The sequence below is a fragment of the Athene noctua genome, chromosome 3 (assembly GCF_965140245.1).
Source record: "Athene noctua chromosome 3, bAthNoc1.hap1.1, whole genome shotgun sequence".
In the NCBI taxonomy this organism is placed as follows: domain Eukaryota; kingdom Metazoa; phylum Chordata; class Aves; order Strigiformes; family Strigidae; genus Athene; species Athene noctua.
Window position 1 is genome coordinate 25,461,748 of NC_134039.1, and position 576,716 is coordinate 26,038,463.

General features: G+C 42.0%; 7 protein-coding genes across 17 annotated transcripts; 3 read left to right on the forward strand and 4 right to left on the reverse strand.

The window, feature by feature from the left end:
* Positions 1-8,064: 8,064 nt before the first annotated feature.
* On the reverse strand, positions 8,065-12,312 carry BHLHE41 (basic helix-loop-helix family member e41). Its single transcript, XM_074902351.1, has 5 exons — positions 12,011-12,312; positions 11,676-11,739; positions 11,281-11,388; positions 10,958-11,069; positions 8,065-10,833 (listed from the first exon to the last, which is right to left on the reverse strand). The coding sequence occupies exons 1-5, from the start codon at positions 12,070-12,072 to the stop codon at positions 9,857-9,859; spliced, it is 1,323 nt and encodes a 440-aa protein (XP_074758452.1). The 5' UTR covers positions 12,073-12,312; the 3' UTR covers positions 8,065-9,856.
* Positions 12,313-42,116: 29,804 nt separating this feature from the next.
* SSPN (sarcospan) lies at positions 42,117-88,397 on the forward strand. Of its 2 annotated transcripts, XM_074902354.1 has the most exons (4): positions 42,117-42,535; positions 55,450-55,536; positions 60,903-61,211; positions 88,381-88,397. In XM_074902354.1, exons 1-4 carry the CDS (start codon positions 42,215-42,217, stop codon positions 88,387-88,389), a joined length of 726 nt encoding a protein of 241 aa, XP_074758455.1. In that variant the 5' UTR covers positions 42,117-42,214; the 3' UTR covers positions 88,390-88,397. The 2 variants fall into 2 exon arrangements, with proteins under 2 accessions (XP_074758455.1, XP_074758454.1); XM_074902353.1 differs by lacking the exon at positions 88,381-88,397 and having other exon boundaries at positions 60,903-69,943.
* Positions 88,398-88,912: 515 nt separating this feature from the next.
* ITPR2 (inositol 1,4,5-trisphosphate receptor type 2) lies at positions 88,913-376,215 on the reverse strand. 4 transcript variants are annotated; one of them, XM_074902357.1, is made up of 57 exons: positions 376,000-376,215; positions 343,804-343,874; positions 333,820-333,935; positions 332,556-332,642; positions 331,716-331,874; positions 326,143-326,241; positions 325,580-325,663; positions 324,327-324,473; positions 322,983-323,078; positions 305,174-305,212; positions 296,627-296,781; positions 295,164-295,263; positions 294,854-295,014; positions 292,642-292,783; positions 291,731-291,889; positions 290,593-290,765; positions 287,955-288,074; positions 287,671-287,856; positions 286,847-287,098; positions 285,658-285,802; positions 284,556-284,706; positions 269,868-270,061; positions 265,556-265,688; positions 264,601-264,658; positions 262,913-263,078; positions 260,794-260,967; positions 255,454-255,543; positions 255,182-255,307; positions 253,861-253,983; positions 252,184-252,384; positions 241,659-241,910; positions 239,983-240,108; positions 235,060-235,188; positions 234,336-234,456; positions 224,158-224,348; positions 223,199-223,341; positions 220,929-221,037; positions 179,614-179,722; positions 177,797-177,984; positions 176,307-176,490; positions 175,464-175,720; positions 174,345-174,545; positions 172,333-172,443; positions 167,206-167,301; positions 165,882-166,001; positions 141,573-141,680; positions 138,942-139,134; positions 136,035-136,160; positions 133,057-133,232; positions 131,602-131,766; positions 129,295-129,490; positions 127,146-127,238; positions 120,339-120,466; positions 118,359-118,524; positions 116,919-117,079; positions 95,709-95,870; positions 88,913-94,491 (listed from the first exon to the last, which is right to left on the reverse strand). In XM_074902357.1, the coding sequence occupies exons 1-57, from the start codon at positions 376,089-376,091 to the stop codon at positions 94,405-94,407; spliced, it is 8,097 nt and encodes a 2,698-aa protein (XP_074758458.1). In that variant the 5' UTR covers positions 376,092-376,215; the 3' UTR covers positions 88,913-94,404. The 4 variants fall into 4 exon arrangements, with proteins under 4 accessions (XP_074758458.1, XP_074758457.1, XP_074758456.1 ...); XM_074902356.1 differs by having other exon boundaries at positions 296,627-296,778; positions 305,168-305,212; XM_074902355.1 differs by having other exon boundaries at positions 305,168-305,212.
* A 36,175-nt stretch (positions 376,216-412,390) lies between these two features.
* On the reverse strand, positions 412,391-438,408 carry INTS13 (integrator complex subunit 13). 3 transcript variants are annotated; one of them, XM_074902359.1, is made up of 18 exons: positions 437,862-438,406; positions 436,339-436,570; positions 434,936-435,010; positions 433,969-434,171; positions 433,623-433,703; positions 432,369-432,459; positions 430,591-430,719; positions 430,432-430,455; positions 428,875-428,959; positions 426,913-427,002; positions 425,871-425,960; positions 424,267-424,445; positions 423,290-423,460; positions 422,742-422,896; positions 421,526-421,756; positions 420,280-420,419; positions 419,550-419,691; positions 412,391-418,785 (listed from the first exon to the last, which is right to left on the reverse strand). In XM_074902359.1, the coding sequence occupies exons 2-18, from the start codon at positions 436,561-436,563 to the stop codon at positions 418,746-418,748; spliced, it is 2,151 nt and encodes a 716-aa protein (XP_074758460.1). In that variant the 5' UTR covers positions 436,564-436,570; positions 437,862-438,406; the 3' UTR covers positions 412,391-418,745. The 3 variants fall into 3 exon arrangements, with proteins under 3 accessions (XP_074758460.1, XP_074758462.1, XP_074758461.1); XM_074902361.1 differs by lacking the exon at positions 430,432-430,455 and having other exon boundaries at positions 419,550-419,685; positions 437,862-438,408; XM_074902360.1 differs by lacking the exon at positions 430,432-430,455 and having other exon boundaries at positions 437,862-438,405.
* An 84-nt stretch (positions 438,409-438,492) lies between these two features.
* Positions 438,493-452,629, forward strand: FGFR1OP2 (FGFR1 oncogene partner 2). 2 transcript variants are annotated; one of them, XM_074902364.1, is made up of 6 exons: positions 438,493-438,594; positions 442,430-442,566; positions 443,679-443,796; positions 444,697-444,839; positions 448,519-448,632; positions 449,797-452,629. In XM_074902364.1, exons 2-6 carry the CDS (start codon positions 442,432-442,434, stop codon positions 449,932-449,934), a joined length of 648 nt encoding a protein of 215 aa, XP_074758465.1. In that variant the 5' UTR covers positions 438,493-438,594; positions 442,430-442,431; the 3' UTR covers positions 449,935-452,629. The 2 variants fall into 2 exon arrangements, with proteins under 2 accessions (XP_074758465.1, XP_074758464.1); XM_074902363.1 differs by lacking the exon at positions 438,493-438,594 and adding an exon at positions 438,612-438,730 and having other exon boundaries at positions 449,797-452,628.
* Positions 452,630-468,302: 15,673 nt separating this feature from the next.
* Positions 468,303-488,167, reverse strand: TM7SF3 (transmembrane 7 superfamily member 3). Of its 4 annotated transcripts, none has more exons than XM_074902365.1 (12): positions 487,757-488,166; positions 481,495-481,649; positions 479,510-479,660; positions 478,963-479,083; positions 478,025-478,196; positions 476,778-476,955; positions 475,416-475,502; positions 474,877-474,957; positions 474,012-474,164; positions 472,588-472,685; positions 472,043-472,205; positions 468,303-471,559 (listed from the first exon to the last, which is right to left on the reverse strand). In XM_074902365.1, exons 1-12 carry the CDS (start codon positions 487,824-487,826, stop codon positions 471,297-471,299), a joined length of 1,692 nt encoding a protein of 563 aa, XP_074758466.1. In that variant the 5' UTR covers positions 487,827-488,166; the 3' UTR covers positions 468,303-471,296. The 4 variants fall into 4 exon arrangements, with proteins under 4 accessions (XP_074758466.1, XP_074758468.1, XP_074758467.1 ...); XM_074902367.1 differs by lacking the exon at positions 487,757-488,166 and adding an exon at positions 479,758-479,816 and having other exon boundaries at positions 481,495-481,601; XM_074902366.1 differs by lacking the exon at positions 474,012-474,164 and having other exon boundaries at positions 487,757-488,167.
* A 2,033-nt stretch (positions 488,168-490,200) lies between these two features.
* On the forward strand, positions 490,201-496,297 carry MED21 (mediator complex subunit 21). Its single transcript, XM_074902369.1, has 4 exons — positions 490,201-490,257; positions 490,567-490,681; positions 492,347-492,447; positions 495,080-496,297. The coding sequence occupies exons 1-4, from the start codon at positions 490,216-490,218 to the stop codon at positions 495,254-495,256; spliced, it is 435 nt and encodes a 144-aa protein (XP_074758470.1). The 5' UTR covers positions 490,201-490,215; the 3' UTR covers positions 495,257-496,297.
* The last annotated feature ends 80,419 nt before the right edge of the window (positions 496,298-576,716 follow it).

The following is a 576,716-nucleotide window of genomic DNA, read 5'->3' on the forward strand; positions in this document are numbered from 1 at the left end:
GCTTCTCTTGTCAGCATATTCAAGTTACCTGTGTTGCTAGGAAAGCCATGCAGCAAAACTAGAAAGGGCCAACTGTGATTATATTTAGATTTGAAGCTGCCCAAGAAACTACAGTGGTTTGAAACCATACATCCAAAAAAGCTGGCATTTCACAGTGGTGTTCCTGCTACTGTTTACTACCGCATCACCTACCTTGCAGTACTGGTAACAGGCATAGATTAGAAAGAAAAAAAGTGTTCCTGTCCTCAGCTGTGCAGCATGCAGTTGTGAGGCAGTGGTTTTGAACTGCCTTTCTGTTCCTTCTGGCCCAGCCAGAAGTCTGAGACTCTCCCATAACATGGAGGTGCCTTCAGTCCAGGGACAGGCACTGTCACTCACTGGGAACATCTGGGGAAAGGGGGGAGATCCCTCTTTACAGACTTGTACAAATACAGATGTTTTGATTGTACTCGTGAGGGAAAACATGTTGTGAAAATGCCCAGAACTTCCAGTGTGCTGTCCCAGACCAGGCAGCTTTGTTCCTGGAGAAGGTATAGATGATCTAAGAGCAAAACAAAAGGAAGGGACATACAATACCTTCTCGCTGAATTGCCCTCTACCCCTTTGCATCTACTGCCATGGGGTTACTAAACTCAAGCAACCTCATGACATTACTGTGTACTTTTAAAAACAGTTATTGCAGACTTGGCATGTTCAGCAATCACAGCAAACAGCTGGACTCTTGGAAATACCTTCTGGGCCCGACAGGACACTGATGGGAGCATGTTTCCCATAGATGGCTCCTTGGGGCATGGCACACAGATTACTCTCAAAGGTCATTTTAAATAACTGTACTTACCTTGTAATTTACAATGCTGGAATTGGCTCTGTGACCGCTTGTGTTAGGCATTTTGCAAAGCCACTTCACGTTTTGCAGACAGACAGATATATCTTTACTTTCTTATTTCTCTGCTCTGTAGAACAAATTGCAATCCAAACATACAGCTTCTTTCTGTTGTGCCAAGGAGCAGGAACACGTGCAGCCCAGGCTCACACAAACACATTTTTCTTTCACAGATGTCAGGAGATGTTGAAGGATGCACAGGCAGCCTTAACTTTGGCCCATACACATTTCTATACTCTTCAGTTACCTCAGTAGTACCTGTAATAAGCAGTTCTTGCCTATTCTACACACCTTTTCTATTTTTTCAAGCAGTATGCTACCAAACAGTTTTTTCCTACTTGTGTTGGTACATCCCCTCTGCAGATGTCGTTTTCCTGACTTCACGCTGGAACCCAAAGTCCCGATTGTAGTGCATTCAGCATGACAGACCCAGCAAACTGTCTGTATGTCCGAACCCTCTGGTTCTCTACAAGTTCGCAGTACTGGAAAAAACCTCACATCCGTGCTTTCAGTCCCCTAACTCATAGCAGCTTCTCTCTAGAACAACAGAGGGCACCACTCTTCACATCAAAAGCTTCAGTTGGAAGAGAAGCAGCCCTGCTATTGGATAGTTTGGTTACTAGAACATTTCTCTCTCAGTAGGTGATCGGGATTGAATAGGTGATTGGGAGGTTCACCTCTGCATCTCCCGCTCCCTGTAGAAAGGCCTGGCTATAGGCTGTTCTCAGAGATGTGTGTATTGTTTCCCTTGTGGATCTCATCCTAGTTTGCACAGAATAATTAATCAGTCACTTACTGAGAAATAGCTTTAGCCTATTGATTAGGGTCTTCACTTGGGGGAAAAGGAAATCACAGTGCCGGTTCCTACCCCGGCTCCTGTGAAGATCTGTTTTTATTCCTGTGGGCGTGTAACATAAAATGCATAAACATGCTGTAAAGCAGAGCTGGAATCTAGGTTTCTCCTCTCAGATGACTACTGTGTTATCTTCTGATCATTCTGTGCTGTTCAACAGGTGCCTCCAGCCACAGCCTCCCCTGCTACCTTGTGAGTGCTGCCACCTCCACCAGTTTTGAAATAAAGGTGGCAAATCTAGTTCAGCTGTTGAAGAACACACTGACTTGCACATCTACCTCTGTGAAAAGCTTCAGGGCCAAGATCCTAGTAGAAGGCAGTGATAATCATCTGAGGCCCAGAGCATGGAGAGGGTACAGGTGTATCCTATTAACTAGGTTGCGTGGCTCTCCTCTTGTCCCACCAGCTGTCCTGGGCAGCTGTCTGCAGGGTGGCTGTGGCCCTCATGCAGAACCTGGTGGCTCCTGTGTCCACACTGCGTTGTGTGAGCAGCAGCAGGATTATGCAGCAGCCAGGCTGAGGCTGGTATCAGCACCTTTCCCCAGCCCAAGCAGGAGGGTCTATGGGATGCTACTCACAGCCTGCCAACCTTGGGCTTTAAGAGGCACGCATACATGCGAAGACTGGGTATGTGACAGGCAGGGTGAGGGAGGACTGGCAGCTCCTAAATAAATAAACTGTTGAGGTATATAAAATGTGTAGCAGATTCTGCTAGAGCATTAAGCATTCCTGGTGCTAAAGTCCTTTTGTAAAGCTATGAAAAGGTTGGGGTACTTGAAAGCTAGTCCAGTTTTCCAGTGCCGTCATGTGTGCTAATAAAAGGTCTTGCCTTCCCCTATAGGCCATGCTTCACTTATATCCGTAGACCTTCACAGTAACATTACTATTTGAGAATAACCAAAGCCTCTAATCAGGAGTTCCCTGATCATGGTTTATTAGTCTTCCAGCTGGTGCCCTCGAGGACTAAAAACCTCTTGGTCTTTTGTTATTGTCTGTGTGAGAAGGCAGGATTGGTCCATACCTGTGTAACATTGCATTCTGTTTGCTCAAAATCCATTGAGCAAACCTCCTGAATCACAGGACTCCAAATCCAACTTGTTTTAAACCTTGAATGCTACCCCTGGGCAGTGCTAAAGTTTACCATCTCCCCTAATCTGCCATGTCACTGGGGATTGATGCGCGTACCAGGCTCGGCTGCCGGCTGGGAGTTCCGAGTGAAGCTGTACCCGACCCCGTAGGCCCTGAACCCGCGGACGTTCTCCCCCAAGGTGCCGTGCACCGGCGGCCGCCCCGAGACGGCGCACGCGGGGCAGTCCCTCGCCCGACAGCGCCCGGGCAGCCAGCCAGCAGCACGGCGGCCGCGTCTCAGAGGAGCCGCCGCCAGCCGCCGCCGCGGGGCCGGGAAGCCTGAGGCGAGGCCGGCAGCGCCCGCCGGTGCCGGCCCCGCCCCGCGCGTCCCCCCTGTCCTGTGCCGGCGCGGCCCGCGCGCACGTGCCGGGCAGCGTGCGCCGGGTCACGTGGGCGCGCGCGTGAGGGCCGCCAGCCGCCTGAGGGGCGGCCGCCCGCCTGCTGCGGCGCGTCAGGGGGCGCCAGAGCGGCTCTGTCGCCAGGTCACCGGCTGCGGCGCCTCTCTGGTGCGGGCGGCGGAGCCAGCCCCGGCCGCGGTGCTCTCCTCTGCGGCGGTTCCACCGCCCGGCAAGCCTGACCCCGTCCTGCCGCGGCAGACCAGCTGTCGCCAGCCTTCTCTGTGCCTGTGCGAAACTCTGAAGGGAATACAGGTGGTTCTCCGACAGAGTAACCTAAATGACTTCTTCTCCCCCTTCCGGTTCCGTGCCAGTGTCTCCCAGAATTGCTGTGGAGCACCCGAGCGTGTGTACAAGCGCTGGCTTTTAAAACCAGAGGTAGGTGCGCAGACAGCCACGTGCTCAGAAGCGCCACTGCTGCTTGACCTCTTCTACCCTCTGCACAATGCAGATTAGCTAGCTCAGACAGTCTTTCTTTTCAAGCATGGCATAAAGTGTTTTTCATCCTTGGGAGGGACATTCTTTTTCAGCCTCTCAGTCACTTGCAGAATAAAAGTGCTAAACTTGCATATTAAAAAAAGGCATTCTGCTTCTCTGACTGCTGGTCCTGCAAATATATTTGGAGATCTTGCTGCCAATAAAAGCTTTTCTTCCTACATCTCTGGCTGCTGTATTGTTACAGAGTCTGCCTTATGTGGTTTATGATTGTTCCCATTTGTCTTTGATGGAGATACTCATATTCCATCCAAGGAGAAAAGTCAGTTCTGCAGCTGAAACCTAGGATCCACTCTTAGAACCTTTCCTGGAAGCTGTGATCTCTGTGCCACAGAAATACCAATGAGGGCCACTACTCCCCTGATCCAAACCTGAAGTCAATTCTAACCAAGTCTTGCAGCCTTAATGCTGTAACTGGGACCATGCAGATGGACTGCTGCTCCTATGTAGACAGGCTTCTTTGTGAACCATGTAAGCAAAGCTGTGTGCCTGCCTGCCACCAACTGCAGAACTGGAGCCTTAGCAACCTTTTGTTGGCAAAGTACAGTGAGAACAGAATCCAATATCTGTCAGCTCAGTTGGCTCTGTAGTGCAGGTATTACTCTGAACACAGCTGCGGAGCCAATTTTTTGCTGAGTAAGAAGGTGCCATATTTGCATAGCACTTTTCCTGAGGTTGTTCCTTAGAAATCCCTCAGTTGTGAGAGTGACTTGGCCACAAAGGTTTCTTTTTTGATAACTGGTTCTCCAAGTTTTGGTCTAGATGAAAAGATTTTAGAAGGAGAGCTAGACTCACCTTTGAGCTCTGAGAGCAAAATGAGCAAGATGAAATTAGGAGTAGCTTCCCTTTTCTGGTTGTGGGGCTGCAATCACGCAGACATCAATACCCGGCAGATGTCTGCAATCATGGAGCTGCTGATAACCGGAGAATCAAGGGGATGAATTCCCAAGGCACTTATCAAATATTTGTGCTAGTTCATATCATGTAGTTTCTGTTAGATCAAGCACCTCTCTGAGGGGGAAGGGAATGTGGATGTGCTTCTAATAAGGAACAAATCTGCATTTCTAATTTGATCCCAAAAGATCTCAGCTGAGGTCAAAAAATCTGTAAAGAGTAGTGAAAAATCAGTGCACCTGCTTTTAAACTAAAATGGGACAAATGAGGACAGGTAGATTGAGCTTTAAAAATACGTAAAAGTAAAAAAAACACAAAACCAAACAACACGCCTTTATAGAGGCAGGAGAATGAACTCTCCCTGGCCCCTGTGGCCCACTAGAGCTGCCTGAGATCACACTCCCAGCTTTCTGAAACACAAGGTCACATCTTCCCACCCGTCCCAGGCATCCCAGGCGTGACCTGCCACCTGTGGGGCACAGCAGGGGTGTCAGGCAGGAAGAGGCATGCTTGCACCCCAGGAAAGGGCAGCAGCACCAGGTGCATTGCCACTGCGTGCCTCATGAGTTCAGTGAGGCTGAACAGCTTCTGCTGCTTCGCCTGGGGCAAGGCAGCACCGTGCAGCTGACGGCACTGCTGTAATTGAGGCTGCAATAAATTTAGCGTTTGTGACAGATTGACAACCCTGGAGACTGAAATGCTGTAGCTACAGGAAGGATGCAGAGAGTGAAGCGACAGTGGCAGCTCCCTCTTGCTCACGTACAGCCCACATGTGTCTAGGACTTGCATGGCAACTGCTAGCGGCAGGTGAGCCACTGGCTTCTCTCTGCTGCTTTCCAGTGAGCTACTGAGGCTGCAGTATAACCAGAGACAGTAAATAGAGATTTGGACTTTCTCAAGTGAAACTAATTCTAAAAAAATCCAAGTGGGTGGGGTTTTTTGCTGAGAGGAAATTTGGCAGTTTGTTACTTACTTTCTTTGAGGTCGTATTTGCACATTCATTTCTGCAACTACCAGCCAGGAAACTTCTCAAAGAAGGTAGAGATCACATGACTCCAGGAGCTGATGTTTGAAGGGAAAAGGAAATGCATTGCGAGACCCAGGTCAGAGAGCAGACTAAGTTTACTGGTGCCGAAACATATATTGCACACAGTCCCCAGGCTTGCTGGATGTCAAAGGCATTCAGTCTGCTCTGATTGGAGGTGAAAATTAAACAAGCCCCAAAACAGACAGGACCTACTCCAAAGCCCATTATGCTTGAGAAAAGGACTCACATTGACTTAACTGGTAGGTCAGGCCTTTCTTAAACAGGGCTGATACTCGGTCAGTTTGAGTTCTATAACTGTAATCCTTCAAAAAATAAAACTTTCATGACCTTCAGTGGGAGGTGCATGATATTATCTTCCATTGGCTTAACGATCTTAATCATGTTTATTTAACACACTGTAATGGAGCCTTTCATGCCACTATAATATACTGGATAAATAGGATGTGTTTTCAGAGTTTATTGCTTAAGAAAATACATTTACCAGCTTACATCCCTTATGATTTATGAGAAAATTGAGTATGTACTCAAGTGTATACAATAAGTGTAGCACCTAGTCCTGCACTCTTAGCACTCGGGAAGTGCAGATGAGAGTCCATAGATCAGACTGTTACCAAATTAGGTAGGAAATAACAAGCATTGATAATACATATTTGCACATTAGGTGAATATGTATTTAAACCTGTCAGGCTCTTGTCCACTGTATGATTTTTAACATCAAGAAAATATAAAACATACAATTTGATTTAGGCTCCAAAAGGATGTGAGGAAGCTTGGAATTTAATACCTAAAACTGGCACTAGGGTCCCTCCTGTCATTCACCTTTTGTCTCCAGCAGTAGTGGATTATCAGCCTCAATTACAAACCTTTTTTTCACCTGTTTGCTTTTGTTAGACACTAGTATTACCTGAACACACATATTTTGTCTTTGGTTTATGTAATAAAATTTAATAGACTCCACTTATGCTGCAAGTTGGCATGAAGTCATTTGGCACGTTTGATTCAAGAGCTAATAAGCTTTCCTGTTATTGTACATGGTAAATACTGAAATTGATAAAACTCTGTAAGGATCTAGGTTTATAGCCCAATGAAATCTACACTGATTCATATTCCCAAAGGCTGGAATTTTGAAAAAGACATAAAGCCTGGCCCACGCTCAGGTTTCAAACTACCTAAGCTGTTCATGAGGGATACGATTTTTTTTTTGGAAAGTGCTCATGGCTCCACCCTTTCTGTGCATATAGTAAAGCAGTAGGAAGGGTTTCATGCTCAGTAAGGCTGATTCCCTCCCTAGTATGAGGAGTTGGAGTATATGAGCAAGTTCATCCCAGTGTAATTCTGGCCATGTAACAAGCGTTCAGGTGTTTAGGTATGTGGGTCAAAGGAAAGTGGTCAGCAGGTTACCAAGCTGAAGGGTTGAAGCCTGTTCACTTTCGTTCCTGTGATAACACAAAGCACAGAACGGGATCCAAAGACAACTGAAGTCAGACACAGTTTTTCCATTACCTTTAACAAGCTTTGATTTCAGCCCACAAATAATTGACTTCAGCAGGTATACTGAGGCACTATAGCGGCCTTTGGTCTGTCATCATCACTGTACAGAAAAAGCACTTCTATGTGACAAATGGTATTTGTACAGATAGCCTTCTTATATCTTTTTTTAATAGGAAATAATTTTACTATAGCTTCCATGTGAAAAGATGTATACCATCTAATCTTTTTAACAATCCCATTTGAACAGTTTAAAAGGAGCACTCATTTTGCTCTCAGTTTATACTTCCTCCTGTATTTTAAAGGACTGCTGGAATCAACATGACTCTTCGAGTTTTCTGTTACATTTTCATTCCAACTTCGTTCACTGTCAGTATAGCCACGAATACAGTCACTGGTATTGAAGAACCAGTAGAGGGAGCACAAAACTCTTACCTTCTATTTCTCTCTTACATAAACATTGGCTACTGTTTTGAGTTTTCTTGATTTTCTCTGTAACAGGAAGAATTTTTGAAAAAGGTGATGTGCAGCTCAAATAATGTATCTGTGGAAATCTTTAGCATGCTGCATTCCCATGCTATGAAGTACCTGCCTGTTTCCACCACTCTATTTCCCCTTCTGCTTTCCCCCTGCAAATGTTCAGTTTTCTTAAGAGGATTTCCAAGCCAGGACATACATCATTCCTTCAGAGATTACAATACATCGTTAGATTGTCACACTAAATCATAAGGCTTGCTCACTGCAAACAAAGATAGTTCCCATGCAGCACCAGGGCTGTAAAGGGTTAATTTTAAAGATTAATGTCTTGCAAAAAGAGGAAAAAAGTAGATGTCAGGAAGAAACATGTATGTTCCACATGCATGCTTTACACTTTGCTTTGTGAAACATGCCTATCTTAAAACAGTCTGCTAAAGTGAGTTAAAGGAAACCAAGCAAATTCAAACCCAGATTAAAAATGTGTCAGTCACAGTCATACATTTTGAAGCTCAATGCACCCATTTTGTGTATTAAAGTTTTTATTCCTTAGTAAGAATTTTTTAAATCACAAAATAGTGTGGAAATATTTAGATAATAGAATTCATGGACTGCTGGAAAATACTGAATATAAAGATTGATTTCTAATATATCACATACTAAACTGTTCTAAAACAGCTGGTTTCTTGCAGACAGGATTTATTTTTTTAATAATTTAAGACAGCATAAGCTTGTATCAAGCATAAGCATTGTAACAAAAGTGCAACTTTTTCAGCAAATCCTCCCAAAAGATATTTAACTCAAAATATCATTACACATATTTTCTTCCTACAAAAATAGCATGTCAGACATCATTAACTGAATGTATTAACAACTATTTACATATAGCCACTCTGTATAGTAAGATTTTTCTTTTTTAACGTTGTTTAAACACAGCGTTTGAGGCAAACAGTAGCAACAGCAGCAGCAGATGCACCGGACTGACAGACACCGGATAGGTACTCGCTTGCTCACTTGCTCCTCGCCAGGCTGTTGTGTCTCACCTCTTACATAACATTCAAGTGAGATTTCTCACAGTGCTACCTTGGCAACAAACTAAAAATATCTAGGCAAGGTCTTGGTTTAAGCCTTATTAGAAAAGCTTTATCTGTGTGATTATCTGGCGTCTGGGTTTGTCTTCAGAAAGGGAAATCGTGCTGTTTGAGCATGGATGAGGGAGAACCCGTATGGGAAATTTACCTCAACCAGTCTAATCGTTTCTGACTGCACAGTGAGGTGTTAACCTACAGCCTCCAGTTTGTGTCATTCGGGATTGAGGATAAAAGTGGGTTCAGGCTGAAGAGTTGCTCTGTGTTTTCTTGGGGGAGGGAGGGGGGGTGGCGTTGTTTTTGTAGTTCAGTGCAGAAACATTCATTTTATACAGCAAGGTTTGGGGAAAAATCTCTTGGGAACATATGGAATTAAATAAAGACAGGATGAGAACAAATGCACTTGCCACACCTGTATACCTTAGCCGGAAAAAAACAAAACAAAAACAAAAACAAACCCACAAGGTTACATAATGGGTGTGATCCTCCTTCCCTTGCACATCCCAAACTCGCTGGAGCCAGCAGCACAACCGGGTGCTCAAGGCACTGCTGGTTTGGGCTCAGGGTGCACCCCTCCACACTCCAGTCCTCAGTAAAGTGCTAGCACAGGTGCCGGGGTCTGCCCCCCTTGCCCCGCCTCACCCCCCGAACCCACCTGGGTCTTCTGGACAACAAGTGCAAGTTCCTAAGCGGGCCTTAGGGACACTATAAACCCATTCCGAATAAGGTGCAACATTTAAGTTACCCTATAGAGAAAAAAAAAAGTATCCTTACTATTTGTCCTTCCTTTTTTTTTTTTTTTTCCCCCTTAACATATTTATGAATTTATAAAGCTCAACATTAAAAAAATACTGAGTAACAAATTTTATCCTTGACGGTCCTCTGCGGGGGCAGCGCCGGGTCCAGCCGCCGCGGCAGCGGGGCGCGGGGCTCCCCCGGGCCGAGCCCCGGCACCCCTCAGCCGCCAGCTCCCGGCGCCGCCCTTCCCTCCGTAGGAAACCGGGGCCGCAGGTGCCGGCCCGACGGCCCTTCCTCGCTCCCCGGCGCGGCGGCCCGGCCCGGGCGGGGGTACGGTGGGGAGCCCGGGGGCGGGTCCCGGCCGGCGGCGGCTCACGGGCCCTCGGCGCCGGGCTCGTCGGCACCTGCGGTCTCGGCCTCCTCGCCGGGCTCGGCGGCCAGCCCGGCGGCGGCAGGGAAAGGGTGCGGAAGGTGGGGCGCTGGGGGCAGCCCGGCGGCAGCGGCCGCCTTCTCGGCGGGGCCGAGCACGGAGGAGAGGCAGGGGAAGGAGGCGGCGGCAGCGGCGGCCGCCTGGGCCGGGATGCCCGGGTAGAGGAGCGGGATGGGGGCGGCGGGGTAGAGATACTTCTCCAGGCTGCCTTTATCCAGGAAGGGCTGCATGTAGGCAGCGGCGGCAGAGGGGGAGATGAAGTAGAAGGGCAGGCAGAAAGGGGCCGCCGCCGGCTGTCCGAAGGGGGCCCCACCGCCGCCCGCCCCCAGGGCCATCAGCGAGCCCAGCAGGGCGGCGTCGGGTCTCAACAGCGCCGCCGCCGCCTCGGCGCCCCGCGCCGCCAGCCCCGGCGGGCCAGGCAGAGGGCTGCCGCCGCGGTCCAGCTTCGGCCGCTTGGGCGCGGGCGCCTCGTCCCCCGACGGCTCCTCCTTGATGGCCAGGGCGGGCAGCGCCGCCACCGCCGCGGGGCCTCGCTCGGGTCGTGCCTCGCCGTCCCCGCCGTAGCCGCTGTCCGTGTCCGTGTCGGTCTCAGCGCTGAGCTCGGCGGCTTGAGTCCGCTGGATGACGGGCACGCAGTTAGCCTGGCCCTCCGGCTTGTGGCTCGGCGCGCAGGGCGGGGCGGGCGGGGAGGAAGATCCCTTGCTGAGGGTGCCCGGCGGCGGGGAGAGGAGCTGGGGGCCGGGGAGGAACTGCGAGGAGATGGAGTGCAGGTGGCCGAGGAGCTGGGCACATCGCTGTTCGCGGGGCGTCCAGCTTTCGAAGCGGGAGAGGTACTGCAGCACTTCCTTGGCGCACGTCTGAAAGCCCGAGTGGAAGGCGTCCAGGTCGGCCTGCACGGGAGACTTCATGGACCGGTCCCCTGAGGGGGAGACCGAGAGAGGACAGCGTTTGCCCGCGGCTCCGGTGTGGGCTGCCCTGCTCCATGCCTTCCCCGCCCCGCTCCCGGTACGTCCCCGCGGCGGCGCCCCCCGGGGCTCGCTTACCGTTCTGCAAAGCAATGATCTTCTGGTGCTGCTGCTCCGTTAAGGCTGTCAGCGCTTTCAAGTGTTTCAAAGTCAGTTCTAGCACCACCGCCTTCTCCAGGTGTCCCAGCGTCTGCAAAGGCAAAGGGGGCGGCTCGCTCGGCTACTTCCCGGCACACTTTGCCCACTGCCAAACGCCGCCTCCGTAACTTCGGGAAAACTCGTCCCAGAGGGGCGTTACGGCCAGGGCAGCCGCGGGCAGTCCGGCGTCCCGGGGTCTGCGCAAGCGGGCGGGCCGCCGTCGCCTGCAGCTGCACGAACATAAACGCTCCTCTGCACCTTACCGTCAGTTTGAGATGCTCGGGCAGTAAATCCTTCAGCTGGGCAATGCACTCGTTAATCCTGTCTCGCCTCTTCTTTTCTATCAGTCTGTGTGGCAGTTTGTACGTTTCCTAATGAGCAAAATCCGGAAAAGCCAAGCGTTAAAGAGTCCCTCTGAAGGATGATCAAAACCAAAACAAATGTCATGCCGACCACATGCTGCGCAAATTCTCGTGAAGGCACCGCTCTCTCCGCCGTGCCGGCTCGCTCGGAAACCCGCTGGCAGTTCGGGGGAGTAGTTAAAAGCGCAGCCCGCCGCCCCCCCGAGGGATGCTCTTGGGAGCGAAGCTGCGCTGTAAAATTCAGCGGACCCCAATGAAGCGCTTAAGCGAGAACAGCCCCAGAAACTCACTCTTACCTTGCTCTCGTCCCTCTTCACGCCTCTTTTGGGTTTACACATATACAGGGAAGGGTAGTCCAGCCTGGAGAGAAACACAAAGATCCAGCATCGGCAAGAGCGAGAGCCAGCCTGGCACCTCCTCGAGTGGGCAACAGACCCCGAGCGCCGGGCGGGGAGGCGAGCACGCTGCCTGAAAAGGGCCGGGCGAGGGCTCGCCCGGGTCCCGCCGCGGAGGGAAGGCGAGCCCCGGCGCCGCCGGTGAGCCGGCTCCGCTGCCCGCGCTCCACAGCACTTTCTCCAGAAGACGAAACGCCGCAGAGAGACGAGACGGCGCTACTGCCCTGGCGCCTTACCCTATAAAATCCCTATGCTCCAGCAGCTGCCTCTCCGGCAGGCGGGAGATCCCTTCATCCATGTCGGGCAGCGGCTGATGTTTCGTCGCTGCTTTTGATGGAGCCTGCGGGATGCCGAGATCAGTCTTCGGAGATCCGCGACCGGCGCTGCGTACATACAGCCTCCGTGCCCCTCTCCCGTACAGTGGCGAAAGCGTGCGGCAGCTCGCCCCCCCACCACCCTGCCTCCCCGTCGCCTGACCCTGCCTCCGCCGCTCCCGCTCCCCGCGCTCACGCCGGCACCACACGCCGCGCCGCCACTTCGCGCCCGCCGCCGCCGCCGCGCGCCTGCCCGCGGGGCACGCGCGCCGCCAGCCAGCCCCGCACCCTGTTCACGTGCGGCGCGCGCCTGGCGGGCGGGCCTGGGGGCGGGGCCAGGAGGGGCGGCGGGGCTCCCGCCGCGGGCCCGGGGAGGGGGTGTGGGGGTCCCTGCCGCCGCCGGCCGGGGCCGCCCTGCGAGACAGCGGCTTTCCCCCGCGTTACTGCTATTGCTGGCGTCGTCCTCATCGTTACTGCCGCAATTATTGCCGTTATTGCCGTGTCTTGGTTATTTTTATAATTCTATTATTTATTATTTTTAGAATTTTATTATGTTGATAATTTTATTCTTACTATGTTGATAATTTTATTTTTACAGCTTTTTATAATTTTTCTCTAAGGGGGGGAGACTCGCCCGTGGAACACGTGCCCGGGGGGAGCGGGCCCCTCTCCCCGCTGGGGAGACACGTTTGCCGCACGTTTCACACACATTTACCGACGCGTGGGCACGACACGCGCATACGCGTGTGTGTGACGCGCGGCAGCGGTAGCCCCGGGGCTCTCCCGGCGGGGCGCCGCTGTGCCGCAGCTCTCGCTCCCCGGTGATCCCGCCCGCCGCGGCTCCCGGCAATCTCGCCCGACCTTTGGACGGGAGCCGGGTCCGCCCGCAACGCCAGACCGCGGCAAAATCATTTCTTGCATACCTGCGGCTACATATACATGTGCAGATAGGCGTAGAACCATATCTACGTGCGACATAACCCTCTCTGTGTTGTGACGCTGCCCTCCCGGCGGGCAGCCCGCATCCCTGCGGGACGCAGAGCCTGCTACCACTGCCATACGATTTGCACCGGTGCAGCCTGACCGGCCACGGCAGCCCCGGGGCGGGCCGGGGCGCGGCAGGAACAGTCCCCCGCCACGCCCCCGGCCCTGCGCGCCGGGTGCGCCCGCAGCCCCGCGCCCGCCGCCGGCGGCGGCAACGACAGCCGCCTCCCTAATCCCGTCTCACACTGGTACGAGCACAAGGCCAGCAACGTGACCCGACCTGCTGCCACATCACTGCCGCCGGCAGCACCGGGCGGCCCGGCCCCGCCGCCCCACGCCAGCCCCCGGCGGCACCGGCCAGCACTGGGCACCCCCCAGCCCCGTGGGCGCGTGACCCTCCAGCCCCGGCCAGCGAGCTGCCACCCCACCTCCCCCCGTACCGGGCAGCCCGCCAGGACCCCCCGCCAGCGAAAGGGGGGGTGCTGCCTCCCCGAAGAAACGCCGCGCTCTTCCCCGTGATCCGGGCAGAGGCGCTGTGTGCGCGCGTGTCCTTGCATGTGTGTGTGTGTCCCTGCGTGTTTGTCCCTGTGTGTGTGAACCTGCATGTGTCCCTGCATATGCGTGTGCGTCCCTGCGTGTGTGTGCCCCTGAGTGCGCATGGGTGTCCCTGCGTGGCTGTGTCCCTCTGCGTGCGTGCGACCCTGCATGTGACCCTGCGTGGGTGTCCTTGCGTGTGTGTCTCCCTGCGTGTGTGTCCCTGCATGTGCATGTCCCTGCGTGGGCGTGTCCTTGCGTGGGTGTCCCTGTGTGTGTATACGTGTCCCTGCGTGCATGTGCATGTCCCTGCGTGTGTGACCATGCGTGTGTGTGTCCCTGTGTATGCATGTCCCTGTGTGTGCATGTCCCTGCGTGTGCGTGCCCATGCGTGCGTGTGTGTCCCTGCGTCTGCACGCCGCGGCGGCGTGTGCGTGTCCCTGCAACGTGCGGAGTGTGCAGCGGCTCCCGTCCCACGTGCTCTGCAGGGGGAGAGGAGCCCCGTCCCCCCTCCCGGTCACAGGGCCGGGCTGGCGGCTTTCTGTCCGGTATTCCCGGCGGGAAGCGTCAGCAGAGGCGATCCTCAGAGATGTGTTTATTCCCACCCACAACCCTACCAGCCCTGACCGCTCGCTTTTTGTCCCTCCGGCCCACAGGCGCCGGCTCCCGGAGGCGCGGGACCCCGGGTCCCGGGAGGCACTGAGGGAAGGTGCAGTTTCGGGCTCCCGCAGCAGCTGGGAGGGAATTACCCCAGTAAACAGGAAGCACACACCCCTCACCCAAAAGAGAGACAAAAACCTCACATCATTCCCTTCTAACGATCGTGTTTACAGGTAATCTCACCAGGAGGGTAAACTCGTGATTTTTGTATGTGGGGGAATGCTGAAACCACACTGCCCTGATGTGAAGTGCGAATGAGGTTTTAGGACCAGCAAAGGCCTGATGAGGTGTTAGAGGCTCCCGCTTGGCAGGGGAGCAAGTGGCACTGCCAGCTTCTATAGTTTCCTATAATTTCTCTAGTTTCTATAATTTCCCTGTTAACCTCATAACATTTTCACACTGTCAGTGCAACTAAACTAGGGGCTAAAAATAAACAACACAAATGTATGACACCTGCCTATAGGTTATATTTGGGGGTGTCAGGAGGGGCTTGTGATCTGCTACAGAGGTGGTTGGGAGAATCTGCTGCGGTGAAAAAACCAAACTGTTACATAGGCTGGACTATATTGATCTGCTCCCTCGGGAGAGGGGACTGCAGACCACAGGTGGAACTTTCTGGGTATTGGCATGTGCCAGCAGTAGTTAGCTATGCAGGGTGCCACTGGTTGCCCCAAGTTAGGCATCCATGTTGGACATGTGAGATAGAGCTACAGGTTCCCTTGCTAGTCGGTAGAGGGAAACAAGAACCATCAGCATGAAATGCCTCTCCTCCTGCCTGGTCTGGTCTTTGAGAAAGCATGAAGTAAACTGGAGGCACAGTCCAAATAAAAGAAGGAACTGAACCCTGAGATTAAAGCACATGGAGACCTTTTAGGTCAGGGCTGACTCAAAGTGACCTTAAACTCTGACAGAAAACACAGTTCCTCCAGCTGATTCCTCCCATGGGTATGGTTTCTGTAACTAATACACAGGGTGGGAAGCAGGGGGTGAACATTTTTGAAGCATCTCCTTGTGGAACACCTGGAGCATTTCTGAAGCATCTTTGTCATCTTCATCCTCTCTGGAACAACTTGCAAATTTTCAAATTGTGGAAACAATGTCTGGAGTGAGAGTCAGTTTCTAGGAGGAAGAGTCCTAATTCTAGGATTCCTCTGGAACCAAGTGGGAACGGAAACTGAAAATGACCAAAACATGCAAAACATGAGTGGAGACAGCTGGAGACTGAAGACTTTTATCCTTGTCTGCAGGTGACCTCTTATAAACATCTCTTAGAAGTTTCCAGATGTTGATTGAACTCCTTTTGTAGTGTTCAGAGAGAGTGAAAAATTCTCCTGGAAGATTCCCAGTTTAAAATGTCAAGATGGATCAAAGAGGTGATCAGCGGCATGACTATCATAGAAAAATAATGTTTTCCAGAAAATAAGAGGCACAAAAAAAGCTTTGGCCAATTTACAAGCCAAGATGAACTACAGCAAAAAGTTAAGAAACTGAAAAAAATCACTCAGAAAAGGAAATCAAAGGTTTGCAGGTCACAACAGGAAAAAAACACCCTCCTGCTCTAGACAAGGGCTAGCCAGAACACCGCCTACTACCAAACACTCGCCACCATCTTCAGTCTGCAGGAGGGAAGGAATCAGACTGACTGTCCCAGCTGAATCAGTGCAAAAGCCACAGTCTTTGAGAAGAATACATTTGGGAGGTTTATTCAACTCAGTCTGTAACCATGGTGTAAAGGAATGACTCTGAAATAGGGTGCCTAGTCGCCAACTAGATGGGTTCAGCTCTTATGGCAGTGAGTACTTGCCTTCAGGAAAAAAGGATTGAATTATCTAGGCTGTCTGTATGGTTAGAATCAACCGTCAAATTAGAGATGTCTGGTCAGCCGTGTGCTACAAGTGGGGGACAAAGAGAATTCATCTGAAGGATCTGGGTCATTTTAGTTGAATAGCAAGATACTACTGAAGACTTTCTGGATAAATTGAACATTGACCTATTAATCGTTTTTCGATTATGGGATGACCAGGTTGAGACCAGGGGAAAAAATGAAATGAGAGCGTGTAAAACCTGAGCTGGGTCAGAAAAAAAAGGTCCAGCTATTCCAATGTCTAGCGGGAGATGCCTTGGGAGGAGCCTCAGGAGGAGCCTTGGAACAGAGCATGTGTGATGAAAGCTCCCCAGGCCAGTCTCTGAGGTCCTGGTGGCCCATGGTGCAGAGACTTCCTGAGCCAGAAATGATATCTCTCTGTTTAATGGGAAGCCAAAGATGCTGTGAGAGGCAGAGGAATTTGCCAAGGTGCTTGAATCATGGGCTGCAGCAGAGCATTGGGCCAGGAAGCAGACACTGGACAGAAGTTGGTCAGTCACCAGGAGTCCTGTCAGCACATCTCTGTGGCTAACACAGAGAAAAAAAGATAATCTTTTTATTTCAGACTGTGCCACACATACCCAATGTATATAAAACAAGAGAGACAAAGAGACAGACACCAGGCAAAAATGCAGCTGAATTCAGAGCAGAAATAAAATAACCTGACTGTGGGAAGGTGGTTTGCCGAGACAAGACACAATGTGAATGAAATCTTTGCAGTGTTGCAAAATGGGGAAATGGGGGTAGGTCCATTGGGGGGCAGAGACAGGACCACATTTTTGTGCAGGACTGTTACAAGAACCGTACAAGGGTGACAGTGGTCACAGAGGCACTCCTAGGCCATGTGAAATGGGTGATATTAACAGAGATGGCCTAAAATCTACCAGACCAGCCAAGCTAGACTGGCACTTGGGCTAATGGTGGCCGAGCTGATGCTTGAGATGGATAGTGGTGAGGGGAGAGCATAGACACTTCACAACCTTTGAAAGCCAGATTGGTGAAACAGGGGTACTGGAGCAAAATGTCAGGCAGGATGTTGTCCTTAGCGCCCTGTGGCTGTAACTGCAATAAACACCAGGAACTGTGCCTTGCCCTGTCAGTTTAGGAATTCCCTTTAAAGATGTGTTTCATGTGAAGCAAATTATTTCCAGGTAGCTGGTCTGCAATGAAAAGCTGTTCCACCTCCCAGGGCAGTAAAAAATAAAGGTGGCTCCACTCTGAGATTGCTTCCAGCCCTGACTGATGGGAGGGTCTGAAACCTGCCTAGAGACCTGGGGCCTTCAGAGACTCTTACCCAACAGGTCATTCGTATCATGTGGATGTGATGTTAAGTTGCACCCAGGAAGGTTTAGACTGAATATTAGGAAGTATTTCTTTACAGAACAGGTTGTTGGGCATTGGAGTGGGCTGTCCAGGGAGGTGGTGGAGTCCCCATCCCTGGAGGTGTTTAAGACTCAGGTTGAAATAGTGCCGAGGGATATGGTGTAGTTGAGAATGGTCAGTGTTAGGTTAATGGTTGGACTAGATGATCTTCAAGATCTTTTCCAACCTAGATGATTCTGTGATTCCATGAAACAGAAATGATCTCATCTGTCTGCGGGATGTTTTCCAGGAGCAGCAACCAGCAACAAGTAAAACAACCTTCCCCCTCAGTCCCCCCTTTGAAGTCACTGGAAAGAAGCTATGTCTGTGAATGAAGGTACCTTGGATGATACCACTGGGTTCAGTTTGGTCATTCACAATAGATCTGAAAGCTGTATATTGACAGGCAGAAGTGGAGCTGAAAGATGGTGAAAGTTGCTTTCTCAGCGAAGCCCAATCTGGCAATTTAGTGATGGTTGGGGCCTTACATAATGCACCAGCTACACTGGAGAGGTTGGTGGGGAAAGTATGGCATGCCACACCAACAGGAGGCCTTGGATGGCCTCAGCCTTTCAGGAGGTCTCTTCTGCTTAGGCTGTTTATGGGTGCATGCTGAGACCTTTGAATGAGAAGTGGTAGGTGCAGTTACACATGGCTTGTGGTAAGTTCAGGGCTGACAGTTTGTAACTGGTTCCAAAGGAAAGGGAGTTGTTCCAAAAGCAGGCAATTTATGTCTGCCACACAAACGGTAATGGGGAATTTCCACTGAAAAAAAACAAAACTGAGACTGCATGGAGCTGGCCCACTCCCCATCACTTATGGAGGTGCAGGTTGGTAGGACTCTGCTCCTATTACAGAAGGTCGGTTTGGAGATTTCCTAACGTTGCAAAACCTTGCACAGACAAGGTGGCAGAGGGAGAGCATTTCAGTAGCCAACAGAATGAGATTTAATGGTTTCAGCTAGTGCAGTTCTTGTCAGTGGTTAAATTTACTAAGTTTTGTTGGTATTTGCACAGGAGGAACACTGTAGTAAGGGTAGGCCATGAATCCCTGCAAGAGCTCACTCTGTGGGCCTAGGAATCCCAAATGCAATTTGCCTGAGTAATAAGGAAAATGGCAATTTTGCAACTGCAGTTAGCTACCTGTCTGGGCATAAATGGAGTAGTGGTGATGCCTAGTCCAGGCAGGAGCTTTGGGCCTTGGTGCAGACAATGCCTTCAATGTGAATGGAAGAACTAATTCTCCAAGGGGATGAATGCAGGGAAGGAGATGCTTGTTTCCTCTCTTACAACTTGTACATGTGCAAATACTTCTAGTTCACTCAGGAGAACTGAGGAAAGGCAATGCCAGGGGGGGAGTGTGGGGTCCTGAACCAGTCCATACCAGAAGGTGCATCACAGAAAGGATCCCAGTAGCATACAACTAGGAAATGAGCTGGGAAGTTCAGCTGTCCTGGAATGAGGTATAGCTTTGGAGCACAATGAATGTATCTTTGGACTACCAAGATAAAAGCATTCTGGTCACAGTGAGAAAGTTTGGAGTAGAAGGTGAAATACTGCATAAAAGTTACAGTGTATGTAAACAACCTGTAGAGCACCTTGTTAGGTGATGTCTGGAACAGGAATTTCTGAGATATGTATTATAAAACTGGCAAATGTTTTGAACTGTACTGGGTTTCTATACATTTCCAGAAAGCCTTAGCTAAGCTAAGGGAAATACCGTATTGGGTAAAATTCAGAAAGGATGTAAAAAATGTGTGCAGGAGATGAATGCCCCTATTGCAAGTAACGGTCCCACAGAAACACAGAGAAACACCATGAAATAATATCTGACAGAGTCAGTTAATTAATGGACTGCATTGCCTGATGTTCTTGGGTTTCTGGGAGCTGCAGACTATTTCACAAAATGCCCTGAAGCTTGTCTGTTAGGACAGTAGTGCCAGATGTCCAAGTGAAAGACGTCCTCTCCCTCCAAGTCCTTAGGAGGTATGGGAGGATTGCACAAAGATCAAGGGAGAAACACTGAATCATAACATTTCAGCAGATCAGTGAGGTGGTTGGGATCCCTAAAACATCTCCATGTGACCACAGCCTGAAGGGTTGTGGGTATGGTTTTTTGCAGACTCTTCCAGTCAACTGGTTTGCTCTTCAGAACTGCATCAAGTGGTAATACCCAGCATATTCCAGTTCTTTTGAAGGTCTCAGGAGTAGAAAAGCACTTCCTCACCATTTTGCTGAAAACCTAAGGACTTCTGAATGCCTTTTTGTGGAGTTTCAAAAGAACAAAGAGTTTTGGATCATGCATAGAAGCACATGGTTTGGTTTTGTTTTTTTTTTTTTAAGTGGAAATCTGGGATATTTTACAGTCTTAGAAAAAGCAAGAGCGAGAATCTTACAAAGATTAAACCTAGAGCAACATTTTAGGATTTGCTGTATAAGGCCATACAGTACTGACCTGGATATTTTTGGTGGTACACAGAGTACAGTGGAGTCCTGAAGTAAAATACCATGCTGTCACGAGGCCCATTAGAAAATCTACTAGGGAAAAACATACTGGGGAAGCAAAACTTTAGGGCTTCACTCTTCCTCTGCTCTTCCCTTACTGCAAATGCAGTTGTGAAAAGCCGAGGCTGAAGAAGTCAAAGCACAAACCCCCTTCCTTACGGCTAGTGCTGAATGGGCAGAGTTTTGGAGGCAGACTTCAGGCACACTGAACACACCTTGAGAGCGTTCTGTGAGTGGCTGACTGGAAGGGAATCAAGGAGCAGAAAATTACAGGAAAGTGAAGTACAAATGTTTTGTATTAGCTATAGGAAAATACCTTAATGAAGCATACTGTGTAATTACAGGTAAGTAAGAATGTGTCGTTCATCACTTCTTAAACGATTTTCCTTTGTTCTCTGTGTGGTGGGTTTCTTGTCATTTTGCCTTGTCATTTTAAACTTCCTTCAGGGTAAAGGAAATGGCTGAGTGCAGGTGTGGGAAGGGGGCCGAGTCCTCCTAAATCCAAGGGTGCAGGACAGACAGTTGCCCTCCTCTATGAAACAGTAACTGCCCCATCCCAGACACTTGGCTGTGGATGGGTAAGTACAGAGAAGCTGAGAGAGAAGGCAGAGAAAAAGCCTGGTGAGTGTTTTTGGGTACAGGTGCTACTTGGAGCAGTCTGGGTCTGAGCATAACCCAGGCTCCTGTCGTATGAGTCCTCCTAGGTCCAGAGAAGAAGCCTTGGGGTTTTGATGAGTGAAGATTCTAGTGAGAGATCCTCTAAATTCATAATTGGTTTCTCCTCAGGGCTGGGATAATCTTCAAGAACCCACATTTTTGGTTGACTTTTAGGGGCAGAAGGCAGTATAGTGTTTTCTTTGTCTCTTCCATTGTAGACCTTCTGCTTAAAATTGTCCTCAGGCCACTCTGTCTGTCCTCTTGCTACATGACAAGGGTGTACGGGTCTGGAAGTGTTGAGCTTTTTAGCTAGAAGGATGGGGAGAAATCAGGGGATGTGTTGGTGTCTGCCTGCTTCTGTTGCCCCCCCAGATCTACCTGGAGTATGGAAGCAAGGAGAAGCCCTCTGCGTTGTATAAAGAAACAGATAGACAGATAGCACTGGACAGGCAAGCTGAACTATTCCCTGCTGAACTAGGATGGGTACCAACTGCAGTCAAGCCCCAGACCATAAGTAGGACAGTACAGAGCTCAGCACAGACACTCAAGAAAAACAACAAGAATGTTTGGTGATCACGAAAAACCTGTTATCCCAGAAGGAAGGATAAGACAGCCCTTAGGCCCACCCTAGCTTGTCAGGAAGTATCCAAGATACCTCTGGACCTTGTACCAATTGGGAAATACCCCCTCAACCATTGTGCCTGAATTCCCTGCTCCCTCCAGGGTGCCCTTTGCTCCCAGACCAGATGGCAGGGATGGTCGCTTGTGCTGACAGTGCTCCCTGGGGTGTGCAGTGCCATGGGGAGCTATCCAATGGTGCTCAGGGCTCTGAAACTCTCTTGCAAATCCTGCTTGGCAGGGGTCACTTGCCTCCAGTGTTATTCATTTCTCCTTTGTTTCATTTCTCCTGCTGCAGCCCAGGCTTGAGCACTAGCTCTGTGTGGCTCCTGGCTGCATGGGAGCAGTGGCAGTGGCAGGCCTGGTAAGACTCCCTTCTTCCCAGGGAGACTCTCCTCCCCTTGGATGAGCAGGTTTCCAGACAGCTCCCTTTTACGAGGATGGATTTCAGCAAGGCTCTAAAAACCAGCCTTGTTTAACTCATCTGCCAGTCTTGTCCTCTGTGTCCTGCTGGGGAGGTATTGCATGCCCCTCTTTAAGCTGTTGGCAGCCACGTTTTTAACATGGCAAGGGGGCTGGGCTGTGTCTGTGCAAATGTTTTCTTTGCCCGGTCAGAAAGCAGGGCTGGGCAAAGGCACTGTGCCTGAGGCACATCCTGACAATGAGCCCCTGCCCACCCAGGCCACACTGGGTCCTGATCTTCCATGTCGATGGCAGGGACAGCCAGGATGGCAGCAACTTTGGGTCTTCCCCAGGGGCAGTGCTTTTCCCTCAAGAGCATCAGGGACCCTTGCGCTGATGGGGAGGAGCCCTCCCTGGTAGGGAGGAACAGGGGGGAACCAGAAAGGCAGCCCAGGGTGCATCAGTGGGATAGCGACACACTTGTGCCACCCACACAGCCCACTTTTGAGGCACACTGGCACCTGCTGTCTCCAGCAGCTTGGCTCAGCATTGATGCCCTGCTAAAAGGCAGTGGGCAGCCTGTGCATCTCAGTGTGGTCACTGGGGACCCCTGCTCTCAGGCAGACTTTGCTGAGGTTGCATCATTTCCCTCCCACAACATGAACACACCCCACAACCATGAAGGTCCAAATCATCTTTTCATAAAAATACCTTACATCCTAGGCCCCAAGCACAAAATTACCATGCCTGCTGGTGGCCTTGGCAAAGAGCAGAGTATTAAGTTACCAATCCTGGTGGATTCCCCAACATTGGACAGACACTTTTAAGGTTCAGCTGGACAGAATGCTGGACCATCTTGTGCTCTTGCCAAGAAAGTTTGGACCAGATCATCCTTGAGGTCCCATCCAACCTAGTATTCCATGTTTCTATGATTCTGTGAACCCAAGGTCATGCTTCGGCATGTATCCATTAAAGCTCATGAATTTATGTCAGGGTTTGAAAAAGTCCATGGTATGGAATGGTCAGCGTTTTGTTTTATGGTCCTTTACTTCCTTTACTGTCCTGAACAAGATATGAAGAGGAAGCAATAGCTCAGGGGGGTGTGGGACTCCTGGAAGTGATCAGGTGAGGCATGACGTCCCAGCCAGGGAAAGCAGTGGGCAATGCGCATCACACCTCCTTGCATGCAGAGCAGGGTGTGCAGCAGTTCCCCATGAGTCTCTGCTGTGAGGAGAGGAAGGCATGCAGCCGTTTCACTACTTCCCTTGAACTTTACTCTGCGACTTTTCTAAAACAGACATGGCCAAAGTTCAGCCCATGGAGCTTTGCACAGTGGTCCAGGCCTTTGCGAGGAGGTCTCACCCATGGGCTTTGCTTTATGACACAAGCCCCTCTTAAAAACCCGCAGTGTGTGAAGTCATGAGCAAGGCAATAAGACCTTGACCAAAACAGTGCTCCCTGCAGAGCAGAGGCACTGTGAGGTACAAACACCTGCCTTGTGAGCTGAGATAATGGGAGCTCAGCTGGGCAAGCAGTCAGGCAAACAGGACCTCTACCACAACCCCATGCCTCATCCCCACAAACCTAATGGTGAAGGAGACAAAGTTTGGATTTTTTTTATTACTTTCCTATTTTGCAGATTAATGCTATAACTCATGTTTGTTTGTTTGTTTGTTTGTTTTAAACACCTTTTCTTGGTGTAGCCAAAACCATTTAGAGGAGTTGCCCAAGGCATCTGTTCACCAGGAAGCCCTTGGGCATTTGGCTGTCTCATAACCCTGTCTGCAGGAGGGGGACAGGAACTGGGTGCCAGCACCAGTATAATGACAAGTGTCTGCAGTGGGACAGTACATCTCCTTCAAGTCTCCATTTTCTGTGGGGCCGAAACAGATCAAAGTGGCACCAGGCCATCTGCTCCTGGGAACACTACCCACAATGGCTGTTTTTTTAAGCCTCTTCTCTGGGGTTGTCCACTGGAAGAGTCTCTTCAAAGCACTTGGATGCATCTCAATATGGCAAAGCCCATGCTGGCAGTTTGAGATCCTACCAGCAACAGATGCCAGAATCAGGCAAATTTCAGATCCCTAACTCCATGCCTGTAGAGTTCAGACCAGCTGGGAAGTGGAGACTTTCTCAGCAGAGGGAGGAAAAAGGCTCCTAGATGCTGTGTAGACATTTATCACCCTGCTTATGCCACAGTCTGGCAGCTGAAACCCTGGCAATGTGAGAGCTGGTGGCAGTTTCCAGCCTGATCCTGCAAGCAAAATAGTGCCTTGGGGATCTCTAATCAAAGTTTTGATTATTAGGGTAAAATTGGTAATACAGAGGAAATAGAATGAAATAAAATGACAGTGCAGCTATCAGCTTCCCTTGAGTTTAACTTGATCTATATTAATTTAAATGGAAAACGTCACATAACTTATCTATGACACTTTAAAGCACTAGTCAGGAACATATTGCCAATGCTAGATAGCGGCACATTTTAGCCATAGTATGATGGACATAAAACTCTTCAATACGCACAGAAACCAAACCTCAAATGCTCTGCTAAGAAAAACATCTGGGCCTCATCAAGAAAGTCCAGAGCTGGGGACAAGAAGAAATGTACACTGCGTAGCACAGTGTCTTGTTGTGTACCTTGGCATCTTTTTATCTGTTTCTGAAAATTTTGAATGGCAAGAATAGAAAACACCCATTGTAAAGATGCTGTGAGGCAAGTTGTGGACGTGAAGTGTTTCGAGACCCCTGGGAACCTTGTCCAGCTGTCAATATGGTCACCTTGGGCAGGAGGTGAACGAGACAAGCTCCTGATGTCCCTTCATCAAAACGACCAGAGGAGCTTCACTCAAGTGCAACTTGCACCACAGCTCCTCAGAGCAAAAGCTCTCAAGCCGATGGGCTTCTCCAAGATTGTTTTTATGTTCATGACAGATTGTAAGTGGAATAAAATTCCCCCCGTCCCTGGGTGAAGGCTTTGGAGAGGTGTGTGGGGTTTGCACCCTGGGAAATAGCCCCTCATGCAGAGTGGGTGCTGAGCTGACACATAGCATCCCCGTGTCATTGTGCTGGGGCCCTGGGAAGGCAAACCTCTTCCAGCTCCTTACAGTGCAGTCGAGTTCCCACTTGACAAGCACCAAGGACAGTGAGGAGAGAGCTGATTTGATGGCATGGCATAGACATCAAAGCCAGGTACATGGCCGTATTTCACACTCAAGGCAGCTGCAGGTTGGCGCCTATTTCCTCTGGAGGGGGAAGCTCATGCGCAGGACAGGAAGCCATCATGGAACAGCCAGCTCAGGAAGGGGCCAGGGCCAAGATTTTGGTTTTAACCTGTTTCTTGTTTATTTAAGCCTTTGAGGAAGATGAATAAAAGCAGCCACTAAGAGAGGCCAGCTGTGTGTGCTGTCTGGGTTGTGGTGGTGGCAGCAGCAAAGGCAGCCTGTGTGACAGCAGAAACCTCCTTTCAATCATTCATCAGCCTTGCAGACCCACCAGCCTCTTGCGCAGGAGCCAGGGCACTCAAAGCAGGTATCCTGAGCACATCCACATCAAGCCAGCAGCAGCCATTCAATGCTACTGCTTTAGCTGGCCGCAGGAGAATTGTGCTGCCTGCCAGGCAGCAGTTTGAGATCAGGGCTCTGAAGCTGCCCAGTTCTCTGCTGAAGGAGGAATTAGAGGCATAGATATTTTTGTCCTGGTTATTTTGTGCAGAACACATAGAAGTAACTTGTTCCCCATTGCAGAGAGGCATCCCGGATGGTTTTGTCCCTTGGGCTGATTGAGCCCTTGTCTCATGTGCTGCAGGGCTGGCTGTCTCCTGCCCTGAAAGCATCCATCTTACAGAATTTCTGACCCCCTGCACAGCACTGAGAGATGTAATACTACGTATCTGATGCTGCACGTGGGATGGCAACAGATTTTCCATGGTCATCCATTTTTGTTGCTGTTCACATTTCCCCCACACTGTTCATGCTTCCCACTTTGAGCTCCTGATTTTGCTAAGGGCAAATTCCATCTCCATCAAAGCAATTTACACCAGTGCGACCAGTGGCCCAGATATGAGCTGTGGGGGAATGTTTGACTTCTCTCCCCCATCTGAACTGGTTATCACCTCCCCTGGCTGCAGTCCTGCGGTTTGGGAGCACTCTGATTTGGGAACCCCCAGCTGTTCTCACTGGGTGCTACAGGAAGTTCTGGCTGCATGGGGCTGGTAGCTGGACCCAGGAATGGGATCACTGGGCTTGAATTTGGACCAGAATTTTGCTGTAGAGCTGGGAGATAAACACGGCGTTTCCTATTGCAGAAAATGTAGGTTAGGTAAAGGTATCTTTCTAGGTTGTTTTTAAAGGGCAGAGGACAAGTGCCTGTTGGAAGTTATCCCAAGTTTTTAAAAGGTAAATAAGATGTAAAAATTGGATTAAGTGAGAGCATGACCATGGGGAGGGTCTGCCTGGGGCCTGGAGTTGAAGTATAATGCATGGAATAAAGTGAGAGCATCATGGATTTGGATCCTCTAACTTTCATCAGTAGAAGCCACCTTCTCCTGTTAATATTATTTTAAAGGAACCTGTAAGGGACCCTTGGCTTAACCCATATGGGCCTGTGCATTTCAAAGAACTCTAAGCCAATGTTAGGATGAATTTCTGAAATGTTCTGTCCCCTTAAGAGAATGGATGGATGTGACCTAATCTATTTGTAATTGTCCTTCCAAGTTTGCTTAAAAAGTAAACGAAGACATTACAAAAATGCAGCTGACCAAAAAAACCAGCTCTGGCCAGTCATTTCAGGCTAAGCTAATGCAATTATCATTCTTATCCATATTGTCATGCAGTTAGTCCCGCTGAGCCTAGTGATCAACGGTCCTGATTTTTTATCATAAATTCTCTTTGTTCTTCTTCAAGTATTACTCCTGATTAAGGGCTGCGATTTGAGAAACTTAATGTCAGGTTTTAAAGTGACAATTGATTTTTCTTTTAGCAAGTTTTGGATGGATAAGCTTTTACACTGCATTGACATATTTTTGACTCCTTTTTACTTTTTGGTTTCCTTTGTAAGTATTCTTCTTGATTTCTCTGAAAAGATTGTAGAGCTTGTGCTCTCAGAAAGGGCAATAAACCCACTTGCAGGTGTTAACTGTGCGTGGGGGGAAGATGTGAAATGGAAGCAGGCACCAGGAATGCAAATTCCCACTGCAATTTGGGTCACATGTCCAAAGAGAATTGTAATTCCTCACATGCTTTCTCATGCAGCAGGATGCGGGAGCAGAGGGATTGCTGCCTTGGACTGGGCTTCCAGCTCATCTACTCCCCTGCCTTGTCTCTGAAGGTACCCAGTTGCCAAGTGCTGTAAAGCCAGAATGCAAAACATCAGAATGGACAATCATAACCTACCTATAGGAAAATATTTTCCTAACCCCGGCATTTATCACTTAGTATATCTCCTGAAGAGCTCTGGTTTATATCCCTTCTTCATGATTATCTCAAATGAGGTAACCCTGGAGATATACAAAACCTTTATAAATGTCCATGCATTTTTTTCAGACCTCCTGAACTCTTCAACTTGGTAATCTGTGGCAGTGAATCCCAATCTTGCAATGTACTGCTGAACACATCCCCATTCCTCCAGCTAGTCACTGCTCATTTCTTAAATCAAATCAAACATTCCCATTCCCTTGTACTCAACAATAACCTGGACTTGCGCCAACCTCCCTGGTTGCTCTCTGGCAGGCAGAGGGCTTTGCTCTCTGCTCTCTGAATCAGTCAGTACTAGCTTTATTAATACGGCTTTCCACTCTCTGGTCCACTTTTGCTCAAGAGCTTTCCCATCACCTTGAGCAGGAGTTGGCCTTGAGGCAAAAAACTGCCTGCCCTTCTGAGCATCCCTCTCCCACCCTCACTGGTGGCTCACCAGGACTACAGATGTGGTAATAACTATCTTGATGTCCATGCACAGAAAGTCACTCTATAAATAAAGTGTGCTGAAATCAGGATCTGTCTCAGTTGAGTTACTAATAAGATGTGCTTGTTACCCTTATACAGGCCAAGATCTGGGACCTCAGCCAGGGTCTGGCAGTTCCTTCCTGCAATTTCTATTTTGCCCTGGTGAGGCCTCTAAACCTTCCCTGTGCCACCGAGGCCATTGACCTGCCTGTGCCAGGACTGCTAACACAGCTGCATAAGGCCTTGCTTGCACCAGAGACCTCATTTTGCAGTAGAACAATGTAGCCTGAGAATCCCTGTTTGCAAGCTGCACTGTGGGCAGTGGGCAGTCTGGTCTCTATCTTGTTGGCTGATGAACAGGTGTAAAAAGAGGAGCCAGAGTAGTAGTGGGATTTTAAGAGCAATTACAGCTATCCAAGAAACAAACAAACAAAATGATCTAGCACAGACATGTGCTAGTTGTGGCGTGTCATGAGCAATGGGAGTGAGGGTTCAGCTGACAGCATCCCTTTGAAGGTGCCTGTGAGAGTGAACGTAGGTCATTCAAGTGTCCCAGTTCAGCTTTGGGCTGTAGCTGCCCAGAGGAGATCTCTGGGGCCAAAGATACTATGCAAAGCTAGCAGGCAGCTGCCAGAAAACACCATTGTCACTGCAGAGGAGGCCCTCTTGTCACCCATTTAGGCTGCTTATGGATGCATGAGACAGAATGTTGTTTTTCCTTCTGCCTTGTGGTTTAAGCTCAAGGTTTGATACTCCCGGAGCAGTGGATGTCCAAGGGCATGACTCCTCATGACTGTGCCCCTGTAAAATGGACTGTGCTGGCAGGAGATGGATAACAGTAAGAGATACCACTGACATAATTTTAAGGCTGGGTGAACATACCACAGCTGGAAAAACACTAAAAAATAGCATTTATACACCTTGTACAATCCACTGCACTATAGGCTGTGCTGGTAGGAATGCTTGCTTTTCAAGTTATTCAAGACATCCCGTTATACCAATTCCATTTTCAGTCAACTAAAGCTTTGCCAAACATTTTGAAGCATTTTTTTCCATGCTGTATGGCTGCCTCTGACTTCTTTAACAGAAAGATCCAATCAAACAGGCTTGGCCAATGCCTGGCACCAAGTGCAAGAGGCAGGGGCAGAAGAAGCTGTTTCATACCACACAAAGTGCTTCTGGTGACCTTTCCACTGAATGGCTTGAGCATGCCCCTGCTTTGGAGCAGGGATTTGAAATTTGGCAAGAGGGCCAGATGTTGTGTCAGTGATTTGCCATGGGTGTCTCCATTGCCTCCCATCTGGGAAAGCCTCCATGTCACCATGACCTCCCGCTTGGCTGAGGCACCTTTCTGCTGCCGCTAGTCCCCGTGTTGTCTGAGGTGTCTGACCTCTGACAGATGCCTCTCGGTTTTACAGCCCCACTAATGAGCCATGGGGCTGTCAGTATGGTGTGAGACCAGAGGATTTCTGTCTTTCAGTGACTTGAAAAACTACATCCAGAAAGTTGTGTTAAAAATTATTACAGCCACACAGTGAAATATTGAGAGGTTTAGAACTGCCAGGATTGAACTGACCTGTGCAAATCCAATTCACTCTCCAAAGCTGGTTTAAAAGAGATATCTATTGCTACTTTCTTCATCCCACACAAGCAGCCTTCTCATCTGAAGTTTCATGTAGTTACAGGGTATTGATAGCCCCCAACCTTTTATTGCTCTTTTTGATATAGCTTGAACTGGAAGTGTTTGAAATCAGTTGAGATTTCACAAATGTTACTGTTGCTGTGTATCCTAAAAGCAATACTCTTCCTTACATCTTGTGCCACAGTGACATGAAAGAGATGTTTAGGTCAGAGATCCAGCTTTTGCCATTAGCCCAACTTTTGTCTGGATGCCTGTAAACCTGCAGGCTGGTGCAGACAGGGCCCAGCCTCATGATGCCCTGAATTGCAGGATGGCACAGGGTGGTCATTGTTCTTTCAGCCACATGGACTGACCCCATCATAACCATCTCTTTCTGTTATCTGATTGTTGCCCCTTGTCAACTGATATTTATAAAAGAAATATGTCCAAGGGTTTTCACAGTAACAGTGCTACATGAGCAGGCAACTGAAGTTTAAATTTCCTTTGGCATAGTATTTTTAATATACAGCTATTAATTTCTCTACAAGCAAAGGACACATGCATAAGGCCATGAATGATATTATTGTAAAGGCACTTGCCTGGCCTCAGATGGCAGGAGTACAACTCCTAGCTCTGCTGAAGATTGCCCATATGACCTTGAACAGGCCTCAACCCAGCTCACCGGGCATATTTAGGAATGCACATCCCATTGGCATTACTTGGAGGTAAGCACCTGAGTATTCTGGTGGATCTGCTACACTGAGGGTCCTCAAGAGAGCCTGAGTTGGCAAAAGTTAATTGCTCTGTGCCTCGGTTTCTCCTTTTAAAACATCAGTACAAGCAGCTCTTGATCTTTCTAGGGGCACCTTATCAGGCTGTTGAACAATTAAAGTCACAGAGACAGAGGGAGGGTTCTCCCATGCCCTACTCTGCCCCAGCTCCTCTTCCTGCAGGTCCCTGTCTACAGGTTTTCCAGATGTTAGTGCACTCAGCCTGTTCCTTCAGCCAGTCCGTGGAGCCCGTGCTGTGCATGGCTTTGCTTTGAGGTATCTCAGTTCTCCATTACTCTGTGTGGCAGAGACCACACTGTCCTAACATGAGCTTTCTCTAATTTTCTTTCCTTCATTGTCTGGGCAGGCTCCGCCTCTTCTACATAGCCAGTGCCCTACACACTCTGTCAGGCTGGGGACTGAGATATGTTGCTTTGCTCTTCTTACACTATGGGACTTTCTACAAAAGAGGAAGGGCTTGGAGAGAAGGCAGAGCCTTCCTGCAGGATGAGTCCACAACCACAGAATGAGATCTTCTGGAATTAAGGACCATTACCAAATACTGGGAAAGCCCATGGATGCAGTGAGCATGGGATAGATGAGGGCCCTCTTTTAACAGGGATCCTAAGGAATGGATAATAAGAAACACAGAGGAATTTAGGCAGAAGGGAGAGAGATAACAAGACATTTGCAACAGCTGCATCTTTGACTCTACCATACTTATTAGAAGATTATGATTTCAGTCTTGTTATGTTAATACAGTTTTATTTAGTGTGCAGCCCCATGGGTCTCACAGTTATTACCCAAGGATGCCCAAGGGATTTGTGCAGGTGAGGAGCTTAACTGTTTTGGGCATAGTCAATTTTGTGGGTAATACTGATGCAAAGTGAGCGGTGTTTGCAGCTAATTAAAATGCTACACTTTAAAATAATTTTTGCTAATTACTAATATTTAGCAGCACTATTATAACCACAATTTCCATGTTCCATGGGGGTTTGAACTCTGTTAATATCCCAGTGACTCTCTTGGCACCATTTAGCATATCAAAATGACCATGAAATGAAAAAACATTAGTCATTTAGAAATTAATGCTATTTATTATTGCTATCAGTAACAAGAAAAAATTTTGCTGCAGAAAAAACATGACAAAATTTAGGCCTTTTGCCCATTTTTTTCCCTCCAGAAGGCAATTATGCTATAGTGCTGACTGACCCAGAGGAGCACAGAAGCTGCTCTGGGTATAAGCTGCGTTTGCTCTGCCAGGAGGAGGGTGCACAGAGACACGTTTCCCTTACAAACAACACTGTTGTCCCATAAGGCTGGGCAGTGAGTTACTGCTAAACAGCATTCTCTTGGCCTCAGAATAAGTCAGTATCTGTCAAAATCGGCAGCCTGATCTTTTAATTCCTGCTCTGGACGCTGCCTGCTGAAATGAAGCTACTACCCCTGTGCAACGTCAGACCCCAGAGCATCAGCAGAATGAGCACTAGACCCCAAGTGTGTTGTTTCCCACGTTCCTGCTTGGCTTAACAGACTGCACTGCTTGCCCCTGTAAGACAGAAATGTCCTTTAAAAAGGGTGAAAAAGAGAGGGGGGATATAAGACTTCTGTTTGGAATAAAGCAGAGTGCATCTGCAGTGTCCTCACATCATCACAGCAATCTAAACATAAAAATAACATCACTATGTGAATTTGCAAAAAAAATTGCTTAGTTATTTAGCAATAAAATCTCCAAATCACCCTCCAACAGTCACTCTGAAAAACGACACAAGACCAATCAAAAATACATTGGTTCTGTTTTTTTTTTTTTTAACTGGAAGAGAAGACTCACATCCTTTCACTGAACACATGTCTACACAGACCAATGTCAGCTCTTATTCATTTGCTACTTTTAACTATTTGCATTTATTCCTGTTACTTGGGTCTTAGTCACCTAGCCATTGTGGTAGCTTTGTTCTACATGCTTAGATTAAACTAAATTCTGTGTCTTTCTCAAGAGCACAGGACACATAATTTTCTGGTTCTCTATTGTACATCCAGCATCCTATACCTGGCCCTGCACACAGTCCTCCCTGGTAGCCTCCCTTTCTCTCCCTCTTCACAATGAGAGGGCAGCCAAAAGAGTTACCACCCTGGCTCCACCACCTGGATCTCTTGTCAACCCTGCACACATCATGTAACCTTTCCTTGCCTTTTAGAGCCACGCAGCCGCATCAGTCCTGGTGGGATGAGCTTAGCAGCAAGTGTTTGTTCTTTTGCATTTGCTTTCCCCACCTGTAAACTGAGCATCATAATACTCGCCTAGATCAAAGGGGGAATGGGGAGAATTAAATAATTCATGTATGTAAAGCTCTGGTTTATTCAGTGAGAAATGCATGAAATTGAACAAATTGCCACTAACAAGTTCAGTTAGATTACATCAAGCCCTAAAACAGCTAGGCAGGGGGCCGAGAGCCTTGCCTTCTCCTGTGGCTCAGTTAGGGCAACTGTATGAAGAAAAAGGAGCTTAAAGAGTGCCCATAATGGAGATTTGGAAGGGAAGGTGCTCCCTGCATCACCAAATCATCTCAATCAACCATGTCAAATAATGAAATTCAAAAATTGATAGTGCAGTGTCTTACAGCAAGCTATGTTTCCTGCTGTTCCCCAGAATCACTGCTCCAATGGTTAGAAACCTTCATCTGGTTTCCAGGCTAAATGTGCTCATGGCCATTTGTATCCATTTGTCCTTGTGCCAACATTGTTTTAACATATTTATAGACCAGCCATGTCCTCTCTAAACTTTAACATTGTTAGGCTGAAGAAGGCAATCTCTTTCAGTTTCCTGTTGCTAACTAGGGTCTCCAGCCCCCCATCAAACACTCTACCAACACTTAATTACGTTTGTTCCAGTCTCAATTCGTCTTTCTCAAATAGAGGTGAATGAACTTGTATGCAGTCTCCTCACAGGGTCCACCAGTACTTGTTCTCATTAATACTTTTCAGGCCCACGTTGGAAATATTTGATACAGCCCTGGTCGTATTTACCTTTTTCCATGGCCATGATATTTTGCCATTTTGTAGTAATACTGTGACCAGCCAAGGCACTTGAGACTTTTATTTTCCCAGAGAAACTCTGACACTTCAGCCTTATGTGCTAAACCTTACATTTGGCACAACTGAGTTTCATCCTACTCCCATTGTTCCCATCCTCAAGGTTATGCAGTTCTTCCTGTTTGATAGGCTGGGGCCTTTTGTGTATTGACAAGCACTCTTATGTCTGTGTCATCAGGAAATTTCACGATGCACTCCTCCCTTTCTTAGTGCAACAGGCAAATATCAACAAAAAGCTGTCCCCAAACAGCCCTCAGACAATTCCACTAGCAACTGCCTTCCAGATCCGCTTTGAGCACATCTTGCTTTCATCTCCCATCCTGCTATGTCTCACCTATCATGCAGGAATGGTTGAGGTTCTTCCAGGAGAAAAGATCATGCTAGTCTGTAGGGCATGCCGGACCCATACAGTGCTTTAAAAGCGGTTGCATTCCCTCAGGGACATTGTAAAACAGAGTCAGAGAAGTTGTGAAGCACTGACATTTCATAACAATGCTAAGCCAAGAAACTATAATACTCAGGGTAACTTTGGATGGGAGGGAATATTCTTCAACATCTGGTGTAGCACATGCAATAATTCTGGCAATGAAGAAAGTCCTGTGTCCTCAAGAACCCTTTCACATAAAAGGTCAGCAGTTTGAGAAAATGAAGGACATGAAGCCATGTTGTTATTGCTGATCAGAGGAAAAGCAAGTCCAAGGAGAGGTGGAGTGCAGAGACAAGTGCCAGGTGGCTGTTTCAGGGAAGAGGTGGACAGATGTCAAGAGTCCCAAATCTGCTGTTTTGCAACTCTGATCTGAGCCTCAGGTCTCTGTTTTGCCTCAGATAAAGAGCAGACACCTTTGGTCTTTTACGGAGATTATTTATAGATGGTTTACATCAATGCAGCAATGCAGGAAGAAAAGGGATACTGATTTGTGGGAGTAACCAGCTCTTTGTGAGGCCGAAGATTATGGCCCAGCATCTAGTCAACCCTACAGTTATTAAGACAAACACAGGAGGAGACTGGAAAAAATGAACCCTGACATACTCAGGTCTCCCGTCTCCAGGGAAGATCATGGGCTCCATTTTCAAACCAGCCATGAGGTAGGGGAAAATCCTGGCCACACCAAGGTCAGCAACAAACTTTGACTGGGCTGAAGACATCAGCTCCAGCGCTCAGGTGCTTCAGGACTCCAAAAACAACTCTGAGAAAAGCTACCACTTACGGTGGGGCCTGGTTGGAGGAAAGTCATACTGGTTTGATTTTGAAAGACAGACATCTTCAGCAAATTCCAGCTGGTGACTTCCAGGGCACCCAAATGTGTATTTCAGGCAACTGCAGTGCCTGTGAGTACATCAGACCTTGAAGTGCAGCTGGAGCCATGAATAACACAGTGAGACTACCCAAGTGCCAGTGGGAGACCTTGAGCCAGCTGCAGAAACAGAGCCCTGAGTGTCTGTAAATACCAGAAAGTCTGAAGAATGAGATACATATGCATATGCACCACAAAGTTTGTCCTGGATCTGTGGAGAAAGAACCTTATTAGAGTTGCTGGTAGCATTACACCAACTCAGAAGCACTTTTTTCCATGTGCCTCTTGAAAAAAAGGCCTTTCTAGTTTCATTACAAAGCACTGACTGCAAGGGACAAGCTGAGCATGTCTGGCACCCACTGTTATGAAGAAAAGCTCCTCAGCTCCTGTGCTGACTGATCCCTCCATCTTGGCTATGAGTCCCACCCGTGTAGTCAGAGCTTGGGAGTCAGAGCTGAATGAAGCCAGAGTTTAGACAGATTTTAAATATCATCTTTCCACTTGGCAGGATTTCTTCAGTCCATCCTGCCACTTTCTGTGGGATCCTAGCTCTGTGTTTGAGAAGGGTGTGTGAAAGAAACAGAGAGCTGAACAGTAAGAGCCACACCTTGCTTTTCTTCCTCATCCAATCCTCACCCTGTACAGAGACATTGAGAGTCCTACACCCAAAACTCTTAGCTGGGCTTTCCCTCTGCTTGCTTACTCTCCATGGCTTGCAAGTACCAGTGAGGGACTGCCTGCTGGGACCAGGGAGAGGAAACTGCACCTTCTCCAAGGTAAAATGTTGACCAGCAGATCATGAGGGCAATGCTGTTGCCAGCTGTGTTGGCTGTGCCCCCAGCAGGGCTGCCACTGTATTGGCACGGCATAGTTCCTTGCCTCAGGAGAAAAAACCCAAAGGGGCTGGTGGGTTTTTTCCTAGAGGGAGAGTTTGGGGCTATTTCAGCCTCACTGCCTACTGGGCCAGGGACATGGGCACAGGCACTACCTGGGTACTACCCTGTGGCAGGTAGCACATGCCGTTGGGACCCCTGAGCATTACCTTCACTTGGAAATAGAGACCTGTGCCTTTAAATTAAACAATTTTGTTATGGGAGCAGTAAAATAATTATTAACTGGACTGATTCATATAAGGGTGTGAGTGATGGATGTGGCTGCAGCGCTGCTGCTGCAGAGGCTTTGTTCCTCTTGCAGGGTCAAGCTCCTTCATTTTATCCTTCTTGCTAATGACAAGCAAGAGCAGGAGCCAGAGCCCTTGCTCTTCCCTCTACTGCCCACGGTGCCTGTGTCCCAGTGTAAAGCCACAGGCAGGTTTCATGGCACTTCTGTGTATTGTCTAAGGTGGCAGCTTGAGCCCTGCACGGGCGTGGGCACATGCATGTGTGTGTGCACATACAGGGAACAGACCTAATCATTATTCATTATCCTCAACAAGAGTAAGAGGATTAGCCTCTGTTTAACCAAGTAATAATTAACACCTAGTGAGAAGGTCTAATGGCCTTAGTACCTCATTAACAATGTATTTTAATGGACGATATACTCTTCAAATATACTTTGAAGGACAAGGACCAGCTTTGGAAAGGACACAGAGTGTTTGTAAACTAGTCATCCCTCATTTTCAAATTCCTTAACTCTCTTCAGTGAGATGCAGAGGACTCTGGGCTGGTATGAAATATTTGCCAGAGCATGGCAGCGTGTACACCAAGCCACAGGAGTTAGCTTTACTTTCTTGTAGTATCACAGCTTCTCACCTCTTACTGCTCCATCCCAATTTTGAGGGACTGTTGGTTGTAGCACCTAAGGACCCTCTCCAGGTCTCATGCACAAATGCAATAAAATATGACTTTCACCCCAAAGAACCTGCCATAAGAGCAGAAGCCAAGACAGAAACAGTCAGATCATTACGGACAGCTTAGCTACTGGTAAGTTTTCTATAGGAGACCCCTGTAGATGCCTGGGACACCGCCTGTATTCAGGGAACCACAGCTGGAGGTGAGGAGCTCTAGGCACAGGGCACCTGAGGGAGCTTTAGCAAAAGCAAAGATGTAGTCTTCAGAAATCACAGCGGCTGACTTCAAACCTCTGCTTTCAGTCTTTCATCATTTATTTTAATGGGAAACCCTCCGTTATTTAGCAGATCACTGGTGTGCTGAACCTTGGCTACTCGATGGTGCATCAGCATTACTCAATCCAGCTCTGTGGTCCATGGCTTGCCATGGGGTGAGAGGAGCAGAGGAAAAAGGAGTGAGGATGAGGCAGGATCTCGGCCTCTCCATAGCCCAGACTGACTTGGTGGGTGGGTAAGCCTTTGGCCAGCTGCAGCACATTTGGCTCCCCCCTGGCCACAGCTGTCACACTGGGGATGGCATCTCTGAGGGGGTCCCTGGGTCAGCAGCCTTTTGTGGAGCTGCTCTTGGGGCAAAGAAAGACAAACTCCCCCCAGTCCTTGGGGCAATGCAGGGAGCCCTGTCCAAGCCTTTGTTCCTTGCTAATTCTGCTGCTCTGGATTTGTGTGCTGCAACCCTGTGATTGGTGCTTGGCTGGACTGCTGATTCTTTGAAGAGATACCTGTATAAATGTGATTATGTGGGAGTGTGTGTCTGTGTGGGTTCAACCACGCCAAACCCACTTTATTTCCAGTGTGAAAATTGCAGCGGAGAAAAATCCAACATATCTGGTGTCCCATGCAATCCTGTGTGTCCTCGTGGGTAGGAGAAGAAATAGGAAAGACTGTGTCACTGGAAAGCTGCAGCCCAGATCTTGCCATTTCTATGTCTGACGTTGTGTGTGCTGTTTGACTTGTCATCATCACCCAGTTTGCACTGCCTTTTGGCAAAGGGAGGAACAAGAGCAGGCAATGTTTTACAGAGGACAGTATCTGGCTATGGAAAAACTGCAGCATGACTCATTTTGTGTAAAGGACACTAAATTACAACTGCATGCCACACGAGAGATGGTAGCTGGGCTCGAATCAAAAAACACCCTCATGCAGAAGGGGTACTCAAGCATGTGCTTAATTTAAGAACATACTTAATCAGGGCCTTTGGGATTAAAAGGGTAATGATTATTCTCGTGTTGCCAAGAAAATTCAAGTGACATCCAGAAGATCTATTACTCAAGAAAATGTAGTGTCTTTGTTTAATCTTTTCAATTTCTAAAAAGTGGGTTTGTTTTTTTTTTTTAATTTCTCATTGCTTGCCAGTGCTGTGAATTCTTTCACAGCTGTTTTACACTTGATTGTTATTGCTGAGTGGAATCAGCAACTGCAATCTTGTTCAGATAATAATTATGAAAGATCAGTCCTTCATCTGCTGCTTTTCTACATTTCCATTAAACTTCCCAGCATGTAAACATATGTATGTTTGACTTTGCAGGGAAAGCTAGCCACAGTAGAAGAACCTTTTCCCTCTTGTACACACTGTTTAATCGTTTCAAAACAACAATATCCCTGTTCCTAATTTTTTCAATGTGTAAAACTTTTTTCTCTATATAACTGTGTATTGCTGCAGAGATTAGAGATGGCATGTATGATTTTAAGTATGCAATATGTTGGGTTTTTTTTTAAATGACAAGTGACTGTATTAGCTAGCATCCATTGATATCCTGAATCAATGTCCTGGTCTGTCAATGGCTAGCATCCATCAAAGTCCCGAAGTTGTCCCAGTAAAAGCAGGTGAGCTCTCATCCAATTGCTATATTACTCAAATAACCATGCAAACAGCAGGAGCAGCAATGCAGAAGGTGGCTGAAAGCTGCTCCTGCTGGACCAGGTCCTGCTGCCCTTCACCATGGGGATGTGTAGGCACATTGTACCCAGCCCAGGAGAGGCTCCCTGTCCCAGTGTGACCAGGGCAGATGGCAACTGATGTCTTTGGTTTCCTTGGAAAATACAAGTGCTCCAAGTCATGCAGCTACTCCGGACTCAACAGTTGTGAGAAGACAAACTTTGGTCTATGTTGACCACATTTCATATTTTCATACCCAAACCTTTTGATCACTGTACAGAAGATGTCCCCTGAACAGGCCTAGACTTCACCTGCCTTAAGGACTCTGGACACCAGCCATACAACTGGGATTTTCAAAGGGTATGCAGGAGGCAGGGGCCCAAGTGGATTTCCCACCTCTACCCTGTAGGAGATACTCAGCCTGCTGCCCATGGAGCGTGGCCTCATTCTTGAAATACTTGCTGTGCAGAAAGCTATTTAGGCACCTGTTTTAAGAGAGATTCTTGGGCCAGGAGATAAGCAAGAGCTGTTATTGGCTGTAAGGTAAATGCTTGTTCATTTATTGACTTTAGGTTAAATCCTGTTCATCCTCCTCAGGCAATTACACACCCTGAAACCAATGTGACTGTCGGCAAAATAAAGCAGTTGGATTTTGGCCCTCTTTAGAAGACAACAACCATAAATCTAGCTGCCAGCACAAATTCAGTTGCTAAACCCAGGGATTTTCCTGAGGGAAAAACCACAGTAAAGATCTGCGGCATAGAACTAGGGAAATGGATGGGCAGAAAGGAAAGGAAATTTAACTTCATTTAACTCTGATACTTATTATTAGGGTAGATATTCAACTGGACATCAGTAAACCGTGTGTTCTCAGCTTTGCCAGTGATTCCCTATCTGACCTTGCTGATAATCCTTAAACACTCACCACCTCTCTCAAAGCTGTGGTTAAATATAATTGTGTGTGGCTTTGAGATTGAGCAACAAGGTACACCAGTGAGTGCAAGTTATTATGTTTAAAAAAGTGGATAATGGGGATAAAACATCTTAGTGAGAAGCTATGAAAACACAGTACAGTAAGCAATGTGACAAGGGAAGAGAGTTTTTTCAGGTTTTTCACCTCTAGTTACTTTTTTGAACAATATATCTTAATCTTGCTCTATGGATGTAGCATGAGAGTTATGTGTGCAGGAGTCTGAAATCACTTAGTTTCTAGTTTTCTTTCATACATTCAGTAATATAAATAACTGAAGAGGATATTTCTTAATCCATAAAACAAAGTGGCATCATAATTTATTAGTACAGAAGACGTAGTTCTTTGCTGTTAAGTGCCATAAAGAGCTGGAAATAGAGTAGTTTCTCAGAAGGCATTTTAAATAGTCAAAGGAAAGATTTCCCTGCTGCTATTCTCAGCATGTGTAAGATCCTTTCCCAAGTACTTCAACATTTTGGTTATTCCCCCCTAAACTACTCTGCAGCATTCAAAAGCATCTTTGCTGGTGATTTCTCCAACATCTGATGCCTTCTTCCTGCCTGCCCTGCTCCTCCCAATGCTTTGCTCCTGTCATTTGCTGGAACTGACTCCTCTATGGGAAGGAAAATCAAAAAATACATAGCCAAATGGTAGGGACAGGACTGGCTGACCCATTTATGCTGTTCCCACTGATGTTGGTGGGGCAGCAGCACAAGCCCATGTGCCCTCATGGTGACCCTGTGACAGTGGGGACATGGAGCTGCACGCACAGAGGAAGGATTTCAGTGGCCCTGATGCAGCTCCAGGCTCATAGGAGGGCAATGCATCAGGTTGTACGCACTTGGGCCCCAGACCAGCAAAGCATTTAAGCATCTGCTTACCCCTAAGCTTTTGAGTAATTCCTCTGGCGTGAGCTAAGCACAGGCATGGTGGCAGCCTCCTGCTTCCTGCAGTCTTCCCTTGTGAGGACACATGCACTTCGGCCCAGCTGAACGCATGGCTGCCGGCATTGCCTCCAGCGCTGGACTGCTCACCACTCACCTCTTCTTGCTCTCTCCTATGCACAGGCCACATATTCTCTGTCTAGCTCTGCAGACAGCAATCCTGCTGGCCTCTCCGTGAGTGAACCCCTGGAGAGCGCCACCAGTGTCCAAGAGACTCTGCCAGGACTGGATTCAGCTGCAGAAAAATTTTAGAGTATTCCAGGAAAAAAACAACACTTCTGTGGTGTGCTGTCCCCAAGCATCACCATGAGGTAACATATGGACAAAGTGCAGTGGTCGCATGTCTAAAATAAGACCTCTCTCTCTTAGGTAACTGTGCTGGGTTTGTGTGTGTGGCAGGGTTTTGGTAGCCGGGGTTGGGGGGGTGGGGGGGGTGGGGGAGAACAGAGGGCTACAGACGATGGCCCCTGTGAGAAGCTTCTCGAAGCTCCCCTGGCTCCAAGTCAGACCCGCCTCCGGCTAAGGCTGAGCCAAGTAGTGACAGTGGCCATGAGTCTGCGATAATGTATTTAAGAAGGGGAACCTGTGAGGAGGATTTGGAGTTGTGAGGAAGCATTGCAAGGAGGATACTGATGCAAACACTGAGCTCAGTGGAAGAAAGGAGGAGGAAGGGGGAGGGGCACCAGAGCTGAGACCACTTCTGCAGCCCATGGAGGTCACCAGTGGAGCAGATGCTGACCTGCAGCCTGTGGAGGACCCCACACCGGAGCAGGTGGCTGCACCTGAAGAAGGCTGGGACTCTGTGAGAAGAAGCCCCTGTTATTGTATTTCAGCTCTGTGATGACTGCAACACGTTGGCATGGCCCATGCTGGAGCATCTTAGAAAGAGCTGCAGCCTGTAGGAAGATCATGGAAGACTGTCTCTGTGAGAGGAACTCCATGCTGGAGAAGGTGAAGAGTGTGAGGAGTCCTCCCCCTGAGGAGCAAGGAGCAGCAAGACTGATAGCCTCCCCCCATGGGGGGACGGGGGTAGAGAATGGGAGCAAAGCTGAGCTCAGGAAGAAGGGAAGGGTGGAGAGAGGTGTTTTTAAGATGTGGTAATGCTTCTTATTGTCCTACTCTGCTAAGTGTTGCTGTGTCTGAACTAAATTGATGTTCTTTGTCTTTTGCCTGTGACCATAATGTGTGAATCTGTCCTTATCTCCATTCCAGTCTTTTGCTTTATTTTCTCCTTCCCATTCCTGAGGGGGAAGTAGTGAGTGTGCAGCTGCGGTGCTCAGTTGCCCTCTGGGCTCAAACCAGGACAGTAACATAAACACGCATCCTAGTATGGACAACTTGCACCCTTGGAAACTCACTCAGCGCATGTTCAGTTCCATGCACTACCAGTACCGGTGCAGAAGCACCAAGTCCTCATCACTGGTCCCTGTTTGCCTCATCATAAAATATGCCTAGCTGTGCTTTTGCAACTTTTGGGAAGAGACAGGATTCCTTTTGGCTCCCCAGGATATTAACTTTAATTTTTATTTGTGTTAATTTCATACTTTCCATGGACATATTCAACTTCCTCCCACTGAAATATACCTATTTAATCTGATTCAGCTGGTATATGAAACATGCCTGTTGTGTGCATAGTGCTGCGTGGGTTCAAGGTACATTTTGCATGCCAGTAATCCCCAGGAGAGCCAAGGCGTGATGAGCTCCTACCTGCCCGCTCACTGTGCACATAGGCACAGGCACTTGGTTGCTCCGGGCTCCCTGGTGAGACAGATTTCCCTCCTATTCATCAGTTGATGATGCAAACTTTCTGCATGCTATTTACCTGTCCAGCTCCTCCACAAACATGAATACACATGTGTTCTCACACCTATGTTCTCACACCTATGTAGCCCTAGTGGCACGCATGCTCATATGTGTGTGCGCAGCCAGTTCCCTTTGCAGAGCTGGTGCCTGCACGTTGGCAGTTCACTACCCCCCTTGAATCCCCCTCTTCTCTGAGCTATATGTGGCATTTCGAAGCTCTGACAATCTGCTCCAAATGTTTTCCATATTTGTTCAGCCTCCTTGATTCAAATACCAGGAACAACTCAGCCAGCACAAAGAGAAGCTTCGGGGGCAAAAAACCCCACACCCCCACCAGGGTGCACACACACACACGCACATGGAAACCTAAAGTTCATCAGGATGGGAAAGGAGAAGGAGAAGAAATGCCAGCACAGCACGCCCCTGAATAACCAGACCCAGACAGGGAAGACACCCAAAGAGAAGAAAAGCACTGACTCGAGCAACATGGAGTCCGCAATGAAGAAGAAGCAGAAGAAAACCAAGGGGGATCCCAAAACTGGCCAGGAGGAGGAATCCCACACTTGTGGCTGCCGTTTCCCACTGCTGTTTGCTTTGTTGCAGCTGACATTAGGCATCTCTGTAACAGTGCTGGGCTTCCTTATGGCAGGCATCAGTTCTTCTCTGCTAGTCAGAGACACTCCATATTGGTCTGGGATAATTGTAAGCATAAAGTCTGTTTCTCCATAAAGTGCCTTTGCCAACATTAATGCAAGCTGCATGACGCTCCACTTTAGACTAACCAACTGCATGCACAACACCATTTGAGTTATGCTAGCTATAAATATTCCTGGTATTAAATGTCTGGGTATACTTTCCCAAGGAAACTGCTCCTGCAGAATAACACAATCTTCCGTATTCTTCCCTGAAATATCCAACAGACCTTAAATAAAATACAGGGTTGCTGTTCACTAGATGTATGTATTAGCTTGTGCTTTGCAGTGAACTCCTGCCTGGTGATGCTGAAAAAAAATATTACTTATGCTGCCTTCCCTCTTTCCCCACCAAACCATAACAATCAGGTTTTAAAAGTGAGAGCCTAACTGTGTAACTTGAAACTTTTAGCCGGGTGCATTGATGATATGGAGAGGAGAAAAAATTGCTGTCTTTTGAGCTTCCTTGCTGTGCTGTGTTGAGGAACAGCTGTGATTTAACCCCTTTCCTGCCCACCGTTCCCTGACTTTTCCCCCACTGGAGGGAGAGACTGCATGTGGCCGAGGGGAGGGGGACAGTGCTGGTGGATGGGTAACGTGTCAGGGAAAGGGAGCCCATCCCAGGGCCTGCTGGTGGCTCCTGCCAAGTCATGCATAGTTTCAAGTGACATGCTAGCCTCACCGTGCAGGCTGGTGGTGACAGGGTAAAGGGCATGCATGGTCCTCCCAGGTGTAAATAGGAGGTATCGATGGTGGGGAAGGCTGCCTCTGCAGAGATAACACAAGGTGTTAGGGTCTTGGTGCTGTGCACAGTGTGGTTCTGATTGGGGACGTGTTTGCCTGTGGAGAAACAAGGTCAGTGATTATGAACCTGGGACCTGCCATGAATGCAATTGAGTATGCAGGTTTTTTTCCCTAGGCAGCAGACTTCAGGAAAATATATACTGACGTGTTAGCACAGTTTTGGGAGGTGTTAGACTAAGAACTCCCAGCAAATAAATTTGTGTTTAGGTATTTAAAGAAAAGATTTCTCTAAACGGCTATGAGAACATCTCCCATAAATGTAATTCCTTGCCAGTCAGAGGATTGTCTGAACACCTAAACTGTTTGGGGTTTGCTATATTAACCATGCTGGGTGACCCTCCAAAGAGTGGAAAGAGCAGGACCTCACCTCACCCTTTTTGTTTCTCTTCTGACTGAAGAGATATCTAAGAGTTTAGTAATGTTTCACAGAGCGAGAGCCTGCCCTTGCTCAGGAGGAGAACTTCCTCCTGAGATTTTTGCTGTTACAAGCCAGGGGAGAGTACAGATTATAAAATAGCAGCATGTCACATTTTCAGTCCTCCTGTTTATTTGGGGATTCTGGAGGTCAGATTATTTCTTCTCCAGGCAGCACTTGTAGCATCCCAGGTTTGAAATAGCTTTTTCACTAGAAAAAGTTGACACACAAAGACTGGAGAAAGAGTGAGCTGGACTGAACTAGTGTATTGCCAGGGATGTGAGAAAAGCCCAAGTGAATGTCATCAGCATCCAAACAGCATCCAAGACATATGCCTCATCTCCTTTGGGGAGGTCTGAAACCCCACCAAATTCACTACTTTTTGAAGACCAAGGTCTAGCCCCTCTCATTTTTAGCAGCAGCTACCAGCAGTAGTGACATTTAGATGCCCACATGAGGCAAAGCTCAGTCACTTTCAGAGTTCCCCTCTAGAAAACAGGCAAAACTCATTGTGTGCTTTCTTGAGCTAATCTCCAACTCAAAGCAAAACAACTCTTAGCGTGGTGGTCACATTTTGCACTCACCAGCAAGCCAGGATAACCACTGGGTGAACAGATCTCCTGGGGCTGTGCTGACTGTGGGGGTCAGGGCTTTATTTGCTTCACACTATAGGGTGCCCCGGCTGTCGGGAAGACCAATGCACCCTGTGGGCTGCAAGTAGAGACCTGTGGAAAGGTGTTAGTGTGCCTACGGTTTGAGTCAGATGGTGAGACTTACCTTGGGGATTGTGGTGCGATGTTGAGCCACTGGCATATTCAAGTGCGGCTTGATTCCTCCCTGGCTCAAAATGGCTTTTGGTGCCCCCCTGCTTGCTCTTAGGGTGATGGCAAGGACTGTGTGCTTGGGGCCTGTGGCCAGGCAGGCTCCTGGGGAATGATACTCCTTTCCTGCACCCTCAGCTAAAAAGCAGAAGGGAAAGAGGAGTCTGATGCCAGCAGAGAGGGTGGCAAAAGGGAAACCAGTGCTAGAAAGGAGACGTTGAAGTGGTGGTGCAGCCCCAGAGCCTCCCAGCAAGAGAACACCTGTAGAACACTAGCCATGGCTGATGCACCATGGGAGTAATGCAAAGCATATGTCTGAGAGGCAAAATGCAGGAGGTACAATATGATGCTGCATTTACTTAGTTCATGTGCTGTGATGTCTCCATGGAGGCACTTGGTGCCCACTAGGACATCAGACAGAGATGGCCAGGAGCTGCTGAGCTGGAGTTTCTGGGTGTGCAGGTCACAGGGTGCTGCTGGTGAGCTGTGGCAGGGAGTGTGCTGAGGACTGGCCTCCAGAGAGCTGTGGGAAACTGGTCCTTGAAGGAGGACCCTTGGCTAGGGCAACATACGTGTGGCTGGACCTCCTATGGGCTGGCTCTCAGGTTACTGTGGGAGGCTGCATGAGGGCATATAGGTAGGGGATGGATGACCCACATGCTGCTCAAGAACAAACCTCATGACAGAAGATGACTTCCCAGAAGTCATTTATTCATACAGAAATGAGCAACAGAACAGAAAGATGTGGTGTAAAATACCAGAGCATATTTGTTTTAGTAGCATCCCACTCAAGTGCTCTTTCTAAAGGACTTGATTAGTATTCAGAATCAAGAACTTAAAAAAATCTATTATCGAGACTTTTTTAGCAACATTAGAGATAATGGGCAAAGCTCATTCCTAGTGTTACTCCTCTGGAATTACACCAGGGCTGGATTTGACCCCACAGTTGTTAATGCAGGATGACAGAAAAATGAAGGAAAATTGCTAATGTGTTAAATAGACCTTGACTGATTGAAAGATATTTTTTTTTCTTCTTTATTAGTGGTTTCTTGCTGAAAATCAAGTGCTTTAGTGCATTACCATGAATGAAAAGGAACTTATTTAGAGAAGCAGCTAGAGTAAAATGCTACCAAGAAAAACCATACAAGGCAGTCTGAATTAAACCAGTTCAAAACCTGACCACCTAGGTATGTGAGGATAGCACAGACCAGGGATTAAGTTCACCATCCTGTGGAATAAATATGGGCAGCGATCCACTGACAGGGAGCAGAGGAGCCCCCTGACACTGAAGGGGTCCCCCCTGAGGGGTGCCTGGCACTGGCCCTTCCCTCCTGTAGCTCCTGTAGAAGGAAACAGTACAGCTTACATTGCATCAGAAGGGTTTCACCGTGAAACACAGATAAAATCTGGTAGTTTGAAATGCATTTCAGATTAAATCCATGGGCATTAGTCAGAAACCAAAGGAAAGGTTTATGGACAGAAACCATGGAGCCTATGTGATTTACCATTTCTGCTTCAGCTTCAGCAACCTATTCCCTGTAAAATACCCCTGCTGCATTGCTCACAACAGGCAAATAAATGCACTTAAAACCAGTGAGGGTGGCATTTGTTTCACCTACCTATAGACATCTACAGTCCAGGTCAGAAGCAGTTGCTCAGCTCCTCTGTGAGACCTGTCCTGAGCAGCTGAAACTGCAGGCTGGACCACCCTGTCGGTCTCTTCCTTTTGGCTGTTTTAACAGAGCTTGGACAAACTCTTCACAGATCCAACCAGGAGTGCGGGATGCTTTTTTTTTTTTTTTTTTTTTTTTCCGGTTTGTCTTGCCATCAATTGGCTGCTTAGCTTTGAGCAAGTTATTTAACCTTGCTAAGATTTTGTTATTTCCCCTGTAAAGTGGGGTTAATAATGGCTATCCATCACCCCTTGCTTTCAGATCCTTGGATGAAAAGTCTTGCAGAAGCAGTAGATATTAATGGTATCCTTTTCATTCTTTTTCATTATCTTGTGGCCTTTTGACACCCAGAAGAAGAAAAGATGTCTTTCTCCTTGAAAAGTCTGCTCTTAGATTATTTCCACTGTGATCAAAAGGAGAGAGTATCAGAGTTCTTGCAGGCAAGCTCTCTTTCAGCCCCATTTTGCAGACTCAGGCAGTTAAGAAAGTTACAGAAATCCTCATCAGAAACGATTGTGCAGGGTGTTTATTATTTCTGTCAAAGATATTTAAAATCCATATATATATGTATAGATGTACATAAAATTACAATTTTAAAAAACATTTTAAAAAAAATTTGTTTCTCAACCAGCTTAAGGCAGCAACCATAGCTCCAGCTGTCATTTATTTTATTTCAAAAATGTCTCAAAAGATCTGCCACAGGCTGAGCCCCCAGCCCAGGAGCTCTGATGCTTCTCCCTGCTCAGGCCCTTCAGGGACACATTTCTCCAGGTGTTTCCCCAGGCCGGAGGGTCCCTGAGCTTTACCCAAGGGATAACCCTGACTTGTTGCTTTTTGGCATTAGCATTCAGGCATTGGCCTCTCTGCCCTGGTGGAGTGGGGCTGATGCAGGGCTTTGTGGTGCAAAAGGCAGGCAGACTTCTAACTGAAAAAGCAATTTAATTATTTTTCCTGGAGTCAGAAATGTTTATGTCTCTTTAAGTTTTTATACTTTTTTAAAAGAACCTTTAAAAAATTTAAGCCAAAACCTTCACCAAAGAAAATAAATTCTTCGCTTTGAGCATCTCACAGACAAGGATAGGTGAGGCAAATGAAGATTCCACAATGGCTGGAAAACCCAGTTGTGAAGGACAGTTTGCAGGAGACAAGGGGTGAGAGAGAATGCTTTGTATGGCAGCAATAGGGAATGGCGCCTATGCTAAGTACAACATGGGTAGCAAACAGACAGGACTATCTCTCAACGCTGTATATCCCTATTAGATGTTGGTAATTGAGATGTTTCTTTAATTGATGACCTTCTGCATGAAAGCCTGACTCAGACAGTGGGTCCTGACACTGACTCAACACGTGCTTATGGGCTGGTAAACCAGAGTGCCAAAATCAATAGCTCTGCCTGTTAACAGGCAGTGCTGACCCAGCCTTTGCCTCTTTAGCTTGTCAAGGTTTGTGTCGTTTTGTGGATAGAAGGACAGGAAGTCGTTGTGGCAAGCTTCCTGCACCCAGTACCCTCTGGCTTGTACAGGTCTTGGCAAAGATGCTTTGACATCCCTAGCTCCCAGGGAAGCAGCAATGGCCCCTAAAATTAAGCTGAACTTTTGAAATGGAAGAAGATGGCAACAGGAAGAGGCCAGGGGCTGGGATTTTAATTCTAAAAATGGGTACAATGATGGTGATTTGTATAACTGTTAAGGAGAACCTTTGAGAATGTTGTTGTGAGATGCTGAAAAGATGAAGCACTGCATGCAAGCATCTGGGGAAAAAAGGATGGTATCATGCTATAAAGCTATATAAATTAGAAATTGGGGTTAAATGTGTCCTGATGATTAGTTGGGGCTGGTTAGACTTGTGCCCCTTTGGAACAGAAGGGATATGCTGTACCTATCCTATAGCTATTCCTATAAAGTAGATGGTTTCCCTGTCTCAGTGTAACAAAACAATTAAAGGGCCACATTGCCTCTGACAATTTCCACCCAGATGAGGCTCTGTAGCGCTTTCCACCTAAGAGACTTTCTGCAGATGGTCTCTCACATGATCAAATGAAACAAACTTGTACAAGTAAACCCTTGTTGGCCTCCTTGCCTTTCTCTTTCAGGATTCTCCTACCTGATGGATATAACATTTTTCTATGAAGCTCTGGATGAACAGTGGTGGCCCTGCCAAGCGTCAGAAAACTGCTTTATACATGAGGCAACCTTTTAATCTTCCTTGAAAGGGTCAATAATTGGAAAGCATCCCCAGCTAGAGCAAGAGGCAACCTATCTCCTTCCATATTGATATGGGGGATGATCGACTATTTAAAAAAAAACCTGAAATATGTTCTCTTTTAAAGCCTGAAGGGAGAGAAACACTTCCTTGTTAGCTCTGGCTGCTTGTTATTTTTTTCTGTTGTTGCTTTTGACACCTTTTCCTGCAGCAATTGTGGAGGTGGCTTTTAGTCAGGCTTTACCTCCTAAACTGCCTTGCTGGGTTTTTTACTTGCTATTAGGGAAACTGATATTTATTTTTAATAGAAGATGATACTTAAAACATGGTGCTGTCAAAGCAGCTAATGGAAATTATAGTCATACAGGCATTTGGTTTTTATACAAGCTAGGTTCAATTAGCCATGGACAAACATCAAAAGGTTTGAGGGAGGACTGCTTCAAGAAGAGCCTCCAAGTTTAGGTATTTAATGGAACCTTCTCCAGAGTATGTGAAACTCTGGATGGTAGGCAATAAGGTACACTGCATGAAATATGCTATGGTGAGATTTCCAGTGCTTATTTATAGCCATATATGTATGTAGCACCAGAACTGTATTCTTCAGAGCCTGCTGCCATTAAATCTCATCATTTTCTAAGAGTAACTACTCACTGATGCCTGATTAACCGAAAACCATACTTTTATTTTGATCAGGTGGAAAACCTTGATGGGAAAATGTTCTGAAAGAATGGTTGAGATGATAGCTGCACACCAGAAGTCTGTGTGATACCTGGTCAAGTGCTGATCTAATCCTGGACACCTCTGTGGTTTAGTCCCCTGGCCAAATTACAGCCTCAGGGGGAAGGAGGGAGGAAATCAAAGTTCCTGGCTGGATTATGTTTGTGCAAAAAGCCTAGGTAAGATTTGGTGAGAGAGATTGTTCAAACAGGTTTCCTCAGCCTAGGTAACCTTATGACAGTAGACATGATTGCTTCATAGTCATGGACACTTCTCAAACCGTGAGTCATCTTCATGTAGCACTCTTAGGCATGCTACATTTCTCATGTTGCAAATCACTGCTGGCTCTGGGACCTTTTAATGCTTTTTTGTTGTTGTTCCTTCATGTGTTTGATTGCCCACCACTATATTTCTGACTTAAGAGCAGCAATGGACTGCTACTGCAGCTCCCAGTTTTATAAGTGATGGTAGCCTTGGCAGTACTTTGCCGAGGGAATTAAATTTAACCATAGCACAAATGACCATTTTCACTGCTGAGCAACTGACCTAGACAGCAAAGATCATTACAGAAAAATATGGTTTCATTTGATTATGAATGTTCTTGCAGAGTTTTGATTACTTTGCAGAATTTAAAAGAAGGTGGTGTGTCTGTCACAGTGTGTTATTGCATGGTTTGAAGGGACCTGTAGTAAAGACATCATTATTTTATTCTGTAGGTGGGGGAGGGATGATCAGTTATCATGGGATCATATATCTGTTAAGAGAATGATTTCCTAGATGATGATGGGATTTGCCTGCAACCACAGTGTACATATTTACTATTATTATTATTACAGCTATTATTTATGGAAAGAATTTATATGCAACTACACTTCCCTTAAATCTAACAAAAAATCTATAAGAGGAGAAACCATTAAGGTGCAATATCTCTGTGTGGCAGACTGGCTTCTTTTACATGTGGTTGTGAGAGGCTGACCCAGGGCTGATGAAAGCTAGCAATGAAAGCTGCCTGTAGCACTTGCTTTCATTGCTGTTTCCTCAAACCTCATAAAGCAAATGAACATTTGTGTTGCTGACTGCAACAGCCTGTACAGATGTCTGGCATCAGACATGATTCTGGTTCATAATGGCAAAGCCAACAAGAACATTTTATTTCTTGCATCAAAGTCTTTGTCCAGTGGGATTGTTAAATTGAGGATAACATGGCTTCTCCAAATGTGTGGAGGGGAGCTAAGCCTTGCCATATCTGATAAGGAGGGTGAGCCGTCAAGCCAAGTATCACCTCTGAGGGTAAGCCAGAGACTTCAGAGATAGTTACAAGACAAAATTTCTTTACCTTTGTCCCTAAAACCAGAAAGATCCATAGTGTCTTGAAGTGAGAAACTATGAAATAACTTGTCTGTAATGGAAATTTCTTCCTAATTCTGTTAATAGCAGTTTTTCCCCTGAAGTTTGAGCATTTTTTACATTCTTATTAAAAAGAAAGAGTCTACCTGTGGCTCTCAGCAATGCTGTGTGGCATTGCACTGCCTATATTTCAGAGTTACTCTCCTCCAACATGTTTGCTTTCTGTCCCTAAAGGTTGTTGCGGGAGGTTCTTGCCTCAAGACCCCATATAAAGAACAGATGAGTTATTCTATGTCTTTGTGACTGTAGCATTTGTCTTGTGATGGGGTGTAGACACAAGATGCTCCTTTGAACCATGTTTTTGTCTCCTTCCTTCATTTCTTGAAGGATGTTTCTAACTCTCCTGCTTTACCAATCTCATGTGCCAGTGTTTCCAAGACACTCTGGGTAGTAAGTGCTTTGCTGGAGAAACAGAGCAACACTGGGGCTAAAACTGTAGCAGTAACAAAGGAAAAAACAGTTTCGCAAATAAACAAGGGAGAGATGCAGACAGACTAGAACAATCTGTGGTTTTGAAATCTGTCAGGATGAAGCAAGCTGCATTAATATGTCAGTGTGCAAAGATAATGAACACAAATCACAACAAAAATTTGTGCCTTACGTGTTCATATTTCCTCCAATTACATACATTGCATAACCATCTTCATCACTACCATGTGGTGTGCTTGTGCCTCTTGTACACCTTGTGCTTAGTCCTTGCAGGACCAGGTATGAGTGAACCGCAGGGATGTGTGAATGGGGAGAGTGGCTCCCTTGCCCGGAGCCTCGTGGTCCTCACTGGGTGGCAATGTCTATGGGCTTTGTCAAAAAACCCTTCTGCATCGCCACCTATGTTTATTCCTGGTGAAGATGATGAGTGTGTTTTTCTCACCTGTGACATTTTGAAGAAGCGTAATAAGTTTAGCCAGAGGGACACAGTTGGCTGGTGCAGGAGGATGCCAGCACTGTGTTGTGCAGTGTGTGAGCCTACCATGCTTTTGTAGCAGCTGGAGCTCTTTGGCACAGTAAGATTGGCCAAAATAAAGCTGGTGGTGAGGCAAAGCTTGAGATCAATTTTCTTCTTTACTGCTTGAGTTCTGGTTTTAAGATGATTGAGCTATGTAAAGGCATGCTCCTTGCAAGTGCTGAATGTGCTTTGCAATATGATTGCAGTCTCACTGTTGAACCATCTATTTTGCAGCAGCATCTGAGGCTCCAGGCTGTGAGAAACAGTTGTGCTAGCCAGTGTGCACATACAGGGAGAGTTGGTTTGCCGAAGTCCTGAAGAGCCAAGGACTGCATGCTAGATCTCTGTGGGTGCAGGGATCCTAACAGGCAAATCAACTGGGACCCACTTCCAAATGCAGTTGGGATTGGGTCCCGTTCCTGTTGATATCCATATTAATTCAGTTCTCATGACAACAGACTCTAGCCCTTTTTTGGGGTGGGGGCAACACAGAAAGTGTCTACTGCTATTTTGATTCAGGTTTTAGAACCCTAATTCTTAAGTCACTTTTCAGCCCTGAGATGTTCCCACCCAATGGAAGGAACATCTATTGCTTCTTGCTAAAAAGAAACAGTACTGAAAATTTTCTAGAACATAAACTTTTCACATTTTTCAGCCAGCTCTAGTAAACAGCTGTTTCCCCTGTATTGTGAACTGGGGTATTTCTCAGGGTATGCCTTAACCAAAATTAAATCTGTACCCTTCCTAAATATATCTGTATCATATTCCGGTCTTTTTCTAGACAGTGCTTTTCTAAATTTAAATTCTTTCCTTGGATAACCTTTCACATCATAATCTATTCAGCAAAGGGTGTGTAAGACTGTCTGGAAATTTTTGAAACAGGATCTTGTAATAAACTTGAGTTGAAATTTACTCAGCGTAGAAATGCATAGTTCTAGATTGCCATATAACAGTTACAAGAGCTGATCTAATTAACTGCTATTCTACAGCTCTTATAGAATCTATTTTATTTGTATAACGAATGCATATCAATTGATCACAAGCAAGTGGTAAAGCAAGTTGAATTGCATTTTGTGTGCTTAGTCAATAAGGCATAGGAAATGTATGCTTCACACTGTGATATTGCAATGGCTATTGAAGCACCAGGCTGCAGGATTACCTAGAGATATTTAGCCATCAGCATCGACAGCATCCATAACTGCCTGCTGTAATGCAGCTGTCTTAGTCACTTAGTGGGTCCTTAACAAATATTTACCAGAAGATTTTTATAGTTATTCTCTTACCCTTCATAGGTATAATTCAGAACTGATCTATTAATAATGTATAAAATAGAAGCATAAAGCTGTTTTCTCTATAAATGTTCTGCACTTCGGCTTGCTCCAGTGAGTGAATTTGTCTTTAAAGGTCTGAAATGTAAACCATGTATGGGTCATAATTCGCAGCAACATTTTTACTGTCACTTACAAAAATACACATCTAGGTTAAAAAAAAAAAAAAAAAAGTTGGTATATTGTTATAAAAGAAATACTTGAGCATTCTGAAATATCCTGGCCAAGACTTGCCATAATCTAGACCTAGTGTAATCTTTTATAAATGCCTCTCTACAAATGTGCCTCTTCAAGTATCCCTGAGTATATTATTTAAATCCTAAATGAACTTTAGAAAGTGTGTGCAGGAATGGAAATCCTTTTAAATTATAGTCTTTTGTATGGGAAGCTTTCTGAAGAGGAAGGTCTGATCCAGCCGCACTGAAAGTTGGCAGGGTTTTTGCTGTATGAGGCACTTGATGGTAGAGAGAAAATTCCATCACTGATATCTGACTCTGCCCTCAGAAATCAATGCAGCTGTGTTGGCTTTCCGTGGGAAAACAGGAATGGAAGTGGGAGAGCAGGCACAATCCCATGATGTCTCATGGGAGTAACCTGGAGGCAAATCTGGCCCTTGGTTTACTCAAGTGTAAATGCCCACTACTGTAGCTCAAGCAAAGCAAATTTAATTTATTGTTCAGAACAAAACCCTTCAGCACCAGATCCTGAAAATATTCATGTTTAGCTTTGATGTGAGTAGCCCTGTTGATTTCACATGAATTTGGTGATGTAACATTAAGCATTTTTTTTTAGTTCTCGCTGCAGGTTCTTTCCTTCAGCCACTGCTGCCACTGGGGGAGTTTATAATTTGGATATTACTAGAAATATGATCTCCTTAAGATTTAAATTTTATGGGTGTGTTAATTGAATTAAAAGATTAATATACAGTGTAAGGGACCAAAGACATAGGTGATTAATCCTGAGAAATAAACCATGGTTGAGTCACATAGAAGCACTATTGAGTAAAAAACCCCCAGCACTGAAGGACCTTTGACAAGAAATCTTGTTTTTCCCCTGACAATCCTGTCAGCTATGGCTGTCAACAGTAAAAAGATGAAAACAAATAAATTGGAGACCATAAGTCATAGGACCAGAATATAAATACATATGACACAGAAAGGAGTAAATAATGCTGACACTTTCTTTAGAAATGTTCTCAGGCAATACTTCCTGTTCATGTCCTACTGAAATGACATGAAATAAAACTTTATGGGAAGAAGTGTTGTTAATCATACAGGTTCTTGAGGGACATGACTATCTGTGTGTTGAGAGGCCTGTCCTTTACTGGGCTGCTGTTTAGTGCCTTACACCAGCAATGCAAATATAAATAAAAGTTTGGTATTTTATGCATCAGAGCGTAGAAGAAATGTGTTTAACCATTGTAAAAGGAGAGTTATGTATATTTCGCTGCAGGTCAAGCAGTACCCTATGGAGCTGGAAATCTGGATGTGAACAGCACTGCCAGAACACGCAGGGAGCAGGCAAGGACAGGGCTGTGAAGGAGCCCCACACTCCTGCAGGCATCTCCATGGGACTACGAGTCCCACCCCTGAGCAAAGGCTACTCACACCTGGGTCTGGCCTGAAAGGGCAAATCCCACTGCTCTGGGAAAGCAGAAAGCCTCAAATTAATGAGAAGCCTAAAAAACCCCTGAAGTAAAATAAAGGGGGGAAAAAAATACAGATTCTTGCTGTAGTCAGTGAGAATTTAATAGCTGTCATTTAGAATCAAGATGCTCCTAGCACAGGTCCAAAGGCTTGCTCCCAGACCAATGTGAAGACAAGCCTTAACACCTTTGAAAGTATGTTGGCTGATCCCAGCTAAGGTCCCCACTAAGGCTCATCACACCTGGACCTTTTTAAAAATATGTATATGACATGGCATTTAGAAATGCATGCATGCCATTGACTCACCTGTTTTTCCAAGGCAACCCAAACATGCACGGATTCCTCCAAGCACAGCTCCAGCTGCCAGCAATGCCTTGTCCCTCTGTGGGCACAGTGAGGACTCCTGTCATTCCCTGATCCAGCTCTGGCAGCCCCATGGGAAGGTATCCACTCTAGGAAAGGTTGAAAGCCTATGCTGTAAACTGTGCTGCTTCTTATCCAGTGACAGCTATGGTTACTAATTTACAGCCTGCACTGGTGACATAAAAGCCCTGTCAGCACCCAGTGATACATAGGATGGTGGTCTTTGGTCTTGCAAGCCCAACTTCAAAAGCCTTCTGCTCCTTTTTGATAGTTAGTTACATGGACAAAAACTAGAAACACATCCTAGAGGCTATTGTTGGAATGTGTCTTTGTAGGTGTGCTTCAAAAAGTCCTGCGGAGTAAGTTTTTTTTGCCTTGGTTTCTGTAAAGTGAAGGTTAAAGCTCTTTCCTTCTCACAAGTGCATCCACACATGTGAAGCTTTTACATGCATGGCTGCAGCCCCTACTTAGATGACTTCACTTACACACCGCTCCTTGAGTTACAGGCCTGCTAACACAGAAAGGTGTTTTCACTTGAAAAAAAAAAATTTTGTCCTTTTTTTTTTTTAGCTTTGACAAATTTTACAACTCTTTCCTTGCAGGTCTGTGTGGGGTCCTTAGTGGCATTTGTTATGCTTTGTATTTCTTACCAACCTGATGAGAAGACGTGTGTGCAGTTCACAGTAAAGGTACCTTGACCTTTTTAAAATTTCTTTTTCTTCTCATGTTGTTAAATATAATCGGAAAAGTTGATACTGGGGATATTTTTAAGACCATGTGAAAAGAAGTGAAAATGCACCTGAAATGCAAAGAATGGTTTTCTGGTAGTTTCTAGGCAGCTAAGGAAGAAATGGTAGCCTATAAAGGAGAAATTCTAATGACAAATATTTCAAATCAGAACAAGATACTATTTTATTTGCCATGTTTTAAGAATATCAAAGAGATTCAGATCAACAAAGCTGGAATAATTTGGGAAGTGTTTAGTGAAAGATTGAGGGTTACTGATTAAGTAGAGATATTCATAGAGAACTGCATAAGAAGTAGGGTGGCATAAAATAGGTCCACTTAAATCAAGTTTTAATTTTTAATGTGTTCTAAGAAGCATCTCAGCATCTTCCCAGCAGTTTTGCTCCTTACCATGAAATAAGAAACTGCATGGGCACAGGCAAATTTGAAAGTGGCTGGAAATGTCTACCTGCCTGCCTTCACAGTCAGGGAGAGAGAGGCCATACCTGAGCAGCCGTGTCTCAGCACACGGTGCCTTGTGTTGGGGTCGGGCATTAGCAAACATGGGAAAGTGTTAGCAAACTGTGGGGACAAACATTGATCCACAAAGCAAATTCCCATCTGAGCATTGCAAGAGAGGCACAGAAACTGTGCACCATGCTCTGCCTCAGTCCCCAAAACTGTGCTTTGTTGACACTGGTAAGCAAATGAGAAAGAAAAGCTGAGAATGCTTGTTCCAGATGGGGCATTTTAAACACCATTTTTTTTCTGGGCTGTTTTTCCTTATTATTGTAATTTTCAGGGCTCTTAATATTTTGCAGACACATAATAACCAAGAAAAATACCAATGCAAGCAACACAAAGTAACAGTGATTATTAACTGAGAAAGGTAGAAGGAAATCTAATGCAAGAAGTGGCTTTTCAAAACCTGGCATTCTTCCTTCCTTAGAAATTAGACCCTGGTGTGTCTTTTGTGCCTCTCTCAAGCTACTCCCCTACTTAGAAGAACAATCATTTCTGCTCTCTGCTTGCCTTCACATTCTCACCCCATCACCTTTACACTGGCAAGTAAGCACCTTACAGCTGCCCAGGGACCTGCTGGGCTGAGCAAGATCTGCCACGCTAGGCTTTTTATTGCTTGCCCCACAGAATTAAATTCAACTTTGCATCCAAGCAGGGAGTCATCACTCGTGGTGGGAGCAGCACGTTGGGCTGGGCAGCTCAGATGTATTTGCCACCCACTCTGGCAGTGAGGAACGTGAGCCATCGCTCCCACAAGAAAACAAATGTTTTTAAAGTGCTCCCCAGAAAATATAAAATGGGTTATTCCTCATTACCTGGCAGAATTAGAACTAAAGTCTCCCTTGAAAGACTTCTGGTTCAGTTAATAATCCGCGGACTGTTGCCTACCCCAAATTCACCCTCCTCCCCAAGATCCACCTTCCCAGTGTTTCCTATTGCTGCATGCCAAAAAACTCTATCATTCCCAGGCTGTTTACCTCTCCTGTCCCACATCCTGCATGGGAGCAATTATCCCACAGTGCCTCCCCTTGTCTTTGCCTCTCCCGATGAATGGCTTCTGGCTGTGGGACATGTACCTATTTTAAACAAGTAGGAGCTAGGGGTCTCCTCCAGGGCTTTGATCACACAGGACTCATCTAAATTTCCAATATCACTTCTCAGATATTCTAATATCAGTTAAAGGCTGTCTCTGAACAAGAAGGCGAACATTAGCTATTTGTTGACAAGGCTGAGGATGCAAAATTACAATCATGAGACAAAGCCAAGAAATCTGGGTTGTTCTGTCCTCCTCTGGGGCCTGATGCTTGGTTCAGTGACTGGGTTGGGTTCAACCCTGTGTCCCCCCAACTGTCCTACCAGGGACTTACCCCCAGGCCCTGCCCTCATACTGGTGGCTGGTGACTACTGAGGCTGCCAAGCATCATCCTACAAGAAAATCTTGGCCAGGCTTCCCTGGAGAGCAGTAAGCACTCCAGGATCTTTTGCTTAGCCCAAGGGTCACTTTGGGAGGAGAACTGCATACACACAGGCCTGGGGGATTTTAGTCAATCCCCAAGATGACCCTATGACCACTGTGAGTGACTTCCTCAGGGTGGGAAATGGGAGGAGACCTGTGCAGTCCTCTGCCTTCCTCCCTCTCGACAGTTGCTTCTTTCATTTCACATTTTCATGAGCCCTGGATCCTGTTGAAAAAGGAGGTTTAGAACTTCTTTCAGCAGAAATTCCTCCCGGAGACTACCACAGGTATTCACAGCACCCCATGTGTCTGTGAGAAAGGGAGACCACCATCCAAAGGGGGGTGACTTTGACCTTCAAGGAGACAATGGCAAATCCCAGGTGGAATTTCTGCTCTTGACCCATCTCTGCGTCTTCAGAAAGCACATTCTGCAGTATGTCAAAACAGTGTGTCCAGCTGTTATGTGTGTATTTAAAAGGGAAGATCCTCTTGGCTTGTAAAAAAAAAAAAAAACAAACAAAAAAAAAACCAAAACCCAACACATAGGAATATCTTGAGATCTCCTGTGGACTTTCTGGGCTATCTGCTAATATTTGACAGACCACTCACTGTCATCCTCGTAATGGCATCTCCCACAGTAGACATCCTCTACTCCTACCCACTCAGCCCCAGCTGCCCACACCATGACACACACCACGGTTCCTGTTCTCTACACGTGCTCACGCCTGAGTCACCACCACCTTCAAAAGGGGTCCCCCTGGAGCCATGTCTGCAAACCCTTCTACTGGTTTCACCTCTGATAACTATAAGGAGACTTTTCCATGAGGAACTTGATCCATCTTAGGTTATTTATTTTCTCTTTGGCATGGAGCAAAATTATTGCCAGTAAATATTGCTAAAATGTTTCTTCTTCATATGAGGAACCCAAAGGAAGATGAGCTGCCGTGTTCTGACCTCGTCATATGCTGTCTCTCCCCGCTTCCCTTTTCTCCTTCTATTTAAACAGCAATTGCAGTGCCTATCTCTCTGAGGCTGTTAAAAAACAGTTTTCAAGAGGCAAGTTCTGGTTCCTGGGCAGAACTGACTACACAGTGGTATTTGTGATGTTGAAGTTGCCTCCATGTCTGGCATGTGATTAACCTGCTAATGGGATTTCAGAACTCACTGTCTTGTGCTCCCTCACAGACAGTATTTGCATTTGCCTCACCTTTGATATTTGGAGATGTGTTCATTTTCAGCAGCTTGCAGAGATATTCGTCTGCAAACATCTTGTGAGAATAATAAGCTATTTGGAAATTGCCCTATGTCCCCATGCATCTCTGTTCACCTCTGAGGAGCTGTAAGAGCTGCCTGTGTATTTGGATTTCGAGACTTCCTTCCCTTTAGGCATACAACAGGCAAACTCTTGCTTACTGTATTTGGAGTGTAGCTTCAGTTGTGGATTTCATGTTATTTTGTCCTGACTTTGGATAGAAGTTGGCAGGTAAATAAAATACCTGCCAAAGGAGAATCAGGCACATCATGTAGTCTTGGCTTAATAGATCATTTATTAGGGATGCCTGATTCTCTCTTCTGCTGGTCTGAATTCTGGGACTTTCAGCCAGTCCACTAGGACTTCTACATCACAGAAAAATTTCGTCCCTCAGAGAAGAGGAACAGTCACCAATGTTTGTCCATTTTCCATTTTCCCCATCAAACACATTTGCACCATCTTTTAAAGTAATGCCATTGGCTTATGAATTACCGCATCTTCGGAGAGGGTCCATTGGTCAGTAGCACTCTGGTTTCCGTGCACTTTATATAAGGAGGTGTTTCCATTTTCCGACTTCACCTTTCCCATGGACATTTACCTTGAAAACTGCAGGGGTAAAGTAATTGCATTTAATAAGACCCACCCTCATTTTGAAGCTGCCCTTGGTTTAAGGCTTCAGGGGAAGTAATTAAATTTAGTAGTAGCCAAATCTTGGAAACAAAGATCTTGCTGTAAGAATTTGGTGATATGGAGGAGAAACTGTATATAGTGCTTTAAGATCTGCAATAAGCCCAAATATTTATTTTTTTCAAGCTGGCAACTGAATGGGAAGATTGATCCACACTGTAGATATAAGACAAATACACCAGGAGTGTGAATTTTATCAAGACATACATACTTGGAGTTTCAAGGTCATAAATAGCACTTTCATATTGATAGTTTGTTTGCAGTATTGAGGTTAAAAGAGAGAGAAAGGGAGAAGCTGCTGTTTAAAATAACAGATTCCCATCCATGCCATGTGACTGACAGATAAGGTGCCAAGAAAAAGAAATGTTTTTACAGTACTGAACAGAACGAAAAATGCTATTTTGGCTAAACACAGAATATGATTTTAATATAAACTCACACATATTTTGTATGCAGCACAGCAACTGCGAGTTCCAGCTATCAAAATCAAGGGAGGTCCATATGGTTTGGTATCCAAAGGTCTCAGGTGCAACCTGGAGTGAGAAAGGCTCTGAGTTGCTGCCAGTTTCCATGCATTTGTGGGGGCGGACTCTGCAGAGCTACCCTTGATAAAAGCCACCCTATTTTAAAGCTGCCACTGGTGTAAGGAGTAGTGGGGTGACAAACAGATCCTTGTCCTTCTTATGTCATAGCACTGGGAAATGAAAGGCACTTGCTGCTTTTTCACACCTTTGAAAGACTTCTGCACGTTTATGGGACAAGTTTTGGAAGGAGATTGAGCATAGGATGTACTTTCTCATGGAGATCTGCATTCCTGCTCCACAGTAGGACCTGGGAAGCAAGCAGGCTGGCTGTATTCAAAGGGCCGCAAGTGGGAGATCAGTCACCTCACTGCCTGATTTGCAAGTATAAATCAGATTTGTTTGGGTATGCAAACTAAGAGTCGGAAATAACACATGAACAAAGTTTCAAAAACACCTACTTCTCAGCACAGCCCGGGATAAGATGTCAGCCGAAGTCTCAGTCTGCTCATCTTTGCTTCAATTTATCTCATCTGATGACTATAAGTTTAACCAATGCAAGTACAACAATAGAGAAAGATGCTTCCTCCCTCTCTGTAAAGCTTCTGACTGTATAGAGACACAGATTTCTTGGTGCTCTCATCAGGTTTTAAAATTGCAAGACAATACTCACATAAAATATGCAAGGCAGAATTGTTAGTTCTTGAGATGACCTGCTGAACTTTGCATCACCAGGGAGTTATAGCTGTCTTGTAATCTCTGAAGCACACTATGTCCAGATAGTACATTGAATGCATGTGAAGTACATGTGCATACATTTGTTCTGTGTTCCTCACTCTCTGTGTAGCTGGAAAAAGAGTGTTTTTTCTTTTCTTTTTTCCTGCCTTTCAGCTGATGTATTTTCTCCTGAGCGCCCTGGGTCTGGTTGCCTGTGTTTTAGCAGTGGCTTTTGCTGCACACCATTATTTGCAGATGACAAAATTTACCTGCAATACCATCCTTAAGTCCTGCCAGTGCCAACTGGACACAGCAGACCCCCTCAGTAGGACCTTCATCTACGAGGACGCAGCTGACTGTGACAGCCTCACCAGCATGCTCAACCTGTACTTACTCCTGCAGATGGTTCTCAACCTGATCGCAGCCCTGGTGTGTCTATCAGCATGCTTTGTGATGTGGAAACACAGATACCAGGTCTTCTATGTGGGTGTTCGGTTCTACCCTTTAACTGCTACTGAAGGCCAGTGACAGAAAGTATAGAGTCTGGGCTGGCAGAGGGTTGTTGTCAGGGAATGGAAAATATCAGTGCTGCCACCACAGACACCATGGATGGATAGATGTTTATAAGGTTTTTGACAAGGGAAGACATTCACACAGTTTTAATGGAATATATTTTTCAACCATTTTAAAAGCATTTCATGTGGCTGCTCTTGAAAAAGGTCTCTTGTGAGATTATGTAGAGGTCACAAACTCCTAAAGATGCAGCTGTACAAGTACGCACCAAAGATCTTTAATAGCCATAGACAAAATGAGAACTTAAAAAAATAATTGGGAACTCATCTGCAGGGCTACAGCCATTAAGAAATAGGGTCTGTTTCCACTGCTGGTAGATATCTGTTCTTGCCTTCAGAGAAGCTATATCAATTTCTACCAGATAAGGATCTGGTCCAAACTGCTTAATTATAATTATGCTGATCATGCTTAGGGAATATATTGTCTCTTGGATGCTCTGGGTATAATCCCTGCTAACCTGATGGGGATTTACCATACGGAAAAATAATACGTAAGGTCAAGACCTCTTCAAATGCAGGTTGAGACCAACAGCAAAGTGAACATATTGATGACTGTCATATGAAATATACATAAGACTTTTCAGAGAGACTAATGATATAGATTACCTAATCCAGTTGCTCATAAACAACAATATGAGTGTGTTGACTAATGGTGATTTGGTGGGCCCTGCTTGAGACCCTAGACAGATTTCTGAAGTATGAGTGCTCGGCACTTTGTGAGAAGAGATCAGTTTAAGAAACCTTGAGTTGCACTTCTGAAGTGGAAGATCCTAAATCACTAGTCACGTTGAAAATTATGTTGACATTGCTGTAATTGCAGACTCCCAAACTTGGCGTCTAGCCAGTTCCACCAATTATACTCTAAGTACAAAAGGCCAAATGCATTTTTGGTGTAACTCCTCTGAAGACAATCAGTCTTATACACCAGCAGTGGAGCTGAGCCAACAGCCCTGAAAGATATATCCCTGCAACAATGAATGTTTTTAAAATGGGGTGGAGAGAGGGAAGCAAGAAGAGACTGCCAGTCTCTCAAAGACATCGTTTATAATGATGAGGGAAAAAGAATAATGATTTCTTAACAAGCAGGACAGAATAACAAACTGCTTTCAAACCATGCTTTTTCAGCCTGAAAGTGTAGCCCTAGAAGTGGTTTACATCATATTAGCCTTATACCAAGAGAAGTATGTTGGGTTTGTCCCTTGAACTGTTATTTCCACTTGCACAGCATGGAATTTTAAATGCAGGAGCAATTCTGAATAGGCAGCATTTTGCACTGCTTGCCAATACAGATGGGTGCAAGGGCAAGGCAGCTGGTGCTCACACCCTGCCATGCCTACAGATTTCCTGATCCCAGACAGAGTGAGGGTGTCTCTGAGGTGGGGTGGAGAAATCACATGCCAGAAAAACTGTGGCATAATCATTAGCAAGAAGGAAGCAAATAAAATTTCTTTAAGGCTTCAAAGAAGCAAAACCTTTCTGTTTCTGGAGCAAAAATAGCCACCAGGAAGACAAAAACCCAGTCTGGCAAAATGCTAGTTATCTAAGTAGGTCTACTCCTACCCAAAAACTGTCTTCCATATGGTGATCACACATCAACCCAGGGCTCACCCTGGCATACCTCTGGGGTCAGAAGATCACAGCATATTTAAGTCTCCTGTGCACCTAAAGCACTGCTTGGTGTATGTGCTCGAGTTTTTGTCATGGAAAGTTCTTCTAGAGTAGACATAGTACCACCAAGGTGCTATCTGCAAAGCTGCAAAGTAAGGAGCTTCAGAAAATGAACATTTTTGAGACCAGCTTCCAAATGGCCTTTTTTATGCACCTAAAAATAACAGTCACTAGTAATCATGGCTGCAGGACTCATTTGCAAGGGTGTCCATTTGCTTGTTTGCTTGTCTATGTGTTGCCACACATCCAAAGTCCTAAACCTGGCTCCCAGGCGTGCTCAGAGCAAGCTGAGACAGTAGTGGATTGTGTGGGCAGGTTGGCAATGTAAGACCTGGCTGCCAGCATCAGTGGGGCCGTCTGTGCAGTGATGGGAACCAGCCCGTTTCCCCTGAATCTGGCAGAGCATGCTGCAAGCAGCACCCGTGGACCTCTGCCAGGGCCAGCCTACTGTATGGGATGGATCCATAGGGGTGCCTCTCACCTGCTGCTTGTACTCAGATGTTGGTTTGTCCCCCGTCCCTCACATGACTCCAGCTGTGCTCCTTGTGGAAACATAGGGCAGAGGATACACCTTCCTCCCACATAAACAACACTTGCTGTGCCTGCTCCTCCCTCCAGCCAAAAATGTGGGCTCTCCTCTCCGCAAAGAAGATAACAAGAAGCAGGAAAGGGACTAAGACGAAGATGAATAACAGCTGAGCTTTGGGGCTCTCTCCTGCTGTCACCACCAGGCGTTGCGCCCCAATGGCTGGTGAAGCAAGAGGAAGGCTCCGCTGGTAGAGTAGGGCATGCTTCCCACCCTGCCCTTTCCAAAGTGTCCTTGTTGTTCAGAAGATAACTTGATCTGTGCTGCATGCAGGCTGGCAGCAGCAAGCTGTTGTGGGAAACAGCTGGCCAGCCCTGGCCAAGCGGCATTTTCACCAGAGCCAGGCTTTTGTCTCCTTAATCTTTTGACCACAGCCTCCACCACATATTTTCACTCCTTGTCTCCCATCACCTCCCAAGTGCTGGGCTCCTGGAGGCCAGCCCCTGTTAGATGTGGTTGAGCTTGTGTTGCCTGGCCTCTGCCTACTCACCCCTGAGCTTAAATTTGCTCTAGAGCACAAACGACGCAATGGTGATGATCACAGAGTCACTGCAAATGCCTTCAGTGCGGCGATGGGGAGGAGAAGAGAGATGTGGATAAGAGATCCTGCTCCACTTAGCAAGCTGTGCACCTCCATAACAGCGCACTCTCCACCTTGAGACACCGAGCCACCATTGCTCAAGTTTGGTTCGCTAATCAGCACATTGCAGCTTAACCCTTTGCTTGGGAAGAAAGCGATATTCATTATATATTCTGTTGGTGTTTTAATGCTTAATGAATAACTATGGGGAATTTTGATCTAGTAAAGCCTAACTTCTGTATTTCTTCTTCATGTATCTCAAGAACATGAAATCAAAACAGGAGAGATGGGGAAATGGACATGGTAGTGTTTGGAAACATTTTCCCCCTGGGTATGGTTTTACAACATATATTTTGCTTGGATCAAGAACTTTGGAAAGTACTAATTAAAGGATTTTCACCTACCACAGCATATTCAGACAGCTCGCAGCTTTTTCCTGGTGTCAGAGTCCATACGGACTGCACCAGGAGAAAGACAGGGACTAAAACACCCAGAAAGGACAGAGGTGTTGAAGCAAAAAACTATTTTTTTGTTAAGTCCTGGAAATTTATTCTCTGGGTGAATTCTGCAGAAATGGGTAGGATTAAACCACTCTGGACACACAGAATTTGTGAAGGGCTAGATGTAATTTACTCTCACAAACACAGGTGCATTCTCATTTGCACCCTGGCAACTTTACACTGTTTTCCCAGTGTAAAGGGGTTGTAAAGATGGCATCAATCACTTCTGCACCTACTTTATGGCCGTTTTACACTACTAAAAGGGCTCTTTGTGTAAATGAGAACTCAAGCTCTGGAGAATTTAATAGAGAGGAGATCCTTTCTATAGACTGTGCTAGACTCTCTAATAGGGTCTATTACTGGGATATAACTCTCCTCTGGATTTTATATCTTGGCTTAAAGATCATTAGTCTCCATTAAATTCAGTTCTGCAAAACTTTCCCAAAGGCCATAACCCCCCCCATTCCCCCCACCCCTCAACCCCATGACATGCCTCCTCCACCCCAAGAACATTCAGGCTGTGATGGTGTTGCATGGAAAACTGCTTGTTTTTTTTTTTTAAAAAAAGGAGAAGCTACAGCTACCATTCTCCTCTGGCTCTGAGGCGTTTTGATCTTGTGCTATGCAAATACCAGAGCGACAATAATGGCAACGAAAAGGGAACCGAGATGCGACGCCTTACACAGAGCCAAAATGTCACACTCGCAACCCCACCAAGCACTGAGGTGACACCCACTCCTGACAGGGAGCTGCACTTTGCACCCCTCTCCCTCCCTGGCTGTTGCTGGAAGCACAGGGGCCGGTGGGCAAAGGGTAAACACAGCCAGGTCCCAGCCCCATGCCAGGGCTGCCACCAGCCTACTCCTTCTGCCATTGCCTTCATGTGACGGCCATCTGAGCCTTGCTGGCCCAGCCAGCTTTGTGTGGGCACCACTTGGAGACTTGCCTAAAAAACAGCTCTGCGCAAGAGCGCTGGAAACTGTAATCAACTCACAGGACTATTTGATATTGTCTTCCTCTTTTTTTCATGCTACCAGCAATATTTGGTTTGAGGGCCTTTTGAAACAGAAAGCATGTTGCTAGCGTGTGAGAGAAGACACAGTTCAGGTCCTCTATATTTAGAAAACCAGGATGTCATACCTCCCTTTGAAATTTTCATAGTCCACTGCACTCCACCCACCCACACATGTACACATGCCTTCGATTGGAAAATGTTTTTCAGTTTTAGCAAAGGGTGTTGGCTTAGGGGGATTCAAGGGAGGTGTAGAGGAACAACAGCAGTGCAGTCCCGAGCATGAAGCTCGAAGCCTCCTTAAGGCACAGGACAGCATGGCAGGCAGTGGGGACACCGTTCTGGATAGGCTCAGGTGACCGATATCAAGGATCTCTCCCATTGTCGGCCTGTAACATAAACCCCAAGGCAGGGCCAAGTTTTTCTGAGACTTATGGAAGCCCTCTGCTGTGTCATGTCAGGCAGGGCTGTACACCCGGCTGACAACATCTTCCTGAGCCCAGTTTTAGGTGACCATGCACAGACTGTAGCACCTGTAGCAAGCGCTCCAAGAAGATGCATTTTGGTGCTAGTTCATCTCAGGTCTCTGCAGTCAGGTCTCTCCCAGGGGTGAGGCTGCTGACTCCTGTAATCACTTATCAGTAGTATTTGTCCTCTGCTAAATTGGCTCTGTAGTTAAATATTATAAATGATGATTGTGTCTACGAAGACCGGAGGACATTTTTCTTTTGGTTTCAGTACCTTGATTTCCATGCCTTTGTCGAAACAAACAGTTGAAAGACTCACCAGAACTTCAAACTTGCTGGGGAAGGGATGGAGATTTCTTTTTTATTTTTTTTTAAAAAAGATACTTCATTTGTTACCATAATACTTTCCCTCTCCACAAAGCCATCTTCTCATTAGAGTGTAGCCATTAAGGCTCAGTTACAGTGACTGACTACAGAGACAGCATGGAGCTGAGGCCCACCAAAGCTTACAGATTACTCCCTGCTTCACCTGGGTGCACCCAGGTATTCCTGCCTGGCTCAGGTGTCTGAGAGCCAGCTGCCAGATGCAAGCAGAAGACCAGCATGAGCTGGGAGAATAATCTGCAGAGGGTGATTTGAATACATGCCTCTCCTTCAGTCGGATGTATTATGAATGACAAGTGCTGGGCTGACCTCAGGTTATGGGAGATATATGGACAGTGACATAGATTAAGGCAGTCCTTGGCATTAAGAGCCCTGATTGTCCTGGAAATGAGATACTTGAGCAAGGCAGGTTTTTAACCCCATTTCACTCTCTGTGGTTGCGTAAAGAGAACCCTGTTTTTAAATGGCCTAAGGCTGAGAGAAGAGGGGTTTCTTTTTACTTCAGTGTGGGTTTTCTCTTTCACAAAAACTAGGATGAGCATCAGCTTTTGTCTGAACTGTCCTCCATTGGGCTGGATGGGATCATCACTGCTGGAGCTGGAGCTGCGCAAATGCAGGGGTGTGGAAACCACCCTCACATCTTTTTTGGGACATTTTCTTCCAGCCCCACAGCTGCCAGTGCTGGGACAGGGAGGGCAGGGGCAGCCAGTGGCCCAGATCTTTAATGTGCCTGAGTCAACCAAGCCCTGCAGACATCCCTACTTATACTGGCTACTGGTCAACAGGGATTTGGTGGGGTACTTGGGGATCAATTGCGATGAAAACAGACATTTACACTTTCCCTTCCACCTTGCAAATCCAAGCAGGTGAGCAGCACACACATGAGGGGAACCAAGGGGACTTGATGAAACGCAAAAGTCTCCCTTCCCATTTCACTGCCCCAGCCTGTGAACACGCTGAGAAACTGAAACAGTAAGGAAAACAAACTACTACAAGTCAGGCACTCTAAATGTTTTAGGTTTCCATGATCCAAGGTGTTGTTAGGTCAGGAGCGTGTAAAAGAGTGTATTTGTATGGGCTCCTCCCTGCTGGTCTGAATCTCGCTAACACCAGAGCGCTGCATCACATGGGGACCCAGACAGCCAGGCCTTTTGCTGATAGATCTTGCTGTCACCACAGGAGTTAAATTTTGTAGCCTAACAGGGCTAGGGGGTGGGGAAGGGCAGTTTATGGGCTGTACTCATATATCCATATATATTCTGTTAAGGCTACTGTTCCCAGCTTCAGCATTTTTTTCTTGCATACAAAAGGAAATGCTAGGATCTTGGCTAGCAAAAGTCTGTGCTTCTGAATTAACAGGAGTTGCATCTCCACTTTATTTCTAGTAGAACTTTTCCACTTATTCCACTCAGGTTTCATTCAGGTTTGCTTCTCCATTTTCCAAAGTGGTGGGACTTTTTCTTGCACATCCTTCACCAGCCCTGAAAAAGTCACCAGGTCGGCAGGCTGCATGCAAACAGACCCTCCTTAGCCAGGGCAGGGGAGGCACAGTTTGCAAACTGGCTTGAGAGACTTCTTCTGAGTTCTCCTCCAAACATATCAGTCACTGATTATGCTATTGTGCATAGCAAATTGTCAAAAAAATACAGAGAGCTAGTGCTTGAAAATCACAAAGGCTAATTGCCCAATAATAGGTGACAAGTCTATTTCATTAACCAAAGTGTCATGTGTGGCTGTTGCACAGTGGGAACAGGCAGGCCCTGGCCCTGTGCTTCCCACACAGGCCATGCTGCCACCAAAGTCCCTGGAAATTTCACCTGAATAAGGCTGGGGACTCAGCTGTGCTCTGTTGCACTGAGCAGGGGCAGCATGGGGGAGCACGTAGGGTTGCTGGGTGTCGATGCTTAATCCCCATCCCAAGGGAAACTGACCAGTTTTGAAGGGGTTTGTAGGCAACAGTGTGCCATACTGATCCATGGGTGAACCAGTGCCATTCAAACATGGATGTCAAGGGTCTGTGTGGACAGCTGTACCTGTGCCCATGTTGGCATGTGCACAGAGGGAGATGGGGAGGCACTACATAACACAAACTCTGTGTATGGACATACATAAAACTACACCAAATCTGCTGTGGATGGGAAAGCCACAGCTTTATGTAGGTGCATGACCATGTGTGAGTGCAAAAAAGGCCTGAATAGTGGCATGGCTTGACCTGGGAGGTTGCACGTCAAAATACCAAGCCTGGTGGCATGCTGCATTTAATGCTCACCTCCTCCCAAATTTATTGCGATATCCCACATTTCCAAACAAGCTGGGGCTCAGTGTCAGAGGCTCAGTGCCAGGGTTGCTTGCTCACCTATGCACAGCTTCAGGGCTGCAAATCCTCATCCCAGAAGGAAAAAAGCAGGTAGAGTAGAAGAGAAATAAAGATTTGTTTGATTTGTTTTGGTCTGAGAATGGCACATCTTACTGTAAGGTTTTTCCCACTAAAAAGAATGTGTTGATTAGGGCTGGTATGGTGTTTGAGGTTACTTTTTCTTTCAGTGGCTTTAAGGACCTAATTCAAGGTCACTGAAATGGATTAAAAACTTGTGCTCAGTTCAGTGGCCTTGGATCATCCCATGTAGGAAATTAATTCTCACTTGCTTTTATCTGTGTGCTAACTAATATTTCCCATGTTTAATAGAAAGCATTATTAGACCTACTGCATCATGCTGGAAGCAGCACCAGCTATTAAAGAAGGTGGGTTGATTAACTGATAGCCTTCAAGACTACAAATAATTAGGGAAATAAGAGTCAATGCCATATGAAAGCAAACACACAGTCAGTTGTTATCATAAATATTTTCACAGGACGGTCTGCTCACTGGTCTCACCTGAAGCATGTTTGGACAATCTTAAATATTAGAGCCTCGTGTATTGATAGCAATATATACAGACCGGTTCAAGAGCTCAGGCCAGACCCAAAGGCAGTGAAAGGCAACGCACTGAATTCCCTGAGCATGCCCCATAGGAATCACTCTGTGTTTGGAAACATATGTTGCAGTTAAATACATTGGTCTGGGCTAAATATAAATTAGTTCTTACAGTACTTGCTTAGGGAAAACATACTGACATCATCACTGTCAAATCTGCATGGAGACAAGCAAAAATATGGGGGTTGTAGCTAACAGGTATAACACAAAATAAAAATAAAGTGGCTGAAGGAGGACCTGAGCAGGGAAGTGCACGCTGTTCAGATGAACTCCCTTGGCCTAGACAAATTTCACAGCACACACAGTGATTTGAAGAGGAAGAGAAGGATGGCAAGAACTCAGCATCTCACTTTTTCACAAGCCTCAAAAACATCACAGGCAATGTGAGAAGAAAAAAATACATGGCTTTAGTCCTGTCTGAAAACATGGGGCACAAACTGGGGCAGAGATGATTAAACTTCGCTTCATACCACTTTTCCTCCCTATTTTCACTCCCCTGCTCTTTGCTAGCACAATCTGGGTTGCTCGGTTCTCAGCAAACATCCAAGTAGCCAAAATATGGGCAGGATTCTTGCCATAACCAAGCCAGCCAGTGAACGAAATAAGGCACTTGTTTCCTGGAGCAGAGGGGGGTGGGCGGTGGATTTAAACATTTCTCTGTGGTGCTGGAAATCCACCTTGAGTAGGAGCAGTCCCTCAGCTCGCGCAAACCACCAGTGCTCCTTTGACATCAATTGGCAACTGTCTGGTTTGCAGCATCCCAGCGTCTGGCTGCAGTGGTGTAAGCAAACAGTTCAACTGGGCAGTGAGAGAGACAACAAGAGGCAAGTTGAAGTCCTGGGCTCCTTCCTTCTCTTTTACTGCTTTTCATCATCACCTGCAGCATTGTTTTCAGATGCATAGGGGCACACATCAGTTACTGAAAGCTTGGACAAGTGGCAAGTCAGCTGGTGATGCAGAGGTGGCATGGGGTTACAGTGGGGCTGGTGGATGCCAGAAACCTGGAGGTGCATTGGGGTGAGTCTCTGCATTGAGACCCTTGGGACTCAGGGCTACCCCCGAGCTACAGCAATAGCCAGGACAGGCGGCCAGGAGGAAAGTGATGCTCACGCTGTTACATGAGAGGCAGGATTGGCCATCCATGGGCAGGGTCCTGGCTCCATGAAAGGGATGGCTAATGTCCTCCAACCTCGATCTGGGTGCTGATCATACAGTCTAATGAGGGAGGATTTGGGTGAGTTGAAGAAAGAGTGAGAAAAATGACTGACTGTGGGAAGTTTCAGGGGTGTTTATCTGCTCTCCCCTTTCAATCTTCTCACCAAACAGACTCCACGCCTGAAGAGAGCAGGAGCAGGAGAAACTTGATTATTTTTGTCAGATACCAAAGTCTCTTTGCAGAGTGTTTCCTGCAGCACACAGTGGGAGAAAAGGGAAGTGGCAGCTGCACAGCTGGCTCCTGCCCTCCCTGGACCAAATTTCAGGCTGCAGCTGCCCATCCCAACCCTGGCCTGAACACATCCCACAGAGGACAGGGACAGCCGTGATGCACAAAGGCTGTGTCCCAATGCTGCTCACAGAGTGTGGTGGCCCTTGGTTTTGGGGGGATGTTGTTGTTCTGGCAGCGGGACGATGAGGCCAGTTGCAGCTGTGCCTCTGGGGGTCACATGGCTGTGTTCCTGGACTGCATTTTTCATCAGTGGCAAAGCAACCTTCTCTTCCTCTTTTCCCACCTGTAATGAAAATATTAGAGACCCTTAGCTCCTGGATCTCATTTCTTACCTATGCTGAAGGCCGATGGAGGGTTTGCAGAATGTGGTGTGATGCAGAACCTCACTGAAGGGCCTGTTCCTTCATTTCCACAATCGGTATCTGTTTCCAGAAAAAAAGATTCTGTGTGGGGCTGCAGGCTGGAGCTAAAAGGCACAGTGGACAAAAGAGGTTGGACATGAACAAGTTTCCTCACAGCATGTTTGCTGTTTCCACAGCCAAGAAATGGGCTGTGAGGGTGTGTTGTTATTTTTCTTTGCAGCACAGCTCCATCTTGAAGGCCCCTTCATGAAGTATTTGGACCTACTTTACAACAGCTCTAACACAGTTCAAGCAAGGCATAAGCCCACCCTGGGACTTGCAGTTTGAACCCCTTCATTTTATGGGATGGTGGGAGGACATGAATCCCTTTTCTGAAAACTGCTTTTACAAGTTTTGATTGAAATACCCATAAAAAAGGTAGAGGGCCCATGGAGGAAGATCCAATTTCCAGGCAGAACAAATTTAGCAACCAACTGAGGGCTTCATGGGTAGGCACAAGCCCCACTGAATAGGGGTACAGGATGGGAAAACTGTTTGCCTGCTGAACCCAGGGGCTGTTTGAGGTGAGCAGACAAGTGGGCAGGTGTTTCCATGAGCAAAACCTCTTGAGAGCAACTACTTGCTAAAATAGATGCCATGCAATAAACTGAAAAAGAAAGCCTCATTGCCCAGCTGGTGCAGGCAGCTGCCTGCCTGCATGCACAGCACAGAGGCAAGCAGCTATTTTTATTGGAGACAGCCAAAGGCTGTGAGAGGTGACAGGGGCAGATGAAGGAGGTCTTCCCCCTGTACCGGGCCAGGGCTGCACCTCAGCAGTTCCCCTTGCAAACTGGACATCTTGGCTGGTGGTGGAGCTGGCCAGCTGGAGGGCTTCCCCTCACCTTCCCAGGACCAGTCATCCTCCCACAAGTCCCCATCAATGTCAGCAAGCACCTTGTCCTCCCAAGGATGCCCTCACTGGCAATGGCCGGCCAGCCCCACTGGGCAGGGAGAGTTAAGAAACAAACCAAACCAAACCACCCATGTTGTGCTGGAGTAGAAAACAGTGATTCAGCCCCTCCTGCCTTAAAACATGAGATCAGCCTCCCTGTGACCAGAGTGACTTTTTGTGTCTGTGGTGCTTGGGAGTGGCCTGTTCCTCAGCCCTGGAGACACCAAGCAGCCTGGGGCTCCCTGCTCTGGGCTTCTCTGTGCAAGGGTAAGACTGCTTGTTCGAAGAAGTACCTGGGGACCCAAGGCCTCATCAACAAAACACACTGCCAAGATATTGTGCAAGCAGGGGGAATGGGTTGCTTCTGGGCAGGTCGGTGTTTGCAGCAGTGCAGTGCATCACACAGGTAAACCTGTCTCCTCTGGAGCAAGCTGTGGCAACACAAACCCAAGCTCTATGCTCCAGGGTATAAAATCCAGACCCACTCTGAATTTCACTCCCTCCTTCTACAAGCACTTGAGCATACCTGTCCTGTGCCTTGGCGCATCAGGAACCCAGGTGCAACAAGCAGATCAAGCCCACCTTCTGCAGCAGTGAATGACTGAGTATGGTGTGCCATCTGCAAGGATTGGGATGGCCCCAGTCTCCCAGTCTTTCCCCCAGACATACCTGCTTGAAACTGGTGGGGTTTTTCCAGATGTGGGCCACACACGTTCTCCTTCATAAGAAACCAGAGCAAGTAAAAAAAAGAATTTACAAGAAAAGTGAAAAAAAATGTGGAAACATTTTTTTTCTTCCTCCTCTTCTTTTCTAAGACACGCTACAGCCTACACCCAAAATTTCCTCAGCCATGCCCTACGAGCAGAACTAGTGGGGAAGGCAGCACTTGGCCATGTCAGTTGATGCTGACAGGATGATCACCCTTTCTGGGGCCTGAACTGCTCCTTTGGGATTAGGAGACTTGCTGCTCATGGATACGATTGTTTGCTCCCACATGTAGAGTAAATGACCTGTGTGGCCCTGAGCACCACAGGAGGCAAAATTCACACAGGAAAATCAGCACCAAGACACTGTGAGAGAGGAGAGAACAGAGCGGGGGATGACTTTGTCCATTGCGGACCAAGGTCTCAGACCTGACAAATGTCCATGCTGGGATCCAGCCCCTGAGCTTGCTGTCACAGCTCGGGACCACCAGCTGTCATCTGTGTCACTTAGAAGCCAGCAGCACAATGCCACATGTGCCAATAGCAGAGCACATGCCTAGGAAACAAAGCTGGCTCCACTACCAACCTGCCATATGGCCTCAGCAAGCCATGCCACCTTTGTGCTCCTGCTTCCAGACATTCCCTTCCTTAAGCTATAAACCTTTTTGCTGGGGATTCTGGTCTTATGTTTGCAAAGATCATTAATTATGTGGGGTAAACCCACTGGGGATGAACAGATTTCTGATTTACACCAGTGTAAATTATTGCCTCTGCTTTAAAAAATGTTATTACTATGTTGGATGGGGTCCCAGTAACTCTGCAAAGAAGGCAGTGGGAGAAGTTTTTTGTAGATTTCGTAGATTCTTATGATTTATGGCTATAATGCAACTACTTCACTTATGCAAGGATTGTGCTCCGTGCACACGAGTGACCTGAAGCCTGTTTGGTGCAACTGCCTCTCACTGGGGCCGTGGAGCGAGCCAGGCATGGCACAAATGGAGGCTCACCTCCTGCTCCAGGATCCCAGCAGGCTGGCACCAGCAGGGCAGGGCTGGACAAAAGGCTTGTCCTGAGCATCCTGGCGAGAGGCTCTGTGGGAAAGCAGGGCAGGCGGTGGCCAGAAGCACTACTCTGCTTTCCAGGTAAGCAGGGAGAGGGCTGCTGTGTGATGCAGTCCATTAGCTGTTGCTCTTCAGACTCCAAAGCAAGCTGGGCATCTTGGCTCTCTTTCTCTTCCTTGGGCAACCACATATAGCTGCTTGGAGAAGCTTTGGCAAAAAGACTTTTATCCAAGTTTTTGCACATGTTAATATTTGAGGTGTCTATAGCTCAAGTGTCAAAAAAAGAGGACATGTCTACAGTGGATGGTGGCTCCAGAGCACATGGTACTGTACAAATGAGGAACAAGTTGACTTCTTCTAGCTAAGAAGCAGCTCACAAGGTGGTTTTACACCAGTTCAGAGGAAGGTAGAAGAAATAAAAGGGGAGGGAGGATGGCTCATCAGTAAAACATACATTTTGACCCAAGGTATTAATTCATGCTTCTAGCAGCAGGTCCAATGACAGTCCCTTTGACTGAGAAAGAAAACTTTCCAAACATAGATTAGGGGTCAAATACAAAGCTCAGACAGGAAAAACTCATGCTGAGTGGAGGATGATGAGGGAAGAAGACCACCACCCTTGGGGATGCAGGTTGCTGTGGACAGGGCTGGTGTGGGAGGCACAAGAAGCCATCTGAGGAGCAGCCAAGGATTTGGTAGCCACCTTGGTGCATCACAGATGTTCATCAGGCAGGATGGCTCAGGAAAAGAGGATGCAGCCCCACAGGGTGACCCTCCTGTTGGGGTTGCTGGAGCTGTTGTGAAGACTGTGATTGTCTCTCCTTGCAAGAACACATTTATTCATGGGTAAAAATTAGTATCTAGCCTCCAGCCACCATCAATCTGCCATGTTGTGTTGGTTAATTCACTTAAAGTGGTCTGAAAAAAATACATATGAAGAAAAAGAGTTTTCCATATTAGTCACCTTCCAGTGAGGTATAAATGCTCTGACAGATAATTATCAGTGATATTGATTCTAACTAGTGCAGAAAATGAACAGGTGAGTGCAAAATAGAAAGTTATTTATAAAGATGTAATTGAAACAAAATCTATCCTTGCAGGCTTGAGAGTTTAAGGGAAAAAAAAAAAAAGTCTTTGCTGATATGTCTTCGCTGTCTCTGCTGGTGTTTGGATGCTTCCTCGGGAGCAGGAAGACCATCTCCCTGAAAACAACTAGCATGGGTACCAGGAGAGGGGCTGTAAGGAGCCTGGGTGGTCAGTCCTGGCCCCTGCATCCTATTTCCAATGCAAAAGCAGATCATCCTCTTGCAACTGAGGTCATTTATTACTCTTCTTCTGAAGTGCAAGGTTGATTTATTTTGATACTGATTTAATTTCCCCTTCATTTTTTGTTAACTGCTTTCTGGTGAAACCTGGGAGTACATTTCCAGCAAGCCTCTTTTCCTCCTTCTGTCTCCTAAGCAGGAGGGATGATTACTTTGTGTCCCTGACATTGTGGCATGGGGCACAGAAGGACAGTGCAGGCAGCAGGCAGGGGGATGTGACTGCGCATGGCAGAAAGCCACACAGGAGCAACCCTTATAAAGGGTAGGTCTGATTTGGCTGTGGAGCCGTGGATGCTTTATAAGCAACGTCTCTTGAGCCTGTTGTAGGCTGAAATAGTCAGAATGGCAGGAGCTGAAAATAGGCACGAAAAGCATCCAGAGAAAAAGACCCTCAGCCTCAGGCAGAGAGGTCTGTTGCAACGTCCATCAGGCTGAGTCAGTGCTTGCTCAATCATCCACAGCAGGATGTCAATAGTAAGATGCATTTTAAAATGGAAACCAACTCTTACTGTTGCAAATGTGGCTGTTGGGACTTCTTGCAGTGCTGGGACATGGCAAAATGCCACCACTACCAGCAGGTCTTCTCTGGGCAGTGGCACTGGCCGTGCTTGCCTCTCCCCGGCTGGAGACCTGGACCCTCTGAGGGCCATGCGTTCAGGTCCTACAGCTTAGAAGCTGCAAGTCTCATCATTGCAATGCTGAAGCCCTTCTGCAGACAAAGCACTCATGGCTCTGCCAGGGGCCTGTGGGAGGTTGTGCTGTGGCTGCTGGCCCCAAGTGCCAGGCTGGCTTTCTCTAGCAGCTCCACACATCCTCAGCCAGGCCAAGATCTAAATTTCTGGCCGCAGACTGGCAGTGGCGCTTGCTGAGGAGAGAAGGGTTTTGCCAACATGTTATTAAATCACAGCACTGTTTATGACAACGTTAGACTGTTTGGAGCTAAATGCACAGAAGAAGTTACATATCTGGGTTCTGCCAGACAGCTCAGGGTTGTAGGGCAGGGAGAGGTGGGTCTTTGGGCAGAGCTGTCTTCTCATGGCTGATTTACATACTCCCCCCGCACCCCCCTCCTTAGCCTCTGTTGCTCATGGCTTTATGGCTTCCATCCTCCGTGTACCGGAGGTAGAGAAGACCTCTGGGGGCTGTGCTTTTGGATCTAGCAGATCAGGAACCACTGCAATGCTGAAGTCCTTTTGCTGCTTTATCCCTCGGTGTCCAAATTGCTCATCCTCACCCCACCTAGAGCAGACACTTCTGACAAAGCTGCCACAGTGGAGAGCTATACACAAAATAAGCAAGTGGTCCCAGTTTGGTTACCAGTATGCCCCCAAGCTCTGGGCTGTGAGGACCTGAGCTCTGGAGCACTGCAGGAGGTCACCTTCCATGCCCTGGTGACAATGTCAAGGACATCTACCTGGACCCACATCCCCCAGCACTGATGGTGTACCTGTCCTTATGGAGAAAGAGCCTGCAGTTCCTCCGGAGCCATCAGCCTTTCAGGAGCGGTTGAAATAATGCAGGAAGTCTTACAAGCAGATGTTGTTCCTTCACCACTTCTGCCAAGGCTCTGCTCCACAGACTTCAGCTGCAGAGAAATGTTTAAACTGAACTGCAGTGCTGTATGCCCTGCATTTGTACATAAACAGCTTCTAAAAGCACGATGGGGAGTGTGTAGCTCTTTCAGAGCTGACCGGATGGTTCTCCCACTTGACATGTTCACTTCTTGAAACAATATCACTTTGTTGAATTTCGTGGCTTTTTATGTGGAACAACATTAGCTCATCCAAGCCTGTGGTTTATTTGAAAATGAAATTCCGGTAAGCTTTCGTACCATCTGGCAATGTCCAACCGAATTGGGTTTAGCCAGAAACCACTGCACACGTGTGCACAAACACATACACACCAGAAACATTATAATCATAATCAGTAATAGCAGGAAGCGTGGCATTGTTGAGGCACGGGGAGGGGGCGAAAATCAGTGCCTGACTCATCTCCCAGCCATATGCCTTCTGTGGGGCTTGGCTTCTTCCAGCAGAGGGCTTATTGCAAACTCTCCCTCCTGCTGCTTCTACCCCTTCCTTCTGTGGAAACGCCTTTGATGTGAACTTCCAAGTAGATCCAGATGTAAATCAAGCACAGCTGGGTGAGATGCAAGAAGGCATGCCATGTCAAATTCACAGCTGCTGTCAGGTTATCGTGCTGGTTTCAAAGGAGCAGCTCTGATTTACACCAGCTGAGGACCTGGCCAGACATGTTGAGGAGGCACTGAAGCATACAGGAAAGGTTTGGGGCTGGGGTGGTGGCTTCCTGGTTGCTCCATGCAATAGCTGAAGAGGTTTGTTAGATGGGACCACCTTGAATTCCTTCCTAGATCCTCTGGTCCAGACAGGTAGTGGGACACATGGCAAATCCTTGACATCTTGTCCATCCATTGCACCCTTTCTCTTCTCCTCCTCCCACACCTGTGAACACAGGGGTCTGTGACTTGCAAAGCTGAAAGGAGAGAAAATGTGGCCATTACTCAGCTACACAAGAGAACACCAAGCATCCATCCGTCATCTCCCCTGCAAGAGGTTTTGCTGCTCTATTCTTCCTGGGATCCAGTGATAGGACATATGGGAATGGTTCAAAGCTATGCGATGGGAGGCTTAGACTGGACATTAGGAAGCATTTCTTTGCCAAGAGGGTTGTCAAACACTGCAACAAGCTTCCTAGAGAGATAGTTGATGCCCCAAGCCTGTCAGTGTTTAAGAGGCATTTGGACAAAGCCCTTAACAACATGCTTTAACCTTTGGAGCCCCAAATTGGTCAGGCAGTTGGACTAGATGATCATTATAGGTCCCTTCCAATATTATATTCTATTCTAAGAGTTTTGCCTAATCTCTTTCAGGCTTCCCCCTTCTTCCCCACTCAGCTGCTCATAGGCTTGTATTAATTATGGGTGATGGCTGGGGCAAGGGGAAAGTAATGGTAGGGAACATGAGGCGCTAGTTAGGACATGTAGGACAGTTTACTGTATGAGCCAAACACAAAGTCCACTGGAGCCAGTAGGCAGGTTTCCACTGACTCTGGCAAGCACAGGGTCTCTAAACACATTTACCTCTGTAAACTGGGGGACAGAGGAAAATATATGTATTGGCTTTAAAATAACCTTAAAATATAGCAGAGATCTGCTTCTGAGAAAAAGGAAATCTAATGGATGAGCTCTGATGATGAGCCAGTTCCATTGAAAGACTTCAGATCCATGGAGGTCATAGATACTGCCCTGTCCAAGGGAACTATTTCCAGCAGCAGCTCTGTTTTTGTATCTCAGTCTATAATTGCATGAACAGGACCTTCAACAAAAATTATTGTAGACATCTCCATTCAGAACACACTGTTGGTTTTCAATCTTCATCACATGCATTTAAAACTTGTGCATGTACACCTGAGAGTGTTTTTTCCCTGAACTGGATATGAAGAGAAACCAGTGACCCCAAGAAAGGCAGGGGATGGCAGAAGACGGTGAGATGCCTGAAGCTGCAGCCTAGCAGGGGCTGCTCTTGCCTGACTGCTGAGTCCTGGCTCCTTCCTCCACACCAGGTCACCATCTCATCCCCTGCCCAGCCTATAGCTGTTAATAAAAGCAGGAATTTGGCTCACCTCAGAATATCTCTTAGGTTCCTGACTGGAAAAATAAAATAAAATAAATTCCAGCAGCAAAGGCTTTTAATTGAGAAAGTGTTTCTAAAAGGTGGCCCCGGTGCAGCGCTGCACCAGCTGGGCTGTGGACAGGAGGCTCACACACTGTGATAATCCTGCTCTAACTCTTCTTTTACAAGGATTTTTTTTTTTTTAAATATATATTTAGTTTTGCCTCTGGCGTATGCTGTACTAGCATAGCAGCTCTTTAAGCACTATGTTTTCCAGTGTACATGTGAGTGACAGCACCTAAAACCAGCAGCTGTTATATAAATAAGGCCAGCGCTTCCCCTGCAAGTGCCATGATGGCAGCGGGGAGCAGGGCCAGCACAGCCTGAGAGGATGACGTCCCTGCCCTGGACAGAGGGGGTGACAACCCTCAGGACAGTCTTGGTCACCACAAACCTCCCCTCCAGGTCACACCACCCATCACACTGTCACCTCCCGGAGGCAGAGGCTGCTGCATCCATGCTGTTCCTCACCAGCGGTACTCCCATCACTGTTGTTCTGTAATACAGCAAATGGGTAATAACCAGTCTAAAATACAAATTTGTGACATCTCATGGTTATTTTGCTAATGCTGTGTGTAAGGATTAAGGTAGCCATTGTTTCAGAATAGTGTATGTTGTATATTAATGAGCAGCTTAATTGTTTTACTTGGCAGGAGATGTCCAATAAAGTATTAAGAAGTCAAATTTGGCACCTGGTTTCCTTTAATATGGAGATGCAAAAGTCTGATTTGTACTGCCTGTAAATTTGCTGTATCTCAGTATGCAAAGACTCCTGAATAATCTAGTCTATCTTTAAGAAAGCCTGTGATATACCCAGAAAGGATTAACATTCAACAGACCTCCATCATCTAAGTAAACACTCCTCTTTCCTAAAACTGTATTGAGTTCTCATAAGTTCCCTTAGTAGGACAGAAACCATCCTGGCTTTTTTTTCATGAGGTTTGTCTCTTTGCCTGGGTTTATTTATTTGGCAGGAGAATTTTGCCGGCATAAGGCTTAAAAATGTTTGACCCTTTGAAAGGACATAAGGGGATGTTCTTCAAACACCCAGGCCCAAAAGAAAATAAAAGAGGACAGCAGGAGAAAAGCTGGAATTGCAGGTCATGTTTGAATTGGTAGGAAGAGGAGATGGCTGTGCCACATGGTGATCCATGGATGGATACAGCTTTGGTAATGTGCTCACTTGCTTTGGTGGACAGGAGTGGTGTGAGGACCAACAGTCACTTCTGCATTTCCAGGCCAAACGTCACACATACTTGTAATTTTTCTGCACATTGTAACAGGGCAGCCAGGTACCAGGACTCCCACATCTCCATTTTGACAATGAAAATCACTGAAATGTAGGAAAAAGAACTGAAATGTACTGTGCTTTTGGATGAGGTATCAGCAAGAAAAAGCATTCTGTCTCTGATGCACCTATAAGAAAGATGGTGTGAGATGGTGTCAGGAAAGGTGTATGATTTACACGTAACAAAGTGGGTACAAAAAAAAAATTGCTAGACTGATTATAAAATAAGCATTAGCTTTGAAATTGGTGTCTCAACTGGTGTCCCCTGGTCTGGGTGGGAGGGGACAGCCTGGCAGCAGGTTGAGCTGGGTGGGAATTAAGAAGCACTTGAAATGAAGGGTGAGGGGGAGCCTGCAAAGTGCCAAATGACTGTTAGTCTGTATTTGGACGTAGAAATGGTTGTGAGAAAAGGGAATTTGGACCAAGGTTGTGCTGAGGGTTTTGTTTTTTCTCCCTTAGCCAGCGAGCATGAAAATTGATGTTTCCACAGCAGTGGGCAGGCAGCAAGAGGCAGTGAGCTGCTGCTGACACTTATGTTTCCATATGTTTCCACAACTGGCAATACTGCGTCTGTGTTGTTTCCAAATAACTGACATCAGAAGGTAATTTGAGTGCCTTATTATCGCTAAAGGAAGGTGCCGACATAAAAATCATGCTTCACAGAAATGCTTCTTCAAAGCCATGTTGCTCTTGTTGGTCCGTTCCTTTCAAAACGTGGAAGCACGTCATTCCCACCAACCCTGATGCCTTCCAGGAGCCCCAGTACCTCTGGGGACACAGGTCCCACTCCCAGCTCTGGGACACATGTGGCTGAGGGTGCCCCAGCTCCCCTCAGGCCCACAGAGGGCCAGTGTGCCTGGACAGCCCTTAGGAAAAGCGATGTCCAAGAGCACATGTTCCTCCACTGATCTTGACTCTATTCAACCATGGGATAAAACAACTATGGGTGTTTTTCCAACCTGTACCACTTGTCTTGACATTCCCATAGGATATGAACCTGCCTAAAGCACTTGAGCCTTTATAGGTCCTGAGCATCACTATTTTTTACGGCTGACGTTATGAGACAATGGATGGGAAAATCTCCATGAACCACACCAATGGAGGTTCAAAGAAAGAAGAGTCTCTGGGAACATTTTGGAAGCTAGGGTTTGGTATTTCACTGAAGTGCTGCGCCTGACAGGAATGATATAAACACAGCCATATCCCAATGTCTATTCCCTTCAATTCAAATTGTGAAGTCATTAAGACTATTTATTTCAATAAACAGTCAAGGAAGTATCTTCAATCAAGTGACAGCTTGTTCCCATACTGTAATTAAATCTGAAGCTCAATTACTGTTGTATAAGTCAGAGGCATAGACGTTATTACAACTAAATCCCCAGGGATACCAAGACTGGTACAGAGAAGTGGGAGAGTTTCAATGTGGGCTTTTGCGGGTGTGCTTTTGCTGGGTTTGTGTGTGCGATGTGGATTTTAGTAATGGGGGAGGGGGACTACAGTGGTGGCCACTGTGAGAAGCTTCTTGAAGCTTCTCTGGCTCCAGGTTGGACCTGCCTCTGACCAATGCCAAGCCAATTAAGCGATGGTGGCTGCACCTCTGTGATAATGTATTTATGAAGGGGAACCTGGAAGAAGGAGTGAGAGATGTGAGGATAAGTTACAAGAACACCTATGCAAACACTGAGGTCAGTGGAAGAAAGGAGGGGAGGTGCACTGGAGTAGAGGCCCCTCTGCAGCCTGTGGCAAGAGGGCAGGCTGTGCCCCTGCAGCCCATGGAGGTCACCAGTGGAGCAGATGCTGACCTGCAGCCTGTGAAGGACACCATGCTGGAGCAGGGGGCTGTGCCTGAAGAAGGCTGGGACTCTGTGGGAAGAAGCCCCTGTTATTGTAGTTCCATGCTGGGAGGACTGCAACATGCAGGGGGATCCATGCCAGAGCAGCTCAGGAAGAGCTGTCGCCTGTAGGAAGGACTCACATTAGAGAAAGTTCATGGAGGACTCCTGTGAGAGGGACTCCACGCTGGAGCAGGGGAAGAATGCGAGGAGTCCTCCCCCTGAGGAGGAAGGAGCAGCAGGACTGATAGCCTCCCCACATTCCCTGTGCTGCTGTGGGGGAGGAGGTAGAGAAATTGGGAGCAAAGCTGAGCCAGGAAAGAAGGGAGGGGTAGGGGGAAGGTGTTTTTAAGATGGGACAATGCTTCTCACTGTCCTACTCTGTTAAGTGTTGTTAGTGTTTGAATTAAATTGATGTTCTGAGTCTTCTACCTGTGGCCGTAAGAGGTGAGTCATCCCTCTCTAATTACTGCCCCAGATCTTCATCCTTGCAGCTTCCAAGTCCTTCAGCTGCTTCTCCTGTTTGTACTGAAGGAAGAGAAAAGGGACCAAAGCCTAAACTTTGTGTTGCCACTCCAGGGGACAAACAAGAAGAGTCTCATCATATTTGTTTGGCTTATATTTCATGAAATAATAAAAAAAACCCTTAGTTTTGGAGTCTCTGGGTGGTAATCCTAAACATGGGGGTTCAGATGGCACACTGCTGGGGTGGTGCAGCAACCATAACTGGCTTGAAGCCTCAGTGCAGTGTAAGCTCAGGGCACTTTTGACCATGGAGCACTTCTTGTTGGGAAGTGGGGATGGGGTTTTTTTTCCCCATTTTAATATGTTTGTGAAGTTCAGAAGAAAATGCTGCCTCTAAGCTGCCAATAGATAAGTCTAAGATAACAAATATACTTTTCACCAAAAAAGTGATACTGATGAAATTACTGCTCACACACCCAAAAATCCCCATTATAATGCAGTCCAGAAATTACATTATCATTTTCTTTCTTAAAAAAATGACATCTTTCCTTTATTCTTCCTGCCAAGTTATGTTCTATTATATTATGAAGTTCCTTGCATTTGTCTTTCCTTTCTAGCTGCCTATTAATGTCCAGGTGTCACAGCTTCACACTTATATTTCTTTCCAGCTCGCCATGAGTGCACAAAGCAACAGGTTTTCATAAGCCCTCTACCCTCCTGACGAGTATGTATCATGGGACACTGTAGAAAGACTGATGCTAAGGGTTTCAGCTGGAGTCATGGATTTGATCAGCTGCCTGTGACCTGCTAACCTGACCACAAGCTTTACCACACCACTGCCACACCGCTGATGGTGCTTGGTGGCCAGCAGCACAGCGTGCTCCATGCCCTGCTTTCTTTTCATGTGTGCTGGTGGGCACACAATGATGTCCCCTGGTGCTGGGTGCACATTTGGCTTGTGCTCCAAAAGTCTTTTCTCTGAGCAAAACAGCAGCAGCAGTGACTGCTGCAGCTTCTCCTTACTGTGCTCTCAATGGGCTTTGCTCTCAGTGCTGGGGATCACCTCCAGGCACGAGAAACCAGCCCAGGCCCATTGTCTCCTCTACACTTCATCCACCGCCAAGGAAAGTGCCAATTAGTGCCAGCTGTGCTGGGCTGCCTGTTGCAGGGCTGAAGGGGGCCTGGATCCGACCCCCCCTCTCTTGTTTTCTCTGTGCAGCATCTGACTCTCTCAGTCTGTCCACTGATGTCCAGGGATTTCTTAAAAAAAATATCCTTATTCAGACAGCTTGATGTTCAGTGCCCTGTTTTATTTCATATGTTTGAAATATAATACATTATTATTAATGTGGTAATAACTCCCCATACTATGAGGATGCAGAGGAGCCAGAGCAGTCTGGCTTGGGGGATTTGCTGCCCTCTTGCCTCTCTGCACTTATTGGTCCCATGGCTGCTTTCTGAGTCCAGCACAACTGGCAGGAGAAAAATCAAGAGGCATCTCCTACAAGTAAATACCTCTGGGTTTCAGATGGTTGCCAGGGTCAGGGTGCCACCAGAGTAAGCTGTCTGAGATGTTACCAAACAGCACAGGTTGGCTTGTTTAGCCATCACTCCCAAATGATGGGGACCTTTGCTGGAATTTAATCCATCCTATAGGACTGAGCTGGTTAATATATGCCCATCCTCTCACCACTGGTATGTTGGTGGGGGGTGCGCGGTGTGTTTGAGACTGATGTGGGACATCCGTCCTCCTGTGAGATGTCACTCATAGCCTCGAGGTGCATAGGGGTGCACTTCAGCACCAGGGCACCATGTCCTCCTCAGGCCACCCTGCTGGGGCTGCTTGGTGGGTGAGCAAGACTTGGGTGATGTCTTTACAAATTGGGATGGTTTCAGCTGAGCCAGTACAAATTAGGTCTGTTTCTAACAAGAGGCAACTTACCTCCAGGGTCACAGTGCAGGGCTCTGCATGGAGGCAGGAAGAAAAGTTGGAGGTGGAAAGATTTTGCTATGAAGCGGGGGGCAAAGGAAAATTTTTTTTTTTTTTCTGAAGTGATTGCTTCATCAAACAAATTGCTTCCCCCAATATGTCAGTAATTCCCAGGTGCCAGTTAGGTCTTCTCGATTCATAAACGCTGTGTAGAAAACACCTTAGCCAGTCATTTAGCCATAGCATATTTGCAATTTATAGCTTACTTCCTTAGATCTCTGCTAAGTCATTAAGAAGCCTTGCAGTTTGAGCAAAGGTTTTGAGGCCAGGAAAATCTGGGATGAGTAATTTGTTCACGCACTGGTGACCTAAGAAAATCAGTTGACCTTCTTGTCTCTTGGGCTGTGAGACTGGCCACGAGGAGCCAGCTCCCCTGCAGAAGTCAGGGGCCTTCCTGGCTCTGGTCAAGAGGAAAATCCTGGCCCTGGTGGCAGTGTGCAACATACAGTCTGGGTGTCCCAGAGCCAAGATTCTGCAGAGATGCAACTGTTCAGGCTCCCTTGGTGGGGGTGCCAGCCCCAAGCCCTTTGAAAGCCAGGGAAAGACCTTTGGAGATTTCAGTGTGATTCAGATCAGGACTCACTTGCTTCCCTCCAGCATCTGTCTGGCTTTTGAATAGCTTGTATAATAAGTTATAAATAACAATTAAAACATAAAATGAAGAGGGGACCAGATGGCTCCAGGCAACATTTAAAGCACCAAGACTATTTCTAAATGCAGATCACCAGATCCAAAACAGCCCTGGGCAGACTTCGCTGAAGATTATTTGCTGGCCTGGCTGACAGGACATGTGTGGTCTCAGTCAGTTCTCAGAAGATGATGTTAAAATGACATTTGCTGGCAAAGGCAGGAGGGAGGCCCAGGACTTGGGCAGTCCTGAGGACACAGCCATTCACTCCTCTCTTTTAAGGGTATTGCTGAAGGCTGTTGCATAAGCAGTGACAAAGGTGTGTTGGATCGATGTCACTGTTTCACCCTGAGGAAGGTGAAGTGCTGTGCTGGAGGTTGGATCAGGGAGAGGAGCTGTGCAGTGTCCTGACTTCCTAACCGTCTTCTCCTAAGAATGTGGCTGCTCTCACCATGGGTATTATTGCTGTGGATACCTACCTCCAGCAGTGACAGCTCTTGTTCCCTTCCCTGCCACCTTAGATGACACAACTTCTGTCTCCAAAAATGTGGCCAGATGGGAAAAATTACCCCACAAAATAAATTGTCAGTTGACTGGGGAAACTGTGGCTGTGAATCTCTGGCTGAGGGAAGGCCATTGGAAAGGGAGCTCTCACCAATAAAACCAGGCAAAATGAAAGACATTTCCAGAAAAGAAGAGGTGATCTGGCCCCACAATAGCTGCCTAGATTCAGTTTCAGTGCAGCTGACCCACATTCAGCCTATGAGACAACTTTATGCATGTCCTCCTCACCTTGGAGACAATGGGTCTGATGGGGAGGTGGGCATGGGTCTGCCTCCACAGACTTGGTGGCCAAACACCCCAGCCACCACTCAAGGCCAGGTGTTTAGAGATGTGACCTGCTATTGCAATGTCTGTGCTGCAGAATAAGCTTCTCATCCTGAGATTGCGTTAGATTGGATTGTCCTCTCCTAGAGAGATGGGAACCAGCATGGCCCATGGGGAACCAGGTTCATTTGACCTGGATGTAGCACTTGGGCTCAAATTTAAGCCAGACAAGAACCAGCTAGCAGATACACTCCATGTCTTACTCACATGAAGACTTCCAAGCCAGGCTAGCTACCTTTTCCAGCTCTAAGCCACAGCTTACAAAGAAGTAGATGGATAAAATATTATGGCCTGAACTATACAAGATGTTTGAGTAGATGATCACAATGGCCACTTCAGTCTTTCTAATTAAGTTTCCTTTTGCCATGTTAAAAATAAGTTTGATTATCATTTGCTTTTGCTTTTCTTCTTCCTCTCTTGTACATGCTTCTTTCAACTGAGCCTGGAAGCAGAAGTATCACATTACTATGAGAGAAGCTAGTTTTGTAATATGTCTATCCCATCCAGAGTCAGGAAACATGCAATTTTGCAAGACAGCTCGTACTCAGTGAATTTCCAGCTCAGTTTGTATTTCTGTATTTATTTAGATTTGTGCTAACCACGTAGAAGACCACTCATCCAAAGTGAGGTGCTGTGGACAAACTTTCAAAAAACAGATTTCATAGACCAAGGATTCTGAGCAACAGGCTTTTCACTGGACTGGTAGCTTCTGGCTAAGTCCTCTCTTCTGAAAAGACACCCGAGATTGACAAAGACATGGACAGTCAACTTCTGATAGCACTAACTCTTCATAATAATTCAAAAGTAAAGTTTTAGTAAACCCCACCAGTAAAATTACTGTTTCTGACAACATTTTCCTGTACCCTTGAGGCCTTCCCTTGAACTTTCCTTCCTTCCCTTTTTTTCTCTGCATGATAAATTGTATCTGTGACAACTCTCATTTACAACTCTCACAGTCTTTAGTTAGGTGCATGATATCCCCTCTAGCATTTTCCCACATCCCAGCTGAGCAACCAGGGGACCTGGGCAGATGTTTACGCTTGCATGGGATGAGCACAACAGCTCCAGGGACTGAACTCTCCTCTCTTGACTCCTCCTCTACTTCAGCAGCAAAGTCCTGCCACAGGCAGAAAAATCTGCATTTCCCATGAGATGGAAGTGCTCACAACACCAGCTGCTCTGCTTGTTTAGGTCTGCAGCCAACCTGTCCCTACTTCTGCATGCCAATGTTCCCAAATACCCTCAGACTGACTTGTGTGTGTGCAAACCACACACCGTCATACATAACACATACACCCTCAACTCTTAAAACACAAGCATGAAGGGTTGGGAGGGTTTTTTGGAGGCACAAAGAATTCCGCTGTCGTTGTCAAATTAGGGTGAAAACTTTCATGCCAGATAAAGCCACCGTTACAGCTCCCTGGTAGGGCCAATGGGCCTGAACCAACTTCAAAGTTGCATTTAAGAAAAGCCAAAAAACATTGTGCCAACTGCCATTGTCCAACACCAACTCAAGACTGAAAATGGGTTTTTTTGAACCCCGTTTCAAAGTTGCCCTGTGCCCTGCTGAACACAACTGTGAGTCTTTGCAACAGTTAACACAGTTCCCCGATGTTTCATGCTGTAATGCTGGTGGGGCAGGAAAGCACGAACAAGCAAATATACCCTTATAACTTTGGTAAGAAAGCAAATGTTCCTAGGAGAGGATTGTGAAATTCAGGTTGACATATCATAGTTGAAGGCCACCACACAAAATGATGATGACATGCCAGAGTCCATGGTTTACGTGGCAACTTGGTGTTATTGGGATCAAAGCCTATAGAGTATGTTGCAGGCTTTGGGGGCCATAAGGGAATATTTTATAAAAGCATTTGGAGCCTTTGGGCTGTGGCTGGATCTCCACACCACTCTTGCCATCTGGATGAAATTGCAGGGTTTTGAATGGGGGAGGGTGAGGGTGGGGAGGGTGGGGGGGGTGACTACAGGATGCACGTAAAGCAATGCCTCGGTTGACCCCACAGCCTTGCACATGTGTGAGCGCTGCCTTGACAAAGGCCATGTGGCTGCTCCTCATTGCCAGCCAGAGCAGTAGCCCTGCTCCCCAATTCCCATGGCAATGGCACGGCTGTGACGGTGCCCTCACCCACCACAAGCCACTGCAGAGCTGTCGCTCAGCCTGGCTCAGGCAATGGATCTCAGCTGGCTCTCACCACTGGGGCACAGTGTTCTTCCAGTTAGGTTAAAATTTGGAACAGAAGCCGTTCATCTCTTTGTATCAACTTTGCGATCTCTGCAGTTTGTTTAACAGGTATAGATGGCTTCCAATTCCAGCCGAGGGGTTGAAGATTGTGCAATAATTTACCACAAGAAGCGCTGTTAAAAAACCTCCTGCTTGTACCAAGTCAGATACTGAATGTGTTAGTTGACAATGTGATCTATAACATTTAAACAGTTATTGAGGACATAAGGACAAGACACTGGCAGTCTGATCATGCTCCTACAGATCTGGTTTACTGGTTTGGCTTCTGAAGTAACAGCTTGTGGTTTTGGATGTGCCCAGGTCTCACCTTACCTCAGCAGCAGTGGATGGAGTTGGAGCCACAGAGAGAGATGGGTGTCACAGAATAAGAAACCTACTGCACACACAGAAAAAAGGGGTGACTTGGCTGTTTGCAGCAAGAGAAACTTTGAAATAGCAAAGTTATAAAGGCTATTTGTCTTGTGCCTTGCAGCTTCCTGCTTCAGACTAAAAAAGTATAGCATATAAATAGAGTGGACAAGTGTGAACTGAAGATAGTAATACACTACTCCACATTTAAAAGCCTTGGAGCTCAAGTTTCTTTTGAGTCATTTGGGATGATTTTGTGCAAACACACAACGTCCAGTATAGGTGCCTGCAAACAGGATCTATGCTGCCAGTCACTCTTGCAGGCATCCCGGGACAGCAAAGAGGTCAGCAGCCTTAAAGCTCAGTTTTCTCCACTTTAAAACAAACTTGGCAGCCCTCCCCAGAAAACAAGCATGCTCTTTCCAAAGAAAAAATCCTCGCTTGCAGAAGCTTTTGTCACAGCAGCAGCAACAGTGGAAACAGAGGAGCTGAATTCACTTCTGGGCCACACCAGTGTGAGTCCACTGACATCTGTGTGGCTGATGACAAGGGAGATGTTTGGTCCCTGAAATGCCTTTTGAATTAAAATGTACCTTGGAGGAAAACATTTTAAAAGAGAAGCCTCAGCATTAGGTTCTCAATTCTGCATGCAAAACTGCTCCCATTCGGCTTAGGAGCTTAATTCTAGTTTGGGGGCTTTTTGTTTATAAATATGATTGCAATCACAGGTTGAAATTTTACTGTATGAAACCTGATTTTCTCTTAGGACATCCTTTTTGCAGAACAATCTAAGAAACCTGGTAGCAAACCATCTTCTTTCTATTTAACCTTAAAGTCATACAAGAGAATAGAAAAGAAAGTTAATTCTACTCAAAACCTCAGCAGGTTGGTATAACAAGTGCACAGAAGCAACAGCATGCTCTATTTAATAGGATTTTTCTTAATTAATTAGCAGGCTTTTTCTCACTAAGAGGGGGCTTCACTCCTTTCCTCATAAATATTGACTTTCTGCAATAAACACAGCTGAAAAAAACCCAACACAACACTTGCATGTCCTAGTTCTTCTGTCACAGGACGCTTCCTTTTTTCACAAAGACCACAGATTTCCTCAGCCCCAGTTGTCTCTATTGAGAGAGACAGTGGTTTTGGACTCTTTGTCTCCCTCAGTCCTTTCCCCTAGAAGAGAGGGGAAAACCCATGGTCTTTTTCTCAATGTGCTACTTGAAGGAGTTACACTGAAAACATGAAAAAAAAAAAAAAGCACCAGAAAACTCACATACATAAAAGCCCGCACTCTAGTAAGAGAAGTTATATCAAGCCTTCAAGTCTTGAACCTCTGCATCTGTATCATTTAATTAAAATTAAAGTCTTGGGCTGGCACCAGGAATATGTGATGGGCAGCAAGAGGCTCCTAAGCATCGGTGTTGAAACACAGAAGTGATGAAAGGCCATTGCCTGGTGGAGGCATAGATCCCTGACATGCGCACACGTGTGTACATATCGAGTGCTCTCTGCTGCTCCCAAGCATGGACACATGGACAGCTGGCAGCCCTGGCAGGACTTCCCTGGTGCTCCCCTGAGGGACACAAGGATGGGATGTCACCTTGCTCCTGCTGACATAAATATGTGATTCTCAGGATGCTCAAGGCCTTGCAGTGAGTCAACAACTTCTCTCTTCAGACCTGAGGAGGCAGCAAGAGTTAATGTGCCTCAGGCACCAGCAGAAAACTCTGATGCTGTTTGGCTTGAGCCCATTCCTCTCCATTTGTGAAACTCACATCCATCACAATCTCTGCATCTACCCACCTTCAACTAGGGCTGACCCTGGCCTGCTGGTTACGGACTAAACAAAAAGCACTTGAGCAAATTGCACACCTAACTGCCACCCAACCTTCAGGAAAGGTGGCCATCCTACCCATTCTTTTGACCAGAACAATTTGTGCTTGAAATAAAACAAATCCTTGCTTTCATTGCTGGATTCAGCCTCCATCCATTCAGGACTGTACAGATGTCATCTCCTTTGTTGCTTAGAAGAAACGGATGCATACACACAGCCTGGTCTCTCACACAAGACAACCAGCCTGGTTTTCCCAGCAGTCTTCAATTCAGCAACACACATTTCCCTGCAGCTTAGCACCAAGTGAGACAGACATATACAAAATGACACACTTTATTAAAAGTTACATTCAGCAGCAATGGACATATTTACTTAAGTACATTTTAATTGTCAAGGAGCTTACAAATCCCTCTAAGGCATTAAAAGCTCTTACATGTTTTAACTTCTTTGCAATCGTTTGATATAAATAGGTAAGATAAATGATGCTTGCCTAAGAAGAGGATGCTACAGCTGCATTAAATAAAGATATACATAGAAATCTATGTGTAAAACAATGATTTTTGTTATAAACTCATTGATGGGGCTATTTCACAATCTTTAAGGCTTGGGCTCTGGCCCTGCAAATATTATTCACGTAAGAAGTCTCCGTTTTTTTTAAGTTACCATGTGCAAGTGTACAGATTGCTCGCATGGATGAGAGCTGCAGGGCAGGACCTAAGCTTTGGCAGAACCATCAAAAATGTCAAAATGCTCAGTAAAATATATTTACAATCTGTGCAAGCAGCATCACCTACTGTTACTGATTATGGAGGTCTCTCTCAGAAGCTATCAACAGCAGAAAGGCACCACAGCAAAGGCTAATTGGCACCCGTTAGCTCTTTGTTTTTGACATTGTAGGTCTCCCTTCTGAAGAGCAGTATTTGAGCTCTTGAGTCTTGGGGATGGATGTTATTTGAGGTGCGAGCACCAGCAGCATGCTACTATAGGCCTGAGCTCAGGGCACAAATGCATTGAGTCTCAAGTTTTTCCACCTCCAACAGCAGAAATGTCCCTTGATGTGCAGCAGTTCAGCTGCTTTTTCTGAGTGTAAATAAGAAAAGTGACAACCACTTCCAGTATTAGCCAACCACCCACCCCCAATAAATAGTGACTGTTTAATTTATCTTATCATTAACTGTGCTTTATGCCTCTAATAAGCATACGTGTGAGGAAGAGGAAATTCCTGTTGAAACAGAAGCTGTAACTAGATCTGAAGAACTGCATAAACTATTTTGAATTAATACAGCTGCAGAGTCTGTTTCTCTACCAACTCACCACTCATTTTACGTTTGTGTGCAACTCCTTTGGCTTTGTGATGTACAACAGGTCTAGTCAGAGACGCAGATCTGGGTTTAGCTTACACTGGCAGCTGGTTACTGTATGGCATGTGGCTGATGCAAAGTCCCAGAGTCAATTCACTGAAAGTCTCTTGGTGCTGATCACTAATTGGTACATGAAGCCCCATCCTCACTGACAGGTGAGGCTTATGGAAGGGGTTTTCCCCACCATAGGGATGCTGGAGCAGTATCATTGAGACCTCATACACAGTAAGCGTGAAGGAAAGGCACACACCAAGGTTTATTCCTAAAATATCTCAGTCGTTCATCCAAGACAAACTGCTTTTCTGTGTTCTGCTTTGACCTAGCAGCTTTCCTACCATCAGCTCCCCATGGCATAGTCACATCTGCTCTGCAGCAACTCGAAGACAACAATGTGGTCTTTGGCATGGAAAAGGTTACTCCAGTCTTAGAAGCAAACACACAGCATCAGCCAGCTCAACCCACCTCCCTCTGTCTGGGAAGCAGCTGATGTCTGGCAGCAGTGAGGCTGCGAGCCCACCAGCAGAGGAATTGTAGAAAATTTATCTCCCACCACTCACTTTCATAGGCCTTGTGCCATTTCTGGTAACCACCACTTGCTCTTCACCTCAGCACATGGGGGCAGAGTGCTGGCTGGTCTTGGGAGAATTTCTTACAGGAAAAATAGACCCTAAAGCTGGAAACAGCCATCACCTCTCACAACAGGGATACTCTATGGACTAAAGGAAAGACAACAGAAAGATTTTCTTCCCATGAAATACACAAATCCCTCATTTCCACATAGTATTTTTGAAGGACACAATTGAAGCCAATGGGAAATGTTTTAATGGTAGAAGAATCAGACCCTAAAGTATATTATTTTTATCTCAGCCACCTCACTAGCATAATAAAATAGATGGCTTCCAAAAACAGGTATGAATTTGGGTTGAAGAGAGGGAATTGCCCCTTCCTTCCCTTTATTCTAGGTCTGCTGATTTGAATTGTGCCTTAAATAATAGCATTTCTTCAGGAAGAAACTAGAAATAGCGGAGACAATAATATTTTCACTTTTGATCAAAATGGCTTTAATAGAAAAATGGAAATGTTACGGGGGAAAATAACAGCAAAAATATTTTGGTTTAAAAAGTGATTCCATGTAACAGAGGTGCATTTTCAAATCCACTGAGGACAATGAGGTACCCAAAACCCACTGAAAATGAAAGTGACTGGGACCACAACTTCCATTTGTGCCCCAAAAATACGCTAAGAGAGAGAAGAGCTCTCTTGGATTCTGGAAACCCTGTAACTTCTAATTTAAAGCCATAAGAAATACAGAATACAGCAGAAACCTGCACAGCTGACTTGGCTGCTGCCTTTCATAGAGCCCAGAGCTGGAAGGAGCTCCTCCAGCATTGCCCCCGTCCCCCACCTGAGAGGCCAGACCTGCAAGCCCCTGAAAGCAGGAATGGCAGGTAAAGGCATAAGCTCATGATCTTTAGCTTAGAAAAAAGCTGGCAGAATATGGTGCTTAATACTCAAGTCAACTCTTGCTGAAGATGCTTATGGAAGGTAATGACACCATTACAGCTCCATACAGAAAAACATTTCTATTTCTAAGGTTTTTAAAAGAAATAGAATCCCATACACATTTTAAACTACAGGTATATTTTTTTTCCTGAATCCTCCATTGGAACTTGAATTTAAAACACAGTTTAGCTCCTCAGTATGTGAAATCTCATGGCCACATTAATCGAGAACATCTGAAGCCAGGAGAAAGAAATCACTTCCAGTTATGTTGTCAGTGTTATGCACAGAACATTCCCACAGCTGTAGATCCATTGTGTTCAATGTTATAAATAAGAAATTGCATGGTGACAGCTAAAATTCAAAAGTGTTAATGTTTCTCTTTGCAACTCTTCTTCTAGTTTTTTCCTCTTTTTTTCCCCCAGTCTTTTGAGGTTTCTCTCTTTTCCCTCCTAGTAGAAGTTACTAGAAGCAACATTATTGCTTACCCAACTGACATATTTACAGTAATTAAAAATAGTAAATGCCAAGCAAATATGACTAATATTGCTATTTGGCAAATATATTTGACTTCTATTGATTCTGAACCAGGCAGTTGTATTTGTGTTAATAAACATTTCTCCTTCTTCTGCTTATCTTGGTTATACCACCGTTTTGGGGAGAAGTCTGAAGGCAGCAGTAAAGGACGTGGCCAAATGCTGCCCCAATCTGCACAGCACACGGCAGTGACCACCAAAGCCATCAAGTTGCAGAGTGCAAAGGCAGCAGAGTCGAGCTCCGTGAACAAATACAAACAAGCTCCCTTGTATCTCTCGCATTCTAGGTTGTGGTCCCTTTCAACCATGAAAAACAGCTACAAATTGTTCCCAGAGCTAAACCACTTAACATCTTGGCACTTGGTTGTTTTTAACTTTGTAACAATAGGCACTGTTCACTCCTCTCAATCTCAGTTTTTTATTCTATAATAAAGCAGGAATACTGATGAAAGGCTAGTCACGGCTTCTCCCTGTGGTATCAGGGTGGTGGCATGTGATGATTCACATGGGGTGTGTTTGATCCAAGAAAGCCCAGCCTCTGCTTATTCTTCCTTTGTTCTGTCATCTAAGGTGGAAAGGCAGAGAGAGAGTTTAGATTTTTTTTTTCTTTTTAGTATTATTTAGCAGTCACAGAACAAGATACATATAAGCAAAACAACAGGGAGTGGAATTCTTCAGCATTGAAAATGACAAGTAAGAGATGCCTTTGAGGTGGGAAATCTGTTTCCTGCAAAGTATAGACATTTTATTCTCATTTGTACATTATTCTTATTCAGTGGCAGGTCTTACAGTGTATTAGTTGCGCTGCTATCATGTTGTGTAGCCCTGCAGAGGGTCAGCATTTGCTCTTGGTGCTGTACAATCACAGAATTAAAACATGGTCCCAGCTGCAGAGAGTTTAAATTTAAGCCAGGAGAGAACAAATTCAGCCAGAGGGGGATGAAAAAAATCCACCAGGATGGTAGGGGTAAGCACAATAAGCAACGGTCTCAGCACATCCAGCCTAAACCTTTGCTAAGATTTTCAGAGAGAAGAAGAGTTTTAAGAAGGGATTTGAAGGGGGATAATTAGTGTTGATGCCACTGAAGTGTTTCCCTTAAAGAACACACAAAGATGCTTTTCTGAAACTAATGAGCAAACCAGTGGTGACCAGCATCTTTATAAAAAAGGAGCTGGCCTTTTGATCCTGAAGTGAGAGAAAACCTTTAAGGTGGTTTAGGCAGGAGCAGGGCATTAAGGCAGCCCAGCAGCTTGTGCTCCATATGGGAGAGAAGGGGGAGCCACGGGAGGGACACAAAGAAAAGGATGACACAAGCAAAGCAACAGGATCAGCAAATTATTTTTGCAACAGCACTGTTGATATTCTTAGTGAGGGGAAAAAAATCCAAGTATCAGATTCAGAAAGCTTTTCTACTGATTCTCATCAGTACATAGCTATTTCTGATGCTATGCCTATTTTATTGCCAGGTTATGCAGTACCTGCATACGCAAAGCCTGTCATCATTTCTGCAGCTTTCCCTCTGTCCTCGCACATTCACTGGGAGGATTTCATATCTAATTCCCACTTGGCTCTTCTCCTTACCTGTTCTCTGCTGTTGCTAATAGAGTACAATTTCATTCCCAATCCGTATCAGTGTATCTACTCAGAAAGCTTACTGGAGGGAAAGATAAAACCTTTCTAAGACAAAAGACTCTTGTAACACTGTCCTGACTGTGACCTGATGAAAGCTAGTTGTGTTCACCCACATACGCTCATGTTGCTACCCACTGCAGGGCACTTACCTGTTCCTTGAGCTCGGCAAGCTGACTGGAAAGCTGTTTTATAAGGCTCATCGTTGTCTCCAGCCTCTCTTGCAGGTTCCTGATTTCATTTTGTTCACTGTCGCCTTCATTGCTAACCAGAGACATGGCTCTCATCCGAGGGAACCAGTCCAAATTCTTCTCCTACATGGGTATTAGAAAAATTAGTAATGTTAGCTAGGTTTTATGCAGTGCTACTAAGCTGAGACTGGAGAATGAAAACTCAGAAGGACTTCTACTTAGTGGATGACACACAGCAAGGGAGCTTATAAAATAGTAAATCCAAAAAGTATTTTACAGAAGCATTTTTAGTCTTGGTTCTCTTTAGTAACAAAGAAAGCACCAACTGAAAAATCTTGGTTCCCCACAGCTGCACCTGTACTGCAGTGTGAACAGCATTGGCACATTCATCTGTGTCTCTAGCACGCAGAAACACCTGTTGGGTCAGCTCCAGGGAGACTTCTCCGGTACACCAGCACCAGGAAAGCCCAAGTGTTCCCTGTGCTTTTCTCTTAAGTGTATGCAGGGACACATTTCCCCACTGTCTTTTCAGCTTGGCTGGCCTCCATCTATTTCGGCTGTCCTTGCAGCAATGTCAGTGAGCCAACATCAGGAAAACAAGACAAGCCAGAATCCTCTCCCTGGCCTGGAGTGTGCCTACTGCAAGAGCAGAGGGACCTTGATTTCAGCTGCCCTCAACAGAAGATTTGGGGTCCTGGGGAGCTTAGGCTTCAGTGTGCTATTCAGATTGTATACCTTAGGTAAATGCAAGCGCAACCCCATGGCCAAGGGTTAACCTGCTAAGGACCAAGCATTGCACAGAACAGAAATGAATTGGGTGTTACTCTATTAATGGACTCAGGCTATGAATTCAATTATAATAAAAATACTGTAAATAGATTATATGAGTCAGGAAGGTGCCGTGTATCAGCATGAGTCTAAATAGTCTCCATGGTTTGGGGGTATAGATATTTGTGTGAAAAGCGTAACAGACAGAGGAGACTGATGGGTGCAAGCCTAGGACTAGTGGCAACCATGTGGCAAGCAACCAGGTTTGCCTTAAGACACAGGAAACAGGTCCTGTAGCTGGCAATGCATTACACCAGGGAACCTTTGCCCTTCACCTTGGGGGTAGTAGGAGTGTGGTTAGGTCATATTCATGGTGTTTTGCAATGGGCCTCTATGGACACTTGATAACTTTAGAAGAGAAACAGAATGAGTTGAAGTGTGTTTCTTCCTGTCTCCTATGCTGTGAATGGCCCCACACAAATAGCACTATATCAAAAAGAAAAGGAGGAAATAAAAGGAGGAAAGAAGAAAAGAAGTTCTTTCCAGAAGTTCACCTACAAGACTCCTGGCAGGCAAGAACTGTTCTACTTATGTTGTCTGGGCTTGGTATTTGGTAAAGTCTCAAATGCATCAAACTTACTGTAGTCTCAGACTTTGCCTCTCCATGAAAACAGATAAACCAGTGATGATTCTGCAGTATTTACAGCTGGGCAGCTGTATGCAAGCAGGGTACACACAGGCTGGCCTGGCAGAGCTGTGAGCCTGGGGATGCACCAAGGGACTACAGCTTTATTGTGCTTCCAGAGAGAGTTGCTTTCAACTTTGTAGTGCTCTGCCCTGATGATCAAATCCTCCACTCCTACAGCAACATGGTTTAGAAATAACCAAGCTAACCCTTGATAAGCATGGAAGCACTTATGGTATTGCTGTTTTTCCACTATTTGCATTAGCACAGTCCCCTCTGTTACCCTGGATGAAACTAAATGCAAAGCCATAAAAGTTTTGGCATGTTTCTTCTTTTTAACTCAAAACTTCTAATGAATTTTTGTTTGCCTGTGCAACCTCTGGTCCTGCTGCTAAACCAACAAGATGTTCAGGGAATAAGACCACGCCGCTCCATTGCATTTTGCATCCCAGGGCTCAGTCAGCCGTGTATGCTGGTGGAATGAGGCCTCTCCTCGCTGCCCACTTTTTTGAGCCTCGTGATCTCATTATGACAATTTACTGTGGTTACGCATGATGACATTTTCAATGGGTCATAACTCATTCAAATCAAAACCTGTTTTCAACAGCTCTGCTGGTGAGCTCAAGGGGAGCACACATGACCCTCCCTGCTGGATATCCCCAGCGGACACACAGACCCCTATTTCTGCCTCATGCATTTCTGCTTACAAGCCCAGCATTCATTTTCTACAAGTATGCTCAGATATTTATTTTAAATTTATTTTGGCTAGGATCTAGCAGAGCATTCTTCACATGCCTAGCATTAAGCACAGGTGTACTCAACTTATGCTAAGCTTAGTTTGTGCACAGTGCCTTTCTGGATCAATGCCTTTTTTTTTTTTCCAAAATGTTTGCTAGCAAATTTGTCTGCCACTACAGGCACAGAAAGTGAATTCAAAGGAGCTAGAGTGAACAGAGCTCCACTTGTATTTGAATGTTTCCTGGAAAGCTCTGATATCTGCACCCATAACAGCTTCTCTTGCTTGAAGCATCTGAAAATACCAAATGCAAGGGTGCATGGGCATAGGAGCCAGCTGAGGGGCCAGGAGCCCTTTTTGGGAAATCTCACCATAATGCCAAAGTTTCTAAAGCCAGGCTGCACAGGGAGAGTAATCTGAGACTCCATCATTGTAGTTCTTGTGTTTGCTGAATACTGCTGCCAGGATTGTGAAATGCACTTTGCTAGCTTTGTTTTCCATCTGCTACTCCCTCGCTCCTCCAGGATGCAAGGCAGAGACCACCAACTGCCTTGGAAAGACTTTTGTGGACTGACCCTCCACCCTACTAAAGCATCCAGAGGAACACCACACAAATCCATGCAGATGCCATACATCCTGGATCAGTGGGCTCGCCCTCTCTTGAGTCTCCCAGCATCACCTGCTTCTCTCCTCCTTGGCACAACATTATACTTCCCAGGAAGAGGGATGACCAGGAGCAGGTGAAGACAGGGACAGAGCACACAGCACCTCGTCTGCTGCCACACAATGCCATGGTGCTGATGGAACCACCCTGAACCATGTGCCAGGTCAGCCACCAGTCACAGAAGTTCAATGACAGACTCTGCTCATTCATGTGTGCCCAGCTTTGCCTTCCCAGCAATGCTGTGATAATCTCTTCCAAGAAAGAAACCCAGTTGTGGTTTAGTTACAGACCATGAAGATCTAGGCATTTTTTGCCAAAATGTTGTGGAGGATTGAGCAAGGACTTGATCCAAGTTCTAAGAGAAGCTGATGGGTTTGTATGGACTGGAGACCTCATGAAAAGATGTTTACTGACTTCTATAGCTCTTCCTGGCAGCAAAGAGGCAACAGGTCAAACAGTGTCTCAATTGGTAGTCCCAAGTGCTGTGTTGGGTGCAGGCAGGACTTTGCTTCTTGGTTCTCAGCTGCAAATACATCTAATAAAATCAGTCCAGCTGTGTATCTTTGCCACAGCTGAGTATGAGAAAGATAAAAAATCCAGTAGGTCAGCAGGAAACACATTCTAGCTTGTCCTGTCTTTAAGTTAAAAATACTTATCTAGCTTTCACTGATAGTTCCATTATAGTGCAGACAGCAGGTACATTCCCTTGATAAACTGTATGCTTTTGCTGGTCAATACTATATTATTTTCTGATTGCATTATGAACTGCAGAACTTCATTAAAGGGCAGCATGAACATTAGCTGTGGTGCACAGCCCTATTTGCTGAGTCTATACCACAAACAGCAATTGCTGCTGGGGACAAAAAATTTTTGATCACAAACCTGTCAGGATCCAGAAGGCAAACTGAACAAGGTTTCTCTGCTGAAAATTTTAGTGATATGTAAGTGTTCACAGGGGGACAGGCACTCTGTGACTGCTCAGCTATGGGAAAGCTATTTTTACTTCAAGGTAATTTCTTGCCTATTAACTGAAGGTAGTTAACATTCTTGTACAATCCCAAACATTTGTTCTGGGTCTTAAATGTTTATGGGCTTGGTCCAGGGTTCACCTTGACCAACTAACACATGTTAAAGCTGTAATGTGCCTCATCTATGCTGCAGGTGCGCTCCTGCTTCGCCTTATTTGATTAGTGCAGGGATGGGATTTTGCAGGGTGTTACATGTCACACCTTAGCTATTACTCTTAGAAATCCAACCATTTTGCCCAGGATAGCATTCATTTGGACATTTTGAACCCTCACCTGGAACCAAGTCGCAATTTGGACAAAGGAAGGAGGCTGCTGGCAGGGAGCAGGGCAAACCTCTGCAAAGAGCTGTCACAGGACTCAATCAACAGCTACCAGGTTAGCATGAGGTGACATAACTCGAGCATAAATGTACTCACAGAGGGTGAGGTATGTGGATGGGACACTTTAAAATGAAGGAGATGGATGGGACACTTTAAAATGAAGGAGCTGCCTGGACACAGAATTAATTGTTAAAATGTACTGAAATATTCTTTCTAAACAACCAAGGCTGAGCGCAGTTACTGTTACTTCATTCTTGTGTAGGATAGCCGCTATTCGCAGTCTAACCACAGCAGCCACCTACGAATCACAGCATCTTCCCGCTTCACATTCCCTCTGCAAGCATAATGCGTGCCTCGCAGAATTCATATTTAAGTATACATCTGTCTCCAGGGCAGAGAGTCAGCCAGACAGGAAGGCTGCGGGGACAGAAAGGAGCTGCAGCCTCCTCTGTCAGTTCAGCTGGGGGAAAAAATAATAAAAGGAAAAAAAAAAGGCAGGTGGGGCTAGCCAAAAAGCTGCAGGCCAAAAAGATTGTACACAAGGAGAGCAGACATTTTGTGTGATGATCCAGCATACTCACTCCTTCTGTCCTCCCCCCTTGGCTGGTGAGACTCCAGCAGGAATCACAGCTTGCCCAGGGCAAACACCTCTCTGCAAGGTACTCCGTGTACATGTAGCTGCAAGGTACTGACAGCGAGGGCACATGCCTGAGAAATCACAGGGCTTAGAGGAATTGCTACTCATGTTTTCTGAGAAACCTCAAACCCTTCTTCTCAGAGAGGCATGCTCAGCGAAAAGTCTGTCTTTGCTTCCTGGAGTTTTCTATGCAACTTTCTCCTTCCCTTCTGTGGGCTTTCCAGGGGGAGGGCAGAGCTACAGGCTAAGTCCTGTAAAACATTGCAATTTTTCTGACTTAGCTAGCTCCAGTTGAGGATGGATGGAGAAAAGACTGAAGAAATTTGTTTAGAGTTTAGACTTTGTACAAGGTCTTTCTTGAGCCATCTCTGTCCTGTTGGCACAGCCAACTGGCTTCAATTGAGCTCTCATGCTGAGCTGAATCCATGCCTCTGGATTAATTGGCAGAGGGACATTTCTTTAGGAGGTGCTGGTTTCACAGGCTAGCAGTGAGATGCATCAGCTGCAACCAGCAGGAAAGACTGGGCTGAGCCTTTAAAAAATTGATTACTAGATAATAGTGAGAGAAAATAGGTCAAAGAGTAGGACAAGGGGGATGGAGTAGCAAAGGCAGCCTAATGGATGCTTTCTGCCAGTGCCACTGCCATGGGCTCAGAGTGCCACACTGCCGTCAGCTGTACCAGACTCTAATGCAGTGACTCCTTGTTGCAACATGAATACAAGCTGTTTCAGGACTTCCCTCCTATCTATTCGAAAACAAAAGTGGTGATGACTGCTCATGACTCCTCCTGGGTTATTATGACCTCCCCAGCTTCACGCATCAGAGCGGGAGACAGGCCTCCACATCCCCCAGTCCACCATTGCTGCACCTGGCACAGATCGTTTGCTCCTTGGTGACTCAGCAAGGCGAGTGAGATATAGCTGTCAGGAGGGTTATTTGTTACCTAAAAAAACCCCCGAGGCTGAGCAAACAAGCATGCTTAAAACCCTCTGAGCTCCTCATGTGGACGGTCACTGAAGGGTGCAGAAGAGGAGCATAGGCATCACCATGAAGGTTTGCAACCAGCACCTCAGCATGCTATGATGGGCAGTTTGTGGTATCCCACCCTGCAACACACATTTGTTGGCATGCCATGAACAGCAACCACTGTGGCAGCCTGGCAAAAGCCTCCCACAGCTTTAGAGACCATAACCTCTCAAGTGCCCACTGGGGTGGTAGAACCCTGCTGCACTGGCACTGAGGGGACTCACTGCTGGTCACCCTGTGGCCCCTAGGCCTGAGGAGAGGCACTGCTGGGAAGCACGATGCAGCTTCACCCTCTGCAACACCACTGTGTCCTAGAACTCATGCCTCAGTGTGGAGGCAAACAAACCATGAGCATTGCTGCCCTTCCTCAGGCAGCTTGCATCCTTTCAGGCGCGAGAAAAAGCCATTCATTCCCCTTTTTTGAGCCAACACCTTGAATAAATACTTTAGAGCTGGGTTCAAAGAGATCTATTTACTGAGAAACCATTCTGTATGCCTGAAATGTAAATATGTCTATCCATTCCCTTCCTGGATCTGTTGCCTGTATAAGCAGAGAGTGATCAGTCCAAATGACCTTTTCAAAGCTATTATTTTTCTGCCTCGGAACAGTTTGGTCCTAAAAGCCTGTATTTACGTAGATCCTACAGCCACCTTAAAAAGGGATTTTAAAGATTTAAACTATCTTGTGCTTTAGATGACACAGGTCAATAACCACTTTGTGATTTAATCAGAGACAATAATAATTTTGTTCAGTGCATGATTCAGCTAATCCACAATTTGATAAACGTTCATCCTAAACTACAAACCCAAATATCTTTCTGCAAATCCTGTTTGACACTTTAATGTTAAGACTCTATTTGATAAGCAATCTGTGTTGTACAAGAATATAGGGAGGGAAATTAGGATTTGTTATGCATCTATATGCATCCACAACAGTAATTTGAGGAAAATAAAAATAAACCTTGGCAATTATAGATAAATCTTTATGCAACAAGAAAACTAATAGGTCTTTCAGGGTCTATACTAGATTGATACATACTACAGCTTTCACAGCTCACGGAAAAATAGAGAAATCTGTTTCCTTCTGAAAGAAGGTTGGGACCATAACACAGACCCACTGTCTGGTTTAGCAGAGGCACTGATGCATTTACTTTCATTTTAACTTGGCTGAATGTTTTTGAGGGCTGCAACAGAATTTATCCCTGTAATTCTGAATAATTGTGAGTTCTTCAAGACTGATGATATCCAGGCCAGTCAGTTATAAATGTCTCAGTGTTTCAGTATCATCACTCCCTCTTGTGATATCTCCACAAAAATTATGGTGAGGAATAATAATAAACCTCAAACTGCAAAGATTTGTCTCTGACGCTGTATGTGGTAGTTTCAATGCTCAGCTTGAAACTCTGTAAAGGACTCTGCTTTTCCAAGAACACCCCAAAATTTCTGCCTAGTGAACATTCCTAAGGGACTTGGCATTTACCTTCAAGGAATAGAAAAAATCATGGAAATAATTTTTTACCGTCGAGACCATAAGCTTGAATGTGATCCTGCACTATAGCTGTGGACAAAACCATATGCAGATAATAAATACCAGAGTCAGCAGTGTGCCCTTGCAGTGGAAGAGGCCAACCATGACCTGGTCTGCATCAGCAAGAGCACAGCCAGCATGTTGAGGGAAGCAATCCTGCTTCAGCCCCAAGCAACTTCACCCCAGAAGGTGGAAAGCAGAAACAGAACAGCTTTGTCACCAGCACACCAAGATGGCACCTCCCAGCTACCCTGCCAGTGGGAACCCCGGGGACCTGCAGGTGTGCTGGGATCACAGCTGGCCAGGTGCTCATGAGAGCTGCATGGCACAACTTCTATGTGCTTGGAGGGCCTAAACTTGTATCCCACCCCAGTGCTCCTCTCCCCAAAGCCACGTTTGCTTCTTATGTTGACCCTTCCCTGCAGCACATGTTCATTTCTCAACGATTTCTTCTGCGGTTTCAATCACTCTCTGCCACCTTATCTCTACCATAACCCCGAGAATTGATATTCTCCTCTGCAAATCTTCAAGAATCCCAACACTACCACCTGAAGCTAGGATTTGGTGCTTAATATTTTTGCCCTTAAAATAGATATAAGTACAGATTTGTGCAAAACACAAGTTTATTTTTCCACATTTCTATGTTTTTATGTTAGTGGTTACAGAACATGCTTTAGGAAAAACACTTCAGATTATTCACTTAAAATAATGAAATTTTTTCTGATATAATCCCTGGATCTTGTGCGTAACAAAACAACATCTAGTATAAAGATTAGAAAATAAATGTTCTTGGCTTATTTTTTTTCCTTTTGCTAAACAGATGTTGTTGATACAAAGTGCAGAACTGTAAATCATAGCTGCATGTGGACACAGACTGTCACTACTGAGCAGAAATTTACTGTGGCTAGATAGAGATTTGAAACAGCAATGAATCACCGGCTTACTAACTTTATTCACGTGGGTATGGTTTCAATATACTGACATTAAGTGCACATGTCCTTAAAAAAAGAACCTTTTAATGATTCTGGTTTATTTGGGAAGTTCTGGTTTATAATAGGAGGCTCTGGTTTAGTTCCAGCTGTCTCAATGGGGGAAGCACAGTGTAATGCAATGGCAGCTTCTGCACAGAGGCACAGGCAGGTCTCTGTCCCTTTCCTCACAGCCCGTTGTGGTGCTGCTATTGAATCCTGCAGGCTCAGCTCCCTCGGTGCTGGGAGCAGCCCCTCTTAGTGCTGCACCATGTAGGGCAGCCCTATCACAGGAGAGGGGCTGAGCTGCCCAGGCAGTCCCACCACTGCCACTAAAACACCTCCAGCTCTAAGTTCTTTCTCTCTTTCCTTCCCCGGCTGCTCCAGACATCATTTCAGCAAATTCACCGTTCATTTGCCAGACTGGCTCATGCCTAGCTGGATAGTAATGGTATTTCTGCTTTCCATCAACTGCGTCTGAAGCAAACAGAATTACGATGCTTCTCCAGCCCCTTGTCATTCCTACCCACACAATACCACGCTGCTTGCACAAGCCCCTTCACCTGTTCTTCTTTTAATACTGATGTTCTTTTGCAAAACACACTAGCAGGCGCACTCCAGATACTGAACTCCAGAAAAAAAGCCAACAGCATTAAACCCACTGCAATGTAAACATACCCTAAAGTATCATGCCACTGCTGGGGACAGAGATGATGTCTGCTACTCAGAGATGTACTTAACCATTCAGCCATTAAGGACACCATAAATTTTGACCCATTTTTGACAATGCAAGTGCTGGTTCAATCCAGTGGATCAGGGTTTAACTCCATGGTTAAACAAACCAAGACCTCTACTTCATATCTTTCATAGCACAAGATTCAGGTGCATAATTGTTAAAATTTATGAGGTTTTTTTCATATTTAGCTTTAATTTTCTGGTCCTGTCACCTTGTATTTTGCAAATGCTGTCTATTTCCTAGCTTTAGCTTCAATTTGGTGTGACAGAATCTTGGGAAATAAAGACTCAGCTGGAGACTCATTTTTTAGAGGCTTAGGACTTGACCTTGTTCTCAGTATTACACAGGCAGAGCTTCGCTGATTGCAGTGCGATTGTTCTGGTTTAGGATACTGCCAGATTTGAGGTGTTTTGAATCCTGATCTGAATGTTCTTGTTTTGGGCCAATTTTGACTCATTTTGCACTTGGTGTGATCTGAAAGGGCAATCTGAAGAACAATATTTTCTTTTAAAATTTGTAAGAATTGTTACCTATCACCAATGGGCTATACAGAACTGTTTTTATAAGCAACAATGTGATCATGCATATACCACACACTTGCATAAATGCACATACTTCAGTACCAGTTGGAGGAGAGGAAAAAGATCTAGGTTTCCCTTTGAAGCATCTCTTGACAAAACACTACCAGGCAATGGCCACATCTCAGCCTTATGGACCTGAATGCAGTCAATCTGCTCTCAAATCGCTTGCTTTGTTCAATGCTTGCCCATGGGTTATGTACATTGCTCTGCAGGGCAAGCACAACTCCTTGCCTCTGCAGACACAATGGCCAATGAGAGGGCCCTTGGCAGGTCTGGCTGTGGCCAGACGGGTAGCAGATCCCACAAGGTGCCACCTGCCTACTGGGAAGCGTACAGAACTTTTATTCCCTTTGGGAAATAGGCAGAAGGAAACAAAATTGGGTCCTCAAGGTGAAACATCTATTTGTTCAGGTTCATGTCTACTGTGTGCTGTTTTCAGAGTCTGCAAGCATAGATCAATAAAAGAAAAAACTACCATGGTACTTTATGATCTTTTATCTGCATAGCCTACATTTTCATTTAGTGCTCTTGCTCACATGGCTACGAAAATATTGAAATGGATTGTCTGTACAGATCTGCTTTTTCTTTTTCTTTGTTTTTCTGCCCAGCATTTAAATATGGCTTGCTCTGTCCAATTAAAATGCATTTTCTCTTGAGAACAAGCAGATGATCAGTTTCACAAACCTGGAGTTACAATTTTCCTTCAGCAGCACCCAGCAAAATGAAAAACAAGACAAAACGTTTTAATCACATGTGTATAAAATACACAGATTCATTAAATATGATTTAAAGTTGCCTGTTTGTTTTGGAGACTCTAAAGCTCCTACTACCCCGAACTCAGAGAAGTGTAATGTGGTTCCTGATCTATTGAATTTCATAGGATGGTTGTAGTGGGTTCCATTATATATAAATTGGATGCAGCCAAATTACAATATCTGATATGTACTTTTATCTCAAAATGCCCTGTGAGGCAATTGTGTGAAGTACTTTATCAGCGATTGTTGTTGGTAATATTGCAAGATTTCATGATGTAAAAAATACATCAATGTCATTTAAATTGAACAAATGGTTCCCTTTTTTATTCCTGTAGAGCATTTATAACCATCTTCTCAACAAATTTGTTCAATAAATACTGTATGAAACAAACATTTTGCACTTTGTCCCACAGATACAATTTGCCAACCTGATTGATTTCTTTCTCTACAACTAATCTGATTTCTTTAGGCTATATATCTTCTCTTTTATTAAAGGTGATGCAATCTTAGCTTTTTATCATACACACATCCACCACCCTAAAAAGAAGATTCTGTGAACTAGCCTTGCAACCCAATAGAAAAACCTGACACAAATCTCATAAAGCTGATCCCAAAAGATAAATGGCACAATGAGACAAAAGTTACACAAATTCAGAAACTTACCCATGCAGAGTAATACGGGCCAGTGGATTTTTCTTCCCATGACAGATACAGAAAAAATGTAACTTCATCATATCTGTAACACCTTGTAAAACAAGCTCACACTAATGCTGCACCCAACTCCCTCAAATCTTGCTGTCTCTGAACTGTGAGAACTCAGAAACAGAACGACATTTTTTTGTGGCCTCTCCATTTTACTTCTTGCAGAATCTTACCACTATGTTTTGAGTCCAACCAAAGTTACACTTATTTACTTTTGAAGTGTGTTTCTAGTAAGGCAACAACCTCAAACTCATCTCCCTGTTCTTTAACTAATTCCCCTTATGTCTTTGAGCAAACCCACAGTCCTTCCTTTCCACAGCATCTGCAGTTATCTGCCTTGGCTGTGGACAATTTTGGAGTCTCTTTCCCATTCAAGAAGCCAGAATCTTAGGACCACTGTAATACAAAGAACAATAATTGTTTTCAAATGTTGCAATAATATCCTCAAACAGCACTGTGTTTGTTGCTTCTCCCATAGAGCAAAATCAAATGAATTTCAGTTTACATGCTCTGGGATCTGTTCATCACATTGTTCCTCTGGGGTTGAACAACTTTTTGCTATCTGTGACCACAGCTAAAGTCCAGTTTTCATTAGGTAACACCATACACAGCCAGTCCCAGGAGAATCGAGACTCTGTGACTGCCAGCATTTTAAGTGCAACAGTAGGTGCCTATCCAGTGCCTTGGAGAGCCTTTCCATCATTTGAAATTGGAGAATAAATGTCTGCCCACACAGAGATCCATCTCAGGCCACATGCTTCTTTAACAAAGGGATAAAAGATGGCTTTTGCAAGCTGCCTGGAAAGTTAACAGCTCTAGTCTCTGGCAGGTCAAGGCGTGAGTGGATTCCAGCAGGGAACCACAGCTTGTGTCCTGCCAGCAGCGCTGCTCGGCTTGAGGGCGCTCCAGCTGGAACACCTCCACTCCCTGTTCATGGGGATGTGCAAGTTTCAAGGAACACAGTTTCATGTCTAGACCCCTCCTTGAGTTTTTAAGGCCATCAGAAAACAAACAAACGGGAACCCAACTTGGCTCATTTATTTTAATTTGCAAACTGAATGAAGTTGGAAGGAGGACAAGGAGGCTGTGACTACACTGTATTATCAAGGCAGAACCCGTCTTTATAGCAAAATCAGTCTTCAAAACCTAAATACTGGTCAACAGACAGGTGGCCAAATCTTTCAAACACAGAGGAAATCAAGCTAAGCTTACAACCGAGCCACAATACCACAGGGTCCAAAAAGACTAGTGCTGGGTAGTCTCAAACCACTGATTCCAGACCTCAGGGCAGAAAAACCCCATACCTCAATGAACGTACTTTTGGTGGGTTTTAGGCTCCACTCTGTAACTTGTAACTATATTACAGCTTTGTATTCAGAAGTGATTTCAAATGAAAGAGGAAAAAAGACAGGGTTGTGTTGGTGCTGGAGTTAAGAAGCAATTAAGAACATGAGGGGCTGAGCACAGAGGCAGCAGGGACAAGGTCATTGAGCAATGGCATGGCCATTCCCTCACCGAGTCAGCTCGGGGCATGAAGGTTATCGCTAAACCCTCATTACACACAGCAAATCTGCCTGTGCTGCAGCACCTACCATTGATACCAATCTTTCTCCCACTCCAGCTAATGGCATCATTTCTAAGGAGGCAGGATCAGATCCATGGTTTCCTGTTCAAGCAGCAACAGGATAATTAATTTTGTCTGTCTGGAAATAATGTATATAAACTTAAAGCCACTAAAACCTCAAGCTTTTACAGTGAGGTACCAAATGAAGCCCACTTTTCCCTTTATTTACCCATACCTCACACATCACCAAGCCAAGCAGGCCAACTAAATTATTTATGGCAGACCAAAGAGCCCATTTCTGGAAGATGCAGAGCCTTTGAAGTAGAAAAGAAGATGCTCAGCTCTCTTGTAGAGTAGGAGCTTTCTGCAAAGATGCAAAGTCCTCATGTGATGCTAACTTTTCACGCTTTGAGCAACACACAAATGAGCAGGAAATCAGCTAATTAGGCATGTTACTGTAATTACTTATTTTATGAAGTGGAGAGGGAGGTGTTCAGCACTTCTATAAGATAATAATGTAGAGGCAAAATTGTACAGGGAAGCAAAAATAGCAATGGACTACCTACAGAAATGAGTGTTATTTTTGAACAACAGGAAGAGCAACAATAGAAAAGTAACTCAATACCTAGCAGCAGGAAAAACAACAATGCCTCAATATATTCTGTAAATGTAAAACTGGATAACACTTGGGTATATGAGTGGAGAAGAAACTCCCCTCCTATGTCCAAGCAATGGTTGAACCTGTGTGAAGCACAATTCCAGCTCTGTTTTAGTCTATCACCACTTGATAGCTGAGATCCTCTGTGAGTTTGAGGCAGGCCTTGATGCAGAAAAAGGACTTTCTCTGGGACCTTGTCCACCTAAACTGAAGCCCTGAACTCCCCACAGGGCCTGTGTCTATGTGGAAGGACACAGAGAGCTGCCTTCTCACTTGCTCTTCTATTTTGAGCACAACAAAAAATGGGAGCAGTAAATCATCTATTTAGGCATATTTCTTTAGCTGCTTATTTTATGAAAACCCAACTGTAGAAAAAAATGACATTGTATTTCCTAGGAAATTAGCCTGTCAGAGAGAGATCAGATCTTATTTAGCAGCCAACTTTTGTGCTCTTGGTATTACTGTCGTGGTCTCGTAATGTGACATGCATCATATCAGTCTTTTAAAAGTAATTAAGCAGAGTTGCATAGCTTAATGATGTGCATACATCTCATCCTTGCAAGTTTTGCTTTAATAACATCTGCTAGTTTTTGGAGGAAGGCCAGTTTTAAAAAGTAAAGTCCTAACAATGGGAGCATCGTTAGCTTCCCAAAAGTTATAAACTCCATGCCCCATTCCAGCAGTGCATTTGTGCGCACAAGTCCTGTAAGCATTTTCAAGTCTGTGAGTTGCCAGATCAGAAACTTCATGCTGAACTAGAATTTATGATAATGAAGAAACCTTAAAAATACAATTTATTTACAGTCAGTCAGTTTAAGAACCACAGCTCACCGTCGTGGCATACTTAGCTGTAGCAGCTGAAGGGGTCACCCCTATCAGCTGTGTGCCCTTTCTGCCTGCTGATATTATCCTACATAGAAAGAGGCAGCAGAATCAGTACTGTGCCCTCTCCTCAACCAGTGCAGTTCAGACTGGTGTGACTTCAACAGCCATCAATTTTCACATTAGTACTCTGGTCTGTGAACTGCAGAAGCTCAAGAGTGAACAAAACACATCCTCCCCCCTCTGCTAATGTTGTGATTAATTGCAACAGAAGGGTATGGTGGACATCTGTTACCTTGGATTGACATTTCTTTGGCTTAGGTCATTCTCTCTACCCATAGAGTGTTTAGCAACTCTTGGATGTCATAAGAATATCTATAGACTAGAGACAGAAATTAGCAGGGAAAACTTTTGCCTCCAAAATTCAAAAAGATGATAGATAACAGAATAGAAAAATCCTGGATGTCAGAACTTTTTTCCTTCTCCAAAGAAGTTATATTTTAAGAGCTGAGGCCAATAGCCCTCAACACATATCATTTTATTACATTCTTTGACAAAAATCGACAGCGGTAAAGAACACTTTGTTCCACAAACACTGCTTGTCCTTGCCCGCCTGCTGTCAGCACACTCTTCCTCTTTCCGTATGGCACTTTTTCACTGCCTTCACCTTGCCTGTCTCTATTTCCTTTGGAACTGCCTGCTCTAGTTCCACGTGGATTGTTTGGGCATGGCCACTGAATACAATGGACATCAGGCTCAGGGTGTGCACCAGAATCTGGCATCAGTGAAATGACTTTACGTTCACTAACCCTGAGACAACCTCTCATTGCCCCCATGGTGTGAAAGGACAGGCAGCCAGACTCTCGACCCACAGCTGTCAGGCTCTGCAGGCTCCGTTTGGCTCAGACCTTTGCTGTTTTGACAGTCAAGTACTTCTGCTGAAGTTGGCTAAAATAAAAAAAAACACCCTTTGCAGCCCACACATGGATGTGCCAGGGACTATACGCAAGCACCTCAGTCTCCAGGAGCTTGTCCCCCATTCCTGCTGCTATGCTGGGGGGTGTCACAGCCTCACAGAGTGACTCTGGCCAGGATCTCACAGCATCACTGCTGAGACCTGAACCTGGGGAACACCTAAAAGCTGCCATGGCTCACATCACACCTCCACTCCCGAGGTGGGAGCACGGCAAAATGCAGAGTGGTGAGGCAGGAGAGAAAAGAATGCTGATGGAAAAGGGCTTGTGCAGCCCAGCACACTGCATGGGCAGGATGACAGCTATTGTGAGACTTCTCAATGGCTCATTTGGCATTATTCCCAGTGCTGTTTTTAAATTTAACACCTGCTTCTGGATATCTAATAGAAAAAGAAGGCAAAAACATGAGGCTGAAGGTAGGAAAAAGAGAGACAACAGCACCAGCTCAAGGGAGCACTAAATTCAGACCAATTTTAAACTTCAGTATTTAAAAAAAGCCCAACAAAACAACTAGAATTTTTCAAAATGAGGAATGCACTTCTTCCTCATGACAAGGAAATGGCCATAATATATATTAAATTTTAATTTAATAATTTAGAACAAAAAATAATGAAAAAACTGACACCTTCAAAATCTTTAAAATGAAGTAGTAAAAATATTTTGTCACATTACCAATGACAGGTCATTGCTGTGACACAGAAGTGCTTTTAAAATAATGAGTAAGAAAATCACTGTTCAGATTTTCAGGCTGGTGTTGCTCAACCTGACTCTTCTACTTTGTCCTCATAGTGTTGATGGGAATTTTGCTTTTCAGTTCAGTGGAGAAGAGGGGAACCTGAGTAGCCTGAAGAGGATTTAAGATCAGGAATTTGCCTTTCAGGAGGGATACATCTACAAATGAAACAAGATGTACAAGAATACTATTAAGATATCATGATATAAAAGGCTCATGGTCCCAATGACAGCAATGGCAGGAGAACACAACCTTTAATTTTCCACCGAAGATTGCCTTGCTTTAGGGAGATGGTCTAACGCATGGCAGTATCCTTTAATCTTATGAACACAGGCTGGTTTTAGAGCAGTTTTCAGCTGATTGAGGAGTTATGTAATTGCACCAATTACATCCAATTACATAATTAGAGTAAATAAGTAATAATATAATTAGATGCTGTAATTATGTAGTTATGACAGGTAGCACTAATGCTGACAAAACCCATTATGAAACTTGTTAGGAACTGTGGACAGGGCATGTGAGAACAAAACTTTTAGGGCTCTGTTTGCTCAAGTCCTTCATTCTTCCAATGGGCAAAATAATGAATTTAATTACTATGCCAATAGCCTTTAAATTAAATAATTAATTTAATTATTATGCCAATAGCCTTTTATTTTTGCAAATGAATGGATATACAAATCATAGGCTAATTCATATCTGTTTTGCTGCAAAATATTCAGTAACTAATCATCTACATCTTTTGTCTCCATCTATGTATTTACAAAGCTTAGGTGACATCTGCGTGTACAAATTGCACCTCTGAAATGGTAAGTCTAAAACTTTGGATATTAACCTGCACTGTTCCAGCTACCACATTAAACTGTCTCCTCTGACAAATGGACATAAGGAACATTCAAAGATTGCTGTATTGATGTAATACAAGTTATGTGCATCTCTCTGGGTTTGTAGGGATGGTATTTCTGGTCAAATGGGTCGGATAAGTTTTTTTCTGCAGGGATGAAAATTGAATAGGGGAATCATTCATGCTGGTTCTCAATGCAAATGCAAGACATGTAGCCAGCTTTTCAGAGTTTCTGTCTTTTGGGATATTGTATAATACCTGTCTGACTTCATAAAAGAGGCCTGAATAACAAACAAATAATAAAACCTACTGCCCTGATTTAATACTCATTAATGTTTTAGCCAATAACTGATACTAGATAGTGTGCAAGAAGAATGGGCATCACTGGAAGATCTGAAGTGCTTTATTCCCACCAACATCTCCATAAAGTAACTGTCTGAAAAGCTAGAGATGTATAAACTGTGTGTTGGTTTATAATACATTTTATGCTTGATGCTTTTTTCTAAAAAAAAAAAAGAAAAGAAAAGAAGAAATGCTACTCTGTTTTATGAAAGCTGGAAAGCTACTGATTACTTCTGTCACTGCTCAGAGCAGTATGCTAAGCACTGAAGCAAATACAGAGCTGCTGGGAAAAATCAAAATCACAGGGAATGTTAGGAATTTGCAGCTGATGGCCACAGTTCAGTGGAAGAAAGCAAAAGAAGTCTTCTGTCCCAAGGTCTTTGGAGGCCAGAGACATGCAAGATAATGGGAATGCCTTGAAACAAGCTACCCCTGGGACAGAAATACAAGTGAACTTGGAAACGTGCAAAAATATTGCCTTTGAATAAGGGGTGTGCACAACATCACCTACAAGTTTCATTCCCCCTCTTGAACTGGAAAACTGGGAAAGTGAAGTTAGATGCATTAATAATTCCCACCCCTTCTGGCACCCAGGCTTTCAAATAATATTCCAAAACAAGAAAACCATAGTATTCCCCAGTTGTGATATCAGCGAGCCTTCAGACCAGATGCTTCACTGTTTGTTGGACAAATGGTACATAAAAAATGACTGAGAGTCATAAATGACTGACAGTCATATTTTTGGGTCCTGATGGGTCTGGGAAGCAGAGAAAAGAGGCTATCAGAAATTGTAGACATTTTCCCTGGTGCTTAGTTGATACTGATAACCATTCCAATGTTACTTTTTGCAATACTTTGCAAGACAGCACAACTAATAATTGGTTCCTAACTGCAGTTGTAGGGGTGGTGAAGATGATATTTGGAAGTAAACTCTACTTTCTATTAAAGAAGTTACTGCAGCATACTCCAAAATTTTGACCTACATGTATTTAAGGATGGATCTGAGCTGTGAAGATTGGATTTGGGTAGAAATTCTAAGTAAAATTTCTTAAAAATTCTAAGTAATTTTCTGGCTGTGAAAACACAGAATTTAGGTTTGATCCATTAAAGCTACAGAAGCAGCCATAAAAGGCATACATAATCATAATAAAAACTAGTAGAGTTAAGAAAGATTTTCCAGGAGTATGATTCATGGAGATTTTTCAGCCATATTCTGTATCACCTGAAATATAAATACTCATTCCACCTTGTTCCCTTCAAAGATGTCCCAAGACTGCCCTGTTCTTCCAACCACCCTATTTTTATAAATAGTAATTGCATTCTCATACACCCCCAGTGGGCCCCATTCAGCAGTGAATCAGTTCCACCGGCAAGCTCCAGCTGCCATGTGAAAGGTCAATTTGAAATCTGCCTCTTCTGTGCCAGATCCTAACCAGAACTTGGTCACCTCTCTCATCATCACAAAAACAGTCACTTGACTTTCAGTCCGTCACAAAGTCTGAATCAGTTTATCACTCTCCCTTCAGGACAAAACCCATACCTCAGGCTTAATTTCTGCATGGAATGTAGTACATCTCATATGCTTGTCATGTAATTTCATTACTATCATGCTGTGTTTGAAACATACCAAACATGTACACTACATCAGCTCATATGGCTGACAGCGGCAAAACTTCTTTTGGTCCTAAACTAAACTGTGTCTCTAAATCTCTTCTTCCAGTTGAACATACTTCCAGAATATTCCACTCTTCCAGTCAGATTATTTTCTTTAATTTCTTAATATTCCTTGTACCATGTGGTATACAGCAATCTCTCTGGCTTCAAGAGAAACAGTCCTTTGTTCACTTAAGCAGTTCCAATTGCTTCTGCCACACAGCACTAGTATTTCTGCAGCACATCTCCCCTAGATTTTGTACTGGGGATTTTAAACTACACAAAGATACGATTACTAATTCCACACCAGCCACTTGTAGTTTGTTTCTTTTTCCCCACTCCTTCATTCTGTCTTCCATTCCACATAAGCTTTACACTTCTAGGTCCATAGGTACCTCTGCCATCATCTAGAATAACCACTAACTTTATATATACTCATGGGAAAAGCAAGCCTTCCTGCAGAGACTTAATAATCCCAAAATCTGGGTTACAGCTAACCACTTAAACCACCAGCATTCTGCCACAGAGGAACAGGGTCTTTGAGACATCAGTTCAGTGGTTGAGGTCACATGTGTTTCAGTGCTTTTGTGTTAATATTTTAGATACTCAAACAGGAGTTCCCACCATTAAAAGAAAATGTAATACATTAGTGAATTACATTAAAAAAGTCAAACCACTGCTGCCACAGGATGAATACACTTACTATGAATATTAATGCATCCCTTGGAATTAAACATTAATATTTAACATACGTACTCGCAAAGTTTAAAATCATACAAACATTGCAGGGAGAGGAAGCAGAATAGAGAAGGAATGGACAAAGAAGACAAGCCCTAGAGTCTGGAGATGTTATTGATTCCATGAATTAAAGTGCATTTCTGAGATAAGCTAAAATATTTTCATGTGTAAGAGGACAACTTGCCACTATGAATAATATCTTGTAATGGAACAGAAGATACAAGTATTTGTCTTAGTTTTTCTGTCTCGCCCATCATACTGCAGAAGAAGATCCATTACTGCCTAACAGTATAAACGCCCTGGGCTGGGCAATGAGATTGACAGTTCAAAATTTCCATAGACATAGGCTGTTTCTCTGTGCCTGAGCACTGAATTCCCATCACCTGCCACACCTGCCACACCACCTTACCATATAGTGGTAACAGAACTTACAAAAGCTCCATTTCATTACAGCAGCCAAGTATGCACTCCTGTCTAAACATGAGCTGTTGTGCTAATGTGAGTTCTTCAAGGTAAGCTCTGTGTAAGCCTGCACAGTGGCTGGGAGCTGTCTCCTCTAACCTTAGCCAGCTCCCAATTAGGCATCTTGTCTAATCATTTAGGCTCTCAATGGAGTGAGAAAGATGATACCAGGGTGAGTCACCCCAGCTATCCTAGACACCTGTCTTAAGGCAGGATAAATAACTCAGCTTTCTGCACTGACAAGGCAGGGAGATGGGATCGATTTAAACCAGGGGCCTGACTTGAAGACAGCTGAAGTTAAAGGAGAAGAATCTTCCCTTTGGCTAAACTGGGGTCTAAAAGGGCACCCAGCATCTCACTAGTTAGATTGGGTAGTATGTATAATCAAAGGCCCAATGAGGGATAACAGAGCAGATACTCTCAATAAGAAATGTGGCTCCAGAAATGCATAAAACAGCGAAGCCTTATGTGCATTTAGTTACACCCTCCTCTGGGATTCAGACATATGCCAGCTCTGCAACCATAGGCCCTGACCAGTGCAATACCTGCCAGGAAGTCCATGGGAAGAAAATGTTGCACCAGAATATCCCAGCAGGTAGGAAGAATTTCTCAAAAATGAAGCCCCAAGCCAGACAGACTTGATAATCCATCCCTCTCTCTCACCAGAACAAACCCTCTTTGGTAGGAGGCTGGATATGAAATGTAATTGAACATATCTATATCTATGTCCCAGTGTCATCAAATTTTTCTCTCTGAATCAAAGTCATACTCTCACTGCTTCACAAAGCAGTTTCTGTAGCTCTTCAAATCCCTGCAGCAGCTCTTCCCAGTCTTTTCAATAGCTTGTTCAGAGCAGTCATAGGAGAAAAGCACTATCCCTCAACACTGACCCTGTGCTTCACTGTTCAGCAGGTGATGTTATTTTTCTGGACAGCAGCCCAGAGATACTGGACAAAACTGGAGCAGCAGCAGATGTTATGATGCATGCTCTTCTGCCCCTGGTTTGGCTAATGAGGCAGCAGAACCCACAGAGCATTAGAGCAGTAACACCAAACTAGAGACTGTGACCTGTGCCTTCATCTTTTTCATTATGTTTAAGACTGGGCTTTGTTGCAGACTGACATGTGAAAACATCTTTAAACATACAGATCGATGTCTGCTGTTGTTCAGAGAGAGAGAGAGATATTCTTTGCTCTAGCTGCAAGGAGCATCTCTCAGTTGCATAAAACATGTGCCAAAATTGACTTACCACAATCATTTGTGCCACATAGCTCTCTGGGCCAGTGTATTCCGTTGGATCTTTAACTTTGACAAGAACTATGAAGTACAAATAATGCCACATGTTGTGTTCTGACTTTATATGCTCCTCAAATGAAACGGTCTTGTTATCAAATTTGTCTCTCTCCAGACCTGCAAAAAGACATGAACATAATGCAGAAAAATAAACTTCAACATAAAAATACCCAAATCTGTTAAATATGTTAGAGAAAGGAACCTAACTTAATTTAAAGGATCATACATTTGAAGGATCTTAATTTAAAAGCTATAATCACATACAGTAACTGCCAGGCAAGAAGTACCAGGCCAGAAGGCATTCCTGACAGAATTCTTTCAGCACAGTGTTTATTCTCTTTTGTGATATTTTCTCTTAATATCAATAAAAATATAATAAATATGCTACTGTTTTACAATGCCTTCTATGCTGAGGGCTATAAAATGCTTTACAAGTATTGGCTCTGATTCTTTCTAAATGTATACTGGTAAGCACACAGTGTGCAATCTAGGTCCTGATCTTGTAAAGATTTATGCACACATTTAGCATCAAGCATGTGAATAGTCCCACTAAAGCTGCAGTGGGATTCTTTGTGTGCTTAAACCTAAGAGAGCAGGTGAGTCTGTGCAGCTTTGTAGTCACACAGTCTTTTCAGAGCTGTAGTCACAAGAAATTTTTACTTTTTTCCTGTAACGGGTCAAATCTCTGAAGAAGAATACCACAATGAGGAGGGACCGGATTCACAAATGTTTGCCTGTGTTACAGCTTTCCTCCCTGGATCTCTTGTGGAGCCTTCCACAGACACTAAAGCCATTGTGCTCTGCACAATGTTCATCCCTGTCAGTACAACCATGGAAACAACACTCAGCCTACAAAAAATGAGGTATTTCTAAAGTCCCCTAGGGGAGCGAAGGTCTGCCCCTCTTTGTTAGTGCACCTCAAAATCAGCGTGAGTTATCTGTGGGTTTTGTGGGGATGATTTTAATTTAATTCTTTTGTTCCCTCTTTCACATCACCTTCTGAAACAGGTGGATTTTGCTGTTATTACCCTTCTGGAATGCACTGTGCTGTGAAATAGCAAGCTGTACTTTCATCTGCATCATGCTTTTGTGAAATAAAGTCAACAGCTGCACCATCTCCATTAGTGGTGGTGATGTGTGAGATACGGTTCTTCTTCAGATCCTGGGTGGAGACTGTAAAGTTACCTCTTAGCAAAGCTAGTTTTTGACTCCTAAACTAAATCTTTTTCTTACTGAGAGGTAATAAATTGGAACCAAATTTGGAACCAAACTCTGACATTTTTCAGACTTTCCTTGTAGAAGATAACCACCTCTTAGGTTGACACTTTATTTATTGAGGAATAGTTCGTTTTACTCCTTTCCCCATCAAATATCTCAATAGCTCAGTAACACCTACCACAGATGAAGCAGGTTGTCTTTAGTATTTCCTCCTTTTTCTGTTTTTCACTCCTGAGATCAGCAAATGTATCAATGATGACTCCAAAGATTAGGTTTAGAACAATAATTATGACAATAAAGTAAAACAGAAGATCATAAACAACTCGTGCAGCAAACAAGGGCTCCTGAAACAATAATAAGGTTGCAATAAGATATAAAAATAGCACACCTCTAAAATATTAAACAACATTTTCACATTAGCTCAAGCAAAGCTATGCATCTTTCTTTTCCTAGGCCAAATTCTGCTAGCCTTACTCACAGAAATAGAGAGGGACTACCTATGTGACTAAGCAAAGAAGCTTTGGCTTCATGTACTCTTATTGCTCTGGGACTCCTGTTGTCCTTCACATTGTTTCACACAGCATGAAGAAGAGACTAGATTGTGTACCGGAAGCAGTGTAGATGCATTAGTGTAGTGCTTGATTGAAGATAATTACCTTGTCAGTACAGAAACAGGGATATGCAGTTTCTAGTACCCACTGAAAGCAATGATAGCTCTTCTTTATACTGCCTTGTGGCATACAGGGATGTGCATTTACGTTATGTCTTTGTCATATACTCCAGACCAATGCCAAGTTTTCACACCGAACAACTGGAAACCAGGCGAGCATGATGCCAAGGCCAGGCTACTACACGCTGTGCCCAAGCAGGACATGTTAACGGGTTTAGCACTGTGCTAATACAGTCTCATGGCTGTAAGCTGGCTCAGAGCAGGCAGACCAAGCAAGTGTCTTCTGGGAACACAACATGCACATGCACACACACATACAAACACATGTGCATGCACACACACACAAAGTGCTCATATTCCCTGTTTCATCCCACTCTTGTTTTTACATCATAGCTACTTTCCTTCTTGCAAAGGCTGGACTGGTCTCCCATTGACACCTCTAAAAATAGCAAAGTTGTTCTGTGGCAAACAAGAGACGACACTCAGTGTAAGAAGGAGGAACATAAAACCCAAGTCCTTTTCTTCACCATGATACTGACTTTGAAGTCACTGATTTTCTCAGTTTCCTACATATTCATTGAGATAATAGTATTACCCTTTGTGAAGTGCTTTAATGTAGTTAGTGTTAAATAACTGCTATGTGGCAAGGGTCAATTCTGAAGTCTGTAAGTGTTTACAGAGTTCATGGGGATGGACTATGGTTCCTGTAGAATCTCCCAGTCTATAAGATAGGACCTAGATTCCTACTAGCAGCACAAGCTCTTCCATCCAGATCTGCGTTGGTCTCTGGACTCTTGGAAGCCCAGCTGAGATCCTACTTGTGAATTTAATCCTTGTGTTATGGTGTGGCTCACCAAGCAAAGTACTGCTAGATCACCTTTATTTATGATGTTCTTTTAAAACTTAAATAAAAATGCATAAAACTATCCAAATATTAAGAGCAGTCCTTACATGAATTGAATTTTGGAGGAAACTCCTGGAGTGATATATGAAATATTAAAACATGATACATGAAATTCTGTTCTGACTTCAATACTAGTTGAGTACAAGTGAAAAACAGGACCTATTCTAGAGCAGATGCCATGCTGAATTTAAGCTAAAATACATCTTACGTACTACAGTGGAGAGTCTTGACATATACTCATCAATCAATCCCTTTCAAAAGTTTGCATTTATAATTCCTAGGGTAACAGAAGAGTGATCCAATCCAGCAATACTTATCAGTGCTTGGAAGGTTGTAATACACTCCAGTTTTCCAGAACAGGTAAACTACTACCTAGAGCTCCTTTCTTCAAGTATCATCATCACATAGCTCAATACCTCTTGCCATTAAAAATTCCATCTGGGATGTAAAAATTACATGGATAAAACAACTGTGTGACATTAGAGCAGACTAGATACAAACAACTGTCTATAACCTCTAAAAATTGACTTTGGCATTCATGAGATGCACAGGGAGTAATGCATTTCCTCAGCCAAAACACTTACATCCTTGGAAGGCTTTCTGAGCACATCTCCCACACCACCACCATTTCGCAGGCCTTGGTTTAATACGGTCACAATGCACATGAGCAGGGTGTCACAGGTTCTTTCTATTCCATCTTCCTCCTCTTCACCTGCAAACAGGAGAGCAGCAGTTTTAGGAACAACAGCATCAAAGATCACTCATCAAAGCCACAATTCTGTATTAGAGAAAGCAACTGCAATACACATCTGCCTTTCATATTCTTCAGCTAGAATTTCACTGATTATCCCTATCCATTTGCACATCGCTGCTGGACATACTTAGGCACATCAGGCATACTTAGCCCGAAGAGAGACAAAGAAAATCCCAAGCAGTTCTCTCATCAGTAACTCTGTTAATGGCCCAGAGCTGCCATCTCTATTCACGGGAGTACCCCTTTTCCTTGCAAGTACTCCCACTGGTTTCAGTATGACTGCTTTGTCAGTGGGCCTCCTAAGTGCGCAGCTGACAAATAGAGGAGAAGCAATATAAACACAGAATTAGAAGCATATTTGTAAAAGAATTATCTTCCTGTGAAATCATTCCTCTACCTACTCATGTATAAGCCAAGTCATGTTAGCATTTCAAATCATTAAGGAGGGGCTGTCTTTTATATGAGTAAATCTGTCCATGATCTTTCCACTAGCACACGTGCCCAAGAGCAGGTCTGATATACATTAAATGAAAGACTCTCCCTGACCTCATCTTGAAAACTTGGATTCTATTATTATCTCTGCTGCAGAGCTGCTGCATGGTTTTGGCCAAGCCACAGAGGGTACTATTGTGTAGGAGATATTTGAATGTGCAGAGGAGCTGGGCTGGAACACCAGTCCCCAGGAAGAATTTCTCCCACCATGCACTCATCTCCATGCTGTGGCTGCATCAACAGCCTCCTTTTGAAGAGCCCTGCTTGAGTTGTTCCCTGTGTCCTGCTGGCTTGCACTGAAGGGGTCAGGACTGTGACTGCTGTTCCTCTTACCTTCCTTTCTCTTTAGGGATACATTTGCGCTTAAGCAGCGAAGGCAGTGATTCTCACTTGGATTGCCTAATGCACTTATTGTAACATAGTTTAATAAATAACAACATCCTGCAGCAACAGTTAACTAAAACAGCATATTTAACAGTCCCAAAACACTGCACTGGGGTACTAAGATAGACTTTGATAAACTGAATTGACTGAAGGCACTCGCATTACAGACAAGCAATTTGGATTTTAAACATGGGTTCCCAAATTGTGGTGTACGCATCATGACAGATATTTGCAGAACAGAGCTGGTATCTGCTGCTTTTGCCATCACTGCTTTTGCTACACAAGTAAATTAAATTAGAAAGAACTCCTGATTTAGGGAACTTTGAGCAAAAAGAAAAGCAAAACCAGACATCAGGATAGACTTCCCTGTTAAACTATATGCTCATTACAGACATACCACTAATAACTCCAGATTTAAAAAATGACTGCTTTAATATTGAAACTGAAAGGATTGAAACAATAAACCTTTTTTTTTTTTTTCCTGTCACATCTGGAAATGTTTTATATGGTGGTTTTAGTCATACCAACTAATCTCCTTTGCTTTTGTATCCTGACTTTATTTCCTCCTTCCAAACATTACTCTGTCATTTTTCCTGGAGCTAATATCTGTGCTTGAGAAGATGACCAGCCACAAGATAAACGAAAAGCTCTTAAAAAAGCCACAGCTTCTATTTCATTTAGGTAATTACAGAAAAAGATTTTTACTGTTCACGAGTGTGCTGGGTTTGTGTGTGTGGTGGGGTGGAGTTGGTAATGGGGGAGGGGGCTACAGAGGTGGCCCCTGTGAGAAGATTCTTGAAGCTCTCCAGGCTCCAAGACAGACCCACCTCTGGCCAAGGCCAGCCCAATTAGTGATGGTGGCTATGCCTCTGTGATAACATATTTAAGAAGGGGAATCTGGGAGGAGGAGGAGTTGTGAGGAGAGCACCTCTGCAAACTCCAAGATCAGTGGAAGGAAGGAGTGTGGAGGGGAGGCGTGCCAGAGCAGAGACCTTCCCTGTATCCCATGGTGAGAGGGCAGGCTCTGCCCCTGCAGCCCATGGAGGACCCTACGCTGGAGCAGGAGCCTGTGCCTGAACAAGGCTGGGACTCTTGAGGGAAGCCCACGCTGGGGCAATTCACTGGGAGCATTGCAGTGTGTGGGAGGGACCCATGCTAGAGTTGTTCATGAAGAGCTGCAGCAAGTGGGAAGGACTCATGTCAGAGGAAGTTCATGGAGGACTGTCTCCCATGAGAGGGACCGCATGCTGGAGCAGGGGAAGAGTGAGAGGTGTCGTCCCCCTGAGGAGGAAGGAGCAGCAGAAACAATGGGTGATGGACTGACTGCAACCCCATCTCCTGCTCCCTGTGCTGCCGCAGGGGAGGAGGTAGTAAAATCAGGAGCAAAGCTGAGCCTGGGAAGAAAATGTTTTTAAGATGTGGTTGTATTTCTCACTGTCCTACTCTGTTTGACTGGAAAATCAACAGTGGTGGTGTTCAAATTAAATTGATGTTCTTTTTCTTCCCCAATCAAGTCTGTCTTTTGCCTGTGACCATAATGAGTAAGTCATCCCTACCTGTCCTTGTCTCTATCCCTATCCCTGAGTCTTTTGTTTTATTTTCTCCTCCCCATTCCTTAGGGAGAAGGAGTGAGCAAGTGGCTTCATGGTGCTTAGTTGCCCTCCGGGCTTAAACCATTACAAGAAGATCAGTGTCAGGTGCTGAAAACAGAAGGTCAGATTTTGGTGAATGGTGAGGATAAACCAGGGCTGAGAACTGGAAGCTGCAACACAAGAGAGAATTACCTACTAGAAACCCTAACTCACAATGCTCCATGTCCACTGAGATGCAAATTCGGAGCAAGCCCATGCTTCAGAGAGATGCAAGATACCACTCATCAGCTGACCAGCACATCTTGCAACACAGAAAATCAGCATCCCATATTGCACCCAGAAGAGCAAGTTCAGGTTGCAAGATCTTTGACAGAGAATCAGACAGCAGACAGCCCAAAGTGCAGTAATGTAGGCTGTGGAGACCGTACAGACATCCACATGTCTACTCTACTTCCACTCCCATATGTGGAATAACAAGGGCTACCCTCCATCTGGGAGCCAGGTAACCATATGGGCACATGTTCTGCCTCAGCTGGTTTGCTCTGGTGCTCAGCAGTGCTCATAACCCAGGCTCAGCCCCTGTTGACACAGACCATGAACATACTACCACAAGGAGTGGATCTGTAGAGCAAATTGTTGCTAAGGACCTAATATCGACACTAACTGAGGTTCAGGAGGTTTTACTTGCAACCAGCTTCAGTCTGGTGAGTGGCCCCTTAGTGGCTAGACAGCATGAGGTAGGCTGGCTTCTGTTTAATACAAAGGTAATGCAGATTAGCACTAAGACCACCTCACAATGTTAATCAGAAGGCAGTAAGTAGGACAACAGGAAGATTCACTTCAGAAATCCTCATCTGATGTCCCACAGCTACCTGGCTTCTGGGCCTGATGTCCACCATAAGCACAGGCAGTGGAGGCACACAAGTGGATCTAGCTGAACGTGCACAGAGCAGTACCAGGGTGGACTGAGTCTTTGAAAATGTCCCTTTTTTACAGATATCTGTACACCTTTCTAGCATAGGTCTTTATGGGCTACAGAGCACAAAGAGCAATGTACTGTAGGATGTGAGATTCCTTGAAGTGATTAAGCACTTGCCCAGGCAAACACTTAAGTGATATGGATATGTCTTTGGTGTGAAGAGTGGGAGACTCCAAGGGAGATCAGACAAAGTATTTTTATGCTGATGGTTCAGTGCAGCAGTAAGGAAGCAGGCTATAGACAGAGGAGTCTCTCTGAGCAGAGCAGACTGGCTCCCAGTTAACTCCCTCACCAGCATGAGCAATGACTGAGCGCATGCTCAACCAGTAAAACTCAAGAAAGAAGCAGAGTCTCATCAGAATAAACTGATGAGCAGTTAACTAACCTGAACAGCAATGTATTTATGTCTCCACTCTGGACTGGAGATGCTACTGAGAACATTTTGTTTCCTACAGACAGCTGTGGACTTAATGCTGCTACAACATAAAACTCACCAAATCTCAGGCCTTTGCTGATGTTTTGATCACGTTTTTGCCAGAAGGGAGATCTGTCCCAGGAAAAGACAGAAGGCAGAGCACTACTTCTTGACAGGTGATTCACTGGCTAAGATGAGCAAAACTGTTCTTGCTGAATGTTGGTTTTTTTAATGTTACTGGATACATATAACTTCTCTATGATTACGTGACAGTGCACTTAGATGTCTTGTATAGCCCCCTTTCATTATTGTTGAATTTTAAAGAAACAGTATCCAAACAATAAGAAATGTGAGATTTCTGTAATTTAAATAGCTTGGCAAAAGCCACACTACATCTCTTTTGAGTGATTGATTACTCTTTGAATGCAGCAGCTTTGCCAACAGCTCTTTGACTGTTTTCTAGTTATCTAGTTATCTAGTCAGACAGTTTCCCATGTTGTTTACGAGGCCTATTTACACACCAGATGGGAAGAAAAAACGTGCTTTTATAGCCTTCTCCCCAAAGCCCTTGATCCTAAAAACTCAAAAATTAATAGTGGAAGAATAAAGCTTAAGAAACAGCATTATACTGGCACACAGGATAGGATGGGACCACTTATGTCCTCAGTTTCGGCTCCCAGCAACCACAGGCAACTGTTGCAATAAATATTTTAAGCCTGTAGACCATCCACTGTGCACACAGTCACACTGCAAAGGCCACAACACACTAAAATAAACTTAACATCTGCAGTAAAAGACCAAACACCACAACTAGACTGTGCCACAGGAAGAGAGTAGGAGAGATAGAGTAGCACCACCATCAAATGTCCCTGTCTTAGCAGTGCATTTGGTCAACAAAACTCTTGAGTGACCCTGTAGTCTCAAACTACAGAAGATAGCACTGTGCCAGCTTGATCTAGGAAAAATTCCTTCCTGTCCCAATATCTGGTAACTGCCCCAACAGGACACACTGTTGTGCTGGGTTTGTGTGTGTGGTGGGGTTTTTGGCAGCGAGGGCGAGGAGTGGGGGGGTGGGGGTGGGAGCTACAGTGGTAGCCACTGTGGGAAGCCTCTTGAAGCTCCCCTGGCTCCAGGTTGGGCCTGCCTCTGGCCAAAGCCAAGTCAATTAAGCGATGGTGGCTGCACCTCTGTGATAATGTATTTAAGAAGGGGAACTGCAAGGAGGAGTGGGAGTTGTGAGGAGGAGTTGCAAGGAGGACACTGATGCAAACACGAAGGTCAGTGTAAGAAAGGAGAAGGAGGAGGGGGGAGGTGTGCCAGAGCAGAGACCCCACCACCGCAACCCCTGAGGGCAGGGCCGTCCCCACTGCTACTCATGGAGGTCACTGGTGGAGCAAATGCCGACCTGCAGCCCATGGAGGACCCCATGCTGGAGCAGGGGGCTGTGCCCAAAGAAGGCTGGGACTCTGTGGGAAGAAGCCCTTGCTGTTGCAATTCGGCACTGGGAGGACAGCAACATGTGGGAGGGACCCACACCAAAGCAGTTCAGGAAGAGCTATGGCCCATGGGAAAGACTCACGTTGGAGAAAGTTCATAGAGGACTGTGTGCTGTGAGAGGGACTCCATGCTGGAGCAGGGGAAGAGCATGAGGAGAAAGGAATGGCAGGACTGACCGCAACCCCCATCCCCTGCCCCCCATGCTGCTGGGTGGGAGGAGGTGAAGAAATTGGGAGCCAAGCTGAGCCCAGGAAGAAGGAGAGGTGTTTTTAAGATGTGGTAATGCTTCTCACTGTCGTTATCTGTCTGTTAAGTGTTGTTGTTGTTAGTGTTTGAATTAAATTAATTTTCTTTTTCTTCTACAATGGAGACTATAATGGGTGACTCATACCTCTTTGTGCTTATCTCAAGCCTTTTGCTGTATTTTGTCCCTCCAAGTCCTGAGGGGTAAAGAGTGAGGAGTGGCTGTGTGGTGCTCAGTTGCCCTCTGTGCTCAAATCATGACAACTGGTCAGACCTTTTATTTTAAATGAGCATATTTAAAGTTGACAGAGTCCTTCTGACATACAGATCAGATTCATAATGCAGGTATCAAAGTAAAACCACGTGGACTGATCTGCTGAACCAGAGCGATTAAGCTCTTCACTTGCCACAAGCACGAAGCAAGACAACTTAACTATTTTGAGAAAGGTTTGCAACAGTCTGCATATTTCCTTGCATTTGCCACAAGCTAAGAATGCACAGATGGACTGCTGCCTCTGTTTAGCTGAACCACAGTAACTTGTTAAGATACAGTGTCTTGATCCTGGATCTGGGCTCTTAGGTGTTCCAGCTACACTGCAACCTTGGCCTAGATGCATGTAAAAAGTATACACAAAAGCTTAGTAATATATGCTATACCATTAAAATAAACCTATGTGGCCTTAAATCGATCTAATAGTGGCTCAGTGTGTGCAGGTGAGGATGATGCAGATAAGCCACAAGCTTTTTCTGTCAGCAAAGCCAGTCGGAAAGAAGCAAGCTGTACATTCAAGCATAACGATTCAGACAGGTCTTTAAGTAACAAAATTAATGTCAGTGCAATTGGAAATCAGGTGTGGGAAGCACTCGTATTAAAGGCAAGTTGCCAGCTAAGCTCCAAGCCTTGCAGAAGATGAGCACTTCCAACTTAAAACAATGATCATCAATTCTAACAGTAGCAAAGGTCTCCACAATAATAACACAGAAATCCCTCAGTTCTAATTGATCATCAGTCTGGAGGAACTTTTTTGTACTAACCGCGGTTAGTAATTGGGATGCTTGTGGAACAGTTCTCTTTTGCACAGGCTCCCATCATTGATGTGAGTGTTGTAGTGGGGACTTCACCAATACCTGAAAAAGCAGGACATTGACAAAAAACCAGATACTACATTGATACTAAGTTTTAAATCATTATTTTCTAGAAGCAAATCACTAAATTGAAAAGTTGAGAATAAAAAGCAGAACAAATTATACCACGAATTCCTCCTTCCTCAGTCTGTCTCAAGAGCTCAAAGCAATCACAAGGAACAAAACCAGTGTTATATTTACCGTATATCACAGCTATTCCCACTTCTTGTCCTGAAATTAATGAATCTACAACAAATGCTGCTACTTCTGTTTAGAATAAAATATATTCAAAGAAAGAAACTGATATGAAAATAATGTCAGTTTTAAAACATTAGATAAATTATTCACAAAAGCTGACAAGAAGGACACCAAGGTGATGTTCAGTTATCCTGAATATAGAACATTTAAGAGTTTTCAAGGATTATAACACGGTTTGGTACTCATTTGTAAATACGTATGGGTTTGTGTAAAACACTAATTTAACATTCCAAAAATGGGTAAATGTGTGTATCAGCTTGGTTTTATCAAACCAATTCTATCTTGTGCATCTTCAACAATTTTCTGCATTTCAAATCAGAGATACAAAAAGTTTAAGGAGAAAAAAATGAAGTCAAAATCATACAACTAAAGTAACGGTCTAAGACAATCTGTGTAACAGAGAACCTTTGCTCTGACTTTCTCTTTGTGCTACTTTATGAAGAAAAAAAATCTAAAACCCTTTTTTTGGGATGCATAATGTTCCATTAGTATACTGTCAGCATATTTTCTTTATGAGTTTTTGATCAGGAATGGCAATGTATAAAGCCAACAAGAATATACCCACACCACAAAAATCTGTCAGGAACCCAACAGAAAAAACACACATACACAGGAACTACTGCACTGGACTAGACCAGTGCTGCATGTAGCCTCACATCTGTTCTTCTACAATGGTCACAATTACCTTTCAAATTGAAACTTCACATCGTAAGTTCTGTCCCAAAAATGAATGGTAAGACAAATATAAACCAGTTTAGCTCTTTTAAGATGATAAGTGTCAATAAAGCAAGGTGTGTTAAAGAAATCTGTCAGGTTCCTTTTTTTTCATAGGGGATTAAAACAGATACATGAATATACCATGCACAGGGGTCTTGAATGACCTTTGCCTTGTTTGTGTGCTTTAGATCTTGAAATAACAGATTTATGAAAAAGCTGGCAAACACTGAGTGCACACACTCCAGGGTGGATTCAACTAGTTGTTCTGTGCTTGTGTACAGGTCTGAAGAGCTCAGCATTTGGGAAAATCATGCCTGTAGGAATTTAATCACAGCTATTCTCTCTCAGATACTTCTGTGCAGTGTTACTTCTCTGTCCATGCTCCCAGCAGGCTGGTTGGCAGGATATACAAAGATCTCAATAGACCAGACCTGTCCTTTTAGTAGCAAAGCAAGTTTGTAACTCTATTCATGTTGGTAAAAATCTCTCATTTCAGAAAGCTGAAATCCTGGCCTTTTAAAAACTATTTAAAAACATCCCAATGATTTTACTGAATCCAGGATTATCAACTAATGGTGATGTTTGTGAAATATACACTGAATTTAAAAGATGCTCCAAGGGAACCTCTTACCAGTAGAAGTGTGGATTCAGTAATAAATTTCTGCTGGATGAAGTTAAAAAAGTAATCAGATAAATACATCTATCGACCATGCTTCATATAGTACAGAAAATACTATGAGCTGCTTTTAAGGTGGGATGAGAACCAACAGAATCAATCCACTTTGAGTTGCTCTTCCAAGTACTTGGGAAATACTGGCTTTTTTTTTAATTAGCATGCTTTCAAAAAGAAAACATCATAAATCAAATGTGAGTGTTAGATCTCAGTATTTCAACAGATAAGCCTAGTCTAAAACAGCCCGATACACATTACATTTCACCCAGAGACTTAACAGAGTTATAAGGTACATGGAATTAGTTCTGCTCTCACAAATACAAATGAAATTTAATTTCCTTAGATGAAAGTTAGGTTAGGTGGACAGAAAAGCTGTATGTCAGAAGCAAATTTTAATATAAAAAACAATACCTGCAACAGGGGTTCTGATTTTCAACCTGTCAACCTCCATGATAAAGTCATCTTTCAAGAAGAGGAATCCAATGATAGAGAAGAGATAAACTAGGATGAGTGCTAGCACTGCAGTGAGAATAATGGAACGACCATTCCGGGTAACACTTTTTATCACATTTAGCAATGTCTCTTCTCTGTACACCAGATCAAACAGCTGGGAAAAGCATAGAGTAGAGGGAAAATGAATACAAATGAGGCAATATATAGATGCTACATAGGAAAACAATCTGAACTACTGACACATGCATCTAGCCATGTTCTAAATTCTCAGCTTCATAAACACACAATTCACACTGATTTCAGTGGAAGCTGGGCATGCTTATAGGAGGAGAAAATCTAGCACAGAACTTTAAATTTTAAGATAGTAAATCCAAAGTCACAATGTATATATGAGCCTCATCCAGAGGTGGGTAACAGTTACCAAGATCCATTGTTTCCCCATGTTTAAAATCAGGCTAGATTAAAATTAAAAAACAGTGCCTTCATACTACGGATCTGTATCTACAAATTAATTTTTCATGTTATCTCTCATCTGATAAACATGCATGAGCTGCCACCAAAATATACACTCATGCATGTAAGTAATTACATGTCTGCAAACTGTTTCTTTGAGCTCACGGCATCATTTAAAAGCCACTCACATGTACAAGGATTGGGGCCATCTCTTTTTAGGACAAAGTTAAAATTCATTGCACTGTTTGTATAAAACTAGAAACTTCTATTCTTCACCGTGCACTATATGCTTTCCCGGTATTTAACTTCAAAGAAAAGTACCATTAAGATAATATTGCTTTAAATGTTAAAAGCCCAAAATAGCAATTAAATGTGGTAAGAACTTTTCAAGAAACTATAGCTTTTTTTCTCTTACAATTCTTTTGATGTTTTACAGTGCTTTGGACCTTATCTATAACGTATGTATTTCCACTTCAAAACACTCAGATTACAGATATAAAGTGGCACACTATGATTTATCAGAATGGTCCACAGAAGAAGGTGTTAGCCACAATTCACAAGATCTGAAATCCACAAGATCTGAAAGGATTAATAATAAAGGAAGAAAGAGGGAAGATGGTTATCATTCATTCCATACAAGACAAAGCTTAAAATGAGGAACAAATATTAGAGTTTAGAACATATCCATGACAAAGTGAACACCTGGAAGGAACTTGGGAACATGGACAATTATAACATCCATGAATTATGGACATTGGTCAATAGCAGTCACTGAAAAAAGTAAGTACATAAAATGATTCTTAAACTACTTGGCACTTTGCAAAGTATTTTAAGGTAGAGATCACCTTACTCCTTGAAGGAATAACAGATAATTTGCAGTACATTTTTCAAGCAGAAGAGTTACATCCATTTGTAAAGGGTTCTGCAGCTACAGCTACAAAATCTTGGGTCCTCTGTCCAAACTTCAAAGCTGACTTTAATGTCAAGATCTGGAAAACCTGACTTCAACAGGAGCTCTACCAGAGTAAGGACTGAACCCCTGAAAATTTTAGTGTGTTTAACACACCTCTGTGAAATGCTGGGAGTTCACCACTGTTCAGGAAGCTGAGAAAAATATGACAACAAAATATGAACCCATGCAAATGACCACAATTTAGTCAGTGTCCCTATAAGTTTCATACATTCCAGTATAAAACAAAAGGACTAGAAAACAAGAACAGTGAAACACCTTTTACTGCTATTCAGCGTGAAGGGAACAGTTAGCTGAGTTTAGCATAATTTTGTATGATTCATTTTCATTGCACCGGTATCATACTATAAAAAGGCATTCCATATGGGTAATGGCAACAAAAGAAAATGAAGTGGGACACATTTAGTGATGAATCTGAGGCCATCCCCATTTCCCAAGTAAATATTTTTTGATTTATTTTATTAGGGCTGCAAGATGAACTGAAGAATGGGATCCTTTGGTATAGGTATGATGCACACACCCATGGAAAACCCTTGTCCAAAAGAGATTATGACTGACATGATACAGGAACGATGGACACAGAATATATGTATGCTGCAGAAGGGTGGGAGAAAGGCGTGGGCTGTATGATGACTGAAAAGAAAGGGGGAAACAGATAAAATAAGTCCTAACAGAAATAAGTTCTAATGAAAACAGCAGCTCCTAAGGGGCAGCAATGCAATGACATGCTCAAAATACACATGATTTGGTTTGATTGTCAGGAAGAAATTGAAGACAGCTGCATGGGTAATGGTACTTTCTATTTTTGCAAAGTTTTCCCCTCCACAGAAGCACATACTTACCAGGAAACTATAGAAGAATTCGTGCACGCAGAGGCCCAGCATGCAGACCAGGACATATGCTACGTGATAGAGAAAAGCCATGTCCATGATGACCGCTCTGTATCCACGGGTGAAAGTTCCACGGTTCCCAACAAAGCTCACCAGAAACACTATTTTGTTACAAAGCTGGGGGGGGGGGGGTAACAAAGCTAGGTTTAATCCATCAGAAAATTCGTGTTATTTATTGTTTGCAGTGCTTTGGGGTGCAAAAACTCTAGATAGGTTGCTTTGACTAAATGCACAACTTGTAGAAAGCTAGAGTGAGATGAAGGAAATCCGCTCCCAAGCTTCACTGGGAATGAGCTCAAGAGAGTAAGTGGCAGTATATCACCCCTATAACACCGCACTGTGCCTCATTACATTGTGATTTACTTCTATAACATTAGTGAGTAGGTAGGGTGACATTAAAAAAAACAACTGGGGAGTGAATTCCTAACAATTTTGAGTTTAGACCCAAGACTATTTAAGAACAGCTAGGTATGCTACTACAAAGAGAACAACAGTAATACAACAGAAAGTATGTGGGGTGTGCGTGAGATCTACTATTTCCTTCAGAACATATTTTTCAACATAAAAACCCTAAACAAAATACTGGAAGCATTTCTGAAGTATAGCATTTCAGCAACAGCATCAGATTCTGTGTAGCTCTGCCTGCATGTGAACAGTGGTGCAGAAGTAAATATGGAAGGAGCTAACCTCATCTGTTTGGTAGTCCAGGACAAGCAATGGGGACTCAACATGTTTTTTTCTTTCACAAATTTGACATGGGCAAATGCTGCTTACTTGCTTTTACCTTTGACTATATGTTTGGGTAGTTTTAATTATTTAAGTATTTAAGAAATTCTCAAAGAACTTGTGGCAAATAACCCAATACTTTGTGCTAAGGTTAATTAGAGCTGTAGCAGTCAGGCAGAAATCTAAACTGACGACTTGTGAGCATGACTGTTTATCACGAACACTTATTCATGTCTAAGTTAAGAGATCTGACAAAGAGCTGAGAGAATTTTTAGTTTTGAAAACTTTTTTCCTCTCAGAAATATATTTAAGCTCACAGAAACATCTCAGGAATTTGAGTCAGTATTGCTGAGCCTATTGATAGAGAAAATTATTCTTTTAACACGAGAAACTGCAAATTTGATTGCCCATATTCAGCAATATTTATTTAAATTTCATATTGTTTTTATTTTTAAAATATTTGCATATGCACAATACCAAACCGGCTTTTTCCTTAGCTTCCCACTTTACTGATACTGCTGTTTCACAATGCGTGGAAATAATTTTTTTTTTTTTTGGCTCAGCCAGTGAACCAGAAAAAGAAGTTCTTTGCACATCTCTTAACAAGGGCTTTCTTAAATAGGAGACTCTTAATATCTCCACTTCTGAAAGGGAAATTCTGCTTGCTTTTTTAGTACTTACATTAGCCGCACCAAGAAGTATCAAGGTAGGACCAAGCCCTATAGTATATATAGACCTGAGAATAACAGACACCAAAAAGGGTCGAATACCAACAGGTTTGGAGATGAAAAACAGCATTGCTGTGCAAAATGCCACTGCTATCCAAAGGAGGACTGAAAACAATGGAGAGAGCGTGCCTGTAGAGGAGAAAGAGAGATTTGAGAAAGGCATCTTTGGAGACTTTATTTTTCACCAAGAAACAGATCTGAAAGATCAATTCCTTTGCCAATACAGCTAACAAAAAGTGTGATTCATGCATCACAACTGCTGACCACAACTTGCCCTAACTGCAGCAAGAGCTATTATTATCATAGTATTGTTGATTTTTGCACAGGTAATAATAAGAGCAGCTAATGAAATTTCCATTAAAATCCAATGAGTGCTCAGAGATGAAACAGTTTACTGTTCTCTTGGAGCAAGCCACTAATCAGCTCCCTTCTGCAAGGATCATTAGGGCTCCTCTGGTCTAATTCTATGATTGCTCAGCTACAGAAATAGCCAGTCCTTGGGGCAGTGCAGCAAGTGGCACCATGCTGCAGTGTCACGTTTTCATCCCCAACAGCACCAAAGCACCCCAGTTTTATAAAAGCAGCTTTCTTCTGAACAGCTGCAGGTGTTGAGCGGGAGCCTCTACCTCTGCATGGGAGCAAGGCACTTGTCACAGCAGAAGGCAGCCACAGAGACTTGAGCAGGAACAGTCAGCATCTGTATTGCCAAGAGCAGCTGAATGCCTTGCTCCTGGGGAGACAGTGGGTCTCAGGTCTTGCTAAGCTCCTGTGGGCATGTGAGCCATTGCCTTCAGAATCAGTCTCTTTGCCACTCTGCAAGACGCTGGCTCCAGGCTCTCGCTGAGTTCTGAGCAACACCCCTATCTTCCATCTCTCCTCTGCTTAAAGCCCTGGAAACACACCATGCTGCTGTGATATAAAAAGCACATTCAGATCTCAGGGCACTGTCACACTTGTACACTGACTTCCATTGTTATCAGATGAACTGAGAGGTTAGTGATGGGGGAGAAGGGAATAGAAAATTTAACCAGCCTCACAAAAGAAATCATGCTATCTCTCTGGCAACAGATACACAGCTGAACAGCGTAAGTGGGAATAGAAAACAATGAGATGAGGCCCTAGCCTCAACATTCACATGCCATCCCAACTTTTCCAAAGTCTGTTTATATCCTTGGCAGGAGGTTCAAGGTCAGCTCTGTCAGTTTCTTTGCCAACAAAGTTTGGAAACTTTTAATGGAACCTAAAAAACAACTTCCAAGTGGATCTGAAATGTGAGGCCAAAGCACTCAGTGTTTCTATAACAAACCATTTTTCTTTCTTCCCTACTGCAGGTCAAACAATTTCATGTCACAGAACCCATACCGGTAACGTATGCAGATGTGCATGCTGGAGGCAAGGAGTTCTCATCTGGAGCACAATTTCACTTATGTCATATGATGTAAGAACCACAGAAATCTACTGAAAGGCAGGAATCTCGGGATGATTAGATTGGCCCAGGCACCTCAGTCATCTGAGTATGGGGGGATTTACACAAGGTAAAGGGGAAAAGTGGGAGACAAATTCCATTTGTGAGATCAGGTTTTGGTGGAGGGGGAGGTTGGAAGTAAGAAGGATGCCTCATGACCTGCTAATCCCATTTGGCCACACCTATTGTTTATTGCTTAGAAATTGCTTTTGGTTTTACAAGCAATAGGAACTGGAATCCTGAAATGTGCTATCACTAAAATCACTGAATTACTGGAGCCACTTAAAATAATACTATATAAATCTGCTGTTCAAAGTAAGTATTAATACCTACTGACTGCAGACCAGAGGATTTCTGTGAGTATAGATCAGCTAAAATTTAGTAGCTTAAAAGGTTTATTTTTAACTTTTTATTTCTCCTCTCAGCATGCATGGGCTCTAATGTGTGTGCACTCAGAGAGACTTCAGTTTACAAGCAGGAAAGCACTAATTATGAATACTTCCTTTTTACAAGGCAGTCCTGCAAACTTTGCTTCACAAGGCTGTGGAGATTCCTGTGCCGTGACCTGCAGAGACCACCCTGTAGGGTGAAAGGGCCACGTAGTCTCCATGCCAATACATTTTAATCTGCTGCCTTTCTGTTTAGTCAGATACATGTGTTTGTGGAAAGCACATGTATCTACTAGAAGCTGGACTGCTTCCACCAGCCCAGTTCACATGCCATCAGACAGAGGTGACTTTCAGTCACATTACTGACTGGACTGGACACGAATCAAAGGCCCAGAGGTGAATGACTCTACTCCTATTACCAGTATTCTGAATTATTTAGTCTCCTTTATACCAATTAAGCTTGTTTTGGATTCAAAGAGGCCTCCTGCTAGTCTACTGCATTTATTTAATGAAATTTATTATTTGCTGTATTTCCTGTGACATGTGATAAAGCAGAGGTTTAAAGCATATTTTTATATAATGCATTTACCCTTTGCAACAATTACGTCCTTTTATCCCAATAAACAAAATAGTCAAAAGTCAACAAGCTAGTTTTCAAATAATTCTATTCCATGTTTTTAAGACTGCAAGTCTTCAATTTGGTCAGTTTTAAGGAATCTCTGTCCCTCTGCTGCCAGAAATCCTTCTTTAGCTCAGAAGCTGTATTTGAATATGTGCAGTAGTACACTGCAATATGGCAATATTAAAAAAAAAAACCCAAACAAACAAAACCTGACTCATATAGATAATCTTCAGATTAGCAGCTATGTTCTGTCCATTTTACTTCATGTTGCACAGGCCATGTGACACACTGAAGATCAGCTACCACATTTCAGACAACATCTGGTACCTACTTAGAAGATGCTAAGTGGCTTCTGCAGATATGAGCATACCTGAAGATGCATTTTTATGTAACTTCTACCTTAGAATTGAAAGCACCTAAAATTAAAGGGAAAAATAAAACCAAACTCCACTTGCCTTCATCTCCATCATCTCCAAATGGGTAGAACAAAGCAACTGCTAAATTGATGAGTACAGCAAGGTTGAAGGAAATGCTGCCCCAGAGAGAGATGTGTCTGGAGAACCAAAAGAGGGGTGGATTATCTATAAAGGGGAGAAGAGCAGCAATCAGTGAAATGAAAGCAGGCAGAAACTCAAACAGTAGTGGTCTCAAGGGAATTAAAAAATTCAGATTAATAAAGAAAATATGCAATCTTTAAAATTAATAAATCAGACAAATATTAAACATCGTTTTGCCATAAAACATAGTTTCAAGCACAGCTTTTAACCCAAAGATCCCAATACAGTTTATTAGATATGAGAGTTTTGCCTCTGCTAAGATTTTAGAACTGGACCTTTTGCAGAAGAGTCTTTCCACCTGAATCTTAAACTGTAGTCTCTGTGCATGGAGACACAAAATCAAGCAAACAGGTAAGATTTTAGCACTCTGCATGCCAGTCAACCAGAAGATCCAGAATGGATCATGCAGATGACCCATTTGAACTAAGTGCACTGATGACATTATTCAAAGAACAATGGAATAGGTAAGGTTTCAGAACTGTGGTATGTTCCCCACCTCTGTCAAACTAAATACATCTTGATCTACTTTGGGGAACAAGTAAAATTTGATCTGACTGGGATTTGGTTCTATGAAAGCTGACTATTTCCTGCATCATCCTCAGATGTCCAAGGTTACCTGCTGACAAACAGCTTTCTACTCCTACTTAAAAGGACTCAAATGAAGCCAGGATCTCCATATGTGAAGTGCTGTACAAACACACAGAAATAGTCCTAAAGAACCTATAACCTAGTTAGAAAAGACTAGAAAGGAAAATGGGGCAAAACAGGGTTAAGATTTTGTGTCTATTCACATAAACGATTCAGCAAAAAGGTTAGGAACAGGATCAGAGGGTACTAAGACACAGGCAAGCATTTCATATACAGGACTGCACTACAGTGTGTTTAAATGAACATTTAAAACAAGATTCTAGGTGCAATATTATGAAAAAATCTATAGCCAGAGAGGTTTGTCTATTTGAAAATGATGCATTCCTATTAATCAGATTTTAAAGCACCGAGAACCTCCCACAAGTATGCAGAGCATATTCCTGATTTGCCTGCACCCAGCTAACTTTTTATAAACAGCAGACTGCTTCAACTACATATGACTGTCTCGGGCTTTAGTCTAAACAGACTTTAATTGTGATTAGGTAAATATTCAGATTTCATTGTGATAATCTTATGCTGTTGACTGCTGAGATTTAAGCATTTGGAGCCATTGCAAATGCCATCTGTTAATTTAAACAACACAGACTGAATGCTAACAGGCACTTGGCTAAAGAATTAAATGAGCCTCAACCAGTATTACCTTTTCAAATAAAAAAACCACATGGAGGCTTGTGGGCCATTCCACTCATCAAATAAATTGAGGAATTTGTTCTGAATAAAAATTTTCTTTTCTTAAAGCATTTAGGCAGGTCTGGTCTATATAAGTGTAGGGTTGGGCTCTTGTATTTGTGTTTCTTAAGCAAGACCCAGATATGATTTTGTTACTGGAAAAATTTTTCTAAAATAATTTTATTCCCAAATAGACTGTGCAGATAGGGAGTTATTCTGGAATTATTTATTTTTCAACTTCTATTCACATCAGTTTGTCAGTACAGACAAGTTCTTACAGTGCTACCAAGGGAAGTGGACCTGGGCTGATAAGGTTCACACTGAAGACTTACTACTGCCTCTGAAAATTACAGCCTGTGAATTCACATTTATAAAAACTGCAACCAACATTCATGTTTCCATCGGATTAAGGATGCTACATTAAACCATATTGCTTTGACTATCCAAATTCCTTGCTGCTCTGACCATATATCCTATTCTTCCCTTCCTTCCTAATCAATTGCATGCTGCTGCTGTGAGCATCTGACATGTGCCACCCCAATGGCATCTGCATTTTAGCAGTGAATGATCACTCTCATGCATTTTTATATATATCTACATATATAAAATATTACTTTCTTCCTTACCCTCAAGGATACTGTAGATGCTTAATTAGTTTGCAGCCTTGATTCTCTGCTCCAAAAGCAGTGGCTGAGTTGGCAGGAGCTTCCCATCCCTGGGACATCAGCAGCAGCCCTATTTCTGGCAAGGGTTAGCGGCTGTAATGCCCACCAGTGAACTAAACAAGAAACTCAGCATACCTGGCTTGACTTCACTGCACCTCCTCTTCAGGTCCCTGCTTTGATCTCTCCCTGCAGGATCTTGACTGTGCCTGTCAGATCTGCAAGAAGCTTAAGGTAGTGGTACATGTGCTTCTGCCACTACCACGGGACATACATCAGTATGGACTAACAGACTGGGACATACTGCAGCCTAGTCAAGCAAGGCTCATGTGAACTGGCCCAGGGGAACTGACTCCATGGGAGTTGGGCAGATTTAAAGCAGCTGAGGTACTGGTGAGAGAGGTTTTTAAATGACTGACATTTACAAGTTTTTTTAATGGTCTTTTAGGAATTTACAAACCTCAAATATGCAGCTACACATGTTTTTGTTAAATATCAGGGACCCTGTCTTAATTAGGTGCAACTCTATTGAGTTTAGTAGAACTACACCCAGTTTATCCATCGCTCACTTTAACTTTTGGAGTCCAAAGCATCGTCTTGAACACATTACTTATATTACTAACTGCTCCATATTTTGCCCCTTTTATGGTGTCATGCAAGTGTCTCAGCTGACCTATACTCTGCTCTCAATCCCTGAACAGTTTTGCCTGTTGTAGTATTGGAGTGACCAGAGAAAAGTGTATTATTACAATGAAAGTATTTGAAAGCTTAAAAAACAGGGTTTTAGCATAATTAAGCTATTTTTTTTTGAAACTGCAATACTTACTCCTTATTTTCTTTTGCCATTTCATCTCATTGTACAGATCCTCTGTCTGTTGGAAAAAGTCATGGACTTTGCTCCCTTGTTCATCTCTCTCTGTTGTATTGAATACCCGACTTTTGGATTCCTGAGTGAGGAATTCACAAATATTGGGGACAGGGAAGACGATCTGTTCCATTGTTCTGTCATGGCGAACAATCTATAAATAAAATGCATATTTTTTTCAGGATCAGTAACTTCCCAACCATTTTGTCATATCTTTTCTTGTTCACAGCTCCCCTTTTATTTATAAATTAATGCATAAATTATTTGAACATTACAATGAAGTTGAACCAATCAATCCTAAATCCAAGTAAAACTGCTTTTCTATCTTCAAAAGCCTGCCTCAAAATAAGGGGGCAAATATATGTCTCAAGCAAAACCCAGGTCCAAACTTCCCTCAACTATAAAAAATGTTCTAATTCAGAATCCTTCAATTTTGCAATAAATTGAAACAAATCTCTCCCAGTAAACAGTGCAGAAGTTCAGGCGCTTTCTGCTCAGACTACGAAATTATTTTCTCACCTTGAGTCTACTTCTATGATGTTGTGAAGGTGAACATGCAAAAATAGCACCTTGTTACTCAGCCTCCATATCTTGTCAGTCTTCATCTTCTTACTTGACAAAACCCTGGTTTTGAATTGTTTGTATTTCACTGCCTACTGAGTTATTGGTGAGTGAGTTAGATTTTATTCCATCTCACCACACTGTCATCAAAACTGCTTCCCCATTCTGATCGTGGACTCTGCATTACTAAAAATACAGAAATGGGTAGAAAACACATCTTGACTCTAGACCTGTGTCTCTGTGCAGCCAACAGAGAAAAAACCTCCACTATTTGACTTTCAAATCAAACAAATATACCCTGATAGAGCAGAGCTGTATCTGAAATGCCAAACAGGTTTAGGACTGCTTTCAGAGAAAGACCAGAGAACATCCATTTGATATAGGAGGAATGCTGCATTGAGTTTCACTTTTCCAGTCACAGTCCTGCATTAAAGAACCGTCCCTTCTCTCATTAATTCATATTTATTATGGGAACATACCAAAAACCCACCTGTCTTAAGTAATTTTTAAAAGTATGTTACAAAGTCAAGCACATTTATGTTGAAAATGAAGGATAATTATGCTCATGTCTGCCCATGGGCATGTGCATTATGTGAAATTCGACCAGGGAATTTTGAAGTGTCCTAAGTAAATAGCTGTGTCTCAGGCTAGCAGTTGGGCAACAGGACTATGTGACTAGCAGCTAATCTTGTATGGCAAGTGAAGAAAGCTGAAAGCACTTCTGTCAGGGACTCAGATGAAGAGGTAAGCTGCATGCACTGCTCTGCAGAATGACATTTTAAAAGCCTCCCTGAGAATAGAGGCCTCTCTATCTGCTCGAGGAACAGGCTTTGCAGCCACGAGGTTTTAGGAGATTTCAGAAACTACACCAGGGATAAGCTATTGGACACATAAAAGCAGTGTTTTCTTAATGCCTAAATTTACAACCTACTCATATAACTTGACTGATAATTACTAAGAGGTATCTTAGGAGCACTTAGAGTATTAAAATATGTTAAGAGGAGCACTGAGCTGCCCTCTGGACAGCCACAGCCATGGAGCTTCCATCTATCCTGTGGTGGGATAATGTGACCAGTATCAGGCAAAAAGGATGATGGGAATCAGAGAAGAACCCAGCCATGGGTGGTCCTCCTCTTGATGGCAGCCAGGTCAATATAGATCTGAGGTGCTTGCATCCAGACTGCTCCCTATGCATGGAAACTCAGGTCCAGTGTTGATGGACCCTGGGGTAAAACTACGGGCTCAGATTCAGGCTGAGCCTGTGTGCAACTATACTGTGGAGTTTTCATACTTGGCTAATTTTGGACTTCATAGAGCATTTCCAAGAGAGCGCCAAATTCCCCTTCCTCCTGTAGTCTCTCTCAGCAGTTGCCTTTGCACCACAGAAATTCTCCTCCTTACAAAGTCGCTAAGGACTAGAGATACTACAGTGCCTAACTCCTACCTTGATATCTATAATCCCATGAAATCTGTAAAAGCACAGGAACTGATTTAAGAGTTAAGAACCTAAACACCTCTGTGGATCTTGATCTAAATCCAATTCATGGCAGGGGTAAAGTTTAAAGTAGAGAACAGAACTGATGAACCAGGCCAAGCATTGGTCTTTTAAACAAAAGCCATACTGAATGTCTACACCACTTCAAAACCTCTGTACTCCAGCCAGACTTTTAATTTGATCAGTTAGCATCACTGGCTTTGAAACTCATGATTATTTATTTGCGTGATGTACCATACAAGATTATTCTTGACTTCATGACACAGTACTACCCACAGTCATTACTGCCCTAACAAAACACGTTTGGTAACACACAGGAAAGCTACTGTAAAATGATTATTTGGAGCCACTTTTAATATAGGTGAATTCCTTTTTCCTCCCATAGCCAAAAGCATATTATTCAACCTTCTCCTTCCCATAAATAATCTACACCATTTGAAGAAGCTTTGCTGTTCAGATGCTTAAGAAGAGGTGATACACCATGCATAAGATGCAAATGTGTCTCATATTCAATCTTCTAGTGAGCAATTCTTTACCTCTATCTGTGCCGTATGATTGGCATAATACCTCAAGGCTTCATCTCCTTCATCTGGATCTGACCCTGGTTTCAGCATCTGTTGCAATGTTTTATTGTGACGAGACAACTAGAAAAAGAAAAAAATCTGATTTATGTCCTGCTGCTATGTTTTCAGCTTTATCATCTCCACCTAACTAACACAAATCCTTCTTCCCCCCACCCCCATATACTTACATGCTCAACCCAGTGGGGCTCTTTCCACAGATAACAACAAAAATTTAATTAGTTGAGAACAATAGAAGTAAATTAGTCTTAAAAAGTCAGCAGCAAGTCTTTGGCTGAGATTTATGAAAGGCAGCTTAGCCTGCAGCCTAGATGGTTTTTGGAGGGCTTTTGATAAATGTCAAAAAAATAAACTGAATGCTTCTTTTCACTTAAGTTTAGACATAGAATCTGCATACCCCTGACCATGTAATTACATTTACAATTAAATTTTCTCTGCTATTTCAAATGGCTTGTTCTTGACCATGTTGTAGGTTGATATTTCAGGGCTGTCAAGATAACATAGATTTCAGAGGCACCTGGACTGCAGTGGTGGGCAAATACATTCTTAACTGTACAGTTTATATATATAGCACATACATACACACACAAAACCACACAAATATGTATCCCTTATAAACTTTTACAAATTATATACTTTACATGATTCATAAAATACATCTGTTCTTGTTAAATAGTAAATATTTTAAATGCTCAATAGCTGCACAAAGTTTAATACAGAGAATATCATCAAATGCATTCATGATGTCCCTTAGGTCAGTGAGAAAAAATACCCAAGTATAAGGCATGAGGAAACACTACTAAAAATGCAATTTTCTCTATATCGTAGTGACTGGTTTTCATCCAGAAACTCTGAGGTGTTTCACCTATTTTAGGTGGGGAAAACTGAGGCAGGAAAGGCTATCTTGATTTAGGTCTTAATCAGTACACCAACATTACCACAATGGACTAGACAGAGACATTAGGAACGAGGCAGGCACAACACTCAAAATGAACACAGGAACTAGGCTCTGAAGTGATGATCTCCACAGGTGGATTAGGTTTACACTACATGAAATAAGGTGGTATGGTGTGAAATAATAAAATAATTGCAAATCTACTAAAAGTGTCAAGGATCTAGTCTAAAAGTAACAATGGATCTAAACAGATATTGTAATAATCTAACCAGAAAGTGATCTCACTTGTTTATAAGCTGTTTGTATGTCTTACCATCCCCTTTTTATCTAAGAATGGGCTGGAGGGAGAGGCACATATAGAATTTAGTTTATTAGAAATTCCCTAGAATTTACTGATCAAAATAAATCTTCTGGATCTTGATACAAACTTATTAATTAAAGATGAATACTAAATCGAACATCAAAAAAAGAGAGAATACCAGAAAAGAATATTCAGGAAGAATAAATGTACTTCCTACAACTTCTGCATGAACAGAAGTGTGCTTGGCCCTGAAATAGAGTCCTGAGCCAATATGGCAGAACATCAGCCTTTTATAAAAGGGTCATGAGCAGATATTCAGGGAAATGTGCAAAAAAACCCAAACCACATGGGGTCAACTGCAGAGCAAAATTCTTCCCATCAGTAATAGATTTCTGCCTAAGAATAGTTACTTTTTTACTCAATCTAGTAAATGTATGGATAGCCTCATTACATGTATTAATATCTTACACAACTTCCACTTATTTTTAAGGCTAAAAAGGTTCTTAAAGATTACCTGGCTAGTTCCTCTCCTTCACACAAGCCTATAACCTGATCCAGTCAGTAGTCTTTGCAGTATGTTCGTATCTGCTTAGCAGGACAACCTGAATTAATTTTCTACAGGTCTTTCGCATCCCCCTCGCTACATGCTCTAGCATCACCGAGAAACAAGATGAACTTACAGAAACAAGGGAGTTACTGTTTCAAAATTCCCTTTAAACAGTGTTACTATTTTGCCTTTCACTTTATTGAATGTCCCTCTGCTTCTGTACCTAAAAAAGGGCAAGCAAGAGCACCCAATTCACCTTCTCTGTATCATTCATCATTCTGTACACTACTGTCGTGTACTCTCTTATTTGTCTCTAAATTAAAACAACCCCTATCATTCTCATCTCTCCTCAAACAGAAGACTCTTTATGACTCAATTATTTTCTTTGTCTATCTCCAAATGTCCTTTACTTTGGCTATATCTTTTCTTTAAGATATGAAGAAAAGCACTGACTAGACAGAATGCAATCACACACTGCTTGGGGTGATGAATTAGCATAACCAGAAGCAAATATATTTCCCATTCTTTATCTCCTGTAATACAGAGGTACTTTGCCTGTATCTTGACCCTTATTTTTCCAATGCCAACCATTAAGGTTTTGAGTTTTCTAATAAATGACAAGTCAAGGATGTATGGATAGTTCTCATATTAAAATTATGCCAGTTTGCAGAAAGGGACATGTATAGATTCAGAAATTTCCATTCGTACCACAAAAAACTTTCTATAAATATACTTGAATTTGTATACAGAACTGGAAATTCCATTTGTAAACCACATGAAATCTCGAGGTATTGCTTCCTGATATGCTTTTAACTGTCCATGACATTTACTGTACAAGTATCTCTTGATAAATATCAGTAACAGAAGTCCCCTTACCACATGGACTAGAAGGAAAAGCCATGTTAGCCCTCTCGTGCTGTAATGGGACTGACTAGCACAGTGTGTTAACAGACTTCTGGTGATTTGAGACTGTGCTGATGCAGTGCATATTTCACTACTGGGTGTGGGAACAGCAGCCATGTACTTTAAAACTGTGTATTCCGTGATCTTCATTATATTTTATTAGACTGCTTTCAGGCAGTGACTGTCTTGTACTGATGTGTGCACAGAGCCTAGTATTACACAGCTGGGGCTTCCTAACACTAGACAAAATGATTTGAAGAACAGGCCAGGATCTTCTGTGGTAGCACCTTTGCTGCCAGCAAAGCCACACTGGAAACAACCAGGGATTGTTGACCAAGCTGGAGGAACTATGGCAGATTTCAGAATGGAAACCTACCTAAAGGTGTCAGCAATAGTGCTAGGCAATAAGCACTTATAACTTCATTTCTTTCTGCTTCCCCATCTCTCTATATCCACTTACCTTCTGTAGTCTAGACCTTCAGACAGCAACCTCAGGAAAAAGGGTCTATCTATTTTCTGCTCTTATTGCAGTTCCTACGTGGGATGGATTCCTCTATGTTGACACAATAATAAGTACTGCTAAAATTTCTGTGTTGTCACAGCTACATTGATGAAAGACTGGTGTGGACAGCAAACTGTGGAAGCTCAGATCTGAAGCAGAGGCCCACAGTAAGACACAGAACAGCTTTAGAAATGCTATGTTATTTGGCAACTACAATGTTTTCTGAAGCTCTGCTTTCATGATCCTTCCTTCACCCTGTAATGAGCTCAAAGGCCCACACAGGCAAAGGGGACTGTGTCAACAGACTTCTTGACCAGCACAGAGCTTTTTGTAAGATCAAAGCCATAGCAATGAAAATAAAATTTTGTGACAAACTGTGAACCTAAAATATGGAAAGCTTATACAAACTTGTAATACACCCTAGGTGACAGTCTGTGACTGTCATTAAAGGCTGTGCAAGCTCTGAATGACATTTTTTCATATTTAACTCCTATGATGTAGTTAAGTGTTATTTCTGAAGAGCTGCACAAAACTTTTGGGGCAGCTGGAGGACAAGACACTGGATGGTCATGGACAATGGCAACTATAATGAAAAGAACAGGCCCATTTATGTTTTCAAAGCAAAGCTCAAAAATGCACGGCAAGCGTAGCTGATACAAAAAATAACCATCACTAAACCCTGAATTTGCAAAGAGCCCCCCCAAAATCACCTCTGAGGAGAAATCTCTCTCAGTCAGTCATTCACTCAGCCATCAACCACATCAGTGACAATAGTTTAAATACTAATACTGTATTTTACTACTCATCAAGGCATGTAGGGACAAGGAAGCAACAGCATACAATGGAACAGGGATTTCCAAAGAGAGGATGTGTAAGGCAACAGCTATATCAATAAAGACCATTTGGTTTTCAGTTAGTTCCCGAAGAAGTACTGTTGTTCATCTTGAATTTTTTTTACTTAAAATATTTGGAAAACACTGTAATAAAGCATAGTACAAAATGTGAAAGATTGAGGACAGATCAAGAATGCTGAAGACATTAACAAAGAAACAGTAGAGACAGATGACAGAATTACAAGTAATACTCAGTCTAAATTCCTCACACAACATGATTATAAAATCAAATCTGCTAGTTATCTGGGATGTCGTATATGATCAGCAGTGTGGAAAACCACAGCAGACCCATCTTTTGCAACTAACAATACATGGGTTTCCTGAAGGCTTTTTGTTTTAAAGTCAAGATTTCCTTGAGCAAAAATGCAGTTATTTAAATGTTCTCAAAGAAAAAGTGATTTAAAGCTGTGAATATTAATGTCATCAGCCTGTCAATAACTCATTGACTTGGGATACTAGATTGGTTTGTCAAAATACATATGCACATGTGAGTGTGCGTGTGGAAAAACTGGTGGGAAAAGAGGAAGTAATTTTCCAGTTTTCATTATCTCTGGAAAACACAGACCCCTTCCATATTTTTACAAGAACATGTCAGTCCCTGGTTGTAGCTTTTACACTACAAGGGTCTCCTCTGTAGTCCAGTCCTCATTGGAGGCACGAGGTCTAACTCAGTACATAGCCGAGACTGTTGTCAAAACTCTTGTCAATTTCACCAGGCTTTGCTTCATCCCCAAAAAAGGACATAGGAATCTGAGAAATATGAGCTAGAAACAGCAGGTTGAAGACACCCAAATTCTGTGAGATCTATTTTACTGTAGCCTGGGAAAGTAAAGGTGACTTTTTATGACTAGAATGGTATAAAGGGATCTAAATGGGTGAGGCTTAGTGTCCTGTAAGCAACCAGGCTTTTCACAGAATAGTTGGTTCACTGGAAAAGTGGCAAATGTATTAAACTCATTTTCTAAAAAAGGTCTATGGTGTATTACTATAAGCTCTTGGTAACTGGCCAGGAAGCACAAATAAAGACACAAACAGTTTCTGTGCCTGAAACACTTTGATTTACAGAGCTACTATTAAGAAGTATTACAGATATCTAAAAAATAGAAAAAAAAAAAGTTTAAAAAAAATATTATCCTTGTCACAAATTTTCTCACGTTTCTTCTCACAGTTGTAAGGCAGCAGTAAGGCTGTTATTCAGTGGGGGAGATACCTGGCACAAGGCACACCTGACAGGGGAAGGGCATGCTGTTAGGCAGCAGTCAGGAACATGCTGGTGACTGGGGCTCATTTTGGGGAGGGAACTGGAGGTGTGGTGTGCTTGCAAGCTACAGCCCTGCTCAGTGCCCCCTCTGCCCTTAACCCATGCCCTGGCTGCAGCTCACTAGCCAACCCTCTGGTGTGCCAGTCAGCCCCATCTAGTGTGTCAGGGCAGAGAGAGGTCACTATACACAGTCCTGGAAGTGCATAAACTAGAGACCTTGTGGAAAGTGAGGCAAGAGCTGTTTGTACAGACCTGATGTCCAGTGCGTGACATCTGATAGATCTGCTGCAAATTATCTTAATCTCTACCGTGCCAGTAACTAGATGTACTGCAGTGCGGGTTGCCAGCCCAAAGGCCAGTGGTCTTTCACCAGGGAGAAATGAGACAAAATACAACTTGCAGAAACAGCAGAATAATTCCATCTGTTTAGATTCATTTCACCTTGCTGTGCAAACAGACTCATGCAGCTGGGGCTCATTTACAGACTCTTCCTCTTTTTTCCCCTTCAGTCTCTTGGGTCCTGGAGACAGGCAGTGTGAGATCTGGCACCACCAAACCCCCTCACAAAGGGAAACCCCAGTCATCTCGTTGAACACTTCATTTTCTGCTTAGAGAGCAAGAAAGGATAAAAAAGCTGCCTGGGGACTGGCAAGAAAAACCCCAGAAACAACAGCAAAGAGAAAGTCAAGGGAGTAGCAAACAGGATGGGTGAGAGACAGGACAGGAGACAGAAAATGAGATCCTTTTCCTTGGCATGCCAGGACCTTATGACACACCAGCTCCTTGCCCAGGGCAAATGAGAACACGCCTATTCCATCAGTAAACAAGGAGAGAGACAAAGCAAGGAAAAAACAAATGTCATCTTAACCATAACTGAGCAGAAATTTTTATTCCAACTGGCTGTACTAAGAGTAATAACAACAACTCCCCATGTTCCAATCAAAACTGAATGGTGCTTTCTGCAATACACAGGGCAACTTCCTTTCCAGAAGTCATTACAGTTTTATAGAGCGGCACCTTTGCACTCTACCACAAAGCAGTCTGTTAACAAACATTAGGAACAGCAGGGGTGGAGCAATGGGAGATTCTCAAATCAAGTATTCATTGATTTCATTTAGATGATCATACTGTACAGACCAAGCAAAAGGATTTAGAGTTAATCTTCCTCTGATGGCTTGTGGTACATGAGCAGGGCCCTGGGTGGTCCAGACGCTTTGGATTTTGCTGCTGGGTCTTCCATGGCCTTGTGTAACCTCTGAGACACCACCTCTCCTCCCCAGACTCCACGTGGTGCACACTACAGATTGTGGATAATAGGGATCTACCTCACAGGGAAGGGAGAAATAAACCACCTGAACATTATCACATAAGAGAAACCACCACAGTTAAGTGATCTCTACCACTATTACGTTTGCAGACTTCATAGTAATTTTATTGCTATTTTTGATGTGTCTTTGCTGTTCTTTTATCCCTGATGAAAGCCAGCAGACAACAAAATGACTTGCTAATATTTCAATGAGCTTTACTTCAATTTGTCTTCTTTGTAATTTCTTTCACAGGCAAAGCTTACTTGCAAAAAAATAAAGTGTATGTGTGGGGAAAGTTCAGGTCAGATAAAATGTGTTGCAACAAATTAATTTGACAGGGGTGGGTGTGACACATCCCTGCAGGCTACGTGTAAACTGACACGGACAGCTGTTCCTACATGAGTCAAACCATCTCAATGCATACGTTGGTCACATTTGGTTTTTGGTGTACACTGACCATACTGAACATAGGATGTGGACAGCAGTATGCAATCCACTGTTCCACCAGGATGACACAATTGCACTTGTAGCTGCCTCCTATGATTACTGTAAGCAAAACTGTGAAGAGTACAGAATGGAAGGAAGTAGGGAGATGATGGAAGTGTCAGACATGATTATGAATATGATAAGAAATTTCAATGGAAAAGGAAGAAAAAGAGAGTAGTGTTACTGCAAATAGTCTTCTTCACGGCATAACAAGGAAGAAATTCCAGCCACATGCAATTTCTATGAAAGGCAGATAAAGCACTGCACCCAAAACAAGACCTTACTGGCATGCTCACCAACATAGTACAGACCCAATCTGAGAGAGATCAAAACCAGCAACAGACCAGCAAGCATATGGATCCCAAATCCACACAGCAAGATAACTGTTCATCTCTAAATGCCACCAACACTTTAAATACATACAAAATATATATATGGAAATTTGAGATAAGAGAGCTCTGAATGGCATACCCTTTTCAGGAACTTTTAGAATCCTTTTGCTATCAAGCACTTTACTTTCTAGGTTTCTCTTTTTATTCAGAACAGTGATTCTCTGCAAATAGCTTTCCACTCCTGTCTAATATGTGGCTTTCAAAAGAAAAGGAAGGCTAGCACTAACAAAAGGAGGACTGTTATTTTGGGGTCAAGAGGACTCTTATTTTGGGGGCAAGAGTAGAGCAGAAAGTAGCTCATGGGTTAATACTTCCAGAATGAGCTCATCCTTGTCTCCAGGGTCTACCCAAACCACAAGGAAAAAGTTCAGTCTCTGACCTGAAGCATGAGACTTGCATCGCTGGATCCCTCCTCATGTTTTCCCACCCTTAAGTCTCATCTTATACATTTGCAGTATAGTGTCATGGTGTCTTTTGCACTCTGTGACCCCTTAAGCTGGATGCAGTTCACCAACCCAATTGATGATATAACCACTAGCTCTGCTACATGCAGGTATGGCTTGAAAGATGGCCACGGTACATACACTGCACTTGGAGAGGCTGGGATAAGCCATCTAGCAATCTTCAATGAAGCACATTAAAGAGTCTTGAGTCCTCAGTAGCAACTTGGTATCATGGCTCTGCCTCCATGGTTCAAGCACTTGAATATGGCCACTATGTGGTCCTCTTAGATGTTACAGCAATAGCAAAACAAAAAGTCTATTCATAGTTAATCCTGTTAGCATCCCACCTCTTCAGCAGCTATTTCCACAGCACACAGAAAACCATAACTTGGTCATTCAGAGTCAAAACATGAGACTATGTTTGTACGTAGCAGTAAACAGCTGAAGCTGCAATCTGTCAAATTCACAGAAGACATGCATTTCCTAATCTCTGCAGGGGTCTAACATATATACGTTGTGGGGTACAAAACAGAGCAGTTACCAAGTGTGGAGATGGACAGGAATTGAGATGTCTCCCTTCAAATAATCACAGTGGTGAGATTTTCCAGGTTTTTCAATCATGCTGTTGAATGTTCACCTCACCCTCCCATTAGGAGAGCAAAATGTCTTTAAAAAAAATAATTTAGGGGCACAGGAACAGAGAGAAGAGAAAGTAAAACGGTGAGTTGCTCTTTCCAAATCTGCATTATGGCTACTGTCCTCAGGAGAGCAGTTTCACCTGGCACCTATGAAATAACAGTTCCCAGTGGAAGAGCAAAAGGGTAAAAATTTAATCTCTCTCCTCATCAGACATTCACAAATAATGCTGCTTTACTCAGCCAACTAGCAGCTAAATGGTGCTCTGCAGACAGACTCACAGAAAGAAAAGGTTGGAAAGAGCAAATTCATTTAAGGCTATCACAAACCATCATTCATAAAACAAATTCTAAAATTCTTGCCTACACATAATGGCAGAGAAAAAATTTCTTTAATCCCTGGTTGATCAGATGCTTACCCATGTGCAGGTCTGAAGGTGTTTTACTCCTGTAAGACTACCAGTGGTCCTAAGTAACCAGTCACCTCGCTTTTGGTGTAGAAAAGCATAATCAGATGCTAAAACTAAATTTCGCAGCTTTTAATTTTAATCAGCTGCCTCAGAAAAAGTGCAACGTGGACCTCATTTTCAGTTTTCTGCACCATGTTAAATAAGTGAAATAAAGAGGATAGCAACTGAGGTAGCTCTGCCTATTTGTAGGTTACAAATTCAGATCTTGGATATTCTGGAAACCTCTATGTTGACTGAGATACCTAATTAAACTATGACATCAGAGGAGATGAGGTTAAAACTGAGCAACTGTGAGGAACAGGCATATTTTGACATTCTGTTTAATGCTCTTTATTTTTGTTAACCTGAAATTACTTCAATGACTACTGAACAATTTGAGAGAGATTAAAAAGCATGTCTTTGTTAGAAAAGATGACCCCGCTGTTTTTAATTAACGTTTAGGATTTCACAATGCAGATATCTGAGACCTATTAGAACTACTCTGGTAATATTAAGTAAGACCAGACTTCACTTTCATGATATTTCCAAGGTTACACTCACTTACTCTCAAAACAAACAAACAAAGCTTAGAGTAAAATGTTTCAGTTGTGCTTTGGATTTAAGAAAAGAGCACTTTGGTTCATTTGAAGGTCACCTCTAATGGAAAAGCCCCATCTCTGCCTTCACCTACAGTAGACTATTGCAAGTCAACACTTGGTGTAATTCAGCTTCCTTAATACAGGGAGTTTACTGAAATCTGAACAAAGTAAGTAGCTACATTACATACATTTCTGAGCAGACAATATGTATACATTGCAGTTGAGGGCAACTGAAAGTGCAGTCTACTTTGAAGAGTGACTTTCTAAAGATGGCACTGTGTGGTTCCACTTTTACTGTCTCTCTCATGGCTTCTGGATTGAGTTTACTCAGTTTATAAGCAAAATGATTTTTAATTCTACTTAACGCTCCTCCATGCAATTTTGATTGAAAAGCTTTAAGTCAAGCCGCACTTTTTTTTTCCCATATATCATAACTCTTAATGAAGACTGCATGCCAAATGCAAGTGGGGAGCTCTAGGGTAAGAGTATGGTTTGAGGGCAACAGGTCAAGTTCTCTACTAGTGTAAATCAGTATTGCTTATCTACTTTCAGCAGAGACATTCCCGCATGGACCAGCTGAGGATATGGGTAAATGAAGACCTACTCTTAAAGTGGGAAGCTAAGCAACTGTCCCGCTAGTGATACAGAACCAAAGGACAACTGAAGTCATTCTCCACAGCCCGTGCTGCTTCAAATAGCAATAAAAAGGTAGTATATTTATCACTAATACAGAACTGCCAATAGAGCCTGAGAGCAGAGAACGTCTTAAACAGTATGCCATTGTCCCACAGCCAATTTTCAGAGTAAAACCACAGACTAATGTGAAGATTTCACAATGCAGGCATTTGACAAAGAAAGGATATTTCTTCTGGTGTAATGCTTGGGCCCTGACACCAATGCAACATATTTCCCAATGATAAAAAAATCTTGTAAACCACAAAACACAAGGACACAGGATTGCAGAAGTTAAAGGTAGAAGAAGAAACCCACAAAGCAGAAATAATAAGACCACCTGTGCTCTAGTGAAATGCACAGTCACCACAGCCAAACATGATATATCCCTCATTAATAACATATAATAAAACACATACACATGTATAGTAAACAATCTTACTTTAGAGAAGCAGAACTAGAAAAATTAAAATAAGCTAAAACCTTTGTGCCCAGCCTACAGCAAAAAGCTCTAGCCTGAATCATAGCAGTTCTTAGCAGCCTAAGTCAACAAGACACCAGAGGGAAAACAGAAGTCCCCATGTAGATTCCTATCAAAGTCATGACAGGTTTCTGAGGTGGATGCTTCCAAGGAGAAGGGGAGATAAAGAAAACGTTGAAGGACAAGTTGCCAAGGTTTTAACCTGAGACCTAACAACGAAGCACAAGTTGCCAAGGTTTTAACCTGAGACCTAACAGCAGCCACAAACATTTGTTTAATCTTTCAGGTGCTCATTAGTGTCAAGCCCTTGCAGCAGCCTCCATACTGTCCCTCTATACTGCAGCTGGCTGAAGTTATATACCATCCTAATGAGCTGCAAGGAGGGTGGTGTGTGTCATTGGCTTCTGTTTCAATCTTGGCTAGTGTAAAAGCCTTGCAACAGCTTCTGATTCTGCTGACATTTAATTAGCTGGTGTCATTTTGATGCCATAGCCTGTCTCATCAGGATGATAACTACAAAACAACATGCAGAGCATAAAAGTTCTACGAGAAGCTTCAGGTCTGGCAGCCAAAGATATGAGTCCCCTGACAGTCACGGTTCCTGGGACTGGTCCCTATTAGACCTTTGTTTTGGCAGTGCTATCAGCAAGAGCTTCTCTGTTAAGAGAAAGAAACAAAAAGCCCCCCCAAACAGCAAACCTCAGCAAAACCTTGCGAAAAAAACTACATCCTTTAGCTTGAAAAATTCTACCCATCCTGCAGAAATGGAGCATTCTCATTGCACAAACTCACAGCTATTTATCCTGAAGGACAGGTTTATCCTAAAGGATAGAACATCCTCTAGCCTCAAAAGGTAATCCTGTTTATTTAAATATGTATAGTATCTTTCTCCATTTGCCATCAGGTGCTTGGGAAGACAATCTCCAATAATACCTGCCAGTTGCTGCTTGCCCACATCAGCTGCAAAATTTGAAAATGGTCATTGCTACACAAAATGTCACTGATCTATATTTTCACTCAGTATCACCAGTGATTCTGGTACAGTCCATGCATTTACACCAGACAAGTTCAGACCTTTTTGTATTTGGGTCTTTTTCCAAAATCCTATTCTAATACACTAAAGACACCACTTTTTTTTTGACTGTACCTCCCAGTCAGAAATGTATAAAAATTCAAATGAACCAAGCCATTTTGTTCATGGAACAAATTCTACTCAAAATGTTTATTAATAGAATCTAGGCACAACCTAATGCTTTGTGAAGACAGACACTTATGGAACTAAGGGGCCACCGCCCCATTTCTGAGCAAAACATCTACCTGAGGCAGAGGATGGGCAGAAAACAGTCAACAAGCTTAAAAATTCATGGAACCAGTGTAGTCCCCAGATGTAAGCTCTTCTGGAGGGATCCTTGATGGAACTGAAAGTTGCTTCCCAACTGGATGAAGAAAAGCCTATCTTTTAGAGCAAAATACTCCGGGAACTCACAGCTCCCACAAGGACAGGGAGATCTCTTTTAGGCAAATGTTATGGGTCAGTAATGGTAACACTACCATCAAGGGTGAAGGTATTCTTGCAAGACTTTTCCACTTGGCTTTTGTTCATTTCTTTTCCATGGTATAACCATGATATTATCATTTCAACCAGCTAATGCACACTGCAGACTACTGGGGGTTGTAACTGATTCTACCTGTTCCCCATCCTAAATAGCCTTCCAGGTGTTTCTTTGCTATGTCTTATAGAATGTGCTTGTCAATGCACAGTATTAAGTAATTGGTTTCTGCCTTCTTCATCAACATTTCTTTTTAAATGGTCAAATTTCACCCCAAATTTACCCCTGACCATAGTCACACTTACTTCATGCAGAAAACTGTTTTGTTGGCCTTGGACAACCCAGTCAGTTCAGAAAGCTTCAGATCCTCACACTAAAGGACAAATTACATGCCGCAATCCTATCTCACATTTTAAAAATTACTACCCACAAAAAAACTTCAGCCTTACAATAACTCCCTCAAACACATGCACACAGTGGTATCCATTATCTTATGAAAGCTCTTCTTGCCTTAACAATCCATAATATTAGCAGCACAGGAAAGTTTATTATATTTGAAAAATCTATGTTATCAAGATTTCTTTAAAAGACTCTTGGAGTACTAATGTGCTCAGTGATTATGCACTTCTCAACTGTACTACCCAATAAATGACAATTTTCCTCATTAGTAAAGTAGCTGGGATCAAGTGAGCATAGGAGGAAACCCAGTGTAGCAGTTAAAGCAAAGCTTTGAGGATCAAGCAAGCTGTATTCGCTTCCCATGACAGCTAATGACTTGCTGTCTATACCTTCTTCTGGTTTGGTGTCTACCTGTAACACTGGGTAACACCACCTACTTTAAGAGGGGGGGAAACAAAAGTAATGAAAGCTTTTAAGTCCTCCAAAATCCTATAAAAAGGAAGATTACTTCTAAAAAATTTCTGAAACCACTAATTTTACTGTAATTTCTTTTTCTGTTGTAGTGTATAAGAGTCCCAGAACCATGCACTACTAAGCAGAGCACTGATGTGGAAAATAAATGTGGTTCCAGCCCTTGTTGTACTCAAACCCAGTGAAAGATATAGATTGGCACACTAATCAAATGACACAAAAACAAAAGGCTGTGTACTTCTTAGAATTTTATATATTTGCATAGCTAAATTTTTAAAAAAATGACTTTGGTTACTCCTTAATGAATGTATCATGTCCAAATCTCATTATGAAAACAGTCCTATTTCAAATGTCAAAAATAGCAACTTTTTTAACAATAGCCTGTAGTGTACCCCTTCTCCCAAACTATAAATCTCCATCAAATATTACCATTTTAATTGCCTAGTTAGCAAATACTCTTCATGTAGGTATGCTAATATGTAATACACTGCATGAAATAAACATGGCAATAAGACATTAGTTTGATAAATCTTGCCAAGTTTGATAAAGAAATCTCAATTCTGCTGTTAATATATTAACAAATAAGTAAGGCTGAACAACTTATTTTTCTCAGTCTATTTAAAATTAGAACCAGAGAAGAAGGAATACGACTTATTCATGATGTCCAGTTGCTACAGTATGTTTAGTAGTACCTGCAGCAAGAACCTTACAATTCACAGCAAATCCTAGCACTTCTCCTTCGGTTTATTTTAAGAATTTATAAATGGAAGAACACTTCCAAATGTGATAGTCTATCAGAAGATAGCCTGATTCAAGCTTGTGTTCATTTATGCTACATACCTATGTCCAGGTTCAGCTAGCATAGGGTTAAGTTTTCTCCCAAGCAGGGGGAAGGGGTCTCCAGCTGGGTTATTCATACCATGCTGACTTCAGGTCCGGCGCAGCAGCACCTGGGGAAGCTTTCCTTTGTGGCTTGGGTTGCAGAAAGCTGTATCCTTGCGGTATTTCTCTGTCTATCTTTTGTCTTGTTTACTGTTAATACTTCTCTGTCTATCTTTTGTCTTGTTTACTGTTACTGTAAAGAGTCTCTTTTTGCTGTACTGGCCACTGATTGCTTATAATGTGTTTGTATCACTGTTTGTGAGGGCAGGCCGGTACCTGTTTGCTGCCTGGGCTTTTGTTAGGGGTCTCACCCCCTCTATGCGTGAGCCAGGGGAAGAGAGCCTCTCGGTTTTTGAGAGTTTCAATTACCCTTGGAGCTTGCAGGCCAGTGTGATTGTGGCACAATGCTTTCTGAATGTCTGCCTCATTTTGGTTTTGGCCATGCGGCACTTCTCTAACAATAGCAGTGCCCGGAAACCTGCCCCGAGGTCAGATAATAGTGAGTGGCAAGGGCTGTGGGAAAAGATGGGCAAAGGTCTGAGTTGGTGGTCACCTCCAATGCTTTGGAATTTCACTCCCGAACAAATGCAGAGCCCTGATAAGCTGATGGAGTGCTTAGAAAGGGTGTGTTACCAACCTGGCAAAACCCAGGAGACACAAATCGCTGCCATGTGTTGGGGACTTGCCCATGCCTACCGTGTCCTCTTTAATACCACCCACTGCCCTCCAGGGGAAGAAAAGGCCACAGAACCTGAGGGTGAAGTACCTGGTACAGTATCTGGGCTGGGGGGACAAGCAGAATCAGTATCAGTCGCCTCCACCAGCACAGCAGCTGAGCCAGAGAGCCAGCCAGTGCCGGTATCAGTCGCCCCAATACAGAAAACCAAATATACCAGAAAGTCAGTTTGCAAAGTGGGGGATGGGGATGAGCCAGGCCCAGCACGGGAACAGGAGGAAGGGCCAGTGGTGATTGTCCAATCTCTATCCCTGACTGAGTTGCGAGATATGCGGAGAGATTTCAGCCGCCTGGGAGGTGAGCAGATTTGCACCTGGCTGCTCTGATGCTGGGACAATGGAGCCAGTGCTTTTGAGATGGAGAGGAGAGAGGCCAAGCAGCTGGGATCTTTGGCCAAGGATGCTGGCATTGATAGGGAAATAGGGAAACAGACTCAAACCCTCAGCCTTTGGAAGCGACTCCTGCTCAGTGTAAGAGAAAGGTACCCCTACAAGGATGATATCTTATGTCAGCTAAGCAAATGGACCAGCATTGAGAAAGGCATTCAGAATCTCAGGGAACTGGCTGTGTTTTAGATGATCTATGGTGATCTGAATGATGAGCAGTCACCCATGGACCCAGATCAGGCCCCTTGCACACACCTGATGTGGCGAAAGTTCCTGAAGAGCGCACCAGAAGCACACTCGAAAGCACTGGCAATAGTGTCCTGGTGGACAGACACCCACACTCTGACAGTGGATGGAGTGGTTGGCAAGCTCCGGCAATATGAGGGAAATCTCCCTTCATCTCAGAATTCCTGGTCTCAGCTGTGGAGGAACGGTCTCAGAGGGTCCAGAAAATGGAAGAGGACATGTCCTACATTCCACCTGCACAGGCTGATGTCTCAGCCATTAGAAGTTGTTGGAGAATGGTTTGCAGAACAAGGTCATGGGTCTGTGCAGGAGCTGATTACAGCCATCTGATGTAAACAAAGGAAAAAACCCAGGGTACATTTATGCTAACAAGAAAGGAGATTCAGGGCACAGTTATGCTAACAAAGGACTGTTATGCTAACAAAGGGAGAAACTGAGGTACAGAAAGACCTTGATTATAATGGTAAACAACCTTTGGGACAAAAACAAGCCAGAAGGAGAATGTTGTGACATACTCGAAATACCACAAGGGGCTGGGATATTATAATGTAACCTTTTAGATGTATCCAATAGATTTATGATTAGTATGCATAATTATAGTTAGTCCTTATATAAGGTGTGATTTTCTTTCAATAAAGATGAAGCTTGCTTTACTATTCACATTCAATCAACTGTTTGCTTCCTCTGTCCACCGCAAGAAGTAAAGGTTTCCCCCACCAAGAGAAAGGCAGCAGAAGGCACACACCATGAGGCACCCACCCTGTGGTTTTTCCTCCGCAACCATGGAGAAAACATGAGGAGGTGGGATGGACAGCCCACTGCCGCCCTAGCTGCACGAGTAGAGCAGCTGAAAGGGAAGACCATCACAAAAGGGGAGTCCTCCAAGAAGAGCGCAGCTCCAGTGTCCAGTCGGAAATCCTCCAGACAGAATAGAATGGTGAATGTTATGTCTGACCGTCTTGAGGGGACCAGTAAATCATTCTTGCAAGAAGTGAGTGATGATGAGGAGGATTAGAGGGGCCCTGTCTCCAGCCAGGTGGAGGAAAGGGATAATCGGATTTACTGGACAGTGTGGATCCGATGGCCTGGCACATTAAACCCACAAGAATATAAGGCTTTGGTGGACACTGGCACACAGTGCACCCTGATGCCATCGAGCTACAGTGGGGTTGAATCCATTTGCATCTCTGGAGTGACAGGGGGATCCCAGCAGCTGACCCTATTGGAAGCTGAAGTGAGCCTGAGTGGGAGGGACTGGCATAAGCACCCCATTGTGACTGGCCTAGATGCCCCGTGCATCCTGGGCATGGACTACCTCAGGAGAAGGTACTTCAAAGACCCAAAAGGGTACCGGTGGGCTTTTGGTGTAGCTGCCCTGGAGGAGGTTGAACAGTTGTCCACCTTACCCGGCCTCTCAGAGGATTCCTCAGTGGTGGGGAGTCTTAAGGTTGAGAATCAGTGAGTGCCGATTGCTACCAAGACGGTGCACCGGCAGCAGTACCGTATCAACCGAAATTCCCCGGTCCCCATCTGTCAGCTGATCTGTCAACTAGAAAGCCAGAAGGTGATCAGCAAAACTCACTCACCCTTCAACAGCCCTATATGGCCAGTGAGAAAGCCTAATGGCGAATGGAGGCTAACTGTGGACTACCGTGGCCTGAATGAAGTTAGGCCAGCAATGAGTGCTGCAGTGCCGGACATGCTAGAGCTCCAGTATGAATTGGAGTTGAAGGCAGCCAAGTGGTACGCCATGACTGACATTGCAAACGCGTTCTTCTCCATTCTGATAGCGCCAGAGTGCAGGCCACAGTTTGCGTTCACTTGGAGAGGCATCCAGTACACCTGGAATCGATTGCCCTAGGGGTGGAACCACAGCTCCACCATTTGCCATGGACTCGTCCATACTGCACTGGAGAAAGGTGGGGCTCCAGAACACCTGCAGTATATTGATGACATCATTGTATGGGGGGACACAGCCGAGGAAGTCTTTGACAAAAGGAAGAAGATAATTGAAATCCTCCTGAAGGCCGGCTTTGCCATTAAGCAAAAGAAAGTTAAGGGGCCTGCAAGGGAAATTCAGTTCCTAGGAATAAAATGGCAAGATGGGCGTCGCCACATCCCAATGGAGGTGATAAACAAGATAACAGCCATGGCCCCACCAACCTCTAAAAAGGAGATTCAGTCTTTCCTGGGTGTTGTGGGGTTCTGGAGGATGCACATCCCGAACTACAGCCTGATTGTGAGCCCTCTCTATCACGTAACCCATAAGAAGAACGATTTTGAATGGGGCCCTGAGCAACAACAATCCTTTGAACAAATGAAGCGGGAGATTGCCCAAGCAGTAGCCCTCGGGCCAGTCCGGGAAGGGCAGGAGGTTAAGAACATGCTCTACACCGCAGCCGGGGAGAATGGCCCTACCTGGAGCCTCTGGCAGAGAGCACCTGGGGAAACCCAAGGCCGACCTCGAGGCTTTTGGAGCCAGGGATACAAAGGCTCTGAAGCTAATTATACACCAACTGAGATGGAGATACTGGCAGCGTACGAAGGAGTTCGGGCTGCCTCAGAAGTGGTCGGCACTGAAACACAGCTCCTCCTGGCACCCCGACTGCCGGTGCTGGGGTGGATGTTCAAAGGAAAGGCCTCCTCCACACATTATGCAACGGATGCCACGTGGAGTAAATGGGTTGCGTTGATAACACAACGGGCTCAAATAGGGAACCCCAGCCGCCCAGGGATACTAGAGGTGATCATGAACTGGCCAGAGAGCCAAGATTCCGGGATGTCACCAGAACAGGAGGTGACACGTGCTAAGGAGGCCCCACCATATAACGAGCTGCCAGATGTGGAGAAGTGATATGCCCTGTTCACTGATGGATCTTGTTGTATTGTGGGAAAACATCGACGATGGAAGGCTGCTGTATGGAGTCCCACACGACGGGTCACTGAAGCTGCTGAGGGACAGGGTGAATCGAGCCAGTTCATAGAGGTGAAAGCCATCCAGCTTGCTTTGGATATTGCTGAGCGGGAAAAGTGGCCGAGGCTCTACCTCTACACCGACTCATGGGCAGTGGTGAATACCCTGTGGAAATGGTTGCAGCAATGGAAGCAGAGCAACTAGCAACGTAACAGTAAAACCGTCTGGGCTGCTGAGGTGTGGCACGTTATTGCTGCCCGTGTGAAAAATCTCGTTGTGAAGGTGCGCCATGTGGATGCCCATGTACCCAAGAGTCGGGCCACTGATGAACATTGACACAACCAGCACGCAGACCAAGCTGCTAAGATTAGAGTGGCTCAGGTGGACTTGGACTGGCAGCGTAAAGGAGAACTGTTCATAGCCCGGTGGGCTCATGAGACCTCGGGCCACCAAGGTAGAGATGCAACATACAGGTGGGCTCGAGATAGAGGGGTGGACCTCAACATTGACATCATGGCAGAGATCATCCATGGATGTGAGATGTGTGCTGCAATCAAGCATGCCAAGCGGGTGAAGCCCCAGCGGAATGGAGAGCGATGGCTGAAACATAGATATGGAGAGGCCTGGCAGATCGACTACATCACACTGCCACAGACCCCCCACAGGAAGCGCCACGTGCTCACAATGGTGGAAGTAACCACTGGATGGCTGGAAACTTACCCAGAGCCCCACACCACCACCCGGAACAGCATCCTGGGCCTTGAAACCCAAGTCCTGTGGTGACACAGCACCCCAGAGAGAATTGAGTCAGACAATGTGACCCACTGCTGAAACAACCTCATAAATGCCTGGGCAGAAGAACATGGCATCGAGTGGGTCTACCATATCCCCTACCACGCACCAGCCTCTGGGAAGATCAAGCACTACCATGGACTGTTAAAAACCACATTGAAAGCACTGGGAGGTGGGACCTTCAAAGACTGGGACATGCATCTAGCAAAGGCCACCTGGCTACTCAACACAAGAGGATCTGCTAGTCGAGCTGGCCCAGATCAGTCAAAACCTCCACGTGCTGTAGATGGGGATAAAGTCCCTGTGGTGTGCATGAGGAATATATTGGGAAAAATGGTCTGGTTTAGTCCTGCGCCAGGCAAAGGTAAAGGCAAACCCATCCACGGGATTGCTTTTGCCCAAGGACCTGGGTGTACCGGGTGGGTGATGCAGGACGATGGAGAGGTCCGATGCGTACCACAGGGGGACTTGATTCTGGGTGAGAACATGCCGTGAATTATGCTGTGCCTTTGTTAATTGTTATTTTGTTATTATTAACTGCTAAATGGCATCTGGACATGATGCAGATGGTATAGAATAAAGGGGTGGATTATGTCCTGGTTCAGCTAGGGTAGGGTTAAGTTTTCTCCCAAGCAGGGGGAAGGGATCTCTAGCCGGGTTATTCATACCATGTGACGTCAGGTCCGGCACGGTAGTGCAGGAAGCTTTCTTTTGTGGCTTGGGTTGCAGAAAGCACGCGCGGCGGGCTAGCTGTATCCCTGCGGTATTTCTCTGTATATCCTTTGTCTTGTTTACAGTTATTACTGTTTGTTGTTGTTACTCTTGCTATTGTTGCTGTTCAGATTGTTTTATTACACTGTTGTATTAAATTTCTTTTTATTTTAACCTGGGGTTTGTGCCCTACTTGTGTCCGAGGGTGGGGGAGGGACAACGGCAATGTGGTCTCCAGTCCCTGCACGGCTTAAAACCATCACAACCTGCATTGATACCAAGCAGTGTTAATTTCTTCTAACTTTGTGGGGTGGAAGAAAATTTTTTTCATTAAATTTTGGTGCCATTTAGAAATTAAATAAATATAAGTAGTTTTGATACTCTGTTGGGATTTAAGTAAGTTTGTGGCTCTACCTCTTAAAAAACCCAACATCTTCTATTTGCCTGGAGGTTACAAAGGTATTGTGGAACTCTAAAACCTACTACACTCCCTCTCCAGCAAAGAATTTCAGCATATGCTTACAAGTGAGCAATTGAGTAAACATTTTGCTAGCCTGAGAGTACAGAACGTGCATCATGAAAGGGGTGACGTTTTAGGTCAGTACCCCTATATTTCTGCAACAGCTTTGGGAACCAAGATGGAGGAAGTCACAAGGCATTGAAAATCTTAACATTTTGTTACAGTATTAAAATTTGCTTCCCTACTCCCTACCCACTCACATCCTTCTAGATCAAGAACATGTCTACACAGCTCTACAGGCAGATGAAAGTGCATTCTTCTCATGCTGCAAGCTGACTAGAAGCTATTTAAAGTTATTTCACATTCTTCTGAGCCTCATGAATAAAGCCCCTGCTGAAAGGTACAGTGTATTAGCTTGGCCCTCATGTTTGATTTGGACAGTTTGCATCTTGCTGAAAAACACAGGGAAACACTCCAATGTATTTTCTGCTGCAGAAGCACATATATATATGCATGCGAGCTACAGAAGCCTATGGTTATAACTAGTGCCTTATCTTACTTCATAGTAAATGTAAAGGGGTCATGAACCTCACAGAAATACTACTAACTCCAAGGAAGCTTTTTTTAGTTTACAAACTACCAAAATACTTTGTTATAATTAACAGGTAGCAAGGTCAAGCAGTCATCCAAAAAAGCTGGAGGATTTCTTTAGCCTTCTATGATTTCTTTCTTTTTGGTTAGCTATTTAAAAACTTGATTCTCCTACACTAATGCTTCTGCATATAAGAAGTTAGGATGAAACTTTTTTGTGCTACTATGTCAAAAGCTTTTTTAATCTCTACAAAGACATCATATCAAGATGAAGTCTCTTTGTGGACAGCCTTACTAACTTTGCAAAACAAAGTGTAGCCTGCTTTAACACGATCTTTTAAAAGGACAGCAATAAAAATACCACATCAGTTTATTTTTTTGACTGAGGCTTGAAAAGAAGTATAAAAGCTGATGGAACTATCCATAACATACCACTGTTATTCACCCAAGACTAAGAAATTAGCAATGTCATGTTCAAAGCTTGGCTCTGAGCATGACATTTGAACAATACAAAGAAAACAGAATCTCCTCCGTGAATTTTCAAGAGAATTGTGAATGCTCTCTATCTAGCAATAATAGGCTTATTTTTCCAGGATGTGACCTCAAGCACCAGTTTGTGTCACTCCTCCACAAGTGGCTGTACAAGAGCTACATCTGGAAGGGGTCCCTACCCCAAAGCCAGGCTGCAGAGTTGGGGTGCAGCTCAGGGTAGTTCCTCTTGGATAAGTCAGTTCTGCTTTCTCTCAGTGGCGCTCCCTTCTCCTCCCTGCTCATAGTATGTCAAATGGGAAAAGTGAGGAGCAGTAGTGTCCAGACAGCTTGAAGTCAGTGCAGTGGAAGCAGCACAGCTATGGCACATGGCAGGCTGGAGCAAGATGAAGAAATAAAGGAAAGAAAAGAGAGGACAGAGAAACATGTGGAAGAGATGTGATAACTGTGATGAAATGTCTTATTTAACAGTGTCTTACCATCATGTCCTAGGCTGCTGTGCCCACACACCTCTGTGCACGCATGTGTGTGTGCGTGATGTACAAGTATGCACATGCACTTGCATATGTGTGCCTGCATATGCATTTGGGATAGGGCTTGGGAGGCTGTAAAGGAGATTTAGTAACAGAAATCTCAGCCTTGCTTGTGACATATTTATGACTTTCTATGCACTTTGGGTCAAACATTTACAAGAATGCCATTTGCTTCTGGTAAAATCAACCACAGGAAGGGCAAGGAAGGATGTAGTGGTGGCAAAATGCAGAACCCACCATTGCCCTGAAGAGTGCAACAACAAAAACTGAAAGTCTGAGCTCCCCAAAATAAACTGTCTATGTTTGAGGGCTGTAACAGCAAAAAGAGGAACTCTTGGTCTTGATTCTGCCTTTGCAGAGGGACTGAAAAGCTGTAAGTAGAGCAAGTGGTCACAAGCAAGTGTCAGGAAAGCAACTGAAGAGCCACACTGGTTGTAGAAAAAAAAAAGTCAGATGAACTGTGAAACTGTAAGAAGCACAGTGAAGAAATATTATGTAAATCAGGTCAGCTAAGCCAAATGGAAGGCCCAGGCACCAGAAATCCCCTTTGACACAGCAAAGCATAACAGGGTGTTTGGAGAATGGAGCCAGCAAAAGAACCTGGCAACAATGGCCCTACTGAGACAGGACGATGCTTGTATCCTGCACATCCCAGTGCGAGCAAAAGGGCACACATGGAAAGAGTTTGGGGTCAAAGATCAGCAGTCCTATGCCAAGAATCATAGCTTTTCATTATCAGAGGGGAGAGAAAGGCCTCAAATTGCCTGCCCTTCCAGTGCTTTGTTTTCATACAGGGCTTGACATGGGTGCACAGCTATTGTAAACACATACACATACTGTGTTACAGAAATGCAAGAAAAGGAAAACAGTCCTTTTTTGGTAAAAAGATGGATATTTTTACAGCGTACAGAGCAATCATGCCATTTAATTCTGCAGAACAGGAAGGAGCTCAGTAAATTGCTGTAAAAATATCCAGCCTTATGGAACCAAAATGCCGACTACGGATCAGGTATTTGGAATAGCTGTGAAGTGGTATCATGGACATCCCCTGCACTGTGAATATGTAGCTAGGGACAGAGCTTAATCTACACCTCAGCTAGCTAGTGTACCTTGGTAGTGACCTCTTTTGTAAAATGACTCCAGCAGTCACTTCATATATAGTTTTAGACCTATATTCTACTCCCCCAAACTTACTTTCCATTGTCACAGACTCCATTAAGTCATTTAACACAAGCTGTAGGCAGAAGACATAAAATAACATTTTGATTTGGCAGGCATTTAAATTTTCATTATAAGCATTCATACAAGGAGCAAATAGTCACATTTACTACAAATGCTTTCTAAAAATTCTATCATTTTTGATGGTTATTTTATGTACAGTCCTACATATAGCACAAGAGTAGAACATGGTCAGCCACAACAACACAGTAACAAAACACTTATTTAAATATGCTGCAAGCAAACAAGCATAACTCAGTAACTGGTTTTGCATCCCTTGTTTGAAAGAAACATTGCATAATACTACTGTAACTATAGATTGCATTTTTTTCTATTGAGTATTCAATTCCTAACAATACTTAATAAGCATAATGAACACTCCCTATTCCCATCTGTTTATTTCTTCTTACTTAGTAAAAAGATTTCTTTTTAAATGTGGCCCTTATATGAAATATCAAGTGATATCATTTATAATATAATCAAGAAATATGTGGTCTTCTATAATTTAAAAATATTTTCAACAGTCTTAAAAGAATTGAAAGATAAACTATTTTTGATACCAACTACTCTGAAGAATTAACATCCCATCAAATAAAAACCTTCAGTGCACATTCTACCTTTACCAGACGATAAGCAAAAGTGATCAGAAAAAGCTTGAGGGCATTACAACATAACTCGAAAGGAGAAAACAGTAAAAAGGCCCAACAATTCTTATTGGCTAACTAATATATCTAAAATAATAGGAATCTTCTCAATTCAAATTCATTTGGTATCACAACTGAAGTTAGTATTTAAAATACACCAATAATGACATGATTTATGATTTGATTGATGAGCTGTTAATGCTAAAAGACAAAGCTAAGTGAACATTAACCATTTTGCTCTACATTGTTACTTCACACAAATATAGCCTACCAAATCTCCTAAGAGTGCCTACACATACAGTGAGACTGCTTGCTTGTCCTGCTCTCAGCAATCTTCCAGATAAAGCAATGTTGTACACAAACATTAGCCAGAAATCACAAGATGGAAAAACTCCCCTTTTTGATCAGACAGGTTTTGTGTGGAGTTTAACCACGTAACACTTCCCTGGAAGCAATCACACACAAATAAGACATACCTGATGTGCCAAAATATAGATATTGTGGCCAACATCTTTTGGGGAGATGCCATCATCTCCATTCTCCTCCTCATGGCCACATTCAAGGCCTTGGTTATACGCATTCTTCATCACATCCACCTGTGACACAAACACAACCAGGGAGAGATGAAATAAATGTCATTCTTGGTGAAAAAGCACACTGTGTTTGAACACACTCTCTTTGCTCAGATCAAGCCTGGATGGGTGTCCTGCAGTTCTGCAAGAGAGAGCAATCTGAGAAACACTTTCTGAATAAAGACAAGCTTGAAGTATTTGTGAAGCTCCAAATTGCTACATTTCTCATTAGAAAAACTGTAATCCTGAGAAAGGAATGGGAATGCTGAGCCTTTGTGAGCACATATTTTCACAAATGCTTTTAAAGACATCTACAGATATGGCAGGTAGTGCTGTGTGACACTTAAGAGTGCAGCCATGATCTCCCTCTGGCTAGAGCAGGCTGCAATTTCACTCAGCGTTCTCCAAACAGTTTAGTAGCAAAAAAAAAGAAAAACCTAAACCAAAAAGGAAAGGAAGATACAGATTTGGGCAGGATTCTGGGGAAATCCAAAAATATTCAGAAGCCTTTTACAGGTCCACTGGGGAGGGAAATCCTCCATTCCCCGTGCAGGGCTTGATCCTGCAGCTGTACCTTAGGGAAGGCCTCATCGTGCTGACATGGCACCTTAGCGATGACGCCTGGAAACCAGCAGGCCACTGGGCTCTACCTAAGGGCAGGACTGATGCCCACAGATCTCCCCATAAAACAGGTTTTTCAGTCACTGCTGTTACATGGTCAGCTGGATTAAAAACAGTTTCTCCAGATTTCCAATTTATTTAAAATTCCTAGAGACCTACACAAGCATCACAGTTGTTCCAAAATACAGCAACAACTCTTTGTAACTCTCTTTGTTCATGAGACATATATATAAAACATACATATATATATTATATATATATGTCTACACACACGTTTGTTAGCACTGTTTCACAAACTCTACAAGCTTAATCTGCCAGCCCCTGACAAAGTGTACTTGAAGACAGTCTACCAGAGTATGATAATTTAGTTAGTAAACAATTACAGAAAAGTGCTTGGAACTGATAAAAATAATGAAGTAATAAAGACTGAAATCATGCATGCCTGATCCTTTTAAAGTACTTTTTGCGAATTAGTACTATCCTGATACATTGTGTCACTATATGCTGCCAACACTTTTCATCTTAGATGCAGATAATTTTAAAAATGTTTTAATGACAGATTTTTTTTTCAGCCAAAAGATTTATGAATATGCATAAGTTTTCTCACCAGTTCCCTTGGTCTCATGTTGAAAAGGATTCTTTCTGCATTCTCGCTGTCATGCCTGCTTTCCATAATGGCCAGCAAAAGCTTGGAGGCATTGTTCTAGAGAAACAAAACCATGTTAATGCAAATTTTAAAATCTATTTCATGGATTTACAACCCTTGCATTTGCTTTAATTGAGATTACGAGGACCACATTTTTAGGGGACAAGATTTTAAACTACTCGCATCTTTTATTTTACTGACATATTTAACAGGGTTTCTCTCCCATTTTAATGTCAATGTACTGTAAGGCTAACCCTGCATGTTATATTGAAGAAGTACTTTAAATATTGAAAAATAGTTGATTTAAATACAGAACCTTGTTTTATACTTGCACAAGAAAAGAACTCCCATTTCCTTTTCTTATTGCCCACCTCTAGCAATTTTTCACAGAATCACAGAATCTAGGTTGACCTTGAAGATCACCTAGTCCAATCATTAACCTAACAAAGACCATTCTCAACTACACCATATCCCTCAGTGCTATGTCAACCTGACTCTTAAACATCTCCAGGGATGGTGACTCCACCACTGCCCTGGGCAGCCCATTCCAACACCTAACAACCCCTTCTGTAAAGAAATATTTCCTAATATCCAGGCTAAACCATGGCTTTCTGTTAAAACAATACTCAACAGAAATAATTACAAAATGTATTACATGAAAGGTTTCATCATTCAGGCAGTTTTCCTTCCCCTTTGTTTTTTATAAAGTCTGACAAGTTATTATTTGAAAGGCTATAAAATTAACTGTTTTTATACATTCCTAGAATTTTGTTTCACTACCAAATATTCCTGGGGGAACGTATAAAGATATTCTTTACTTTGTCAAGCAGCTGCTTTTCACCGAGACCTCTCCCAAGGATTAAATTGCATGAGTTTTAGCAGCAGTAACCCAGTAGTGCCTTAGACTAGTGCCAGAGACCTGTCCGACTTTCAGTTAAATCGGCTGCTGTGAACAGGAAAGGAAGAATGGTGTTGGAGGTTTGACTGCTTTCTGGCAAGGCGTGGTTGCCTTGGTTCACCTGCCACAGCATCTCCTCATCATCTGTTACAGACTGAGCTGTGCGAATACTTGGAAGTAGACTGCAGTCCCACAATACATGTAGGGACCAGTAAAATTCTCAACCCACCGTAAAACCTCTTTCTCAGCTGCTTATTGCCAGACATCAGCAATTCAAACTGAAATTTTCTGCAGCAAGGGTGTGCCTCATATAATTAGTATGGCCAATTTTGGAAGAAAAGGTTTCAGCTGCTTTTGGGACTGAGGCAAAAAGAAAGATGTTATTTTCTGCATGTTCAAGCAACTTCTGATGTTCAAGCAACTTCTGTTTTAAGCAGCCTTTTTATCTCCAAGTTTTGATAGCAGAGCTGAAAATCTGGATCACTAGAGGCCAAGATGATACAATCATGCAAGCTGTAGTCCCCAGGGAATCCCAGCCAAATTTGTCCAACTCGTAAGACTATTTTTCAATTATGATTTGAATACTATACTGTAGAAACTTGCTGGAATTCTACAGCTAAAAGCCCTCAGAGTTTCTTCTTGGTGGCCACAGAATCAACAAAATCATGCAAGCTGGATCACAAAATCCCACATTTGGGATTCTCCTTTGGACTGGTCTTTCAGCAGTCCAGCTTCCTGCTCAAAATAGGTTGCTCAGGTCTGTGTCAAGATGAGGTTTGAATGTCTCTATCTGGAGGACTGTAGGATTAGAAGTCAGCAGCAGAAGGAAGAAGATGAAAGGAGGTCAGATGAATAGAATGAGGATTTATGCATGACAGGGGAAACAGGACCTTCTGGGAGAAGAGGTTGGGAGCTGAGTGAGAAGCCAGAAGAGAAGAGACTGAGCTTGCCAAAACAAGGATGAGATAAAGAACAACGGATGAGAAGAAAAGACCGGACTGGGACTGGCTAAAGGAGAACAGAATTCCATATGGATTTTTCCATAGCTCCCATTTCCTTTTACTCCAGAATCAAACCAGCATCATCCATTTGAAAGATCTAATCATACTCTTTACCTCGTAACCTACATTGCAGAAGTTTAACATGCACAGTGAATGAGACCAGGTGGAGGGAAAGGACAGCATTTTAAGACAGCTGACAGGGTGCTGCTCTGAGGAACTGGATGCTCCCTTTTCTGCTGCAGTTTTCCCTTACAGTGGTCACCAAGTCAGTTGCAGTAGCATCAGCAGGATCTCAAACTAAGGAGAAGGGAAGGGGGCAAGACAGGCTGTGGGGTAGTTTTGAGAAGAATGGGAAGAAACACTGGAGTCTACACACCAGTCTACTCACTCATAGATGAGGAGAACTTTAAAGCTATTTCCCAGTGCAGACAAACCTGGGGATGGAGAGAGGCCTGCTGCAGCTTCCAGGAAGTGAGGAAAGGTAGAGAGTTGGTAGGACTTCGGGTGATCAACACAAAGCCAGCTTCTTGTGACTGGCTCTGCAAAAGTAGCATGCCATAGCCTAGAATTAGAGCAGGCAGGCACATCCTCCATTTTTTTCTCTCTGATCACTTGCACCTGACATTGAGATGCTCATTTGACTACTTGTTCCTCATTTTCTGCATGCTTTGAGACTCTAGGATCTGATTTCCATTCCCAGATATCAATGAGGAAAAGAGGTCCACTACTTGGAAAATACAGTATAAAGTTCTTCATAACACATTAGTACTGCGAAAAATCAGTTCCCAGGTGCTATAAACAGGACAGCTCAAAGTACTTCTGGCCTTCATTTCTCTTTACTTGGGTTCCCATCTCATCTTATTTGCATCACTTCTCATAAGAATTTTTGAAAAATAAATTAACGCATGAAACAGTTAGATAAAGCAGAATAAGGTGCTGTGAGAAAAGTCAAACACACACTCGCATTAGCCTCTCTCTGCCCTTAGACTGACAATGTCTCTTCATCCTGCCACTATAAAGAGTGGCAGATATTGAGGTCATACTGTGTTCCACGACTTAAACACTAGTCAGTAAGGAAGGCCAGGGGGTCATACTCAAAATAATGAGGCAGAACAGAACATTGGCCATCTGTGCACTCAGTGAACACTGTCTACCCTGCTCACTAAATGATTTGGGCGTCCCATGGAAAATATAATCCATGAAGATGTAATTAAATACCACATCAAAAACTATATGCAAAACAAGCTAAATTAAGATGGCACAGGAAAATATAATTCTGAAGTGCCTTTGCTTTGGTTGGGGGGTACGAGTTCAACATATAATGTACCCCAAAACCAGTGTCTGAGCTTGTTTGTATGTGTAAGCAGCATGTGGTTCTATACACTTTGTATTCTGTATTTTCACTGCAAAATTTATGTATTTACAACTTCAGAGTCACCTATGGACACTGACAGATTGTCAATGTTAAACATTACCTGATAAACTCAGGGCTGTATTATTTCTATGTTTTGCCATTCAAAAGAAAAACCAGTTATTCTTAATTTGGATCTAATTCTTGACAGCACATCTGGCCCAGCACTGTGTCCAGTTCTGGGCTCCCCAGCAAGAGACAGATAGGCGCTTACTGGAATGAGTTCAGTAAAAAGCCACAAAGATGATTAAAGGAATGGAGCATTTTACATACAATGAGCAGCTGAGATGGGAGTGTTCAGCCTGAAGAAGAGAGGGATCAGAGGGATCTTATCAATGTGTATAAATACCTGATAGGAGGGAATGAAGAACAGGGAGTCAGACTCCTCTCAGCAGTGCCCAGTGAGAGGTCAATAAGCAATGTACACAAATTAAGAAACACATTAAATTCCATCTGAACACAAGAAAACACTTCTTTACCGTGAGAGTGATCAAGCACTGGAATAGGTTGCCCAGACAGATTGTGGAGTCCAACTGTACATGATCCTGGGAAACCTGCTTTAGCTGACCCTGCTTAAGCAGGGGGGTTGGACAAGATGTCCTCAAGATGTCCCTTCTAACCTAAATGACTCTGTGATTCTGTAAAATCAGAATAATTTCCACAGTTTGAACCTTTGGTATTGTTCACCACAATTTTTGCTATTTAAGTGAAAGTATAGCATATATAGCCTCTTGTGAACAGGGTCAATCTGGTCCTTGCATCAATGTCTCTGAACTCCATTTTTGGTTATTACATAGAAAAGATGTTCTACAAGCATTTGCTAGCTTCATGATAACAGCAAAACAAAATGGCACTGGAGTTACTGTATCTAGGTCTTTATACAGACTGAAATGTGGACTTCAAAAGAACTGTCTTCATGCTCAGAGTTAAACAGCTACTTAAGTGTTTGCTTGAGGGGGGCCTGAAATACATCGCATTCAAAAATGTAATTACAGTTACTAAAATCATGTGTAAAGTGCTGTTGATTCCATGTTTCTCTGTACATTATATATAGCTATATTAATTATTTTATTAGACATCCAACATTGCCAATATGATGCAATATAGCTACCACAAAGTATTTGCTGGTTTTGGGGAGGAAACAGACCATCTGCAATGGAAATACTTGGCAGACAGTATAGCTACAGAGCTTCCCTCTGCATCCAATGGCACACAGACTGAAGAAACATATCTATAGCCTATCCAACTCTCCACAGAATACAAAACAAAACTGCAAGCCCTCCCACTCTACTCTTTGTCCTCCCCCTCAGTGGATACTGAGAAGGGAAATAAAATACAAATTGTTTTCACCTTGTTTTCAACTTTATTTACAGATCATCCGATATTATTCCTTTTTCACAACATCTCCTTTTGAAGCAATTTTTTGAGAGTTCAGTACACACAGAGAATGCCTGACATGTTACATTTCTGCACAGTGTTGCTATTTATCAGTTCTGTGAGATTTTATGTCCACAATATAGACTCTTCATGCTAGAACTTTTTAAAAAAAAAGCTGAGGGCACACTCCCAAACAACAGGAGGTCAAAAAGTCTATGGTAGAGGGTCTGATAAGGATTCAGAAGATAAGCTGAATTAATCTGCAACATTTGTTTTCACAGGCTACTGAGTATTTTATGCTATTGTGAGATTAAGTAAATGTCAGGATGCCTAGAGCTCTTGCATAGGTATGTCTTCTATTGTTACTCAAACTTAAATTTAAAAAGTTACATTTACTGTACCTTCAGCTGAAGCACCAAGTCCATGCAGTATTTGCCAAGAGGGTTTATGTCATTCAAGATGAGTGCAATTATAATATCAATCCCATTAGATTCATGGGTGGCTATACAAGTCTGCAAAATAACAGAAGGGAGTTGGGGCCAGGGGGAGAGGGAGGGAAGGAGGGGGAAAAACAGGGAGATTGGACAGGCAGAGAGAATGTGCACATCAGCAAATTTGAAAAACAAGGGCCCAGAACTTGAAAGACCTTGTGACAATAATGAATCTCCCAGTCAAAGCAGAGCAGTCTGAAAACGTGCCACAAGAGGTGCTGAGGGAGACTTGTGTAGCACAGAACTAACGCCAACACCACCAGTAGTGAACTACACAACTGGAAAAAAGGTGGTGCATATACTTGCAGTGAATCATGCAGGGTTTGGCACCAAGTGTTACAAGTTACGGGCAGCAGCCCACAGGAGCACTGCCAGATTCAGCTGAACATATATGCAGAGACATAAAAAACATGCTTGAATCTAGGCACAATCAAAATTGCACACTCAAGTTCTTAATTTGCATTTAGCAATCATTAATATTGCTGTTATACCATGAATTGTTCGTGAAGATTAAGGTTTTCTACATGCATCTGGACATGTCCTGAACAGAAGGACATTTCTGGACATGGAACTCAAAACTGTCATTATGACCAAGGGTACTTCCCAAACGCTTTTACAGCCAGAGTCCTGGATCTTCTAAGCCTTGTAAATAAGTGTCAGTTATACAAAAGCCTATGGTATATTTTCTTCTAATGGGTTTATATGACAACAGGAAAGGAAAAGTTTTACAGAAAGACAGCGAGAGTGAAAAAATGAAAATGACAGTGTGGAGCATTTGCCTCTGAAATACACAGAATTAGACTTGCAGTTGGTGTAAGCAAGCATAACTCAACTCCTGAGTGACTTTCCAGCAGATATGTCTAGGTAATAAAGTGTAACTAATCATTCCCTTCCACTATCAGTGTTCCTCCAGTGCTCCTCAAGTAAACTTGTTGGAGAACACATTAACTTGAAACTTTTTTTTTTTTTCATTCACAGCCCTGTAATTATTTTTTTAGATGTTTTGCTCATTCATTAGTGGATCAAATATGACTGTTTAAAATTTAGTCCACTAAAGGATTTTTGTTTGTTTTTTCTTAAAATATTAAATAAAGGCAATTGATTACCAGCAATGGCAATAATAGCACTTTACACTTCATTTTTGCACATTAATGAAGTAGCATTAATACCGCATGTATTATTCAACCCTTTCTAGTATCAAGAATAGACTGTCTCTGTAATTTCACGCACTGCAATTTTCCCATTGCTAATCCATAGTAAAAATTCTGCAATTTCATCCATTGTGACAACTTCACTACAGTTCTCTTCAGATCAAATACAGCAGCATGTAACTACATTCTTTAGCTTTCTATACTGCCTCAGCACAGCACTAATGAGATATGACTTTAAAAGACTGCATCAAATAACGCACAGGTTAGAAGCATGGTCTTCAGTCTCATCCATTTCACTGCTGATATAATTAAAGATGCTGCTAGGTAGTATAGCAGGCTAGTAAGTTAAACTTTGTGGCAGTTATGTGAATTAAGGAAAGTACATGTTACAACCTATATAAACACCAGCAAAGGCAAAATATATGAAAATGAAGAAAACAAGGTTGTGTTTGCAATGTAATTCCATAACTGCAACTCAAAACCCAGTCTCACAATGTGAGGTTTAATACCTTGACCTAAGACACTGAACTCTCTCCAAAAGAACTGGAAACCCTCCACATAATCAGACATACTACAGGAAGAGTCCACTATTTTGAGTTCTGACTTAAAATGATTGCTCAGTCCTTATGAAAGTTTGAAACATGTTAAGTCTAATCATAGCAGTTAAAAGTGAATTTATGTTATTAAGAACACTGAAGGGTTTATGATAAGCACATAGATACCATACATTCAGGTATACTCTTCTGCATCCAGAAGTTATTTGAGTCCTACCTGATTTTCATGGCATGGACCTTGGCAATACTCAGTCAAGCTTTCCAGCGTCTGGTTCACAAGAGCCACATTCCTTTCATTGATGTAAAGGCCCAGTAAGCCCAGCCCGCCTGTCGTGCTTCCACAGATACAGTCCAAAAACTGAAGGGTCTCACAAACAAGGTTGTAATTTGTTTTATTGTTCTGATATCTTAAAAAGTTCTGGTGGGTGGAGAAAATTAACACCAGAAAAAAAAAAGAAAAAAAGAAAAAAAGAGAGAGTTAGAATCAAGTCAAACACAGTCTTTTTTTCACAAAAATATTGAAGGGTACAATTTATGACCATATGACCACAGTAGCTTAAGTACTGAAGTACACTGCACTGTAGGAAATACATTACACCTTAGCACAGTAATTGAGAACTATTATCTGAGTAAATCAGTAGAGAAAGGAGGGCTCAGGAGAGTGAACTTTCCAAACATCTGCACTGGCATTAACTGTCTTATGTATGTCCTGCGTACCTGCTCCCATTCATCTATTATGACCCTTCTCTTGGAAGCTTGTTGCCCCACAGATGAGCAGGTTTGGTGCACATTACAACCACTCCTTGTCAGTGTCAGTGCAGAACGGTAACTTGGCTCAAACCACCCCCAACACTGCTTTAAGGGAGGCTGCTGGACACAGCACTGAGGTACATTTGCAGAGAATTCATTTTGCAAAGGTTGCTATGGGGACAGTAATTTCTACCAGAGAAACTGATAGCAAAGACACATCATAATACCTAGGGAAAAGAGCAGTACTCAAACTTTGCCCAGAAACTTCCTGCGATCTTCAAGCCTGTGGTAAGTGATCCACCATTTGTGCACAGAAACCGTACTAACAGGGACATTTAGACACTGCTCAATTCCATGTGGCTATGCTGCGGACCCCAAGCAATTCTGAGGACATAAACATGAGCTCAACCACGGCGTGCAAGTGGTTCTTGAAAAGGGTTATTCTATCCCTTGAACCAAAAGAAGAACAACAATTTAGACACCCCTATTCTGTAACAGGAGCCAGACACCGGCATGTTTTTATTTCTTTATAAATTTCCAGCTCCTGTAATACTTCTTTTGGAGCTCAGCTCAAAAAAGAGTTTACCTGGAGCTCTCGGTTGTGGTTCTCGCACAGCAGCTGAAGAAATCTCAGTATTGGCTGCATGATTGCAATGGCAGGGCTTATGATTGTTTCCTCTGTGGACTTCTCTTCTGCAATTGTAGCATCTGTTCCAGAGCCCATAAGATCTATTTCTGGGTCCATTTCTCTTCTATACACAGAGTAAGCCTTGGATGTTGCAGAAGATGCTTCTGTTAACTGTCCTTTCATACCCTCTTTCAGATGCAGGGTTGAATCCTTTACTGAAAAGAAGATAATTTTCCTTCATTTTTTAAACTCTTTCTCCTCATTTGATTAAAGAATAAGAAAACAATAATAATGAATGAAACTTTTTCTTTGTTGGTGCCTAACTTTTCAAAGACCTCTAGGCAACTTACAAAGAATATCAAAGCAACATTCATGCAGGGATAGCATGTTCCAAATAAACCACAAACCAGAGTGAAACAGAACATTAAAACAAAAACCCCTACTATTTCTTTCCCATATCCAATAAATGATGAGAACAATGGAAGGACCACAGGGTGGGAAACCAATTCCTGCGCTTGCTCTTGTGAAATAGCCCCATTAGCAGCAGCCTCTACTTCTGCTTCTCTAAAAATATGTTTCTATATCTTCTATCGGTGTAAACTGGCATAGCTTCACTGATTTCATCAAAGCTAAATCCTTGTAACCAGCTTAAGAGATGGCCTATAATTTAGAGAAAAACAGGCAAAAGATGCAAATTAGCAATGATTAATATTAAAGCTTATTGATCAACACAGCACAGTATCAGAGGTGCAGTGTGAATATAATGCAGTTGTCACCTCTTTTACATGGGTGCCTTCTTACCTCTCTTTTTCGGAACAGATATGGTTAGGTCACTATCATCATCTTTCTTTTTGCTCCCCAAATCAACAGTGTTCACTGGCACTGTTGATCGTATCTCCTGCTGAGCAGCTTTCATGCGGTCATACAGGACTTTAAAAAATTTTTCTGACTTTTTTTGCTCCTTCAGTTGCTGGTAAGTCGAATACTGCAAAAAATTCATTCTTTAGGTATCAATCTTGTCAGGAAAAAATACAAACATACACTATTTTTTGTGAAACAAATGAATAATTACTTAATAGAACAAATGCTGCCCACTGCCTGACTAGTTCTTTCACAAAGTGATAAACAAGGCTGGTAACAAAGATTGATGACAACATTTTAAAATTTGGATAAAATAGTGAACACTGCTATTTGCAATCTTTAAAATGTCACAATATTACACTTGAAGTTAAATTACTTTGTGACACTCTTCATTTCTCCATGCATTCTGGAGTTATAATATTCTATCTACAAATAATAGTGAAAAGTAATTGTTACTATGTAACAAAAAGAGAAAGCATGAAACATCTAACATGTAATATTATAATTTAGATTTTATATATTTTTTGTGCTTCAGACAGAATTGGAATTAATATTTTAGGTTATTAAGTCCAGTCCCGTAGCATTAGCGTCAAGCAGGCTGAGTACCATTTTCAACAGCTTACAAACTACCTTAAAGTAAAAGCCTTTTACAGCCCCTAACAATTCATTTTAGAAAACTGCAATAAAATCTCACTTCTTTAACATTTTCTGGACACTCTGTAAGGGTCACAGATCATGTTATTCTTTTTACAGAATAAATATACAGGATGAGACTCCTCTCATTTAACTTTTATAGTCTCACAATGAGGTTTAAGTTGGTTATTTAGGCTCCCTTCACAGGCAGTGATGTGATATTGGGAAATGCAGGGAGTGATTCATACCATCTCTCCTCTCTTATGATAACTGCTGATCATAGAGTAAGAATAAACAATAATTTGGCAAAGATGGGTGAGAAGGATATTATTCACAAAAACTAGCATCTGTAGTTTAAAGCAGTTATTTTCTATGGACTGGGATACTGGTCTTCTCAAATGGCTAGTTTTTCTCTCTTTGGAGACTTTGATAAATGTCCCTAAATGTTTCTAGAAAATAATTTTATTTTATTACTATTATAAACTTGAAAGTATTGTAATTTTTAATTTTAAAGAGAGATATGAAATAACTAGAGATAATGCTCCTATGGCAAAGACTAGACTAAAAGAAGCACTGTACTACACATAAAGGACAGCTGAAAAATGTTTTCTTCTACTGAAGTGTTTAAACTATGAAATACTGCATAATAACAGAGCATATTTACATTTCTATTATAGCAATACATATTATAGTGATAAACTTTTCACAGAACTCACAGAACAAAAGGTTCTTTTTATTTGTCTCCAGACTACATGCATTTGAAAATCCGTATGTGAATAAGTAAATGAAATAAGTACCTGTGTTTGTGTATTTCCACCTTCAAGCAATGCAATACCAAGCAAAATGCCTTCTGAGAAAATTCGGTCATTTTTGGTGTTTACTATAACATCTATGACTAGTTCTGATGCACCTTCTTTATCCAGAAGGCACTGAATATCGAATATGGTTATTCCAGATTTATCCAAGTCTTGTGCTGAAAATCCACCTGCAAATTAGACATACCAATTCATGTTTGTTTCACATATGTATATGAAAATGAATCTACTGGTAATAATAATTTGTCTCATGCACACAACAGCAATGTAATAAATCTAAAATTATGTTTCAGGTAAAATTCCCCTTGGTACAAACAAGATTTTTGTGTGAAATTGCAGTGTTGGACTCTAAGAATAAGAGATAAAACAAAACCCCGAAATACTGTTCTGTCATGATATTCAGACAACAAAGAAGTTGGAAATGACACTGATCTGTCCACCAATCCTCTTTCTAATTCCACTGCTGCACATGCTAAACTGTGTGTATGGTCAGTGCTGTGAGACCACTTTTAAATCTGCTTTTCAATCTCAGAGCCTAATCTATACAAAGACTGTGTACTGGTAAATCCACTCTGGTTATAGGTATGACCTTCTAGCTGAACATTTTGCCAGTATAGCTCCTAGACCATTAACATCATGATGATGTTCTTTAAGAACAGAGACTTCAGTTAATCCAAATTAAAGGTGCGGTTTTAAGGAATTTTGTTAAATTGTATTAGTTTATTAAACCAACCATGTTTTATTTTCATAGATTATCATTTTTCCTGCTACAGTTACGTTTATACAGATGTAACTGCATCTACTTCATTAGGAAAATACAGTACCACTTTAATCAGTCAGTACTACTTTAAACTGATTAGAATTGTTCAGATTTTGTTTGTGATGAAGCCATAAACACACTTTTTAGAGCGAGAACTAAAAAAATAGTAAATCTTTACTATCTTTGTTAGGGAGTAAAATTTGGTGTACAGGATATTAAGACTGTAAACGCTTCCAGTGTCTCCACTGAAACAGTCAAGGAGGATCAGTTGGGTAACATGTGGAAACACTCACAAATCTGGGCACGCCTTTAATATATGCTGAAAATGCAAAGGCAAGTATTTTGACCTGGCTCTATACCTAGCTTCTACCTCATTTCCTACAACATACATTATTTTGGGTTTTCTTAGAAACTATCCAACAGTAACTTCTTGTGGCTTCTATAACAGAATCATATGAAAAATTAGGCTATAAGGGACCTACAGAGATCATTTACTCAAAATTCCTCCTCACGTTAGCTAGATCAGGCTCATCAGGAACGTGTCTGCTAAACTTGTCTGGTAAACATTCTGCAGCCTCTGGGGGCAATCTGTTCCACTGCCTAACCAATATTGTTGTGAGCAGCTCTTCCTTATATCTTATTTTTCTGATATATGAATAAAGGATCTGGAATTTCTAAAAAATGTTTAGTTTCCAGGAACAGCAACATCTTTATTCAAATGTTTTGCGCTTTGCTGAATTTCTGGATGTGGATTTACTGGCAAATTGTAACAGTGTTACCAATTGAAACTGAATTCATTAATTGACTGGGGGACATGGGGAAAGTCCATACTTTGGTACTGCCAGCTGCACACCAGCCATCTGAGACAAGTGCAATGCAACTTAAAAATAGGAAATGTCTGATACTCCCTCTCTTCTAACTGGTTACAGAATGTGTTTGATTTATTTACCAACTGAATCCCTGGAGCACTTCCAATGTGTCTATTAGAAAAAATGGTGCTGCTAATTTTGTTCTCTTTAAATGATCTGTGTTGATTTACCTCCCACTTGTGCAGTTTTGCTGTAGCTGGCAGACAGAGGCCCATTCATACCACTTCCATATTCTCCTTTAAAGTAGCGATATAGGAGTATTTTCCTTAAAGTGTTGCCCTTTAAGAGAAAGATAAAAATAGAAGAAATTAGTGTTGTGGCCAATTTCCTTTGTTTGAAAGCAAGCTGTTTAACATAGATACATAATTTATTAGGTCCTTCTGTTATAATTAGTAAGCATACAAATAATAAAGTCCAGAAAACAAACGTCTAATGGTCTTATCTAACAAATCTCACGGGAAGAGTTCTAAAATACTGTTGTATAAACTTTCTTTGAAGCTTCTTTTAAACTTATTGATTAGAAATCAAATACCTCCACCTCAATAATTTTTACTGGCTAGATGTGTGTATTGAAACAAATTCCACAAAAAGTCAGTGCTTCATAGTCAGTGTGTCTGTGTTCCACCCTGCCATGGTAGTAATTTCTTGCTATTTTCTGCAGCTGAGTACTATCACTCCCTTTTCTTTGATCTCAGATAATCCAGTTGATCATCTGAAAGAAGCCACATCACATGGAATATTAAAACAGAGATATAACATTTGATAGAATAGCTTAAAAAGCAATCTCTGCGTATCTCCTTGTTCCTTTACTTCCAAAACCACCACCAGTCAAAATCTGCATGCAGCTCTCTGATGATCTTCCCTTTCATTTTGCATATGTTCTGCAATACAAGACACACTGAATTAAGAGTGGGGGTACCAATTACTTGGCATTTTTATTTTGCCATCAGTCTGCTAGGAACACCTGTAGTCAACAATTTTACAGAGGCAGTAGGTGACACAACAACTGTAGGTATATATGTAAGCTAAGATTTTAAAATGTACGGCATAAGAAGTACGGCAAGGTCTCTGATGATTACCACAGAAGAGGAAAAATTGTTCATTTCAATTTAATAGCTTGGCAGTAAAATGGGATGACTTCTTCCTTACTTTTACTCACCTAGCAGTTTCAGTGAAAAACAGTTCTTACAAATACATGCACTGGAAGCAGTCTCAGTACTTACCACCTCACCAGCACCTGCATTATTAGTACAGCAGTCAACTTTTTAATCAAAACATCTCTGTGACCACCACAGACAGCAACCAGTGGGGAAACAAGTCCCAGAAACACCTCAAGAAGCACTACTCATGCTCCCACTTCTCTGTTAACTTAGCAGTATTTCCAAGAGCAACCACATGCCACGGTGGGGCTTCACTGCTTCATGAACCTCAAGGACAATGGGCTTGCCCACCTAAACAAGTGTCAGAATGCAATATTCTGTATGTGTAGCCTAATGACACAAAACAGCCGTTCTTTCCTAGTTCCCGTATTTTGATGTTTTCATTTGCTAATAGTCTATACAGAGTTCCCTCAAACAGCCAATGAAAGTGCAAAGCCTACAGTAAAACATCAAAAGCCATAAATACAATGGCTGCAAGAAAAATAAAAGGAAATCACCTACACATCTGCTGTGCCATGGAATTTATTAGGTGAATTTAACTTAAGCCAATGTGCTCTATGCTGCAGAGGAAGACAAAGAACCAGAAGTTTCTGAGGACCTCACACAGAGACAGATTCTTTCCCAGCCTAGTTTGTGATGGGGTTTAACCCTGCATGCATGGACAAGGTACACTAACCAAGCTTGTAAGAGATTTTGAGATGGCTAAGAGCACCAGCTTCTCCTGCATCCTGTTTCTAGCTGTGACCAAACTCCAGTGTCTCAAGAGGAAAGTGGACCTCATTTTTCACATCTCCTGAAGAAGCCAAAAATATTATTGAAGAGGAAAAAGTTCCCACCAGAAATGAGAAACACAAACTAAGAACCAGGATAAAGTCCTTTTCAAACTCTCTCAGGCATATTTATCACAGAATCATAAAACTGTGTAACACAAATAGGATCATAAAGAAGAAACCCTTCCTAACTCCAGACTAGGACCCAATCCAGAACAGGCACTGAATTGAGACAATATCTTTTAATCAGAAAGGCTGGCATTTGCCATACCACTTGATTAACCACTCAGCCTGAGGCAACATCCTCAACCAGCAATCTATGCAGTTTGTTGATGACTAACCGAGTGCAATGGTAAATTACATAAACAGTCACAGTGAAGTCACGGGAAGCAACACTAAACACCACCTATAGAGTTAAGAACAATACCCGTGGTCACAAACTTTATTGTTCAGTCAAAATAGTTTTTATTTTATCAGGAAGAACGTTTAAGACCATGAAACAGCATTTGACTAATAAATAAACGGAATGATTTAGCACTTGGGTCTTATTTCCTGGAATCGAGTAACTGTTGGCACATCTCAGATCTTCTTCCTGCCTTGTTACCTTCAAAGACACCAGAAGGAGCAGTGATACAATGTTGCTTCTCCAGCTGGCTATGGAAAGGGGAATCCTGCTACACCATATCCAAACTAAGGCATGGACTTCACTTCTTGCCACAAGGAGCAAGTCTTAATTATTAGGATTCCTGCTTTCTCACACCCTGTCTCAACCTCCCACAATCCCAGACAACACTTACAGTTGTTAGAAGCTGAAGTGTCAAAAGTCAAGGACATTGTGTTTGAAAAGCAAGAATGTGTTAGAACCTCTGCTTTGTCTGATAGCTGTGCCAAAAACATGCCCTCAGACTCATCCCACATATTTGCAAACTCAGGATCTTCATCCCCTTTGTGATGACCTTGGGCAACCACACAACTTTGCCAAGTCTTGTGATATTAGCTGCTACTACAAAGAGCAGAAGAGCCGAGCAGTGTGAAGCAGTGCTGTGAAATGCACAAAGATCATGCAATGTATCAGATACGCCTGTCACCTCCAGCATGTAACTGTGTGAGGCATCATGCTAGAAAATGCTGGAAAGACCCTGCTTCCAGAAACAGTGCTGATTCTGCTGGTGTAGGTGTCTGTGTATGCTTTTATGGGAATGCCAAAAAGCATTGTCAAGAACAGCCCCATCATAGGGATGAGACAACCTGCTGCCAGGGTGAGACAGCCATGACACTGATATCCATGTAAATGGTTTCCTAACTTAGTACAGCCACAAAATTAATATTACCCAAAAGCAAATGATCACAGCAGTAGCATGAATAAGAAGCATGCAGTAACTATTACTGACACTCATGTTACTGAAACAGAGACCAAAAACACAAGCTTGCTAGGCAGCACAGTGCTATCTTCCCCGACTAGTTTTCTACATGTGGCAGAAGTCCCGACCTTCCAAGCTGAACCTCTCCTCCACTGGCTACAATACACTTTTATACCTCTTATTAGGGTATGGAAGTGGCATGTAAACATCACTCAGCTAACTGCAATCCTTCTGTAATGGCTGGAACATTGTATAGCTTTGAAAAAAAAACCCAACAATGAAACATAACAGTCTTATTGTTACCCATGAATACCACTGTATTGTCTCTAACAAAAGCTAGGATAAAGACTGATGACACAAGAAAGTAACAACTGGTTATTGTTGCTGCAGTTTTAAATAGCTAGGGATTGACAGACAAAAGTTTCCAATAGGGAAAAATTATTCCAATAGGAACATGTAGACACAAACAAATTAAGTTTTCTCAGTTTGTATTTCATTATACTGGTTGGTCTTTAAACTTGATTCAAATGCCTTAATACAATGGTTTATTCACTTTCCTTCTCCAAGCCTGCAAAAGGCTTGTTCCTTCCCATAAGGATGGGGTGTTTCATGCAGGGAAATGGCTGAGAGGAGTATGTAAGGCTTATCATGGAAACCTGCATCAGCACCAGTTCACTGTATAACACTGCCAAAAATTACTTGTCCTGTCTTATTGTCTTGGTTTTGGCTGGGATAGAGCTAACTATTTCTTCTTAGTAGCTAGAATAGTGCTATGTTTTGGATTTGCACACTTTTAACGGAATTTGAATGATATTTGTGATGTTCAGAAGGCTGAACTAGATGATCTGATGATCTCTTCTGCTTTTCACTCTACTTTAAAATAATGAAGTGGAAATGCTCAGATTATCAGTGATAAAACAGAAAAGGCAGCCACATCCAATACATATTTCTATGATACAATGGATGATGTTGTGAGTATATTTCAATATTAAACGAGGTGGATGTATGAAAATTAGGCATGTTAAATCTTCAGTTTTGAATAACTTCCAGCCAAGTATAAAAGAGAAGCTGGCTGGGATCTCTGGTGAACTAATACAGGTTTTCAGAGTTTGGAACAGATACAAAATCCCAAAGACCTGGGATATATCTAAGGTGCAATGATACTCTTAAATATATGTGAGTACTTTTTATACTTTTTACTAGTATCAAACCTACTGCAGTGAGTTTGATATCAATTCTGGGAAGAACAAAGGAATGACTGATTTTGAGCTCCATTAAATCAAAATTAAAGGAAGCTACTATAAACCAATAGCAGTGTTGCAATTTGAGCCCAGAGGGCAACTGAGCACCATGCAGCTGCTCACTGACCCCTTCCCCCCCCAGTGCTGGGAGGAAGAAAATAAAGTGAAAGGCTTGGGAACTGAGATAAGGATAGAGAGGCATGACACATCCATTATGGTCATGGGCAAAAGTCTGACTCATTAGGTGAAGAAAAAAGAATATCAATTCAGACACTAACAACATCAACACTTAACAGATATAGGACAGTGAGAAGCATTACCACATCTTAAAAACACCTTCCCTTCTTCCCAGGCTGTTTGCTCCTGATTTCTCTACCTCCTCTCAGATTACCCTTCTTAAATACGTTACCTGCAGAGGTGCAGCCACCACTGCTAATTGGTCTGGCCTTGGCCAGAGGCAGATCTGACTTGGAGCCAGGGAGCTCTGAGAAGCTTCTCAGAGGGGTCAGTGCTGTAGCCCACTCCCCCGCTACCAAAACCACCACCACACACACAAACCTAGCACAGGCTGTTAAAATACTGGCGTGTCATGCAATAATTGCCTCAATATGGGTTTAAGAAAAATAGAGCTTTTCAAATTTGTGAAGATTATCTTCTGGTTTTGTTAATAATGAAAATATCACTCTGGTAAAGTTTGATAAACTGGTAGTGTGACACAATCCTGTACTTACAACTAAGTAATCCCACAAGGATAGTTATCAAATGGTTTAACACCTGACAGAATTCAACATACAATTTAAAGCAAGAAATCATAAATGACTGTATGAGCTTCTAATTGGCAACCTCATGGAGCATTTGTTGTCTGCCTGATCTTTTTTCACTGAAACGGAAGAATACAGAAAATAATTATTAAGAATGTTTAGAAAGGACACAAGAAGAAAAGGCAATGTGGTCAAGTCACAAATAAAAATCTAGGCATCATTTATTAAACTAACCTGAAGCAAACAATATGAGCCTCGTTATGTCCAAACTGCTGTACATCTAGTTATAGATGTAATAACAAAAAAATGCAGAACATAAAAAAATGAAGGACTCTGTTCTAGGAGGTCATGACCCTGGGGAAGAATGGAAGGTCTCGGAGAAAAATCAGTGGAGTAACAACTCTCCAAATCACATGATTCTGGAAAGGATAACAAGAGCTATTATGTAGGATTTGTGAGACTCTTACTTACCCACATGCAGGGGCACGTTACTGTAGGAATACTGCACCACAAGTTGGTGCCCACAATTCAAGAAGAATGCTGACAAATTGGATTAGGTTTGGAGAAGCTCCACAAGAGTGATTACAGAATAAAACACACCTTCTCATCAGAAATTCAAGGCTTTCAATCCACTGAGCTTATCAGTCTAAACATGAACTACATGACCTCTGTTTCTGACTATCTACATGAGAAATCTGATAATGGATTACTTAAGTCGACAAGATAAAGGTGTAAGATGCACTGGTGAGAAGCTGAAGACAGAGAAATTCAGCTAGAAGAGAGGTAGAGGCAGCTGGGTTATTCAGTTTGTGGGTTATGAATTTTATATAACAGTAATGGCATTTAGCTATTGGAACAACTTAAGAAGAGGTGTGATAGTCTCTATTGCTGGCAGTTACTAAATCATGACTAGGTGGCTTCTCAGACAGAAACTATTTGAAGATCTTGCGGTCTACATTAGGAGAAAAAGATGGGTGACAAAAATATGTCATCTCACATAATCTATGAAGACATCGTGTCAACTTTTCCTGTAGTAAATACAGATGAAGTTACAAGCCTGACCTTCTATGAAGGCTATTTAAAAAACACCTACTTCTACATGTTTCTTCTCATCATTTATAAACAAAATGTCTATTCTGCTTGGTCTGAGTGTCTACTTCAGGACAATTTTTTTTTGTTTGTTTTTCACCCATTTTCAAACTATTTTGTTCCCTTATTTCCTCTGGAGACAAAACATGGTAAGAGAAGTTTTGTGCAAGTGGCTTCTGTGAAGATACCATGTATGGAAGTTTTATAACTGTTTAAATAACGATTCAACCTGCCCCTGAAATGTAAGATGGCACAGACATCTTGTCATCTCAAAAATGGACCAACTGAGGCACACAGCCACCACACGCGCAGTGTTGCACAAGCATGAACTTGGAAGAGAGTCCCAGAGTCTTGACTCCTACTGTGTCCACCGAATGGAAAATTTCTGTCTTCATAATGCCAGCAACTTCCAGGGGGCTTGTGAGTTGGGGGTGTGGTGGTGGTGGTGTTTGTTTTGGGGAATTGTTTGCTAGCTTTTACACAGAGTGAGTTTTTTCCTGGTTTTGATCTTTTTGCAACAACATGTTTTCATAGCCAACTTATAGCTAAAACTGAAATATTTTCACCAATAAAATATTACACCCAACAGCAGAATTATTTGCACACTGGGGTGATTATTCACCCCAGGGAAAAAGCACTTTTAAATATGAGATTTGGTCCAGCTTGTGTCCAGTTTCACTTCCACTAAAATCAATGGAAGACATGCCAGTGACTCCGGTAGAAGGAGCAGGCACATACTTTGCCTGGAAAAAGTTTTCATACAACTCTAAAAACAAAAAAAAACCCAAAAATGCACCAGACTTCATGACACAGTTCTCCTAAGAGAGCAGAACTGGCCACCCACACCTCTCAGCTTTCTTTCATTAAGCAGAGATACCCTACATTTTAAATGTGCCATCGTTCAATCCCACAAAAATCCAGTATTAATCCTACTCTTCTTCATACAAATTGCTTACATCACAAATGCTAACTGATAAACTTGAGGTTGTAACTAGTGCAGAGATTCACTAATAGGTTCAGATAATATAAAGAAGCATAAGCACAACCCTTCTCTAAACCCAAAGTTTTAGAGAAGTGCTCTAAAAAAGTAGCTCATTTAAAGCATTTACAGTGCTTAAAAAAGTAGCTTGTTTTTTTTTAGCAGTCTTTTAATCTTTTGAAGTTCCAGGTTCCACAGAAAGCTGGAAGCTTAAGTGCCAAAACATTGCAAAACAAATGCTATTGCCAGTCTATTTTCAAAAGAATACTGAACATATTGCAAGAAAACCAGTCTTTGCTGGGTAACTGTCCAATTTTGCACCCTGAAGAAACTCAGGAAAGTGTCATTTTAAAAGAATGATTTTTTTGGCAGTATCTCTAAAAAGTGTCTCTACTATGAATACAGCAGGAGAGAAAAACTGTTTGGATTAGTGGAAACCTCAGCATTGGGGCATTCAGACTTAGACTGAAAAGAAAGCATTTTTAAAATACAGTTTGATTTTTTTATATTATAAAATTTTTCTATTGGCCTGTAAAATATTACTAGCTGTCAAATGTTCATTTTTTTGTCCAAATATAAGAACTCTACATATGTATCTATACATTTGTATATATAGAACACTCTTTGTTGTGGGCAAATATTATTGTTAATATCTGTCACTTGTCCTGTTGCTCATTAGGTTGCACTGTTTCCATCTGCAGTCATAAATTGTGCACTTATGAAACAGATCATGATTCAACCTATGTAATTTTTCCTTTGCACTTTCTCCAGTACAAGACAAAGCACTGAGATGCACAATAATGCAAGTTCTCCACCACTGAAAGAAAACAATGTATTATTTGATTATAATTATTCAGAAGCATTTATGACTGCACCATCAATAGATATTGTAGAAAAAGACCAGATCTGAAAAGCATAATTTTCAAAGACTAAAATTATCTCTTATGCTGCAGGGGGTAAACTTTCAAAGTGATGTACAGGGAGGTATGCACACAAATCCTATTATTTGTTAACAGGACTTCTGTGTGGAACTCCCCAGGCTCTGCAAGAAAAAATTACCCCTAAGTGTCCTAATGTGAATATTTACCAAAACAGACAATTTTCAGACGCATACTTACGAGCACTACTGTGCTTTGATGTTTTAAGAGCAATTTGAAACAGGTTAGCTAGGGACAAATGAAAGCGGCCAAATACTATTTTCATGACATGATTCTGTTTCACCGTGTTGCTATTATGTTGAACTTTAAAGCCAAAGCATTACAGATACATGATTTACTAGATAAAGTATGCACTGCAGATGTACTGCCTGCATTAGATATGCTAGGATCTTCACTTGTTGGCTCAGGATTTTCAAAGTGGCTCTGGAGGCACTTCTGTATTTCAGTTTTCACCTGCTCATTTTTACACACCACCAGCTACACTGATTTCTTGACTTCACCCTCGTCTACCAGTAAAGACTGATGAAGACACTTCAGATATTCAGAATTTGTTCTAAGGTATCCCAGGTACTCGTGTCACCACTTACACTTGAAGGAATCTATGCATTTTCTAAACCAGGTTATCAGGTTTATTTTGCAATCCAGGTTACTAGGCTTCTGGAAATTTTTCAATGGATTTGACACGATGACATGATACAATGGGTTGTATCAATACCAAATGAGTACTTCATGGTTTGGGGCTTTACTGTGGAAATGTCATTGAACATGACCTGTGCCACTTTCTCCAATATATACAAATATTCTCAGTTAATAGTAATTACTCAGCTAGAACTGCTCTGTATGTCTATATTATTTAAAAAAATAGTGATACTAGAAGAAATTAATTCTTAGCATTTACTACTTTGCAAAATAATCATGGAACATGTGTCTTGTCTCAAAACAATCCTGAGACCTCATTAAAACCAACCATTTTTCATCTAATGCCACTCATTCCTGCTGAACACCACTATATTCAGTACATGTAACTGCCAGATTCTGTCCTCCCATGATTTACAGATGCACTTTTAAAATGATCAGCAACCTTATCTATAGTGCCTCAAGAACTAGCCTGACAAAATGACCAACACACCTGATGCTTCTGAGAAACACCCCTTGCATTCTTAGATGAAAATCGATACTGAATTATTGCTGATTTCTTGGACTTTAGGCATTAAGGAGAAAACCCTGTGTGTGTGTGTGTATGTGCGTGGGTGTGTTGTGTCTATCTCCAAGTATACTTGCACTTTTAGGTGCTTAAAGACTGTACAAAATCAGGCTTTAAACAGTTTAAAAGGAAAGACCTGAATTTACTTTAAAATTCTTGAAAGGCCAACATACAAAGCTGAGCCAAGTGAGTCTACACTCCTACAGTCTGGCACAGACTGTGGCTGCTTCAAAGGAAAACAGCTGGTCAAAACATATTTAAGCAGCTCCTATCCATGCTTCGAAACTGGAATGGCTGAAGGAAGCCAACTTTGTGGAAATTCATGGTAACAGCAATATCTAAACTGCCAGTGTTATCAATGGTATATGGAAACAGTTTTAGCATCTACCCTGCTGTAAAATGAGCACACATCAGCTCAAAATAATAGTCTGGATGGGGTCAAGATACAGCAAGAGATGTCCTAAATGCTAGTTGCAGGGATAGGCAGACTATCCCTTTGCTCTATGCTGCACAGCATCTTCCTCCATTTCTAAGCAGAGGAGAACAATTCCCACCTGGAACAAAGCCAGATATTGCACTGATTTCACTGTATCTATGAAATTAGGAGGCATTTCAGACTAACAGAAAAGTAGAGCAAAGTTAGACAACACTGCAAATCTAGCATTTAGTCTTTATTAGCTATCCATTTCGAAAGGGATAATTTGAAAACATTTATAATTCAAGTTCTCTGGGTATAAAAAAGTAGTAGTTTGAATAATTTTCCAGTAACCTTAATTGAGAATTTTCCACTAGTGCCAACTCTCCCAATTCACAGAACCATAGAATGGTTTGGGTTGGAAGAGACCTTAAAGACCATCTAATTCCAACCTCCCCTGCCATGGGCAGGGACACCTTCCACTAGACCAAGTTGCTCAAAGCCCCGTCCAACCGGCCCTTGAACACTTCCAGGGAGGGAGCATCCACAGCTCCTCTGGGTAACCTGTTCCAGTGCCTCGTCACTCTCATAGTGAAGAATTTATTCCTTGTATCTAATCTAAATCTATCCTCTTTTGGTTTGAAGTCATTACCCCTTGTCCTATCCCTACACTCCCTGATAAAGAGTCCCTCCCCATTTTTCCTGTATCCCCCTTTAAGTACTGGAAGGCTGCTATAAGGTCTCCCCAGAGCCTCCTCTTCTCCAGGCAGAACAACCCCAACTCTCTCAGCCTGTCCACATAACGGAGGTGCTCCAGCCCCCTGATCATCTTCATGGCCTCCTCTGGACCTGCTCGAGCAGGTCCATGTCCTTCTTATGTTGGGCGCCCCAGAGCAGGACACAGCACTGCAGGTGGTGTCTCATGAGAACAGAACAGATTGGGGAAGAATCACCTCTCTTGTTCTGCTGGCCACACTTCTCATCAAGAGATAGATGCCCAGGATATGGTAGGCTTTCTGGGCTGCAAACACACATTGCTGGCTCATATTCAGGTTTCCACCCACCAACAACCCCAAGTCCTTCTCTGCAGGGCTGCTCTTAATCCACTCATCACCCAGCCTGTATTTGTGCTTGGGATTGCCTTGACCCATGTGCAGGACCTTGGACTTGGCCTTGTTGAACTTCATGAGGTTTGCAGTGGCCCACCTCTCAAGCTTGTCAAGGTCTCTCTTGATGGCATCCCTTCCCTCCAGTGTGTCAACTGCACCACACAGCTTGGTGTTGATGGCAAACTTGCTGAGGGCGCACTCAATTCCACTGTCCATGTTGTTGAGAAAGATATTAAACAGCACTGGCACCACTGACCCCTGAGGTATGCCACTTGTCACTCTCCACTTAGACATTAAGCCCTTGACCGCAACTCTGAGTGTGACCATCCAGCATATTCCTTATCCACCAAGTGGTCTGTCCATCAAATCCATGACTCTCCAATTTAGACAGAAGAATGTTGTGTGGGACAGTATCAAATGCTTTGCACAATTCTGGGTAGATGACATCAGATGCTCTTCCCTTATCTACCAATGCTGTAACCCTGGTGTAGAAGGCCACCAAATTCATCAGGCATAATTGTATTATCATTTTCATGATAGCTGGCACTTTAGCACCTAGTTATGTGCTTGTATGAAAATTCCAGTTCATCTTAAAAAAAAAAAAAAAATCCAAGCCCCCTCTCCCTAATTTCGAGTTCTCCTGGTCCCAGGAATACTACTTGGAAACATGAAATCTATGTGGCCAGAGTCAGAGGGCCAGAAAAAATAATAAGAAAAAAAATCCCCAAAATATGTTGTTGGGTTTTTGTTTGTTAAGAAACCATATAAAAGTAGTTTCATCATTTTTAGGAGCCTGACTCCCGACTTCAATTGCCAGAGGTGGTAAATATGAAGTAAATATTAAGCAACCTTCTCCAAGAGGATGCTAAGAACTCAGATCCTTGCTACTGACTCTCAGCAAGGATGTAGCTGCTGACACTTGGCTATCGTAGCAAAGCACCACATCTCCTCTTGCTCAAACAGCAAATCAGCATATCCCCTGCCAGCAACAGACCTCAAGTAACAAAGAATTAATGGTAAACCAGGATTACGAGGGAAGGCCACACTAGAAGGAAAGGACACCTCGATAAAGTATGAGAAATGGGTAATCTTACAACTAAAAGAAAGTTATTAAAGATCTGAGCTCTGCTTCTGCTCTGGCAAGGCTGTGCTGCCATGTGGAAATGTTGGGCTCTAGGATAACCTGAGAGCTTAATTCCTCAGGAAGCTGGAAAAAAGCATTTGGCAGGTTTACTCCCCATGAATGAAGAATCAGGTCTTGGTTCAGACCTTAGGCTAGGCCAAATTACCTTAACTCCCATTAATGTCATTAAGAAGTGAGCAGGCTAACCACCTAACCAGGGTCATTCAGGTCATATCCTGGCTTTTACCTACTGATTCACAAAACTGCAGTGACTTGGTGTTGGAGTTGGTCTTTCTTGGCATGTCTGGATTTTTCATAACAGAGCACCTCTTCCAATTGACAGACAGACATTCTTATTTTTGAAGGCATCTTTTACTACGAAAAACCTCTCTGTTTTCAAAGCAGTTCTCAATCTACCCTTTTTAATTTGAGGCCAATATTAGCTTTCTACTCTTGGAGTCTAAGATTTCATCAGTTCAAACAAATAAACCTAATAATATCCTCTGAAGAGTGTCATGGAAATAATTCTGACTTTGCGTAACATTGCAGCAGAAGTTTCATAAACTGTTTCTATTAGTCAAAGTTGCGGAATGAAACTGAAATGCTGTTAAAAGAGTAACATTTTGGGTTTAATAACTTTCAAAAGTATATTAGCTGTCATGCCAGAACTCTATAGCTTCTTAGCTGACATCTTATTTTAGGAGCAACAGCAATTTATAAATGCTAAATTTCACAAGATCAGGTAAAAGTTCTCTTCTAGGTTGAACAGGAAAAAAAACCAATTGAAGCCACTCTAGAATTGGTTGAAAAAATGACCAAAATTTGCCTGAAATTAAATCAGCTCTTCAAATGTAGAGACAAGGGGGAGACAAAGACACATTTCAATGAGGCTGTCTCGGCTTTTCAAATCCCCACTACTAAAAGACAGATTCACGTTTATATAAAAATTAGTATGCAAGCTGTTCACCCATATTAAGTTGCTCCTTTATATTTAATATTTGCTAAAATTGCTGAGTTATTTATGTCACAGATAAGATTGCTGCACATGTACTGTAGCTGCTTCATCACAATATATTTTAGTATACGTTTATTACAAAGCTGTTGCCATTATAACGCCTAAATTTCTATTGCTTCCAAGGAGAAATATTGTATCACTGGAATGTTCCTCCATGCATAGCATGTAGCTATGGAAATACAATATCATATACTTCTTCAGAGATGTTAAGTACAAGATAGATTGACGGTGAGCCTGTCAAAAACCTGCTCTGGAGGTCTTATAACTGACTGCAATTTTTTTCTACTGTGTTTCAAGTGTACTGACATCCCCACTGATGACATTGCTCTGATAAATGTATGGGCTCAACATGCTTTTATCCTAACATTAGGGATCTATGGCATTATGAAAACCAAGATGAACTTTAGAGTTCCAGTAACTGGAAATTAGACTGTGTACACATGCCAGCCAGGCAGTGCTTTGAATGAACACAAAACCCACCAGCAGTCTTAGGGGCTACATAATTCACAGCTCATGCTACTCTGTTTGTTAGTAAAATCCTCTGTTCCGAATAACAGCATTGCTGCTGCATTTAGTTAGCATATCTCTGTGAAAGGGAGAGGGCTTTAAACTAAAGTTGCTGGGGAGGAGAACCCCCATCCATCCTACTCCTACCAGTTTGATGCCAGTGCCAGCAATAGATGCCCAAAGCCTTGAGAAGGATCACAGCTCAGCAGGAGAGCACCTGAAGAACAGCACAAAGGAATTCCAGCCACTCCAGCCACTAAATCAGCTTCATTGGGGGCTCAGCTTAAATGCCTCTATGCAAACGCACATAGTATGGGGAATAAACAGGAGTTAACACGTGCGCACACCTGCAGGGCTATGATCTTACAGAGATGGGATTGGATGGCTCCTATGACTAGAGTGTTGGAATGGAAGGATACAGGCTCTCTAGGGAGGACAAGCAGGGGAGATGAAGCGGGGGTGTCACCCTATATGTCAGTGACCAGCTGGAGTGCATGGAGCTTTGCCTGGGGATGGATGAGGAGCCAACTGAGAGCTTGTGGGTCAGGATTAAAAGGAGGACAGGGATAGGAGAAGTTATAGTGGGGGTCTTCTACAGGCCACCTAACCAGGAAAACTGAGCAGATGAGGCCCTCTATGGACAGATAGGACCAGCCCCACATTCACAAGCTCTGGTCCTCATGGGGGACTTCAACCACCCCGATATCTGTTGGAGGGACAACACAGCAGGGCATAAGCAATCCAGGAGGCTCCTGGAATGTGTAGATGATAACTTGCTTCTCCAAGTGTTAGAGGAGCCAACAAGGAGAGGTGCTATGCTGGACCTTGTCCGCACCAACAAGGAGGGGCTGGCTGGTGGGGAGTGTGAAGCTCAAGGGCAGCCTTGGCTGCAGTGACCATGAAATGGTGAAGTTCAAAATTCTTAGGGCAGTGAGGAGGACACAGAGCAAGCTCACTACCCTGAACTTCAGGAGAGCTGCCTTTGGCCTCTTCAGGGATCTGCTTAGTAGAGTACCATGAGATAAATCCCTGGAGGGAAGATGGGCCAAAGAAAGCTGGTTAATATTCAAGGATCACTTCCTCCAAGCTCAGGAGCAATGCATCCCAGCAAAGAGGAAGTTGGACAAAAATGTCAGGAGGCCTGCATGAATGAACAAGGAGCTGCTGGAGAAGCTCAAAACACAAAAAGGAAGTCTACAGAGAGTGGAAGCAAGGATAGGTAGCCCGGGAGGAATACAAATAAATTGTCCAAGTAGCCAGAGATCGGGTTAGGAAAGTCAAAGCCCTGATAGAATTAAATTTAGCAAGGGACATCAAGGGACAAGAAGAAAAACTTCCATAGGTACGTCAGTGATAAAAGGAAGACTAGGGAAAATGTGGGCCCTCTCTGGAAGGAAACGGGAGCCCGGGTTACTCGGGATGTGGAGGAGGCTGAGGTACTCAATGAATTTTTTGCCTCAGTCTTCACCAGCAAGTGCTCCAGCCACACTGCCCAAATCACTGAGGTAAAGGCGGGGACTGAGAGAATGAAGAACTTCCCACTGTAGAAGATCAGGTTCAGGAGCATTTGGTTCAGGAAGGTGCACAAGTCCATGGGACCTGATGAGAAGCATCTGCGGATCCTAAGGGAACTGGCAGATGAAGTGGCTAAGCCACTATCCATTGTATTTGAGAAGTCGTGGCAGTCCAGTGAAGTTCCCACTGAATGGAAAAGGGAAACATTTTTAAAAATGTAAAAAAGGAAGACCCAGGGAGCCACAGGCCAGTCAGCCTGTGCCTAGCGAGATCATGGAGCAGACCCTCCTGGAAACTATGCTAAGGCATACGGAAAATAAGAAGGTGATTGGTGACAACCAACATGGTTTTACTAAGGACAAATCATGCCTGGCAAATCTGGTGGCCTAGAAGGCTCAGAGAAGTGCTGAAGGCACACAAAGCTGTGGAAAAACTGTGGTATTAAAGATTGAGATTGCTTGCCTTGGAAAAGAGATGAAAATATGTGAAAGCAGTACAGAATAGTGTGAATGGTAAGGAGATGGGGAAGTTGGGAATTTCTGTTTCCTCTCCCACCCAAGAAGGGGCCTTAAATGGAATTTAAGATGGTCAATGAAAAAGTGATAAAGAAATACTTGTTAACCCACACATAATTAGATGGAGAACTCATTGCCATGGGAAGTCACTGAGGCCAAGAATTCAGCAAGATTCAAACAGGATTTGGGCATTTCTGTAGACAACAAGCGAAACCAGTCACAATAGCAAATGTTAAAAAAACAGCTATGGGAAAGAAGACAAAATCTCATGCTTTAGGGGCCACAGATTTATGACCTTACTGTTAAGGATTATCCCAAGACTTCAGGAAAAATAGAAAACTTCTACTCTGCCTACAGTGGGGATTCTTAGATCTTCTGAAGCATCTGCTGATGGCCACATAGAGAGACAACACTCAATCCTCTGGTCTGATCCTCTTTGGCAAGCTGCATGTGTTTAAAAGAGAACATGAAGTGTACCAAGTCTATTTGTACTGAACCCAAAACATGGTGCAGTGCAATGTAAATTCAAGAGAAAAATTGTTTTTACAAAATCTCTGATGAGGAGACACCTAGAGAAGACCACTCTAGTGACCCAAACTATCAGCTGGAACCCTATATTCAACAAGCAAAAAGCAGAATTGCCATAACAAGAGAGTACATTACCAAAATCCTAACATGAAAAAGGTCTGCATTACACCTACATGTCTTCATCTTTGCTTAGCAAAATACTACTGGTTTATATAAAAATGATGGCAGGTAGAAACACTTCAGCTTTTGAACAAAAAGCAGCTTCTTGGAGAGAAGCTCTCGGCTCTCTTCTTCAGCAAGACATTCTGCTGGTGTTGACCTGGCCACGCATGTTCACTTGCTCATCCAGGTAACTCTCCAAACTTGTTCTTCTGCCTCCCACAGATGACTTTTCTGTTACTAACCAAGTCCAAAATACCTGATCCTTTAAGACACTAAAAAATGCCTTTACGTGGCAGAGACAGCCACAGCATCAGACTTCTCAGTTCTGATGACAGACGATGAACACCAGATCCCTCATCTAAATAACATTGCCCAGAATGTCACCATTATTTGTCACCATTACAAATTACAACTTTGCAGTGACTTTGTTACATAAATTTGTTTCCTATACGTATTAAGCACCTTTCTGTCTCCCTGTGAGTCCACTTGATGATGCTTTTTGATTGCTAAGGATTGAGTGCCACGCAGATGCCTCTGCCAACATACTTAATGTCCTTCTCTGGCCTAAAACTATATGTAGTATTCTAGCTGTGGCACCCAGAGCTGCCAAGATTTGGCTAAAAGCTTGACAGATTTATACAGTGCAGAAGGGATGATGTAGAAGACCAGGAGAGGATCTGGATTTTGTCTCTCCTGCTTTGATGTCTTCCATCTTTTGTCTTCCTTCTTGTCCCCTCTGAATCTGCCTTTCTCCTCCCTGTCCCCTGGCTGTACCAATGTACATGTGTTATAATACATGTGACACTTGATTTGCAGCTTCTCCCCCTCAGCAACTCTGGTAATTGTGCCTCCTTGTTTGGTAAAACACCTCTGAAGAAGATGGGAAAAGGGCAACCAAGCATTTAGGAAAGAAGCATCTAAAGGTTGAGCCTGTTCCTCCTCCTCCACAGTCAAATCACTAACCTGAACAGCCAGAAGAAACACACCTGATGATTCACTATAGCAAAAACACTGGAACTGACAGAGCAAACGAAGATGAAGCAAAATTATGTGAAAAAAAAAGGACAGGACAAGCTTAAGATGGAAGCAGGATGGCAGGTGAAAAAAGTTCCAAGCATCTCATTCAGTTTCGCAGAGAATTTTCCTCAGGCTTTGGTGTATGCAGATAAGTACCTCAGACAACAGCAAAAAAATCATTATAGATCAAAACAGAAACGAAACTTCAATGAACATGTATTTTGCAAATCAACAAGATGAGGGAGGAAGGAGGATAACATACATATTCTAATCCTGAAGCACCCTCAACTACAAGAGAAGTCAAAGGAAACTGAGTATGCTGAGTACCTGACAGAGGTCCTAGATGAAATTGTGCTATTGTATACTTCACATGAGGATGATTATTCAGTGGTAAAAGAGAACATTTAATTTAGAATTTCCTTCTGAAATTCTTACAAACTTTAATTTAAAAATTCTCTAAGAAAAGCCCTTAACATTTTCAGCACAAGATTTAGGTTTAATCTGAATAGGTATGGGCAACAGAAGTATCTACAGTGGCAAAGCCTTTTTATATTGCTTTCACTAGCAGAATGCAAAGGCTCAAATGGCTAATTAAATACAAAATTAAAAAAACCCTCAGTAGCTTTTTAAAAATACCTGACGTTTAAGGCAGACTAAATTCAGTATCTGGGAATGTGCATGCTCTGACCTGTGTGAAAAGGCAGCCTGGGGTACCATGTACAGGCAAGACAGTTGCCATGGATACCTCACTGCTCTAGGTGTAGAAGCTTAACACTACAAACAACTTTGCAGCATTAGGCTACTGGTCTCATAAAAACACTGCAATATAAAAATGAATTCTGAGATAACCATTATGATCTGTTTTTTGACAGGTGAATATAAATCTTGTATCATAAAGCAAAAGACAAAAGCAGGAGTGAGAGGAAATGGCCAGACCTTGCAGGCCTTAATTTACAGTCAGCTCCTGAAAGATGTTATGGTCCTTGGCTCACATTGATGATAATGGGACCTGGAGGTAAGCAGCTTTTCTCAGAGTATTTTCCTCCTGCCTAAAGTTTTACCTAAATTAGGACTCCAAAACTGAGCCACCAAAACACAGGCAGAAGGAGATGCAGCCAGAGTTAAAATAACCCAATTATTGATTACAAAAAAGCTTTATCTTTTAAAGTTTAACAGCACAAGTTACTCTGTAAATATCTACCACAAGCTGACTACACTAAAGGACAGCTATTTCACATGAAATGTTATACTGTATTCACACATCCTTCAAAGATCACTGGGTCTTTCCAGGAAAATGCTACATGTGCCTGTTGGGCAGTAAGGTGTGTGCCTGCTGAATGCCTTCAGCAGTTGAGAGATGCCAAAGATTTCTTAGCTGGATGAGCATGCCTTCATGACTGCAAGCCCAGCACTTGGCCTAAATACCACTCCACCTGTCAGACAGACATTCTCAACAGCAGAAGGAAATTTGCTTCATATCACTGTGTCTAATAGTGACAAAAGATATTCACCCTTGTCCACCAAACTATCTGATCTATTGATCCAACAGACAACCATTTTTCAGACATCTGTCTCTTGCTTCACCTAGATCAAAGGTTTACAGGAAATCACTTGAGACACTTTCTTCTGGTTTTGGTATTAAATTATACACAAAAGAAATTCAGGTGCAGGTGAGGCTAGCATTATGTTTCAGGGGATGAAAAATCCACCTCAAGGAGATGTATGATAACATAAACTGTTCCACAACTTGGAGCTCACCTGGATCTAATGCAGTGCTCAAAGCGGGCTCTTACATCACCAATTAAGATGCTTCTACAGATTACAAATGTATTTATTGCAAAGCTGTAATGGCCAACCCTTTCGTAAGGCACAGATGCTAAACAACGTGATGGAAGAGCTTCATGCTAAGAAGTAAGCAGAGAAACTGGAGCTGATCTCAGATGCAGATAGGTGCACCTGTCAGGTGCATTCAACTCATAGGAGTCAGTTGAATACAGATGTGCATAACTAGAGTGTTTCATAATCATGTATTCCTCCAACTTTCTGCAGACCTATCTAACAGAGGAAGATGGATTCCTCCCATGCTTTGTCAAGTGTTTTTGGCAGTGAGTGAGTTTCCATGCACTGTAACAAATTCTGCACTGAAGGCACCCTAAGATTTTGCTAGCATAGACCATCTTTCAGCCTTCATGACACACACTATACAAATGCAAAAGGGGCAATAGCAAAAACTAAACTCTTCATCCAAATTACTAATACCCTTGATCTGCACCACAAGAGACAATGTTTTCAGTATCAGCCTTTCTTTGTGCCCGTAATTACAAAAAGGAATAATATAGATCACATAAATGCCAAAGTAACTGATTCTATCTGCAAACTAAGCAGTCAGATTTGAAAGTAACATGGTGTCAAGGGCCAATTTAACTTATCTGACAGAAGTGTGGGTGCTTAAGTCCCCATGCAGTCAAAGTTATTAACAAAAAAAAATCCTTAGGTTTGTTCTAACCTCTCCCCATCAATGTTTGCAGTACAATTACCTTAGATTTGTAACAGGGAGGAGCAATGACTGAGAAACCACTAAACTAGTAAAGACCAGTTTCTTGGTGGGCAGGGGTGGAAAACTTCCTATTTGTTATGACTGATCCTTTTATGCTGCTCAGTTAACACAAAGGAGGAGAATCCAGACAACAACCCACACTGAACACTGAGGAGGCAGTGCTAGCAGCAAGGATCTGTTGCTCCAATAAGCACAGCAAAGCAATCAAATCCCAAGTATCTATTTTTTCATGTCTGCACTCCCTGAAGGACACAACCTCTGCCAAATCCACACACAAGCAATCTCAATAGCCATAAGTCAATTTGATTCTTAATAAATGATAGTGTGTTGGGTTTGTGTGTGTGGCAAGATTTTGCTAGGGGGGGAGAAGGCTACAGGGATGGCCCCTGTGAGAAGCTTCTTGAAGCTCCCCCGGCTCCAAGTCAGACCCGCCTCTGGCCAAGACCAAGCCAATTAGTAATGGTGGCCATGCCTCTGTGATAATGTATTTAAGAAGGGGAACTTGGGAGGAGGAGTGGGAGTTGTGAAGAGGAGTTGCAAGGAGGACACTTACGTAAACACCGAGGTCAGTGGAAGAAAGGAGGAGGAGGCAGGAGGGGAGGGAGGTGCGCCAGAGCAGAGGCCCCCCTGCAGCCTCTGGTGAGAGGGCTGGCTGTGCCCCTGCAGCCCATGGAGGTCACTGGTAGAGCAGATGCCGACCTGCAGCCTGTGGAGGACCCCACACTGGAGTAGGAGGCTGTGCCTGAAGAAGGCTGGGACTCTTGAGGGAAGCCCTGATGGTGTAGTTTGTTCCTGAGAGGACTGCAGCCTGTGGGAGGGACACATGCTGGAGCAGTTCCTGAAGAGCTGCAGCCCATGAGAAGGACTCATGTTGGCAGAAGTTCATAGAGGACTGTCTCCCGTGTAAGGGCCCCCATGCTGGAGCAAGGAAAGAGTGCAAGAAGTCTTCCTCCAGAGGAAGAAGAGCGGCAGATACAACATGTGAGGGACTAACTGCAGCCCCCATTCCCCATCCCCCTGCACTGCTGGGGGAAAGGTGGTAGAGAAATCAGGAGCAAAGCTGAGACTGGGAGAAGTGAAGGGTGGGGGGAAGGTGTTTTAAAGATGTGGTAATGCTTCTCACTGTCCTGCTCTGTTAAGTGGTGGTATTGTTGTTAAGTGTCTGAATTAAACTGATATTCTTTTTTCTTCCCCTAACGAGTCTATCTTTTTCCCATGACCATAACAGGTGAGTCATCCCTTTCTGTCCTTATCTCGATTCCTGAGCCTTTTTCTGTATTTTCTCCTTCCCATTTCTGAGGGGGAAGGAGTGAGAGAGCAGCTGCATGGTGCTCAGTTTCCCTCTGGGCTCAAACCACAACAGGGGAATTAGTGAAGTAGGAAAGAACAGGAAGTAAAGAATTAAATATAAAATTTTTACTTGGTATTTTCCATTTTAACAATGTTTCTGGGTATTTTATGTAAACAACCATCCAAAAGAAGCCTGTAAGTAGCCAGAGCTAGAATTATAATATTAATCTTAGCATCCAGATAGCGAGGTACTGAAAATGCACATTAAAGCCTCACATGTAACAGAAGCTATGCCGTAAGTCCAAAACCACCGCTAACACTGTACGAGTTGTGAGAAGCGCCATCTGATTTTTCTGGATTCTGTCTGTGCTACAGTTTAACATCAAAGAGTATTTTAAAAATGCTTCATTATGTGAAATGTTGGCTGAGGTTTATTGCTATTCCTTGTCCTTCTAATGAAGAGATTAGGTAGACTTACAGCAAGACATATATTCCTTGGTGTTTTCCTAGAGAAAGAATCCCACTCCTCTTCATTTAAAAGCTGATAGCCTTGCTGTAGGTGGTAATTATGTTGAGGGTGAATTGCTGTGGTTTCTGTCTGGCAACACACAGCAGTAGCACATGCAATCCCCACACTGTCTGGAAACAGCATTACATCAAACTACCCAAGCTAGTGGCTTACACAACCAGCTACAGCCCTTTAAAATCTGTCATTCCAGTGACAAGCTATGTGCACTTCTGGTTCTCAAATGTCAGTTTCATCACACTTACCACACAGGTATCAAGCTCCTTTAAAAATGAAATTTAGAAGCATCGACCTTTAACCTAACTTAAAATCTTATGAAGAAAAAAAAAAATATCTACATATCAAACAGCTAACAACTGATCAATTTTAACACCAAATCTGAACTCAGTTCCTGAGAGCCTGTGGGTGTGTCCATGCAACACTATAGAGAGGAACCACGAAACAAGACAGCACCAGAAAGGGAAGCTTGCACAATGCTGCTAGTGAAATTAATGAGTTAATGTGAAGCTAGTCTAGGGATCCCTAACCCAGGGCAGCACTGCACACTGTAAACAGGCATGTCCCATAGTTAGATCCAAGAGCTATGGATAAGGTTCTTAATTAAATGCAGTTCTGCTGAGATCCCTGCAACAAAATTAAAAATCACTGATAAATCTCAAACCACAACAGAGGAATTAGTAAAGTAGGTAAGAACTAATAGCATTCAACTTCATGTCTCCAGCTGTCAGGCAGCAACATCATGTTACATGAAGACCTGTAAATAAGTAGTTTCCCCTGAAATCAGCGGGACCAGACATGAAGCGGGGAACTGCTCAGCCCAGGAACATCTGTATCTACCCCAACATCGTAGCTGTGTGTTAAGAATGAAATAGCCTAAGCCACAGAATTACTTGCCTTTTCTACATGATTTGAAAACAAACACGCTGTACTTTAACATGAAATGCTGTAACCATGTCCTTGGAGGATTGTTGTTCTGTACCAAAGAATTATTTCCTCCCCTCCCCTACTTCCCTCCCCTATGAATTAGTAAATGAATTTCTGCCACAAACCCTCAAACCATATTCCTCCCACTCAAAGAGTAAAATGATACCCAAGAGAGCAAGTCAGCACAGAACCAGCAAGATCCTGCAGACAGCTAGACTAGATGGAAAGCTCCTGCCACAGCCACACACAGATGGGCACACACGTTCAGAGAGCCTATGAGGGTAAAACAGGACAATACCAGAAAGAGGATTACATCTAAATGACATTGGTGGAAAATGTTCTCCTGGAACTAGACAGCTGAATCATCTGCAACCACACCAAAAAGGATGATACACAACAAAAGACAGTACATGTAATTTAATAAGTAAGCACAGATTTTTAATTTTTTTCCCCCCCTGAGCCTGCAGTACAGTTGGAAACAATTCCTTAAGGGCAGTGTCCACATTATGGGAGAATCCAGCATATGCATTTATGAGCAAATATATTACAATCTGCATATATTTTCTGGGGAAATGAAGCCTGCAGTTTTGTTCAGGGTCTGCACTTCAGTGTTTCAGTAAATGGGGGATATAATGTGTGCCTGTGAACTCAGTCAGAATACAGATCCAGGAAGATGGGATTCTTATCATGTTTTTGTAAGATGCAGTGCTAGAGGGCCTAAATAAAAGGCTTTTCAAAAAGCCATTGCACATAGCCAGAGAATAAAGTGCTAGTCCCAGCAGTAGCTACACAGCCGGTATCCACATTGTACAACAATCTCACAGCTCAAATTGTGACTATGAAAGGACAGTCCAAGCAGCAGGTAGGATGGAGGGTTGGCAGGGGAGTCCATACCAGAGCACCTGTTTCTCCAATCATCTGTCTGTTCATTACTCACGTCACATGGGCTGTTCCCCTGCAAGGAACATCCAGAGGAACAGAGAAACTAGAAATGCGGATCCCAGGCAGGGGAAGCAGCTGGCAGGCATCTGTAATTGAATTCCAGGAGAACTTGGTCTATTTTTAAAATTCTCTGTAGGTTGGCTTTTTTTTTTTTTTTTTTTAAAAAAAAGGGTGAACATTTCCAAAACTCAACACAATTTTAGTTTCATTACATACAGCTCTGAGTGCCAGCACCGTGTAAAAATTGTGCAATAGCAGCAAAGCACAAGCAATCAGAACCAGTTCTAAAACTCTGAAGTGCAAACACACAAACCTCTTCTACTGTATTTATACCCTAGAGGAGAGGGACACTCTTTCTACCAACTCCAAAATAAATTTCACTGTCATTTATATGTTGTGCTTCTGCAGCATCTACTAACCCACAGCTGTGAGGGCTAAGGAACTATCAAAACTACCAAAATGTGAAGCTTTCTGTTATGTTCTTTCCATAAGTGGTATCTGAACAACGTGTTTTCTTTTGACCAGTCTAACACCCTAACAAGTCAGCAGGACTCTGGACTTGATCTCATTCATAAGCGATCTGACCTGCTCAAAGTTGTATTTAGAGCCTCCTGCACCTTCAGAGCTCCTTTATCTCCTGTAATGCCTGTTAGATGAAATTCAGAATCCTAACGTCCTCTCACCACAGCCTGGGAGAAGAATGGTCATTTATTCTGAGAGGGAGCATGTTGTTAATCTCCTGTTGTCAAGACCTCTGATTCTGCCTACCTGTTTGGGCACTGCCTCTGCTCACGAGGCTTCCTCACCCTTCCTGGGATGGATTAACAATGGATGGTGAAAGGATCCTAAATACAGCTCAGAATAGCAAATATGAAGCAGGAAAAACTGAAGACAACTAAAGCAGCAGAGAGAAAAAGTTCTTGTTTCGCTCACAGCACAGTCCAATCTGAGCTATACTCATTTATTTTCTGAGTTGCTGCAGCAAGTTAAATTCTCTGATGATAATGAGCAGTCACCAACTGCATCACCAACTCATTAAATCAACTCAGTACCCACTCGTTAGCAAACACATTTATAAACTCTGGATTTAAGACTTGCTGGCTAGCAGAAACATAGCATATATTTGTTGGGGTATAATTTGTATTTATTTCTGTTCTGATTCGTGTAAAATGATCCTTATGTAGCTGCAACATGTCACCCTTTGTCTTTTGATAGTGCTAGATTATACACAAAAAGTCTTACTTAAAAAAATTAGAAGATAAAGCCAGGGATCACTTTTCAGTGTTTTGCAAGACAGAGTTATGTTATACATCACAATGTATATTTAAACATTGGTGTGTTAACTGTGTATATAGAGATGAAGTGAAGGAACAGAAGATAGGAAGATAAAAGCCTCTAACCACCACAAACCCCACCATTTTGTGATGCTTATTAATAAAAAAAGTGACTCTGACAATAATTCTCTCTTGGAAATATAATAAATACAGGATAACAGAATATGGATTGTAGAAAGTGGCATTATTTGCTGAATATTCCCCAAACGCACCACCAATATACCTGATCTTACAGAACAACATTGGATTTTGTTGCAAGCACAGCTTTATAAGTGGCTATTTTCTAACTATAGTGGTGACAGGGGAAACGTTTAAGAAGAAAATGTTTTGACAGCCATACAATCACACTACCTGTGAACAGTATATTCAGGCCCTTAGGAAGCTGAGATTTAATATAGCTTAAAATTTCAGAGGGTCTGGTTTCTTCACAGGTTCCGGGCAGCAGTATTATTCTTTTAAAGGGCAAGACAATGAACATTAGCATCCATCAGAGGAGGAACGATGAAATTTTGAAATGTGCTTTAGAGAAAAGATGTGTTCAGTGTTGCAGGGTGGGGATGGAGGAATCTCTTTCAGCTCTGCTACATCAATTTGTTCCTCACCTGCTTGTTAATAAAAATCGTTGCTTGAATTTTATCTGTCCCAGTTCCTCCATGTTATTTTTCTGCAGTCACAGACCTTTTTTTTTTTTTTTTTTGGTAAAGAACTGGATGAAAGGCAAGAGGTTTATGTCAAGAACATTTGTGGCTTCATACAGACACCCCTGTGTAGTGGCACTGGTGAGTCTCACACATAAAATGATTCATGAAAAGCCCTAACAGGCCACCTGCACTCACAAACTTTGGTGTCTGCAAACTAGCATCCTCTCGCCAAAACTGTCAGCCTCTTGACGATTAGCCTGTCAATCATCCCCAAACCTGAGGAAAGTAAGCTTTGCTGCCTGCGAAACTGCGTTTCGAGGTGATGGTAAAGCAAGCGAGGACGGAAGCCCTCCGCCAAGCAGCAACAAAACGTTCAGTTATCTTCTGCCAACGGCGAGGCAGTGGAGGAGAGATTGCCGTTTGTTTCCTTCTGTTGCTGCAGCTGCCGCCGCCGCTGGTAGCGCCAGGTTATGTAACGCTCGATTTCGGGCGCTTTTCAGTGGCACGACGCTGCACGCGCCGCTCAAGCACCCCCCGCCGGCGCCGCTCCGCGGGCGGCAGGCCAGCCCGTTTGCTTTGCAGGGGCCGCCCGCGGCCCCCGCGCGCGCCGCTCGCGGCCCCCGGCGCAGCCCCACGAAGCCGCAAGCCCGGCAGCGCCGCGCGCCACACACGTGACGGGCCCCCCGCAGGAGCGGGCGCGCGCGCGCGCTGCCAGACACTGCGGGCGTTACGTAACGGGCCGAGGCTGCCGGGCGGGGGGCGCGAGGGGGCTGTGCGCGCGTCTGCCTCAGCGGCAGCTGCCGTCTGCTCCCGCCCGCTCCCGCCCCGCTGCGAGGGGAGGGGGGCCCTCGGCGGCGGCAGAGCAAACCGGGATGGTTCCTCCGAGCGGTCGGAACGGTTCCCTCGGGCGCTCGCTGGGCCCAGGCTGCCGGGGGAGCGCGGCCCAGCTCGCTGCCCGGCCGGAAAGCTGCCGCGTACTCGCCCCTCGGGCGCCTCACGCTTGCCAGCGCCCGCCTCCACCGCACCTGTGCAGAGGTCTGGGACCTGCCAAGCTCCGATTCGGCGGGGCCCGCCCCGCAGTGGCCGGAGACCGGGGCACAGCTCTTCTCCGGCCTGCTCGCAGCCGTACCTGGCCGACATCCCAAGCAGCAGCCCTGCAAGTGCGGCGAGGTCTGGGTAACAGCCCTCTCCCGCTTAGTGCATACTTACCACCCCAGGTGCACTCACCTGGAGGGATTTTCCACAAACAAGGCAGGCGCTACTTAATAATGGATATATATTAGCAGATGAGGATAAAATGTGCTTTTCCCCATGTCAAAGACAGACAACGGGGTTCCCACCAGTATCACCATCTGTAGGTGTGCATCACTATATGTAACACCCACAGATCACAGCTGAGTGAGTGCTCCAGAGATGCGTGAGGTTAACACACATCCCAGCTTGTGTCAGTCTCATACCAACATCCAGCTAATGATTTGGAAGCTGCTAGCCACCCCTTCCATGCTTGGCATCAGTGCCTGTATACCACAGGCAGGTTTGTAGGAGAGGGTAATGCAAACAAGTCCCTCTGCTTTGTCTTTTTGATCATCTTGGGTTGCAGATTTTTGGAGCCCCCTCGATCCCAAATTCATCCTTCAAGAGAATGGGCATTTCAAGTCACGTTGGCCCATACAGCAGGAAAAGTCTCTGAAGTCTGTAATAACTCAAGAAGTGACTCTTTTCATGTATGCCAACATTTCAGCAAATTTTAAAAAGCATACTTTTTCCCAGTAGAAGCCAACTTCAGAAGAAGAATTTATGTAGATAATACAAAGCTGACCTTACTAAATCAGTGCTTGTTAAGACTTCATACCATTTTTTTCAACAAATCTTTCATTCACAAAGCCCGGGAGCACACTGCTTGATTTAAGGAGGAGAAAATGGGTGCCCTGCCAACAGCTAGGTTCTGCACTGTCATACACAAAGTCCTGCTTCCACTTTCTGAGAGACCTTCTTTGAAGGTGAGTCATTTGGTCCTCTGGAGAGGAGTCCAAAACAGGAGCTAACTTCTGATACTTAAAAGTACCCTCTGCTGCACGGATACGCATCCACAGCAATAGTACTTACATCACTGGGCAGCAGACTCAGGGCAAAAAGCAATGCCATATTTGAGTAGTGTATCAGAGAGGGCATCAGTTCCCTTCCCTTGTCCTTCAGCAACCCTTCTCACAACAGAAAAATCTAGAATGAACTAAGTTCTGGTCCCAAACAGAGTGTTCATCAAGTCAGAAACAAGCATTAGAGCAATATATATTCACCAGTGTCAGAAAAAAAAAGAAAAAAGAAAGTTTCCCCAGGGTGGCTCTTGTTCAAGTCAGATGGGCACTGCAACTTTTTTTAGCTGCACATGTGTTTTTCGAGCAAGAATGTGTCTGAAAGAGCCCCTTTGTGCAGTGCTGCAGCTGCCCGGCGGCTGGTTTGCCACTGCCTGTGGCTTTGGAGGCCCCTGGTGGAAGATGGAGATGTACGTGCACAGCATAGTCCGGGGCAATACAGCAGCTACTTTTCAGCTGGCAGAGCTGCAGTGGAAAATTAATAGTTCAGAATGATGCAGAGGGCTTGAGAAAATACTTTTAATTCACTCTGATTTTATTACCTTACAGTTCTTGGATGGGGCAGAGCTCCAGCTGGCTCAATAGTAAAATCACACTACATAGGGCTTAGTCGTAATATAGACAGATAGTGATCAGAGTACTGAATTTAAGACACAGAAGCCATAAACTCTTGGCTAATTCAAAAGAAAACATTTATCCCAGCAACACTTGCTTTCCTGCTCCCAAATTAAGTCTTTCTTCAGCTAAAAGAACAAAACAGAGAAAACGAAAAAGTATGTGCAAAAATAGGAAAGATGGAGATGGTTTAAAAAGTAAAAGGAATTGTTTATTTGCAGTATCAAATTGTTTAGAGTTTAAAAATTAGGTTAAATACATGTTGAATTAAAGTATGTATTAACTAGTTGACTTCCTAGGTTTGTTTTTTTAAAAAAAGAAAAAAAAAAAGAGACCTGTATTTAGACTACCTGGTATGCTAGAATTTGGTACTGAGTTAAAATAAGCTGCAATAGGTACCGAAGTAATCTGTTTATATAAACAGCTTCATTTACGTCAAGTGACTCTGCAGACCACACTCTGGAGAGCAAACCCTTCTAACCAACCTCACAGAGCATCAGGTAGGACTCCAGAAGGAGCCAGCTCATCTGCCTCCTCCTAAGCCTAGCTCAACACATGTGCTTGGCATGCTCAAACGCAGCCAGCACTGCTCTCATTTGACTCCCTTTCCTTTGGCTGTGTGGCATAACAGGTTATTTGCACACACAGGCAGAAATAGGCAGCACTTTGCCCAGACTTCTGCAATACAAATTGTTTGTTTCTGACTAAGCACACCACAGCCCAAAGTAATCTCTTTAATTTGTTACTCTGGCTGAGGTTTGGGGTGTTTTTTGGGGGGTTTTTGGTGGATTTTTTTTCATGCAAACATTTCCACATGTAGCACCAGAACAAAAATCCAAACTCAAATAATAAAATCTGAGTTTTCCCATGCATGATGTTATTCACTTATATGTGAAGAAAAAGATAAAAAGAACAGCCTAAACTGTTCAACTTCCTTTTTTCAAAAGGCCCCTTCTTGGTCCTTATGGTCAGTTTTATTGTCATAATTAAAATGACTGCATGAACAAAATGCTAGCAACAACCAGGACAAATTTAATAAAGATTGTGACATATAACCAGAACAATCCTCTGTGCCACCCAGGGTAAATTTACTAACCATCACTCACTTTATTGCCAGCAGTGAATTACCACTGTTAGTTCCTCTACCTCACAAAAGCAACCTAGTTAATATGGGTCTCTTTGCAAAATCAAGACAACTCAGGCTGCTTAGTCTATTCTCCAGCAACATTTCTAGCCCCTTTGAAAAAACTGCCCTGACTAGTAAAAGAGGAAGAACTTCCCAACGATGTGCAGGACTTCCAGCATTTTTTTAAAGGCAGAGACTTTCATTTTTAGAGAACCACAGTCAAATGGCTGTATATTCAAAAGAGTTTTATTTCCTAAAGGGCTAAACTGCACTCAGGAGAGCTGAGAACCTCTAGTTGGTCACAAGATGAGAAAGCACCTGGTTCAAGTGAAGTACATTGTTCCCCTGGAGTCAGTAAGAAGTCTTCACACTGAAAAACCTGAGAGTCAAGTTTATCTAAATTTTTTTGGCACCTGAGAGAGGAGGCTGACATCCAGCCCTACTGGATGTGGGGCTAATGGGACACAAATACTACCATATATAACTAAGGAGTCTAAATACCAACTTTTCTGCATGAAAGAGGAGGAAGGTAGTAAAAAAAAGGGTGGAGGGGAGTAAAAGGTTTTCAGGAAAAAAGAATATAAGGAGACATCACTAGTTAACTGCTCAGTACTTGGGAACAAAACATTTTGGACAACTGCCAAGAGGAATTTTCAGAGCAATGAGGTCCTCTCCCCAACCCCAAGTGATAGCCCTGCAATCTGGATTTATCAACACTAGTCCAAACCTTCAGAGCATGTTTCCTTGTCTCACAGCTCAGCCAGCTCAGATCAGAGCCAGCACAGCCTCTCACTGACATCCACGCCATGTCAGCATGTTACGCTTGTGATTATGTACAGCAGAAAGCATTTGCACGTGTGTGCTCCAAGCAAGACCCAAGCAATGATGAAACTGCAGTGGGAAGAAAATGGATTAATCATGCCTTACTGGCAAGGTGCCACATGCTGCCCATGAAAAGCTGTTGCAAGGTAAACAAGGCACAACCTACAAGAAGTGTTCATTGCCATAAACTGAAAGAACACTTTCAGGCTCTGCATAACAAAAAAGCTCTTTGCAAAAAGCCTAGGGGTCAAAGTGACACCGACATAATTAAGATCATAATTCTCAGGGCAATCACCAGCTCCAGAACAGGCCCCTCATTGAGCAGCCTGGTCAAGCACATCATTTAGATATTCTGGTCTTTTCCCTGCGAACTCCAGAGGTCAGGTAACCATAAATGAACCTGGCTTTCATTTAAGTAAACAAATGCATAATTCAATAAAGCATATTTCAAGCTCTGAGATTTGTACAATAGAACTGGACAACAGACACTCTAAAGACTCAAAGAAATCCCAAATAAACTACTTGTAATTAAAAAATCTCATGATTTTCAAGCCAAATCTCATGATTTGTTTGTGGCCTGACTCAGGGTTTTCAGTGCTTGGGGTTGGCAACTCTGACTAAGCAGGGATATAAAATAAGAGTGAGAGTGACTGCCCGCCAGGCTTCTGTTTTCCTGGGACAGAAGACAAAGCAGCTCTGACAATTCCAGCTGGCAATACCATCCAGGCGCTCCTCCAAGGCCAAACATGCTGGGTAAAATCCTCATCAGACAAAAAAAAAAAAAAAAGTAAATCCTATCAAGCAGTTACTGGGCTTGCTTAATGGCTGTTTTACAAAGTTCAATGTATCATATAGTTTCTTTTTCTTGAAAAGGGGGAGAGGGGGTAGATGGACCACATTATGGAGTAATCCTTTGCCAGATATCGTTAGTGATGAAGTCCCTTAGAAATTACATCAGTATGAAACAAATCAGAAAACGGTTTCCATTTCCTCCTCGTGTCTGGCTAGACAGAGACTTCCAAGATCAGCTTTCATCTATGGCCTGGAATCAGCCCTCCTCTGTGTCTTGCTTAGTATGGCAGGGGTGTTAAGCAAGTAATTGCAACCATTAAAAAGAAAAATAGCTCACTCACTCCTGCTCCCTGTCCCTGTCAAATATCAACTCCTTCAATAGGCTTTCCCAAAGGTGTTTCAGCATGTTGCAGTAGTTTCCCTCTGCTCCTGAAGGAGGTAGGTGGCTCCAAGCTGGGGCATGCATCTCCAGTCATGACTCTTGCATCCTCCTGGGTGATGCCAAATCAGGAGCCTTCTGATCTCTGGTGATAACTCCAAGTGTCCCCTCACATCTGCGAAGACAGCCTTGTCAGGGAGTGGAATCTTAATTTCCACCTTCCTGCAATGCTCAACCCTCCCTACCTGTTCACAGGGTGATAGATGAGGAGTACAGAAGCACAGAAAGAGGTTGAGTAGAAGGGCATTGCCAGTTCTTGCTCCTTTTGCTTCCCCTAGTAAGGCAAGAGCCCATACTGATATCTGAAAGAGATACATCTTTAGTTCTTTGTGTTTGGACTGACTAAACCAAAATAGTATCATAAACTGATGTTTTCTGTAGAAACTGTGTTCTGAAACACATTTCTGAATCATAAACCTTGGACTACAGCACTTTATGTAATGATACCTATTCACACTGCCCTAACAAACCATAACTAACCATTCAATTTTAATGAGTCCATTATCCCCTGCTTTATTGTATTTTCTCTTAAAACACAGATCAAAGATTTGGATCTAGTGGCATCGTGCCGATTTAATTTTTATTACTGGCTCCCTAGGTCTATCATAAATATTCATTGGCCATCCTTAATACAATGCATTGAATTCTGCTCACTGCTATCTCTGCTGCGACTGCAAAGTACACACAGGGTTGTTGCTCAAACGTATTAAATAAAGCAACAGCAAATTTGTGACAGTCAACAACAAAAAAAACCCAGAAAACAACGCTTTTCCCCTTCCAAGGAAATTCAAAACCAAAGGAGACATTTTCTCTTGCCCCCTCCACAACTGCAGACATTTGACTGCTGTGGGAATTCAGCTGTGCAGAAGCAGCAGCTGCAGCAGCTGTCCTTCTCCCACATACAGGAGACATTTTTGTAAAGTCCACAGTTGCCACACAGTGGTCTCTGCAATACTGCAGCACTCCTTTGTGCTCACCAGTAAAAATTATAAATGTTACCCGACAGTGATACAGAAACTGCTCAGAAATGTGGACTTTCTGTATAGCAACTAATACTTAAAAGGGAGTGGGAGGTGTGTGTGGAGAAACATCCTGCAGGCTTAGTCAGGAAAAAGGTTTATGCAGTTTTACTCTCCTAACTCCAAGAAAAACTGCAACTATCCCAGACTTCAGGATGACTGCAATTTGTTCCTCTCGCTATACTCACACAATTCCCTTTCTCAGTGTAGCTCCTCCAAGCATCAGACAGGCAGGTGAAGTGCTGAGGCTTGGACAATAGGCCCAAGCCAGAGTTGACCTATAGATGAATTCTGTATATTTTATAACTGGTAACGATTGTGCTAATAGGTACTATACTAAATTATAACAAAACCACCTATTCTGATGTAAAAGATGTAAGTATTGAAGCCTGAGCAACAGGCCCCGAGCTGAAGCTACTAACTTAGTATGTAGTCACTAACGAAATATATATGCTCATTAATGAAAGATGTAGCTTAGATATCATATACTCATTAGTGGTAATGGATGTAATGAAAACACATCTGTCCTGAATGTACCTTTCTTCTTCTCTCTGTACGGGTAAGTTAACAAAGCCGTGAAGCTAGCTGTCCAGCCTTGGGACAGACGTGTGGCCTTGTTTTACAAAGAACATAAATAAATAAGATAAGGAGGGAAGCTCCCTTAGCTTCTCCCTTGAGCCCCGGCCAGGCTCTGGGGGAATCTAATGAGAGAGTGAAACCAGATGTTCTGCTCAAAACAAAGGTGCCAGCTATTCTGGCTGATTTTTGGGTATGTATAAGGCCGGACCCACTCACAGCAACTTTGGAAGCCTCACCTATGGGTGGATGCACCGCGTAGGATTTCCCACTTGCAGGGAAAGGTTCTCCAAATCCTCACTGTAACCGGGGCTCCCCAGTGACTGCGGATCTGGATGATGGTAAAGTATGCAAGTGGTGAGGTATCTTTTCTTAATCACTATTCTCTCTCTCAGGTAGTAATGATTTGATGCATTACCCTGTATTTTCCTATTTGTTTAAGTGCACTGTTCTGTCTTTTCTTACTGTATGTTTTCCATATTACTCTGTTATATTATTTAGTTCTTTTAAGTAAAATACGCCTGTTCTTTTCACTCTGGTGTCTGAGTTTAATTGCTATCCCTAATCAGCAAAACAGCAGGGTACAAAAACCCCTATTACACCTATGTGAATTGTTCCTGCTCTGTGAATAAGGACAGACACAGGCCTCTTGGGATGTCAACTGGATACTTTAAACAAGCACCAATTACTAAAATTAGGGTGGCCATGGGAATTACATTTTTCCTCATGTTAAATAACTCTGAGAACATTAACATGTATCAGACACATCATATTCTAAGCGAGAACATCTACTCTGTTAAAAACAAAACAATATGGTAGGACACAGAATGCACATTCAAATATTTATCTTCTGAGTCCACCATGGAATTAATACACTGCTCATTAAAAAAAAAGGGACAGAATAGGATTGAATTATCTAAAATAAATATTTATATTTATGCATATGAATATATCCTCACACAAAACTCCACACACCTGGAGATGTGAACCATATGATGGAACTGCTGACTCATTTCACATATTAGGCTACAACATAACTTTGGTCATTTACCTGGCTCCTTGCCAACCTAGTATCAGCTAGAATCTTCTACTAAATTCCCAAAAATCTTGGCTGCTTTATTCATGATTTAAAATATATAAATAAAACCAGACTGAAAGAAAAACTTGATCCTGATGCCATCATGATGTAGAATTTGATTCTAATAGCTATCACGAGCATGGAATTTAACTTCTATATGAAGTCTTTAGTGAAATCCATCTCACCTGTATTCAAAACAACAACAAAAATAAAATCCAACAGTTGTTGTTCACATAAAGGATCCTGATCAGTTCCCTAAATTTTCTACCTGAGTAAGACGACATGAATCATATTCAGAGCTCTGAAGGCTTTATTTGTTAAACAGCTCTCTCCCCTTGCACTCTTTCAATTTGTTTTTAACTAAAAGTAGTCAATAGAGAAAGATGTCAAACAGTTTACAGGCAGTTAAGATCTTGCTGGTTTGCTCTTCTTAAGATCAGATCCATAGAAAGGAACTGATACGAAAAAAGAAGGGGAAAACAAGGATCATCCTTATGTCACATACACTGTGTAAAGGGGAAAGTCCAGAGCCAAAGTTGGTCATTTGAAGTTCAGAGTAAGGAACAAGCTACTCCAGTTTGTAATTGTTTAGGCTGATGCTATATTAGTATCTACAGAAAAAATAATTTACAGTATTAGATACTCCTTTAGTGGAAAGATGATATATGTGAAAAAGGCAGGTGATATAAGTTCCAAAACAATTTATCAATCAGTATTTGGGGCTTAATATTTCTGAACCAAAACTGGATAACACCATATTCTTAAAATCTGATAAATGTAAGCTGCTGAGAGGCTACAATCTTTCAGAAGAAATGTGTTTACAACCATGTGTTTTTTTCAGCCTTGGCATCCTGCCACAGAGAACAAACAAACAAAAAACCCCAAGATTTTGAAAAAAATAAGTACCAGTGAGTAGTGAACACCATTGCTCACTCAATTATCACCTGAGCTAAAAGTGCCTTTAAGGCTCTGGAGATAATATATTTGTAACACAGTGTCAGCTAACAGAGTTATAAAAGAGAGGGCAAAAAACAGTCCTGCAAAGTATTTAGGCATGTGCTTCAGCAGATTAAAGTACTCTTGCCTTTCACTAGATAAGGACGTTACACTTCATAACAGGTCAGAAGGGCTGTCTCCTACCTGTCCTTGATATATAACTTTCGGTTTAAATTTCTTGTTCAGGTCAACAAGAGCACTGCACTCTGCCTGAAACTATTTGTGACACAGACCACTTACAAGCACCTCACAAATGGCCCAAGTAAAGTGGCTTTCAACAGGCTTCTTAACACAAGCAGATGACAGTCCAAAACTGGATCAAATCTCCAGGGCCTGTTACCTATAGAAAACCATTTCCCCTTAAAAAGAAGTCATGCTTTTCATATACCAAGTGCTTACAGCTTTTCTCATTAGCAGCAAAATAAATCTCTTTGTAAATGTATGTGATTGAAAACCCAGCAGAATATCTGGGGGATGTCCCCCACAGCGTAAAGCAGTATTCTCCTTTAGTCCAGAACAATGCACACTACAGGAGGGATAAGGGACATTGCAAAGATGAGGGATGCCACTTTAGAACAGTCTAGTTGATATTGCCTGTCAAAGCACCAGAAACATAAAGCAATAACAACATGCAGTAGTGGCTGATGGCCTGAGACCTTAAGCCTTCTGGCTAACAACACCTAACTAGTACAAACAACAGTACCAAGTCTTGTGGTATTTCTTTGCTTAATTATTCCATCTTGAGGCCTAGAGGGGGGAAAAGTGAAACTGCATTAGTTTGTTTCTCTGTAGGTTTTATTTCTTTGGCTTGTAAAATGTCAGCGTATGGGTATAATGAGAAATTACCACACTTTAAGGATCTGACCACATTTAGTGTTTAGTCTTGCATATCTGAAAGCTCTGATGCTCCTGCTGCTGCAATTACTCGCCCAGAGGATTCACAGCAATAGCAAAGCTTGAATACTCCACTGTAACGAATCAATCAGTGCAGGTTTTGGTTCTGCAACAGACCACCACCTTCAATCAAACCATGGCACAGAGAGAAAGGTTTGCCCCAGCAGTGTCTGAACTTTCTGCCATACATCCATCACTTAACTGTCATAACAAAGCCACAACAGTGGCTTCCAAACCACACCAGATATATGTGCTGGTCACAGCAACCAGGCTGGCACTGCTAGAGGTAACTGAACATTCTTCCTCTCTGCACCTCCAGTCACCCCCAGACTGTGGCTGTTTTCCTAAAGAGAGAGTTTTTAATGAAGGATACTGCAAAAATATCCTTTACTAGCTGAAATGTTCAAGTGATTTTTAAAAAAGTCAGTATAAACATCACTGAGCTTAAATGTTCTCCTACAGTATTTCTAATAGCCCTTACAGCCACACTGAGTTTAGTGAGAATGGCCTACAGGAAGAAACAGGCTACTGCATAGGCATTTTTATAAATAAGCACAATAAAACAGACAGCAGAAATAACGAAAAATTAAATGTATCAGAGTGCCTGCAGTGCTACTAATTAAAAATGTGAGTAGTAACACAAATAAAGGAATTTTGGATCCTGTTCTTCCTCCCATATAAAATAAGTGCCCTTTTAAGGTATAATACATTCAGCAAGCCCCACATATTCAGAATTATTCTCTTTATTCCCCTTTTATTTTTACCTACATTTGCTACTTATCTGAATGCTGCCTAATTTGCAAATGCAAATAAGTAAAATCACCTTGAAAAGATGAGGCTTTAGTATAGAATGCAGTTTAAGTTGAGAATGTCTTTGATTCAAAGAGCTGCAATGCATGGGCACTGTAGTGGCTTCTAGCAACATCTCCTGGCTTCTAAGACACACTGAGACCACTTTTCTCAGCAGAAAAAACCCTGCAGCTCCCACTGGTTTCAGCATGACTGGTGGATCAATACATTCAGGAACTGTGACTATTGTTTTTGACAAACTCATTGGAATTTTGTCAACAGCTCCACATGAAAAGACTCAGGTCTTCTGGCACAAAATAGTCACAAGCTGATAGTGGACATATCAGGGACTACATCTTACACGAATAAAATACATTTGTATTTACACTGAAGCTGTACTATTTTTTCCATGTATATTTGGTGCTGTTGCTGAAATCAAAGAGGAGAGGATAGCTTACATTTCCTGTCTAAAGTGGAATGCAGAAACGTTAACACTGCAAAATGAAAGGTTACAAAGCTACTTCTTTCATTTTAAATCACAAAGCTAGTGCAAACTTATAAGAGAAAGACAACATTTTTCATTACTTTTTCAAAAAAAGGCAAAAAGCACAACTACTTATTTCTGACAATTAAGCATCTTGCACAGTCTTTGTTCAGCTGATGCTTAAAACTGCAGTTTTCAATTGTTTATACTGTAGTTCAACACCTAAAGCAGGAAAAAAATATGAAGTCTGTGTTCTGCAGCACAAGCAACCCTTACTGAAAGGTTCACTCTATTTATAATAGTGTTTCCCTTAGGTTTCTAAGGTTCCCTTAGGTTCCTACCAGTTGGCAGGGATAGAGGCTTGGATATGCTGTAATACGCTATCATCCATTAACACTCTGATCAGCCAATAATGTTACATTAAACTTGTTCTATACACATGTTATTGGAGATAGTAATTTTTGCCCCTAGAGATGCTGACCTCACTTAAGAACAGTTGGGGAATCGGAAGTCTGTCCATGCCCAAGGCGCTGACATGTCAGCAGCTAGAGTGGGTTAAGAAGTTGCCATATGGGCACACTTTGGTCAAGAGTTGAACAACTTCATCAAATTCACTGAGGGAGGGTTTAATTTAAGCTTCTGAGCCCTCTTTGAAGCAGCTGGGAGGACTCAACCCTCTTGGCCCACCAGCTCTTTGTAGGGAGAGTCACTTTCAGCAGGGCAGCAAGAAAGATTTTAAATTGCTCCAGTCATTTGCCAAGTAAACATGCATCAGTGGTCTACATGTCTCAGGTGTCTTTGGAAACGTTGCTCAGATTCAAACTGAGACATGTAAGTAGGTCTAGAGGCAGCATTCACACAGAAATTTAAGTGAAATCAAGCACTACAGTGAAAGACAAAAAAGACTTGCCTTAAAAATTGAAAAATTCAAAACCAAGATCCTTCTGGGTTTGTAAAATGGGTACAAAAATATTTGGTCAGCAACAAAAAAAGCAAACACAGATGTGGCAGATCTAGTTCAAACACAGTCTTTTCTGTTTCTCCTGTTTTCCTTCTTGAACAGTCAGTCAAAAGTAGACTTTTATCTATACCACAGTAACTGTCTGAACAGAGGTAACATCAACTTCTTCCACACACTGCTTTACCCAAGTGTTTTAACATTATTCTGGAAGAGCCTTCTGTAAGAGAGGGGCTGTAGATCCAGTTTCATTCCAGTTAGTTACCTAATCAGTACAAATAGGACTAGGACTTAACACAGAACTCCCAGGAGATTGTAAGAATCACCCACAATTACTTATGAAAGCCAATCAATGACCAAGAGGTTTTATGTGTCATTTATATACCTTAAATCAAGCTTATGAAATTAAACTTTGATTCCTAACATGATATTGCTGCACTATGAAAAACAACACATGAACAAGCACTGCCTCAAAGATTAACTGCAAGGGCAGCCAAGGATGGAGCCAGCAGAGCACAAGCAGCCCTGAAACACACCAGCAAGGGGAGACACAACAATAGAATTGAGACAGTGGAAACAGGAACAGACATAAAACCAGTGAAATAAGCACCTACAGCTATCATTTCCTCCCGTTCCTTCAATGAAACATGCCACCTTCCAGTGGTCAAATGAAAGATAAAGACAGTAGAAAGGCAAGGTTTCCAGACCTGGATCTCAACTGTGGAAGGGAAAGGGAAGAGAAAGAGAGAGGAAGAAATGTATTTCATTATTTATTCCTTCTTTCTCACTGTTGGAAAGTCTGCAGAAACTGGAGGTTTACCATTTCTGTCAAATTTATCACACAAAATACATCATGATGCATTTCCTCCTCAGGTTTTTTGTCAAAATATTCCTCTGTGGCTTTGTTCTGGTACTACCATTATGTATTTATTACTACATTTTTTTTTAGTCTCTGCATAACATAGTTGAATAACTTTTCTGACAGTGAGATCACAATTCAAAAAAAGTTGGAAACATGCACAAGAGGTTATTCATTGTGATATTTTTACTAGTCTGAAGTTCATACCATGAGCAATGACTCATAGGAGTAGCAAGCCAGAGAAGCACTTGCAAACCATACATGCTTGTTTACTCACTTATTTGTTTGCACTGATTCATTAGGTTCCTCAGTGTAAAATCTATGGGACTCCAGAGAAAGCACAAGGGAGAAATTCAGTTTCCCCAAAGAGGTCTTCCACTCACCATGCCCTACCGAGATGGTAGAGTTCACATGAGGGGTCTGGGCATACACCTCCTATGTCCACTCCAGAGAACCAGAGGCTGAGCTGGCTGGGTGAAGAGCCCCTTACCTACCAATGGAGCACACTCCCTCTGGTGGCTTCACTCACTTCATCAGCATCCACAACAGGGTACAAAGGGCAATTAAAACAGGCACATTTTTTGTTTGCTTGTTTAAAGTCATACATTACAGCGTTGCTTTTTTTTTTTTTTTCCCCGTAGTCCTGAGACATTGTTAATTTTTGGTGGGTCCGTGCAATTATTTTGGAGAGGTTTGGCAAAGTTCATCATAGCATGCAGTTACTAAAGCAAATTAGTTCTTCCATGTGATGTTGTGGCACTATGGACCCAGAAAGATATAACAGAATAAGTATGAGTAATAATTAAGAACAATATCTGCTTCACCCTTAAAACTCTTGTTACAACATTAAAAAAAAAATTTTGTCTGTCTGGGCGTAGCCACATTTTTCTTTGAGCAGGAGGTGAAAACGAGGTTGGTTTTCTCTGTGTGCACTGGTTGTTTTTCTGTAGAACGGGGCTGATGTTTTGCTGTGGGTGCTTTTGTCTTCATCTCACTTCTCTGCTCTGAGATTTTTTTTATCCTGTCAAGCAGGTTGCTTAGAAGTCTGGGCAATATGTTCCCATGTCCATATGTTAAAATCAAACCAAACAATATACAGTCAAAGCAAAGACAGTGTGAATATTTCCAATTTCTAATATATGGCTCATCTATCACAAAAGAGAAAAGAATGTGTTGGTACTTTATCAATCATATAACAGGACCAAAACATTTAATTTTAAAATTAAAATCTCAAACACCCAGAAATAGGCATGAGCATCTTAAGCACCACAGACTTTATTTTTCTTAAGGTTAGATTGGGGTTAAGATTGAATCTCATAGCTAGTATACCTGAATGGTGGATAATTTTGCCAGGTACAGTAACATAAGTGCTCTTACTTCGATATCTGAAAGTATTTGGGTGTAAACACTTAAGACAGCGAAACAGTGCGACACTGGATTGTAATCTATTTTTTCTCAAGGCAAAGTGAAACCCATGAACATACTTGACTAAACATGTCAGCTGTGAACAAATGAAACTGATGGCACCAGGAGATTAGATATTAGCTCTATGATTCATATTTAAGATTGAATAATACTGAAAGAATTTGGGAAATACTCAGAAATACTGGGAAGAGGAAACCGCACAAAAGACACAGGGATAGGCTCAAAAAGAAGGGGCAGCTGACATGTAAATCTGAATCTAGCTACTGATACCCAAAGGCACAGGCAAGATGAAAGAGGTATTTGAAAAACTTGGTTTTGCAGGAGAAAACTGGGCAATAAGGGGAGAGAGAAGAATGCAAAAAATAATTAGACACTTCGAGAGTGCAGACTATTTAATTCTCCCCAAAACTGGCAGCTCTGCTTAAACATTACATATTGCTGTCACACATTTATGATCATTAAAAACTGTATAGAGTACAAAAGTCTGGCACCACAGGCAGCAGGGAAAAACTGTACACTTGCAATTAAAAATTCCTATATTTCCAACTGATTTTATGATAAAGTCAGATGTGACATAAGACGACTAGTCTCTAGAAATACAGAATATCCAATATATAATAATCATATCTAGTAATACTCACTACTGCTAATTCATTTCATCTTTCTTGCCTTGACTCTTGTCAAGACCCTGATACAAAACTATGTAAGGCAGATAGTTCTTTTTGTTCCAGTCTTACTTTCCACCTTACCACATTGTTCCTAAAACACCACGTTATCTTTATAACAAGTACAAAATTGAAATCATGTCGGATTTTGTTACTGTCCTAGAGCCAACATTTTAATACCATGCTATTAGTTCTATATTTAATACTAATATGGTAGCAGTAATAATAGTACCTCTTCCGCAAAGTTAGTTTTCTTGTCAAGCATTTCTCGCAATGTCTGAAGAATTTTAATGCAGAGCTTTTCTTCTTTCTCCATTAGCTTCTTTGTGTGATTAATCAACCTTAAAATAAAATATTAAATCTTAAAGAGCATTGCACATTGTTGCTAAGACATACTACACTTTCTGTATGCAAAAATTGCCTGTCACTATATTTTTCCTCAAGGAAAGGAAATAAAAGTAGACAAAAGAAATCATAATTAGAAAGGAAAAGGGACTTTCAAGGTGTTGTGAGTTTTTTGTGTCAATGGGTGTATCGTACTGCCCATACAGAAAGCAGAAGTCTACATCCAGTCTTTATGCATGCTTCCAGATTAAGATCCAAACTAGCTATTTCATCCTTTCTTCATTTAAAGGTAACTTATTTTAACCTTTATTTAAAGGTAACCAGCATTCACCATGCATCTTGCAAACTTTCAAAGCTATAACCTTTACACGTTCCAACTTCTATAATGGTTATATTTATTATGTAATTAGCAAATGGCATCAAGGCAGAATGATCCCCAAAAACCTTACATGGAGGCATTCAGAAAGGCAGACATTTGGATGAAACATAACCATTGTTTATATTTGCACAACGACTTTACAAGATTCTTTGTTTCAAGCCAGAAAACAAGGTACATTTCTGACTCCAACTATGACCGTGATGGGAGTTTGGGTGTTATTCAGCTTAAGCCAATACCAGAAGCAGCCTTTCTATCTCTGTGAAGAGCAGGTCCTTGCACTGATTCGCACACTGCTGGAGAAACATTTGTGAAAAGAGAAGGGGGAAGGAAATCTGAAGGACTTGGACAGGTTTTTTTCCTTCATTACCAGTGCTGCTTTATTGTGGATTATCAGAGTTCATCAGATTATGGCCTAGGATCAGCATACAGCAAAAGCACTGTTGCCACCAATTTACACATAAAGATGGCATCATTAATGGTGCTAAATCACAGTCACCAAAAACAGGGTTGGGAGGGCTGCCACTGCATCATCTAGACCTAACAGAACTGATTATATTTAGATTTTTGCTAAATTAGAATCATAGAACCATTTAGGTTGAAAAAGACCTTTAAGATCACTGAGTCCAACCGCAAACCTAACACTGCCAAGTCCACTGCTAAACCATGTCCTTAAGTGCCACAGCTACACATCTTCTAAATATCTCCAGGGATTAGTACACTAACACCATCCTGGGCTCAGTGGAGACACTGTGCAGGACTCTCCCACTGTCATCTTCACCAATTTCATGAGCTATGAGTCTAAAACAGTGCAGCTCTTAGGCCTGCAGTACTAACAATATTTTTAGAGAAGTACGTCTTTATCTTGGGATTTCTGCATAGCTCTGCAAAGCATTCCTTTGCCATGGAAGTTAATGAAATAAAATAGAAAACTGTTTATTGCATTACATGGGCCATGTCCAGCAGCCCTAGATTTGATTTGATGCCAACGTTGAACAGGAGTTTGAACAGAGGACATGCAGTGGGACAAGCTCAAAATTTAGATTAATCTTTCCAAACATATGAAGTATATTGTTATAATGCTACCTCTGCAGAATATGCAAAAAGCCAAGGAATCAGGAGAGCTGCCAAATGTGTTCATTTCCCCCAAGTTACCTATGTTTAAATCATAGTTTCTCAAGGGCGGGGAGGGCATCTCTCTTGAGAACTAATAAAAAAATTTCAAGATTCTATTCTAATGCACAGACTGCAAATAAAACATCTAATAATTCAAGACCAGGTAGGGGTGGTGAAATGTATTTTTAAAAAAACTGTTGGCAGTTCAAAATAAAAATCAAAAGATTTATTTGCTGTACCAAAAAAAAAAACAACCAACAACAAGAAACCACTAGCTCTGAGCACCCAGCCTCATTATGAATTCTTGAAAATTCTACCATGGAAAGTCTAAGTTTCTGCTGTAGATTTGGAGAAAATTAATAGCAAAAGTAGCCTGTTAAGAAAACAGAAGTAGGTTGAGCCTGCCACAATTTTAACAAGCTACTAACATCCCATTTCTAGTGAGACAAGGCAAGCAACCTCTCTCTCTCCTCCTCTCCAGACTCCTAAACTGCTGAGAAACATAAAACATGAAGCAAAAAGCCTCAGTTTTAAGTTTTCAGTATGAACTCAGACACCTACATGCTTAAGTCACTGTTGAAAATCCAAGGTAAGTGCTGTTGAAAAATTTATCTCCCTGCCATCTTTTCCAAAGAAGCAAACAGGCATCTCCTTACACCACTTACTTGGACATGAAAGCACCACATCTTACTCTGGCATCGCTCCCCTCAGGAAAAAGAAGTTCAGGACTGTGCAGCACATCAACCAGCACTGAGAATTCAGCTTGCATCATGGGAGTGAACTGCTGCTCCAAAGAGGACACTATGTCCTATGGAAAAAATATTAATGACATTCATAACATTCATAACTACAAGAAAACTAGAAGAACATGGCTGTGGAGTTGCACAATACTGTGCAATGGGCTATTTGACCCACTTCTGATAGCTGCAAGAGCCCTTATTAACCCAGGTGACAGTAAAGCAACTTCAGGCCTCTCTTCATGCCACTCCTCAAGCAGGGCAAGGGAGAGAATGTGCCCATTACTATCTACATTGCTGTTCTCTTTCAAATTTATCCTCTACAGTAATGCCACAAAACACCCAGCAACAGTCAGGATGACGGTGTGCTGGAAAAACGTATGTGGTGTTAGAGTATAACCTGAGTTGTTCCCTCCTTGGTTTTAGGGCTCCTCCATTTGTCTGGGTTTGCTGTTTTCTTAGTTCATAAAATCCTGATGTCATTTAACCACTACATGCACAAGGTGATCTCCATCCTACAGGCAATCTCCAGTGACATAAAGGCTCCTAAAATCACCAGTACCTCCTCTGCAGCCAAAACAGGACATGTGACCATGAAAAGGCAGAAAGGAGATCCTTCTCTGTGGACCACTTCGAGAAAAATAACATACTTCCTACCCCTTTACTGAATTCTGTAGGAGCTGAGTTCAGATCATGGATCAAAAGGCTCTGCATGTTGACTTCACTTTGAACAGACACTAGAGAAGAGCTGAGCCCTCCGCTCCCCCCACCTAGAATTGCAAAGGTCACTGTAATCTAGCACTAAAAATGCAATGAGTCTAATGTATTTTCCACATCTGGCACATATTAGGTAAATGTACCATTCAAGCTATTTGCTATTTTTGTACCTGTAGTTTTTCTATTATATTCCTGTAATCCCAGGAAGGCACACCAAGAGCTTCTTTAAAACGAGGTCCACTGCGGGCTGATATTCTCCACCCCATGGCTGCCCTCTGCACCATGTTAGAGTGACTCTTCATGAACAAGGTGTTGACCTGGCTGTCCAAATCCACTGGAATTGCAATCCCACGGTTCTTTGCTTTAATAGGAAGAAAAAGAAGACATTTGCAGTGGCAAAAACTTGAAAATCTTATGAAGATTGTGGTATGCAGAATCCTGACACTCTTGAAGTTAAGAGGCAGAGAGATCTCACTTCAGGATGTTTTAAAAATAAGGATCAAAACCCTAAACTGGTAGAAATCAGCTATAATCTAGTTAAAGAAAGCAAGCTGTACCACTTTAAATGAGATGAGGATTATTTCCAGCATATATTTTCATAGGTATGTTTATTTTCATATATATTATATATATATTTTCATAGGATGTTTATTTTTAAAAACAGTATCATTTTTTTACTAACTTAAAAATCAGGTCCAGAGATATTAAAAAGAGTAACAAAAAGAGTGTGCATTATTATTTCAATAGCTAACTGTTTAGAAGTAAAAAAATCTTTCTTCTAGACATATGCACATTTAGCCAATTTATCCCAAGTGCTCTTTGTTACTTTCCTGTGTAATTATCTTGTGAAGACCTTGAGAAACCAAGTGCATACAAATTAAATCTGAAAAAGACTGTGTCCTCTTCTCTCTCTCTCTTTGGTTTCCTATAAGCAAGACTTGTTAAACCATGGGTGTCCTGGATGCCACTACACTATAATCAACAGTTAATAAATGTGGAATAGTTTAACTAATAGTTAAATTAATTCAATCAATAGTTAAAAAAATGCAATTTTTTTTTTTAGACCTGAGAGGCAGGAAGTGACAAAAGAGGGAGTATCGGAGAAAAAAAAAAACTGAGGAAAGACTTGCATGGATTCTTACAAGGCATCCACTATTAAACTACTGCATCCTGAACTGTTGTTTGAAATGGAAGTTTGAAAGACAGTGTTAGAAGGTATCTGCTCTCATCTCCATGAAAACCTTTGTGTTTGCTGCATCTCTCCATTCCATTGGAGATCAGAGTCACATTCTTCTATGGGTCTGCTTAAGTTGTCTGAAATTCAACAAACAAGAGATCAATGCAGCAGTATCTCTGTTTGAAAGATTAGGTCACATTCCAGTGATTAGGCTTTGTATTCTATGTCCTTTCACTTAATTTCCATGGCACAGTTTATGTTCAGTAACAATTCAGAAGTAAAATAGAGCAGCAGTTTTAGTTCATTTGCATTAACAACTAATAATGACTAATTTTTCAGTTTTCCTTACTGAAACAAGATTAATTTTTGAAAAAGCATTAGCCCATATCAGAGTTGTGTACAACGTTTCTCTGAGGTGTATCCCTATCATTCTGCACTAATGTGTATGCTTTCCACAGCAGTGGAAGGCATCAAAAATAATCCCACCCCTCCTCCCAGTTCTTAAAACATATACAACTTTAAGTCCTGAAATTGTGAAGTCAACAGATGCCCTTCTTTCCTAAGCAGCCTATGCATCAAACTCCCACAGGAGTCCGTGCAAGCAGCGAGTCAGGTATACAGCTCTCACGAATGAAAGCTTGTGTGCTGCCAAGTACAGCGAGACACAGATCCCAGGCAGAAACTTTCTCTTCCCCAGAATAATATATTGTAATATCAGCATTTATTATAAACATAAATTTGTCTGTGACACCTCAACCCCTAATCTCACAGACTACATCAAGAGTGCTCTGTCACATATGTCCTCATCCCTTTAATGGCTCCCACAGGTGCAGAGCACCCTCCTCTCTTCCCACTGCAAGGGTGTATCCTGATGCAGGACCAAGGCTCCACCTGTGGATCTGGCTGTTTAACTGGGATAGAAGAGACATCTCTAATTCTTATTTCTGGTAGGCACTTTTTTTTGAACAGTTTGCCATAGGGAATTAAAAAATAAAGTTTTCTTAGGTCACGATGGGAAGATACATTTCCCCACAACCATATACAAATCAGCAGCAGATGTACAGCAGTTTCCACACTGAAAACTGACTTTTCCTTTCCACTCTCCATTTGATTTGAAGGCAAGGTTCCTGATTATCATGAGGAAAATACCATGTATGGCTGGCCATTATTTCTTATGACTGTTTTTCCATATTATTTGACTGGGTTATTTTTCAAAACACATTTGCCCTGCAGCTGCTTACTTTGTTACAGTAGTCCATTAAAGTTCTGACAGCGTGGGTAGGGTGCTGCTGCCTATTAATCCAATTTATTGTGTCCTAATGTCAATCACTGGAATGTTATTGGACAATGCTGATTTCTCAATTAAGTCGCATGTATGCAGAATCCTGATATACCCAGGAATAAATTTAGCAATGGGGAGCATGCTGTTCAGGGGAAAACTCAGACTTTTGCAGTCCTATAGATGCCATCTGAAGTTAACAACTTCCATCAGTGTCTGAGGAGCAGTCAAGGTCTATGATTGTTCAAAGAGTTGCAACTAATTAAAACCATCACAAAGAAAACCAGAGAGAAAAAAAATACTCCTTTGTTTTGAACAGCTCTTAAATGTATAATTCCATTTGTAATTAAGATTTGTATTGGTTGTCAAAGGGCACTGTTGAAGTCTAAGCTATAAACAAAGCCTTTGTCTTCTTATTTCTTTGCAGCTTGTAGAAAGTTTATCTTTCATTTGTTTCACATTTCATTATTTAAAACAACATGAAAAATATTTTTACATTTTGGAAAGCTGATGAACAAATGTGAACATAAATATTTATTTTTAATTTAGGTGTTGTAGGCTGCTTTCCTCTTCAAAATGTGTCAATCACCCTTAAAGTATGAACATAAAATATTTAAAAGCATGTTTATTTTTGTTTCACTTAGAAATACTTTTGGATGGCACTCAAACTTGCAAAATAAGGTTAGAGCTGTAGACAAAGGAGCCAGGAGAGGGTAAAATTCTGTCTTTCATCTGACTAGTGAACTTGGGGAAAAAAAGCATGCTATGTGGCTGTATGTAAACTGGTACCATAGGTATCAAAGCAGGATATTTACCAGGAGGGACCAGAACACGTCTTCAACTAAGGTAAATTCTGCCCTGCCATGGAGTACATAGCACAGTCTTATATATTGACCAGTTCTTATCTACGGCACCCTGCACAGGACTAATTACACCTTGAGTACACTACACTGTTTTCCCAGTGTCAGAAGAAATGCTCTTTGCTGGGAAATCCTTTGCACAACTCTCAATCCGCAGCTCACAATTATGCTATCAGCAGTAGCCACAGTTGAGCCAAGACAAACAAGTAAACAGTACCTGTGGAAACGGTAAGCAACACAGTGCTGCAGATTCAGCTAGGTCACAGTAAAATGTTCTGCTCTGTGCTGGATGGTTTGTGTGTATCCAGTGCATCAGCAACTTTCCTCTCCTTTACTGTTTAAACTATGAAAAAGTACTTTGAGATGGAGACTCAAAAGAAAAGGGCGACAATAATGTTGAGTAGCTAAAAATCAAGCTGCTCTCTATGACTGAGCTAGACTCCCCCGAAGCCCCAAGAGCATAGTCCAGCTGCTAACAGAAGGGCTGAAATGGGATGAGATGTATTTTTTTAAATTACCAGCATGTAGTTCTCTTCACAGAAGCACAGAAATTGGAAGTAAAAGGATCTATTTCAGGAATGCTTGCTGAAGCACTACCCTTTCACTATACTGCCTACCTGAGTCTTAGGACCAATTTACTACTAAGAATTTCCAGGAAATGGCCTTTGCCTGTAATTTTCCTTAGAAGCCCATTCTTCAGAGTAATCTATCTTGCCATAAGGAAGCTTGCCGTTCTTGATATTCCTATCTAGAGCTCCCTAATTTTACATTTCACTCCATTAGCTTTTGTAGTGTATACAAAATACAACAGTCTTTAGTGGCTTCACAGCTATTTAGCTATTTGCAGTACCCTAAGCCATCTTTGGTGTGGGTTTTCTGGGACTCACACAGGCATTTCACCCCTTAGAGCACCTCAAGGTGGAGCATGATGGGCAATCTGGATCACAAAAAACCCACAGCTGTATCTGGCTGTGAAGTGAAGCCTATACTCTCTTCTCCTTGCTGTTTATACCCTTCTGGTAGTTGCAGACAGCTATATCAAGTTCTTCCACACTTCCCAGTTGTCACTTAATGGAGCAATGCATATTTAGTTCAATTAATTTTCCTCCATAAATCAGTCCCTCCAGCTCCTTAATCATTTACTGACTTCTTAACAAATGCATTTGGATGGAGAGACACTAATGCTAGCAACAGCAAGACTTTTTATGAGAAATATAAGCTTTGCATAGACAAGACACAAGCCTGCCAGTCTTGTACCCTTCACTTGGATGTTTTTTTCTAGCAGAAAATCTATGCTAAAATATTTATCAGTCTGTAAAAAGATCATCATTGAATTTTTCTTGCAATTAGGGAAACACAAACAGTTAAAATAGAATAAAATATGTGCTTCATCTGAAATGTATTCTTCTTGCTGTCAAAAAAGTAACATCAGGATAATTATTTTATTTGAACTAAAAATTGAAAATGAAGATCTAGGTTTTTATAAAATAAAAGAAAAGATTTTACAGCTCAAATGGGAGGTGAAATAAAGTAGTTTCAGGGCTGAAAAAATTGTTCTATGGAAGTTCATCTATACGGACTTAACATACACATAATAATTCCAAAAAAGCATTAAATGTAACCTAGATTTTATGTTTAATGTTTCCTGTTTGTAATTTTTCAGGGAAAATGAAAGGGTTTTAGAGGACATATAAGCATGGTCAAGAAGCACCACAGGAGAGTTTTTTGATTCTGTACAAAGGGGTACTGATGAGCTGAAATTGGGGAATAAATACTCAACTAGAAAGAACTTCACTACTCCTTCGGACCATCTGCTCTCTGTTACAGACAACCCATATTCTTCAATATCTTTTGAAAAATGTATCGAGCCCAAAGCTAGCTTTTCTGGCATACCTCTTCCCTCTATTTTTTCTGGGCCCGTTGACCAAGGACATCCTTCCAAAATTGGTTCCAAACCTCTTGAGTTACAATCAAAACTTATTTAGGTTATTTACAATCTAGCACAATTTGTGTCCTGTTGGTTTTGGGTCAACACTGTCCTTTAGTTTAAAAGTCTCTTCTTCATTCTTCTTCCTAAACACTTTTAAAGAGCAACAACATAGGCCCTTGTTTTGCTAGTCAAAACATGTGGGGCTTCTGTAGTCTCCTCTTGTAACACTGTTCTCCTTTCCCCTGATCATCACACAGTAGTACTTCCTCTGTACCTGGTTCTAGTTTTGAACTTATGAAAAAGCAATCTTACAGGACTTGCCTCCAATTTTGTAGGATGGAAACAAGGATTCTCCTTTTGCTTCTCCTGCACAGCATCCTAGAGTATAATCTGATGATTAATGTGATTTGGCTTGTTAAAAGATTTTTTTTTTTTAAATGGTCTGCCAAGAGAAATAATCTAACAAAATGCAGGTTCCTATATGCCACTGTTTATACTCATCTGGGAAATTCCAATTATTTCATTATTGGTGGTAACAGCATGGACATACACATACTACATCCTTGGGATACACACACAGTATCAGAAGGAAGATGCATAAATCATAAGGGAGAAAGCTAATGGATACTACAGAGACAGGAGTATAGTACTACATTCAGCCTTGTAACAGAAAACATGCTTGGGGAAAAGATATAAGAATCACCACTTAATTAAGAAGCAAAGACAGTTCTTTGCATGAGTCCTGAGAGACTGGTCAGCCCTGGGAGAAAGACCCTGCTCTAATACAATTTAAGATATACAATCTAGATCTTTAGTTGTGAGGACAGGTAATACACCCCAATTTTGCAATATGGAAAGACAGTAGGTGGTTTAAAATGCAGGCTTTGAGACTGGCCTCCACCTTTCTTAATTTTGCAAAGATTGTAAAATGTAGGAACTGAAAGTCCTTTGATAATGAATTAATTTGAAATAAATTAAACTGTTAGACATCTTTAGTTCCTCTGTTTTCAGAGGACCTTTTAAACATTTTTCATTTGTAGCTATTTTACCAGTGAGATGGAAGCTGTTTTCATCATTCATTTTTTGGACTATATTTTCAAGCAAAAGTTCAATCCTACGTAATAATAGAGAAAAAGCAAAAGTGATATATATATATATATATATATATATGTGTGTGTGTGTGTTAATTCTCATTACTGTGATAATCTGCTTCAAAAATCCATATGAGCAAGTCACATTAATATACAGACATTATTTTGTAAGTGTTTCTATTCATGCTAGGTAGCCAAATGTTTACTGGGCGATAAAAACCTGATGCACGTTGTTATCTGTGTGTTCCAAATCTCTTGGAGCCGCACAGGGGTCTGCTGAAGAAGACAAGCAAGCCTCTATGCTTCTTACTGAACTGGAGGCAGACAACTGCCTGGAGACAAAGCATCAAGTAAAGCCTGAAAAGCTTTTTTCCCTAGTGATCAAGTGGAGTTGAAGTTTACCAGGGTTATAAGAAATTAGCTTCTGCAACATATCCTTTTGTTGACCTGGAAGATAATGCACATTCTTACAGTGCTGGTAAGAAGACAGATGTAATTATCTTAAGGTCTTGAGGCAATACTTAAATCCACCTGCCAGCAACAAACTAGTAAGCACTAAGCAGAAAATACGTGGTTCAAACTTGCTCTGAAATGGGTCTTTTAAAAGTGCATTATTACATGGATCTTTAATATCTTGGGAAATCTGTGTATGATCTTTCTTCCTCCTGAGATCCTCCTAAATCCAGGGTATGACACCAAAAAAAAAAAAAAAAATCATTATTGCTCTTTCAACTCTATACTACATTTATTTTCCATGAAAAGTCTTTGGTTCCTGCTAGAAATCTGTCCAATACTCTATCTCTCTGATACAGGCAAAATCTTTCTAGAGGTTGTTTTTTTAAACTCTGCTGTGAAACATGAAGGCCCTAACATTAAAGCTGTCAAACTCTCAAGTCAAAAAAAACCCAACAAAAACCGGCAGAAGGCTTTTTACATATGCCTAGCCAAAATCCAAACCTAGTTCACATACACAGCCAGCAAAAGAAAAAAAAAAGGTTGTCCTGTTTGCATTACAGAAGAAACCTCTGCCTCCTCAAAGAGAAGCACCATTTTGTGCAGAACATCGAATAGAGAAAGGCACCAGGCACGCACTGTAACTGCAAAAGGGCCTCGATTTTAAAAGCTTCTACACCCATCTAGGGCAGTTATTCTGAAGCTTTCAGCAGAGCAGGCCTACTCAATCAGCCCAGGCAAGACATGTTTCGCCCCGTGCCTAAAAATACTGAGTATCACCAGTGGTTAAAATCTCCACTATCCAAACTTTTGCACAAGGTTGTTAAAAACTCCCCTCCCACTTCTCCGGCTAACTTGCTCTTTGGGGAAATCTCCCTCACCTGTTCCCTTATACTCCCTTTCTGCACTGTCAATATAAAACCACCAAATAAAAATGTGTGGCAATTTGATAATGTGCTAGTTTGAAAACAAACTAGTGGGAGACACCAAGTCAGAATAACAATTTAATAAGGAAAAAAAAAAATAAAGGCAGATAGCACTGGGTTAAACTAACAGAGTCAGGATACAACCTGACACCTGTTAATCAGGGTGGTGGTAGCAGTCTGGTAGAATGGTGGCTGCAGTCCCCCCGAAGCAGTGATCCTGTAGAAAAAAAGGTCTGCTCGTCCTCAGAAAAGTACAGTGGTGGCTAAGTAGCTCCTGTCCTCTGGAAATCCAGTGGAAAAGAGAGTGTCTCTGGTATTCAGAATCTCAGGTTATATCCAGGATGGAATGCTGGTTTTCTCCCTCTGGGTGGAGCATCTCACAATGGGATAATGAGTCATGCTGCAAGGCATCGACGGGCCATTAACAGAAAGATAGTCTGGAGGGGGGGGGGGAAGCAAGGAAACACTGCCCCACCTGATTTCGACAGCTCATGAGGATGCTAATAGAATACACTGCAACCCAGGACAGATAACAACACAATACACTTTGAACATGCTTGATATTAATGATGAATCCTCAAAGAGTTATTGTGATGTGGACAAAAGGAGATTGGCTATGTGTATGCTAACATGAGTCACCCCCAGGCCATATGCAGCCTCCCTGCCCTGCTGACACTGCAGGGAGCACAGGGCAATGCCCTTCACCAGCAGCTTGGCTCCACTCTGCCATGCCTGCAAGTGCCCAAGGCACAGCTGGAGTCCCATGGGTGGAAAGCCAAAGCAGCAAGAAGGTTGGACCCACAGGGCAGAACAAGAGCATACTTATAAAAAGAACCCAACTGTAAACCATCTCCATAAACCAGAAAAAGGAAGGAGAGAAAAGACTACAGCGGAGGTAGAAATTAAATTCACTAAGTAGGGAACAAGGTCACGTATCTGAAGAAAACTCCAGACAGCCATGCCCTTGACTCCCTCAGGAATGAGAGGCACACAGAAGACTACCTACCAACAACCACCAACCCTTTCACATGCTAGTGTACCTGGCCAAGAAGCTGGATCTGCCAGGCTGTTAAGGTGACCCATGCATACCCTGTCAGGCTGCTGTGGGAATGAGTTCAGCTTTCAGGCTGTCTCAGCACTATGCTTGGGTGTCTCCAAATACCCTCATCTCAGTGAGATAACACAGCAACCTCTCTGAGCTAGAATTTGGGGTTTTATGTGTAGCTCTACAGAAATGAAGACACTGAGCTGTCTAGAAGCACAAATAGGGCATGCTCAGTCTCAAAAATACTCTCATCTGTCCTACTTCTTCCCCCTTTTCCCAGACTCCCAAAGGAAGTAATTTATTGATGACACTTTCCAGAACTACCAGAGAAGAGCAGGGACGTGTTAAACACACAGACAAGGATTTGTAGGGCTAGAGCTTTATTTGAAACTGTAGTAGCTGGAGCATAAAGGAAATAAAATGTCTTACACTTCCAAAGTTGTCTTGCCAGATGGATTCATAATTAAATCATTTGCACAACAAACACAACAATGGAAGGTTGCTAAGTTTTCAGGTAACTGCTTATTCTCATTCACACAGAAAGTTAATGAGATGTTTTGGCTAAAATGATAAGCGATACTCCTGTAAAGCTACTCCAAAATCTAAATTTAGAGTTGATTGTTACAATGCCACAGATGCTGCAGATGGTTAAGGGACTCTCTCATATCATTTAATCATTATTTATTAAATGCATCGACAGCTCTACACAGTTTTCATTCACACTGAGCAGAACCTTATTCTACAAGTAATCAGAATGACTGACTTTTAGAAACTGTATTGAATAATCCTTTTTTCTGTAATGGCAGAAGACTTTAAAATTATATTCACAGAACTTTAACTTAAGAATGAACTTTTGCCAGTCTTAGCTATGTACCGGTGAAGAATCTTTTTTATTCTAGGATAAGAATTTATCTTCCACTTTAACATGGTATTTGAATTTATTTGAAAACCTGTAAATTATTAGCTGCCCTAAGGACCAAATCTGGTTTCATTGCCAGTGCAAGGCAATATTCCCCTGACAAGGCTGACTGTGTAACAGCAGTAAATGAGCGGGCCTGATGGCGAAGAGTACGCAGAGAAGATATGGAGTGGTACAATTGTGGTTTCCATCGCCAACTCCCTGATGGGACAAAACCTGAACAAGCCCAGGACTGTGACTGACAATAATGAATGCATCTCACAGGAACCGAGGGGAAAAATGACGGGAGTTCTCCAGCGCACAGTTGCTATGCATCACTGCTTACAACATCTTCTGCAAATTTAGCCCAGCACGACCAAAAAAGCCCAGGTTTTCTCACAGTTTATGTTGTGTTTTAACATCATAACTTACTTGAGGTAAAGTTCAATCACTGCTTACTTAGCAAACTAATCTCTCTGACCTACCGGTTTCACCTAACAACCCTATCTGACGGGACAGATTTTAATGGGTTATAAAAGGAGGAAGTATTTCGCCTCAAAAAGTGGGATTTCTGAAATCACCACTGTCACAATTTCAAGATGGTAAGTCAAATTAAAAACTGTTCAACATCATGTAAGTCTGATCTTAAAACACCGAGAACAATAATGAAAGTAAAACCTGGCACCTACCCACTTCAGCCAAAGTCTTGATACATGACTCCACTGAGGCTTTCTGTGTTGGGTTTGGCCAGGTACAGTTGTAAATTCTAAAAGCAGACTGTAGCAGCTGAATAAAAACAGGCTGGTGTGTCTGAAAACAGAAAGATAAACATGGAATTTTACTCTTTAGGATCTCCCGGCAACTGCCTTAGGGTTTGACACAATGTAAACCACATGCAAGGGGTTTTAAGCTTGTAGACTCAAGTTAGAACTCCATTAAATTCTCTTTGTTCTTCAGGACTGGAGGGAACAGAAATCAGTGCTTCACCTCTAAAAAGGCCAAACCATGCATTTTTTCCTCAGATTGCCACTGATATCAAGCAAACACTGTACAGAGCAGAAGGACAGAGATGTCTTCCCAGTTCTCAGGTATGTGTCCCTTTTGTCATAGGCCACAGCATTTTTCTCATATGAATACAAAAATAGACCATTATTCTTCAAGGATACTCCCTCCAGTGAATTCACAAGAGGCTAGAGTAAATCTGACCATATTGATCTGCCTACTGGTTCAGAGCTGTAAGTGATAAAAATTAAGAGTAACTGTTTTAAGGAGGAATTATGCTGCTAGCCAGTGGCATGAGAGGGGACAGAGAAATTAAAGAAGGATGTAAAGATACAGCATTCCTATCTGGGTAGCAGAAGGTATCTCATTAACAGACTGAATTACCTATTTGTCTGTGTCTCTTTTTGTTACCTGGAGGCTGGTGCTGTTATCTGAAAACGGTGAACTGAAGAAGCCACTCACAATGTTCATCACAGGTTCAGTGACATATTTCTCCAGAGATGTGTCTGCATGTTTGCGATCCATGGTTGTGTTACAAACCTACAGGGAAGAAGGAGGAAACAATGAGATTTAGTTCTTATAAATAAGCAAACTTTATAATTTTGCATTTATTACAACACATGTAATATTTCTTGTTAATATGATATGACATACCAAAGGATATGTATATAAAATTTGTCAGAGATAACTATGTTAGGGTTCAAGCTCTATTTGTGACATATCTTTCTTCTTGGAGGTCCATGTTGTCTTTTGAATACCCTTCTCTTCTGAACTAGCTCTTTCTGGCTGTCTGTCTATTCTTTCCCATGCTGTGAAAAAAGATCCCCCTAAATCAGCACATTGCATGCCACTTACAGACTTAGAGAGATTCAAGAAGAGAATGGGCCTTTCCTCCCACTGTGGGGCTGGTTGGAAGAGGCTTTAGAGAAAGATGACACATAAACACCTTAGGTTAGAAAGATTTCATGTAACGTTCAGCTTCTCTCTACGATCAGTCACCACAAATGGGTGGCAAAGTTGAACCTGATTTGCAGGAAAAATGTTTAAAAAAGACGGGGAAAAAAGGAAATAGCATAGTCAATACCAACAGCTTTTAGGATTGCAAACTGTAAAACAAGCAGCATTACTTAGAAAATCAACACGGGGAAAATATGAAAGACAAGCTAAAAACAATGAAAAAAAGAGAATGGATGGTACTGGGACAACTCTGGAACACAGAAGGATGAATAAATGGTGGGAGGATGTGGGAAGATTTGTACAAAAGATTCTTGAAGACACCCTTTGGTATAACATTAAAAGTTTCTTTCTGCATAAAGATGTCATGCTTAAAAAAAGGAAAAAATCACTGGGGTGGAATGCATCTTTCAGTATTAAATTTCTTTTCAACAGTTGTGAACATCTACACAGAGTCATGTTGAATTTGCACATGTCAGTGTAAACAGCACTAAAAGGAGTCTACAGAGAGCCAAACATGGAAAGAATGGCAAGCCTCGAGAAATAAGGAGTACAGACTACAGTCACACTACCTCTTCGACAGCCTTTAAATAGGAAGTTCTAGTTATGTTTAACAAGAAATGAAAGGCAAAGCTGTTCTCTCTCTTTCACCTATGCAAGGTACAGATTACTATAATGTTTTAGAGAATCTATGTGAAAGCATAATTTATTTTGTATATAGACTTCTGGGGTAACCTCATTACTGTCTGAGCATTTAACCTGAGTGGTACATACTTACCATTACCTCACACTATGGACGGGGAACTGAAGTCCAGAGAAACTGAGTGAATTGCTTAAGGTCACAGAGAAGAGTTGGTGACAGAAGCAGAAAGATAATCTATATTTCACACAGGGCAAACATGCTAATTAAACACTGGCACTGTCATGCTTGGACACTACAAAACAGCAATTTTGCCAGGAGTGTTTTAAGGAAGGTTATTGATGTTACATCCAAAAGCACTCAAGTTCAGCTCACAGGAACACAAAAACTTTTTGAGTGTAACACACAAGCATTGTCATATGGTAGGCAGAGGAATACCAAAAGATAACGTGAGATCTACAGAAATGAGGCATCTTGAAGAGCTTGGCTTGTGTGCTTTTCTAAAATGTGTCAGATAAACAAGTCATGCCCCCACGTATTGCATTTTTTATCACCCTGGGAAAGGAAAGATTTTGGACAGAGAAGCAACAGTGGCTAAACTGAAATAGTAAACTCTTCAGCCCTTCGGTTTCGGGAAAAGTATGACAGCATCACCACCCCCAGTCCTAATGGAGGTAACAGATTCACTTAATAATCCAAAATTAAAAAAACCTAGAAACATCTTGAAGTTCTTCTGCTTTTAATTAATCTGCATGCCTATTTTGGCTGGAATCAGTAGCTCTGAGGCTCAGCACTTGTGATCCTGATGGGAAGACAGGGAGCTGTGCAGTACTAGCATGGTAAATTTAGAAATCACCAAAACTAAATTCCAAAACGCTTTTAAGCTTTCCCCTTTGCTTGCCTGAAAAGCAGAGCCATATGTGGAGATGCCACTCTGCTCCAACACCTGTCTGAAAAATTCCCAGTGCAGAAGGAATTCATAAATCCTCTCATTTGTTCTAATCCCTCTGCCCTTTGGGGACTGAAAGGTGTTTCCCTGTGAAAGAAAAAACCTGAAATGCATGAAATGAAGATGAGGATTGAGAAAGCAGTGTTTAAAAACCCCTTAAGAGGCTTTGGGACCAAAACTTACATGAATAATACTTCAAAAAATTCTGCAGATAAAGCCAGGATGACTTTACAGCTGTCAGATCTTGGCTCCTTCTTTAATCCTGCTCAGATTATAGCTGGCCCACACACAGGAAAGGGAAGCCTTTCTCTCAGCAGCACCCACTTTGCTTGGTGCAACATTTTAAGTCATACATGGGAGAAAGTAGGTTGGCAGAAACTGTAGAAATGGGGTGTCTTTGAGAGCGTGACTGCTTTTGGCAAATGGAATTTATACATGAATCTGCCTCATGTCTGCTTTGCAATGTACCACATTGTTGAAAGAGAATGACAGTTGGGGACTAAATATTTCCTTCCTCAATCCAGTAACAGATTAAAAAATTGGATACTTTTTTTTTTTTAATAAAAAAGGAAGGAATCCAACCTGAGAATAACACTCTCCATGTTTCACCTTAGTGCTCTCTAACAACAGACTCAGACTCGAAGCTCACAAACTCACCCAGTGACAGGCATTTGTAGCAGCTAAAAGAAAAACATTTCCCCTTCCCCCATGCAAAAACATCCCTTTTAGCTCACTATAACACTGAGGATCAAAGGGCTCTTTTTCTAAATGCTTTGAAAGCTATTCTAACATCTTTCATGAGGTTGACAGCATTCTAACTGTCCTGATAGCTACGTAACACTGATGTATTTATAACACACAGGCTTTGTCTGGGCCCCAGAAAACCAAACCTGAACAAATACTCAGCAACCTGGAAGATGTGGCTACCCACAGGGACCTAGCTGAAGAGCAGGACAGGCCAGAGCACTTCTGACATGATTTTAGTTCTTTTAGCTATTAACCGGGAAATTAAAAGGATTAGGCATCTGCCCTGAGGACTTTGCAGGAGAGCAAAATAAACCTGCATTTTGCCATTTGATGCCAACACCACACACACACAAAATACATTAATAATACACTCACTCTTCACCTTTGAAGATCTGGCATCTAATTTCTCTTATGCAAAGGGTATGTCAAAACAAGTTCAGTGGTCACTAGCATCAGGACAACTCTACATCATCTGGCACTGTGCAGTTCGTCTGCAGGCTCAGGAAAGCAACTGTGGAGCCTTCTTTCTACATGTCTCCTTCTAGCTCAAGAGCAAAGAAAACTGATCACGTTCAAGGGTTAGGGAGGGTAGTCTTTTTGGAGGATCAACACCAGGACACATCAGGAAAGGGCAACCCAGAAAGGGAATTAAACAGAAGAAAACACTTCTTGGGGTAAAACCAGCGAGATTAAAAATCAGAATCCCCCTTCAAGGAGGTTTCTCATCTTAATTTTCAAACAAGCCTGGTTTGTCCAGAAGGGCTTTCACTGTTACAACATGATCACAGAGACAAGACAAAGAGCAAGAAAACAGTCTCATTACTGCTGAAAACAGCTACTACCAAAAAGAGAGCACAAAAATCCTTGTCTTAACCTGTTTCTGGGTGGGGGAAGGAAAAAAACCTCCAACCATTTATAAGTTTTCTGTTTCAGAGAGACATGAACAGGTCCCAGTGTCTATCATAAAGCACAAGTCTTTACAGTCATTCTTCTTTTGGCCATAATTCATGCTATTTACTCCCAATAAGTTTCAAAGAAATTATTTTGTGGCACACTATTACTTTGGGGTAAATGTCTGCTGCAGGACTTAATTGAGATTCTTTTATCTTTTTTTTCTTTATTGCAACAAAATGAAGAATGCAAACAGTGAGAAGGATTATAAAATGTAATGGATCGTGGACTGGGAAAAGATAGGCATGCACTACAACAACATGCTCTATAGAACATTCCCAAAATACTGTCTGGCATCAAGGATCAAATACAGTCCACCAGACACCAAAAAACCTGTGCTCCTACTTCCTGAGCAGAAAGAGGAACTCCATTAGTTAGTATTGACATTAGGCTCTTGCAAAAAGCATTAACCTCCCAGAAAAGGATATGTAATGTAAGCTGTAATCATTACATCATACTAGCTTCCCCTCATGGCTCTATTACTGTATTTTATCCTTCTGGAAGTCATAAGATTTCCCTTGTCTTCTGCCTCCAAAATACCAGGGAGTGGAATCTTCTGACTTGAAATTTAATTCAACAAGTAATGATACCACAAAGCTCACTAGGGTCCACAGGAATTGAATACCTACAGTACTAACTATGCCTCATCCATCTTGCAGCCTATAGTTTATATATGAATTAGTATTCCGAAATACCATAGCTCTACACCTGCCATTCACATCAGCGGTGAGAAGATTACAGATGTGGAGTTTTCTTAGTTACCACCATAATGTCATGTAACACACACTCCCAGAAGATGTACACAGAGTCTCAACCCTGTACATGCATCCAATTTATTTTTCTGGAAGAAAAGAGGAAGGAACATGGGTTCCAAGATGCCCTTTTAGAAAGAGAAGACTGCTAGAAATTAGCAGGTTAAATGATGATAAATAACAGAGAAATGACTGTTTAAAAAAAAAAGCCACAAACTCCATACCCATTCTATTGTCAGCTTTGAAAAAAATAGTTAATAAAAGAAGTTCACCAAAAAAAGTTACCTGTTCAGTTGCCACCCATGACTATACTGTAATATTTAATGTCTCATGAAGCTTACCCTTGCCATATCAACAAGGAAGTTCTCAAATAACTTCCAAATATGGTTACTGGCATAGATTTCTTTCATTTCCACTTCAGTGTCCACATAACAGTGGTTAACAAAATTAACATAGGCAATTTTCACCTGCAGGAACAGAAAAACCACAATAAGAAATGGTACAGTAAAAACCATTAACATGACGTTTTCTATCTGCAAAAATACTGAACAATAAAGATGATCCTTCAAGTACTAACAAACCCTAGTAACAGTAATAATGCATATGTTCTGTTCTGAAGACTTAAGGAGAAACATGGCAACAAATGTATTAATGTACTTACTGAAAGATCACATGAAGAAAAATTGAAAGATTTTGTAAGCATTCTTACTCTAACAACAAAACCCCCACAAAACAAAGCAATAATAAATCTGATATTTAAATTATATTAAGACTACAAGGGCCTAGCTCCAAAGCCAGAAGCTGTGAAAATGCAGGACATCCCTGCGCTTGCCAGTAGACTTGCTTGTGACAGACTTGTCAAATTTGAAAAGAAAAAATGTCTTTAGCAGAGCTGAGACTGCAGTCAGTACATTCCCATAATCATAATACAACACTTGCATTTTTGAGGGGTGTAACTCAGATCTAAATGGAGGAGAAAGGTTGTGCAGTGCTGGGACTGCAGCAACAGCAGCACAAGGCTTAACAGGAGGACTGCAGTCTCACTCCTCTCCTGCATTACAAGTCTGCATGTGCACATGATAAGAATGCATACTCAGTGCCTGAAATGTACAGTTTAAACATAAACATATGCAGATACACTGCGAACTTCTTGTCACAGTCAAAGGAGAGGAGATAGTTGCATATGTTTAATGAAGTCAGGAGAAAATTCCTGTCAGACTTCTAGGTTTCATTTGTTTGGTTTTTTTTAAATTAGCATCTATTGAAATTAACGTTAGGAGGAACTTCTGAGCACAAACTTTTCTTTTTAAGAAAAGAATCAGTTGATCCCAAGGGGACTTTTTCACAGCACAAAGGGAGTCTACTGCTGTCAGTCCCAGTTCTGTTGATAGGAGCTACATTTTTCCATCAGACTGCCTTCAGAAATCCCTCTGACCAATACACAGTTCAAGAGCAAGCTTCTTACAAAGACTGTGAAAAGATTTCTTTTCATCACATCAGGTTTGGTGCAAACAAATATTCCCCTTCTGATCAACGTGAGGTATCACAGTCCTACTGAAGCATGACAAATAGTAGCTGTAGAATTGGGCCTTGAATAAAAACATTTGCTGGACTGCAATTGAATTTAATAAAACGAGACTTCACCCAAAACTCCCATGATGGGCTAGAATGCTGCCCATCATTTCCAACAAATTCAGGTAGTGGCAAAACATTGGCTTGACTAACCACTTGGCTAAGTCTTCACAGCTACAGCCAGAAATTATCAGAGCATTAAACTCTAATAGTGGCTGGACAAATCACAACAACAAAACAAGGTGTCTGCCCCAAAAAGCTGACAATCAAAGCGTAAAGATTTAAGAAAATACTGGCTATCCTTTCTCACTTATTCCCATTAACGAACACCACCTGTTTCCAGCCTGTTTTCTGTATAAATAACTTGACAGCATATTATAAACAACAAAACATCTTCTGATTTTCTAAAAATTATAAATTAGCTTCCTCATTCCATGAGTCTTACTTCAGGTATGCAGTCGTCATGGGTCACTACTCTCACTATATCATCCAGTGGCAGGAGTGAATTGCACTTGATCTCTGTGTATACATTCTTTCCTTCTGTACAAGTTGCTAGCAATTCCACTAGAGTGATGTGATACGCTAAGGGTCCACTCTCATCTGCTCGATCTCGCTCTGAACACATCATTTGGAGTAGGACTGGAAATGATGCTCTGTCGTTGTAGAATATCAACACATCTTCACCACAATTTATCAGCTGAAAAAGATAATCCAAATTTTAAGCACCCTGAACTGCAGTCATTTTGGACTCAAGGTCTTTCCCTAAATGATTCTATGATTATGTGATGTTCTTAACTTCTTATTTTGTTCTACCTTTAAGTATGCAATTCTGTCTAGTGAAAAAAAAAAAATACTCTGCTGTGGCGTACCAAATGCACATGTCAAAACAATATCCAAGGTGAACTTCTGTTCTTATCTACGTAAGTACAAATCTGGAATAACTCACCAAGCAGCGAGCTAATGCAAAGTGAATCTGAAGTTTAATTTCTATGTAGCTCTGTGCTTACCTAAGACAGTATGCCATCCTTGTTATTCCTACCATCTCAATGTTTGTTTGAAGTTAATTAATTACCCTCACCTCCTATTGTAAGGCCAGGATGCATTATTATCCCCGTTTTATAGATAGGGACTTGAGGTGCAGAGAGATTAAATCTTCTGTGCTACCTCATACAGAAAGCCTGTGGCTCACCCAGAATTTAACCAACCTCTTCTGTGCCCTTGCTCAGCATCAGAAACAAAAGATGATTCCTCCCAACCTATTCAAATTTGGCAGGCGAGTCTTGACATTGTCATCATCATGCCAGCATTTCCATTTAACAGAGAACTGGTGTACGTGATAAATATTTGATTTTGCTACAAGTGCATTGCTCATCTCAAGAGGATCCAGAGTGAAGGTGGATGCTGGCAGCCTCATCTCAGCAGATCTCACAGAAAAGTTTTGCTCTAATGCCATTTTGAACCCCCAATACACTGAATATACCTGTCAGCACTGCTCTTTGAGCTTGAGTGGAGCTGGGACAGGACAGTAGTCCCATCTTCTCTCCATCACTAAGCCTAATGCACCTTCAATGAAGGTGAAAATAAGTTCCCATAAATCCTTCCTAGTACAGAAAGCACCTTGGCGGCACAACAGTTGTACATGTTTTGTAAATAAGGCACTTGACGTATCCAACTCTATATGTGACATGAAATCCTAGCTTACTGAATTCAAGGGTAGAAATAAAGGTTGGTGGAGTTTTGAGAAATGGGAAAGCAGCAAGAGCAGGAATGAAAATTAGTCCTCCTGAACTAAAAGTCAAGAAACATTTCAGTAATTCCCAGGGTTCCAACATTTCCAATTTCAATTTTACAACTTTTCTGATTGTATTTTCCCTGTTTCTTGCTTATTTTTACATTGACAATTGCATGGAGTGAATTGTGAAATTCAGTCTTTCCTGCAATTTTTACTTCTCATTTATCTTTGGGTTTCTAAAATTTTCCACTTGTGACTTTTCAAAACAGACATTTTCTGGACAATCCACAGTACAGAAAAAGTTTTTAAAGGGACAAGTGCTTGGGGAGGAGGAAGGAGACCGTAAAGGAACCCAGATACCATTAATCTCATTGCACTGAATGGCCAAAAAAAAAAGGGGGGGTGGAGAAATATCAGCATTCAGAACATTGGAAAATTGACCTAACTTTTTAAGACTGATGTCTGGGATACTATGCTCTTAAGACATTTCACATACAGAATACCTTTTAAAATCTACACTAAGCCCTTTGGGAAGGTACATGATCTGTCACTTTTTATTAAGTTGTTCACCACTTTCCTAGTTATTTTCCATTTTCCACAGAGGAGAGGGAAGACAACTATTTCCAGGTTCCCCCAAAGTTATACTCTTATGTACAGAGACCTAACCTGTACCAGTATTACTTGAGATTTTATCATATTGTGTTGGTTTAAGCCCTGTCAGGACTGGAGACCACGTTGCCGTTGTCCCTCCCCCACCCTCGGAAACAAGTAGGGCACAAACCCCAGGTTAAAATAAGAAGAAATTTAATACAACAGTGTAATAAGCAATCTGAACAACAACAGTAGCAATCGTAACAACAATAAACAGTAATAACAGTAAACAAGACAAAAGATATACAGAGAAATACCGCAATGGTTACAGACAGCTCGCTCATGATGCTCCCCACGACCAAAGCCACGAAGGAAAAAGTTCCCGCGCTCCCACGCCCAGACCTGACATCAGCATAGTATGAATAACCCGGCTGGAGATCCCTTCCCCCTCTCTGCTGGGGAAACTTAACCCTATCCTAGTTGAACCAGGACATAATCCACCCCTTTATTCTATACCATCTGCGTCATGTCCAGCTGCCATTTAGCAGTTAACAATAACAAAATAATAATTTACAAAGTCACAGCATAATTCACGACATGTTCTCACCCAGAATCAAGTCCCCCTGTGGTACGCATCGGACCTCTCCATTGTCCTGCATCACCCACCAGGTACACCCAGGTCCTTGGGCAAAAGCAATCCCATGGATGGGTTTGCCTTTACCTTTGCCTGGTGCAGGACTAAACCAGGCCATTTTCCCCAATATATTCCTCATGTGAACCACAGGGACTTTATCCCCATCTACAGCACGTGGAGGTTTTGACTGAGCTGGTCCAGCTCCACTGGCAGATCCTCTTGTGCTGACCAACCAGGGGGCCTTTGACAGATGCGCGTCCCAGTCTTTGAAGATCCCACTTCCCAGTGCTTTCAATGTGGTTTTTAACAGTCCATTGTAGGGGATATGGTAGACCCACTCGATGCCCTGTTCTTCTGCCCAGGCATTTATGAGGTTGTTTCGGAAGTGGGTCCCATTGTTTGACTCAGTTCTCTCTGGGGTGCCGTGTCATCACAGGACTTGGGTTTCAAGGCCCAGGATGGTGTTCCGGGTGGTGGCGTGGGGTGCTGGGTAACTTTCCAGCCATCCAGTGGTTATTTCCACCATTGTGAGCACGTGGCACTTCCTTTGGCAGGTCTGCGGCAGTGTGATGTAGTCGATCTGCCAGGCCTCTCCACATCTATACTGCAATCATCGCTCTCCATTCCGCTGGGGCTTCACCCGCTTGGCATGCTTGATTGCAGCACACATCTCACATCCATGGATGATCTCTGCCATGATGTCAATGTTGAGGTCCACCCCTCTATCTCGAGCCCACCTGTATGTTGCATCTCTACCTTGGTGGCCCGAGGTCTCATGAGCCCACCGGGCTATGAACAGTTCTCCTTTACGCTGCCAGTCCAAGTCCACCTGAGCCACTCTAATCTTAGCAGCTTGGTCTGCCTGCTGGTTGTGTTGATGTTTATCAGTGGCCCGACTCTTAGGTACATGGGCATCCACATGGCACACCTTCATAACGAGATTTTTCACACGGGCAGCAATAACGTGCCACACCTCAGCAGCCCAGACGGTTTTACTGTTACGTTGCTAGTTGCTCTGTTTCCATTGCTGCAACCATTTCCATACGGTATTTGCCACTGCCCACAAGTCAATGTAGAGGTAGAGCCTCGGCCACTTTTCCCGCTCAGCAATATCCAAAGGAGGCTGGATGGCTTTCACCTCTGCGAACTGGATCAATTCACCCTGTCCCTCAGCAGCTTCAGTGACCTGTCGTGTGGGACTCCATACAGCAGCTTTCCATCATCGACGTTTTCCCACAAGGCAACAAGACCCATCAGTGAACACGGCATATCGCTTCTCCTCATCCGGCAGCTCGTTATATGGTGGGGCCTCCTTAGCATGTGTCACCTCCTGTTCTGGTGACATCCTGGAATATCTGCTCTCTGGCCAGTTCGTAATCAACTCTAGTAGCCCTGGGCGGCTGGGGTTCCTTATGTGAGCCCGTTGTGTTATCAGTGCAACCCATTTACTCCACATGGCATCTGTTGCATGATGTGTAGTGGAGGAAGCCTTTCCTTTGAACATCCACCCCAGCACCAGCAGTCGGCGTGCCAGGAGGAGCTGTGTTTCAGTGCCGATCACTTCTGAGGCAGCCCGAACTCCTTCGTACGCTGCCAGTATCTCCTTCTCAGTTGGTGTATAATTACCTTCAGAGCCTTTGTATCCCCAGCTTCAAAAGCCTAAAGGTCGGCCTCGCGTTTCCCCAGGTGCTCTCTTCCAGAGGCTCCAGGTAGGGCCATTCTCCCCGGCTGCGGTGTAGAGCATGTTCTTAACCTCCTGCCCTTCCCGGACTGGCCCGAGGGCTACTGCTTGGGCAATCTCCCGCTTCATTTGTTCAAAGGATTGTTGTTGCCCAGGGCCCCATTCAAAATCGTTCTTATGGGTTACATGGTAGAGAGGGCTCACAACCAGGCTGTAGTTTGGGATGTGCATCCTCCAGAACCCCACAGCGCCCAGGAAAGACTGAGTCTGCTTTTTAGAAGTTGGTGGGGCCATGGCTGTTATCTTGTTTATCACCTCCATTGGGATGTGGCGATGCCCATCTTGCCATTTTATTCCTAGGAATTGAATTTCCCTTGCAGGCCCCTTAACTTTCTTTTGCTTAATGGCAAAGCCGGCCTTCAGGAGGATTTCAATTATCTTCTTCCCTTTCTCAAAGACTTCCTCGGCTGTGCCCCCCCATACAATGATGTCATCAATATACTGCAGGTGTTCTGGAGCCCCACGCTTCTCCAGTGCAGTATGGACCAGTCCATGGCAAATGTTGGAGCTGTGGTTCCACCCCTGGGGCAATCGCTTCCAGGTGTACTGGATGCCTCTCCAAGTGAACGCAAACTGTGGCCTGCACTCTGGCGCTATCAGAATGGAGAAGAACGCGTTAGCAATGTCAATCATGGCGTACCACTTGGCTGCCTTCGACTCCAGTTCATACTGGAGCTATAGCATGTCCGGCACTGCAGCACTCATTGCTGGCGTCACTTCATTCAGGCCACGGTAGTCCACAGTTAGCCTCCATTCGCCATTAGGCTTTCTCACTGTCCATATAGGGCTGTTGAAGAGTGAGTGAGTTTTGCTGATCACCTTCAGGCTTTCTAGTTGGCGGATCAGCTGATGGATGGGGACCAGGGAATCTCGGTTGGTGCGGTACTGCTGCCAGTGCACCGTCCTGGTAGCAATCGGCACTCGCTGCTCCTCAACCTTAAGCCGCCCCACCACTGAGGGATCCTCTGAGAGGCCGGGTAAGGTGGACAACTGTTCAACCTCCTCCAGGACAGCTACACCAAAAGCCCACCGGTACCCTTTTGGGTCTTTGAAGTACCCTCTCCTGAGATAGTCTATGCCCAGGATGCACGGGGCATCTGGGCCAGTCACAATGGGGTGCTTATGCCAGTCCTTCCCAGTCAGGCTCACTTCAGCTTCCAATAGGGTCAGCTGCTGGGATCCCCCTGTCACTCCAGAGATGCAGATGGATTCAACCCCACTGTAGCTCGATGGCATCAGGGTGCACTGTGTGCCAGTGTCCACCAAAGCCTTATATTCTTGTGGGTTTAATGTGCCAGGCCATCGGATCCACACTGTCCAGTAAATCCGATTATCCCTTTCCTCCACCTGGCTGGAGGCAGGGCCCCTCTAATCCTGCTCATCATCACTCACTTCTTGCAAGAATGATTTACTGGTCCCCTCAAGAAGGTCAGACATAACGTTCACCATTCTGTTCTGCCTGGGGGATTTCTGACTGGACGCTGGAGCTGCACTTTTCTTGGAGGACTCCCTTTTCATGACGGTCTTCCCTTTCAGCTGCTCTACTCGTGCAGCTAGGGCAGCAGTGGGCTGTCCATCCCACCTCCTCATGTCTTCTCCATGGTCACGGAGGAAAATCCTCAGGGTGCCTCATGGTGTGTGCCTTCTGCTGCCTTTCTCTTGGATGGGGAAACGTTTACTTCTAATGGCTGAGACATCAGCCCGTGCAGGTGGAATGTAGGACATGCCCTCTTCCATTTTCTGGACCCTCTGAGACCGTTCCTCCACAGCTGAAACCCAGGAAAGTTGGGATGAAGGGAGATTTCCCTCATATTGCCGGAGCTTGCCAACCACTCCATCCACTGTCAGAGTGTGGGTGTCTGTCCACCAGGACACTATTGCCAGTGCTTTCGAGTGTGCTTCTGGTGCGCTCTTCAGGAACTTTCGCCACATCAGGTGTGTGCAAGGGGCCTGATCTGGGTCCATGGGTGACTGCTCATCATTCAGATCACCATAGATCATATTAAACACAGCCAGTTCCCTGAGGTTCTGGATGCCTTTCTCAATGCTGGTCCATTTGCTCAGCTGACATAGGATATCATCCTTGTAGGGGTACCTTTCCCTTACACTGAGCAGGAGTCGCTTCCAAAGGCTGAGGGTTTGAGTCTGTTTCTCTATTTCCCTATCAATGCCAGCGTCCTTGGCCAAAGACCCCAGCTGCTGGGCCTCTCTCCCCTCCATCTCAAAAGCACTGGCTCCATTGTCCCAGCATCAGAGCAGCCAGGTGCAAATCTGCTCGCCTCCCAGGCAGCCGAAATCTCTCCAGATATCTCGCAGCTCAGTCGGGGATAGAGATCGGACGATCACCACTGGCCCTTCCTCCTGTTCCCGTGCTGGGCCTGGCTCATCCCCATCCCCCACTTTGCAAACTGACTTTCTGGTATATTTGGTTTTCTGTATCGGGGCGACTGATACCGGCACTGGCTGGCTCTCTGGCTCAGCTGCTGTGCTGGTGGAGGTGACTGATACTGGTTCTGCCTGTTCCTCCGGCCCAGCTGCTGTACCAGTAAGTTCATTCTCAGATCTTGCAGCCCTTTCTCCCCCTTGAGGGCAGTGGGTGGTATTAAAAAGGACACGGTATGCATGGGCAAGTCCCCAACACATGGCAGCGATTTGTGTCTCCTGGGTTTTGCCAGGTTGGTAACACACCCTTTCTAAGCACTCCATCAGCTTATCAGGGCTCTGCATTTGTTCGGGAGTGAAATTCCAAAGCACTGGAGGTGACCACCAATTCAGGCCTTTGCCCATCTTTTCCCACACCCCTTGCCACTCACTATTATCTGACCTCGGGGCAGGTTTCCGGGCACTGCTATTGTTAGAGAAGTGCCGCATGGCCAAAACCAAAATGAGGCAGACATTCAGAAGGCATTGTGCCACAATCACACTGGCCTGCAGGCTCCAAGGCTAATAGAAACTCTCAAAAACTGAGAGGATCTCTTCCCCTGGCTCACCCATAGCGGGGGTGAGACCCCTAACAAAAGTCCAGGCAGCAAACAGGTACCAGCCTGCCCTCACAAACAGCGATACAAACACATTATAATCAGTCAATAGCCAGTACATCAAAATAAGACCCATTATACATTTTCCACTAATAACAAACACCAGCACTGGTATCACATACTGGATATAAAGGTTAATCCAGCCCCACCACCAAGCAAATGGGCCAGCATTGCAAACATTTTCTTATCAAACATTACAAATACAAATACAGAAAAATTACACCCAACAGATTGCTCTAACACACTCTGGTAAGGGTCTACCCCTTTTTGATTCTTATTTCAACCCTCTTGTGCCCCACGTTGGTGTGCCAAAAAGGCTGTGGTGGTTTAAGCCCTGCCGGAATCAGAGACCAGGTTGCTGTTGCCCCTCCCCCACCCTCAGCCGGTCAGGCTGGAAGTGAGGCACAAACCCCAGGTTAAAATAAGAAATTTAATACAACAGTGTAATAAACAATCTGAACAACAACAGTAGCAATCGTAACAACAATAAACAGTAACAGCAATAAACAAGACAAAAGATAGAGAAATACCGCAATGGATACAGACAGCCCCATGCTCCCCGTGACCCAAGACACAAAGGAAAAAGTTCCTGCACTCCTGCGCCAGACCTGACATCAGCATGGTATGAATAACCCCCCTGGAGATCCCTTCCCCCTTCTCTGCTGGAGAAACTTAACCCTATCCTAGCTGAACCAGGACACATATCAAGTCAAACTAACCCCTCATCCTTTCATGTACCTATTATCGCTGATGAATGAGGAAGAAATACCAGGAAATAGTGAACTTGTGAAACATAATGCTGCATGGCGTGCTTGTGACATACTGACAAACCAAAGCAGATGATGTTGCATCTGCACAAGAAGAGCAAAGGGGGACAAGGTAATCATTGTAAATGCAAGGGCAGAAGATGTTATACAACTTTCCCCAAGTTATCCACTCTTAAATGTGATTCGTGAAGAGTGTCCAAACATTGACCCAAACAGAGAAAATTATGTTCCTTTAAAGTAGAAAAAGAAGAGAACTATCCAGTGTTAGCTAAAGTTCTCACTGAGCATCATGAATTCAGTGATGGGAGAAAACCCTCAAAACCACAAAAAACCTCAGCAGCATTTTCTTCCACTAAAGTATATTTTCAACAAGTTAAGAACTCTATGGAAAGTATAATGAAGGTTGGTCAATATCAGAACAGCTGTTGACTTCTTCAGTGTATCACTCCAGAACACTATAGATAATAGAAAACTCTGCTGCCACATTGATCTAGTTCAAAAGTAAATTCTGCTTTCCCTTTTGTAATAATGTTTGCATTGATAGGCTCTGTTCTTCCAGGAACCTCAAAGCATGCTTGTAATGAAAGTGCCCTAAAGAACCTTTCAGGTCGGTAAACATCGTTACTAGCACTCTACAGACATAGGGACCAAGGATATGAGAACAAGTGAATAAGACAGATTGGGAATGTTTGATTTTATGAAAGTACGCTTTTGCAATGGTGCTCCATCTATATGCACTTTCTAAAAGACATAAATATGATCAGTTTATCCCTCACATCCAATAAACAGGAATAAGATACAATATACTACCTGTGGGTAAAAGAAAGCACAGGAGTAGCTGAGGCATGCTGTACAATCATACTCTGTTTTGTCTTGTGGTAAATTGTTTACATGACCCATCTGACAGCACAGAAAAGTTACACCACTTGTTTAAGGCCACTGAGTACACCTCAGTTGTCTACCAAGAAACTGTCCTGGCTCCATGGCAAGTTCCAACCATTTGGCTACACTCTTTCTGTCATACTGGATTGCCATTCAAGTGCCATACAAATTTCACTATTAGCATCCTTTTCTAACAAATCATAATTACTTACTTGTAATTTCCTATGCTTTTTAAAACAGATCATCATCTTACTCTCTTTCATCAAATAGGGGTATACACTCTCCCCAGCAAACTTCTGCAGGACTCATGATGTAAATGTCACATCCAAGTTCATTTCAATTTTCATCATGCAGTCAGCTTGAAAATGTAATATGGCAATTTATCTTTGTGCTATTATAGGTTAGTAACAAATGTATTTAAATTGAAAAAAATATAAAAAATTTGTTTGATGAGAAAATAAAAACCTACAAGAAGCTGTGGTGGAAGGGGAAAAATCTAAAAGCACAAAGGCACAAGAACTGTTTGAATTATGTAAATCAAAGGCTTGTAATTGATATTGCATGTTAAAACACTTCAGTCAAATTGAAAAGGTTGAGGTCAATTCCATTAAAGGTTATCCATGTAGGCTGAAGCTTTATTTTCTTAATTAGAAGTTTTTCCTCTGTTGCTGTGGAACAAAATTTCAGCAGGGTTTAGTTACGTTTATAACACAACTAGAGCTTATGTCTGTTTTCTTTGTGAAGATGTCTCTTCAAAAAAACAAAAAAAATGCACTTTGTAAAGTAAAGAAGAATGTTCCTTGGACTCTGCTCTTACCCGGACTTTTCACTGTATTCAACTTTACCCACTTATTAATCTCATTGAGCTCTTAACATAATTACAGTTAAATGCACTAGTGTCTGCAAGTTGAATACTTCATTTATCATGCACACTATATAACAAATCCTAATTGCAGAGTGCAGAGAAGTCAATTAAGTATTTTCCTAGTAACTTTATTGACATAAAGATTTGTCCACAAACTACTCCGTGGAATTTACTGGGTCAGACTCCAAATCTAGCTAGTTAAAGCTAGAGTAGATCTACTAACTCTCACAGAAATATTCTGGAACAAAGAAGCAAAAGCAGAAACTAGTACCCAGAATTGTTACATGGTTACATGCTAAAAAAATGGTCTACAACACTATTTAGACAAATCCATAGAGGTAAGAGCTTCTTATATGGCAAAACCATGCCCCAATATAGCAAGTTTGGTGAGTAGATGAGATCCTAAATTACAGTACAGGAAAATGAAGGTTTATGCAACTTTGAGATTTCCATGCTACATAATCTACAAATAGACATCTCTGTATCAATGTGCTAACACTCATGTTTTCTTTCTAGTAGTTATACAGATGGCCTTACAAAATTAGATTCAACTCTCCAAAAATGTCTGCTAAAATATTCATTATTTGTGATACTGTTTAAAATTCTGAAGCTATGATGCCATTGTATCTCATTGGTATAAGAGCAGAAAAAGCAACCTCAAAATACTACTGTGTTAAAAAGACATCACACGAGTGATTAACACATGAACCCTTCACTTACCTCTGTCATTACCATGTCCTGGCATTTTTTCACATATTTGCCATCTGCTTTCACAATGGTCTGCAGGAAACGCAGGTATTCCACATGACGGCCATGAGTCTCTATGCAGTGTACAAAGTGCTGCACCACTCTTTCACTAATTTCATTACACAGAAGGTAATTATTCATGAAGATGTTCCGCATGCTTTCAGCTTCCAGGAGCTAAACAGATTAAAACCAAAACAGCCTTATAAGAAGAACAGATTTGTTTTGAGATTGAAAGATTCATAGGACTCTAGATTAGAGAAAGGCACATTGGTAAAGGGAAACTGGAAAAGTCCTATGTGTACCAGCCCAGTGATTAAGTAGTGACCTTAGGGCTTAAAGTGGGCATAAACAGAATCTGTGCCCATGTGGAAGGTGAAGACACAAACACACTGCACTGCTAGAGCACTCTATAGGTACTTTGGTATATAAGACAACTGAGACCACGTTCATCCCACTCATCATCAAGCTTTACATTGAGTCAGCCAAATAAGATGATTAGCTACCTCTGTTTCCCTCTGTGGTTGACAGAGGCAGGCATTTCTAGGCATATGATTGCACATGCAGTCTGATCGCTCTCTGAGAGAACATCTCTTTCCACACTAACTACAGAGGGAGCCTAAGGCTATCTTTCTATCAGTGAGTAGCACAGTAAAAGAGGAACAGATCTGTAGCAAGAAAGGGATACTGTTGAGGACCTAAACCCTGACTTTATGCATTCTTGGGGCTTTTGCTTCATACTTGCTCTAGTTTGGTTCCTTGGACTAAAGGCTCATGAGAGTCAGGTGTGCTCCTAGAGTATACCTTTTTGTTTAGTGTCATTTGAAAGGAATCCACACCAAGTTTGCTACACAGTATGAACAAAAGCACTGTAACTGAGATGATCAGAAGATCAACTTCAAAAGAACAGAAATGCAAGTGCAAGCAGGCTTGATACTTGGCACCAGAGTTGTGTCAGTGCTGGATAGAATGGGGCCTGGGGGCTAGTCCCCACTGTGGTCAGCTCAGCACCTTTCACTAACTCCCAAAAAAAAGCGTAAATAAAAAATAACAGAACAAATGCTTCTTAATGTAGACCAGAGGTCTACAATCCTAATACTCACACTGTTTCTAATAAAAGCATGTTTTGCTCGGTAGATCTGCCACTGAGCAAGGTGTCATTCTATATGACTGTATTTGTAAATGCACACATACACAAAAGAACCATGACGAAGAGGTTTATTGTAAGGACAATGATTTAATAAAAAAAAAAAAAAATTATATTAGTTGAATCAAATGGAAGCATCATCAACAAAAAGGTATTGGTCTGGTTCTGCTGTCACACAAGCTTCATGACAGCAGTCACAGCATCTTCTACCTTGACTTCTAGTCCACCTGTGAGTGAGTTGGGATGAGTAAGATCACAGTCAAGCTAAACATGATGTGACGATGTGACACATATTCATAGATACTTCTAGTAAACCCCATAGGTAATACTGTTTTCCACTTTTAAAATGGCAACATTAAAAACTATGACATAAAGAGCAACAATAAGGGAGAAAAGACAAGGACAGAGAAGGCATAATTTAATGAAATTATTTATTTAAGACTCATATTTCAGCAAGTCCAGATTTACTTGCAGGTATAAAATTCTCATTAAAATGGTATACTTACCCCTGGAGTTAAGAATAAGTTGAGATTTTTGTGGAGGAGAACTTGATTCTGAGGATTTCCTCGACAGAAATTCTGAAGAAAAGTATGGGCTAGATTCATAAGTTCATTCATCTTTTCATCACTCTGCAGAAAGAAAAGACAAACAAAATGAGCTGGGCATACCTAAACATACTTGTTAAAACCACAGAACATGAATTCAGCCAGCAACAGATCAATTCTGCTGAGCCTTTATAGGGCAGGAATTCTCCCCCTGGCAAAAGCAACTGATCTAGTTTCCTTCAGAGTCCATTAGTGGCTGTACCTTACCCTGAATCAACTTGACCATAGGGAGTCAGAGGCAAGAGCAGAAACTCAAAGTAAGATTTCCTCATGCATAGTTATAATTTCCTAGTTTTAAAATGTGCTAAGTGGCTTGATTTTCAAGAAAAGCTCTCTAACCTGTATTGATCTTAAGCTCTTGAAAAACTCTGGCTTTTATATAGCTACATATAGAAACAGATGTATGTGTGCATGTGTGTGTACACCTACACGAATATGTATGTACATACACATACTCCCACGCAAATACATGTCTAGTTTCATCTCCATTTCATGTTCCACTCATATAGTATTCTAACTATGATTTGATGAACCACCTATATGGACAAGCACTATTTTACTGAAGACAGTTGAACCCAATGTCTGTATATAATATTGGTGTGTAACACTCAGGGAAAGGTAGCTCAGAAGAGGTTTTATCTCCTCTAAATACTTCCTGTAAGATCTAGAAAGATGTGCTCTTTAAAAGGCTATCTAGATCATTCATTTGTAGGTTCAGTGTCACTAAATCAGTACAAAATCACATTATCTTCTGAAAAACTTGCAAGTGGAACTAGGTTAGAGGCTTCCACCACAGAAACAAAGAAATTATTCCAGACTTAATCCTTGAAAGCTTTTTGTCCATCTTATGTATCTACAATAGCTCTCAACAGTGGAATTTAGATACCCTGCCAGGAGCTCCAACAAATCAATACTTCTTACTGTGAAGTGACTGCAGATCTAAGGTTTGCATATGGAAATGGGATGATAGCACAGTGACATCCAGGTACCTGAGGCAGTAAACATTATGTTCTTAATAAAACCTATTCTATGCAGGCATTCATATTTAAACTTAGGCCTAAACCCATTATTCTTAAGGTAGAAAACAGCATCATCATTTCATGTTTGTACCACAGTTTACTGAATTGAATTTTAAAAAAAATATCACATTGATTCTTGGGCCTCTTGAGGCCTTTCCCTTTATTGAGTTCATGTTCTTTACCGCTAAAATTATGAGAATAACCTTTTCATAAGGTATCTGCAGAAGGTCCAAGACTACCATATGAGCACCCATATTTTTCAGCAATCGCTGCTGTTGATTCCGACATTTTTTATTCTGAACACAAAGTTTGCTGAGTCGAATCAAGATCTATAAATAAACAAACAAATAAATAAGCATGCAAGCAAGCAAAGAACCAGTCATATCACACACAAAAAATACATTCTTTCAAAATCATTACTAAATTTACTTATCAAATAGATACATCAAGCAAGATTCTTAGCAGATATACCAACCTCTTTAACAATATTGTAGTTGTTGCTTTTATTGCTATCTATCTGGGGTTTTTTCATCCCATCCTGTACTGGACTCAAAATATTTGACTCCTGTAACAAAGAACACACAAGTGAAGATCTGTTGCAACTTCCTCAACATCAAGTAATTATATGTAATAACAGCAAGTGAAGTATTACAGCAGCTCAGAGGGAACAGATATAACACAGAGAATAAAGGCTTGTTTATTCTTTATCTGCCAGTCCAGTGAGTGAAAAGATTCACATTCAAGTTCTTCCTTTGTTACAAATTTCCAACTTGATTTGAGGCAATTATTCTATGTCTTCATGATTCTGATCTTTCTAAAAAAGAATATGTTCCTATATCACGGACTAGACATGCCAAGGAATTTAGATACTATGAGAATATGGACCATAAGTGTATTTCAATAGCTACCACTTGTTCCAAAAACCTCTAATACAACTGGAAAGATTACAAAGCCTGTGTATGTGAACATTAAAAAGTCTGGAGAAAGAGCTTAAGATGACCTCTGTAGTTGAGATAAGTAGCGTGGAGTTCTCAGCAGTTCAGGAACAAGTAGTGCATGGAAATTAGAGATGTTTCTTTCCTCCATTAATGTATTGGGTTTGTGTGTGTGGCAGGATTTTAGTAGGAGTGGGAGGTGGCTAGAGGGGTGGTTCCTGTGAGAAGCTTCTTGAAGCACCCCCAGCTCCAAGTTGGACCCACGTCTGGCCAAGGCAGAGTCAGTTAGCAATGGTGACTGTGCCTCTTTGATAACATTTTTAAGAAGGGGAACCTGAGAGGAGGAGTGGGAGATGTGAGGAGGAGTTGTGAGGGAGACACCTACGCGAACACCAAGTTCAATGGAAAAAAGGAGGAGGAAGGGGGGGAGGTGCGCCAGAGCAGAGACCCCCCTGTATCCCGTGGTGAGAGGGCAGGCTGTGCCCCTGCAGCCCATGGAGGTCACTGGTGGAGCAGATACTGACCTGCAGCCTGTGGAGGACCCCACACGGGAGCAGGGGGCTGTGCCTGAACAAGGCCAGGACTCTGAGGGATGGCTGCACCGGTGTAGTTTGGCGCTGAGAGGACTGCAGCCTGTGGGAAGGACCCAGGCTGGAGCAGCTTGGGAAAAGCTGCAGCCTGTGGGAAGGACTCATGTTGGAGAAAGTTTGTGGAGGACTGTCTCCCGTGAGAGGGACCTGATGCTGGAGCAGGGGAAGAGTGTGAGGACTCCTCCCCCTGAGGAGGAAGGAGCAGCAGGGCTGACCGCAACCCCCATCCCCTGCCCCTGCACTGCTTGAGAACTGAGGAAGGAAACTGGAAGCAAAGCTGAGCCCATGAAGAAAGGAGGGGTGGGGGGAAGGTGTTTTTAAGATGGGGTAATAGTCCTCACTGTCCTTCTCTGTCTGTTAAGTGTTGTTGTTTCAATGAAATTGATCCTCTTTTTCTTCCCCTGACAAGTCTTTTTCCCATGACCGTAACAGGTGAGTCATCCCTCCAATTATCCTTGTCTCAATTCCTGAGCCTTTTGCTTTATTTTCTCCTTCCCATTCCTGAGGGGTAAAGTGTGGTGCTCAGCTGCCCCCTGGGCTTAAACCATGACAGTGAAGAGGACACTCTGTCCTTATCTCTGGATGATGCAGGAAAGGAATTTAAAACAAATGAGAACCTTATGTTAAACTGCAACATCCGGTCATGATGCCGTATGGTCTGGGCCTCAGCTTTTAGAAATCCCCAGCTGGGTATTATAAATAAGAGAAATCAAGTTAGCAAGTAACTGCTAACACCCACACACCTATCCATACATGTGTCAATCAAAACATGGAAGAACATCTACACAAATACTTCAACTTAGAATACTGGCAGTGTTGGGGTTTATTTCTGCTGTCAGCTATAGTAAGCCTTTCTTAGCTGGAAACACAAAGAACTGAAAGATTGGACTTTGGATGCTGAAATTATTAAGCATGTGAAAGAACTGTAGCATATCTCAGGACCACCTCACAGTATAACCACAAGGATATAAACCAGTGTAATAGCATAAAAATGAACCAAACAGGTGCACCTCTGAGTTTCATTGTGTCCTCAAACTTCCTACTGTTTTTGAGAAGAGAATTATACTAGAACACACACATACGTGCCAATCTGAATATTTATACCTCTTGAAACCTTCCTCTGAACTTTCTTAGCTGATGGTGAAGACGAAGAGTTCTATAAATCCCATCTGGTCTTAATTTCCAGTGGGGAGAGAACAGCTGCACCACTTGGCCCTGGAAGCCATTTATAACAGTGTCAGCACCGCCGTTCAGTGTGGTCATGTTGATCTATGCAACAGTGGATTTTTATTTGTTTAGGTTTGTTAGTATGCATGCTGCTTTCTCTCTAGCTGTTTGAATCAATACTTTGGAATATATTTCCGTCTCCTTGCTATAATTAACCACCCTTCTCTGTTCTGGGACTGTGGGTTAACCAAGATTAATTTACCTGTTACTTTTATCAGCATTCTTCCTCAGTCACAGTAGTTTTATAATCCATGTGAACTATATGTCTTATCTGGAAGTGCTGATCGGCATTAAACTGCTGAATCTATCCTTTCTCTCAACAAAATAAAAACCTGTTTATTGAACCCATAAAAGTATGTCAGGGATGTAGTAGTTATCAAGAGGTAATCACACCACTGGGATACTAGAGACACTCAGTTGCATATCTTGCCTCGTTACACCCCATGATAGACATTGTCTGTCACACTTTTCTGTAGGGGACAGGGAGTCATAGAGATCACACTGAGAAAGGTTCTCATCTGAGTACCCCACCTTTAGAAAATTATATTTTCTGAAAAAGACTACTTCCTCTCGTCGTAAAATTCCCAGGATACCATGTTGCATTAGTCTTAGGATCCTTTCTTTCTAGCCCCCAAATGAAGGCCCAGATTCCAGCATTAAGTCCAGGCAGTTCCCCACCAGTGAAATAGTCTCACTTATCTCAGCAGGACAGCTGTGCAAGGCACGAAGCAGTGTCATGTAATGCTGGCACAGTTTTGCCCTCAACAAGATGTATTTACTTATCAGGGGAATGAGGGGCACTCTCAGAAGTTTCAGTTCACAAACTCACCCTATATATGATGTTTCAGAAGATGTTTGTTTAAACATTTCTAGAATCAAAGCAAACTGCCACAGACCAGAAATGGAGGAGAGCAAGGGACCACCAGGAGTTTAAGAGTGCTGAAAATTTATACCACTTGAAACCCTGCTGAACTTTCTCAGAGGTTGATGAAGATGAGAAGGTCTATAAATGCCACTGCACTGTATTCCAGCTTCACCTGAGAGTCTTTTCACTGAGACTGTCTATTTCTCCTCCTCAGACCTGTGTTTCTGGTGCTACATCACCAATGAAGCCTCCAGAGACGGGACAATAAAGACCACACTTTCCGTAGTCCATAGTTTCTGTACAGACTCATAACACCCTTACCAGAGATAACCAAGTAAACAGTCTTTATCTGTTTTTCCCTTCTCAAACAAGGCTGTTATGTGAGATCAGTTTCAGCATTTCTTCCTAATCCTATATGGTGTCTAATTTTTGCCTGTCCTAACTCCAAGCACTCCTATAATTCTGATCTCCAGTTCCTATGAAGATGATCCTGCATAGATGTAAAAACTGTTCTTTTTCCTGCAGAGAACTCTGGATACTTTATTTAGAAAAACATGCACTTTTTTTCTACAAATCCCATGTCTGGATTCATGTAACTGAAAAAAAGGAAAAAAGTAGGTTTCTAGCCCCGCCTCCCAGGTTACCATAGAAAGGTAGAAACAATTACCCTAGAAGACTCAGAAGCCTAAGAAAAAAAAAAAAAAAAAATCTTATTTTTAAAAATTCTTGTGATAATCTTGCAGTGTGCTTTGGTGAGGACAGAAACTTTGATTTAACATAGGACTGTTCTGGAATGTAAATTTAAGCCCTTGTATGCACTTTAATGTTGGTTGGGAAAAATTAAGCACAGGCAAATGAAGCATATTCCCTAAAGACTTAGAGGTTCATCCAGTTCAGTACCGAATACTCGGCATCCATTCCAAGAAAGCATGGGATCTCACAGGGATGTTTATCTGTCTGAAGCCAACCACCTGATTCACACACTGTAGATTATGACCAGCACTTCACCTCTTATATCTGACAAGATCTTAGAGAGTATTCACAATCTAAAGTAGTTTTGCCAAGTAAAAACATTTCCTGACTGTTAAAGAATAATTTAACAGTAGGGAAAAAATTAATGGACAAGATTCTGAGCTATTGTAACCTGGCACAGTTCTCATGGAATTACCACCAGGTGAGGTGATCTAACCAGTTGTACAGATTATTATACTTATTACTGTTCTGATACAGTACTCTTCCAGATCTGCCAGAGATAATATTGTGAATCTACTGAAGCACAGCTAATCCATACGGATACACAGATGCCTCCTGGGGCAAAAAAACCACTGAAAATATCCAATTTAGAGGTACTTTTCTTTCAAGCACATTGTTCTGTCCCCTCTTCCTGCAGTTTCTTTGCTATTTGGGCTATCCATAGGAATAAAAAGGATCTATTTACACTTTAAAAATGTTTTATAGCTTAAAAACCTTGTAAATATCCTGCTGCAATTCTGTATCCTGTTTCCCCCTTACCTTTTCCATTCATTAAATACATAAAGGAACATTTTTCCTACCAGAGCTATGCTCGAGAAAAGAACGCAGGAAATCCCACATACTTAAGCTCATAAAGTCCAGATTCGTCCCCAGTTCTGACACCACTAAATTCAATTAAGTTATATCAGAGAAAGAGCAGGACCACTGTCCCAAGAAATAAGGATTCTCAAATCACAGTATATCTCATCTCAAGAGTGTAGTATGACAAGGGTCAAAACAAAAAAAAGTTCATCTGCAAAATCTCAGTATTAGGTCAGTCTTATTTTTGGTGGAGAGTGGAATTACTCATGATGTTTGAAACTCTGGGTCCTCTCCCCTAGTTGCAGGAACAGATACTGTTTACTCCTTTCTTCCAGCAGCTCAACACAGCTGCCAACACGTGATCCCTAGATTACTTCTTTGGCCACAGAGTGATGTCATACACTGTGGCTTGCTCACTACCCAGAAAGGAAGGCAGCTCTGTGATATAAGAACGCAGTTGCTGAAAGCAATGAGAGAGAATATTAAACACATTGATAAAAGAGGTTTTATTTCCTATTCTGTCTATTCCTAAAGCTCAGCCAGAATCCTGCACAGTCTCGCTTTGCTGTTTGATTAACAGACAATTTGCAGTTGTTCATTAATCAATATTTAAACAATTCTAACAGCAAAGGCTTTAAACTCACCTCTACTGGCTCTTCTCCTCCTTTGGTTTGATTGTCAACCACCTCTCCACTCTCATAATTGCTGCTCTTTTCAACCCACAATTCTGATTTTTCTACAGTCAGACGTAGCTGATCAAGATCAGCCTTGATTTGCTTGTAGTTATCAACATCTTGATTAGACACAAGCAACTGAACCTGGAAATACAGAAAATTGTAAAGCTATTATAGCAGTATCACCAGCACTTATGCCTGGGTAATTCGCTTGACGATTTCCATTCTAAGCCGCCCCTCTTTCCAGGTGCTTTGTGTAACCTTACCTATGAAATTGAAACATGACACACACATGCTTTTTAGCCCCCATTCATCAAAAACCTCTAACAGAGCTGGAGACTGTAGCTGCCCAAAACAGGATAGTTAAAACATTGACAACATTCTCTAGCCTTCTTTAATACACTACAAAACATTTTCAGCACAAGCATGGATTTATAAGCTCTTGAGTTCTATGCAGAGTTAGCTCTGATGCACTGATTATGATCCTCAGGGTATTAAAACAATACAATTACATGGTATTAAAACAATACAGTTAGAAATAGCAGTTCTTCACAAGAAAAGAAAAAGGAAAAAAAAAGGATGACATGACAAGGAATCAGGACATCCAAAGAAAAGTCAGAATGGACAGCAACTTTAATGATCAAACTACATCACCATAAACAAATACTGAAAAATAACATATTTTAACATGGTTAGACCATCTTAGAAAAACTTGTTGGAATATACTCACAAACTGACTTTCAGGTTCATGTAATTTCCCATCATCTGAGTGGATGCCTCTTACTAAGATTAATCTCACTTTTTCTTTTTTTGTACTGCTCTGATTATCTGGATTTTTTTCACTGTTATTTGCAGTCCTTGATTTAGCATGACCTACACATTTTCTTTCTTTGTAATGCTCTTTGCTCTACCAATATTATTAATGAAGATAATATTTTAAAAAAATAACAATCTTTACAGTAAATCAACATGCACTATTAAGAAATCACACATGTAAAAGATTAAGGTAACATGGCAGACAAGAATACCAATATAGACAATCTTTTTTAAAAAAAAATCAGTACATGCAGGCAAATACTCACTATTTTGTAATATAAAATTTTCATCATCTTCTATCTTAGCTTGGTAAAACCTTGTTATTTAACAGAATTTATGAATGCTGTTCATCCACAGACATTCATATTCCATGTTTTTTACCGTCTTTTTTCCATCCTTTATGAAAACATGTTAATCTGTTCAATCCTTTTTACCTGGAAATAACAGCCATTTATGCAACTAACCAGCATGGCCTAATGTTAACAATCTGGTGGGAAGCCATAATGCAAAAACATTAAATAAAACCTTTCCAGGTCTTTATCATCAAATTGTTTTTAAACAAGAGAGACCTCCACATCTTACATTGAGACAACATGCTATCAAACTCTGAAATAAGCATCAGATGGTCTTATCAAAATATATTATATAGGGTTACATAACAGAATGTCTCTGTCATGCAGCCCCATGACATCCAATCTCCCCATCCTAATCCACTGATACATGGAACCTGCACATGCACCATTATCAAGTAGAAAAAATAAAAGCTGAAGACAGGCTTGGATCTATTACTCTCTTCCTGTTCTTTGGGCATATCTGTATCATGCAATGGAGCACAATGCAAAGACACCTGCATTAGAACTAGAAACACCACAGGAATAACAAGAGAGCTTTATACCCAGCCTAAGTAGACCTGAATACAGGAATGCTTTATTGCTGACACCGGTACACTGCTTGAAGAACATGAGCTACTAACTCTGTCTCTGAGGGATCACTGCATTATGTCATGCTGTGAGATGTGTCCCAGCTGTCACCATGGACCTACATTTTCAGTAATGGATTCAATGCCAGAAATAACTATTTCTGGGTGTACAACTATAACATACACTAGCACATATGGTAAACTCTAACACAAAAAAAAAGATCTCTGCTGAATTTGGACCTCTAAGGATATAACACTGTCATGCTACAAACAGCAATTTAGGTAAGTAAAGCAGGCTTTGGAAAGACTTTCCCCTCAGTCAGTTTCCTGAAATAACACTATGCCCATCCATACCTGTTTAAATGCTTGCAGAACTTCTGCTCTCTGGCTGAAGTGCTTAAATAGCAGGTGCAGAGCACCTGAGAGCAAAGGAGGGTAGTCGTGCATGATGAGGTGAATGAGGACCCGTAAAAAAGTTCTGCCCCCTTCATCATCAAGCTGAACAGCGTTCTTCTCCTTTCTGCAATAAAAATGGGGAGAAAAAGGACCAAAAAAAGTAAAATAAATAAGAAAAAATAAAAACTTTTGACATAAATATGCCTGTACACACAACCCTCAATTGACAGAGCTCTTAAAAACAAATCAAATACACTGCAGGATGGAACTATAAACACCACTTCAACATATTTTATAAGGACTTTAATCCTACAGTTACATGCTGTTGCAGCAATCTTCTGCAGAATGGACACTATGGAATGAAAATATGTGTCAAATATTGTGATTAAAATCCATATTGCAAAAATATTCATTTATGTCTTGTGTCAAGCTCATTCCCAGTACAAATTAATTGAAGTAAACAGCAGTTCATCAGAGATTAATTTGGCCCTTTTAACTCCTTCCCTTTTCATCTTCTATTAAAATTTAATTTAAGAAAAAATAGGCTCAAAAGTAGTAAAAATTGCCAAAAGCATCATATTTCTGGAATCACATTCATAATCTGGAATGGCAGAAAGCAGAGTTATACTTAACATATCAAAGCAGAAATAATGTTTCCAAGAAACCATTCAGTCTATGTTTACTTTAAAGATGCAGATGCCATCCCATGTTTTACATTATGGGAGTTCAGGGAGAGGACAGGATGCATTGCTTGTGCTGGTAAAGACTGAGAATGCATAAGGGACTGAAAGGGGAAAGACCAGATTGCCCATTCTGCAGATCCTTCTCCCTAGGTCCAAGACATACTTGAAAGTCTATGGCCTTGTCTAAATGGAATTCATTTTTACTGGTATAACTATAATTATACCCATAAAATTCAACCAATACAGTGATAAGGGTAATAACTCTCCAGAATGGATATTTTATGTTCTTTTTTTTCTTTTGTTTACACCATAGCTGAAATCACTTCCAAAACTCTGCAAGTATAACTTGTATCTACAGGCCTCTGGTGGTCCAGATGATCATGGCAAGTGGTCCACAGTTGATTTGAGGAATCATAAGAAAGAGATTATTGTTGACATAACTTTCTAAGTAAGTTCAAACACCAGGTGCAATGACAACAGGTCATGTGGTCTATGAGAAATACTGAAAGTCAACAGTAACCTACTGATCCAAGAAATCTGGGGCTACAGCCATAAGATACACCAGAAAAAGGTCTTTATTTAAAAGCACCCATGTGAGGCATTATAAGGTAAATAAGTAATTAGTGTGGTTTAGTCCAATACACCTGTATACCGTTCCCCAGCTGCCTTTGGGAATATGACAAAAACTTTCTACCAACTCTCTTGCAACTAAGAGGGTGGTCATTTTGAAGCCCACAGCTATCCGTACCAGCCGGGCTGTGTGCTTGTTTGAAATCTATGTCTTTTCTGGCACTTTTCTATCTATGTATTGGTTATGCAATAAGAAGCAGCCAAAGGAAGGGGTATGAAAATCACCAAATAAACTGAAATTGTCCATAAGAAATATCAGTGTGAAAAAACATATATATATATATATATATAGAGAGAGAGAGAGAGAGAGAGGTAAAACTTCAGAGAACATACCTGCCCGCAAACATGGTTTCAGCCTGAGCTGCAATTTCATCTATGTCAGGAAAAATTGCTGGAAAAAGTCAAAATTAAAATAAAAAATAAAAAGCCAGTGATCACTGTTTAATCTGCACAGCAAAATGAGCTCTGTTGCTCTTTAAAGTAGATGTTTACCAAGTAAAGGTCTAACTACATGTTCCTCAACTAGGTAAAATTCACTATCTGCAAGGGCAGTATGGAAGAAACAGGACATGGGGCAGAGTTAAATTGTGTATTACAGTTATTGAGAAAGAGCCAAATCGTAGTCATGAACTAGAGTCCCATGGTGCTAGGTGCTGTACAAACCACTACCCATGACCCACAAATGACACAGAATACAAAACTTTAACATTTTCTGTTGCATGAGCCAATCTCCACAAAACAGACACATGAACTTTAGAATATTTATCATAAACCAAATCATTTACCACACTGTCATTTTGCTTTGGAACAGCTTTAATATACCTTACTATTTAAGACTTTAGTATTCCTTAGCTGCTCCTCTATTATACAGCACCTCCAATTAAAGCAATTCCCCCCTACTTGCAGGTGGTCACAAAGACAAGCAGTCAGGCTTTTGAGCACTTCTGTGTGCACAGGAATGCTTCCTGGAAAGGCACTCCATTCCCATACCACATTCACCTCACTTAAATCTGTCCTCATGCAACTCTAATAATTTTTTTCATGATATACCCTCTACTACATTTGTCATTGCAGTGTTTTGGGAAGAGTACACATAAGAGAATAAATTGTCAACATGGAAAAAAGGAATTTTTTTTTTAAAGGAGGACAGGCCAACAAATATCTTATTTCTCATTTTTCCACAAGCTTTCAACTTTAACAGCATGCATCTTTCTGACATAGTTAAGTTCATTGTTTGCAGTAGTCTACACAGACTTATTTTACATTGCAATACAAGAGCAGTATTTACCTGAGGCAATCCCTGGTGTGTCAGGTGGGGATGTTGTAGAGCTATCAACATTTTCATTGTTTTCCCCAAACTCTCTCTTATAGATAGACAGCATGTAGGATATCCTATAGTCCAGTCTAACACTGAGAATAAACTACAAGAAAAGAAGTTTTAAATAAGAATTTTCTTCTGCCATTTGGTAACATGGGTTAGGATTTTTCTGTGGTGGAATGTACAGTGATACATGATTATTTTAAGTAAATTAAGTAAATTATTTTAAGTAATTATGTCCACAAGGAAAAAAGAATCCAGTACATTCATCAGTTTTCTGTGATTTCTTTCTTCACTCCAACCACTCTGGCAGATATTGCCCTATTGACTGCTGAATACTAAGAAGCAGACTGGATTTGTCCAGGGGCTCCAGCATGCTGACTTGTCCTCATGGCCTGTGTGCCAGATTGGTACATTCGAATCCATGTTGAAACCAATTATTTAATATTTCAGCTGGACTTCCAATGTCCCATGAAGATAAGTGGAGTGGGGCTCAGAGTAAAGATGACAGGCTCAAGGCTCACCCTCTCAGATGCCCAACAGCAAAGGGCAGCAGTGCTGCTGTAACTCCTGGCTCCCATGAAGTGAAGCACAAGCCTGGTGGTGTCTTTTGTTACATTGCTAATGATCAGCTGAGGATGCGAGGAGCAAATAGCATTTCCTTCATGAGCTGCTAGCAGTGTTGCCAGCATGTTGCATTAAAAAAAAAAAAAAAAAAAAAAAAAAAAAAAGCTTGGCTTTGGAAGCTACCACTGTAATTGTAGTGGAGATCTCCCTCACTCAATGCTCTGCTTTCTTCTACTTGTTGGTTCCTTTTGTTCCTCAGCTGTGAAATTTGAAACTCATATGGGAAAAATCCTGATTCAGAGCCGGAAGTGCTGCTTTTATATTGGAAAGGTGAGAAAAATAACTAGACTGGAAACATTAGTCCTAATTTAAGGACTGACACATATACAGCCCATACTTCAACAACTGACTGCCCACCACAGAATTACAGAATTACAGTCTACGTTGGAAAAGATCTTGAAGATCATCTAGTCCAACCATCAACTCAACACTGACAGTTCCCAACTACACCATATCCCTCAGTGCTATGTTGACCCAACTCTTAAAAGCCTCCAGGGATGGGGACTCCACCACTGCCCTGGGCAGCCCATTCCAACACCTAACAACCCCTTCTGTAAAGAAATGCTTCCTAATATCCAGTAAACCTTCCCTGGTGCAACTTGAGGCCATTCCCTCTTGTCTTGTCGCTTGTTACTTGGTTAAAGAGAATCATCCCCAGCTCTCTGCAACCTCCTTTCAGGTAGCTGTAGAGGGCGATGAGGTCTCCCCTCAGCCTCCTCTTCTCCAGACTAAACACCCCCAGTTCCCTCAGCCGCTTCCCGTACGACCTGTGCTCCAGACCCTGCACCAGCTTCGTTGCCCTTCTCTGGACACACTCAAGTAATTCAATGTCCTTTTTGGAGTGAGGGGCCCAAAACTGAACACAGGAATCGAGGGGCGGCCTCACCAGTGCTGAGTACAGGGGTAAGATCCCTTCCCTGTCCCTGCTGGCCACGCTATTGCTGACACAAGCCAGGATGCCGTTGACCTTCTTGGCCACCTGGGCACACTGCTGGCTCATATTCAGTTGGCTGTCAATCAACACCCCCAGGTCCCTCTCTGACTGGCAGCTCTCCAGCCACACCTCCCCAAGCCTGTAGCACTGCTGGCGGTTGTTGTGGCCCAAGTGCAGCCCCCGGCATTTGGCCTTATTGAAACTCCTCCAGTTGGCCTCAGCCCATGGCTCCAGCCTGTCCAGGTCTCTCTGCAGAGCCTCCCTACCCTCGAGCAGATCAACACTCCCACCCAACTGGGTGTCATCTGCAAACTGACTGGGGGTGCACTCGATCCCCTCGTCTAGATCAACAATAAAGATGTTAAACAGGAGTGGCCCCAAAACTGAGCCCTGGGGGACACCTCTCGTGACCGGCCTCCAACTGGATTTAACTCCATTCACCACAACTCTCTGGGCCCGGCCATCCAGACAATTTTTTACCAAGCAAAGCGTGTGCCCATCCAAGCCACGAGCAGCCAGTTTTGCTAGCAGAACGCTGTGGGAAATGGTGTCAAAGGCCTTACTAAAGTCAAGGTAGACAACATCTACAGCCTTTCCCTCATCCAATAAGCAGGTCACCCTGTTGTAGAAGGAAATCAGGTTTGTCAGGCAGGACCTGCCTTTCATAAACCCATGCTGACTGGGCCTGAGCATCTGGTTGTCCCTCATGTGTTGTGTGATGGTACTCAGGATGAGCTGCTCCATCAGCTTCCCGGGCACCAAAGTCAAGCTGACAGGCCTGAAATCTGAATCAGCTGTGTGTCAGTGTTTCCCATACTTATGTTCCTTGCCCACAGTAAATGCAAGCATACAATGAAACAGGTTTAAGATCATTTTACATATTTTACAATCAGTGGGGGTGAAAGCACGTATGCTAAATTACCAAGACTCAGGTGACAGGTGATGCTTAGCAAATGACGGCAACCTGTTTCTTTGATCTCTAACTAAAGTCAGAAAAGCTTCTCAGACCCAGAATACTGTAATAGGATTTCACTAGGACTATGCCAAATAAAGCAAATAAAATGATAGTTTAAGAAAGAATATATTTTTTTAAAAAAATCTTTGAACAAAAAAGAAAAAATGCAGGTTTATTTTGGTTCCATGATTAAGTTACCCTATAATTGTAAAAGCAAGATTTTTAAAAAATAAAGATTTCCCAAGTCCATGCATAGTCAACTAAGTCTATCAGGCCATCTGTTTAATTCTGGCTGATGGCAGAAGTAAAAAATGCCTTTACTTAAAGGAATAAGAGGATATTCTGAGAATTAAATTATTCTAAACAAATTTCTTAGAACAGAATAGTTTTAATCACCATTGTACTAGCTATGCATGATAATACAATAAATCTAAAATATTTGTACTCTCCTTTTAGGGTAATAGCAAAGTAATGAAAGGTAAAGTGATTTAAATCAATCTTCCTTCATTGCATATTAAATGAAACTGAATTATTTTGTACTTCTTGTGAACTAAAATCATATATGTGCACATTTACTGTGATTCACCCAACATATGACAATTTGCTAATTTGCAGTAATTTGACCACGTGATTAAACCGTAACTAACAAACGACAGATTAAGTAACAAATTAGGATTAAATGCTCTCCAATCCCGGGTGCTCCTCTTGCACTGGATATGCTGTAAAAAAGGAAAGAATGAGACAAAATGTGATTCTCTTGCCTGTAATCAGCCAGGGAATGCACAGGACAAGGTTAATGTCCTGGAATCATCCTCCTAGGCATCAACCAGTATAGCAAGATAGTATGGAGAGAAACTCAGTCAAAAAACAAATGAAAATGAGAAGCAATACACATGAATGGTATTATTTTGGTGATACAACTTCATAACACTATCATTCGCCGTCAGCCTTAAGGAGCTCTGGAACCGAAGTATGCAGTATTGAGGATAGTCTAACAATTGATAGACTTTCAGATGACAAGTAATTAATGTAATTAAGTAATTTTTAAGTAGTCAGAACAAATGGAATCCTTCAAAAATGACACTGGTACACACAGATCCACAGAGTTTATAGAAAACATCAAAATATTCTTTCAGTAAATAACTATTGCAGAAACTGGGATCTGATATACAGAACAAATATGTGTCACTTCACTTACTAATAAGACAAACTGAAAATTATATCTCAGGAGGCATGCTGGTGTCATATAGCTTGTCAATTCAGCTGGGAGAAAAATCACAGCAGCTCACAGATTATTCTCAATTTAACAGTGGAAACCTGAAACAGACTTCAAAAGTGCATGGTCTTGCATGACTTCAGTGGGTCTATGTCCAATTCTGCCCTTCATCAAACTAGTGTAACAGAAGAGTTAAATACTAAAGTCAAGCAAGCTACCCCAGTCTACAATGTGTTAATGAGACTGGAAAAAGACATACTGTCTTCAGAAAACATTAGTGAGGAAGATTAAAGGACATGCTCTGCATTTTCACAGTTATAGGTATGGAGTTTCTGCAGCATCTAGTTCCTTCAAAAGTAAAGTAGGTGTATCAGAGTGAGGACCGCAACTGGACAGTTGTTCACACAGAGTAGTATTCTTCCCCACACCGAAGTATTATTTTTACAATGAACAGTGAATAGTAAGAATGTAAGGTGACAGAACTTGCCACTATGAGAATAAGTAAAGAACTGTGAAATGACTGCTATGTAACCGCATCAACCATTATTACCTGCAAAATTTCAATGATTTTCAGTTTGGTGTCCATTACAATCACATCTTCACTGTCTGAGGTGCTGGCTTGCTTGCTTGGGTGAATGCTTGGCTGTACATCAGGGGCACTGATGGGAAATATAGATCCTCTGCTCAGCACCATTTGGGTCATCATCTCTCCAACACCATGGATGGTTCTCATAACATTGTTTCCTATGAATTAAACAAAAACACGTATATATTTGTCAAGAGTAAGTCTTACTTGCAAAGGTAGGTATCACACATACCATGTCATAAAACCCCTTTACAGTCTTAACAAGCATATTGAAAAACAAGTCTTAAATTCCTGATCAAAACTCAGGAGAAGGAATTCATTCAAATTACCCAATGGTTCAGGGGCAAATTTTCTACACTGATTTTCCAAGAGACCATTTCTTACAGGTCAACAGATGGAAAAGATGCCAAAAAATTTCCACAGCCCTGTTAATGTGTTCAAGAAATCATAAGAAAGTAGAACAAACTAAATCTTAGTAGTTCACATAATCCATTCCTTTGTCTGAAGGCATATTATCTACATCTAAGACCATTTTTGAAAGAGGTTTCTTTCTTCAAGCTGTTTTTAAGAATATTTAAGCATTGCCTATCACACATCATACAGCATCCCTGGGCAAGCAATTCCAGTACTTGATTATGTTTATCGTTAGAAAACTTCTGTTGGTATTCCATTTATATCACCTGTTGCTGCAATTTATGACCTTGCTTTGTAAACACATGGAGGAGTTCATTTTCCACACCCGCTCCCACTGATGTCTTTGCCATGATGACTGGACATCATCATATGTGCTTGACAGCAAAGTTACTTTTGGCACTGCAGAAACTGGAAGGAGACTATCCAAGTATCTTATACATCATGCTAAGAGAGTAAAGATTTGAGGATGTGCAAGTCTGATCAATCTCTGCCTTTCATATCTGGGGGAAAAAATAATTTTACACTCATGTGGCAAAAAAATTTATTCAGTCTAGTTGCAGTGGTACCTATCACTGATGCCAGTTCAGCAAAATCTACCAAGAAATGCCATCTGCTCCCATAGATTATACCCGTCTTTCTTTATAGTGAATTTTTATATGAAAAGCATCTCAGTGACTCAATTACTATCTTCTTCCAAAGGTGGGGAGAAGAAAGAACGAGAGTATCATGCTACCTGACTACCTGAATTAGTTTCCTTTCTTGCAAAGGACAGATCTGCATGAATGGAGGAAGGGAAGGGAATGATAGCATCTCTTCACAGAAAAAGTGCCAAGACCTAGACTACACCAAAGGCAAACAAAAGAATGGAGGAAATGTAGCTTTGTTGAGGTAAGCCTGAATAGTTCTTGTATGTCTTTTAGTACACTTTAATCACCATGCAACTGACAAGTTTTACTCACACTGAAGAGACCCTCTTCTGAGATAACCTGCTGCAAAAAGCCAAAGCTATATTTTATTTTGTTTGCAATATCCTCCTCTTATGCCTTTTCTTCAATCCACAGAGCTCAAGTACTGCAAGCAGGGAAAGAGGATGCCTTCAGCCTTGACTTTAAAAGGAAAACGCACAAAGAATATGCTTTTTCAAAGTGAATGAGGCAGATTAGTGTCACATTTGAGGTCCCATTCAACATCTAGTCAGGTGTGCAATTACTCTGAACTGGTCTTTTGAAAATAATACTTCAAGTCCCTACAAAGGTGGAAAAAAATGTCTTTCTGACTTTGCACGATGTTAGGGAAAAAAAGCTGGAGGTCCAACTAAGGACTATCCTCCTATTAGACAGGCACAGAAAGTTCTCCGAAATTCTTACACCAGCATAAAGCGAATGAAATAATTCCAAATACCCTTCTTCTTGCAAATTAAACTGGTGCATTTTCCTTTCAAATCAAATAAAACAGCTGGGGAATAACATAGTATGGATCTTTCTCTTTCACTTCCCCTCCCCACCCCCTTTCTCCCAGTGTGCTGAACATTTATTTACACTGACCAACATTCGGTACACCCATGTAAAGCTAGGTTACTAAGTGGAAGGCCTTCTTAAAGCAGCTTCAGTTAAACTAACTTTTTGCGTCTTCTTCATCTTCAAACTGTGAAAAAAATTACCTCATTCATATCATCCTGTCCTTAATTCTGACTGATAAGCCCACAAACAAGACCTACAGGCTGTGCAGCTGCTTCATGGCCTGTAATAACCCTGCCTTACATCTCAGTTGAGAAGTCCTCATCCTCCCTCTCACAACATGTTTTCAGAATCCCTTTCGCTCATTTGTACAGAGGTTGATATAAATAGAGGCACTCCTATTTGGAAAGCTCAGGAATTGTCTATAAAACAACTTGAGTCAATGAGGTTACCAGCTGATTATTAAACCACTTCAGCCTAAGACAAGTCCAGATATTCTTCTCAAAAACTAGATACCCTGCAGCTTGTTCAAAATAAGGCAGAAGAACTCCACTTTATCTTGAAAAGTTCTTGCCCACCCTTCAAGAATGAAGTCCACTTGGTGTAAAGTTAACAAAAAAGGTAGCACCTTTTAGACAAGGAGTCAGACAATGTCTCGAGTGGACCTCATGTTCTTGGAGAAAGAAAGCTGGGATTTTGCCTAGAGGATACACCTTGCTTATTTCTCAGCTATCACTGGGGTGCTTCACAGGCACTACAGGGGATGGGATTCAACTCCCTCTCTGACCAAGGAATTAGTAACTCTCTGCATTTCAGGACCACCTCCATAGAGGAGACTACTTTCTCCACCTTTTAAAAGGACAATGAGAGGTCTGATATAATAAAGACTGGGAGGCACTCAGCTAATGTGATGACAGAGCCTATAAAAGCATCTAGGAAATAAAAAGAAATTATATAACTGCTGTCCTCTCCCCTTACCCACAGATCAGCAGTAGTAAAGGATGGTACAAAACAGTGAGTAGTAGCTATGAAGCTGCTTCCCAACAGCATCAGTAACAATGACTGACCCTCTATCCACAACATTCCTTTACTATTGACCTTCATGTGACTGATCTAAAGAGCTGGAGGCATGAAAGCAAAGGAGGATTACAATGATACTTATTATGCTATTTCATATTGTATTACATTAATGCATAGGAAAGGATTTTAGTGAGAGAAAAGTCTACTTATTCCAGTTTGGTATTTACAGCTGAAATGAGTAGTGACCTTTTTTTTTTTTTTTTTTGTTTGGGTAAACCCATCTCAGAAAACTTCTTCGCTAACTGCCTGATGCTGACTATTATTTTCAATTAACTCAGAGAAGGCTTGGGAAGAATGGTCCCAGCGTGAAAAAAACACAGCAACTGGAACAATTCAGCATTCTTTTTAGGAAAGATATTTTAACAACTATGTTTTGTAGGGTGCTGATGAAATGTAACCATCTCTCCGAAGTAGACAGGAGTCAAACAGCACATATACATGTCAATGAGGCAGCTGACTGCATCTCAACACTGGGAGGAACTGCTCTATCCTTTGGAAGAAACCATGAGGATTACTCATGTACATAAAAAGTGGGCAGTAGCTTATCTTCCAAAAGATCCGCCAGTAATCAGCATTCATGGTGTTCAGTGTTATCTGTCCAGCCTTGGAAGTCTAGACCATATTAAGCAGGGTTTTAAATCTGTCACTCACAAACATCAGCGGCCAGCAGCAGTCTTGCTAGTGAATTGTTTCTTCTTACTATGCTCTTGGCTTTAATAGTTATCTCAGCTGGAAAGGGTATGAGTCTCTGAGGTAAGGCATGCAGAAAGGTTATTGCAGCTTAAAAAGTGACTGACTGCATGTCAGCTAAGCCTGCAACAATCCAAGACAAAATACACAGGCTCAAAAAAAGAGATTTAAGTTCTTAGTACATATGCACACAATGACTAAAATAATGGAGCTCTGATCTTAGTTACAGCTCCAAAGTGCTTCCTGACTACCAATGCCCAAGAAAAAATTAACTTAATGCCTCAGGTAGTTGGCTGAGCTAAATCAGGAGACCTAGAAAGTAGATGTGAACCCTGATTACTTTTGTGTGCACTTTGCTAGAGACAAGTGAAGAGAAGCCTGAGCTGTGCTTTCATATAGTACTGCCACCCTTAACCTGATGACCTCCATCATTTGTTGTCTTCTTTGAGGTCAAACTATTAGCATTTATATATGGCTGAGAAGTGTAGCAGGGAGAAAACGGTCACCGCAATGTTGTAAGGTGCTATTTGGTGCAGCCAACCACTTCTCTCACCAGCAAACCACTGCAAAAGTACTTGGAACTGTGACTGGCCAACAGAGGAAAAGAATGCAAGGCAATCTCCATGAATCTTCTTCCATTTTTCCAACTTTCCCTTCCTCATCCCAATTTTCTGCTCCTCCTTCTGCCAAGACAAGTCAGACGCGAAGAACCTTCCATAAGCAGTGGACCCATTAGAAATGCCTCTTGCTGAATGAACGGTCTCAAGAGATTAGCCAATGGAAGAGTGAAATCACTGTATGCACAAGTGGTAATTTAAATGAGTAGCAGATTGACAGGCACTGAAAGAAGAGTAAAGAAGAGAATGTTTGTTTTGAAAAGACAACTGTGCATCTCCTTTTTATTATGATGATCACAACTTCCTAATGAATATCAGTTTCTGTCCCAAAACTGTAGCACATAAGCTCATACAATTTGGCATGATTGACAACACAGCAACCTCTCTGAGAAGACAACTTTTGAGAGGAGTTAATTATGGGGAAAAAAATAACCACCACCCAAGTAATCAAAAAAGTGGGTAAATTGACACTTCATTTTCTACATAAACATATTTTCTTGCTAAGTCATTTACTGGTTGCAAAAGTTCTAAAAGCAGAACATAAAAGTAAACAACAATCTACTGTGTAATGCAGTTTGGGTGGTAAGTAACAAAATTCCATATTCAGAAAGACAGACAACTGTCAAAGACAGCTGGCAAATTCATGCCTTTTCTTCAAATTGTTCCTAGCCAAGCACTATGCAGCGTCCTCAGTTTGCTCTCCAGTACCCACAGCAATTTAGGTATTTCACAAACAGTGCACAGAACTGCGCAGCAGCTGAATGTGAAGGCACAATGGACAGCTTCAAAGGCTGGCAGATACCCTTACAGTGAGTAGCCCTCTACTCCATGGCTATCTCTGACACCTGGAAACTGACTTGCAGCCTTGTTTATTTAAAAATTAACTATACCCACCTGATCTGGTCCCTAGCTGGCACAGGACAGTCTGCTCTTACTAAGATTATTGTTCAGTCTTCCTCAACACAGATATAGGAAAGATGGATGTCTAGGACGCAATATTCAAAACTGCTCAGTCAGTTTTAGCTCCAAACAGTTCTCCACAGTGCTCATTTCCCTGCTCAGAAATGTAAAAAGTGCCTATATTTTCAAAAGGATTTTAACACCCAGCAGCTCTCATTAAGGACTGGAGAAGCTGCATGCTCAATGTTTCTGGAAACTAAGTACCTAAATAGCTGACATATGATGGGTTCTTCAATAAATCTGGTACTTAATGATCAGAAAACACAAATGTACATGCATCCACTGCTTCAACAACTTCATTATCCTGTCCATAAAAGCCCAATACATTCTTCAATCCTACTTATGGGGGGACTCAACAACAAAGACACACAAATCAAAGGTTTTGCAAAAATGTGTCATTTCTTGCATTGTCTCTGTAATTAATGAAGTTATAGAGATAACCCTCTGTGTCATCAAATGTAAACATGCTTTTGACTAGGACACCTGATGCTTCAACTTCTTCCAAACAACTCCTAGAAAACACTTCCCTTCCAATGCAGCAGGGCACAAGCCAGACATCACATGCTACCAACATACTTAGCCCCTCCCTGCCATGCCAACCTCTTTCACCAAGCCCTTCAGGCCTCCTTCCCCATTCACAATCCAGTGAAGTTCCAAAACCTTCTCAGTCCTCCTCAGCCATTGTAATTTTTCCCATGAAATTAACTTTTACCAACTGTCACCCTGGTGAAGCAAAACTGAATTTTGCCAGTGTGCTGAGGAAACTTTAGGCTGGTTTCCAAGCTCACTGCCACATTACGAGATATCTGGCATGTTGCTGAAAGTCCAAAACTTTTACCATCAAAGTCAGTTTTCAGCAAAGCATACCTTGACTCAACCCATGCCTCAGTGTAGGTGCATTCAACCAGGTTTTAAGACAGTACTTACAACAGCAAGTGACTTTCTTGATGACTGCTGAAACAGGAGCCTTGACTCCAAACAGCCTTGACTTTGTGGATTTCGGTGAGACCTACACTATGGCTCCACCCTAAGCTTCTTAAAGTTTCAGTGCCATCTTAAAGCATGCAACACTGCCAATCCTTGAGGATCCTCTGACAGGGAACCCTATACACAGCAATGTCTAGTTACCAAGGGCTAAATTAAAAACCCCATGGCAGCTCTAGCTCTACATTTCTTTGCCTTTGTTGATTTGTCTACATTCAATTTAATTTTCTGTGTGAAAAGTTATAGCCATTTTTAAGACATACAATAACAACACTTCAGTATTTAAAGGAACACATTTTATTTCAAACCCTTTAGAGCTATATATTATTTGCCAGAAGCATTAACCCTTACAGCTCTGTTTGTGAAAGAGGTATTAATTTTTACAGGTTTTCTACAGAATTTGCTCATAAAGACTGCAGAACCTACCATAAACAGGCCAAGAATCACACTTTATTTCTTCATTAAACCATTCTTCATCACTCAATAACTAGCTGACCTCAGTTAAGCCTCACAGAAAACCTAATACATGACTTTAAGGGCAGAAGGTGAGATCACCTCTACGTTTTATACAGCCCTCAGAATTAATGAGGCAAAACAAACAAAAAACCCACAAAATGCAATGCACATACATTTGCTACCCACTGCCCTGAGTCAATCTGGCCATCCCAGCCTCCACTTACCTACAGTATATCCACAAACCCTCCCTTATGGCATACAAATTCACTGCTACCTAGCCATGGTGAAACTCCCCCAGACCTCACCTTGTCTTGTCATTCTGCGGGTTCTGATGATGTTGCCTGTCCTCAGAACCACAAAGCAGTGTCAAAAAATACAGCTTTCATGTCATGGACATCAGACAAAGGAAAAAACACATACACCAGCATGCTGGCCTTGAAGGTAAAAAGCATGATAGGAATCAAACCTTCTAGACAAGTTACGTCTATGAAACAGATATCGATTCCTAGGTAAGGAGGAAAGAAAAATGGTCCATGCCAGGGAATTAAACTTTCAGACTGGCTTCCCCTTTGGTTGGACATTCTTCACTGAACAACAGTTGCTTCATTACAGACATCTATGACTAACACAGCTAACTTTCCTAAGGGCTAAATCTTTTTTCTCATGTAAACCTTTTTTTTTTTTTTTTCCCCCGAACCTGCTGGCATAAATTATTGCTTCAGTCTGCCAGGCAGCCACTGCCTCATTAGCTCTGCTAATCAAAGTATGCCTCAAGAAGATATTTCAAATTGTTAACTAGACAAAAGAGCAGTTAACAGACATGGATGCAAGGCTGAGAAAAAATACAGTAATTTCTAATAATCCTGGATGAAATATAGTCCTTCTTGGTCACATAGGACCCACACGAACAACAGAAATGGCAGGTCCAACCTTGTTTTCAGCCCTGTTCTAGTAGTGGTCTCACTAGTGCTTCTAAGAATCTCTACTCTACTGGAAGAAAATGCTACTTATCTTGCTCAGTTGAAGCTGAGGGGCTAAGCAGACTGCCAAGATTTATCAAAGGGACAGAAGACTAAATGAGAGTCCCCTGACACACTGATATACAAGCATGCCTTTGCAGAGAAATGGTAGCCCACCAGTGCTGAAGTCTTCAGGAGAAAGCAAGGGCTTCCCCATTCTGACCCCATGCCAGGGTCGAATCCTTTGGGGTACATCACAACAAAGCAGCAAAGTTTGAAGTATGACACACAGGTCAGACTTTTCATTACACATTTCAGAGAAATGTTCTACAATCTCAGGACACCTATGGACAGAACTTCAGTCCCTTTGGTTTGCAGGAGGGATATGCTACCAAGCTAAAGACCCAGACATAAAGTGAAGGAGCTGGGATATCTGGCTACCAGTTTGAATAGGTAAAAGGAGGCATCTGTTGAGCCAGTCACGAGCAACACATTTCATGTGAGAATCACAGAGGCAGGAGCAACTGAAGTTTATTATAAGTAGGTTTTAAACCCTGTTTTTCAGAAAGACTGAGCATAGCCTTCCTTTGTGGAACTAAATTGAAAAACTCTAACTGATGTCAGTGGACACTGACTCAGAAAATTGTAGCCATTGATGTAGAGATCCTGAGGGAAAGACATGCTCTGCAGATAACCCCAGTTTGTACCACTGAGGCTTTTTTCAAATTGATGCCCAGTACCATGAAATGCATCCCAAGATATATGTAGCTTAAACTCAAGGATGTATTTCCTTGCATGTCATTATTCCCATTCCCAAACAATGTTAACTAAATAGCACTGAGCTACATGGCAAATGTGTAGCTTGCCTGCTAATACTACCATGATGTTTCATCTTTCAGAACCTGACATATGCTGTAGGTGCATGGTTTGACTAAAATCAGCTATTTGAAAGATCAAATCACACCTAGAGAAAGATATGCATTTTAATTCACAGAGAATAAATAACCAGTATTGGACAAGGCAGATTGGCTCCTGACTCTGGAATTATACAGCACGGTGCACTTATTAGGAAAGCAATGACTTTACTTTTTATTTAAAACTGCAAGAGATTATAATGTTCTCGAAAGGTGTTAGAATGACAGCACTATTAAATGAAGTCCTCACTTTCTCCTTAAGTAAAAAAATGCTGCTTTAGAATGCAGGTAGAGTATTTTGTAAGCCCCATTTTTTTAGAATCTGAAAGGGGAAAAAAGAATTTCTGTTCTTCAGAAGCTTCAAATAACCTCAAAAAATGATTCAAAGTTAAGACACTCTGACTGAAAAAAAATAAGTTGGCTGCAACATTTTCAAGTAAATTAACTTTCAGGATGCAAGCTAGGTAAGAAGCATTTCCAAAAATATACATATTTTCTTTTTCCAGGGTCCTATCTCACAAGTGTTTCTAGCCAACCTTCCCCAATCTGTTTTCATCAAATAAGGTCACACTTGAAAACTACATGTACACTAATTTAATTCTGGTTAAAGTAACTACAGTGGCATTAAAATCAAGCTTTTTAAAGGAAGTAAGGCATAATGTTAACAATAATGTAAGGATCTTTTCAGAATCTTTGCAGAACCAAAATAGAGAAATTCACACACAACATCAAGGACTACCTTAGCCATCAAGATGACTCAAAATTTAAGCAAAGGATGGAAAAGGACATCTTGAGGTAAAAGGTTAATTAAGTCTTCATGCAACTTCCACCTAAGCCTAAGAATACATCCCATCTTGCAGATTTGCTTCAACAGCTCAACACTTGTCATATATACTTCCTTACTTAGCAAGTAGTTTTACTGAAATAAGTGGGTCTATTTAAGAAATAAATATTAAACAGGGAAGAAGACTCCAGATTGCTGGCTGTAAATCTGGTTGTTTCAATTCTGAGGTGCATAACTCCAGGCAGGCTTCCCACAACCAAGACACACCTCATTCTTCCACCCATCATTAATATATTTCTACGCATTCCCAAAATTATGACTACAGTTTTCACAATGTGGAGCAGTGGCCAGACCAGCAAAGAGCCAAGCTCACCAATTCCCTACAACTTCACATTATAGGAGTCGGATAATGCAAGCTTTTGTTGCTACTGACCTGGAACAAATCAATGTCAACAATGGAAAAGCAGTATACCCTATGTGTCCCAAAATTCATTCAGCACTGAGATTACTATAGAAATCAAAACTAAAATGCAGGACCTAGCACGCAAAATAAATAGACCCTACCCAAAATTCTTAACCTTTATAGAGCTGGACCTTGGATCTACTAGAGCTGCAGAATAGGAATTACGTGACTCTTCCATTTGGTCAAACTTCTTCTCAAGTCACTTGTCCTAGAACCTGAAAATCTACTGCATTTCAGAACAGGCATAATTATTGACAAAATATTGCTGTTAAATATCCATTTAATATTAACTGATGAAAATTTACAATAAGATAGTGATGAAAATTAAAATATACAGAGACCAAGCTGGTTTTCAGTAGCACTTTCCTACATTAGTTAGAGGATCAAGCCCCTAATGCTTGATAAAATTTAAACACATTTGTTTATACCATTAAACCATTAGTCCCACCCATCATGGCTGGCTTTCATTGTTTGTCAAACTGGGTTTTAGAGTTACACTTCAAAGCTCTAAGCTCAGAGTACAAAATACATGCTCTTACTGAATTAAAGCTAATGCCTAGACATTTGTGATCACTGACTGGATGGATTAAAAAAACCCCTCAACTTTTATAATCTCCACATGACAAAATCACAACAGATATAATCTTACCTTTTCTGTTTTGTTTTTTTTTTGGTTTTTTTTTTTTTTAGAAAAAGAACATCAATGTAATGAGTTTTGCAACTCAGGGAAGCTAACTTTCCTTAAGAAAGAAGCTGTATAAACCTGTACATCCCTAGACCTATAATGTCTTGGAGGAAAACATCTACCTGCAGTAGTCTGCATTCAAAGGAATGATATGAATGTTGCAAGTATTGGACCTGCCAGAGAGGATGCTGTGTAGCAAGACCCTTGTCTGCAGAGTCTGGAGAGATATGGAAGAGCAGAATATGACCTCCTCTAAAGGCAGGAAGAAGTCACCCTCACTCCTAACTGACTGGAGAGAGGGCTCCCATCATCCTGAATGAGGGCATGGAACAATCCATCTCTCTGTATTTTATGGAAGTTATGAGTAGGAAAACACTTTCTGAAAAGATCAACAGACCATCCTGATTTTAGAAAATGTCAACACATTTTCAAAAACCACAAAAAACCAGGGTGAGTTACTTTCTATTGTAATCCTTTTTACTTAATAGCCTAAGAGACTGGTATTGTAAGTTAAAAGGGACAATAAAAAGCCAAGACAGGTAACTGATAAAACAACTAACGTTCTCAGCAACTCAGTTTTATAACACAAAGAGAGAATATCTGTGTAAAAGGGGGAGGGGAACCTTTGATATACAATCTTATAAGTACTAAAAAATTGAAAAACAATATATACCTACAGCTTTGCCTGGTGAACAACCCTTACTGTCAGAATGAGGGGGGATCTAGTGAAATTCCCGAGAACAATTTCTCTCTTGGCCTGTTCGTTCCTCAGGATCCCTAATGGATCTTGAACAAGGTGGATCCAGACTCCACAGGACCTAGGTAACATCAGTACTTTTGGGGTCAAACTTGTTTGGGTAGAATTGACTACACAAGATGCAAAGCACTGTAGAATCAGAGCCCTGGCCTTTCCCCTTCTCCTAGAAGATAAAGAAAGTACACGAACATCATTAAGACACATAATCATGCCATACACAGGCCCATTCTGGCAACCCTAATACAGCAAGGTTTCCCTGGTCAAACACAGACTCAAACACAGACTCAAGCCCAGTCTCAAATCAGGACTCACTTATCCTTAGCATCACCTACACTCCAACACATGCAGAGGCACAGAAGTTTCGGACCATCACCACCACTTAGACAGAAAACAAGCACTTTATGCACCTTACTGTGAGCTCAAGCAGAAGTTCATTAAGTCTGAAAAGACTGGACACAGAAGCAGCCAACTACACTACAGCACAAGCCAGTAAATCCCCTGAGCTCAGCTCTTTCGACCTCAGTGTGGACACATCGCACCTCAGCTACAGCTAAGTGATACCTGGCAAGGCAGAGAGCACACAAGCAGATCAAGGGTTCTGTGTGTTTAGGGCCTCACTCAAAACTTCTCATTACCTTGCAGAAAAGACATAATCAGGATGTGAGTGCAAGACAACCACAGGGCTGGTTTCAAAGGACTGCTACTTGACAAAAGTTTTTATTTAAAAAAACAGGAAGGAAAGTAAAAAAAGATTGAAGCCAAATACCCAGCTGGCACAAACTCTCACAGCCCCAGGAATCAGAGTAATTTATGCGAGCCAAACTCCTGCCCTTATGGTCCGATTCATTCCTCAGCAGCAGGCTTCCACATGCAACAAAGATAGGCAGAAGTTACAAACAGCTGACATTTCAGCCACAGCAGTTTTCTCCAGAATATCAGCAACGACAGTACCTTGTGCTTTATTCTTGAGCTACCTCTCTAATCTTAATCTGCAACTAAAATTAATGCTGACTGGGTTTTGTGTGTTTTTTCTTAACAAAAAGTACTCCCCCGTTTCGTCGAAGTAGTATGTTTTTCAGACATGAAATAGCTTCTTCGGGCATAAAGTTCTATGAGCTCTGTGCTCAAAAATAGTGAATAGGAGTTACAAAACTGCTTAAACTGCTTCTAAATTATGCATCCTTGTGATATATGTATGCATCTTCACACCCTAATGCTGCCCATGGGTAAGTAAGTATGCACCTCCAGAGAAAGAAAGAGGAATGCTAAAATGCTGGGGCATAGCAGTTAAACATTCAGGATCATTCTGTCTCAACTGCAAAGTGAATGCAGTTTATGTGTTTTATGACCGGTCAATCAGAAAAGAAGAGGGAGGCTGAAGACAAGATATGACCATCCAAAGATGGGCATCCTTTTGTCAAAAGACTGTAGAAGGCCTCTGCAGCAAGTCTTACAGCTATTTCAAGATAAGAACACCCATCTCTCTGCAGTAAAATTTCAAGGCCTGTTTTTAAGCCTAGACAACACAGCAAATATCTCTAACTCTGATCCCCCTTAAGATGTCAGACATGACTGACAACAGTCAGAGCTAGAAAAAACCCTCTCTAAAGAAATGGGATTTCTAGCCATATAGTTAACAGGAAAAGGCGAAAAAAAACCCAAAATCAGCTCACAGATCATTCCCAAAAGAACATCAGTGTATTGTCACATCCTGACCTGAACTGGTCCAGTGTTTAAAAGAGAAACATCCATGAAGACAATTACAGTCAAGAAAGAAATTTAAAGAAAGAGTGTAAAGGCCGAAGCTAATCTAAGACACACAAAAAATCCCACCTTTGTTCTGTGCCTTTTTTGCCGAAAGAATGTGAGACAAAACCACATGTGTGACAAAGGTTTAGGCTACTGAGCTTCCATTTGCATGGTAGATACATTTTCAGCATTCCTTCACACTCATTTATTTCAGAGTAAATTCATTAATTTGCATGGAATTTCTCTGGAAATTAGTGTAACTGTGAGCAGGTCTGTTTGCACTCCTATATAGCCTGAAAGGAAACCCTTCAACAGAAATAAAAACGGATTAAGGATGAGACATAATTTTATGGGTAATGAAGGTGAGTAAAAACACCAAATGAGATGTATAATCAGGATTAAAGACTTGTGCAGAGAGAGAACTAAATGGAAGAACCACATGTATGTTCCATCTTGTCAATACACACACATTGTATGTGGAGTCAAACTGTGTCCAGAGCCATTTAAGAAGAGAGTTTGCAGTACAGTATTTCATGGACAAAAAAGGGAAACATAATTCCAAATGTCTGAACATACAGTCTTTTTCTAGTGCTCTAGAGGGAGTGCAGCCAGCGATAGCATGCCTTAGTGTGCACAGCATTGCAGGAAAGACTTTCACAGGCTTTCAGTAAAGTGTACCAGCAGTGATGGAGAGATCAAGAGAACCAAGCATAAGACTTCTTGACTCAGACATGACAATGTTAGTTCACACTTCTCCAGTGTGTGTGAACCTCAAAGAAGAAAGAAGTTATGAAGGATGGCACACTCACACACAGGGCATCAGCAGGAGTGACTAAGTAAAATGATGATTAGCAAAACTCAAGGCTGGGAAAAGGCCTTCCAGAGAAAATACAAAATAATAGTTGTTTCAAACAAGACAGCTCATCCTTTTTGATGCTGTGGGCCAGCTGGCAGTGCAATGACACTCACACCACCCACATATTAAAATAGAATTTGCCATCAGTCAGTTTCCTGAACCTTCAGCCCACATCTCACAGACTGTCACATCTCTCTTCCACACACGCAGGAAAACTAAACTGTAAGTTTCAGAACCTTCCTGGCATGCTCATTTTTCAACTCAGTTTTAAGTCACGGTAGGAAAGGCAGTGGGACATGCAATATTGACCTGGGGTTGTCAGACAGCCACTCTGGGTTAAGAAAAGGAATATTCTAAACTGACAAACACATGCAGAGGATAGCCTCATCTGGACTTCCATCTGTTGCTTCTGCAGCTGTGGGACCAGTAACATTATTCTCCCTTGAAGTGAAGTGCTAAGATGACTAATAAACACTTGGGCCACATATGAGCCATCATAATCACTGTGCCTAGGCAAACACTACCTGCACTTGCTTGGGATGTTCACCACAAGGGACACTGAGGCTTGGATCTATATTTGAAAGTTCAGTTCTAAACAAGCAAAAGAACAGCAGCACAACACAGTAACCACAAGTCATGAAGGTTGCAGCTCTGTTCAGAAAGGTTCATTTATAGCTAACCATTTTAAAGTATTTGCAGTAAGTTCCTGTAGGTGGGTTTATGTGTGAATAAGGAACTTTGAAAGATCGATAAGACATTCCATAAATTATTTTGAACCTAAATAATGAATTGCACACTGGAATAACAGTCTTTGCTGCTTCTCTCACCTCCATCCTGAAACTTGCTCAACCTTTCGAAGTATGATGATACAGGAACTTGAACAATATCTAGAATTGCCAGCAGTGTCCGGGTCAGTCTGAGAAGCTCACTAAAACTATAAAAGCCAAAGTATATGAGGTTTCGAGCCAGATGTACCACCTATGAGAAAAAGAAATTAAAAGTGAAGGAAGTATTGTCAACCTTTGTGGTATTCAGCTGTGCAATACAGTGCATTTCACACAGCAGCTTTCACAGAGCTTCAGATCTAGAGTGCATTCCAATTAGTACAAGTCTTTCCACTGATTTAAACAGGCTGTGGAGTAAGGCCAGTGACATTAAATGCTTTTCAGAGACAGACAAAACAATTGTTCAGTCAAACGACAACCAAGAGCAAAATCAACATGAGATTTAGGAAGGCTTGAAATAATACAATTCATCTGGGAAAATACATAAGATCAAGAAGAATGACTCCAGGAAATTGTTTAAATAGGCAGCAGCTGTGGGGAAGATGGAAGTCAGAAGAAGAGTAAGATGATTGTGGTAAGTTTGAACAGAGGTGATTTCAGACGACCAGAGGCAGAAGTGACAAAGCTTGGGAAGTAGATTGGAGGAAGAACTAAAAAAGCTGTAAGCATTTCCCCTTTATTCAGTGTTATTTGAATCTAGAAGACTTAGGCCTATCTAAAGTTTCTGTCAGGAATTTCAACCAATATTTAAAACACGGGATTAGGTCATTTAGAATATTTCCTTCAGTGTCATATCTTACACAGAGAATAGTACTTATATTGAAGAATCTCTGCATGCTAATTCACTAACGTGGAAAGAAAGGGCACATGGCCATTCGCCCACACACATACCCCTCCTCCTGCCACTGAAATGCAACCATCTCAGAAGAAGGAAGGAAAACTACAGCTGTTTGACAGCAGACAGTAATATTATTTTTTGCAGTAACGGTCATCACCAAGAACACTGGAATTCAGAACTGGTGCTTCTTTAGGACATTTATACCAACAGTTATTCTGCAACTACCTTTATTTTGAAAGAACTGATTTCAACTTGTCTGAAATGAGGAGGAACACTATAAGTAGGATGCAGATAGCTGAGAAGTACCTCAAATGTAAGTTTATTTTTTTCTTTGTCTCCAAAAGGAAAGGGCTGATTTACAACTTCTTTCAAGTATTCTTCTACAAATTCCATAGTTAGTGCAAACTTCCTCTTCATTTCATTCCTTGAAGAGTCTGTGAAAGAATCATACCTACAATGCAAGGCACAGAAGGAAGGAGAATTAAACCACTCTAATATAAGATCATCTCTCACTAAAGGAAAAACAAACCAATCACTATGGTATGAAAATAGTCAGCTCTCTGTAAGGAGAAGGGGTAGAAGCCAGCTGATTCTTCACAGATACACAAAGAGGATACACAAACCTTCCCTCCAACAGTACCAGGAAGGGTTGCAGTGAATGGGAATAACAGAGACAGGAAAGCACTTCCAGCAGATAGCACTCTTACATTTTGCTGCGGCAATTCAGTGTTATTAAGTTTCAGCTATCCTCTCTACCCATTAGCCAGATTTTACCATTTCCACAAGGAAGACAGCATATCAGGAAAGAAACTTGGGACAGTCAGCTTCTGCCTGTGCACCACCAACTAGGACCAGTTTTTGTGTATGTCAAAACAGTCCTTCATCTCACTACCAGAAACAATACTGTCTGCCACGCTGCTATACTTCTTCCTCTTTGTCTCTTCATCCAGATACTCCCTGTCTGGGGCTAGCGCAGTGGTGCTGCTCCATCAAATCAATTAAGCCAGAGAGGTTTTGCACTGATGGGCCCTTCTCCCATATTTAAATTTAACACATGCTTAAGTACTTTGCTGGATGGAGGCCAAAGTTTCTGTGAACTGTTTCTGGGGCAACAGCTGTACCTAACTATAAATTCTGGCTTTCCAACTGCGGCTTTCAGTTGATCTTGAAGTATAAAACTGAGTTCCAGCCTAGCAAACCTGTAATGTTAGATGCAATCGGATTACTTCAAGTTCAGTTGGTCTGAGGAAAGGCCATTCCATTTTTCCCCACCTTGTTCCCTATAAAAACAGTGAAAAATGAAACTGAAATATTTCCATGTAAAGCTACCCATGGAAGTTTCCAAGAATAACAATAATTACTAGGTCTGTGCTCTACACCAAAGTACCTTTTCAGACGCTTGTTGTGACAACATTAGATATCTACAACCATATTGTTCTGAGACTAACCCCTACAAAATGCTTTTGTACTTCAGTTTGAAACACTTTCAACTCACTCATGAATTGTGATCTTAGTAGGAATTTCAGTCCACAATCTGGCATATCTGACAGGTACCACAGACTCCTGAGGATCTCTGTCCACGTGCATGTGTAGCATCAGCCGACAAAAAGAAGCCCGGAGGTCATAAGGGAGGCTTTCATCAGACATGCATCGTAGGATCAAGTCTACTGACAGCTGTGCAGAAATCTGGTTGATGGCAAGATATTGGCGGTCCAGGCACATTCTTGCAAAGAGGTTCAGTTGGTACCTTAAAAAGAGGTAATTACATACAGTATTCAAAGAAATCAGTTGGAAATGAAACAACATACCTCAGAATATCACTTTACAAGCCTGATATCAGCTTTTCTGATATAAATCCTAAAAAATAACAAGAGCGACTTTGCTAAGCAAGGGATAAACTTGCCATTGCAAATGCTAACATCATGCTCCAGCTGCCATGAAGACTGGGCTCCCTTTGAAACTCAAAGGAAGCAATGTTCAGTGGAAGACTGAGGCATGTGGACTATTTGTTTTCATCAGTTTAAGACACTATTCCATGATCCCATTTCCCCTCTAATCCTCAGGACACTCATTCCTCAGAGCATGCCTTGTTTCCAGGGCAGCACAAGCTAAAAATAAACCCCAATAAATAAAAACTAAGAGGCAAAATGATAGAGAGACAGCAGAGATTATGATGCTTATTACAGGAAAAAATTGAAACAAATTTTTAATCCCAGTTTCTGGCATGACCTGTTTGGTATTGGCAGATAAACTGGATAAGAACATCACGAGGGTCTTCAGAGAGTTTACATTTTCCTCCATTTGAATAAGCAGTTTTACCTGTAGTAGGTAAGAACTTCTAAATCAGCTTTTGTGCCCTCCTTCGCCTCCTGAGCCAGATGCCTGATGGCTTTGCCATGAGGCTCCTTGTTACTGTCAATCCAGTAAAGCCACACTTCCTCTTCATCAATGTCATCTGAGATGACTGGGCATTCCAAGGGATTGTTCATTTGTGTCGAAACCAGCCTGCAAACACAAACCATTCACAATGGAGCCACTCGCAAACTGCTATGAATATAACAGAGCAGATAACAAAAAGGTATGTTCTGTTTATGGATGCTCACTTGGTCTGAATGAGAATGTCAGCATTCCCTGGGCTCAGCATAAACTTGCAGATGAGTTCCTGAGTTACTGGTATTGCTGTGGTATTAGAAACGCACAGGTCTGATAGATAATCCAAGAATCTGCAGTCAAAAAACCCACAGATGTAACAGAACACGAGAATTAAAATACTACATAGAAACACTGCAGTAGAAATCTAAAGCATCCATCACCAATATGCTCAAGGGAGCATATAACAAAAGGTTTATCTACATATGATCTTAGCCAATTCATACTATTGCAACTCACAACGGATAAAGATGAGTAATAGCTTTGAAAGCCACCCTGAATGGTGTTGAACAATCAGTCAGGGAGAGAAAAGAAAAATATCCCAAGTGTGACACTTCCTCAGCAAATCAAAGGCCAAGGAGTTGTACCAGAATTTAAGAGCAGCCTGAGGCTGTTCCACTGAAGGTATTCATACTTGTCAGGAACCAAAAGCAAGACTACACATTCTCACCCATCCTCCTCACCAGGTAACACATGCCTCCCTAACCCAAGTAGCAAGGAGATGTTCCTTGTGCTGGAGGTAGCCGTGTTGCCCTCTGAGGAACTCCAATGCACTGGAGGAGTCCACACCTCCACCTTTGAAAGATGCTTTTTGAAATCTCTGAAGTGACACAGCCAACAATTAGTGAAGAGTGAAGATCTGGCAGGACCTGAAGACAGGACCTCTCTATTCAAAGAGGTCATTCCACATAAAGCAGAAGTAACAAAAGTTTTGCATGAAAAATCAAGTTTCCTATGAATTTGTCTCTCAAACTTAGGTCTTCTGATGTTTAATAAGGTTCAGCCTGAGGCTTTCCTCATAATTGGGACCTTCATTAGGTATCTGCTTCTTGTCCTCATTTCATAGGTTCCTCTGTATTAACAGTAGCCCATATTACAGCCTTTGCCTCACTAGAATATAGTAAGGGCCTCTTCCCTCTATGTAGCTGCGTCTTTTCATGACATGTAGAAACTGAGTATCTCTGAGCTCACCACTCCTCTAGCAAATGTAGCTAAACTGGGCAAGAGGCTCAAAGCTGGTGGGGAAGCAGATATGAGCAGGCACACACATACACACAGATCATATACTCCACTTAGAAATCCAGATAAAAAGATCTGACCATCTACTATCAGCCATTCAAGGATCCAGTAGTTGAACCTCTATAGGTGATCATCCTACCAGAGGGAATCAGAAAATCATGTCTGCATTAGCACAGACAACGCTTCCCACAGAAGTCTGGGAACTGCAAGGGATGAGTACAGAAAGCATTTGTAGGATACACTTAGGAACAATTTTACCCATCACTGAAATGAAGCTTTGTGGCAACAGGTAATTAATGGTGCATGGCAATATTGCATCACAAAGATAATGCTAATAAACAGCACATCCTTACACTGAATTCTCGGGGAGTTACCTAGTTGGAGCTAAAACTCAGGAAGGTTATTAATTTTGTAGCTCATGTGTTTTAGAGCATACTGCCACAATTCTTATTCACATGAGCAGTGTTGCAAAAGTCTACAAGATTCTCCATGAAAATAAGTGTCATAAGATCAAGCTTTTACTGTTCCAATTGCCTATCTGGCAAGGTGTACTTTTTCAAACATCTATGGCTCTTGGACTTCAGCCTTAAAGCAATGAATACATAGCAAGCAGGTATGACATCCTCCATCACAAAAACATGACATGAGACGGTCAACAAACACTAGGACCCTTCAGCACTAAGAAAGACCTGATCTCATGGGGTTTCCACTTAGTACTGACCAAACCCAACACAGTTTAGCATGGGAGAGGAAATGAGATTACAGAGTGAGACAAAATGGCTACAGTCATATAGAGAACAATTGAAGCAGTGAAGCACCAGGGCCTTGAGCAGTAGCTTTCAGCACTAACAGAAAAAAGGTATTTGCAATTACAGAGGACATTATTTGGACTTAAGTACATTAATTGCTTTTATTTGTACCACTTCAGTAATTTTACAACTGAAAATCCAATGAAAGAAATTTCACATAAAAACCCCATTTAAAAAAAAATTAAAATCCATTTCCTTTATATTCTGACCTAAAGCTAATATAATTTCCAGCTGAATGAAGTTCAAGGCCAGAATTTTTCATCTGGAAGAAGATCTGGTCTAAGACATATGTTCACTGGGATCTTCGCTGCCCTAGGCCCCTTTCAGGTCTGACCTGGAATCAGAACCTGCAGGAAAACTGGTATCTGTGCAATCTGCACCAAGATTATTAGTAGGGGAATCAACACAAGTGGCAGTTTCACAGAAAAACTGCAGAGTTCTGAGAAATTAAAATGTCTGTTTCTCTTTGTCCCAATTGGAACTAAAACCAAATTTCCAAAATTGTCCTGTGAAGTACAAATTCACTTTTCAGTGAACTCTAGTTCTGAACTGCAGATATGGTCAAATCCCAAGAATTACAGGTAGTTCTGATATTTTCTAGCATGATGCTGTACATGTGGGTTTTTTTCTGCCAGGACAAAAAAAAAATTAATCTGGGAGAGAGAGAGACAACAAAACAACAAACATCAGGCAGATTCACAACTACTGCAAATATAAAAGCCTCTAAATACAGAAAACTAATATTGCGTGGACCACTTCAAACCTTGGTTCTCGATTTCTCCTTAGTAAATTAACAAAGGTCTCTATTTCTTTAGCCGTGATGTGTTTCTCTAGCAGTTTTCTGTTGTTGTGCAACAAAGCTGTGATGGTGTCTTCTGCCAGAATATCATAACCAATCTGGGACTGCATGATGCAGAAGTTCTTAGCAATATATTCCTGAAAAAATGAAAATTCCCTTGATGACCTGTTAAGCAGTAATGTTTTTCTTTTAGAACCAGAAGCATCCAGCTCAATTAGCAATCAAAATAACCCTCAAAACTTACCTCTCTGTACTAACCTGAACAAAGTAACATCTGAACACCTGAAATACGTACCCCAAGAAACAGATTCATTATTAGGGATGAGTAATTCTTATTCTTTCATAAGCCAAATAAATGAATCCATGATAATATACGCAAAATTAAAGAAATGGCAACCAATTTTTTTTAAGAGGAAAAAACAAAAGGTTTTTAGAACATTTAAGAAGCTTTCTTTCCTGAGTTTTCCCTCCTCCCTTTCTCTCTCCCCCAAGACAGAAATATTTCTGTAAAACATTACAAAGAAAACAAAAAGCCACACATAGCAGTTAAGTCTTTTATCTCTATTCCCTTTAGTCCTATAAAGTTAGTGCAGCTTTTCCCTGCTGCAACATGCATAACACTCAACACCATGTTCTGAAATACTTCTTGCTCATGGGGAGTCTCCAGCAGTAGGAGATCAAACTACCTGATAGAGTAACCTCTGGTCTGATTCACTGCCATCCCTCTACAAATACCTGAACGATAGAAACAGTTAGTTTACAGACTTCCCACTTTATAAACCAGAGTCCAAGTGCATAGTTTTAATAACAGAAAGCTCATGAATGAAGCAATGGACCCTAATCTCAGTCTGAGCCTGTCAAAGTACAAGGTGAACCTATGATATTCATTACTGATCATTCAATTCATATACACAACTATAAAACAAAACCACTGTTCCTCAGCATGAGGAAGTATATGACAGTGGTTTCTTACTACTAACTTACACAAAATCCAGTCCTTTTATCATTACTACAGAATCCCACTTTTAAGTGCAGAGCAATGTCAAACCCAGGATATATAATTATAGAAATGAGAATGAAAATTATCTTGAACACCACTGACCTGGTTCTTCCTATAGTCCTGTTGGGAATGTCTGAGGACTCTGTAACATAATCTTAACATGTATTTGTATGGGGCATATCTCTGGTCACCTAGGTCTTCAAGTCTCAACATCGATCCTTCACCTTTGTCCTTAAAAGGAGCTTTAAGGATGCCAAATATCTGTTTAAAATCAAAGTCGCTGAGAATGAAAATCAAACCCATATTTTTGCTTAACTTGTAGCAGTCGATGGAAATGCTCTCTGACAAGATCAGCAAAAGGGATGATATGACGAAATACATATGACTAAATACAAGTGGGGGCACAATCTCAGACATTACAGCTTTATGCATATAGCTTCAATTGCCCACCAACTTGACTGACATTGCTTTCTCTTTACTGCTATCCCCAATTTTAAACACTGTTAGTTAAGTGCCTTAATTCTGGATAAATTAAAAATGAAAAAGGAAGACAATACTGGCTGCTGTCCAATTTCATCTTTTCCACTTTTTTTCTTTTAATTCCAGTAGGCTACTTAAAGATAATATTAATTTTGATCTACGTGCAGGTTGGCCCTCTAACAAAGTCAGGGATCCATAAGGGCGTTAGAAATATTCCTATATGGAGAATACTTGCAGGACTGGGACCATATTGCAAGCTTGCTTCAAATTTTTTCAACAATCTGCTATCAAATGTCAATATCAAAAGTCTTAAAAGTCAACAGAATCACACAAAGCTAACAGTTATCAGACATGGCCCCTCATGTTTTCTATCTGATTCAAAGGCTTTGACTAAATACTGTTATATCTATCCAATCCAGTCAGACACAAACCCAACATGGCATAAGCCAAGTCACCTAAAAATAATGTTTTCTCAAATCACTCTCTCTTACAATCTGTAAATACAAGCAAGTTATTAATACAGTAGGACATACCTGAGCCAATATATTTTGCTCCCTCATTAATTTTTGTCGTTCCCGGTTTGGCTTGGTAATGACCACATCCAAAACTTCCTGCCCATTATTAGGCACATCAGCAACAAAGAAAATGAGATCTTCCAGTAACTTGGTTACAAACCTAGGACGAATAGACAAATCATTATTATATACAGTTATTCAACACTTGCTAGGATTCATTAAGAAAGAAAATCACTGTTTAGAACATCCTTTATTTAGTGCAATGGAACCTTAGTAACTGCAAAGTTACATTTGAAATGTATTTAAGGATTCCAGACCTTGGTTCAGCAGAGGCTTAAATCCATCAACAGGGATGTCTACCAAGGCATTAAATAATAACAAGAAAGAAAAAGGGAGAAAAATACAGGATGCTACCTTGATGCAGAGTATTCAGAAATCCAAAATCTATACCAGCTGGCCTCAAGGCCCAAGAACAGTACAAAGACACTCTTACGCAGCCTAGCAAAGATTTTTATACTTTATCACAGACATGGATCTGTGAAACAAGATGATAGACTATGTTGGGTTTGTGTGTGTGGCAAGGAGTTTGGTATCGGGGGAGAGGCTACAGTGGTGGTCCCTGTGAGAAGCTTCATTAAGCTCCCCTGGCTCCAAGTCAGACCCACCTCTGGCCAAGGCCAAGCCAATTAATGATGGTGGCCATGCTCTGTGATAACGTATTTAAGAAGGGGAACCTGGGAGGAGGAGGAGGAGTGAGGGAAATACCTATGCAAACACCAAGGTCAGTGGAAGAAAAGAGGAGGATGGGGGAGGTGCACTGGAACAAAGACCCCCCTGCAGTCTGTGGAGAGAGGGCAGCCTGTGCCCCTGCAGCCCATGGAGGTCACCAGTAGAGCAGATGCTGACCTGCAGCCTGTGGAGGACACCATGCTGGAGCAGGGGGCTATGCCTGAAGAAGGCTGGGACTCTGAGGGAAGCCCCCGCTGGAGTAGTTTGTTGCTGGGAGGACTGCAGCCCATGGGTGGGACCCATGCTGTAGCCCATGGGAAAGACTCACATCAGAGAAGTTTGTGGAGAACTGTCTTCCATGAGACGGACCCCATGCTGGAGCAGGGGAAGCGTGTGAGGAGTCCTCCCACTGATGAGGAATGAGAGGCAGAGACAATGTATGACGAACTGACCATAACCCCCATTCCCCTGAGCTGCTGTGGGGGAATAGGTAGAGAAATTGGGAGCAGAGCTTAGAGCCTGAGAAGGGAGGAGTGGGGGGAGGTGTTCTGAAGATGTGTTAATGCTTCTCACTGTCCTACCCTGATTGGAAAATTAAGTGGTTGTGGTGGTGGTATTTAAATTAAATTGATGTTCTTTTTTCTTCCCCAATCAAGTCTGTCTTTTGCCTGTGACCATAATTCACAAGTCATTCTTCCCTGTCCTTGTCTGGATACCTAAGCCTTTTGCTTTGTTTTCTCCTCCCCATCCCTGAGAGGGAAGGAGTGATTGAGTGAGCAGCTTTGTGCTGCTTAGTTGCCCTATGGGCTTAAACCACAACATGGACTCAATAGAGGAATAAAAACATTCTGCTGCTAGACTATTTCCCCACTGACCCAAGAAACTATTGAAAAATGACTGTATTTGTTTCACTCTTTGCTACACAAAAGAAGATTTGGCAGAAGAAGGTGCTAGAAAGGACAGAGGCAGTAGTAATTCCTTCTACCTCCAGAAAATGCAAAAAAGAAAGATAGAAATAGGAAAGGAACTATTGGGACAGCTTCTGTGTTACTTTGAGACCTCCTTCTACTGCTCTTGCAGCATGAATGTGAAGTACAGTGAACTCCACACAAATCAAGAGTCCTGCCATGCTGCCCACTGTATAGATGGCTTTCTTGTACATGAGAAGCAAATGCAATAGAACCCCACATTACAGCTCAGAAGTGGTTTATCAAAGGAAAGAAGACAAACACTTTGCATCTGACCAGGGAGCTACCCATTCATATGGCCAGTGAGCTGGGGAAGTGCTGTTTAACCCCATTTTACACATGAGGTACATAGACCAACCTGAGGTGCAGCAAGGATGCTCTGACAGAGATGGAATCTAATCCACTCTAAGCACTTAAGTGTCCTGTCCTAATTGCCTCTAGTCCACACAGATGTTACTAACTTACCCATTACTGTGATGTCATGAGCAACCAAACACCAATTTAGGAGGAAGAAAAAAATCCAACTTACTAACCTCCTTTCATTCTGTGTTAGTGTTCCATTCTCCAGCTTTTTAACAGTTGATGCTAGAACCTTGTTTGCATCATTGGCAAAGTCCAAGTCTCTGACCTCAGACAGAGGAACTGATACAATGGCAAAAGCTTCCTTGTCCTCTTTTGTTTGGCATGTCCCAATCTGCAAGAGTTTTTGGTTTATGTGGGTAAGTGATCCTCTTACCTTTATTCTAATTATTATGCATATTTTATATGTTAGAAGTGAGATCACCAGTAGAGAACTTCAGGAATGAGTCTGGGATTTCAACCCCAAGATATATCTGTGTTTACCTTTAACATCACAGGCCTCTCTTCATCAGTATCTATTGGAATGCTGGTACTAGTGACCCAAGTGTTAGTGCATAAATGCCTCAGTCGGACATATGAATTCCTAAAGGAGAACAAAGCAAACAACTGGTTAGATGGATCATTTCTGAGCTAAAGTGTGCAAGGCAGGATGAAATGCAACACATGACCATGACATGAGACTTGAGGGCATGAGTCACACCAGCCACTTGTAATAAAAAGGTAAAGGAGACCTAAAAGATACTGCAGTACCCTTTTCCCTTGTCTCCTTTCTCACCCAAAACAGAGCTGCAAGAAGAACAAAGAGCATCTTGGGATTATGTTTTTATTACAGAATGCTGATTTTAAGTCTAGGAATAAAATATTCCTTAAAGAAAAAAATTTAAAAGGAAGATGTATAAAATCCCATCTGAATAGAAATACATATAATGAATAAAACCAATTCTTTTTTTTTTCTGCAGAGTAATGAACCCCTTCAAGTTGTCACAGCACAAAAGCCAGAAGGTAAAACTGACCATGGTTTCACAGCTTCACCATTATGATCTGCAAACCCTTGTGCCAGGGAGCAAGCATTTACAGTACCAGTTCTCAACTGAAAATCAAGTGAACAAAGAGCAGACATGAGATACTTCTAAATTCTTTCCATATGATAACCTGTGGTATTATCAGAAAGCAGAGCTGAGAAATCAATTACAATTTTTACTCTGAATTATACATTTTAAATATATTCACTGTGGTCTTCACTCTCTTTCATGCTGACGGACCTTTGAGTATTCAAGTAAGCAAATTATCTGGCAAAACTTAACATAGCAAATACACGTTAAAGCTACATATGTTGGTATTTCAGGTAACCAGCTTTAAAATCCACACTCACAACTAGCCCGAAGTGTCTACATGCCCATTCAGTCACAACCAACCCCGTATGACTTATCTAGCCAATCTTGGCTAAGCAACACAGTTGAAATTTCAAATATTCACAATTAAAACCCAGAAGCCATTTGCAGAATACATTTGAATAACAAATGTGTTCAGTGGGATCATGATCTGTCAGGGAAACAGAAGTTCAGTTCACCATACACATTATTTTGTTGGGAACAATTCAGTTAGATCTATTAGCAGTACAGTTTTTGCAAACAGTGCACAAAAGCTCAATTCTGTCCTCATATATATGTGCAATATTAAGCCCATAATTTTTCCTCTTCTCAGACTCTCTTTAAGTGTCACTTGTTTTATCCTTATAATTATTTTACTCAGTCACAGCAGCAGTATCATGTTTTATACATCCCTTGTTTATCCATGAACACTACTCAAATTTTAAATGAAGGATAGTACTTGCTCATGTTTGATTTTTTTCTGCTTTACACACCAGCATAATTCTAGGAAGAAACTCTGTCAATGCAGCACTATTTGCTTTTTATTTATTTTGCCTTTTTTTTATTTTTTTATACCTTGGAACCAGGCAATCAGCTCTCTGAAGAGTGGTGGCATCCAGTTCAAAGAGAGATGCGATGTCATTTCCATGTGGCACAGAGACCAAAGTATACATAATCTTCTCCCCTGCTTGGCGTTTCTTCTTTGAAGCAGGAAGGTCGCCATCTCTCTGCTGATTAGGCAACAAGGATTATTTGCTTGCATCAGGGCCCATTATAAATTCTCCAATTACCTGGCAGACAAGTAATACATCTGAATTGTACTTTTTTTTTTACAGTCTAGTAAGAATGTACCATGACTCACTTTGGAGTGTGTAACACAAAGGATGCACTTTGCACCAGGCACATGGGGCCTCAGACAGTCATTATAACAACAGCAGGTCACAAGCTACAGAGAGACTGTGGTACTGTATACATTACTACTTGACACCCTACAACTTCAAAAAACCTGCGGTAATTGCAGACCCTTCACTCCCAACAGATGTAACTACACAGTGTTGGTTTGGAAAGGGCCAAAGTTAAAAGAAGAGAACTAATGAAAATTTGATTTTTTCAAGGGGGGAGAGGATTTAAAAAGTAAGTAATTTGCCTAAATCCACTGCTGTTTTATTTGTTAATTTTTTCCTCTCATATGGTCAGAATCACAGCAGCACACTTTCCAAACAGCAAGAGCCAGAATATCTACTCCACTAACATCAACTTGTCATTGGAAGAGAGACAAACAAAGCTAGATTGCAAAACTAGATTAGCACAGGCTGACAACACACTGGAGGCTGGATCCAACATAGGTCTGAGTTTGCCCACTGCAACTGGAGTTTTTTCCCTTCAAGGAGCCAAACTTTCAAGTGACAGATTTAAAGTTGTGTTGGTGCCTCAGAAGAGGCATGCAAATCTACAATGGCAATCTTCCTCCCACCATCCACTGAAAGTCTGTGGGAATTTTGTGACCCAGCACCACTAAGCAGCCATCTTTATCTTTAGTTACCTACATACCTTTGTCTTCACATACTGCAAATGCTACCTTTTCTAAGCACATACCTTTGCTTGAAGGAGTAATTCAGAGTCTGTACCCATAACCACACAGCAACCAACAGAATTACTGGCATAAGTAAAAGCTGCTCCTCTGGGACACTGAGTTACACATATTACAAAAGACTAATAACCACTTAAGAGACTAGCAGCCCAGGGCCCTTCACATACACAAAATACATCACAGAGGGAGAGAAAAAAAGGAATGAAGAAAGACAAAAGAGAAAAATCAAACACTGAAAACCTGAAATACTATTATAATGATTTATAATGCATCACTAGGGAAGAGGTGTACAAAGCAATGTAAAGAGGCTAGGCTGTACTCACTTTGCATTAATACCTTGATTAAAACCAACCTGTAAGGGATAATCAAGGGCAAAGGTTTGATTATTCATATTGCTAACTGATAAAGCAACAAAAACAAGGAGGAGTGAAACAGTGTAAGAAATAGCTAGTTATGATCTCATTCCAAGGCACTCTTTGAATCCTTTTAAAATATCCATTTTTTTCATTATCAAGCCTAAAAAATGCCAGCTTTCCATCCCATTACTTCTATCAATGACAGAGGCAGTAGGAAAAAAACATGAAGAAACCCTCCCGGAAGTTTTTCTTAGGCTCATCTAGTCATTAGCATATTGTCACTAGTTTTTGAGAGGAAGGCTTGCTGAGGCAAAAGGCAGAAGAGTAAACTCATCTGGCAGTCCTCACATCCTACCATATCCTACGCCCCAAAAATATTAAACAAAATCACACTGAAAACTTAACTGGGATTGAGAAAACAGCAAAATTTTTTCTGATTTCCATACATATTTTGTTTTACATGCTCAGTATAATACCCAAACTGGAAAGGCAGGCAAACTGTAAGAGAATCCTCCTGAGATGTGTAACTCAGAGTCTAACATCAAATGAAGATCTACTTCCTAAATTTCCAAACAAAATAGAAAACTGGAAAAACAGTTTAAAATTCAAGAGGTCTGTAAAGCGGTAAGTAGCATAGGATAGTTTAGAACAGCATCCAGACTTTCTGATATTTCCCATAACTTACATTCAAATCTAGCTAGGGCTTCCCAGAAACTACCCACTCTACTATAATTTCCAAACTGAAAATAGTAGTATACAAAAAAGCAGAATACTTCATAGTGTTATGCATTTTTTACCCTGGGGCTCTGGGAAAGCACATATGAAACCATATTCTACTCTGGATTATAAAGGTTTTTTATACTCACTCATGATATAATGTCTGACCATCCCCAATAGATCATTATGCACAAGTGCAGGTTTCTATGACAGGAGACAAGGTCAAAGGCAGCGCTCCTGTGCTGTAGTAGTCCACACTAACCATTAACTTTGTGGAGAAGATAATCCTGCAGTTTGAGGCTGACTCTCTCCACTCACTAAATGTGTAGATGCAGTTGAGCAATGGAGATGGCTCATCAAGACTAAATCCTGCCTATCAGGCTTAGCAGCTGTCAAATCAGACCTGGCATATGAGCAAGAGCTGGTATTCAGTCTAAAAAGAAAGTCCACTTAAACAGAGGGCAAGTCAGTGTCTGTAATACTACTAACTGCAATGCAAAGCTTAGTTGAGCAAAATCAGACCTTCACAAGACCTGTACAGTAGTTTCATACTGGACTCCAGCACAAACCTGAGAACTTTCCTTATAATGTTATTTCAGCATCTCAGACACACCTTACAACCCAACCTGGATTATGGGTGTTAAGCATCAGTCATGGAAAAAAATATGTAACAAGAAGTGACCCTCAACTTGACAGCTCTGAAAACAACTTAGATCCACGGAATGCATGAGAGAGAACACTGTAATTACACATGAACATACATGGATTTATGTTTATGACTGAGTGCATGCCTCTGTGTGAGAAAGAGAATGTACACACACTTGGACAGTTTCTTATGATTTATTAAATATAGTAAGCAGTCATCAGAATCTGCACTTAACTAAGCCATTATTGAATCAGCAGATGAGTCTGAGGATATGAAAAGAAGTTAAAGTATTAGACTATTTCAAATTAATTAGACAATATGATCAGCTCAGGAGAAGCACTGCATTCCTAAGCAGATGAAAACAAGATGACATTTGCTCAGGTAAGAAACTGGCATATGAGCAGATGCAGCTAGCAAAACTGGATTTAGTGAAAAGAAGGGAGGAAAAGAACTGTAAAGGGACTCAAATGCAGAAAGAAGAACATTCAACTTAAAGCAGTATGAAGAGGAAGCCAGTGAACAGTTTCAGAGATGTTGGTGATGTGGTCAGTGACAGCCAAGGAAAGCACTCCCAGGATTTCTTTAAAAAAAGAAAAAAAGTAGCAGGTGAATTACAAATCAAAACAGATATGAAGAAGGTGGAATCATCTCACTCCATCGTGCACAGGTTATATTGCTTGCAAGGTGAAGGAAATGCACATTCAGCTACTCTTCTGTCTGGCAAAAGTTGGACACCTTCCAGAAGAACGACCCAGACCAAAAAAAAAACAGGTGGTACAAAGAGCAGAGTAATCCCACTCTGCCTAACAAAACCTAAGCGTCCACCTGACTAGAGCTGTGAGGCCCTCCGCTGCCAGTCTTACTTTGCAGCAGTAAAGCAAAGCACACTACTCACATGCACAAAGGGACTTTGCTAGGATGGGGGAACAGAACACACCCCTACCACACAGCCAGTGTCCAGGGCACTCTTACAGGAGGGACTCATCTAGAAAAACAAAGGCTGAGAGTTCAGAAAAGGACTTCTAGTTAGTTAAAACAAAGTCATTTTGGTGAGGAGTGGAAATACTGATCCAGGCTCACAAGAAGATGCGTAACTTCTGGTAATGTCACTGATCTGCAGTGCATCACACTGATTTAAAAAGCAGCTTAGGAAAAATCCAACACAGACATAATATGGTGTTTGCAATTTGAAGGGCAGATTTAACTGTAGACAAATCCCATATTGTAATGAGACAAAATACTCAGGTACAATCAGATTTGTCTTTCTTGAGACTTTCAGCCCAGCAGATAACCCTTCCTCACATCTCTTAATATAATTTGCTCGTAATTGTGACCTCAACTGGTTATCAAACTTAAATCAGGAGATTTATATGGAGTTTTGGTTATGGAGGGGCCTTCCTTTCGACTGCAAAAAGCAATACAAAAACATGACAGACCTGAAATACCTTTTCTTTTAGAAACCTAATCTACAATTCCAATTGGTAAAGACACCTTTTGTGGCATAGAGACAGTCAAGGATAATGCTCTGCTCTGGAATGAATACATTAAGCTGCACTACAGATTTCAGCAGAAATTAAACTTAATAGCAGCCAGAAAATGCCTGTTAAATCCAGTACAAAGTGGTATCTCAATGTTAACCCAGTTTAGGAAGCTCTTACAAAACCAACATTTCCAGAGAGTAGTAATGTGAGCAGAACTCCATAGGTTAGGTGATTTAAAAATTCTATATGAAAAGAAAGTCGAGTAAATTAATGGCCAGCCTTGCTCCTGCATGTTACGAAGCCCTGGCAGACAGCATAGCAGTTAGCCTCCTATAACACCTTCACTGTTGACTCATTTGTGAGTCATCGCATTTTTAGCAGAGACATCACGTTGCAATTCTGTTGTTAGGAGCCAGAGACATTCTGTAAGAAACAATGTATGAGTTTTCAGAGCTGATTCAGACCTGTGTGCAGCAGCAGAATAATAATAATGTGCCAGCATCCGTGTCTCCCCTTCTTCCCCCAAGCCTCTCAAGTGGTCTGACTGCTGGCTTTATATAAGCAGAGACACTGCCATTTTAAACCTGATGATTTTTCTTTTCTTTTTTTCTTTTTTAAAAATGTTTTTCAGATTGTTTATTGCCAAATTAATTCCTAACCAAGCCTTTAAAAAAACAATAAATCCCCCAAGCCTATTCTACTTGCTTAAACTGCATCACCCGTGTCCCACATAATAAAATTTTTAATAAACAAATTTAGTTGCTGGAAAGTAAAATAAAAAAATAAAATAATTTACAGTGTTTATCAGAAAAAAAAAATCACCTGGGCTGGAAGCAAGAAAGAAAACTTTGAACTGCAGAGTTGTTTGGGATTCATAAATTTAGATAAACAGAAGCCAAAGCAGAGACATCAAATTGCACCTAGAAATCCATGGTAGATCTGTCCAACTTCTTTACAAGAAAAGTAAATGCATACCAGTCTCAATCCTAAGAAATTCTCAACAATAAAAGCCAGTTTGGAACTGGTTAGGACTAACACTCTCTCATGCAAATGCAGACAGATGGAGCTAAGGTACCTATCCAAAGACAGCTTTTAATACAAAAGCGCTAACAAATGCCAGGTTTCCAGCTGTTCTTGACTTTTCCCCAATGTTCACAGAATTCTTCTGGATGCTGTACATTTCTGTGATTAGAAATAACAGGCTACTTTAAATAAAAAATTGATATATTTTATGTCACAATGGGATCTGTAACAGAGCACTGCATTTTGATGCATACTCTACAATCTCCTAGATTTCAAAAGATGAAGAAGCCTTTTTTTGGTAAGGCCTTCAAATCACAGAAAGGTCTTCCCATTTGAAAAAAAAAATGCTGGAGTTTTGATGTGAGCAAAATATGTATAATATTAATCAACTCATTGTAAGGCCAAATTTTGCCAGAAATAAAAGCAGTGTTTCACAAGACAATTTGGCTGAATTCTCAAGCAGCAGCCCATAAATAAGCAATGAACCACAGTCCAAATGTAGCTTTAATGCTTGGGTACAAAAGTCCTAGTGACTTCCAGTAATATTTATGTTCTCTACAGCCAAACCCTTTCAGAATTCTGAGTCATTTAAGGCAAGGCAGAAAAGATAAAAAAGATGCATTCAGGCAGAACCTAGGTGCCTATGTCCCCTACTGCAGCACAGAAAATCCTCCACTGCTGCTTCCTAAAATTCAGTTGCCTAAGCAACTGTGATCAGGACTTGTAAACCAGGCAGTGAACATGCACAAGAAGCCCATATTTAGGAGTTAAGTGTTGGCATGAAATGCACAGATGGCTGTGCCAACTTTAAAACCCAGACAACAGAGAAGGAGCTGGTACCCTTTTATCCAACAGAGTAACAGAGAAAAGAAAAACACAGGCTGCAGGCTCAGTTTCTTCTTTCAGTTGAAAGGATTCAAGTATGCATCTCCCATTTCCCTGCTACTCAGACTTCAAATTTTGTTGGTAGGTCTACTTTTACCTCCCCCTCTAGAGCAGATTTACCTTACGGGCAGTATTTCAAAATTAATTGCTTCAAAAGATTAAAAAGGAGATAAGAAACACTAGATGAAAACCATGGAACAAAGAAATCATGCGTGCTCTAGGTTATGTGCATATTGGATACAAGACTGACATAACTGGCCCTTAAAGAACTCCAAATATTATCTTTTACTTTTGAAGGATAATTCAAAACACTGCATCACTCTAACATAAAAGAAACTCCTGCACAGGAATGTGAATGAAGCTTTTTTGCTCGGTTGCTGAAGGCTTAAAATAGCCACTGCTGACTCATGCTATTTCCAGCAAGACTATGAAGGGGTGAAGGATCCAGAGGGATTTCTACCATCCTAAAAGTGCCTGTAAACTTGGATTTACATGGAGGTATTACCAAACATTGTTAAGAGTTCTTTCACAGAACATTTTTCACAAGGAAGTGCTGACTGCGTGAACTAAAATTTCCACAAAAGCATCAGTTTTGATCATCAATCAGTTTTGATTAAATTTTTATTGGAAGTATATGTCTAATCTGATTTATCTGGTCTGGGTTTTCAGCTGAAACCAGTTCCCAGGAGGACTAAGCCAGACTGTTACAGAAGTCACCTTTAACATTCGTGTTCAGATTACTCTTCCTCCTTCTTCATTACCCAGCCCAGAGAATATTTAATTATTTAGATGAATTGGAATAGCTACAACTGGAAACCCTACTATACCTAAATTAGTACAGTGTAGTACAATAAGATTGGATCCTTGGAGACAAGGACCTAGCATCTACCCTGTATGTTTTCACAGGTCTTACATCAGACTAGTTCTAGTCTGGTTTTCTGGGCTGAAAGGTTTGAGCACAATAGATACATTCCAGGGGTGTGTGTACCTTTTTACTTCCATCCAACAGAATATAAGATCACATGCTCTGATATTGCTCTGCAAAGTGAACTGGAGTGTCTTAAATAGGGAACAATCTGGAGATTTGATTCAGAAGTGCTGTCATGATGTGAACTACAATGTTAATGCAGATGCTTGTCTACGAGACGAGCTCTACTGTTCACAGAGCAAGGGCATGAACCCAAGCATTTTCAAGCAAGCACCCTACTCACTGGGGTATTCCAGAACTTATCTCGATTTCCATTCAAAAGCTCTACGGGCTTCCAGTACAAAAGAGAAACAACTGGTGAAACATCCCTATTTTCATGAAAGAGAATTCTCATTTCTCTGGACAGCTTAGCTGTTATTGCTATATTACCATTAATACCAAATACCAGGAAAGATGGAAAACTGATGTTGCCACCTCCTACAAAAGTCACCATTTTTATTGAAATTGCAGTCCTGAAGGCACTGATTATGTAAGAATCTTGGGTTTCATTTCTCGAAGAATAAAAAATTCTTCCCCACGCAGAGAAAAACTTGAAAATGTGTCCTCTAAAAGAACAAAAGCCAGAAGGCAAATAGAAAGAAATAAAACTGAATCTTTTCAAAGATAATCTTGGCATTTTCATGGCAATCTCAGAATCTGATGGAGGAATGATTAGGTTGTTGCCTCTCTCTAACAGTAAGATTCCCGCAGGGTTTTAACTCCACTTCCTTCAAATGTTAAAAATGACAACATATCTGCCCTTGGCTCGCTAGTTAGAATTAGCTCGCATGCCCTTGATATTGTACAAGGCAAAGGCTGTTGCATTCTAAGCAAAGGGCATAAGGCCTTTATCCAACCCATCCACACTGCAGCAAGGACAACTTAGATCCTTGCGAAGATGTCATGGTAGAGTTGCCTGAAGCGTGGCAGGCCTCAGACTAAGCCTGTGCCTGAATACCTGCTTGCATGTATTCAATATAGGCAATAAAAAGAGTCCCAGCATGTGCTTAGATTTAGAGCTACACTTGACTGACAAACATGCCCCAAGGGGGCTTGTCTCCACTAGCAGAGCCTCTGAATTGGTACTGGCACATAAGTAACCAGACTTGCTTGTCCCTCGATTTCTTGCTAAAGAGGGTAGTGGGTTTTGCCATGAAGTAATACATCTGATTTGAGAAGAATTAATATATTTCATATCTGCAGCCAGCAGAACAGCTTCCAGCTAATGCCAATTTAAGTAAGTTTCCCATCGTTTGCCTGACACCAGAGAGAACTTTTCTGTAACGCCAGTTCTGAGTTGCACCCTAGCTTACACAGGCTATGGAAAACAACCCCAGCAGCTGTAACATGTAAATAAAAGGAAAGCTATGAATGTCTTTCATATGTTGGGCTGTACTGGGTTAAGGATACAGTATTTTCCAGATTATGTGCAACATATAAATTCCACTTACCAAAGCTTTTCCTTCATTATTACCTTCTGGATAGTGTGGGTTAAGCTGGAAAAGAAAAGAAGTCAAATACTATCTTGATAGCTTTTAGACATTTCAGAACTTGGGGAGAGGGTTTGATTCAGTTCTGCATTATGTATCCACCTTGCAAAGGGACAGTGGAGTATTTAGAAGCAGTATGAGAACAAGAGTATAAGAATTACAAAGTCAAATTCTGACTGACTTTAACTGGCTATATCCTCAGTTTAAAAAGTGCATCCTGCAATCAAGCCTGTTAACTCAAGAGAGGAATCTCAAATAACCAAACCCAAAAAGAATGATGAAGAAAGCACAGACAGTTACTAACCTAAGCACAGCAAGTTACATCACCCACACACATACACATGCAACCACTTCCAGGACTGACCTTGAGCAGATATATTGAGATAGAAACTAACGTGCTTTCATGTCTACTGAAATTTTACAGGAAGATAGCGAATTCAGAATAAACACATCTTTGAAACAGGAATGGCAATGCCAATATAGAAAAGTTTAATTACCTTGTGATTCTGTTTAACTACTAATAATATGGATTTTCTATGTCATACAAGGATTATGAGGCATACTAAAGTAGCATGAGAAGGCTGGATGAAAGAAACTATATAATAAGCGTACGAGAAGTGTTTAACATGATTTTACTTTTGACAAGGGAAATACGTAGACTAGAAGATGAAGGATTATGTAGGCATATAAACAAACACACATAAACCCACACATTGACTGCACATGAAACCTTTTAAGATTTGACTTATATAATGAAACAACTTTACCTCTATATTTATCCTATTCCTCGACACAGGATATGCCATCAGTGTCGAACACGCTGAAGTGAAATTATTAGCTATAATTTAGTTCTTAAGCAATAGCATGTATACATTTTACAGACAAGTACAGTAATTTTCTTGGCTTGAATATAACATTACCATTGTGGAAGAGCCAGATCTGAATTGCATAGGGCAAGCTGAATGAATTCCAGTAAAACTTTTCAATATTACATCACCATACATCTAACATTACATAAACAACTATTGTGAAGAGCTTTTATTAAGTTTATAAGGTTTTATTAATGCTGTATCATTTATAACCCTTTATGCAAAAAAAGGGAGCTCCTCTCCACATCATGAACCTGAAGAAAAGACGAATCCATTTAGATATTCCTAAAATTGCTGAAAATATTTTCCCTATGTCATGACTGGAGGTGCTAACACAGGAATGACCAAAGATTTACTCTCCTGTCTTCATTTTAGTATTCAGCCAGTTACCCTCAGAAATCTAGAGAGCTTGCTTTCACAAAATCAGAATCACAGAATCATCTGGGTTGGAAAAGACCTTGAAGATCACTTAGTCTAACCATTAACCTAACAGTGACAGTTCTCAACTACACCATATCCCTCAGTGCTATGTAAACCAGACACCTCCATGAATGGGGAACTCCACCACTGCTCCGGACAACCCCTTCCAACGCCCAACAACCCATTCTGTAAAGAACTACTTCCTAATATCCAGGCTAAACCATGGCTTTCTGTTAAAACAATGCTCAACAGAGGTAATTACAAAATGTATTAATATCCAGTAAACCTTCCCTGGTACAACTTGAGGCCATTCCTTGTCCTATCACTTGTTACTTGGTTAAAGAGAACCATCCCCAGCTCTCTGCGGCTTCCTTTCAGGTAGCTGTAGAGGGCGATGAGGTCTCCCCTCAGCCTCCTCTTCTCCAGACTAAACACCCCTAGTTCCCTCAGCCGCTCCCCGTACGACCTGTGCTCCAGACCCTGCACCAGCTCCGTTGCCCTTCTCTGGACACGCTCGAGTCATTCAATGTCCTTTTTGTAGTGAGGGGCGCAAAACTGAACACAGGAATCGAGGGGCGGCCTCACCAGTGCCGAGGACAGGGGTAAGATCCCTTTCCTGTCCCTGCTGGCCACGCTATTGCTGACACAAGCCAGGATGCCGTTGACCTTCTTGGCCACCTGGGCACACTGCTGGCTCCTGTTCAGCCAGCTGTCAATCAACACCCCCAGGGCCCTCTCTGACTGGCAGCTCTCCAGCCACTCCTCCCCAAGCCTGTAGCACTGCTGGGGGTTGTTGTGGCCCAAGGGCAGACCCCAGCATTTGGCCTTATTGAAACTCCTACATCTGGGCTCAGCCCATGGCTCCAGCCTGTCCAGGTCTCTCTGCAGAGCCTCCCTAACCTCGAGCAGATCAACACTCCCACCCAACTGGGTGTCACCTGCAAACTTACCAAGGGTGCACTCAATCCCCTCGTCTAGATCAACAATAAAGATGTTAAACAGGAGTGGCCCCAAAACTGAGCCCTGGAGGACACCTCTCGTGACCGGCCTCCAACTGGATTTAACTCCATCACAAGTCTTTGGGCCCAGCCATCCAGACAGTTTTTTACCATCCAAGCCATGAGCAGCCAGTTTCGCCAGGAGAATGCTGTGGGAAACGATGTCAAAAGCCTTGCTAAAGTCAAGGTAAATTACATCCACAGCCTTTCTCTCATCCAATAAGCAGGTCACCCTGTCGTAGGAGATCAGGTTTGTCAAGCAGGACCTGCCTTTCATAAACCCATGCTGACTGGGCCTGAGCATCTGGCTGTCCCTCATGTGTTGTGTGATGGTACTCAGGATGAGCTGCTCCATCAGCTTCCCGGGCACCGAAGTCAAGCTGACAGGCCGGTAATTTCCCAGATCATCCTTCCGACCCTTTTTATAGATGGGTGTCACATTGGCCAATTTCCAATCAGTCGGGACCTCCCTGGTCTGCCAGGACTGCTGGTAAATGATAGAAAGTGGCCTGGCGATCACCCCAGCCAGCTCCTTCAGCACCCTCGGGTGTATCCCATCCAGTCCCATAGACTTGTGTGTGTCTGTGTGATGCAGTAGGTCACTGACTGTCTCCTCCTGGAATGCTGGGAGGTCGTTCTCCCAGTCTCTGTCTCCTGGCTGAGGAGGCTGGATTCCCTCAATACAACTAGTTTTGCTATTAAAGACTGAGGCAAAGAAGGAATTAATGAAGGCATTAAGCACCTCAGCCTTTTCCTCATCACTTGTTACCATGTTTCCTCCTGTGCCTAGCAGGAGATGGAGGCTCTCTCTGGTCTTTCTTTTGCTGCTCACTTACTTATAGAAACATTTCTTGTTATCCTTGACTGCTGAAACCAGACTAATTTCTAGCTGGGCTTTAGACCTCCTGATTTCTACCCTGCATAGCCTCACAGCATCTTTGTAATCATTCTGAGTGGCTAGCCACTTCTTCCAAAGGCCGTAAACTCTCCTTTTCTCCCTGAGTTGCAGCCAAAGTTCCCTGTTCAGCCAGGGTGGTCTTCTCTGGCACCAGCTTCTCTTACAGCACCTGGGGACTGCCTGCTCCTGAGCCATTAACACTTCCTTCTTAAAGAGCGTCCAGCTTTCCTAGACCCCTATACCCTTCAGGATCATCTCCCAAGTGATTCTGTCAAGCAGTTGCCTAAACAAGTCAGTCAGCCCTTTGCAAGTCTAGGATGGCAGTTCTGCTTCCCCCTCTTGTGGCCTAAAAATAAAGAACTCTATTATTTCATGATCACTAGTCAGCCTCCAACCGCCACATCATCCACCAGTCCTTCTCTGTTCACAAAGAGGAGATCCAGCAGGGCATCTCCTCTGATGGCTTCACTCACCAGCAGTGTCAGGAAGTTATCTCCCACACATTCCAGGAATCTCCGAGACTGGTCCCGCTCTGCTGTGTTGTATTTCCAGCAGATGTCTGGGAAGTTAAAGTCTCCCACAAGAACAAGGGCAAGTGATCATGAGATTTCTCCCAAGTGCCTATAGAATATTTCATCCATCTCTCTGTCCTGGGTGGGTGGCCTATAATACACTCCCATTATGACATCTGCCCTGTTGGCCTTCCTCCTGATTCTAACACAAAGACACTCCATCCTCTCTTCACTATGCTTGTACTTGAAACTTTATACTTTCCTCCCTGTATTGACACCTATCCCAAATCTTGCATTTTGCTCCTCCATGACATTCTCACACAGTGTCCTAGCTCCAACTCCCATCTTCTATTATACAGCAACAGGAATGGGAGATAAACACTAAACAGACAACTACAATTTATTTATACATACATATATGTTATACATATATACATACATCTATGTATACATATATATGTAACTGTTTTCATATAGTTTTTATTTCTGAGTTCTCACACTTCTTTCAGCATTACATTTGTTCACCTAACACCTTAAAATAATTCTAGTTGCACATTCTAACAGCCAAGCTGAGCTTTGATCCTTTGGTCCTCCATGAATAACACAGAAAATTATCAGGCAGTGCTCCTTAGTCACAGCCATACACAGTGGCCTTTCAGCACTGGTGCAGAGAAGGTACAGAAAGGCTAAATTCTGTCCTACCTTCAGATTCTACTGAATTGTTGTATGAATGGTTGTAAGCAAGCAAGAAAAAGTCTGGGTCATGTCAGGTTTGTCACTAGACTCTGCACAAAGAACCATGCACTAAAGACTAGATCTTCATATGGAATACATCTATAAATGTTTTCTTGAAAGGCCTGAGTGAATACAGTTGTCTACTCAGTATGAATTGGGCCTTGAATCCTGCTGTTCTTCAGCTGCTTGCTATCAACATAATGATGCTTTTAAAAAATATATAGCAACAACAGGAGAAAATAGGAGAATCTCTCTTGCACACCACTTCTTACCTAAGTGAGGTAAGTCATTAAAAATGACTAAGCATATCGCCCTCAGATTTCCAAAATAGTTCACTTGTGGACTGAAGCTGAGGGAGACAGAAGGCTCAAATGAAAAATGAAATGTATCCTTAATGACGTTTTTTCTTGCCCCACTGTAACAGAAATAATAAACTAAAATTATGTTGTTTAGAGGAAGCTTTGAGATGCTGATATTAAACCATAAACACAATGCAAGGCAGTTTTAGGGCTGACATTCATGGCCCCATTTTCAGCTGTGCTGAGCAGCTGCCACTTTCATCTTCATTTCAGCTATGGTACTTGGTGTTGAGCATCTCTGAAAATCTGAGTATTAGGTATTATCCCATACTAGATTCTCCAGGTAAAGCAGCATAAATCATATAGTGCTGGATGTCATATTAGACCTGTTCTGAGTCTTTGTCAACATCGAAGTACAACAGAATGAGTTAAGGACACAGTGACAGTCTTAACACTCCAAAATCTATTATTTTTTCTGATTTATGTAGTATCACCTCGACGTTCTTCAATAAGCCTCCAGAACAAAAAAATCCTTGAAAATTACAACTTGTTGATAATGAAATCAAGTAAAATCCTTTCCAGGTATTTAGAAAGTAAGACTACTATGCTAAAATGGGCCCCATTAAAGCTTAACAGTCTTCAAGCTCTTTTGTGTCATTGGATGCATTGAAGTTGCAATGTTACTGAAGTATGACTGAAATACTGTACTGTATATTTCTGTAAAACACCACTGGAAGGTACATGCAATCAATATGCAATAAGAACAGAATGCACTGTAAACTGCAGAGCTCAAGCAAGTATGGTTGTATAAATCATTACTGTAATAGCTTCATATGTTATATTTTTAAAGCATATCTCCGACAGCTTCTTTTCCAATGCAGAATAATTCAGAAATCCTAATTGCTCATTGTTTTTCAACAAAATTATGCACAGCCATTCTTTATCTTTCATGGATGGGAAAGAAAAAAGTATCACAAAATGAGAGTTCAGTTTCCTCATGCTTGAAAACTAAACAATATCAAAGACCTTGCAACTGATTTAATGTTATGGCAATCTCATGAGATTCACCATAATATCCCAACAATTGCCCATTACATTAAGAACACACAACCTAACCACATGAGTAAATGGCAATCGCTATATGGTGGTAAGGGAGGTGCAATCTACATCAAGTAGCACAGACTGCACTAGTAGAGAACAGCTAGGGAAGGATGAAGGAGAATTCATATCAGTAAAGTGGTCACCTGATAGTAGTTGTGTTCGTCTTTCACTCCACCACCAGGTAGGTAGCCAGCTTTGTGGGGATTTTGCAGTCGGGCAAGGCTGAGGTAATCAGCTCTTAGCTACAGTGACAACAATTTATGACACCACATACCATTCATCTTTTTCAGTTGCTTACACATATGAACCCAGACCATACCCTACACATCCTCCAGACTCCTAAACTCCAGAAAATAAGGCTATCACACCAACTTTTCTTTCACATCACAGCACCATGGAAGACATTATGGTTTTACATACTGTGTTGGGTCTGTGTGTGTGGTGGGGTTTTGGTAATGGGGGAGGGGGCAACAGGGGTAGCCCCTTTGAGAAGCTTCTTGAAGGTCTCCTGGCTCCACGTTAGACCAGACTCTGGCCAAGGTTGGGCCAATTAGCAACAGTGGCTGCACCTCTGTGGTAATGTATTTAAGAAGGGGAACCTGGGAGGAGGAGTGAGGGGAATACCTCTGCAAACACCAAGGTCAGTGGAAGAAAGGAGGAGTGGGGAGGTGGGCCGGAGAGAGATCCCTCTGCAGCTCATGGTGAGAGGGCAGGCTGTGCCCCTGCCACCATGGAAGTCCACAGTGCAGCAAATGCCAACCTGCAGCCTGTGGAGGACCCCATGTTGGAGCCAGTGGCTGCACTCAAAGAAGGCTGGGGCTCTGAGGGAAGCCCATAATGGGAGGACTGTAGCCCATGGGAGACCCATGCTGGAACAGTTTGTGAAGAGCTGCAGCCCATGGGGGGGGACTCAGATAAATTTTGTGGAGGACTGTCTCCCATGAGAGGTACCCCATGCTGGAGCAGGGGAAGAGTGTGAGGAGTCCTACCCTTGAGGAAGGAGCAGCAGAAACAATGGGTGATGAACTAACTGCACCCCCTATCCCCTGTGCTGTTGCAGAGGAAGAGGTAGAGAAATTGGGACCAAAGCTGAGCTAGGGAAGAATCAAAGCGTGGGGGGAAGGTGTTTTGAAGATCTGGTTGTATTTCTCACTGTCCTATTCTGACTGGAAAATTAAGTGGTGATGGTGTTTAAAATAAATTGATGTTCTTTTTTCTTCCCCTAACAAGTATGTCTTTTGCCTGTGATCATAATGGGTGAATCATCCCTCTCTGTCTTGATTTCCAAACATTTCATTTTATTTTCTCCTCCCCGTCCCTGAAGGAAGGAGCAGCTTCCCTGAGGGAAGGAGTGAGCAATGGAGTGGCTTCATGGTGCCCAGTTGCGCTCTGGGCTCAAACTATGACACACACAGAGCTAACAGTGGGTATTGATTTAGGTGCTGCATCAGCTTTTCCTTCTGCTAAGGCTCTATCAACAGGTAAGTACCACTGTACCTGCAAATGCAATTTGCACAGTATGGTTCACAGGAAGTATCTAGGGCCTCAACTTGTCTTGGAATACAAATTTGCTGAGGAAAAGAGAGCTTGGAAGCAGTCTAGCAAACTTGTCAGCAAAGACAGTATCATGAGAAGGCCACCACCAACACACAAGGTCATATTTTTAAACACTAAAATCATTGACTATTTTGTTTATAGAAAGATTTGCAACTACAGAGAAGATAATACATTCTTTTTACCTCTAAACAGAACTAGCATTTACTTTTACACTTTTCTAAGAAGCCAAATTCCCAACTCATGATCTACACAGGGCATCTGAGAGAGCCTGAAGGTCAGGGTCAGCATTGCAGGTGGTCCTCCTGAGTATATAAAAATTGATGTCTCAGCCAGATTTCAGGCTCAGCCTTTGTACGTGGTGGTATGTAAAAAGAGTAGGTGTATGAAGATATACATATACCAATATACTCATACCGTGGGAGCCCCAGAAGCCCTCCAGTAGAGACTGTGACAAACACTTAAGAGAAGGGGCTTTTACAGGTGTAAAAATTGAGGTATAGACTTTTAACTATTTATGGTTAAATTTATTTGGAAGGACAAGGAATCTCATTCTTGGATTTTTGCCTAGTGCCCTCACGATGTGATCATCCTCCTGTAGAGCCTGCATAGTAGTAATAAAACTTTCACGTGTGTGTGTGTTAATTCTGGTATTTGGTGCTCAGAGAATATAAATGCCACGCTAATCCTAAAAGGTATTCTGCAAGATTGAGTGCCAGATGTTCCAGCCTCTGTCACCTCCACTGATGATGTCTCTACTGATTAAAGCTAGTCAAAGCTACATCTTAAAGTTTTCAATACATAAGGCTTCACAGTACATAATGTCCTGAGGTTCTACTCTTTAGCAGAACAACTTCAGTAACACGTTATTCCTGGCTTTAATTTTATTTTTGCATCTTCACATAGTAAGATATGCTTTACAGTCCGACAACTGAATTATAAATCTCAGACCATACTGTGGACAAACTGTTCAGAATTTTACATTTATATCAAATGCTGCTTTCTTAGAGGAATGTGTGGAAAGTACCCAAACAGGTTATTTTGGGGCACTCAAATAAGCAGGAGAGAAAGGAGTTTGGGGAAAGAAAAACCCATGCTGATTTTAATCAAATTTTGTTGACTAGGTAAAGGATATTTAAAACATCCATCAGGGAAAGAATTAGTTTGCCAAATTTCAGCTAAATTAGCATTTTAATTACTTGGTTAAAACCCACATTTATGAAGGAAACCCTGACAGACAAAGAATAAAAGGATCTAATTCAACACACATAAACAGTAAACAGTTTCCATTTCATTTGATAACCAGCCTGTTAACACATAGCCTAGTACCCAATCAACAAGCAAATGTTTTGAGGGAAAAAAGCCAGCACAAAACAAAAAATCCACTTCTCAAATCTTTCATCTTCATTAGGCTTGCTTTGTTCTTTGTTCTTTGTTAGTGTCATACTGATTAGATTTTGATAAATCCAAAGGATTTTTGTACTGTTTCAGAGGCTTCAGTGGTATTTGAAGGACTTTTGCCACCTTATTAACTTGCCAGAGAAATACTGGCTCTGACTCTACCTCAATAAAACCCATTCAACACTATCACATCATCAGCACAAAGTTCCTTATAATCACCATCTGAGGAAAGGTTAAAAATCTTAAAAGGCCTTTTATTTCAGGATTGTATTTTGCTGCTGTTTTGTTTACGAGTCATGCCTTAGCAGACCAGATGACTTCCCAGGGAGCACTGGGAGAGCTGAATCCTTTTGCCTGCTTCAGGCCCCTGCTGCAGCACAGGCAGTGCGAGGTGGGCAGGGACAGCCACCCCTGCACGGGGGAACCACCTGCTAGTCAAAACAGGAATGAAAATCAGCTTCAACATCTTCCTGTCCCAATTATTCACCCTTGTCATAAGAAGAAAGGATAGGTCCTCTTGATGGTATTTTTAGCTGTTATATAAACAATAGCAGGCCAGTGCTTTGGCATGCCTAAATCACCACTGACTTAAAGGTCTCACACCAGCAGTATAAGCTGGAGCTGCCGCAACACATAGCTCTATGTTAAGCCAGGAGAGAATGGTGACTGGAAAATCCCTTTGCTTCTACTGTGATCAAGGGCAGAGAACCTGACCACCCATCAATGCCTGGTGCTCTGTCCCACACAGCCATATCCCATTCTGCAGAGGAAGTAAAAAGAAAGAAAAATGTCTAAGAGATCCTTTAGTCTAACCTGAATGCTGGGCCATAATCTCAGCATGAGCTTCAGTGGCTCCATGCCAACATGTGCTATATGAAAAAGCATCTTCATCTTCAACAGTTATATCCTAAATATTAATATCCCATATGCCTTTCAGTGGTCCTTCCCAAAACAACTAGCTATGACTAAAATAGACGTTACTGAAATTTCTACCGTTAAAAACACACACACACACACACACACCAACAGCAATAAAAAACAATGGGAAGCCTTCTAAACCTCCATCAATCATCAAAAATAGAAAGGCAAAACTGTAATTGAATAAAACCTTCTCAAGCAATCTTGAAATAATAAGCAAAAAACCCACACTAAAAAACAGACCACATGTCTCCATTTCCTGTTTTGGAACACATCAAAATGCAATACCAGCAGGTGTTGTATTTTTAATAACAGAAGCATTTTGACATTTACAACTAAATGAAAATAAATGCTGCATTAATACTGGTTCACACTTCCCTTCCTTCTAAAGCTTGTCTGTATACAAACACGGCTCAAACACAGCCAACTTCAGACAGGATTGAAAAAGCCTAGCTGAACACAGTCTCACAGATCACTACTGCAAAACTAATCGACTGGGGGAAAAAAAATCCTTCCTCCAATATCCAGATTTTTGAAGGTATTTGCACACTAACAGATGCAAATATTGCTCCTAACTTCCCCTGAAGTCAAGACAGGTCAGGTCAAGAAATTTAGCTACATTCTCAAGATTCTTAAAAACCGTGGAAAATCTAGCTCTGGGTTTTGCTAAACAGACAGCTTCAAACTGTCACTTTAAAAAGCCACATCCAATTCTGTGGAACAGGTCAGACTGGCTTTGTAAATCAGTAAACCATCCTCCTCCTCTGGTCTCTGGCTCTCTTCCATCCCTTCACCTATAGCTGTAAATTATCCTTCACTCCTTACAGAGCTTTAAAAAAACCCCACACCTCCTATGAGATAGTGAAACATAGAAATAAGGCTTATGGTGCTGAGTTCACCCTGTCACCTTGGCAAGTCCTTTTTCGTACAATAACCTTCAATCACTGACCCCAAGAGACAGAAACTAATCAGAATGCTGTATTAACATTTAATGAAGAGACTGGGGAAAAAAAAGACTCAAAGGTAAGATTTTGAAGCTGTGTCCAGGTAAGGAGGTCCCACAACACCAACAAATTAAATGTGTGAGCAGATGTGTGAAGGCCTTGGTGGATGCTGCCATCTCCTGGTACCTTCTCCGGTTTGCAAACTGCTATCCTTGCGCAAAATGTACCTGTACATCTCGGTTAAACAAGGCCATTTCTATCCAGTTATTTGCCATACTGTTTCTACAGGCAGAAGGAGCCACAGAGCATTTACCACTGTGCTTTCCTCCTCTGCATGAGCTGTATGATCAGTGGATGAATAAATTTTTCTGCAAAGGCTTGATTCCATGTCACCCCAAAAAATAACTGGCAAACAAGTCATCCCTTTTTGCTTCCTGAACACAAAAGATCTCTGTCAGTAGCTCAATTTCCAAAAACTGGATATCAGAAGGTCTAAATTATGTCCTTCAAATATTCAGTCTCAGTTGCCTTAATAAAACATCCTATGCAGTATTCCATTTTCCACAGCAGTTTAAGAATGTGAAAGAAAAGTAAGTGCATAAAACTACTGAGAAAGTTTATCCAGGGCTCCAAAGGGTTAATCCTGGTTTATAGCCTCAAGTTTAAGAACTGATTTCCCTTTCATGTTTTTTTTTAATTTTAGCTAATGCTGAGGATACTATTACTAATACAAATATGTAATCTGTTTTAAAATCTCATTAAATGCTTTGTTTTCTATTCTTGTGGCAGCAAGTTCCACTTCTTTACTACGTCCTATTCAGGAGGCAGGAAAGTATTATTTTCTATCGATAAGAACTTGAATATGCCTCCAACTACCTTCACCATGATACAATTCAAGTGATTATTACAATAGGATTAAATTTATTATGAACATTATGGCTCTGTCCACCCAGATAAATGCATATTATAAAAACATACATCATATGGCAAGGATAACATTTTTAATACTGAGACATAACAGAAATCCATTTAAAAAAATGTAAACCAAGAGTAACAGCAGTTCTCAATTTAAAGTGAATGATGTACATAAGCTTTTCTGAAAAGAAACTTGGGCAACTTTGACAGAAAGGTAGAGTGAAATAATATGGGAAGAAATTATTTAAGAAAGATGAGAGAAATATAAATAACTTATTTGCCATTGATTCAAGAGTTCTCAGAAAGTAGTTTACACCACCACAAGATGCAATCCAGCTGACGGACCCACAAGACAAGGCCTTTGATGCTGGCTTCAGCAGTTCCTGTTAACCCACCCCAATCACTTGTGCCCCTGGTGCCTTAGCTTAGTGACCCTGTCTAAGGTCAGTTCTTCACACCCTGGAGCCCATGCCAACACCACCTCTGGGATAGCACATTGTGTCACGGGACTCCAATCAAATACCTGCAGGAACACATTTCTGCAAGCCTACATTGCCACTGAAGTACTCTTACCACTGAACTACATCCTAGGTGAGTTGGACTGGACTTGTGTTCAATTTAGAATATTCATATAATTTTAATTTGATCTCATGTACATGTAACCCTGTGCTGCTCAGGCCAACTGGCTTCAATCATTCTTACCTTCAAAAGAAACTCCACTGAGCATCTAGTCTTTAAATAACCCCAAAGCTGGCTATATGTTTCACATTGGATTTTAACAAGAGTTTAAAACTGATCAGAGTTGATCTATTTTACAGCTTAAACCCTACCCTTTCACTCTTGCAGAAAGATGAAACTGAACCCTATAAGAAACCCAGAGGCATCTTCCAGTGGGACATGCATCAGGAATGCACATCAGATTGCTGCTTCCGCCCTAAGCAGCTAGCTAGTGGACAGCTTCATCTCAGTGACTTGCCCATCATCAGAGTATGTGCTAAAGAGCTTGCCATCCCAATCATTCTATACAAGCCCTTTATGAAGTATATTCACAGGTGGAAGTGGCTGTTGTGGAGTATTCAGTCCTACAATGGTCAAAGAAGTCCAGGAGGTGGCTGCACAAGTGAAAACTGTTAGAGGAGGTCCAAACCCATCAGGTCAGCATCTGAGACACCCTGGACCCCTGAGCACATAAATACTCATGATTCCACTGACTTCAAAGACAATGCTACTCCTGAGAGCTTTACTGAATGAACAACAATCTGGTTTAATGACTGAAGCACACTACAAGTCAGCAAAAGTACGTTTGGTTCTGCCATTACCTCTGAGTTCACTGCTTCAATCTATTGCATTGGCCAGCCTGTTCTCACTCTTCTCTTTTGTCTAGAAGAACTTCCGGGCACAGATTGCTTTTTGGAGCAACATCAGTACTCTGTGCGCTATCTTGGAATACACCATAATAATATGAACCCTTGTTTATGGCCCCAATTTTATAGAATCACAGAAGGTAAACATTAAGGCTGCCATCTTACCTGTATTATCTTAATTAATTTAGTATAGTATAGTTAATTCAGTGTTAAAGACAATTACCTCACCAGATTTACTGCCAAATCTTGACCAAGACGTCTCGTAACTTTGGCTTAGTGTATTCAACTAAGTAAACCAGGATTATCACAGATTTTTCCTTACAAATTCTGAACTGCAGTTATGTCCATGTTCACGTTTCATGAGCCAGGTACTGCAACCTACTGTCTACTACAATATGTGAGACTAGCATGTGATTTGATATTTGCATATGTATTTGTGATTATTTTAGCAATATCCATATCACCCAAGAAGTTTAATATGAAATTACAAACTTATTCTGCGTTTCTTTTGTGTGCATATAGGCATGCATGTGCACACATATTTAACATCCTCATACAGCAACTGTTAACAGTTTCAGTACAGATTACCCAGTTTAAAAATTATAGAACTAGAGCTGCTATACACATGGAGAACAATACTAAAGGTGCATGCTTTGGTTCAGCACAATTGATATGCTGATATTCAGTTCAAAGAGACTTTCCTCCTGGCAATTAGAATATTGAAAAGGTTAGGTGTGCTCATGAGAAAGGCACAGCTGTGTGGTCCCAACCTGCATCATCTGAAAGGCTGTTGAAGTAAATTGAAGCTCGCTCCCACACACAGATAGATCAGAGTGCATTCTACATGTGATGTGATACATGCACTGAAAAGACTTTAAAAAAATTTAGGAAAAGTCTCTGTTACTGTGAAGCATTCAACCTTCACCCAACCTTACAGCCTCTCTTTATAAATATAAAACTTCAGAATAACTTGGGTCATTTTGCTGTAGCAAGAGCTAAAAAAATAATTTTCTACAAAACTTCTTCTAAAAGACTGCTGACTCTGAAGATGAGAATAAAACTCAGCAACCTAGATCTTAGCTGGTGGCTTAGTGTTTAAATCTCCTGCTAAGGAACTGGCTCAGCTCTTCTGGGTGATATCAAGCCCTTCTGACACTAACAGCAAAACTCTCACTGTCTACAAAGAAAAGAATTTCTCTTTCCAATTTTTCAGCTGAGTATTTGGTTCCACTTTTTTATTATTTCAGTGTCTTGGAATGTCTGAGCCAGTGGCTTCAGGTTTCCAAATGCCGGACATGTCTGAGACATTACCACCTATACAGATTTCAGATGTCCCAAGTATTACCACCAAACGTGAAACCCTTTCTTCAGCATATACCTCCTATGCCTTAAGTAATTGTATAAGAACATTCATGCATCTGATGTGTCAGACTGTGTTCCCAGGATGTGCACAGTAATAGGGGAATGACAATGCAGCTATGTGCAATTAGCAAACTGGGTCTCCTTCATCAGTGGGTCTTTCAGGGTGGCTCACCTTCAGCCCATAGTCTAGTAGTAGGGTCTAGGTTGCTTTACAGTATTAGTAGGTCTTAGACAATTTCAGAGCATATTAATGAAAATTAGCCTAAGCGGAAAGAGGATTGAAGGAAATGGTACTACTCGCAACTGTGTCAGAAGTCAGAGATATCAGAGGACCCTTAGTCTTTGAAAGTTAACAAAAACAGGACAACTGATTGTGATTCTCAGGAACATGGAATTTAGGACTTACACTACCTGACTTCATTCTCTCAAGTCTATAAGAATTAGATTTACAACTTACACCTATATGTTTCGCTTACTAAACAACTGTATTGCCTCACACTTTTTTTAAACTTACTTACTGTAGTATTAAAAGACCTTGAGGTTTATTAGTTTTAAATTTCTGAATTCTCTGGGGCAAGTGTCTTGAATTTTCTTAGTTCCCAGATCATCCTCTGGTGTTAACAAGCTGCAGTGGCAATCCTTCACTCTATGGCTCAGTAGTGACCCACCAAGTCACAAATGAGACTGACCAGTTACATCTGGCACAGAAAGCCTCAAAGGAAAAGAGAAGGCACACCACTGCTCACACAAAGTACAAGCTTAATTGCAGAGGAGCAAAAGGAGATACCCAGGTGAAGGGCACTTCTGCTTATTGTCTGAGATTTGACCCATGTAAGATTCCACTGCAGAAGTCTCCATGGTACACATCAAGCTGATTTATGGAAGGATGAAGTAAGGAAAAGGTGGTTATAAACAGTGATCAATCCTGATTTATAATAGCTCAAACTGTTACAGAAATTGTAGCATTAGCCAACAACAGAATGCTTAAAAGATTCATTAATTTTGTTCATGTGTTAGTATTTATTATTCCAGTCTAGATATCTTTATCATGGAAGCTTAAAGAAAAGCAGGTCATGGCAATGTGTGATGCTGTTGATGATCCATAACATGAGTAATCCTCCCGTGCTGCAAGAGCACACATAAGTGTTCAGTAAGCTGTGCCTAATTGATTCAAAGTTAGTTCACGCACATTAGGTGTCCACCTGTTCATAAATCTTTGACATGTATGTCTGGCTGATGTGTTCACATATGAACAGTTCACAAGTTTTTATTACAGCAGTACCTTTAATATCTCCAGCAGCAGGTATTTTACACTTCACAGATACAGTAGCTAATGCTGCTCTCCAGTCATAGTATATCACCCCCGTTTAAACCAAATGCTCTTCCAGCTCTCACAGTACTGTGCCAATTGTACTCTCCATATTACAAGTCTTCCTGATGTGGATTTCCCTTCCAGCAGTAGAAAGGACCTAAGCTCAAGTTCGACATTCAGTGTAATGTGACACCTCTTCATTTGAAGATTTTGCTCCCAAAAATCTCTGAGCAGATGAGGTATGGCAGAAGAAGGAAGCCCATCAGTCATAGTGCTTGATATCTTTCCTGACTAGGAAGTTAGCTTAGCTCAGCCTAGCTAGCCTGAATAAAATCTTTCTACTGGGAACATCTCTCTCACTGCAAGTAGAGAGGAAAATGGAACAATCTCTTTGGTGGAAGTACTGGTTGCTTCTTGAAAATCAGCTGTTATAAACCAATATTAACTACACAAAGCCTGCTGGCTTCAACACAAGCTAAAGTACTGCTGCAGTATGGAGGCAGCAGTGTAGACCAAAGTAGTTAGGGCATGTTGGCCCACTGCCTTCAAAGGCATGATGCTCTTCGCCACTCAGGCCTATCAGGTTTTTAACTTACACTGTGAGCTACTGCTAAAACCATTGAAAAGATCCAAATTACATTCAGTCTTAGATGGAAAATAATATCAGTATCTGTTCTGGTGGTCCACTGTTTATGTTTTGACACTGGTTTTGGCATCATTAGAAATAACTAAAGGTTTGATAGGTCCTGATTGTTCTTACTCTGAAATTAGTGCAGGCTGTGACAGGAGCTGGCAAGTGGAAGCAGCACCCTGGGAATACTAAGGAGTTGTCTGCATACAGAAGTTGTACTTGCTGTAAATGTAACTCAACCCAGTTAGAGCAAGTCTTTTTTCAGGGATTCCCTAACATACAGTGATTTATACCTGGCTCTTGTGAAGTTTCACACTCATACTTCCAAGCATAAGTCAAAAGAAGCAATCCTGCACAGACTTAATGAAATCAGTGGAAAAACCCCATACTTTTCATTCCATTGATATAACTTGGACTCAGATCAGTTCTAATACAGATTAGATATGACTTTAAAAGTTCAGAGCTTCTTGCAACCAGGGAAAAATCCAAGGCTGTCCCATTTCATAAACTTGGTATTATCTGCTCTATTCCAGCTTATCAAGAGCCCTATTTTATTTTTAATGACAGTTATGGGTCTTAGAGGGTATTATGCTGCTCTTCTGGGGAGTCACAACACTATTTTGCCTTAATATAAAGTACCAGATAATAACCAGACAAGTTGTAAGATTTTCCTTCTCCTCTTGGACCTTCTGTTCCACCAAAAGGGGAAAAGACTTCCTCAGACCTCTTTACTCAAATTTTAATCAAAAGACAAGAGTGCAATAGCATAACACCACAACCTACTTATAATCACAATGCACTAACATGACACAATAGTCATGACACCAATATACGTTTGTCATTCTTCAAGTTTCTACAGAACACAGAGATGCCTTGGACCATGAGCTGGCTAGCAGAGATCAATACACTGAAACCAGCACCACAGAAACATTTTTTTCAAGAAGTCTAGAGCCTACAGGGGGGAAAAAAAAAAAAAAAAAGAAATGACAACTCCTGAATTAGAGTAGTTTAGAGTATCTGTTCCAGTACTTGCATATAGATTTATCTGATCAAGCTCAATCATTAGCTTGCATTCAGTTCCACAAGCTTTAGTCTGTATGTGGCTGCTTGAGCCAGCAAAGAATAATATTTGACTGATCACAACACTACTCCAAAAATCAAGTGCAAACAAAAGCAGAGATATAAATGAATCCAGGGGTTTTCAGTGTAAATATGGTGGATATTTAACAGTGATGTTTGCCTTGGCTGTCATGACAACAGTAGATTCAAGATTCAACAGCACCGTTGAAATTAATGTTAGTCTTGAGCTCACCTACTAGTGTCCTGTAGGTCAGAAAATTTTCCTTGCAACCCTTGGCTACAGCAATATAGCATGACAGAGCAGTACATATCCATTTCTCCCCATTCACACCCAGTGGGAGATGTTTTCAGAGATCTACACTGTGGACCTACCTACTATGGTAGTTCTGAATTAGCAGGACATATATAGTACTTGGTTAGGCAGCACAGAACCGACTCAAATGTGTTTAATTAGCCTTCTTACCTCTGCAGCTAAGTAGTTTCCAGTTGCCAAATGCTTAAATCTAAACAAGCTGTTCCATTGTCCTGTCCCTCCCCGGCAAGGGTCATGATGGACAACCTAAAAGAAGTACAGATTTTAATCAAGCTACTCAAGACCATACTTGGATCACTGACATTTTTTACAATTCATTCCAAATAAAAATATGTAAACGATAAAATTACAGTCTACCACAGAGAGGAATTCTGTGCTCACACTAAGCCCACCATAGATAACTACTTATATTTATTTTTTGCCAGATGCCAGGAAATACTCCTCCTATTACTTTCCATGTTCTCATTAATCTACTCCCTGCAAACATTGTAAGTCAAATTTTGCCTTAAAGTGACATGGTGTGAATCTGGAGCTCAAGAAAAGTAAGTGTAGCTGCTCTACACTTACATAAGCACTAATTAAAATCAAAACTCAAACCCTCTTACATTGTTTCACCAATTATACCAGCTCTATTTTTGACATTAGAGGCTTCCAATAAGTTTGTGTTCAAGTGATAAAATATCCCCATATCATTTGAAATATCCCAGTTTATTTCTGTTTCCCCTTGATTCAGCTGTAGGTCATTTACTACCTTCAAACCTAACAGTGTCTCTCTCTCAAGGAGTAAACTCAAATAACTACAAGTGCAATATACTCTATTCCATACAGTCCTTACTCAGACAAAAATCAATCATTTGCCTGAGCAAGGAGCTGCGCTTTAAATGCACAAAGTTTGTTCAGTACTTAAGAACTTTCAGGTATAGGAGTTAATAGGAATTATAGGAGTTGCTGTAACAGCAAGGGTTTGAGACATACCAGTTTTCAACATTCCTTAATTAAACAAAAAGTCTATTTGCTAGTCATCTTCTCAAAAATCACACCCATTCAGCAACATCTTTATTAAGCCTAATATTAAACAGATGTTCACGTGCCGTTGCAGAAGAATGGACTCAATCACATTTGTGAGATTTCTTATCAGTCATGAATTTCAATTTTCTATATTGCACATGAAGTCAAATATAAACACTCAGAACCCAGGATACATGAATGTCATTTGATTGGCTTTGGTAAAATCGCACTATTTACATCAAGTCTAAATTTGACTCTTCGTCATTTTAGCGAAGGTAAACATAATAAGAAAACACCTCTCCACACAGACACAGCAATAAAGCATCTCTTCAGTGTTCATCCTACACAAACCTTCATAAAATAGTAATAGTTATGGGGAGGTGTATGATGATATGAGAGGCTATGAATGATTCATGCTATAGTAAAGTATTTTTACTGAACCCTAGCCTTCAGGTCCTAAAATATTTATAAAAAGAAAAAAAATACCTCTATTTCCCACAGTGCTTTAGAACTTGTTGCAGAAGTGGCTGACTGACGTAATGTAGTACGAAGGAAAATATGTTGCTTCTTCTCATATTCGTCACAGGTCAGGAACTTCTCTTGCTCTGCATGAAACAGCCTAACAACATCTCCCTAAAGTAATATGAAGAAGCAGCATTCTTAAGTGGTAGGCACAGCCACTAGACTCATCCTCTATATTTGTACTAGCTCCAGTGATGTCAACATAGCTGATTTAAAGAAAACATTTATTAGTTTCCTATTGCTGGAGCAGGTGCCAAGTGCAGAGCATACAAACTTGGCACTGAGTCTGGAAATCAAATGAGACAATTCAATCCTGCAGGAGACTCATGCACTTTTGTGAAAACAGAACTTGTTTCAGAGCACTGCAATGAATAGTGGGCAACAATTAACCTAGAAGTGATTTTAAATTCTAGGTAACTTTACTAACGGAATTTTTTATTTCTCATCTCTCTTAGTATTTAGGGAAAGTGAATAGATTTTTTCTGACATTGTATTATCTCACCTCTTCTACTCTGCAATCAAAACCAATGCCCCCTCTTTATTTCTTCTGCTGGCATCATTTTTGATTTCTTCTGGCCTCTCCCAAGGCTTCAAACACTATCCCCAAACAGGTCTACACAAATATACCATTTCCCCTTTCAAATTCTTCCTTAAGAACTGCTGGTACCTTGATACCTACTGAAAAATATCCAGTTGTTAATGACTTATTAAAATACAAGTGAGGACAAATGTGAAATATTTATTTAAAATGAAAATGTAACTGATCTCATGGAGTGATCTGGAGGCATGAAGCTGTCCAATCTCCTTGCATTTAAAGCTACATTGTCTTACTACAGCTTTCATCATCTTTCACACGTTGTTCCTTTCTGTAAGCTTGTTATACCTGCTTTTAGCATCTTGGCATAAACTTGAAGCATCACAGCTATTCTGTACAGAGCCCTCATCATATTGGGCTTGAACTTCATCTTTTCTAATGGATCCTCAGTCACCTTTGGGAGGGGAAATCGGTTGGAAACTAGCACAAAGCAGCCGCTTTCACTTAGTAAGATAATAACACAAAGGAAAAATATTCTGGCTGTTGAAGGACAGTAGTGAGGGATCATCAACAGCTTGACAAAGTCCTCATTTCTTCTTTTATTCACTATGTAATATTTCTCTACAGTCAAATATGACATGATTTTTCAGATTTGAAAAAGAATTAATAAAATCATACTTACTCCTTTCAGTACATCATCTCGATAACTACTGAATTTCATGAACAAAGTTATTTTCCAGCTTGTATTACAGTTGACAGCATTTACCTTTGGGATAAAAAACCAAAACACAACACAATTAGAGTCTTAAGGGGTGTTCTTCTCTTTTTGAGACATTCTATTCTTCTAAAAGACCACACCACATCTAGGGTAGCAGGGGACATGGCTTAGCTACATACTTGTGCCTAACATGGGTCCTGAAGCTCTGAAGTTTTAATAATAATGATGTTGATGTTGTAGAAGATTCATTGGGCAAAACACTACTCTGTCTGTTGACAGCCTACCAAAGACAACCTAAAGAGCTGTTGGAAGAGGACTTACCTCAGTGAGAGTTTCAGATACTCAAGCAAACCTCATGAAGCTTTCAGTGCCAGACAGAACTGTGCCAAGAATAAGTATATTTCATCTCATTTTTTTGAGGCCAAGCTGGCATCTAGCCCATGGTGGGTTCTGGTTACCAGTAGAGAACAACACATAATGCATCTAAGATCAGCAGCTATCCCTCCTCCTCGATTCACTAAACTCACCTCTTTGCAGCCAGGGTTATCTAGAAGCTCAATGTTGCTGGCATGTAGAGGCTGCCCTGCATTGACTGGCATGAGAACAACTTTATCACCCACAACAACCTGAAAGTCGGAAATAAAACACAATTTAGACCTATGTAATTATCCAATAAAATGAAGTAATGTTACATTTTTAGAAAATTACCCAAAAGCATGCTTCAGGAATGGCACTCAGTGAATTTATTTGCAGACAATTCACACATCAGCTGTTTGCCTGTGCCTCTACAATTGCTTGGGTTCAAGATTTCACACTAATGAATCCTTGCATTGTCAGTAAGCATGTCACCTGCTTCAGCAGAAACTTCAGATCATGGAATAGATACAAACCTATGAATTCCAAGAGAAGTTCAGTTCATCTAAAAGTTATATTAACTACTCTTTGTTCCACATATACCACCAGCCAAAAGGCAGAAAAAGCTAAGAAAATAATCTGTAGTCAGACAGCAAAACTCCTTTCCCTCCCTTGCTTTCAGCCAACCTTCTCCCACCAATGTGTCTTTCATAAAAGCCTTAAAAATTTGCTTGTGACAAGACTCTGTTAGTCCAGTGACTCGCCAACTCTGTGGACCATCTTTTGGCAAATGTCATAGGCTCAGGAATTCTGCAATTTAGAGTGTATGACTGCAATCTGGAAAGGAACATAAATCACTGGAAATTCAGAGAGGCAAACACACTCCATCCCCTCTGCTGTTACTCCCTAAATGGTGTTTGGACCCCAGCACAGGCAGCAGTTACATCAGCTGAGAGACCTTCTCTCTCAGAGTAATTCTTAGCTGACTCCCTGCAAGCAAATCCCCATGCCCTTGCAATTCTTTAACTATATAGACAGGAAAAAACTATCTATGAAAATGTCTTTGACCTACAAAGTGCTTGAAACTTGCATATAGAGAATTCAATACATACCTGGGAGAGGGGGAAAAAAGAAACAATTTAAAAAAAATCAATCCACATAGATTGGTTGGCACTGGATCCTGATTTGCCTATATTTTAAGCACACAGACACATGAAGATAAGTGGCTACATCTGATTTTTGCTGTATGAAATGCTGCACAAGCCATGCTTTCTTTTGGAACACAAATAAACAAAAATGCTTTCTGCACTGATCAGCACATTTCCTATGAAAAAGTAGAGCCCAATTCAGCCTCATATGACTTCAACACAGGTGAATTTGACCCACTTACTGCAGAGGTGAAAGGAGGTTGCCAGCTCTTTACCGACACAGCTAAAATAAACAGTAGCAAAAGACAGCTTCCTCATACTCAGACTACAAGTAGAAATCCTATTTGATCCAAGTAACGAGAAAAAGTTCACTAATGGAACCGAAATAATGACAAGACACCTTTAAGATACACTACTTATGAATACATTCCTGCATGCCATGCTTCACACAGATATTATTACAGCCCATTTTAAGAAGGTATGATCAGACAATTCATTAAGCAAAAAACCATCAGGCTTGCATCCTGCAAAGTGGAATCAGGACTTCAAAATTATTGCAAGTATACCAGGACTATAAAAGCTTAATTATAATAGTAAGAGAGCACATAATTAAGCATCTTATTTAAAAAGAAAAAAAAAGGATGGGCAAGAGGAAGGTATCTTTGAATGCAAGCCTGTGACTACCATGGAAAGAAGATGTACATGGTTACTCTGCTGTAGGCACACATCTGAGGAAGAACTGTTATGTGGGGTCACCGTTTCTGTCTCAGACTCCTGCCCTGCTCCAAGTCCACATCAGTAACCTGTCCTCAACACTGGCCAGCTCTGCCAGCTGTCACAGAAACAATGAGTTATCCTATGTTCTTTTCCTTTCTTCTTTTTCTTCTTTCTTCAGATCTCCATAGGTGGCTGGGAAGGAAGGGATAGAGGCCGTTTCGCAGAGCTTGTTTCCTATACACTCTCCATCAGTGATGCAGAAAATGAAAGCAAAGTGAAAAGGGAATCCTCTTCTCTTATATGTGGCTACCTGGGACAAGTTGCAAGCCTGCTCTTTTGAGTTCCTCCTGTCCCCTACCCAGTTGATTTCTGGCTCCAAATAATGCCCCAGCATGCCCAAAAGACTGGAGGCAGAGCACTTGTGTGCCCATGTGTCCATATTTCTCCTGTAGAATTGTACTATATGGAGATTACAGAAGACAGAGCAATGTATTCCCAAGGTTTTGCTCTGCAAAATTAAAATTGACACCAGCTCTTTCTGCTCTTCCTTTAGTTACCCTTGAGCACAGCCATCCACAGTATTCTGTAGACCAGCAGCAGGTAATAGTCTGACTGGTCTCTGGGACTTCTTCCTTGCATATAGACATGAATTCATTAAAGTTGCATCAGACACAGAGATTTTGAGAATTTCATTCCGGATTCCTTTGCAAAGCTCTTACCCTTTCTGGTCTAGATAACAAACTTGCAAAGAATGATTAAATTCATTATGAAGCCAGTGAGAATTCAGCTTTTGAATTCAAGAGAAATTTACAAGGTCCTTCAGTCTTGGATGCAGTGTAGTTCTTCCTGACCGAGGTAATTTCTAAATTCATGCAACCCTACTTGTCCATGTCTTAGTGGAGAGGCTATACTGAAAGTGGGAAGAGCCACAGTCAAAGCTGACTGTGTTCTGGGGGAGGGACCACCACTGTCATCGCTTAGAGTGATTCTATTGTTCATATAAACTCAGTAAGCCCACCTGACAGCCACATCTACAATGCAATCAAGAAGTAGGAGCAAACACTAGTAGAGTATATCATAAAGATTGGCAGTTACAAAAGGTTATGTTAGCTGTGAAAATGCAGTAGCAGCAATTTCAGTTTGGACTAACTATCCAAGTAGGTTACCGGGCTCACTGAAGGCTCTGCTATTCCATCTCCACCGTTTGTATGTCATAACTACATCTGCCAGTGGCACTGCTCACACACTTCAAATATCAGAAGGATTAACAGAACTTTCCCACAGACGGCTGGGCATTCCCCAAGTCCAAGACCACCTCCCTCAGCATGCTGCAAGATCAAGCTTTCAAACCATTAAATCGGCAGACAATTGAAAATGCAATCCACACATCTAATCCTGCTATCAGTACACATTTTGCTATTGAGTTGAACTGGAACCAGCTCTAACCTAAATCACTTACATCTTCCATTGAAGGAGAGCTGGTATACGCTCGGTAAAAGTCTGAATAAAAAACTGCAATTATGCCAATTACTGTAAACTTTCAGCCATATTTTTTCATTACTTTCATTGACTTGCATAACTACTCAGTTGCTAATGAAGCTAAGCTAAGCCTCCTTCCGAAAAAATAATTTTTAAAATATTTCACAAAGCTAAACAACTGTGATGACAGTCACAGACATGACTTCCTATATCACAGCTCGCTCCAGAGTAAACAACCTTCTTTCATTTTAGGATATATGGCATATTTGGATCTACCTTGCCTTATCTGACACTGTAGCAGTCATCCAAGCAGTAATTCAATACTCACTTCTACTCTTCTACAGACTTTCTAAAATGTGTTTTCTTAGGGATTTTCCTCATTATAGCACAGAAATTGAAAATAAAGAAACCCAACATTTCCAAACAGAATAAGGGCCTGATATACCAAGCTAACTCCATGCACTGAAGCATACAAAAAGATATAAAGCCCTTTAAAAGCTAGCCTAGTGAGTGGGACCCAGTTTATGTGGTCTTCGGCTTTGTAGATGAGTTCCCCAGAAACTAGCCTTTTAATGGGCACATGTCTGGGAGTAACCGAGAGGGAAGAATTGGGAAACAAACTGGAGCATCTCTCTGTCTGTGAGGGGTAAACGAAGGATTTCCCCCATCACTTGCTACCCCTGTAACCCCTTACAACAGCTGCCTAGTTTTGATAACTGTTGAAGGGGTGGAAATGTGCCAGAGTAGTTATGAGAAAGTCACCAATGGACTAATGTTTAGCACTGGAAGTTTGCAAATAAAATTATCACATATGTTTCAGCCTGGTGTAAAGGAGAAAAAACTTGGTTCTCAAGACTTCCCTCTGTAAAATATAATGACAAGCTCCCAGTTTTGAAAGGCAACACCTGGTGAAAAAAATGAGCAGCAGGTAGGTTCCAAAGGAGACTACTAAGTAGGAGTAAACCTGACAGTTTCCCTCACATCCCTTGTAGCTCAGAGCCTGTCAAATACAGCCCCACAGGGAAAAAAATGTGAGAGAGGTCTGCGGAGTGGAATGTTACAGCAATCACTGTGATGACCCACAAACTTTTCAGATCAGCAAAACTGCTTCCAAACTCTTTTGCACAATAGTGCAAAACTGAATCAAAAACTCTATAGTACTGAGGATGACTTATAGGGCTTAAGAACATTCAGCTCCTCTCAGCTATAAAGGTTCACGATGGCTTTGAGATCACAATCTGGGAACCCAAGGTCCTCACTCTGGAGAGCATGACATGCACTTATTTCCCAGGCATGAGACATTAAGAAAATGCCGAACCAATGTTATTCTAAGAAACTGAGCCAGAACCTTAAAGCAGAAAGTCACCTTTTTTTTCTTTCCAAAGAGAGAAAGGAATACCAGGTTAATGTTTGATCCACAACACTGCTCTTCTAAAAAGCTATGCAGAGGTGCCCCAGAGGGCTACTCATGTCTGCTGCTTTTCTCTGCAACAGGCTTGCGGAAGAGGGGAGCTTTTCACACACCCTTTTGATCACTGTGTCGAGCAGGGAAAGACTAGGACTTGAGGGACTTCTGACCAAGATCTGGGAATGCAGTCCCTCCCCTCCCCACAACAGATTTCCAAAAGGAGCTGCAGGCAACAACACTCATCCTGGGTGAGCTGGGTAACCACAGAGCTAATGAAAGAAAATATATGAGAAAATAGGCATTCCTGTCTGAGATCCTGAGAGGGCTCTTTTCTTGATTACTTCACAGGGGAGTGGCCAAACATTATCAGTCAGGTCTACAATATAAAACCACACAAGTTCATCATGTGGCCTTCCCAGAGGCAGATCTGAATTTGACAGCAGGCATTTAACCAAGCCATAACCAAATGAAGTTTTGATCTCATGGCACAACTCAGATCTGTAGCAAAGAGCTCTCATACGTATTCTCCCTCTTACCAGCATGCAAGGCTCCTACTGAAACCTACCCAGAAGACCCACCACCAATTCTGACCATAGAGGGGTGATACAGATTTAAAGAAAGCTGATGTATTTCCTGCTTACCTCTTGGAAAAAATGTTGCCCAGAATACTAAAAAAAAAAAACCACTTTAAAATTAAAAAAAATAGTGTAAACTATGACTTATTATAAGCTTTGTAAGCCTGCACACAGCAGGTGGACTTAGCAAAGATGCCCCAACATAGATCATCAGAGGCTCATATGCATGTGACAACATTTCAGATTCAAGACCATATAATCTGGTAACACTTTCTACTTAAACATAAAAGCTAACAGTCCCAAGCACTGTTTAAAACATTTTTTTCTTAATCCACTATGATTTATGCCAGTAGCAAAGAAATCATGTATCTTCTAGAAACTTTCTGCCTTCTCTTTCTTACACATTCAATATTACTTACGTTGTCACCTTCACTCCTCAGTTTCCAGAATGGCTGGATATAAAACCAGGATCCCTCATTCCCTGCAGCATCCAGAGACACCCGCATAGCATTCTTCTCTAGCAGAGCCGGCAATCTCTTATTAACTGTGAGGTACTTGTTACTTTTTATGTGCAGTAGCTATGAACAAACAATAATTAAAAAAAAATACTACAGCTGTTGCTTTTTCTCTCTTCAGTCAAAAGAGGAGGCATAGGCTTTCACACTGTAGTGATTATTCATACCATACATAAAGACAAAATAAAACTAGAGAGAGTTATCAAAATATACTGCTATTCAGGAAAACAGATGCTATATCTCAGATTGAGAGAAATGTGTCAGTGATCAATTCTACAGAATATACTACACAGGTAGGGCAAGGGTCCATTTACAGTGTTACTTTCAGGAATTTCACCCATTACAAGAAATCTGTACTGCACTTCAGAACATCTGTCTCGTATGTCATGAAGCACAAATTACTTCAGTGACTTAAAAGGAGCTGCACAGCACCTCTATAATATGATTTTGAAATAAGTCTTGAAAATAAAAGATACATATATGCACTCAGATTCTAAACTGCAGCAGCAAAAATTACACGTAAAATTTATATTACAACTTATTATTTAAACATAAATATACAGCACTTCTGGTAGGCTTTAAAACAGACAGAAATACACAATATTGTAAACTTCACCAAGTTCTGTTTACCTGACCCTTGACAATCCTGATTACAGCGGTTAGTTTCATTTTCACTGTAACCTTGAAATGAAACTATTTCTTTTCCAGCTCTGAGAGAAGGAAAATGGATTTCAATAGGTTTACCTGTATGACATTGCTATATTTTACAATTTCACCCAACAGCTTTCTGTTCTCGCTTTCATTCTGCTTTTGTTCCAGTTCTGCCGCATGCTGCAAGAGAATGATTATTTCTTTAAACTTTACAAAATCAGTACTCAGTACTGTATTCAGCTACTAGAATAGATAGTGTAAAAAGGAAATGCCATCACATTTAAAACGTTTCCTCCACCCTGCAAGCATTACTGCACTGAAAATATTATCCCCTGAATCCTGCTGCAGCATAATTTTCTGAACTATAATCACCCAGACCCTGTGTAGTGATTCTGTTCTTTTATTACACAGAATAGAAACTCAGTCACAATTTATGGATGCATGCTATTTTAAAAATTTTCAAGCATGAAAATTAATTCCAGGTGCTTTATTTCATCCTGAAAGAAAAAGAAGGGCCTATGATTAGCTTTTCCTTGTCACCATTCCTGTTACTTGCTGGGTTTTCAACTGCATACAAATACCTTGACTTTATATATAACAAAACAAAGCTAGTAGGTCACACATTGCAAAATCAAAGCTAAGCACAGTAGTCTGGGTCAAACACAGCCACAGAACAAACTCTCAGCTTGTAGCTCCAATTGCCGCGTAGCTAGCTCTAGCCACACACCATGTGCCTTCGTCGCTGTTTTTAAATGGAAGCACTGGCAGCCTCTCCACTGCACATAAAACTATCAGCCGGGTTTGACATGACCTTGTTTTCACTTAGTCTTATTAACTGAATTATAACATCAGGCCAGCTCTTTTTCAGAGACAGAGAAGTTGCTCTATCCACACTGTATTTGATGCAAAACAGAATCTACCCAATGGTTCAGAGAGGAATCACCTAGACTGTAAACAAAAACAATTGCAGTTCTGAGGAACTTTCAGACAAAAGCATTGAAAATATTCATCCACCCTTCCACCTAACTCCTGGAAAGGACTTCAAAAATAATAGCATGATGTAAATCAGGGCCCACTCCTAATTTTAACAACTTAATTTTTACTTTATAAAACTTCTGAAAGTATTATTTTGCCTATAGCAAAGGCACAACCCCCAGCCCAAAGTAAGATAAAAAACTGGGTGGGGCAATAATGCCAGTCAGAAGGTAGGAGAGCTAAGGAGAATATGAAGTTCCTATGGTAGCATAATAATACCCACCATGGTGTTTCCCATGCACTTACTATTATTCTTTCTCATTCTATTGTAATTCTACAGCCTGCAGATTGAGATAAGATTACAAATACAGATGTCTCTTACTTGAAGTTTCTTCAGCAGTGCTGCTTCTGTATGGTTTCCTTGTTTGGCTTGCTTGGCTTTCCAGTACTGCTTCTGAGCTGAATATCTGTTCATAGGACACACCTTGAAAAGGCAGTCTGCGGAAGATTGAAAGAAATACTCATAAGTAACACTGAAAGACACTGCCTTTATTTTTAAGTATGGTTTGGTTGGTTTTCTTTTTCCAGAAACACCTAGATACAGTGTTTACACATAGTCACCAAACAGTTTCATGGCAATAATACTATGAACAGAGTGGCAGAACATCCGAGTTGAACCTAAAGCCTTCAATGCCTCACACATGCCCACTCTGTGCAACCACTCTGCAACCTTTGTCAGAATCCCAGGCTGTGAGCCTGGCCTATGCAAAATTGCCTGCTGCTTTACTAGTGCTCTTTGCTGCAGCACAATGTTACAAACACACTGTTTGAAGACATGCAAAACCCTGAACAAACAGTCCTGCTTTCTGTATGCCATACAACTGGCTGCCCTGCTCCTTCTGGCATTGCTGAAACAAAGGATTGCAAAGGCATTCAGCTGCAAGCCACCAAAAAGGTTAATGCAGTATTCAGGTCTACTAAGACTGATTTAAAAAAACTGTTAAAACAACTAAGTGACACGAACTGACCACCACCACCATCCAACAGACCAGGCAAAAAGCCAGGTAAGGAGGAAGGGAAGACCACCTGAGAAGAGTTGACCGAGAGGGGTGGCTGCACAAACTACGACAGAGGAGGAGGTACACCCCGAGGAGACTGCAGCCAATGGGGGAACCATGGAGTCAGAAATGAGAAGCAGCAAAGTGAGCTGCAATGCCCTGACCCCCATCCCCTCCTCATCACTTCCCTGCAGGGACAACATGCAGCATGCAGCAATGGGGCTGAGGACCAAGAAGAGGGAGCGATGTGTCTGTAGGGAAGCATCCCTTGGCTTCCCTAAGTGCTTGTTCAATTGTTCATCCTTATTTCCCAATATCAGAATCAATAATTTAATGTTAATGTTAATTAGCAATAAACTAAATTTTGTGAAATTCCCTGACTCAGCACTTCTGGGTTTTTCTGGGCCAGTGACAGTCCTATAGACTGGAAATAGAGGCTCACAATTCATCCAAATCCAACTACATTTAGAGTGATAAACAACACCTAGTCTTGCATGGTCCCAATCAACTACTCTAAAAGCTAGGCTTGAAAGACATTCTACTCGGCAGATGTAATTGTCCTTTCACACCCCATGTGTACCAACTGACAAGAGGAAGGGACAGAGAAGTTTTAATTAGCAATCAGAGTTCTGCTGTGAGACTAGTAAGAACATACAGGACTGCATGTGTATTATTGTGTGAAACTCTTCCCCAACATGTGTTACAATTTACAGATGTCAAAGGGAGGTCTGTCCCAAACTGTTAGCCCTCCATATTTAACTGTCACAGACTAATCCACCCCCAGATGAGAACAACCTTTGAAGAATTTTGTCCAGGTAAGCAACTATTCCTACCTGACTCCCAGCCACCCAACTGCAGCAGAAGCTAGAGTCAGGTAATAGTGGCAATGTATCCTACTTCAAAGAGGTTTTGCCCCTGGGCTGGACTAAGAATAAAAAAGTTTCTCTTCTGATCCCACAAGCACATCTCGCAGACCCTGACACCCCAAATTGGCCAGAATCAGCAAGATCACTTCTCTGCTGGTCATCAAGCAACCTTCCCATGAAGAGACTGCAACACCACTGGGAAGCTACATTGCACCGAGTATAGCACAGACAGTGCTACTCACAAAAATACAGAAAAGAAAAAGAACAAGCATGCTAGCTCCATGTGGTCAACATGAAGTGCTTATTTACTACCTCACCCAACATAATGGCATACACATCACATAGCACAAAATAATTTGAAAACAGTCCTCTCTACCCTCAGCTCTCCTGCTGCCTTCTCCAAAGACCTCCTTTCCAGTAGCACTGTATAGCCACCCTTACCTTTGATAGCAAAGGTGCTGCAATATGAAATAGCAACTGCAATATCAATAGTAAGTAGATGTTTCAGTTACACACTGAATCAATGCATAGGTGACCCTGTTGAATTTACCAGCCTTGCATGTCATTTTTAAATACAGTCTAATCTCATTGTTCACCCATTACTGTCACAAAAAATGTCAAAACGGTAAGCTATAGGGAACTATCCCAAAGTCATAGTCTGGGTCTTTAACCACTGAATCAGGTCAACTTTTATGGTGCTGTCCTACTCACTATCTAATTTCCAGAGCAAGTTTAACATCTGCAGTTGCTAACTACCTAGGACTTGTTCCAGCTCTCCAATCCACAACAGCACATGTGGGAAGTTGTGGTGAGAAACGTTTCCTTCACTGTCAAATTCACAACCTCTCTGTAGAAGATGCTAGATATCAAGGCAGATCCTATTCTCATTTTCAACACTGTCAATACAATGGAATTAGTCTTTCACACAGGGGGGAAAAGGAGGAGATTTTGTTCCTCCGAGGTAAATCCAACATACCCATCTCCTCACAGCCTGTGAGGAGTTACTGAAACCGTGTTACAGTAGGAACACCTCTTGTAACATAACAGAAGAGGAAAGGGAAATCTAGTGTGAAGACTGGCCTTGCCTTTCCTAAGTAAAAATGAACTCTCATTACTTAAAATAAACCAGGAAGCTCTCTCAACTACAATCAGACCCAGCTAAATTGATGTTAGTGCTGCCAAAACCACTAGAGTAACACCATGACACATGTTCCTCCCACCACCTGCATCCCCAAAGCTGGCAGTTTGCAACAGTGTTGGCTCTCAAGCCACGAACTAAGCTGCAATGCTTTTAATTCTGTAAATATGACATTTGACCTCTCATGTATTGGCCATCAATATAGCAAGCTTTCCATTGCATTGCCTCTTCCCTTCATAGCCATTGATCTTCCCCTACTATCCACAGTGACGAAACTTGTCCATACAAAAACCACCGTCAGTGGTAGAACTTGCCTTGGCACTGACCTAGAGGCCTCATTGATTTGCTCCCTTATCACAGCCCTAAGTTGCTGTTCCTAGGATATATTACAAATCTTTATCAAAGCACATACAGCCACATTTCAAGGGTGTTTAGTTTCATTTCAAAGGGGAATGTTTACAATGAGAACCAAATCATACAACCAAGAGTACATAACTACAGGTAACTTTTACAATATCCTGGATACCAAAAAGGTAAAAAGCAAACAATTACAAAATGCTGTATGTTGTAGGAGATTTAATTTTGAGTATCAGGATTTCAGCTCATAAGACAAAATCTCTGCTATTATTTTCTGTAAGAATCCATAATTAACGTGCCTTCTCAGGAGACTTCATGAAACACTTATTTCTGGAAAGTAACTGATGCGTGCTAGCTGATGCTTGCAAGCAGTTGGTGCCTGCAAGCTGACGCCTGTAACAAGTAGTGATAAGAGAAGCATTCCATTATACCTTATGTGGTCATGTTGTACCTAGTTGTGTATACCTGGAAGTCTCAAAGGGGGGAATATTAAATTCTTTTACCAAACAATGTTTAACTTTGTATTTAACAAAGCCTGAGTGATTAAGATGTACAGAGAAAATATCCGAATCTTGATAATAGATACATCCTGGCAGAAATGCTCAAAAAAGGCAGATAAGAAGGAACAGCCTGGCCAGACAACATCCAAGGAGAAGAAATTGTCCTCAAAAGACTCATGACCATAAAAGGGAAAAAGGAGACGATGGCTAACTCCCCAAACGACCACTGACAACCACCCTAGACCCCTATGCATGTGTAGTGTAGTTTTGCAACACCAGCATTATGTAAATACAGTAGATAGGCAGAAAGGTGGAGATTTCTTGGAAAATGTATGACTATTCATGTCTTTAGGGTATATAAAGGACGAACTTTTGTTTTAGTGTATGCACTTTAAGTGGAATGAACCCCCACTGCAACTGGAATAACCCCCACTGCGCTGCAATAAAGAATGCCTGCCTTCTAAAACTTCAAACTAAGACTTAGAGAGTTCTTTTGAGAACAAATTTACAATAACATAACAATACCTTCTTTTCATAGGACCAGTCTTCATTTCTCAGTTACTCTCCACACATCCTGCTACTTGAGTAAACACACCACTTCCCACCCTCATGCAGAGTCTCAAAGCACAGTGTTACCACACAGCAGAGAAATGCAAGATGTGCAGCCACTACTGTGTGGGTCTGCCTCCCAAAATGGGGTGAATTCTTCCTAATGATAGTTCTCAAAGAAAAGGAAATGTAAAGCAGGCACTAGAAAACCTCAGCCACCACACATCTGTAGCCATGCTGCACGACACAGCTCTCTTGATTTCCAATTAGTGCTTTAGAAGTTGAACTACCAAGAACTTTTTTAAAATAAGTATTTCAACTGTATTTTCCTCAATTTATAGACAAAAAAAATCCCCATATTCTTTGTTTCCAGACAAGCTTTTCCCTATTTTTTGTTAAGATTCCAGATACATTCATAATAGGTCATCTCATTATTTTTAAATGTTTTTTTCCAATCACTTTTATTAGAGCAGCAATAGGATACTATATAAATGCAAGCTTTATGGTCCTAAACATCGGAGGAGGAAGGAAGCAGTGCCTGCTCTTGAGAAGTTATAGTTTAAATAAATAGGAAAAAAGAGACACTGAGGCATAAGATTATAAAGCAATTTTCCAGCACACCCAGTAGATCAAAAGCTCAGACCTCTTGAAGGTCAGTATAGCAACCCACTCATGAAACAGACCATCTCTTTTAATTTCTCCAGACATTCTTGGATAGTACTAGTTCCTAATTCATTACTTCAGTTTTACTTAAATGCTTCCCTGAGGACACTAATTAAGTAGGCACTACAAGAGATAAACAAGAAGCTTTAAAACAAATAGCTTAAAAGTATCAGCAAGTTTCACTTACTGAACTCTAATGCATTCAGCTTCTGTAGTTTCATCAATTTTCTCATACCCACAAAATCTTCCAGGCAAAATTTCAATTACTTGTGCATGAAGTGGAAATGGAGAAAATGAGAAACATGGCCCACACCAGCCCACATGCACATTTTTAAAACAATAAAAATCACTTCGATTTTCTTTACAAAATGGAAAAAAAGGAGAAGCTCTCTCTGGTCACACTCCGGGCTTATCCTCCTACACTATACCTTGAATTATTAGAAAGGAAGGAAATACGACAAATTATCAGTGCTGAGGCACATATCAATTACTCATTTTATGGGGGGGAAAAAGACCTTTATTAATCAGAACAATCAAAAAGATGGAACGCATTAACTCCCAGTGTGCGGGAGACAATCCACAGAGGCTGCACTGAGCACAGAACTGACCATCTGCCCGAGCCTACGAATGTGCACAAAACACCAGTCTTCAAAAGGCAACAGTGGGTGGAACAACCACACAGAGCACATCCTCTGAGCAAAAAAGTAACTACACTCAGGAAGTCTGAAAAGGAAAATAACTCATATTATGCCTTTTAAATGTTTCTTGATATTGGATAAAGACGGCTTAGAACAGTATTTGTCAGATGCTTTCTCTCCCTGCCCCCCCCTTCTATTTTTTTTTAAGTGTTAGAAATTCAACTCTTGCCCATCATTGAAGACTTTCGTGATAGAGAAACACATCACAGAGCTGTACTTAAACCAGCAGGCTGACAAATGAGTAAGTGGAAGTGATAGGGCTATTGAATCACAGTGTGTACACACCTATCTGTTTAAAAAAAAACGAACAAACAAACAAACAAAAAAAAAACAGAAAGGTAAAAAAGAGCTGAAGCAAGCAAAGACAGGGAGGAATGTGAGACAGCAAGGACTGGGGCAATGAAGAGTCCCAAGGAGGACAGCAGAAAAAACAATCAGGAGTTGGAATGAAATTAAAGCAATTATGGAACTGAGACAAACAAGAAGAAACACAAGGACAAACCAAAATGGTGTAGAAGGCAGCAAGTAAAAAGGAAAATGGCAGATAGCTGAGGAAAGGGTAGGAGGAGGAAAGGAGAGAGAGCACAGAGGAACATAATGAAAGGGAGAGAAGAGGAAAGAACAATGTCAGAAAAATCTTAGAACAGACTAAAAATTGAAAGACAAGAGGACAATATGTAAGAACCCGGACAACACTTTCCTCACAGATGCCTCAAGAAAAAGGGGTATAAAATGTAAGGAAGTTTAAATCAGTTTAAGAACTTAGGTCATTTTACATTTAAAATAGAAGAGAAACTTGTGCTCCTTTTTTCAGCATTGCTAAATTTGACCAACAAGCAGGTCTTATCTATGCTATTTTACACCTTGGGAGCTGAAAGTGTTTCCCACTGAAGATAACAGCAACAAGCCGAAGTGTGTTTAACATCACAGTCTAAGAAAACTTGCAGTTCTCTTGCTCATGATGTGATTTTTCTTCAGAGGTACAAGAGTTCTGGCACACGCTATTACTCTTCCTACCCTCTGTGAACCTGGCCCTGCAGCAGGGTAAGCATTTCCATCACAACTCTAGATGGAATTGAGAATTAGGACAAGAAGCACCTGGCTTGATCAGTCCCTTAAATTCAACTGTAAAACAGTAAATGCTTTTTTTTTTTTTCCAATATACCTCAGGAAACATGTGTGGGACCCAATTCTGCCCTCTTTTGCACTCATGCAAATCTGGATATTCACTCTGATGGACACAGAACCACTCCAGGCTCATTGCAGTATGACTAAAGGGGAAATCTGGACCATAGCTTCTTTGTATGGACACAAAATGAAAACCAATCACAGATTTCCTTCGCTTAAAAATACTCCATTTTGTAGGATGTTCTGAAGCAATTAGAATAGCTACACCCATTCCAAAAAAAAAAAAGAAAGTAAACACATAACAAAACCAAAAACTCCTATTGAGGCACCTCTTTATGTAGGCTTTCAGTTCAGGCCAACAGCTCAGTACCTAAATTTGATCTCTGAGTGAACTCTGTAGGACGGATACAAGTAGTTAGAAAACACAGTCCTTTGGGGTTTTTTTCTGTTGGGGAAAGGGTTGATAAAATATTACTAAAAAAGAGAAAACATAGTTCTCTGATGTTGATTTTTAGAGTCAGTCCTTGGAATCTAAACATCTTGCTAGGAAAATGCCTTTCTCATACTTCTTTGACTCTTAGGTCATGCTCTAACCTCAAACCAATGCCAGTTCAGCTATCAGTGATAAAAACATTGTAAACCATGCAGACAGCAGTTCCTGTTACTAGAGAGGCCTTACTCTTCCTGCTGTTAGATGCTATTTTTAGTTGCTTATGTCTAATAATTCAATTAATCATTTATGCCTATGTCTTCTTTTCATGTCAAGAACCTACTCAAAGCAGGTTTTGTTTGTTTTATTAACTTTGCCATTTTAACTGAATGCTATTTCCCAGAAGATTTGGGGGGGGGATGTTTTTTCCCATGTTTCTTGGTTATAAGAACAACATCCAGCAACTCTTCTGTTGCTCTTGAGCAGAGCTAAGAAATTTAACAAATCAGGACAGAAATGTGTTTTTGATTGCTCCCATAATACAGACACCTCCATGGTACCAGGCACTAAATCCCAATTAGAGAGCAAGTTTCTGCTGTGTTCTCAGCAAAACCCCTGCTATTCTCACACTTAGAATTTGACTTGTAATATGAAGGAGAAAACAACAAAACAATGGTTTTTATCTTTGTTGCAGCCATTCTCCTGAATGCCACTTCATTACATGTACTTGATGCAGCATGAAAACACTACAAGATGCGGCCCCTAACAATATAATCATGATGTTATAGCATAGTGGATTGCATCAATTAAGGTGACAAAACTCACTTTTTTGCTAATTTAGCTTCTCTTATAGACATATTTCATCCAAATTTTCACATTACCACAATGCTAGAAATAGATAAGCAAGCCATTTCAAAATTCTCAGGTATGTACATCCCAAATCAAAAAGAGGTAAGGAGTGACAAGAAGAGAGGCTGCTGGAGCCAAAGGGAGCTAAAAAGTCAGCAGTGAGGAGAAGGAAAGTAGCTAGTAACAAGTTTAGGGGCAAGGAAGGAAAGGGAGAAATAAATTATCTGAGTTAGAGAAAAGGAAAGGCTAGATGCTGTGGGGAAGAGGGAACAGAGGAAACTGTGTTATGCAAGCAACAGACAGAAGTTGCAATAGAGAACAAAGCCAAAACTGTCTACAATTAATAGAAAACATTCCCCTGCAGAAGGTGGGATGTAACTCAGGAGTACATTCCCCCAGCAGCAGAAATCAGCTGTACATCTTGCCTGTGTCTTGTCCCCTTCTGACATCTCATCTACCTACTACACATGTACTCCTGCCACCACTGATGGCATGCCAGTAGTGTTGAGGGTTCAATAACCTTGCACCTTGGATCAAAGTGCCCAGACTTCTTGATACTGTTGAAATCACCTTTTTTTTTCTTAAAAAAAAACTAAACACAGAACACTCAACTTCTCCCTTCTTTGCCTTTTCAAGTTAGGAAAGAACATGGCAGAACTGTGATAAAAGCACTCCACTGTACTGAAGTTATAAAACCAAGCCTTCAAACATCAGACAATGAAAAAAATTAAGGCTGTCTTTTTAACCTCCTTGATGCTAGACATTTGGATGTATTCTGCAATTATGCTATTGCATGCAAACCTATTCCAGTGACTCCTGTCTCATCTGGATACGTTTCATCCAGAAATACTGTCCAAAGAGCCTCCACCTGAAATTATGTGCAACCTGGAAGATGTGAATTAAACATGTATTTGCAGGCAGTGAGAGGATGAAATCACAGTTAGCTAGCCTGAAAGCCACACTGGAGAACTAGACGCTATCCCCATCTCTGCTACAAAGTTATTCTGTGACATCATGCAAGTGACTGGAATTTATTACTACTAGTTTCTAAATATACATCCTCACTTTCTCAATTTCCAAGATCTGATGATGTGCTGAATGCTCACAGCTGGAACTGGAACTGCTGATGCTTCCTGAATATATAATGGAAAAAATCTTGAATACTTTGGGAAAGCAGAACTTCAAACTCTTGATATTTTAAACACCACTTTTTTGCACTAATAGCATATACATACAACAGTATAATATAATCCTGGAAATGTATTAATATGGTTAAGAATGTCACTGCAACCCTTTGAGACAGATACAAGCAGCCATGAGACACATTTCCCTTGTTCTAAACAGGCAAGCCATAACTGTCTTTATCTCATAACAGGTGTGAATCCAAGATCATTTAAGTCAAAAGGTCTGGATCAGGCTAGTAAAGCTCTGCTTTGACACAGGTAGAGCCAATCACTTAAACCAAGTACAGATAAGACTGAGAGGTTTTATTTCCTTCCCTGCATATCAACACACAGAACAGCTGATACCACAGGAGTATTTTTTAGCACTCAAGAATTAGAAACTGCATGTTGTCAGTGCATTGTTATTTTTCCAATAAGCAGAACAGCAAAATTATCCAAATCTACAAGGTCATATCTAAGCAAGTCGAGAAACATCAGATATGGTTTTAAGCAAAACAAAAAGCCAATAAAATATTTGGGGGTAGTTCTTAAAATATTGTCTTCTCTTTAAAAAAAAAATAAACAAACCAGCAGGTCAAGTAGTTTTGAACATCACAAGCTTGTTTCCCCTTTACAGTAAGAGCAGGGCTAAAGCAAGGAGTTGGTGACACAGTGGGGGAATCAGTGTTCAGTGTACAAAGCAGAGCAACCAACTCTTGGACTACAAGAAAACTAGTCCCTTTCCCCATGTTTTCCACCCACCCCTTGTGCCTTTGCTGATTTGTTATTTAGTTCTCAAAATCTGGCATTCATATTCCAGTTTGAAACCTCAGCAATGTGTTCACAAACCATGAAGGCATCTGAGAAGTTACATGTCTGGTAAGGCGAAGTGCCCAAGGAGTTAGAACATGCATCAGTCACTCATTAAAAAAAAAAAAAAATAAATAAAAAATCCCCAGTTACCAACCTCTGAACTTCTTTGGAGGATTAGCAAGGTCACCTGCCTCTGGCTGAACCACACACCGGTCATCCACTAACCTAGAAAAACAAAAGTTATTACACTTACTAAAACATGCATTTTACACCAGTGTATATAAATGCAGAGACATACCTGTCACACCACAGATACAGAAGCTTACCCATTTAAATAAAAAAAATAGCTGAATAATAGAGTTTCTAAGGTACTACGAATAACCAAGAAAGATGATTTCTTCTATTGCACTAAATTATGGCCTATGTTTTAGATCCCACTTCATTTAAATCTGGTTAAAATCCTTTTGTTACGCTGTGTACATTGATGCTATATGTAAAATTCTTGTTTCCTTTTGTTCAAGACCATCAATCCTGAATCAGAAACAGTTTGTTTTTCTGCTGCTGTCAGATTTTCACAGCCATTACCCTAGGGCATAGTCCAAAATCCATCAAAATCAACAGAAAGATTCAGCCACTTAAGTGAGCCCTGGAAAAAGACCTCAAAGAAAAAAGCTGGGAAGGCACACTTGTATCCGATACAAGAAAGGACATTTAAAGCACTGTGGGTTAGCTTGGCCCTATACTTGCAAGCTGTCCTGTGCCTGCAGATTTCTGCATCCCCACTAAGAACTTTAAGGGGATGCACAGTAAACAGCCTTCACATGGGTACAAGAATAGATGTGGATCTGCTTACACAATCAGGACATGCAGGGGGCTTTCTCCAATGACTTGCTGTTTCCTAACACTGTTTTATCTAGAATTTGAATCAGGAATCTGATAAAGCACCTTGGATTTTAGTCTTTAAACATTCTGCTATTATTCTTCACCATTTCCAATCTTTTTCCTCTTTCCATGTAGAATTAAGGTTGAGCTCTGACCAAAACTCACAGGACCACATTTTCCTTCGCTAAAATGAATAAGCATCTATTTAATCCACAACAGAAAATCTAAATAACAAATAAAATATATTTCTCACAATATTTTCAAAGTTAAATAAACAATAAAATTCAAAAATATGAATTGTTAATCTTATCACAGAACTTCCTAAACATAAATTCAGCTTCCTTTCAGGAAGCATGCTGTACATAATCTGCCTGTTTTAAACAATTATTCAGGAAAAATCATGTTTAAGGACACACTACTGCCCTGCTACTTCACAACAGTCAGGAAATTGCCAGAAAAAAAGCACAATTTGGGTTCAGCCAAATTACACAACAGATTAGTTCAGTTTTCACTCAAGTCGATGAAGGCTTTACATCTAGCCATGAGCACAGGAAGACTGATCCCCCATGCCCATTGATCTTCCACCTCTAGCAAACTGACTGCTGACAAGCTGTCCACTGTGGTTGCAGCTCCCAGAAACAGAAGTGGAAAGAATAAAGAATTCTGCAAGTCAGCAGCTTGGATCTCATAACACACTTGGATGCAAATGTGAGGTGTCAATGAGGAAGGAGAATTGAAGTAACAGTTCCAGGAGCAGGTGGGGGACCTGCCATGGCCTTACAGAGTTGTGTTTTTCAGTCTAGGTTAGGTCAGGCTTAACAAGAACAAAGTGAGGTTTGGAAAGCAGGACTTAGGAAGAGTCAGTCCTGCAAGATGCCCTCTGTCTATGATCTAATGAGTCAAAGCTTCCTATAAACAGCACCTAAAACCTGGAGTCACAGAAGAAACAGGGCTGGAAAGGACCACCTTAATAGAAGCTTTGCCAAAGGATTTCAATGCCAAGAAGTACTCTCCCCTCAAAAAAAATCTCCCAAAGGCCTTCTGACTGAACCCATAAGGTTTGACCCTTAAGCACAACAGGACAATAATACCTTGGAAGCTGAGTGTAATTCACAAGGAACATCTTGTGTCCCTTGGTGACAATTTGCACACCCTTGTGACAACTATAACTGTATGAAATGTGAAACTTGAATCATGGCACCACATCACTGTAACAAGACATAGAGAAAATAAGGTGCTGTGCTGGGAAAAATAAACAAGATCCTGCACATTCTCTGAGCCAGTTAGCTGCAGTTTTCAAACACATTAAACTTCCAAGGCTCAGAGAATAGACATTTAATAATTAATATCAATCTCTTTCATTTAAGTATTCTCTAAAGGCACAAACATACAGACCATAAATGAGTTCTGCAGTCATTAGGAACCAACGACATCAGACAAAACAAAGGAGAAAGGAACTGCTGCTATTCCCATGCTATAGACACAAAATGATAGCACAGAAAGATTAACTGACATGTGGCAGGACAGTGGCATGACAGACCAGAAACATCATCTCCTGAGTCCTTGCTCAGTGTCTCAGGTTCTGACACCTTTGTTTCTTGCAAAGTATCTTACAACGCCGGACAAAAACCCGAATAAAGTATTGCTTTGTCTATATAGCAGTCTTACAACAATTTAATCCCCAAAATTTCCATATCATTATATTCATCCTGTATTCCAGCAGTATGTCCTTCAAAAAGTTCAGTAGCTACAGGTTTACTGTGGAGGTGCTTGTTATGGTACCGTAGTGAGAGTTGAGTTGCACACTGCACCTGATGCAAGACTTCAGCCTGCTCTGTAGACTGAACAGAAGGGCTCTTCAAACACAGACCACTTCCTCTGATACACAGTTCTACATATTCAAATCCCACTTTTCGTATCGAGTCAAAAGGCAGCTGTTACTGAAGCCTGCTAGGTGTCTGAATTAAACAACCAGTAATTCATAACCTTTGTAACCTGCAAACAGTCCATTTGAGACGCGTGAAACTGAACAACAGGCCTATGCAAAAGATCTTGGGCAAGTGCAGCTTCTGTCAGACCACAGCACAGCACGTTTTAAGATCACTTGCTTGCTGGTTTGCACAGGAGGCCAAAGGGCACCAGACAAGACCCTTCTGATAAAGGCAGAATTTATTCCATTATACCATCAAATCTGCCGGCTATTTAAATACTGATCTAAAAACTATTATGCCAATATTCAAGCCACTATCACCAAAGAAGCTTTGGCAAACTTCAAAGGGTTTAATTCTTCAGCTGAACTGCAGACAATACTGCTTTGTGCCCACTGTTGTCATTCAGTACCTGGCAAATACAACATGACTGCATTTCAGTTTTTCATATATTGGTGACATATAAATTAAAAAGGAGTTTCCTGCAAATGTATGATATTATTTTATTTGTTCAAGTTCTTCCCTGAACACAATAAATACCTGGTTTGTGCACAATGCCTCCAATTAATTGTTGAACTGCTGTAATAATTAAGTTGTACAGTAGTTCACTGGTGTCTTAAGATAAGTCATCCAAAAAATCAAAATAATAATTGAGACCCTGGACTTACACCTTTGTATTCAGTAATTGCAAAATTAGGATATGAAAATAACAATGTTCATGGGATTACTTGTCTTAGATGTGCAGTCATTGTCGCACTGAAGCCAGTGAAAGTTTTTTTCACTTGCTGCAGAGGAAGCAAGGGCAGCTCCTCACCGTGCTGCCACATGCAGCCAACCTCAGAGACTAGCAGGTATTTAAGCCATTAAGACCTTGTGCTACAGTGTACAAAGCCACATCAAACATGAATTGAAACTATATAAAGCAATACCTAGGAGTTAAAGTGTGCTTCTCAACAGAGGAAGGGGAAAAAAGAAAAGGCACCTTTGAGCTCTCTTAGCATTAGTCAAGATAGCGCACCATATCATGTGAAGTGGTCAAAGCATGAACCTGTACAGAGTCCTGCACCTATCTTCCTCTCCCTTCATTTTCCCCCCATCATTTGATGGTGTTAAATCTGTCCTTTCTCACCACATGCAAAGCCAAACATGTATATGTATTCAGTTTAGGAACACCTTGCAGCAGTGAATTCCATGTATAAGGTGGCACCTGTGTAAACATATTTACAAAGTTTCAAATATAACACCTCTCATTTTTGTTGTTTCAGTAACAAAAGAACGTGATCAACTTCTCTCAAAACTATTCATCACTTGTATTTAGAACTTGCCCAATATAAACAACTTCAAATTTCCCATACAGCTTCTAATATCGCTCTGTTCCCTGGGCACTGGGCAGAAACAGGGCAACAATAACTTGCAGTAATTCTCACTAATTTTTTCTACTGGGTAGAGCAGCAGCCTTTGTAGGGACTTTCACTGAAATAAAGAAATCAGAATGAGTCTGTGAAGAACCAGCAGGGTTGTCACTGTATATTTGGGGAAACAGGAAGAAGGACACACTGATGAGAGAAGCAGGACTAAGAGGTAGCAGTATAACTGATAAGGCAGGTATGTTGGCAGAAAAGACTAATGGTTTTACCTGGGTTTACAGGTATGAATCCTATATGCTGGACGAGGCTTCACATCCTACAGGCTCCTCTGATTACCCAACACTGGCTAAAGGTTTCTAGCAACTTGCAGATGTAGCGCAAGAGTCAAGGAAAAGTTGCATAGTGATTATCCTAGAAAAACTGTTCACAGTGATGAGTTATTTTACATTCACTACTGAGACACAGTTGCATTCTGGAGGAACAAAAAACAATGTTTAAAAAAAAAACCAGAAAAAATTATGGATTTCATGAATTTTAGGGCTCTTTATAACATGAGATGCTTTTTAGATTGTCCAAGAAAGCACTTGCATAATACTCATTTATCCTAGCTTTGTGCGGGAGATATGGACACACACACGACCAGTATGATCAAGCAATGCCCATTTATTGAAGGTAAGCAAGCCCTTTTATAGGTTTCTCGTGTGCACGCGAACGGTACATGGTGCAATCCTTATGATTGGACAGTTAGCTTTGTCCACGCGCTTCAAGCCTTCTCACGATTGGGTAATAAGCACCACACTCAAATGTCTTTCTCCGCCCAACCCATCTCCTGGAGTTGGTTGCTGAGTTCTTTGTTCTACGTCCTTGCTGAGCGTGCACATGTCCAGGATTGCTCACATGTCCATTATCTCCCAACAGCTTTGTGCCTTCAATTTAAAAAAATATCATCCTGAAATGTATTTTATCTGTTCCTGCCAACAGATTTCCACTTTTCATAGCCCATATTATTAAGTAAAACAATACTTAAACAAACACACAAGCACACAGACTCTCTCATACATGTAACTATACATAAATGCCTATATGTGCCTAACTTGTTAAAAAATGCAAGACCCAGCTACTGTCATCTAACTATTATAATACATAGGGGGTAAATAGAACTCAGTTTGGTATTCTTTACTCCTCAAATAGGTGAATAAACCAAGTTAGAGGCAGTATCTTGAATCGAAGACACTCAGTAGCTCAGCTTTTACTCTCTTAATGGTATCAACATTTCACTGACTTTCTGAGTAGCATAAGGCCTGACAGCAGCAGGAAGAGGGGGCAATGTTGCTAACAGACATAGCAAGAAGAGCTGGATATTTTAATTGTCAGTGGAGCCAAGCAATATCTTTGCTCAACATGAGCTCATAAATCATGCTGAGGTTACATCCCAAAGACACATAACCTCAACACCCCCTCATGAACAAAGGACCAGCCCTCAAAGCCCTTCCTTTGCTCCTCAGGCATCCCTTCACATACACAACCTTCTTATCAGAAACACTCCTCCAAAGCACCTTCCACCCAACACATGTCTTCCCTTCTTAACTGCAGCTCTCATTTGCAAAGCCTCTACTGTGCTCCACACATCCCAGCACACAGGAACCACTCAGGAAGAGAAGTAATGGTCATATCACTAAGCAGCCAACCAATAATGAACAATAGGTTATTAAAATTTTGCTGCCCTGGAAATCAAGTATCAAATACCTAAGCGTCAAAACAATCAGGTCCACCCAATTCTTCTCCAAGTCCACTCATTTTTCATTTCATTGAGTCTCTTATCAGGCATCTAGGTCAGCCCACTTCTTGCCTGCTTCAAGCAGTTTCCTGACAAAAATCTATAGTCATCATACCTCGCCCTTCCCAAAATATGAGTTCATACTCCTTTTTGACTACCAGTCCTGATTCAAATGATTTACAGCTCTACAATTTAGCTCCACTGTATGAAGTTTGTCTTTTTTCCTGTCTGCTTCCTTTCCAAAGCCAATTTTTTCATCTGCAATCTTTTAGGGTCTCCTACATTAACTCCAGCTTGCACAGAAAATAAAAAGGATTTTCCTTGTACTTACAGCAAGGCTGTTAAGCTTCTGTACCATTTAGGAAGATCACAAGTTAAAAATCTCTTTTGATAAATGGAAGGATCACAGTGTATTTAAGCAAGAAGTGCACTACATGCCAATGAGGTGCAGCAGCACAGAGGGAGGCTAGAAAGTCTGACTCCTGCCTGCCTTAAACTTTAGCAATTTTATCCTTTTCTTTCTGAAGAAATTTTAATTGCTACAAACACAAAGCTTCCCACAGGTTGAAATAAGCTATTAAATGAATGTCCCTACTCCGGGAAAACAAACTTCCATGCATCTAAAATATTCCAAACTTCTCAAAGTACCTTAAACAGTAAACAAATTTCACCATAACCCATCCTCAGCATAAAACAAGAATGTGGGTGCATTTTAATCTCAGCTACACAGATTAGGAACACTCAGCCATTCTCACCATGCTGGAAAATGCTTGCACAGGTCACTTTGAATTCTATTATCAAGTGCCTTGGAGACAGGAGGGCAGAGAGATACCAAGCCTATACTGGGAAACAAAACAACAGCATGCAGAGAGGCAGCTCCACATTTGCACTAACAATTGCACTAATAATCAGCCCTAAAGGTTTTTTCCTTATCTGATAGTGCATTCATATATTCTTGTAATCATACCTGCAGGTTTGCATATCGGAGCAGGGAAAAAAAATCCACAGTTTTTGCATGTTCAATTAAGTAATCCAGCTATAAATCCTGAATGTCACTTTGTTATTCTTTTGTATTGTATTATATCCAGTCATGCTTTCAGCTTGTAAAAGGTTTAAAAAAATCTCTTCAGTAGAATTTGTTTATCCCTTTTTAAAGTTACATTTAGATTTAAAACATTGTGCAAATTAAAATAAATTATAAGAATAGAGTTAAATTATTAGAGTAAAATAAAGCATTATTTGAAGACTACAGTGGAGGGGAGAAAAGATGATTCTTCAATTTTAGTCTCAGTTTTGCAACTTTCTTGTCCTGCATAATAGGCAAGTCATTTATGCATAAGGAAAACAGTATTGAGTTTAGCTTGGGCATACTAATTTTTGACAAGTAAATAAACATTCACACAGTGTTTCAAGATCCTCACATCAATACAATATACATTAAGGCACTTTTCAGTGGTGCCAAGTATACATACTTCCTGCTGTCAAAAGTGGACTTGGGAACTTGCAATGAACGAAGGTGTCCCAGCCCATCCCACCCAGCTCATTCCCCAGTCACACAAAATTCTGCTTTACTTTGAAATGCTGGTACTCTGGTCCCAGGCTTGTTATGGCTTCTGTCTCAGTACTTTTGAAAAAGAAATTACATTGCCATAAAACCAAGAAAATGTCTGATTTCTTCCTTTTTTTTTTTTTTTTCCAAATAAAATTCTACCATACAAGTATGTTGTGATAGCCTAAAGACATTCAATAGAAGAAAATTTTGCACAGGAAAACACACTCTTTTTGGATGAAATTTGTATTAAGACATTCTTTTAAAGCTAAGAAACGGAAAGGATAAAATGAGTATTAGGAAAGCTTGCTGAAAGCAGTAGTGGCTTGCAGAACATAAGCCCACTAACAATATGCACCACCTGGGAGATTGGACAATTTTTCCATTACTAACATTTTCTTTTTTGGGTGAAATCTTAACTATCTTTCAACTTACTGACAAAATATCCACTGATGTGTCTGAGTCCAAGATTTCACCCCAATAATCCTACACTTCCCAAAAGTGCACTGCAGGGTGAAACATCATTTAAACAAGCAGCAGTGTCAGCACTGAGTGCATGGCTATATTGGAGACTATTCAGGAAGGAACCCACCACTGCCACCAACCAGTGAGCTCACCACTGTCAAAACAAGCTCTCCTGAAGATGGAGTGGCAAATGGCATTCTGGTGGCCTCATTTCGGCAATGTAAGCATAAGGTGTCTAGCTCAAATTCATCTGCTGAAATCCTTTTTCAGTCAAGATTGAGACACAGGCATCTCATAACAACGTACTCTAGGGAAAATGTGTGTGGTGCTTTAGGCCCTGCCAGGACCGGAGACCACGTTGCCGTTGTCCCTCCCCCACCCTCAGGCCGGACAGGTTGGAAGTTAGGCACAAACCCCGGGGTTGAAATAAGGAGAAATTTAATACAACACTGTAATGAATAACAATCTGAACAACAACAATAACAATAATAACAACAATAAACAGTAGTAACAATAAACAAGATATACAGAGAAATACCACAATGGACACATCCAGCTCGCTGCACGTGCTTCCTGTGACAAAAGCCACAAAGGAAAGCTTCCCGCGCTTCTGACCTGACATCAGCATGGTATGAATAACCCAGCTGGAGATCCTTCCCACTGCTGGGGAAACTTAACCCTATCCTAGCTGAACCAGGACAATGTGTAAAACAGGAGGATGAAAAATACCCTCCGGGTACAGCCTTCCTCTCTCCCTTGTCTATTGGCTACTTGTATAACTCTGAGATGACTCAACTTTGGCAGAATGTGTTAACTGAGACCCCCAACCACCTCAGGATGGAGGTACTAGCATTCCAAAAGGCTTTCCTCCTAGTTCAACCTGAACACCTGGCAATTTTTCCTGTGCCTGGCTGAGACACAATTGAAAGACCCAGGTGGACCTGGTTGAGATAATCCTCCTGTCTCCATCCACCTTCCTTCTGTGCACTGCACAACAAAAGAAGACTGATAACACTGCACTCTTGGAGGTACACACTCACTGCTAGGTTTCCAACAACCAGAGAAAAACATTATGTTAACACGCCTACACATAGGGTACAAAGAATACGCATCTCGTGAGGTCTGCAAAGTGTTTTGTTTAAAAGATAGACAGTATGATCCACAGTATATATTCAAGGGTGAGAATTTTTATGCTGATGCAGTCTGTCTCAAAAGATTCCAGCTAGTCAGGTGTTGTGGAACAAAAGAGAAAAATCTTCCTTCAATTTTGATTAAGTTCATGCAACTACTGACCACAAAGACAGTTGTGAAGGACAGTTTTAGTTAATTGTACACTAAATGAAGAAGGTAAAGAAATTACTACACTTCTGTTAAAACTGGAAATTTGATCATTTCAAGACAAAACTTTAAGAAGTGGGACACTGTAGAAGTGAACATATGTATTAAAATATTGTAGTTCATGAGCATATTATCATACATTAAAATCCAAAAACATCATCTTCTGCTCATCAGCTGTTCAACAGTCTAAATGAAGTATTATCCCACATACAGTACTCAATGGAGGCTTTATATTCATGTTCTTCAGGGCACAGGCCACATACCATGTCCATGATAATCTCGAAATAGTCCCTTTATTTATTTTAGGAGCACCTGAGGTGTCTTTGATCAAGGGTTTTAAGTATAATCTAACTTCTGCAGCTCTTCTGCTTATTCGTTACTCCAACCAGCTATATATTGAATGCAAATACTGTAACAAGTCTAGGATTTTGCCCAATATAAACACGATGCTTGCTTAAAAGTAGATCAGAAAAACCAAGATAAACACGTAACTTTAACTCTCCTGGCTTACACCTTACAACTACCCATAACAGGTCTGTCACTCAGCTCTCCCAGTGTAAAAAAGCATGGACAAAGTAGAATTTCTAGGTACATTGACATAACACACATTAGAAACACTGACACTGTGACCACTGTTAACTAAAAATGGGATTTTCAGGACTATGCAAGTCTGCATCTTTACGTGAATTTTAGGCATGTAGTTCACTAGTAAGTCCCTATCAGACTGAGTAGCTTAAATTTATATGGTATATGGTGACTTCAGAAAAGAGGTCCTATCAATAGCATCACTGGTCTCAAAATCAAGTAGACATGCAGAACTCATCACACGGTTACCTGATCAGACAGACAGCAAAGCAAAACCAGTGGTAGATAGAAATAATCACAATCAAAAGAAATTCTACATTCAGCTTGCACCAGAAGAATCTGTGCTTTTTGCTCAGCTTTGTCTATAGCTATGTTGCTACACTGAACATTCAACATTGCTACGTTGAACATTCACTTGAAAAGACTGTCTTGAAGAACTGTGTGCTAATGAAAGGAATTGGAAAGGCTCAATTTGCCACTGTTAACACAATTTAATGAAAACAGAGAGAAAGGTTTACCCTGAAAAATACTGTTGAGAAATGCCAGTATCTGTCCAGTGATCAAAAAGTGACTTCATCACCAAAAATAGCAATGAAGGCATTCACACCTACACATCAAAATGGCAATAATTATTGTGTAAAGGAAGCATAAGCAATAGGAGAGAATTAGAAAACTTATATTTGACTGTAATAGCATAATGTAAAAATACTGTTTAAGTAGAGAAACCAGCCTCAAATACTACTGTAAGGTCTCTAATGAACCTCAACAGTTTCTGGAACATTAACATATATCTGGACAAACACATACATACACACAAATTATCACAACTCGGAATCTAGATCCTGGAAATCACACTAAGTTCCTTCTCCGTTTTGTAACACAAGCAGTAATAATCCGGCAGACCGACCAATGTCACACTGTTTAAAATGTGCATGGAAAACATTTCTTAACCAAAATGCTGTCATTTTACACATTTTGTAGTGCTTATTTCACACAGCAATGGCAAATCTTATATGACTTTTTGCTAAAGTTTAAAAAAAAATCCCCCTTTTTAGATAATACAGATACTAAAATACTCTATATTACAAAATTTGTTATCTGTCAGAATACCAAATGAAGGAATTGCCTCATTTCAGAGGCTTTCAAATGGTGACACGTCCTGAACCAGTGTGAACATGTATAATTCCACTTAAGTTAGTCAAATGGCACTTTTCTACAGCAGCTAAGCATCTGACCCAGTGCTTTTTTAAATTAATTCTTTAGTGTACCTTCCTTTAGCTGCCCCAGAAGCCGTCTTCAAGGCCAACCAGCACTATTGTGCCACCACAACCATGAAACACAATATGGGCCCCCACCAGCCACGGCCCCCTTCCACGTGGTTGTGCTATATCCTGGCACCAGGGACAAACTTGGGCTTTACACTGGGAACATGAACCTTCCCCAACCACCTTCTTGCTGAGGCAGCACTCTGGAAGTACAGGGCTGCCTGGTTTTGTTTTCAAATAAGAGACAGCTCTCAGTTTAACAGTGTAACCACCATCAAGTTTGTACCCAACCTGTAATTCAGCTCCCAAAATCCTGCTGCTGGTTTCAGCATTTACTTCTGCCTCCAGGGTCAATGAACTGGTTTGCAGGAATTCACTGAACAAGGTCTGCTCACCCTTTGGTACGTGTCCAGCTTGCACTGATAGTAATGAGAATTATGCATGGTTATTAAAGGGTAGGAGAGAACTTTATATCAACACATTTCAATTCTCTCAACAAAAGATTTTAGGGTTTTTTATTCTCATTTTGCTACAATAAATGTTTACAAATTTCTGCAGCTGGGCCATGTATTTTTGCATATTCTCTTTCCTTTTCTGTTTCTTCTGCAGCAAGTTAAAAATATGCCTTCCAAAGAGAAACAAGCTGCAAAATTCCAGTGACTCTATTTACTTGTTTTTAAACTGAGCAGAGACAGTTTCCTACTGGAAGAGATCATTTTGGAAGCTTTTTCAGATTCTCTTAAAGCTGCTTTCCCAGTTGCTGGGAGCAGCTCTTGGAGCTTTTTGCCACACCTATACCCAATCTATACATGTTCGCTTAAGAGAGCTACACATACCAGCACTAAGCAACCACTTGAAGAGGAAATGCTTGGGAAGCAGGAGAATCAAGAAACAGCAGTCATAAAGAAGATGGCAAAATAGTAGCTTCTGTGCAGGTCTACAGGCAAAGGTGGAAAAAAAAAAGCCAATTCATTCCTGCGCTACTTGTGTGAACCTTTCATAACTAGCATTTTAAAATGGAAAAATGCTGTAATACACAGGTTCAAACATCAAAACTGATTCAGACCTTTCTCAAATTGACCACCGTGAAGGCTCTCATTCACTCTGGTTTTAACACAGCAAGGCGATACTCACAACAGCAAATTTAACATACCCAAGAATGCTCCCAGAGTCTGAGGCCAAGCAGCATGGAAAACCCCACGCCTACCTCCATAGAACCTAAGTGTTCAAGCCAGGTGGCTGCACACTCCAGGAGAAGCTTCCAGGAACCTTCCAGCCTTGTCCCTGCATAGGGTCCAGGGACAGCATTAGTGCAAAAACCATACAAGGAAACAGTCCTAGCAGTTTGCTGGTCCCGACTACTGCATCCCAGCACCCCAGAGAACACATGAGTATGTGTTTGTTTATTAATACAGACATAGCAGAAAATTTTTTTAAATGGTCTCATCCTTGATCTAGCACTTCCACCAGCGCTCTCAGTACTGACATTATACTGAGCTAGGACAGGACGGGATGTGTATCATGACATGAATATCAGAGCAGCAACTCTAACAAACACTGAAGAGCACTGACTCTCTGGCTGTGCTGTCCAAACGTTACATCATCTTCTAAGGTGTAGCTAACAACAAGCTTTGTTACAAAGAAATCAGTTTAGCCTCTAATTTTAAGGCCCCAGTTCTGCAGCATTCTTCTCAGCTGAAGGAAATGCTTTCCAGGTCTCCTTGTACAGGCTTATCCTGACACCATAACAGGAAAAACACCTGCAATTAATCTCTTTCTATTCAGAGAAGTGGAGTCCTTTATCACTTACATACACTTACTGGGAATTAACTGGCAGAGAAACAAAGACATCACTTCTAGAAAAGCCTGCGCTTCAGTGATACGGTGAATAGAAGACTGGCATCCACTTCACTTTTACTTTTAAGTGTATTACTGCTGTACGCAGGCTTATAACACTCATGTTGCAATTTCATAAAATTCATGGGTTTACAGATGCAGACTGTTTTACCTGAGAAAAAGAAGCATGGTTCCTCTTTCTCAGTCAGTGAGTGAAAAGCACTGTTATTCTCAAACACAACCCAGGCACACACAGTGGACCTTCTCCCTCCTTGAGTCAAAGTATATATCTCACAAAGCAACAGCAAACCAGCTTGAGGGTTATAAGTAACTTGTGTAGCAAAAGTTTTCAAGTCAAAGTAATCAACTCTAGAAGAACTGTGATAGTATCACACATTCCAAATCCTGTGATTTTTGGTATTTTTTCTGTTGGTCTACTTCCGATACCAGTATATGAATATATATTAAAAAACCCTCTGCTTCCATTGAAAAGGAAAAGAGCATGCTTTCCTTGCTGTCACCACTGCCCAGAGAAATGTGAAGAATGGCCTTCAGCTCCAAAAGCTCAAAAACCAGAAGACCAAAAGAATGAATCTGTGCATGATTACTTTTTTTCAAACCCCTCTCTTTTGTTTGTGGGGGATCTGACTCATAATTTTCAGAAACAAACAGGAAGCACTGCAGACATCTCCAAGTATTTCCTCTCTGCATACTCCCACCCGCCCCCCTTGTCTTTTACTTAACTCCTAGACACTTTATTATTCCTTTTGCTATGTCAGCAATGAAATGGCACTGCTCTATGCTGGCTCCAGTGTGCTAAGGTATGCGAGACCACATTTTTCCCGATCAAAAGGAAAGGTGCCCTTCCTCCCCTCGACAAAAGCAAGGCTTTCACACAGGGCCCCTCTACACCAGCTGAGAAAGTGGAGCCTCTCCACCACGCTTCACTCTACTGCAGTCTACAGTATCACATTGACAGCCCCTTCCTGGCAGCCAGTGAGGGCTCCCCAGCCACTCGGCCCAAGGAAACCCAGGCCCCGAGGGCTGGGGAGGCCCGTCAAGCTGGACTTGAAGCAGAGAAACAGGATGAAAAAGCATTAGAAGGTCATGTGCCAGGAAAGCTTTTTTACCTCACTTGGTTTATTACAGTGCTTTCTTTTGCTGTGCATGTGGAAAAAAAAAAAAAAACCACCACATTTCCCCCTCTCCTTTCACCACCAGGACATGTCAAGACACTGGGCAAGCAGCTGCTTAGCGCTGACCATCAGGAGGCATGCCAGTGCAGGGGGAGGACCTCAGGGTCAGCTCCTCTGCACCCAAGGCAGAGCCCCAACTGCAATCTGCAAGGAACTGCTAGGGTTTTTGTAGCTTGTCCTGCTACATACAGCAAGCAGTTTTCTATGACCATGGGCATCCAACACATGCCCTCAAATCAGTAGGGGAGGGGAGGAGGAAAAAATCCCCCATGATTTTGATAATTTTCCCCATGAGAAAAGCAGGCAGTGGGACGGTACACTGGCAGAGCTCCAAGCCTCAGGAAGCACAAGGGGGCAGGAGTCCTGCACCCACTAAAGTGAGGGGAGGAGGGAAGAACAATATGCACAGTGACAGAAGAAAGAACATGGTTTGAAGACGACCAGTTCCCTGTGGCAACTGCATGAAGCAAGGTGAGAACATGGTGGGAGATGGACTAAGTAGTCATCATTACTTACTCCTACATGACCACTGTGGTGGGGACCATGGAGGCACGCAATACAAAGCTACCTGTTTCCCTTTTCAGGAATGTCAGCTCTCAGGCTACTCTTTATCTTCTTAATAGAAAAAATAAGTAACTGGGATACATTTTAGCAGCCCCTCCCAGGAAGAATGCATTCCACCGTTCAGGGTACTTTGCATATTCCATGTCTCTGTGTCAGTGTACAGTCTGAAATGCAATTACAGGCAAGCCTGACATCCTGAGGTTTATATCCCTGTCACCCTGGTTCCCGTAGGGACTTTGTGGCAGCAAGGCTGCCCTACTACTGGACAGTTTCCCTGCAAGGGAAACCTGGACACAAAAAAAGCATACCAAAGTTCACATTGTTTCAAGTTAAACTAATTGGTGTACTCAACCCCCATTTAAAAAGACCTGCTAAAGTCAACCTAATATTGTGCAATAATATTCAGCACAGTAAAACTATTCTAACCTTTTTCTTATCGCTCCACAACCCTCTTGAACACATTATCACAAGAAGTTAACCCACTGTCTGACACATTAAGAATAAAAACCTGCTCACTGCCTTAGCTACGATTCCCTATTCATTTGGGCATAATAAATAATACTACTCAGCTATAAGATGATCTGAAAGATAGTACAGCACCCCACCCAAAAATTAGCTCCATTTTTATCATCTTTCTAGATTTTATTACATAATCAAAAAGCCAACTGACTTCCTCTGTGGTGCAGCTATGTGTATAGTTACAGAGTTCTTTCTCCAAACCAAACAGCACCACATTGTCTGAGGTAATCTCATCCACTCACATCGACAATTAGTCTGCTATATTTTCATTAACACTTCCATTTAAGAGGATATTGAGATGCTTCAGCCAGAGTGGCAGAAGGTCTGGCTTCCTGATGAAACAGACATGTTCTTCTCAAGCTTCTTGTCTGATTGGAAATCATAGCTGCCAGCCTTCTTGCAGGTACCTTTCTAAAGCATAACTGTCTATTATTTTTGATTTGACATATGGAAATAAAATATCATGTGTTTAGGTGATGCCTGACACTTTTTTGAGTTACAAGACTCAGACATCACAACATTCAATAAAAGGACTATAGCTGACCCAAATGCTGGAAAAGACAAAAGTAAACACTGAGATAGTTCATTCATGTTACCACCTCTCAGAGCCTGTCTCTAAGCAAGTCAGCTCTATTAGCACAAATCATCTACTAAATTGTTTAAGTATATGACCTCATATTGCTTAGAGAAGCACTCAAACTCTTTTGATGGTGAACAGTGACATGCAGACACTGATAAAAAATAGCTTGCAGAGTAAATGTATCCGCAGTGGTTTGAAAAACTATTCACCCAGTCAAAAGGCACGATAACCACTGGCACCACAGTTTACTCTCATATAAATTCTTCCATCAGCATAGTGCCCTAAATAAGACATCAGAAGTTAATGGCTCTCCTGGGATCCACTAAGATATAAACAGATATTGATTAAACCTAAATGGATAATCTTTCTTAGAAAAATTAGAAAGTGGAGACAAGGATTTATTCCACTGCATGTATGTGCTGCTTGCTACTGTGGCAACTTAAAAGGAGTGCAAATTTTTCCTGCACCTTGCAACATGCAGTTCATCTGGTTGGTCTGCTGCTTTGTGTTAGCAGTTACATGAACTGGAAGTGAGCTTGAGCCTTTGTTGCTTCTCTTTTCTAATCTTCAAACTGAAGAGGTTTTAGAACATATTTTTTCTATTTTTACCTTTCAAGTTTAATTTTTTTCTAGGAAATTATCAGTTAAAATAACTGTATATAAAGTTCTGTGGTTATACAAAAGGAAAGTTTGTATCTAACTTGTCATCCTGAAATTAGAAAAAAAAGCATCACAGTACTTAAGCTCAAAGTTGTGCATGAATTCCTCCCAGCTAACTTAGTACAAATCTTGTCATAGCTGTGGAGCAGACTTTCAACTGGCATTTGGATCAGATTCTCTGCTGACTTATCCTGGCAACACAGTGTCCAAAAAACACCTGATCAGCGAGTGCTCAGTTAATCACCTGCAAGGGATGGCGCAAATATCCCACTTCTCCTCTCAACACATGGTAGCAAAGGCAGCAGAAGTAAAATAAAGACTTCCCATCACCTCCCAGCAATGCTCTCTGGCCAAGATCCATTTGAAAGCAGTTGCTTCCGCATTAGGTCTAATACAAATCAGAAATCCAGACACACAGAAATCCATCCGGCCACTCAGGTGCCAGTTTAAGGTGAGAACACCAGTCTCCAAAAAGAAAATCCATCATCTGCAGAACACAAAGAGCCACTAGCCAGCTGGGGCAGTGTTGAAGTCCTGACCACTGCCTCTCCTTGGAGAGTTCAGCCTGTACAGAAAGGATATCAAGTCATTTACATCTATACCATTATAAAGAACCTGTCAGTTCCTTCCAGGAAATCCTCAGCCCCTTTACACACACTGTCCTGAAAGATCCTACCTTCAGTCTAGGGACTGGGTAGTGGTGAAGTCATCAGCCTTCTGAGATAAACCCCTAATCTGGGTGAAGACGAGACCATCTCCTCCTTTCTGCAAACTAACAGGAAACCAAAGCTCATTGGCATCCTGAGACTCAGACTCAATTTTCAACCTACCCTAGAAGCAGAAACTGTGCGTAATAAGATTGACTCTTTAGTGATAACAGACAATCACTTGTTATCTACTGCTTGGGTTGTGTAGACCCCATTACTGATCAAATTTTTGCTTCAACATCCTCCCATCAACCACACAGACTGCAAGTGCTGTGGCAGAAGCAGTGTCAGTGGTGCAAAAGATACCCTGAAGCATGCCGTTGCCAGCACAAACTGTTCTTTCAGAGTGCCAGAGCTCAGTGACAGGGACAAAACGAGCTTCCTGTTCCTCCACAACTGGCACAGTAAATCAAATGCTGGAAATGTGGAACCTCAGTGAACCACCTCAGGCTGCATAGATCAGAGACCAGGACCAAACGCCACAGAGAAAGAGCTCCCAACATACTTCACTGAATACACAGGAAAACCATCCTCCCTTTTCTCCTGTTCAACTAGACTAAATAACCTTCCTCATTTCACTCAGAAGAATTCAGTACCATTTTAAATGAGGAAGGACCAAGAATTCACAGAAGATATTTAAGGCAGAGCTTACAAAACAGATCCAAATTTCTTCTGGCTGCAAAAGTCAGTGAGAAAAAGCTGTACCTGTTTTTAACAGAAATAATAAGCACCTTTATCAATCCTTAGAAAATAAGTACTCAGATCTGATCTCTCAAACTATCATCACATAAAAACATCCTGTTCCTGAGTAAAACCATCTAGAACATAGAAATTCCAAAACTCCTTCAACAGGTAACGTCATCCATCAACCTAGATATCTATAGTCAAAGTGCAGAGACCCCTCTGATAGTATTTGAAGATATCTGAAGACATTTCATCACTCAGGCAAGTCTGGGAATACAGTATCTTCGGTATCCTCAGAGGACTGAATGAGTGGAAAGAACAACTGACAAGATAGATATTTTCAGTCCTTTTGGGCTAAAGGGTTAAAATGCCTCTAGATCTCCTATGACCTCTGCTAAACCAAAATAATAGATGAGGAGCAACCACTGAAAAAACCACTTTCACCTCAGCTTGCTGGAAATCTTCATGCTTTGATCTGGACATGAATTTAGTCTCTTTAGTCCATGCACTTGTCACTACAAGCTGGACTATATGTATCTCAACTTCATACAAAAAGGAGGCACAAAGTGCAACTGAGACTGAATTTTCCTTGATTCATTATGTCTTGCTCACATCCAGTCAATCCCCAGACTCCATATATTGTCCTGCAAAGATGTACCCAAGAGATGTTCATGCTACCAAACAGGCTTGAACAAGTTTTCCAGTCTAGCATTTGATCTTCTGCACAGTTCATAACACCCCAAAATTTCTTTGTAATAAAGAAATTTGCTTTATATTGAAACAAAATAACTTCTGAAGTGTTTTTCATATTCTTATCCTCTTCTGTTTTAAGCCCCTCAAAGGCAACAGGATATAGTGCCCTAATTTCCTTGACTCTATAAAATAAGGCAGTTGAAGGTGTGAGTCCATAGTAATCCCTTCTACCACACTCATCAGACTGTAAGCATATTGAGATAGTACATCTTTTATGGACACCTACAGTTTCAAAGACTTAGCAAAATACTTTGAATTTTCAATTTTCCTTTGATCCACAGATGGCTTATTCTTGACTTTGAATCTACAAAAATCATTCAGCAAAGTCTCTTCTACTTCCAGTGCCCTTTGGTGCCTCACTTCACAAGCATTGGATGATTTTGTGAAGTCAGTCATGACTGTGCCAATGGACTGTCATAACTATTAATTCTCTGGTAAAAAAACCCTAAGCTCTTCAGCAACATATGCCATTGATGCCCCCACAAGATACTGTTGCATTGGGGCTCGCTCTCTTATCTATCTTGCAAACATCACATTTCCTGCACCATCTTCCACATCCTGCTTACACTTCACCAAAACATACTTTTTTCAAATAAGCTATGCCTCTTGCAGCCCCCCCAATTTCAGCAGTTTCAAAGACATGATACAATTGCTCAACTAATATAATCTTCTATGTACTAAGTAATTTCTAAACTCCAGGTTTGCCTGATGCAGCCAGAAAACCTTGATCTTGCAACTCTGAGTGGATGCTATGCTTCAAGATTATTGTAAGAGCCAATTATCTCCCCAAATGCTCTCCTGGGAAAGCTTTTGGCTGCTCTGAAGTCCATTCCAAGAACAATATATTTTTCAGAATGTATTAGGATGGTTTTGCATCTTATTTGGGAGGTTTTGCAAATTATGAGAAGGAAAGGAAAAGCCATCTTTTTCAGCAGAGTCATTCTTGAAAATAATCCTTTGATCTTCTGCCTAAGGCAGTATCTGCAACTAGCCTCCAAAGAGTTCATCTGGGTAAGGTATCAAGGTCACCCTTGCTGATCCCAGATCTATGAACACCTGTGAAAGTACAGCCCTATTAATGCCTACAATCAAATGGTAAGCTGTTCTCAAGACACCTCAGCATATTCCTGACCATGTACTTCTTCCTTAGATAAATTACAGTGAAAATGTCTGAAATTTTAATCACCAACAGTTCTCCCCAAGTAGTTCAAAAATTTTATCATACTTTGTTACCTTCTATGCTCCCCTTTGTCCTCTCATACCTATGTTTTCACACCTGGATAACTGATCTGCAAAAGACAAGTGATATGCAAGATCATTTCTAAAGTTAAACCTCTGCTGAGGCTCAAACACAAAGCAATCCAAAGCTTTCCTCATCTATATTTTCTGGAAAAAGAGATCAGGACCACAGCAAATATATTTTTGACCATCACATTGATCCACCATGGTGTATGAGAGTGGGCATGTTGCCTGCTCATTTCCCAAACTTGTCCAGACAGTTTTTAATTGCTGCCCATAAAAGGTTACACTTTCACCTGCAAAGCATTATTCAAAGTGTTCACTCTGATACCTCTTTGTTTTGACTCCTTCTGATGCACCCTGTCCTTTTTTCAGATGGCATTTTTATTATTGCTTTAATTCTGTCTGCAAGGCTTCCAGTTCTTAAATTAGAAATTATATCAATTCTCTCTGGTCTCTTTTGAGGGTGCCGTTTTTTCTGTGATTGCTTTTCGCACCATGGTTCCACAAGAACACAAATTCCCATTTTGGAAGTTGGATCCATCTCATGATACCAGATTATCATTACTCACAAGCGATGATCTGGAGATTAAGGGCTGTTTCCACTATAAAGAAAAGTTTGAGATGGTATCAGGTATTTTCTTTATCATTTATTGAGAAAGAATTTACAAATTTTTGTTTTCCTGGACACAGGAGAAATCAAACAGCAGGAGTTTCTTTGATTACAGTTTTCAGAGAGAATAGTGCTCAGTAGCACACTCATTCTTCTTGTCCTTATATCAGTTTTTCTCTAGCTATAACTGAAGTTTTTGTCCTATGTTCTCTGTACTTCTACACAGTTAAGTCTGTATAGTTTGACTTGTCAATGCTGAATTTCTTTTTAAGAAGCTTCTTGAGTAACACAACTCACCTTTTGCTCAGGCTCTATCCAGTGTATGTGCTTTGGGTGGTGACTTCTATTGCTTCAGCTCTCTGGCTGCAGAAAGGAGGAAGGATTTTATCTCACACCTATATTACAAATGAAGAACAGGAACTATACTTACCAGTGTCAATGAGGTCCCACCCAATGCATGAGCATGACAATAATGCCAGCAAGCGTAAAACTCTTTTCAGCCCACTTTTTTTCTTGTAATGATAAACTCTATTCTGCATCTTTAAAAACCCGTGTTTGACACCTTAATAAACTAACTAGTTTTGCCACAATTGGCTTACTCTCAGGCTTACCATGAGGGAAACCATTATAAGACAATTTATGCAATTTAGGATTGAACATCTTACCAGATCAACATTTATAAAACGAACACTGGCCCAGAACTTGGTTATGTTCCACACCTTGTCAACAACCTTGTGCAAGTCACTCCTCTGTCTGTGTCCCATCCCTTATTACAGTATTTCCCTTTAAACATACTTCAGATCCATGGTTGAAAACTCAAACCAGCACTGTCCCACTTCCAGCTCTACACAAGTAAAATGATTCTATTAAGAGCAGCCTAATCACAGTTTAATCTGCCACAGAAAGGAAATGGACCAGATGAAACGGTCCCACAGACCAAGAGTTTGATTCCACCAGACTAACGCACAGTATTGCTTCAAATGAGGTGCTATAACAGAACTTTGCACGTAATGGTTTTACAACATCCTTGACATACATGGAGGGAGGGGGAGAGATTACAGTAATTGGTGCCTACATTCAGTGGCAGAAAAACCTGTTCAACTACAAAAGTTAATACAGACAAAACTTATTGCCTGCCAGGTTCTGACCTTGTTTTGTTCTTGCAAGAGAAGCCACTGCTAACTCTGAGCATACCTCTAACCCAAATCCTGCAGCTGCCCAGGGTCCATAGCAGTACCCTCTCTGAAAAGCCTGCCTCTGAATGGTTTCATGATCAAATCCTAACCGATCTTTTAGTACTCCTGAAGATCTAGCCAGGGAAGTAGAAATCTTAATTTGGATCCTCTTCAACAGGTTCTTTTAAAAAACTGCCTCATGACTTATTTTGCAGTTTAAGTCTACAAATTTGCAGGTGTAGGAACTATATAGGAAATAACGTCATGAAACTTTGCCACTATTTTGTTATTTTTCTGCATAACAGATATATAACAAATTGTCACCTATAGCCTGACACAAATAAATTATTACCTACCCACCACCAAAAAAAAAAATCCAGTAATTTTTCTGTATGTTATTTAGTATTTTTACCATTTAAATGCAAAGATTTTTTTCTCTATTCTAATATTCTTTATAAATAACGTGGTACGATGACAGCAATGATATGTAAGAATATCTACAAACGTACCTGAAAAATCTTACTTGAAACTTGGACTTCCTGTATTCACTGAAACAGTCAGCTTTATGGTTCTTCCAGCAACACTAAAATCCAAATATTTATCACATCAGTTCATTACTTATGAAACTTGTTTGATGGTAAAGCTTGACGTATTGAGTTCTGTCTTCAACCTGAGAAACATTACAGACATTGCCCTACCTGCTTTTTACATCAGTAAGCCTGATGGAAAACCTCATTTTAGAACAATGAAATCCCACAGAACTCTCGACTTAACCCTGGCCTCTCATCGCTCTGTAAATGGTCAAGCCCACTGGGCCCTGTTTTTCAAATTTAGAACAGTAGTGAAGTGACAGAAAGCAAGGAGCGGATGGTGCTTTTAGCTGAAATTGAGCCTATCTTAGCAAAAGGCTAACCTAAATTAGAAATTGTCCGAGATATCAAAGTGAATATTAACAACAGGCTGTTAACCTTTTTCACTCAGAGCAGTTTGTTGGGTTTTTTTAAATGAAGGAATATATTTTTTAAAACTTTCTAGGTGGCCTTAAAACTTTTATTCTTTGGTCAAAAGAATGAAACTTGCTTAGTGATGCATTTGAACTTTTTTCATCACTCTTAACTGTACAAGGATCTGCTTTTAGTGTTTTCAAAACTGATATCTAGTCTTTCCCAACACATTTTGTTTCCTCTTTATTTATTGTTTCTGAACAATAAAAAAATATTAGCCAGATTGAAAAGGTGACTGAAAATATTTTAGCAAAGCACACTACTGTTTCAGTTATCTGGAACAACTGTGAACCTATAAGAAATCAAAGCCTAGCTAACTTTAAAATGAGATCAACGAGGTCATGCAAAAAACACTGTTTCCAGTCTCAAGTACTCACATACCATTAGTTACACACATACACACCCCCCTGCAAAGCACGTGCTCTGATTTTAAGTTAGTAATTAAGAAAATTACTACTAAACCCCGGGAACTTCTTACACATTTCATTTGTGACCATTCCCATTTTCAAGCTTATTTCCACATCCAGTAGGAAGAAGCTGAGCATATCCAAAATTCATAGAGCCCTGGGAATTGTGACTTTACAAATACTGTCAGGTATTGCAAGATTCTGGACAAAACTATACTGCTCACATTCAACTTAGCTGCCTAGTTAAATTTTCCACATCACAGTGCCCAAGATTATATAAACTACACAAAATTTCACAGGCATCAGAATACAGATGCACACGGAAGCCGCGCGAAATTCCCCACACTGAAATGAAACACATCCTTCAGGGGTGACTGGGGATGCCTTGGTGGCTTGTGCCTCCTGCTCCTCCAGCTTTCACCCGAAGTACACTCAGGAGGCAGGCAGACAGCTGGGTGGCTCAGAGCCTTCTACACTGGACCTGCCTTTGCTCTGCACACAGGAATACCAGCACAAGTTTACAGTGAAAATAGTTAAAAAAACCCTAAGAACTGGGTTGCTGTCTTTTAACTGGGGATAGTAGGTATAAAAATTTGGGGCTTACTATGAGTTCAAGTAGTTGTTTTCCTAATTCTGCAACTGCATGCTTTCAGCTGCCCCTGCAACACTGATTAACTTGTGTGTGTGTCAAATGCAGGTAAAAAAAAAAAGCTGTTTGAAATTCAAACAAGTCTCTAAAAGAAAATCAAGAAAAGTCAGCCAAGCATTAGATCATAACAAGCTTCTGTATTTTGAGATTCATATAAAAAGCCTCATTTCAAGGTCTGTTGATTTTTTTTTTTAATGACACTGATTTTTATCTGTCAGAGGTCAAAAATCAAAAACTTGATTACTGTTTTTATATCAATTCTATGTATAGAGAAGAACTGTAGAAACCTTAACTTAGTGTCAAATGATAACTACCAACACTTGGATATGCTCTTCTAGTCTTCTGCCAAGTAATTTCATATAAGGTTCACCTCCATGCCTTCACTCATGTGGCAGCAACAACCTAAAGGGGCATTTCAAATGAACTGTCCAAAATTTATTATATAAGATTACCAAAGTACCACAATTCATTATATATAACCTTGGTTGCTACAAAAGCATTGGACATCACATGCACTTAGCAAGTCAACCATACACTGCAAATGATAGTACAGGACCACATCCATAAGGACTTTTGTGTTTTTACACAAATAATTGCCTAAAGTACCACAGGCCACCTTAAAACTACTATTTCTTTCTGAGGAACTAACTTTCTAAGTCAGACATTCTCTTGAAGAATGCAGTATTATTATGTATTTTCCTAAACAACACCAAGAACCTTGAGAAAAAAAATATCAAATATTCAGGGACTATACTAGCCTCAGCATAGACCTACACTGTTTGAAATATTAAAGTAAACAGTGACAGTGACAAACTGATTTCTTCCTGTGTGGAGTAATTTGAAAATATGTAAGACAGTTTGCCAAGAGCTTTCATAGCTATCTTCTTTCAGCAGAGGACTGCAGATCTCTCAGCAACTGTCCACTCTTCTGTACCTTTTCAGCCCTTCTTCCCTTCTAATGTGTGCTGCCTTTTAGAACACACGTATCGGTTACTGCCCCACCACACGCACCTAACTTTTTTCCACGCACCCTTGCTCTGCTGATTTCTCTACTGCCTCACCCTACATTCACCAACACACCCCTCTACACCCATCTCCCCCTCTCCCCTTCATTGTCTAGGGGCCAGCAAGGGAGCACTGACAGGACAGGGGAGACTGGTTTTCTGCTTTCTTTTCTGCAACCTATAGCAACCCCGTGATCACTGATCAGCCAGCAGAAGTAACTGCAAGGAAAATCCTGCTCAGGCGATGTGATGCACCTATGAAGCCCACAAAGGGCCAGGGCAGCTTCAGTGCAGGCAGCATCTTAAGTTGCCAAACTCCAAAGCATTCCTGCTAGCACAAAAGGACCCCCTCAACCTAGAGGCACAGAAGGCAAGCTGCTGACCAACAGGAAGAAGGAAAAAAGCACTCATGGACATGGCTTGCAAAATCTGCCAGAAGTTTATATTGACAACTTGCTTGGCTTACTAAATCAAAAGGTAAACCTGAGCAGAAGAACCAGCACTGCAGGGGCTCCAGAAGGGGTGACTCATTCTCAGGTACACTGCAAGACAGAGTGCAGTAGTGCTCACACTGACAGCCCCAGGCAGCCTGGCCTGGTCAACACTTTAGGGTCCTTTTTATTATTAAGCAATAAATAAGAATTGTTTTAAAAATCACATGCTTTGGACAACGCTTTGTTTCTATTCAACAGCAATCAAAAAAATACCAACAAATGAGGAAGACAAGAGATTCAGGCACAGAAAGGCAGTTGGGAAAAACAAGCAGTAGAGCAACAAGACTACTCCTGACACAATCTTTTGACTATCACAGCCAAAATAGCCCCTCAAAACCTCAAGCAATACCTAATAGAAGACATGAATAACAAGTAGATGTTAAGCCTGTTTTCTCTGTCTTTTGCTTTCCTTGTTTAACTCTGTTTCCAATTTTGCAATCAAATCCATTACCTTGCTAGAATGTAACTTCTTGGTTTGTTTCATATTTCAAGTGAACTGAGGTAGTAAAAACAGAAATTACTTTTACTTCTCCAGAGATAGGGAACACAAAGCAGTAGGACAATTGCAGCTTTGCTGTGCCCCCCAGGAAAGGAAGCTGGAAATCCTGGGAACTGGGATTCACCTCCCAGACAACTGCAGGTCATGCTGGGGCCTCTTGGTGCCTAGCACCAGCAGAGAGGCGAAGCTGCCCCTGTCAGGGAACAGCCGCTGGCACCCTCCGGCAAGAGGCAGATACCAAGACAGCACATGGGGTCATAGGAGTCTGAATGAAATCCTTTCTCAACTCAGTGCTGTCAAAACCTGGGCAAACCTTCAAATGGGCAGAGAAGGACAAGCTCTCCATGATGGAGAGAAGTAGGTCTGGAGACAGCACTGAAGCTCAGGTAGGCTTTCAACACCCAGCTCTGAGATCCCTTTTTTGTTTTAAAACAGGGATATAAACCAATGCATTTTTGCATATCCTGTTCTCAAACACCTTGTCGTGCAGTAAGACACCTGATGGAGCAAAGGTTCACATGCTGCTCAGGAAATAATGTTCCAAGCTGGGAAAGACAAAGATTGATCTCTTTCTTCTGTGACACTTTTAAAATACAGGATAACCTTGATTTCTAGTGAGTCTTAGAACCATGTAAAGGCTGTTTAGCTAATCCCTTCATTATGTAAAAGGAAGTTCAATCAGACTTAAAGTCACACAAGTTAAATCAATCTCCCCTCTCTTTCCTAATACCCACATTACCCACAGCCCAGCTGAGAACTACAGAAGGGGTAACAGCCACACCACTCATCTCCATTCAACATTCCAGTCCTCTCTCATTTCCATTACTACCACACAGCTTGGAGGTAAACTCACTTTTACATTAAATCAATTGGTTCTTTCCCTAACTCCAATTTTCTCTCCAATTCTGTTTGATAATGAGCTCTTTGAACCAGGGATATTACATTTTAGTGTACAGTCTCATAAATCATAATACTGTAATTAAGTCTAATCCTATGTTCCTTCACACCCAAGTTGTGCTCTGTGTGCAAGTAAAACTTCTGAAACAAACAAAACCCCTCCAGCGCTCATTACTTGCTGCATTCCCATAAGGGTGCTTTGTGTCTCATTTATTTAAAGACAGCATTGTTGTTAGAATATTTGAAACAAGCACCAAAATAAGTTTATTATAAATGGCAAAGCTGGAGGGGTGCCTGACTGCTAATTTAAGTGGATAATTACAGAGGATATAAACTTTGATATATGCACTGAATTGCAAGGTACGCAAGATACAGAGTTGTATTTATATGTCTACATCTCTGCTTATGTGGCATTTATTGTGAGATCAATGAAGGTATTTACTAATACATATAATACAGCTTATGCTTAAGAAAGTTATCACAGAAAAAAATACACCATATAGCTGAAAAATGAACATTAGCATACGTTCAAAGTAGCTGCAGAATACAGACCAGTGCTTTTGCTTTAGGAAGACAACCAAGAGAACATATTTCTGAAAATATAAAATGTACATAGTGTTTAAAAAAAAAGACACACAATCAAAACTGTCAGATCCCATTGATACTGTCACTCTGGAGGATGAAGTACCTAGGTAATAAAACATACAAGTAGTTTTTGCCCATAGGAAATTATGAGTAATTCTAGTTATCTCACTCATTTTCTTCAGGCTTTTTATTCTTTCCTGAGTAATTACATTTTGTCAACTGGCACAAGAAAGAAAAATTTGCTATTCATTAAAGGACATATCCTCTGTTCCTTAACTACAGTTTACATTTCCAGACAGTAGGAGAGAAGGGTAAACAAAAAATAAGTGCACTGATGAAAATACTACACTGGTGTGTTATAAGCATCCTCAGTCACTACATCTTTTCTCTTAGCACCATTCCTGAGGCCACCAAGATGACAACATTTTACCCTTCGTTGTATTTGGAATATTTTGATTTATGTTGTGCCATTAAGCACTTTCTACTTAATCTTGTCTTTTCACAAAGTACAACTGACTCAATCTGTGTGTGAAGTGAAAAAAAAATTTAAAAAAATAAATAAACTGTGATACTCATTTCAAATAAGAAATTTCTGGCAAGCTCTTAAACAAGAGTTGTTCAATAAAAATCAACATTAAACTAAAGAAAATTAGTCCAAATACTCCAGAACACACTTTTTGCTGCTAATTAAAAATAATTCTCAGCATCCCTCGTCATCCACAGCCATATATTACCTAGCAGGCAGCCCCTGCTGCATGCTCCATTAATTATGTTCCATGAGGTTTCTTGCTGCTACGGCACAGAAGTGCATTTATGAAGGTGAGACAGGAAGGCAGCTACTGATAGTGACTAACAGGCCCACTGTCAAACTTTCCAACGGCTGATGTTGTTGTCATTATGGACTTTTTTCCTGCCTCTTACCAATAGGTGATGAATAACAGCTCTAATTTCCAGCATGCATCACTGACAACATTTATAGGCAAAATACTGAGGAAGGTGGTCTCGAGGTTCAGACACTGGTCTGGGACAACTTAAGATACCTGGATTCATTGACTAGCTCTGCCACATACCTCCTGTGGGATATAAAGCCTCCAACTGTGCAGAAGCTAAAACACACTAAAAGCTCAAAAATGGGGAAAAATATCCCACATTATTAGCACAGTTCAATAATCCAGCACCAAATATATCTTGAAATGGCAGAAAGCTACCCATGGATGTAAATTCCTTTCCCCAAACATTTCATTTTCTGTACTAAGTTGCAAGACTATCAGTTTATATATTCAAAAGCATTCTCCATTTTAAAAAGAAGGGGAGGGCAGGGAGCTCAGAAAGCCTTGAGATTGGAAAAGCCAAATTACACATTATCAGTACCCCAGAGCAGCATCCAAATCCAGAATAAACCCAAAGCCAAGCAGAAAAAAGAGCAGGGGATTGCTTGGTATCTCAGTCAGCATCCAAAGACCTGCAGTAGCCAATGGGAAATGCTGAGCCCTAAAAACCTCTCCTGTACTATCACTCAGAGAAGCCCCACTTTACTTGGGATCCACAGCCTGGAACATCCTCCTGAAGACAGGTGGTTTATACCTCTTACTCCAAAAACTGAGCACAACCCCTCTCTTTTAAAATATGGACACCAGAAGAAGAATTTGGAGCAGCACTGCCTGACTTCCCCTGCCTCTGCCCCCATCCCATACTACAGCACTAACCCCAGACATGATAAAGAGGTTCAGTTTCCTCTTCTGACTGAGAGGGATCAAATCTGAAAGCAGACCCTCACGCTCACATCCAACGGTTGTTTGTAGTAAAGAAACAGTTCAGAGATAAGGACAGGAGCATAGGTTTCTTCCTGCTCAAAGAAGTGCCCCAATCTTTTGGGTCCCATTTACAGAACCTTGTCATTCCAGTGATTCTCAAACCCTTTTTGTAGAGGGAGGTGTGGAAAGGGACTCCTGCCTTCACCTAGCACCACTCATTATGCTCACCCGGACAGAGAGCCAAGAGGCACATCTCCTGAACAAGGAGATTAGGACATCTTAAACTGCATGAGAGGAAGATTTCCACCCTCAGGTTATAGTAGATACTAACCTGACCCTACAGTTGATCTGAACAGCTCAACTGCATCTTTCTCAGCTTTAGGTTTCCTGGGGAAACTGAGCACGTAAAAATTTCTGCACTAGCAAGTGAGCAAGAAATATTCTACAATGCATGAGACAGCCTTTGCTTAGAAATCTCCCTCAAAACCAATCTGTTGAGCTGGTTCAACTCTTCAAGGAGTAAGATTTGCTGATGTGACAGATCTCCCCCACTTGGAGATGCTGTGCACTTTTTAATCTTATTTTTACAACAGCCTCACTCTTACTTTAAGAAACAATTAGCCTTTGACAGCTTAAAATAAACAGGACTCTTTTCTTGCTGCAGAGTCACTAGCCCTGATCTAGACTTCGAGTTCTTGCAACCACATGAGACTACCCAATGGACTTAACAGTGTAAGCGACAAGTTAGTTTGACCAGCACATTTCAAAACAGCACCCTGAGCAATACAGGCCAGAGCAATAAAACAAGAACCCACATCAGTCAAATGAAGCAAGCAAGCAATCATTTCCTCTCCTACCCTACTTTGTCACCACCAAGAGGCACATCTGGAAGATGACACTGCCTCTTTTCAGATGTTTGCAGAGGACCTGCAGGAATGCAGGAGAGGCAGGATTTTAGCTTTGGTTGCACACCAAATGTGCAGTTGGGCAAACTTTTCCCCTGAACGTACAGTTGTTTTTTCTGTCTTTTATGTTGCTGCAACATGTCCAAAGGCAGTAATTGCAATAGCTGGCACAGATAACATGACTTGGCATGACAACTTGAAACTTCAGTCCAAGCTCTTGTACCACCAGCAGAGGGGTCAGTGTTCCCATTTAATAGACATGGGAGTTCTCCACTAGTGACTTCACGTTTCCTTCAAAGCCTTCAGCTCCTCAGCCTCCTGGCTCTGCATCTGCCTTTACCACAGCAGGGAGCAGGGCACAAAGAAGCTGTATTGAAAAGCTAACAGAGCTGCATCAGCATTCTTGAACTCCTGGCCAGCCACTGAAGGAGATGCACACAGGAGTGCTGTCTGATCCCAGGTAGTTTTCTTGAGTTGGGTTGGATGGCTAAAAGAGAGTCTGGATAGTCTGTTAAGTTAGGGCGTTGGCTTGAGTTCAATTATTTCCTCTGGTAAAGAGCCCCCATGTGCCTTAGGCAAGCTTTGATCTTGGCTTCCCATCTATAAAACAGGGTAACGTCCTGCCCTAACTCTGAGAAATGAGGGGAGGACCAGCAATCTGAAGACTGCAACATGGGAATGCCAACACATATTCAAGTGATAGGCAGCTGTACAAGCACTAGTCACAGCAGAAACATCTGTTACTCTAGACAAGCAGGTGTTCTAGAAATGAGGAACGTTTCTCAACATAATAAAAAGTATGGCAAATTTAGCTTCCCCCAGATAACAGAATACAACAATTTGACAGAACAATAAAACCAAACAACTCATCAACAAATTATGCCAAAAAAAAAAAAAAAATTCTGGGGTTACAAGAATGAGAAACAATATACAATGATTAACAGTTGAAGAACGCAAATGTTTTCAGACAGGATTTAAAATTACAAGAGTCAATGAAATTAAAGGAGATGTGAGACAAAACATAAAGTCACAGATAGAGAAGATGCAAAATTAACAAATAGAGTAACAAATCATAGGAAAAAAGCTGTCAACAGAAAAAAATAAGTGAACAGTAAGGACAGGAAGTAATAGATAAAAAAATTATAAAGGACCTTGAACACCAGCTCTTTTCCAGTAACAGTACCACACTAAGTACCTTGGTTTCAATGCAATTGATTGTTTGCATTTTAATATTGCCCTTACTTCATCCCACAGTCCCCCCGCTGGAGAGATCTCAGGACACAGTGAGCCTAATGCAATTTAGGAGTGATACTCAGATCATCCTTAGCGAGTTTGCTACTCTAAAGGTAACACTAACATTTGAGCAGCAAATGACACTGATATTTAACTAGAGTTTGAGCTGCCTTGTCAATTGTATCACTATAATTCATGCAGTACAGGAGATGTTTCAATTGATGAAAAGATTTAAGGACATGCTCACTTTGGACATGTCACAAAGTCACTGGACCTACTGCAGCTCTTCCACAAACATCAGAGGGAACCACTGCACCCTCGGGACAGGTCACTACAAGCGAACTATGTGATTGCTTAAAGAAAGATACCAATGTATTCCTATCGTCATTCACTGAGGTTTTTTGTCCTGGATTCCAGAAAGGTGATTTAAAGTGGCCAAGGTTAATAAAACACTCAAGCAAGAAGTAGTAGTTCAATGAAGTATCCACAGCTAAACTACATCTTTTTTATCCTGTAAAGTGAAAGAATTGCTTATGGAAAAAGCATCCTCGTGAAATTAATTATCTGATTAAAACTATCTGATCATTAACATTCGCAGAGAAGGCTTCAGGCAAACGCAAAACAAAGATAAAGGCATGCACGTTTAACGAGCTGATTATGACGAGCAAGAAAGCAAAGGTTTTGTCCTTCACGCCTTTGTCAAAAATTCTCAGACACACAATAAAATGAAGCTCTCCCAAAGAAAAAAACAAACAAACAAAAAACCCAAACAACAACAAAAAAGAAAAAGTTGGCTCTAAATAACGACTATATTAAGGCATTTGGGTACACCGCAGAGTTACTTCCACAGGGGGGGGTTATGGCCAACGCCGTGTATTCCGGTTTGGGCTGGTCCGGAGGTGCAGCCCCGGCAGGAGCCGAGCGCGGAGCGCGGCCAGCCCCACGCGGGGCCGCCGCCACCGGTACCGCCGCCGCCCGCCTGCCCCGTCCTGCCGGCGCCGCCACCAGTACCGCCGCCGCCCGGGCCTGCACGACCGCATCTCCCATCCCTCCCTTCTCCCCCCTCACCACTTCCTACTTTCCTCTCTCCACTGCCCAGATCGCGGCGGCAGTGCGCGCTGCCGGCCCCTTCCTGTGCTGCTGCTGCTGCTGCCGGCGGGTCACCACCCCGCAGCGGGCACGGCCCGGCCCCCCTTCCGGCCCCCCGCACACACACCCCCTCCAGTCCCCCACTCACCCCAGCGTGCTGATGAAGCCGTTGACAGAGCCTTCCGCGTACAGGGACACTATGTCCCCGATGTACAGAAAGCTGGACATTTTCTCAGACATTTTGGCTCATTTTTAGCTAGGATTTCGCACGCCTCACCTTAAAAAAAAAAAAAAAAAAAAACCAAAAAAAAAACACCAAAAAAAACCACCAAACTGAAGCCGAGGCGGCGGGAGGCCGCAGGGACGAGGCGCGGCGGCGGGACGATCGCGGGTCGAGAGCTCAGCGCGGGCCGGGCGGCGCGGAGCGACGGCGGTCGCGAGCTGACATGAGCGCGGCGCCGCTGCCCTCCGCGGCCCGCCCCGGCCCGCCCCGCAGGACAGGACAGAACCGCCCCGCCCCGCCGCCCCGCGCTGCCAAACCCACGGCCGGGCAGGGGCGCTCCGGAGACCCCTCCCCAGCACTCCTCAGGAATTCCCCACGGCCAAGGGAAAACCTGACGTCCGGGGGTGCGACCCGCCGGAGGCAGCGGAGCAGGGGCGCATAGAAATCGATGGCGGGGGAAGGGGCATGATGGCGTCTGCCAACAGGTCACGGTCGCGCTAGGCTCAGCTTAATCACCAGCCCCTGTCACCCGCTATTTTACGGCTTCCAAAGTTTAGGAACCACGATTTCTTTTTAATTTTTTTTTTTTTTTTTAAATCATGCTGCAATCCTCTGCAGGAATTCCCACAGCAGGCATTTCCCTAAGAAAGTTGCCACCAATTTAACAACAAAAACCCCTAAACAAACTAGAGAGCACTTTGGAAGACCAAGGAAAGAGGGGACACCGCAGCCACCCCACGGTCACCGGAGTGAGGGGCCGCCCCGGCACACTGGAAGAGTCCCTACAGCCCGCACCTCAGCGATCAAAGGGGCTTGTGCGAGGCTGCGCAACTCTGCCAAGTACCAGTCCACAAAAGCACGCATCCGGCGGTAGATGGAAGTGTTTAGTTCAAAGGAAAGGCTGTCACCAGTGTGGGTTTGTTAAAAACACTGTGCATTCTTTAAACAAAAATTTAATTTCCATCAACGGTTTTAAGAAACAAAGTATTTATCTTTTCCTCATTTTTTCAGCTATATTTTACCTTCCCAAGTCTCTTAATTACAGGCAAACTCTGCTGTAGTACGGTAACCAAGTATATACTTCCAACAGATTGTTCAGATTTAAAAAAAAAAGAAACAACTCACCCAGGTCTAACAACCTGATCAAATACTAACTCTCAAATGATAAGAACATAAAACTGTTTGCAGGAATGTGCAGACTGCTGGAATTGTTGTGGGTTTCACACTTGCATTTAACTTCCCACATCTAATTCTTAAGCTTCCAGCCTTATCTCACTTCTTCTGAGCATAAATTCTTGACATCATAGATGCTGAGTCTTCAAAGTAAAAAAACTTTTACCATCTAGATGTATATAAAAAACTGTTATGTCACACTAGAATTCCCTCTCTTGCTATTTTATGGTGAATATTTCGGATTTGTCTGGTTTTTGTACCCACCAGGACATAAAGACATCACTGAAGACTTGTGCTTGCATTCTGCTTGCGTACGCATGCAGGCCCTAGATCTGACACTTTATCGAATTCTTTCAATTCAGTCTCCTGGAGTAACCATAATTGTTAAGACATTTCTGAAAAAGAAATATGAAGAGAACAGTGCCAGACCCCTTGTTCTGGAACCAGCCCCTGCACAGGAAAACAAAAGAGGAGGTGTTTCCAACTGCCCAAAACACACATATTAAACATCAGACTAAACTAAAACATACCAGAATTAGAAGCTGAAAGTCAGAGCAAAGCAAGACAGTGAAGGGGGAAAGGAGCTAAGACTCCCTGCCCCCATGCCATCTAAAGGAAAAGCCAGGGTCCATCCCAGGAGTCACCACACAGAGGCCTCAGGTATTTTATTTCATGAAAACGTGTTTCTGGACAGTTTGAACCTGGGGCTGAGCAGCAAAGTCTTTCCAGTGCGCTGACAATATCCTTTGTCCTCCTGACCATGTTTATCTCAGCCATTTTATACCAAGCTTTAATGGCCTAATTAAGCTGCTTTAGCAGGGGAGGTTTCACATTTCCCAGCAGTAAATGAAATCCTGGCATGCCTTAGATCAGTGGGGGTTTTCCTAGGATGGACTTCAGAACTTGGCAGAGCAACAAGCTTGCCTGAGAGCAAATCCTCATCTGGGACCATTCACAGCAAGGAAGGTTCAACTCTTGTCTAAACATAGGTTACTGGGGCCATTTGATGTGTCTTTTGACACCTAAGACATCCCTGTAGGTTGTTAGCAGGGAGGCAGGACTGCTATGCCCTTGGCAGCTCTGCCTGCCTATGTGCAAGTGAAAGGGGTCTGTGTGTTTTGGCATTACAAGGTTAATTCATGTCACTTTAGAAAATATTTAGCATTTGCTTGCTCTGACAAAGCTTGAACTGATAGGAGTTATACACTTGAAGTTGTCTTTGCCTCTTTCCTCACAAGAAAATCAGGGCACAAACTGTATTCTTCTTTATTTCTAGGCTTGTTCATCTTGGCTCAGGCTGGAGAGTGGCCAGCAGCTGAAAGCTGTTACCACCTCGTAGCTCGAGTGATATATATGAAATGAACTGGAAATCTCAATCCAGTTCTGAGCAGTGATGGCTATTAACGAGAAGAGTCATATGAAATCAGCATTTTGGGGAAAAAAAGTAAAGATCAAATCCCAAAGGCAGTCAAATGTTTAAGCCAATACTTGATTTCAAACCTGTCTCATTGAAACAGTCCAACAATCTAATTGAAGTGACCAGATTATTTGTACACTGAAAATAAGCAAGCACTTACCAGATTTTGTAGACCAGGCCTTAAATTGGTACAAAGATCACTCTGGAAAAGCAGATCTGAGGAACCCTTGCTTATCCTCTCCTTGCAGACAGAAAACTTAAGTAGTGACAAATACTTCTCTAGCATTTTTTACAAGGATTAACCCTCTTCTATTAAAAACAATGATTGTGCCTCTCTGAGTCAAAGTTTTATGAAGAGAGTATGTGGAAAAATTTAATTAAAATTAAAAAATTTTGTCATAACAAGTCTACACAGAAAAAAATAAAGCACGGTCAGAGATGGTAATGGAATATTGTTTCATTTATCTGGAGCAGAAATAAACCAAATTGCTTGATAAATATGGATTTTTTTACTGCAGTTTTAAACTTTGCAATTAGCTGCAGGATGAAGGTGAGGCTGCTTAGTCAATAACTGGAATATGTTTTCCATCAGTTATCTCTGGTAATCTTTTGTTCCAAAACTAGGAATACAGGCTTCACCGTGAAACAGGACCCAGATGCAGAAATCATCACCTAGTAGTGACAGACTGCTCCAGTGCACATATTCTGTAAGCTGTAGAAGTGAAGAAGTCTTTCTTACTCAACTTCCATGTTTAATTTATTTCTAAATTTCAGAGAAAAAAATATTTCTAGTGATATTTGCAGTGGTACTGTAAAAATTAGATCTCTCTATAAAAGTACCTGGCAGTATTTTAATACAGGAAAATTTTACCATGATCCTAGATTTTGATGTTCATTCCAGTGCTGAGACAAGCAGTTTATCCACAGAAATGTCAATAGAAACACCCCATTGCAGCACTGAGCATCCACTTTAGGTGCAAAAATACACGCTATTAGAAATTACCTCAGCCTCAAAAAACTCACAAGTAAATAGGCTGATGACATCACATTCTTGCTCCTTTTCCACCCCTCACATCTTAAGATGTCCGAATTTCCTGCTCGTCCTGCCTAAACAGGAGAGGCTCCTGGCAGAAGCTGAGTTTTTTATGGATTTGAAAATTTTCTGATTGTAAATACTTTAATCCCAAACCTACACAACCTATCTCTTATATGAAGTTACAGATATACAGGCCAATTCAGTTGAAGCAAAATGGACCAATGAGAGGCTTATACAACAGGCAGCATTGATGTTTGTTTTCATTAAAACAGAGGCTAGTGTTTTCCAGCTGCAGGAGGAAAAGGGGAAGAAAAGAATGCCTTTAACTGTTTTAATACAATAGATATAGATGGGACCAGGCCCAAAACTAAGGCAGGCACCCCAGAGCTTCAGCATGCAAGTATATGAAAATTTGGACTCAAAGCCTTGGGTTTGTTTCTCATCTTTCTAACGGGAAGGAAGACCAGGAAGGGAAGAAAGATTAGACCATTCCAATTATTTTGATAACTAAAATCCAACTCTGATGTTAAAACCCATCTGTAGCTGGAATATTTTTAATATACTTATCTCGAGCAATGCACAATTAACAGCTTACCTGAAGAAGGCCTGGCTTTTAAAGGCACCTGATGAAGTTCCCCACGCAAGCTGGAGATGCCCATTACCTTGTGAATATTAATATTTCAGACAGACTAACTCTTCCTTGAGCACAATGGCATTTCTAAACACTTGGATGTATAAAGGAGGGCATCACATGGCCTCCAAGTTGGATTAGAGTGCACCACAACAGCTTATTTTGACAATAACCACACGCAAGAATTGATTTATTGCTGGTAGTGCTTTGTTCTATTTTGCCTATAACAAACGTCAGAGAACTAGATGATTTCTTGGTAGATAGATAGCTGTGGGGACTCATTCTGCCTTTTTTCTCGACATGGCAGTTAACTCTTTACTGATATTGTTTTAAACAATATATTGATATTGGTGCTATATGAAATATCAAGCATCTGATTAAAAAAAAAAAAACAAAACAAACCAAAACCAGAATACCCTGACGGAAAAGAGGCCTGACAGAGATAAATGTGATTTAGTAACATAATAAAATAGAAGTGCAGTGAATCATGCAAAATAAGCGTCATTCTTTGATTCACAAGAAGAAGACCAGAATAAGAAGCATTCAGTGCTGACCTACCCATTTTATTCAACCTGGCTTAGTAGGAACAGGAAATTCTAACTAAACTCACAACACCCAGTTTTATAAAGGACTTTCTACTGGAGAGAAACAGTTTTCTCAGCATTACACAGAATCACAAAATCATCTAGGTTGGAAAATGAATGGGTGGCTCCAAGACTGGTGTTACCATCAGGGCTTTGGATTCTTCAGTCATGGGTTGGTATACAGGGCACCTGACCTTTTGACATTAGACGGGATGCACCTGCCCCAGAGAGGGAAGGGGATTCGGGGGCTGGAATTAGCTGGACTCATTGAGAGAGCTTTAAACTAGACTTGAAGAGGGAAAGGGGCAAAACATTGGCCCATCTGAAGTGCTTGTATACCAATGCACACAGCATGGGTAACAAACAGGAGGAGCTTGTAGCGGTGACGAAACAGGAAAATTACAATGTTACTACTACAGAAACATGGTGGGATGTCTCCCATGACTGGAGTGTGCCAATTGATGGTTACAAGCTCGTTAGGAGGGACAGACAGGGAAGGAGAGGTGGTGGGGTGGCTCTGTATGTTAAGGACTGTTATGATTGCTTCAAGCACAGGTGTAGTGAAGACAGGGTGGAGTGTCTTTGCATTAGAATCAGGGGGAAGGCCAACAGGGCAGATGTTGTATTAGGAGTCTACTATAGGCCACCCAACCAGGACAGAGAGATGGACGAGATATTTTATAGGCACTTAGGTGAAATCTCATGATCCCTTGCCCTTGTTCTTGTGGGCGACTTTAACTTCCCAGACATCTGCTGGAAATACAACACGGCAGAACGAGACCAGTCCCAGAGATTCCTAGAATGTATGGGAGACAACTTCCTGACGCAGCTGGCGAGTAAACCGACCAGAGAAGGTGCCCTGCTGGATCTCCTCTTTGTGAGCAGAGAAGGGCTGGTGGACGACGTGGAGGTTGGAGGCCGACTAGGGCACAGCGATCATGAAATAATAAGAGTTCTCTATTATTAGAGAGGTCAGGAGAGAGCTAAGCAGGACTGACATCCTGGACTTCAGAAGGGCTGACTTTGTCTTGTTTAGGCACCTGCTTGAAAGGATCCCCGGGGAGACTCTCCTGAAGGGTATAGGGGCCCAGGAAGGCTGGGTGCTCTTTAAGAAGGAAGTGTTAATGGCTCAGGAGCAGGCGGTCCCCAGGTGTTCTAAGAGAAGCCGACACCAGAGAAGACCACCCTGGCTGAACAGGGAGCTCTGGCTGCAACTCAGGGAGAAAAGGAGAGTTTACAGCCGTTGGAAGAAGGGGCTAGCCACACACAGTGATTACAGAGAGGCTGTGAGGCTATGCAGGGTGGAAATCAGAAGGGCTAAATCCCAACTAGAAATTAATTTGGCCTCTGCAATCAAGGATAACAAGAAAAGTTTCTGTAAGTATGTCAGTAGCAAAAGAAAGTCCAGGGAGAGTCTCCATCCCCTGCTAGATGCAGGAGAAAATTTGGTAGCAAGTGATGAGGAGAAGGCTGAGGTGCTTAATGCCTTCTTTGCCTCAGTCTTTAATAGGTTAGTTGCACTGAGGGAATCCAGCCTCCACAGCCAGAATACAGAGACTGGGAGAACAACCCCCCTGCAATCCAGGAGACAGTCAGTGACCTACTGCATCACACAGACACACACAAGTCTATGGGACTGGATGGGATACACCCGAGGGTGCTGAAGGAGCTGGCTGGGGTGATCACCAGGCCACTTTCTATCATTTACCAGAAGTCCTGGCTGACCAGGGAGGTCCCGACTGATTGGAAATTGGCCAATGTGACGCCCATCTATAAGAAGGGTCGGAAGGATGATTCGGGAAATTACCGGCCTGTCAGCTTGACTTCGGTGCCTGGGAAGCTGATGGAGCAGCTCATCCTAAACACCATCACACAACACATGAGGGACAGCCAGATGCTCAGGCCCAGTCAGCACGGGTTTATGAAAGGCAGGTCCTGCTTGACAAACCTGATCTCCTTCTGTGACAGAGTGACCTGCTTATTGGATGAGGGAAAGGCTGTGGATGTAATTTATCTTGACTTTAGCAAGGCTTTTGACACCATTTCCCACAGCATTCTCCTGGCAAAAATGGTTGCTCGAGGTTTGGACAATCACTCACTTCACTGGGTAAAAAACTGGCTGGACGACCAGGCCCAGAGAGTTGTGGTAAAGGAAGTTAAATCCAGCTGGCGGCCGGTCACGAGTGGTGTCCCCCAGGGATCAGTTTTGGGGCCACTCCTGTTTAACATCTTTATTGATGATCTGGACGAGGGGATGGAGTGCACCCTCAGTCAGTTTGCAGATGACACCCAGTTGGGTGGGAGTGTTGATCTGCTCGAGGTTAGGGAGGCTCTGCAGAGAGACCTGGACAGGCTGGAGCCATGGGCTGAGGCCAACTGCATGAGCTTCAATAAGGCCAAATGCCGGGGCTTCACTTGGGCCACAACAACCCCCAGCAGTGCTACAGGCTTGGGGAGGAGTGGCTGGAGAGCTGCCAGTCAGAGAGGGCCCTGGGGGTATTGATTGACAGCCGGCTGAACAGGAGCCAGCAGTGTGCCCAGGTGGCCAGGAAGGCCAATGGCATCCTGGCTTGTATCAGGATTAGTGTGGCCAGCAGGGACAGGGAAGGCATCTTGCCCCTGTACTTGGCGCTGGTGAGGCCACACCTCAGTGACTGTGTTCAGTTTTGGGCCCCTCACTACAAAAAGGACATTGAATTACTCGAGTATGTCCAGAGAAGGGCAATGAAGCTGGTGCAGGGTCTGGAGCACAGGTCGTACGGGGAGCGGCTGAGGGAACTAGGGGTGTTTAGTCTGGAGAAGAGGAGGCTGAGGGGAGACCTCATTGCCTTCTACAGCTACCTGAAAGGAGGTTGAAGAGAGCTGGGGATGAGTCTCTTTAGCCTAGTAGAAAGTGACAGGACAAGAGGGAATGGCCTCAAGTTGTGCCAGGGAAAGTTTAGACTAGATATTAGGATGCATTTCTTTACAGAAGGGGTTGTTAGGCGTTGGAATGGGCTGCCCAAGGAGGTGGTGGAGTCCCCATCCCTGGAGATGGTCAGTAGTAGGGTCGATCTGGAGCTTAAGGATATGCTGTGGGTGGGAACTGTGCTAGGCGAACGGTTGGACTAGATGATCTCCAGGGTCCTTTCCAACCTAGATGATCCTGTGGTTCTGTGAAAAGACCTTGAAGATCATCCAGTCCAACCATTAACCTAACATTGGCAGTTCTCAAGTACACCATATTCCTAGAGGTGACCCTGAAAATGACAGTTCTCACAAGTGACCTTTTGGGGTTTTCATTAGGGCATGGTTATGAGCTTTGCATACTCACTGTCCAAGCACACTGGTTCACATCATGGCATGCATGCATGGATAGGGACTGGCTGACTTGCTGTTCGCTACATCTGAATTTCCAACAGTTAATATATGTATTAATTCAAGTATTTAAATAACCACTGGTTTTCTGTAATAATCTCTTAAAAGAAACAAACTTAGAAATAATGAAAACTGAAGTTATTTGTGAATCAGTTAAGTAAAAAGAGATTAAATTAAAGAGGAAGCCTAGATGACCTTCAAAATGTGGCACAATACAACAGCTATGTAAATAAACTTCCGAGAGCAGCTCCAAGCCATTCAAGTAAAAATATTTTAGTTTGTGATACATTCAAGCCTTTTGAAATAAGTTTCCAACAGTTTAACGACCAAGATTGTTCATTCTGAGAGTCAAATATGAAAACTCAACCAAAGCAGAAAGTACAATGTGCCTTTCTCTGAAAACATCTACATAGAACAGATGCTTTATATAGAGGATTCAGGAAGTTGAAGCATTGCCTTTTATCAGCTCGCAGCCACAGAGCAAGCATCAGGAAGCACACAAAAATGGACTTAATATTCCTCTTGGGAACAAGTGCCAATGGTTACACCAAGTTTGCTTTCAACCTTGCAGAACTCCCTGCCAGCCCCCACAGACTTGTTAATCAGGCAGCATCTCCTGGGGTTTCTTTTCTGCTTGGCTGCCTAAAAATGAAGCCTTTCCCTAGGAAATAAAAGAGAGAGACATACCTTGTCTGAATTTTCTGTTTTGCTGGCTGTCATGAGACTTTGGAAGGTTCAAACCTGAAAACACAGGCAAAAAGTGAATCATCTTCATAGAAGGAAATGAAAAAGAGAGCATCTTTTTTGGTCCTAGCCCACTCCTAACCATGAACTATGCAACAGAAGAATCAGCATACCTGTAGAATATGGTGACTGTAATTACAAAGCAATTGTGTTCCGAGTCCTGTCATTAATACCATGCTACCAGCTGACTCTATGGTGGTGGATGTGGACCACACTGTGGATGCAGCACAGTTAATATACAGAAATTCTTTAAAATAATTATATATTAAAATATACAAGCAATAACGAACACTTTGATTGATGTATCTCACATTCAGTATCTTAATTCTGAAGTAAAAAAAAAAATCACAATAATTTTTCAAAAATTTCCAAAATTAAGTCTAAGAAAAACAGCAGCTCTAGTAAGAAACCTAAAAATGCAGTTATACTTCTAAGCTGGATGAAGTGGCAATAGCTAGTATTCCTAAAGAATACAGCTAATGTATTAAAAAAGGTGAAAAAACTTTGCAATTGAAGTATGGCACTAATTTCATTACAATCATGGAACTTGAAAAGCATACATCAGGATTACCTCCTTTTCTTTCTTAGTTTTATCATGCAGAGCATCAGGAAAGCTATTTCAAACCTGTGGAAGCTTTGCACATTAGGACTGCTTAAAAAGCTTTGTGCTTTTGATGTTTTTTTCTGATCAATAACTTTTTTTTCATATTGAAAAATAAATTATTAATCAAAATTAAATACTGGGGTTTTTTTGGAATTAACTTCTTTTATTACCATACCAGCCATGGTTACTCTTTAGACAAAAGGGCTGTGTCAGCTTTTTTTTTTTTGACCATAGGGGGAAGAAAATTGTGATTAGTTTTGCTGAAGCAGCTGTCTCCAGGTCCTTCCTTCCTGGGCCACACTAGCATTTCTAACTTTGGGATGAGATCTACTTCCCTTTCTGGTGTGTGAGAATACCTACTGATGAACACACCTCCAAGGATACAGCTGGGTTCAGGCAGGAGATGGCAGGAAAAGCAAATTTTCTCAGGAGACCCAGTCTTTCCTCATGACAGCAGGGACCACAGACCTTCACCTCAGATCAGTAAAATAGACTGAAAATAACATGTTAGGAAGGTGAACACAATTAAATAGACTTTGGGTAGTTGGCACTGCATTTCCAGAGAAGTCATTTAGGGAGGTCTGGAGGCATTAAAACCCTGTTAAAACAGTAAGTCCTCTCACACGCTCCTCTCTAAAAACATAACACCATCTGATGTTTCTCAGAACTGTGTTGGAATGGAAAAATTAGAGATCAGGAAGGATTTTTTTTTTTTTCCTATTGATAACTGTGTCTAGTGAATTATTTTATACAGAGATAGAAGAAATCCTCTTTGACAGTCTCAGCCCACCATGCCCTTACCCCTGATTAGCATTTGGTGCACATGCACACTTCCAAAGTGTCTTCTACTTTTATCTGTCCCAAATGCAGATTACTTTCTGGGACATTATGGAATGATTTAAATAGCACAACCAAATGATGGAGCTGGGATTCCAAGCAGGCAGAAGATGTCTCTGAGGTCAAATATGGACCAAGATTTGAGGTCCACACTATCAATGTTTCAGACTGATTTCATGCCTAGATGAAGGAAGTGCCCTGTACTGGAGATGCTCTCAATGGGTTTCTGTCATCTCAACCCAGTTGTGCCCAGGAAATAAGAGCCTGAATAAGAATGGATTAAGTAGAAAGAGGTTTGGTTTGTTTTGGTTTGTTTTTTTTTTTTTTTTAATAAAATTAATACAGAATTACAGAAATCATCAAAACACTACTGCACATTTGGATCCCCAGATTGGAGTTTCTCTCTTCCTACTAGCCCAGAATGCAGTCAATTGAAACTAAAATCTTGTCTATAAGTATGCTGAAACCTGAACTGCTAATTTTACTCGGAACTTTAAAAAAAATAAAAATCCTGCATACTAATCACTTGAAAATGACTGAACTGCTTTTTCATTTAGGAATGCCTCATGCATTTACCCCTGTCCCCCACCAGGCATCAATATTTGACATTGTAGTAATGGTGGAAGTCATGAGTCACAGAACAGATAATATCAAAAAAGTCTGCGTTAATTCTCAGAAATTGGGGTTTTTTTATTTAAAAAAACAAAACAAACACAAATATGTTCCTCATTTGAGTGTCTTCCTTAAATGCTTTACAAGTTAGCATAACACAGCTGAATCCTGGAAGGCTGAGACATGCAATTTCATATCCTCTAGCATCATAACAGTTAAATAGAGAATTGATGTGCATACTTAAGAAATCCCTGTTTCAATGCTATACAAAAACTAAATCAGTGAAAAAGCCTCTTATTTCTCAGTAGCTCTTGAAAGATGCTTTGCATCTTAGTAGTTGAATTTAGAAATATGGACATATTTAGGAAATCAGATTTCAACTAATCTGTAGGCAACCACAAAGGAGTGCATTAAAAAAGCAGAATTATTACCCATCATGTCCATTTTGTCAATCTGAAAAAGTGAAAGTTAGCAGCAGCTAAGTTATTCTACTAGTGAGATGGGTTTTGTTTAAAAGTCACAGAAGAAATGTGTTCATGTCATAGACAAAGAAACTTGGAATTAGCTAATAAGAACAAAATTTTTAAATGCCTATAGATATATTTAGCACTACACTTGGCATTACCTCCTCAGTGCACTGCAGTAACATTAAATTCCTGATTGAAAACAGTCAAACCTGCTATCTGACATCAACACAATTAGCAACCTCTTTCACAACCGTGGCTCCACCTGTGGGAACTTCTACCTCTTCAGTGTCAGGGACATAAATATACAGAGGCTTATTGCATATTTGTTGTTCAATAGCTGCAAGTGCTAAAAACGTGCTCACAAGACACATATGGAGCAGGACTGGATCACATCAGGGCACAGGACGCATGGAGGTTCACCCACAGATTTACCAGAGATATAGTATTTTAATGAGAAAGTTAGAGTGTAAAGGCAAAAAGAAGTCCTGAAAGAAAAAAACTGTTGATTTCCATCAATCTTCTCTTGACAGTACAATTTGGTCTCTGACATCTAGAAGAAAAACATACTTCCTGTGGCAAAGCCTCTAGAAATCCCCTGAACTGCACCTCTGCCAGCTGGGGCTGTGTGGCAGCTGCCTGATAAAGCAAAAAGGGAAATAGGCAACTGCTTCCATGGACACAGCAGAACAGAGCAGAGCAAGGATACTGCTGAACCACTCTCCAAGACTTTGAAGGTGGCAAGTGATGTGGTTCATCCTCCAGAAAGAAAAACTAAACCAATGTTTCTGCAGCATGTCAATAGAAACTGTGGTGAAACCCCCTCTCCCCAGTATATGCTGCCAAGTCACTGCTGATCTGCAGCACAACTGCACACCAAGCTTCCATTTAATCCTCGCTCATGTCTTCCTATCATTATTCTTTTTACCTCCTGTTTTCAGTCTCTTCAACAGTTTCAAGGCCACTCCATCTTTCCATGGCAGAGACAGATAATGTCTATGTGCTGCTGCTTCCTTCATTTCTCCTTCTCCCTGGCATGCACACCACCTACAAACATCAGGGAGAACAGAGGATTTTGGAAGCAGTGGAGAAAGGAAGCCCTCCTCCAGCATCAAGAATCTTTCCATGTATTTTGATAGATAAAAGTGTCCTCTTGGCTATTACATCTGAAAAACTGGTTTATCCCCCATTCCTACAGTTCATAAGCACCACTTTAATGAATGTATCTTGACAACCCTCCAAGTGAGAAAGCAAAGTATTACCTGAGTAGGATACAGCACAGATGGGGAATGGAAGAACTGAGATATCCAAGAAGAGATTTTTGAATTCATTTAGTCACTGAGAAGCAGGCATATAGGAAGATTTTGAAGCTGTTGAAACACTTTCAGAGAGCAATGAAACACAGTGCTTCACCTGCCTAGCTACCTCTGAAAAGTGAGAGGTTTCTATCTGAATCTCACACATTACATGATGCCTCCAAAAGCACAGCAACGTTGTCTCCAAGGTGCAAGTTGGTGCTCAAACTAACAAGTAGTTCTGGCACTAGGAAAGCAACTGGATCTTGTACTTTAAACCCCAGGGATACAACAAGGGGAGATGCTTTTGTTCTAAACTCATCCCATAGAAAGAGAGAATGCAGACTTGACTGACTGGTATAGTCTTCTACAGACAAATTCATATTAATACTGTTCTTACCACAGATCATCCATATACAGTTGCAGCGTCTATTCATCAACACAAATGGTCAGAAACCCTGCAGAATAAGAGGCATACAGCCCAGAGTAGCTTCAGTTCCTCCACAGTAAATATTCCCCCACCAAGTAATGTGCGTGGGGCAGAACCACAGGAGGAGAGCTGGAATTGCTGTGATTCAATTTGTGTTACAAGTTTTCATTTCAATTTTTACAGTTAGTATTGAAGTATGATACTTTTTTGATGCTTAAGTTCAGAGAGTTTATATTGCAAGGTGGCAAACCCTACTGAAAGACAGTCATACATGTGGCAGAGAATGACCTCCTTCAGCAGGTCAGGTGCAGTGTTGGCTCAGCTGGGACTTTGAGAAGTGCAGTGTTTGCAGTGTACTGGCAGGTACTCACATCCCTCCCCTCCCTGTAAAAAGAAATCATGGTTACTGTGCAGAGAAAGGAAACTTGTTGCTTTTCTTCAGATGCCAAATTAATAATTGGTATCTATTCTTCATAGTGCTGTAGTATCTTGGACATTTGGAGCTCAGAGTGCTGGATACTGCAAACAGACCAGGCAGCAATTTAGCCTTTACATATGACCTCAGGTAAGGGCTAGGAAAAGAATAATGAAAAGTTGGTGGTCATATACACATATTTAGTCCCTGAAATGCAGAAGAATTTTTACCATTTTCAATGGGTTTTTACTCAGGTTGCTCATCTGGGTGTGGTGCCCACTGGTCTATCCCAGACACCCATGTGCATGCACATACATTCATCTGCTGACAAATTTCTTTACATCATCATACATCAGTTTACTGGTTTCAAAGGGGATAATTTGTATTCCCTGACTGAAAGCTGTGAACTTGCTACAAAATTCTTATACTTATTTCCAGAAAAGTATCAGTGTATCAGTAGCATAAAACATTTATGGCAAAAAGATATCCCCAGAAATGAAAAGTAGGATTCAAATTAAGGGGAACACCCAGCAAATAAAGGAGCCTTGTTATGTGTTCCTAATGAACTTAGAGATTAATAGGAAAGGCCATAAACAGAGAACATGAGGAATCATGTATGGTTTGTATTGTGTGTGGAATTAGCTGCCTGTGTATTACATAAGGTTCAGAGTAAATTAACTATGCCAGGGAGTTCTTGGATGCTCTTGACTAGTAATGAAATGTAGCTGATTTGCTGTTTCCCACTGATGCTCTTAATGGAAATATATTCAACTAATTTTTAAACAAAGTATTTTCTGTACACAAATGACAAACAAATCACTGATTAAATGGAGAGATAGCATACCAGAATGATTTGCATCTACCTATCTACACCTCAAGTCATAAAATTACGCATTGTAACACCACTGCAAAGGGCTTGAACTAAAATTCCCGAAAGACAGAGCAAGTAATTGCTGCAAAATAATGTTACTATTTTTTAATTTTTATTTTTATGTTGTGATGCCTGAAGATCCCCTGTCTCCAAAACAGGTGTAAATTTAACTCTAGCTTTTTCCACAATGTTTTGTGTTTACTGATATGAAAGTGTTTTGTAGGCTTTTTTCTCCCAAATCTGTGTCCAAGACCACTTTCACTCCATAGCTATGGAAAACAAGGGGCAGACAAAGCCAGAACTAGAGTGACATCCCTTAAGTCCTCACTGCTTGGCCTTCACAGTGAGATGCAACAAACCCCCTGCTGATAATTGCTCTCCTGGCACCAGTGCTTGCACCCCAACCCACGAGCTCTGCAGTACAGATCGTCCCTACTAGACCTGCAGAGCAATACTGTTTCCACATTCACAAAGGACTCACCTATGTGCTTCCTCGTAAGAGCACTGGGGGTAAGACAACAGCTCCCAACCTGCATAAAGGCAAGGGGAAGCAGAATAGGCAAGCTGTGACCGCTCTTCAACAAGCTTAAAAATGATGTTTATGTGACAGCTATCTAGGAGAGGGAAGCATTACTAATTGTGGCTTGGATTAAAGTCAGGAAAAAAGTGAAGCAAATAGGACTTGGAGTAGAAAATAATTTGGCTTGTGGCACTTCTCCAGCAACATTTATTGATGATCATTCACAAATATTTGTTTCTAACTGCTGTACATCCTCTGAAAGCACTCTGTGTTAACTAAGTCTCTCACTCCACTGACCACCTTCAGCATTGCTGCCCAGTCCACCCCAAAACACCTGACCTTAAACATGGGAAAAAGAGAGGGAGAAAGAAATCTCTAACTCCTAGCTGGTGAAGGTCCAAATAATTGCATTCCACATGCTTAATTACATTTATTTGCTACCCGATCAACAGATGAGTGTTACATAAGCAGACATATATAAGAAACTTCCTGAATAACAGTTCCAAGGACTGCCTCAAATTAAGCCCCCTCCTCCTTCCCATTTACCACAAACCAGCCTGTCTCTGAACAGTCCAAAATTACAGGTTGAGGTGTCTAGAAAAAGGAATCCCCTCCAACCGGTATTTGCCCTGAGGTGATGAGGTTTTTTCCAGCCTTTCCTCAAACTGCTCCTGCCAGGGAGCTGCCCTAGACTGCAGCCAGCCAGTCATCCTTGGAAGAGGGGGAATGTCCTTTCCAAACAGCATGGTCCTAGTGCTCAGTAAAAGTCAAAGCCGTGCAGGGGTTGTTAAGGGTTGATATTTTTCTCCTGTTAGGAGAAAACAAGGAGCAAGACAGTGGCTGTATTCCACTGCATAAACCTAAGGTTGGATCAGACCTCATGCAGGGGTGCAGTTCTGTCCATCTGTTTGAAAATAATACATGAGAATATGAAACGGTTCAGAGAAGGGCAACAGTAGTAAATCAGCTTCCATTAAAAAAAGACAAAACAAACAAAACTTCCAGAACTCCCAACAACAAAACCCACGACACTAAGTGCACAAACATTCTCCAATAGTCTATCACATCAGGACTGGCATGCAGAGAGTTTCTAGGGTCTGGAGCATGCTTCTCTCTGCTACTACAAATAAGAGGTGCAGAAAAAGCTACAGAAAGGAGTCATACACCAAACAAAGCAAAGGCACATGGTTCTATGCACAACAGGCAGTGCATCAGCAACATTCCTTCCCCCAGGATGTGGTGCATTGCCAAAAGTTTATATAGGTTCACAGGGAGACTGGAAAAGTTCACATAATTCAACCAAAAATTTCTGTAAGCAGACACACCTTACCCAGATGATGGATTTCGTGAATTGGCTGGAGGAAGCATCACTGCTTACACACCTTCTTCTTGCTTCTCCTCAGGCATCCACCATTGCTCAGAGCCAGGTGAATCACCAGTCTGAGCTGGTGTCATCGTTTCTTGAATTCCTGTCACTACTGAAGGAAATGGCTAAACTTTAACAGGTTTTAACAATTCTGGTCTTAAATCCATACAGCTTGCTTAGAAAGGCTAAGTTCATAAAGCAAGCTACAAAAAGTTTGGCATGCAGCTTACAAGGCAAAGCCAACTATCATCATCTTAATTTACCCAAAGATAATCTAACCAAATTAAAACACACACGCATATATACATGGGGAGAGAGTCTCATTGCTATTAGCAGACAGAACTATTGGGATTTGTCCCCATTCAAAGCCTGGGAGAAAGCAGTCAGGCTCTTAAGTATTGTTGAATGTTTTCATGCAGTGGAATTCAGACTGCTTTGTAACCTGTGTGTCAAATTCTGCTCCTCTGTAAGATTGTGTAATCCTGTCAGTTTTCATCTGCCTTGTCTCTTTGCTTAAAAAAACCCCAAACACCCACAGACACACAGATTTTCAACTGCATAAGAAATGCTCCTCACAGTAGAGCTTTCTTTGGGGCTTGTTGAAGGTGGTGTCCTATTGCAAGGGTTGGACCCGAGCAAAGACTGGAGTGTTTCATCATTGCCTGTAACACCACAAGTGAGAAATAAAGCAAGGCCAAGGGCTGCAGCCTGCCAGCTCCTGAATTAAACCTGAAGCCTCAGATGTGCCATGGGAAGTACTGCCTCATGAATTTAGGATGTGTATACAAAATGGATCTCTGAACACACAGCAATCCCCACCACCACTCCCAGCAAACCTCACTCAGACAAAACTTTGCTTCACGCTTGAGTTAGAATTTAGTCAGAGCAAAGACCAATTAATCTGATTTATTGTTGTTTGAATAAGGAGAAACACTGCTAATATCCTGGTAGGGCAAGTTACCTGCCCTGCCTGCTCCTGTGTCACAGGAACCAGCTGTAGAGACAAGATGTTTTGCTCAGATCATTCTCTCTAATTACCTAGACTGTCTCTTGTTTACCTTGTTGGAAACACTGGTACATGCAGAGCATGGAGTGTGCACCTCTGTTTTACCTGCATTGGCAAAAACAAACAGAGTGAAGATTGAGAGACTAAAAAGAAAGCTATTTCAGCATTCTGGCTGAGCTGCTCTGGGAGTCCTAGGATTTTGGGAGCAAGGATGTGCATAGACAGGTCTGGAGTGCTTCAAGCAGTTGCTGGCTTTGCCAGCTCATCTCCTTCTTCCAGCTGCACTGAGCCAAGAGGGAGGACATGACATCATCAGCTGCCTTTAAAAGAGGGGTGATGAAACAAAGCACAACATGGTTACCCTGTTGCAGAGCAGCTCCTCAACAAGCACAGCTCTTGAAACCAGTGCTGCAAACAGGGGACCAAGGGATTTGTTTCTGCTGTGCTGGGATTGAAGTTTCTGGCATAGGTAAGGAGGGCTCCTTCCCTCATTCACCAGCAGGTTCTCTTCAAAGCTTGGAGCTGCTGCATTGTCTCCAGAATAATTTTGTCTTGTGAGCAGTGCCTGGATTAAATTAACCATGCTGCATACAGTCATTTGCAGACCTGTTTTACTTCCAGTTATCCCCAGGTGATCACAGAGACCCTGGTTTTGGTTTGTGAGGGCACAGGTTTACAGTTCTTGATACATACCCAGCAGCAGTTTGGCCTAGTGGAAGGGAAGCGCTCAGGATTTACATCCCAGTGGCCTGATAGAAGCAACTCCACTGTTTGTTTTAATAATAACCATCTAAAGATTGCTTGAGGGATCTCTAGGAGGTCTCCAGCTGTGCTGAAGGGTAAGGAGAAAGGGGAACAGAGTGTGCTTCTTGATCAGCATGTGCCTGGCCTGATCCAGGCCACTGGTCCCATCAGCTCACCCACCTCTGAATTCAGCTGCTACTGGACAGTACTTGTATTAGTCATGCCTGGACACAAGAGGTAGAGACCTCTTCTTGGTCTCTCACGTGCCTATGCTCTACTGTCTGTTGGTGATACAAAACTGCTGTGCTCACACTTTCTCACAGAAGGTGCTGTAATGGGGCTGACACTAATGCATATCAAGGAGACATATCTAGACTTTAATCAGACTGTGTTATTCAAAGCCAAAAATACAGTTAGTGAAATAGCAAGGCTTCTTTGTCTGTATTCAGGTGGGGGAAGGGAAGGGAAGGGGAGCACAGGAACTTGTGTGAAGATATAAAAGGAATTTTACAAGATAATTTCTGAGTTCAAAAACTAATTTTACAAGGTGTTTTGTTCCCCAGATACAAGTGCTGGTATTATTTAAATCTTTGCATACTTTGAAAGAAAACACTTTTTTCTAGTTGAAGCCCAAGTTATCTCAGGATAAGTTACAGAAGTACAGACTAGGACCACAGCTTCTGCTGTACCACTGCAAAGTTTGTCACTTGCAGTCTCTGTCCATTTTTCCTACACCTTCTTAGTGCAGTTTCCACGTTCTCATTGCCTGTCTATTTTCCATCCTATGTGACCACTAGTTTTCCCTCTCCATTCTCTGCTCCTGGGCTTGCTCGTGCACATGCAAAACAACCAACCAGGCTATGACAGATCAAAAGATCCAAGTTGTCAGTATTCAAACTGACTTCAAGGCAGCTAAAAGCAGTTTGCCCATACTCTGCTCACTGCACAGACAATGAAAGGCTGTTTTCCCACACAGCACTTCATTACAAGCCACTGACAACATGAACAATCCAACAGAAAAACCTGATCCATCTTATAATGCTAACTTCACTATTTTTCGTCCTTTTCCGGTAAATCTCAGTTTGGAGACTATAATGCAATGAACATTGCTGGAGAAAAGAAGTCTCCACACATAAAACCAGCACAAAGCCTACAGTAGCTCTCTTTAGCTCTCAAAATAAAGTTTTTTGTTTACAGGTGTCAAATTCCCAAGGACAAATATCCATCTCACTTAAAATTATAATTCAGGAAATTAATTTACTGAAAACAGAATTCATGAAATTCCCATGTATATCAACTCCTCAAAAAAACTGTTTTCCTCCTCCTCTTCTAAGAGGAGAACCAATACCAAGGATTTCAGATTCTGTTTTTTCACCTATGGTGAGAAACAAAACCTTATGTCTGAAGAGCACCAATCCCTAAGGAAAGATACTTGGTTTCTAACACTGTATCTAAGACAACTCTTGAGAGTTTTTAGAGGAAGCACATTCAATACCAGTATCTTTCCTTTCGTAGTTGCAGCTAGTCCTAGGTGATGGCAAATAAACATTTACTTTTCCCTCTTTGCAGATGCCTTACACAGGAATGCCTTACACAGGAATGCATTACAGAATTTATTTTTTAAAATTTTTTTAAACACATGCTCCAAAGTTGACACTACCTTACGATCTCGGGACTTAAGCCCCTTACTGTTCCTGGCAAAATTACCAGTTTACAATGTAGTTGGACCACTCCCGACATAAGCATAAACTGCTTCCCCGATCCTCCCTACTGGGAGACTCTTGGACAATCTCACTCTTTCCTTAGGTTACTTTGACAATAACTCCCTTCGCTTGATACCAAATTGGGCTGGTTTTTAGGGTATGAGCATCTGGTAAGAAAAATAAATTTTTATGCTGCTCTGATCACCAAGTAGAAGACTGAAGAGATGTAGATAAAAGTCATACTTCCAACAGAAATAAAAGCTGCTCCATGACACACTCATCAAATACTTGTAACCACCAATCTTCAATGCCACTCCACAACAACTTAGGGCTTGCTGTAAAAACATTCTGAGGGAGAGGACAAAAAAAAAGTTATTAGCAGGAATTCTGCTAATTGTCACCAAAAGCCTTTCGCCATATCATTTCCTGTCCTCCAAATCCAGCTGGAAGCATTCACCAGTGAGAAGGCGGACACACAACAGCACAGCCTTACCACTCACTGCCAGACAAACAGAGGAAACTGCATCCTATCATAAATCTGTCAGTCATGTACCAAATGGGTATCATGAAGGTTGGGTTTTTCTTCCCCCCAGTTATCACTTCATAGACACACAGAAGCAGAGTTTGGAGATAAACTACTTGTAGGCTTTTTTCGGTGGCCCAGTCTCACAAATTCAACTTCTTGCAGACCTGATGCCAGAGCAGTGAAAGAGGCTGATTCACTGAGGAGGGGATCAGAGGGGGCTCAGGAGACCTGCCTGTAGTTCTGCTCTGCCACTAGTCTGCAGGACAAGCTTAAAAGATTTCTCCTTTAAAAAAACCCAAACAACCCCCACCCCCAAATCCAAAAAACCCCAAACAGACCAATAATACTGCCCTTCTTTTTAAGTGCTTTCAGTGGATGATCTAAAGATAAATGATATCAAGAAGTATGAAAATTTTTTTAATGCAAACTAATCATCACTGTTTTGACGTGTCCAGGCATATTCGAGAAATAGGTAAGTAGGTAGAAACAAAACCAAAGAAAACATCTGTAGTTTCAGTAGAAGAACTGTACACAAACTCCTTTCTCCATAGAGCTAATCCTGAACAAATGTCAAAATTTGCCCAGGGGCCTGGTGCTCAAGTACAGATAAACAGAGGTACAGCCAAAGAGTCAAACAGTCCTGGCAAAGTCCACAGGACAGATCAAGGGTCAGAAGGGAAATGAAGACACCAAGAAGTAAATGGCAGGAGTCGCAAAGGAATCTGGGGAAACAAGGAGGTCTGGGAGGCCACTCAGTATGTGGGCAAGGGGAATCCACGCCAAGGGTGGACAGTGAGGTGTGAGGAAATCTCATGAGTGTGGAAAGAGTCCTTTAGGCAAATGTTTGGGATGCTGGAGGTTGACAGACAGGGTCTGGGTGGCTGCCCAACAGCAGGCACAATAAAATAATTGCTGAAATGCTTTGCTGGTTCCTGTCAGGGGCAACTCAGGCAAAGACAAATGCTGGCAGCAAGGCAGGACTGAAGCCCAGTTCTTCTGGCTCCCAGTCCAGCACCCAGCCAGGAGATCACAGTGGTACCCTCACGCTGCTTTCAAAAGGAAACAACAGTGAAATCTTTTACCATGGCAACTTTTCAAGCAGTGATTGTTGCAGGAACAAACATTATGTATGCAAATAAAAGCATACAGCTCAGAAAAACAAAAAATTAACGCAAATAGCCAGACTAATATTTGCAAAAATATGAGTCTGAGGTAAGGCTTCTAGATCCAGAGCTAGGTCTTTAAACAGTTTCATTTCCAGAAGCTCTGAAGGACTGCAAGAAAAGAACCTGAACTTTTCCTAAAAAATGTTAATTTATGTGATACCTCATCAGAACATCAAAACCTGCTGTTGAGATTCAGCATTGAAAATGCAGCTCCACAGAGACTGCTGCTGTCTTTTTATAAGAGCAGTTACTAAGCTCAGCTAAAGGCTTTTTGCATTACTTCATGCATAATTTTATTTCAGGCAAGAGGTATTTATACAAATGAAATTGTTCTGGTTTTCTCCCATCACCCCAAGTTTAATATAATTTAAAGTGTGGGGCTGCCTTACTATGCTGCACCTTACTGTTTTCAAAGGAGCATAGGGTAGACATGGGTTAGTATGCATCTTGGCCTCATCTTACATTCAAAGAATACTAAAAACCACCAACTAACAGACACAAATTTGTGCTTCTGTTCAGATGAGATCCTTTATTGGAGAGCTAAGAATGTGTCAGAGGCTCTGTTGCAGACTGCGGTGCATTGATAGACCTGTAAGGAATGTGCATGCACAGCCCTTTCCCCAGTATACTTGGCTCCAGCTCCCTCACTTTGCTTAGTGTTAAGCTCACTCAAAACCTCAAGTGTTGCCTTTTCACTGCCCCCTCTTCTTTTTCCTATTACATTGATAAGCTTCAATAAAGACCTCAACATGAGTCATGCACATACTTACCAGGGTCTTGAAGCAAGTCCCAACTCACTCTAAAAATCTGACAAATTGTTTTCCTTTAATATCCTGCATATTAAATATTTGGGGATTATATTCAATACCCTATCAAAAGTCCTGGCTTCATCACTGGAAAGTCATATGATTCCTCAAAGACATGAAAGCAAACTTATGGCTGTCTTTCCAGAGGCCTCGATAACTCCACAATCATTGGTTTCCCCACAAGACACTTCTGTGGTTTGCTGGGCAATACTTATTTCACTTACAACAGACAGAAGATTGGCATAAACTGAAAAAAAAAAAAAAAGAGGCAGAAACTGAATTCTACAGATAACTATGGGCCAACCCAATTGAAAGGAACAACATTGTATGTTCATTCCTGAGTTGTCAAAATACTTACACTGTAACTATCACAGGATATTCTTTATTTTTAAAAAGAGTATTTTTAAGTGCTATTGCACTTTTTCCCCTCCTTTTGTTGCTTCTTTGCAACAGAGACAGCCTAAAGTGTTTTGCTGAGGATACATATTTTTATGCTGCTCTTAGAAATAACAGGAACAGTACACCCAGACAGCCCTGAGTGACACAGAAAATGGGTAGCCTTTTTTTAAAAAGACGACTTCCAGGAACTAAACTTCCACCTTGGCATTAGAAGGAAATGAAACTTATGCAATTGCAGCCTGCCTGTCCCTTCCAAGAACTCAATCCTCTCCCTAACCAAAAATGCCTGACGCCATTAGCCAGTTTAGAGCCTTTGGAAGGGGAGGGATCTTAAGGACACCTTGAAAATTATGTTCTTTCAAGCTTTTTTGAAAACTAGAAGTTGGGTAAAGGACAGAAATCCAAAAGTGTGCCCCCACTTGAGGGAAGGGAAAGCCAAAACCAGCTCCACTCATCTCCCCACTGCCCTTCCCCACAGATGATGTGACAGAGAACAAAACTGATCATTGAAAGAGACTAAAGGGAACAGCAGAAAAACTTGAAGGAAACCAGACTCCATTAACTCCACTGCTCAGACAGCAATTTGTTTAGTTAATTGCCAAAGTAAAACAAACATAGAAAGAAAAATATCTGAGAGGAAAAATTGGTAAGAGGGATCTGGGTGTAAATTTACTTCCCATCCCCCAACAGCCTCTCAGTTTCTGCAGTACAAGAAAGGCACAGGGATTTCAGCTGTTATTTGGTTTTTAAAGAGAGAGCTTTAAGACTTACTTTAAACAACAAACAGGGGTGAAGGAGGGCAAACAGACCAATTGCCCCATTTTCAACACCTTTGAAATCTCAGAAAGGTGAATGAGGTGCACTGCGTATCCTAAACCCATCAAGCCTCTTGCATGCTGAGCAGTGCTACCATCTCCTCTGAATCTCTCATTACTTTTCTCATTACTTTCAGGCAGGGCTGAATTAACTCTCCCTATAAGATTCACATCTAATCACGGGGAAATGTGATCCTTCCTGCCTTCCTGCCTGCCTGCCTGCCTCCCAGTAAAGCAGATAGGAACCATCTAATATACAAAGCAATGGCAACAGCATCTGTATTGGTGGAGGGACAGCACTGGATTTAACGGAGTGCTTTAAGCTGAATCTAGGGCTGGTGCCAAGGGAAGGGAGCTCTGTCCCAAATTGTCACATCAGTCAAGAGCAAGGCTAAATAGAGCCTATTGAGCAAGACAAAAAACATTGAGGTTATTACAGCACCTTGTTTGAAAATCTGCAGTGGGGAGCCAGCAACACCAGCTGAATGCAAAAGTTGAGTCCAGGAGTGGCAGCAGGCACCATAAATAAAGTTCTGTCAGCATGTCCATTATAAACCTTGTGTTCCTTGTTTGGTACATAACCCACCCTCTTCGAAAGAAAACAAAACAAAACCAACCAACACACAAGGCTGGAACTTGGCACACCAGTCTGCATCTTTCCCCAGCATTTGTAGAAATCTCTGCTCTCCTCAGGCTCCTCCATTTGACTAAAAAAAAGTCAGGGATGATGGGGGTGGCGTGGAGTACACTGCCAAAAGATTCCAATCAGTAGCTCCATTTGCCACGAAGGACAGATTAGAGTAATATCAGCTGATAAGATTTCTAAAATGCCTTTTTAAGTGATGGCCTATGTTGTTATTAACAGCTGGAGAGAAATGCAGGCAGCATTAAAGATTTTCAGGTCTCACAATGAATTTAACAAAAGGTGTAAAGCCAAAAGTCCTGCTTTATAGGCAGCTGTAACACTGTCTCCTGTCTCCCTTCCCACAGGGTACAGCATTAAAAACAAAACCATCTGTGGTAGTTTAGGCCCTGCTGGGACAGAGACCATGTTGCCGTTGTCCCTCCCCCACCCTCAGACCGGACAGGGCAGGGAGTGAGGCACAAACCCCGGGGTTGAGGTAAGGAAAGATTTAACACAACAGTGTAACAAATAACAAACCAAACAACAAGAATAAAAATAACAATAAACAGTAATAACAGTGAACAGGACAAGGTATACAGAGATATACCACAAGGATACAGCAGAGAAGGGTAGCGAAGACAAACAAAAGCTGTCCCTGCTCTTCCTCCTCTTGGGCACCTGGCACCCATGTCAGCATGGTATTGAAACGGTTAGAGCTCCCTCCCCACATGCTGGGGAAACTTAATCCTATCCTACTGAACCAGGACACCATCCTACAACAGACCATCTTTACTCAAGCCAATTTAATGACCTTTTTCTTTTAATAATAGCTAATAACTCTGAAAAGGCCAAAATTTAATATAATTTCAAGTTTTATCAAAAGATGATCTTTCATCAAAAGGGAAAATATGAATTGAATCTGTTTTCCTCATTTCAAAGTTGAAATGGAAAACAAAAAGATGGCACTTTAAAAAATGAAATCATTGAAGTAAATTCTTTCTTCTCAGTTTTTAACTCTTCCTGGGGAAAAAAAAAATAATCTAAGATGAAATAGTGAGGGCCTGTATGAGCAGGAAAGTTTTATCTGCTAGATATATAGCTGTAACTATGTAAGTGCCTGAGTTCTTCTCCTAGAACCTCTTCCAGCTCAGTTTAAATGGTTTACAATGTCATAAGCTATGATTTAAAGAGAAGAAAACTGTAATTTGGAAAAAAATAAAAATGCTTGTAGCAAAACAAGAGTGTTCACATTGGTAGTTAAAACCACATTTAACCCTGGTATAAAAATCATACCTTGGCTTTCACATCTAAACTTTCCCGTGTAGACAATTTCACAGAGGAAACATGAGGGTTTGGAAGGGAAGTAAGGTAAGAAGTGAAAATGCTTTTCCAGTGCAAAGCAGAAGGAGAACTAGAAGCAAGTAAAGACAAGGCTTAAGAAACAGCTTTCCCTTGGATGTTGTTCCTTTGTCCTTTCCACTCCTTTCCCCCTTTCATTTTAAAATAAGAGAAGAAAGAAAGCTTAAGACAGCAGCTCAAAACTAAACAGCAGCGTATTTAAAATTTATAAAATTGTGGATTTAAAAAAAAATTTGAAACGAAGGCACGAAAAGAAACCCAACTTTTTCTGCCACTTATTAGACACAGAAACCTTGACTTTCTCCATAATTTACATTAACCCATGCTAGACATTCTATCCCACTGAATAGGCAAAGGGGGAAGCAACACCTCAGTGATGACACTAGACTTCCTCCATATCAAAAATAAAGCATGGATTCCCCTTTAACACAGTCCTACCTCTAGATAGAGGGGTGAGCTGTTAAAAACAACCTCATGTAATAGGAGTGAGGTAAAATGAACGCTTCTTGGAAATTAGTGTCTTGTGGCCTGAGACTTTTTAACCCTGTATAGAAAGGGTGTGTTACCACAATCATGCTAGTTCTGGCTGGCTGTCACACAGGAGCGACATCAGATTAGATACACAGGAATATACGGGCTCCTTTCTTTCACCATATGCATTTATGTCTTTCCTAACACTAAGTTACCAGGTTTTTGTCTTCCAGAACAGGAAGAGAAACAGGAAATACATTTACTGGAACAGTCCAAACAAAAACATCTCCCATATTTTGCATAAGACTCAATGCACCAACAGCCTATTTGCAGGCATATCTCTACATGTTACTAGGCAACTCTAACACAAGAGTCTTCTCCTGGAATATAATAGAAGTCAAAGGAAAAAGGTAGAAAACTCCCATACTGGAACAATTCAGCAGAAAATGTGATACCACCAGACTTCCTGTTATGTCAATGCAAACCATTCCTGAATTGCCTGGCAAGTTATCAAGGTCTGGACTCCAGGGCTGTCAGCACTGCCAGCTTCATACATTCAAAAAAATATTTACCCAAACCTCCTAAGAGAACCCAAAATTTTAAGTCACACTCTGCTTGCTGAGTTTTCTGAGGATACTGGGAAACTATCCAGATTTCCTTTGCAGCAGAGGAGGCTGTAGTATCAACATACCTTCAGAAGAAATTACAACTGCTTAAGTAATTACTTGACTCCAGGTGCTGGAAATTTAATAGAGCCCAACCTCATTAAAACACATTAGCTTTATGGTAGACACCATAAAACTCAACCATTCTAGGCTGGTTTGGATGTTGCAGGAGACCCTAAAACCATCCAAAGCAGGCTTGCTAAAAATTGCACAGAGAACTACTGGACATTTGCTCCCCCCTCTTTCCTCTAAGCAAGAGTGACAAGGGAGCACTTTAGGCAGGGACAGCACAGGAAAACAAGACAGTCATGATTTCCATTTTACAAGTTTGCCTTTCTGCTCCCTTGTTTGATCACTGAGTCTGTCTCGTAAAAAAACAAACCACCAACAGAAAAAAGTGTATCAGTTGTCATCTTTGGTGTTGCAGATAAAGATTTAGGGGTGATTTTTTTCCAGTTTCAGAATCTTATGTGCATAAATGTAGTACATACTTGTAGGAAAAAAAACCTGTGTCTAAACCTAGAAGTGAAGCAAAATAAGTAAGCATTTTTTGTCTTTACAAGTACTTTCAGTTCAAAAAGATCTTATTCCATTCAGTTGAGCTTTGGATTACACTCACCTACCTTTATGTACCTGGCTCAACTGAGTCTGGTCATGAAATCACATGAGGATGAAGTTACTCCATAAAACTTTTGATATTTCTTGGTTCTAGTTGGGAAATAAACACTGTCAGGATTCCTTGTTTCTGAATCAGCTACATTTGTTCAAAATTTTTCCCACATTTAGCTAGAGTGGCACATTAGATGCTTTTTGTTTTTATCAAAAGGCATTTACCCAATAGACTGCTACACGCCACTGTTGCAATTTAGCTAGAAAAATTAATTATGAGCTCAGTAATTGATAAAATAATACAGTGAGAATTACAGGAAGTCTCCAGGAAAGTTTTAAAAATCTAATTATTTTAAGTTTCCCTAGCACATTCATGTGAAGTTTTAGTAAGTTTATACCCAGAGCACCAAGATAACACACAACGCAAAAATATTCTGCCTTACCTAATGCTACAGAGCAAATACACAGTATTTGCTGCTGTCAAAGCCAGTAGGTCAAGAGTTACTAAGGAGGCATCCAAATTGGTGACAGTCACCAGCATTTCCCCACCTGAAGTGCAGGTGGGTCCCTGGGCTTTGGATCCCTGAACTGGGGCAGATGCTGCACTTCTGGGGGTGACTTTGACTACTTTCAGCTCACAGCAACCATGGAATCTCAGAGCATTCCCATAATTTTAGAACACACTGATGATTCATTCATGGTTACATGGCAATATTTACAAAGCTTTTGGGAGGCAAATTCATTAGGAGATTAGTCAGCTGTCAAGCATCCATTTCTTTGCATAAGAATTATACCCTCTGAATAAAATTTCTCATCTCCAACTTGAACTTGTACCCTACCACCTACTTGCTCTTCTCATAGTTTTCATAATCAGTGAATGAGGACATGCCATTATGTTTTTAGAGATCGCAGAAGAAAGTAACATGGGAGATACTGACAATTAAAAATTGGAGATTTGACTGTAGCAACTTCTCAGTGTAACTGAGATAATGAAAGAAACACAACTTCTGATTTATTCAGAGCTAATCACAGTTGCAACAGAAGCAGACTTAGCTGGATACAGATTCATCTCTGTCCAAAAGCAGCCAACAACCTCAAACACATTCACTGAGCTCTGCATACCTATCCGTAGGGCAATTGGTTTTCTGTTTTTTTCAGAGTATACTTCCAGTAGGACACACTGTAAGCTCTAAAAAGCCACTGTTTTTAGACATTTAGGACATACCACACAATTTTTTTCTTACATGTGACTACATGATTTACATTACTGTTTCTTGCTCTATCCAAAGCATACTCTACTCTTTGCTAAAATGGAAGGGATCTGGGCAATGGAGCATGACAGAAAGGCTGGCAGCCGCAAACACACACTAGGAAGAAAATACTTGTTAAAAACCAGCAGAGCAAGACCTCATTCCTAGATACATGGCCACTGAGTTTGGAGAACCAATGCAAAGAGGGCTGTTGCTTTCAAGACATTCTGCTGTAAGAGCTGTAACAAGAAAGGAATTCTTACTGCACTGCTGCTGCAGTGCACTGGGTCCAAAAGACTGTTCATGCTTTTCCAGCTCTATCAATTGGTTTAGTAAATGTTGTTGCTGCTGCCTATAATTATTTTCTTCTTGTGTGCTTTTAAATAAAGCTATCCTAAGCAGGACAGATCAAGCATATTGTATGCTCGTCTCATCTAAAAGTTGGAAGCCACTCACAGGTTTGAGTGCCCCACACCTGCAGGAACCATTTTACTACTTAATATGCTTTCATCTCCTCTTGAAAAAGCAGCATCAAATGTAGTAAGTCAAAACTCCAGCCCTTGATGCTATAAAGGATATCGACTCTGAGCCTGCCTTTGCCCTCACAACTTGCTTACTCACCTCTCCCTTTGCTACCACTATACCACAAAATCCTGATGGGTCAGGTTACTGCACTGTTTATCTGTCTCTCCTCTAAGCCGTATGTTGAAGGCCACCCTGATGAGGCCCTAGTGTAGCATTTCATCTCCCAGAGACCAAGTGGGCTTTTATCATGACAGAACATAAATGGGAGCAACAGCAAGTCTGAAGGAAACTGCATTAAAAAGCATTATGAACTGGCTTTGTGCTACATGGTGTTTTCTCATGAAAAACCTTCAGCAGAATGGAGCAGCAATGGTAAGTACCAAGGCTTTTTAAAAGCCTGTAATCCTCCCCAGATGTCACTGTGGCCCAAAGAGACCAGCAGCACTGTAACAAATGCAATGGGAAGCCTTGCCACATTTGACAGCTTTCCGCTTTCCTGTGAGATGAAGTTGACTAATTTGAAGTGCATGTGCATATGGGTTTGGGCTTTTTTCTTTCCCCTACAGCTCCAAATGTGCAATGAAGTAGCAACACCCAGCTACCAATGCTGTTCAGCCCTATACACCTGCTGGGTGAGGATGGGTGCCTGCAGGGACCCAGCAGGCACTCACAGCAGGTTTCCTGCCTCAGGGTCCCCTTTGCTCCCAGGAAAGCGAGTCTCACCCCTGCTCCCTCTTCCCTTTGCACTGGTATCTGTCTGTGGAAACACAATTGCTGTGGTTGCCAAGGGATCAAATAACAGACATGAAGAAACAAAGAGCCTGCAAGGAATCTCAGACGCAACCATCCATATAGGAAAAATATTCTATTATCCAGTGCCAGTATTTGCCTTTCAGGGAACGATAACTCAGTACAAGGTAATGCTAGTAAATACACTTCTTGGTACAATCCTGCAGCAAATGGGCATTCACTTTATGTTTCAGATAAACTCATTAAAAATTTCCATCTCTAGAAGTGCCTCAGATGTATTAAAAATAAGTGAAATTGATGGAAAGATCTCTCTCACCATCATTCACTGCCAACATAGCAGTTACATGCTAAGCAAATAAACAAAACCCCCACACTTCAAGTATTTTACCTACCTGCAGCCTGAAGAATGCAGGGCCTTAAAAGCAGACCGTAAGCATTGTCACTGCATTAAAAAGCACACAAAACAAGCACCACACAAAAATCAAGGCACTGTGGTTTTTAGACTTCTAATGGATCATCTGTGGCTGTTCCTGGACTTCTGTCCAGTTGGAGTTTACAATACATAAAACTAGAGTAGTAACACCATTTCCTATCTCTAATTCCGCTTATCTGCCATCTGCTTATGAAGCAGGTCATGTCAGCCTGCAGTGCACGTTTGCCAAAATGGTTGGACCTTAAACCTAGTACAGAGACGCTGCAAGGACTGATGTCAGGGGAGAGCAGAGTATACCTCCTGAACATAGCTGCCTCTGGAAGGACACATGCCCAGAAAACACCAAGGACTGCTGGAAATGTCACATCCACATTCAGGACAGCATCTTATTCCTGGACATGGAGAGGAGCTTGAATCACATGCCAAACAGCTACCAGTGGAAGTACTAGCTTCCAAGGACTTTTGCCTTAATTGGGGGGGGGGGGGGGGGGGGGGGGAATGGATTGTAAAAACCAGATGGGTGGGTGCTCCTTAACTGACACATGGTGGTTCTTTCCTATTATGGAAATATGACATCAGATAAACACAATCAAAACAAAACATCAAAATATGGAACATGTTGAATCTAAGAGCAGGAGGCTTCATTGCCCCATAGTGGTAGTGTACAGCAAGCATGGACAATGGGCATGAGGACTGCAAGCCCAGCAGCACTGGGGTACTGATTCTCCAGGTGGCCACTGTACAGATGGCATCCAGCCTCCCTACCCCAGTTAGGAACTGGAGCTCTTCTGTCAGCAGGGAGAGAGGCAGGTTCCCAGCAAGGCTCTGAATTGCCTCTAAAGCCACTATTTCCATCAGTGGTTCCTTCTTAATGTAAGTACCTACATCTGATGTCTAACGGACTGGGAATCTCTCTTATGTGAATTACTTCCAAGTCTACATAATGAGGATAGTGTTTGGTAAACTCAGAGCATGCTGCGGTGTTCTACACAACCAATGGGACCAAACTTAGTGCTCACTGAAGTTAATGGAATGGGAGACATTTATCTACCCAATAGAAGGAAGTTTTACACTAAGAAATAAGATTTTGAGTGATGCATGTGCATAAGATGAGACTAAATACAAACAGGTATCTTCACAAAAACAGGGGGGGGAAGATAAACAACTCTTAACCAGTGCAATTTTGGACTTTCAGTACCAACTGTGGGAAGGAAGCTCCCATCACTTCTGCTGAAATCATTCTCTCTACTGGAACAGAAACCCTGGAAGCACAAGAATGCCTCTACATTGTGTGCACAATGGCTGAATATCTCCACCTGGGTTCCTCCCTACTAACCCTGCTGCAATACACAAATTTGGCACACAGAGGCTTGCAGAGTCTGACTGTACTCTCTGAACACACTGGGCACATTGACTTTACTGTGAACCATTACATAGGACTCTCCTGGCCTGTGAAGTGTGGAGGGTTTGCCATGCTCCACAAATTCACCCAAGTCCTGTGACAACACTGACTCATGTCACTTCTCACAGCTGCTAGGGTATAAAAATGCAGGCTGAAGAATACTTGGAAGAGGTAATTATGAAATAAAGTCTCCAAAATGACATCATGTGAGCATTAATGATCATGCCAACACCTACATTAAAATCAGTAATAATTACCCAGAGACCAGCTGCAAGAGATGCTTCCAGGCCTTTGTCCTCTACTGTGCCAAACCACTCACATGACTTGCAGTATCACCTGCTCAGAGTTTAGCATCTTTCTATGAAGAAAGTCTAACAACGGCAAGTTACAAGATGCAGAATAATATCCATCTTATAAGTCAAGAAAACTTGGGTCACCTTAGAAGTTGACTCAGCATGGGACATGCCAACTAACCTACCAGCATGTATTATATTTGCAAACTAATTTTCCAGATCTTTTGCCTTCACTTATTACTAAAACAATGCTTCTCTTCACTGAGCTGGAAGTGCTGTCTGCTAGAGCTTCTGGTGTGGGAGCTATGGACACGCACACGACCAGTATGATCAAGCAATGCCAATTTATTGAAGGTAAGCAAGCCCTTTTATAGGTTTCTCCTGTGCACACGAACGGTATGTGGTACAATCCTTATGATTGGACAGTTAGCTTTGTCCATGCGCTTCAAACCTTCTCACGATTGGGTAATAAGCGCCACACTCAATGTCTTTCTCCGCCCAACCCATCTCCTGGAGTTGGTTGTTGAGGTCTTTGTTCTATATCCTTGTTATGTCCTTGCCGAGGTGTGCATATGTGTAGGATTGCTCACATGTCCATTATCTCCCAACATTCTGGAACATTCCTGCTGCTAGAGCCGTTAGAGCCTCCTGTGACCGAGACACTCATTTTATTTCTATTAAATCAGAAGTATCAAAATACCATTTCCTACAGGATATCACTTCAGACACAGACAAGCTTTCAAGCTTTCCAGGCCCATGTGCACTTGGATGATGAACACTCTTCATGAATGGCCTCACAGCTCAACAGAGGCATTTCCTTCTAAGACAGAATTTCATGTATTTTTGCCAGAAGCAAGGCTAGTATCAGAAGTGCCAGATTACAGCAATGAGGCAAAAAGCCACTTTTCAGAACTTGAAATGGTTTCTAGTGCATCCCTCTGTCCAGAAACACTCCCTTCACTATTCACAAGAGCTTCAGTAAGAGCTACAGCTTTGTCTGACTTCACATTTCCCATCGATGACACACGTCCACCTGTGCTAATAAGTAGCAGTCTGACCCAAGTGTTTACTAGCGACTATGGACAGTTATTGAAAACTTTTATAATTAACCCACAGCCCAATGGATTTCCATTTGCTGGAGGAAAAAAACATAATTTCTTGCTGTAACCCAGAGAAGTACAGATCCTCTATCCCAAAATGAATTTCAGTCCTGAAGCCTCAGCCTGCTTTTCTAGCATGCTGTACAGCACTTTGCCTAGTAAACCTGAAGCATTTTATGAACCAAGTCTGATCATTCTGCCCTGTCATGATACTGCTCTAGTTCTTAATCCGCCAGTAGACTTTTCTAGCTTTGACACATCTAAGTTATCCAGACCAACAAATATACTTTGTTCTTCTTACAGCACTAGCATGCTCAGAACAGAGATGAAATCTGCAAGTATTTTATCCAGCAGCACAAAGGAACTGCATTCAGAGAGAAATCTGGGAACAAGAAGGATTTTGCCAGATGTCACCAAACCTACCCTGGTGTAACAGAAAATCTCAGACATCAAGTTGGACGCTGTAGAATTACCTCTGGTGACTTTATTTAATGCCACTTCTCATCTGTCCAGCAGTATACCAGGTATGTTTAATATTTGACTTGCCATTCATTGTCTTTCCTGCCCTGAGAGTCCATACAATGATTTAATACAGTTTCTTCTGCAAAAGCACAACTTCACTGCACTAGGGATGTGTCAGCAGTGTTCCTTGTAGGGGAAAGTAATTTTTTCACTCAACTTGGTCCAGGTAACAGCTCAGCTGAATAATAAGACCCAGCTTTGGCTGTCCTATCCAAGAAAAGATGTGGACCCATTGAAAAAGCTCCAAAGGAACACAAGGATGGTCAGAGGTCTAAAGAGCATGACAAACTGAAATCAGTCTACAAGACTGATGAAAGATGCAGGTTGACGTAACAGTTTGCTGAAAAAATGCAAGTAGTGTTCTCAGCATCCCCTGGGAACTGAAGCAGTACTAATGACCTGCAATTGCAGTTAGATTGATTTAAGTTAGAGATTAGATAAACTTTCTCACAGTAAGGATAATAAAACTTGAGAAGAGATGCTTGGGGAACATTGTGGAGGGTTAATTGTTATGAATAACAAATATTTATCAGAAATGACGCAGTAGTTGAGTATCCTACAGAGTAGGGAATTATACTAGATATGTTTTATAGTCCATCTTTTCCAACTGCATGACTGTCTCTCAGGCCTAAGTATATACTAGACTATAGAGATGGTATGTTTGTAGGACTAGTTGAGTAAATTTGCAGGATTATGTCTGAATCAGCTTGAATTACATTTGTAAAAAGGTAGATCTTAAATAGTTGCTAAGTGCAGCATTCAGAGCCAAACTATTCCTTCTGTCTAGAGTGACCTGATTGCCCCTATTTTTATTGCATTGACCTTGTCAATGCCCTTCACAATCACCATCTTTATAAAACTTTACTAGACCTATGTTAAGTCTATACCCACAGCACAGAACTGTAGTCAGAAATACTTAGGTTTGCAATCAGGTGTCCAAGCAAGCATCTGTCAAAGCCCACAGATGGACAACACAGCCCTAGCATTATATGTTTATTAACACTCCTGCAAACACAGGCTATCTAGAGATGTTAAAAAAATACCGTTCTGCTCCAGTGAGAGAAGCCACTTGGGTGAGCCTCCCAATTTTCTAAAGGGAAGGTTAAACTCCAGCACCCTTCCCATGGTGTTTCTCATGCTGGCAAAGAGTTTTTAATCACACACCCTAAGAGGTGTTGAACTACGTTCCCAACCCTATAGTGAATTATTAACATAGGATGCCTTTTACATAAATATAAACAATCTTTCAGCTTCAACTGTAATGATCTTATTTTCACAGAGGTGGTTCAGACACTACTGCAATCACAACAAGTTACAAGCACCTTGCTGTTTCCTACATCTGAAAGACTAGTCTGTGGAAAGTGCATGCTTTCTTCATTTTTTGTTTCACAGGAGCTTCAGAATATAACTCCAGGTAAAAACTTCACTTCTATATTCTGACTTCTGAACATAGCTGTCATCAACATTTTTATCCATCTTGCAAGGTATATCTGGTTTACTGTACTAGAATCCATGCAGTCCTCAAACTACTATGACCTAAAGATTCATGTCCTTCTGAATTAATCTCTCCCTGTTATTTGTATTCAGCAATATATAAGGAGAGGATAAGAATAGGATATGATTTTACTCGGTCTTGTAAATTGGTCCCTAAAGTGTAGAAAACAAATACATGAGACCCAGAAACAGCAGGAAAAAAAGCAACATTTTTGTCACAGGCTGCAGGAACTCCCTGCACCCTGATCTCCCTTACTCCTTGAGCCTGCCAAACTTCACCTAACAGCCATAGACAGAAGATCTCCTTTCAAATTTGTCATGTTTTATCATCCTACAGCTTACTTGGTGTCCACTCGCATATTCCTAGGAGCTCTTCAAACTGGGCAGATGCACAGCACAAAGTAATCCTGTCCCAGGCAGGCTGTCTGTCAACCTCCAGAAATCAGGTGATGCTGAAACACCCAGTGCTTGCCTGATTAATCTGAAGCTATTCTTGATGCTGAACACAGCTATATAAAGAAAAAAACACTCAAAATCCCCCAACAAAAATCCATTATTAGTGTCAGAAATAGAAGACGAAACAATAACATGTTTTAATAATTACCTCATACACAAGCTCCATTTCAGAATCTGATGACTCAGACAGCAGGGCCAGGACTGACTCTTTGCAGAGTTGAGTTTTTCTTCAGGAATTGTGTCTATTTCTAGGAGGACACTTCATGTGGAAACATAATTAAGAGCTTCTGCACTTTCTGAGGATCTCAGCTTGTGCAAGCAAATTCCCAGGGGTTCCTGCAAACTTAATGTTGGGAATGAAGGCAAATCAAGGTACTGCCTGATGACAGCCCTACTAACCTGTGATATAGTCTTTGATAGGTAAAGTATCACAGTACTGGGCAGTCTCCTGCTGGGCAGCCTTGAACTGTAATCCAAACTCATATTTTAGACAGCCATCCAATTAAACAAGGAAGGGCCTTGAAATTTACATAAACTTTCCGTAACACAAAAAGCAAAAATTATTCAAGCAAGGACTTTACAGTAATAGGAAGGAACACCACCCTTATTCTGCAATATTTAAAGCACTAGAAATGAGACATACTTAACTGCCACCACCCTGAGAGACATATTGTGATACTTTTGTGTAAAAATTACTAGAATAAGATATTACTGTTTATGAAGGCACTTGTGATGGTTTTAAGCCCTGCCGGGACTGGAGACCACGTTGCTGTTGTCCCTCCCCCACCCTCAGACACAAGTAGGGCACAAACCCCGGGGTTAAAATAAGAAGAAATTTAATACAACAGTGTAATAAGCAATCTGAACAACAGTAGTAGCAACAACAACAATAAACAGTAATAACAGTAAACAAGAAAAAAAGATATACAGAAAAATACTGCAATGGATACAGACATCCCCGTGCTCCCCACGACCAAAGCCACAAAGGAAAAAGTTCCCTCGCAGGAGTGCCAGACCTGATGTCAGCATGGTATGAATAACCCACCTGGAAATCCCTTCCCCCTCTCTGCTGGGGAAACTTAACCCTATCCTAGCTGAACCAGGACAGCACTATACAAAGCATGACTATGTTAGAGAACAGTGTTGTGCATATTTACAGCTCTTTAAATAAACATGTATATAAATATGCTTAAACAAATGAAGTTGTTAATATGTGATCAAGGACAACACTTCACTGTTATAAGCTTAAGTTTCAGTAGAAGCAAGGCAAGTCCAGAAATTCCCTTACCAGTTCTCAGCATCTGCCATTGTCATTCCTAGGTCAGAGGCTGTGTGAGGTGATGGGCACATTGTCCATTGAAAAAACAAACGTCAACCACCCAGCTGAATGCAGGCTCAGAAAGCACAACAGCTGAAGTGGCTTGCTTCTGATTTACAAGGCATTAGCCATTAGTTATCACATTATGTAAAGCTGATTTTTAAAAGATGATTTATCTTTTGTTTGCTATACTTTAACTTTTAATTAATCTGTTTAAGGCTAAAATCTAAATTTAAACCTTTTTGATTGCTTTTGAGATTATCTTCTGATTATATACTGAATCAGTGGTTTGTGCACTGGATTTGGAAAAATTAAACAGAGTGCTTTATAAGATTTTAGTATTTTCAGGGCAAGTCTCCCAAGAACTAGTATGTGATCCTCATTTAAGGATGCTAAAGAAACTCTAGATTACCAACACATTTCCATCTTAATGGAGTCAGAGAAAGTATTTAAAAAGAAAATCTTCAATTTGTCTTCCAAAATGATGCTATAGTGGTTCTGCAAGTTACTTCACAGGAAAGAATGATTTGCAATACCTATCACAAAGGGAAATAATCTAAGAAAAGCAGTGGGGAGTTCTGTTGACCCCAAATAAAATCCACAAGGAGCACTGTTTCTCAAAAAGGATTCTAAAGGACAATGTAATACTCTTCTGAAAAGTATTAGATGATATAAGAAGGGGCAATAGCCACAAAACTGCATCTCAGGAGGTTCAGACATCAGAAAAATTTGTTCCATTGCTGTGTTACCCCCCAGGTGAAAAAGTCACCCAGAGAGACTTGGGACCCTTCAACCTCAGAAATTCTAAAGTTGTTCATTCCATTCCTAACAGCAACTATTCTTTTTTCCTTTATCTGCCAACACATGTTACAATGAGGAAGATGGCAACTCAGTTACCCCTACAAATCATTCCAGCTGATGGCTCTCCACTGGGATCAGAAAGCTGGATGCAATTTAACACCTCCCAGCAAACCACACACTGCTATCCCCTTGATACTGATTTCCAGTATTCACCTCAGGAGTTTGTGCCATCTGCCATAGATTCAAGAGGACTGACTGCATGGGAATCCTTTCACCATTAAGCTTCTGAAGCCCAAAAATGTATCATGCTGTCAGAACAAAAACCAGCTATTGCTCTTTCCTGAGGGAGAAGAAAAGGATTAGTTTGTTTTTAGAGAAGCTCTCCCTCTATTTGAAGTCCAGCAGTTCCAAAGACATTGTGGCAACCACTCTCAAACCCGGGTCCACAGTAACATATGGTATAACAGTTTGCTGTGTACAAGTGCCAACGATCTTCCAGCTGGTGCACAAAAGATGAAATACAGTAAGTACTAGAGAAATGCTATGGTATGTTAGTCCATGCTTTGTCCAGTGTTGCCAGAATACAAAATTGATGTGGTTTTCAACATTTCATACAGTAAAGTCTGCTTTCCAACTACAAGGCCATTTGATATATCTTTCAACAGTAATATGCCTACACTTCAAGACAAGAATGACTCCACAATTAGGAAGACCCCATCTGCCTTACTAAGCACTCTGTCACTGCTGGGGTTGTTCTGATGACGTTGGTTTACTGGTTTTGCAAGTATCAGAGGAAGATTCCTGGATCACAACCTGTGACACTTCAGAGAAACTCTCAGTTAAGCCATGCTGCTGTGGAAATAGATGTCTTGAACCTCGCAGAGCACGTATACATGAGTGTAGGGCTTCACCTTCACCTCAGTTATGGATACCACCTTCGGTGCCACTTACCAAGAACAGTATTCTAGTCAGTAAGACTGCCTCACATCACACCATCTTTCCAGCCACCAAAATGCCAACTCCCTCCCCATTATCAAGAGGGTATGACTACCCAGAATGACCAGGGCAATATCCACACTTAGGATCTTTTAAACAATATTAAGAGCAAATCTACAAGAAGGTAACTTGTACTAGAATGTACTATCCTTATTCAGAAGTCATAAGCAGTTAATGGTATTATCATTTTTCAATTTAAAATAGAACATACTCAACCTATGCCTGAGGAAGAGGCAACAGCCAAATCAGAACCCTGAAATTAAGTCCTAGAACAAAATGCCAGATAAAGAAGGTAAAGGAATCTACATATGAGGTTGGCAGTGATATGCCTGTACAAGTCAGAACAAAGAAACATATACCAATCTGATGCTGGTGGGAATGAGGGGTCATTGGCCACTCTGTTATGACTCCTATTCATAAATACACATTTCACATAGAAGAGGCAGAACTGTCAGAAGGACAATCACAAAACAATGTTTCCATTGAAATTCAAAGGCCTTGAGTCTCTATGTCATCTTGGAATTTTAGATCAGTATTTTAAAAAAATGCATCCAATAACTGTCCCCCTCTCATGGGTGACATCACTGTCTCTGTCCTTAACCTTTCAAAACTTTGTCTAGTGCTTCTCTTAAATACATTATATGTAGCATTTAAAAAGGCAATGGTAGATACTTAACACAAAACTCTTCCTGTGAGATGTATAATGTACTTTTAAAAATATATTTTTAAGTTACAGCCTTGCTTCCTTACAGTAAAACTAGCTCTTGTCTGCTTCCACCCATGACTGTTTCAAGGACCATAGGGAAGAAAATGTGTAAAGGTATTTCTAAAAACTTTTCAAACATTTTGAAATCTTTCCAGTTTAACAGATTAACATACACAAAATTTAATCCATAATTATGGATTAAACTACTTAATCCATAACTTCCAATTTTAACCTGTAAACTATTTTAGACCTGAGAAAATCTTCCTTGAACCTGAAAGCACAGTTTGAAATTGGACCGAGGTACTATCAGTGCCACCACATCAAAAGGAGATACACAGAATGCCTTTTCCAGAATTGCCACAGGATTTTATGGAGAAGCTGGATCAAAGAGCCTCAGACTGCTGACATGATAACAGTGGAGATAAAATTTCACTAAGCTGTCTAGGAACAAAAACTCACAGGGTAACTCTCCTGTCATGGTGACATGCTGACATGGTGGCCACCCATTGTTCTGATGAAGTCTAACTGAAAAGGTACAGAAGCCATCCTGTATTCAGGGCAGCCCAACCACCACAAACACTACTCTAGCATAGTGAGCAGACACTAGAGGAAGCAAGTTAGCCAAAGAAAAAAAGCTTTTTCAGGCTAGAGAATGTGGGCCCAAATGAGTACTCTTAATGTAATGAAACCAGGTAGAACTGTATTCAGTCTGGGAACAGGATTCCCTCTTCTGAGCAGTCCAAAGGTAATCCAGCCCAGGGATACATCTGGGAATGCTCCACAACTGGGAGATGAGAACAGTTTTCCAGTGGTTCCCTTTCATGTTGTAGTTCAGATTAACATTGCAAACAGCTGGATACCAGCATGACATCCCAACACAGGTCCCTGCACCCTCTGCTGGCTTGCCTTCTCTCCAAACTTAAGATTCACAACACCCAGCAATTCCAACAACAATACAGCTCAATCAGTAGTCATCGCATGGAAAAAATCTGAACAGCTCACTAGCCACAAGTGTACCAAGAGCTACAGGGCCGAAGTATCTGAGCAGATTAAGTGTATATCTTGTACACGTACAATGCACCTCTAGTTACAACATATTTGTGGGAGCAGATGAACATACCCTAGGTTAGCTGTGCATATGAAAACATTGCTGACATGTTATGTTCTTTCTTCAGGACAACAACTGCTCTGTGCATATGACAGTAGTGACAGGATTTACATCATCTTGCATGAACTAGTAGCACTTGTCTGGGTTTACAGTGTTGAATAACTGTCTGGATAAATACAAATTCCTCTGGATGACTACTTCAATGCTTTCCAGAAGCCATCTAGCTATAAACCAGCTCTAAAGGTTGATGTAAAAGTCAATAAAGCAGTAGTAATTTGCTGTAGGCAATAGTCTAGACAAGACTAGTTAAATATAAATCTAAAAGGATTACTGCAGAAAACATCAGCCCATGTAGTAACTCATGTTTCAGTAAGACTCTTCAGTACTTAGAATACAGGCTCCACAGTCAGCCACCCTGGAGAATCAGGCCACGTTCATTTAGTCACTTTACCTGGCAGATGTTCCCAAAGTGGAAAACATAGTTAGTAAACAAGCTAAACAAATATATATTTTAATAGCAGGTGCAGAATTTTTCTTTTCCCCTAATAAAGTATTTAATACCTGTGCATATTTAAGGACAGCAGCTGAATACTAATCCACATCAGAAGATACAATACACACAATTACCCAAGATACAAGATAAGCTTTTCAGTTATACTTCTCTAGACTAGCAATAAATTGCAGAAAGATGACCTTTACACACTACCTAAGTTCCAAACTTAAGTCATTTAGTAAACAAATATCCAGACTGATATGCAGTACAATCTCACTAAAAACCAGCAACTTAGGAGAAATGATAATTCTACAGTAGTTTTCTCCATCAGAACATTTCAGACAAGATATTGAGAAGTGATGATGCAGGACATCCTATTTTCAATTAAGTAGTGAAAATAAGTCTTAAGACTTTAGTATCTCCAAAAATTACACATTGCTTCTGTAAAGCTATAGAAGTTTTAGAATGATAAAAAATTATCATCATGCAAGTAGTCTTTAATTTCTAATCACTTTAGAACCAAAACTCATTCTAAAATCATTTGATACAAAACACATCTGCATCCCAATGGCTAAATAATCACCTTGAGATTATACACAGTACTTTAATACAGCTGAAGATCTCAGCTATTAACGTAAGCAAAGGTCTTTGTGAATGGTCTTTGTGTTCAGATCTAGTCATCATGAACCATGGTATTTAAAGTTTAAGGTGAAGAAATATGAATATATTATTTTAGTTTTAGAAAAGCTGACAGATGTGTCAAATCAACTTAAACTATAAACATACCAAATTTGTGAGACCTTCAGTTGCTTATACAAGCTAAAATAAGGCAATGGATGCAGATCAGAGGAAGACTCATATACTTGGAGATCTCAGCTATTGGTCTTTCCTTAGCCCACTCAAGCTGACCCATTTGGAAGCCAACCCCAAATCTTACAAAGGATTAGATCACAGATATTGAGTGAGGAATTTGAGAATTCTACTCTCCATTAAGAGAAAAAGAGGCTCTACTCTAAGAAACTGAAGACAGATGATCTACTTTGTCATTTCACAGCCATTAGCATTCAGAGAAAGTCTCCCCATGACTTTCAAAAAGACCTAAATCCACAGGTATCTTAGATGGCATAATCAGAAAACATTTTAATGATTAGCAAAAATTTTATTTTACTTTTGCTTACAAAGACTTAACTCCAGCACAACCTGGAAGGATTTGTTTTCTAGAGATCATTTCTAGTCCATTTTTACAAGTCCTTAAACCAACATTTTTTTATATGTATAACCACTCTCCCATCCCTTAGTTGAAAACCAAGACTGGCATTTTTCTCAGCTCAGTTACTAGGTATCAGTGCATGGTTTTTCCATAATTCTGGACTCCTGAGGCAGTTTCATATAAATGAAAAGTATTCATGAACCAAAACTAACAGTAGTATCAGTTAATTATCAATTGCTTGAATTTTTTTTAAACAGTCATAAATTATTTTGAAATATTAAACAATACTTATGGGAAAGGACTTTAATGTTTGATTACTTGATTTAGTCCATGGCAGCACACGTTTTCTTCGCCCTAAAAACATGACTGTAAAATTCTACAGAACAGCTCCTATTTGCACACTATTCATTTAATGTGATACACAGATTTCTTAGCAAAAATAATAGAAAAACGTAAAAACCAAAACAGAGCTATACAATCATACTAGAATGGTACCAAAATCAATTCTAGCATTAAATATTTTTGCAATCTGGCCAAGTTTTGTCCAAAGAAACGAATTAATCATCACTGCCGGCCTGTTTTTCCATTTTCTGTTGTTTCCATTCTGAAATGCAAGAAAACAATTGGTAAGACTTATTACTGGAAATAAAATCAACATATTATGGAAAAAAGACAAATATTTTTTGAATAAATATTTACTCCACTAACCATCCTGTGTCTCCCTGGTTCCAACATAATCTTATCTCTTTTTATTACTTATTTAAGCAGCAAAAGGTTTCTGCAAAGAAACTTTCTAGTAATAACTGCAAAAAGCTATCCATTATCAACCTCACCAAGAGACAAAAGCCCATACTCATTTGACCATAGAGAATCTATTTCTAAAATGTGAGCTTTAGCAGTTTGTTTCAAGGTCTTAATTTTCACCCTTCTTACACTGATCATTGACTACCATCATCTCATTTACTTGAGAGGAGGTTGGTTGGCTGTTTCAGATCTTTTTGGTAGAACATGGCCTACTATCAACTTCATTACAGAAGAGCATAATATTCAACCACTCTTATCGACATTCCTGTGGAAGTTAAAAGCAACAGACTGGCACAAGAAATCTCAATTTAGCTACTATTTAAATCCCTGAAGTTTAAGAGTTTTGCTGCAAGGGCAATCACTAAAGCACAGGGAAGACCATTTATCAGCATTCAGCCTTGCTCAGCACAGATGCAAACAACTGAAAAGCAAACACCAGTCCAGTTCTCCATCAATGCTGAGAGACAAAGGAATGTATTTATACATTTTAATCCTCAAAAGAGTAAGGAGTCTTTTAATGCTGTAATTGTAGTATTCCTCCATACTGCATTTACTGATACAAACCCATTTTCTTCTTTCAGATGTTGGTATAGCTCAGCTTTATTGTTGACAGAGTTCAAACGACCAGTAAATTCCTGGTGTTTCCTAGAGTTGGCAGTATTAATCCTGTTGCTCCATAAAGACAACAAGGATATTGGCCCTAAAACTGCAAGTAAAAAGAGTTTAAGTGTAAATTCTTAAACATATCATTATAAAGGCTTAGAAGAATTTATAGACTATGCTAGTACAACATATTAAAACCACTATTAAACAACCTACAACATATTAAACCCACTAGTATTAAACAACCTTATAATAGAGGCTAAATACAAAATATGCAAAGTGGTAACAATTGCATAGTTGCTTCCTCTGAACATCAGCTCAGCCACTGTGACATAACAGCTCACACCAAGGAAGAAAAGTCAGTGAGAACTGCCCATTCTGACAGCTATACTGCCTAGGCATGTTTATATTTATTAGTCAGCAGGAGACAATGATTTCTGATGCCTGTCCTTAAACAGCGCTTCTAACATACAGTAGCTCAAATAGCAACAGAAGAAATTTGTTCAACCCCCTGTCAACCCAAGTGCCTATCAGAGACTCACAGAGTATCCTGGTATCTCTCTTTCTACATACATATGTTGAGGTAATATTTATCAGGAATTTCTCATCATTAAGTGTTTAAGAAAATACAGACTGATATGACAACTTCTATTTTTAAAAGAAATAATCTGTTGCAATGCTTCTGGTTTACCTTTTGCCTTTTCAGCTGTGGGCATTTCATCCATTGTAATGAGAGGCTTTTTGTTGGGTGGCTCAGGAGAATCAGGGGAATCTTTGATAACCTCAGCTTCTGCTAGTTCTTCTTTTTCATGATCCAAAAGACCTTTTAACCTTTTTGAGAGAGAAGGAAAACAGTGAAGCAAAATATGCTAGAGTAGCACATATTCTTGATACCATTCTGTACTCAAATTTATACACAACCTGTGTCATAAGATTACTTTTGACCCCTTGGAATGGGTAAAAAACAACAGGGAAGACTAGCTAAATAATCCACTGGATAAAGCCTTAAGTAAAGGGAAGGATCCTAAAATATAATTTAATTTAAGTTAGTTAGCAGTATTTATAGCATAGCCGAAAGAGTCAATCATTCTGAATTTTGAAGGAGAGACTAAGTAACAATGAATATAACAAATACCACAAAATTCCCTATTATCTTTTCTACCTAAATTCAGACCTATTCTATACCAAATCCCTTTTATCTTGGGCCCCGTTTTTGTTGCACATATGAAAGTAAAAACAATCATAGGAGTGGATTTGATCATACACAGGAAGGCATTAAAGTTCACCAGCATCGTGACAGTAGTGTAGGTGGAAAGGTCCTCCTATCCTAAATGACTGTAGCATGCACAAAACATGCAAATTAAGCTTACTACTATGAGGGCTTTTTGATCTCTTTAAATTAGTAGTTTGAAGAGACTGACAAAGGCTTACCACTTAAACAAGTTACAACAACATGAATTACAGACAGTCCTGTCGTTCAGCTGAAGAGCCCAATCTGGATTGTTTATCTACCTAAACATTAAACTATCTACAGCTCAAGAGCTTATCCTGAGTTTTCAGTCATGCTTTTTATTTCTATAGAGCAGTTTAATGTCTAATAGGTGGCATGGTTAGGATAAAATTCAACAGCAGTGACCCCTCAAGCTGCAAAGCCCTGCTAAGTAGTCAACAACTTGGACAAGAATCATACTGCTTGTAAAACATGTTAATTTAAGAAGTCTGATAAGGAGACACTAATAAATTGCCCATTTCCCAAGCTTGGTAATGGTGACTGATCCAACAAACCTTGGTATCCACACTCCATGCTAGTAAGTCAAGGTTACAAGCAGGAATGCATCAAACTAACCTGCAACTGTTTCACCACAATTCCTCTCCCCTTTGAAGTAGGGCAGGACAAAAATGATGCTACAGGCTTACTTTCCTTTAGAAAAATCTACCTTTCTGATTCTTGCCATGGCTTATCCGATTCATAGTCTTTGCCCAACTTCTCTGATTTGTCTTCTTTGTCTTCTCTCTTTCTACCTCGTTTCTTGCGCTCCTCCTCTTCTGGGGGTTTGCTTCTGCAAGCCATTAAACATTCCAAGACTCGCTGGTGTTTATCAGAGTTGTTTATGTGTGCTCGTACAAGGGTCTCCAATTCATTCCACATAATCCGGTACTGTTCATCTCTAAGCAAGGCCAGAAAAAAGGTATTACATATAGGATTACCTAGATCATTAAACTGTTGATTAAATTAAAGTTAAAAACCAGACGTTAAGAAACAAAAAAAACCCCAAACCCAAAAATAACTCTCAGCAGATTGACTGTCCTCTACTACTGGAAGTCTACCCACCTGGGATTACACCATCCTTGAAACATGAAACCACACTGCATGTAACATTTCCCAATGGGCAACCTGTGTTAAGTTTCAATTGAAATAGACCATGTTCACTGAAATCAAATTCTTAACTTCCACAAGATCTTACTGCCAATAGGCACTTCTGAATCCTCTCAGTTGTTTGATAACTGTTAGGATATGTAGAGGGCCGCTTATGTACTTACATGGAAATTATTTACTAGTTCTTTGAATTAAAAAAATTTAGAAAGAAGTGTACCATGTGACCATAAATACCTTTCAGTCACATAGGCAAATCTGTAGCTGAATTTATTTTCAGCCAATTCTTGGAAATACAATGCACGCATCACAACAACTGAGATATCAGGATATGCTATGCTTGTTTTAAAGGAGTAGCCCATATTTTAAATAACTCAAAAGGATTTGACTATCCTAGTATAACCCGATTTTAAATAACTGTTCATTTATAATAAGCTTAAGTTTCCCTTTTTATTAATCTGAAATCACTCCACCTTGTCCTAGGTTGCAACAATCTCTTACCTTTCTTGATGACTATCTTGGCTTTCGTATTTTTAACATATTCTCAGTTCTTGGGTAATAAAAATGATGGGCGTTTTTTCCTAACGTACTGCAGTATCAGTACTGTGGCAGCCCCTAAATGATGCAGGCAAAGTATTCATAGCATTTGTTTTGTGTACATACAGCATTTTATTTACCACATATTACTTTCTGCCAAACTTTAAAAATCTGTATGAAAACAATGTCAATAGAATATGAATAGAAAAAGCCCAGCAACAACAAAGAGATATGGATGTAACCTTTTTGGACCCTTTCCTCTGGTACCAACTGTTGAAATTGGCAGTGGATCATTTTTCCTCTCCATGTCTACCAAATTGTATATTGTTTTTTGACAATTCAGGACATCCTCATCAGTCATTGCTTCTTTTACAATCACACTGGCTAGTGGCACTACCTGTAAGACAAAAGTCAACAACGAGAACATCTGTGTATGTCGCTGGAGAGAAACAGGAAGAAAAGAAGTCAAAGGCAATGGAACCATGAAACAACACACAACAACAGCACCCTATCTTAGTCTCAATGTAGTTATAATTCTGAGCAGGTATAAGCAGACGCATGCTTTCTTTACCTAGCAGGACTGTTGCTGTCCAGATCAAATATTCCGCCCAATTTACATGGCATTCCAATAATCTACTGACATTAAATACAGACTATTTAAGTGAAAATAAAGCTGAAAATAAACTGATTTTGTGGCAAATGATTTATTATAAAGAGTTAATATTTCATCCAGTGGCAAGGTGAAACAATCTAGAACAGAATAAAAGGTTACAAACCCCAGGGTACTTACAGCTTGCATGTTGAAGATGGTAGTCTGAGAAATAATCATAGGCCAATAACGAGTATGTTTCTCTAACTGATCTTTTGCACGTTCCAATGGAATTTCAAGACTGCCATCGATCTTATATCTGGGCTCTAGAAAAGGAGTTAATCGGTTTTCCCTCATAAATTCACCAAAATCCTAATAACCAAACAAGACACAGTTAGGCATTTCTCTAACAAAGTAACTTTCACTGAGTGGGTGAAACAGAATAATCTTGCTTATCACTAACCATGTACCATCCCCATTGCTAAATTTAACCCTAACAACTAGAGCCTTGTTTCTAGTTTCAGATGTATATTATTCAGGACAAACAGAAAACTTAACCCATATTTTTATATTACAACTGATGAAAGGTTCTTGATGAAGAGGCCTTTTGGATCTGCAAGGTATTTCATCTATGGTAAGAGTCTTACTATGTTTTTCTGGAAGCCACTTTGATTGCTTACAACAGACACAAAGGATGTGTTGAAAGAGATAAAGGGAAAAAAATGAAAACAAATGCCAGCCGATTTGTCTGCTCCATATCCAGGGTTCAGAGCTGACAACTTAATCTTTTTTATTTACTGTACAAGCCATTTACATGCAATCTACCCTTCTGACAATAAGCAGGATATAGTCCTACATGTATCCAGCCCACAGAAAAAGCTTGCCAGGAAGAATGCTATTCTAGAATCAGAACAAACTTTAAATACCCATAGTGCATAAGGAGGCAAGCACTTCCTTGACACAGAAAGGATTCTATGAAGCAGGCAGAACAATAAGCAGAGGTACTACTTCGTACTAAATACGCATCAGTAGTACAAAGATAAACAGTTTGACCCTGCAATCCACTCACCTCTCCAAAAACCATACTATTACCTTTACACATCTATTGCACTACATCTCTTGTCATCTGAGACAAGCAACAACTTAAGAAAAAAAAAGAAAAAATAAAAGAATCTTACTGTAATCCGATAGTCAGTGACTCTTCCACCGCACCCTTCGCTAATTGATGGGGGATCTTCTAGAATTGATCGCGAGCTGCTTAATACATGCAGAAAAATTTCTCCTCCATGGCTGCTGAGCATGTGACTAATTACTTTAGAGCCAGACTTGCGTGGCTGTTCCAACAAAACAGAACGACCTTTTGGAAATAAGAATAGTTTCATTAGTTACTGCGTGCTGCAATTTTAAATTAAAAACTACATGTACTCAATACAGGTTTGCACCTAGCCAGAAAGGCTCTGAATCCATTAAAATTGTGTTTTCACCTAGCTGAATAAGAAACAGATATCTCCTTTGATTATTTGTCTTTACACAGAACAGTGTATGCTCTTAAATTTTCACAGAAAGATCAAAAAGCCTCTCTCCGGGACCAACCAATCATTTCTCTGTAGAGTATTAGTTAGAAAAAAATAAATATTTAAGACATCAAAATGGTACATTGTGTGAGGGTAGTTTGCTATTTTTAATTATTACAGATTATGTTGTACACTAAACTTACCCGGCCCTACTGCAGAAACTCTCTCATTAAAAGCAAACCTACTTGAATATAAAGGTATCAACTGATACCATTCATTAATGCTTAAAATGGATATAATTTTTTCAGACAGAGAACTAAAACTGCCTTTGTCTTATTTCCATTAAAATACACTAATCACAAAAGGGTGTATTCTCCAAATAGGTTGCTTCTTACGAGGAAACAAAAATAGAAGATTAGAAGAAATACACTATTAATTTTGGTTCTAACCATTTTTATTACTCAAAGTACTTTTTCAGTACAGAATATTTAGAGAAAATACATAAAAATTACAGTGTTTATTAACACCACTGCATATTTAGACATTCAAATGATTTGACTGGAGAAAACATCCCATTAGAAGGATGTTTGTAATGCTATTTTGTTTGCAAACTGTAAAAAAACCCCACATTTAATTAACATTGACTACATATTACTTGTTTGGAAGAAAACTTTGGCTTACCTTTTAACATATATTTAAATAGCTACCTCTTATAGCAAGATTATGCATGGCAATGGGCAAGATCTTTCAAATAAGCAAAAGATAACTAAATCTAACCTGCTTTTTGACTGATCCCAGTACACATAGGTATGTCTGCTTCAGCTGACCAACACACTTAGATGGTCATAACCCAGTTAAAAAGTTTTGAGGCTGCCCAGCATCTGCTAAAAGTCATAGACATAAACTGCTAATATTCTGCAATAGTCAGAGTAAGCATTGTGATAGAGTGCACTATCACCTACTGAAAGCAGTGTTTCCTACTGAATAGTATAAAGTGAAAAGTATTCTATATCTGGATTCAGATAAGAACTACCAGAATTCAATATTTTCTCCTTCTTTACATTTTTCCTCCCATCGTTAAGTTTCAGAACACATTCCATTTACTTTTAACAACTTCCTTCTGTTAGTTACATGACATGTTCAAATAAACTGAACATTTTTACAGTATATAGACATTTACTGCTATACAAACCAAAATGTGGTAAGTGCTCTATTCACCATATTAACAATTAAAACATTAAATAATGAGGCCACAGACAAAAATTTACCATTAAGGAGAAAGTTAGTAAGGCATGAAGAAGGTCTGCTATTTACATCTACTGGTGAAATTCTGTACGCTCCAGTGCAATAGTGTAATTCTGAAAAATAAATGAGTAGAAAGTTGAGAGTGTAGTTCCACATACAGAAAAAAACATGCCACAAAATACAAGGAAGAGGAGGACACTATTTCACAGTCAGCAAAACTAAGCCTAGCTGTCTCTTGATTTAAATGTCTGCTCCTTTCATCATCTCCTCGCAATCATTCCAGTACCCTCAACTGCAAGAATTTAACACATTCTCAAGCCCTATTTCCAGCAGGACCTCTAGTTCTTTATCTCCTGAATTATCTCACTATAGAGTCAGCCTCCTCTTAACTACATTTCTGTCAAAGAGTCAACATATCTTGCTGACAGTCTACAGTGTGCATGCACTGAAGGATTAGGTGGTTCCTATGCTACCCCAAATCTTCCCTGTTTTTCTCTCCCTTACTCAGATTTGGGTAGAAATCTCACCCTTACTCAGATTTTAGAGGCACTAGTCTACCGATAGTATCATTTCATACATTTAACTTCCATACAAATGCTACTTAGCACTCTAAAGATTACACTAAAGAGAGTTCTTTGATTCCCACCCCAAAACAAGAATTAAAACTGAAAGAAATTCAACGTGTCAAAGCTGCCATGTTAAAAAAGCACAGCTGTGGAACTGACAAGGTATTATTGGCCCTGTGGGAGGAGCAAATTATTAATGAACGTTGCAGTTAAGGAACAACTTCATGATACTTAAGAGACTGAAAAAAGCCACCAAGAAAAACATTACTACTATTCTCACCTCTTACACAAACCACTGATTAGCCAAGATCAGTAGAGCATCATATGACCATGAGTAAACCAGGGTGAAGTTAGCAGCAAGGTTTATAAAGCAAAAGGTAAAGCAAGCATTAACAAGAAGAGAATTATGTCCTTGTTCAGATTCTTATTAGTGTACAGAGAGAACAGTGTTCAACACAAAGTTAGATGATCAGTTTTGTAAAGATACCATGTTACCTACCTACACTATTTGTTCGAGGAGTACACCATTTTAATGTTACAGTTTCTTTGAATGTGGCTTCTCTGCTATTGCCACCTATATGATTATCACCTGCAATATGAAGTCATAAAAAGTGTGATCAACCATATTTTACAGAAAAACTCATCAACATTTAATATACAAAATATTTACAACATGAGCATATACAAGATGTAATCTAATTTGTAAAAGTTAGATCTAACAAGCAAAAAAGTTATTAGCAGTGGCAGTTGAAAAAATAACCTTTTAAAATCAGCAGACATCGCATGTATTTTAAAAACCAATTCAGCAAACAAAATACTGCAGCTCCAGTGTTCCATAGGTATGATTTAACATTTAGAAAATTACACGTTTTATCTATAACAGGCTTTTTTTTTCTTCTAAAGTGTCTAGAATTTTAAGAAAATATCTTATTTAAATTTTCCACACAAATTAGAACCCTTAACAAATGTCAGAGCTGATAATTTCTTGTACATATTACATTCCAAAATCAAAACTGAAACTGATCTAAAGGCACATTTGACAAGTTGAGCTTTCTGGGATTTGTTCTCACCATCCAGTATGTTTGCTATGTCATGTTTAATCTGAACATCTCTCAACGTTTTACTGGCAGTAGATGGTTTATCATTAAAATACTTTCATACGTCTCACTGGTAACTGCTTTGGCAAAAACCACCTGAGAGCCTTAAACCAGGCATCAATACTCCTCACTACATTAAACTAAGTTTCTGCTAGTGAGTTTTGCAGTTCTCCATGATCTTTGACTCACATTATCTCAGGAAAGAATTAACTGAGTGTTGCATGAAGTTTCAGAATTACAGTAGCATAGTCAAACAATATGCTCGATTCCACAACTGGAAGGAATAAGACACATGTCAGCATGCAACACCGTATGCAATATATTAGACTTTAGTCTAATCTTTAATGTAAGAGGTTTTATTTCATATCAAAAGACATTCACTCACAAAAGATTAGTTTGATTTGCTTACTAATCATGCAGGTAACTTGCAAAAAGTTTTTTTTCAGTTAAATTAAAATAACTAAAATGATTCTAGAAAGTCTCTCAATATCTAAAGGCCAAACTTATTTAATCTAAAAACTCTCCAGCAACATTTCACAGAAAAAAAGATCAATGTAACTGAATTCTAACTTTCCTAGCATGAGCTATTACAGCTGAAAGCTTTATTTAAAAAACAAATAAGAAACCAAAATTTACACAATCTAAGAACAGACTTTTTAATCTCAAAGTTCCACTGGAAAAAACATGAAGCAGAATTGCAGTTGGAGTTAGCTTTCGGCTTTTACTAGCAGACTTACTCCTTGAGCCAGCAAGTATTATGAAACTATTTCTGAGCCCCTACAACAAAGTTTCATACTTTCAACATGCTAACACAAGTTCAGAGAAATACTAGATAATAATTTCAAATTTACAAAAAGAATACTAGGTATTTCAAATACAAGAAGAAAGCTCAAAAGCCAAACAACTACAGTCTTTTCCAAAGCAATTACTGCCATGAACAGGCCATGGGATGTAAGTGATGTCAACTATTATTAACAGACATTAAAAGTTAAATTGCAGAAGGAATAGTTTTCCACAAATACCCACAAGAGGTTTCATAAAATCCCTGCACATCTGGTCTCTCATCTACTTTTTATATCTCAGTAAGTTGACATGCCCCTCAAATCTCCTGAACATATGTGAAACCTTGACTGATGAATTTGACCTGTTTTTTCATTGTTATATCCTTATTACTGCATTAAAATATGCCAGTAATGAGTAAAACTCCAATGCCAACATTACAAATCAAGTTCTTGGGTTCTAAGGCATAACTTAAAATATGCTAATCGTGCCTATAGTTTACATCAATTTGAAGCTTGCAATCTTTCTCTGTGAATACTTCCAGGTTGATCAAAAGCCACTTTTAGAGGACTATTTCTACTTACCACTCTTTAAAAAGTCAACATGTGCCTCTTTGTGATGAAGAAGCTCCACATCATAGTTGGCTGATGTGTTAGCATGTTGTTCTTCCTTTAAAAGAGAAAGGTAAAAAGAATAAATATAATTGAGTCAGGAGTCCCTGTTTTCATAAATGAATGATTCTACATTTGCCTTTCACTCCAGAAGAAAACAAAGTCTCCAAAGTGCATCAGACAACAACAGGATTGCAGTGTTGAGGAAACTGTTTGTGCTCTGACCTGTTTAAAGATGCAGCCATCTGCTTTTACTCTTTGCCTTTTATGAGACCCTGTGGTTTCCTCTTTATATAAAACTCATATACAGGGTTCATAGTGTAAAATATAGGTAAAAAATAGGCTTAACTAGTTTTGTTTTAATTAGTGAAGTTAAGGAAGCCTATGACATACTGAATACCACCCGCAGTTACAACTTACTGAGCAGCAACAATGGTCACTGTGGAAGATTGGCAATTGCTTTTTGTAACTAAAAATCTCAAGAATTCAAACCAAAAAATCCACACTTTGACATCATTTCCTTGCACTTAAGATATATAAAAACTGTCCTTGCAGTTGCAAGTTTATAATTCAAAACATATGAAGGTCTGTAAAGAGGATACTACATCTTTAAACAGCTGCAGAGGACTAGCAAAAACAAAACATTAGCCTTGATAAGTTATTCCAAGTTTGAAAAAAAAGAAAAAGCACAGAGAACCCAGAGTCTATTACAATAAGGACAAAGGCAGAAGGGAGAAGCATACCAGCAACACACAGATCAAAGTTACAGACAAGGTATTTGCAAACTTAAGTACATTTACAACATGACCCATGTCAAAGTTTCATTAAAGCTGTGAAAGTAATTCTTAATTTCATATTTTAACTTATAAAATCCATACAATATTCCTAGTTTTCAATGATGCAAGTAACAATTAACAGTATTGAAACTTGATTAATTTTTTAATACAGGAAGGTTTATCAGCCCCTGCCCTTTTTTGCTTGTTTGAATACTGACACTTCTGTTTCAATTGTCTCTTCCTGCCTGATCAGAAAATTCCTGTAAACTTAATACTTGAATTACTTAGTTGCACTGATTTCCCTCCTAGTAGCAATAAAAACAAAAATTTAAAATAGGGACATAAACAACATTGAACAGAAGATGTTTAATTTAATATCTCTTAACTAGATATCATCCTCTGTCCCCGTTTCTGATTTATGGATCTTCAAACTATAAGACCTACTAGAAAACCTTTAGTTAAAAAAATCAGCTATTAGTTACAAACACCTTTATGTTGGATAGGCATGATAATGAAACAGGGAAAAAAGAGACTCACTATGCCAATATAATGCACAAGGGTCAAGAATATCTAAACACAACTAGAAAATAACGAAAGAATCACAGAGTAATGAGGTAAATAAGCCTGTATGTATCGAAAATACAAACAGCATTGAAATAAGACTTGTATTGCTACATCAAAAACTGAGATTCAGCAATACAACATTTTCTTCTGTGGTCCCTCTTTACTTTTTTCCCCCTTTATTTTTACTAACCTGTTCACAGACATTGAATGTGGGCTAATAAAAAAAACAGAAAATATGACATGGAGAGAAAAACAATGTAAAAATTCAATTAAAATAAACATTAAAAATTTTCAAACAAATTTAGAAATGATGTAGCTAGTTAGCGCAAAGCTATAGACACAGTATTACCTTCATGGGAATGTTCGTTATTGTGGTTGAAGCCAGATCAAAGTGCTGTTGTACTAAAACATTCAGTTTTGTAGCCAGATGCCGCCCAGCACGGACACTGTGCACTTCACTGGTTAGAACAGGTGAAAGCTAAAATAAATTGACATAGAGAATATAATAGTATTAATGGATTAGGAGCTAGTATTGTGTAATAGTATGATTAATTTGAAACTCTAAAATAAGGATGTTTATAGGGCTAAATTTGACTAGAGGATAAGACTACCACCCAAAAAAGCCCACACCATGGGAAACTGGGAAGGAAGAAGCAAAAATTATTTCTCATTCACAATTTTGCAGGTTATGCCAGTTGTTACAGTTGCAGTTGGTACAAAGCGTCAAAAAATTAGAAGTATGCTAAAAACTCAAGTCATTAATTGTTAATTGGAAGAATCAGTATCACAACATGGGGAAGAAATTATCTTAATAGCAGCTCTGGGCCTAGTTTTTTACTATTTTACCTGCTAACAGGAACAAAGTAATTTTTAGAAACCTACCTGTGTAAGTGAATCATACATACAGAAAAGAAACAAACAAGTCATAAGATGCATTTGATTCTTTCCTGGCCAACAAGGACATTGATTTTAGGCTTTAAAAAAAAAACCAACCAAAAAAACAGTAACAAAGATGACTGTCGTACAGAGGAAAGTAATAGTCAATTTATTCTCTTCTGTTCACATTTCATTTTAACGTAACTATAAAAGAGTTTGTAGAAAAGAATCTCAGGAAGACAGCTATTACAGTCCTTTTTATTTATGAAGTACTATGTAGGACTAGATGCCTTTCATATTTAAGACTTTTTCTTTTGTCTTTTATACAGATAGTATGTTGAAATAATGAGCAGTGCAGACTGAAGAGCAGATTAATTACAAAATATTTTGTATGTACTTGGTTTCAAACAACCACCACTAAGCATACAAGTCCACAGAGCACAGGTGCTTTTGTTACTGAACACCTGAGATGTTAATACATAGAATAGTTTCTTATATGCATCCTTTCACCTCCTTGTAAAATAATCTTTAAAAGTACCTGTAGGGTATTTCAAGTATTTGATGAACTTCAAGTATATTCTACATTTCTACAATATGTTACCCTTTCTTTCACTTTGAAGCATTTTTCATTAAAAAGGCATTCTGTTTGCTAACACTGGAACAATAGAATTTATACACAAAAGCTCATTTTGTTTAATGAGAAAATCGTTTGACCAAAAGGCTAAAAATGCTAACATGCTTGTCTGGATAACATGGAACATGCAGTGCTGAATAATATCCACATAATTCAATAACAGATAACTGGGAAAGCAGGGCCTGTGCTACCTAGTGGGTTATGCATGAATAGCAGGAAAGTTACTCAACTAATCTATTCAACATTCCAAGTAGTTGATGGTTTTCCACTAGGTTCCTAAATATACATTCTCAAAAAAAACTCCCCTAAGACTACCATTTTATGGCACTAATGGGCTTACTTCCCAAAAAAATGAATCATGAATTAATTATGAAAGAAATTTAAGTAGTGAAATGGAAAAAGGGGTTACCATATATTCACTAAGACTACAAACCAAGAAAACAAGGCATACACTTTTGATGGCAACTTTTCAAAGAATTATCACCTGCACTTTTTCCTACACCTTACTGGAGAGCAGAGCCTCAAAACGTTATTGCTGAATCCTTAATTTACAGTCTATTTTGAGCCTGACACGGTTCCTAATCCTTGGGTAAATTTTCTCATTTTAAGCTCCTTACCTCTTTTTTAGGACGATCTGAAACAAGGCTGTCTTCACCAACTGGGTAAGTGTGGATTAAGACCAATTCACATTTCTGAATCTGCATTAGACTTAAAAATAAAAACATTCTATTTAGCGTACAGTGTGGTAGACTATCTCCTAAGAATTAGAGAACTCTCCCAAGATTCATCTCATTCCCAGAATACAATCACAAATATGTACTACAACATGCTCTTTCTAAAAGCAGTCTGTAGATTACGTTGTAGCGCATCTTTATGATTGTATACAAAATAAGTTTTTATCAGAATAAAAAGCGTAACACTTCTAGGTCTTCAGATGCTGTAGCACTGTGTTTCTTTTTGGACATATCAATGGAACAGATCCTTAACTCATGTAATCTGTTCAGTTTCACTCAACTGAAAGTTGACACTACAGAGGATTTCTGTCTTCAAGTGTGTGCACAGGTGATTCCAGTGAACATGAAAACAGCTATCCAAATAGCATGCCTATCTCCCAATGCAGCTGGAAATGTGGAGAAATTAAGTTACTGTTCCACATCTCTACCTACAGGAACAAGACCACTTTTCTGTCTTTACAGTGAACTGAGCACCTGATTCTGAGGCAGTATTCTTTACACACGAGACTACAATTGCAGCAAGTAAATACAGGAGACTCCTGCTTCTGCTGTTTAAGTGCCTAAGGAGTAACCAAGAACAGGATCTTAACCTACTGTATACTTTACAAGGCAATACATAATCCCTAGGCCGAACAGTTTTAGACAAAACACATGAAAAAATTATTTCTCAGAGAAGATGTAACCTGTATTTCAAGAAATTCCTTTACCTCAAGGGGAGTGGAAGTGTCAGGCAACACAATAATTTAGAAATGAAAAGTTAGTTTCAAAGAAGTTAGCTATTTTAAGTTGAAGAAAATGTAAAATTAATGCAGTGCTATCAAGAAAAAAATGCATCAGACATTATACACTGTATATTTGTAATCAGTAATGCAAGTCAGTTACAGGTCTCATTTTGGAGCAAGATGCAGAAGGTAACGTAAAGAAATACTGTCCTACGAGGATAAAGGATGATATTGAAAAGCTTGTGATTGTATACCAGCTCTGTCAACAATATCATGATTTAGCACTTTATTTCACACAGGCATTCAAACAGTTTATTAGAGTAAGTTATAAGTGGCAAAGATACACATATTTCACAGAGGATACAACAGGCACATGCAGAATAAGAGAAACTACATTTGTAAAAAGTATACTCACTGATCTGAATTAGCTGCAAGCTTGTTATGCTCATGAATGGTTTCCTGAACACAGTCCTCAAGCATTCGAACATGACTGTCACTAAAAAGAAATTTTTTATTTTTTAAATGCAGAATAATCAATCCTCCTGTTCAAAGAAACATGACACTAAATGCTCTCCCCTACTTCAAGTGGGAAATTTTTGGTTTGTTACTTTAACAGACCTCCATAAATAAGGCAAGAAATGATCAAAGAACGCAAAAAAGCTAGCTACTTAGGGCACTAATTCATGACAATCAACGAAAGAGTGCTAAGAATGTATGAAATCACTTTTTGCTAAATGGTAGAAGCACATTATCATACACACCTTTTTGCATTAGTAATACAGATTATTCTTCCTCTGTTTCCAACACGTTCTGCATTCTCCATGAGCATGGTTCGAGCCTCATGCTGGTATTCAGTTATTTTGCAGAGTGCTTCAACTGCTGCAACCAGACCATGAAGTATGCTGCAGCACTCTGGATCTGCCCGAGGATTAGGCGGCCCAACAGCTGCTAATGCTGCCATCAACTAGTTAAAAAAAATTATTGAAAGTCACTTTCCAGCCATTTGTTAAAATGATCAGTTAAGAGAAAAGTTATCATTGTAACTTATTTTACATGTAAATTAATATTGTTGAGAGAAAACCAAACAAAGCAATTAAAGACCATTATATGTTACCAGCCTTCTGGAAAACATTTGTGCCTAAACTATCCTTTGCAATTTATTTATTAACTAAACATTGAGAATAATAATTTATTACAGAAAAATACCTGGCTATAATAAGTTTTATCCAATCCCTGAAAGAAATTCTAACATTATCAGTTGCCATTTGCTTTTATTTTCTGAGAATTTGGAAATTCAGTTCCTCCCCAATGTAAGTTTATCAGAGGACAAGCCCATTCAGAATGAAACAAAGTGAGAGCAAAGAGAATATTTACATTTTTAACATGTTTTATTTGCCTATCATGCAAATGTAAAAAAACCCACCAATTCTAAAATTCAAGAAGTATCATCAAGATAACAGAAGAAATACATAGGTAATTTCTTTGTAACACTTATTTTACTACCTAACTCTACATTCAAAGCTCTTGGATTCTTTTTAAATTATGTAAAACTGTCTGTAGAATAGTCCAGCCTCACAGGCTACTAAAAATTCTGTTATGTCATAATTTCAGACCAGATCCACCAACATTTTAATCAACCATAATTATTTCTTACTGAACATCATAAGAATCTGCAATTTACTCCACAATTAAATTAGACTTACAGAAGAACAGTTACAAAAAGCATACCTCCTGCAAGTTCTGATCTTCTTGAGTCCAAGAATTCAAGACATGAGCCCCAGAATCACTCACAATGAAATTCACCTAAAAGGATCAAAAAAACACATGTAAATAACAGCCAATCATAAAGGTAACAGCTATTATAGCTACTTCCCCAAATCCAAACAAACATGAATTACAACTCTGTCTTATGATGCTCTGGAGATACATAGAATGACAAGCCAAACTAAAGATTAAGAGAATAAAACCACAAAAAGCAGCCACTCCTGCTATATTCTAGATCAAATTAACACTGCAGGGTATTATGAAGTACTTTAATCATTACATAATATTTTCAGTAGAATAGCTACAAAATAAATTCTAATACTGCAATATTGCGAATCATTCTCCAAAGACTGTCACAGTAGATCACAGGGGTAAATATCTAACAAGATTTAATAAACATCACAAAGTATGTCCTAAAGATGACAAAAAAGTCAAGAGGAAGCACACCTTCCACCTCAATTTCAGTTTCTCATACCACATCAAGCTCCAGTTCAGCCAACTGATTTAAGTCCATTAAGTGTACACTTGATATAATCCCATAAGGGGACTTCACTGTATATCAAATGCTCTGAACTAGTTTAAACATCCATTATCTGAGAACAAGGACATGGAATCCATCAAGGCGGTGCAGCTGATGTATCAAATCACTGAATTACCGGAGGTATTTGTTACTGCCCAGCTTCTGGACACAGCTAGTACCCCACCATCAATAGTTTGTACCAATGTCACTGTCACAAGGTTGATTAACTGTCTTTTTTTAAGAGGAACTAACCTTTAGGGCATTGCACAATGGTTTACTCAATAATGAGAAAAGATACAATAAAACAGATATTAGTTATCTTATGATACAATGTTACAGAACCCACCAGGTATTTCCTTTTCTAAACAAAGACCTGTGTGCCAGGAAGCCCCCCCTTCTTTTTCAAAATGGTTGCTTCAGGGCAGTCCAACTTCTTCCTAAAGCCCAGGATTCCTTCAAAAGGTGACTATAAAAACCTTAAGAAGTGCTACCAAATGTGTTTAGAAACAAAATTCAATTTGAAACAATACCTCACTCAAGCTTTTGTAAAACATACAGCTCAGGAGCACACAATAACAAATCTGTAAGTTATCTTAAAGCACCTCTCATGTTTTGCACAAAGTGACATTAAGACAATGAATGGTCCCCCCCAAAAATATGTAATGGGATTCATATACTATTCAAACCAATTCAAAAGTGTATCAACAGCTCAAAGACATTTGTATATAATAAATTATATTTGAGCTTTTAATGTAACCAACAGCTAATGATATTAAGACTTCATTAAAATGGGAAAATATCCCCTATACTATCAAGTACCATATGTAGTAAGGCTAGAACAACTTACCAGTTTCTTGAAAGGGAAAATATCATACATTATTCTACAGTACTCCATGGATGATTCCACTGAACAGGTCCATAGTGATTTTGAAATGGGTGCAAGAGGTATAATTCCTTGGGTCCGATTCTTTACTAACATATCAAATTCAACATGTTGTCTGCAGGATTCTGCCATATATGGGCAGTGATCCACAACAAAAACAGTTTTATGAGACTCAGAAAATATTTTCATTTTTTTCCTAAAAGAAACAGACATTAAAATCAGAAAGAAATTATAAAACACACAAAAAAAATCACATCATAAGGTTACTGTGCAACTTATAAAGCATAAAATTATCTTACTAGGATACGCAAGTTTTAAAGAGATTATCTCTTATTCAGACTACATATTGCATAATTAGCTCCTACAAAACTGTTAAGCTTTTAAAAAAGCCTAGAAAATTCCCATTTTAAGAATCTGTTTACATGAAGACAAACATCCTCTAGAACTCTTACTAGTCCATATGTTTAGTATACTAGATTTCTAATCAGAAGGAAAAAAGTATAGAAAATATGGAAGTATGCTGTTGAAAAGGCAACAACAATACATACTTTTCTAATTAAAAGAAACTTTTAAGAAGAAAGTACAGAAACTGCTTTCTATTTATAGCTCCTTTCCTAAAATAAGCAACATGGAAGAAAATAATTTATTATTAGGTTACACAGATCTTAAAGTAGCATAAACATTAGACTTTTAAGTAGATTTTTAGCCTTCACTTTTCTATTTTTCTTTCTATTTTTAAATTAATACTTGCATCTCTACTTTTATCTCTCACTGACAAGCATATGAAGTCTGAAACGATAATGTAAATGTTTCTTATCCAGCAGGAGTCATAGGAGCACCCCTTGTATTCCTCACAACGATGAGACCTGAGAACTCTGCAATGAAGTGTAGCGCATCTTCCCGTTTCACACCGACAGACTGGGTTTCCCTCTCCTATAACATGACCGAAATACTTTTGAAGCAGCTATCACATCAGATCGTTGTGTTAGGATGGACATCTCAATCTGAAGACTTAAACTCCATATGAAAATTATTTTTAGAGTAGAGCTACTTTACTAATCTTAAACCAAATACTCCTCAACTTTATTCAACTTCTAAATGTTTCCATAACGTTTCTGATACAAAACCCCCTATTTTGTCCACGCCATTACCGAATTACTGAATACACAAAACCAAAAACATATGTATGAGTTCATTTAAAAAAACTAACACGTCAAAACAACGAGGATTTACACAAGTCAGTCTGCGGGGCTGGTTTCGCACCCGTCCTCGGCAGAGGCTGCCGGGGCACGCTGCACCCCCCTAGCCAGAAGCCACGGCCGGCCGCAGCCTGGAACAGCCCAGCGCGGTGGGCCCGGCCCAAGGGCCTGCATCCTATCTTTACCTTGGCAGAGAGCTTAAGGGGCAGGCTGCACGACCGCCGGCGAGGTTCGGAAGAGGGGAGCTCAGTGCACGCCCGCGGGCAGGGGAAGGGAAGTGTTTCCTACCTGGGCCGGCCCCTCCTCTGAGGCAGAAGTGCAGGGCCCGCTCCGCGACGCGCCTGGGCCCGGCCGCGAGTTCGCTCCGAGTGGGGATGATGCCCGCGGGGCGCCCTAAGCTGGGTCAGGCGCGGGCGCCTCCGGCCGGGTGACCTCCATACCCCTGCGCCCGCTTCTTCCGCCGCCGGCTGCGGGGCGAGCGCGGGGCCCGGTTCCTGCCTCCGCGCCCGGCGCCCGCGGGGGTGGGAGAAGCGGCCGAAGCCCCCCCCGCTCCGCCCACCCCTGAGGCCGCGAGACCCCCACGCGGCCACTTACGCCGCCGGCACGACGGCTCCCCCCCAGCGCTGGCGGGGGGAGCGCCTCTCCCCTCACACCTCCCCGGCCCCGGCGGCCACCCGGGCCCCAGCCTCACTCGCCCCCCATGCCCGTCCCGGCCCCTCCGCTCGGCCCTTCCACCTGGGCGCGGGCCGCCCTGCAACGAGACACCGCCCAGACGCTCGCCCCTCTCCCCGCCACGGCGAGAAAGACGAGGAGGGGGGCCCGCGCGGCCGGCAATCTCGCGAGAGACTAGAGAACCCGCCCCCTGGCGGGACAGGAGGTGGAGGGGCGGGCTTTGATGTCGGATATAGAAAAGCGAGGAGGACGGTCGGGAACTGAGGCGTTGTCTCTTGAGCGAACCGGGGGCGGTGGCGTGGTGTCCTCTCGCGAGAGCGGCCGAGCGTATGCTCGCTCGGTGCCGCTGGTGGGTAGTGTGCTGCCTTCGCCTCGCGCCGCCCCGCCCACTGGTGGGGACGCGCCTCCTCCGCTTCCCTCTGTGGCTTGCCGCCATTTGGCAGTGAGGCGGACCTGTTGGGCGCTGCTGAAGCCGCTGGTCATGAGTGAGTGGCGTGAAGCGGGGAGAGGGCGTTTGGGGGCAGCCCGAAAGGAAAGGAAGGGGATGCATTGGAGGTGCCGGTGCCGCCAGGCGGTTGGGAGCCGAACAGGCTGTATTGGGGCACGCGGGAAACCCCCTGGGCCTGATGTCACGAGGGGTGAGAGGGAGCAAGAGGAGAAGCGGTTCCCCCCTCTCACACCCCCTAGCACTGCTGCCTGGGCTGGGCCGGGGAGAGTGTTGCCTGCTCGGCTGTGGTGAGGGAGCCCGTCGTGTCACGGCAGGTGCCGGTGTCGCGGCAGTCCTGGCTGGCGTGCCTCAGCATCCGTTCTCGCGGTGGGAAGAGGCTGGGGGCAGCGAGGAGGCGACACTCCTTGGGAGCTGCTGCTGCCCGCCCACCTGCTCCCCTCTCGCGGCTGGCGGGCGAGGAAGCCGCAGGTCGGTTCGGCTGCCGCGGTGGTACGGTTTGTGGACCGGGCCTGCTCGCTGCAGGAGGCTCGTTGTTTGTTCTGTACCGCTGGAAGCGGTCCCTTTTAGGCAGGCAGTGCCCGTAGCCTGTTGTACCCAGCCTAAAACTCTTAGAAACTGCAGCGTGGTTCAGCGTTGCAAAACGAGTAACTGGAGAGGGAAGAACCCGGGCATTAAGCTATAGGAAAAACTAGTTTTTGGTAAGGATATAAAAGAAAGAAGAGAAAGAAGAAAAGCTAGAGGAGGGTTATAGTTGTGCAAAAATCTTTATTCTGTGGTGGTGGTGTTTTTTTTTCAGAGCAGCCAGATTTCATAATGAAAACAATTAGTAAATAGCAGGAAGTGATATGAAATTAATATATAGTAGCAGTCTTGCTATGTTTGAGTTGTTGCTCTTCCTGCCTCTTGACCCTGTTGGTAAGATCACAGGCTAGCCTTTGCAGCTGGGCATCTCTTGTAGGGTAGAGTTCAGGAATCATGACATTTGGCTACTCTAGTCCTCATGCTCATAAAATACATATATAATAAGAATTGCTTTGAATCAAATATATTTAATTAGTTGGGTTTTCTTCCTCTAAATGCCCAGATTAACTCACAGATTTTGATCTATTTTAGAATAAGACAAAAGTATTGGTTTTCATAGGCAGTCAGATGAGCGACTAGAGAGAATTTTAAATTACAAGGGTTAGGGCCAGTCTCTTGCCCAAAGGAATCCTAGTCAAGATGTAAATTACCATGATGGAAATAATGATTCTCCTTTTTGAGGTACAAATCCTGCCTGAAAACAGGAGGTGTCCTCGGGCCTGCTGAAACTGCTGCACTGGCAGGGTGGAACTACAAATTTGTGCATCTGCACTCCATGCAAGGCACACAGGTGTCTTCCCCAGCTCATTTGCTGTGAAAAAGAACATCCATGGCTTTGCTACAAATGAGTTTCTTTTTATCTTGTGTGGTTGGGTTGGGTCAAAATGAGAAAATGCATGGGAGGATGAATATGTACTGTGTTAAAAAATTTATATTGATGTATACAAATTATGAGGTGTTAATTGTATTGTAGTCTGACTGCCAGATGTATTCCAAACACTTGGAGAAGCCTGAAAGGCCTTGTTTATACTGGCTAGAGAATTCATGACCTGTGAATTGAGTTAAAGACTGCTCTTCAAATTCTCCTTAAATATGGGTCTGATTGAATCGTTACAGAAATAAAGTTAAAGGTTATCTTCTGTCTGTGATATTTTTGTGGTCCAATAAGAATCTGGGATCAGAATTGGAAGGAGAAATGAGGAGCAAGAAAGCAGATACTTAAAAACAATGCAGTATGATTATATAATATTATATAATATACATAATATGAAAAAAAGCTCAAACTGCTTAAAGCAGAGTGAATAAATTAACTACCCATGATAACCCACCGGTGTGATGAAGAACTTGACTTGATACCTCAAATACATATATACATCATAATCAAGTTAAAATGAAAATTCTACTTGATAAACAGGAAGGAATTAGCATTATGAATGTCTGCAGGAAACTTGTATGTGCCAAAATGCTGATGCTTTTGGTAACACATGAATTGGAAAACACAGGTTAAAACAGTTGTGCTCTGTGCATACAGGAAGCTCACTTTCTGAAGCTCTTTTATCAGTAAGTCTCAACCTTTCTGTTATGGTGGTGTCCCTGAAACATCCTTCTTCACAGGAAAAGTAAACAAAATGCTTTTGTATTACATGTGCTCCTCAGAGCAGAGGGAGCAGCTAATGAAGTTACCAAACTAAAATGCTTTTGAGGGGTTAGACTTTGCAGGACATTCTGGGTGCATGAGAACTCTTCAGAGAGAACATTCCAAACTCTGCTGCTGTCTTGCTCCACCTTAATGCATAAGGGCAGGGTATTCCTGTTTGCAAATCTTTTGAGGGGAATGGTGGAATTTCTGGTGTTTGAAATATGTCTATACTTATCTGGGACAGTGGGAAAAGGTCAGTTGAGGAAAATGTGAGGATTTCTTAATCTTGTCTTAAAGATCCTAGGCTATGATTCATAAAGGTGTCTAAGAAAGTTAGAAAATCAACTTGGAGAATATTTTTTTTCCTCAGGAAAGGCTCACTGACCTTTTATGCTTACAAAAATCTTTCCAAATGGCCTGGCTAAGAAATGGATTTAGTTGATTCTTTCAGTACCTTAGAATGTTTTCTGAAACAAATATTAAACCTTATATCAATAAGGGCCATAACTCCAATAAACCTCTGTCATTGCTGTCTGATTGCTGAAGGAGTTTAAGGAGTTCAAGTAGATTTCCTTTTCAGTGGAAAAAGTGCAAGGTTTCTTAAAAGAAAAACTTAGGCTGAAAAATCTGTCTTGAAACTTAATCTATCAAGCATGAACATGAAAAAATTCAGTATTGAGGCCGTTATTTTGGAAATGTTGGTACGTACAAGCATTGTACAAGTTTAGCAATTTTAGCAAATAGGTATTTCTGCCAATAACTACTCTAGTTAGAAGGCTGGTATTTTAAGTATACAATCAGTTCTTTTTCTTAGCTAATTTGCTGTCTTCCTCTGTCCTGGTGCAAATTTTACAGCTTCATTCTGTGCACTGATGTTTGTGTTCATTTATAGACATGAAGAAAACACAAGCCTTTAGTTTTCTGAATCTTCCAAGTAATCTTCTCTACTCTGGCAGTTTGAGCTGTTCCTTCTCTGCTGATTTAATTCATCAGAATCTTCACCCCACTGTAGTCCTTTGGCATTCTCTTTTGTGTTGGATTTATACTTCTCAAATATCTTGAAGTATATCTGACTGGTAGGAGGGCACATTTAAAAAAAAAAAAAAAAAAAAAAAAAGTAGCATTGAAAAATGAAATAGTTAATGTAATATTTTTTTCTCCGCTACTTACAGGAGGACATGCACTGCTCAGTTTCCATATGTTCAATAGTCCTCCTTTTGCACTTTGTCTTGTGAGGATAGTATAAATATACTAATTTTACTTTCATTTTCTTACTCTGATAGATGGTCTCAGCAGCAATTAAAAGGGAGGAAAAGGAAAGGCAGTCTTTAGCGTATTTTTAAGTTATATAATTTTTCCTAGTCCTAAAAGACAACAAAATGTCTGGATCTTTCTGAGAGAAAGGTTGTATTTGGCTGCTTTAGACTAAAAAAGGTAAATTGTATGTATATATCCCATAGCTGTTTGTATAGCAAAGAGGTGGTGTTGTGAAAATAATACTTTTCTAATCTTTAGAAATGAGTTGCACAATTGAAAAAGCCTTAGCAGATGCAAAAGCACTGGTGGAACGGCTAAGGGAACATGACAATGCAGCAGAAGCTCTTATTGAACAGACTACAGCTCTTAACAAGCGGGTTGAAGCAATGAAACAGGTTTGTTTTCCAACTTTGTTTACTCCATTAACAGAACAACTTGGAAACACATAATTTGAAATAATTTGTGTGCTACTGTAACAATGTAGAATCAGTATGTTATTTGGATAATCCTTTAATACCACACTAAGTATTTTTATTATAGGTATGACTGATCTAAAAATAGGTTGTTTAGATATTTAGTTTGATCCTGTGAAGTTGTTTTCTGTTATTCTAACTTAAATATAAAAAAACCTAGCATTTATTTGAAGAACACTGGTAGAAATGGTGTTGATATTTTACAAACCATTGTGGTGTCTTCTGTTTTGCTTTTGCATGAAATGCTACTTGTTTTATTAAGTTCAACATGCATATTTAATCATAGAGAGGCCCTGTCATGCTTTCTTCTGTTCAGAATACTTCACTTTTTCACTGTCTCCTTTTGTTTCAAAGTAGCCTCCTAGACTTTTTTGTGAGTCTGATGTTAAGCTATTCAAGGCATGTTGCTAGATTGAATGTGACTTTCACTAGAGAATTTCTGGAAAAATGTAAAGGTGTATACTGACTTTCCATTTGGGAGTTCATCCTGTCATTTTGATAGAACACAGGACAAGTTAATGGGCCTGTAAAATAATAAAATCCTGCATGTGCTTCATCCCCATAAAACTAGTCATGCAGAGGCTTCATAGCTTCAAATCAAGGGTATTAAATTTACTAATTTGTGGAGAGTCAGGATCCATTCAGTCAGTCCATGTGACTTGCACCTTGTGGTTTAAGGTATTGGGAAGTCACAGTAAATACCTAGAGGTTAATACCTCAGGTTTTTTCTTTACTATATGGAGATCAGTATTAAATTACTTGATGGTGAATTTGACCTGCATTCGTTGAAGGTTAAATAATGCCCGTTACACATATCAGAGGTTTTAAAACAAAGGTGATACTTTGGTGTTTGTAAAGGGCAGTATGTTAGCGACACCTTCAGAAGTGTGTTTGCTTGTTTGATATTATCATTTAAAACCAAGTATTATCTTGTTGGTTACGGACTTTTGACAGTAGAACTGGTCCGTTGTGACTTGCTGCATAATGCTTGCCTTCAGTTACTCAAATATGTTGTGGCTTTTTTTAATAACTAGTACCAAGAAGAAATTCAAGAGCTCAATGAAGTAGCAAGACATCGTCCTCGGTCTACTTTAGTGATGGGTATCCAACAAGAAAACAGACAGATTAGGGAACTGCAACAGGAGAATAAAGGTAAAATGTGAATATTCTATTCTTTTCAAGTTCCAGCCTGCACCACTGGAATCAGTCAGACTTTTACCATTGATCTATTCTCAAAAAATTCTTAAAGAAATTTTTTCTTCTCATCTCAATTTGTCAGTTTAACTGATCATAATACGATTTAATAAAGAGTCTTAATGTCCAACAACTGGGACTATGATTAACAAAGAGTTGTGGAAAATCACTTTTTCAGTCCTTATCTAATGTTTATCACAGGTGAGGACATAAATAGACCTTAATTTTGCAATATAAATATCTATTTTTGGAAATGTGTTTTCCCACTGATAAAAATAACTGATATAGGAGCATTCGGGATAAGGTGTAGTGTAAGTACAGTAGTATAGTTCCTTCAGGAATTATGTACACTAGGAATATACTGTTCCTTCTGGAATACCTAAGGTATTCTAACAGTTACAATCAGCAAAGGAGTCAGTGATCTTGATTCATAGGAATCTTGTCTTATCTCAGGAGTTATTTGTCCTTTGGCTTAATATATTTTGAACACAAGCATTTTTTAACTCTTATTTTACCAAGCTTCAGATTAAAACAAATCTGTAAACTTCTTTCTAGCTTTTGTACAGTGTTGCTTGTAGTGACTAAAGCTCTTCAGCTACACTCAAGATGGCTTATATCAGCTAAAGAGACTGAATATAAAGTCATATTAACAAAAGACCTTCTGTTTCTGGTTGAACAAGAATCTTCCCAGGGCAGTTACTACTGAAGACATTTGAAGAGCCTACGCAGATTTTATGGTGCAAGGAGAGGGGACGCTCAATTAAGGGTTTATTTTAGTTTTCTCATGCTGAAGTACTTTGCATTTTGATTCAGTTCTTCTCTGTTAAACTTTAACTGAATTTAAAATTATATTGGTAGAACTACGCACATCTCTTGAAGAGCATCAATCTGCTTTGGAACTCATAATGAGCAAGTACAGAGAACAGATGTTTAGGTTGCTTATGGCAAGAAAAAAAGATGATCCAAGTATAATAATGAAGTTAAAAGAGCAACATTCCAAGGTAATAACTTCATTGGTTTTTTACCTTTGTTTTTTTAGATAAGTTATTTTGTGGTGGATTGGTTCAAAGCTTACTTTGTCTCAGCTTTTATATCATTGTACTAACAAGTTCTAATTTTTACAATTCAGTCCATGAAACATGAACAGGAAACTTGATTAGTTGAGTAAGACAACCTTATTAGTTACTCATTTATTTAAGCTTTTAACAAGTAGCATTTCATTACTGTATCTACTTAATTTACTTTTGTTTCCCATTGGTCTTTATACTGTGGTCTTTGCAACTGCCTTATACTTTCAGATGCCCACAGATCTCAGTAATATTCAGACATTTAGACTCTTTAACTTGTGCTTGTGACTCCAACAAATAATTAGTAAACCTGTGCTTACTGGAGAGAGTAGGAGTAAGCTTTTTAAATCCAATATACAATTTTTTTTCCAAACTTTAAAATATTGTAAATTTAAAAAAAAATACTTTAAAAGCCTTTTGAATATTGGATAACTGAACATGCACTTCTCTTTCCTGCTTCAACCCTTGGTTCTTGTTTCAGTACTGATCAGGATTTCTAAGTAGAATCCAGGGCAGCCTGAGATGTTTGAAGGGTGGTGAAAGTTGCTGGTATTCGGTGTGTTCCATTTTATGGCTTTTGAAAACTAGAAAACTAAGTGCCATTAAGCAACATTTTTGTAAACTATCATCAGTGAGGCATATATGAGTATTCAGCAGCTTCATATAATATTAATATATGCTTTATAACATTAATATATAGTTTAGGCTTTTTAAATGTATTTTCAGGAAAATTCATTGTTCTAGGCCACTAACAGATCTAAATGGGAGCTTTCTAACAAAACATTATATTACATTTTAAATGAAATGTAATCTGAGGACAGAGTAACTGTGTAGACAAACATTAGTTCTAAGTGTTTAATAATCTTTGACCTCAACAAACTAAGTCTGCAAGGCACAGTTAGGGTCTGCATACTGGGAAAACAAAGTTTAAGAATTTGATGCTTTCTTATCTTCTTACAAAGTCATGTGTATGTAATTAGTGCCATTGAAATCAGTGGGGCTATTTAGATTGGTATGAAAAAATTTACTGGATTAGAACAATATCTTTAACAAACTCCTAAAAAATGACAGGTATATATATTTTGAAAAAGAAGTTACCTTAGCCTATAGTATAACATCTTACCACCTCAGGAGTACCAAGACAAGATGGTAAAAACGTCTGTCCTGAAATAGACTTTGAAATTTCATTTCAATTCTATGGATTAAAAGCTTAGGGTAAAAAAAACCCCAACCAAACAAAAAACCCCAGGAGATTTAGGCTTCAATATTTCAGTTAAATATGATCCCGCAAGAATGCCTGATGAAGAGGATTTATCACCCTTAACCTGACACTTAGGATTTCTGGAATTTCATTACTTATTCTTCTGATCAGCCTTGCCTTCACATTCAGTAAGACTGAACAATCTTGAAGCAGTTTTTAAATACTTCTCTCCTTAACTAAAAAAATCCATCATACCTAAGGAATTAATCTCGCTGTTTCTGATAATTGCTGTTTTCTCAAGTACCAGCTATTAACTCTAATTCCTATTTACAGAAGATTATTACAAAATCATTGATTTCTGCAGATCAACAAGCACCTCCTTTAAATAGAAGACCAATTACTTTTAGCAGTGTTGTATGCAAGAGAAAAGTGTTTCTTGGTAGTAATGACCCTGATCTAAGTGTGCTGTTTGAATTTGCTCAGCTAAAACAAGGCCTAAAAACACATGGGGCGCTTTTTTTTTCCCCTCTTCAGAGAAAAAAAATCAATGTATGGCAAGCAAAAAGGAGAGAGGTACAAAGAGTGGTCACAGATGTTTGAGGCTATCTTCATAAAGGAACACTTGCATTGCATTCTTTGGTATTACAGCATTTATTTTTCACACATTGGCCTTCCAGAGTAGAATCTTACAGTTTTGTGTTAGCATATGATCTAATGTTGCTGACATTGGAACAGGCCCTAAATCATATTGATCAAGAGAGCACATGAGATGGCAGAATAGGAAGTAGAGAGAACAGCAGTGTATCTAAAAACCACAAACTCCTTTCCAGTCCTTCTCAAGGGTACATCCTTGCCAACTCATTCTTTTACCACTGATCACAGCTTCTTTTCAAGCTAAATTTAGTTTTTCATTGCAAAAATGTTTCATGTAATCACCTTCACTGGAAACTGAGAAGAAAAATTTACAGTAAGTTCCACCCCCACCCACCCACCACTGTGAGTGAGCATTTAATGAGCAAACAGCTAAGCTATAGTTTTGGCAATTGGAATGGAGAGAGCGAAGGATGGAATGATGTTCATTTTAGTAAAGTATATTTGCTTGGGTCAAAAAAAGTTTATGATTCCAAATGAGGCAGTTCTTTCTAGTAGTTTAATCATTTTTGGTAGTTTAAAGGCAAGCTGATCATCTACTAGATGATGGACCTCCAGTGAAATTCATAATTAAAGGTGGGATGTAACTTTAGTCTATACCGTTCTTCATTTCAGTCCTACTGCTCTGCTTTTCCTGAATCTAGTTAGTAACTGTTGTGAATCTTGTCTGAAGGTCAGGTCAGACATGGATAGGCTGGCATGATAGTAGAATTGGAATGAAAGAAAAGTTGAGGAAAAGACAGCAAAAAAAAAATCTTCTGAAAAGACCATTAAAATATTTGGCCTAGTTGAACAGCATCGAATGCCAAAGGCATAGGCTCTTCATGTAGATCTGCAGGCGAAAAGAAGTAGTGACCCTTTAAGCATTTCCTGCTGCTAGGTTGACCAGTGAGAAGATAAACCATCACCTGAACCAACGGGGCTCCAGTAGGAGTGAAGATTATCTAAAATCTAGTTTCCTTGAAAAGGCTGTTATGCTTCTGTTAATGGCTCCTATCATCCCACTCCTTGTTGTGGAATGGGACAAGAGCAAACCAAACCACTGCTTTTTTACCCTCCTTAAGTCTTTCAGTGAGATGTGGTAGTTATTTATAATAAGGAACAGACACAAAGATCAGTCAAGACACAAAAGTTTTTCTTACTGTTCAACAAAGATAAGGACCTCTGATTTTCACATCTTGGATAAGCTGGAATTGGAAGCAGATTCAAGCACAATATCTAAAAAAAGAGCAAATGACAGATCTAAGTTCCCTAATATATGACATAGCAAGGATGACCACTTACACCTGGTCTTTTTAAGAGGTGAATGCCTACCCCTGGGCTGGTACTGGCTATACCAGATTTACAATCAGATTTCAAGCAAATGAGACGAATGTTGCATATCTTAGATGAGTTTAGTCTTTCTGTGTATCCAAAATGATATACATCAGTTCCTACAATGCAGGAAGGTCTTGTCAGAGCAGGCATGTGGCTAACTTGTAGCCATTTGGAAGACATGGAAGCTATGGAAGACAGTCATTTAAGCACCTTTTTTTAACTTAAAATTCTAATAAAAGGAATTGCTGTGTGGCAAACCAAGTTTATTTAAATGAACAGGACAACAGTGGCTGCTGTAAAGTTAGAGAGCTTGATTTCTGAAATTTGGGTTTGTGTCCACATTTTTAAGCGGCACAGCAGTTAAAATGCACATTTAATGCTTTGCTTATTTTTAATAATGCAGAAAATATATCTAAAGCTGTCACTGTTTAATTTTTGTCTTAGGAGCTGCAAGTGCATGTGGACCAAATTACAGAAATGGCAGCCGTAATGAGAAAAGCCATTGAAATTGATGAAAAGCATGGCTGTAAAGAGCAGGAACGTATCATTCAGCTTGAGGTAACTATGAAGTCAAAACAGCAATGACACAAATAGCAAGGGAGTAAATATTATCACAGTTATTTATATTGAATTACTGTATTTCTTATGAGTTACTGTATCAATCACACTGCTATTTTGTTACACTTCTCTTGTTGGAGGACTGTTAGTACTCTTCCCCACTGTAGCTTACTCTCAAGTCTTGCACGGGTGATACTTCATCACCAGAAATCAATCATTTGTACTTACACACTGGCTTAAGTTTTCCCTTTTTTGACATCTCTGTAGTGTAGCAAAAAGCTAGCAAATAATACAAATTAATCCTAGTAAGTGTCCTGGTTTTGGCCAGGATAGAGTTAACTTTCCTTGGGCTTGAGAGGGAGCACAGCTGGGGAGCCTGGATCAGTCATTGGAGTATTCCATATCATGTGATGTCATGCTCAGTGTATAAAGGAGACACGTGCTCTCTCAGTTCCATTTTCTGGTCGGTGTGGTGGGATGTTCCGCACGGTTGGGATCGCTGCTGGGGGCGAGCTGCGTACCAGTCACCAGCTGGTGAGCAACTGCATTGTATATTACCCATTTGGATTTACTATTATTACTCTGTTGTTTTGCTACTATTACTATTTTTTTTTTTATTCAATCTATGATTTTTTTTTTTTTGTCCCTCCCCTATTTCACGGGGTGGGGAGAAGTAAGCAATAGCCCACGTGGTGATTGGCTACCAGCTGAGTTCAAACCATGACAGTAAGACACTAAGATGCAATACTACCCACACCTTTGGCTTTCAGATTTTTATTTTAATAATAATTTTGTGCCTTTGGGGGAATTCTCGGTTGCTTAGCATTGAAGGATCAACACTATTGCTTTTTTAAGTGCTAGCAAAGCAGTTCATTGTGGGGTAGGGTTTGTAGAAAGACAGGGAAATATTTTTGAAATGCAACATTTTACCTTAAAGATGGGCAAGAAAAGGGTAATTGTGGTTGGTTTTTTTTTTTTTAATGCTTAATGCCCATTCAAGAGAGCAAGAGGGTCAGAAACCTAATATTCTTAGTTTTAGAAGGTAACATAGCACTTTAAACCTTTTACATATGCTTGGAGTAGAGGGGAGGAGAGTTATTAGTGTGGTTGTGTTGACTTCTGTCTGGAATTCTATTAAATACCTTTTTCTTTCTCTGATTATAGCAAGAAAACAGAGGCTTGAGAGAAATTCTTCAAATAACTAGAGAATCATTTCTGAACCTCAAGAAAGAAGATGGATCAGAGAGCACATCTCTGTCAGGATTAGTAACAAGTAGTGATTTGAGCCTGAGGAAAAGCTAAAGACTATGGAAGTCAACAAGCTTCAATTGCACACTTTACAAATGAATTATCAGGGGTCACTTGTCAAGCACTTGTTCCTGAATAGACACCAGCAAGCTAAAGCATCTTAAACTCCAGTTTAGTGGCTTATATATTGTGTAAAATAAAGAAAAATTGGTATTCTACAAAAACCTTAGTGACAGATTAATTGCCATAGATGTAACTTCAGTAGGAGATGGATTAATGCACTTGCTGAATCAGGAATTATTTTTATAAAGTCATTTTGCAGATAAAAGACAAGATTTCACATAATTTATGTAAATTATTGCTCATCCAAAGTTTCAGTGCACCTATTATATAATAAAGGTAAGATATAATGTCTGATCTCTGGCTAAAAAGTTTTAAATTTTGAATGTGCTTTGTGCATGATCCACATAACATTTTTTTTCCTTTTAGTAAGTTTTTAATAAATTCTCATTTTGCAACAAACCTGTTTAATAGAAAGGGTACATAGGCAGCATAAAACTTAAGGATTTCTGTTACTTAACCACAGGGTATCCTGTTCAAATTCAAGGCCAATTGTTTAGACATAAGCAATGCTTTTACAGTTCAATTTAAAAAAAAAAAAAATGAACAAGGTTTTTTTAAACTATGTACACTTAATTCTACTTTCAAAACATGAGAACTGCTGATCCCACTGTAGTGCTTTCTGGAACACAGGTAATAGAGTATAATTCTGCCTTAGCTTTCACTTCTATGAGAGAAAACCAGGTTCAGTTCTCTGTAGGTAAGAAGCCACATTAGTCCCATCTATTTCTTCCCCAACTGCTAGCTGAAAAAACTTCCTAACTGGGAAATGGCAACTTGAAAGCAACCAAACAGCAGCAGCAAAAAGGTAGTTAGGGGAAGGCAGAAAAAGCTGTGGCAAAGATGGCAGCCTGCATGCCTGCAATCAATAAGTACTAGTCATCAATAAGGTTTTTAGGTAAGTTTCAGGTATGTGTTACATTTGCACTAGGAAAAATTTCAATATGCTATACTGACAAATAGACTGCTCACTTTTAATCCTGAAATACTTGCAGAAGTGAAAAGGAGTTGGTCAGCTTGTATCATATGCAGATACGACAGAAGTGCTACATACGACAGGCTTGTAGTAAAGAGGTGCCAAAATAATTCATATTTGGCTTTTGTTTATTAGACTATCACTTTGTAGTCAAGGCAGCAAGGACATTCCTACAATTGATGTGTATCATCACTTTTTGTCCAGCATGTTACTGCATTCTTTACATGGAAACCATACTCAAGAAGCAGAGTCAAAGCTTCCAATCACAGAAAACTGTAGATCTACAAATGCCACCCACTGTTAAATATTTCGGCTGTTTAATAACTCACCTAGCAAAGTGAGTTGAACTCCTAGTCTGAAATCAACTATTGCTTGATCAGATTTGATTTTCAGTTACAACAATGCAAAAAGAATTAAGCATCAAGCACTTTTAAGTGTGTCAGTTTTAAATACAACTTGCTTTGATGTAGTGCAGCTTCCCTGGGCTCAGGGTAAATACCCCACAGGTCTAAGAGTGAACTCTCAGTGGCCAGTGGGCTAATTTATAGGGAGCTTAATATTTTTTGCTCTGTTGCTATCAGTTGCTGCCCCCCTTCCCATAGTGCTTTTAAAAGAAAAAAATAGTGAAGGGGTGGGAAAGGAGTGTTTAGCAGAGACCATAAAAGCCAGTTTTGAATTAACTAGTACATATGCTGGGAAATTCAGTTGAAAAGACAGGTAAATCAAGCTCTCCAAACTTTCACAGCATTTTTTATAAACAGCTACTTCTCTTTCCAGAGCATCTTAGGTGCTTCCAGGCTTAAGAATATATTGAGGACATTCATGTGCATGGGAAAAACAGTTTTAATCACTTCCAAACTTGCTAAACATTGGGGGGGAAATTTGTTGGGAATGTTTTAGCTCAAGTGCAAAAATATAATTGTCTGCTGTTATCTGTAAAACCTTGCCAATGCTTCCATAGATTTTGTATTTCTGCTGTAGCTTGTAAGCTGGTGACTTATTAGAAGCAACATCTTTTTTTAATGGAGTGGTTTGTTGTTGCAAAATTACAAGAACATTTGGGATCAATTGATTAAGTTACTCTTTTTAGAAGTGTCTTTTCAGCCATTGACTGGTATTGGCAGTTCTATCCATTTAATGCTGAATGCAGTTTCATGGCTTACTTTCTGGTTTGTCTTTCACATAGAATTTCCAGAGTTGTATAGCAGAGAAGGGTTGTTAGTCTGTGGCAGTTCTTTAAGGTTGCTCTATTATGATGTAATGCTTGATAAGTGTTTATTTTTGTAAATTAAAAAAATGTGACTTCATTTATCTATTCCTAGTCTTTGGGTTTGATACGTCTCCCCTGTCATTACCCTGACCTGATTACTTTAGGATTTCAGAGTCACAGTGTGTGGAGTGACTATTTTTCATTGCATACCTGTTATTTTTGTAATGCAGGTGGCTTGAGAAGGATTTATGGCCAGAGTTGTGTACTGCAGAGTAACTTATTTTATCAATAAAGTTGACTGAAAAGATGGATGTCTTCATGATTAAAGCAAGGTACTGGATCTGAAGTGAGCCTTGTTAGTAACATTTAAAAAAAAAAATTTCAATTTACTCACCTTATTTTTATACTTTAAGGCAGGCAGGCCAGTTTGTAATGCTTTTGTTCATGTTGCTGTATAGCAGAAGAAAAAATCCTCTGTGAAGTCTTAATTTTCTCTTGAAAAATTAACAATCACTTCTACACAGGCTGTTACTCATCTTTAAAATGAAACACTGGAACTGTTCACTATTACGGAGGAGCAGTAAGAATAAATAAGCAGTCCACTGGGCTTTGATTTTTTTTGGATCAAAATGTATTTTAGTACAGACAGGATGTACAGTTGTGGGTTTTATTTGAAGATTTAAAATTTTGACTTAGTTTGAGCTCTGGGTTCCTTTCTCTGTGATATGTAAATGAAAAGGGTAGGGTGTTACATTCATAAGATGACAATGTAATGTTTTCTCTACTTCCCCATGATTTCTCAGAGAAACTTGTTTTCAATGTCATAAATTCTGTGTTTAAACACAGGTAATAAATGTTAAGCTAAGTCATACATGCATGTAGCAGCTATTCAACTGAGGTAAAACTGGATGGCAGCTTGAAACTAGGGCTGTTTTGTACAACTAAAAGCTTTAAAGAGCTTCGGCTTTTTAACAGACACATAGGATTAGAAGATTATGTTAAAACACAGAACTAATGGCACTGTTTTCATGCAGAATTACATTACTAAGATATCTTTGTAGATACCCAAAATAAGATTTACATTGATTTAGGAAGTTTTTGGGTTTAGTTGATGAACATTAAGCTTTAAAAGCATTTTTGCTGTTTAAAAAAATAACTTCTAAATCTCCTAATTTGAGTGTAAAACATGCACTTGTTCTTCCTGGAGATATTGATGTCTGAGTACCTGAGGTATCTCATAATGATGGGTGGTTAAAGTGGCTAACAGAACACTTCAGTGCTGGTCACAGTAGGACAGGTTGTATGTATACAGTGATGGTGGTGAGATTGGATCAAAGGAAATTGTAAATTGGGAGGAAAGGAATGTAGTAGAGGAGTAACATTTAACATTAGACAACTTCTTTACAAGCCTTTTCAACATCATGCTATTGGTAACACCTAAGTTCTGGAAGCAGCAACAGGCTACACCGTGCTGCCAGAGATCAAAGAAAGGAGAAAAACCAACAAGATGCTGTGAGAGCACCATTCAGCTATAGGTGTCCAAAAGCTGGCAGCCACAGAAGTCATTATCTCGGAGGGATTCCATTTAACCTGGTGTCCAAACAAAAAATCTCTACACCCTCTTGCATGTATTCCCAGACCAGCACCCATGAACAAATGCCTGCTGTTATCTCTAAAAGAGCAGAAAAGTAGATTCTCTGTAATGTCAGAGGACCTCTTGGGGCAGGCGGAGGAAGCAGGCAGCTGATTCAATGTGAATGATAGAGCAAGCTTCAACTTTATTGAAAGAAATCACACCTTATATAAGCACTCTACAATAATCATGCATACTACTCACAAATCTATTGGATAAAAGTAAAAGGCTACATTATAATATCCCAGTCCCTTGTGGCATTTCAGGTATGTCACAACATCTTCCCTCTTCTGGCCTGCCTTCTTTCCGAAGGTTGTTTACCATCACACTCAAGGCCATTGTGTACCTCAGTTTCTCTCTTTGTTAACATAACAGTCCTTTGTAGGCATAACTGTACCCTGGGTTTTTTCCTTTGTTTGACTCAGATGCCTGCAATCAGCTCCTGCAGAGACCCATGGCCTTGCTCTCTGCAAGCCGTTCTCCAACAATTCCCCCTTTTTGTGCAGGCTGCATAAGCATAAATTTACTAATATTTCTCATTATACAACTATATGCTATTTTAATAATTACTACAATCTATAACACTATTCCTAACCACTGCAATAAACTGTTAAAGGTACCCTATTAAGTACAAAGCATCCCATATTACCCATATTCAAGGGATATGACCAAATACTACAAAATAAACAGTGAGGAAAATACGGAATAGCACACTTAATTAATAGAAGTACTAACATTCAGATCCGCAATTGCTAGGGAACCCTGGATACAGCGAGAATTTAGCGTGCCCTTCCTCACAAACTGGAAACCCTACGCAATGCGTCCATCCGTAGGTGAGGCATCCAAAGTCGCTGCAGGCAGGTCCAGCCTTTAAAGCAACAGGCCAAAATAACTGGCAACTTTCTTTGAGCGGAAACATCTGATTTCATCCTCCTGTTGGGTTCCACCTGGAGCCTGGCCAGTACTCCAAGGGGAAAACCAAGGGAGTTTCTAAATAAGGTTAAATACTTGAGCTCTTAATTCTTAATATTACTAAACAAAGAAAGTGGAATACACATATCCTTATGGTATCTTATTAATTAACTACATTTTATCTAAACTACATTTTGCACAAGTGACTAGTAAGCCTATATATTTCATTAAGGAGTTACAATTACTGTTAGCATTTTCTCTCAAAAGAATTGGCAACTGTAGTGTAGTTTGTCCTGTTGCAGTAGCAAACATTACTCAGACATTCTGCTTGAATGATCAGTTGAAGAGACCGCAAACTGTCAGCACAGGGGCACTCACAGCACCCACAGCTGGATCGAGTGCTGGCTGCCTCTCACACCTCAGGTGTGGTTGCACACACCTTGCTGGTGACCATTGGAGACTGAGACCTGTGGAGACACAAGCATAACCTCTTCCCCAGGTTATTAAAAGAAATGGTCCTTCCCAGTTACCACTTCCTAAGTTTTTTGTTAACACTTGAGCTTTGCTTTGGACTTCTCATTGATCTGGTATCTGTGATGAAAGATGACACAATATTGGTGACACCTGTGAGACAGGGGAGATGTTTAAAAGGTTTGAAGAGATGGAGTCTTTCTGGTATTCAGGGCAAGTTTGCAGTGATGTTTTTAGCTGGATGCCTTGATAAAGAAAACTGTTTTTGTACTGCTCTGGCATTCTGGTGGAAAAAATGCCTGCGTTTTACAGCAGAGCAAATGGTTGACCTGGAGCCAAGATCTCTCCCCCCTTTTGTTTTTGCAAAAGCACTTTCAAGATCTGGTGTGCTCTTTCTATGATGGCTTGTCCTGTGGGGGAATGCAGTATACCTGCGATGCTTGTTAGCTATACGGTGAAGATCTTGTTTTGCCTTCTCTGGAAGTATTTTGGGTGATGTCAGTGAAGGATCTGTTCACAAAATATCAAAAAAGCTATGCAGATCATCATGAGTTAGGCCCACGACGGCTCTATCTAATTTATGGTTCCTAACAATGACCGTAAATCTTTTAAAGTCTTAACAACAGTTTTAAGTTGTTGCAGGACAATACACACAGGTGATTCGGTTCACAAGGTTAGTGTCAGGGTGGGTTTCAGGGTGGGTTGTGCTACAGTGGTGATTAAGACAAATTTGATCCAATTTGAGTTCCTCATTGAGTCATACAGTCATGACCCCAAAATGCAATAGGGGTTTTCCAATATAAATGGATGAATATTTGCTACCCAATTTTCTGGGCCTCTTACATGAATGAGATCCTTGCTTTAAATTGTTACAGCATGACCACAAATCCTGAAAAACATTTGAGGTCCCAGGCTAACAGCCAATCTGCTCATAGATATTATGGTTACATCTGCACCAGTATCTAAGATGCCTGTCAGCTCAACAGATATTTTAGCTTTAATGAGAGTACATTTTACCAGAAGTTAACCTTGTGTTACTGTTTTATTTCAAAAATATTTAAGGGGTACCTGCTGATCCAAATCCTGAGTAATGGCAGCCTGTTTAACAAGCTGAACAATTTTTTTACTTTTTTGTTACTGAACATAGGGGTACAGACCATAATTTTGATTTTTCTCTTCATAATCAGCATCTACAACCCCTGGTAAAACAAACAACCCCTGTAAGGTTGCAGATGACATTTTGACAATATTTTCATTAGGCAGATGGTTCAGAGGTGCACTCTCCCCACAGAGTATACACCTAAATTCAAGATAACAATTAACACAGAATTACTGCGTCCTGCTAGAGGAGGTATTTCACCTGTAACACTGAGAACACTGAGCCCAAACAAACCGCAGCACCGATGACCCAGCGGGCGGGCACTAGGACCCCGTTAGTTCCTCGTTGGCCGCTTCCCTGGCCGGAGAACTCCGCGGCTGCAGTGGGCCGCGTCTCACACACTCACACAAACACAGAAAGGAGCTCCTGACACTTACTACTCACAACATAGTGACAAATATTACAAATACGAAGACTCCATTAAGAACATACAAAGCCTGTGCTGCATACCCCTGCCGCTTTGGGCGGAGGGGGTGGGGGGGTGCCGAGAGCGCAGTGCCGGGCTCAGCCGCAGGCGGCCGCTCCGCGTCGGGGGGGCTCGGGGAGGCCCCGGGCCGCTGCCGCCAGCTCGGAATGTTAAGCATAGAGATCTACACGCTCGGTTTTCCAGGTAGAGTACTGTGCCGGCGTGAATGCCGTTTTTTTCTTAAAAGTGTTAGCCAGTTTTTATGGGGCCAATCGATATCCCTGAGCCATCGCCTCCAGTACAGCTGTTGCAGTCTGAGATTTTGCAGCCCGTTCTTATTAATGCTTTTCTCTAAATCTTTAATAACAGAAAAATGCCGTTCTTCCCAACGTGGCTGATGACTCAGCTCATAGCTTACAGGAGTAAGAATTTTTCTTGCCATGTCCATATTCCCTTGCACCAAGGTTTTTTGGCCTCACTTTTATCTATGGATCATCCCCAATTAAGGGAGGATACAGACCAGACAGTCCAGATTCTTCTTCAGGATTTACAGCATCAGGGTCTAAAAGATTATCACACCATTCTGCTTCTTCAAACAATAAATTTGGCTTCTTAAAGTGTCCCTTAGCCTTGCCCAGACCAATCAGCGCAGCTAAGTTTTTTATTGGACTTATTCCCTGCTTTTCTCAAAAGCAAAAAGTCTTAGGGCTACCTCTTGTTCCTTGTTCCTGCCTGGGCAGACTTCTTTTAATTCCTTTCCTGTATCGTAGCTGGACGACCTTTAGTAATATCCGATCAGTAGCTAATGACTAGTGCTGGCTTTTCCTAGGTTTCCCCAAATTCAGCCTTCATTATATAATTCCTTATGGCCTTTCCTGGTTATACCGCTGCGGCCTATTCCTTTTTAGCTCCCACAGTTCGCAATATCCCCTGAAGCAATATTGTGGATCTGCTGCTCCGATGTCAGACTTACAAATCCTGGTGCTTCAGGAGATGGCACACGTCTACTGCTCCAGGCAGCGACCTTATCGCCTTCCTGCTCCAGAAATCCGTTCCGCCGCTTCCCAGTTTCCGTTCGGTGGAAAAGCAAAGTTCGGGTAACCCTGTTCGGTGCGCCACTTGCGGCGGGCGGAGGAAGCAAGCAGCCGATCCAATGTGAATGATAGAGCAAGCTTCAACTTTATTGAAAGAAATCACACCTTATATAAGCACTCTACAATAATCATGCATACTACTCACAAATCTATTGGATACATGTAAAAGGCTACATAATAATATCCCAGCCCCTTGTGGCATTTCAGGTATGTCACAACATCTTCCCTCTTCTGGCCTGCCTCCTTTCCGAAGGTTGTTTACCATCATACTCAAGGCCATCGTGTACCTCAGTTTCTCTCTTTGTTAACATAACAGTCCTTTGTAGGCATAACTGTACCCTGGGTTTTTTCCTTTGTTTGCCTCAGATGCCTGCAATCAGCTCCTGCAGAGACCCATGGCCTTGCTCTCTGCAAGCCGTTCTCCAACAACCTCTTGCCAAACTTACCCTCACAGAGTACCAAGGTGTGCTGGGAGAACTGTGCACAGTACACAGCTGTTTGATACTGCACGCACATACCTTGTAGAGGGGGAAGTCACATTCGGTCTCATTTGCAACACAGTTGAATTTCATACTGATGACAGTAGAGCAGACTAATCTAAACAAAATTGTTTAGCTTTCATGTATTAAAGTGTACTGCAAAATAAAACATTCTATTTAAGTGATGGTATGAGAAACAGTACTGATGTTCCTGCTTCCTGCAATCACCTCCCTTCCCCAGACCTGTTTGGATGCAGCAGCACAGAGTACCTGTTAGGAGCCAGTGTGGAAACTTCTGGGTATCAGAGATCATTATTTCCCAAGTTCATAAAACATTCACCTGACATCTAGAAGAAGACCTTAGGCAACTGCTCAACATGGAGAGACATGTTTCATAATTTCCGTCTTGGAAAAAGTACATGCTGACAACATTTACTCCTCAAGACACAAGTTAGGAAACAGTGGCACAAGGGAAACAAGCAGAACTCCAATTGCAGTCCTTTCCCTAAGGCAAAGCTTTACCTTTTTTAAAGAATAGCAGAATGAATAATTTCCCTACAATCTTCTCACCACCAAAAATAGCCATCCTCAAATGGATTTCTTAAGGTATCTCACCAGTGAGAAGCGTTAGATACAGTTTTGAAAATTCAGTTGTTGGAAGCTCAAACCATACAACATGCTAATGGATGCAGGGCAATCAGGGTCTTCAGTTTTCCAATGCTATGCTCAGGAACATGGTAAACAATTTTTTAAATGAATCATCATACGCAACTCATTAAATTACTGGTTAATCAAATGGCTGCTGCTTCCTACGATATGCTTTATCTGTGCTTTTTCGCTTCCTACATATGGCTTTTTTTCCCCCCGATCCTATTTTTTATTCAGGATTTTAAAAAAAATTAATCCAGATCGTTTTAAGTACATTAGATAATCTGTTGTTACACCAGAAGGCACTAAGGATAATGTGGAAAAGTTGCAACAGGTGCTTCTTCTGACAAGGCAGACTTGTGAAAACCCAGTTCTGAAGCTGGTGAGTTGTACACAACCATTTTCCTGCCACTCCCTCTCCTCCCCAAGATGAGCTGATTTATTACTCTGAAGCTGTCTTCCCCCAGCATGCATGAAAGTATAAAGCCTTGTGTACTCCAACAGGAGACAGCTGTCTGCCTATAGCTTCATGCTAGCAGACAAAGTCTAATATCAATTAAAAAAAAAAAGTGAACAAGCAGCTGCTTGAAGAAACAAAAATGTTATTGCATCTATTGCTTCTAATGAAATCTGAAACACCAAAGCCTACTAATCAAAGGTGTGGGAGGGGACAGCCTAACCATATGAATATTAACAAAATTCAAATATTAGTACATCAGTAGGGATGTATCAATGCATCTCAGCCACTGAGTTAGAACAGGTTGGCCTAATGCTTATAACACTTACTTCTGTGGGATATTTACTTACCCAAAGCTCAATGCTTCCTATTGCTGACCATTCACAAGATAAAATGACCAGAAATTGAAGTTACAATGAAGACCACCACAAGTACCACTGCAAAGATCACAGGCAAACCTACAGCATACTGCTGCCAGTTCTTAAGGAAGATGAAAACTTCAGAGACTTAGTGAAAAATGCACATTTTAAGATGGGGCATATTGATTTCTTGGGAGGGGTTACCTGTTTTTTAGAAGCATTTTCAGATCAAGGACAGAGTGAAAGCTTAAGAGCCTCACTGGGGTGAGAAGTATCAGTGAAAACTTACAAAAGGAAGGCTTTGGGAAGGCCATTTTTGCATATGTTCCAGGTTAGCATAAGAGACAGAGGGAACCAAAAACTTTCTTAAGCCTTACTTATTCTTTTTGCTATTGCAAAGAAAAGCAAAGACAGGGTAAGAGTAACTCGGCACTAGTTAGGGAAACAGGAAGGAAGATGTCATGGATGAGCAATAGCTACAGGATCTGCAGTGCTGAAGGGATGATTTTAGAGGTCTTGACCCAGCCTGCTGCCTAGACACTACAAGCCAAAACACACACCTCACACTTCAGGATTAGGAGCAGGAGTGTGCTAACCTAGTCCCTTATATATTACAGAAGGTTAAAACAATACATTAGGGCCTACTTAAGTAGATCTGATAGAGGAAGAGAATGTTTTCTTTGTGAGCAAAACTCACCAGGAGCTGCAGAGCTGGCAACACCCAAGAGCAGCAGAACACAGCTGAGTCTGAGAGCAGCAGCAAGGAATGGATCTCACATTGGACATGGGAGAGACCAAAGCAGAGACAACAGGCAAACTAGAAAGTTTCTCTCCTACCTAAACCCAATGGCACCAGAGGTCACTGCAGTTGAGCTTCATGACCAGGCCCTGGTAAGAGTATCAGCACTTTTACTACTACAACCTACCTGGTTAGCCAAGTTCAGTATTTAGCCTCTAATTAACAATAAGCACATCCTCCTGAAGAGTTACTGATGTCTGTGCCATGTAATACCAGGATTTTGGTCCTCAAGCGATTTTACACAAAACATTGCTTTACCCTTTGTCTTGGTGTCCAGTTCCTTGGGACAGTTTCATACAGATTTGGCAATGCCCAAGTGCCTCAGACACAGGAAAAAAACCAGCTTGAAAACAAGCCAGGTCACATTAGAGTGTCTCTGACAGCAATACCAGAAAGATGTCTGCCAGTCAGTGTATTTCACAGGACTGAGGTTTTGTTTCAGACTGGCACTTCACAGTTTGCATTCTGCTTAGGCTTCCCAAAGCCAGGCTTGCAGCCGCAAAGGGTAGTGGTGTTAAACAAAGACATTTTCTCAAAAGCCACCATCAAGGATTTTACATAATACCCAGCAGCTGGGCCCCCAAAATGGCTCCAAGTGCGTTATAACCTGATGTATGCAACATTTCTACCAATCAGTTGAGAAGATCTAGGAACAATGACTAATACCTTTTCCTCTTAGCAAGCACTAGCAGTATGGACGATTAGTTGAGAAGATCTACACCACACCATTCCTCTCAGTAAGGAAAGCCATTGGCATAGGATATGTAACTGCAGAGATGACAAATGAATATTATATTCTGTGCCTCTTCAATGACTTCCTGTAACTTGCTCCCAAATCAAAATGCAAAGCTTAAGAGAGGTGAGTTTCTCTTCCTCTCCTCCAACATACACCTATAGAAAGCATGATTTGTTTCTATTTTCATTCGTGCTTTGTGAACATTTGAGAAAGCAGATAGGCAAGCTGCCTTTGAAATGCTGGGGTTTCAATCCCAAGCCCCAAATTAAGGTTGACATATGGGTGATTCCCACAGCCCTTCACAAAGGGGGGGTGAGTTACCTTTAAGATTCCCTCCAGGGTGCTGCCGGCCTTGCAGGGAGAGCCATTAGGTAAATGAGCCCCAGGTGTCCCACAGGAAGTAAACAAAGGTCAGGTGTCCCACTTGGGGATAAAAGCTGGGACCACTTGCAGGAAGGGGCAGTGTCTGTCTGTGAGGTGGGTGCATTTTGCAGAGTTTCCTGTTGGGGAAGGACCTCCTGACTCCCTGGAGCTGGGCTCCAGTCAGGTCTGGCTTTTGTAAATGTGGGCTGTGTAGAGATTCAGTATGTGGCTTCCTTGGTCTTATGTATTTGGCTTGTTGACTCAGTTGTCTCCTGTCCCTTTTATGGGAGACTGCATTTCACCATTTATTCCACCCACTGTTAGTTGTGTGGTGGTGTTGTTGGGGTCAGTGGGATTGATGTTGATTATCTATAATCTGACTTGTTTGTACCCCAGTGCCCACCCATGTACTGACCCTTTTGTATCAAATACAATTTGGTTATTGGTTCATCTTTATGCTGGCTGTGTCCTTTATGCTAGGCCTAATAATTGGTAAAACAAAATTGGTGATGAGGATGGCCCTGTCTGAAGTTCCCAGTTGGGAAGATCCTGTGTATAGTTTGCTGGCCCTTGAATGGATTAAATCTGGGGGACCATGTGAACAGTGGGAGAAGCAGTTTGCGGAGGCTGAACTGCAGGATGTATTAGAAAACATTCAAAAATTCTCCAGTAAGGCACAGGATGTTGTAAGCTTTGTGAGACAGGGATGGATCCTGTTAACAGCATATAAGAAACAGCACCAGCAAAAAGATCACTTACTGGCTGAAGTTCCTGTATGTGAGTTCAGATTATGACATTAGAATCTGTAAACAAGCTCCTTACTAGACACTTCTCAAACTGTACCCGAGAAGGATACAGTACAAGTTGCCCAGTGTAAATGTGGGAAGAGAGGGGAACAACGTAGTCATAAGAAGGTCCACTCAGAGATTATACAGGTGGATGTATACTGTAACCCTGATGACTCGGATGATGATATCTGGTACCCTGTGGAGTCTGATGGGGCTGGTGCCTCAGATGACTCTGCAGATGTGAGACCAGTCATGAGGAGGAAGGTAGAATTTTCTGAGGGTGAGCCACCAGTAAATAGATCTACAATGGAAGATTTCACACAGCAAGAAATCAGTGATATTCTTGCACAGTTCAGTCAGAGACCAGGAGAGCCCCTGCTTGCTTGGATGGTATGTTTATATGATCAGGGAGCATCACGGGTTAGCCTGGATAATTTTGACTGCAGAAAGTTTGTAACTCTGAGTTCAGACCCTCTGGTGCGGGAAGCGTTTTGGACTAATGATGACAGAGTACTAATCTTTTGGCTTTAGCCACTGTGGGGTGCAAGGCATAATACCCCCTAGAGAATTCCTGGCCAGGTTCTGACTGGCCATGGTATACTCTGCAGGATGGTATACAGCAATTGAAGGAAGAAGGAATGAAACTGGCCATTCATATAGGCCGTGTTGATGCAACTTTGATTGTCTGTGCCTATGAGAAATGCAATCATTAAGACTGTTCCACCGGCTTATAAGAATGTTCTTGTAACTCTCGAGTGGAACAGGAAATGCCATTAGAGATGTAATTGAGAAAATGCATCAGCTCGGTGACCTTGGAGAATGGACTCCCTGGGAGGGTCAGGACTATCGAGAATTCCAATGTCAAAGGGGCCCCTGGGAGTATACACAGAACCGAGATACCTGACCTGGTAAAAATACCAGACATTGGCTGTCTCGAGGACAATTGTTTAAAGCTTTATTGGAAGATGGCATACCTCTCGCTAAAACTGATGGTCTTGACACCAGTGAATTATGGAGGTTGTACAAACAGAGGGTTACAGAAACCCTGTAGAAAAGTGCAGAATTATCAAGCACACTGGTCAAACTCTTCAGCCTACAGCACCCCCTCTGGATCCTCAGCAGGATCCCGCCTTTGCTCACGGTGGGCCCTCTGGGAGCAGTTCGGTTGTTCCGGGGAAGAACCACGAATGGCAGCAGTATTCTGACCTGTACCCCTCAAGAGACAGTAGGTACTGTAATCCATATTGAAATATTGGCCAAGCTTTGGTACGTTGGGCATGGGAGGACCAATGACCCCATGTGGAGCCACAAATATTCTGGAAAAACCGGTCCTCTCAAATAGTAAAGGCTCTAGTAGATACCGGAGTGGAAGCCTCCTTGATTTATGGAAATCTGAAGAAATTTCAAGGTCTATATGTGATTTTTTTTTACAGGACTAGGTGGAAAACAAATTGAAGCAGTACAAACCCAAATTGATATGAAAATTGGAAATCATCCAAGATGACAGTACAGAGTCATGATTGTTCCGATCCCAGAGTATATAATTGGAATAGATATTCTAAAGGGACTTAATTTGAATCTTGTTGATGGTCGTTATAAATTTGGGGTAAAGAGTTATATCACTAACCGAGCAGTTTTAGTAGGGAAGATAAAGATGCCTCCAGTTCAGATCCCAACTGCAACCAAGGTAGTAACCATGAAACAGTACAGGATTCCAGGTGGTCATGAAGAAATTTCCCGAACAATCAAAGATTTACTGGCTGCAGGGGTTTTAAAACTGACTACCAGGGTGTGGAATAGTCCAATCTGGCCAGTCAAAAAGGCTGATGGATCCTGGAGAATGACTGTGGATTATAGAGAACTGAACAAGAGCACCCCACCTCTTGTGACAGCTGTACCTGATAGGATCACTTTAATAGAAAGAGTTCAGAGGCATCCTGGCACGTGGTATGCTGTCATTGACCTGGCCAATGCATATTTTACAATTCCGATTGCGGAAGAGCATTGGGATCAATTTGCATTTACATGGCAAGGATGGCAGTACACCTTCACCAGGTTGCCTCAAAGATGGGTGCATAGTCCAACTATTTGCCATAGAATAGTGGCTGAGCACCTGGATGAGGTACAGCTCCCTTCTCATATGCAAATGATCCACTATATTGATGACATCCTGATTCAGGGGACCAATGAGGGTGAATTACAACAAATGCTTGAAGTGCTACTAACGCGTATGAGGCAGAAAGGTTGGGAGATTAATCCTACTAAGATCCAAGGTCCATCTAAGACAGTTAAATTCCTAGGAATACCTTGGAACTGTGGTCATAGAGAAACACTATCTAAAGCTTGGCAAAAGATTCTTGACTCTGCTGTACCACGGAATAAGAAGGAGGCACAGAGATTTATTGGACTTTTTGGTTTCTGGAGACATGTTCCACACCTAGGACAGATTCTGGCCCCATTATACAAGGTAACTCGCAAAAAGCATGAATTCAAATGGGGAAATGAGCAGCAGGCTGCCTTTGAAATGGCAAAAGAGGCTATTCAAAGGGCTTTGGTCTTATGGCCCATGCAGAATGGCGAAGTAGAATTAAATGTATATGTAAATGGGTCATATGCTAATTGGAGCCTCTGGCAGAAACAGGGGAAGAGTCCCCTTAGGATTTTGGGGAAGAAAGTTACCAGAGGCAGGACTTAATTACACGCCCTTTGAGAAACAACTATTAGCCTGTTATTGGGCCTTGATAGAAACCGAGCAGCTCATGATAGGCCACGAGGTGGCCCTGTGCTCTGAAATACCTGTTAGGCGGTGGGTTAAAAGCTCCCCGAAGACTCACCGAATAGGGCATGCGCAAGAGTCAAGCATTATAAAATGGAAATTGTACATCCAGGACAGAGCAAAGGTGGGACCTGGTGGTGTTGCTGCCCCCATGCAGGATCAAGAGGTAAAGCCTGATCCTATAGTTGAACAGGAATCCCCTGTACAATGGGGGAAGACCCTGGATCAGCTGCTACCTCTTGAAAGGGAACATGCATGGTTTACAGATGGGTCAGGTAAATATATAGGAGGGAAAAGGTTTTGGAAGGCAGTGGCTTATCCTCATTCAGGGAAGTTTCTGGAGACCACAGGAGAAGGGGAAAGTAGCCAGTATGCTGAGTTATATGCAGCATATATGGCTTTAAAACAAGAGGATTTAGGGGAGTGTCACCTATACACTGATTCTTGGTCAGTGGCAAATGGACTGGCTACTTGGCTGCCAACATGGGTAATCAAAGATTGGAAAATTTATTCTAAAACCGTCTGGGGAAAAGCAATATGGAAAGATATTTGGGAATTTGTTCAAAGAACCAAGGTGACAGTATTCCATGTAGATGCTCATAGTAATATAAATTCATTTGAGCGTCTTTACAGTTCTGTCACTGATAACAGGGCAAAGATTTCCCAAGCCAGACTGGAGTTCCCTCAGGAAGGAGACCATGAAGGCTTGGCAAAATGGGCACACCAGAAATGTGGGCATCTTGGGGAAAAGGCCACTTACAAGTGGGCCCAAGAGCATGGAATAGTTATGTCACTGGATATGATCAAAACAATAATTGCCCAGTGCCCTGTGTGCCAGCATACTCATAAGCACCCAGTACCAAATATTGTAAAAGGAGAATTGGGAAGAGGGAAATTGCCAGGACAAATCTGGCAGATGGACTATATTGGCCCTTTACCCCAGGACTGAGGGTGCAAATACATGTGCACCACAGTTGACACATATTCAGGATACTTGATTGCTTATCCCTGCAGAAAAGCCATGCACCATAGTACCACCTCTACCATAGATATAATGATCCTATACTATGGCATCCCCTTACAAATACAAACTGATAATGGGTCCCATTTCCAAAATAAATTTGTACAGCAATATGCAGAGCACCATAACATTCAATGGATCTTCCATATCCTGTACTATCCACAGGCTGCAGGAGTAATAGAACAAATGAATGGGCTTTTAAAGAAGCAGTTAAAAAAGCTGGGAAATGGAAACCTATCCCGATGGAGATATAACCTCACATATGTGCTCCACACACTCAACAATAGACCCATCGGGGAGATGGAGACACCCTTGATGCGTATGACTACGCCCGATCTGCAAATAAAGCCTCTAATGGTAACTGAAACTTTAACCTACTGGGAAATGGTTCCAGGGGCAATGGCCCCCTACTGGGCTACTCCAGAAGCTGCTGGGCTGGATCTTTATGCATCAGAACTGTTAAAGATAAATTGAGGCCAGACAAGGGTTATTAACACGGGGTTAGGAATCCAAATTCCCCCAAGACACTTTGGCTTAATAACTGCTCGCTCAAACCTTAGCCCTAAAAGGTGTTCATGTAATGGGAGGAGTGATTGATGCCGACTACCAGGGAGAGATCAAAGTAATCCTGCTGAAGAATGGTGAACAAGATTTAGTTATTCAACCCAATGATAGAGTAGCACAGCTATTAATATTACCAATTTTGAAAACAACGGTGAGGAAGGGGGACCCATCCCAAGTCACTGTTTGTGGAGACAAAGGATTTGGGTCCACCAACTTTAGTAATGGGGCAGTAGTATGGGTCCAAGGGCTGAGTGGCCCCCCTGAGCCAGCTGAAGTAATAGCTGTAGGAAAAGATAACACCATCCTAATCATGAAGCCTGGACAGAAAAAATGGGAATATGTCCCCACAAATGTTATTTGTGGGAATAACGCTGGTCTAAAGTTTTGTCTTCTAGATCTTGCATGGCACTGCTGGGAATATGAAATCACTCCTGTGACAAATGTATTCGACCTGAATGGGCAGCATATAGGCTGGAATACAAGTTGATGCTGAACTGTGCTGAGCAGATGACATCAGCTTCAGTTCCACAGTCACACTGATCTTCCAATGAAAAAGACCACAACAGCAAAGAATATGAAGAAACAGCTGAGATGACTGTGGCAGTGTCTGTAGCTGAATACAAGATAAAGATGTCACACTTAGAGATTGTGTGAGGGCTGTGGTCCACCCATATGTCAAGGGGCTGAGTGAAATGCTGGGGTTTCAATCCCAAGCCCCAAATTAAGGTTGACATATGGGTGATTCCCACAGCCCTTCACAAAGGGGGGGTGAGTTTGCCTCTAAGCTTCCCTCCAGGGTGCTGCCGGCCTTGCAGGGAGAGCCATTAGGTAAATGAGCCCCAGATGTCCCACATTAAGTAAACAAAGGTCAGGTGTCCCACTTAGGGATAAAAGCTGGGACCCCTTGCAGGAAGGGGCAGTGTCTGTCTGTGAGGTGGATGCCCTGTGCAGAGTTTCCTGTTGGGGAAGGACCTCCTGACTCCCTGAAGCTGGGCTCCAGTCAGGTCTGGCTTTTGTAAACGTGGGCTGTGTAGAGATTCAGTATGTGGCTTCCTTGGTCTTATGTGTTTGGCTTGTTGACTCAGTTGTCTCCTGTCTCTTCTATGGGAAACTGCATTTCACCATTTATTCTACCCATTGTTGGTTGTGTGGTGGTGTTGTTGGGGTCAGTGGGATTGATGTCAATTATGTATAATCTGACATGTTTGTACCCCCCATGCTCACCCATGTACTGACCCTTTTGTATCAAATACAAATTAGTTTTTGGTTCATCTTTATGCTGGCTGTGTCCTTTATGCTAGGCCTGATAATTGGCAAAACAGCCTTACACGTGCAGTGCTTCATGAAGCAGTAATCAAGCTGGGTTTGTGCTTTTAAAGTGAGGAAGGAGACACAAGAACAAAGGAAGATTCATTTATTTAAAAAACCAAACAAACAGAATCAGTGTCCTTGAGTCCACTGGTGCCACACCTTGTTAACTTCTAGGAAAAATTAATATGGGTGTGAGTGAGGGGCAGATGAAGTTTCTCCTGTGGATTTGAGGTAGGACTGGAACACATGCAGACCTAGGAAAGCTCTAGAAGCAGCTGAGACAAATATCACGATGGGACCATTGCAACATTACTACAGTGCAGCAAAGACTAGAAAACTCCGTGAAAGAGGTGTAGTGGAGCTGTCATGGCAGGAGAATTCTCTACAGCAGGAGGAAAAAGAAGTCTAGAAAGCTTCAAAACACCTGGTTTTACAGGGGAATCACTACCTAGAAGAACATAGTTTAGATTTTAATTCCCCAGAAATGTCAGCTAGCATTATTTTAAGCTAGCAAGGTACTGCAGCTAACATAGCAAGGCAGTAAGTGCTTCCAATGAGATTCTGCAGTCAGCACAGAGGCATAGCAGGATAGAATCCAGTTTTCCTTTTTGTTTCTCAGAGGATACATAAAAAAGCCTTGGAAGTTACCCCTTCAACACCCCTGTGGATCAGTTAGCGTATCCTGATTATTATCACTGTTACTCACTATGCCTTACAGAATATGGAAGAAAATTCCCATACCATCTTTTAGCAGTAATAAAAATCTCAAAGTTTGAAGTCTTTTTCCGAGATTCTAAGCCCAGTTCTGCCCTAGACTTCCTATATGACCTTGCAGCCTAGTTTCCAGTGAAGAAGTGGATGACAACCATTCCTTTGTTCTCTAGAACCTTGTCTGATCAAGCTATACAAAAAAGCCTCTTAGGATCATGCACTTGCCCTGTAGCTTCACACAGAACATAACCACACTCAGCCTCTGGGTGTCACTGCAGCTACAGTAAGTACTTGCAACTGGTCAGCTAAGCTCCCTGACTTGTCCTCATCCCTTGAGGAACTAATAATTTTTTAAAACCAGACTTATCCCTACAATACCAAAGCCAGAAACTAAGTTGTAAAAGCATCACTGAATTCAAAGAGATCCCTTTAGTTCCAATATTCTTTCCAAAGACATCTTTATTCTAAAAGATACAGAAAATTAGAGTTTCTTCCACAATGAATATAACAACAGTTATAAAAAACCCAAGGTAAACATGTTTAAGAACATTTGTATACCAGCTAAGTGTTTGCTACTTGCCATTAAATATTGCAAAGACATATTCAGTATTAGTGTGGTAAAAGGCTGTTGGCAAGCATCAGCCTGCCAGAGGTCAGGGACAGAGCTCCTCCTTTACCCCCATGCACCATGAAACAGCACTGTGAAGCAAGACTCAAATTGCAGAATTTCAGTCTTGCTCTGCTGTTTTGATGCAGACATTCCAGCTCCAAGCAATCATGGGATTTGTCTCTCTAAACATCAGATGAGCTCAGTCACCTGAGATACCATGTCATTAAGCTTTCACTCCTTGAAGAAAAATGGCTGGTAAGTAAAGTATTTTGAAGTCATTGTTTCTTTTCTATTGCCAGGGTTTTTAAGTTTCAGCTAAGTTTCCATATAAAGTTCTTTTGCCAGTTTCCTTACAAAGATTGCCTACATACTTACTGCCAAGAATTTAAAGTGGGGCCCAAGAACTTCAGTTTCCACCACTAGGGTGTTCCCTCATGGTGGTTCCCCTTCAGACAGAAGGACTACACACTACACTGCACTGCCCACACTGAAGGTACAAAGATAATGAGAAGCAGCAGCAGGAAGAGCCACCACAACCTGTATCGATATACACGACAAGACTTCAATGCGTGACAGATCACCGTGTGAAGACCGAGACTGGGTATGGGGTGCCCCCCAGGGCAGGTAAAACCAAGGATAGCTTGTGCATTTCTGTGAGGCAAAACCACAACACTCCAGTTTGCATTCTGAAAATGGATGTTTGGGTCGTTTTTAAGGAAGCAAAGCTATGACACAAGATCACAATCTTCCACTGAATGCAGGAGTGGTCCCTTATCCGTTTTTATACTGCATTCTGCTTTGGGCAGATACAATCCTGAATTGGTAAGGAACACATTTGGTCAGCAAGGATCCCAGCCAGTATTTTGCTAGCTGGATGCCATTTTCACCCCTTAAAGCCAAAATTAAAAGATACATCGATTAAAAGTAAAAAATAGTGTTTTAACTAATTCCAGGAAAAAAACCCTGCAGTTGGCCACAAAGAGCTTACTTAGTTTTTCTTTTATGACAGCACCATCCAAAGAGATTATACCAGAGCAGAAACAAGACACAGGCTGTTCAGAAAGCAAGCAAGGAGGCAAACCTCTTGTGTTCTTTTAGCAGTCATCTCTGCACAGAGACCAGATGGCCAGCTTGCTACAGAACCATCCAAAAGCAAGGGAGAAAGTCTTCTTGTCTCAGATCAAGTCCACTTCCCAAGCCATAGTGTGCATGCTTACAGTCAATTCAGTGCAGTTTAAATTCAAGTCACTCAGTTTAGCTTGCAAAGTTCAGTAATACTTCCTGGAAACAACTGTGTCTGCAGCCACACATTTTGTACCTATATTAGAAGGCGATACTTCAGTTCCTGCTAGAAGAAGTCTTTGTGTATGGTCCCCATCTCTCATCCCTTGCACTCCAACAGACTGCTCATCTTCAGCAGCAAGTCAGGCAGGATTTCAGCAGTGATTTTTGCACTGCGAGGGAAGTGCCAGCACTGTACAGGTTGCTTTCTAAGGACTGTTTTATACTTCACATACCTAAACATCAAACCACATCATAAGATAAATATTTGACCATCATTACAAGATTCTGCAGCTAGACATACACATGTCACAGCAAGCTGAGTGGGCCACTGAGGAGTCAGTCAGTCGCAAAAAAACCCATGTAGTGTACCAAACAGGTAACACATCTTCCAGGTTGGATAGATATGATCCTCTTATTAAGCATGACAAACTGGAGTGGTAAAACCTGCACCACTGGCTGGTTTGCTGGTGATCACTCATCTCACCATTCCTAGATTCTTCCTCTCTGTTCCCACCAGTTATTTGGCAGGTTACAGAAGCAACGGAGTTCTCTCACCAGCCGGCTGCTCTTTCTGAAAACACTCTTTGATATGCAGTAGCTTGTTATGGATCCTCTCTCTTAGGGGAGGGATATGATGGCTAGGATCTAAGACATTGGTGCTTCTGCGCTCCCTTTCCCGCTTCCAGGTGAGATAGGGGTGTGGTGGGAATGGCACTTCACTTCTCTCTCTGCGAAGCTGCACAGTCACTCCGCTAAGGGCCAGCATTGTCCACACTGACAGCATAATGAAGTCTGAAAAAGAGAAAACAGACTCCTCTATCAAAGCAGAACATTCATTCCTTTCCCAAGCACAAACACTGAACAAGATTAGTGACAGAAAGGAAGGAAGTATCATCTCTGCATCCTCACATGCCTATAGTAATTCCATGAAAAGGCAAGAATACCCACTGAGTCAGAGATGAGTCTGCTCAGTCACCATATTAGGTGTTTTGACTGCCCACTCTGCAGACCTATCAGCAAAGTGGCAGTCCAAGACTGAGAAGCACCCTTTCACAAGGGTCTTTGTTACCTAACACCTGCTGGAAGGTTGCCACGTATGACTCTACTCAGCCTTTCTTTTAGAGGACTAGAATTTATCATCTGGGTGTTAAATCTCACACTGTTATTTATTGTGTTCTCCTTCCATCCCTTCCTACCCTCACTCACTGTTCACAGTGGAACCAAAGAGGCAGTGTTTTTTCTTAAAAAAAAAAAAGTCTTAAGAGCAGTACTCACCATTTGTTTGAAAAGGCACATTGGTGTAAGCTCTGCTGAAGTAATCATTGAGGACCCTTCTGAGTAGGTCTAAGGTGATGTAAGCAAGACTTGTGTAGACATAACAAGCAATAGCTAGGATCACTGCATAAGAGCCTACTATTCCAGAGGCCAGTATGTTCAGCTAGAGGGGTAGAAAACACACAGCTTTAGGAGACTGATAAACACTCTCTTCCTCACCTCCTTAAGGCAGTATTTTTTATCAGTTCCTCTACAAGAAACTGGCTGCACATACTTGTTGTCCAGACATCCTGTTAAAGACAGCAGAAGTGGACTAATTGCAAGTGTTAGTGGATGCTATGTGCACCACTGCAAAAAGTCATTCCTTTGCTTATGGATCATTTAGCTAAGTAGGGCTGAATAGGAACTCCCTAGAGCTGGTCCTGTGCTGAGCTTCATGAAGCTGTGTTAAGTTTCCTAAGCATATCCCACAGGACCACATTTTGCATTAAGAAGTCTGACACCCCTTCCTCCCTCCTTCTGAGGTAATGGTGCAGATTACTTACAATTCTTGGACAGTCAGCAAAAAGCACTGGAATCATCAAAGCTACAGAAGAAAAGGTCACCCAGAACACCACATCGTCACGGAAGACTCTGTAGTCTCCTGCAAAGACACCATATTCCATGCATAATTTACTAGTTAGTAAATAATTTCCTTTTCTGCAAGTGGTTGGGGATGAGCTTTTCCCCCCGTGAAGGTTCTGTACATTCAGAAATATCTGGAGTGCTGTTGAAAAGCTTAGCTTTTGAGCTCAAATGCTGATTGTTTAAGATGCATTGTAACACAGTTACTCAAAACAAGAACAGAAAAAGGAGTAACTAACACTCCCAGTTAGGAGTTAGGACAGCAGATCTTGTCCATGAAAAAGATTTCTGATGAGGTATACATTACTGATCTGGTAAGAATGAAAAGTACCAGAGTACTTCTACCCAGTAAGAAGCCATTTTGTTGCCTATATAGGTTTATGATCTATACACCCACATTATGCAAGTTGAACTCTGGAGTATGGTGCAAATGCAGTCATCACAAGAGCACAAGACACCAAATTCTTCTGGCCTTAGGAAGAGTAGTTAAGTCATTCAAATACTGCTTTGCTCCCCATGCTTTCTAAAGCTTGACAACCAAACAGAGGGGACAAGCTGACCCTCAGCTGAGTCCCTGTTTTAATTCAATGAAGGGCAACCAGGGACTGCATGGATTATCACGGAACTGTGGCTGAGTCAAAGAGACGACCAGAGAATAAAAAACTCTCCCACAAGGGATCTTAAGTAGAAGAGTTTCGAGATTAAAAATTACGATAAGAGAAAGGAGTGTGGCTGATGCTCTGATGTTCCAGAGGGATTCCAGCTCAGCAGCCTTGCTTGCTTTTAAGTGATTTGTCTATTGTTTCTCTCAAAGTCATTCTAAAGACTCTGATGATGTCAATCCAGCTGCAAATCCAAGTTTGACTTACAGTGCAGTGCTCCCAGAGCCTTGCACTCTAGTATGGTGAAAGGCAACAGCAAGAACTCCTCTTAATCGATGACACCTTTATGCCTGAAGCCTTCAAGTTAGACTACAGATTTTGTACTGTGACTTGTTCTAGATAGAGGACAAGACAGACAGTGAGTGCATGCCTGAAGCAGAGCTGGTGTCACAGACTGCTGAGATGACACACAGCTTAGGTAGGAAGAGCCTCAGCAAGTTCTTTGCAGAGTAAGCAGTTTCCTTTTCCCACCAGTGCAGATCCCCTAAGTAGTTTTAATTACAGCACACCTGAAAGGCAGCTTCAGGTACATCTCTGTTCCTCCCAAAACTGGAAAGGGAAGTTTAAACATCACACTAAGACAAAGCAGATAGTGGCATTCATCTTAGAGCCTTGCAGTGTCCCTGTACAGAAACACATAACTCACTAGCCAGCACTTAGCAGCAGAGTATTTCAGTGCCTACCCAGTGGAGTAAAGAAGACCACTGATGATAAAAGAAATCCCAGCACAAGTCCAATAACAAACATACAGAGTAGGACAGAGCCAAATCTCCACCAGCTTGCAACCAGGAAAAGCCCTCCAATAATTCCAGCTACTGCTGTTAAAGTAAGACGCACTGAAAAAGAAAAGGGGAAATTCCAACTGCAACAATGTATTCAGCAGCTTTACTTACATACTTGACTGTTAACTAACAAAAACTTTCTGAAAAAAGCCAAACAAGAGTATCAGTATTTGCTTCAAGCATTTCACTAAAGACTCCAGTCTGCAACTGCAGATGTGTTACTGAAAGAACAGCACACGGCTGGAATGAAAGTCTTGCTACTATCTGTATTAGTACCTTGAGTTCCCAGGGCAGTTATGGTTATGCCAGATAACACACACGTACCAAAAATGTTAACTATATGTGGTAACACAAAGACAAAAGGAACTAATTTTAGCTAGGTGCTAAGCAGGGTGCAGATATTTCACTTTCATTTTACAGATGAAACTTGCATCTGATCTGAAAGCAAGTTTCACCCATTATGAAAGACATATTAAGGAAGTATGCTTCAAGTTTCCAGGTTTTCTAAAAACTTGTTATCTTCCTTGGACAGATATTCAAATTTGTCTTTTATAGTTGCAGCTATTAATTCTGCATCACTATTTGATGTTGGAAGCAACATTTACTCTGCTATTATGGTAATCAGAGATTAGTTCAAGTACCTAGGTATTATCCTCATATCCTTCCTGAGGATGGCCACCAACAAGCACTACTAAGGTTTTACTTAAGGGATTCATAACAACAATACTTTGGGAAGAAGATTGGGTGTCCTGACACATCTACTCACGGTCATAACCAAGGCCAGTTACCCTCGTAATGAATACAAAGAAGAAGAATGCTGTGAATATGAAGCCCATGAAGACTAAGTCTAGAAACAAAGGAAAAAAGATTTAGTATGCTGTCATATCACTTCATACCAAACCCACTTCAATACAAATTCAGACATTTTCATGTTACAATAGGGAAGGAACATATCAGGTCACTGGCTGAGAAGTATAAAAGGAAAGTCAGACAACACTGGTTTGCAAAAGGGTGTCCTCAAGCACTTCAAGTGGTCAAAAAACTACATATTTATATCTGTATTGCCCAGCATGCACCCTAGTTTTATGTTTCTATTCTTTGCATACCAGAAACTTCTTGCTCTGTGCTTAAAAGCTTGTATCCTGTACAAGCAAAGCAGTGGATCTAATTGGCACATAATCACTATCAAGTGAATCTTAGTAGTAACACCACCATTCCAAGTTACAGTTATGAAATGCCAACCAGATTTATGAGAAGAGAGGGGAAAAAAAAAAAACCACCCAAACCCCAGAAAACATTCAGTACCTATTTTCCAGAATCTGTGTCCAAAAAAGCAAGTAAAAAGGCCAAGAACAGCAAGAGCAGTGAAGAATACTTTGGTAGAAAGTTTACCTACAAGAAGAAAGAAAAGGTTACTAAAGCATTCCACCTAATAGTCCCAACAGTGAGATTAGGTGAGGTCAGGTTGCTGTCACAGAGTCTACTACTAGCTGCCACTCTTTCAAACACACCATGTGAGCAGATCTACAATGCCTGAACTAGCAGTTACCCTGATAGGATCTCTAACAGAATACTGAAGTAGTTCAACTCGTTAAGAAATCAAAAGCTTCCTCCTTATTCAAAAGGCTGACGTTTCTGTAACAATTAAGTATCTGTAACTTGTTGTTTATAACAGCTTTACCTGAAAATTCTCCGCTCAACTTTACAAAAAGGACATTCAATCATCTATAAAAGCCAGTGCTACAGGATTAGCAATCCAGGCAGCAGCTATAGTCTTTATGACTGCAGCCTTCACCATAATCTCCCTTTTATATTTTCCATGCAACAGAAAGGACCATCAGCATCCCAGTATAGCTCACCTCTGTCTGCTAGGCAAAATTCTTGCTGGTATTCAAGCTATTTGAAAAAGTAAGCCACATTTTCCTAGTTCTCATAATAAGAGAGGTTTAGCCTAGATAATTTGTCTCATGTTGTCATAAGACAACGACTGAGTTTCACAAGAGTTTCTTATCATATACTGCAACACAAGTAAATAATTGTGACAACAAATCTTACTTTATAAGCCATATTCTACCCATTATTCTTGTCCCTTCTGCAGTCATAATGGGAGTGGCAGCTTTGCTCTTTTTCTACTCAAATTCTATGACTATATAACTGTACAAGGTAACAGGACTTCGTAGTAAATTCCACTATTGCTGACATTCACTTTATGCTTATTTTAGGTGACTATCTCCTTTCAAAATATTTGTAGATTGCCAATTCCTGTTAGCACCAGCACAGTTAGAAAAATCAGGTAGGAGCCTAATCTAGTTAGTTTTATTAGTTTAGTTTCACATGTACCATCCATAGTCCTACAGGTGATTTAAGATTATGTATCCAGTGGAAATGAAAAAAGCTAGAGTAGCACTACAGAGCTGAAAGATATATTTGCAAGCCACACATTAAGCCTCCATTAAGTTAAAGCTTCAGTTGTTAATAGTTAGTTCTCCTCAGTCTTAGTTCATCAGTCTAGAATTTCTCCTCAATCAAGAAGCAGACTCCATCATAAAGTAACAAAATATATCCAGTTTAAAACAAAGAGTCCCTAAATCTCAAAAGCACCATTCAGAATGTTAGAGCACAAGAAGATTAATATGAGTTGGCAAGGATGTACACATCCCAACTTACTGAGAGAAGAGCAGTTATCCACTAGGTCAGCAAAGCTGCAGGCATATGTATGGACAGGTATGTATGCAGCAGAAGTATTCCAAAGAGGATCCCATACTATGACGTTGTAGATCACACCTTGTCCGGGAAGTGAGGAAAAGTAGACATTGGTCTTGTCATCAGTTGTCAACGTAAGCATCTGGAACAGTAAAGAATATTTTCAATTGCAAGGAACCACTTGTCAATGCTATTGATGGCATACTGATGTGTCCATACAGCTCAGGCAATACTCAGCAGCTCAAGGAAGATGATCAGCAAGAACTCCAGGAAAGAGCTCTCCTATTCTGAACCCTCTCAGTATCACCAACTGAAGCATTAACAGCTCACAGGACAAACTCTACTTCCTTTGGCATTACTATATTTTTTTGACAGGGGATAAGATTCTCCCACTCATGTTTTCCCCCCCTCTCCATTTGAGGGGACAGTTCAGGCTTCCTACCCCAGGTCTGGCCTCTGGAGCAGGCAAGGCTGTCATTCCACTCCCTAGCAAGGCCAGACAGGTCATGGCCACTGAGATGCTCTCTGCTCAGTCCCTTACAATCTCTTTGCTGTGGGGTAGGTAAGCATGCAGCTAGTGTTTCCTCTCATATATCAGATCTCTTTATGCCACTCCAAATGGTGCACATTCTAGTCCAGTTTCACTATATCATCTCCGCTCCTCTATTCCTTGCATTCCCTACTCAATCCTCAGCACCTGAGGATGCTAGACCCCAGCATTTATCAGGCATCATAGGAGACTATCCATCTTTGTCAGAAGTCGCTCTACTTCTGGATTTACAGGCACTCAGTGGCAGTATAGCTGTAGGCAAGCTGGCTTCATCATCACTGAAGGAGCACTGTAGCTAAAGCAAGCAGAAGACACTGCAGTAAGAGCTCATGGCTTTGAGAAAAGGGTGAAAGACATTGCAAAAATCTCACAGACCAGTCACTAACATCTACCTAATATCAGAGTTCATTGCAAAAAGACTCAGTTCTGCCACGTTTCAGGCTGTGCTGACTAGCCACATCTCCCCCAAGAAAGAGCGGTTGCCATATTCTACATGTCACTCACTATACTTCCTAGTCAGAAATCCCAGACAGACGCAAGAAGCCTGAAGCATCAGCAGCTTGCTTATGTCACCATTCAAGGAAGATAAGCACAGGGGAGGAGAAAACATAAGATAGTGCCACTGCCACATGCCTGGCACACACCAGTGCTTTAGACTTACTTTAACGCCATTGGCTTTGATACTTTGCACCTCAGACATCTTCTGTATGTGGCTCATGAGTACCATTTCAGAAAGATCATTCTCTGGCAAGAAGTACCGGTAGACATCATAGTGCAGTCGCCATCTGGAGTTCTGACCAGTCCCTGAATCACAGGATGGTGGGTTTGCTCCTCTACAATTAAAAAAAGAGATCAGCTATGTGCCCAGCACAAGCCCCCAGATCTTAACATTAGTTTTTGGAAGTTATCCATCTGAGTTTGAAGTACTTCATTTCTACTGCTTAGCAGTTAGCACCAGTAACTAATTCAAAATTAGACTGCAAATGTTTGTGAGACTACAGCAGTATCATGCAGAATCACCCTGATGCAGGTAGTATCTGTGCTGGTACCTGCCTTTATAGAGGCTTCCTATGACTTGTCATAAGAAACCAGCCCAAGAATTCCAGGAGGTCACAACACCCAAAGACCACAACATCACTTTGTTTTCCCATGCATGGTGTATATACACAGCTCTGAACATAGTCCTCCCCATTTCCCGCTTATCAAATAATGCCTTAACTTGAAATCTCCATGTTAAACAAAACTTAAGGTCATTATTATGCTTCAGTACTCACAAAGGGAATAAACTGGTCATAATACACAATTGCTCCTCAAACAGGTTAAGTCACTATGAAGAATGGGAGGACCCAGTATTTGCTGACTGCTTGCACACCTGAAGTTGCATAACCTCTCCCACAAGATGCAACTCTAACCTTTTGTTTCTCTCATATATTACCTCTCCCCCTTTCATTTTCCTTATTTACTTCAGTTTGTTGCAGCAAGCAAGATTTCTGCCAGCAGCTGGATGGTCAGCTTTTTCAGCAGAATCTTGTTCTATGATCTTGGCCAAATACAGAACAAAGAAGGTCTTGCTCAGTGCACTGAAGTTTTTCCACACACCTGGTATATCCCAAGTTTGCAGGGGCAAACATGATGTTTATGTCAACCAATGTATAGTCTAGGTAAATATTTGGATCCACTTCCAAGTCAAATTCTAGATTGCAGCCTCCAGGAATAGGATCTAGAACACAGAAAACTGTAGTAGTTTTTACTTCCCCCTTACACAGCATGAACAAAGTTCTAAGACCTCAGCAATGCATGTACTTGCAGGTATAGTCTGCTTGCTGACCACATAAAATTGTCAGGTTCTACTCCTGCAGGCAACACCAGTGGTTCCACTGCAGTCTAAGATAGATCCTAATACATATACTGATACATAGTAGCAGTTTACTACTCTAAGGCTGAAGTAGTGACAAGACCATACAGTACATCCTACACACCACTTGCAATTCAGCAGTGACACAGAACTTTCAGCCCATTTCAAAAGAATTTCTGGCATCTCCATAATATGTTTGCACCATGTAAGAATATCACCACTGAGAGGCCAACACTTCATTAACTTGTAACAAGCAGAGCTGGTATCCCTTAACAAGTAATAAGAACATACCTTTCTCCATATAGGGAATAGAGATAGCTGTGCTCAACACCTGGCTAGCAACCAGTGACCGAAGGTACCATGTACATACACTCTGTTGGGGCCGAAGAATGGAAACCAGTCCTCTGTCTACTCCAGTTCCCGAGCTGTTCACAGATGGATTCTGGACAGAAATAAATTATATAAAGAAGCAGCTCTTCTTGAGAAGATTTCTACCACAGCTTGATGTATTGCACAGGAGTCACATTCCTGCCACAAACCTGTAGGGCACGCATTTTTGTGCCAGTTGACACAGATGAGGCATTGAGTCATTAGGTAGCTGGTAAAAAAAGGAAGATGGAATAAAGGAGCTGAAAAAAAGGGAGTAGTCTCTGACACTGCCTAGCTCAGGCTCAAAAACCCAAGTAGGAAACTACTAAAGAGTTAACCACAAGCTAGTTGCAGAGAAATCTAGCTAGTTGAAGTCTACTGCTGCACAGCAATCGATTGACTAATAAAAGGTGTGAAAGGATTGGAATATTCCTCACAAAGTCGTGAGGCAGCACTAAAGAGCATGCTGGGAACCAAAGTGCAGAAGCACCTCACTATCTCCACCAGAATGGAGATGACTGTATGACAGCTGGCTTAACACTAGCCATGCCGGACAAGTGCTTGGGGCCAGGTCAGCTGCCGACCCAATCCCTACCACAACCATCCCTTTCAGAACCAGGGGTCTTGAGGAAACATCAGGCAGCAACAGCAGCATCACACTCACATGGCTGGAACAACCAATTCACCTTCAGTCAAATCTATGCTTCAGCATGGCAAATGTGCTTTTGTCCAAGTCCACAGTTACCTGAGGCAACACTGTTAGGAAGCACTTTGGACCTGGTAGACTTTAAGACCTAGCTCAACTTCATATTTCTAGAGGCAGGCCAGCCCTAGAAGCAGTACAGCCATATTTATGTATTGCTGTCCTTTGCCTGGTAAGGCCCATGAATGCAAAGAGTATCTGAATTCACAGCAGAAGATTCTACCAGTGGTCATCGAAGACTGAATAGGTGTAACAGCAACACCTTAGCCCTGTAATCCTGGCTATTTCACCAGTACAAAGACAACTGAGCTGAGTGACTTGTGTTACAGGTTATTCATCTCCTAAGCTTCCCAGGGTACTTCTTGGCACTCAGTATATTCTCATCTGGAAAATACAGATGGGGAGACAGAAATTGGATGGCAGCTGTCAGATCTCAATCTTCTACCTTCAGCATAGTCTATGTTCTGCTCAAATACCACTTAGAGCCTTACAGCACCATAAAATAAAAATTTTTTAAAAAATCAGTATTTTAGATTGCATCCCAGTAATGATGGGACAAACGAAGGCTAGTGTATAGAATAAGAATGCTTATATTGTTGGTTAGAAGTAGCAGCCTCCACTGGAGTACAATGAAGGAATTTCTCCATATGCCAAAGGGGAATTAAGATTCAGGACAAGGAGCTGGGGTAACAAGACACCATCAAGGCCAGAGTGGACAAGGCTTTGAGTAACCTGGTTCCTGCCCACAGCAGGCAGGTTGGAACTAGCCATTCTGTGATTCTCTATCTGTATTGGCTAGATCCCAGCTACATAAGGTAGCAGGCAACTAAACATCCCAAAGTGATCATGTTTAGTGTATAAGGTGCCCAGCAAATATTTATGAATTTGTTTTTAATTTGACAAGCTGGTGGATAGTAGTCAGCAGCCTGATTACTGAGTCAAAAGCATCCCTTCCACCAAGAACAAAGAGCCTTGAAACATTTTCAAGCCAGCTCTTGAATTCCTTTGGCATTCAGTCCTCCAAAATAGCAACTATGACAAGAAAGGATTTCTGAAGCTAAAATAATCTGCATGGCTCTTGGACAGTATAAAATATTCATATCATTTATGTAACTACAGTTCTATATTCGTATATGTACTAGAGCCAACTCCTTTGCTGAAGGAAAAGTAGCACTTAAGGACAGAAGTAACACTCTTACCATACCTTATCAAAGGATATCACCACATCACTTTGCTGAGAATGTACTTGAAAAATAACGACAGTCACATTGCTTGCAATGTTCCTGATTACAGCTTCCTCTGGATTGGTCTGGTTAAGTAGCACATTTCTGAATTTTCCCAAGGAGAGCTCAAGAAGACCTGCATTACAAAAAAAGGAAGACTTTTTTTTCCTAGAGGTAAGCAATTACCAACAGGAGCCTGGAAGCTTCAGTTGCCCAATATTACTCAGCTGGGAACACAGCAAGATGCTGGTTTATGCTTCTCTTCCTGTAAGTTGTATTAAGGTTTCAGAGATGACTATACACAGAGCTATATCTCCAAGAACAGATTCAGCTAGAGAACCGACCACGTGGTCTGGCACTCACCTAAGCACTTGGGGTAGGATTTCCTGCCAGGAGCTCAGTATTTGATACAGCTGAGCTCCTCAGCAATAGACATCTGTGCAGCTGACCAGCTAGTGCAATCAACAGCAAGTAACATTCAGTGGAATAAATAAGAGAGGATACTGCAGACTACTTGCTCTTTGGAAAATACAGGCAGATACGCTTGTATTTGTCAACCAACTTGCACAACCCCTGTTAGTTTTCCTCAGTGAATTCCCATAGACCATGGGATTCAGAGACAACTTCTATAATGCAGTCAATCTGTAGTTTACATATGTATACTTACCCACTTGCAGTTATTTCACACACGTCTTTTGCTCCCACACTATTCTTAATTATTAGAACTGCTGGACCCCAATTTCTCTCTTTAAAAATATGACTAATTTTTCCAAGACAGAACCAAGACAGTTTCTTCTTATGATGAGCATAATCCCATGATCCACTGACATTTAAATATAAAGAAAACCACAAGACCTAGGATGCAATATTCTTTGAGAATCAGCTTTGGCTTGTCATTCAAGTCCTGCAAGAAAGCCTGCTTTCTCCCTGTGCTGCGCTCTTGAGGACAGGGAGGAGAGAGAAGCAGCTGCACAGAAGCCACAAGATTCTCTTTTGTTAGTGGTTAGTGGGCAGATTAGATGCTTGCAGAGCATGTACAATGCCTTTCAGGTTTTTCCCTGGATTCCCCTGCATGCACACGCAGTAGCCCAGTGGACCTAAAACTTACTGAGCCTGAACATGCACACAGCATTTCCTCAGTAAAGTTGCCTCTTCTAGTGTAAAGGGTTGATACTATCCAGTACTCCAACAAAACCCAGAGTAATCAACAGCACCATCCCATATACATTGTTGCTGGTGATTCAGGTGGTCTCCCACCCAAAAAAAGGGATATACAGTCTTCTCATTCAAAACTGTACCCGATACTCTAACTCCTCTCATGTTATTTTTCACTCTTCCCTGCCAAGAATTTTCATCTTTGGCCAGCTTCTTTGCCTCTTGATGATAAAGAGAGGTGAGCTCCTACCCTCATGCCCCCTCTACTCACCTCACAGCAGAGGAAGAAAGTGAAGGAAAAGTTCAATTCATCTCATCTTGCTAACTTCAACTCTTACATGCTCACCCCCAAAATTCAATTGTTATCAGTACTGCATCACCAATAAACCACAGCTGAAATATGGGGATCATAAACCATCTCTGAGGAAAAAAGGGTTCTCCATTTTACTGTCCCATAATCTTCACGTTAAGGTAGGCAAAGTTTACTCCAGGTTTTCAAACAGTAATGAATGCAAAATTAGAGCTACAAAAAAGCTTTGTGTATTCTTCAGTTTCTTAACTGAAGTCCCTTGAGCAGCATTCAGATTATCTTCCCCTTCACAAGACCTCTTTGGTCTTAGCTCTTAAGCTCCATGAGAAATGCAACTAACAGTATACATGCTAAAGAAAAGCATTCAAAAGGCACAGACTATACACCTATGCACTCAGAAATTAGGAGTGGAAGATTAAAATGCAGGAAAAATATTTTTCTTTGATCTTTAAGAACTTCAGCACAGTTTCCTGAATTGCAAGATGTTCACACTTAGACGTTCTTTTAAAGAAAAAGCTGAAACCAGATATATCCTCTCTATGCTCTACCATCAAGGGGGGAAAAAACCTGCATTGCTCTGCCTTGCTATTCACCTCCGCTCTGCATAAATCAGAGGACTCTGCATAAACAAGAACAGATTTGTCAGCAAGACATGCAGCCACTATTTCAACATGATCATGAGACTCTAGATGTCAGAAGCACTCTTTCAAGTTTAATTAGCGTGGCAAATTAAGGCATGGTGTTCTACATTGCTTTGCTGTTTGCATAATTGCTCCTAAAACAGTGCATCTGACATACATTTTAAACCAAAGTCTGGACAGAAGATTGGAGGTGAAGAACAATAATGGCTACATCTGTCAGACAAGAATTTTTCAGCTTGTTGTTCACAGGCTCCTCAAATCTCACTTCTAGCTAGACTTGTAAGATGACTAAAAGGAGAGTTCACAAGCACTGCAGAGCAGCAGAACCTTCTAGGAAGCCTGCTGGGAAAGCAACTGCTATATGGTCACAGGCTACAGCACCTTTCCAGCCTTCCCTTTTTCTGTCACTTGAACAGGTCCACTGGTGGTCTGAGGCAGAAAGGGAGCATGGAAAGCCAGACAAATTAACAAGCTCACAATTCACCAGGCCTATTGCTATCACAAGCTCTCAGACCAAACCATTCAGAATTCAGTGTTGTCAAAGATGCTCTGAATGACAGATACAGAGACCTCCATGAACACACCGTACTGGCCACAGCATGCAAGCTTGATCTCGCTTAATGTAGGACACCAAACAGGGCTGCATGTTCAGCAACACATGTAGCAAAGATACCACCACAGAAATGAGGTAGTTGACCCAGCAAGTCAGTAACAGATCCAGGAACAAAATCTAGGCATCCCATTTTTTTTGTTGCTTTACTTGCTTCGGTGAAGTTCTGGAAACACCTTGTAAGATGCCAGGCTATCCTCTCTTCTTCGCCTTGTAGGGACAAGTAAGATGGTCACTGCATGTCAGTAGTTTTGGGTTAGATACAAGAGAGGAACCGTCACTATTACAGAGATCATCAACAGAAAACATACTTTAAGTCAGTGTTGCTGAAACTGAGCAAGAGCAGAGCAAAGCTGGAGTATTCAGCATGTATTACTCAGTATACTACTACCAATACTAAACCAGGAGCACAGATAGTCCAGCATATAAAAGAACTGATGAACAAAGATGGACAACAGTCTACTCTGTCACTCCACATTATACCTTTTCTCCCACATGAAGGGCAAATCCAGTAAAGGAATTGAATCTCTCAGAGCTCTTCCGAGATCAAAAGTCCTTACTCCTAACTCTAAGCAACAAAGTAATCAACCCTACAGAAGGCCAAGATTTATTATTCCTTCCCTGTGACAGCAGTTTCACCAACCAACAACACCCAGCATGAACCATTTCAACTCTGCTGATTCAGGGCCAAGCTCTCAGTTCATATGATGCTTTAAGTAAACGACATTTCCTGCTCCAACAGTCAAGTGTCAGTCCCCATCACCAAGAAACATTTAACCATACAAGGTTCTTGATGACACCTATCAGTCCAATTTCCATTAAGAAACATGGCCGAAGAAATACCGTTGCTGCCCATACAGGAATAGCCTTTACCTACAGAGCCATGCTCAAACATTATGCTTACCTCAAAGATGTTCCCTACAGTCAGAGAAAATGAATTTATACTTTGTGCCAACCAACTTACGGTGAATTTGCAGAATAACCTTACATAAGCGGTAAGTTAGAGGTAAGAAGCAGCTTCCAGTGTAGGGAACATATCAACAAGTAGTCACATGAAGACATTTAATGGAGATGAAATGCAAGCTCAGACTGAAAACTAGTTTGAGTAGGGAAACCATGAGTATACAGTTAACAGAGTAAAGCCAGCAGCCATATTATATCAGACCTGTAAGGCCATGAAAACATGAGTCATGCAAACATATCAGAGTCTTGCTACAAGGTCTCTTCCTTCCCACACTAGTAAAACCCAAAATAAAGACATCACCCACCCCACACCCAAAAGAAGCAAGACTTACAAAAGCTTCTAAACTTTAGTTGTGTGCATACTGAGACTCATGCTTAGAGCACAGTTTGATGTTTAAAGCAGATAGTGCCACAGAATGTGGCTTGTCACTAACCACACCACTCCTATCTCAAAAAACTATTCTGTTCACCAAGTTAGAGGTCAGGAGGTCTTTTACAGTCTGAAAAGTAAGGGAAGTACCACTTGCCTCACCTACTTACAGTTTTATTAATCCACTTTGATTATCAGCCAGAACACGCAAGACCTGGCCTCAGTCACATTGTTGGCACTGTTAAGATGTCACTTGTGCACCTGGGCAATAATGCTTCAAGATGTAAGTGACCAGCTGCCCAATGCATTCATACAGCTGAACAGCTTCAGAAGAACCTTAAAATGTTGTCTCTGCATAGACTAAACAGCTAACACAAACTAAATTCATTCAGATAAGCTCCCTTTATGAAAACGGCACTGTTCAACCCTGACTACACTATAAATTTGCTGTACTTTTTTCTGCACTCAGCAGCCTGGTTTGGATGTAGCCAGATGCACTCCTACTTCATGAAGGTGGAGCTCCCTGGAAAGTAACAAACATGGTATGTAAAACACTCCTGCACAAATATTAAGAGCTGCAGTCCATGAGAACCGCAGAGAGGTAATACAGGTCACCATGCACAGATTTTACTTATCAGCACTTTTAAAATCAAGCGGGATCTTCTAGTATTAGGAGATACAGAGCTCACCCCTGCAAACCTGGGTGTCTGAGACTGAATAACCACAACACAATTTCAAATAAGTAAACCACTAGCAAGTATCCTTGTATAAAGGGCCTAATGATCAGCTAGACACTGGTACACAAATTACACAGCTTATTAGCTTGTCATGTAAAGTATTTTCCCCCTCCATCCTTAATTCTGCAAAGAAATATAGCAACAGGCTCCTTCAAGGCAAAACAATTAGCTTAGTCCCATATTCATTCCACTTTTTTACATATTATAAAAAAATGACTCAACACATGACTCATTTCAGTAAAGTCTGGGAGCAAACTGCTTGCCAGCATATTTTAATATAAACATTAAGATCCAAGAACACTGGGACTTCATTCTCAGACCTGCTTGTCACCATCAGATCTCCACTAGGATTTTGGGCATGAGATTCTAGGGCAGGGGTGCCCACAACACGAGAAATCTTCCACACTTGAGACTGATTACTGCAGCCTTGCAAAGTATCCCAAGAGTAGATTTCTCCTTTTGGACAATTAAGCTTCATTATAAGCAAGTTTAAAAATAAAGAAAAACTAGGAGGAGGTTTACATCAGCCCTAACATAAGGGACTATCGGCTTATCTCTGAATTATCCCTGAAACCGATTATTTTTTCCTTTATTTGAACAGATAAGAGTTTAGAGTTTACCAGAAAAAAGTAATCAACAAATCTTCACAAGCCATACTCATTATAGTACACTTACCTCTGGATGCCTATTTTAGTCACACACAGGAACACAGGGGAATTAAAATAAAGGCAAATTACATCAGCATGGCCAGCAAGTAATTTTAGGAACAAAGCTCCAAATTCTAGGGAGATTTCCTTAATCAATTCCTTCACTTTATAGTGACAGTTGTTTTCAATATATAATTCGCCCAGTGCTGTGAACCCACAACCAGCTAGCTGTACGCAGTAAAAAACCAAATCAAAACCAAAAATTCCTGCTATTAACCCTGACCCTTTTCTCATAGAAACTCCTAGGTAGCGAATGTCACCTTGTCTCCTTAGAAGAAATACGAATCTACACCAGACCCTGTATCCCTGCAATGACACAGTTAAAATTAGTCCAGCATATCCACACAAGAGTTAAAATGATAGCGTTCAGAGCAATTAATCTGAAAAAACCCCCCAAAACCAAAAAACAAACCAACCAAAAAAGGGGGAGTAATAGGTTCTTCCTGCCCACATCAAAAGCCACGAATATATAAAACTCTTCTCCAGCTCCGCAGACAACTGCATCTTCACTTTGCTCTTCACTCTTGCTCAACCCTCCAAGACGGTCGCCCCGCCGCCACCTGGGACACTCCCCACCAAAAAACTCTGCAGGTCCCTCCTAACAACAAGCCCCTTCCCTTTCGTCCTGCAGGACGTGTCAACTCGGTCAAAAACAACCGCTCACCTATACAAGCCGATCTCCCCCGGCCCTCCCCTCGCTTAATGGCGGGCACGACCCACAGTTCCTCCCTCACCCTGCGCCGCACTCACCTGAAGCACCGCCATGACGCAGGACCCCCAAGAGCCCCAAAAGCACCAGGGAGGAAAGAGAGAACGGCATGGCGCTGGGTAGGGAAGAGGAGATGAGGCCGAGAGCGGGTTAGGGCTGTGAGGAGGAGCTCAGGCTGGGCAGGTCCTGTGAGGCAGCGCAGCGCCCACGAAGGCGCCTTACCGCGCCGCCTCACAGGAGTCGCCTAGGCTAGAAGCCGTTCACGGCCAGCCCCTCACCCACCTGCGCAGTATAATTGAGGTAACAGCCCCAACCTCCCCCCCAACCGCCTTTATCCTCCCAAGCCGCGTCCGCCGGCCGTGCAAGGCTTGGGAAGGTCGAAGTGGGGAGGGTTCAATTTTTATTTTTTAATTTGTTTTTAGCTTTTTTTTTTTTTTTAACATATTAATGAAGCTGCTATTTGTTTTCACCTTACAAACAGCGGTAAAAACATGCAGCTAGGCCCCAGAGACCCGTGGGTGCATGTTTGAGGCACCTCTAGCTGCAAAGGTGTTTCATGGGCGTATGACAGGAGAAAATATAAGACAAATTAAAAGTCTTTCTTTTTTGGGGGACTATGTTTTCACTGTGTTATCTGGGCCTTGTTTATAAATTTGCATCGTAACCTAGACTCTAAAATGCCTCATACTATCACCCCTATTGTGTTTATTTTTTCCCCAGCTTGCTTCAACCTGGTGTCTGGTTAAAATGTGAAAGGAAGCTGTCAGTCTAGCATAAGAACACAGAGATGAGTGCTGGTCCACATTTATAGCAATTTCACATAAATGGGTGTACTTTCTTCTCCCTGTGTTTGCCTGCTGTGCTTAGGAAGGCAGCCTTTCTCCATCAGGTTATCCAGTTTGCTGAGGTTATTTTTGTTCTGCTTAATGAGGTTCCTGTGAGTCAAAGTCTAAGAAATATTATTAGATACTATGTTTAGTGTTTGCCACTATCATAGTTGACCTCTCTGAGTGAGACCTCAGTCACTCTTTATTCACAGCTCAGCGTTCAATGGCTTTCAGTCATAAACAGTTCCTGTGAGAGGCTTGTCTCGTGCCATGAGCCTCACTTATTCCAGACTCATCCTGCACATGGAAATGCAAGAAGGAACCTCTTGACTTCAATAATAAACTCCTTAGAGATGCATGGTAGGTTTTGGTCTGCAGTGCAGTAGTTTGTGACTTGGCTTTTTAACAAAGGAGCACAAAGAAGCCCCACAGCCCAGTTTACATTCAGGGGCCCACAAAATCCTAACCCCAGCCATGCCATCAGAAAAACACTTCTGTTGGATTAGTTTGTATCATGGTAAAGAGCATAGCTGTGAGCAGCAGAAGAGTCTCATGGCATACATGTTGCTGCTGGGTGACACCCACAGCATCAATGACAAGTTGGTCAAAAGAAACTCCTGCAGGTCTCCAGCCCAGCTGCCCCCTCAAAGTGGGCTATGGCCACCACTAGAGCAGGCTAGCCATGGTTTCACCTCCCCAAGCCTGAAGAGCCCTGAGGGCAGCAAGTTCGTATCCTCCCTGGGTGTCCTGTCCCACCCACCTGGTGCTATGGCATTTCCTCATGTTCAGCCTGGCCCAACCAAGGCTGGCTGCTGGCTTTGAAACCCCCCTGGTAATCAGGGGAGGTTCCTGACTGGGAAAGGCTGACATTGTACCCAGCTTTCAGAGATAGGAAGAAAGGGTTTAAGTGCTGAATGACCATCAGCTAAATGACGGATACGTACTGACTGGCACAAACCAGTATTCCTTTTTCTCCAGCCCACGGGCACAGGGCTCTTGCTGGCTGTAAGCTGGATCGTTGCAGATACCACACTCCTAGCCTTCCACTGCTCCCCCTTGGCTAGGCACCATGCCTGCCCAGCTCAGGGCTGGAGTGGCATGTCTGAGCGGCAGTGCTGCGTTCAGCTCTGTGCTCCTGGGCACGGTGGCCTTCTTGCACTGGTAACACAGGAACCAAGGCTTTTTACCCTGCTGCAATCATGAGTGTGGATAGGTGTCTCTGAGAGAAATAAACGACCTTGCTATGCCAGTTCCACTGACATGCTGTGCCCTTCCCTCCGCCGCACCGCGCACCCTTCTGGTGCTGCCCAAAGCACCTCAGGGGCCAAGCCCGTCCCTCCACTGCACGGTGTTATTCAAAGCCAGGGCCTGCCTGGCCCCAGCGGGGCAGTTCAGCAGCTGCCAACCACAGGCGGGAAAGCAAGAAAAAGTGTCAGAAAACCGCTTCCTGTGCGCGGCCCCGCTGCGGCCCGCAGCCCCGATGCCTGACCCGAGGTGGGAGGGAGCCACCTCCCGGCCTGAAGGGGCGCTCCAGGCCCGCCCTGCCCCACCGGAAGGAGGCCTGTGCCACGCCACCGTCCCGCCTCCGTCCCTCCCCCGCCCGCCCAACATCCAGGCGCCCTATTGGCTTCGCTGGTTGCTGCGCGCCTGGTCAGGTGGGCGGAGGCGGCGCCATGGCGGATCGGTTGACGCAGCTGCAGGATGCGGTAAACTCGGTGAGGCGGGTGCTGCTCTCTTCTCTCCCCCAACGCCTTTTGTTCTCCTTCCCGGCGGGGAGGGGAGGCTGCTTCTCGGCCGCGTTCTCTCCTGCCCCACGGTCTCTAACTACTGCCCCCGGGCTCGGCCGCTGCGTGAGGGGCTGGTATCCCTTTTCCCAGCCCCGCGGTCTCCGGCCCCCAGGTGAAGGGTATCGCTCTGGAGGTGTGTACCCACGTGACTCCGTGTGTGTCATCCTCTGGGATGCAAAATAAAATTGGAATAGCTTTAGTGGTGAAATAAATCAATGATTTCTTTACCGCTTGCAGCTCGCAGACCAATTCTGTAATGCCATTGGAGTGCTGCAGCAGTGCGGCCCCCCAGCCGCCTTCAACAACATTCAGACAGCAATAAACAAAGATCAGCCTGCTAATCCAACGGAAGGCAAGTCTGTCCGCGTTTTCTAACAAAACGTGAACGTGTGCTGATACAGTATACTACCATACAAAATCTGTATTTCATGCTCAACAATTTCACCAGTAGCTGGTGGAGTGATTGAAGTTAAGTCAGAAATTTATGTGAGCTGCACTTGCTGCTTAAGATTGTGATAGCAGAAATGTAATTTTAAGTGTTATATAAGCGTTGCTGTGTATTTCTTGTGCTGGTTTCTTTGCACAGATACAGTAGCTCTAAAGATATAAACCCTTTTGATAGGATTGCTACAAGAGGTTGTTAGTGAGTTGTAAGTTGCTTCCAAGAAGTCTTTTTATAAAGAATTAATGTTAGTTTTATGAAATCATGTATGAATTTAAAATTTTCCACGTCATAAACTTTTAATTATTTGTGTTTCTCCATGTTTCATCTGCTTATGTAATTAATTAAGGAATAATGTCATAATGAATCTCCCCATTGGCATTTGTGGTGATAGTGTTGGCTGTCTTGCATTTTTTTTGAGAGATGAGAAACTGGTCTAAGACACTGAAATTAGCAAGCAAACTAAAAGTTCTTTCTGATCGGAGATTTTCAAGATAGTATTTAAATAACCATGTTACTCTAATTCTGCATATTTTTCTTCTTTTTTTCCTCTCTTTTCTTTCCTCTGAGAAAAACTTAGATGTATCTTGTATCAGAGTAGTCTGTTAGGATATCGGAGGAAACTTGTTTGGAGTGCAGAAATGCACTTTTTAGGACAGTTGAATATTAGCTCTTCATTAGTCTGTGGTGGTTTGCTCTGATACTGGAATTACTTGGAACAGCCAGCTGAAAGGCTAATTTGCTTTCTCAGCTGCTTCTATTCCAAGGTCCAACATCAGTGTGGTGCTAGGAGCTAGAGGCTTTGTTAAGGTCTTAAGATGGCAGGTCGTGATTGATCTGTCTTGATTTGTCTTTTCCTAAAATTCTGAATATAGTGACTTTACTAAAATCATACAGCCATGTTAGTGATGCTGATGAGGCAAAACAAAACTACCGGTTATGTGTCTTAATAAGAAGCCCTTGAAACTTTACAGGTAAACCCTGTGGTGATCCTGACTAAACTTTAAATGTGTATGTTGGTTTTGTTTTTTGTTTATATGTTAGTCAGGTGTATCTTTGAGACTGTCAATCTCTTCTATAGATTTTTTTGCCATTAGAAAGTATTTTCTCTCTAATAATCTGTTGCTTAACATAATTTAAACAATCCATCTATTTCAATCACTATCTTTATGTTGTTTCTAGTGTTCTTTTTTTGTCTAGTGGCAGATTTCGAGGCAAGGAATGAAAAAAATTATTTTCTAGCTACTTCAATACTTAACATAGTGAGTAGGATACTTAATACTGATATTAATAATTTCTTAATTGTCTAATAGTGATGGAGTTCTAGCTGTTCATTTGTACAAAGCCCAGCCCTTTGTATAACCACTTACCTTGCTTAATCTAGGATTGGAATCAAACTACTTTCATCTTCCTGTATGGTTGAGTTCCCATCGGTTGTGATATTGTTGTTTTCTTCATGTAGGACAATTTTTAACACCCGCATACTTCAAGTCTGTAGATCTTTCTGTGCTGTGTATGCAGAATTGTGCTTATTTCTAACAATACACTGAGTAGCCTGACTTTTCTTTTTTAAAGAGTACGCTCAGCTGTTTGCAGCATTGATTGCACGAACTGCAAAAGATATTGATGTTCTAATAGATTCCCTGCCTAGTGAAGAATCGACAGCAGCTTTGCAGGTAAGAGTGTTCTTAATTAAAATATCAAAACATAACTGAAGGCAAACTTCTCTCTTTTTTTAACACACATTTTTACTCGAGGCCATGTAATCTTGAAAAATTATTTTACTATAAGCCTGAATTTTTCGTGAGGGTAGACTGAAAGTATTTTATAGGCTTAGTGAAAATACTGTACTTGCATCTAGTTCTAAATAAGGTTATACAAAGTGAGAATATTTTAATTTTAGTTTTCTGTTAGAATGTTAAAAAAAAAGTGCTTTTATCATAACACCACAGTACTGGAAACTGCTACCCCTTCTTTCTCCTCAGCTGTTCAAATATTAATACAATAAATGCAACAGTACTGATGGGTTGTGGGGTTTTTGTTGACTTTTTTTTTCTCTTGGGTAATCTTTCACATTCTCTTACTTATCAGGAGCATGTTTCATTTTTGTAGCTGCAGAGCCAATGCTTTACTGAAGCCTTTTGTTCTTCCACAATGTTTCTGGTTGTTAAAGGGTTTGCAGGCTATCCTTTAAGTTCTCCATCTCTGTCACAAAGCAGTTCTTTCACTTTTCAGTAATAGGCTGTCCTTCTTTGGACTAGCCAAACTTGGTGCTTTTGTTTCTCACTCCTCTCTCTTTAGACCAAAGTTACTCTAGGAAGAGTTTGGTAACAAAAAGCAGATACTGGCCAGGCAGCTATTAGCAGGGGCAACCAGTATCACAACCTCCATTCCCTGCCTTACAGGAGCTGAACGGCTGCAAACAGCTTGTGAATCCTTTCATGATACTCAGCTGTTTCTTGCTTCCAAAAAATGCCTTGGACCCACAGTTCAAAGAACACTGCTGTGTTGGGGTTTGTTTGGTGCTTGTTTTGCTGTTATTTCTACAGATTTTGCCTATTAAACAGAATCTTCTTTTTGGCTCTCAACTACTAGATTTACATCAAGTATTTTCTTTTTAGGATGCAACAAGTGCTGTTTCTCTGAGAACCCTATAACTTCTTTAAGATAATCTGAAAGTTTTACACCCAGGTTGATAATCTGTAACTATTCAAAGGCATTTTATGAAAGACTAATACTAGAGGTACCTCCTGGGCCAAATACAAATGACTTGACAGTGAGTGACATCACGTTTGGTTTTAAACAGAGGGGATTAAACTTGGAAACATTGCTAGTCACAGTAATTGCTGAATATACTAATTGGGCCCATTAACACCAGCATAATTTCATGTAACTGCATAGTTAATAGCTGAAGACAGCTTTCCTGCTGCAGACAAATTACAGACTTCTTCCATGATTGAGCAGGGTCTGATCATAGTGACAGCTGATGCAAGGAAAGCAGGGTGTTCCAGAAAGAGGAGTTAGTTATCCAGTAGAGGCATGCTTTTCTCAGAGGTGATACTTGAACGGTTTCTTGCTCTGTTAATGCAGAATCTCATTTCACAGGTATTTGTTGTCTTTTGGTGTGGTTTTGAGATGTAACCTTGGATTCCATCACTTACTGATTCTAGTTTTGATAATTATTTTCTGTTTAATTTGGTGCAGTATTAAAGATACATGTTCTGACATTCTTTAAAAAGAACTGTTTTTAAGATGCTTGAAACCTCTAAAATACACAGCATAAGTTTTGTTGGGAAGCCGCAGATGGATACTTGGCTAGTAGACGTGTACTTTGGCCAATCTATCTTTTTTTGTACTAAGGTTGTCTTGGTCTATGTTTCAAATCTGAGTCTTGCCTTAAATGATAAAAGGGGCTGCTACACTAATGCCCAACACAATTTACCCTTCCCTTTTGAGTTCCCTGTGATGAAGTTGGCAGTATGCTACTTAAATCTGTGGTTTACCTGCAGTCACCCATTTAACAACTGAGACTGAAATAATTGAATTGAAATAAATTTCAAACTTTTACCTTTTGGCATCTTCCTTCTCTGATTCTTCCTCCAAGGGCTATCAAGTCCTTGATGGATATATTCACCTTCACTAAAACCATCAGTGTTGCAGAACAGAAGGTAAATATGTGGGTAGAATTTGCCAGTTAGTTTAAGCATGATTTCTTAAGGACCTGTATAACTGCTTTAAAAAGTATCAATTTGAAACTATTTTGTATTATCTTTTCTGTTATCCAGTTAGAATAAGTTTTAGTGGTTTTAAATTAGGTAAATATTTTAAAATACTAATATTTTGTAGTTAAAATGTTGTATTTTACTAAACTTTTTCTAACTGAGAAGCAGTTTGGTTCTGAAACAAAATATTGAAGAAAAAAAAGTTAAATAATACAATTTCATCTGAAATATGCTATTTGACTGAAAGGTTTAAAGAAGTTATGCTTATATCTTGCTGAGCACCTTCCAGTAAGAGAGTGGGGAGAGAGATAGATACTCACTTCTCATCAAGAAAAGCTGTCCTGAGCCAAGAGTTGTAATATGAAAGAAATTAGCATCTCTGGTGGAGGGGTTACTTCATGTGGATATGCACGGATTTAGGCTGCAACCTATAACGAGTTGCTTTGAAGTTGCTAGTATCTAATTCGGGGGCTAAAGAGAGAATCTTTTCTAGGTAGCACTAACTGTTCCATAGCCTACCTTTAGTAGCAAAGTCAATTTTGTATTATATTTGAAGATCTGTACTTTTCTCCCTTTTATTTTAAAGGCTGCTAGTCTGTATCGGTTAGAAGAAGAAAACCATGAAGCAGCTGGCCGTCTGGAAGAGGTAGTTTATCGTGGGGATATGCTATTGGAGAAGATACAGAGTGCCCTGGCAGATATCGCACAGTCACAGTTGAAGACACGGAGCAGAACGCATAGCCAGCCCCTTCTGGACTCGTAGTGGCAGGGGGCACTGCGCCCCTGCAAAAGCCAACTGCGAACCCTGCTCTGCATCGGCAGGGAGCAGCAACACCCAGCTGGATCTTGGTGGGCTTGTCGAGTGCTCTGATCGAGTAACAACGTCTTTAATCAAAGCTCAAACTGCAGGTTGTGTATGAGGAACTGTATAATAAGTGGTTCTGTTCTAGAATTACATGTATTGATGTATGTTTCCATGACTTGAGCTTTCTTTTCTGTTCATAAATATGTCTGACTTCAGTCTGATTTGTTTTCTTGGTTACAGAAACCTTTGTCTCATGTAGTAGAAGAATTCTCCTGCATGATTTCCCCAAGGGAATTCAGAAGGAAAATATTTTAAGAGTAATTGTGTAACTTGCTCACTCCTACTTTGAAACATTTTATGTTCTTGGTGTATTTTTTTTGTAAGGCTCAAACAGACAGGCTTGGACTTCCTAGAGTTCTGTGGAGACAGTGGTAGATAATGATGTGAATGCAGTGGTGGCCTCTGTTTTAATTAACAGAAATTATAATTAAACATTTGTATTACTACTTGGCTGGTTTACCACCCTTTACAGAGCAAGTAAAGGGATAAGTAAACTAATGTTTGCAGGTTAAGAGTTTGTGTCATTGGCATCTCATTTAAAAAATAAAATCTGCAGATATCTGATACTAGCATTTTATTATTATTTGTAGTTCATGAATAGGTATTTGACTCCATTATTGTCACTGGCATGCTTACTCTTACTTGCTCGTGCTATTTCTCTGCTGCTACTGATATTCTGCATTCTGGTGGCACTGGTGAATACCTCTAAAGCAGACAATAATGAGGAAGCATTGAATGACTTGAGAAGACATGAGAAGAAATCAGCGATGAGGAGACTGAAAATAAGTTGTTATGTAATGTTGCTTTTCAGTGTAAGCAGTGGCAGCCACATGAATGTGGTGATCATAAGTGGCAAGAAGCCTGTTATCCCCAATGTGCTCTAGAGGGTTTTTTTGTTTTTATCTTCACACACTGAATAAAGTTTTGCCCCTCATCTTAGGACTATAGAAGTACCAGCATGTCTTTTAATATTTGGAAAACAAAAACCAAAGCACCAAATAATGTAGGGTTCAGTGCATCAGCTTGGAGTTGAACTGTTAGTCATTTTCCATGGTTTTGAGTTAGCAGCCTTGCATTATCATAAGAAGCTCTTTATTGCCACATAACTGCTTGTTTCCCAGCCCAAACTCCCTACTTCTATATATTTGATATAGTGCCTTTAACTTGAAAGTTTAGTGTGTTGCTACTGCATATAGATGGGTAGGAGCAATTCAAATATGTCTTTAGCATGCTGATTCTTAAGGGATGAAATGCAGCTGTTGTCTAGACTGCACTAGTGGAAGAAAGAGTGTAACAGGGCACAGGATACATGCTGTGTACATCCTGTTTTGAAGATGAAAAAAATACAAAGCTGTTCCTGCCTGTAACAAATACTAAAGCTGAAGTATTTAATCAGACTGTTATTTAATTAAAAACTTAATATTATTTTGTCAAATTTGTATATCTTTATAGACTTAGTCTGATCTTGTGAGGCTCTTGTACCATCTAGACTCTACAGAGGAAGAACATTGCAGAGATGAAGGCTACAGCAGAGCCCCAGTGCTGTAGTGTGTTATTTATTAAAAATAACTGGGCTGTGGTGATTTACTAAGCCATGTAAATATACCCATGTCCTGGGGAGGCTTCAGGGGCCAGATTTTCATTTGAAGTCAGTTATGGAGCCTGCTTTGGTTTTGTGTTTTCCTAGAAAAATTACATCCAGTGCATCTTAAGTTGTCTGGGGAGTGGGGTGGAGGTTTTTTTTGTAATTTCCTTGCTTTTTAAACTAGTGGACTTAGAAAACTTAAGAGTGAAATATTTGGGCTTTGCTTGTGAATTTTTTTTTCGAGATTTGTACATTGCTGGAAAAAGGGTTAGATCTTCATAGTAAATTCCCTGGTAGAGCTTAACATGTGCATCACCTCAAGCTTGGTAACTTGGAAGCTTTTGCTGTGGGAGGTGGTGTACATCTTCAGTAACAATACAATTCCCTTCATATCTTTCTGGTTTTCATACTTAAAAACTGCTGTATTTCTGCAGATGATACTAAGTGTAGAAACTTTTCCTTTTAGTTGCTGTTTATTTTGAATATGCTAGCCCACTTTATGTTAAAGTGTGTATCAGTATCAAACAGTTAATCACAGTGAGAAGTAAAGCTTAACCAGAGATATAAGTTCCCTAGTAAGCGTGTTTGGTTTTCAGTACTTTACCTGTGTCTAGTTCAGCCAATGTTACCAATTTGAGGTAAAGTTTGTGATACAGTTAAAAACAAGTAATGCAATAAAGCAAGAGAGCCAAATTTGCTCTTTTTTCCTTGAGAAATAATTTAATGTTTTGGTGAGTGAATAATACTGTAAGATGCACAACTCACTAGTTGTTGCATGTTGTGTTGCTGGATGTCCTGGTTCAGCTAGGATAGGGTTACGTTTCCCCAGCAGAGAGGGGGAATGCGGTGGGCAGAGGAAGCAAGCAGCTGATTCAATGTGAATGATAGAGCAAGCTTCAACTTTATTGAAAGAAATCACACCTTATATAAGCACTCTACAATAATCATGCATACTACTCACAAATCTATTGGATACATGTAAAAGGCTACATTATCATATCCCAGCCCCTTGTGGCATTTCAGGTATGTCATAACATCTTCCCTCTTCTGGCCTGCCTTCTTTCCGAAGGTTGTTTACCATCACACTCAAGGCCATTGTGTACCTCAGTTTCTCTCTTTGTTAACATAACAGTCCTTTGTAGGCATAACTGTACCCTGGGTTTTTTCCTTTGTTTACCTCAGATGGCTGCAATCAGCTCCTGCAGAGACCCATGGCCTTGCTCTCTGCAAGCCGTTCTCCAACAATTCCCCCTTTTTCTTTTTGTGCAGGCTGCACAAGCATAAATTTACTAATATTTCTCATTATACAACTATATGCTATTTTAATAATTACTACAATCTATAATACTATTCCTAATCACTGCAATAAACTGTTAAAGGTACCCTATTAAGTACAAAGCATCCCATATTACCCATATTCAAGGGATATGACCAAATACTACAAAATAAACAGTGAGGAAAATACGGAATAGCACACTTAATTAATAGAAGTACTAACATTCAGATCCGCAATTGCTAGGGAACCCTGGATATAGCGAGAATTTACAGTGCCCTTCTTCACAAACTGGAAACCCTACGCAATGCGTCCATCCGTAGGTGAGGCATCCAAAGTCGCTGCAGGCAGGTCCAGCCTTTAAAGCAACAGGCCAAAATAACTGGCAACTTTCTTTGAGCGGAAACATCTGATTTCATCCTCCTGTTGGGTTCCACCTGGAGCCTGGCCAGTACTCCAGGGGGAAAACCAAGGGAGTTTCTAAATAAGGTTAAATAATTGAGCTCTTAATTCTTAATATTACTAAACAAAGAAAGTGGAATACATACATTCTTACAACATCTTATCCTTATTAATAACTATATTTTATCTAAAGTACATCTTGCACAAGTGACTAGTAAGCTTATATATTTCATTAAGGAGTTACTGTTAGCATTTTTTCTTAAAAGAATTGGCAACTGTAGCATAGTTTGTTCTGTTGCAGTAGCAAACATTACTCAGACATTCTGCTTGAATGATCAGTTGAAGAGACCGCAAACTGTCAGCACAGGGGCACTCACAGCACCCACAGCTGGATCGAGTGCTGGCTGCCTCTCACCCTCAGGTGTGGTTGCACACAACTTGCTGGTGACCATTGGAGACTGAGACCTGTGGAGACACAAGCATAACCTCTTCCCCAGGTTATTAAAAGAAATGGTCCTTCCCAGTTACCACTTCCTAAGTTTTTTGTTAACACTTGAGCTTTGCTTTGGACTTCTCATTGATCTGGTATCTGTGATGAAAGATGACACAATATTGGTGACACCTGTGAGACAGGGGAGATGTTTAAAAGGTTTGAAGAGATGGAGTCTTTCTGGTATTCAGGGTAAGTTGCAGTGATGTTTTTAGCTGGATGCCTTGATAAAGAAAACTGTTTTTGTACTGCTCTGGCATTCTGGTGGAAAAAATGCCTGCGTTTTACAGCAGAGCAAATAGTTGACCTGGAGCCAAGATCTCTCCCCCCTTTTGTTTTTGCAAAAGCACTTTCAAGATCTGGTGTGCTCTTTCTATGATGGCTTGTCCTGTGGGGGAATGCAGTATACCTGCGATGCTTGTTAGCTATACGGTGAAGATCTTGTTTTGCCTTCTCTGGAAGTATTTTGGGTGATGTCAGTGAAGGATCTGTTCACAAAATATCAAAAAAGCTATGCAGATCATCATGAGTTAGGCCCACGACGGCTCTATCTAATTTATGGTTCCTAACAATGACCGTAAATCTTTTAAAGTCTTAACAACAGTTTTAAGTTGTTGCAGGACAATACACACAGGTGATTCGGTTCACAAGGTTAGTGTCAGGGTGGGTTTCAGGGTGGGTTGTGCTACAGTGGTGATTAAGACAAATTTGATCCAATTTGAGTTCCTCATTGAGTCATACAGTCATGACCCCAAAATGCAATAGGGGTTTTCCAATATAAATGGATGAATATTTGCTACCCAATTTTCTGGGCCTCTTACATGAATGAGATCCTTGCTTTAAATTGTTACAGCATGACCACAAACCCTGAAAAGCATTTGAGTTACCGGAGCTAACAGCCAATCTGCTCACAGATATTATGGTTACATCTGCACCAGTATCTAAGATGCCTGTCAGCTCGACAGATTTTTTTAGCTTTAATGAGAGTACACTTTACCAGAAGTTAACGTTGTTACTGTTTTAGACCACAAATATTTAAGGGGTACCTGCTGATCCAAATCCTGAATAATGGCAGCTTCTTTAACAAGCTGAACAATTTTTTACTTTTTTGTTACTGAACATAGGGGTACAGACCATAATTTTGATTTTTCTCTTCATAATCAGCATCTACAACCCCTGGTAAAACAAACAACCCCTGTAAGGTTGCAGATGACCTTTTGACAATATTTTCATTAGGCAGATGGTTCAGAGGTGCACTCTCCCCGCAGAGTATGCACCTAAATTCAAGACAACAGTCAACACAGAATTACTGCTTCCTGCTAGAGGAGGTATTTCACCTGTAACACTGAGAACACTGAGCCCAAACAAACCGCAGCACCGATGACCCAGCGGGCGGGCACTAGGACCCCGTTAGTTCCTCGTTGGCCGCTTCCCTGGCCGGAGAACTCCGCGGCTGCAGTGGGCCGCGTCTCACACACACACACACACACACACACACACACACACACACTCACACAAACACACAAAGGAGCTCCTGACACTTACTACTCACAACATAGTGACAAATATTACAAATACGAAGACTCCATTACGAACATACAAAGCCTGTGCTGCATAACCCTGCCGCTTTGGGCGGGGGGGGTGGGGGGGTGCCGAGAGCGCAGTGCCGGGCTCAGCCGCAGGCGGCCGCTCCGCGTCGGGGGGGCTCGGGGAGGCCCCGGGCCGCTGCCGCCAGCTCCGAACGTTAAGCATGGAGATCTACACGCTCGGTTTTCCAGGTAGAGTACTGTGCCGGCGTGAATGCCGTTTTTTTCTTAAAAGCGTTAGCCAATTTTTATGGGGCCAATCGATATCCCTGAGCCATCGCCTCCAGTACAGCTGTTGCAGTCTGAGATTTTGCAGCCCATTCTTATTAATGCTTTTCTCTAAATCTTTAATAACAGAAAAATGCCGTTCTTCCCAACGTGGCTGATGACTCGGCTCATAGCTTACAGGAGTAAGAATTTTTCTTGCCATGTCCATATTCCCTTGCGCCAAAGTTTGTTTTGTTTTGTTTTGTTTTGTTTTGTTTCGTTTTTTATCTCACTTTTACCTTTTTTTCGCCTCACTTTTACCTACGGATCATTCTCAGTTAAGGGAGGACACAGACCAGACAGTCCAGATTCTTTTTCAGGATTTACAGCATCAGGGTCTAAAAGATTATCACACCATTCTGCTTCTTCAAACAATAAATTTGGCTCTTTAAAGTGTCCATTAGCCTTGCCCAGACCAATCAGCGCGGCTAAGTTTTTTATTGGATTTATTCCCCGCTTTTCTAAAAAGCAAAAAGTCTTCTTTTAATTCCCTTCCTGTATCGTAGCTTGACAACCTTCAGTAATATCCGATCAGTAGCTAACGACCAGTGCTGGCTTTTCCTAGGTTTCCCCACATTCAGCCTTCATTTCGTAATTCCTTATGGCCTTTCCTAGTCATACTGCTGCGGCCTATTCCTTTTTAGCCCCCACAGTTCGCAATATCCCCTGAAGCAATATTGTGGATCCGCTGCTCCAATGTCAGACTTACAAATCCCGGCGCTTCAGGAGATGGCACACGTCTACTGCTCCAGGCAGCGACCTTATCACCTTCCTGCTCCAGAAATCCTTTCCGCCGCTTCCCAGTTTCCGTTCGGTGGAAAAGCAAAGTTCGGGTAACCCTGTTTGGTGCGCCACTTGCGGCGGGCGGAGGAAGCAAGCAGCCGATTCAATGTGAATGATAGAGCAAGCTTCAACTTTATTGACAGAAATCACACCTTACATAAGCACTCTACAATAATCATGCATACTACTCACAGATCTATCGGATACATGTAAAAGGCTACATAATAATATCCCAGCCCCTTGTGGCATTTCAGGTATGTCACAACATCTTCCCTCTTCTGGCCTGCCTCCTTTCCGAAGGTTGTTTACCATCACACTCAAGGCCATTGTGTACCTCAGTTTCTCTCTTTGTTAACATAACAGTCCTTTGTAGGCATAACTGTACCCTGGGTTTTTTCCTTTGTTTGCCTCAGATAGCTGCAATCAGCTCCTGCAGAGACCCATGGCCTTGCTCTCTGCAAGCCGTTCTCCAACAGGGGAAGGGATCTCCAGACGGGTTATTCATACCATGCTGACAGGTCCAGATGCGGGACCATGGGAACTTTTTCCTTTGTGGCTTTGGTCACAGGGAGCATCCCGAACGAGCTGTCTGTAACCATTGCGGTATTTCTCTGTATATCTTTTGTCTTGTTTATTGTTATTGCTGTTTATTGTTGTTATCTTTGCTATTGTTGTTCAGATTGCTTATTACACTGTTGTATTAAATTTCTTCTTATTTTAACCCGGGTTTTGTGCCCTACTTGTGTCTGAAGGTGGGGGAGGGGCAGTGTCAACGTAGTCTCTGGTCCTCGCAGGGCCTAAACCAACACAGCCTTTTTTGGCACACCAATGTGGGGCAAGAGAGGGTTGAAATAAGAATCTAAAAGGGACAGACCCTGACCAGAGTTTGTTAGAGCAATCTGTTAGGTGTATTTTTTTTCTTATCAAACAAATACAAACAAATGTTTGCAATGCTGGCAAACTTGCTTGCATGGTGGGGCTGGATTATTCCTTATATCCACTGTGTGTTCCCATTGCTGGTGTTTGTTGTTGGTGGAAAATATATAAAGGGGATTGTTTTCTTATATGGGCTATTGACTGCTTATAAGGTGTTTGTATCTCTGTGTGTATGGGTGGGCCAGTACCTGTTTGCCGTTTGGGCTTTTGTTAGGGGTCTCACCCCCTCTATGGGTGAGCCAGGGGAAAAGATCCTCTCGTTTTTCGAGAGTTTAAATTACCCTTGGAGCCTGCAGCCAGTGTGATTGTGGCACAATGCTTCCTGAATGCCTGCCAGATCTTGTTTTGGGCCATGCGGCACTTCTCTAGCAATAGCAGTGCCCGGAAACCTGCCCCGAGGTCAGATAATAGTGAGTGGCAAGATGTGTGGGAAAAGATGGGCAAAGGCCTGAGTTGGTGGTCACCTCCAGTGCTTTGGAATTTCACTCCAGAACAAATGCAGAGCCCTGATAAGCTGATGGAGTGCTTAGAAAGGGTGTGTTACCAATCTGGCAAAACCCAGGAGACAAAATCGCTGCCATGTGTTGGGGACTTGCCCATGCCTACTGTGTCCCCTTTAATATCATCCACTGCTCTAGGGGGGAGAAAAGGCTACAGAATCTGAGAGTGAAGTTACTTGTACAGCAGCTGGACTGGGGGAACAGGCAGACCCAGTATCAGTCACCTCCACTAGCACAGCAGCTGAGCCAGAGAGCCAGTCAGTGGTTTTGAAATGGAGGGGAGAGAGGCCAAGCAGGTGGGATCTTTGGCCAAGGATGCTGGCATTGACAGGGAAATAGGGAAACAGACTGAAACCCTCAGCCTTTGGAAGCAACTCCTGCTCAGTGTAAGGGAGAGGTACCCATACAAGGATGATATCCTATGTCAGCTAAGCGAATGGACCAACATTGAGAAGGGAATTCAGAATCTCAGGGAACTGGCTGTGTTTGAGATGATCTATGGTGATCTGAATGATGAGCAGTCACCCATGGACCCAGATCAGGCCCCTTGCACACACCTGATGTGGCGAAAGTTCCTAGATGCATGTTCCAGTCTTTGGAGGTCCCACCTCCCAATGCTTTCAATGTGGTTTTTAACAGTCCATTGTAGCGCTCGATCTTTCCAGAGGCTTGTGCGTGGTAGGGGATATGGTAGACCCACTCGATGCCGTGTTCTTCTGCCCAGGCACTTATGAGGTTGTTTCGGAAGTGGGTCCCGTTGTCTGACTCAATTCTCTCTGGGGTGCCGTGTTGCCACAGGACTTAGGTTTCAAGGCCCAGGATGGTGTTTCGGGCGGTGGCGTGGGGCACTGGGTAAGCTTCCAACCATTCAGTGGTTATTTCCACCATTATGAGCACATGGCGCTTCCTGTGGCGGGTCTGTGGCAGTGTGATGTAGTTAATCTGCCAGGCCTCTCCATATCTATATTTCAACCATCACTCTCCATTTCTCTGGGGCTTCACCCGCTTGGCATGTTTGATTGCAGCACATGTCTCACATCCATGGATGATCTCTGCAATGGTGTCAATAGTAAGGTCCACCCCTCTATCTCGAGCCCACCTGTATGTTGCATCCCTACCTTGGTGGCCCGAGGTCTCGTGGGCCCACAGGGCTATCAACAGTTCTCCTTTGCACTGCCAGTCCAAGTCCACCTGAGCCACTCTAATCTCAGCAGCTTGGTCTGCCTGCTGGTTGTGTTGATGTTCATCAGTGGCCCGACTCTTGGGTACATGGGCATCCACATGGCGCACCTTCACAACGAGGTTTTCCACACGGGCTGCAATGTCCTGCCATACTTCAGCAGCCCAGACGGTCTTACCCTTACGTTGCCAGTTGTTCTGTTTCCATTGCTGCAGCCATTTCCACAGGGTATTCGCCACTGCCCACGAGTCGGTGTAGAGGTAGAGCCTTGGCCACTTTTCCCGCTCAGCAATATCCGAAGCCAGCTGAACGGCTTTCACCTCTGCAAATTGGCTCGATTCACCCTGTCCCTCAGCAGCTTCACTGACCCGTCGTGTGGGACTCCATACAGCAGCCTTCCACCGTCAATGTTTTCCCACAATACAACAAGACCCATCAGTGAACAGGGCATATCGCTTCTCCTCATCCGGCAGCTCGTTATATGGTGGGGCCTCCTTAGCACGTGTCACCTCCTGTTCTGGTGACATCCCGGAATCTTGGCTCTCTGGCCAGTTTGTAATCACCTCTAGTATTCCTGGGTGGCTGGGGTTCCCTATTTGAGCCCGTTGTGTTATCAACGCAACCCATTTACTCCACATGGCATCGGTTGCATGATGCGTGGAGGAAGCCTTTCCTTTGAACATCCACCCCAGCACCGGCAGTTGGGGTGCCAGGAGGAGCTGTGTTTCAGTGCCGACCACTTCTGAGGCAGCCCGAACTCCTTTGTACGCTGCCAGTATCTCCATCTCAGTTGGTGTATAATTAGCTTCAGAGCCTTTGTATCCCTGGCTCCAAAAGCCTAGAGGTCGGCCTTGGGTTTCCCCAGGTGCTCTCTGCCAGAGGCTCCAGGTAGGGCCATTCTCCCCGGCTGCGGTGTAGAGCATGTTCTTAACCTCCTGCCCTTCCCGGACTGGCCTGAGGGCTACTGCTTGGGCAATCTCCCGTTTAATCTGTTCAAAGGATTGTTGTTGCTCAGGGCCCCATTCAAAATTGTTCTTCTTGCGGGTTACGTGGTAGAGAGGGCTCACAATCAGGCTGTAGTTGGAGATTTGCATTCTCCAAAACCCCACAGCGCCCAGGAATGTCTGAGTCTCCTTCTTAGAGGTTGGTGGGGCCATGGCTGTTATCTTGTTTATCACCTCCATTGGGATGTGTCGACGCCCATCTTGCCATTTTTTCCCTAGGAATTGAATTTCTCTTGCAGGACCCTTAACTTTCTTTTCCTTAATGGCAAAGCCGGCCTTCAGGAGGATCTCAATGATTTTCTTCCCTTTGTCAAAGACCTCCTCGGCTGTGTCCCCCCATGCAATGATGTCATCAATATACTGCAGGTGTTCTGGGGCCCCACCTTTCTCCAGTGCAGTATGGACCAGTACATGGCAAATGGTGGAGCTGTGGTTCCAGCCCTGGGGTAATCGGTTCCAGGTTTATTGGATGCCTCTCCAAGTAAATGCAAACTGTGGCCTGCACTCTGGCGCTATCAGAATGGAGAAGAACGCGTTAGCAATGTCAATCGTGGCGTACCACTTGGGTGCCTTCGACTCCAGTTCGTACTGGAGCTCTAGCATGTCCGGCACTGCCGCACTCACTGCTGGCGTAACTTCATTCAGGCCACGGTAGTCCACAGTTAGCCTCCATTCGCCATTAGGCTTTCTCACTGGCCATATAGGACTGTTGAAGAGTGAGTGAGTTTTGCTGATCACCTTCTGGCTTTCTAGTTGGCGGATCAGCTGATGGATGGGGACCAGGGAATCTCGGTTGGTGCGGTACTGCCGTCGTTGCAGCCTCCTGGTACCAATCGGCAGTCGCTGCTCCTCAACCTTAAGCCGCCCCACCACTGAGGGATCCTCTGAGAGGCCGGGTAATGTGGACAACTGTTCAACCTCCTCCAGGGCAGCTACACCAAAAGCCCACTGGTACCCTTTTGGGTCTCTGAAGTACCCTCTCCTGAGGTAGTCTATGCCCAGGATGCACGGGGCATCTGGGCCAGTCACAATGGGGTGCTTATGCCAGTCCCTCGCAGTCAGGCTCACTTCAGCTTCCAGTAAGGTCAGCTGCTGGGATCCCCCTGTCACTCCAGAGATGCAAATGGATTCAACCCCACTGTAGCTCGATGGCATCAGGGTGCACTGAGCGCCAGGGTCCACCAAAGCCTTATACTCTTGTGGGTCTGACGTGCCAAGCCATCGGATCCACACTGTCCAGTAAATCTGATTATCCCTTTCCTCCACCTGGCTGGAGGCAGAGCCCCTCTAATCCTGCTCATCATCACTCACTTCTTGCAAGAATGATTTACTGGTCTCCTCAAGAGGGTCAGACATAATGTTCACCATTCTGTTCTGCCTGGGGGATTTCTGATTGTACACTGGAGCTGCGCTCCTCTTGGAGGACTCCCCTTTTGTGATGGTCTTCCTTTTCAGCTGCTCTACTCGTGCAGCTAGGGCGGCAGTGGGCTGTCCATCCCACCTCCTCATGTTTTCTCCATAGTCGCGGAGGAAAAACCACAGGGAGCCTCGTGGTGTGTACCTTCTGCTGCCCTTCTCTTGGATGGGGAAATGTTTACTTCTACTGGCTGAGACATTAGCCCGTGTAGGTGGAACGTAGGACATGTCCTCTTCCATTTTCTGGACCCTCTGAGACAGTTCCTCCACAGCTGAGACCAGAGAATGGTGAGATGAAGGGAGATTTCCCTCATATTGCCGGAGCTTGCCAACCACTCCATCCACTGTTAGAGTCTGGGTGTCTGTCCACCAGGACACTATTGCCAGTGCTTTTGAGTGCACTTCTGGTGCACTCTTCAGGAACTTCTGGCACATCAGGTGTGTGCAGGGGGCCTGATCTGGGTCCATGGGCAACTGCTCATTATTCAGATCACCATAGATCATCTCAAACACAGCCAGTTGCCTCAATGCTGGTCCATTTGCTCAGCTGACATAAGATATCATCCTTGTAGGGGTGCCTCTCCCTCCCTTACACTGAGCAGGAGTCGCTTCCAAAGGCTGAGGATTTGAGCTTGCTTCCCTATTTCCCTATCAATGCCAGCGTCCTTGGCCAAAGACCCCAGCTGCTTGGCCTCTCTCCCCTCCATCTCAAAAGCACTGGCTCCATTGTCCCAGCATCGGAGCAGCCAGGTGCAAATCTGCTCGCCTCCCAGGCAGCCGAAATCTCTCCAAATATCTCACAGCTCAGTCGGGGACAGAGATTGGACAGTCACCTCTGGTCCTTCCTCCTGTTCCCCTTGTGGGCCTGGCTCATTCTCATCCCTCACTCTGCGAACAGACTTTCTGGTATATTTTGTTTTCTCTACTGGGGCGACTGACACTGGCACTGCCTGGCTCTCTGGCCCAGTCTGTGTGCTGGTGGATGCGACTGGCACTGGCACTGCCTGGCTCTCTGGCCCAGTTTGCGTGCTGGTGGAGGCAACTGATACTGGCTCTGCCTGTGCCCCTGGTTCAGATATTGTTTGTGTGGCCTTTTCTTCCATTTGAGGGCAGCGGGTGGTATTAAAGAGGTCACGGTATGCATGGGCAAGTCCCCAACACATTGCAGCAATTTGTGTCTCCTGGGTTTTGCCAGTTTGGTAACACACCCTTTCTAAGCACTCCATCAGCTTATCAGGGCTCTGCATTTGCTCAGGAGTGAAATTCCAAAGCATTGGGGGTCCCCACTGACTCAGGCCTTTGCCCATCTTTTCCCACACCCCTTGCCACTCACTATCATCTGACCACAGGGCAGGTTTCCGGGCACTGCTATTGTTAGAGAAGTGCCGCATGGCCAAAACCGAAATCAGGCAGGCATTCAGAAGGCATAGTGCTGCAATCACAGTGGCCTGCAGGCTCCAAGGATAATTTAAACTCCCCAAAGCCAAGAGGATCTCTTCCCCTGACTCACTGACAACGGGGGTGATACCCCTAACAAAAGCCCAAACGGCAAACAGGTACCGGCCCGCCCCCCCGCACAGCGATAGAAAGGCATTATAAGCATTCAACAGCCAGTATAACAACATAAGACCCTTTGCACATCTTCCACTGATAACAAACAACACCACTGGGATTATACACTGGATATAAGGATTAATCCAGCCCCACCACGCAAGCAAATGGGCCAGCATTGCAAACATTTTCTTATCAAATAAACACGAATACAAACAGAAAGATTACACTCAACAGATTGCTCTATCACACTCTGCTCAGGGTCTGCCCCACGTTGGTGCGCCAATTTTTAATGTGCAGGTTTAATTCCTGCCAGAATCGGAGAGCACGTTGCCGTTGCCCCTCCCCCACCCGCCGCTGGTCGGGCTGGAAGTTAGGCACAGACCCGGGCTAAAGTAACAAGGAATTTAATACAACAGAGTGATAGAAGAATCTGAGCAACAACAGTAACAATGATAATAACAATAAACAGCAATAACAGTGAAGAAGATAAAAGATAAACAGAGAAATACCGGTAGCTGGTTTACGGACAAAGGATTCTCGCCACCCTGCCCGCCCAAGAGCAAGGTGAAAAAGGTTCCGCCCCTGGACCTGACACCAGCATGGTATATATATATACCGGCTGGAGATCCCTTCCCCCTCTCTCTCTTTTGGGAAGCTTAACCCTATCCTGGCTGAACCAGGACACTTTGTAAATTGATATTTTGTTATTGTTAACTGCTAAATGGCAGCTGGACATGACGCAGATGGTATAGAGTAAAGGAGTGGATTATGTCCTGGTTCAGCTAGGATAGGGTTAATTTTCCCCAGCAGAGAGGGGGAAGGGATCTCCAGCCGGGTTATTCATACTATGCTGATGTCAGGTCTGGGCGTGGGAACTTTTTCCTTTGTGGCTTTGGTCGTGGGGAGCATCATGAGCGAGCTGTCTGTAACCATTGCGGTATTTCTCTGTATATCTTTTGTCTTGTTTACTGTTATTACTGTTTATTGTTGTTACGATTGCTACTGTTGTTGTTCAGATTGCTTATTACACTGTTGTATTAAATTTCTTCTTATTTTAACCTGGGGTTTGTGCCTCACTTCCTGCCTGACTGGCTGAGGGTGGGGGAGGGGCAATGGCAACGTGGTCTCTGGTCCCAGCAGGGCTTAAACCACCACACTGGACTAGCTGTTGTAAAGATTTACCTGCTCTACAGTCTGTGTCTCGGTGAGGTTGTATATCTTTTGTTGGGCTCTGACATGAAGGGGGAAAAACCACTGATTTGCTACAGCTGTCTAATGAACAAAGCATTAGATTGGGGTTTGGAGGGGTTTAAACATCTCTGTTTAAAAAACTGTATGCAATTGTAGTTATTTCCTTAGGGAGGTACTTGTGCAAACATTGTAGGGCATGCAGAATTACTGTCTGTACCATTTAGTACCCCAACTTTCCGTACAAAAAAAAAAAAAAAAAAAAGGGAGGGGAGAAGGCAAACGTCTTTGGAAAAAAGTATTTTATCTTCCCTGAGAAGTCTTGACTGCCTTCAAACTTTTAATATGAAGGATGGGGGAGGAAAAACTCTACGTAACAGCTGCTAACAAGCACATCAGGCTACATGCAAGAGAGCTGTAAAAGAAGACTTCGACTTTGGTTGAGACAAGATAATTAATGGAGGTAAAGCATCATGGTAAGAAAATGTAAGTATTGTGCAAGATATAAAATGGTTCTGCATATTATGTTGGACAAGGAGTACTGCACAGTGAGCAAATTGTGCTTTGAAGAAAGACAGCACCAATCATAATGGAAAATTCCACTGAAAATCAATCTCAACCACTCTAAATGAGCAGGAGCATCTCATTCTGAGAATCCATACAGCCCACTGGCAAAGATATTGGAATCAATTTAATAAATATAAGTGGCTGATCAAAGCCTAGTATTCTTTACTATAAATACCATGCTCAGAGGAAAGGAATGCCTTGCAGCAGTTGTTCTCATTTTCAGATACAAGAATAGGGAGCAATTAATATGCTTGTTTTTAAAGATACCGGAAAAAAGTGCAATAACAATATTTTAGCTTCATGTCTTTATGAAGTTAATCCTGGCTTACTGCTGCAGATGATCTTTGGAGATCTGGGAGCTTCTGATGTATGTGGCATGGGAAGGGTGTCCTGGCTATCCCTGAAGAATTGATGTCAAAAGATTTTGGGAGTTTGCAACAGTACAAGCCAGAGACTGCTTGGCTGGGGAGCAGCTCTGCTCAAATGGACCTGGGGGTCTTGGCACACAGCAAGCTGAACATGGGCCAGCAGCTGGCTCTGGCAGTGAACAAGGCCAAACAGTGTCCTGGGCTGTATTAGTGGGAGCACAGCCAGTAGATCGAGGAAAGTGATTACTTCCCTCTGCCTAGCTACTTGTTAGACTGCATCTGGAACACTTTGTACTGTTTTGGACTGACCCTCAATGTTTGAAAGATATTGATGAACTACAAGTTCAGCAGAAGGCCACCACAATGGTGTGGGCTGGAGCATCTCCCCCATGAGGAGGCTGAGGAAGCTAGGCTGGAAGAAGAGATGGCTCTGGGGGCACCTGATGGCAGCCTGCCATACCTGTGGGGAGCTTATGAAGGAGGCAGGGTCAGGCTCTTCACAGTGGTGTGTGGCAGAAGACTGACCAATGGTGGCCATAAACTGAAACAATAAAGTTCAGACTGGTCACAAGAAAAAGCTTTTTCAACATTAGGACAATGAAGTTTTGGAACATGGTCCCCAGAGAAACTGGAAATCCTGAGAGGTTTTGTAAGACTTTGCTAGACAAAGCTCTGAGCAACCTCATCTGACCTCACAGCTGACTGACCTTTGAGCAGGAAGTAGAACTAGACACCTCCTGAGGTCCCTTATGACCTGAATGATCCCATGGATACTAGAAACAGTAACCCTTTCAGAAAGAACCAAGAAAGTTTTAAGGAATATTGTTGTCCCCTCTCTAGAAAGGCAGATCTGGAGGACAGAAAACTTGAGGTATCTGGTATCAGCCTCATTCTTACTGATGAGATTTTGTGATGTAGGTCTCTGCTCTGGGAGGTCATTGAGTTGACCTTCTGTGTGGTGTGAAATTCCATGCTGTAGTCACACAGGTTTCCAACAGGTGCCCTTAGAGAGTGTGATATGCAAAATCCACATCCTACACTTACAGAAAATTGATCTGTCAGATGATGCTGACTAACTATTAGACAAAGGCAGACTCCTCTAAAGAAAGAAACTGTTTTATGTAGCTTGTTATGTAGTCTTACATAACAGGACTCTTTTACCTCTAACCCATAGGCCTATGTTCTAGCAATGAAGAACACAGAAAACAAAGCTTGCAAATGAGGTGGTTTTTCATGCTTCAAATAGATTAGTCACTCTGTTCTGTGTGCTTGCAATGAGCAGCATCCACAGTGGAAATGATCTTCAGGAAGTTTTTGTATGTTTTAATGTTGTTAGTGTAACATGCTTTGTAGGAATGTAGCTTCACAATTATTACATGCTGTTTGTGTACACCTACATGCAGGTTTTATGTTTATTTTTGTTCCTTGGAAAGCCTTGCAGGAAACCTTGCTTGTTCATGTGTCCTGGTTCAGCTAGGATAGAGTCAAGTTTTTTCCCCAGCAGAGAGAGAGGGGGAAGGGATCTCCAGCTGGGTTATTCATACCATGCTGATGTCAGGTCCAGGGGTGGAGCCTTTTTACTTTCGCTTCTGGTTTTGGGGGTTGCCATACACGCGGCGGGCTTGCTCCTTGACCATTTAGCGGTATTTCTCTGTATATCTTTTGTCTTGTTCACTGTTATTGCTGTTTATTGTTATTATCATTGCTACTGTTGTTGTTCAGATTGTTCTATCACTCTGTTGTATTAAATTCCTTGTTACTTTAGCCCGGGTCTGTGCCTAACTTCCAGCCCGACCGGCCGCGGGTGGGGGAGGGGCAATGGCAACGTGCTCTCCAATCCCGGCAGGGGTTAAACCTGCACATCATGGTAGCTGAAGAAGCAGGCCAGGAATTTTATATTCTTGCTGCTGCTCCTGTATTCAGCCAGCATAGCCAAGTAACCAAGCACATTCAATTCCTGCTCTGAGCATGAAAAAGTGTTTATTTTATAACTGTTTAGACTGTCACTATGTTTCTTCTGAATTTCTGTTTATAGCTAACATTCAGGTAGCATAGCACAACAGTACAAACAGGTATTATTTTAACTTGGTATTTACTTACTATAATTATTACCAGGATCCTGGGTTTAGCCTCTTTAGCCTTATATGCTTCACCAAAGGCCTAAAAGAATTAATTTTGTGAAGTGGAAATTTGTAGCTGAGCAGGGACTGTGCAATTTGGCTGCAAAGCATCCTTTCTCCACCTTGCTCACTTAAAAAGAGAAGACTGAAATAAAAGCCCTCTTCCAGGAGACAAGGTACTTCATTCTATGGCTGTGTGGGAAAGCACTCATTAATTTTCCACAGGTGCTACAGAAAAGTCATAATTGTTTTCACAAGTAATGATCCAAGGGAGAGAAGCCATATTCATAAGAAGCATAACACCTTTGAAGCTAAGAGCTCAAAAGAGGAGGGCTCTTGAACCAAGACCCTACTAAGATTGTGGAGGTGGGGCTTCTGCAGAGGTCTCTCTGGTGCTTTCTCCAGGTGTCCACAGAAGGATGAATAGGAAGAAGTAACAGTCTGCTTGCTTCGTGCCTTCAGTTGGGAAAAACAGTCAGGGTACAATTGTACACAACCTAATAAAGTGTGCCTTTCTGAAAGGAAAAAACCAAAACAGTTCCCTCTCTAAAACTCTAATTGAGTTTTAGAAAGTTATTTCAGACCACCTGTTTATGGTAACACCTTTCTCTGCTTCCTTTCCAGAGGTATCAGAAAAAGGGTGGGTTCTGTTAACAGTCAGCCTGCTGTTTTATTTTGAATGCTCACATCAACAAACACTCAAGCAAGTATTAATTTTGAAAACTGGTCAGTTTTCAGATTCTGCAAGTTAGATAAACCTCTCTGCATGTGACTGGGAGTACTCTGTTTAATAAACCTGGGATTGAATGGAGAGCTTTGGCAAAGGAGGTTTTCACTTGGTGGTAGTTTACAAATTGCAAAAAGCTGCCATCAGAAAGCTATCTCTTGTGTGGTGATACAATGAGGATGCAATAATTATCCAACTTTGGCTGTAGAAAAGCCAGCAGAATTGCTCAGCTGTTGTCAAATGGCATTTGATGAAGAGGAAGCAGACTCTTTATTTTGGTAGGACTAGGTATGTGTGTGTAAAGCTAAGGGAGCTTTAATCCTGACTGTCCTAGGTGCTGTAAAGTGAGGCATGTGCCTATCTGTATATTTACTGTGTGATTTACAAAGAAAGAGGCACAGTGTAAAATGATGGAAGGGAAACATAGTGAAGAACAAAACACATTTTAGACAACTTCAAGGGCAGTGAGCAAGTATATAATGTCCACCTAGCATCAGACTTCCTGGCAGGATACCTCCTCCTCTCTCAGGGGGCTCCCACTACGTGGCTTTCCCTACATCATCACAGTCAGTGTTGGGGCTGCAGCATGGACATGCCTTTAGCCTCATGAATGTAGAAGCCAAGTCACTCCTAAATCAGCTTCTTAAAGGAATATTCTAAATGATGTACAGTGTGGCCCTCCTTCAGCAAAAGTCACTGAGTTTGAATGTAAAATTATGCAACTGATTAAAATTACATGGTTTTAATTTGTACTGTGGGAGCCAGCTATGAAAAAGTGCCTACAGTTGGCCTAGGTGATCATTCCAGCTTGCTTGAGACATCTAAGAGCCCAAACCACACTGCTTTAGCAGTCACTGTTGGCAAAGGAGAGCTGAAGTTCTTAGGCACTGCAGAAGTCCTGAGACTTTCAGTGTGTCAGACAGAGGTATAATAAACACAGAGTGGGACCTACCCCTGCAACACAGGGAATCCTTCCCATGACTCCAGCAAGCTGTGGAGGAGGCTCCCAATGTGCTGAAGAGGAGTGACATCCTCTAATGAGGCAGAATGAGCAGATCTGACTTGCTTCAGTGTGCTCAAGTACGCAAAAGGTAATTCTGCTCATCACACCAGTATTTCTCAGCTGAGAACAATTGTGTTTGACTGCTTCCCTATCTTCTTCCTCTGCAGGTATTTTGCAGCAGCTGCAAGTGTATGAGTAATACATTCACCTGTGTGGTTCCTTCTCCCTGGTTCTTAACTGACCAATTAAAAGTAATTAATCCCTGCCAGCCCTCTAACAGGGGAAGGAATTCAGGTGGTGAGACATGCTAAAAGGCAGTATACCTGGGGAGTAGGGGATCAATTTTCTTTTCACAAAAGTTGTATCATGATCTTGTACTTTTGATTTAAGAAAATGGTTAGGTATCTGTAGATGTTTTTCCTAACTGTGTTCTTGTTATTTATGACTAGGTCATCTTTAATTGTCTCTTGTGTAATGGTTGATATTGAACTCATCTGAAGTCCTGAATTTGATGGGCTTTGGAATAGCCTGTAAATTGATAGGCTAAAATGCAAGAAAAACATTTATTACAGGAAAACTGTGTTAGGAAGAATCCTATAGAGCAGCATCAGAAATGAATCTGATCACTTAGGGTAATTAAGTGATAGTATTTACCACAGTAAGACAGATTATGCTTATACTCTGCACAGCTCTTTATACTTGATTGCTGCCAACATAAAGCTGCAATAACTTCTCAAAGAATGAAGTTAAAGTGTAAACAGGTTGTAGTCTGCCTTGTAGAGGGAACTTGTGGTTCATTTCTGTTGATAATATCTGACACTGAGGTGTGGCAACTGAACTTCAGCAGTTAACTGTACATTTTCCAGACTTACCTGTCTTCAGAGCAAGTCATGTTATGATTTATGGCTTTTCAAAGAGTGGTTTTCTTCTCAAGTGAACTGTGAACATAGCTAGAGCTGGGCAGGGTCCATGAATGCTGTGGCTTGTTTTGAAAACTCTCCCTGGTGCTGCACTGGTATATCTGAACCATAGGTGCAGGGTTAGACTGAACACAAAACTAAAGTTTGGGAATCCCCGGTATTAGTGATTGGGATTGTTAAAATTATTTCTTACCTCTGTATGGCACAGAACTGGGTTATTTCTTAGATTAAGTGCCTGAATAATCTTAACAAGTTTATTCTTGCTGCAGGGAATGGGTATCTTAATAGTGCCATTGATGACCTGTGCATACTTCCTGTGATATTCTAGTATTTGTGGCTCTTGGACTTTGGTGCTATAGCCTTGTGGTGTGAGATGCTGTTCTGTGGTTTCAGTGTTTGGGGTTGTGTGAATGGATGCCTCTGAACTAAATACCATATGGTGGTGTGCAATTATTCTTGCTCACCCTGGCAGCTCCATTCATTTTCATCCTGTGCTTCGTCCTTGTTATGGTACTTCTGATCTAACCTACACACAAAACCTGACCTCTTTGGTATTAACAGTCTGTTGCAGAGATTTATTAAAATACCACACTGAGGTCAAATGAACGTACTTTCCCAGAAATGGGAGAGCAGGACTGCACTGGAATGCTTGCAAGGAGACTTGCACTGCAGAACTTTTAATTATCTCTTTTACTTAGGATTCATAATCCTGATATACTCAGGAACTCTTACACCAGACACAATAGAGCCAGCTATTGCACTTGCCAGAAATGCATTGTTCTGATATTTTAACCCTCCATAAATGTATACTGAGAAGAGAAATGTGTCAGAATTGGTTGCAAGGAGGTACCCTTCCTTGTTGTGACCACCCTGGACTGTCCCCAGGAGCTGGATTCCTTTCTTTCAAAATCTTCAGATCAGTCTTCTGAGAGCACATCTTCAGGTCAGTCTTTTAGTTCAGAATAACATAATTTTGAAGTAGAATAGTCTATAGTAGAGACTGTTTAAAGTGTTCGTGGTTACTTTTGGTTACAGTTTTCAGGGCATACGCTATGCACCACTGTAAAACATCCCTGAGGTCCCGTGTCAGGCCATCTCTTAGAGATGTTCCCTCTTGCCTGGAATCACTCAAATTGCCATTAATCCTTAAAGACAAATTCAGAACATGTAGATGTGGTTCATATGAGTCAATATATCCAAGGGGAGGAGGAAAGACACAGCTTCTAGTCCTTGCACAAATGAATACACAGAGTAAAAGCACTCCATCGAGAAAAGGGATGCGAAGAGTCACCACTCCAGGCCAGTCTGTAACCCTAAAGTTAGGGTTCTGTACTGGAAGGTAAGTAGCTTAAGGTCAAATCTCAAACCCTGTGTCCTGGTTCAGCTAGGATAGAGTCAAGATTTTCCCCAGCAGAGAGAGAGGGGGAAGGGATCTCCAGCCGGGTTATTCATACCATGCTGATGTCAGGTCCAGGGGCGGAGCCTTTTTACTTTCGCTTCTGGTTTTGGGGGTTGCCATACACGCGGCAGGTTTGCTCCTTGATAATTTAGCGGTATTTCTCTGCATATCTTTTGTCTTGTTCACTGTTATTGCTGTTTATTGTTATTATCATTGCTACTGTTGTTGTTCAGATTGTTCTATCACTCTGTTGTATTAAATTCCTTGTTACTTTATCCCGGGTCTGTGCCTAACTTCCAGCCCGACCGGCCGCGGGTGGGGGAGGGGCAACGGCAACGTGCTCTCTGATCCTGGCAGGGGTTAAACCTGCACATAAAAATTTGGCGCCCAATGTGGGGCAGACCCTGAGCAGAGTGTGATAGAGCAATCTGTTGGGTGTAATCTTTCTGTTTGTATTTGTGTTTATTTGATAAGGAAATGTTTGCAATGCTGGCCCATTTGCTTGCATGGTGGGGCTGGATTAATCCTTATATCCAGTGTATAATCCCAGTGGTGTTGTTTGTTATCAGTGGAAGATGTGCAAAGGGTCTTATGTTGTTATACTGGCTGTTGAATGCTTATAATGCCTTTCTATCACTGAGCGGCGGGGCGGGCCGGTACCTGTTTGCCGTTTGGGCTTTTGTTAGACGTATCACCCCCGCTGTGGGTGAGCCAGGGGAAGAGATCCTCTCAGTTTTGGGGAGTTTAAATTATCCTTGGAGCCTTCAGGACACTGTGATTGTGGCACTATTCCTTCTGAATGCCTGCCAGATCTTGTTTTGGGCCATGTGGCACTTCTCCAACAAGAGGAGTACCCGGAAACCTGCCCCGAGGTCAGATAATAGTGAGTGGCAAGGGGTGTGGGAAAAGATGGGCAAAGGCCTGAGTCAGTGGGCACCTCCAATGCTTTGGAATTTCACTCCTGAGCAAATGCAGAGCCCTGATAAGCTGATGGAGTGCTTAGAAAGGGTGTGTTACCAAACTGGCAAAACCCAGGAGACACAAATGGCTGCAATGTGTTGGGGACTTGCCCATGCCTACCGTGACCTCTTTAACACCACCTGCTGCCCTCAAATGGAAGAAAAGGCCACACAAACAATATCTGAACCGGGGGCACAGGCAGAGCCAGTCTCAGTCGCCTCCACCAGCACACAGACTGAGCCAGAGAGCCAGGCAGTGCCAGTGTCAGTCGCCCCAGTAGAGAAAACAAAATATACCAGAAAGTTTATTTGCAGAGTGAGGGATGAGAATGAGCCAGGCCCATAAGGGGAACAGGAGGAAGGACCAGAGGTGACTGTCCGATCTCTGTCCCCGACTGAGCTGTGAGATATTTGGAGAGATTTCGGCCGCCTGGGAGGCGAGCAGATTTGCACCTGGCTGCTCCGATGCTGGGACAATGGAGCCAGTGCTTTTGAGATGGAGGGGAGAGAGGCCAAGCAGCTGGGATCTTTGGCAAAGGATGTTGGCATTGATAGGGAAATAGGGAAGCAGGCTCAAATCCTCAGCCTTTGGAAGCGACTCCTGCTCAGTGTAAGGGAGAGGCACCCCTACAAGGATGATAACTTATGTCAGCTAGCAAATGGACCAGCATTGAGAAAGGCATTCAGATCCTCAGGGAACTGTTTGTGTTTAATATGATCTATGGTGATCTGAATAATGAGCAGTCACCCATGACCCAGATCAGGCCACTTGCACACACCTGATGTGGCAAAAGTTCCTGAAAAGTGCTCCAGAAGCACACTCGAAAGCACTGGCAATAGTGTCCTGGTGGACAGACCCCCAGACTCTAACAGTGGATGGAGTGGTTGGCAAGCTCCGGCAGTAGGAGGGAAATTCCCTTCATCCCAACATTCCTGGGTCTCAGCTGTGGAGGAACTGTCTCAGAGGGTCCAGAAAATGAAAGAGGACATGTCCTACGTTCCACCTACACGGGCTAATGTCTCAGCCATTAGAAGTAAGTGTTTCCCCACCCAAGAGAAAGGCAGCAGAAGGTACACACCACGAGGCACCCTGTGGTTTTTCCTCCACAACCATGGAGAAAACATGAGGAGGTGGGATGGACAGCCCACTGCTGCCCTAGCTGCACGAGTAGAGCAGCTGAAAGGGAAGACCGTCATGAAAAGGGAGTCCTCCAAGAAAAGTGCAGCTCCGGTGTCCAGTCAGAAATCCCCCAGGCAGAACAGAATGGTGAACGTTATGTCTGACCCTCTTGAGGGGACCAGTAAATCATTCTTGCAAGAAGTGAGTGATGGTGAGCAGGATTAGAGGGGCCCTGCCTCCAGCCAGGTGGAGGAAAGGGATAATCGGATTTACTGGACAGTGTGGATCCGACGGCTTGGCATGTCAGACCCACAAGAGTATAAGGCTCTGGTGGACCCTGGCGCTCAGTGCACCCTGATGCCATCGAGCTACAGTGGGGTTGAATCCATTTGCATCTCTGGAGTGACAGGGGGATCCCAGCAGCTGACCTTACTGGAAGCTGAAGTGAGCCTGACTGGGAAGGACTGGCATAAGCACCCCATTGTGACTGGCCCAGATGCCCCGTGCATCCTGGGCATGGACTATCTCAGGAGAGGGTACTTCAGAGACCCAAAAGGGTACCAGTGGGCTTTTGGTGTAGCTGCCCTGGAGGAGGCTGAACAGTTGTCCACCTTACCCGGCCTCTCAGAGGATTCCTCAGTAGTGGGGCAGCTTAAGGTTGAGGAGCAGCAAGTGCCGATTGCTACCAGGACCGTGCACCGGTGGCAGTACCGCACCAACCGAGATTCCCTGGTCCCCGTCCATCAGCTGATCCGCCAACTAGAAAGCCAGAAGGTGATCAGCAAAACTCACTCACCCTTCAACAGCCCTATATGACCAGTGAGAAAGCCTAATGGCGAATGGAGGCTAACTGTGGACTACCGTGGCCTGAATGAAGTTATGCCAGCAATGAGTGCTGCAGTGCCGGACATGCTCGAGCTCCAGTATGAACTGGAGTCGAAGGCACCCAAGTGGTACGCCACGATTGACATTGCTAACGCGTTCTTCTCCATTCCGATAGCGCCAGAGTGCAGGCCACAGTTTGCGTTCACTTGGAGAGGCATCCAATAAACCTGGAATCGATTACCCCAGGGCTGGAACCACAGCTCCACTGTTTGCCATGTACTGGTCCATACTGCACTGGAGAAAAGTGGGGCCCCAGAACACCTGCAGTATATTGATGACATCATTGTATGGGGGAACACAGCTGAGGAGGTCTTTGAGAAAAGGAAGAAAATCATTGAGATCCTCCTGAAGGCCGGCTTTGCCATTAAGGAAAAGAAAGTTAAGGGTCCTGCAAGGGAAATTCAATTTCTAGGGATAAAATGGCAAGATGGGCGTCGCCACATCCCAGTGGAGGTGATAAACAAGATAACAGCCATGGCCCCACCAACCTCTAAGAAGGAGACTCAGTCTTTCCTGGGCACTGTGGGGTTTTGGAGAATGCAAATCTCCAACTACAGCCTGATTGTGAGCCCTCTCTACCACGTAACCCGCAAGAAGAACAATTTTGAATGGGGCCCTGAGCAACAACAACAATCCTTTCAGCAGATTAAACGAGAGATTGCCCAAGCAGTAGCCCTCGGGCCAGTCCGGGAAGGGCAGGAGGTTAAGAACATGCTCTACACCGCAACCGGGGAGACTGGCCCTACCTGGAGCCTCTGGCAGAGAGCACCTGGGGAAACCCGAGGCCGACCTCTAGGCTTTTGGAGCCGGGGATACAAAGGCTCTGAAGCTAATTACACACCAACTGAGAAGGAGATACTGGCAGCATATGAAGGAGTTCGGGCTGCCTCAGAAGTGGTCGGCACTGAAACACAGCTCCTCCTGGCACCCCGACTGCTGGTGCTGGGGTGGATGTTCAAAGGAAAGGCTTCCTCCACGCATCATGCAACCGATGCCACGTGGAGTAAATGGGTTGCATTGATAACACAACGGGCTCGAATAGGGAACCCCAGCCACCCAGGAATACTAGAGGTGATTACAAACTGGCCAGAGAGCCAAGATTCCGGGATGTCACCAGAACAGGAGGTGACATGTGCGAAGGAGGCCCCACCATATAACGAGCTGCTGGATGAGGAGAAGCGATATGCCCTGTTCACTGATGGGTCTTGTTGTATTGTGGGAAAACATTGACGGTGGAAGGCTGCTGTATGGAGTCCCACACGACGGGTCAATGAAGCTGCTGAGGGACAGGGTGAATCGAGCCAATGTGCAGAGGTGAAAGCCATTCAGCTGGCTTTGGATATTGCTGAGCGGGAAAAGTGGCCAAGGCTCTACCTCTACACCGACTCATGGGCAGTGGCGAATACCCTGTGGAAATGGCTGAAGCAATGGAAGCAGAACAACTGGCAACGTAAGGGTAAGACCGTCTGGGCTGCTGAAGTATGGCAGGACACTGCAGCCCGTGTGGAAAACCTCGTTGTGAAGGTGTGCCATGTGGATGCCCATGTACCCAAGAGTCGGGCCACTGATGAACATCGACACAACCAGCAGGCATACCAAGCTGCTAAGATTAGGGTGGCTCAGGTGGACTTGGACTGGCAGCGCAAAGGTTAACTGTTCATAGCCCTGTGGGCCTACGAGGCCTCGGGCCACCAAGGTAGGGATGCAACATACAGGTGGGCTCGAGATCGAGGGGTGGACCTTACTATTGACACCATTGCAGAGATCATCCATGGATGTGAGACGTGTGCCACAATCAAACATGCCAAGCGGGTGAAGCCCCAGAGAAATGGAGAGTGATGGCTGAAATATAGATATGGAGAGGCCTGGCAGATCGACTACATCACACTGCCACAGACCCGCCACAGGAAGTGCCGCGTGCAATGGTGGAAGTAACCACTGGATGGGTGGAAAGTTACCCAGCGCCCCACGCCACTGCCTGAAACACCATCCTGGGCCTTGAAACCTAAGTCCTGTGGCAACACGGCACCCCAGAGAGAATTGAGTCAGACAACGGGACCCACTTCCAAAACAGCCTCATAAGTGCCTGGGCAGACGAACATGGCATCGAGTGGGTCTACCATATCCCCTACCACGCACCAGCCTCTGGGAAGATTGAGCGCTACAATGGACTGTTAAAAACCACATTGAAAGCACTGGGAGGTGGGACCTTCAAAGACTGGGACATGCATCTAGCAAAGGCCACCTGGCTAGTCAACACAAGAGGGTCTGCCAGTCAAGCTGGCCCGGCTCAGTCGAAACCTCCACGTGCTGTAGATGGGGATAAAGTCCCTGTGGTGTGCATGAGGAATATATTGGGAAAAATGGTCTGGTTTAGTCCTGTGCCAGGCAAAGGTAAAGGCAAACCCATCCATGGGATTGCTTTTTCCCAAGGACCTGGGTGCACCTGGTGGGTGATGCAGGACAATGGAGAGGTCCGATGTGTACCACAGGGGGACTTGATTCTGGGTGAGAACATGCCGTAAATTATGCTGTGCCTGTGTAAATTATTACTTTGTTATTGTTAACTGCTAAATGGCAGCTGGACATGATGCAGATGGTATAGAATAAAGGGGTGGATTATGACCTGTTTCAGCTAGGATAGAGTCAAGTTTTTTCCCCAGCAGAGAGAGTGGGGGAAGGGATCTCCAGCTGGGTTATTCATACCATGCTGATGTCAGGTCCAGGGGCGGAGCCTTTTTACTTTTGCTTCTGGTTTTGGGGGTTGCCATACACGCGGCGGGTTTGCTCCTTGACCATTTAGCGCATTTCTCTGTTTATCTTTTGTCTTGTTCACTGTTATTGCTGTTTATTGTTATTATCATTGCTACTGTTGTTGTTCAGATTGTTCTATCACTCTGTTGTATTAAACTCCTTGTTACTTTAGCCCGGGTCTGTGCCTAACTTCCAGCCCGACCGGCCGCGGGTGGGGGAGGGGCAATGGCAACGTGCTCTCCGATCCCGGCAGGGGTTAAACCTGCACACCCTGTCAGTCAAAATTGATCAAATATAATAACATAGTAAACTTTGGGGCTAGATGGGGACTTAGGATGTACAAGGGAAGGATTGTTGTGTGGGATGAAAAGGATGGCAAGAGTATTGCAGAAAAAAAACCCCAGGAGTGTAGTAGTCCTTTGATAATCAAACTGTTGAACAACCTATTTAGTTGAATGGTATGTTCTGACAAGTGATATATCTGCTTAACAGCTTGTGACAGGAGACACATATACTCTGAACTGGAATAAAGGGACATACAAATATTTTCTGTGGCTCAGATGAAACAGACAAGTATGGCTGTGACTACCTCTGATATTTGCTCTGCCGTACTTTCACCTGCTTTTTCAATGAAATACGGCTTTTATATAAGAGACTGTCCTGTCAACTTGATCTCAAGATTCTCTTGCAAGTCAAAATAAATGTAATGAAATATTAAGGAACTGGATAGACAATGATGGAATAAATGCCATGAGTCCTATACAGATCTTGGGATGAGATTAGCTTGCCTGTATTTAACAGATGTATGCTGTTTACCTTGTGAAAAAGGTATACTTTGGTATTACCTTCTTTTGGTAATTTATAAGTTGATTTAGTTTTTGAAGTAATTGCTAGGACAAACAAACTGCTCTGATTATCCACAAAGAATGAAGACGGCAAGCATTCTTTTGGTACCAATACTTCATCTGAAGGAACAGGAGTTATTCTTTGTGCATTCAAACCCAGCGTTTTGCCTCAGAGCAGTAGGAAAGGATTTCCCTCTTTGTCCTTCATTGCAGTGACTTTAAGTAGATCTACCCAGTGAACCATGTTACCACTTCATTTTGTGTCAGCCACAAGGTGAAATGATGTCAGATTGGGACAAAACTGGTCTTTTTTACCGGGGACGTTAGCAAATGCGTATGTCATGGTGAAGGATGGTGCAACTCATTCAAGCAACATAACAATTGTGCTCCCCAATGCAGACAGGGTCTGAGTCTCCACCACAGGCCAGCTATCCCTGCAGTACAATAGGATAAAAGGACCAGGGAAAAACAAGGGTCTACTCTAATTCAACAGGAGTTTAATGAGGCAGGTGTGTCCCTTTGTCACTGGGAGAGATATACAAGGGTGACCAAAGCTGCAGTGTGCTTTGGACATTAGGCTGAAGTATGAAACCTGTACTTTTAAAGAATTTCCTGTCTGATGCTGATTTTCTCCCCGCTTCCCACCCAGTCAGTGAGATGCTGCTAGCTAGCAGACAGCAGAATACTCCAAAAACAGTGAAACAATCAGGTTTTTAAAACTTGAATGCCTTAATATTGTAAATGATTGAGATATACAATAAATTAATATTATGAAATGGGAATAAGTTGGAGAAACAAACCAGGTGTCTGTAAGGTTGAGAGAACCAGAATATGTCAACAACATGCTTTAATTACTCTTTGTATTAGTGCCTCTGTCACTGCTACAGCTTTCAGAAAACTAGCTCTGTAACTGTCTCTATTTGGAGGAAAAAAAAACAGTCTAGGCTGACCCACAGGTGTCTGCAAAGGCCGGAATGCTTGTCTCATTGCATGTTTCACCAAGTATTTTTAAGAAATTATTGTAGGAAAATGTCATCCCCTAAGAACTGCCCACAAGTTTGCCTTTATAAAGAAGGCTGAATAGCTCAGTCTGTGTTAATGGTTAAGCTGACGAGACATTTCTCACTAATTATAATATTTTCATTAATGTGTTTTTGGAGAGGCAGTGGGACAGGGGTTTTGTGGACTTCCCAAGTCTGCTATGTTTATTTATCACATAGGCTTGTAGATACTGACTTTGGCATATCAATGTTAAAAGTAGCTTCAGGTGCTGAGCAGGGAGATAAATAATTACATTTGAAAGGCTTCAGGGAGTTCTTAATTTACTCCACAGGCACAGACATTCAGATAGATAGAATTCTTGTCTCTCTTAATGGTAGGCTAGCTTGACCTAAATAGTCATGTAACAGAGTTTAACCATGAAGCCACTAGAAACAGCTAGCTAGATTTGGTAGCTAATTAAAATAAATAAAGGACAGTTAATAGAAAACAAAAGGTGATCATTGTGCACAATGTTTTGTACTATGGTCACCATATCATCCTTTAAAAGCTTATTTCTGCCTAAGGCTGATCATATGCCACTTAAGAACCAGGGTGGGTGTCTATATAGAGGAGAATCTGATACCCTCTTCTTCTGATCAGTGAATTATGTGCTTGTTCTACACCCCCTGAGACTGTACCCTGATGGGTTCAGGCTATTTACAGAGTCCTGAGAAATACAGACTTGAATATTTGTAAATAGTCTCCAACCACTCTGAAAAAGACAATTATTATTCTAAACTGCAGTATGTAATTAAAGCAAAATTATTCTGAGTGTCAGAAGATGGGATATAGAATGAGTGAGAAGAGGAACTCACTGATAGATGACAGACATAATAAAATACTGCAAACATCACAAAACTACTTGTTAAGCTACTCTTTCTGCATCTTGCCTCCTTGACCTATCATTCCTTCTACCTTTAAATCAAGTTTAAACTAAGGCAGCTAGATTCACCACCTTGATCTCTCAGCAGAGAGACCCGTGAATGCTCCGCCTCAACTCAGCCTTTCCTACATCCACTCTGCAAGGCTTTTCTTTAAATCCCATTTTTGCCTGGCTTCAGTGTATTTCTGCCAGTCTGTGGGTGTCCGCCAGTCTCCGGTGGCACCCTCACCCTGGTCACCTCCCTGTGCTTCCTCAAAGGCTCTCTGATCTCAGGGACCTGGCACAGCTGTCCTCTCAACCCATCAGCCTTGCAGCTGGCTCTGATGTCAAAACCCCTTCATGCTGCTATGTAACAATGCTTTCTCCAGGAAAAAAGCATGATCTGCTATCTGAGGACAGAGAATCTGTAATCAGGATCTTCCAGAGGAGATCAGAAACATGCTAGCCACAGGCTTTATCAGCATATTGTCAAGGTTTGGGGAATGGTATTCTTTGCCAAAGGGATTTGGAGACAGAAAGAAAAAGAGTAAAAAAATAATTTTGATCTTTATCCCACTCCCTACACCCTTCCTTATTTTTTCCCCCTCTTATAAATACTTATTTTTGCTTGTGAAGGTCCAAGTTTCTGTAAGCCTGTAGTTCTCTCCCAGCCTGGATGGATGCTGTGTGCAGAGTAGATTATGGGGTGACGGTGATTTAAAACTGTGCTAAAATATGATTTAGAAGCTCTACCCTCCTGTGATTTTAGGCACAGTATTTTCCAGGTGTCATTGCTAGTCTCCTTAAATGTCAAGATAGCAGTTTGCTGAATTTTTTAAGTACCTCAGACTTTTTCAGGATATAAAAATAAGCCTACCTTGACCTATTTTGAACTCATTTCTTGAGAACACAATGTTAGTTGATGTTAGAGGTTTCCAAAACCTTTTGGGAAGCATTTTAAGTACAGCGCATTAGACTTTGCCTTCTTTATGGCCCTGATTCAGCACTTATGTATGGACACAACCTGATGGGTTAGTGCAATACCATTTGCTCCAAGTTATGCATGTTCTGAATAGCCTCTGCTGGGAAGCAATGGGTCAGCCTTCTCATCATGCTCCCTGTCTGCCCCCAGACTTACTGGAGAAATTAATGATCCAAGCAAGGGACTCCAAGCTAGAGACTTTTTTAGAGAATACTAGTGTTAGCTGGCGCTGTTGTAGCCAGCTTAGTTTATTGGGCCACTCACACTATGCAGTAAGACACTTAGAAGTGGCAGAAGCTTGAACCAAAATGCCAGACCTTAGCATCCCCAAACACCAGGAAAGACTGGATCAAAGCCTGCCTTTAATGCACCCAGCTATTGACTGAACCCCTTCATCACTCTGCTGTAGAAACTCTTCTGCTGGAGGAGCAAAGAGCACCATAGTAGGAGCAGTATAGAAACATAGGTGGTTCCTGCCCCCGCAAAGGAAGCTGTCATGTGTTGTCATGGCCTAAGGCTGTTGGCCATTTCCATAATCCAGCATTTCTGTACCTGAATCTGGAATGGGCAAGCCCAAATGTATCTGGTTAAGTGTTCTTTAGACTCCTGAGTGTCACATTTCTCTTCTTGTCAAGTATTACACACAGTTATTACTAGATTTGATCCATAAATTAATAGGTAAGTCAGGATTGAAACCTGAAATAATGCATGAAGCAATGAGTTAACTCCTAAGCATGTTTTTCAGCTTTATCCCTAAAAATCCAAATCCCCCACTATAGCTCTGTGCATATTCATATGCATAGACACACATCCCCATTACATATAAAGTTTGTCTATGAACACAAACTTGAGGTTGTATTTAACATTGTAATATTATTCTACATGCTACTAAAGATAAAAAGTTAAAAGATACCCAAGGAAGTTATAATGATCGGGGATCATCTTACTACCACTTGTGTTCTCACAATTATGACAAATTTCTCTGTGTTATGCCAGCAAAGACAGAATAAGTGAGGACCATTTATCACTGAGGGTTCACTGATTCTCATTTCATCTTCTTCTCATGCGCCCTCCCTATCTCTTTTCTTGGATCCTTCTCTTGTGTTTTTTTCCCCCCTTCCCACTTGTCTTCTCACAGGATATGAGTAACTACCACTGGACTCAAATCAAGTTACTCACTTCCTCCGTCAGGGGACTCAGATCCCAAAAGTATACATCCTGCAGAAATCACACAAACATTTGCATGCCTGCTCTGGAGTGGGAATGAGCTCGGAGAAAACAGCCTTGTAAGGTTTCTAGCACTTCATGGCTTGAACTGAGTGGGAAAAAAACACTAAAATACTGTATCATGAAGTATTTTTGTGTCTGGATAATGAACAGTCATACAGAAGCAAACCTTTAAAAACAGACATTACATAATTTATATGGTTTGGTGGAAAAAAGACGTACAGTCTTGTATTTACTTTGAGGTTTCTTATCAGTTGTTGTTCTACATACATTGCTTTGTCCAGGAAATTGTTCTAAAATAAAGAATTACATTGGAGTTCAGTGTGCACAAAGTTTTGTATTTGCAAAAAATCTGTTATCAAAGTTAGAAATACGGTGAAATCAGATTGTTGTATCTAAATAGTCCCACTCGTCTTTAGAGGTTCTTAGAAACCTCTCCAAGTACTCATCTCAACTTGAACCTCTGTTGTGTCTGTACAGAGAAGACCCTAAAGCCCAGCTAGAGTGAACTTTGCACTGCAAGCCGACTGACGGCATCTTTATATGTTTACATACAACTTCCTCTTGACATATGAACCTCTCCAAACCATGGCATTATGACCCCTTCCAAAATACACTGTAGACCTGATATAAAGTAACAGCTACTGCTACTTCTCCAAGAAACAGCCTGAAAATCTGGCTGATGATAAAGATGGGGGCTGTTTGAGGATAATGCTGCCTCATAGTTGTCTGTGCTTGTGGTAGGACTTCAAATAACACTTTAGGCCTTGATTGAAGACTAAAGTTGAGGAAACCTCTCAAGATGATTTCCTTATATGGAAAACTTCCATTTGGCTGACCCTGCAGGTGATAAAACTCTTAAGCCTGTAGTAGTACTTGTTATGTTTTCAAAGATAAACTAGGCACCATGAAAAAGCACAGGCACAATTATTATAGAAAACATCCATTCTTAGGATCACTGGATCATACACTGAACTGCAAGGACAAAACAGACATCTTTCAGTCCTACAGAAAAATGGGGTTTACTGTTGGGCTGCAGGGTACAGTTTTCCATTCCTAAAACTAAGCTTACTTTCTTCAGCCTAGCAAGTTTTACTTCAAGATACCTTTCTCCCTGTCCATCTTTTTGAGATTTCCTTTTCTTTCCCTGCTTCTGTAGCATTTGCTGTTCAGAATATTTTGAGTCTGAATACAAGTGACAGTTTGAATAAAAAGCCGAACTTTAACACCAATGTGAGCAGGGTCAAACCAAGTGATGACTTTGAGTATGAGGTCTCAGACACAGAAGAATGCTGCCTCTATCCGGCCACAAGGCCATAAGAAAACCAGTACAGTCATTTGTGGACTCAGAAAGAAGAAGAAGCATCAAGAAAACTACCTCAGAAATAAATGTGATTTGCCATTGTGCTAGTTTGAAAACAAACTAGTGGGAGACACCAAGTCAGAATAACAATTTAATAAGGAAAAAAAAAATAATTATAAAGGCAGATAGCACTGGGTTAAACTAACAGAGTCAGGATACAACCTGACACCCTGTTAATCAGGGTGGTGGTAGCAGTCTGGTAGAATGGTGGCTGCAGTCCCCCCGAAGCAGTGATCCTGTAGAAAAAAAGGTCTGCTCTTCCTCAGAAAAGTCCAGTGGTGGCTGAGTAGCTCCTGTCCTCTGGAAATCCAGTGGAAAAGAGAGCTCTGGTATTCAGAATCTCAGGTTATATCCAGGATGGAATGCTGGTTTTCTCCCTCTGGGTGGAGCATCTCACAATGGGATAATGAGTCATACTGCAAGGCATCGACGGGCCATTAGCAGAAAGATAGTCTGGAGGGGGGGGGGGGGTTGGGGGGGGAGCAAGGAAACACTGCCCCACCTGATTTCGACAGCTCATGAGGATGGTAATAGAATACACTGCAACCCAGGACAGCCATTCAGATAAGACCTGTATCTGCACTTGTTGAAGCCAGAGGTAGACCCCAGTTACTGCAATGTACAGGATAACAGCATAGAAAGGGAACAGGTATTTTCAGTGTGAGTGACTTAAAGCATGGTATATGGAAGAAACACATACAGCACAAAAGATTTCTCTTTTATTCCTGGTTTCACAAAAAAATATGAGATAATGATACAGCTGTCAGAAACTCCAGGTGTTTGTAAGGGCTTTTGTGCTCCAGGAGGTTGCTCCCCTGGAGAATATCCTCAGTATTCCCACAAATCTGGCTGGAGTTAATTGAGCCTTCTGGAAAGAAAGTACAGAAAGGCTGTGCCCACTAGTAACCTCCAGGTTCCAGCAGAGATGCCAAACAGTTTTCTGGGGTATTTCACTGACATCTCAGTGATATATGAAATGTTAAGAAATTTAGCACATAACTAGTAAGATGGTTAGTAGTAGTAGGCCTAAGAGTTGTCTGTTTAAGCTAAGGAGTTTCTGAGCTGTAGGAACAAAGAAAGAAACTCACATAAACATAGATAAAGGTCCCAAGGACAGAAGATGTGGAACAATGGCAAAAGAAGATAACGGACATCACAGTTCAGATAAGGTGGGCAATGAAGGATTTAGTCAGAGGGGTCTGGCTTTTAGGGGCTGGTGATGTCAAAATTGGGGAAAAGGTGACGAGGAAGACTACAGGCCTTCCTCCTGAAGACCCCTGAAGAACACCACCTGGAGGCAATGTGCAGGTGCAAGAGTGACATGATTGTCTTAAAACTGCTGATAAAGTTTTTGGACTAACTACACCTTAATAGTAAATATGTATGTTTGTGTTGCACAATCCTATGAATATGTATAAGGTACCTGCATTTAAGTGGTATATCTAAGGGGCTTGGTGTGCACGCTTGTGGAGGATTCCCCATGCACCCCGTGCTGCAATAAAGATCCCCCGTGCACCCAGTGCTGCAATAAAGAATGCCTGCTTTCTAAAGCTCTGATTCTGAGTCTTAGAGAGTTTTTCTTCAACCAGCTTTTTGGTATCAGTTTTGGTGACCCAGATGGGACTCTTCTTCTAAAAGCTCGATCCTGGGATCACAGAACCTCAGCTGAAACCGAGGATTTCTTGGAGAGGGACCCTGATCCCTGGAATGAAGATCCAGAAGTAAGAACTTCAAATTGTAAGTAAAGGCATTCTTTTCTCAATTTTGGAGATTTTGGTTCCCTGCTTATAAGTAGCAGGTGCATAGCTGTGCGTGTTAAATGTGGGAAAGTACCCACTAAAGGAGGGATATGTCTCCCTAGCAAATGCTTCAATTAGGTGTATTTGTTAACTTTATACAAAACATATATTTGTTTGTTTTATAAACGGACAGCTGCTGCAGGACAACTATTTTTGAACTCTCAAAGTTGTATGATTATGTGAAGTGTGTGTGTGAGATTGTGAGATGATTTCCTGAATAGGTTAAAAGAGGTGGCCGGAAAATATACCACTCTGGATATTGAACCAGAGGAAGGGACGGGGCAGCTGGCCTCTTTATTTATGGGGCAGGCATCGGACCACATCAGGCGGAAGTTACAAAAACTGCAAGGGGCAGAGTCTAGGGACTTAGGAAAAATGCTGGATGTTGCTTGAATGACATATCGGAACAGGATGGAGGAGAAAAAGAAGACTAAGGCTAAATTTGTAGCCGTTTTAGAAGATATTCAGAAGAATCAGGGAAATTTTGGAAATATTAGAGGTGGGATGCGATGCAAAGGAAAAGGCAAAGATTACTAAACCTGACCGTGGGTCAAAACCAGTGTGCTTACTGTAAGAAAGAAGGACATTGGAAAAGAGAATGCCCGGCTCTAATGGGAAATAAGGAGGTGGCACCTATTATAGCATTAGAGGACTGAGGGGGACTGGAGCACTCTTCCCCAGCAGAGCCTCTGGTTATAATTGAGCTGGGAAACGAGGAGGTGAAGTGCTTGGTAGATACAGGGGCAACCTTTTTAGTATTGAATACAAAGAAATATAAGCTAGGGGCTAATATGATAAAAGTTATTGGTGCAACAGGAAAAGCAGAACAGAGACCATTCTTTAAGCCACTAAGATTTAAAATTGGAAAACAATGGGTAACTCATGAATTCCTTTACTTACCAGGAGCTCCAAAACCTCTGATAGGTAGGGATCTGTTAGAAAAACTGGAAGCCCAAATCAAATACAAAGATGAGAACGTAGAAGTATTGATACCAGAATCTAAATATGTCCAGGCTTCAATATTCTTGTTACAGGAGAACGAACTGGATAAAGAAGAAATTCCAAGGGAAATAGAGGAAGCAGTAATCCCTCTCGTTTGGGCTGGAGAGGTACCGGAGAGATCCCGGAAGGCTGAACATGTGAAAATAAATCTAAAACCAGATTCGAATCCAGTAAGGTTGAAACAGTACCCCTTAAAAATTGAAGCTAGGCTGGGCTTGCTACCTCTCATACAAAAGTTTTAAAAGTATGGTTTAATAAGAGAATGTGAATCTAAGTATAATACCCCTATATTGCCAGTAAAGAAATCAGATGGAAAAACATATAGGATGGTTCAGGATTTAAGAGCCATCAATCGAATAGTACAAGATATCCATCTGGTAGTAGCCAATCCTTACACTTTACTAACTGCACTGACAGACAAATAAGGATGGTTTACTGTACTAGATTTAAAAGATGCCTTTTTCTGTATTCCTGTGGCCTCAGAAAGTCAGAACCTATTTGCCTTTGAATGGGAAAACCTGTAAACAAGAAAAAAGACTCAGTATACCTGGACTGTGCTCCCACAAGGGTTCAAGAACAGCCCAACGATTTTCAGAAACCTACTTGCTAAAGAACTTGAGGTTTGGAGGTTAGAAAACTGGGAGGGTATTGTTTTTCAGTATGTGGATGATATCCTAAGAGCAGGAGACACCAAGGAAGAATGTTTGAAATTAACAATTAGCCTTCTAAATTTCCTGGGGATGAGTGGCTACCCAGTATCACGGGAAAAAGCCAGAATTGCCCAAGAGACTGTAATGTATTTGGGTTTTGAAATTTTCAAGGGACATTGGCAGTTGTCAGCCGAAAGGAAGAAGGCCATCCGTCAACTCCCAGAACCCAGAACTACATGAGAACTGCAAACCTTCCTTGGAATGACTGGTTGGTGCCGTTTATAGGTCGATAATTATGGATTGATGGCTAAGACCACTGTATGAAATATTGAAAACTTCTGCTTATTCCTGTTTAACATGGACCAAAGATGGGAGGAAGTCCTTTAAGGAACTAAAGCAGTCACTGTTAAAGTCACCAGCACTGGTGTTGCCAAATATTGAAAAGACTTTCGAACTGTTTGCCCATGAAAAGAAAGGAATAGCCTTGGGGGTGTTAGCACAATTTCTCAGGCCCTTGTGTCAAGCAGTAACATACTTCTCCAAACAACTAGATACTGCAAGTCAAGGATGGCCAGGATGCCTGAGGGCAGTGGCAGCGACAGTAATGTTAATTCAAGAGGCCTAGAAATTCACCCTAGGGAAACAAATAACAGTATATGTGCCCCACATAGTAATTACAGTTTTAGAACAGAAGGGAAATAATTGGCTGTCTCCAAGCCGGGTGCTTAAATATCAGGTTGTCTTGTTAGATCAAGATGATACAAACCTGAAAACAACAGCTATATTGAATCCTGCTACCTTTTTGTCTGCTGAATTAAAGGAAGGAGAAGACTTAGAGCATGACTGTCTATGAACCATTGAGGAAGTATATGCCAGCAGAAGAGGCTTAAAAAATACACCTTTACTGGACCCTGATTTAGAACTGAGGGCAGTAACCGTAACAGCTTGCAGGTACCTGCCAAGAAAACTGTGTCCTTAAGCAAAAGGTAATTCCAGCAGGGGGAGATCGCAACCACCGACTCATGGACCACCTACTCACATTACACCCCAGAGCCATTTCTAGACATTTCTAACCTTTACTGCGCAGATTCAGAAATAGGAGAAGAATATGTTAATGACGTCTTGGAAGTTTTATGTTTATGTATGGATACTTAATGAATATGTATAAGTTCTATATAAGGTGTATGATTCTGGTGCCTGGCACGTGTTGTTGGTGAGGATACTCCCCTACACGTCCGGCCGTTAATAAAGAAGTGTCTGCTTATCTGCATCAAATTGGTGTCGATAAGTTATTTTATCCCAGATTTCAGTGACAGTTTCTGGCACCCCAGGTGGGACCTTGCTGAGAGAGACTGGAGGAGTCAGGGACCTGATCGGTTCCAGCTGGCACTGAGGATTTCTAGGGGATACACCCATCGATCCCTGATCCATAAGGCTCTTCGTGACCTCCCCTGGATTTTGGTAAGACACTTCTGTTCTGTATTGGGAAAGTGGGTTAAAATCCCACTGTATAAGCCTGCCTATCAGATGCTGCAAAAGCTGCGCAGGGTTGGGCTAGAGAATCCTTGTGTATTGGAAGCCTAGGTGTCTGCCCGTAAAATATAAGCGAAAGCTATTGCAGGATTGGACATTTGGATTTGGAAACAAGAGCACCTATATGCTATAGAGTTCTCAAACGTAGTGCCTCTAACAGAAAGTTAGACGTTTGTATGCACTCAATTGTGGGATTGGTTGTTTTGTCGATTGAATATTGTGTAGTAATTAGGAACTGTGTTGTATTGTGTTATATCCCTTTATTTGTCATAGTAATTGTAGAAAGGTGTGAGTGTGTTTGTAAGTGAGACATGCAATTGAGCACAAAGAAAGTGTGGAGTTCGGATCTGCAGTTCTGTTATCCCACGAGGGGTGCAGCCAGAGAAGGACGAAGCAATAGACTTGAGTGATTGATTGTATATTGTGTTAACAAAATAACTGAACCATGGCATCTAAGCTGACTCATTTGTTTAAAAGTATGGGTAATCTTGCTGCAAATGACAAAGTTCCAAAAACCTCTCCGTTAGGATGTTTATTAGCACAGTGGGGAGATTTGCAGGATGATTTGTGAAAGAGTCAGATGATTGAATCCTGTAATCATTGGTGGCCTCTGTATACTCTGGATGGTCAGGAAAAATGGCCCATGAATGGGACATTAAATAATACCATTTTTCAGTTAATGCTGTTTTGCAGAAGGGAAAGAAAATGGAGTGAGATGTCATATGTTGATTTATTCTTTTATTTAAGGCAAAGGAAGGATTGGCAGAAGGAATGTAAGTTAATCAGCAGAGATAATTTAGTAATGGCTATGACTACAGATGGTAGAATGGTGAAAAAGTGTTGTTCAACATGTGAGCTTAGAAAAGATTGTTTAAAGAAAAGAACTGCTTCTGCTGAAACAGATGAAGGGCCTGAATTATATATATCCCCTCTGCAGAGAGAATGGCATCAGAGGCGAGAATATAGAGAGCAGGTAGAGGAACTTGGGAGTAGTGGAATAGAGGATGTGGATGAAGGGCCGTCTGAGTTTGTAATTCATACCCCTGTTTCTCGAAGAACTCGGCAGCAGGTACAAACAATAGCTCCCCTGTGGCAAGGAGTTGGCAGTGATGGGCCGGTGTATGTGAAAGTGCCTTTTTCCGTGACGGATTTGATGGCTTAGAAGCAGCCAGCAGGAGTGTATAGAGAGGATCCTGAGAGAGTAAGCAGAGTGGTAGATACTATAATCAGAACACAGAATCCAGATTGGAGTGATCTACAAGTAATTCTAGATAATTTGTTGGATGATACAGAAAAGCAGATGGCATTAAGGACTAGTAAAGCCCAGGTAGAGGTGACTATTGAATGGCACGACAGGTGGAACATTAGAGCAGAATTCTCCATCTGGGGATCCGCAGTGGGGATCCAAATAACATGGAGCACAGGGAAAGACTGAGTCAGTATCAGAGATGGATTTTATATGGAGTTAGACATGCCATGCCTAAATCACTGAATTGGTCTAAGTTCTATGAGGTGAGACAAGATAAGAATGAATCTCCCTCAGCGTTTCTGGAAAGGCTGAAAGAAGCTGCCAGAAAATACACTGATTTGAGAGTAGAAACAGAGGCGGCTCAGATACAATTGGCTTTGATTTTCATGGGACAGTCGGCACCAGATATAAGAAAGAAACTCCAGAAACTTGAAGGAGAGGATTCGAGAAGTCTGAATAAAATGCTAGAAGTAGCATGGAAAGTATATAACAACAGGGAAAAAGAGAAGAGGAAGACCAGAGAAAATAGATTGTTGACTGTAATGACAGGGACAGCAGGTAGAGGAAGAGGACCAGGAACTGCTGGAAGGGGAGGATTTATGAACTATGGTAGTCAAAATTTTAATACCCCCTTAGGAGTAAATCAGTGTGCCTATTGTAAACAAGAAGGACATTGGAAGAAGGATTGTCCTAAAAATAAAAATGCTCAGCAAGAAATAGCCAAATTGATGGTTTTAGATGACTGAAAGGGACTGGAGGAGAACCCAGCTGAGCCTCTGGTTGTAATTAAGCTGGGAGAAAAGGAAGTTAAATTTTTGATAGATACAGGAGTGACATTTTCGGTATTGAATACTTGTAAAGGAAAAATTGGAATAAAACCAGCAAACATAATAGGAGCAACAGGGAAGGAGGAAAATAGGCCATTCCTGCAACCTCTGGATTTACAATTTGGAAACAAAATTATTACACATGAATTTTTGTATATACCAGAATGTCCAATACCCTTGTTAGGAAGAGATTTGTTTTCCAAACTAAATGCACAAATTGTTTTCGAAGAAGGAGAACTTTTTTTGAAAATACCTGAGTTGAAAACAGGAGAAATCCTGATGATACAAGAAAAAGTGAAGGAGCAAGAAATTCCACCAGAGGTGGATTCTGCAGTGATTCCTACAGTATGGGAGACAGACATTCCTGGCAAATCAAAATTGGCAGAGCCTGTGAAAATAGATTTAAAGGAAGGTGCAGGGACAGTAAAAATTAAACAATATCCAATTAAACCAGAAGTTAGACAGGAATTGAAGGAACTAATTGATAAATTTCTGAAGTACAACATTTTAGAGGAATATGAATCTGAATACAATACTCCTATTTTACCAGTCAGAAAACCGTTGGGTGAATATAGGTTAGTGCAAGACTTGAGAGCAGTGAATGAAATAGTCAAGGACATATATCCTGTGGTGGCAAACCCTTATACATTGTTGAGAGCATTAAAGAAAAATTATCAGTGGTTTACAGTGCTTGATTTAAAAGATGCTTTCTTTTGTATACCTTTGGAGAAGGAAAGCAGAAAATTGTTTGCTTCTGAGTGGGAAAATCCACAGACAGGACAAAAGATGCAGCTGACATGGACAAGACTACCCCAAGGATTTAAAAATAGCCCAACAATTTTTGGAAACCAGCTGGCAGCTGGAACTTGAAATTTGGAAGCAGAACCAACCAAGGCCTGGACATTTACTTTTACAGTATGTGGATGACATTAATTGCTACAGAAGAAAGATTTACCTGCATACAGGTAACAATAGACCTTTTGAATTTTCTGGGAGTGAATGGGTACAAAGTATCTCAGAAGAAAGCCCAAATAGCATGCCAGACTGATTTATCTGGGCTTTGATATTTCAAAAGGACAGCGACAATTAGGAAAAGATCGTAAAGAAACCATTTGCAATATACCTGAGCCAAAAAATATTCATGAGCTCAGAGCATTCTTGGGAATGACCGGGTGGTGTCATCTTTGGATTATGAATTACGATCTAATAGCTAAACCATTGTATGAGACCCCCAACAACAGAAGGCTTTTATAGAGTTAAAACACACCTTAATGTCTGCACCTGCTTTAGGACTTCCTGATTTAACCGAAGACTTTCAGCTGTTTGTTCACAAAAGACAACGCCTGGCACTAGGTGTGCTGACCCAGAAGATGGGAAGCTGGAAACGACCTGTCAGATACTTCTCTAAACAGCTGGACACAGTGAGTAAAGGGTGGCCAAACTGCCTCCGAGCTGTGGCTGCAACAGTAATGCTCATACAGGAAGCTCAGAAATTAACTTTGGGAAGAACAATAACAGTCTATGTCCCACACATGGTGATAACTGTTTTAGAACAGAAGGGGGGACATTGGCTATCTCCAAGCCGAATGATGAAGTACCAGGTAGTACTGATTGAGCAAGATGATGTGATTTTAAAAACAACTAACCTGGTAAATCCTGCAGTCTTTTTAAACTCTACACAGGAAGAAGGACAACTGGAACATGACTGTCTGGCTACTATCGAGTATGTTTATTCCAGTCGAGAAGATTTGAAGGATGTACCACTGGAGTGACCTGACTGGGAATTATATACAGATGGCAGCAGCTTTATGGAGCAAGGAGTTCGATACGCTGGATATGCAATAACAACAGACACCACAGTTATAGAAGCAAAGGCACTGACGAGTACCACATCAGCTCAGAAAGCAGAGCTTATTGCTTTGATTTGAGCCTTAGAACTAAGTGAAAAGAAGAAAGTAAATATTTGGACAGCCTCAAAGTATGCTTTTGGGGTGGTACATGTTCATGGAGCTTTGTGGAAAGAAAGGGGATTATTATCCTCTCAGGGATCAAATATTAAACATCAAAATGAAATTCTACAATTATTACAGGCAGTTCAAAGACCAGATCAAGTAGCAGTCATGCACTGTAAAGCACACCAAATTGGGAACACAAAAGAAATTGTTGGAAACAATTTGGCTGACCGAATGGCAAAGAAAATAGCAAAGGAACAAGCATTCCAAATGGCATTAATTCCCTCCAAAACAGTAACTCTTCCGAGGGAAAGGCTAAAATATTCATTAGAAAATGAAAAATTACGTCAATTTTTGAATGCTAAGAAAAATTTAGCAGGATGGTGGATACCTCCTCATGGACGAGTAGTAGTTCCACCTTTATTAATGAGAGAAATAATGCAGACCAAACATCAAGGATGTCATTGGGGAGCAGAAGCTTTAGTAACTTCTTTACAAAAACAAGTTATATCTGTCAAGATGATAGACATGGCTAAATTAGTAACCACAAAATGTGAAGTATGTTTGAAAAACAATCCAGTAACCAAGAAAAGAGTTCAAATGGGTAGATTAAAATCTGGAACAGAGCCTGGAGATTGACAAATAGATTTTTCAGAATTACCTAGACAAAATGGGTACTGATACATTCTGGTGGGGGTTGATACTTTTACAGGATGGCCAGAAGCTTTTCCTTGTCACACCACACAAGCCAGTGAAGTAGTAAAGTGGTTACTACAAGAGAGAATTCCAAGATTTGGAGTTCCAATTGGAATTTCATCTGACAGAGGTCCACACTTTGTTGCAGAAATAGTCCAAAACATTAGTAAAGTTTTAGGCATCACTTGGGATTTGCATACTCCATGGAGGCCACAATCCAGTGAAAAAGTAGAAAAAATGAACCAGACTTTAAATAGGCAAATAAGTAAGATCTGTCAAGAGACCAATTTAAAAGTGGCCTCAAGCACTTCCATTGGCATTATTATGAATCAGAGTACAACCAAAGAGTGGAACCTCAGTCAGTCCTTATGAATTATTGTATGGAAAACCTTATGAGTCCCCAGAACCAAATCCAAACATGCATGCAAAAGGAAAACAGGATGTGTATAACTATTTGCTTTCTTTAGGAAAAACACTGACTGCAATTTGGAGTGCAGTGGTGTGAAATATACCATTATCCCTGGAAACTCCAGTGCATGACTTTCAATCAGGAGATTATGTCTATGTGAAAACATGGACTTCTGAACCTTTACAGGAGTGTTGGAAAGGACCTTTCCAGATATTGTTAACAACCTTTACGGCTATCAAGATTGCAGAATCGGATGCTTGGATAGACTATACCTGAGTGAAGAAAGCACCTACTCCATGGAAAATAAGCCGTGACCCAAAGACTTTAAAACTGACTATAAAACATGTTTAATATTTCATATCAGTTTGTGATTGTTCTCCTTATATTGGCTTGGAAGGTGACGCTGGTGGAATCATGGATTGATCTGGTGGCAAGGAACAGAAGGCAATCAGATACAGAACAATTAATCCAAATTCCCAAAGAAATGCCTGAGGAAAATTTGATGTTAGGATTGATCAAGGGATTTGCCAGTTTACAAAATGTCACCCAGATCACAGCTTGTTTACCAATCCCAAGAGCAGTAGGTAAATCTATTCCTTGGGGAATCTTAACTATGAATTTGACCTATCTAGAACACAAAAACGAGACCACTTATTGCAAACAAAAGCCAGTGATTCAATGGTATAAACAAGTGAAAGTTATTAAGAAACAATGGAAATCACCAGGAAAAAATTCAGACTGTGGTAAACTACTAAATTATGACTTTGTAACAGGGTCTCAACCTAGTGCTTTGGCTCAAGTTCTCCTTCCAGGAGGCCCAAACCCTAATCTAGGATGGCATTCATATGATGAACAAATTAAAAACAATGTGAGCAGGAGCATCATGGAATGGCAGTGTAACAAAACTGGGCAAAGTACCCAAAACCAGGCACAGTGGGACTCTGTACGGTCTATGTCCTCACGCTTTCAGTATATGGCCAAAACTCCTTGGTGTTTTACATGGGATGGTACCTGGATTAACAGAGTGTTTGCAATCCTTCCCTCGATAGTAGATAAAGGCACTACCCAACTAGAAAAGGAACATGTAGTACCATGGTGGAAATGTGAAAAGGTATATGATTGCAGCAATGCAGACTTAATTCAAAGAATTCCTCAATTAGCAGGTGCTTTGAAGTTTGGTTGTTATTGTCGAGGTTTTCATAATAACCTCACCATGACTAGTATCTTTACACCCAGAAGAGGATACTTTTTTAGTTGTAAGAAATCTACCATTCAGAGTCCAGGGCACTTAGTTTGGGCATTAAGTGATGGCACCTGGACAACCCACTTACCAGTAGATGGTAAGGTGAAACAAATTACTTTAGGCCTGCCAACATTGTGTCTGATTTGGAAGAAATCGCCATTCAAGGGCTCCCTGGAAAATTTAAAATTACAACTAATTAAAAGGTCTGAAACAGATGATGACACCTGGAATGAACCATCAACAGGAGTAAAAATTGGCTGGGCTTTAGAGTCTATTTGAATCCAATAGCGTCCTACAGGAATAGAGAATGGCTTTATCACTTAAAAGGACAAGTAGAAAAATTGGCCAATGTTACAAGAGAAAGATTTAAAGAATTAAACATACAGTTACAGGCAACTTCCCAACTGACACTTCAAAACCGAATGGCATTAGACATGCTTCTGTTAAAGGAGCATGGAGTATGTGGATATCTCAAGGATAGATTGGATCATTGCTGCATTCATATCCCAAATGTTACACAGGATGTAGAACGCGATCTAGATCTGTTAGGCAAAATCGAAAAAGAAACAGAAACCATTAGAGAAGATATGTCAGAAGATTGGCTAGGAAAAATTTTTAGTGGATTAGGTTGGAACTTGAGCTCTTGGCTGAAATCCCCAATTAAGACTCTGTTACTGACTGTCTTTTTAATGATTATGCTGGTATATGCATGTCTTAAAAGACAGTTTACTAATAGACTTGCAATACATCGTAGAATTATAAGGGAAGTACCCACTATGCCACCAGACTATAACCCGCCACCACCATCATCTGGATAAACAAACTTTGGCTTCAAAGAGAAAAATGAATAAAAGTGTGAAAGTATTGAAATTATTTTCAACACTTTCAAAGGGGGGAAATGTTTCTGATTTTATGATCAACTGATCAAATTGTGTTTGATTGTGTTTTGACTTTAATATAAGTATAGAACTAAGAGATATTTGAGTAAAAATCACTTTACATTTATTGTATTTTGAACCTAACAACCAGCTGCTACTCTAAACGTTCCCTGTACAGCCCCGTACCAAGGCCAAAGGGATTGGCCTTAATTATCTAGTAGAAACAGTTAGAACACAGGTAACCAAAACACAAGATGATTTGTAAGCTGATTTATAATACATACCTAGGACTAGAAGAATGCAAGTAGTTGTCAAGGTCCAGGATTAACGGGAACTGAGGGCAGTAACCATAACGACTTGCAAGTACCTGACAAGAAAATGATGTCCTTAAGCAAAAGGTAATTCTGGCAGGGGGAGATCACGACCAACTCATGGACCGCCTACTCACATTACACCCCAGAACCATTTCTAGACATTTCTAACCTTTACTGCTTGGATTTGGAAATAGGAGGAGAATATGTTAATGATGTCTTGGAAGTTGTATGTTTATGTATGGATACTTAATGAATATGTATGAGTAAGTTCTATATAAGGTGTATGATTCAGGTGCCTGGCACATGTTTTTGGTGAGGATACTCCCCTACATATCCAGCCGTTAATAAAGAAGTGTCTGCTTATCTGCATCAAATTGGTGTCGATAAGTTATTTTATCCCAGATTTCAGTGACATCTTAGTCATCTTGCCTACAATTTCTGAGACATTTGCTCAATAATATTTACTAAATGTAGGCTAGCTAGATCCCTTTATCAGAATAAAAGCCTCAGCTCTGGTCTTTAATCTGAGTTCCCCTTTTTACCAGGTAATATAGAAAAAGCTGCTTGTGTAGGAGGACCACTCCAATTCTCTTTTTCCCCTGAAAGCTCTGCTGCATGAGTTTACTGCATAGGGTATATTTTCAGTGCATGTGAGTGTTGATCATGGAAGATATGCATGTTGCCACACATTTGTCAGTAATGACAACACATTGCTTGCTTCCATTCCCTCACCTGACCCACATGGCACAGACTGCTGAGAGTGCAGCCCTGCTTCCTGGCTCAAATGGCACCAACAAGCCAACCACCACTCTGAGCAGAAAAGCATCCACATGGAAGGAAATCCCAGGCCCAAGGGATATGGGTGCTGCCCACCCTGACACTGTGACTGTGCTGCTCTACAATGCTGAGGGAGACCACAGAGGCTGTAAAGGCTAGAAATTTGGTAGAGCCTTCAGTTATTCCGGTGTACCTTGGGCTAAGATCATAGTGGGATATAATACATGGGGTCAAATTTTTAAATACTTCCATTTCATGGAGATGCTCATAAGAGAAGATGCAGCCCTTGACTTGGACCTGAGCAGTGCACAGTACTTATAGAAGCCAGATATCCATTATGGGTATGCTCTGCTTCAGAAAATGGAACTGTATAAAGATGAGGAAAAGCATTTTAAAAAACATTAAAAGGAGCAACTACAAGAATTAATTTCCTACAAGCCAGATGAAGGTTGTTGATGGATGATGTATTGGTGGCACAGTGCCAGTACATACCGCCTTTTCAGAAAGGCTTGAAGAAAGGGCAAAAGGTAGCCAGCTTCATTAGGCAGCAGAGCAAGGAAAGGCATTAGAAAGAAGTTCAAAAAGGTGAAGCCATGTCCAAAGAGAATAAATAGAAAGGATCACAAAAATTATCCAAACTAATGATAATTTTTATATATTTTTAAAATGACATTAAGAGAAGAAAACTTGTCAGAGACTCTGCAGGAGCAGCTGAGGACTGGGCTGCCAGAGGTCTTACCTGCAAAGGTGCTTTGTGTAAGAAGCAAAGCTTAGGGAATTCCCCATCTTTAAACTCATGTTATATCCAAACAGACCTACAACTTCTTTGCACAATGAAACTTTAGTTCAGTAAGAGAATCCTCCCTCTTTTTGACAAGCCAGTCCTCTTCTTGCAGATCTTTCCATGCCCTTTATACTACCTCATCTAATAAACTTGAGTACTCTGATGAGGGGTTGTGCTATGATAAAAATTTCCTGCTAGATGGGTACTAATCAAATAGCTGGCATGTCCAAGTGCCTGGCAACAGATCTAGACAGCATTTGAAACACGAGCCAGGAGTCAGTCCCTTCTGCACCTGCCTTCTGCAATATGGACATGGCATTGCTGAGAGGACCTCAGGCTGGAGGGACATGTCTTGGGCCCTTGTGAGGAAAGGCTGGAGGCCACAGTTGGCTATGGTAGATTTAGACACTGCAAGAGCTGGTCTACATGATCTAATCTCTTTTTTTTCTTCCTACTCTGTAGATTATTCAGGGAACTTCTCAAACATAGCCAAGGCCCCTGTGCAGCAGTTACTCCTACTGGGAACAGGGGATAAGAGGAAAGGTATTTTTATAATTCTGGTCAGAGCATAGTCCCAGGGACACTGATGGCGAGGGCTGCAAAGATGTGGCATGTTCATTCACCCCCCAAAGACTTGAGCAGCTATCAGAGCCCTCCAGGCACTTTGCATTTTGAGTGATGTAACACACCTCTCAGTTTGCTCACCCCCAAAACAGCAGGCCTAATATTAAATACCTATTCATGTTGTTTCAAAGTGTAGTTAGAAATATTAAATGACCCTTTGGATCCTCCATAGGCTTTTAAATGTTTACTTTTTCACTGAAATATGGGATTAATATTATGCTATTTATCTCCTCTCCTATAGCAACAGGTAAACTTTCAAAAATGACATACATACAGAGTAATTACTATCTCTCCTTAAGTCCTGCTGTAATAATGCATACTTTATAAAAAAAAGTGATTTTTCTAAAAATATATTGAGTTCCTCATCATTTTTGTGCCAGAAATAAACAGAAAGAAGACCCCTTTGAGTGGTGCGTTACTCATTTTAACGACCCTGTGGAAAACTGACATACTTCCCTATTTATCTTTGGGAAGGAACAATTTCATCCGCTACTTCAGGAGAAAATACAGTGCCGCATTATGCCAGAGTTTCCATTTAAAATCACTGAGTACTTTAAATTCACCCTCTTGCTCATTCAATAAAGTACTGAGCAATTCTAAAGCTGGAAGAGGCAATTAGAATTACCTGATCTGACCCTCTCCATAACAGAGGCAACTAAACTTCATCCAATTTCCTTCAATAATGCATTTTTTGGTGAATCTGTTTTCAGAAAAGGGTCTAGTCTTGATTTAAAAACATCTAGAATAGAATTTGCTGTGTCCCATGTTAGTCTGTTTCAATGTATAATAGTACTCAGATATTTTTTTCCTGGCTTTATGTACCAGCCAGTTGGTTTGGTTTATACCTTCCTCTGTCAAAGAGAAGGATAAGTTTATCCTTCAGTTATATATAGTTGTGTCTAATAAGATTTGAGTATAAAAGTAGGAAGGCTCAAAGTTTCAAAACTACAGAAGAAGCTTAAGAAAAAGCGAAGAGGGAAAAATCCAACCTCTGGTAAACCAGTTAGAAACGTCTGGAGTAAAGGTGCTGCGATTGTGGATCAGATCATGCCATTAGGAGGTCAGAGTTTTGTAGTCTTCACTAAGACAAAATGCCCATCAGCATTTGATGAGAATTTCAGACTTGTAATGACTGATTAAGAATTGTGACACAGCTTTCCATATTTAAATGTATTTAAAATATTTCTGATAAGTGCCATATACTTTTATTTTCCCTTATAATAGCATTTTTTCTTATTATGTTCTAACTGCATAAGCCAGTGCACTTAAAGACATTTAGAAATCTGTCTTTCTTGACAGAGATTTTACAGGATCAAAGAAAAGGGTTTATTACAGATTCAGCATAGCCCTTGAAGTGTTTTTCTGCTAAAGATGCAACTTCTTGTCGAATTTTTTTGCTGAATCAAAGCCTTCATCACCTATACATTTAAGTCTGCTTGACAGGGAAATCTAGTATTGTGACCCCAGGCTCTCAGGTAAAAAAACATACATCAAGTAACACTGCAAATACTCCCTGTACCTCTTCATGTAGGACAAACCCAGGTGGGGCTGGGAGCCTACATTTTTGTTCCCAAAGGGCAGAAGTTCCCTGATGTTTCTCTCCCACCCAACAAAGCCCTGCTTTCCTCCCCCCCCCCCCAGCTTCAGCTCTTCCATGAAAATCCATGGTGTGTGCCCAGAGTGAGCAGTAGGCAGCAGGACATGACTCAAGGCTTGCTGGGCTGGAGCTGTTTAGGTGGTTGTGGCAGCTATCCCACCTTGCTGGGTCAGGAGAGCTTAGGACAGCCTTGCCCAGAGATGCAGCAGGGCATGGCAACAGTAAATGTATTTATACCCATGTCCCCACCCCTCAAGACTTCCCTGGGTGACCCACCACTGCTGCTGCCTTCACTTTGTTATAGCACCTCTCCTGCCACATCCTGTTTCTGCTCCATGCAGCCCTGTTTGGCAAGACTTGACTGGGTTAGAAGTCCTCATGCTGAAGATGGAAAGCAGAAAGCACAGAAAATATCCTAACAGGACCGGAAGCAAAACCATTTGCCCTCTCTGAGGGTTACTCTTACATCAGTGCAGGCACAACATACCATTTCAGTGTCTCCAGAGGTGAAAATCCAGTACATGTAGACAAACAGCAGCTGCTGGATGCCTAATTTGAAATACGTAGTTTTAAGGACAATTAGTGAAAGAACCTCTACCTCTAAGATCCCTTCTTTATCTTACAAAATGTGGATATTCTGGCTAAAGCATTTGTTAATATCTTTTTCATCTTTATGCCATTTAACTCCACAGCTAACAGCACCCATAATAGAATCACAGAATCATCTAGGTTGGAAAAGACCTTAAAGATCACTTAGTCCAACCATTAACCCAACACTGACCATTCTCAGCTACACCATATCCCTCAGTGCTATGTCAACTCTACTCTTAAATACCTCCAGGGATGGGGACTCCACCACTGCCCTGGGCAGCCCATTCCAATACCATTTTGCCAATTATTAGGCCTAGCATAAAAGACACAGCCAGCATAAAGATAAACCAATAACTAAATTGTATTTAATACAAAAGGGTCAGTACATGGGTGAGTACTGGGGGTACAAACAAATCTGTCAGATTATACGTAATTGACATCAATCCCACTGACCCCAACAACACCACCACACAACCAACAATGGGTAGAATAAATGGTGAAATGCAGTTTCCCATAGAAGGGACAGGAGACAACTGAGTCAACAAGCCAAATACATAAGACCAAGGAAGCCACATACTGAATCTCTACACAGCCCGCATTTACAAAAGCCAGACCTGACTGGAGCCCAGCTCCAGGGAGTCAGGAGGTCCTTCCCCAACAGGAAACTCTACACAGGGCATCCACCTCACAGACAGACACTGCCCCTTCCTGCAAGGGGTCCCAGCTTTTATCCCCAAGTGGGACACCTGACCTTTGTTTACTTCATGTGGGACACCTGGGGCTCATTTACCCAATGGCTCTCCCTGCAAGGCCGGCAGCACCCTGGAGGGAAGCTTAAAGGTAACTCACCCCCCCTTTGTGAAGGGCTGTGGGAATCACCCATATGTCAACCTTAATTTGGGGCTTGGGGTTGAAACCCCAGCATTTCAAATGCCCAACAACCAGTTCTGTAAAGAAATACTTCCTCATATTCAGTCTAAACCTTCCCTGGCACAGCTTGAGGCCGTTACCTCTTGTCCTGTTGCTTATTACTTGGTTAAAGAGGCTTGTCCCCATCTCTCTGCACCCTCCTTTCAGGTAGTTGTAAAAGGTGATAAGGTCTCCCCTCGGCCTCCTCTTCTCCAGAGTAAACAACCCCAGTTCCCTCAGCCACTCCTCATACGACATGTTCTCCAGACCCTTAAATATATATATTCCAGAGTCATTATGTCTCTTTTAACATCAATGCAACTGCATAACAGTAAGGGATGTTTTCTCAACAAATTCCCTGCTAAGGAAAGAGAAGGTGTGGCTCACTATTTCTGCCTGTCAACAAGTCCAGTAATACATCATGGTATTGGTTTTCCTTCAGAAAAATTATTTTTGCGGGTATTACGGTAAAATGAAAAGTTACTAGCAGGCTTACCTCTCAGAAACTGAATGTAATACAGAAAAGGAGGCAATTTATTTGGCTTTTGAATGAGCACTGCATGTATCTACAGCCCTTGGATTTCTATGTAGAAACACACGAAAAAGTGTCATTATTGAGTTCACATTCACTGGATGATCTTCCACCTAACAGTGAAATATTTCAACTTTTTCCAGCTTATCAAATACAAAGGCAGTTGTTTTCACCACTGAACAGAGGGAAAGCAGCAGACACTTTTTCTACAGCTTCAGTTAAGCAGATGCTGATGGAAAATGAGAAGACTTTTGATGTTAAGGCATGTTCTGGCAGCAGTCCTAGTCCAGTTGATTTTAGCAAATTGGAAATAACATCTGCAAGACGAGAATTTCCAGAAATGTATTTAACTATGTCAATGGAATGAGCTTCCAGTAGACTTTTTACCATATTGGCAGACCAAATGCAAGCCTTGCGTGATTCATGTTCTGTTTTTGAAAGCACAGCATTTTTTGACCCATGCAGAGGTGTCCTCCAAAATTCAAGAAACTTATCAAAGCATAAACAAGAGCAGGACACAAACACTACAAGTTACATCATGGCCTGCCCCTTGTAAGCAAATTCAGGCCTTAACAGGAGTCTGGAAGGGTATAAGTTCCAAAACTGAAATAAAAGTAATGTTGTCTATAAATCATCCTGACAGTGGCATGCTGCAACATGTTGTTCTCTTTTCTTCAGGAAGGGCTTGCACTCATCAAAGTAAGTGATTTTTCCAGATTTATTAATTTGGCTCCATTTCCCCATACTTTATCTACATGCCAAAATGAATGCTTGCCAAAGATAAATTCACAGATCTGGCAGGCTAGGATGACTCTCAGGAGATCATCTCATCCAACATTCTGCACTGAGTTATCTGGACACCATCCCTGACACTTTGATCTTCTTCACTTTAAGAAACCGATACCTCTGGTTAGTATGTCCTAACACTCTGCCACACTTTGAGATAGAAGGACTTACCTTATAGCCTGCCTAAATTTTTTAGGTGAAGGTGAAACTGATTCTTTCTTGCTTCTTCCCTAAATGGACGTGCAAAGTAATTTACAGTTGCTCCATCTGCACCAATCCCTTCTGAGCTGCTGTGCCATTTCTCAGTCTTTTCCTTTCAATCCAGTGCCTTCACATTCCTTTTATAATATTTGAGTCACATTTCCTATACCTCTTATCATGCTTTAATTTGTCTGTGCTTTTCCCTCAACTGTGTCTAATACTGCTTCCAGCTGAGACAAAGAGCTGGGACTTCATCACTACTTCAGAAAGTGGAACAATGCAACAATTGCTACTGCTGCCTACATTTTATTGTCAGATAAAAGGTTAGTCTCTTCCTCAGCAGTATCTGATTATTGACATATACCTAGCTTGAGCTTGGATCATAGAACATCAGAATTGCAAGGGGATAAAGAGAGACTGTCTAGTGAATGACACCTGGAAATCTTCAAAAGATGTTTGTCTCACTTGTTCTTTAAAAATGTCCAACAGGGGACATCTCATGATCATCACAGACAATCTGTTCCAGCACTTCACTGTCTTCATATTTAGATGTTAGTAGACAAAAATGCTATCTTAAATCATACGGTAGTGTCCAATCAGAAAAATCTCCCTCTTCTGCTGTGATGCTGCCTAGCCAATAATTTCCAATTTTGTGCTAGTCTGCTGCATTTCTCCTCCCTAAGGAGGAAGACTTGAGTATTTGTCTTTGCTGAATTTCAGCTATATTGATTTCAGATTCTGTCATCTTTTGAAGCGTGTGTTGAATTCTGATGTTTGTGTCCACAGTACTTGCAACCCGGACCTATGCCACTCCCTTTCACTAATATTATGACCATAGTCTCTCCTTGGTTCTACAAACTATCAGGAGCAATGCTGAACAGAGCCAAGTCCAGAAGAGACTACTGAGGCGGGCGGAGGAAGCAAGCAGCCGATTCAATGTGAATGATAGAGCAAGCTTCAACTTTATTGACAGAAATCACACCTTATATAAGCACTCTACAATAATCATGCATACTACTCACAAATCTATTGGATACATGTAAAAAGCTACATTATAATATCCCAGCCCCCTGTGGCATCTCAGACATGTCACAACATCTTCCCTCTTCTGGCCTGCCTCCTTTCCCAAGGTTGTTTTTACCATCAAGGCCATTGTGTACCTCAGTTTCTCTCTTTGTTAACATAACAGTCTGTTGTTTGGCATAACTGTACCCTGGGTTTATTCCTTTGTTTACCTCAGATGGCTGCAATCAGCTCCTGCAGAGACCCATGGCCTTGCTCTCTGCAAGCCGTTCTCCAACAATTCCCCCTTTTTCTTTTTGTGCAGGCTGCACAAGCATAAATTTACTAATATTTGTCATTATACAACTATATGCTATTTTAATAATTACTACAATCAATAGTACTATTCCTAATCACCGCAATCCTTCTTGTAACAGACCTTGTAGCCATAGGGACAGACCAAACACAGATTGTAACCATTTGTCTCAAGGATTGACAACCACTTGTGTTTTTTGTAAACGTTGCTTCATCCATTGTAATTGGTTTTGCATTAATTGACTGTGGTTGGATAGATTAAAACAACACATCCCATCAAAATCTTTACATCCATGCCCCTGGGCAAGCAAAAGAAAGTGTATGGCAGCTTGACTCTGTAATACAGCACACCTTAAACTGTCGAAGGTACCTTATCAAGTACAAAGCATCCCACATACTATCGAAGAGCAATCACATGAAAGCAAACAAACTAGGATTGGTTCTATACGACTGTCCACAAGCCTTCACGCCCTCTATGGTTGGTCCCGTTATGGTGTTCACACGTAGTTCTTCTGTTAGGCAAACATTTTATTTCCCACAGTCCAGCATCCTTATTTCTTTGCTACTCACACAGTTTCTCATCCTCTTGGCCTTGCCGGTGTTCTTCCCAACAGCCACAGCCTGATTACAGTGATGCCACTCAGTCTGGATCACTCATAACATGTCCGTTGTTTCCCAGGCATTCCACAGATCCCCCTTTTTGTTTTTGAGTGATCCAGACCCCTTTTATTGTTCAGTCCATCGTTCTCATAAAACACTTTCACACACAGGTTAATATCATTAAAAGGATTACAATGACAATTTAAACTGTTATTCCATGTAAAAACAAAACATTTTTTAACCATCTAATAATTGGTAACCTTTTAGTCAAATCATTATTAAACCCTCTTCTTTCTTCAGGATGTAAATTCATTGTATAAACATCACTACAAAACCTAGTGCTGTTCACCGGTACTTCTGAAGGAGTCACATCTTGCCATCTCAGCCAGACTGTCTGATTATACCAACCATAATGACCAGTACAAATGGCATACCAAACAGGTCTGAGATGGGTCGGCAGCAGTTGCTAAGCCCAGGCAAAATGCCTACTGTTCTGATTGATCTTTCCCTGCCACCTTGGCACAACTCTGCAGTTTCTTATTTATCTTACGAGGCCTGTTCTTCGTCAAAGCTTAGCTGTTTGTCAGAAGCTGTGTGAGGCCGATGCCTCCCAGCCCTCCCTTTTCTTTGTTTTGCTGTGGCACCTGCAAGACTTGTTTGAGAGCTGTATCAATTAAGGGTTAGACAAACTTCAAAACACAGCATACATAGAATAGTTCTAATTAAAAAGAGTAGACTAATTTCACTATCCATATTTAAAGGATATGACTAAATAGTACAAAAATAAACAGTAAGGAAAATACGGTACTAACATTCAGATCCGCAATTGCTGGGGAACCCTGGATGCAGCGAGAATTTAGAGTGCCCTTCCTCACAAACTGGAAACCCTACGTGATGCGTCCATCCGTAGGTGAGACATCCAAAGTCGCTGCAGGCAGGTCCAGCCTTTAAAGTAACAGGCCAAAATAACTGGCAACTTCCTTTGAGCGGAAACATCTGATTTCATCCTCCTGTTGGGTTCCACCTGGAGCCTGGCCAGTACTCCAGGGGGAAAACCAAGGGAGTTTCTAAATAAGGTTAAATACTTGAGCTCTTAATTCTTAATATTACTAAACAAAGAAAGTGGAATACATATATTCTTACAGTATCTTATCCTTATTAATAACTATATTTTATCTAAACTACATCTTCCACAAGTGACTAGTAAGCCTATATATTTCATTAAGGAGTTACAATTACTGTTAGCATTTTCTCTTAAAAGAATTGGCAACTGTAGTGTAGTTTGTCCTGTTGCAGTAGCAAACATTACTCAGACATTCTGCTTAAAAGATCAGTCGAAGAGACCGCAAACTGTCGGCACAGGGGCACTTACAGCACCCACAGCTGGATCCTGAGTGCTGGCTGCCTCTCACCCTCAGGTGTGGTTGCACACACCTTGCTGGTGACCATTGGAGACTGAGACCTGTGGAGACACAAGCACAACCTCTTCCCCAGGTTGTTAAAGAAAATGGTCCTTCCCAGTTACCCCTTTCTAGGTTTTTGTTAACACTTGAGCTTTGCTCTGGACTTCTTGTTGATCTGGTATCTGTGATGAAAAATGACACAATATTGGTGACACCTGTAACACAGGGGAGATATTTAAAAGGTTTGAAGAGATGGAGTCTGTCTGGTATTCAGGGCAAGTTGCAGTGATGTTTTTAGCTTGATACCTTGATAAAGAAAACTGTTTTTGTGTTGCTCTGACATTCTGGTGGAAGAAATGCATGCATTTTACAGCAGAGCAAATGGTTGACCTGGAGCCAAGATCTCTCCCCCCTTTTGTTTTTGCAAAAGCACTTTCAAGGTCTGGTGCGCTCTTTCTACGATGGTTTGTCCTGTGGGGGAATGCAGTATACCTGCGATGCTTATTAGCTATATGGTGAAGATCTTGTCTTGCTTTTTCTGTAAGTACTTTGGGTGATGTCAGTGAAGGATCTTTTCACAAAATATTAAGTAAGCTATGCAGATCATCATGAGTTAGGCCCACAACGGCTGTATCTAATTTATGGTTCCTAACAGTGCCTGTAAATCTTTTAAAGTCTTAATAACAGTTTTAAGTTGTTGCAGGACAATACACACAGGTGATTCGGTTCACAAGGTTAGTGTCAGGGGGGTTTCAGGGTGGGTTGTGCTACAGTGGTGATTAAGACAAATTTGATGCAATTTGAGTTCCTCATTGAGTTATACAGTTATGACCCCAAAATGCAATAGGGGTTTTCCAATATAAATGGATTAATATTTGCTACCCAATTTTCTGGGCCTCTTACATGAATGAGATCCTTGCTTTAAATTGTTACAGCATGACATCAACCCTGAAAAGCATTTGAGGTACCAGGGCTAACAGCCAATCTGCTCACAGATATTATGGTCACATTTGCAGCAGTATCTAAAATGCATGTCAGCTCGACAGATTTTTTAGCTTTAACGAGAGTACATTTTACCAGAAGTTAACCTTGTGTTACTGTTTTAGTCCAAAAATATTTAAGGGGTACCTGCTGATCCAAATCCTGAGTAATTGCAGCGTCTTTAACAAGCTGAACAATTTTTTACTTTTTTTTGTTACAGAACACAGGGGTACAGACCATAATTTTGATTTTTCTCTTCATAATCAGCATCTACAACCCCTGGTAAAACAAACAACCCGTGTAAGGTTGCAGATGACTTTTTAACAATATGTTCGTTAGGCAGATGGTACAGAGGTGCACTCTCCCCACAGAGTATACACCTAAATTCAAGACAACAATCAACACAGAATTACTGCCTCCTGCTAGAGGTATTTTACCTTGTAACAGTTAGAACACTGAGCCCAAACAAACCGCAGCGCCGATGACCCAGCGGGCGGGCACTAGGACCCTGTAGTTCCTGGCCGGCTGCTTCCCTGTCCGGAGAACTCCGCAGCTGCAGTGGGCCGCGTCTCACACACACTCACACACACACAAAAAGGAGCTCCTGACACTCATCACTCACAACATAAAATGACAAATATTACAAATACGAAGATTCCATTAAGAACATCTAAAGCCTGTGCTGCATAACCCTGCCGCTTTTGGCGGGGGGGGGGGGGGGGTGCCGAGAGCGCAGTGCCGGGCTCAGCCGCAGGCGGCCGCTCCGCGGGGGGGTCGGGGAGGCCCCGGGCTGCCGCCGCCAGCTCCGAACGCTGAGCACGGAGATCCACACGCTCGTTGTTTCAGATAGAATACTGTCCCGGCGTGAATGCCGGTTTTTCTTCTTAAAAGTGTTAGCCAATTTCTAGGGGGCCAATCGATATCCCTGAGCCATCGCCTCCAGTACAGCTGGTGTAGTCTGAGGTTTTGCAGCCCGTTCTTATTAATGCTTACATCTTTAATAACAGAAAAATGCCGTTCTTCCCAACGTGGCTGATGACTCGGCTCATAGCTTACAGGAGTAAGAATTCTTCTTGCCGTGTCCATATTCCCTTGCACCAAAGTTATTTCGCCTCACTTTTACGATTTTTTCGCCTCAGTTTTATCTATGGATCATCCCCAATTAAAGGAGGATACAGACCAGACAGTCCAGACTCTTTTTCAGGATTTACAGCATCAGGGTCTAAAAGATTATCTCACCATTCTGCTTCTTCAAACAATAAATTTGGCTCTTTAAAGTGTCCCTTAGCCTTGCCCAGACCAATCAGCGCGGCTAAGTCTTTTTTAACGGACCTACTCCCCGCTTTTCTAAAAAGCGCTGTAAAAGTTGAATGGCTACCTCTCGTTCCATGTGTCTGCCCGGGCAGCAATTCCACAAATTCCACACCCCTGGTGCAGCTCGACGACCTTCCTCAAAGTCCGATCAAGTAGCCAGACACCAGGGAAGGCTTTTCCTGGGTAACAAATCCCTATTCAGCCTTAAATTCCTCTGGCCTTTCCTGGGTATTATCCCTATTCAGCCTGGCCTTTCCTGGGTCTCACCCCTATTCGGCCAATTCCGGGGTAGCCATCCACGGACACCAAAATCTCCTGAAGCCGGACCAGCTGCCTTGATGTCAGACTTACGAATCCCGACGCTTTAGGAGATGGCACACGTCTACTGCCATCAGCAGCGACCTTATCGCCTTCCAGCTCCGAAAAATCTGTTCCGCCGCTTCCCGGGTTCCGTCTGGTGGAAAAGCAGGGTTCGGGTAACCCTGTTCGGTGCGCCACTTGCGGCGGGCGGAGGAAGCAAGCAGCCGATTCAATGTGAATGATAGAGCAAGCTTCAACTTTATTGACAGAAATCACACCTTATATAAGCACTCTACAATAATCATGCATACTACTCACAAATCTATTGGATACATGTAAAAAGCTACATTATAATATCCCAGCCCCCTGTGGCATCTCAGACATGTCACAACATCTTCCCTCTTCTGGCCTGCCTCCTTTCCCAAGGTTGTTTTTACCATCAAGGCCATTGTGTACCTCAGTTTCTCTCTTTGTTAACATAACAGTCTGTTGTTTGGCATAACTGTACCCTGGGTTTATTCCTTTGTTTACCTCAGATGGCTGCAATCAGCTTCTGCAGAGACCCATGGCCTTGCTCTCTGCAAGCCGTTCTCCAACAGACTACCACTAAACTTCAGTTGCAATTTGACCTCACAGAGCTGATGAATTCTCTTTGACAGCAAGTTTCCAACCATTGCACACTTTTCTTCTCACAATCACATCAACACTGCACATCACAACACAACATCAACAACCGTCATTAGTTTCCTTATGGGAATGTCACGGAGAAGTGGCAGAAATGTCACTGGGGCTGAGATTACATCACATTAATTCTAGCCCCTTTTTTTCCCCACTAGGCCACTTAACCAGCCAAAGGCAGAAATTAAACAGGCTTGAAATGACCCATTCTCAACAATCCTTGTTGGCTATTTCTTTTATCAGTTTATAATCATTTAGGTACTTAAAAAGTAACTTTTTAAACATCTTGTTCCAGAACCTTCTCAGGAATCAAAATTATACTGACAGGTCCAAGAGCATCATCTCCTTCTGTATAAAAACAAAGACAGAGCACGTGTTCATGGAGTTTCCTAATAAGAATACATGTCTCCTTTCACACTTGAAACATTAACTACTGTTTGATCAGAACTTCATTTTCCATCATCAAACCGATAACCTCATCAGTGGCTCAGGCATGACTAGAGTGACGTTTCCAGGGCTTTTCATTGTTAAGCACCACTGAACATTTCCCAACTGTTTTTCTCAAAGATTTGTGACTGAACATAATATACGCTAAAAGGGATTTGACACCAAATGACTCAGTGCTGCCCCAAATCAGACAGCAATGCCAGAATCTCTCTAAGCAAAATCACCAAAATATTTATAAGAGGACAAAATGTATTTTTTTTTTCTTTCCTAGCTCAAATCCTGGAATTGCTGTTTTGATTGAATCTTTCAAGAGAAAAAATGCAATTATAGGGGAGTAAAAAAAGGCATTGTCCTGGATGGGATACCACATTCTGAATGGAAGCTTGTAACTCTGTGGACATTGTGGTTCTAACTCTTCCTGGTTGACTACGTGGAAAAGGAACTTTGCGTTGGGGGGTATGGTGTGCCTAATGGACAGTAACTGAAGTTAGCTCTCATACAGCATGTATTTTCTTCCAAAAATAGATTTTTTAAATAGAGATACCCCCTACACACCCATTTATGAGCTGAAGAGTCCCCTGTTTCCCCTTGCTTTAATTTTTTTTATTTAAACCATAATGATCCACAGCCAGAAAACAGAGACTGGGAGAACGACCCCCCAGCATTCCAGGAGGAGACAGTCAGTGACCTACTGCATCACACAGACACACACAAGTCTATGGGACCAGACGGGATACACTCGAGAGTGCTGAAGGAGCTGGCTGGGGTGCTCGCCAGGCCACTTTCTATCATTTAACAGCAGTCCTGGCTGACCGGGGAGGTCCCGACTGATTGGAAATTGGCCAATGTGACGCCCATCTATAAGAAGGGTTGGAAGGATGATCTGGGAAATTACAGGCCTGTCAGCTTGACTTCGGTACCCGGGAAGCTGATGGAGCAGCTCATCATAAACTCCATCATGCAGCACATGGGGGACAACCAGATGCTCAGGCCCAGTCAGCATGGGTTTATGAAAGGCAGGTGTCCTGGTTTAGCTAAGATAGAGTCAAGTTTGGTTTTTGTTTTTTTTTTCAGCAGAGAGAGAGGGGGAAGGGATCTCCAGCTGGGTTATTCATACCATGCTGACGTCAGGTCCAGGGGCGGAGCTTTTCTACTTTCGCTTCTGGTTTTGGGGGTCGCTTACACACGGCGGGCTTGCTCCTTGATCATCTAGCAGTATTTCTCTGTATATCTTTTATTTTGTTCACTGTTATTGCTGTTCATTGTTATTATCATTGCTACTGTTGTTGTTCAGATTGTTCTATCACTCTGTTGTATTAAACTCCTTGTTACTTTATCCCGGGTCTGTGCCTAACTTCCAGCCCAACCGGCCGCAGGTGGGGGAGGGGCAACGGCAACGTGCTCTCTGATCCCGGCAGGAGTTAAACCTGCACAGCAGGTCCTGCTTGACAAACCTTATCTCCTTCTATGACAGGATGACCTGCTTATTGGATGAGGGAAAGGCTGTGGATGTAATTTACCCTGACTTTAGCAAGGCTTTTGACACCATTTCCCACAGCATTACCCTGGCAAAAATGGCTGCTCGAGGTTTGGACAATCACTCACTTCACTGGGTAAAAATCTGGCTGGATGACCGGGCCCAGAGAGTTGCGGTAAAGAGAGTTAGATCCAGTGGGCAATCGGTCACGAGTGGTGTCCCCTAGGGCTCGGTTTTGGGGCCACTGCTGTTTAACAGGGAAGTGATCTTGCCCCTGTACTTGGCACTGGTGAGGCCGCACCTTGATTACTGTGTTCAGTTTTAGGCCCCTCACTACAAAAAGGACATAGAGTTACTCGAACATGTCCAGAGAAGGGCTACAAAGCTGGTCAAGGGTCTGGAACACATGTCCTATGAGGAGCAGCTGAGGGAACAGGGATTGTTTAGGTTGGAGAAGAGGAGGCTGAGGGGAGACCTTATCACCCTCTACAGCTACCTGAAAGGAAGCTGCAGAGAGCTGGGTTTGAGCCTCTTTAGCCTAGTAGAAAGCGACAGGAGAGGGAATGGCCTCAAGTTGCGCCAGGGAAAGTTTAGACTAGTGTGCAGGTTTAGCTCCTGCCGGAATCGGAGAGCACGTTGCTGTTGCCCCTCCCCCACCCGCGGCCGGTCGGGCTGGAAGTTAGGCACAGACCCGGGATAAAGTAACAAGGAGTTTAATACAACAGAGTGATAGAAGAATCTGAACAACAACAGTGTCAATGATAATAACAATAAACAGCAATAACAGTGAACAAGATAAAAGATATACAGAGAAATACCGCTAGATGGTCAAGGAGCAAACCCGCCGCGTGTAAGCAATCCCAAAAACCAGAAGCGAAAGTAAAAGGCTCCGCCCCTGGACCTGACGTCAGCATGGTATGAATAACCCAGCTGGAGATCCCTTCCCCCTCTCTCTACTGGAGGAAAAAAAAACTTGACTCTATCTTGGCTAAACCAGGACATAATCCACCCCTTTATTCTATACCATCTGCGTCATGTCCAGCTGCCATTTAGCGGTTAACAATAACAAAGTAATAATTTACACAGGCACAGCATAATTTAAGGCATGTTCTCACCCAGAATCAAGTACCCCTGTGGTACGCATCGGACCTCTCCATTGTCCTGCATCACCCACCAGGTGCACCCAGGTCCTTGGGCAAAAGCAATCCCATGGATGGGTTTGCCTTTACCTTTGCCTGGTGCAGGACTAAACCAGACCATTTTTCTCAATATATTCCTCATGCGCACCACAGGGACTTTATCCCCATCTACAGCACATGGAGGTTTCGACTGAGCCAGGCCAGCTCGACTGGCAGACCCTCTTGTGTTGACTAGCCAGGTGGCCTTTGCTAGATGCATGTCCCAGTCTTTGGAGGTCCCACCTCCCAATGCTTTCAATGTGGTTTTTAACAGTCCATTGTAGCGCTCGATCTTTCCAGAGGCTGGTGCATGGTAGGGGATATGGTAGACCCACTCGATGTCATGTTCTTCTGCCCAGGCACTTATGAGGCTGTTTTGGAAGTGGGTCCCGTTGTCTGACTCAATTCTCTCTGGGGTGCCGTGTTGCCACAGGACTTAGGTTTCAAGGCCCAGGATGGTGTTTCAGGCAGTGGCGTGGGGTGCTGGGTAAGCTTCCAACCATCCAGCGGTTACTTGCACCATTGTGAGCACGTGGCACTTCCTGTGGCGGGTCTGTGGCAGTGTGATGTAGTCGATCTGCCAGGCCTCTCCATATCTATATTTCAGCCATCACTCTCCATTTCTCTGGGGCTTCACCCACTTGGCATGTTTGATTGTGGCACATGTCTCACATCCATGGATGATCTCTGCAATGGTGTCAATAGTAAGGTCCACCCCTCGATCTCGAGCCCACCTGTATGTTGCATCCCTACCTTGGTGGCCCGAGGTCTCGTGGTTCTCCTTTGCACTGCCAGTCCAAGTCCACCTGAGCCACCGTAATCTTAGCAGCTTGGTATGCCTGCTGGTTATGTCGATGTTCATCAGTGGCCCGACTCTTGGGTACATGGGCATCCACATGGCGCACCTTCACAACGAGGTTTTCCACACGGGCTGCAATATCCTGCCATACTTCAGCAGCCCAGACGGTCTTACCCTTACGTTGCCAGTTGTTCTGTTTCCATTGCTGCAGCCATTTCCACAGGGTATTCGCCACTGCCCATGAGTTGGTGTAGAGGTAGAGCCTTGGCCACTTTTCCCGCTCAGCAATATCCAAAGCCAGCTGAACGGCTTTCACCTCTGCACATTGGCTCGATTCACCCTGTCCCTCAGCAGCTTCAGTGACGTCGTGTGGGACTCCATACAGCAGCCTTCCACCGTCGATGTTTTCCCACAATGCGACAAGACCCATCAGTGAACAGGGCATATCGCTTCTCCTCATCCAGCAGCTCGTTATATGGTGGGGCCTCCTTAGCACGTGCCACCTCCTGTTCTGGTGACATCCCGGAATCTTGGCTCTCTGGCCAGTTTGTAATCACCTCTAGTATTCCTGGGCGGCTGGGGTTCCCTATTCGAGCCCGTTGTGTTATCAATGCAACCCGTTTACTCCACGTGGCATCGGTTGCATGATGCGTGGAGGAGGCCTTTCCTTTGAACATCCACCCCAGCACCAGCAGTCGGGGTGCCAGGAGGAGCTGTGTTTCAGTGCCGACCACTTCTGAGGCAGCCCGAACTCCTTCGTACGCTGCCAGTATCTCCTTATCAGTTGGTGTATAATTAGCTTCAGAACCTTTGTATCCCTGGCTCCAAAAGCCTAGAGGTCGGCCTCGGGTTTCCCCAGGTGATCTCTGCCAGAGGCTCCAGGTAGGGCCAGTCTCCCCGGTTGCGGTGTAGAGCATGTTCTTAACCTCCTGCCCTTCCCGGACTGGCCTGAGGGCTACTGCTTGGGCAATCTCTCGTTTAATCTGCTGAAAGGATTGTTGTTGCTCAGGGCCCCATTCAAAATTGTTCTTCTTGCGGGTTACGTGGTAGAGAGGGCTCACAATCAGGCTGTAGTTCGGGATGTGCATCCTCCAAAACCCCACAGCGCCCAGGAATGACTGAGTCTCCTTCTTAGAGGTTGGTGGGGCCATGGCTGTTATCTTGTTTATCACCTCCATTGGGATGTGGCGACGCCCATCTTGCCATTTTATCCCTAGGAATTGAATTTCCCTTGCAGGACCCTTAACTTTCTTTTGCTTAATGGCAAAGCCGGCCTTCAGGAGGATCTCAGTGATTTTCTTCCCTTTGTCAAAGACCTCCTCAGCTGTGTTCCCCCATACAGTGATGTCATCAATATACTGCAGGTGTTCTGGGGCCCCACGTTTCTCCAGTGCAGTATGGACCAGTCCATGGCAAATGGTGGAGCTGTGGTTCCAGCCCTGGGGCAATCGATTCCAGGTGTATTGGATGCCTCTCCAAGTGAACGCAAACTGTGGCCTGCACTCTGGCGCTATCAGAATGGAGAAGAACGCGTTAGCAATGTCAATCGTGGCGTACCACTTGGGTGCCTTCGACTCCAGTTCATACTGGAGCTCTAGCATGTCCGGCACTGCAGCACTCATTGCTGGCGTAACTTCATTCAGGCCACGGTAGTCCACAGTTAGCCTCCATCCGCCATTAGGCTTTCTCACTGGCCATATAGGGCTGTTGAAGGGTGAGTGAGTTTTGCTGATCACCTTCTGGCTTTATAGTTGACGCATCAGCTGATGGATGGGGACCAGGGAATCTCGGTTGGTGTGGTACTGCTGCCGGTGCACCATCCTGGTAGCAATCGCCACTCGCTGCTCCTCAACCTTAAGCCGCCCCACCACTGAGGGATCCTCTGAGAGGCCGGGTAAGGTGGACAACTGTTCAACCTTCTCCAGGGTAGCTACACCAAAAGCCCACCGGTACCCTTTTGGGTCTCTGAAGTACCCTCTCCTGAGATAGTCCATGCCCAGGATGCACGGGGCATCTGGGCCAGTCACAATGGGGTGCTTATGCCAGTCCCTCGCAGTCAGGCTCACTTAAGCTTCCAGAAGGGTCAGCTGCTGGGATCCCCCTGTCACTCCAGAGATGCAGATGGATTCAACCCCACTGTAGCTCGATGGCATCAGTGTGCACTGAGCGCCAGGGTCCACCAAAGCCTTATACTCTTGTGGGTCTGACGTGCCAAGCCATTGGATCCACACTGTCCAGTAAATCTGATTATCCCTTTCCTCCACCTGGCTGGAGGCAGGGCCCCTCTAATCCTGCTCATCATCACTCACTTCTTGCAAGAATGATTTACTGGTCCCCTCAAGAGGGTCAGACATAACGTTCACCATTCTGTTCTGCCTGGGGGATTTCTGACTGGACACTGGAGCTGCGCTCCTCTTGGAGGACTCCCCTTTTGTGATGGTCTTCCCTTTCAGATGCTCTACTCGTGCAGCTAGGGCAGCAGTGGGCTGTCCATCCCACCTCCTCATGTTTTCTCCATAGTCGTGGAGGAAAAACCACAGGGTGCCTCGTGGTGTGTACCTTCTGCTGCCTTTCTCTTGGGTGGGGAAACATTTACTTCTACTGGCTGAGACATTAGCCCGTGTAGGTGGAACGTAGGACATGTCCTCTTCCATTTTTGTGGACCCTCTGAGACAGTTCCTCCACAGGTGAGACCAGGGAATGGTCAGATGAAGGGAGATTTCCTTCATATTGCCGGAGCTTGCCAACCACTCCATCCACTGTTAGAGTCTGTGTGTCTGTCCACCAGGACACTATTGCCAGTGCTTTTGAGTGCACTTCTGGTGCACTCTTCAGGAACTTTCTCCACATCAGGTGTGTGCAAGGGGCCTGATCTGGGTCCATGGGCGACTGCTCATTATTCAGATCACCATAGATCATCTCAAACACAGCCAGTTGCCTGAGGTTCTGGATGCCTTTCTCAATGCTGGTCCATTTGCTCAGCTGACATAAGATATCATCCTTGTAGGGGTGCCTCTCCCTTACACTGAGCAGGAGTCACTTCCAAAGGCTGAGGATTTGAGCTTGCTTCCCTATTTCTGTATCAATGCCAGCATCCTTTGCCAAAGATCCCAGCTGCTTGGCCTCTCTCCCCTCCATCTCAAAAGCACTGGCTCCATTATCCCAGCATCGGAGCAGCCAGGTGCAAATCTGCTCGCCTCCCAGGCGGCCGAAATCTCTCCAAATATCTCACAGCTCAGTCGGGGACAGAGATCGGACAGTCACCTCTGGTCCTTCCTCCTGTTCCCCTTATGGGCCTGGCTCATTCTCATCCCTCACTCTGCAAATAAACTTTCTGGTATATTTTGTTTTCTCTACTGGGGCGACTGACACTGGCACTGCCTGGCTCTCTGACTCAGTCTGTGTGCTGGTGGAGGCGACTGAGACTGGCTCTGCCTGTGCCCCCGGTTCAGATATTGTTTGTGTGGCCTTTTCTTCCATTTGAGGGCAGCAGGTGGTGTTAAAGAGGTCACGGTAGGCATGGGCAAGTCCCCAACACATTGCAGCCATTTGTGTCTCCTGGGTTTTGCCAGTTTGGTAACACACCCTTTCTAAGCACTCCATCAGCTTATCAGGGCTCTGCATTTGCTCAGGAGTGAAATTCCAAAGCATTGGAGGTGCCCACTGACTCAGGCCTTTGCCCATCTTTTCCCACACCCCTTGCCACTCACTATTATCTGACCTCAGGGCAGGTTTCCGGGCACTGCTATTTTTAGAGAAGTGCCGCATGGCCAAAACCGAAATCAGGCAGGCATTCAGAAGGCATAGTGCTGCAATCACAGTGGCCTGCAGGCTCCAAGGATAATTTAAACTCCCCAAAGCCAAGAGGATCTCTTCCCCTGACTCACTGTCAACGGGGGTGATACCCCTAACAAAAGCCCAAACGGCAAACAGTTACCAGCCCATATAACAACATAAGACCCTTTGCACATCTTCCACTGATAACAAACAACACCACTGGGATTATACACTGGATATAAGGATTAATCCAGCCCCACCACGCAAGAAATGGGCCAGCATTGCAAACATTTTCTTATCAAATAAACACGAATACAAACAGAAAGATTACACCCAACAGATTGCTCTATCACACTCTGCTCAGGGTCTGCCCCACGTTGGTGCACCAATTTTTAATGTGCAGGTTTAGCTCCTGCCGGAATCGGAGAGCACGTTGCCGTTGCCCCTCCCCCACCCGCGGCCGGTCGGGCTGGAAGTTAGGCACAGACCCGGGCTAAAGTAACAAGGAGTTTAATACAACAGAGTGATAGAAGAATCTGAACAACAACAGTGTCAATGATAATAACAGTAAACAGCAATAACAGTGAAGAAGATAAAAGATATACAGAGAAATACCGCTAGATGGTCAAGGAGCAAACCCGCCGTGTGTAAGCAATCCCAAAAACCAGAAGCGAAAGTAAAAGGCTCCGCCCCTGGACCCGACGCCAGCATGGTATGAATAACCCGGCTGGAGATCCCTTCCCCCTCTCTCTGCTGGAGGAAAAAAAAAACTTGACTCTATCTTGGCTAAACCAGGACAACTAGATATTAGGAAGCATTTCTTTACAGAACGGGTTGTTATGTGTTGGAATGGGCTGCCCGGGGAGGTGGTGGAGTCCCCATCCCTGGAGGTGTTCAGGAGTAGGGTCAATTTAGAGCTTAAGGATATGCTGTAGGTGGGAACTGTGCTAGGCGAACGGCTGGACTAGATGATCTCCAGGGTCCTTTCCAACCTAGATGATCTTGTGATTCTGTGAAACGGAGAAAAATGAGAACTATAGTGAGGCTGGGCTGATGGTGATGTTGATTTCACAGAAACTCTCAGTGCATGTCCATCACTCTGGAATCTGAACAGGTATTGAGGTCTCCCTCAGGCAAGTACCCATTGCTCCAAACAGTCATTAGGCCCTTGAACTGACCAGTGTCCTCACCTCACATCACTACAGCTGGATGCTCCAGAATAAAGGAGGCAGAAAGCGTATGATACACTGGACTGTGGGGACTGAAGGAGAATTTATAGATATGCTCTGAAACGTGTCTGAACAGCAAACAAGTAACTGCATTTCTCTGCCTACAAACCAGTCATAGTCTAATCAGTGAATGTATACATTTTCTTACCTCATTCAAAAGAGAGAGGGTTATTTTTAAAGCAAGGATCTGTGTAGGTGCATTCCAATTTTTGGAGTCTCTAAGCCTGCCAAAGGCTATTGTGTAGATAAATACTCATTGCAAAACTCACTGAAAGTACCATTCTATCCCTAAGCTACTGAGGATGCACAAGATAGAAATGACCTTGTGTTTATACAGAAAACAGAATAAAATAAGGTGTTCTTGTGGCTGTATCTGAAATGCATTGTAGCTGCCACTTACATTCACAGGTTTGCATGCACAGCAACAAATAGATGCTTGAAAAGTCAGGTGTATGAAATAAACCTTATCTAGAATGCTTCAGTTTACAGATAAGAAATTCAGGGGAGAGCTACTGCAGGAGCATTAGGCAAGGAAACAACTCACAAAAGCTCTTTACGAGGCTGGGGAAAATAAAAGCAACAGCAAATTATTTGTGAAGCAGCAAATCTTTGTGGTTTTTTTTTTCCACTTCCGTATAATTATATGTTGTAATATTCTTTCTGTCTAAAGGTCATGAATATAATCATAAAACCTGCTCTTCAAACAGGATACAAACTTCTGCCAGTTATTATAGCTACAGGCTTGAAAAATTAAAACAGCCCAGAAAGCTTGGAAACTTCAGATGCCTTCTCCAAAAAAAGAAAATGGGAGAAGTATGTCCTATATCCTACAACATCAAATGCTTTTTTTTCTCCCCAGAGTTAATTTACTTGTGTATTTGGGCACTAGTTTAGTTAAGTCCAGAATACTATATAGAGATGCATCTGGCAAAGTGGCAAAGTATGGCAATCACTTTCAGTGTTGTTTCTTTTGATGAAACACAGCAGTTTATAAATTCTTTGGGGTAGAAATGGAGTTTCTTCTTGACTGATCCTGATCTTGATTTGCAAATACTGTTAATGAACAAAAGTTCAAGATAACTGTAAAACGCAAGGACACAAGGCAGGATGGCATAGGTATATAATCTGTTCTGTGGGGACAAAGTTAAGGAATGGTGAGAAAGCACTAGTGTATATGTTGGTTTAATTCCTGGAAGATGTTGGCTAAATTCCCATTTCTTGCACATGCCTACTGTGTGCCCTTACAAAGGCCACTTAGGACTAGCTCCACAGATACATGCATTAAAATGACATTGCTAATCATAGAGTCATAGGATAGTTTGGGTTGGAAGGGACCTTTAAAGGTCATCTAGTCCAACCTCCCCTGCAATAAGCAAGGACATCTTCAGCTAGATCAGGTTGCTCAGAGCCTGTCCAACCGGACCCTGAATGTTTCCAGAGATGGGGCATGTACCACCATTCTGGGCAGCCTGTTCCAGTGTTTCACCACCCTCACTGTAAAAGATTTCTTCCTTATATGTAGTGTAAATCTACCTCTTCTAGTTTAAAACCATTACCTCTCGTTCTGTCACAACAAGTCCTGCTAAAAAGTCTGTCCCTATCTTTCTTATAAGTCCCCTTTAAGCATAGAAAAGCTGCAATAAGGTTTCCCCAAAGCCTTCTCTTCTCCAGGCTGAACAACCCCAACTCTCTCAGCCTTTCCTCACACCTCTGGATGTTCCAGCTCTCTGACCATTTTTGTGGCCCTCCTCTGGACCTGCTCCAACAGGTTCATGTCTTTCCTGTGCTGAGGACTCCAGAGCTGGACACAGTACTCCATGTGGGGTCTCACCAGAGTGGAGTAGAGGGGCAGAATCACCTCCTTCAACCTGCTGGCCACAATTCTCTTGACACAGCCCAGGATCTAGGACTTGTCTTCTAGATCTCAGTTACTTATCTGTAAATTCCAGACCACGGTACTTCCCTATTTTAGTGTGGTATTAGGAAGACAAATACATTAAAGACATTTAAATGCTGCGGTGAAAAGAGTCACGCAAGTAGAAAACATAGAAAGAAATAAGCCTCAGTTTCTAATGCCTTTCAGGACTCCTGTGTGTGGAGAGAATGCAGGGTCTGGAATCAAGGAAGAAAGAAACAGGAGAAGAGAGCTGCCAGTCCCCATGATACACTTTCTTGGAGGGCAATAAGGGTTGCTTAGGTTGAAAGATGACAAGAAAGTCAATGCCTTTTACCAAGTAGAAGATGGCTGTGTCTATTCTGGGAGCAAGATAAAATCCTCCAAAAAGCCTTGGCCAAAAAGCCTTGGCATATTTTCCCTATGGAACTACACCTGCCCCCTTGTATATAGGCAGGTGTGCTTTGATAGCTTTCTCTGTGAAAGGGGAGGGGTGTTTGTGGGTTTTATTTAATACCTCCATCTGGAAGTTAGCACCCTGTGATCACAGTTTAACCTGATAGTATGCTTCTGGCATTACACCCCAAGAGGAGGGGTATAATGTGAGCAGGGGTTAGAAAAAAAAGCTGGTTTTGTTCCTGCTGGACAAATCACTTTACATTTATCTGCCTTTCTTTCCCAATTTCCAGCAGTGTCCTAGAAGTCTGCAGTCCCCAGGGAGGAGAGATATCATAGCTTGACATCACTGGGTGTTTCCTGCTGTGGACTCAAGACACTCTCTACACTTCCCTCAGGCTTTCTGAATTGTTCTCCAGGGGCACTAAACCCACTACAGGCACAGACATTTAGGTTGAATTTAGGTTGGCTGGCTGGCTTGAAAAGGCCCAAAGCAATTTGAAAACTTAAGGTAGAAGAGACACAGAAAAAGAAAGAAATGTTCTCCTTGTTCATTTGTATTTTCTGATCCTTGAAGATCTGATGTGGACTGATTGAAGGTCTCATATTTCATGAGACATTTTTCCTGTAATTTTCATGAGTTTTTCTTGCTCTGTTATTTTCCATTTTGGGATTGTATCTTGACAAAAGGAGAAACAACTCTTCTACAATACATGGTATCTTTTCACTTTAGCGATAACTGAAAATCTCATCAGCAGGTTTTTCATCCATGGAGTTCTCAATAGCTACCCCCAGAAAGAATCCTCACTCCCTTTCTATGAAATGAAGCAGGCTTTATAAATCCATCAGTATTTCAAAATATGTCTTCTGATGGGAGAGAAAACATTTCCCTTCTTTCCCTTCCCAGCCATCACTCATTTCCAATTCAGCTTCTCAGGTAACAAAGCTTGATGTATCTCACTCTTCTGAGCAAAAAGGAATGAACATTCCTATAAGCCTAGGTCCAAACACATTGAAGGTAACACAAAGTCTCCTAAACAATTCAACTATTTTTGTATCAAGCTCACCAAAGATAAACATATGCAGTCTGTGTGATGAAAATAAATGAGCATCCAGATTTTAAGCCTCTGCCAGCCCATCCGGTGAAACTCAGTAAGGCAGCGGCTGTTAACTTCTTGATTGAGCCAAGCTACTGCCATGAAACAGGTGAGGAAATCAAGGTGCAGGTATGTGCTGCTTCTGAGTGGCATCAAAAATTGGCAGGGAGGAGCATCCTGGCACACGCATGTGAGCTGTAATACAATTAAGATGGCTGCACAGCAAAACTACACTTTCTCAGTGATCTGAAGATTTCGCAGAGACTCTTGCTTGACAGTGCATCATAGTGATGCCATCATCATCACCCTGATGTCCAAGTGAATTATTAAAGCAATATAGCTGCATGAGTACATTGCAAAGAATAATTCTTTAGAAGATGGCTTTGTATGGAAAATGGTCCAGCTGTACATCCTGTTATTCTGATCTGATCCTAAGTGGGAATTGTGGTCTTCTGTCTTATAGTGAACACACTAAAAGAGATGACAAAACAAGCAGTGCCTTACTCTGAAGTGCTGTACCAGGGTGGGGGAAAAAGCTCTATCCTAAAGAAGTCCTGGGGCTGGAGAATGGCCAGGGTCATAGTGGTTTACCTGAGGAAAACATGGTGCAGGAGGGAATCAGCTGTGTTTAGGAGAGACTTGCAAGAAATAAAGCTCTGTGCTCCACCAAGCAGCTGGATGAGGCAGCAGCCAGTTCTCTTCCCTTCCAAGGGTCTATCTGCTAGAACAGATACACAGAAGAGTGCCACTGCAGTACTCCTTTCTTGGATGAAACTAGAAACTGAAAGGTCCTGACCCATTTGAATAAGACCACTGGTGATGGGAACTGGTCATGGAAGATCCCGTGGTAGCTTCAGCTGGAACAGGAACGTCAAATCCCAGCTGGTGACAGCACTGTCTGTGCAGATTCCCTTCTCACCGCTCTGCCCAGCTTAAAAAGCATTCATCAGTCCTCATTTTCTGCACTTACACTCTTCTGGCTGCTGATTTTATGCTATTTCCCACACCAAAGAGATGCTTTTCGGCAACTGCCAATTTCTACTGTGGAGAGGTGTCACATAGATACATTAATTGATTGGGAAGAGATTTAAGACCGTCAAGTAAAATATCTAACAGAAATTCAGAAAACTCCTCTGATTGCTAGTCACAGAGTTTTAATTTCAGGTAGCATATTTCCAAATGCATTTCTTTTGTTTCCATGCTGGCTGTAGTAAGGACTAATGCCAAACAATCTTTACATCCAGAAATCCTATGTGAGTTATGTCAGGCTAAAACAGCATGTAGGAGAGCATTCTGGCACACCTCACTAGAGTGTTTTCTGCCTGTTTTCACGCAGTCCCTACACCTGGGTCTGTTGGTAAAAGTGCTTGAACTTGGAGAGCTCTACTCTTCCCAGACTTTCCACAGCTAGCCCTAAGGTCCTTGACCAACAGAGTGAAACACGGCCTTGGCAGAAGGTGATTTTAATGGGTAAGTCTAGAATTTTAATCACAGCTACTATAACTCACTATAGGTTTCAATTTGATTTATAAGTCTAATAAAAGCCATTTCCTGTGAAGCTGAGCTGCACAGAAGTGACTGCTATTTTACTAGGCAGTTAAAACAACCCTCACATATTACAAAAGACTCTGAGCCATCAGATGTGCTCTTCAGCATTTATTATCTGATTTGATATGTTAATTGCTGGTTATTTGTATTAGCTGTTCTCTGGATTGATACAAGCTGGTTTTCTGCACTTAGGCTGTGCAGCCTACTGTGTAAGGGTAATTAACATGGGGCCTATGATTAACTGGAGAATCAGATGTCAGCTGTGTTTCCATTCTCTAGCAGTGGCCTGAAGGAAACGATGCTTCTGCAGTGCAGTTAGCTATGCAATTCCAAGAGCCCCTGGCTGAGATGAAGGTACTGATGTACAAACAGGAAGGCAGTTGCTGCCCTTATGAACTTGCACCAGGGAAAGACAAGACAAACAAGGCAGAGGTGAAGCAGAGCCAGAGAGGTTAAGATGTCTGTTAAACAAGAATATGTCAAGTGGGAGACAGGGCTCTGCAAACATGCTGCTTTGCAGATTTCTGGCTTTTAAGCAGTTTTACCTGGATGCTCCACTTGCTGTGACAGATCCCTCCCTTGTATTAAATAAAAACTGTCCACTGTATTAAGGAAATCTGTGCAAGGATGACTGGTAACTCTATACCAGAACAAATAAAAGATCAAATAAGAGAAAACTGTAGCAAGCTACATAAGGAATTATGGCAGAGCAACACTTGTCTCATGAGGCCTGACATTTAAGTGCACAGACATCCTCTTGTTATGTGTGAGGTAATGCTGTCCTCAAGGGCAAAATCACTTTAAGTAATATGACTTCAAGAGTTATAGTACTTCACCTTATTCTTAAACCATCTGAGAACAGAAAGTCTTTTGTTTTGTTCTTTTCTAGTTACAGCAGGTGCAGGGTAGAAGCTGAAAACTGAGAGCGTGAGCCACACCTACATCTGATGCTGAAATGTGTTGTCCTTACAGCTGGAAGAAAGAGTTAACAGACTTCAGCTCTCAGGCATAAAATCCTTGTCCAGACTGCGTGAAATCTTTCTGTTGCCACAAAATATTATAAAACGTAGGGTCAGAACCTAGAAGGGATCTAGAAATGGATCTTGCTGCCTAACGTGATAGGATGTTAAAGGATTTTACCAGACTCTGGATATCTCTAGGCTTGCTTTATTAACAACTCAGAGTTGGGCCATCACCTCAGTGAGTGGCATCAGCTGACAAAAACCATCTTATATTTATATGATTCTTCATAACATGTAATACAATACTAATTCATCATCAATTTCAAAAGTCCATTATATTCCACAGTTCCGACTAGTTCTTCTCGTCCCGCTCCGGTTCCTCTTCTTACAGCACTGCTCACTGATGCAGTTCTTCAGTTATCATGGTTACTTATCTTCAGTATTGTTCCTAGAGCCCCTGTGCATACTGCATTGAATTGTAAGTATGGTTCCTAGAGCACCTGTGCTGTATAAAACAATATCTATTTATTAATATTCCTGCTATTAATAATATCCTAAGAGAAAAGAGATTTCTAAAGCTTATTCCTTTCACAAGGATTGCTTGGGTGCTGCGGATGGGTGTAGCAAGGCTGGTAATAGCAGCCTGCCTGCCATTGTATGCTCAAAACCCAAGTAAAGAAAGGCAAAAAATAGCACATATAAAAAGCAAATTGTGAATTTTCAGGTTAGAAGAAGAAAAACATGAGTAAAACTATAAACGAAGTGTTGGAAAAGCCAAACCTAGTGGCTCAACCTTGGATCTTAAAAGGAGGTCTGAAAAAACCCACACAGGGTCAGAGGGATTCAAGCCCATCTAGACCACTTCGAAAAGCCTAATTCAACCCAGCCTAAGTTTGTATCTAAGCTGAATTTGGATTCACCTGATATCAACAGCTCATGAGGATGGTAATAGAATACACTGCAACCCAGGACACTGTAAGATGTCAGCCACAAGCAACTGTGACAGCATTTAGGCAAGCCAAGTGGTAAATTGATGGCATGTAGTGACATAGATTCAGTCAGCCTCAAAATAACCTCACTGGGGGCAAGAGCAGAGCGAGCCACATGCTGCCATCAGCTGCACCATCGTGTGTGGCAGCTGGAGGCCCCAGGCTATGCCAAGCTGCCAGCCATATGGAAAATGAGGTAGAGAACCATTAATCTACGTCCCCATAATGAACCTCTTCAGATAATACAAGCATGGGGCCAGTTAGCACATTGTAGATTTTGCCTCACTTCTCTGTATGAAAAACAAATCTCACACAAACACCCATATGCACTTGCAGTAAATAGAGAAATAATTCATGGTGCCATTGACCTAACCACATGGGTGAGTAACCTGGCGGGATGCATTTGGGATGGCAAGGTCCTGCTAGCCATGCTTTTCTGAACCGCCCTGCCTGAGCTGGGTACAACCCAGGGCTCTTGCTTTCCAGACAAAGTATTTTTTCTAAAATCTTAGGAGGCTTATCAGGGATAAAAACAGGGCCAAAGTTCAAGGGATTTTGTTCTAGGGTTAAAGAAGGATTTTAATTTGACACCCAAGCCAAGGGAACCCTCTCTACCCCAGGTGGTAGGAAGTAGAAGTGAATGCCCTCTTTGGTTTTTGCTTTTGAGAGTTAACCTTGGTCTCCCACCAGGGCTGGGCTACAGAAAGTAAGGCTAGGATGCCACACTTGAAATTCCAGACAGATGCTGTAATAAAATGTGGAAATTGGATGCAAATTACTTACTACATCTACAATACCACATTGTTTACTGGTACTGAAGTTTGATAATCACAGCAACAATTCTCAAATTACTTTTGCTCAGCAACCACACTTTTCCATGAGCACTGAAATGTTTCCTGTAGTTAAGCAGAGAGGATTTTTAAGACTTGTCCTATGCTCCTAAATTGAAACAATTTGCAAATGACTATAGAGACTTAATGAACTTAAGGGTGATTTTCAAATGGCAGTGAAGAGTTACTTCTTTACAGACAACAAGACATTCAACTAGTCATTTGTCACAGACCACCCAGAAGTCTCACATAAAACATTGTGTTAAATTCATGGCTCCCAGTTCCCAGCTAGTGGGGAAAAATAAACAAAAAGCCACTAAACCAACTTTCTTCTCCTAGCATTTACTTGTTCCTCACATACAGTGATTGGCTCTAACTCTGTATGTGAATGTCCCTGAATGCAGTATAGTAATGCACCTGGTAAACTGTACTGTGGGACATCTGCTCAGTATTGACTTGCTTAGGTCTAATCATTGGCTAGGGCACATAATAAACCAGGATATCAGGTACATGCTGGCACTAGGTGGAAGATCAGAAATATGATCCTGGGAGCTAGTATCTTGGCATACTACATATCCAGGCAGGCAGTACTGTAAAGTTGACGATGAACAGGAAACTTTCCTTTCCCATTAAATCAATTCTCCATTAAGAGATTAGCCAGAACAATGGGATAAGATAGGTCTGAGTGCTTCAGAATAGACACAGCTGAATCTCACAACTTCTAAGAGATACGCAGGGAGAGCAATCTCACAGAAGCTATCCCTCATCAGAATGATCTGAATCAATATCAGGAAACACTGGAACATAGTTATTGCATGATGGTCATCTTTCAGTTGTGGTTTTCGATGCCTGCACCCTAGGATAAAGGCAGACATGGATTACCTAACTGATGATGCACACAGTGTATATTTTTATCCCAGAGCCACCTATAAGCAAAAGCATATCTATATGCTTATTATGCAAAATGCAATAAAAATAAAAAAAGCAAACCCAAAACAACGTATCACTTCCTTGAAAGGGTTTTTGCGGCGGGTGGAGGAAGCAAGCAGCCGATCCAATGTGAATGATAGAGCAAGCTTCAACTTTATTGAAAGAAATCACACCTTATATAAGCACTCTACAATAATCATGCATACTACTCACAAATCTATTGGATAAAAGTAAAAGGCTACATTATAATATCCCAGTCCCTTGTGGCATTTCAGGTATGTCACAACATCTTCCCTCTTCTGGCCTGCCTTCTTTCCGAAGGTTGTTTACCATCACACTCAAGGCCATTGTGTACCTCAGTTTCTCTCTTTGTTAACATAACAGTCCTTTGTAGGCATAACTGTACCCTGGGTTTTTTCCTTTGTTTGCCTCAGATGCCTGCAATCAGCTCCTGCAGAGACCCATGGCCTTGCTCTCTGCAAGCCGTTCTCCAACAATTCCCCCTTTTTCTTTTTGTGCAGGCTGCACAAGCATAAATTTACTAATATTTCTCATTATACAACTATATGCTATTTTAATAATTACTACAATCTATAACACTATTCCTAACCACCGCAATAAACTGTTAAAGGTACCCTATTAAGTACAAAGCATCACATATTACCCATATTTAAGAGATATGACTAAATATTACAAAATAAACAGTGAGGAAAATACAGAATAGCACACTTAATTAATAGAAGTACTAACATTCAGATCCGCAATTGCTAGGGAACCCTGGATACAGCGAGAATTTAGCGTGCCCTTCCTCACAAACTGGAAACCCTATGCGATGCGTCCATCCATAGGTGAGGCATCCAAAGTCGCTGCAAGCAGGTCCAGCCTCTAAATCAACAGGCCAAAATAACTGGCAACTTTCTTTGAGCGGAAACATCTGATTTCATCCTCCTGTTGGGTTCCACCTGGAGCCTGGCCAGCACTCCAGGGGGAAAACCAAGGGAGTTTCTAAATAAGGTTAAACACTTGAGCTCTTAATTCTTAATATTACTAAACAAAGAAAGTTGAATACACACATTCTCACAGCATCTTATCCTTATTAATAACTATATTTTATCTAAAGTACATCTTGCACAAGTAAATAGTAAGCTTACATATTTCATTAAGGAGTTACTATTACTGTTAGCATTTTCTCTTAAAAGTATTGGCAACTGTAGTGTAGTTTGTTCTGTTGCAGTAGCAAACATTACTCAGACATTCTGCTTGAATGATCAGTTGAAGAGACCGCAAACTGTCAGCACAGGGGCACTCACAGCACCCACAGCTGGATCCTGAGTGCTGGCTGCCTCTCACACCTCAGGTGTGGTTGCACACACCTTGCTGGTGACCATTGGAGACTGAGACCTGTGGAGACACAAGCATAACCTCTTCCCCAGGTTATTAAAAGAAATGGTCCTTCTCAGATACCCCTTTCTAGGTTTTGTTAACACTTGAGCTTTGCTCTGGACTTCTTGTTGATCTGGTATCTGTGATGAAAGACGACACAATATTGGTGACACCTGTGAGACAGGGGAGATGTTTAAAAGGTTTGAAGAGATGGAGTCTTTCTGGTATTCAGGGCAAGTTGCAGTGATGTGTTTAGCTGGATGCCTTGATAAAGAAAACTGGTTTTGTACTGCTCTGGCATTCTGGTGGAAAAAATGCATGCGTTTTACAGCAGAGCAAATGGTTGACCTGAAGCCAAGATCTCTCCCCCCTTTTGTTTTTGCAAAAGTACTTTCAAGATCTGGTGTGTTCTTTCTATGATGGCTTGTCCTGTGGGGGAATGCAGTATACCTGCGATGCTTGTTAGCTATACGGTGAAGATCTTGTTTTGCCTTCTCTGTAAGTACTTTGGGTGATGTCAGTGAAGGATCTGTTCACAAAATATCAAAAAAGCTATGCAGATCATCATGAGTTAGGCCCACGATGGCTCTATCTAATTTATGGTTCCTAACAGTGACTGTAAATCTTTTAAAGTCTTAATAACAGTTTTAAGTTGTTGCAGGACAATACACACAGGTGATTTGGTTTACAATGTTAGTGTCAGGGTGGGTTGTGCTGCAGTGGTGATTCAGACAAATTTGATCCAATTTGAGTTCCTCATTGAGTCATACAGTCATGACCCCAAAATGCAATAGGGGTTTTCCAATATAAATGGATGAATATTTGTTGCCCAGTTTTCTGGGCTCCTTACATGAATGAGATCCTTGCTTTAAATTGTTACAGCATGACCACAAACCCTGAAAAGCATTTGACGTACCAGAGCTAACAGCCAATCTGCTCACAGATATTATGGTCACATCTGTACCAGTATCTAAAATGCCTGTCAGCTCAACAGATATTTTAGCTTTAACGAGAGTACATTTTACCACAAGTTAACCTTGTGTCACGTTTAAGTCCAAAAATATTTAAGGGGTACCTGCTGATCCAAATCCTGAGTAATTGTGGTTTCTTGGTATACTATTAGGGGGAGCCACAGTACAATAAGCAAGCTAAATAATTTTTTGATCCTTTGTTACTGAACATAGGGGTACAGACCATAATATTGATTTTTCTCTTCATAATCAGCATCTACAACCCCTGGTAAAAGAAACAACCCCTGTAAGGTTGTAGATAACCTTTTGACAATAGTTTCATTAGGCAGATGGTTCAGAGGTGCACTCTCCCCGCAGAGTATGCACCTAAATTCAAGACAACAGTCAACACAGAATTACTGCTTCCTGCTAGAGGAGGTATTTCACCTGTAACACTGAGAACACTGAGCCCAAACAAACCGCAGCACCGATGACCCAGCGGGCGGGCACTAGGACCCCGTTAGTTCCTCGTTGGCCGCTTCCCTGGCCGGAGAACTCCGAGGCTTCAGTGGGCCGCGTCTCACACACACGCACATTCACACACACAGACAAAGGAGCTCCTGACACTTACTACTCACAACATAGTGACAAATATTACAAATACGAAGACTCCATTACGAACATACAAAGCCTGTGCTGCATAACCCTGCCGCTTTGGGCGGAGGGGGTGGGGGGGTGCCGAGAGCGCAGTGCCGGGCTCAGCCGCAGGCGGCCGCTCCGCGTCGTGGGGGCTCGGGGAGGCCCCGGGCCGCCGCCGCCAGCTCCGAACGTTAAGCATAGAGATCTACACGCTCGGTTTTCCAGGTAGAGTACTGTGCCGGCGTGAATGCCGGGTTTTTTCTTAAAAGTGTTAGCCAGTTTTTATGGGGCCAATCGATATCCCTGAGCCATCGCCTCCAGTACAGCTGTTGCAGTCTGAGATTTTGCAGCCCGTTCTTATTAATGCTTTTCTCTAAATCTTTAATAACAGAAAAATGCCGTTCTTCCCAACGTGGCTGATGACTCGGCTCATAGCTTACAGGAGTAAGAATTTTTCTTGCCATGTCCATATTCCCTTGCGCCAAGGTTTTTTCGCCTCACTGTTACCTTTTTTTCGCCTCACTTTTACCTACGAATCATCCTCAGTTAAGGGAGGACACAGACCAGACAGTCCAGATTCTTTTTCAGGATTTACAGCATCAGGGTCTAAAAGATTATCACACCATTCTGCTTCTTCAAACAATAAATTTGGCTCTTTAAAGTGTCCCTTAGCCATGCCCAGACCAATCAGCGCGACTAAGTTTTTTATTGGACTTATTCCCCGCTTTTCTAAAAAGCAAAAAGTCTTAGGGCTACCTCTTTTTCCTTGTTTCTGCCTGGGCAGACTTCTTTTAATTCCTTTCCTGTATCGTAGCTTGATGACCTTCAGTAATATCTGATCAGTAGCTAACGACCAGTGCTGGCTTTTCCTAGGTTTCCCCACGTTCAGGCTTCATTTTATAATTCCTTATGGCCTTTCCTAGTTACACCGCTGCGGCCTATTCCTTTTTAGCCCCCTCGTTTCGCAATATCTCCTGAAGCAATATTGTGGATCCACTGCTCCGATGCCAGACTTACAAATCCTGGCGCTTCAGGAGATGGCACACGTCTACTGCTCCAGGCACCGACCTTATCGCCTTCCTGCTCCAGAAATCCGTTCCGCCGCTTCCCGGTTTCCGTTCGGTGGAAAAGCAGAGTTCGGGTAACCCTGTTCGGTGCGCCACTTGCGGCGGGCGGAGGAAGCAAGCAGCCGATTCAATGTGAATGATAGAGCAAGCTTCAACTTTATTGAAAGAAATCACACCTTATATAAGCACTCTACAATAATCATGCATACTACTCACAAATCTATTGGATAAAAGTAAAAGGCTACATTATAATATCCCAGCCCCTTGTGGCATTTCAGGTATGTCACAACATCTTCCCTCTTCTGGCCTGCCTCCTTTCCGAAGGTTGTTTACCATCACACTCAAGGCCATTGTGTACCTCAGTTTCTCTCTTTGTTAACATAACAGTCCTTTGTAGGCATAACTGTACCCTGGGTTTTTTCCTTTGTTTACCTCAGATGGCTGCAATCAGCTCCTGCAGAGACCCATGGACTTGCTCTCTGCAAGCCGTTCTCCAACAGGTTTTCCTTAATCA

Bases quoted from the DNA above. Each gene is read 5' to 3' on its own strand.
- BHLHE41 (XM_074902351.1), bottom strand. From the start codon at position 12,072: ATGGATGAAGGGATCTCCCGCCTGCCGGAGAGGCAGCTGCTGGAGCAT. The intron at 11,740-12,010 runs GTAAGGCGCCAG...GTTTCTCTCCAG, and splicing joins GAGCATAGGGATTTTATAGG to GCTGGACTACCCTTCCCTGT. The intron at 11,070-11,280 runs GTAAGGTGCAGA...TTGCCTTTGCAG, and splicing joins CCGAGCATCTCAAACTGACG to ACGCTGGGACACCTGGAGAA.
- SSPN (XM_074902353.1), top strand. From the start codon at position 42,215: ATGGGAAAGGAGAAGGAGAAGAAATGCCAGCACAGCACGCCCCTGAAT. The intron at 42,536-55,449 runs GTAAGCATAAAG...CTTTCCTTGCAG, and splicing joins CATATTGGTCTGGGATAATT to GTCTGTGTGGGGTCCTTAGT. The intron at 55,537-60,902 runs GTACCTTGACCT...CCTGCCTTTCAG, and splicing joins GTGTGCAGTTCACAGTAAAG to CTGATGTATTTTCTCCTGAG.
- ITPR2 (XM_074902355.1), bottom strand. From the start codon at position 376,091: ATGTCTGAGAAAATGTCCAGCTTTCTGTACATCGGGGACATAGTGTCC. The intron at 296,782-305,167 runs GTAAGTGGAATT...TTGCCTAATCAG, and splicing joins ATAATGAAGGAAAAGCTTTG to CAGAGAGATGGCGACCTTCC. The intron at 133,233-136,034 runs GCAAGTGGAGTT...TCTCCTCTACAG, and splicing joins TGGAGATGATGGAGATGAAG to GCACGCTCTCTCCATTGTTT.
- INTS13 (XM_074902359.1), bottom strand. From the start codon at position 436,563: ATGAAAATATTTTCTGAGTCTCATAAAACTGTTTTTGTTGTGGATCAC. The intron at 424,446-425,870 runs GTAAATTTTTGT...TATTTCCAAAAG, and splicing joins TACTAACTTTCTCCTTAATG to GTCGTTCTGTTTTGTTGGAA. The intron at 421,757-422,741 runs GTTACATCCATA...GGCCTTGCTTAG, and splicing joins AGAGGAAAGGGTCCAAAAAG to AGATGAACAGTACCGGATTA.
- FGFR1OP2 (XM_074902363.1), top strand. The intron at 443,797-444,696 runs GTAAAATGTGAA...TTATATTGGTAG, and splicing joins ACTGCAACAGGAGAATAAAG to AACTACGCACATCTCTTGAA. The intron at 448,633-449,796 runs GTAACTATGAAG...CTCTGATTATAG, and splicing joins AACGTATCATTCAGCTTGAG to CAAGAAAACAGAGGCTTGAG.
- TM7SF3 (XM_074902365.1), bottom strand. From the start codon at position 487,826: ATGCCGTTCTCTCTTTCCTCCCTGGTGCTTTTGGGGCTCTTGGGGGTC. The intron at 479,661-481,494 runs GTATGGTAAGAG...ATTTCTGTCCAG, and splicing joins TGGTGATATCCTTTGATAAG to AATCCATCTGTGAACAGCTC. The intron at 478,197-478,962 runs GTGTGTGGAAAA...TTTTAATTGTAG, and splicing joins GCAAACTTGGGATATACCAG to AGGAGCAAACCCACCATCCT.
- MED21 (XM_074902369.1), top strand. From the start codon at position 490,216: ATGGCGGATCGGTTGACGCAGCTGCAGGATGCGGTAAACTCG. The intron at 490,682-492,346 runs GCAAGTCTGTCC...TCTTTTTTAAAG, and splicing joins GCCTGCTAATCCAACGGAAG to AGTACGCTCAGCTGTTTGCA. The intron at 492,448-495,079 runs GTAAGAGTGTTC...TTTATTTTAAAG, and splicing joins AATCGACAGCAGCTTTGCAG to GCTGCTAGTCTGTATCGGTT.